The sequence below is a fragment of the Acinonyx jubatus genome, chromosome C1 (assembly GCF_027475565.1).
Source record: "Acinonyx jubatus isolate Ajub_Pintada_27869175 chromosome C1, VMU_Ajub_asm_v1.0, whole genome shotgun sequence".
Classification (NCBI taxonomy): Eukaryota; Metazoa; Chordata; class Mammalia; order Carnivora; family Felidae; genus Acinonyx; species Acinonyx jubatus.
Genome location: NC_069381.1, coordinates 177584608 through 178161323, shown reverse-complemented (window position 1 = coordinate 178161323; position 576716 = coordinate 177584608). Strand labels below are relative to the sequence as shown.

General features: G+C 34.6%; 1 long non-coding RNA gene and 3 pseudogenes across 3 annotated transcripts; 2 read left to right on the top strand and 2 right to left on the bottom strand.

Annotated features, from left to right (window-relative positions):
- The first annotated feature begins 137005 nt into the window (after window positions 1-137005).
- On the top strand, window positions 137006-439532 carry LOC128314094 (uncharacterized). 3 transcript variants are annotated; one of them, XR_008295498.1, is made up of 5 exons: window positions 137006-137148; window positions 146930-147021; window positions 292638-292744; window positions 298855-298961; window positions 439236-439532. It is a non-coding gene; the product is annotated as an uncharacterized LOC128314094 (long non-coding RNA). The 3 variants fall into 3 exon arrangements; XR_008295496.1 differs by lacking the exon at window positions 137006-137148 and adding an exon at window positions 138078-138501; XR_008295497.1 differs by lacking the exons at window positions 137006-137148; window positions 439236-439532 and adding exons at window positions 138078-138501; window positions 337200-338628 and having other exon boundaries at window positions 298852-298961.
- Window positions 220247-223274, top strand: LOC128314093 (3-ketoacyl-CoA thiolase, mitochondrial-like; annotated as a pseudogene).
- Window positions 355404-356388, bottom strand: LOC106979982 (glyceraldehyde-3-phosphate dehydrogenase-like; annotated as a pseudogene).
- Window positions 439533-495108: 55576 nt separating the features above from the next.
- LOC106979983 (peptidyl-prolyl cis-trans isomerase A-like) lies at window positions 495109-495814 on the bottom strand (annotated as a pseudogene).
- Window positions 495815-576716: the final 80902 nt, after the last annotated feature.

Here is a 576716-nt window from a genome sequence, read left to right as displayed (position 1 = left end):
ATATATATATAAATATATATAATATATTATATATAAATATATATATAATATATATATATTTGGTCTTGGGACACTATGGATTTTATACATGGATATTTTCAATCATTTCTCTCCCAAGAAGCAAAGAACAAGAATAATGAGACAGAAGTACTATATCCAACAAAATGGAAATGTATATACTGTTGATAAAAGAAACAAAACAAAACAGAAGACAAATAAGCAGCAAAATAACACAGCTGGCCTCCCTGAATTTAGTTTCAGGGACCTATTCAGAGAATATCATCATTCCCTTTTCGTTTATTTTGAATAATTATTTTGATATTCGGTACTTCTGGCTTACAGAGTATCCCTCAATGTTCACAAGGGCTCATTAGGTAGTTTTCAAATGAAATTTACATCAAAATTACCTAAGTAGCATTTTAGAATCCAGATACCAAAGCTAAATTTTCTTAATTGGAATTTCCAATTCATACACGTATGATAAATACAACAGAAAATTTTTTTGCCACAAGTCATGAAGGGGAATCACCATGCCAGATGTTGCATCCATTGGGATGCTTTAGCTATTAAATGTTTTCTGCCTGAAATTTCTTTGTGCTTTTAAGTATACTTAAGAAATCATTTTTAGACTCACTGACTTTCTTAATTTTCTTCCTAAAAATATATAAATTGATGTATAAAAGTAGATTTTATTTTATACCTTTCATTATAATACATTAGATCTATAGTAACTAATGTATGTGGGATAAAGAGTAGCCATTTATGTTAAGATTGAAATAAAATGCACACAATGTTAGCGTGTACAAGGTGTGGGTATGAGAGGCTAAGAGAAAAGTTACCAGGTGTACTCACAACTGCAAAGAAAAATCTTTCCCTTCCCCCGCCGTTCCCGAAACCAGCCAGGGCGCGCCCGGTGGTAGTCTGACATAAAGTCGGGAACCAATCAAGTTCTGCTGAATGGTTTGAAATAAAGGCGGGAACCAATCAAGTTCTGCTGAGCGTTCAAATTTAAATGTCAGCCTATAACAACTCTGTAACCTCAAAAAAAATCCCTAACTTGTTTGTGCCTGTCTATAAAAGAAGCTGTAAGATTCTTGCTCGGGGGCCGGGTTCGAACCTGCAATAAACGACCCTTGCCGCTTGGCTTTGGCTCTGGACTCTGGTGGTTTGTTTTCGGGGGGTCTCTCGAATCGGGACATATCAGGTAAAGAGAAATTTAGCTGAATTTAAAGTTGGTTGTGCACTGTTACCAGGTACTCAAGACAGTGCTAGCATTACAGATAAAAGCCTTATCCTATCTGAAAATATTTTAACATGTCTTTATTTTGTAATGTTTATTGATTGATTTTTTTTTTTTTTTTGAGAGAGATAGCATGCAAACAAGGGAGGGGAAAAGAGAGACAGAGACACAGAATCCGAAGCAGGCTCCAGGCTCTGAGCTGTCAGCACAGAGCCTGACACAGGGCTTGAATTTAGGAACCGTGAGATCATGTCCTGAGCTGAAGTCGGACACTTAAACCACTAAGCCACCCAGGTACTCCTAAAATGTCTTTAAAAATGGACAGTTACTTAGTATTTTAATACTCTGGTAGCCATTTTCTAATAGGGTATAATTTCTGGTAAACAAACCAAATTCAAAGGTATTTGGTTCAAATGATCAACATTCTATGTTAGAAAGTGGATGAGTTACTAGACCAGCTGTCCGGAGCATACAGACCCTGGACAACAGACAGGTACTTGTATAAATCAGAATGTTGTTGACTGCATAAAACTAAAGCCAATTAACTATGCCTTAAACATAAAGGATATGTACTATTTTACATGATTCATAAACTTAACAAAGTCATAAATGACAGTTTATTTCTTTCCATCTTTCTGTTCTGCCATTCTTAACCATGTTAGTTTTAGTTACTCAGGATCAAAAGATGCTTCGGTAACTCTGAAGATCCCACATTCTGACAGTAATTAGCAAAGACAGTTAAAGAGGAAGCTGCCCGAAAATCTTTTCTGTGTGTATCATTGGCCAGAACTATTCCATATGCCTGAACTTGATAAGAGTTATAAAACCAACTACCTTAGCTTAGACCATTCACATTTCATTCTCTGGGGATAATATTCATCCTTGAGGGAAATGTCTATTCAGAGGAGAGTGAACAAACCGAGCTTTTGTTAGCATAGATGAGGAGTGAGATGACTATTGAATAGGTGACAATGGATTATCTGATATCAATTAGCATAGCTAAGAACAAGACATTTGAACAAGATTTTGTATTCAGGAAACTTGTAACTAGACAGCATTCAAAGACTGGGGGATAACAAATGAGCTGACACTGATAGTTTTGATTAAGGTTCAAATATCATGGGAATTTTATATACAGTTCAGCTAAAAGGCGAGTTTTTCTTTTAGCAAAAGCAGCACAGAATTTGTAGGCCAGTCTTGTCATGCACTCTAGGTCGGTAGTTCTCTCTTGTCCAGTAAGAGAGCAGACACAGGATTGAAATGTGAGAGAGGCTAATGTCCTGGAGGAGACAAGAGCCCTGAGTAAGGGTCCTTCCTCCGTTTTTATTAGGATCAGAAGGCTTACAAGCATAATGGACCTGCGCAAAGAGACAATGAAATCGTGAACATTAACTCATGGGCGTGAGGGAAAGGGGGTTTTGAAGATATGAGGTGTTAAGGATTTGGGTCAATAAAAAACAGAGTCCTGGTGCCAGGTAGCTGGTTGTTTACAGCAGACATGAGGCCCCACCTCTGTTTACCTAAACTTGCCTAGGGGATAAGAAAGACAGAGCAAGCTACCTCTGGGTCAACAAGGCACCTTTCTTTTGCTAATTAGCTCCACTCTGGGCAAATTTGCCCTGCTGTGGTCTCAAGTCCTGTTTTCCTGTCTTTGTCCTTCCTTCCAGGGAAAGCAGCTTTCTGCTATTGTCCTAAATTTGGGGGTGCTTCCTCCCTGAACACCTAATTTTGTTTACCTAATCTTGGATGCATTCATCCTGTGGCCTTCTTTTTCTTTATGACTCGTTAAGCCATCTGTGGAAACTCAGAGAATTCCTAAACCTATTCCCCACAAGTCTCAGAAATTGCATGTGAGGAGATGGGACTAAATGACTTGTTCTGGTCCTGCTTAAATTCCTCATTAGAGTTTATTGCAGTATTGCACACACTATGGATGATCAATAAATTTTCTGGACTAATTGGGTTGTACCTATATTGGTTCTTATAACACTGAGTAAGAGCATATATTGGTTCCTATAAGAGCAAGTTAGAATTTCATTATAAGTATCACAAGTAAAAGCATTATATTGCTTTCTTGTACTAAAGTGAAAAAAATGGATTTCGTTATTTATTGTGTCCCGGTGACATTACATTTAATTATTAACAACTCAGCCTTGTATTTTGGGAAACAATAATATAACCAAGAAATATCCTTGTAAAGGAGGAAGTCAGGGAACTCAACAGGGGTTGGGGACATGACTTGAAGATCTCAGTTTATGGTATTAAAAACATTGCCTTTGGAAGAATTTTCCTTCATAATATTAAACTTCAACATTTATGTACTGTATTAATTGCATATAAAAATTGCAAAATAATCGATAGGAAGCAAGTTCAGTAAGATTGCTTAGAGTATACAAAGGCACTCAATAATTTTCACACGCAAAAAAAACCACACAAGAGTGTGGATTTAAAGTCTAATAGGCTCAGGTTTATTTAATAAAATGTTAATATTTCTCCTCATACCGAAAAGGTATGTTGAGAAGGAAGCTGTGATCCTTTTACAATGGATGTAGAGATTATAGGAAGGCACAAGGGGATAAGAAAGGTGAGCCAGTTTAAATGACCTTTATTTAAGCTCCATTGAAATAAATGAATAAGAGGATTTATCTAGCAGACTATAAAATAGATTTGGGGAAAAAAATCCAAATACCAAATGAATACACTTTCATCAAAGGAAGCTTAGAAATGTGTAATTATATAGAAAAGTATTTACTCTGGATTTTTAAGTTAAAAAAACTGTATTCATTGAAAATGTTATGCTTGATTCTATTATGCATAAATTAAAATATTAATAAATTACATTTTGTTTAAGGTATTGTTACATATTTTAGAAAATACCCATACTCAAATATGTTTACATGTTTACATTCCAGAGAAAATTTCTTAAAAAATTAAATGTTTAGATTAACTGTCAGAAAATTCACCACTAAGTTATTCTACGTGATCTCTGATATATCAAAATAGATGATTCAGTCTAAATGTTCAGATGTAGTAACACTAGCAAGAGAACAATCATTTTTCTTCTTTTGTTAGCATTTATGACACAGGTCAGAACATCCCTCATTGAATAATTTATAGTATACTAGTGAATAATCTGAGTTTTCTTTTCCAAATAATGTTTTTTAATGACCATTTGATGAACAGAGTCTCCTTTTAGAAAAAAATTGGGGCAGAAATTAAGAAAGTGCTCTGAGAGTAATTGGGGATAGTGTGTTTAAATATATAGAAGACCTCAAAATCAGTATTTGTTTCTAAAAAAATACTTCTCTTTTAGATTGTGAACTCCTCAAGTAAAAGATGCTATTGCTATTTATGTATATATTTTAATATTTATTTAATATGTTTTACTCCATATGGTGATTAATATAAAATTGACAATAGTTCCTAAATGATTTGCACTCTTATTCCTTTTGTAAACATTATGGCTTATATTTTCACTTAAATTCCTTCTCTTACACATTTACTGAAGGTATCTTATAAAATATCTTATATTTTTGAGATAATATGATATGTGGGATTAACTTATTATACCATATTATTAGCTGTAGTTGAATCTGTAGACTCTGCTGTTTACTTTGATAGCCACTAGCCACATGCGGCTTTTTCTATTTTTAATAAAATTAGTTAAAATTAAATAAAATAAAAAATTCAGTTTAGCTGTACTAGCCACATATCAAGTATTCAATAGCCACATGTAGTTAGTGGCTACCACAGCAATGATAGAACAATTCTGTCATTGCAGAAATTTCAGCTCAAGAGCACTGCAATAGTTTATGCTGTGTATTGGGAACATGTGGGCCAATAGCAAATTTGTTGTTTTTGCTTTACAGATAATATATGATAATATCTCTACAAGTTGACTACTGATAATTTTAGGTACTCTATGTAGAGCTTTATGGGTCTCAGCCATATCTAGTAAAAATCCCAATAGATCATGATGCCCAACCATGTTTGTGATAATTGATATATCAGAACTTTGATACTAGGGAAAGTAGTGTGCTAAGTAGAGGGGAGAATGCAAGTCATTGGAAAATTATTGTTCTCATTGTTAAAATAAAAACGTAATCATACCCTTTAAAAATTAATACGTCCAGGCCATGTGTTAGAAGCAGATCTCTAGTCTGGTCCAACATAGTAAGTGCTGAATACTATATTGGGGAAGAGTCAAGAATAGGGAGAATATGTCTTTTTTTTTTTTTTCTCTTTGAAGTTCTGGAACAATTTTATTTTTATTGATTTATTTTTATATAAATTATTTTCACGTTAGCTAACATACAGCATATACAGTGTGCTCTTGGCTTCGGGAGTAGATTCCCATGATTCATCACTTACATAAAACACTGAGTGCTCATCCCAACAAGTGCCCTCCTCAAAGCCCATCATCCATATTCCCTGCCCCTCCCCACTCAGTCTTTCCAGTCTCAGATTGTTCTCTGTATATAGAGTCTCTTATGCATCCCTCTCTGTAACTTATTTTTCTTTCCCTTCCCCCATGGTCTTCTGTTAAGTTTCTCAACTTCCACATGTGAGTGAAAACATATATCTGTCTTTCCTTTGACTGACTTATTTCACTTAGCATAATACCCTCTAATTCCATCCACATTGTTGCAAATGGCAAGATTTCATTTTTTTCATTGCCGGAGAGTATTCCATTGTATATATTTACCACATCTTTGGGGTGCATGGGTGGCTCAGTTAGTTAGGCATCCAACTTGAGCCCAGATCAGATCTCATGGCTTGTGAGTTCTAGCCCCACGTTGGGCTCTGTGCTGACAGTGCAGAGGCTGGAGCCTGCCTCAGATGTCTCCCTCTCTCTCTTTCCCTTCCCAACTCACACTCGGTCTCTCTCTCTCTCTTTCTAAAATAAAAACATTAAAAAAATTCTAAATATACCACATGTTCTTTATCCATTCATCAGTTGATGGACATTTGGGCTCTTTCCATAATTTGGCTATTGTTGATAGCACTGCTATAAACATTGGGATGCATATGCCCCTATGAATCAGCATCTTTATATCTATTGGATAAATTCCTAATAATGCTATTTCTGGGTCATAGGGTAGTTCTATTTTTAATTTTTTGAGGAACCTCCACACTGTTTTCCAGAGTGGCTGCACCAGTTTGCGTTCCCACCAACAATGCAAGAGGGTTTCCCTTTCTCCACATCCCCGCCAACATCTGTTGTTTCCTCAGTTGTTAATTTTAGCCACTCTGACCGTGTGAGGTGGTATATGAATGTAGCTTTGATTTGTATTTCCCTGATGATGAGTGATGTTGAGCATATTTCCATGTGTCTGTTTGCCGTCTGGATGTCTTCTTTGGCAAAATGTCTCTTCATGTCTTCTGCCCATTTCTTCACTGGATTATTTGGTTTTTGGGTGTTGAGTTTAGTAAGTTCTTTATAGATTGTGGATACTAACCCAATATGCCATTTACAAATATTTTCTCCAATTTCTTTGGTTGCCTTTTAGTTTTGTTGATTGTTTCCTTTGCTGTGAAGAAGGGTTTGACCTTGATGAGGTCCCAATAGTTCATTTTGCTTTTATTTCCTTTGCCTTCAGAGACATGTCAAGGAAGAAGTTGCTGTGGCCGAGATCAAAGGTCTGTTGCCTGTTTTCTCTTCTAACATTTTGATGGTTTCCATCTCACTTTTAGGTCTTTCATCCATTTTGAATTTATTTTTATGTATGGTGTAAGAGAGTGGTCCACTATCATTCTTCTGCATGTTGCTGTCCAGTTCTCCCAGCACCATTTGCTAAAGAGACTGTCTTTTTTCCATTGGATACTCTTTCCTGCTTTGTCGAAGATTAGTTGGCCATATATTTGTGGGTCCAATTCTGGGTTCTCTGTTCTATTCCATTGGTCTTTTGTCTGTTCTTGTGCCAGTACCATACTGTCTTGATGATTACAGCTTTGTAGTACAGGCTCAAGTCCGGGATTGTGATGCCTCCAGCTTTGGTTTTCTTTTTCAACATTACTTTGGCTATTCAGAGTCTATTGTGGTTCCATACACATTTTAGGATTGTGTGTTCTAGGTCTGAAAAGAATTCTGGTGCTATTTTGATTGGGATTGCATTGAATGTGTAGATTGCTTTTCACATTCATTTCACAAAATGGTTCACATTTTAGGTTGGGTTTGGAAGTATGAGTAAGTGTTCAGCGGAAAGAATGGGGATAGATATTTTAAGCAGTATATAGCATGAGAAAAGTCACAGAATTGCAAATGCTTATGCATTTGTAAAACAGAAAGTTAATCTGAGTGAAACAAGTAGGGGGGAGGGAGAGGTAGGGGAGACAGAATGAAGGGAGAAAAGACTGGAGAAACCAGTTTCCTTTAAATTTTGTCATCATAGGTTTGTTTCATAGTGTCTACATACCCTTAGTTGAATAAATGAAATTGACTTTCCAGACAGACAGAACTGAGGACTTGACCCAGGCTTGTTAAGTGTAGCTGCACCAATGGGACAACACACTGTGAGACAGCTTGAATCTGTCAGATTGCTTCACACCTGTTTAAACTACATTTGTCATGGAATGATGATCATTATGAATAAAACTCTCTTCATTTTCAAGACAGCCCAGAATTATGATCAAATAGTATTGTGTTTTTGGCAGAATATTCCACTAGAAGAATATATAAGGGTTCCTTACTAGGTATATATTTTAAGTGGATGATTAATCTTTCCATAATGTTTTTTATCATTGTTGCTAAATGTGAACTCTGTATGGTTTTATATATTTTGGGGGAATTCTCAGTGATGTTATCACTGGGAGAAGTAGACATGTTGAAGAAACTGTCCATTATTTCATGACATGTGAAATGGGGTGAAAAACATAAGTAAAACCTGGATCACATTTCCAGTTACTTCTAGAAAAAACACTAAGATTATACTCCTGTGAAAAATAGATGTTTGCAAATATCTTGTTTTTCTATGAATAGTAACTGCAATTTGCTGGAAAGATCTCATGAACTAAATAGAAAATAGATTAGTTCACTGTCAAGGAATTTAACTAAAATGACAGATAAATATCTGGGAAAAATGTGAATTTGATTCAAAAAGAATGAATTAAGACCTACAAAAGAATCCTACAAAGAATAGCTTCTAAAATAACAACAGTGTAAAGTAAATGCAAAGAAAGAGAGTTGGGTAGAACAGGTTTAGGGATTTAAGTGAGTTATTTCCAAAAAGAATACTCTGCAAGCAAGAAGAGTGGGGAAAAATATTCAGAAATAGGCATTCATGAAAATAACACTGGGTTATCTCATATATTTCACATTTCTAAAGAAAAGAATCTTAAAAATAACAATGAATCCTGCCAAGTAAGAATATAGCCAGGTATGTTGACATATAGCTCACACAAATACAATAAATCTGGGAATATTTCTAAGTTTATTTCCTTCACTGAAGAGTTCTCAAGGAGGAATCATCTGATTAGAAACTGCATACATTTTAAATTGTCTAGATTTATTTTAGACTATTTTCTTTCTTTAGTAGTTATTACTGTGCTATTAGAAATCTAGAGAGTTATTCTTTGTCAGGGATATAAAACAATTTTTTTCACTTTTGATTTTGGAATTCTGTTTAGCTTAACATATATTTAATGAATGGCAACAAAGTTGATTTATGGTAGAAGAAAAATTCACAGATGTTCAGTCCACTCCGTTAGTAAAAATAGGGGAGTGTTTCCCAAGAAGACACAGAAAGGGTGATTCACAACTTGAATTTTTGTTTAATAGATAATAAATGATTAGCATGACTATCAATAATCCATAACACTTTATCAAGCATATATAAGTACTTAGCATTGTTCAGTCATGAGAAATATGGGTGAAGTTACTATGAGCTTATTATAATTGATTTAAAAAGACCAAGTCTAGCATGTTATTGCAGGCAAATCTCATATTGTGCTCCATAGAATACTATGCCGTTGGAGTTCAAGAGAGTCTCTTGGAAAAAATAAAACTTAATTTGCGCTTTAAAGATGGTTTGGGAACACCTGGGTGACTCAGCCAGTTAAGCATCTGACTTTGGGTCAGGTCATGCTCTTGCTGTTCATAGGTTCGAGCTCTTCATCAGGCTCTGTGCTGACAGCTTAGAGCCTGGAGCCTACTTTGGATTCTGTGTCTTCCTCTTTCTTTGCCCCTCCCCTGCTTGCACTCATTCACTCTCTCTCAAAAATAAATAAACATTAAAACAAAAAAAAAAAAGATGGTTTGGATTACACAAAGGGTAAAAAGAGGGAATTTGTAGAAAGGACCTTAACCTAAAGCAAGGTACAAGATATATTCATGTATCAATAAGGGAAAACAGAAACAAAACACTTGGTTAAAAAGGAGGGTTTGCTAAGAAGCAGGAGAGCAGAGGGAGATATGTATTTATATTTAACAAATTTTTACAAAAGAGGTGTAATTCTCACATTTGTAGAAAAGAGATGGAGTTGCCAAATTTTAAATAAATTTGAATATCAAGCTATTAGGTTTGATTTTAGAAAGGCATAAGATAGGGGCACCTTGTGGATCTATCGGTTAAGCATCTTTTGGCTCAGGTCATGATCTCACAGTTCATGAGTTGGGCTCTGTGCTGACAGAGCAGAGCCTGCTTGGGATTCTCTTTCTCCCTCTCTCTCCGTTTCTTCCCCACTTGGTCTCTCTCTCTCTCTCTCTTTCTTTCTCTCTCTCAAAATAAATAAATAAATTTAAAATTTTAAATTAAATTAAATTAAAATTAAAAAAATAATAAGGCCTAACATAGAGACGATGAAATTTTGTCATATTGTGGTTTTCTTCCATTCATGATGTGACATGATTAACTGACCAATCTTAAAGCATTTGCCTGAGCAGAGGCAGATGAACTGTCCAGTTGAAGACTTTTTCTTTTAAATTCAGATGAATGATGATTAGGAGCTGGATTAAGAGTAAGAAGAGTAATATGAGAAATATAAAAGAAGAAAAATAGGGCATATATGAAAATTCTCAGTAGTAAGATGACTGAACTTGTTCATTCTTGGGCCTGGGTATGATATGGGAGCTATAAACTAATGTGATTTTGGACACAGATACCTGCGGATTTCAGAGTAGTAGTTTTCTCTTAATTCTCACTTGACACCGTGACTTAGTTAAATAAGAATATAGTAGAGAGAGTCTATTTGAAGGATAAATTTTGAGACTTTATTTAAAAATTTTTAGTGTACCAATACATCTTTGCAAATCAATAAATACTAAAGTATGTAATGAAACTCCCACCCAAAGCAACTTTGTCCTTTGGAGAGGTAACAGATAATCATAGTCAGTGGGCATCCTTATATAACTATGGACATTTTTACATATACCTTTTTATCTGTATTTGGTTTTGAAAGGAAATATGTATACATATTTTCCATAAAATATTATTCATATATTTCTGAACTTTGTTTCTTTCATTTCACATACCTTTGAGATCTTTCTATGACAGCATATGTAGATATGCTTTATAATTTTAAAAACTTCATTGTCATCTGTGGTAGACTAAATTATTGATCTCAATTTTTAACTCTCCTCTAATAGTATTTTACATCCACATCCTTGCTCTGGCCTCATGGTGGATGAAATGCACTCTCCAGTCTCTTGACTGTGGGCTTGACCCTTCAACTTGCTTTGGCCAATGGCATGGTAGTGCATAGGATAAAAGCAGAGTCTTGCAAAGAATTTTTGTGGTAGTGCTTACTCCAATATGTTATTACCATTTTGACAATAAGAGAAAACCTCAGGGAGCCACTGCTTCTTCTGCCTGATCCCAATGTGACACATGTGAAGTAGACCCACAGTTGAAGTGTATCCGCTTATCAACACCAAATCTCCTAATACAGGCAAACTCAGTTCTGTTAGGGTGAAATAAATGCTTGTTTTTGCATTTCACATAGAACTTTGTGTTTACTCTAATGTAGTAACAAATAATATATATTCCTTAATATATGGTAGTATATTTATTTTATCATTCTATTGTTAGGCATATATGTTGTCTACCATTAATCATAAACCATAATGCAAGTAACACATATATAGTTGTACATGTGTGGACTTGTATTTATTTGTTAAGGATTTTTATTTTCAATTAGTAGAACTTCCTGTGGCTCCCATAAGTAGAAAGGAATTTGTGAGAAGTTTACTGAAGGCCAATACCATACTCACTTGGCGATTACAACTTAAATACAAGTAATAGAGGTTAAAGTCTGGAATTGTGATGCCTCCAGCTTTGGTTTACTTTTTCAACATTACTTTGGCTACTTGGGGTCTTTTGTGGTTCCATACAAGTTTTAATTTTTTTTTTTCAACGTTTATTTATTTTTGCGACAGAGAGAGACAGAGCATGAATGGGGGAGGGGCAGAGAGAGAGGGAGACACAGAATCGGAAACAGGCTCCAGGCTCTGAGGCATCAGCCCAGAGCCTGATGCGGGGTTCGAACTCCTGGACTGCGAGATCGTGACCTGGCTGAAGTCGGACGCTTAACCGACTGCGCCACCCAGGCGCCCCTCATACAAGTTTTAGAATTACTTGTTCTAGCTCTTTGAAGAATGCTCGCACTATTTTGATTGGGATTGCATTGAATGTGTAGATTGCTTTGGACAGTACTGACATTTTAACAATATTTGTTCTTCCAATCCATGAACATAGAATGTTTTTCCATTTCTTTGTGTCTTTCAATTTGTTTCATAAGATTTCTGTAGTTTTCAGCGTACAAAGCTATAATCATCAAGACAGTATGTTACTACAAAAACAGACACATAGACAAATGGAATAGAATAGAGAACCCAGAAATGGACCCACAAATATGTGGCCAACTAATCTTCGACAAAGCAGGAAAGAGTATCCAATGGGAAAAAAGACATTCTCTTTAGCAAATGGTGCTGGGAAAACTGGACAGCAACATGCAGAAGAATGGAACTGGACCACTTTCTTACACCATACACAAAAATAAATTCAAAATGGATGAAAGACCTAAATGTGAGATGGAAACCATCAAAATGCTAGAAGAGAAAACAGGCAACAACCTCTTTGACCTGAGCCACAGGTCAAAACTACATCAAAACTACAATGAGATACCACTTTACACCGGTCACAACTGAGGAAACAACAGATGTTGGCAGGGATGTGGAGAAAGGGAAACCCCTCTTGTACTGTTGGTGGGAATGCAAACTTGTGCAGCCTCTCTGGAAAACAGTGTGGAGGTTCCTCAAAAAATTACAAATAGAACTACCCCACGACCCAGGAATAGCATTACTAGGAATTTACCCGAAGGATACAGGTGTGCTGATTCATAGGGGCACTTGTACCCCAATATTTATAGCAGTGCTTTCAACAATAGCCAAGTTATGGTAAGAGCCCAAATGTCCATCAAGTGATGAACGGGTTGAGAAGATGTGAGATATATATATATATATATATATATATATATATATGAAGGAATTATACTATATATGTATAATTAATCTGATTATATATAATGGAATACTGTGCATCAGTGAAAAAGAATGAAATCTTGCCATTTGCAACAATGTGGATTGAACTGGAAGGTATTATGCTAGACAAACTAAGTCAGAGAAAGACAGTTATCACATGATATCACTTATAGGTGGAATTTGAGAAGCTTAACATATTTTCATAGGGGAAGGGAAGGAAAAATAAGATAAAAACAGAGAGGGAGAGCAAACTGAAGGTTGATGGGGGTGGGCATAATGGGTGACAGGCATTAAGGAGGACATTTGTTGGTATGAGCACTGGGTGTTATATGTAAGTGATGAATCACTGGATTCTACCCCTAAAGGCAAGACTACACTGTATGTTAACTGAGAATAAAAAAAAAAAAAAAAAGTGTGGTGAAGGCTCATGAAGTCAATCAGCTGCTTGGAGGGAAAGCATCAATTAACGCAGTTCCAGAACAAGAACTAGAACAAAAAATATATTGGAAAGAAAACTTTGGCAAGACCAATAAATCTCTAACACCCCTCCGTTTTTCCCTGTGTTAAAGATTCATTTCCTGTAGGGAACATCTGATTGACTTATCTTGGATAGAGACTGTCTCAAAGTGGAAGAAATCACAATGTAGTCAGGGGAATTGGAAAATGGTCAGCCATTTCTTTCTTTTTTACCTTCTACCCTCCAAACAAAACAAAACAAAACAAAACAAACAAACAAAAAACCCAACAACAACAAAGGATCATTGTAGTCGCTTTGTTCTATGTCTACACTGGTAAAATGAAACTGTGTTTCCAGAACCCCTTTCCTTGTGCAAGACTTGTAAAAATGAAGCAAGGATCCATGTATCAGATGCCTAGTATCTTTTTTAAGTTATTGCTTATCTGTTAGCATACCTAATGTATTTGAGAAAGAGTCTAGACCAACCAGCTACCACCAGATCTACTAATTCAACCTCTGCAAACCTGGGCTAAGTGTGCTTCAGCTCTGTGGCAAAGGATGCCAGCTTCTTTTTCAGGTTAATCATGGCATGGCATGGTGGTAAAGGAGAGACACAGATACTAGTTTTTCACCCTATGTTTCAGCTGATTTCAGCTGTCCTCATAGAAGGTCCCAGTTTATGTAAGGTTTAGTAAGTTTCAGTTGACATATATAGGGTCTTTGCTCTTCTGGCAATCATCTCTTCTGATTGTTGGTCAGATTGATCTGTACTGACATCAGGATTAATACTAGACTCAGAGCCAATAGCCCCACAAACTCGTCTATCAGTTCCCACAATTACATAAAATCTGATTCCTACAATAATTGTTTCATTCTTTGTCATTTATAGCAGTTATACTTCTCTGATTGAATCCCTGCTGGTACACCAAAAACTGCAATAAAATTCTTGAGAGCATTTATTAAAATGGAATTGATAAGTGAAAAGTTTAGTTTTATTTTTTACAGATACAGCCAAAATATCTTCCCAAAATGCTGTAACCAAATACAAAATAAAAACCTTTATTAGTAGAGTTTTGGGGAAAAAATGGCAGAATTTCATTCACTACCACTATTATGCACTGATATGGATAAGTAATTCTTGCTGGTTAGTTAGTTTTCTAGAGTTCCCTGATTCCTATCAGTATAAGTTTTTAACTTTTTCTGCATTGAGGAATAAGGAATTTAAAAAATAAGATGATATTTTATTGTCTTCAATTAGAGTTTATTATTGCTTTTAAAAGAAAATTTCTTTAAAAAAGATTTTCCCTATTACAAAGGTATAAAATATTCCCAGCAGCCTGAATAATATTTTGACATGTAATTTAGGTCATTTATTTCTTTGCTGATGACTTTCTGATCATGCTTAAAATATCAACAAACTCTTTATCATGCCATAGAGAGGTCTGCATTGTATCAACCCTACTTATTCATCTTATTCCAGGCCTTCCTCAGTTGTACACTGACTTTCTCTTGGTCTTTTAGCATTCTAAGTTATTTTCTTACTCATTTTTATTGGTGTAAAATGATCCAGAGTATTTGTCTTTATATCTTAATTGTTATTGTACCTAAAATGTGTCCAATTTAAAAAATTCCTGAGATTTTCTTGTAATTTCTCTTGCTAAGTCTACTGTTGGCATTATTTGATCCCTGTTCAGGGACATTTGGTTTCTACTTGATAGGTTTAGATATGAAAATAAGGATAGGAATAATGGTTTCTGTTATAACTGCTGCCATCATTGTTCAGCTCACCCACTGTTGAACATTCTGGTTTTATAAGCCAGAAAATATCCTCATTGGCTGTCAATATATTTTGCCCCTGGGAAACAACCATACATGAGCTATTGCCATTCATGTTACCTTAAAAAAAAACAGTTAAAAAAGAGAATTGAATCTCCAATTATTTTAACTACTATTGGCCCTCATGTCTTTCAAGTGGTAGACCCGTTCATGCCAGAGCTTTTCTTTTGTCTTATACCTGATCACAGAGCACCCTGATGGGACTGTTAAGATAAGAGGTAAGGATGAGTGCAAGGAGTGCATTATGGAAATTGTTCCAAAAACCTGATGAGGATGTACTGAGGTGAGTCAAGCAAGGGAGGGAAAGTCAACAAAGTTGCCATTCGTGATCAGAATGTGCAATTGAGGTTAATCTTTATGGAAGAGCTCTAAAAATCTGTTTGTAGAACATATTTCAAATTTGTCCCACCAATGAGCAAGGAAGCTGGGGTATTAATCCATTAACTCCTGTGTCCTCATTTTTTGAGAGTGATTCCTGAGAATGTGGACTCACCAACTATTCTGGCCTGTTATAAGCCCCACTTGAAGTGGCTTCTAGGGCCACAGAAGCACAAGTACTTAGGAACCTATGGGTTTAGGTAGGAATGGTCTCTCAAGCAGCAGGTGCCATCTGAGATAAAATATGGAGATAGAGTCATCATCATAAAATATAATCATGATGCAAAGTAGTAACATTCAGAACTTTAATTCATTTTTGTTTAGTGTCTTAGATCATGTGATTAAAACTTGGGGCTTTTACTAGTCAATTCACTTTTAGGTTTTGTATTGTATTTTACATGTGAATATTAGAGAACATTGCCATATATGACTAAAATAGCTAGTATTTTTCTACCAACCTAACAGTTTTATTTAAAATATGTATCTATATGTACATATATATGTGTATTTACATATATATATATATATATATATATATATATATATATATATATGAGAGAGAGAGGGCACAGATGGGGCAGAGGGAGAGAGAGAGAATCTTAAGCAGGTTCCACGTCCAGTGCAGAGCGCAACGTGGGGCTTGATCTCACAACCACGAGATCATGACCTGGGCAGAAATCAAGAGTCAATCCCTGAACTGACTGAGCTACCCAGGTGCTCTAAAATATATTTTATGGGTTGTAAGATTTTAGTGAATATTTCAAATACAACCTTAATCAAAGGTAGAACATAAACATAGGTAACAAAGAACATATAAAAGTTACAAACACTTATAGTTTTGTTTTTATTCAAATAAATTAAGTTAGAATCATTGATTTACTTGGATGTTTCCTATGTATTTATAACAGCCATATAATTCTGAATCCCATGGTCTCATATTTGAAGGAGTTTGCTATTGCTAGTTTTCAAATTTGAAATAAATTGTTTAGATGAATATACTGAAATAACTTAGTTCATTCCAAAATTGCTTTTTTTCCATTATTTTTTCATATAGTTTGCTTAAACTTTAATTTTTGCTGAATATTTTGTTTCGTTTTGCAGCAGCACAGAAATTATCACAAAATGCCATGAAGTTTCTAGTAAAGCTAGAGAGAATTGTTTGCCTTATTTGTTATTAAGCATTAAAATTGATGTAAACTGAAGATAGAAAAGAAATGCATTATGCAAAAAGATTATTTGATCAGGGAATTTGAATGTAATAAAAAGGAAAAACATCTTATTTTATGTATTGATAACAAGTGGAAAAAAGTTTAAATATATGTATTTTTCAAAATGAATTCTATTGCTTAGATAACAAATCATTCCAAGAGCATGTGATAGTATTGGAATTATTTGAATAACTAAAATTGATGTTCTCATAGATTGAGAAATATGATAACATGACTGGTCACAAGAAGTAAAATATGTGCATTGTTTCAACTTTAGAAAATGAATACTATATTAAGATAATGATTTTGTATTGTCTAACAAATTGATGGATCTTGCTCATAAACTTGTGGTTGGTACATTATTGTGCATGTGGCTTATTTGAAGCATGGAATTAAATTATATACACATTTCTCTAATTGTGTTTCAAAATGAAGGTCCACCGGGTAAACGAATATAAAATTCATCACCTACAATAGATTGTAAATTGCTATTAAAGAGTAGGAAAGTTACTGTTTAAAAATCTGATCCTAAATTCACTTCAGACATCTAGAGCCAGGTATTTTCTGAACATTTCCTCTCCCTTATACTCCCTTTGCATTTTTATCTGTATATGAATTTTATTTGTAATTATATAAATAATGGTAATATTCATTTGCCCAAAAGGAAGAGGCTCTTCAAAGAGTTCCTGTGCAATGACGTCTTGAATGTGTCCATACTACCTCTCATTTCCCAATTCTCATCCATCTATCTTTCTGAGGTGGAAATCTTCCTATATCTAGCAGATTGGTGGGACTTGCAGAGTTTGAGTCAGTTTATGGTCTACAGAGTTCTGAATAGAGGGTGCTGGCCTGCAACATTTTCTTCTTTGGTCTAGAGAAGTGCCTACCTAGGGACCAGCAGAAGGGAGCTTTGGGTCCAGGCTAAAAATGTTGGATTCTCCAGAAAGCTTGACTGAGGAAATTCATGGACTCTGAGAGTACAGGTTTTAGCTGGTTTGAGATTGCTGCTGTCACCAGGCTTCTCATCACATAACACCCTTAGGTTTGCTCTACTGGTCCTGTGTCTTATATATAAATAGAACCATGGCTGCAAAATGGAAAAGAGTAAGTTACCAAAAAGTTGTGGATATCCAGAATCACAGTGTGAGATACTTAATGGATCCTCTCCCTAGCAAAACAACTTATTTAAATAGTGAAAATTATTTTTGAAAAATTCAAAGTATATTTTAAAAATTAAAAATTAAAAAAATGAATTTAAATTCAAAACTTTTAAGACTGTCTCAAGGGCGCATAGTAAATGGAGAAATATTTATTCAAGAAAATCGACTAACTTTTCATTAAGAACAGTTGGCATCTGTGGCATTTGAACCATAATTCTCCCCTTCCTCCCCTCTCTACCCCAGCTAAGTGTGATGACACCTTTACTCTGGGTGCATGTGGTCAAGAAAACAAGACTTCCTCTTCCCCCAGGTTTCAGGCTATTGCTATGATTTTACCCCAAGAGAGGTAGGCCACTGACATTACTCATACCAACTCATTCTGTGTTGTGGTAACTTTATTCTAGACAGGCATGGATGTGAGGAAAAGGACTGGAGCATCCAGCCCCATTCACAGAATGTCTTGTCTAGCCAGGTGCAGCTATTTAAAAATATCTGGTCCCAATTGCTCCCATCCCAGGTTGTTTGTAGATCACAGATTTTATGTCAGGAGGGCCAAATTGAGAACAGTGTTATCATTCCCACCCCTCAAACTGTTGATAGAGAAATGGTGTTACACAAGAAGAAGTGGCTGCTGTTCCCGCCCTCAGCTTCAGTGCAGTGGCTCAGAGTCTCGGACTAGAGAAAGAAGCAGAATATAAAGACAGATAAGTCCATAGCTTGTCCAAAATGGGGGCTGGATTTATTTGGGACAGAACATGCAGAAACTTATTCTTAAACGTTACATTGAAAACAAGAAACAACTGACTGTTGAATAATGAAGAAGGATTGGTAGCTCGATATTATTAGCAACAAGAATAATGGTAGATCAGAGAGAACTTTAACAGAGAGAATCAGGAAAGGAGACAGATAAGAAGAATGCCCCTCCATTTAGAGGAAAGTTTGGAGACTGGCAACACGCTGCATTTGCGAAACGGGTTCAACTCTAATTGAATCAGACTATGGAGCCACTGATAACTCCAGGGCATTGTCAAACACTATAGAGAGACGATATACCTATTAGTAGAAGCTATTGTTTGGGTTCCATAAGATGGAAGACCAGCCAGAAGCTTAGCAGGAAAATCAAAGAAAGCTAGTCAGAAAGAATCTGGCAAATTATAGCCATTCTGGTTGGTCAACAAGTATGTTCACACACCCAAGGTGGTGCTGTCTGAGGAACAACATTGGAGGCTGTGGGAGAAATAGAGTTCATTAAACCAATCTAGTGAGGTCACTACTTAGCAATAAGCTCTAGAGTGGAGGAGTTTGTATCCAGAGATGCTCTAAATATCCAGAGATTATCTAAAGTACCTGAATTCAAGGAATAAAAGTGTAAGACATAAAGAAACATGGAATTTTCCATGAGGAAGCTCAGACACTAGGCTGACAAGTAAAGGACTTTAAACCAATTAACTAAGTGCCTACCATGGTGCCAAAACTGTTTTTGAAGGTTGCTCATTCAGAAGAAGAGCGTTACAATCCCAACACTCTAAAAGTTGAGAAAAGAATGAACTTCTAGCCGAGTTCTATAAGTTGGCCCTGCTAATGTCATAAAATTACAGAAAAATACATAAAACAGTGGGATACAGTCAGAGTCAAATCCCAAACAGACATCTATGAGTGTAACAGGCTGAAAATCTGTAGCAGCAGATGTGTTTGTATATTTGTCCTGTATTTTATTTCACCACATATGGTTCCATATTACCACTGAACATGATTATAGTATTTGTACTCATGTTGTTAGAGTTACGGCAGCAATGCCATTTATAAACATTTTTCCACCCAGGTATTCCAATTATATTTAGCTTTATATATTTTTATGACTTTAATTCTGTCATCAAGTTAGGTCACTGAAAGCAGGGGAAGATTTCCGTTTTATGTCTTTTGATAGATTCAGCATCAAAGAGTTTATTAAGTCATGTATCTCTATATGCTGTCAGTTTTGTTGAAAGATTTTTAGAATAGTCAAAACTTTACCTACATACATACAGTTGGCCACATACCATAAGAATCCTAATATCTACAGGCCCCAATTTCACATTCTTTTCTCCCCCCCTTGCCCTTGGCCTTCATCTCTACTTTTCAGAGAACAATTAGCTTTGAAAACAGAAGAATCCAGAATCAGAGATGCCTGATGGCTCAGCCAGTTGTGTTCAGTTCTTAATTTCAGCTCAGATCATGATCTCACAGTTTGTGGGATTGAGCCCCATGTGGGGCTCTACACTGACAGTGTGGAACCTGCTGGGGATTCCCACTCTGCCCCTCCCTAGGACCCTTCTTGCATGCACAACTGCTCTCCCTCTCAAAATAAATAAATAACCTTAAAACAAAAGAGGGGCACCTGGGTGGCTCAGTCAGTTGAGCGTACGACTTCGGCTCATGTCATGATCTTACGGTTTGTGGGTTGGAGCCCCACATTGGGCTCTGTGCTGACAGCTCAGAGCCTGGATCCTGCTTAAGATTCTGTGTCTCCCTCTCTCACTGGCTCTCCCCTGCTCATACCCTGTCTCCCTGTCTCTCAAAAAATAAATAAATGTTAAATTTTTTTTTAAACAAACAGATTGTGGGGATCATAGTCCCCTCTTTTTGTTAAAAAAAAAGAGAAATATCCAGCATCAACAATCAATAGAATTGATTCTTGTCTGCTTGTACAGACAGGTAGTAAGAGATTGAAAAAATGGTATAATTTATTTTTATCCCTGTAAGATGATAATGATAGTACCCAAGAAGGCGCTGTGTTCTGGAACTGTTCAATCTTAGTGGATAGATTTTAGTTGGAAAACTTCTTTAGAGAGGCCATTTGTTTCAATCATATCCCCTTGGCCTGTTGTAACTTGAAATAAGCCCTGCATCCTCTTGAAATGAATGAGAACTTTTGAAGAGTTCAACCTTGGACATGAACTCTCTGTAAGCCTACTGTTCTATAATAAATTAACAGGTTGGTTTATAATGGGGACAGATCAAAACACTATTTCTTGATTCTGGCTGCATCCTCTTAGCTAAGTAAAGTAACCAAAAACTTTGCAGTCTATGCTTTATGTGGCTTGTATTAGCCATCATAATGAAATCATTTCATCTTATTAAAGACAGGAGATTGACTCTTGCACATGATATTCTATAATAAGCAGTGTGGATTGATGAGATCTCGGTAAATAGCTCATACCTTTATTCTTCAGACTGTTTCCTCTCTTACCCTGCCTTATTATCTTAGTGTCTGCAAAGCACATTCCAAGAAAATCCACTTGAAAACAAATTCCTACAAATTTCTTTAGAGACTTATTTTAAACTTTAACTGCCAATAAAATAGCTATAATTAGAACTTTCAGGGATTTTAGGTATTATTCTGATTCAAACACTATTTCATAGATGAGGAAGCAATTATTACAACATTTTATAAAATATTTGCGGTGGCTTAAGATTTTAGACTAATATATGAGATCTATATCTTTTACTGTAACTTTTTTAAGTGCTCCACAGAGGTCATATTTGACTCAGATTCCCTGAAAGAGATATGGTTTTTCTATGTGAATATTATGTATGTATTATGAGCCAGTTATAATATGAAGTTCATCAGAATTAATAATGGAAGATAATTGACTATGATCCCCACAATCTGTTTGTTTAAATGTTTCTATCAAATGTGTATATTTAGTATTGTTGTCCTATATTCTTAGAATTGAACACACTGCATTATGTTGAACAATTAATTATTATATGAAAGCATGTCATCTTATACCATTGTATGTTGATAAGGGCCCAAAACAAGAGGACATAAGGCATGTACAAAATTTTGTACTATTAAATATGTAAGGTAGAAACTTATACATAGGAATAAACACAAAATAATGATCATGGGCTATTCCAACACAATTGTTTTAGATGTTAAAGTAGAATAAATAAATAAAGAATATAAATGCTTGGTCATAGAGTTGTAAAGTTTGAATAGATATAGTTAACTTCACATACTTAGTATAACAACGTGCAATTTATGTATAAAACAGATTATTGATTTGACTAAAAACATTTAAAAATATCTTAAAAGTAAACAAATGCAATACAATCTTGAATTTTGTATAATTCTTAAACTTTAATTTTTTTTTTAACATTTATTCATTCTTTGAGAGACAGAGTGCTAGTGGGCGAGGGGCAGAGAGAGAGGGAGACACAGAATCTGAAGCAGGCCCCAGGCTCTAAACTGATAACACAAGAGCCCGACGCGGGCTTAAACTCACAAACTGTGAGATCATGACCTGAGCCGTAGTCCAACACTTAACTGACTGAGCTACCCAGGCGCCCCTAATTCTCAAACTTTAAAACCAGTATTTGTAATATACAGATATGTATGCCTAAACAATGTATTTTTAACTTTTTAAATGTTTGTGAACTTTATAAAAGTGGTATCTAATTATACATATTTTCTTAGGACTTCTGTTATTTCATTCATAATTATGTTTCTCAAAATCCAAATGAGAAATGTTAAAATGTTAAATGTCTTAAATTTTATAAACACAGAAATAAATATTAGGAAACATACAGAAAACGTATATAACAAATAGGTAAACAACTTAATAAATTCAAAAGTTATTTCTTTTTTTTTTATTTAATGTTTATTTATTTTGGAGACAGAGAGAGACAGAGCATGAACGGGGGAGGGTCGGGGTGGGGGGGGACACAGAATCTGAAGCAGGCTCCAGTCTCTGAGCTGTCAGCACAGAGCCCGACGCGGGGCTCGAACTCACGGACTGTGAGATCGTGACCTGAGCCGAAGTCAGACGCTTAACCGACTGAGCCACCCAGGTGCCCCTCAAAAGTTATTTCTTAGAAAATCTAATAAAATAGACAAAATTCTTTAAAATATATGATGAAGAAGGGGCCAATGTGAGAAAGACAAAAAGAGTGAGAAAAGCAGAGAAATAAGACAAAATATCAATGACCATTAATATAGAGAATTTTGTTAATCCTACGGAAATATTGTGTATAACTCCTACCCTAGTTATAACTAATGCATCAAATACCATATGAATGGAAGGCAGCATAGTGGCCACCCTCCCCTTACTCTTTACCAAAAAATGCTCTTTCAACACTTCGCAATTAAGGAAAATTCTTATAGATAATCTTCATTAAAGTTAGTAAAATCTCTTTCAATTCTTAAAGTTCAAAGAATAAATGTTCAATTTTATCCATTGCTTTTATGCACTGTTGATATCATTGATTTTTGTCTTCGATCTGTTAAGATGATGAATTATACTTACTGATTTTCGGATATTAAAGTCAACCTTGCATTCTTGGAATAAACTCCATGTACTTAAGGGGTATTAGTTTTCTATATACAGCAGAATTTGATTTCCTAAACTTGTTTGGACTCTGCAACTATACTTCTGAGTGAGATTGTCCAATAACTATTATTTCCCTTCCTGACCTGAAGATGTTAGAATTATGATGGTTTTATTCTGTAAGCTGAGGTGGACTCCTTTTTATATCACCTGGAATAGTTTGTAAGCTTGGAAGTCCGTTTCTTTCATTTTGGTTACAACTCACTTAAAATCATCTGAACTTGTATTTCTTTTGGGAGAGATTTTAAATTACCCTTTCAGTATATTTTAGAATTATTCAGGTATTACATTTCTTCTGGAATAAATTCTTTATGTTCTATTTTTCTGTGAATTTTACCATTTCTCCAAGTTTTAAAATTGGTCACATAATGTTACTCATAATAAAATTTTATCTTAGCACCAGTGGCATCTATAGCCAAGTGTTTTTTTTACCTTACTAACCAGTTGCCATTTTGCTTTTTATGTCATTGGATTTTCTTTTCTTTTTTTTTTTTTTTTAAATTTTGTTTTTCAACGTTTATTTATTTTTGGGACAGAGAGAGACAGAGCATGAACGGGGGAGGGGCAGAGAGAGAGGGAGACACAGAATCGGAAACAGGCTCCAGGCTCTGAGCCATCAGCCCAGAGCCTGACGCGGGGCTCAAACTCACGGACCGCGAGATCGTGACCTGAGCTGAAGTCGGACGCTTAACCGACTGCGCCACCCAGGCGCCCCTGTCATTGGATTTTCTAAAATTTTATCATTTTATTGATCATTTTTAGTGAACTTACTTTTCACTTTGTTGATCATCCCCGTAGTATTTTTTTTCCTTTGAGTAATTTCTTCTATCTTTGTTATTCAATATTTTTGGTTTTATTTTGCTGTTTATTTTTTATAGTCAAGATAGATGTTTATTAGGTTTAAATATTTCTTCCCTTTGAATATAAGCCATTAAAAAGGACATAAATTGCTCCATTTAAGTACTGTTCATCTGTACCATCAAAGTTTTTCATATGTATTATTGTTTATTGGTAACTACTAAATATTTGCTAATTTGGGGGCACCTGGGTGACTCAGTTGGTGAAGCATCCCACTTAGATTCAGGTCATGATCTTGCAGTTTGACTGTGATCCCTGCATCAGGCTCTGAGCTGTCAGCTTGCTTCCGATTCTGTGTCTCCCTCTCTCTCCACCCCTCTGCTGTTTGTGTTCCGTCTCTGTCTCTCAAAAATAAATAAACGTTAAAAAATATATTTGCTAATTTTCATTATAATATATACCTTCTCCCTTAATTTATTTGGAATTAAGGAACTTAATAATTGTATGGAGCTTTCCTACTTTTATTTTTAATGTTTATTTATTTTTGAGAGACAGAGAAAGAGGCAGAGAGAGAGGGAGACACAGAATCCAAAGCAGGCTCCAGGCTCTGAGCTGTCAGCACAGAGCCAGTCTCGGGGTTCAAACCCACGAACCGAACCCTGAGATGACCTGAGCTGAAGTCAGACGCTTAACTGACTGAGCCACCCAAGTGCCTCCCTGCTTCTTTTTTATTACTTATTCCAAATAATACTATTGTGCTAAAGGAATATAATCTGTATGATAATACTTTTTTTTGAAATTTGTTATGCCTTATTTTGTGGTGCAGTATGATTATTTTTCACAAATATTCTATTTTTTAATTAATGCATATTCTGAAGTTATCATGTTCAGCATTTTACATGTGTTCATCATTCTGTATTTTATATATATGCCCATTAGAAGCAGTCAGTTAATTGTATTTTGCAAATCTCCCAGATTATTTTGCCTTCTTGACAATAAGTAACACAAAGTCTTTGGATGGATATTCTTGTCTGATACTGACCTACTACTCTTTGGATGTCATTTAGAATACCTGGAACAAGGTTTGAGTGGCAGACCATTCAACCAAGATGTCCATAAACATCGTTTCTCTCAATCAAGGTTTTAAGAATCATTAAATGATAATTAGTCTGCTACTATTCTTCCCAAGAGAAATATACCAAAAAATGACAGAAAATTATGTATTCAACTTTAAGTAGGAAGAGATAAATACAAAAGGATCTGGATTAGAAATCAGTAGATATAAGAATTTGGGACTTGATTATTACATTACAACAATTGTTAATAAATGTTTGTAACAGTAAGTTATTAACACAATAGTGCTATATAATGAACCATCTCTAAATTCAGTGTCATTATTTATTCCCACCTCATTAAACTGTGGATCAGCTGGGGTTGGTAAATACAGGTTGTGTCTAGCCAGGTTTGATTCTAAGCTTCAGGTTATTCCAGATCCACTCCGTGTGACTCATCTTCTCTGACCCAATGTACTAGCTGTGACAGAATTGTAGGACGGTTCAGCAGAAACTTACAATGTGTCAAAGCATAGGCTTGAAATGAGCACATCTGCCCACATCTCATTGGCTAAAGTGACATGGTCAAGTCCAATAACACCAAGGACAGAAAGCATATTCCTCCTGTAGTTGGAGGAATCATATAATGATGTAGCATAGGGCTTGGAGACAGGAAAGGGTAAAGAATTGGGAACAGTAATTTGTCATAATATTCTTTGTATCACCAGACTTTGACACCCATTAAAACTTAAATCTTGGTTTTGTTTGAGAAGGAAAAGGCGTTTGGTGTAGTGCTATAAATGCTGTAAATGTAGCTTCCAATAGTTATGAACTAAGTAGTGTTTATCTGTCTAGAAAACAGGATAAGACAATCTGACAGCTTTCAAATGTCAAAAGCACTTTTAGTCTATGTTTGTAAATGACAGAAATAGTAAAATTTCAAAAGTTAATTTCACATTTAAAATCATTTTTAAAAAACATATAATTAGTCAATTTTACCCCAATGTAAACTTTTTAGAGTTTTATTGGAAAATGAGGTTTTGCTTAAAATTAAATGAATTATTTTAAATATAAAAGTATATAATAAAAGTCTCTGATTAGAAATTATCTTTTTAAGACAAGCAACTTCATGCCCATATGGAGCGTACCCTGGGGATAAAAGGGGGACATACACAATAAACGGGTAAACAAATACATAACAAGATAAATTTAGGCTAGTGACAAGTGTGAGCACAGTATGTGGTAGGAAACAACAGTGTGGGCTTCATTAAACACGGTGGTTGGGGGAGACTTCTCTGAGGAGGTGATGTCAGACTGGGACCTGACTGGCACAAAGGGGCCAATCATATAACACTCTGAAGGAACAGTGTTCTAGGCACAGGGAACAGCAAGTGCAAAGGCCCTAAGGCTGGAATGCACTTGGAGAGAATGAGGCACTGAAAGAAGGCCAGGAAAAAAAATGAAATTATCTTTTTAAAATTCTTGGAGAGTAAATAGCTCTTTAAAATGTACTGATAATTGGCGATGATGTTTGCTGTGTGCAAGGTTGTGGTGAACAGAAGCACACGATTAGAGAAAATTTATTGTAGAACAGTGTGACATCACTGGGATAAATTGTGAATGACAACAAATTCAGTATATTTCTTAAATAAGGAATTAAATCTAAAGTGCATGCACTTAAGGCTATCTCTGATGTCAAAGGTATACATAGGGAGGGATCAGAAACAATCCAGTTGTTGTGACTAAGCTTCATGATGCTTACACGTTGTGGCAATATTTAATGTCATTCCAAGTTCTCTTTCTGCACTCTTTTTATGTATATCTTGCAACTGACTCCTTTCTCTTGCATGTAATTTTCTTCTTACAGAAACACATTTTTTCGTAGTTCTTTGATTTGGGCTCTATTTGCTACCTTTTCTATTTGTCTGGTGATGTTACTATTGTGCCCCTCTTCTTAGAAAGAGCTTAGGTGGTCATTAAAATTATAGGCTGTCATGTATTTATTTCCCCTTAGCACTTAAAGATACTATTCTATTGCTTCTGGCCTATTGTTGCTCATTATAAGATATTTATATTTATCAATAATTGTTTTTGTGTAGTGTGTATTTTATATGATTGCTATTTTAAAAAAAGGTTTATTGAGACATAATTTATATACAGTAGAATTAATTATGTTTTAGAGTTCAGATTGACAAGTTTTGATGAACATATATGGCTATGTGAATGTTGCCACAATCAAAATAGAGAATATACCTGTTAAACCTAAAAGTTTCTTTGTGCCTATTGTGGTCATTTCTCTTCCTCCATTCTATTTTCCTACCCCCAGCATTATTTGATTTTTATTCTCTAGTTTGCATTTTCCAGTGTGTCATATAAATGGAATCATTAGTGTATAGCTTTTTTGTGCAGCTTCTTTCATTTAGCACAAAGCATTTGAAATCCATTCATGCCTTTGCAAGTATTAACAGTTCATTTATTTTTCCTTATGAGTAGTATTCCATTGTATGGATAAACCACTGTATGTTTATCCATCCTCTGGATGATGGACATTTGAATTGTTTACGTCACTGGCAAATATGAATACACCAACTATAAACATTCAGATCAAAGCCTTTGTGTAGGTGTATATTTTTATGTTTCCTGGGTAGATACCAGAAAGTGGGATTTCTGACTTGTATAAGTAAATGTTTAACTAGATAAAATACTTCCCAATATTTTTCAAGTGGCTTTATAATTTTTCATTACCACCAGAAGTATCGAAGAGCTCCATTTGCTTTTAATCCTCTCTAGTGCTTTGTAGAGTCAGGGATTGTGTGTGTGTGTGTGTGTGTGTGTGTGTGTGTGCGTGCGTGTTGCCATTTAATAAGTAAGAAGTGCCAAGCTATTGTGGTTTAACTTTGCATTTCCCTGAAATTTAATGATTCTGAACATCTTTTTATGGGTTTATTTGCCAACATATAGTTTCTGTGATAACGTGTCCATTCAGATCTTTTGCCCATTACTTAACTGGATTGTTTATCTTTTATTGTTAAGTTGTAAAAGTGCTTTATATATTTTTAATGCAATTTATTTATCATGTAAGTGTTATGCAAATATTTCATCCAAGTCTATGATTTGTCTTTTCATTTTCTTAGTAGTATCTTTAGAAGAATAGATTTTAGTTTTAATGAAGTTCAATTTATCAATTTTTTTTTTATTTTGTGGTTTGGTCTTTTTGTATCCTTTCTAGGAAGTGTTTGTCTACTTACAGGTCACAAAATGTTCTGCTATAATTTCCTCTAGTAGCTTGATAGTTGTAGCTTATAAATTTAGCTTTTTTGTTTCAAGTTCATTTCTGTTTATGATGTTAAAGGATAACGGGATTTTGTTTGGTATTTTGTTTGTTTGTTTTTAATGAATGCCCAAGTGTTCAAGCACTAGCACTATTTGGACTCTCTTCTTCATTGAATTCCTTTGACATCTTTATAAAAAATAAATTTGTGAGATATATGTGTGTGTGTATATATATATATTATGTGTATATATATATGCATATATGTCTATTTCTAGATTCCCTAGTCCATTGACTTTTATCTCTATTTTTATTTTAATTGCAAACTGTATTGAGTGTTGTGATTTTACAGTAAGACTTGTAATCAGATTGTGTACACTCTAACTTTGTTTTGCTTTCTCAGAATTAATAGCTTATTTTAGAAACTTGTAGAAGAATTAAATCTGAATTCTGAACACAAGCTCCCTAAATCCCTGATTTATGTGTACCTGTTTTCTCTGGGCTTCAAATTTGAGATTCTATTATAAAGAATGTATGTGGTGAGAGTGACAGATATACAGAGGAGACTTTCTCTTATATCTCCATTCTCTCCTCCATTGAATGAAGAGTACCTGAGGCCAAATTTGATGAAATAGCTGAGCATCAACACAAGCTCATCAAAACCTTCTTTTGAAGAAATTTTATAGAATAAATGTGTAGAATCTTAGAATTCAAAGCCGCCTGATCTCATCCACTTCCATTTTTACTCAATGCAAATATCCTTTCTTTAACATTTTGATAGATGTTTTCAAGCCTTTACCTAAAGCATTTAATGTTTTGTAACACAGCTTCTTCCACTTATATTGTTCAATTCTAATTTTTGAAAAGACCCACCTAATTTTAGCTAGAATCTGCCTTCTTGAAATTACCAACTGCTTGTCCTGCGGCACCGCATTGATCAACAAGTCTGATAAACTGTTTCTACACTACACCTCTTCAAATATTTTTAAATGGCTGTCAAATCCCCACTAAGCTTCTTTTCAACCTCTCTCAACTTTCTTGAATTTCATTGTTTGCCAGTGTTTCCTATTCCTTCTCACTCTTCTGATGTTCTTCCGTTTGCCCGAATGAAATGTTTAGAAGTGAACCACATACTCCAGCTGGAGTCAGATCAATGCAAAGTACTTCTAGGACTCTGGCAAAAATCTCACTTCTTCATTGTAATTGGGTAGATGTCTCAGCAAATAAGATTAATGAAATAAAAGCACCCTTAATAGAAAGCTTTTCCCAAAGCAACTCTGCAACTTGCCTGTGTTGTTATCCTGGGCTCTTTGCAGCATTTTGAAACATTTGGATTTGACCATAGTTTATTAAACGTTTATTTTCCTGATTCTTTGGGACAATCCAACTTAAATTCTACCTCCTTCAGAAAGGAATGTCTGACTCCATTCTCTTATTCAAAATTCAGCAAAATTTTACAATTGTATTTATTTCTCTATTCCAAGACTATTTGCAAATCACCTCTATTTTTTTTAATTATCCCTAAATACAGAGTATTAGTACACTTTATTTCCTTCCTACTTATTCATTTATTTGTTTATGTATTCATACTTTATTTATAAGATCATTCATCCTTATAATCTTTGATGCCTGATATAGTTTAGGCACAATATTAGACACTAAAACAGTGAAGTCAGAATGGCAGAAAGGAAAGTCAAAGGTTCATCAAACCTTGTTCTAATGGAGGACAGTTCCAAGGCATATCACAGAGTGGAAATTTGCATTGTAACATTATTATGTCCCTCTGTTACAGATTTCTGCATAATGTTCTGGCCACAGATGATTCTGGAAATAAGATATACTATATATGAACACATATATTTAACTTAATTTAATATATACACTTCAGTATTTTATTTCTGCATTAATCATATCTACCAACTTAAATTTTTCTAGTGTTTATTAGATTTCGAACTGACATCTAACATATCTAACACAACAATCAGTGGTTATATTCTTGAGCCATGCCTAGAACTTCTTGAATTGGACTTAAAATGTTCCAAGAATACAAATCCTCAGGATGGGGACAGAATACGCCAAGGGGTGTGGGGACTGAGAAGACAGGTAACTTTTGCTGTCCTTCACACGTGGCACGGTGGAGAGGGGAAGGCTCCCAGGATATTGCAGAAGGTCAGCAGTTTGTGATGGACAGCTATATGAAGGTCCTGAGAAGGTGGACCTGAAGAGGCAAGTTCAGAGCATCTCACTTGAGCCCTCTAGGTAAGTCCAAGTTGTGAGAGTTAAAGCTGCCTCAGACCTTAGTACGGACCTTACAAGCAAGGATCATTCACCTCTCCTTGATGCTTGTAAAACCCTGAAATGTATATATACTTATGTGGAGAAGGAATAAAAGAGATATCCTAGTCTTCACTGGAAGTAAAAGAACTGATACATTTTAAATTTTAATCTAAGTGAGTCACTTAGATTTGGGTTAAATTTAACCCTCTGGCAAATTTGGGGTTGGTGTGGAGAAATAAATGTATCCAGTTATAGGAAAATGAAGTCACAGTTGTGAAAACCTGAGTTAATAGCCCCTGAAATTTGTCACAGCTAATAATAAGGTAGTTCTTAAAAGAATTATAGCATGAACATATTGTCCTTGGCAAGCAGCTCAATCCCCTGTACTATTTTGTTTCATTTAAATAGAAAGTCACTTTATGTTCTTAGAAAAACCCTCAGAAAAGTTTCAAATAAAGAGCTCTTCACAAGCAAATATACTCATTCTTTACTAAACCCACACAGTCATAAGCAGACACTGAGAAGTTCATTTTAAAATATTCTGAACTGCTTAAAATGCAATTCTTTATTTCTTCTTATTGACATTTCAAATTGTTAAGCTTAGACTTCTCCAAAGTTAAAGTAATCAACTGCTTGTTTCTTCTGTTTATAACTATGTACACACTTGCACCAACTAATAACCTTTGTGTTGGAATGAAAGATTAAACATTCATTTAATTTAGCTTAGGTTCCGTTTGTTTTCAATTAAGAAGAGAAAATCCTTTCAAGTACAATAGGTTATTTATATTTGTTTTGCTTCATTTATAAAACCAAATAAGGCTTTTGTGTTTATAGTCATTAATGTTGTTGAAAAGAAATTGTATTAAATGAATGGGTTGCAGAGAAAATGAAAATAATTTAAGAGGTAAAAAAATTAAATTAATCTAGATGATATATTTGTCCTCCAATTGTAATCTAAAGTTGGTAGGAGTGAGAGCAAGAGCTTAGAAAAACTATAATTAATTAATTTTTTTCATTTAATTCCTATATTAGGCATATATCTTGGTTAAATTCTATGTCAACCTCCAAAGCATGCATATATATATATATATATATATATATATATATATATATATATATATACACACACACATTAATACCTGTAGATCTAGAAAGACTTTATTTTCCTGCCAGATATTATTTCCAAAGTATGCATATAAAAATTATAGTGCCTTAAACATCAGTGTGATAGGCAGAATAATTCATATCCCTGCCCAAGGTATCAATATCCAAATCCCTAGAGCTGGAAACTGAATGTTACTTCACATGACAAAAGAGATTTTGCAGATGTGATAAAGGTTAAGGACCTTGAGAGGGAAAGATTATTCTGGATTTTCTGAGTGGGCCTACTAATCACAAGAGTCATTTAAAACAGAGAACTTTCCCTGGAAGTAGTCAGAAGAGATGTGACCACAGGAAGAAAAGTCAGAACGAATTGACTTTGCTGGCCTAGATATGGAGTAAGGGTGTGAGGGGCCAGGAAATGCAGGCAGCCTCTAGAAACTAAAAAAGGCAGGGGCGCCTGGGTGGTGCAGTCGGTTAAGCGTCCGACTTCAGCCAGGTCACGATCTTGCGGTCCGTGAGTTCGAGCCCCGCGTCAGGCTCTGGGCTGATGGCTCGGAGCCTGGAGCCTGTTTCCGATTCTGTGTCTCCCTCTCTCTCTGCCCCTCCCCCGTTCATGCTCTGTCTCTCTCTGTCCCACAAATAAATAAAAAAAAACGTTGAAAAAAAAATTAAAAAAAAAAAAAAGAAACTAAAAAAGGCAAGGAAATGGATTCTCCCCTAGAGCTTACCGATACTCAGTTTTAGTCCAGTGAGCCCTTTGTCAGACTTCCAACCTTTAGAACTAGAACAATAAATGTGTGTGCTTGTGAATCACTAAATTGTGGCTTCAATTCACTAAATTGTGGTCATTTATTACAAAAGCAAAAAGAAAACTAATACAATGTACCATTTTTCAGGCAGAAATTCTCACTTTTAAAATTGGGACAGATTTTTATTTTTATTTTGTATTCTTTTTTAAATGTTTATTTATTTTGAGAGAGAGAGAGAGAGAGAGAGCGCAAACACATAGCAAGAGCACAAGTAGGGGGAGGGGCAGAGAAAGAGGAGAGGGAGAATCTCAAGCAGGCTCCCCACTGTCAGCACAGAGCCCTACACCGGGCTCCATTTCATGAACTGTGTGATCATGACCTGAGCCAAAATCAAGAGTTGGACTCTTAACCGACTGAGCCACCCAGGTGCCCTGGGATAGATGTTTAGAAGATGTTTTCATTCTTTCGCAATATTTTGATGAAAATTTTAAAGTGAGAGGAGTAAATGTTGTAAGAAGCTATACTTCTTTTATTTATTTATTTTTTTTACAAACCAATACATTTTTCTACTGTGTTTCTGAAAATCAAGCGTTTATATATTCAACATAAATAGTCATTAGCATTGGTAATTAAAATCTCTTAAATTCTACTATGTTTAGCATATCACATACACTATTAAACTTCTCTGTAAGGAGATTTTTTATAGACAGTCTTAACCCTAGTACCCCAGTACCCCCTTGGATATTGATCAACTCATTTAGATGGAAAATTTCTCAGGAGATTAAGAAATGTATATTATAATTGTGGTATCATAACTTCCACTCAAACTATGCCAATATCAGGCTCCGTATATTTCTGATTTTGTCTCTATTACAGACAATTCTGGCAAAACAGTTGGTGACATTCTTTTTCTTTTGTTTAGAGAAACTTTGATAGCATGGAAAAATACCACTTTTGCCTCAGCTCTGCTTTCTCTACATTTTGAGTTTGAGGTTGTGAATAAAATCATATTCCTGAATAAACTTCACAGACAATAAGTTATTTTCTGCAACATTTCATAAACTTTACTCAAATCATAGTTGGAAAAGTGAAATCAATGAGTGAACACTGTCAAAGCAGGAATGAATGAAAATTATAATTGGATCTATTTTTTTAATCAATAACTTATATTCAAGTGGATAAAATCTTATACATGGTCCAAAGGTGACTGCCATTGACTTTATTAATGTGAAAGAGGCATATAAAAAGTACACTATTTGCAAAAATACCAATTATTTAAAAGATCATTAAGGACAGTTTTTTATAGCACTGAGGCACCAACATTTTTGCAACCTAATTTTCATGCTAGGGAGGCAAGTCGTTTAAGTCATTTTCACATAGTGTGTAAACTATGATGATTTATGATTTAAATTCAACATAATGAAATAAATTGAAATTTAAAGAAAATATGGAAAATATATTCCCATGAATGTTTACCTATATTCACTTATAGATAATATAGGTACGTAGGTATATAATTTATAATTACAAAGAACTATAATTTGTATATGTGCTGCCTTTGTTAAGTTACTAGTATCATCTACCTTTTATAATTTGTTTTCTATTTTTATATAATGAATAATTTTATTACATGATCTTTAATTAATACTAAGATATCTATGCTAAGCTCATTAAACACCTCCCACATTTTTTCATGGCCCATTGATAATTTTAATAAGAGAGTGTGATAAATATTTGTAAACTATTTGAAAACTATAAAATAATTTTCCAAGTAAGATTTTTTTCTTTAAACCAGAATTTCCCCCCTTTTTACTTTAGATATCTGTGCATTTTTACCCATGACATATATAATTATTAAAGAGAATATGTGTCATCTTTTTTTTTTATTTTTTTTTCCAACGTTTATTTATTTTTGGGACAGAGAGAGACAGAGCATGAACGGGGAGGAGCAGAGAGAGAGGGAGACACAGAATCGGAAACAGGCTCCAGGCTCTGAGCCATCAGCCCAGAGCCTGACGCGGGGCTCGAACTCACGGACTGCGAGATCATGACCTGGCTGAAGTCGGACGCTTAACCGACTGCGCCACCCAGGCGCCCCGAGAATATGTGTCATCTTAAGTAAAAGTCAACCTGCCCAGTGATGAGACACATCTAGATCACATGACCTGTCAATTCCAGTTTGTTCTGCCCCTCCATCTTCCCTATTATTATTGATTCCCTACCATAACAATTACCTAGATCATGAAGTCAGTCAGTCTATATGATTATGTATTCTACCTCAATTACTCCTACATCCTTAGAGAACATAAGAAGACTTATTTCTGGGAAAAATTTCCTTCCTATGTGATTTTATTAGAAATGTTCCCTTGGCTAAAACTTTGTAAGTCGTTGACCCTAGTTCAGTGCTTTCCAGAGGGAAGTGTGGGCACCCCAGGAGGCACTCATAATGTGGAACCAAAATGCTAGATTTTGCTTATATTATTTCATTTGTTTTCAATCTCAATTTCTGTGCATGTATTCCTGATATAAACACATGTATTTATAAGTAAAATAAGAGAGCATATGCTTAAAAGTTTTGGCCGATAGGATTATGGGGTCAATAAATTTGAAGAATATTGCCCTGACTGGCTATAATGAGGAGAAAGTCTGACTCTATTAATTCATTTCTGACATTGTGTTCTCAGAAGCTGAACACAATTTCTGCTCTCCTTACTTAAATTTACCTTATACCTACAGCTGCTCTAAACATCATTCCAAATACCTAGTTCTACCCTGGTTCTTTAATTTGGAGATTCCTTAGATCTAGGGCTGGCAGATTTGTTTTTAGTAAAAAGAGCCAGGTAGTGAGTATTTTACCAGTCATATGTTCACTGTCACAACTACTCCACATTGTAAACTCTGGTGATGTTTTAGCATGAAACAGCCATAGAAGATATGCAAACAAATGGCATGGCATGATCCATTTACTGTCAGATCAGGTTTGGCCAATAGGCCATAGTTTTCTGACTAGCATCTATACTTCTGATCAAAAGTTGTTCTAAGAATGCTCACCTTTTCTCTGATGTTATTGCTAGATTTTTCCCCCCAGCTATTTCCTGTGTGTTAATAGTTTGGTCCATTCTGCTGTCCTAAAACATGTACATTTATTATGCTCTAAATTGTCTTTAAAAAATGAAAAATGCAAAAGTTTTATCCTGTTGGGATGGAAACACTGTATCTGGGTAAAGATGATGATTACCAAGGAAAGGTAAAAATTTTATACCTTATTGTCTCCTATATACCCAGAAGAGGTTGCAAACTTTAACAATGACTAGGTGTCTAAAGGGAGTGGGGTGCAGCTTGTTTTGGAGATTGTCACATTGGAGAAATAATTGCCTACACTTCAATCATTCCATAGTTCACTTCTCTACTTAAAACCTTCCCTGTACCTAGTATCCCCAAAACTTATTAATCTCTTCCTGTGAGGGTGTCAAAACCACATCTATTAATTGTCTCAATATAGAGTGAAACTTTCTAAGCATCACTGAGTCCTTAGAGGCCATACCTGAAAAGATAATAGCCAATGATTTCTGTTTCATCAATATTTTATTGACACAAGACTTTTCCTTAGGAAGAGTGTATTTAATCGACCAAATTTAATTCTGACATTGTCCAAATTTTCAACCGTGAAGAGCTAATGAGGAAGATGAATAGTTATATTTTTAAATAAAGAATTTTTGTCTAAGAAGAAATATAAAGTTGATACTGAAATTTATATATACATTTCTATATGCAGCTCTGTTTTGCAGTATAAGCAAGTCTCTAATGGATAAAAAATAATTTTCACCTTAAAAATAGCACTTGAGGGGCACCTACATGGCTCAGTTAAGAGACCAACTCTTGATCTTGGCTCAGGTCATGATCTCGCAGTTTGTGAGTTCAAGCCCCACATCGGGCTCTATGCTGACATCGCAGAGCCTGCTTGGGATTCCCTATTTCTCTCTCTCTCTCTGCCCCTCCGTCTCTTTCTGTCCCCACACACGCTCGCTCTCTCTCTCTCTCTCTCTCTCTCTCACACAATGAATAAACATTTTAAAAAACAGCACATAAGGAATAAAAACATATTTCTTGAATTAAAATAATATTCAAAGAGCACAGGGTATGGAGAATTGTCTTCCAAATTTTTCTGTATATATACATATCTATCTATATATAGATATAGATATAGATTTAATGGCATTACTGTAAAACGACTTCTTTTAAGATACTTTTCTAAAGTGATAGAGAGAGAGAGAAAGGAAAAAGATAAATCTGATCAAGTTGCTTTTGAACATTTTGATACAATAGTTAAATAATGTCCATATTAACATATTTTATTTTTTTTAAATTTTTTTAACGTTTATTTATTTTTGAGACAGAGAGAGACAGAGCATGAACAGGGGAGGCACAGAGAGAGAGGGAGACACAGAATCTGAAACAGGCTTCAGGCTCTGACCAGTCAGCACAGAGCCGGACGCGGGGCTCGAACTCACAGACCATGAGATCATGACCTGAGCCGAAGTCGGACGCTTAACCAACCAAGCCACCCAGGCGCTCCAACATATTTTAAATAAGTAATTGCTTATTTTCTGCTAGCAGTTTTGTTCTTTTTTTTTTTTCTTAAAAAAATTCAAAGTTCAAGTTACTTTTAGGCTGTAAGAACAAGACATGGCTCAAACAATTTAATAAAAGCAAAACAACCAAAAACAAAATAAGCAAAAAGACTTGGGACTGAGTCAAGTGTCTTAAAGAGAAAAACAAAAACAAAAACAAAACTCTGCAGTTTGTAGTAAAAAAATACTAAGTTCCAGAAAACAGGGTATAAACCTCTCCTCGGGTAAAAGACAATATAAAATTTCATTTATTTTTCCCTGAAAACCTTTATTCCAATATTTGGATTAAAAAATACATTGTAAACTGTCAAAAAATGATTTAAAAACACATTATAGGGGCGCCTGGGTGGCGCAGTCGGTTACGCGTCCGACTTCAGCCAGGTCACGATCTCGCGGTCCGTGAGTTCGAGCCCCGCGTCGGGCTCTGGGCTGATGGCTCGGAGCCTGGAGCCTGTTTCCGATTCTGTGTCTCCCTCTCTCTCTGCCCCTCCCCCGTTCATGCTCTGTCTCTCTCTGTCCCAAAATAAATAAAAAACGTTGAAAAAAATTTTTTTAAAACCACATTATAAAAAACATATGATGCTGCAGGACAAGCAGTCAGAGCACCAGAAGAATGTGGCCTTCAGTGAAAGTAGTGTTTAAATTCCATGAATAGGCTAATTCATCGTTTTACTTAAACGTATTTTACAGATGAGCGTCTTGTGATTTGAGGTGTTAGGGACTTTCTCAGGCCTTCACAATTATCAAATACTGCCACCACTTTTTGTATTAGGTCTATTTAATCGCAGAACTTACACAACCACAGTGTTGTCAAGTCTTTTCTGATGTGATTCAGTAGTCTGGTATGAAGCTGTGTCTGCATAGGACTGCAGCAGCAGGCGTGGGGAAGAGGAAATGCATAGATGCAAGGGGAATGAGAATGGACTAATCAACATCCATTATTAATGAGAGTAGGGGGAGCGTTGGATGGTGTGTCCGTGAATATTACCAAATGTTATAAATTAGATACATGGAAGAAAAGTAGTGACTGATGACAGAAATAACAAAGTCTAGAAGAGAATTTATGTGGATATAATTATGAGTTTGTTTTCATTTACGTTGAGTTCAGAATGACAATGGATCTCCAGGTCATAACAGATGGCCGTTCAATTGAAAATGCAGTCCAGCAGATTTGTGAGTTTTGTCTATTAAGTGAAGCTATCATATTTAATAAGCTCTGTGATAAGGAGTACAATAATAAGCTGTATTCTTAACGCTACTGGAGGATACCTACAGTTCAAGACAAGGGAAGCAGAGCTTAATAAAATTTAACTTCCAGTCATCTGATTCTTTCTTCTTCTTCTTCTTCTTCTTTTTTTCCTTCCCTACCTTCTAATATAGCTAATTTTTCTTTTTGGCTGGCATTTTGTCCTCTTTACCTCTCATGAAACTCTTTTGAACTGAAAACTTTCGTCAAAGCATATGACTCCATCTCTGACTGCAACCTGAATGTACTTATGTAAATTATTGTCTATCTTAGCCCCATGTCAGTGGATAACTGCCAGTTCCATCCTTTGCATTATAAAGAACTGCCATACATCTGACGCCCCTCCACTAAAAGCAGCTCTTAATTTTTCTCTTCTCATCTTTGATTTCTTTGTGAGTTCAGCTTTTTTTCTAATGTAGATTTGGTGCACATTTCATCATACAGTATTCAATTTTAATACATTCATTTAATGTGAAAAGGTTACTATTTTATATTCAGTCATCTATGAAATGTAATTATTCTGGCTATGTACCCCTCCAACAGCAAAATTGCAAGTTAGTATGATAAACTGTGGTATGATCTTGGAACAGAGAGAAGATAAAATCAAGTGAAATATATTTGCATAAAGAAATCTCAAGGATAACTTTTGTTGTCTCAGACAAAGCATACAACCTTGGTCATCTGTATTGATTTTCTCCTTTAACTGATTTATCCAGGCATCTGTAGTTTGAAATAGTGTCTGATGAAATAGTGTCCATCCTGCAAATAATTATTTTCTGGTAAAAAAAAAATGATGAACTGTCTTTCTCCATGGTATAAACGTGGGGAATCTGAAAATGCAATACACTGCAACTATGTGAAATGGATTAGAGGAATATCTATGAAATGCTGTCTTTTGAAACACTTTTCTGAAATGATGTTATGGATATAAATATATATATGCATATACATCCACACACTATCGTATGATGCTGACCTACAGTTATGGTGTCCAGACATGAATTTTCTGTGGCTATACTCACTGCTGGAAGTACTATAGAGAAAACTATAATATTTCATTTATTTACTTTTCCTGAGAATCGATTGCCAGATTTTGCTTTCAATTCTGCCCCCATCCCGGCAAGGATTCCCGAGGGAAGCTCTTCTAGAGACTGCCCCTGAACATGATTTGGTCAACTTTTGATCACATTTGTGTCTAAGACAAAAAGGAAATCTTAGATTAAATTTAATGTCAAAATACATACTAAAATACTAAGTCTTGAAACAGGTTCTTAGAGAGGAGAAAGAGAAAAAAGTATATGTATCAACTATCTCGTTACCCTTCCATATAACTCATTGTTCAGTGTTTACGTACTGGATGCTAACTCTCATATACTTTCAGTGTGTATCCTGGGGAAACTAAATCCTATTTGGCAGCAGCAGAAATCTCCATGACATAAGTCACAGAGCACAGGGCAGAGGGCAAGAATGTAAAAGCCAGCAGCACCCTGCCTACCTATGGCTCACAGTTGTATAACCTTCTCAGTCTAGCAGAGTGCATGCATGTGGGCATCAAGCATATCACATGGCATGTCATACTTCGTAAGTGACAGGGAAGCATTCAGTTAACAAGTGGGTGGTATAAAGTGTGAGGTCAGGCACTATTGAGTTATTCCATGACCATGGGTACAGATGTCATACTGGATACTGCTGGACAAGCAGCACAACAGCAATGTGGCCTTTCATAAAAATGATGTTGAAGCTCAAACTTTCTTCAGAGAAATAGAAATATTATCTCTGTGGCCTACAGGAATGTGGTTGATAGCAGAGTATATAAGTAGCAAAAATTAGAACCCATGGCTAAGTGCATCTAAGAAAGTACATGAGCTGGGTTCACTCTGGCAACATGAAGGATGAGTGGGAAGGGTGTTGCAAGAGACTTGTGTGAAAGATGAAGAGCCAAACTCTAGAAAATGACTTAACACAAATAGATGAGGGTGGTTTTAAGAAACATTTTTTTTTAGGTAGACTCCACTTAACTAATGTGGAGAGATGAGTCAAAAGAGAGAGTCAGATGAGCTATAATTCCTTTGCTTGAATGACTGCATGGGATGAATTAGATTAAGGGGGAAGAAGGGTATGAAATACCTGGTTTTAAACATAATGCATTTGAAATTTGGGAGGAATAAGTTTAGGAATTCTCTGAGCTTGCATCAATGGGTTAACAAGGTTTAGGACTAAAACATCTGAGTTTAGGTAAACAGGGAGAAAGCACCCCTAGCATAGTACAAAAGCATAAAGCTGCTTTCACAGGAAGGTCCTGAATAGGTAAACAGGGCTATAGACCACTTTAGCAGAGTGAAATTGCCAGGAGGGGAACTAATTAGCAAAAGAAAGGTGCCTTGTGGACCTGGAGGTAGCTCACTCTGTCTTAGCCCTTAGGCAAGCTAAGATAAGCAGACACAGCACCTGGTTCCTGCTGTAAACAGCAATCTGCTGGCCCCTGGATTTTGTTTTGTGTTGACCCAAACCCCTAACACTGCATATCTTTGAAACCCATATCTTTGAAATCTTTACACTTATGAGTAAGTGTTCACAATTTCATTGTCTCTTTCTGCACATCCATCACGTTTGTAAGCCTTCTGATCCTAATAAATACAAAGCAAGGACCCTTACTCTGGGCTTTTGTCTCCTCCTGGGCATTAGCCTTTCTTGCATTTAATTCTGTGTCCACTCTCTTGCTGGACAAAAGAGAACTCGAGACTCAAAGTCTGCGGCAGAGATTTACATGGTGTTTATAGTGGAAGAAGGAGGACAAAGATGGAGTTGTATTTTGAAATGAAAATAAAGGAAGAAAGATTTTAGATTTGGTTATATATATGTTTTAAAGACATTGACATACAATATAATCTAAATGCTGTTAGGAAGTTAAAAAATGATCCCTGAGGAAAGAGGTGGTTAATGCATGGCTCTGGGCTCCCTTTTGAGGCAGCAAGTTTGGGTCTGAAAGTCAAAGTCAGCCTTTGTCATGTACATATCGTTTTCTTAATTTTTTTAAGCTTCAAGGGAAAGCCATATTTAAGTTAGAGCAAGAAGGTGAGCATATGTTCTGGGAAGAGACTGAAGATATGGATGATTTTACTGATGACTAACAGTAAACACCCTTTAGAAGCCAATAAGGGTGTGAATTAAGATCACAAAAGATCATGGGTATGAGCCATTTTAGATTTTAAGAGATGGCCTGGAAAATCTGAGTTTCCTATGGATATAAAAATATGACCTACACTGCATGTTAACGAATTGGAATTTAATAAAACCTTATATATATGTATATATATATATGTATATATTATATACATATATAATATACATATTATATATACATGTAATGTATATATATTATGTATATAACCTATCATAAAAAATATAAACATCATGAGTTTAACTTTGATAGTCTGAGGCTATGGTTTTAGTGAGGTTGTACATATACTGATGATAGAGGACTGATGAGCTTATAACCCTAAGAACTCCAAAATCTGTGGCCCCCTCTTCTTCTGTCTCTTGGATTCAAAACTCAGAATTTGTATCCACTGTGCAATATTTCTATTATATATTTTCCTATTTGTGACACTCATCTTTTAGGGATCCAGGGTAAGTTGCCTTTTGTTCTCTCTCATGAACTTTTAAGCTGAATCTACCTATGGGAGGTGTAGGCGTTAGATAGTATAATCATAACTGTAATTTGATTTATTAACATCTTGGCAAGCTCATGGTAAATACTTAGGTAGGAATTTTTTTTGTTGTTTTTTTGTTTGTTTGTTTGTTTACTAAACTGTGTGACTTGGGCCCACCTGAATGTCTTGGCCAACCAGCATCAGGAAAAGGAAGAGCACATCTTCTGTGGATTCTAATCTGAAGGAGTGTAACCCCACCCAACACTAATCATGGATTACTGGAAGGCTGCCATTCTGAACAGTAAAGAGCTGGAGAGGAATATACACTGACAATCTGAATTGTCAGCAGGAATGTTCTCTACCAAGGAAGAAGCAGAAATGCTTAAAGAATGGGATGGCAGTTCCAACAGCCCTACATCATTCATTTTCATGGTTCTAGCTTGATATACTAACATCATCAAATCCAAATATCCAATCTGGCATTTCTCTTGACACAGAGATCATTATATGCAGCCATCTACAAGGATATTCTGATGTAGAGGTACAAAGGGGCTCTCAGATTTAATAATGTAATAAACCATCTTTCTACCAAAACTGTGATTCCTCCTATCATACCCATTTTATTAAATGAAAACACTAATCTCCTACTTTCTCAAGCCCACAGACCTTCTGCCTACCCCCAACTCCCCACATAAGCTCTGTCACAACCCCTCTAGGCTCTGCTTCATGAGCATGTTGTGATATTTTGCACCATTCTCCAATTCTACTGCCACTATCAATCCCATTCTTCAGTCCTTCAATAGAATCCTAACTGGTATCTCTTTTATTTTTATTTTATTAAGTGCTTAAATTTCCTTTTCTTCCCTTTCCTTTCTTTTCCTGTCCTCCACCTAGCTGTTAAATCAAATTTCCTAAAATACCAACCTGGCTTAACATTTCTGTTTTTCAGTGTCTTCAGTGACCTCTCATTGTTTTCCTAATAAATTACAAAAGTGTCATCATTGCACACATACCTCTTCATTGTTCAACTTGCTTATGTTTCCAACTTCATGAATTATTTATTCAATCAACACATATTTACTGGGCACCTATCATGTGCCAGAGACTATTTCAGACCCTTATATATATCAGGGAATAAATCACACAAAAGACCCCTGATACTGTGTAATTCTGTAGGTTCCAGATAGGTACCAATTCTATGTGCTAACTTAACACCACTTCTTCTATTACTTGGTTGGTTGTTTTTTGTTTTATTTAATTTTATTATTTTATTATGCATGTTGTATTTATTTAATAATTTGCTATCCTTAAAAAAAGTAAAACCTGAAGTAATTGACTCAATTGTTCTTTTTTATTTTTATTTTTTCTTGTAGCTCTGCTACCTACAATTGTATTTGACACAGAATAATTCTTAAATGCAGTGGAATGAAAATTTATCTGCTTTTATCATTTGTTTCTTTTAATAACTAGTCATGTGACTGCAGTTATGCCCTTTTACCCCTCTAAGCCATATCTTATTAAAAATGATAGTGTAATTTGGACCAGAAACTATTCTTATATTTGTAAAAGTCTAGGATGATGTTCCATAGAGATAAAACATAATTTAGCTACTAGACAACTGTTTCCAACCTTGTCTTTGATACATCTACTGTATAAAAATAATGATAAAATATATGACTTGAGATAATAGTCCCCTCTTTGTGTTCAATAAGATAGTTTTAAAAATCAGGAAAGATACTACATAGTTAATTACAAATTTCAAACTGGAAAATATCTTTATTCACTTTTAAAATGTGTCATTAGCTTTTCCAATTCTTTAGCCTTATTCCCATCTTTACTTTTATTGTTAGGAAATAGAATTTACTGGACAAGGGAAGTTACATCAAGGTTGGTGTCCCAAGTTAGAAATTTGCTACTGAGGTGAGAGTCCATGTTATAGACCTCCCTATCTTCTTTCTCTAGAAATACATAATTAATGATTTCATTAATGTGATAAAAATACCTAGCCTCATAAAAATGAATTTCATAAGATTAAAACCCTTACATCCCTTCCTAAACTTGCAATAATATATTAAATCACACTTCTTATCAGTATTATGAATTAAATACAAAAGTAGAGCAACCATTTTCTGAAACTGTCACAGATAATTTTGAACTCTGCAGCAATGGTTTTATTGCCAATATATTCATTAAAGCTTTTATGAAAAGGGATAGTCCTTCTTTGGAAGCATCCTCCTTAGCCTCAAAATGTACTATAAAATTTCGGTGTGCCTTTCTATTTCTTTACAATTAAATTGGTAATGTAAAATGCAACTTAAGGCATGAATGAAAATAGGGCAAAATTATAGTCATAATTGGTCATATTCGCCTCACTTTAGCACTACCCTATATATTCATACTTGCTTTTGAAAAATGAGTGGCTTTAAAACGTCTCTTGAACAATTAGGCCATTGAGTTAATATTTAATATTTTATAAGGGCAAGAATATAGTCATTATCTCTTTTTCTTGAGTTTATCCTTCCCCTATATTTCATTGGGAGATCAGAAAACAAGCTTTCAAATCCCCTAATAATTTTGACATGATGTGCCAAAGCCCCATATTCAAGTTTATTTCTCACTAACCAAAAATATAGTTAAATGTGTTCTAAGTCTTCCTTTTAAATTAAAACCATGTATTTCATTTTCAGTCACCTACCTATTTTTAAATTAAATTCATTGTATATTTTGTAGGGCAAAATTAAATTAATAGTATTTGTGATAAAGCACCTGAAACATGCTAGACTACTTTTTTTTAATCATTTCTTTCAAATTCTGCTTGAAAAACATGTGATTGATACTAAGGGATTAATAATAGGTACTATTTCAAATTATATTATAATGGGTAATAGATGAGAATCAAGAGATAAACCTGCTAACAATAGTTTTTAACTGTGGTAAAAATTACTCTGTCCTAACTACCCCATGTCAGTCAATATGATTAACAAAATAAACTGGCCAACACTAAATCCTATAGTCAGTGACATGCATAATATGTATATATTCCCAAAACTAGTATAAATTCTCCCAAGTGTACTAAAAAAAAAAAAAGGCATTTTTACTGAATATGTTTTTGCAGTACAGAAGTGTGAATTTCTGATTGTCAATTTTGCTAGCCTTTATAAAGTAATTGTGAAACTTACAAAACAATGATCATGGTTTACCATTTTTATCTGTTGCATTCCATCTGTGATTTTGGCAGGAAGTTCTTGGTTTTTGCCTTTCTAATCTTGATTGTTAAGTTTCTCAAGTTACATGTGCAATTCCACATCTATCCAATAATTTTTTTCTTAAGTTGTCTAGAATCAGTTTTGTTTACCTGTAAACAAAGATCTGTAACTTAACACAGCTATAGTCTATTTTTTTCCTTCCCTTTCCTTCCCTTCCCTTCCCTTCCCTTCCCTTCCCTTCCCTTCCCTTCCCTTCCCTTCCCTTCCCTTCCTTCCCCTTCCCTTCCCTTCCCTTCCCTTCCCTTCCCTTCCCTTCCCTTCCTTCCTTCCCTTCCTTTCCCTTCCTTTCCCTTCCCTTCCCTTCCTTCCCCTTCCCTTCCCTTCCTCTCTCTCTCTCTTTATCAGATATATTTTTACGTATTCTAATTAAGATGATACACATGGACACAACTCTAAAGCCCACACGGCAAGCACACAAATCTTATTTCATACAAAAGCCACAAGAAACACTCTATTTCATGTGAATCAGAGGTATAAGAGATTCTGAGAGGCTTCTATTTATGGTATCCCATGATTGTCTGTTGGCTTCTAACTCACCAAATATACTCTGCTTTGTGATGCTTGAGTTGGGACCCTAGAAAGCACATTTATTCTCCGGTAGCTGTTTCCCTGTCAGTCTCTGCCAACGGGGCCTTAGGGAGACTACTGGACTGAAGGAAGAAGGGGCTCGCTCCTTCCCATGTTTCCTGTGGTCTGCTATGCTCCTTCTGCTCCAGCCCTGAGCTCCTTCAGCCCAGCAAGAGCAGTTTCTTCCTGGAGTGACAGTTGAATTCAGTTTCAGTTTTTCTGTCACTTGCAGACCAGCCTGTCTGCAAACCCCTCTCTATCCCAGGGTGCCAAAACCAGTGGCCACCACTCCTCCTCCCTACCCAGAAAGTGCTCTGGGTTCCAGCTCCATGATGCCCCAGCTCTGAGATCCAAGATACATCAGTAACAGCCAAGCGAACACTCTCCCCAAAGGCTAAGGTTTCAGGCCCAAAGAGTCTCCCTAACATGTTTCCATATTTTAATGATTCCCTCCTCCTGTATTTATTCCTCTAGTTCTAAGTATAATAGCTGCTTTCTCCTACTGTTACCTCTCTGATATTTTAGTGTCCTCTCATTGACTTTCCAATTATTTTGTTAACAAACTTACATGTAGTTAACAATTATTTAAAATTTGCTCTGTTCAAGAGGAGCGTTCTATGTCTCCTGATTGGACCTTGAATGATACTAAAATTAAGGAGTTCCAGAGGAGTTCAAAGAAATAGACTCTCAAATATGGGGTTTTATTAATAATTTTGCCATCTCCTTGAGCTTGAATGTAGTGCTGGTCCTTTTCAACAATGGAAGATGGAATGCTAGTAATCCATTTTAATTGTTGGCATTGTAATTAATCATATTATCACCTGTAGTTGATTCTGAAAAAAATGTCTACTGAAGTAAGTGTCTTGGCAGCCAAGTTGTTGCTACAGTGGACCATTTGGACAGTAATTACAGTTACAAATACTGTTGTGCGGAATGAGTTCTTCTGAGTGCAGTGTAGTGCTTAAAGGGAGAAGGCGACAGGCTCGTGTCTTTAAATTCTCATCCCTGTGATAGTAAAATAATAAGAAAATGTCTAAGGCAGCCATTAAAAATTGTTTATTTCTTATAGCTGCAAGGTCAATAGTGCTGAAAATCAAACACGGGATTAAACTGTGTAGGTTACATAATTAGAATATAAGTTTTCATAGCATCACCACGTCTCTCTTGTAAGAAGGTTAACGTGGTGATAGGAAGTAGTGGAAGCCTGAAATAAGGCTCAGGGATATCTGGTTGGATTCAGACACAGCTAACAATCATGTAATCTGACTGTTTGTCATCCAATTTCTGAGGAGACTAGCCTTTCTGTGCTTGATTCTATGTACTAGACCTTTTATTTACATGAGGCCAGTAACGAGGGTGTGAGTTTCCTGTGCTCCGGGGGGATAAATACAGAATCTGACCAGGAGGAAATCACTTATTCATCAAAAGAATTACACAATTTTTGTAAATTATATCAACAAAAATCAGGAAAACATGCATGAGGATAGATTGTATGGGTATTAAGCCAAAGAGGATGGAATTTAACAAAGGCTCTGCCTAAATTTATTGATATAGGTATATTTATCAGAGATTCTAGATTTGGTGTGTTAACTTGTAAAACTGGAAGGACTCCTTACTTTATTTAGTTGGTTGACTCAAATTTACAATCAACCCTGGAGTAAGCTAATGAGGTTGAGGTGCATGAACTTCCCTGGCGTAATGTAGCAAAAAGAATCAAGTCCTCTGGATATAGGGATTTTGGAATAAGTTTGTTACATGTAACCTGCATACCCACCTCACCTCCCACATATGCCTAGAGGTCCTACAGCCCATTCTCTTCAATAAAACATTGAGAAATACATTAGTGACAGTCTCTTTGAAGAGTTCTGTATGGCTTTCCCATGTAGGTCTGTTGTAATGAGGGAGTTGCCATTGAGATAGGCTCCCTGACTGATGAGATCCCAGAAGAGCCGACCACAAGCAGAACTTAAATACTGTTTCTGTCAGATTTCACTGACAAGAAGAAACCATCCTAGTAATTTGAAAGGTAAATATAACAGAAAAAGCTATTAACTAGTAAAAAGGGATTAACTACTGAGGGGTGAAAAGAATGCCAAGGAACACAGAAATGGCAGATATAGGGAGCAGGCTAAGCTGGCAAGCAGGGTGGCTGCACTTTTGGGGTGATACTGAGGCACGCTGGAAAGCTGCTGGCAGTGGTGTCACTGAAACTGGCTGGCAAGCTGCCCTCTGGGGTACCTGTTGGGCTTCCTAGGAAGTCATTCATTCTGGCACTTAGGAGGACATCCCCTGGGAAACTGTTCGTGTGGGTCAAGACATAATGCTGGCCCAGCTAGATAATGGCATAGTGCCTCTAGTGGTCCTTTTAAATGCTTATGGAGAAAAATACAGTAGCTAGACCAAATCGTTCAATAACAGGGACTGTGTTGATTTGGTCCAGTAAATATACTACATATAGGAAAACAGCTGCACTTGGATTCACCATCTGACTATGTTTGTAGTTGTCCCTGGTTAGTTATCTAAGATCCATGGCCAGACTGGTAAGGTCAATGGGGATGTGACATTAGTCTCTTGGTAGGCAGGTAAACTGTGGGTGCTTCCATTAAGCCTTTGCCATGTGGGTTGGGGAGCCAGTGTGAGTGATACTCCATTGTGTTAAGTAAGGTCTTAAGTCTTAAGGCGTAGAGATTTTTTTTTTATTCTGTTACATGGAGCAATCAATAATTCTGTTATGTGGAGCAAGGTTCCCATCTTTTAAATTCCTAGGCTCACCATGATTAAGTAGCCATCATCAAATATCCTTGTAGGCCAGGCATTCCCATCATCGCTACACATCTGCTACCTTTTTGGATAATGCTCTCATATTGCCTTTGGCAGTAATGTATTGCAGCTTTGTTATTCTAGGATTGCACCATCCTCACTGATATCAGTGAACCCACTTCGGTGAAAACATCCCTCACAGTCACATCTGGCCTATTGACGAGAGAAACCTATAGACCATTTCAAGGATGCAGGAATCCCCTCAATAACGTATTTCTCAACACCTTAATGAAGGTGGTGTTTTGGATCTTCTAGGAGAATGTAGTTTAGAAATAGATGTGTAGGTTACATGTGATAAGTGCATCACAACAGTCCCAATCTTGAAACATTTGGATTCCTTCCTCCATATCATGCTGGGAAACTTGTGACATATTGACTCATTAAACACTGGTTTCCACTGAGTTCAAGTTTCAGTCTTCAAACCAAGTGAAGTGTTAAAAGCAATTGCAAATGGGGCGCCTGGGTGGCTCAGTTGGTTAAGCATCCAACTTCGGCTCAGGTCATGATCTTGTGGTCCGTGAGTTTGAGCCCCACGTCGGGCTCTGTGCTGACAGCTCAGAGTCCAGACCCTGTTTCAGATTCTGTGTCTCCCTCTCTCTCTGACCCTCCCCCATTCATGCTCTGTCTCTCTCTGTCCCAAAAATAAATAAACGTTGAAAAAAAAATATTAAAAAAAATAGATTGATTAATTGTGATGCTATTGCATGCCATGAATTATTACCATCCTATTTCCCACTTACTGAGAACTCAATATTCCATGTAAGACTAATGACAAAAGTGGCCAATCTCAAAATTTCATCTTTGTACACATATTTCCTTGGACCATTCCTGATATCAGTTCTGCATTAGTCAAGGTCTAGTCAGTAAACAAAAATTACGCAATAATTTGAATAGGGGGAACTGGTAATCCCTAGTAGGGGTTAACCACTAGGGGATAAAAGGACTTCTGGGAACGCAGAAAGAGCAGATATAGAGATCAGCCATTACCTCAGAGGCTGAAGTAGAATAGCAAAGGAAGAAACAAATTTGCAAGAGAGCCCCTCTGTGGTTGAAATTCAGACCTCATTGAAGGAAGTATGGCTGTGGGCCACTGGACCATGGAGGAATTTACTGAGATCATGTAGGTTGAGGCTGGCAAAGAGGATATTGCCTGCTGGCATGGGGAAAGAACTTACTAAGAAACTGGCCAGGGGAACTTTGCTTGAGACTTTGTTGAGAAGCTTTCACACAGGTTCTGCCAAAACTCACAGAAAATTATCCCATTACCATGCCTGTAAAACTCATTGGAAAGGCATCAAGGATACCAGCAGAATGCACTGAGGAACCACTTTCAAGGTCACTACAGACACTTTCTGGGAACTTACAGGATGTTGCAAGTTCCGCTGGATGCCATGTGTCACAGGAACAAGCAGGAGGAGCTCACTGGAACTAGGAAGAGAAGGATCTTCATCCTGCAGTGTCCCTATTGCGCCCACTACTAATTAAGCTTATGAGCTTAACATTTTGCCAACTGACAAAGTGTTTACAGGATCCAGCTCCAGTTTAGCAAATCAGAGCAAATATGGATGCAAGAATTATTTGACAGGAAATAAACTAATTACTGTCGATTCATTAAATAAAGAACCTCAAATAACTGAGGTCCTGGCTGAACCAAAGAAAACATGGAATGGGCAATGGAAGAGTAAGTTAGAAATAGCAAATATGACTTCACAACCAGCTACCAAATTGAAGACTACTATAACTGTATATATTGTTGTTGTTGTTGCTTGTTTTTGGCTTGGTGCCTGTGTGTTTGTGTAAGTATGTATGCATGTATGTATATATGTATATTTATGCACATTAGTTTTTCTTTTTCCACTTTCCTCTTAAAATATTTTCGTAAAGGTTAACACTACATTTTAATCTTAAAGTGTCAGGAGATACTGTGGCTGACACTCTGAAAACATCCTTTACACCCAAAATGATTAATAATCTATCCTTCTACAGAGGTTGATTCAGGGAGATACTTAGAAGGGAATTTTATTGTTCGATGAAGAAAATAACTCTGTTTGGAATCTTCTGGAAAAAAGTGTCTTTCCTCATAATCAAGCTACAAGAAGAGATGGTAGTTGTTTAAAATATGAAAACTGGAATTGCCAGTTATATAATTGCTGATTGCTACCAGTCTGAGAAAGAAGTCAACACCTAAGACAGAACAACAAAGAGACACAACCATGAAAAAGTGGGCAATGTGGAATCCATCTAAGTAATTATCTCACCCGACCTGTATCCCAAGAGAGCAACCCATGCAATTAGATGCTGCTGACTACACGGAATTTAGCGATGCCTCGTGCCTTTAACTCTTCTTGGCGTTCTGAAGTATGAGGGAGAGGGAATCCCCTTAGTGAGTATTTCCTTCCATGAGGAATATTGTGCACAACATGGTTGTCCACCTACAATTCCCTTCCTCATCTGTACTTTGTCTTAGTGACTTTTTAAAGCATGCCAAAGCTTTAAAGTTATAGGAATAATCCAATATTAGAACCAGAGAGTATGATTTAGAGGTATTTTACTCTGAATAGACCCAGAATGAAATAGCCAATACTGGCCACAAGCTGTAGCAAAGGAAGTCACTGCTTGTGCTGTTTTTTATTAATTTTTACTTATTTATTATTTTTTTAATTGTGTGCTTATTTATTTCGAGAGAGAGAGAGAAAGAGAGAGGGGGAAAGAATCCCAACCAGGCCTTGTGCTGTCAGCACGGAGCCTCACGTGGGGCTTGATCTCACCAACTGTGAGATCATGACTTGAGCAGAAGTCAAGAGTTGGTCACTTAACCAGTTGAGCCACCCAGGTGCCCCTGTGCTGCTTTTAAAGTAGTATTCATTATTGACTTTATTTTTTGAATTCCATTTCTTTCTTGAATGACTTAAAGTTGATTTTGGTATCCATAAAGACAGCATCACATAATGGTGCAGATGACAGACTGTGGATCCAGAATGCCCAAATTTGAGGCAAAAAATTTATTTTTTGAGGAACCTCCACACTGTTTTCCAGAGAGGCTGCACCAGTTTACATTCCCACCAACAGTGCAAGAGGGTTCCTGTTTCTCCACATCGTTGCCAGCATCTATGGTCTCCTGAGTTGTTCATTTTAGCCACTCTAACTGGTGTGAGGTGATATCTGAGTGTGGTTTTGATTTGTATTTCCCTGATGAGGAGTGACGTTGAGCATCTTTTCACATGCCTGTTGGCCATCTGCATGTCTTCTTTAAAGAAGTGTCTATTCATGTCTTCTGCCCATTTCTTCACTGGATTATTTATTTTTTCAGGTGTGGAGTTTGGTGAGTTCTTTACAGATTTTGGATACTAGCCCTTTATCTGATATGCCATTTGCAAATATCTTTTCCCATTCCATCGGTTGCCTTTTAGTTTTGTTGATTGTTCCCTTTGCAGTGCAGAAGGTTTTTATCTTGATGAGGTCCCAATAGTTCATTGTTGCTTTTAATTCCCTTGCCTTTGGAGATGTATCAAGTAAGAAATTGCTGCGGCTGAGGTCAGAGAGGTCTTTTCCTGCTTTCTCCTCTAGGGTTTTGATGGTTTTCTCACATTTAGGTCCTTCATCCATTTTGAGTTTATTTTTGTGAATGGTATAAGAAAGTGGTCTAGTTTCATTCTTCTGCATGTTGCTGTCCAGTTCTCCCAGCACCATTTGTTAAAGAGACTGTCTTTTTCCGTTGGATATTCTTTCCTGCTTTGTCAAAGATTAGTTGGCCATACATTTGTGGGTCCAGTTCTGGAGTCTCTATTCTATTCCATTGGTCTATGTGTCTGTTTTTGTGCCAATACCATGCTGTCTTGATGATGACAGCTTTGTAGTAGAGGCTAAAGTCTGGGATCGTGATGCCTCCCGCTTTGGTTTTCGTCTTCAATATTACTTGGCTATTCAGGGTCTTTTGTGGTTCCATATAAATTTTAGGATTGCTTTTTCTAGCTTCGAGAAGAATGCTGGTGCTATTTTTGATTGGGATTGCATTGAATGTGTAGCCTGCTTTGGGTGGTATTGACATCTTAACAATATTTATTCTTCCAATCTATGAGCATGGAATGTTTTTCCATTTCTTTGTATCTTCTTCAATTTCCTTCATAAGCTTTCTATAGTTTTCAGCATACAGATCTTTTCCATCTTTGGTTAGATTTATTCCTAGGTATTTTATGCTTCTTGGTACAATTGCGAATGGGGTAAGTTTCTTTATTTGTCTTTCTGTTGCTTCATTATTAGTGTATAAGAATGCAACTGATTTCTGTACATTAGTTTTGTATCCTGTGACTTTGCTGAATTCATGTATTAGTTCTAGCAGACTTTCAGTGGAGTCTGTTAGGTTTTCCATGTATAATATCATGTCATCAGGAAAAAGTGAAAGCTTGACTTCATCTTTGCCAATTTTGATGCCTTTGATTTCCTTTTGTTGTCTGATTGCTGATGCTAGAACTTTAAGTACTGATTTTTTAATGGAATTACCTTAATTCAGATTCAGTCCAGTCATGAAAAAAAATGTGGAGTCAAAAGTGTGGTTCAGGGGAGGAACCTTTATTTGTTTGTTTTTCATACAATGTTGCAGAAACCATTGTTGTGATATCCACTGTGCCTTCTGGGCTAGAGTCATGTCTTTCTTCACAGTTCTATTCTCTCCTTTTGAATATGAGCAGGTCTGCCAAACTCAGTAAAGCCCAATGTTTGGGAAAATATTTCCGCAGTTGTTTACCAATTGTTCTTTTTATTCCTCCTCTGTTGCCTTGCATTTTTCCTGACTGGTTACTGCCAAACAGCATATTTACAATGATTCTGATTCAGTTTATCTCCTGATCTTCAGTATGAGGAAGGGCTCAGATTGTGGTCCTCTCATTTACTGATATATCTTTAACAATAAGGAAATTCTAATTTTCCCTATTTTGGAGATATTTGTGTACTGTGGATCAATAACATAGGTTTAAATCTACATATGTGTGTGTACATATATATATGTATGTATGTAGCTAGCTATCCGCCCTCTCTAGAATCAGTCCATATATCACTCTATATAGTGACCAAAATCTTCCATTTGTAGTTTTAATTGTGACAGTCTCTTATTCTTCTGTTCCTTCTTTCCTCTCCCTCCATTTTTCCTCTTGGGGAATGTCATCAAAAAGATGTGACTGCCGGTTGACCTGTGAACTGGACTGGGCTCTCAGAGGCTCCTCACCTCCTCTCCCATCCTCAGAATGTGGATTCCACTTGGCTTCTTCCTCACAGAGATTGCTCCAAGGACACAGCCTTGAGATAATGATGTGGTATTGAGAATGCCTATGATATGTATATGACTGAATTCAGTTAAGACTTTTGTACAAACTTTTCAGATTGGTGGACAGATGTCAGGATGTATTTGCCTTGATGCCACCCAAGGCAAGCCTCATATGTAAGTTCCCTTATTTATTCATATTTATTTATTTTTGAGAGAGAGAAAGACAGAGCATGAGTGGGGGAGGAGCAGAGAGAGAGGGAGACAAAGAATCCGAAGCAGGCTCCAGGCTGCGAGCTGTCTGCAGAGAGCCCGATGCAGGGCTCAAACTGATGAACTCTGAGATCATGACCTGTGCCGAAGTCAGTCCCTCAACTGACTGAGCCACTCAGGCACCCCGTGTAAATTCCCTTATTTATTAAACTGCCACCTGCCAACCGGGAGTGACCTGCCTCTTTCTTTAGTCTTTCTCAACCCTCTGTGTTTGGGGCCCAGTTTCAGGTTACAATGGGGAAGCCCTGAGAACGTTATGAACCAGTACCTCCTTCCCTTCCTCTCTCTATTTCTGTCTGCTGCTCTTTTTCTTTCTTTCTTCTTGCTACAGTGGGAGAATGTCATGAGTTGAATTGTGTCCATCCCCGCAAAGAGCGTATATGTTGAAGCACCTCGGAATGTTACCTTGTTTGGAAATATGGTTGTTACAGATGTAGTTAAGATGAGGTCATAGATGGGGTGTGTTGGGATGGGGTCCTTGATATAATATGACTCTATTCTAAAAAGAATGCCATATGCAGATAGAGATGCAGGGAGCAGGCCATGTGGAGGCAGTGAATTGAAGTGATGTTTCCTAATCCAAGAAATGCCGAAGACTGCTGGTAAACCACCGGAAGCAAGGAAGGATTCCCCTATAGATTTCAGAGGAGGCCTGGTCCTGCTGCTCCTTGGTGTCAGACTTGTAGCCTCCAGAACTGGGAGACAAATTTCTGTTGTGTTAGACACCTGCTTTGTGGAACTTTGTTATGGTAGCCGTGGGCAACTAATATAGAGGGAGAGTAAAAATGTGTTCTCTGTCACCTCTACTGGCTCCCAGGTTCTTAAAACTTAAAAATTTATAGTGTGTTTTTTTATGATAGTATCAATATTTTTACTCACTTTGCAATATTATCTCTATTAGAAATGTGCCTACTTAAATAGGAGATAGTTATAAAACAACTTTGAAAGCATGCATCTTTTTAACTAGCATCATTTATAGTAACAAATATTTTTACTCAGAAGTTTTCTGTCATGCCTTCAAATTCACAAAAGGAATATGAAGAATTAACAAGGTAGAGTTTTAGCCTAATACCCTGAAATTCGTGAAGCTGCGCACAGGCCAATCAGATTTTTGCAAAACTGTTGGTAACTGCCAAGATTTTCCACCTTTACGGAAGTTGAGGGAGAGACATAATTAGCACTTCATGCTTTAAGAACCAAGCTGGGTCCTCTGTTGACATTGTGCCAGGAAATTGATAAACACAGCAACTTTAGAAATTAATTTTTATAAAAACCTGAGTGTGTGTATACATTTTGAGCAGGCAGCCTGGTGTTAGCGTTAATCTATCAGGACAGCTGTGCAACGTCGTTTCAATTCGACTCCAAACCCTGACTTTAGCACTTATTTTTTGAAGTTGTTTCAAAAAGATTTTCAAATTAAACAGATGTGATGTGAAATCAACTTATTTTAACAATTCCAACTTCTTAGCATATGAGCATCACACCTACTGAAATCTAAATCTCAGCTACCTCTTACCAGTTTATAGCCCTGAAGTGTAAGAATTTAGCATTATTCATCATTACGTACATATTCATAATTCCTCACAGGTCAATTTTCTTTTTTGGTTGTGTTATATATTATTTATACATATATAAAATACATATTTGTATATATTTATGACACTACTGCCATACAGTATAACAATATAATATAATATATAATATAATATATAGTATAATAAATATAATATTATATATATTTTATATCATATATATATTAAATCTGCTCCTTTTGTTTTTCTGCTTGAAAATGATGCTCAAAAAGCAATGCCAACTAGAAGCAAAAAAAAATGTCTTGAGTGGTGCTGGGTCTTTTACTTAAAACTTAAAGTATTTATGAAGGTTCCAAGGGTCCAGTGACTTTGACTAAAATGTTCCTTCTCTTGTTATTTTTTTCCCAGTGTTGATGGAGATGTGTCACATTACAAACCCATAATTGATCTGTGGACCCATTTAAAAATCTTAAAAATCTTGGACCACTCTTTAGAGTGCCTCTAACTGAAGACCCTTTCTTATGATAGGTTAACCAAATCTAGATTTACTGACTCTGAAAATGGACAATTCATTTTCAGTTTGATATTTGCCAAACTGCTCCTTTTAAGACCCATTGTATTTCATCTGGTGCACAAATGCTGTTTTTTTTCTTGAACTGATCCGGTTTTTTTTGTTGTTTTTTTTTGGTTTATAATCCACATTATATAAAAATAACTGGTTTAATTATTTATTACTTTATTTCATTTCTATTAATATTATATGTCAAGTAAGTTCTTTTTTTCATATTTTCACATCAATAAGGAAAATTTACTGACCCTCTGCTATAGGATGAATTCTGCTATGTTTTTTCCCTCCTTTGATCCACTACTGAAGAGAACTTTGAATTTTTAATTATTTTCCTTCAAATCCCTGTTATCAGCTGTATTAAATTTAAATTAATTATTAAAATATTTCTATTTTGCCATCATTTATATTTTGTATTGCATTATTTTTTTTAATTTTCCCAAGACAGACAAACACGGGTCTACATATGATGTCCTCCATTTGGATAATACTTGGTAATCCTCCCTCCCCCATACAGCTGCCACATTCTGAGATAGGGTACGCTGCTATTCTCCAACTAGGCAATGAAACATATGATCATGTACAACTCAAATTTCCCAAAGTTCACAATTGCTGTAGTGCACTATTGCCATAAGCTGTAACCCTCAAAAGGACATTATCTCCCAGGACCAATCTGGCAGTATGAGTTTAGAACATAGTACAAGGATTAGTTTCAGTTAGAAATCTGAGACCGATTGCTACAACATACAAGGACTTCAGATTCTGACTTCTTACTCAGTAAGAGCCCTTAGAACTTGAGTGAAATACTTCAGATTCTTTAAAGGCTTCCAAACCTTCAGAACTGACTTGCTTTCTTTGAAAGGAAATGTATTTCATTTAGGGTTTATATGCTTTATCATTCATGTTTTTGACCAGTTATTTATTTCTCAGATCCTTTTAAATATTTTTCTTTCAATATCTCACTTTATCACACTGTATAAGTTTCTTGAGTAGCCAGATTCACTCCCATGTTTAGATTGGGTCTTCCTGAGGACTGTGAAGGAGAATCTGTTCCACATCTTTTTCCTAATTTCTGACAGCCTCAGGCATTTGTAGGCTTGTGGATGGCATTCTCCCTGTGCCTTTACATTGTCTTCTTTCTGTCCCCATCCATCTCTCTGTCCAAACTTCCCCCTTTTATAAGGACACCAGTCAAATTAGATTAGGGCCCATTCTAATGACCTCACTGTAATTTGATTAAAGATGCTGTTTCCAAATAAAGTCACATCATGACTCACTCGGAGTTAGGACTTAAACATATATTTGTGGGTAGTGGAACACAGTTTAGCTCATAGCAACTTGTCTCTTCAGATTTGGGACTGGTAGTTAGCTTCATGATCTAAAGTCCAAGAATAGTTATTGATTTTCACTTTTTCCAACTTTCTCTCGTAAGAATGGGAATGATGACTTGTAAGTTATCAAGGTTTTTCCATGTTGCAGCACCCCATAGCTTTTTAGCATTTATATTCTGACAATATCCAAGTTCATTTTAGATAGTACCCCTGATTTCTGAATTATCTAACTGCTTATTTTGGTCATTGAAACCTTACTTACAGATTTCTAAAAGAATTAACATATTCCACATATATCTTATCATTTTCCCTCAACTCACACTCATTTATTTTCCTTAATTTTCCAGAAAGAAAGAAAGAAGGAAAGAAAGAAAGAAAGAAAGAAAGAAAGAAAGAAAGAAAGAAAGGAAGGAAGGGAGGAGGAGGGAGGGAGGAAGGGAGGGAGGAGAAAGAAAGAAGGAAAGAAAGAAAGAAAGAAAGAAAGAAGAAAGAAAAAGGAAGGAGGGAAGGAGTGAAGGAGAGAAAGAAGAAAGATTCAACTATTAAGCTAGATTTCAAGACAGAAACCTATAAAGCACTTTTATACATCTTTCTTCTCTTATCCTTAAGGTAAATTAGGTGCAGGTACAGAGATGAATAAAGCAAAGGAAATAGTATAGAATAATACAATGGAAAAGTATTTTGGAAATAATGGACATTTAACTATTTTTTATTCTTACCATGCTCACAAAGGATTCAAGTGAAATAATGCCAGTTAACCATGTTGGGACCAAGTTACAGTGATCTAGTACTGGGGTCAACAAACGATGACCCTAGGGTAAATCTTGCTCACTGCTTATTTTTGTAAATAAAACTGTATTTTAACATAGCCACCCTCATACTTTTATTGTCATATTGTCTATAACTGATTTCATGTTACAACAGCAAGTTGAGCAGTTGTGACATTAGGCTCTATGGCTTTTGATACCTACAATGTTTACTCCCTGTCGCTTACAAAAACACTTTGCCAACTCTTAGTCTAACTATATCATATTAAATTGTTAGAATTTTTTTGTTAGTTTTATTTCCTTCTTTTAACCTAGTAAGGAATATCATTATTTTAAAAGGTAGGCAGGGGAGGATTTGCACGATCATATTAGGGTTTTGACAAAAATTGTGACGATAAGAAAAACTGAAGCAGTGGAGAGAGATGTGAAAAGAAAACAATGAGGAAAGTAATGCAAACACCCAGTGGGTTAATGAAGTGGGTGGGCTGTAATTCAGAGGTCAGAGAGTAATAGAGGTGTTTTGTTTGTTTGTTTTTGTTTTTTACTAAAGGAAAGAATTTTAGCAACTTATACATATTTTTAAATAATAAAACATATAATACTCTTTAATATTTAAAATTATATGTAGACAATTTATTCTTGCAGAATACTTTGCTTGATTTTTTTTTCCAGACTCTCAAATGTGTAGCCTGATTGTGGTTGTAACTGACAAATGGGTGTAGTTCTAACACACATATAGGTTGATATTTTCCTTTACACTAATGAGTAAGAAGAAAGTGAGGTGTTGATGCATGTCAGAACTTTTCTTGTTTGTTAATGACATAAGCCACTTCTTGGCTGGCCCTACTAATAATTCTTGAAACACAGAAGGATATTTCCTCAATTCTTTGTATGATTCATAATATAACAATTATAGACATGACACACTTTTAAGTTTAACCTGAAATATTAACATTTCTCCATCATATCTCTAAGTCTAGACAATCAATAAAATAATAAATCAAGCCAATTTACAGTCTGTTGATCTCCATGAAAAAATAGTCCATCATGGCTGATTTTCAGCTACCAACATGATGCCAATGAATACAGGTTGGAAGAGATATGCCATAGCATACCATTGTAATGTATTTCCACCATCAAGATATAAAATATAAAATAACATCAAGACCATAGAAAATAGAAAATGTAATAAAATAATTAGGACATGATAATTTTATTACTTTTGCTTTTAGTATAATTTAATTTTAAATTTATATAATTAAATTTTTAACAATGGCTGTGTTTAAAAACTGTCCCTCAAAATGCCTGAAAAATTTGAAATCCACTCCTGTAAGGCAGAGCAAGGGGTCTTAGGCACTACACTGGAAAAACCTGGATATAGTGTTGAAGACCTGGATATTTGTGCTAAATTCTTATTTCATGTAGCAGAATTTTTTAAATGCTTCAAGTTGTTGCTAAGAATTCAGAGTCCTAAGTTGGGCCTAATTTACATAGATCTGAACCAGTTGGCAAGTCATTTAATCTCCTGCATCTTTCTTCATGAAAATAATTCGCTGGGTTCAATGATTGTTCTTGTCTTTATCTCCTTTTCTTTTTCTGGTTGCCGCCTTTCATTTAGCTTGCTCTACATAAATATAAGTAGATATAAAATAATGCATTTTGAAGGAATTTGATTTGGTTAATATGTTTCTTTAAATTTTTTAAAAGTTTTAGTTTTTGAGAGACAGAGAGAGACAGACCATGAGCAGGGGAGGGGCAGAGAGAGGGGGAGACACAGAATCTGAAGCAGGCTCCAGGCTCTGAGCTGTCAGCACAGAGCCCGACGAGGGGCTCAAACCCATGAAAGTGAGATCATGACCTGAGCTGAAGTTGGACGCTCAACAGACTCAGCCACCCAGGCGCCCCAGATTTGGTTAATATGTTACTGGATGAATGTTTTTGGATGAAAATATATATCCCATTTAACACAATCCTGGTTATGGATTTAAAGTTAGTTCTGCTAATGTTTCATATTAGTGATTTAAAAGACAATAAATCCACATTTCATTTCTTTCTTAACCCAGTAGGATATGGGTATATATGATCTCTGAATTGGCTCAAATCTTAGCCTTTTCTTTTGTTCAATAAAATTTGTGGGGCAAGCCATCCTTTATCCTTCCTTATTGGATAAAATCAAGGAAGTGTAGAATTCACAACTCGCTGAACTAAAACAGTAAAATGAATATCCCCCAAGTGATTGTTTTTGCAGCAAAAATGAACACCAGACTTGAGAGAAGAAAGACAAAATATAAAATATTCAAAATGTCTTTTCATTTGTATTTTGTGTGCATAAGAAATGATCTACTCTTGTATTTGAAGTTAGGAGAAAAGTTTTTTGAGATTTCTATTATCTCCCTCCCTTCCCAAAGGAGTACATTAATATTAATGTATGGTTCATTAGTATTTTTATGTCATGAATTCTGGCGCTTCTCATGCTACTTGACAACATTAGAAAAAAATCACTACTGTATTTTTTGTTGTTGTTTAGATAATTACTTTGTAAGACATAAAAAGTTAATTTATTTCAGCTGCAGACAGTAACAGATGTAATGAATATATGACAACTTTCTCTACAATACTGAGTTGTTGTTTTTTTATGCTTTGAGGAATTGTAAAATTTTCTGGTTGAATCTGTCTAACTCCACAAATTAATGTGATGATTTAAGTGAATTTGGCATAGCACTTATTATATAAAGCAGGAATGGAAATGGAAGCTGTCTTGAAACTAAATTTTAATGATACTTAAATTATCATTTGTTTATTGGCTCATTTTGTTTCTTTTCCTTTTTGTTATCTGGTTTTTGCTTGATTTTCTTGCTTCTACAGAGATGCTGAATACACAAATTATTATACGAGAAACTATTCTTAGTATGCCCTTCTCTTTAGACAAAAATTTAGCAATTTAAAAGGAGGAAAAAATTTTCTTTTGACCCTTGAATTCTATTTAAGGATAATTTTCTAATATGATGGTATGAAATTTGCTTAGGGAATGAGAGAAATTTTATTTAAAAAATATCAAAGGTATATATTTAGAAGGGGGTTCCTTTAAAAATGTTGTTGATTATGATTAGTCTCATAAGATATATATTTCTGTAAAATGTTATCACCTGTGTTTAAAAATATTTTTTAAAACGAGTAATATATTTAGTTCTTTAGTCAATGATATGTTAAAAATATAATTATGACATCAATTATAAATTTCAAATCAATTATAAACAATAAATTTTAACAACCACAGACTATGGTCTCAGGTAATAAAATAAAATTTATAACTAAACTCCAGATACATATTTTATTATAGATAAATTTTACATGATGGCAGAGACTATATAAAATATAAAGATAATATATTAAGGTAAGGGTCTTAATACAATATATTTTATATTAAGGTAATATATTAAGGTATTAAAATATACCTTATATTTTAAGGTAAAATATATTAAGGTAAAAGTCTGTGAAGAAATTGGAATGAAAATACAGTTTCAAGAACAACCAAGGCGGGGCACCTGGGTGGCTCTGTCCGTTGAGCATCCAACTTTGGCTCAGATCATGGCTCGCAGTCTGTGAGTTTGAGTCCTACGTTGGGCTCCATGCTGACAGCTCGGAGCCTGAAGCCTGCTTCAGAATCTGTGTCTCCCTCTCTTTCTGCCCCTCCACCTCTCGGGCTCTGTCTCTCTCTGTCTCAACAATAAGTAAACATTAAAAATATTTTTTTTTAAAGGACAACAAAGGCAAGAGTAAAATTTCTGTAAGTTCAAGATTTTTCTCATGAAATTTAAAAATGAGTAATAGGGGCGCCTGGGTGGTGCAGTCGGTTAAGCGTCCGACTTCAGCCAGGTCACGATCTCGCGGTCCGTGAGTTCGAGCCCCGCGTCAGGCTCTGGGCTGATGGCTCGGAGCCTGGAGCCTGTTTCCGATTCTGTGTCTCCCTCTCTCTCTGCCCCTCCCCCGTTCATGCTCTGTCTCTCTCTGTCCCAAAAATAAAAATAAACGTTGAAAAAAAAATTTAAAAATGAGTAATAGTGGGGGGTCTGAATGGCTCAGTCAGTTAAGTATCAGACGCTTGATTTTGGCTCAGGGCATGATCTTGCAGTTCATGGGCTCAAGCCCTGCATAGGGCTCCAAGCTGACAGTGCAGAGCCTGCTTGGAATTCTTTCTCTTCCTCTCTCTGCCCTTCCCCTGCTCATGTTCTCTCTCTCTCTCAAAATAAATAAATGAATAATTTAAAAAATGAGTAATGATACTATTATTGTTAATTATTAGAATAAAATGATGACATAACAGTTTTTAACTGATCTGTGACATACATTATATTAGTTTTAAATTTACAGTGTATTGATGCAATGTATGTATATATTGTGAAATGATCACCACAATAAGTCTAATTAACATATTACCACACATAGTTTACAAATCATTTTTTCTTGGTGTGAACTTTAAAATCTACTCTCTTTGCATCTTACAAATAAAGTTACATTAACTATAGTCATCATACTATATATTTATTTATATCACTGGAAGTTTTACTTTTTGACTATCTTTGCCCATTTCACTCGCCCTCCAACACCCCTGCCTCTGGAGACCACTATTCTGTTATGAGTTCTGTTTTGTTTTGTTTTTAGATTCTACATATAAGAGGGATTTTGCAATATTTTCCTTTCTCTGTCTGACTTATTTCAGTTAGAATAATGTCTTTCAGGTCCAAAAATGGCAGAATTTCCTTCCTTTTTTATGGTTACAAGAAATCTTCTGCCAAACTGATTCAAGTTGTTGGCAGAATTCAGTTCCTTGAGGTTGTATGATTTAAGTCACCACTCTCTTGTTGACTGGGCATGGCTCCCTGATGATAGAGTTTTCCACAGTTCCTTACTACATGGCTTCTTATGTTCTCACATCACACTTACTTCAAAGTCAACAGGAGGGGCGCCTGGGTGGCTCAGTCAGTTAAGCATCCCACTTGGGCTCAGGTCATGATCTCACACTCCGTGAGTTTGTGCCCCGTGTTGGGCTCTGTGCTGACAAGTCAGAACATGGAGCCTCTTCAGATTCTGTGTCTCCATCTCTCTCTGCTCCTTACCCACTTGTGCTCTGTCTCTGTCTCTCAAAAATAAACATTTAAAAAAAAAGCCAACAGGAGAATCTCTCTCTTCAGGAAGAGCCCACCACTTCTTTTAAGAACTTTCACCAGATTAAGACAGGTCCACACAGAGTAATCTTGATTTTGTCAACACAAAAATCAACTCATTTGGGATATTAATTACGCCTTCAGAATTCCCTCACCTTTGTCCTAGATGTTAACCCAATTGCAGGAGAGACTGTCCACCATATTCATACACCTACAGTCAAGGAGAGGGATTCTACAGAGAGTGGACACCAGATGCAGAATCTTGGAGACCATCTTAGAATTCTGTCTCTGTAGGTACATTTAAAAACAATTATAATTGTAGTTCTTCCATAGAAGTCATATCACAAGACAGTATTTTAAGTGATAAAACTCCTACTGAAAGCTTAACAATCAATGTAACTCAATGGAAAGACAAGTAAATTGAGAATGAAGAAACAGACTGTATTCTAATCCAATTCTTCTATTATAAATGTACTACCTTCAACAAATTTCCTATTTTTCTTACTTCTTAGTTCTTTATTTATATATTACCCACTTCTGAAAAGTATTTTAGGTGGTGTGCATACAGTAAATACAGCAAAGCAATATATGAAGAAGAAAAAAAGCAATCAAACATAGAAAACACATTTGATGATACTCGTACCAGAAAATATAAACTATGCAGTGACTTCTTATTCACCCTAAACGGATGTGAGGAGAAATCTGGAATGATAAGGGTGGATAAGAGTTTTAGCACTGCAGGACTGAATTTTTGAATAGGCGGCCAGCAATACCAAATACAAGTCTGAAAAAAAAACCAGGTTAATTCAGTTTGGTTATGTCCTAGGTTAGAAGCGAGAAAGTCTGCAACATTTTGTGGAAACTATTGATACTGAGTCAGGCAATGGAAACTAATGTTGCAAATGGTCTATATGGTCTTGAACAGAACATCATCTTATCAAGTTGTAACACGAAGATCAAGTTCTATTCCTACAGATAGATGTAGGTGGCTAGTATAGGCAAAAGTAAGAATTTCTGTCTCAAAGGTTATAAAAAAGTCTAATCATAGAGTGAAGTGATTTATGAGATGGAGAATTACTAGGAAGATGGCAAAGGGAGGAGAAGCTTGATGAGCACAATGTATCTTAGAATAATTTAAGGCATGCCTGATTCTGGGCTTAGAGCCTCAAGGCCAATAAAAAAAAATAGTTAATGGATACTTTGGGTGCATAAAGACATTGCTTTGGGTCTTTTGCAGACTACTGCACATATTACAAAAAGGAATTGTTAGATGCAATAAAGCATCTGATAGCTTCAATATTACAAGTGGTTCAATGTCCATGGACATAGTACTCATCAGAGAAACCCTGGGGGGAGATGAATGCCAAACTAAATTGTAATTTTGCTCAAAGGGATTCAGAATGGAATTATTTGACAATCACTTGATAAGAGTATCTTGAGACCCTCAGAATCATGTTGTTGGGCAATGACTGTGTGTATGTCAAGGCTGATTTCTACTACCATGGTAGAAAATCAAATACTATAAAATAGGAATTATTAAGGAAATTATTGATGTGTCTATGGGCTACTTAGAATTGGGAAAACTCAGGTTACATTAAAATATCTTCTGAAATTTCATTGATAGCTTTGCTCATTTTATCTTTCTATCCATCTATCATCTATCTATCATTTATCTGTATATTTTCAGCTGCAAATAACAATTCCCAAGGAAAAGAGGCTTCAAGAAATGAGTTTACTTGTCCAATTTGGTAGTTTGGAGATTAGCATTTTCTGACATGCAAAACTAGTTTGGTGGTTCTTTATCAATAATGTTGTTATAGACCAGATGATTATATCCCACCAAAATTATATGTTGAAACCTTTTTCCCAATGTGATGATATTTGGAGGTGGGGCCTTTGGGAGGTGATAAAAGATTAGTGCTCTTATTAAAGGGACCCCAGAGGCTCCTTAACCCTTTCTGCTACATGAGGACAATAAGAAGATAGTCATCTATGAACCAGGAAGCAGACTCTCACCAGACACCAAAATTTGCCAGTGCCTTGATCTTTCAATTCCCAGCCTCCAGAACTGTGAGAAATTTTCTGTTGTTTCTAAGTCACTCAGTCTATGGTATTTTTGTTATAGCAGCCCAAATAGACAGATGTAGTTCATATCTTATGGATTTTCTTGCCTATCTCATTATGTTTACAAGATGCTCCAAAGAGTGTTCACATCTTGTATCCAAATGTACAAAATGGCATGGATTCAAGAAAAGGAATCTTGAAAAGTTGTCTCTCATCAAGGAGTGAAAAAAATCTTTCACCAGAACCACATCCCTTTTCAGCACACTGTCCTGAAGTCTATCAACTAGACAGCCATATGTTGGGGACCAGGTCCACATTTTCTGGAATAAAGTAATCTCAGCTCAATACTTGAAGAACATCAATGTGTTGAAACAAAAGGTGGAGAAGTAATAGAGTTAAAGTAGTCATATTGTCTGCCACATAAAAATATGTGTCTGCCTCACAAAACATTTGAAGAAAATTAAAAAAAAATCAGTCTATAAAAATAGTAAATAGTTTGTCAGGGGTGCCTGGGTGGGGCAGTCCATTAAGTCTGACTTTGGCTCAGGTCATAATCTCGTGGTATGTGAGTTCAAGCCCTGCATCAGGCTCTGTGCTGACAACTCAGAGCCTGGAGCCTGCTTCAGATTCTGTGTCTCCCTCTCTCTCTGGCCCTCCCTCCCTCCCTCTCTCTTTCTCTCAAAAATAAATAAACATTAAATTAAAAAAAAGTTTGTCAGTTTGTATTTCATGAGGTTCTGGTAATTAGCGTACTGTTTGCTATGTCAGACATACCCAAATTTGTTTCTTTTTCATTGAAACAAGACCAACTTCTTCTCACCCACCAAACCACCCCCCCCCCCCCCAGTCAGAAGAATGATTACTGTTCCTTGGAAATATCTTTAACTTCAAAGATGTATCTACTTCCAGATGCTAGAAAATGGGCAATCATTTCCTGGGATCCAATGATTGTTCTGGGCAAATTCCTAGAGACTCTCTTCCAGAGTCTGTTCACTGGCTGAGAGTTTGTGTGACACCATTTCTAACGCATCAGGGCCATCGCAGTATGAATTTTATAGCATGCCCTGTGGGGAGCTGACTATCCACCCAGAGATTTTTCCACTTCATTAGTGACTCCCTCAAACATTAGCCTCCAGAGAGAGTTCATTTGATTCTGGGGAATTCAGCTGTAATTTCTACAGATCCCAAAAGCTGGCATTTGTCTTTGAGTCTCACGCAGTCATCTAAGATGTGGACCTGGCCAGAGAGTTCCTCAGCTGACTTTCCCAACCACACCTCATAATTCTCTGAAATATATTCCACTATTGGGATCATCAGTTCTCTGATGTAATCCAAAAGAGATATAATCTGTCCCATCTGGCTCATACTCCCCTTGCCCCTTTACTTAATCCTTAGAGTTTCAGAACAGTGCTTCTCTATGGAGTTCTACTGAGATGCCCAATTGCATGAGGAGCTGGTGTTGGCATGGTCACTCCTCCCTCTGCTCCTGTCCTGGCTTTGTTGTCCCAAAGGAACAAAGAGAGCTGCTGTCACTCATGCATCTAATATATGGTCTTACTTGTTGAAGGGCCTCATGCAGCTCACAAATCTGGTATTTCCTAGTGTCCTCTGAGACCATTCTTAGTATGAAGTCATTAGAGACTATTTTTTCTTTCTGTTACATATTGCAAAAACAAAGCATTCTCATGCAACCAGTAAATTTTGGGAGTGTTCCTGCTCCACAAAGTGTTGCAGTTTACTTTGGAAACACATCCTTTTTTTCAGGACAGTGATGACTTTGCAGTTGCTGTTGTTTCATGTCATAGCTTTGATATTGCATGGTCATCTTGCCATTGTTTCTTGACTGCTGCCAAGGTTTTTCTGAGAACCAGGTACTTATACCTGACTGGCTTATACTTATTTCATTCATGCTGGTAGCAAAATTATACATACAGTTTCTTAAAACATCTCTAGGTTGTTGTTGTTGTTTTTTCTTTGAGCTTTTCATCCTGGGGAGGCCCCAGGACAACCTCGATTTCAGATATCTTCTGTGATACAGTTCTGTTTTTGAATCACTGCGTCAGAGTCAAAGCAAACAATGAAAAGGCCTTTAGCAGGGCGCCCTGCACCAGGCTCCCCCTCCATCCACTTTTCCTCTATAGTTACCCTATTAAGATGAGAGTTGGGGATATTTCCATGGGAACACATGGACTCTGAACTTCTTTAGTACTATTGAAACCTATGTAGTTGAATCCTTTGCAGATGATTCAGATCTTTCATCCTTTTCTGCTGGGTCTTGTTCAATAATTTTACTGATATGGAAGATTTTTTCCCTCTTAGCTACGATAGGATACAAAAGCTGTCAGGTTGTGCCGTGCCTATTCGAGTGATGTTAAGTTATCAGACACAGGCCCCAAAGATAAGGTGCTTTTTGATCATTGATGATTTTAATATAGAGCCCTAGGGAATTTCATATAACTTTCTCTCTTCTCTGAGCCATAGATTAGCCCAAACTCAAATACTTTCTCTCTCAAACGTTAGCGCAGTATGTTCTGAAAACACCCACAGCTTTTTGTATGTGTGACTATGTGACTTCGGTTATGATCTTTAGAACTGACTTCATCACCTATCATTATATTAGTTAGTTTTACAATTTTTAAATAAACTTACTTGAGACAATTTTAGATTTCTAAAACACTTAGAAAGATAGTACAAAAAGTTCCTGTATACCCTTCACTGCCTTCCCCTCATGTTAACATCTTTTATAGCCATGGTATATTTGTCAAAATTAAGAAATTAAAGCTCATATGATACTACTAGCTAAACTATGGACTCTATTCTGATTTCCCCACTTTTTCTACTCATGTCCTTCTTCTGTTCCAGGGTCCATTCCAAGCTACTACATTGTATGCAGTCATGTCTCCTTAGTCTTCCTCTAATCTCTGACAGCTCCTCAGCCTTTCCTTGTTTTTGAAGACCTTCCAGCTTTGACAAGTACCTTAAATTTGAGTTTGTCTGATGTTTTATCATGATTAGCCTGGGGCTATGAGTTTTTGTAAAGAATACCACGAAGATGGACTGCCCTTTCTCATTGTGTCATATCACGGGGGATGATATCAACATGATCTATCACTGATGGTATTAACTTTAATAATTTGGCTAAGTTGTTCTCTGCCACTCTCTTAACTGTAAAGTTACACGCTTCTGTGTATTCCATACAGTTTTTTGGAAGTGAGTCATTCAGTCCACCCCATACTCAAGGGAGGAGGATTAAGCTCCATTTTCTGAAAGAGAGGTTATCTTTCTCTTCTTTTCCCCCCCCTTTTCTTTTCTGATCTATCTTTCTATCTATCCATCCATCTATTATATCTCTATCATTTGTCATCTAGAATTATTTTTCCCTGTCTATATCCTACCATCAGAGACCTTAATACTAGTATGAAAATGTGGTATTACCATCTTTCCTATTTCTTTGGTTCGTATTATAAAGATTGGCACAAACTGTCAGTATTCATCTATATCACACAGCACAGTTCAGGTACTAATTTGATGGTTGGAATGAGGATACATTCCTGGTGATTTCCCAGTTGTGATCAGCACCCTGGTCTTTCAACAGTCTTTGGTGGGATTTCAAAAGGGTCAGTGCTGCTCCATTAGGCTTTATCAGCTTGGCCATAAAGATGGTGCTCCTAATTATCCTGGTCTTGGTACCCCTCAGTGATGCTGAAACTCAAACACCATAAAGAGTACACTCCAGGTAACTGAAAGCTCGTGGCTTACCTGACATGTTGCCCCAGTTGAGTCTATAGTCAGCTGGTTGCTACACTACTCTGAAGTATTGCTGCAACTGTTAGAGTTTTATTGTCTTACTTTCAGAATCCATTGAATGCTAATATATCAACTTGGAACCACCTATCTCATATCCAAGTCTGTAGACCACTATGATGTACTACCAACTCACCAATAGTCTGGTGACTTCCTCTGGATGAATTCCGGCTTCTTGGATTTTCATCATGATTTGGGAAAGTTTCACCTCCCCTTTGCAATTTTTGATAAGAAAAATCCAAACCAAAAAAGGCTATCTTCTAATATTTTAGAGACTTTTCATTTCCTTTTCTTTTCATTTTTATATTAATTAATTGATATAATTTAGAGTATCTAAAACCAATTAAATCTTGGCTCATCTTACTTTCCTGTGATTGGGCATTGAAAAAAAAAGGATAACAGTCAAGGAAGGGAGGCCAGCGATCTTGTATTTTCAGTATTTTCTTTTACATCTGATAGCCAAAACTTCAATTTTACATTTATAAATTATTCGTCTCACTTTCTGTGAACATTTTTGGTCATATATCTTTTCTATTCTTTTTTTTTCTATTACTTATTGGTAAGACTATATAATTTAATTATTGTATAAAATGTATGTTTTACAATATCTTCTCCTTGCTTATGCTTTTATTTTTAATTTTTTATTTACTTACTAATTACTTATTTAGAATTTTATGTGGACAGAAATCCTTTTATGTAATTGATACTTTTTGTACTTTTCTTTATATGTTTTTATTTAAGAATATTTCCTTTGCAAAAATGGCCTGTAACATTTGTACTGCAACGCCTGGCTTCCTTTACCACTGAAGCTACACAAAGTAAAATGGCAAATCACATTTGAAATGAATATAACAGGTAAATACTTTTTATCCAGAATATGTACAGTATACTAATCAATCAGTTAAAAAAAAAAGACAACTAGAGATATGGGTAAAAAACCTAAAACATGATTTCGTAACAAAAGAAATTGAAATGGCTAATAAAGATGAAAATGTGCTCAGTCTCATAAGTGCTAATCAGGTAAATGCTAATTAAAACTACAAGGAGATACCAAGAAACACAGTCAGGTTTGGAGAAATTATAAAATCTGAGCAAGTTTTGGGAGAATGTGGAACAATGTGTAATTGGAACAAGTACATTGGGAAAAGTTTGGACAGTATCTAACAGAGCGAAAGATAAAGATAAACTATAACTCCACAATCCCACGCTTAGGCACACATTCCACAAGAATGGAAGTTTATGAGTATCCATAAACATGCGCAGGGTTTATGAAAGCATTGTTTGTGACACATCAAAGCTGGAAAAAACCCAAATGTCCATAGAATATATCAACAAATCATGATACTGATATTTTGAAAAACTATAGAATAATGAAATAAAAGAATTGCATAAACAAACAAAACCTGGAAGAATCTTTTTTTTTTAATTTTTTAATGTTTATTTATTCTTTAAAGAGAGGGAGAGACAGACAGGGCATGAACAGGGGAGGGGAAGAGTGAGAGAGAGACACAGAATCCGAAGCAGGCTCCAGGCTCTGAGCTGTCAGCACAGAGTCGGACAAGGGGCTTGAACTCAAAAACCTCAAGATCATGACCTGAGCTGAAGTTGGACCCTTAACCAACTGAGCCACCAAGGCACCCCAGAAACCTGGAAGAATCTTAAAGACATACTGTTAAGAAAAATACACAATGAATGTATGCAGCTTGATTACATTTAAACAAAATCCAAACTTTGTATAGATACTAATATACAATAGAAAAAAAATACTCAGTGGATAAATGTTACAATGTTAGATTAGTGACTATTGCTCAGAAAATAAAGAAGGTTATGATCAAGAAGAGTCATGCGAAGCCTTCTGGAATATTGTTTTTAACTTATTTGAAAATCACAGGGGAATCCAACTCGTAATTATTTTTATATTATGCAATGTTCTGTTATATTTCACAATAAAAATTCTTTTAGAGGGACGCCTGTGTGGCTCAGTCAGTTAAGCATCCGACTTCCACTCGGATCATGATCTCACAGCTCGTGGGTTCAAGCCCATCAGGCTCTGTGCTGACAACTTGGAGCCTGGAGCCTTCTTTGAATTCTTTACCTCCCTCTTTCTCTGCCGCTCCCCCACTTGCACTCTGTCTCCCTCACTAAAAATAAATAAAAACATAAAAAAATAAAATAAAAATGCTTTTAGAAAGCATTGTATAAAATACTGTGGTTAGATGCAATCCCATTATCTAAATAATATAAATACGAATATACCTATATTATTTGACATTTCTACATTATGTTATTATAGATTATTTTCATATATTTGTTTGTCTTTATTTTGGGAAATATGTAGGTATATATATTCAAGTTTTAGTCCCATGTATGTTAAACATTTAAAGTATGGATTCAAAAGGAAAGGTATGAAATAGTTTGTAATTCTTAATAATGTTAAGTTATTGAGTGTAAAGTATGTTTTTTTCTTATTGTGTTCTGCTGACATGGAGTTTTTAGAATGTGTAAAATTCTAGGAAAAAAGGCATATTTTTAAGTGCCAAATGTGGTGTTTTTAAATCATTTATCACTAAAATTCACTGAATATATATGGCCCTATTAAAATATTCTTAAATAAACTATATGGCCCCAGTTTGTTGACAAAATGGAATATTTCCAATTCTTTAGGAGCATTCCTAAATTTTGCACAAGTTTTAGTTATAATTTACATTTCTGTGAGCTTACATTTTGTCAACTACTGGGATTCAGATATATCTTAGGATGTCTAAGAGAGTGGTTGGGTATCTAACCAAGACTCTGTTAGGACACCAAACGGAGTAGCATATTGAGAAAGAATGCAATCTGATGTTAATGTACAGTGAGTACTATGAGAGAAGCATCATAAATTAATGACCAAGAGTGCAGGTTCTAATTTAAAAACAAGTTTACCGAGAAAACCAAGAGTACACTTTACACACTGTATGTTAGCCAATTTAACAATAAATTATATTTAAAAAAACAAGTTTAAACTTGTCTCCTCTATTTCTGTTTTGCATGACTTAGAGTATGTTATTTACTACTTGGGGGCCATATTTTCCTCATATACAACATGACACATTATTAGTGTAGAATACAATTATTTTTAGTATTATTTAAGACAATGTATTACAAGGATTAGCTAAATGTCAGGTGTATCACAACCTCTCAGTAAGTTATAGCTATATTTATAATGTTTAATTTAAGGTCTATTCTTACAATGATTTCTCAGTGTTCAGAGAATATACTGAAAAGAATATAGTGTGACTGTGGCTCATTGACCACAGTGCCTCATCCACATTTAGGTTCAAGCGTCCAAGGTGGGAGGCAGAGCTCAATGGGTAGCATGTAGGTTTTTAGTTATCAGAAGCTTTGAAGAGATGCTGAAGGACAGTATAAATGAGAGAAATTGAATGTTGGGGATTACTTGGTATTTGCCAGATTTTTGTGAAAAAATGATACATGAAAATGTTAGAAGTAATTGGGAACAACATTAAGGGGAACTAGAACTATAGAGTTGTTGCAACATGCACTACTGTGAAACATGCACTACATACACATATAGCACATAGCACGAAATCCTGAAGATGATATATTTGAAACTAAAGATGATTTTTTTTCAACGTTTATTTATTTTTGGGACAGAGAGAGACAGAGCATGAACGGGGGAGGGGCAGAGAGAGAAGGAGACACAGAATCGGAAACAGGCTCCAGGCTCCGAGCCATTAGCCCAGAGCCTGACGCGGGGCTCGAACCCACAGACGGCGAGATCGTGACCTGGCTGAAGTCGGACGCTTAACCGACTGCGCCACCCAGGCGCCCCTAAAGATGATTTTTAAAAAGAAACTAAAGATGACAGAATATCTAAAATCCAAACTCAGTTTCCAGAACTAAAACAATATTTAGGTTTTGTTTGTTTTTTTTTCATTATAAAGATGAGGGTACTCTGTGAGAAAAATGACCTATATATTGGATGGCAAAATCTAAGATAAGTTTGTAAAATTGAAAATTTTGTGCTATTGAATATCTTATGACCAGTATAATTCTAGACTGGCACAGAGCTCTATATGCTCTCCAAAATTACTGATCAATTCCAATATTATAAAGGTGTGATAGTATGAGAAGATGGGTTCTTTAGGACTTAGAGAAGGCAAAACAAATGTCTTAAAAGAGTCACTAATCATGTTAGGGTTAAAATATGGAATTCCTGGTTAATAACATCAGTGCTTTAAAATATGGTATAGCAATAAAGATAGGCCAGATTAGGCTGAAAATAACAAATGACTTCAAAATGTGATTTATTTCCAAAACAAAACCTCTCACTTATTCTCTATGAATAGCTACAGCTCTAATTCCTATTGGTTTTCTCTGAGATCTTAGTTGAGAAGCAACCTGTAGGTATATCCATACACACGATGACATATACATATATACTAAAATATATGTTTATGAAATATGTTTACATTAAAATAAATAAATCACTCCTTTCTGTAGGTTAAATCTAATTTTTGTTAGACTTTTTCTTTTCTTTATGTTTAAAGAAATATAGCAGAGAGCTCAGCACACCAAAGTGACTAGATATTAGTCAAATGACTAGTATGCTGTTATTCTACTCTTTAATCAAAGCATCACTGTATTACATGAAGATATTAATATATTGGTTTCAGCCCTCAGTTGCATACTTTAATCCTCTTCCTATATTTGTGGTAATTGGATGCTTAATCCATTTACTCCAATTTGGTCATCTGCTTCAAAAGAAGAAAGCATTATACACCCTTTTTTTTTTTTTTTTGGTAACCAATCTTAAGGTAGATGTGATGGCAAATAATGATAACCAATCCTTACTCTGCAACCTTATTTTAGGCAGTTTTTTAGTACAAGAATTGAATAGAAAGCCAGACAGCTACTGAAGCAGAAATTTTTCACAGGAATTTTTTATACATTTTGTGCTCCATTTATGGGAATAATTGTAAACAATATATTTTTACAAAAGAGGCACAAAATTTGTCAATGGCTTACTTGATAACCATAGCAAATAGGCATGATTTCTTTCTATCTCTGTTTTTTTTTCTCAAGAAAAAAAGAAAAAGAATTTTTAAGTGTATGGTCAGTTTTAAAGGAATTTCATAATGCTGAAGCAGAATTTGAACAAAAGCCTCTGGCAATGATGATTTAAGCACTTTATTTTCCACTTGCTTACATGGAATTAGGCATTAATGCCTTTAATTGTTCATTTATTTCTGCAATATTATAAAATCTATGATGTGAGGGCCTTTAGGCTCTTCACTGTTTCATGGAAACAGAATTACTTTAGAATGTGAAAAAGATTTAATGTCTACCAAAAAGCATCATAAGACCACATTTTGAACAGAGATTCAAAGCTTTAAGTGGTTGGAATAAGACTTTCCCCACCCTTTGGCTGCAGAAAACTTTTTACTGGTGAATTCTAATTTCCCATCCTAACTTCCATATTCCAAAACTTCCTTGCCATGGTTTCAAACTCTCAAAACACAAAATTAGAAACATTTTGCATAGCGACGTAAAAGAAGCAAAATTCAAACTTGGTGGTGGTACATGAATTAACTTGATACCATTGTACAAAAATAAAACTAAAAACTCTGGTAGTTATGCAGTGCTGTATTTCAGAAAACCCATCTGCTACCAAATTCTCTTGTAGCAAACAACAGTGGAAACTTGCCAACTGATGAGTCATACTGTAAAATGGGAAAATCACTGCAAGTCCTTTTGGAATATTTTATAGCAAATGTAAAGTTAATAAATGCTTATAGCTGTGCATATAATATACTCTCAATATTTCTGAAAATGTTAATAGTTTTACTATAAATGTAAGATTCACTTTACTAAAACACATTTCTTCTTGAAACCAGTGATTTCTAAAATTTGTAAGTAATAAAACAAACTTTAGCTTATAAGCCATTATTGAAAAAAAGAAGTATCGGAAAATAATAGGTTATTAAAATATTAGATAATGATTTAGTAATTTTTCTACCTGTCAATCCCACCCCAGTACTACAGAATAAAATAGCCTGAACAATGAATATATATATATACACACACACACACACACATACACATTTTGTGTAAGAGAGGGTGTAAGTGGCGAGGGGCAGAGAGAGAGAGAGAGAGAGAATCCTAGGAGGGGCAAAGAGAGACAGAGAGAGAGAGAGAGAGAGAGAGAGAGAGAGACTCATCCGAAGCAGGGCATGTACTCACCCAAAGTGGGGCTCATACTCCTCTGATACAGGACTTGAACCCATGAACCGTGAGATCAGGACTTGAGCCAAAGTCAGTTGCTTAACAACTGAGCTACCGGGTGCCCTGAAGGTATATTTTTAAGGTCTACACTGATTTGTGTGTGCAAAAGTAAGGGGATATGTTCTCTTCTTTCAACATCATTCTCTATTCTTCACTAACACCCATTGTAACTGCGGTAACAAGTTACCACAGACTGAGTGGCTTAAACAACAGAAGTTTATTTCTCACAGTTCTGGAAGCTGGAAGCGCAGATCACAGCAGATGTGGCTTGTCTCCTTCCAGAAGAGGGCAACCAGAGGGTCTCTTTCTCACTGTGCCCTCACGTTGCTTTTTCTCTGTGCACAGGTGGAGAGAGAGAGAGAAGTATCTGCTGTTTCTTCCCCTTCTTCAATCCTCTCAGATTAGGACTCTGCCTTTATGACCTCATTTAACCTTAATTACCTCCTTAAAGGCCCTATCTCTAAATACAGTTACAATGGGTGTTAGAACTTCAACATATGAATGGGGCGGGGTGGGGGGGCACAATTTAGTCTATAATACATACTATTCAATAGGAAAAGTACTTTAGAAAAACAAACTTTAGTGTTGATGATCCATAAAGTTTTCCAATCCACAGTATTCAACCAACATGACAAATGAGAGTTTTGTTACCAAATCAATTTTCAAATTTGTAATAACATCAGTCCCATTTAAGATCAAGAGTTTCTACATAGTTTTTTATTTATTTGCTAAACCAACCAATTAATCAAAAGTAAAATGAAACAAAATTAGCCTCTCTCTTAAATATTACTTAATTTTTCAGTATGACTTGGTTTTTATCACTAAAACAAATAAAAATAATTATAATCTGATCATGCTTTTATTCAAACATCATTGCTACCTTTTATTACTTGACTTAGATAAGGACTGTATTTAAAGATGTTAGAATGCCCCAGGTATAAACATAAATAATTAAAATGGGGAAAAAAGATATAGATGTGAGCAATCAATTTATTTTTCTTAGACCAAAAATTAAGCATAGAGAAGTGAAAGAGAACAGAATTTGAATTTAGAATAATTGAATCTAAACATATCATGAACTTGGGAAAATGTTCACAAAATAAAATGAGGAGACATTAAAATAATTTTATCCTGGGGTACCTAGATGGCTCAGTCAGTTAAGCATCTGACTCTTAATTTTGGCTCAGGTCATGATCTCACAGTTCTTGAGAATCAGCCCCGCATCAGACTCCGTGCTGACAATGTGGAGCCTGCTTAGGATTCTCTTTCTGCCCTTCCCTCTCTCTTACTCTCAAAATAAATAATAATAATAATAATATTCTGAATGTGTAGTTTTGAAGTATAAATAACAGAGCACATAAAATTATATATATATATATATATATATAATGGAAATATTACTCAGCCATAAAAAAGAATGAAATCTTGCCATTTGCCACAATATGAATAGAGCTAGAGACTATAATGCTAAGCAAACTAAGTGATTCAGTGAAAGGCAAATACCATATGATCTCATTCATATGTGGAATTAAAAAAAATAAAACACATAAGCAAAGGAAAAATAGAGAAAAACCAAGAAACAGACTTTTAACTAAAGTGAACAAGGTGATGGTTATAAGAGAGGAGGTGGGTGGGGAGATGGGTGAAATAGAAAAAGGAAATTAAAGAGTACACTTATCCTGATGAAAAAACAATAATAAAAATGTTTTTAAATTATAAATAATTCAAAATTTAACATAATTTTATTTTATTGTGTTAGCTTTAAAAGGGTAAAAATAATGAGATTATTAGGAATTTATATAAGGCCAAAAGTTACTGCAGTCTAGATTGGAGACTACAATTAGGAAGAAAACAAGCCTAAATATTTATGCATTTAATAATAGGGATTCAAAATATTTCAGTGAAAGCTGACATAATTTAAAGACATATCAACAAATTTATGATTCTATATGGAGTTTTTAATTAATTTTTTTCAGGAATTGATGAAACAAATCCAATGTTAGTAAATATACAGAATATTTCAGAATACAGACTGATAAACTGTTCTCATTTCCATATGAAAAAACTATGTCTGGCTCCTAAAAGTCACATTCTTATAAAGTATATATAGAATAATTACTGAAATAAAACATATCTTGGGCTGTAAAGGAAATAACAACAAATTTCAAAGAACACATTCATACAAACATTTTTTTCTGACCACAGTGGAACCTAGGTAGATAGGAATTTATGAAAGATAAGAAAATCCCCAAAGATCTGAAAATTGAGCACTAGCTTTCTAAATAACAAATTTTCCATAAATAATTTTATAGCATAAACAGGAAGTATTTGAACTGTATACAAATGAAAATGTGACATATCAACATTTCTGCAATGCAGAAATGATTAAATAGAATTTTAGCACTGAATGCATATATTAAGGAAAAGAGGAGCTATTACCCATTGTATAAGCCTTGACCTCAAGAATCTACATAAGGAACACTGTACTACACTCAGAGAAAATAAAGAAAGAAATATAAGAGCAGATCGATAAATGTTAAAAAGACAAAGAAAATTGACAAAACCATGTTACTTCTTTGAAAAGATTAATAAGATTGATAATCTTTTTTAGCAAGACTAATCTAATCTAACCTAATCACTAAAAAATGTGAGAGATTGGGAGACAACAAATTACCAATAATGCTAGAAATTAAAAGGAGAACCATCAATATAGATACTATGGATATTAAAAAAAAACACGATTGTCAACACATAGCACTGATAAACTTCAAAACTGAGACTAAGTTACTTAACAATCAATTGGGCAAAACATATCAAAGAGTGAATAAAAAGTTTCAGTAGCTCTATAGCTATTAACTAAACTTAATCAGTGACTGAAAACTTACCTGAAGGGAAAATTTCCAACCCAGTTACCTTTCCAAGAAAATTCCTTCAAATATGTTAACATCAAGCTTACACAAAAATTTGAAATAATACAAAAAGAAAGAACGTTTTAAATTAGGCCACAATCCCAGCATAATCTTGGTAACACAATCTAATATTATAAAAAGTAAACTTAAAGGACTTTCTATCATTATTGTAGATGACAAACCTCTAAATAAAATATTAGCAAATCAGTGATGTAAAAAAGATTATTAATAATGATCAAATGATTTTTATTCCAATTATCAAGTTCATTTAATACTCAAACTTTAATATTAGTTAATATCACATCAGAATAAAGCACATACCTCTTCACTTTATATTATAAAAAGATTGATAAAATTGAGACCTATGTATGATCTTTTAAAAATCATGCCAAATTTAGAAGTATGTTATATTCTTTCTTATTCCAATCATGGGTATTTACAAAAGAAAACTTACAGCAAATGATATTTAATAGTGAAATATTTAATGCTCCCTTCTGAGACCTAAAATGATACTATAATAATTGTCCACTTATATACAATATTGTATCAGGGGCCCTATCTGGTATCTAAGATCTTTCACTCAAAGAAAGAAAAAAAAATAAAGCTATAATAATTGAAAAGAAAAAAAAAGTCATGTTTCTAAGATATATTTACAAGTAGAAAATTAATTGATAAACTATAGATATAATAACAGTAAATTTAGCAAGATCACAGATATTGTTTATAAATAATAAATATAAATAAAATACAGCATTTCAGAAATAACAATATCATTTTTTAGGAATCCAGAAAATTCCTTTTGTGAAAAATTACAAGGTGATTCTAAAATTTTATCAAAACTCTAAGACCTAAAATACCCACGATTACCTTAAAGAAAAACAAAGTTGAAAATCTGCAGAATAAGAACTCTGATTTTTCATAAAGTTACACTATTAAGACAGTATGGTAATGACAAAGAAATTTACAAGGATAGAAAATGTATCAATAGAAAAGAGTCCCTGTCAACTCACACACATGTGGTCATTGGCTCAAGGTAAGGGCACCAATGTAATCTAGCGGCAAAAGGATGACCATTTGAAAAATGATGCCATGTCAATTTATATATCCACATGGAAATCCCTACCTAACACCATACACCAAAATTAACTACAGATGCATCATAGACATGTACATAAACGGTAAAACAATGAATCTCCTGGAAGAAAACATGAGGCCATATTCATGACTATGAGGTAGAAAAACATCTTTAAAATAACAATGAAGAATTAATCATAAAAAGCAAAATTTACAAATGGAACTTATTAAAATGAATAATTTCTGCTCATCAGAACACATCAATAAGAGTAAAAGGTAAATTTCAGTCACCAATTCACACAAAAAACTTCTAAAAATCAATAGTGTACCAAAATTTGAAGTGAGACTTCATGAAGGAAAAGATCCAAATATCCCTAGACACATACTCATGTGCTCAGTAATCTTAAACAGGAAAATGCAAATTAAATCCACAATAAATGCATCTAACACTTACTGGAATGGCTAAAGTGATTTTTTTTAAAAGAACCTTCTAATGCCAAATGTAGAGAAGGATGTATAACCACTGAAACTCTCATGCATTGCCACTAGGTGTAAACAGTGGCATAAATACTGTTCAAACCTGTTTTGTGATATCCTCTGAAGTTGAATATAAGCATCTCCTGTGATGCAGTAATTTCATTCTGAGCTATATGCCTAAGGTAGAGAGTGCATATGTAATTTTAAGATATGTACAGAATTTCTTTATGATTTTTTAAAACTTTAATTTTTTTATTGGGGAATAATTGACATAAAGTAGGTTCACATATACAATATAATGATGTGATACTTGTATATATAGCAACGTGATCGCCTCAAATCTAAACATCTGTCATCATATATAGTTACGGACTTTTTTCTCATGATGAGAACTTTTATAATAGCAACTTTAAAATATGCAATACAGTATTATTAACTATAGTCACCATGCTGTACATTATATCCTTATGACTTATAAATCCTATAACTGAAAAGTTTCTACTTTTTGACTTCCTTCGTCTGTTTTGTCCACCCCTACCCACTGCCTGCCTCTGGCAAACACCAATCTATTCTCTGTATCTATGAGCTGGAATCTTTTTCACATAGTCTGGGCATTTTTCAAAGGGCTTCTTCTACTTAGGGCCCCGGGGCAGGTGAATCCAAGAACACAGCGTTTCAAGCCGTGCCTCAGTTTGCCACAACTCACGTGAGTTGCAGGTGTGAGCCACTCGTCTTCAATTTTCAGGGCTTGTCTCTCAGGTACCAGTCTTGAAAGTTGGAGGAGCTGATGTAGGGTGGACTCTGCTCCTCTGGAGAAAAGTTCCCAGTTTGTGAATCCCCTTCCCTTTGTGAGTCACAGCGCTGGGGGTGGGAGGTGGGTGGGGTTTATGCTCAGCTGTGTCTCAGCCTTTCCTACCCACTTCCCTGTGGTTTCCCTCTTATTTGCTTGATGTGCTGATCCAGGGTTTACGTTGTTTTCAGAGGAAATCGTTACGTATATAGCTGTAGATTCAGTGTGTCTGTGAGAGGTGGCGGACTAGGATCATCCTACACTGCCAACTAAAACCAGCACCTGTACAGATTTGTTGAGTGTTGTTTGTTTTCCTCTAAGAGACAAATATTGGAAATAACCCAAGTGTTCATTTACACGTAAATGAATAAATACTTTGAGGTATGTCATGTAATCATATACAACAATGAAAATGAGTGAACTATTGCTGCATGCAACAATATGGGTATAATCTCAAAACTTTATATTGAGCATAAGAAGCCAGAAACCAAAAGAGTGCATACTGTATGATTCTGTTTCTATAAATTTAGAATATATGTACATAAAAGGCAGTAGGCATTAGAATAGGGGTCACAGAATAGTTGTTTACGGTAAGGTACTAAGGGAGTTTATTGGCTTCCAGAATAGTTCTTTATCTTGATGTCTGTATTGGTTACCTTACTGTATACATATTTAGTATTTCAACAAGCTGTACATTTAATAGTGCACTTTGTATGTTAGACTTCAACAAAATGAAAAATAAAGCAATATTTTTCTATACATTACCAGTGAACAATAAGAATTTAAAATATCAACAAATATTATCTAGAAATATCAAAATTACAAATACCTAGAAATATATCTAATGAAAGAATGTATAAGACATCTGCATAGAAAACCATAATTGCAATATTGTAAAAACATAAGTAGAACTCAATAAAAGGATATGTTATGGCCTTGGGTTGGAAGCATTAATGTCTTGGAGTTGTAAATTATCCTCAAATTAATCTAGAAATAGATTCAATACAATTGCAATTCCAATCCTGGCAGGGGTTTGCTGTGTGTGTGTGTGTGTAGATGCATGTATGTGTGTCAGTGCCTGACAATTCACTAGCTGATTCCAAAAAATAGAAACAGAAATTTAAAGGGCCAAAAATAGACAAGACAATCCTGAAGATGAAGTCAGAATAGGATACTGTTATCAAACCCCAAGATCAAGTGAAGTTTAATATATGTCTTTATTTCTTGCTCCATAATACACAAGAAATCCTGGGGTCTGTGGTGCTTTCCAGCTTGGGGATCTCTCATTCCTTGGAGCGCCAGAATCTGCTGGTACCTTTGCCTCGGCTGAGAGATGGGGAAAGATGGAGACAGAATCAACATGTAATTTTTTTTAATGATCCAGGCTTTGGATTTCAACTTACCCTATATTGGTCAGAAGTAGGTCTCGGGGCCTCATCTAGTTGTAAATGAGACTGGAAAAGTTATTTTAGTTCAACCCTTGAATAGAAGGAGAACACAAACACTAGAAATCGCCAGTCTTCGATTTCATAGCAATTGATGCCTTCACAATGATAATTGTTCTTTTCTTTCCCTAGGAGAAATACTTCATCAATTAAATCTTACATCTCTTCAGGTTTTATATCACCTTCACAATTTCCTAAAAACTTCAAAAGCTTGATACTTCAAAATGGAATAGACTTGGCTTGCTGATTTATCAGTTATTATGTAAAATTTCTAAGAAAGTTGCTATTGCTTGAACACTATGAAATTCAATTTCAGCGTAAGCTCTTTTTTTTTGGTCTACTGTTCAGAGGATCAAAAGAAAGAAATAAGAAATTTGACAAAGTACTAATAATACAAACTTTGTGGAAAATGAAGCAGAAGTCCCAAGAAGAGAAATGTTAATGCGAGTGAGCCAAGATTTATTCCAAGTCCTTCAGCAATTAAAATATTTTACATATGAAAGCCTTTGGAATATTTGCTATCTTTATTGTAAGCTTCAAATGCATCAGCTTTCATTTTCTTAACTGTAAAGAGGAAACAAACAAATGGAACTAGCTCCACTGTTTTTCATACAGATGTGTCAAGTTGCTTAGACTCCCTGTTCTATTTTCCCAAACCAGATGCTTAGGGATATGCAATGATTGGGTGATTTCTTTTTTATCAAGATGTTGTTTCACAGGCAGTCTGTTTCTTTATGGACCATGGTATAAAGTGATGGAGAGCCATGTGGTAATACACAAAAAATATCGCCAAAGAAAAAAATTATAATAAAATAAGGAGATACTTCTCTTAGGTTGTACATTTTCAGTACTTAAACTGACACATACACAAACATATTACTTAAAAAGAGAGAGAGACAGAGACAGACAAAAGAAATATTTTTCAAACCAGAACTGAGTTGATGTAGACAAATATTAATTTCATTTTGATATTAATTTATTCGACCCTGTGAGTTATGGTGTTTTCTTTTGTGTGATTACACAACATACTATTTGTGTTTAATTTAATTTCAGGGAAAAATTAAAAAAAAAAAAAACGGATTCAGAGGAGATTTACCTTCCAACAACCCAATGAGAAAAACATATATTTAAAGGAACATAGTTTAAAAATACAGGCCTCAGAATTATGATAGAAATTACCAAATCCTATAAAGCCTAAAAGACCTCAAACATTTTCTGTTGTTGTAGCTGTACTTATTTTCCATGCTCATTAAATTGCATGATATTCTTATTCACACTCAGTGCTTTTTACATTTTTCTCAATTAGGCAACGATATAATGTTTGTGTGGTATATGTCAGGAAATAGAGATGTGTTTGGGCATACTCCAGCTGACTGCCAGGGAGTTTCTGCTACTACTTTGCACATGTATCTCAACCACAGCTCAGTAGTATTTTCTTGTATAGATTTGATAGTGTACTATTTTATAAGAAAAAGTATTCAACAAATTGACTTTTAGTCCAACAAATGTTAATTTTCTCTTTATATGACTACATTGAGAAAAGCTATGTTAACGTTTGCCACAAATCTATTATCTAATTGTGATCGGGAAGCCTGGGTGGCTGAGTGGGTTGAGCCCTGACTTCAGCTCAGGTCATGGACTTGCGGTCTGTGGGTTCAAGCCCCATGTCAGGCTCTGTGCTGACAGCTCAGAGTCTGGAGGCTGCTATAAATCTTGTGTCTCCCTCTCTTTCTGCCTCTCTCTCTCTCTCTCTCAAAAATAAAATAAACAAAAAAAAATTAATTGTGATCATTTCCCAGTAATCATCATTTAATATGTTGATGAAAATGACTGAATTCTTAAATTAATTGAAATATTCTAGGATTTATAATTCACAATTTTCAATTCCTAGTGATTTTTTTTAACTATGAAGTGGTTATAGAATTTGGGAACAAACTATCTAACTATCCATTAATGGGGAATAGAATTAAGTAAAACATAATGCATTCATAATTTTTTTTACAAGACAGAGGTTTTAGAAAGTCAATTAGACATATAAATTGATCCACAATATATTGAGGCTTGAAAAGAGAGAAGATACTGATTTTTTGATATTCCTAGTACTTTTTTCTACCCCATTTTTCTGAAACATGAGATTGTTTTCTTCTGACTCCAAGCAACTCAAAGGAGAATCTTTTGGTTCTGCAGGGGGTGGCCAGGCATAGTTCCTTGACATCCAACAACAGTTTTGGACATTCAATAAAGGCTGGGTTAATTAGGGTGTTTTAGTACTAATAAAAATATATACAGATTTGAGGGAATAGTGTCTTTTTTTTCACTATAGGACAAGTGTGGTGGATGTGAGTCATTATAGTCCATAAGACAAGGAGACATTGAGGTGGAGTAGAGAGCTTAATTCTCAAGGTCACCATGATTGTTTGTGTCTTGGGTATCACAGAAGTGAAAAAGCATGTAATGCTGCAGAAAAGTAATTGCTTGGTGGTGGGGGGTGGGTCCCAAACATATGTGGAAAAGAATAGGGCTCTTTGTGATCAATTGAGGAAAGTTTCATGTAAGATCCAGAACTTAAGATAGATTTAAGCTATGAACAAAAGAAAAATCCAAAGCATTAAACACAATTTACTATAATTAGTGTTGACTCACTAAGAAGAGTTTGGGGAATAAGAAATAATATTTTGAAATATGAAAAGAAATGAATTGCAAGAAATTAAATTGCTTATAATTACAATGGAATCTTGTTTGCTTTAGGTATTATCACTAAATGCCAAATACTTGCATATCCATTTGAATAGGTTTTCAGATTAAAGACCATTATTACGAGAAAACTTGATTTTCCTTTTTGGAGTTTGTCTGCATTTTGTTGCTGCCGTAGTTGATTAGAAATTGTTTTATTAAGGAATTTTTCAGACATAGGCAAAAGTAAACAAAATAGTACAATGAACCTTGTATCTATCAACTAACTTCAATGATTATGACCAAGTTTGTTTTGTGTTTAATTCTGCCAACTCGCTCTTCTCAATTGCATTATTTTGAAGCAAATCTCAGAATATCCTGTAATTTATCTCTAACTTGTTCAGTATTTCCGTTTACTGAAATGCCTATGAGCAATAACATGTCAGTACCAATAAGGAAGTCTAGCACCCATATATTGATTTCTAAATACAATTTTCCATTTAAACACAAGGCGATCTAAAACACCTTGGGGGAAGTAATTGATTCTGGGGAAGGGGCACAGCTTAAAAATTTAGTTTCCATATAGTAACTGCTATAACAAAGCAAAAACAAAATGATAAGGGAGAGACCAACCAAAAAAGCCAAAGATGATCTCCACCAGCCAAATTTATGATATTAAATGATAGCAACAGCTTCTACATGATGAAATAAAGAATCCATAAAGCCTCATTGATAATATTGATAATCCATGTATACTTGTAAACTAAAAGCTCTTTCTTGAAATGGAATACCTGATCATTAATATAAAAGAATTATAAGAATAGAAAATCACCACTTTCCTGTCATCCTTGTAATAATTAATTCAGGTAAAAATAATCAATGGATGCCAAAACTAGTAAGGAACAGGATATTTACATGCATTTAAAATGTCTATTTCACATCTAGAGTTATATTAATAAAATTGAGAACATCAGTAGCAAAGACAGAGTATTAAAATAATTTGAAAGAAAGAGAGAGGGATATAATCTGCAAAGAGGTACAAAATTCAAATGATGCTGGGGTTGAAAGAAAAGGGGTGGCAATATTTTCAAAGCTCTCTTAGGGAGCAGTACATTTACCAGTATCAGTTTTAATAACATCCATGGAAATTCTAAAAGTAAGATGTCTTCATACCATGTGATTTTGGTGACATTACTAGGTAGTGATTAAGAGTTTGGCCTCCAGAGAGTTGGAATGGGTTGAAATCCTGTCTCAATTGCTGACTGAGCTTATCCTTAGTGGTTAGCAACAACTTTGCCTCAATTTTCTCATCTACAAAACTGGGTAAATAATTGTAATCACTTCTTATGTCTCTTGTGTGTACTTAAAGAGTTCATAAACATGAAGTGAATAAAATAGCTGCTGTGGATAATAGTCACTGCTTGTAGTAAAAGTGCAGTGTATTTTAGTATACAAAGTCCTATAGATAGATCTGTCCTACACAGTAGAATATTTATTTTTCATCTGAAACTTTGAAAAAAATAGTTTTTTTCAGAAGTTAAATATTATTTAAAATGTTCCTGTTTCAAAAAGTATATTATGTACTCATCTTGGACTATTAAAACCATTCAGTGGGAAAAGAGTAGTAGAGTATTTAATTAAATAGTGGTACAATCAAATGACAACATTTTGAAGCCATCAAAATGGTAACATGGTGATTTATGATGTTTTTTAAAAAGGAAAAGTATACATATGGAATTCTTGGAAATATGGTATATGTTAAAAGCTTAGAATAAATTATTTTTGGTTCTTGTTTGTGGTGATATTATTTTTTTCTTGCATCATGCAGATTCAAATTTCTTATAATTTTATACACACCCAAAAACATATACATATACATTTATGAATTCTAAGAACTGTATCTCTCCTGCCTGTGAGTATTTAATGGAAATAATATATAGGCTCATCTGTGAGCCACTGTCAAGCACATGCTATTTCAGCATTTACAAATTTCTGCATTTTTAAAAATGCACCATGTATTTTTAAAAAGTCAAATGATAATGTATTTGAATAATTATATCTTTATATGCAATGAAGGTATTAAAGTCATCTTAATTCTGTGAATTAAACTAAGTTGAGAACAAGTCATAGTTATAAATAAATGGTTGATTTATTACTTATATGCTGTCTCCGTATTTCTGTTGAACATTAGTATTAGAACTCAAAGTGAAACTTTAATTTTGTTTCTATACTAAATGAGAGCCATATATTTCCATGATATGTTCCAGGTAGACCAAATAATTTTGATTAATCATTAACCCACATCCCCTGAAACAAACTTGTATTTTAAGTTGATATGTTGCCCAAATGAATAGGATTATTTGTCAAATATAATAGACAGCCAATCTCTATAAAGGTGAACTCCTAGAAGATGAATCAGTTTTCTAAATGAGTGATTCACTCAGATTCAAACTTATCTTTCTTTAAAATAAATCCATTTCCATTATATAGTTCACTTTTCTCAGCACCTTTTAGGGCATACAGGAATTAATGGTGGTGGTGACATTCTGTTATTGTGATTAATATAAGTGATTTATATATTTTTTACTCTAAAAGCGGCATAGCTTTGTTCAAATTTGCAGTAAAAAAATTATCCATTAGAAGAATTATAGTGAAATAAAAAAATAAAAATCTCAGAAGAGACATATGTTTCCCTGAGACTCACAAATAGTCTTTATGTCATTATCCATTTATTAAATTGGCCTATAAGTACATTCTCAAAGTTCAGATGAATGATCTGCTTGCAGCATTAATCCCCCCCTGAATATGTTTAGATCAAAGCTTTATGACCTCTATTTATTATGGCAGACAATGCTACCAGAAAATATCCACTTTTAAAATCTTATTACTGTCAAATTCTTTATCTAGACCAGTGACTTGACATTCTTGCATGAGTGAGCATTAAAGCTTTTGCCTTTTTAACCTCATGATCCTAGAGCATAAATCATTTATAACAGATTCAATTCTCTGTGTCTTTCAGTGTTATTAGAGTCTTATCTTTCATACTGGTCTATGTTTTGAATTTAATATAATCCAAGAACTTTCTTTTTTTTTCCTTCCTTCCTTCCTTCCTTCCTTCCTTCCTTCCTTCCTTCTCTCTTTCCCTCTCTCTTTCTCCCTCTATATGTATGTGTACAAGTGTAAGAACATATATGTGTGTGTATATATGTATAAAATATTTAAACATGTATCATACATGTTGCAAGGTAAAAAATACAGGTATAACCATTTATAACTATATATTAAACAGAGAAGAGGATATTAACCTTTGTGATGACATAAGTCATGTGCAATATTTTTAATTCTTTGTTGTATATTTGAATTTCAGACATTTTCACAAGAAACTATACGCTGAGTTAGTGCTCATGTTTCTTTTATGTCGTAGCATTTGTGTTATCATGGGAAAATGACTGAAAGTCTTTATTTTGCTTTGGTGCCATAAAAAAATCCCTGCATTTAAGGAAATAGATACCCCTATACTTGAGAAAATAGAAAGCCTTACACGAAAGGAAATATAAAAACAGGGATGAGCCATAGCATTTTTTTAAAATTAAGCGGCTAATTCTCAATTTGGCCTTCATGTGAAAAATAGGTTTTGCCAGAGTCAATGACTAGATTTGGATGACCTAAATATAATCACTAGAAAGTATATATATTGAGAGACTCTATATTTTATTTCTTTCTTTAATATAAAAATACTCTGGAATGTGTTATGCTAAGTGAATAAAGAAGGAAATATAATTGTGCCTAACAAACACTATCATTTATTATATCACATATTAATATACTTCACATTTTATATTTTAAGTTATATACTGCTTTATTATAGCCTAGTAAAAATGAACTTATTCCCTGATACTTGACTAATATGTGATTCACATTATTGAAAATAGTAACTCTCTCAATTGTACAAATAAGTCCATTTTTTTCCTTCTCAAATTTTTCCCCATGCAGTCTATTGGTAGACAGAGATGTGTTGTTTCTCTCTCTCACATTTCCATCTCATCCATTCATATCATGTTGTTTCTTGTCTAGAGATGCATTTTTACAGTGTTTCTCCAGCAGACAGGCTCAACAGCTGCACATGCATTTCACAAACAGGAGAGTTTTAGATAATGATTTTTCATGAAGTTATTATAGGATATATATGCCCCAGTTTTATTTTAGGGTGGGGCTAGGGATATAGAAAAGAATGGTATGGTGACTGAAATGCTTTTCTTTCAAACATTTCTCAAAGGATCTGTGGAAAATCCTTCTTTTCTCATAATCAGGTGTGAATGAAACTCTTCAAAGAAATGTAATGTTTCGTATAATCAATCTCTTGATATTTTGTGCTGTATGAGAAGCACTACATATTTCATCAGTATTGTGGATATTTGATATCATAACCAATTTTGAAAAACATGACTTGAAGAAGCAAATAACCTCTAAGGGCTTGTCTCAAATTATTTTGATGTTCATATAAGATAAGTAGCACTCAATACTGTCCTACAACAGCAATTGCAATCTGTTTAGGTTTTATTCACAAGACTCTTTCACTTTGTATTAATGAATTAAAAATCAGTCTTTCTGGGCCAAATATTTACATCAAAGTTTGTCCTAATATTCTTATGCCTACAGGATGGATACATTTGTTTGTTTCATTAAAGTCAGCATACTGCCATTAATTTATTTATTACCCAGTACTTAGTGAAAATTTACCTCTGAGTAAGACATCATTGAGGCATTTTGACAAGTAACAAGATGACTACATCACTGTCAGGGCATTCTTGACATGTGGGCTATAGAACTATCTGTAACAAAAAGAGTTCAATACGAGTGCCAATACGAGTGCCAATAAGAGTGCCAATACGAGACTGGCACTGCTGACCTAACACTGAAGAGGTCACGAAGGGTACTTCATTATTTTTTATATTCCCATAGCATTGGGTATTAATTTCCTTCTGTGATTTTTTTGTGTGTATTTCTAATATTTCTAGTGTATATGCACTCTCTCTCTCTCTCTCTCTCTCTCCCTTTCTTATACACACTCACACACACACACACACACGCCTTGCAAGAAGACTGTCATATTTGTAAATCTTTTCTCAAATGTCAGATCTCGATTTTGTTGTTTTTATTTCATTTTTAACTCTCTTTTTAAAATATTTATTTATTTTGAGAGAGCAAGCACAAATGGGCGAGGGGTAGAGAAAGAGGGAGATAGAATCCCAAGCAGGCTCCATGTTCAGCCCAGAGCCCCATGAGGGGATTAATCTCACAAACAGTGAGATTACCTGTGTCAAAACCAAAAGTCAAACACCTGATTGACTGAGCCACCCAGACACCCCTATTTTGTTTTGTATTCAATTTTTTTCACCTAGCTTTTGTTGCAGGAGATGAGTTTATTTTTTTATAGCTTCTGTTGTTGAAAGTCTAATTTTTTATATTATTTCTAATTTTGAACATTCTTCACAATATTTTGGTAAATGATTTCAAAACTATATGTTTGTGTCTTTTTCCTAGCTTATTTCTCTTAAAATTTTCTTGCTGGTTGTTAAATTTATCCTATTCTCTAATGTTACTATATTTCAATGACTGAAATGAGATAATTTCCTTGTTCTGTTATTCCCTCAGCTACCTTGTCATGTTTCATTCTTCTGGGAATGAAAACTTGTGAGATTTTTTTTAAGCGTGCACTTTCTTAGTTTAAAAAGAGCCCTCTTGCAGCTTATTGCACGTGCATTCTCTCTCTCTCTGTCTCTTTCTCACACACAACACATGTGCAATTATACTAAGCTTATTTGTCTCTCATGTTTGTTTTTCATTGCAAATAAATCTTGGAGATTTTTCCACATCAGCATTTATTCATATGGCTCTATTTTTTAAAGCAATGTTGTTTTTCATTGTAAGCAGTGCTACAACAAATTCTCTTTCTTCCACCCATTATTTTGGCATTTTTGTTACTATTGAAAACAAAGAAATAAACAACATTGTGTATATGTTTATGAATACAAATGGAACTATTTACGTTAAGTAAATTACTAGCAATGAAATTGCCAAATTATCCTATAAAACGTTTCATCAGGTTCTCCAGCATTATGGGGATGCCTGTCTCCAAATTCTCATAAGCACTGAGCATTATCAAGCTTTTAAATTTGCAGCTATATGGTCAGTAAAAAATAGAACTTCATCGTTTGGATTTTGAAATTTGTTAATTAAAAGTAGAGTTGAGTATTTAAATATTTTAAGGCTTTCTACTATTTTTTTCTGCAAATTACTTACATATAAAATTTATCTCTTAAAGTGATTTGTTTTCCAGAAAAGGTACAAAGAAAAAAAATACATACTTGATGTCTGTGCCTAATTATTTCTCTGTTATCCTTTTTTTGAAACATAGTTGGTATTGAAAGAAATCACTATATTACTTCTCCATGGCCATTTTATTTACCATGTTTTTAGATTGGCCGTATGATTTAGCTTTAGAGTTTCAAAACCACAGAGACATTGGTAACTATTTAACTGAAAAATAGGAAGTCAGAAGGAGCAATAATTTGAAATTGCATATCATCACGAAGATATGATTTTGCTGTATTTTACAAATATTCATCACAAACCCATTTGTTTTAATGGCAATATAATTTCAGTAAGCAACTTCCATGCCTTAAGAATTAAAAAAAAATATTTATCACCTTTTTCCCTCAGCTTTTTGAGAAACAAATTTTTCCCTCAGCTTTTTGAGAAACAAGTTTTTCTGTGACATGCCATGTCATACCTGTCACATGTGTACCATACGTGCCCTGGATGTACATATTACATTATGCCATGGCATATCATAGACAAAGTGGTTTACCAAAAAGCTGTTATACACATGCTAGTCAGCAGAAATTTTTCCATTAAAAATATTCATTTGGAAAATAGAAGATTTGACATTTTTCAAACAGTCACATTTACATATCTGTCCTTAGGTCGGGACTGTGTTTCCTGATCACTTGAAAAACATTTACGGTGATTTCTTCATCACACAAAAGCTTATAAGTCTATGAATATAGAACAGAAATGCTGCCTAAATAATTTCATTTTCCTTCCTTCATTCTCTACTTACAGTAAATTGATGGACTTGTGGAATGCTTTGAGAATGCATGAACAAGTAGAAATCATCCATAATGGATATTTCTCACAAGAAAGGATGAAAGGGTATCACTCTATCAGTGAACAAACATAGAGTAGCTCAGCATAGGATGTGAACTCTAGAGATACCTTTTGTTAAGCTGTGGGGAAAGCCAAACTCTTTTGGAAGTCAATCCATAGATGAAAATCGAACCAAAACTTTCCAGTTTTTATAGACCACAGATCAAAATTAATGATGTTTTTATAAATTAATTTGTTTACATGTGAAATTAAAACTTTACAACATAATTTATAATATTATCCATTACCTATAATGTATACCAATGCAAGCGTGGAGCTTTTCTTCACCAATAACATAAATTAATAATGATTTTATGTGGCCACATTGTTAAATTATGAATATACTAGTCAGTTGTTTTTTGGTTCTTAGGTTTTATTTTATTCTTTATATTTTGTTGACTGAGGTTTTTTTTTTTATACCTATATGCATCATTACTGTTATAAAACCCTAGCATTTTAAAGACATATTAAACTCAAGTTATAAATATTTGTTTTACTTGGAGGTTGTCATTTTCTCCTATTAAATATATATTTAATTCATCTCAAGAAAAAGAATATAAGATAGAAAACTTTAAGAGTATCAGCCAAGGATATCTCTTTAATCACTAGAATCTAGTCAATTACACATTTGGTGACTACCTACAAAAAAGTCAGACACTGTACTATGCATTGAAACGCAAATTGAGAAAAGCATGGTGCTTTACCCTTAAGAACTTCTGAGGTTTGAAGTGCTAAGCACATACATTTTGACTATAATCCAATAGCTATAAAAACTGTCCTGTGAAACCAAAGAAGATTGTGTTTAACATTGCTTTACACAAAGTTGACGATGATTTCCAGGAGGAGGTAATGCTTGATTTAGTGTGTGGACAAAAATTTTGCAGGCAAATAGAGAGCTAAGACATGGGCTGGCAAATCCACTGATTTCATGGCACTGCTGTCCTCTCACTTTCCTCTGGTAGATACTTCCTCACCCTTTGCATCAGTCCAGGACTACAGGCACATATTTTCATTAGAGCACAGCTTGCACACAAATATATGCTGAGTTGTTTGTCCTGGACTAAATAATCACACAGCAACATGAAAGTTAACGTGGGGTTCAGAATTCTTCAATTGATTCTCTAAGTCTGGAGGAAAGGTAACCGTGACATGTGATTATAAAGCATGCCTCCTGTTACTTTGCAGCCTACTTGAAAAGTAGAAGTCATGATGTCATGATCTAAGAAGTCATTATTTAGAGGTGTGGTATAAGGGAGAGAAAGAACAAATGTGCATTTTATAACCATAATTTTGGCAGCAATGTGGATATTGAATTGGAGTGGGAAAAATCAGAAGAACAAAGTTAAAAGTTATCAGGGAATAATCTGGTTGCAAGGTGATGCAAACTAAACTGTTGGTGGTTTTGGATAGGCATTTCATACAGTTTGAAAGATTTCTTGTTGATTGGCATATAGTTTGCTAGGTCTGGTGAAGTAACACACTGGAATTCTATCGGAAGAAGATAGGATTTGAATTCTGATTTTGACACCCTCTAATATTAACTGCACAATATTCATAATGCCTTCAAAACTCAATTTCTTCCTTCCTAAAAATGAAATAATATTTTTATTTTAGAGATTTATTCTAAGAATTTAATAAATAAAATAATAAGTGTCTTGCATGGAGCAGGTATTCAATATAAGTGTTCGAACAATAAATGAGCAAAAGAGAGGGAAAGAGGCAACTATAGCTTTGAGGTTAGAGACAATTAGAGCTTTATTTCTGACTGTTTGTTATTTGCCCATTTATTGGCTCTCCATTGATGGCTTATTACACATCTCCTCCCATAGACTGTATAAACATGTCTAGAACAGCCATTTGGTAAGTTCCAGAAATGCTAATAATCTATACTTCATCTACTCACTTTTCTGTGCTTCATACTGAAGATGCTTTTTCTTTGGGAAATGTCTTCATTTTTGGCTCACATTTTCTTAGATCAAAAACTCTTTGGAGCCAACTGTTTAGATTTTGTACGTGTGTCTCCTTTGATTTTGCTTATTCTTCTGATAGACTTGGCAGCTGGAACTTATCCTTAAGATTTGGGTAGGAAGTTCTCTATTTTGAAGTACCATTTGGTAAATTGATCTTTTCTTCACATATGACCAAAGCAGTTGAGTTGGAGATTAAGGGGTAGCCATTTCTGAACTGTTCCCTTGTACAGCTGGATTGAGCTGGATTAGGTTTTAAGCCTTTCATCCACTTCTCCCATTAAATTCTATCAAAAGAAGCTATTAGTGAGGGACTAGAATTTACAATAGTATTACTTTATTAGCTTTGATATACAATCAAGGGCATGGCGTAGAAAAGAGAGAGGATAAGTCAGTACTGGGGCAATGAGGAGAGAAAGAACAGGATATCCAGACATTTACTTTTACTATTAAGGATAGTCTTTGAAAACAGAAGTATTGTATTATATAGTAACTACTTTCCAAGTGTAATTATTATTTCTGATAAAGGAAATTTCTCATAAAAAAGCAAAGAGACATTTTTGGATCATGACAAACAGGCTTAAAATGAATGATAACATATTATGTTGTCATACACAAACACACTATAGTATGCATATTTACAGAGGAGTTTTGAGTAAGCATGATGGTTATACATGTTTGCTTTCCCTTCCCTGTGTCACGTCTGGTTGCTGTTTTATCCAAGGCATATCCCTCACTTTCAGTTGTTTAGGAGATATGCTTCAAATGTTTATCTTGACTTCTTTCAAATAATGTTTATTCTAGGTCAAATTTCTTTTAATTTCGAGTTAAGATCCTCAGCATCTAAATTTAATGGAAAGTTCCCTCAAACCTACCAATGCTTCTCATTTATTCACTATAAAAAATGATGTAATACTTAATGTATCCAATCATGTAGTTTTGTTCCTTTATAAATCAAACATGCAAACACAATGAATAAATAAGCAGTCAGTTGGTAGATTCATGGCAATGAAAGGGGTGTAGAACATTTGTTCAGCGTGACAGGTACAAACATTTCTCTATGGATGATTTATATAAATGTCCAAGGTGGATTCATTTTACTGAGAGAAAAAAAATTGCAGAAACCATAAAGTGCAAGGGAAAGTGTGTGTTATTGGAAGGTCTGATATTATATATAAGTTATAATATGAATATTTCAGAGTGACTTTGATAGTCCTACAACTGTAGTTTCTCAAAAAAAGAACCTAGAATAGTTTCTGTGATTATTTAAATACAAGTCCAAACCAAGGTTGCAATACATTATTTTTATAGTTTTCTGGTACTAGAGAGTTTAAGTAGAAATATTTCTAAGCCCATCAAATTTCTAAAACCACAATATAAAGCTTACAAAGATCTCTGATATGGGAGGAATACATATGCAATCCAGTATCCTTGATCAAATTTAGGGAAGAAGAAAATTATACTTCCAATTCAAAGACCCCTGAGAGGAAGTATCTCAATTTCTTCAATAAAAGTGCTGAAAGCACCGAAGACAAAAATATCTTCTATCAAATGTGTTACTGCTATAATTTGTATTGTCAATAGAATGTTTGGTTTCTGTAAACCTAGGAATAAAAAGATTCCTGTTTCACATAAAAACAAAGAAAAGTGTGCTTTTGTGCATATTAACTTGGGTTCTCTGCAAAGTACAGCCTGAGACAAAAATTTAGAAATATTATAGCAGGATACAGAATTGAGGGGGAGGAGAGTGAAATAAGAAAGGAGAGAAGGATAATACAAAGAAGTTGTATTCAGTTGGTCACACTGAGGACAGCTGGTGCTGATTTCTTTTAGGTCATTATAAGGAATCTTACAGTAAGTCTTAGAATTTTATGCCTTGGACAGTGATAGATGGAGGTTTTTATCTAGGGTTTCAATCCCTCAAAAGTCAACTGTTACTCTAGAGACCTAAAATCTCCCAACACCGCTGGATTTGTTCATACCCCTTCTCTTTTAGGGTAATATAGGTTTGTCTGTGGCTCTAGGGGTTTGGAGTAGTGGGAATTAAGTATGATGTTTTCTTCACAAGTCCTTCCCTCATTTTTCTTGGTCTTCCTCCTCTGGTGATGAGATAGGGGGAAAGCATAAGAAAAAAGTCATGTCTACTCATTCAATTGAGTAAGATTGTAATCCCCTCTTTGGTTGACCCATGTCTTAGAGCTAGATGTGAAAGAAAATGGCTCATTCCTATATAAATCCCTGGAAATTGATTTTATCTTGTGTTACCTGGCAATCCCTTTCATCTGACTCATGGCTCTCAGCCTGTACACAACAGGTTTTGTACAACCCACACATCCATACTAACATTGTTTGGACAAGATGGAAGTCCCTAGTCTCATGTACTTTCTTCAGTCAGTTCTTGAACTTTAAGACCCATCATTCTTATCACTGTCAGGCCTTTAGTAGTGCTGGGGTCAAAGCACCTGAGTGATACAGTTGGTTAAGCCTCCAACTCTTAATTTTGGCTCACGCCATGATCTCTCAAGGTTGGTCATGGGATTGAGCCTGATGCCTGATGTGGCTCTCTGCCGAGTGTGGAGTCTGCATAGGATTCTCTCTCTCCCTCTGACCTTCCCTGTTCATATTCTCTCTCTCTCTCAAAAAAAAAAAAAGAATAAAGAATGTATGTTTAAAAAAAAGAAGAGGAAGGGCTGGAGTCAGTGTAGCATTTTTGCCCTTTCTGTATGTGGAAGTTCTCAATCACGTCTTGCCAAGATTTAAAGAATTAGTGAAATGGATGATGTGTTAGGCTATTCAGATCACCTTCAAGAATTAAGAGCTTATTTCTGCAACTGCTGGGGTTGTTGCTGGAAAGTGTTCAGCCTTCTTAGAAATTTTCTGGTTAAATGCTCTGCCCAAAGTTATGCCTCTTCCAGGTGCCCCTACATTCAGTAACTTCACATTGTGCAGGTATAAAGGTGTGGCCCTTCAACTTATGTTAGGTCTACTCTGAAGAGAACTTCCAACTCTAGAGCTTTCTGTAGGATCAGTTGGGTCCTTCATTGTAACCAACTTGTACCACAACTCAACTTCTTTCCCTACCCATTCTTAATTCCTTGCCCTTATTTCCATACATGTTGGTTTCAGTAGTGCTTCCTAATAAACATCTTTTTTATTCTGTAAGACTTGACCTTACAAATGGCAAAAACTCCTCCACTCTTGAGGGTAGGGGATATCCTCTTTCCAGAACATCGGACTACCCTAAAGAGAAAACCTTCCCTTTGGCCTGGTGGTAGAGTCGGGCTAATGAATTTAGTGCCAGTTTTGTAGGTCTTAAAAGGTCTCTTGGAGTGGAGATTCTTTGTCATTTGTTGTGTCTCTCTGAGCATAGAATTGGGGGGCAATTTGTTTCTTTTGTCCTCAAGAAAAGCTGCTGTGTTAGTCCCAATTACTAGAATAGGAAAACTCTCAACATCTGTTTACCTTTGATTTTTTTCTCTTCTTCATTGTGAGGGCACCAGCTCTTCAATGCAAGTTGATCTGTTTTTCTTTTTTGGGACAGTAAAAAGGAATATTTACTTTCATTACAATTGTGACACTACAATAGCCAATTAAAAGAAGCATGAGTTATCTAATGCATGATTTATACAATGTTCAACACATGTGAACATTTAAATTGTTTATGTATTTAATAGTAATCACTAGCAACACAATCAAATATGTCTTAACGTTTACTAAGCTTAAAAACTAAATCAATTTCTCATATGTTTCTTCAATAAGCCCATAAAAATACACTATTTCTTATGTGATCTTTCAGATTTTCATTATAACATGTTACTACTCCTTTGCTTGTACATTTAATATTACAGTGCTTTGTCTTCATTTACCCTTCAGTTACTGAGGTGAAAATTCTGACCCAGAGCATACTAATTACTTGGCTTATTAGCTTCACATTATATCAGTAATGGGGTGATAGCCAGCATAATTACTATGACTTGAAAAATTATGCTTTGCTTTAATATCATGAACTCTGAGATGTTCTCTATTTTTTACAAGTATTCTAAGGTTGTTAAACAGAATTTTTATATGTTTAACTTTTAAGAAAAAGATTTTGGAATATTTTCCTCTGAAATCCCCTTTTAATATTAGAGTAAACTCTATGTAGAATAATGAAAGTAATTCAACTAGAATTTCAATAACATCTTTTATCTTTTAAACTCTATGCTTGTTTTGTGTGGATTTTCTCACTTAATAGATGTTTGTATTAAGTTGAGTGATTTCTTAGGTTGTTTATATAGCCAATTTATTTTAGAAAATAATTCCCAATTCTTGGCATGTTAAATGGCATATGTAATGCAATATGAAAGTGATCAATTTGGAACATGCAACAATCAATTTCTAGCACTGATCCATCATATAGCTGGTTTATGTCCATCAATAAACCACATGTACCCTTCCTAAAGCTGCATGCTAACTTATTTGAAGGGCACGAAACACAGGGAAGAAGTAACCATTCTTATTTTGTTACAAACACATGTTTTAGAGATGATGGAATGACAAACAGGCAGAAATTCATGGAAAACAAGTAACTACCTATACTGTGTAAGATTCTTACAAAGTTTTTTTTAGCTTTTTAAAGAAAACATTGAGAAAAAGCCAGGGATTTTATTTTTCTCATTAGGCGCTATGCCTGAATCTTACTAGGAATAGTTATAATTTTGTTCATTAGAACAAGGTTTCATGTATTCTTACAATGACTCATGTAAGCCACTCATGCATCCATTTACTTTATTCTGTGTAATATAATTAATATATTGGGTAACAATAAATCTGATAGCTGCAACTGAATTGATCAAATAAAGAGCAAAAGAGAGGGGTGAATTTTAGTTTGGTAAAAGAAACAAATATTCATATATTAAAATAAATAAAATTGCCAAAATCAATCACAAATTGATTACATGAATACATATCACATGTCCATTTTATGCAAGGCATTTTTTAGGTGTTGGAGAGATAGCAAAAAAAAAAAAAGCAAAATAAAATCCTGTCAATATGGAGATTCCATTAAAATTTCAGAGTAGGAAAACCATGTAAAATAAATATATATTGTCAAAGATGTACATAGAAATCTGGGAAGAGGAAAGGGCTACTCAAAAGCGGAGTTGCTGTTTTAAAACAGGATCACTTATGGGAAGCCTGGGTGGCACAGTCAGTTAAGCGTCCAACTTCGGCTCAGGTCATGATCTCATGGTCTGTGCGTTCGAGCCCCACGTCGGGCTCAGTGCTGACAGCTCAGAGCCTGGAGCCTGTTTCAGATTCTGTGTCTCCCTGTCTCTCTGACCCTCCTCCCGTTCATGCTCTGTCTCTCTCTGTCCTCAAAATAAAACAAAAACGTTAAAATAAATAAATAAATAAATAAATAAATAAATAAATAAAATAAAATAGGATCACTTAGGCAGGACTTCCTCAAAGGCAATAACTGCTTAACAAACCACTTCAAAATTTACTGGTTTAAAACAGCAATTATTATGGCTCATGAGAGTTTGGGCCTGCCAGTTAATTGTGTAGATCTGAACCACAGTCAGTTGTTCTTGGCTAGACTCATACATGCCTCTATACTAACATGGTGGGTTGCCTCCCTCACATACCTGGATAGTTTCAGGTTATTCACTGGGTCAACAAAAATGCCTGGACCACATATATATCATCTCAAAGGCTAACTCAAAATTGTTCACTTGGAAGCTTGAAAGAGGTTCAAAAATATGAGCAAATGCTTGTGAGCTCTTGTGAAGTGCAGGTTTGAAAGTGTCACAGAGTTGTTACCACAGCATTCTGTTAGTCAAAGCAAGTCACAAGGCCAGCTCAGATTTAATAGATGGGGAAATAGATTCCCCCACTCAATGGAGGGCCTGCCAAAAACTATTGTTCAGTGGCATGGATAGAGTCAGGGAAGAACTCATGGCCATTTTCTTTCAATCTGCCACTAGGAGATTAAAGCAATTTCTGGAAGGATTAAGAAGATAGCAAGATCTTAGGTTTCTGGCTAACAAACAAAAAAATGTAAAATTAATTGGTCACTACTTTCTGAGGAGAATTTAATATATTCCTCAAATCAAAACTGGAAAAAATATGTCTTAGGCAACATATTTAAAAATTTCAAAGTGAATTGGAAGAGAAGACATAAGCATTTTTCTGTACTCATGTATTCATTTAAAATTATTCAGTGTATCTCTACTATAGATCAAGAATTCTGCCATGCAACAGGGAGTGTTCTCATATGGCAGAGAATTTTATTTACCTAATCCTCACTCTTGGTCAGGACTTACTCTCTTCATCTGATGGTCCATGTGCATCACCAATGCCTCCTTTTCAGAAGCTTGTAAGATTTTAATATAGAGAAAGAGACAAAAAAAAAAAACCAATAAAAATATGCTAAATGTCATACTAGGAGAAATATAATACACAAAGGAACAGGAGACTAATCTAGTGAGGAGAGTCAAGAAAAATATCCAGAAGAAAGTATTGAGCTGGGTCCTGAGGATAAATAAAGTTGGCCAGGCAGAGATATGGGAATAGAAACTTGCTGTGCCCTAGGAACTAAAAATAACCTAATAGGACAGAAGTCTTGAAGAGAGGAACAATGCGGCAGAAATGTTAGCAGTCTCACACTTGTGTGTTTGTCTTTAAATGAATGGTGTCCATTTAAAGGCCATTGGTGATTTTAGCCTTAAGCTTTAGTAAATACGACCATTATGAAATTTTTTCTTTGGCGTGTCATATGCCTTATGTTAGCTTTAACAATCACTGGCTGTTAGCAAATTGGCAAATAAAGGCTTGGGGGAATAGGCAAATGGCTGCCATGGAAACCTTGGTGAACATAGTCATGGGAGCCTCACTGTGTGGGCTACACCAGAAGACCTTAAGCCATGTGCTTTTTCCTGAAATTTCAGATGAGAGAAAAACAGAGCGGGGGGGGGGGGGGGATACCTCAGAGAGACTTTTAGACCCAGTGAAACTGCAATATGAAATGGAAGACGTTTTAAAAAGAATATTCCCTATTTCCACTGGGATGTTCAGCCAGCCCTGCAAGGCACATCTTTAAAAGTCAAAAACACCTGAGATCCACATGAACTATGGAAGACTAAGACTATTCTGGAATTAAAATGTTACTTCAACATGTAACTAGTTGTGCTAGATTAGCAGTAAAATTCTATTTCTGTTAATGTTTTAAACTTTCTTTGGGTCAATTAGGGCAACTTTAACCATATGGTAAGAAGTTGGCTTAGGATTTGTTAATTTTAGAAGTCATGATCATTATTAGTTTTTATGTCAGAGCTGCATGGACAGAAGGGTGGTTAATTTTTAAAAAGAAATGAAAGCCTATATTCTTTTTTAAAAGTGTATTGCGTTCATTTTTATGAACTTTGTTAGTGAAACAAAGCAATTAAATTCCTAAATTACTACTGCAAATCCAGAAGCAGAGAAAGACATTACATAGTCCTGTGCCTTAAATATTCTGTCTCTGGGTATTACATTTATTCAGAAAATTAAAGAGGAACTAAATCTTCTTAGGGGAAGAATGCTTCAGTGTTAAATATCAGAAGTAATCATTAGCTAGACAAAGTGAGAATTTTCCTTCTCAGAGAGGTTTAGATCTTAAAAGACAAAATAAAGAGCTAAAAGGAGAAAATGAGATCTCGAGGGCATGGTGGATGAGTACTAAAAGCAAATGGATATTCACCCAGAGCTATGTTCTTTTTTTTTAATGTTTATTTATTTTTGAGACAGAGAGAAACAGAGCATGAGCAGGGAAGGGGCAGAGAGAGAGGGAGACACAGAATGTGAAGCAGGCTCCAGGCTCTGAGCTGTCAGCACACAGCCTGACGCGGGGCTCGAACTCACGAACTGTGAGATCATGACCTGAGCCGAAGTCAGACAATTAACCGACTGAGTCACCCAGACGCCCCCAGAGCTATGTTCTTAAAGGTGGACGGTTGGACTGTTGCTAGATCAGAATTAGTGTCTGGGCCTGACACATAAAATGAAACAAAACTCAGAAGGCAGAATGCAGTGACTATGCTGGAGGGAACGAAGATGAGCATTGTGTTAAAGTTGGGCGGAATTCTTTCTCAAAGAACAATTAGGTAACAATCTCTAATTAGGTCAGTAGAACTCAGTGGGTAATAATTGTGTGGTCTTCCAAGAGTAGGCACCAGTTTTAGCCAAAGAGGATGTTTTTGAATGAGAAGGGCAGAGTTTACACATTGATTCCAAAATTTGGGGGGACTTTACTGTTTTAGTCCCAGGTCTAAATGCTTTATTTTAATTCATTTCATACACACAACAACCTATGAGATGACTGCTACTATCATGCTCCTTTAGTGAGAAATTTAGTAAGTTTCCCAAGTTCCCATTGCTTATAAAATGTCAGACCTGAAAGTTAAATTATGCCAGTTAGGCACTAGAGCATATCCTCCTACTTCACATTCTAGAGAAACACTCTAAGCAGAAGTCTGCAGAACACTAATGTTTAAGGGATTGGAAATGGAAAGGACATGTGGTGACTTTTGATATATGTTGAAGACATCACACTAAAATCAATTCATGCAAATGCAAAAGGCAAGTATTATGTGCTCAAAATACATAGTCTTCCGATAATGGAATTTAACAAGGATTTTGTGATTTAATTCTTAGGTTTAAGTAAAGTATTGAATAAATATCATATTTCTTATGTTAACTTCTCTTCATTTTTCTCTATGCCAAGGGTTTCCTGAGATAAAGCAGTAAGATTGCCTTGTGTAACAAGAATCAGCACGAGACTAAGACTGCTCTTTGAGGTAGTTCTGGGTGTTTTAGAAACTGAATAAAAAGGTGGTTACTTGGAATTTTATTATAAAAATGAAGTCTCGTGTCCCACATTCTTATTGAGAGGAGCATCTCATCTCTACATGTGGGTAGGATGCCAGGATTTTTTTCAGGAAAGGACTACATCTGCAAAACTACCAAGATTAAAATGAGTCCCAACATTTCACCATATAGAGCTTATTTTAGCCTAATATTTATAAAGGTGTTATAGCAATTAAATCTACCATGGTTTGTCCATTTCTAAGCAACATTTTTTTTTGCCTATATGTGCTATATAAACTTACACTGCATTTGTTTTAGAAGTGGCCTGAAATCTAATGCCAAATAAACATCCTTCCCCCGCCCCCCATAATATGTATTCTAACCTATCATGCCTGTCAAAGTAGTTGGCAGGTGCTATATAAATATTCAGATACATAGAATCTATGAATATTTATGTGCTAAAGTTGCATTTATTTTTACATACCTTATAAATAAATAGGCAAAGGCCTGCAAAAGAGAACAATTTAGTCATGTCAGGTGGTCTATAAATAAATGCATCTATGTGTGTGATATGTATTCCAAATTAATTTAAAGGAGAATACTGAACATTTTTATGATAAAAAATTACATAATTAACTTTTTATTTTAAATTTGAGTCTAAACAGTTAACTTTGTTACCTGAACAGAAATGGCTATTTTAAAATTTATCTCCATGATCTTGATCTCCAAGATCTTGATTATTGCTTACATCTGTAAAAATAATTAGAAAAACTAAGTGTTTTGTTTTTATGTCTTTTATGCATAAAATTTAACAGTATTTAGGCAGATAACCAAATAAATGGAGGTTAGAGGGGAAGGAATTCTGTGAGAATAATACTCATGTGCAAAGAAATGTGAATCATCATTCCCAAACTCTATTCCTACATAAATTGACAAAATGATCATTATCAGCTCATTTGGGTAGAAGATGATGATGATGCCAGTTCACTAATGGGATCTCTGTGTGGGACAATGAACATTGTTTAAAAGCTAACATACTTTTTTTTTAAATTCAAGTTTGTTAACATACAGTGTAGTCTTGCTTCAGGGGTAGAGCCCAGTGATTCATGTCTTGCATAATAACACCCAGTGCTCATCCCAACAAGTGCCCTCCTTGATGCCCATCACCCATGTAACCCATTCCTCCACCCACACCCTCTCCAGCAGCTCTCAGTTTGTTCTCTGTATTTAAGAGTCTTTTATGGTTTGCCTCCCTCTCAGTTTTTATCTTAATTTTCCTTCCCTTCCCTTATGTTCATCTGTTGCATTTGTCAAATTCCACATCTGATGAAATCATATGATGTTTGTCTTTCCCTGGCTGACTTATTTTGCTTAGCATAATACCCTGTAGATCCATTGATGTTGTTGCAAATGGCAAGATTTCATTCTTTTTCATTGCTGAGTAGTGTGTGTGTATATATATATATATATATATATATATATACACACAGACTATATCACATCTTTTTTATCCATTCAATCGATGGACATTTGGGTTCTCCTCACACCTGTCAGGATGGCTAAAATTAACAACTCAGGAAACAATAGATATTGACAAAGATGCAGAGAAAGGAGAACACTTTTGCACTGTTGGTGGGAATGCAAACTGGTGCAGCCACTCTGGAAAACAGTATGGAGGTTCCTCAAAAAGTTAAAAATAGAACTACCCTACAACCCAGCAATTGCACTAACATACTATTTTTAAATTTTTTTTTTAATGTGTATTACTTTGAGAGAGAGAGAGAGAGAGAGAGACAGAGTGTGAGTGGGGGAGGGGCAGAAAGAGAGGGAGATGCAGAACTCCAAGCAGACTCCAGGCTCTGCGTTGTGAGCACAGAGCCGGGTGTAGGGCCTGAACTCACAAACAGTGAGATGATGACCTGAGCCAAAGTCAGACACTTAACCAACTGAGCCACCCAGGCACCCCACACTAACATACTTTTTAATAAGAAAATTTAACTTCATTGTTGCCAGGGTCTAGGCACTTGTTTTATTACGGTATTTAAGGACTTTGGATTTCTATTTTAAAAGAAGACAACAATCAATCTGATTTCAGTAAACCGGGAGCTTTTATTTTCCTTATGAGATCAAAGTATCAAAAGGGAAACCAGGAAAATGCCTCCTCAATTCTGACTCAGAGGTGCCTATTTCCAATGAAGACTCATGTAGGCCATAAGAAATTCCTCTAAACTTTCTTCTACACTATATAATTCAGTTTTTATCTGCTTCCAGTTTCATCTGAGTTCAAACTACCCACATATACTGTGGATGGGGCTTATGAGGAGTGAATAAGGAATGCCAAAACAAATACTGACAAATCTCAACATTAAAATATACCTCATTCTTGGGGGCACCTGGGTGGCTCAGTTGGTTAAGCGTGCGACTTCGGCTCAGGTCATGATCTCACGGTCTGTGAGTTCGAGCCCCACGTCAGGCTCTGTGCCAACAGCTCAGAGCATGGAGCCTGCTTTGGATTCTGTGTCTCCCTCTCTCTCTGACCCTCCCCTGTTCATGCTCAGTCTCTCTCTGTCTCAAAAATAAATAAACATTTAAAAAATTTAAAAATATACATCATTCTTCCAAGAAGTTCCTTCCTGCAACTTCCTTGATATCCTCTGTATTTTATAGCAGCTAATTTACAAACTCTACCAGATTTTATTGGCTATCCCAGCAAATGTTTCTTCCCTATGTGATAAGCATTAATGTATTTTCAAGTTATACACAAAATAATATAGGTGTTATTTGATTTTTATATGGCAAAGTAGTTGTAGTCATGAACACTTATTAGAAAATGATATTCAGGCAGGAACCTCAGGCAGGAAATTCCAATTCCTGATGTTTTAAGAAAACAGCTCCTAATTTTGGTGAAAATCGCAGTAACACTGGAGACCTTGAACACAATTTTCCTCACCTATAAGCCAACTAAATTAGATGTAACTTGGGGGAATTTCAACTTTTATTTTCCTAGGAAAATGATCTACAAACTTCAATAGATTTGCAAAGTGCATGTTGACCACAAAAAATTAAGAAACGCTACCTAAGATGTTCACAACTACATGAACAAATTTGGAAAATTAATCTAAAGCCTATTGGTATAATGTTTATACTCAAGGTAAAGTATTTTTACTGTCTAGCTTGCCACACATGGTTTAGAATTTGATCAACAGGAAATTATTTCAGATAATCAAGGAGATAAACTTTTTGCCACAACCAGTAGAATGCCTGCTCGAAACATTTTAACTTGATGAGTACACAACGATTCATGACAGAAAGTAAGAAAGCTATATTTATGGTTATCATTGCTTAACTTTTACTGTAGGAAATCATTTTATAGAAGGTGATGAGGTGTCCTGGTTAAGAATTTGATGTATTGTATTGCCTAGATAGTGCCAACACTGCTTGCAAAGGAAACTACAATTCCAAGTATGAAATCACTAACTTAAATTGAACTTTCTGAAGAGTCAGTCTGTTCATTGGAAACTGTTTATTTCCCATGACTTAAATGGTGTTCTTATGGACAATCAACCACAGAATGTGAATAGTTTTCCTGAAATGTTTGAGAGGGTCACAGAAACTGTGGAAGAGATAAATGCATTAACTTGAGAAAATGCTTCACCTAGTCCTTGAGAAATCTGCAACTTTTGAAAGTACACACGTCACTTTAGAGCTTAGAGTTACAGAAGCTTTTGTATGGCAGCTCCTAACAGACCAGTTTATTGCAAGTAGTATTTACTTTCATTTTTAGCAATAGGAAAGTCGGGACAAGCTTTTAAGGATGCTTGAGTTGTAAAACCATGTCCTTTCCAGTCTGGCTCATAAGGTCAAATCAAAGTTAGTGTTTACTCTTTGCTTGAAATGTTATATATTTATAAATATAAAATTGCTTAAAATGCCTCTTATGTATTAATTATGGATTATGCTCCAAAATGTATTTTGAATTTTGAAAAGTGTTTTATTCAAACATGGAAACTTTTGAATTCATCAAGGTGATCTGCATCAACTGTAGATTAGTATGGTAATCTTTTAACTGTATTCTTAGGATTCTTATAACATATGCTAAAATGTCTTATGCAGAAGTAATGTTCCCATATAAACAAAGTTTTGAGATAAACCAGGGTAAACAAAATTAAATGGATTTTTCAAAGCCTTTAAAATTATTTTATATATTAGGTATAGCATATGCAATACATGTTATATATTATGTTTTGTGCTGTACACATGCATGTATGATGATATATAGTGTTTTATATATATATATATATATATATATATATATATATTCAAGCAAGAACTTCTAACAATGTAAAAACAATTTCCAATTTCTATTTAAAGAGAAGAGTCCCTAATTTTGATGAAAACCATGCTAACACTTGAAGTCTTGAAGACAATTTTCAGGACCTATGACCCTCCTAAATTAAGTGTTTTTTTGTTTTGCAGGATTTCAATATTTATTTTTCCTGGAAAATAATCCAGAAACTTCAACTTTCTAATTAAGGCACTTCTTTCACAGAGCACTTATTGCTAGCATTTATTAGGACCAGGTACCCTTCAGACTTTACTTGGGAACCCTCACTTGCACACACAAAGGTATTTTTCACAATTTTGTTGTTGTTGTGAGATGCAGGAAGTGATCACTTAGAAGCATGAAAATGGACATCAAATAATTGCTGTAACACAGTATCTCCTCATAATCTATCTGCTGAGATGTAGAATAATAAAATAATTAGGAAGGCTAATAAGACTTGATTTAAGGGAAGCTCAGCTAAAAAGGAATTTCAAAATTACAATTATTTCATGAGACAATTAATACAAGTGAAAATCATTAATCAAATGAGTAGGTGAGGAGGAATATCTTTTGGTAACACAGCAATATTATTACTGTGATCAGTAAGCAAAAGTTATCTGAGTGGTCAATTGGACCTAGTAGAGAATTAAGGAAACATGTCTAGGGAAAAAAATGATGAGAAACGAAGTGTGGTGTGTATAAATGTGTCTTTTTATTATCATTTTAAGAAATAGTGTGATAGCTTGTATTTAAATATATGATGGCAATCTCTTTGTGACCCAGTCATTATTTTTGATCAAAATCTAATTATCATTGAGTTTTTACTGTTTTAAGTATTCAACAATAAATATGGTAGACATAAAGATGTATACATCATTAGCCTAAGTAGATTTTAAATAGATAACTCCCTGTCTCCAACATATTAATACACGATAGCATTTCTCTCCTTCACAAATGGAAAAGAGATATATAAGATTAATGATAGGTAAATAATTATATACATGCTACTTTGTTAGGAGTCTTCATTGTATTCTGGAAATTAAACATTACTTACTAATTGTATCAAAATAACTTCTTTTAAACAGTTTAACACTTAGAAAGTAATTCTGAGAATTCCTTGCTAATCTTAACTCCACAAAGACCATGTACTAAGCTACCATTCAGGTTTTTTTTGATAGGTTGGATGGCCACTTCAGATTTAGGATATAATTCAGATTGAGCACAACAGCCAACAATAATAAAAGTCATTGAAATTTTAATGTTGACTTGAGAATTTGAGGTGGTAGCTTATCTCTGTACATCCAGGATCCTTGAACCAAATCCAGGCAATGAAAGTACATCAGAATGTTCTTAGGGAACATAAAAGCACCAATTCAAAGGGAATAAGATTGATAAAGATGACTTATGACTCAAGTTAATGGAAAAAAGCAGACTTGTTTTTTAAATGTAGTGAAATCCATTCCTGAAGTCATACTGTTTGCTGTAAAAATAAATAAAACCACTTTAAGTGTCAAATCTATGTTGTTAGGTTTCCATGAGTCTTAAATTTGATAAAAAGTTTCCTAGCAAAAGCAATATAGATTGTAATGCAGCAAGCACTTCCAATACCCAAATTTACATTTGATAAGGTACCATAGATGCACTTTGATCTTTTAAAAAATTTTATTTTATTTTAATTCCAGTGTAGTTAACATGTAGTGTTGTATTAGTTTCAGGTGTGTAATATAGTGATTTGACAATTCTTTCATTACTCAGTGCCCATCATGGTAAGTGTACTCTTAATCCACTCACTTTGATCCTTTCTAAATTAAAAAAAATTTCAATGTTCATCTATTTTTGAGATAGAGAGAGACAGAGCATGAGACGGGGAGGGGCACAGAGAGAGGGAGACCCAGAATGTGAAGCAGGCTCCAGGCTCTGAGCTGTCAGCACAGAGCCTGATGCAGGGCTTGAATTCACAAACCTTGAGATCATGAACTAGCCAAAGTCAGATGCTTAACTGACTGAGCCACCCAAGTGTCCCACTTGGATACTTTTTTAAATTTCAGTTGTAATGATAATATATTGAATATTAAAATGTTTGTTAAAAGTTTAAAAGTTCATATATATAAATACTTAGAAATTACTGAAAACTAAATTACTTTTTTATAATTTATGAAAGGTATGGTATAAATAAAATTATTTAATAAATATATTGTTTAAACTCTACTACTTTTTGGTTTCTCAAAATCCAAGTGGTACATTTCTCATGCCTGATGAGCTTTTTGTTTGTTTTTTGAATAAGAAAATGCATCCCTAGAATAACTTTGATTATTATAACAGACTGGACTTAAAGTAAATGCCCAGTTACAAAAGATAAATATTTTATATTGAAATTGCATTTGTAACTTTATGTATACCATAGGCAAATTATAGGGAAACCATAAGTTTCAGTCAATGAAGAAGCTGAAAATAAGAGAAGTTGGGTTGCCCTTTGTGTTAACTCATAAAACAATTTGCAATGAAATCATTCAAATTCTTCTTGAAAGAGAAAGAGTAACTGAAGTGGAAGAAAAGTCTATGTTGACATATACCAATAATGTGTTGATCACAAATGTGCATGTGTAAGCAATAAACAATGGGAAAAAAATTCTTAGAGGACATTTTGACAGTGCTTCTTTGAGTTGGATATAAGTTAAAAGAAACTTATGGGCTCCTGGGTGGCTCAATTGGTTGAGTGTCTGATTTTAGCTGAGGTCATGATTTCAGGCTTTGTGAGTTCTAGCCCCACATTGGGCTCACTGCTCTCAGAACCGAGCCCACTTCAGATCCTCTGTCTGTCCTCCTCTCTCGCTGCACCTCCCCAGCTTGCTCTCTCTCTCTCTTTCTAAAATAAATAAACATTTTTTTTTAAAGAAACAAAGTCAGGGCGCCTGGGTGGCTCAGTCGGTTGAGTGTCCGACTTTGGCTTAGGTCATGATCTCACAGTTGGTGAGTTCGAGCCTGGAGCCTGCTTCAGATTCTGTGTCTCCCTCTCTCTCTGCCCACCCTCCCCCCCCACACTCATGTTCTGTCTCTGTCTCTCTCTCTCTCAAAAATGAATAAACATTTTTAAAAATTTTTAAAAGGAAACAAAACAAAGTCGTTTAAAGAGTATTGAGGAAATGATTTTAAGGGACTTAGAGGTAAGCACAAACTCTTACTTTGTTTCTGTTTGTAGAATGACTTTATTCTTGCTGCTAACACAACCTCTTTATCCTTTTTGCTAACATTGACATGACAGTTTTCTTATTATTTCAATTTCACCATTCCAAAGTAATGGCATTATTTCTATTCTCATTCAAAATCCTGAAGGAGAAAACTGATTAACTCATCATTTTGAACCAGGATACACGCTGTGGTTAGAGATGGCTGGTCAGCCTGGAGATCAGTTGTTTGGGATCCAGTGTTCACTTTTGGTCCAAAATAGGTGAGGCAAGTGGCAGATGTAGAGACGTAACCTCTTGGCAACAAGAGATGTGGTCAGGACAGATATCCCTAAGACTTTTGAGGGCATCGTAGACAAAGATCAACCTTTCCAATTTAGTTTCTGTTCGAGCCCTGTCCAGGCAGAGTGTATTTTATCAAGATCATGTCTGTTTGATCTGAAAGGCAAGAATAATCTATGTATATTGGAAATCTGACTCAATCTCCCATAATTTCATGCCATAAAGCCTGTGAATCTTAAAGCTGATTCTTTTCATTCATACTTTATGCTTTCCCTGCAAACATCTAATTATAATGTGTGTTCCAATGTAGTTTATGTGCTGGGAAAAATATGTGTATTGGAAAGAGAATATGTTGGTCTGATTTACTGGGTATATGTGTCAATTTACAAATTAATAAATAGACAAACTTTGTATAAAAGTGTTTCTTATAATGTTTGTTGTTTTCAATCTATGTGACCAGTACCTTGTCAACTCATAAATCCAAGTCTCTGAGCCTGCAAAACTGATTTCTAGATACTGCAATGAGATAAATTCACAAAGATAAATGTCAATTGGAGAGACCTCTGGACAGCCAGTTCACAAGCTGACCTTCCCTAGCTGAGTGACTTTTTTTATATGTCTATAAATCACTCTTTCCCTAATTTGTTTTTATCAATGTGATTATACAAGATATACATATACTCCCCTATGCACACAAAAACTCGTATATATATATATATATATATATATTCACACACAAATATATCTGTATATCTATATATCTATATCTATATCTATCTACATAGTAAAGCATTCACCTTAAAGATTTGTTCTTTATTACATAAATTAAATTTCGGGAACATATTTATTTGGTGATTTTATAAAATTTGATTATTTAATGGCAATAAAAGAATGAATTCATTCTTCTTTCTAGATTATTTATTACCACTTGTTATGAAAAGCACAATGAAACTTACTTGAGTCTCTTACTTTATGATGTTTTGGTATCACTAAGATGACCTTTCTTCTGAATATTGCACTAATTATTTCAGACAATGTAATATTTAATATAATATTGTTGGTAACTTTCTGACCTAAAACTGGTGTATTTCTTCTTATGTGCAATGCTATTAAAATATAAGGTATTGGTTATTAGGGTTCTGTTGATGCTATATATAATGCTTAGTTTGTACTATCACTAATGGTTTAAATCATGTGAAATTGTCAATATTCAAACTTTTTGACCTACCAAATGCCAATTTCATATGCTTCAATGTAATCATTCCCAAATACATTATATTTAGAAGGATGACATTGTTGGATACTCCCACTGGATTTCATTGTGCTTCTTTATCCGTAAATGTGTAATTAATTATTTATCCCTCAGCAGCTTCTTTGAGGACTTTTTCCATCCATATAACACTGCAGTTAAGAACATTGAATCTAGATTAAAACTGGTGTCAGATCCTGGCTCCAAAACGTAGTATCTGTGTGACATGGAATAAGTTCTCCACACCTCAGTTTCCTTGTCACAAAATCAGAAGAGTAACAATATGAACCTCATAGGCTAACTATGAGGGTCGAATGAGGTAATTCTTGTAATTATTTAATATTGTATTAAGTGATATTATGACTTAATCAATGTTAACTTTTTATATTTATCTCTTTTTTGGTGGTGAGAACATTTAAGTTCTACTCTCAGCAAATTTCAGTTATACAGCACAGTATTATTAACTCTAGTCATTATGTGATATATCCAATCTTTGGACCTTATTCATCTTGTAGCTGAAATTTTGTACCATTGTACCAAAAAAAGTGTTCCAGGGATGTCATAAATAAAGATCAAGAGTAAGTTTGCCTAGAGAGTGTTCATACTGTGATGAATTTTTGGTTTTTACTGTAACCTAGAATAGGTATAGATTTGTGATCAAGAACAATACTGGCAAGGAATTGAAGATCAAGCTCAACAGCTAGCCCAGCTGAGCCTTCAGTTGGCTGAAATCACAGCCAGCATCTCATTGCCTAACTGACCTAAGCAGGAAGTACCCAGCTGAGCTGAGTCAATCCACAGTGTCATGAGAGGTAATAAGTTGTTGCTGTAAGGCCGTAAGTTTAGGGTTATTTTTTATGAAACAATAAGATAACTTGAGCACCAACCAGTCATTTGTTTGTTTGTTTGCAGCAGAAAATAAGCACAAATCAATAATCATAACTATTAATAACAGTAGCAGTAATAAGGCCATTTATTTTTATGTTGCTAAATGTTTTGTCAGCAAATTTTATTGAAATAAGGTCATCCAATTTTTCAGGAACAAAGCTTTTGCTAAAATTTCACTTTAGCAGATAATCACGAGTTTAACTTTGTCAAGAGGTTCTGTTTCAGTTTCCTATACATTTGTATTCATTTATGGAACAGATTAAGAAAATCTCATTTGGGGGTTTCCTACCTCATTTGTTGTTTCTCACATGTTGCTACAACCTGGGTAGTTACTGGACATGGAAACATGTAAATGGATTTCTGCTCTAGACTGTCAGCATCTTTGATGATCAATAGTCTGACCCATACCATGTCTACAACAGGTTCAACCAGTGTACCTACCAGGGTCAGCGTTTCCTTAGGGCGTCCTGATGGTACAGCCCAGGGATCTCCCCAGTGAAGTGATATTTTAATTTCTATCAAAAATAAATATCAGGGGAGAATAACAACCAGAAATAGGAAGAAATTTATTTTTATTAAGTGTAGCTTTAAGAATGTGAAAAGTATAATTGGAGTCCATGGACTGTCTGGAGGAATTTTTTAATAAAAATGGACTTTCTTTTAAACTGAGAAATTTTTTAAAATGTTTTTAAAGGTAATAATGACCCACTTTGTAGAGTTCTATTTCTCATTTTTCTCTGCCTTTCTCTGTCTGTGTATACACCAACACACACACACACACACACACACACACACAATCGCATACCATTTGCCTTATTTGACATACATATTTTTTTAAAAAATGATAAAAGAGAAAACTTCTTAAAACAATTAGACTGATTGCAATAGAGAATGTTTTTTTCTATTTTTAACTATATGCAGGCTTATATTTGTTCACAGCAACTGATAATTATTTTGTGATGTTTTTGAAACCTAACAGTGGAATTTGACACAGATTAGTTTACAAGAAAATAAAAAAGAATAAAAGAAATCTTCTGATGTTTCAAGTTACACATGTACCATACCTGAATGATCTTTGGATATATTTATTTCTTCCATGCAGTTTTGGGAATGAATTTTATTTCAAATGTTTCCATTTCTTTTTCTTAGCTAATAATCCATATTTTATGTTGGATTATTATGGAATGTTAGCGAGTCTTGACATTTAATTATGAAAATTAAATAACATGCCTGGTTTTACATATATTCTAACTTTTTCCTTTTTTGCATTACCTATTAGATATTTATGACAAAATTATTTTCTACAATGCACTTTAATTTTCTCTTGCTAGAATGTGGATGAGAAAATCAATTTCTCATAGAATACTGATGCTTTCATATTCATGCCTTACTTTCCTCCTTCTAACATCAAGAAAGGCTTAGGAGAACTCATTACAATGGGAAGAATGAATAGAAGAGTGAAAAACAAAAATTTAGAATTCCTCGGGTTAAATATTTCATTTTATTTTTTCCTTGTACTATCTTTTTAGGATGCTGGACTGAACTAGACACCTCCCACTATTCACATCTTATCTGTGTGTGAAATGAATATGTATAGAGACAGAAATGTAATAATATGTTTAAATAACATATATGAAAAGAAAAAAAAAACATTTTTTAGACCAACAAACTACATTTCCTTAGAACTTCTCCTTCTGCTCAAGAATAGATTCTTATTGCCTGTAGAAAATATATTGGCCAAGTCAAGAATTATTTTGGTTTGGGTATTACAAATTTGGTCTCTGTCCAGTTCAAACCTTATTCTTTGAATCCTCTCCTCTACCCTTTCACTAAACACAGTGACAGATGTTGACTTTGTTGTGCGGTATGATCATGTATCTACTTTGCCTCTGTGCATGAATGAGATATGGAGACAGGACCTCTTTCCCAATTCCTTAACTCTAGCAAATATTCTACTCTGTTTATGCCGTTGGGTGGCTACTTGAGCCCATTGCCAGCCTTCCTTAGGACTTGCCTGGATAAACTAAGGCCCCTGATTGGGCAAGCTTAGTCTCTTCACTTTGTGCTATGCCACTACTCAAGACTGTCTTTCTTAACCCCTGGAGCACCAAGTACTTCTGTGGATATTGCAGGTAGCAGATGTCTGCTGAGAATCAAAACTGGTCTGTTTGGAAGCTCTCCCCTAACTTCTTGGCAGCCTTTCATACCAATTACCTAGGGAGAAGACCGGGCAAGTGTGTCATTTTTATTTTTTCATGAACATTTCTTCACATCTACTTTCTTCATTCCTCTGGTCTATTTTAGTATTTAATCTCTCAATATGAAGTTAGGAGATAGAGAGAAAGATGATATATAACTACCTGTGGCTTGCACATATCTTCAAATACTTCTTTTGCTGTGTTGCTAGACCTCTAGTGAATCTTGCAATTTATTGTCTCAAGTGTTTAGCCTCTTTGGTTTCTATGTGCAGTGTGTGTATGGGTAAGGCAGGAGAGGTGGGGCTCCAGGGAACTTTGAAGCAAAATCTTTGTTCTTTTCATTCTCTATCTCAAGTTACTACTGCAAGTAAACATTTTGTATCGTACCTCTTTACAAAAAATATTCTACTGTGGTAATAAATATGCTGTAGTGACTCACCTGAAATCAAAACATGTCACAGATATTTCAATTCTAGACCACCTATAATTACTAGAGCAAGGTGAACTGTATTCAGTATTCTTTTAGATGACTATTTATTGTACCACTCCAAAAAATGTGGTTTCCATAGCAACCTTGTCTGCAGATAGTTTCAGAATAGCTTTTTTACAGCTTCCGAATCATGAATATATTTTATCCACTTGGAAAAAAAAAGGAGCAGAACAGGCATTACGATTAATTTATATTCAATATCGGAAAGAACTGTTTCTCCCCAAGATGCCTTTCACATACACAAAATACAATAATGGTCTCAATTTACAGAAAGTAGGGCGGGGATTCTTCCCACTTCTCCCAAAAGATGGTAGCTGCTCTCTGATGAGGAATTAGAATTTGTCTATTCCTTAAAAAGCACAGTGTATCTGATTGAAGTCTATGTCGAAAAAGATTGTGGTGCCTCAAGTAAGTATTCCCAGAATATACTTGCATATAAGTGGGTGTGTCTGAGAGACTAACACCGTACTTATTTTCCTGTTGTTTAATGAGCATTGATTAAGCATCTTCTAGGAACAGTTATTGTGTGGGTCCTGGCAGTAAAAGATTAAAATGACTACTACCCTCTAATAACAAAAGAAAAATATAAGAGTGGAGTAGACAGTTTATAAAAAGGTAAAATAACAAAAGTGCTGACAAGACAGGATCATGATGGGAACAGAGAGGAGAAACATCACCTGATCTGAGTGTATAGGGAAGGCTTCTTGCGGGGGACAATACCATAGCTGAATAATTAATGGTAAGTAACACTATTTCATGAATTAGAGGATACAGGAGGTTCCAAGTTGAGGGAAAAATATGAGACAGTATCTGATACATGGGAAAACTAAGTGCAGAACGGTGTGCTATTACTATAATGAGCTGTCAACAAATTACCAGATGGGTCAGAAGTAATGTTTTGAAACAGTAAACACATAAATATTAATGCATAATACTTGAACATATGTATAAATACCTTTATAGTGTCGTTGTTTTCATGTGTGTATGTGTGATTTTGCTATTGTTGCAGGTAACACAGCTTTGGTGTCGTACTTTAAGGAAATGCTGAAGGAAATTCTTTTGGACTGGACTGAACCCTTTTTATAAGGTTTCTTTTATCTTGGTACAAAAATATTGATTGGTAACAGTTGAATTTTTTAGATACAATGTCATAAGAAACTAGAAACACTACTCTAATATCCAAGGCATCCGTAGACTTCCAAGGTGAACTCCTGGTGTCCCTTCCCTGCTATGTGTGCCAGACTGTTCCAGAGAGGGAGGTTATGGATTGTTTCTTTCAGTTTGAAGCCTCACCTGACTCTAAGAAATAACAAGAGGCAGCAATAAAAAGTTGCTTTGATATTTATGCTGAAAATTATGTATATGTGTGTTCCTTGACATTATATTAACAGAGGGCTAAAATAAAAAGTAGAGAATACATACACACATGCATGTATGCATACATACATACACACATACGAACTTGCCAAATAGCCATAACCAGGGCTGTGACTGAGGAACAAGTGCCCATCATCACTTAGTCACTGCTCAGGTCCGTTAGAATTAAGCGTGAAATTTTCCACCAGGGCACAATCTGTGATGACTCAAGTCTCCACTGATTATCTCCAGTTGAACTATAGTGTAAAACTTTTACTTAATGAATATTTATTTGGCTTTTACTGAATGGATTTGGGAATATCCCTTGCCACTTTTAAGTTTCACTGTCTTCCTTTGTGAATGTAGAAATTGAAATAGATGATTCATAAATTACAGAGAGGAAAATGGAAGTTCTAAAGTTCTTATAAATCTCAGTAATTCAGATATTTTCCCAGTGCATTCCATTTCTTGAGGCCCTTCTCGTTGTGTGCCCTAATTCATTTTTTTTTCCTGGAAAAACATCCTGGCCTTTCAGTTACCTCCTTGACAACTATGTTTCTTGCCGCTTGATTTAAGACATCAAGACCCATCAGTGGTTTCTCTTTTCCTTTGCCTTCTTAATTAGTTCATTGAATCTTTCAAACATCTCCTTACAGCTCAGAAATTTCTGTTTCTCTGATTTAACCTTGCTTTGCCAATTACATGCTATAGTCTTTATTAGAATGTCAGTCTTTGGGTACCACAAGAAGTCGAGTAACGCCCATTACTAGAAACGACAAATGTTTTCACTAAATTTCACTCACAGTAACTACCTTTGAAACACTTTATTAGTGAGGAAACAGAATAGTGAACAAACAGAAGAAAAATTCTTTAGATCAGTAACTTAAAATTATCCCTTTGGAAAGTGTGTCAAATAATGTCTCTGACTATTCTGAAAACCAGGAGTTTACACAGGCATAATACATGTCAATGAATGTGTAGGATATTTTGCATGTCATATGTAAATAATCCTCAAAATATTGCTGGTGATAGTAAGTGGAATAGAAGTTTTTCGTTTTCTTTTGTTATTTTTAAAATTAATGTGGACACTGCAGTTCAGAGAGATTAAATAACTTGTCCTATCTTATGTATCCAATCCATGACCAAGCAAAGATTCAAATAAAGATAATGTAGACTCCAAAGCTTAAACTCCTACTTCTTGCTATTTTTTACAGCTGCATGATCACAGGGGAGAAATTTTGCTCCAAAATTGTTGGTGGGTTTCTCTTTCTCCTTATGAGATTTTACTTTAATGAATGCCCATATTTTTACTACAAGAACGCAGACAAACAGCATTTTTCATGGAAGATTCATGCCTTAGGCTCTGAAATGATCTGAGGCCACATTATTCTCCTTCAGGGTTTGGTTCAAGAGCCATTCCCACGATGACACACTTTGATGTACATTAAATTTATTCTGTTTTTAATGCTGTTTTTTGATTTCTTTTAACATTGCCACCAGTTCTATTTTAATTAATTGTGTTTGGAAGTATTCTCAGGGACTCTCTAAGAAAGTGTGCTTCCTCAGAAGTAAGTCACATTATTTTCTAGGTCATCTATTACATGAAATCAGAAGATATGTGTTCTAATCCCTGGATTGTCATTAATTAGCTGTGTGATCCCAACCTTGAAAAAAAAAGTCACTTAACCTCTGTAAAACTTTCTGGCTTCCTTTGTATTATAATGACTGGACTTGGGGAACCTGGGTAGCTCAGTCAGTTAAGCATCCAATTTCAGCTCAGGTCATGATCTCACAGTTTGTGAGTTTGAACCCCACGTTGGGCTCTGTGCTGACAGCTTGGAGCCTGGAGCCTGCTTCGGATTCTGGGTCTCCCTCTCTCTCTGCCCCTCCCCTGCTCACACTGTCTCTCTCTCTCTCCCTCGCTCTCTCTCAAAAATAAATAAACAAAAAAAAATTTAAAAAAAGAACCTAAGTCCGTTTCCAGCGCTAGTATTATATATTTCTATGTTTTCCTACACTCAGCCTCCTCTACGTGGTGTCACAAATCTTGATCTAAGCCACTATCCAGTATTCTGAGAATTTCCCCCTAGAGAGCTCAATCTTCTTAACTCTACAGGAGACAATCTTGGCATGCTTTCATAACCACCAAGCCAACTCTCTTCTCTCAAAATTCTTCCAGTTTGAAAAGATGGAACACTGCCAGCTATATTTATACCGACTCATCCTAACTCAGCAGAGTGGATTGCGTCACAGTGGTCAAAGAACTACGATTGGATGAATTCGATTTTCGTGATGAAAAGGATTTGGGGTTGGGATTCTGAGAAAAACAGTGTAAATATTTTCGATGTTCAGGATAGCATCACTCCTTTCATTTACTCTTGAAGACAAGTCACACTGTCTTCTTTCAGTTTTTTAAACATATTGTGCACTTGCAAATACTTTTGCCACTAAGGCATTTCCTTCGACTATATACAAGCCTTTCTCCTTTTTCAGAGAGGCATTCCTTCACCATCTTATTTAAACTATCACTCCTCACTCCCTAAAATCCCATCCTGTTTCTATATGTTATTTTTCTTCATAGAACTAATAAGCATATTCTTATAGTGTATGTCTTCCTTCTTTATAATTTAAGCTTCATTAAAACGGATAGTGGCATCTCTTGTGGTTTGCCTGCATCTAGCCTTCATCTTAGTAAATAATAACTCTATTAAAACCTCCTCAATGCCTGTTCTACCAGGATCCTGACTGACGTGTCTGGCATTTCAAGTCCTTCTAGCATAGATGCCTTTGAGGACTTTTCATCAACTAGTAAAGAAAATGATGAGAATTGCTTAAACACTGAATCCAGGATTTCTGGCAAGTGCATCTATATGGAAAAGAAGCGACACTGATTAAAGTCTACATTCTTATCTTCTAGATTAACCTTCTTCAGAATCTACTGCCACACATATTCCTCAGCTTTTTTTTTCCTTCCCCTCCCCCATGGGTTTCTGTCAAGTTTCTCAGGATCCACATAAGAGTGAAACCATATGGTATCTGTCTTTCTCTGTATGGCTTATTTCACTTAGCATCACACTCTCCAGTTCCATCCACGTTGCTACAAAAGGCCATATTTCATTCTTTCTCATTGCCACGTAGTATTCCATTGTGTATATAAACCACAATTTCTTTATCCATTCATCAGTTGATGGACATTTAGGCTCTTTCCATCATTTGGCTATTGTTGAGAGTGCTGCTATAAACATTGGGGTACAAGTGCCCCTATGCATCAGTACTCCTGTATCCCTTGGGTAAATTCCTAGCAGTGCTATTGCTGGGTCATAGGGTAGGTCTATTTTTAATTTTCTGAGGAACCTCCACACTGCTTTCCAGAGCGGCTGCACCAATTTGCATTGCCACCAACAGTGCAAGAGGGTTCCTGTTTCTCCACATCCTCTCCAGCATCTATAGTCTCCTGATTTGTTCATTTTGGCCACTCTGACTGGCGTGAGGTGATATCTGAGTGTGGTTTTGATTTGTATTTCCCTGATAAGGAGCGACGTTGAACATCTTTTCATGTGCCTGTTGGCCATCCGGATGTCTTCTTTAGAGAAGTGTCTATTCATGTTTTCTGCCCATTTCTTCACTGGGTTATTTGTTTTTCGGGTGTGGAGTTTGGTGAGCTCTTTATAGATTTTGGATACTAGCATGTTCCTCAGCTTTTTGCTGATGTAACTAATGACTTCAGGTGATTTTTTAGTATGTAACCCTTTGGCCTGAAATTTGAATGCATCATCTTGTCTCTGAAACTGCTCACCTCACAACTGTGGTTCCCCACAAAATGCGAAAGGGTTTGAATCTGCAAGCAAAACGAGGTGGTGAGAAAAAATACCCATCTACCAGCTAGAGAAATGCACAGATTTATTAAATTTGACACCCTATACAGCAACTGAACCATTAATCGTTAGACTGTCCACACTGCTAGGTAATAGAAGATACATCTTTTCCTTTCTTCACACTCTGGAAGACAGTACCCAAAGCAGGAGGTCAGAAGAATTGTGCTTTAAACGTCTCATAAACTAGGGGTGTTGTAACCAGTCTAATACACATTCAGTACTTAACTTATTTCCCAATCTCTCTCTCTATCTCTATCTTTCTCCAAATTAGAGAAATAGGGCTAAGTGAGCCAAGATTAAAAAGTCATAAATCTAGCAACTTAGCCTGTATCTATTGACAGGAAAAGGATGCTCAGAGCCTCAGTCTTCTATCATGTGGTTGGGAATAGGGGGATGGAGTTGGGGATGGGTAATTACTATCATTTTAATCCTTTTACATTTTTCTTTACATTCAGTACAACAGTGTCTTCTCTCATTCCCTTGCAGAGTTTTATAATTAAAGGTGCTTATTTTTTTTTTTTTTTTGGAATATCCTGTCAAAGTCAAATTACAAATGACATTCAAAAATTAAATATAAATCACCAAAATTACCTTACAAATTATTCTGCTACATATATTATTAATTTAGATGTTGACTATGTACTAAGATTGCCATCCTATCGAAATAACACCTCCATTTAGCATTTTCTCACTCAGCTGATAAAAACTAAACAACCTGGAAAACAATAGAAAAGCTGATATTGAATTTAACATTGTGGCAAATAGGCCCTTTTTCACCAGTAAAACACCTGTAAAATTCAGATTAAAACAAACAAAAATTTCTAAAAATGTGAATAATTCTCAAATATTTTAAAAGATTGTGGAATTAGCACAACAGAATTTGGGGATGGTGTCAGACACAGTGTAAGTCCCAATTTGGCCATTACTTGCCCTGTGACTCTGGACAAATCATTTAACTTCTTTAGTGCATAGTTTCATCAACTCTGAAATGTGGAAGATTGCCGGTAATATCTGTCTCATAAGATTGCTGTGAAGATTGAATGAGAATATGCACATCAAATACATATCACACTGCCTGAGCTGTATACGTCCAAGCACTAGTTATTTCTATTACTACTGTTTTTGTTGTTATTATTGTTTTGGTGATATGCAGGACATTGAAGATTTTTATATGATAGAATGAGCGAGTCATAGATTTTCTATGGAGATTTAGGAGAGGGTAGCTGGTGAGAGAAATGAAGACAATTATTTTATAGAAACATCCCCCCCAAAATGACTTTGAAAGATAATAAGAAGGACAATCACTGGCTGTTGTGGGTCTTGAAGGGTTTTTTTTATTTGTTTTCATTGTGTTTGTTTTTTGGTTTTTCATTTCTTCAAAGACAGGTGAGTTTAAATGAAGGAGAATTTAGAGAGGCTGTGCAAAATCAATAAATCAATGGAACGAACAACTTCCATGTGTATGTTGCAGAAGACAACATTATACAAGTTAAATGGTTATCCTTGAAAATGAGCAGAGATAGCTTCACTATTATAACAGGAAAGAGGAAAGGAAATATGGATGCCAATGAAGTAAGTTCGTAAGTTAAAAAAAAAAGTGCTTTCATCTTCTCTGTGAAGTAATAGTATGGTAGTAGTAGTCTGCATAGACTCTCAAAATAGTTATTATTGAGCCAAATGGAATACACATTTCTAAATTTTTTTTACCGTTTATTTATTTTTGAGACAGAGAGAGACAGAGCATGAATGGGGGAGGGGCAGAGAGAGAGGGAGACACAGAATTGGAAGCAGGCTCCAGGCTCTGAGCCATCAGGCCAGAGCCCGACGCGGGGCTCGAACTCATGGACTGCGAGATCATGACCTGAGCCAAAGTCGGCCGCTTAACCGACTGAGCCACCCAGGCGGCCCAGGAATACACATTTCCAATTAGCTGTAGAAATATGGGCAAAATGACTTTTAGGAGAAAGTGCTAATTCATACCTTTAAGTAGTATATCCGTGAGTTTAGCCATTCCTCTACCTCACAACCAGACAGCATTCAGTAACCAACGATTTAGTCAATAAGAATTATTTGTGCCAAGTAGCATTTTAGGAAGTGATGAAGGATATACATGCGTATTTTTTTTGCTCTTAAGGAGTGTAAAAATACAATAAAAAACAAAAGATAATAAGCAGGACATATAATAACTGATATCTATCATTTATTTACCATCTATCTCTCTATCTCTGTATCTACCTACCTAACTATATAAATATACTATGGATAAATATAGATAGAAGATGATTAGATGGATGATAGATAGTAGATAGATAAATAGACAGATGATAGAAGATAGACTAGTTATCTATATATAGATATCTATATTATATAAATCAAAGATGATGGCTAGATAGATAAAATATATATGTGTGTGTATATATATATGTATATACCTATATCTATATCTATATCCAGATTCTTGTGACCATAACAAAGAGAATAAAATGGTCTGGTATAAAATACATGATCTATTGGTTGAATAAGATAGTCGTGGAAAGTTTCTTTATTTTTTAAACTTTAAAATCAGTGGGAAGTAAGTGCTATGTACCCAACTGGCATGAATTTCCTCTTTAGATTCTTTACTGTTGGCCTGTGGTAGGAGACACATATATAGGTGGACTTCTTTTCCTGAATATAACTTGTCACTTATATAACTATATTTGGTTGACTTATCAAACTATTTTAAGATTAGATTAATAACATCATATTTATTTTTAGAAAAATAATTTGGAACCAGTGTAAAGAGAAATGATGGAGGACCAGAAAGAGAAAAAAGTAGAACATTTTAGGAAGACCTTATCGTTGAGAATAGAAACGATGAGGGGCAGAAATAAAATTTGGGAACTGGAAGAGAAGATGAGCTGGGAAACGATTTAGGAGATAGAAGTGGTTACCATTACTTCATTTAACTTCTTTGTACATACTGTCTATTAACAGTGTTCACAAGCAGTTGCCCAGGCTTTAACAGAGCATGGAGAGTGAAAGTTATCTCAGGGATATGCATGGTCACTAATACGCCAGTCTCAAGGGAGTCTACCTCATTGCCAGCACTAAATCTATTTCCTTTAAAAATCAAATTTCAGTTCTATTAAATGGGCCATGCACTGGTAGCTAGAGTTCAGGATTCTTGTTTTAATGAAGTATACCTCTATCTAAGAATTATGCAAAGTCTTAGAACTAACCTATGGATTTAAAACTTCCTGAAAGAGTTCCACTTAAAAAGTTTGTAGAGAGGGGATCCTGGGTGGCTCAGTCGGTTGAGCATGCAACTCTTGGTTTCAGCTCAGGTCACGAGTTCGAGCCCTGCATGGAACTCTGCACCGACAGTGCAGAGTCTGTTTGGGATTCTCTCTCTCCCACTCTCTCTCTGCCCCTCCCCTGATCATGCTTTCTCTCTCAAAGTAAATGAATAAACAAATAAAACGTTTGTAGAGAGTTCTGAAACTGTCCTTACACACTTATATTTGTGATTTGAGTTCTAAACCTCTAAATTACTAAAACCCAACTTTTCTAAAAATATTTTTTGGGTTTCATTTGAAGTTATAAATTTTACTTTGAGGTATATCTCTTGTATATTCTCATTAATTTCTATATTTATTCTGAATTAGTCTCCAAGGATAGATGTTCACTAATAATATTCTGTAAATATTTAACTAAATCAAAAGGTTAAAGTAATATAGTAGAGTCTGTAGAATTGGTGAATTCTAAATACTTAAGAAATTTCTTTCTTCTTTTGACTTTATCATATCTCAATAAAATTTTAAAGGAATTGCTATTCCAGCACTTATAAGTTTAAAATAAATCCCCCAAATTTAAACGTCTCTTATAAATTTTTTAAAATGTTTGTTTTTGAGAGAGAGAGACAGACAGACAGAGACAGAGTGCGAGTGAGGGAGGGACAGAGAGAGAGGAAGACACAGAATCCGAAGCAGGCTGCAGGCTCTGAACTGTCAGCACAGAGCCTGACACAGGGCTCAAATTCACAAGCTGTGAGATCATGACCTGAGGTGAAGTCAGACGCTTAACTGATTGAGCCACCAGGTGCCCTGAAAACATCCCTTCTAAATAGGATACAGATCAACTTCTCAATTAGCATATACTTAAAACATTTTTTTCTGATAATAAAATAATATACACTCATTATGTAGAATTTGAGAAATAGAAACATAGTTGAAGAAATAAAAACATGCATAATCTTACTTAAAACTTTCTGTTTTAAGTTATTTTCTTTTAAGCAGTGAAAGGTTTTCATAATATGACAGTGCAAGTTGCTGGGCAGATAGTTTTGTAGGTTAAGTATGGTTTAAGGAAGAACAAACAGAAGTCCAAAAACAATGGAGAAGATCCAAAGGCAGAGGTAGACCAGTGGTATGCGAATCTGACTCTTAAGTATTTAGGGAGACCTATTGGAGATGGGATTCCCACGAAAATGTCGAATGAAGTAAGAACTTCCAAGCAGGCTCAGATGTAGTTTATAACAGTCTTGGATTTTGGTTTTAATTGATACATTGACTTCTATTTAATCCACATGTGGGAAGTTAGTAAGGAATATTTAGCTTCCATATAAATATTATTTAATGCAGCTAAGAATAGAATAAACTGGGAAAAGAGAAGATGTCAAGACACTTTAGCACAAGTGGGTGCCTTCTGATAAAGGTAAATTTGATTCGTTCAAAAATCATGCAGAAATCTAAATGTTGATTTCTCCTAACCTCCTCAGTCCTCTGAAATTAAAGTAATGATAATGATAACAACAACAAAAATAATAATAATTGTGCTTATACCCTTCCTACTGTGAAAGCTCACTGTCTTCAGAGTTGCATCCTGGTATTGTAGGTACAGACAGAAATTACCATTTTACAATTTCTGAGAGTGAGTGACTTCAATTAAAATGCAGAACACTCCTCTCCTTCTTTTGGAACACTCCTTTATTAGAGATGACAGATATTTACTTCTTTTGTCAAAGAAATAGTCCAAGGTATATAGCTAGCAAGAAAGATGTCATCTTATCCTCTTGTACTTGTTCAAATCATGCTCAAATAGGAAAGGCAGAACTGGCCTTTCTCTACCTATTAGCTTTTTGTGTGTCTTAAATTTACTTTCTTTCTAAGTCAATTTGTATCTATTTGAGTGTGGCCTGCCTCATTTCTGTATGGTTCTGGTTCAAAGTTAATTTGTCTTCTTGAATAATTAAATTGCAATATATTTAATTATCAAAACATCTATATGTTAGAAGATGGCTATCATTAAAATTTCATAGTGAACATTAGAGACCACAATCTGTTTATTGATATACAGTGCTGATAAGTCTCTCTGAATATTCAACATCTTGGTAAGTAATTATAAGCTAACAAAAGTATATAGTACTTTTTTTAAGTTTACTTATTTATTTTGAGAGAGAGAAAGAGTGCGAGCATGAACTGGGATGGGGCAGAGAGAGAGAGAGGGAAAGAGAGAATCTCAAGCAGGCTCTATGCTGTCAGTGCAGAGTCTGATGAGAGGCTTGAACTCACAAACCATGAGATCATGACCTGAGCCGAAGTTGGATGCTTAACCAGCTGAGCCACCGAGGCACCCCAGTATTTAACATTAAATAAAAACCTTGAAATTATTAGAATGATTAGATAAAAGCGGTGTTAAATAATTTGCTTTAAATATAGAATGGAGGAATGAATATCCTTGCATTATAAACAAATTTTAACAGTGCAGTTTCTCTTGTATATCCCGTAAGTTGTTGAAGCATCATTAAGAAGAGCAAAACATCATAAGAGTCATTGTTAAAAGAGCTTCTTTGGTTCAATTTGCAAATGGCACAGGAAAATCCAGTGGCTTGAGTAAAAAATACTGGAAAAGGATTTTTCCCTTTGAAGATCTCTGAATGGATGGTTACTGTGATTCATCTTCTAAATAGTTCCACCTTTTCAAACAAAAACATGGGATTTGTGGCAAGTTGTGACAAATCAAAATAAAGTCCTGCTTGTAATGAAATTGGGTGACATTGAACTCTTGAGCCTCTGTTAGTTGCGTTTGCTAGAAAGAAGTGTAAGAGATAAATGATAAAGAAGGACCTAACAAGCAAAAGAAGATAATGCTTCCTGCTGCAATTCATCACCTACATTATCTATGGTTTTAGTAAGCATATTAAGTACCATTCCCACTAGTTTTGTTTCATGTGATTTGGAAATAGTTGTGATCTCCATCTCCAGCCCTCAGCGAGTATCCTGGCTAAATGAAAGGTGATTACAACTTTCAGGATTAGGTTTACATAGAAGGCTTGACAGAGATTTGAAAGTTAAAAAAAATTAGTTGCAGAAGAAATTAATTTTGTAGAAGCCACAGCACCAAAGTATCAGTGAGGTAAAGATATATTTTTTTAAATTTTTTCCTATAGAGTAATGTTATTCTTTTGTTTTATTTGCAACATCTTTGAAATCTACACTGTATTATGTTGTCTGAGTTATTTATAAGAGCTTCTCTAAAACCTCTAAATCCTCTCTCTCTCTCTCTCTGTCTCTAATTCATATATATGAACATATAAGAATGCATAGGAATATATATATGTATATGTATATATATTTATAGTATATATATTCATATATGTATATATATAAATGTATATATATACACACACACACAACAGGAATATGAAAACAAGAATATGAAATATGAAAAATGCATATTAAAAACTTACATTGAAAAGTTCCTGGAAATAATCAGGCTTGGGTGATAAGAATTACTATAGGGCTCTGGAATAGACATTCACAATTCACAATTCATAGTTCTTCATAGCAGTCTTCTGCACACTAAAAAGTTAGAGACAGGTACTATGAATTCTAGAAAAGATTCTTTTATACCTTACAACAAAGGAATATGTTAAAGTAGTGCCAAAAAGTGTATTCAGACTGAAGTTAAAATACCTGGAAGGGGGAGCCTGGGTGACTTTGTCGGTTGAGGGTCTGACTTTTGAATTCGGCTGTCGGTGAGCTCATGGTTCGTGGTTTCCACCCCGCATGCTTGGGATTCTCTCTCTCTCTCCATCTCTCTCTGCCCCTCCCATCCCCCTAAAAATAAATAAATAAACTTAAAAAAATACTTGGAAGGGAACACCTGATTAGATTGATGTAGATTGACTAATGGAGAGTATTATTCTGCAGTACAGAAGTACTTCAATTAATATGAGTATCTTTTTGTACTTCTGGAACCACAAATCCTGACAGCTCGTTCTTTGGAGTAATTAAATTAATATAAAAAAGTAAGTTAAAAAACGAGAAGATTTTCAATACTAAAGATGCAACTAAAAAAATCTAATTTAATGGACAGAAATTAAGAAAACGTGAAAAGGGCCACTGAGGAAAGCATCGACTTCAAATTATAGGCACGCATTTTTTTTAAGCTTAAAGTACTTGACTATAGAATTTCCTTGATGAACAGGCATTTGTACATTTCCCTCTTGCAGCTGAAATTTCCTTTATTATTATTTATTTGAAATCCAAAATTTTAAAATGTCTGCCAAATCAATAGCTTGTCTATTTTAACTTTTTTCTCAACCAAAAAGGAAAACAAAAAGGTATATCTGGGAAAGGATATGCTTTTTCTTGATTCCATATTTCTATGAAACAATAAGTGAAAGTGTATTTTTCGGCAAGATTTGTGTTATAAGAATGCTGTTTCATGGTTCATCACCAAAAGCTACGACCAGTAGCAAATGAAAGTCTTTGGAGAATGGTATATCAATTTTTCCTACTATTTCTTTTACCAAGTTTGGCATTTCTAACAGGTAAGAACCCTGTTTGCCAAAACTTCAGAAGCTGAAAAACAAATCATGATTCAAAACGAAGAACATATAGGGTGCCTAGATGACTCAGTCGGTTGGGCTTCAGACTCTTGGTTTCAGCGCAGGTCGTGATCTCACTGTTAGTGAGATGGAGTCCACATGGGACTCTGAGCTGACAGCGTGGAGCCTGCTTGGGATACTCTTTTTCCCTCTCTCTCTACCCCTCTTCCCCCCCACCCCAAAATAAATAAATAAACTTAAAAAAAAGAAAAACATATAAGATGACTTTAGTAATAATTGATTACCATGGAATTGAATTCAGAGAAATAGTACAGATGTTTTCAAGAGATTATGTAAGGTAACTATCTTTTAATAACTTCATAATGGATGCATTGTTAATTATAATCAAATTCTTCCAAACTTTATTAAACAAAGAATAAAATGGACTCATTGAGAGTAAACATACCATTTAGAGATCTTTTTGTACCTTGTTCCTTAAAGGAATATTCAAGATACTTAAAGCCTTACCTACTAACATTGAACAACTCATGCAATTCATCTCATGTTTATTTAAAAACATATATATAATCTAATGAAGATAGTAAACATGAGTTGGTGGTTTACTTTTGACTAATATTTATAGTAGTTAGTAATTTATTGTGAATTGATATGTAAATATACACACAAAGATGTTTACAAATCTGGGATTTTTTTCCCTAAAATGTTTTTAATGTTTATTTATTTTTAAGAGAGACAAACGGAGAGAGAGAGAGTTCAAGTGGGGTAGGAGGGCCAGAGAGAGAGGGAGCAGAGAATCAGAAGCAGTCTCCCCAGTGTCAGCCCAAAGCCCAACGTGGGGCTGAAACCCACAAACTGTGAGATCATGACCTGAGCCAAAGTCGGATTTTCAACCAACTGAGCCACCCTGGTGCCCCTGATTGGTTTTCTTTTAACATTTTCTTGCTTTTTAAAAATCATGCCTGGAGCAATGCAATGATATTTACCATTTTCCCCGAATTTTTGAGTAAAATTTTCAGCCAATCATTCTGAAGAGAAAAATGTTTTTTATAATTTTAAGCATTGCTGTCAATATTATCCTTATTCATATAAGTTGCAAATATGGAAACATGTACTTCCTCAGATATATATTTTTGAAGAGATGAGTTATGAATAGATGTAGCACTCACAAAGAATTATTACCTTGATAAGAAGCAGCAGGCTACATGGATGGAAGAATGAGTTGTCTGCACAGTACCCCATTAATTAGCACCCTCAAGGGACTGTCTGGCAGAGTTTCTCTCCATTCAACTGCCACGAAGCTTGTATGCATAGGCCCTGTGAGGACTCAGGCCTTTAACTCTCTGCTCTTTGCCTCCACTATCACTGGGAAGTAATAGTTGTGAACATTATTCAGGCATAATCTTAAGAACACTTCGCGGGGCCCTGGGTGGCTCAGTCAGTTAAGCGTCCCAACTCCTGATTTCGGCTCAAGTCATGATCTCATAGTTTGTGGAATTGAGCCCTGCATCGGGCTGGGCTCCACACTGAGCATGGAACCTGCTTGGGATTCTCTCTTTCCCTCTCCTTCTGCCCCTCCCCTGCTCATTCTCCCTCCCTCCCCCCCAAGTAAATAAATAACCTTAAAAAAATAATACTTAGGACAAAATCTAGGAGATGAAGCCCTAAGAAATTAGCACTGTAGCATTTGCTTCTAGAGATCTTTCATCTATGAGGGACCTTTTGCAGAACGTAGAAGAAACCAGACTCTGGCAGAAGGTAGGCCAAGGTAGGACAGACAAAGAACCGGTTGAAGGACAATAAAAATAAAAACATATGAAGAATATTGAAAAGTGTGAATTAGACCTAGAATAGGTGACAATTATGTGAAATATAATGGAAATTGCACATCAGAAATAAGAATGGGTGACAATTATTCATTTACATTGCATTATTCTGATGAACTCCTTTGCTTTTCAATTACTCTCAGGTAGGTATAGATTCATGGAAATACGTCTTTTTTTATCTCAACAAATTGAAAGATTGTTATTTTTTTACTTTTGAGAATAACAATTGCTAGCTCTTATTAACAGTTTTGATATGCTTCATATGTAATACAGCTCAAAAATTAATGTATGTGTTCATCACAACCATCCTGTGAAGTGGGTATCACTATTATTCATACCTTACAGATGAAAAAACTAAGATCTTGACAGGTTAACTAAGTTTGCCACGTATCCCACAACTTGTAAACATCCACACGAGAGTTTCCTGTGGTACTGTGGCTTGAGAGACAATGTTCTTAACACATATTTCATAATAACCCTCAAATAACAACCTGCATTTGAAGAAATGGTAATTAGTACACACCCATGATTTTCTTGTCACTATATCATTTTTTAAATAGTTAGCCAGTTTTTCACCGAGTTTAAACTTACCAACTCTCTCCCCAAATACATATTTTACATTTGTAAATATTACATGGCTAACCTAAGAGAAAGATATGTAATACTTTTTACTAAGAAGCATGTGTAAAGCCTAAAGATTAAACACTGTTAAATATTAACATGATATGAGTTGTGATAAATGGATTTTAAATGGGCATTTTCTTAGGAAAGTTCATCGTTAGCAATAGTTTTCATTGGCGGTAAACTAGATCCTCTTAACACATTTATAAAGAATTCCAAATTAAAAGTCATTCACATCAGCAAGTGCTGGATTTTCTTTCTTTCAATTTGTACCTTTTTACCCATTGTGACTAGATTCTAAAGAGGAAAGAAACAGTTGTTTTTTTTTTTTTTTTGGTAACTATTATCTGAAAAAAAATCATCATTATAATGAGATCTTTCAAAAATTACTCAGACTATGTGGTGTGTTTGTTTAAAATGTTTTTTTTTTTGATTTAAGGAGGGGAAAATTTGAGATAATACGATGTGATGTCATTCATAAAAATCCATCTTTTTCCTATGATGTAATTTTAAACTTACAGAAAATTTTCCAAGAGTAGTACAAGGGATCCCATATGCCCTTTACCCAGAGTCATGAATTGTTTACATTTTGTCTCATTTGCTTTAGTATTTTGTATACACACATAAACACTCACACATATGTATATATCATATATATGCATGTATATTGTATAGATGCATATATTACACATTTGTATAAAACATATACTTTATAAACTTTTTGGAGAGACATGAAAATATTTTATCCCTTTACTGTTAAAATATTTGGTCTATATTTCCTAAGTAAAATAACATTCTTTTGCCTAACTACAGTATAGTTATCAAAATCAGACAATTTAGTAATGATATAGCACTATTATCTAATCCAAAATCCGTATGTGAATTTCATCAAGTTTTTCAGCTCAATATACAAACCAGAATCACACCTTCATTGAGTTACTATAACTCTTTAGTCTTTTTGGTAAGAAACAATCTCTCAAACTTTCTTTGTATTTCTTAAGCATGGCTTTTTTAAAGAGAACAGGTCAGTTATTTTACAGAACAGTTTTGGGTTATTCTGCTGTTTCTTCACGATTAGAAGTAGGTCATGTATTTTTGGCAACAATGTCACTGAAGGGATAGTGTCCTCAGTGAATCTCCTCAGGACGGGTTTGATGTAGGTTTGTCTCGACAGTGATGTTAGATTGGATCATTCAGTTGGTCTAAGGATCCTCCAGATTTCACCCTTGTAAAGTTATTGTTTTCTTTTCCAATAGTAAATATTTTGTTGAGATGATTTGAGACTATTGCATGTATTCTGTTACTTATCAAACTTGTACTTACTAGGTTTAGCATCTATTTTTTTTTCTTGTTTTAGTCCATCAATCCTTCTATATTTATTAGGTGGAACTGTGTCCTAAGGAAGGACATTACTGTCTTCCCATTTATTTATATCAGTATTCAATACGGATCCTTGTTTTATTCAATGAGTTGTAATCAGATATTATAATTTATTTTAATGCTCATATTGCCCTAGATTTGACAAGCGCATGCACCTTTAATAGGTTTCAGTGTTCACTTCACATGATCTCATGATTCTTTAAGTATTTCCTAATTTCCTGGCACAACAAAATGCACCAGAGTCATCTTGTATTTTCTTGCGTCAACTCTCTGGTTACTCTTAGTTACGAATGGTTTTTGGAAAGCAAGGCCTTTGTGCTAGATGTGTTTAGGGCAACTGGTATTTCCTTGTTTCTAAGTATTATCCATGTTAAGAGAAGAAGTTAAATACAAAAGAGATGTATTTATATCATAAAGAGAAACAGAGTCAGTTCTCCTCATTTATAGCAGTTAAATTCTATAAAGTGGCCACACACACTGAATTAGTATTAAGTCATTGCTCCTGGGAAAAATATAAGGTTAGGTTCCTACAAGCCTCCGGTTATAACATTCTTGTCAACCAGTCAAATTTGGTTAATTTGGTTAATTAAAATAAATTTGTTTAATGTGTGCTTCTGCTTAATTTACTGTATATTTATTACAAATAATTAATACTATGTAGTATTTGTTTATCATAAAACACTACCAAGAAGGGTTTAACCTTTTCTCGTCCCTGGGAAACATGACCCTAACTTTCTTTGGCTTTTGCCCTCACAACAATGCTATTCAGTGGGCTATTGGTTGTCATCTCATGAATCCAAATCTAGCTGCTTTTCTATTTTTTTTTCCATAGCTTTATCACATGCTATGATACTACCTTAGCATTTTCTAGAGTGAACTCACATACAGATTGAAAAATTTCCTCCTCCTTTTTCTGAATGTATACTAGTGTGGATTTATTAACACTGAGCACACCACTGAAAGCACTCTAACCTGTGTCTGAGCAAAGCTTATCTAACACATGTCTTTTCTCAGTAAGGCACATAACAGCCTTGTTGTTCTCAGGCACACTAGACAGCACGTTAACATTACACATGGGGACCATTTTAAGTAGCAAAATCACCAAAAAGAGACAAAAACCCACAAATGTGAAAAAATGCGGCACTAAATACAGCATGAAAAGGACACATGTGTATAAAACAAGACGGCAGTGTCCTCTTGTTCAACGTCAGCCAGGAATGTAGGCCTCAGGCAACTCCAATTTTTTAATCAGTCTGTGCATGTCCTCAAATGACCATGAAAGCAGTGTGATCTTGATTTGGGGGTCGCAAATATATTTTAGCAAGTAATTGACGAGGATGGAACCAATAAATGATGAGAATCCGCCGTGCATTGTAAAATATAAAACATATGACATAAGCATATAAGAAATATAGAAGATGTATATACATAAATATTTAATGAATAGATTTATTCATTTAATTAATATATAAATCATTTTGAAAATATATGAGTATATAAAATAAAATAATACATATTTAATAAAAAATATATATATAATATTTGGTGGGCTGCATACAGCCACACACATATTTCTTTGTCAATTTCTCTTTCCTTCATTCTGAATTTCCACATATATATGGAATATATACATATGTATGTATGTATAAAATACACATTAAGCGGTTTTAATATTGTTAACATATAATACTGCACCAGGCAAACCTACTTATTAATATTAATATCCATCTACAATTCTTTATTATGTATATTTATAAAAATTGAAATGTATAAACTTGGACATTTAAGGTAAATATTCCAAATATGTGGAAAGGTAGATATTTGCTAATTCTTAAAGTTTGGGATAAGCACAATGCTTCCTATAATAAACTTCCCAATAGTCTTCTACATCTAAACACTTCTAAAATTTAAAAAATAAAAATAAAATTGGGGCACCTGGGTGGCTTAATTGGTTGAGTGTCTGTCTGACTCTTGATTTCGGCTCCAGTCATGATACCAGGGTTGTGGGATCAAGCCCTGCATTAGGCTCTGTACTGAGTGAGCATGGAGGCTGCTTAAGATTTTCTCTCTCCCTTGGTCTCTCCCCTGCTTGCACTCTCTCTCTCTCTAAAATGAAATGAAATGAAATGAAATGAAATGAAATAAGATAAATACAATAGCTAACTTTGAATGTAATTCTGAAAAAGACTTAAAGTCTTTTGAAATTAATGTTGAAATGATTAAGTAGGACGATTAAGCTAATGTCAGTGTTAATGCTCACAGATTTTAATAGTGCAAACATCACAAGGAGGAAAAGAAAAATCTTGAGACTAATGGTATCCTTATCTTTAAAAGCAAAATTTAGGTTTCTTTTTTCTTTTTTAAAGAACATTTATTTCCTTATGAAGTAAAATATAATATTTAGCCATTAAGGAAAATTTAGGGGATATGTTAAAAAAATAACCTTTTTCCAGTCTGAGATAATCATTGGTAACATGTAACCTTGTAGTGTACTGACAAAGAACATGAACTTTAAGCCTTAAATGGATTCATATTTTCTGCAAAACTACTATTTCTAGCAATATGATGCTAGGATTATTATTTAATCTCTATAAACCATAGTTTTATAACATTAAAAATTTCATTATCTCAATCTCATAGTTATCTAAATTAAAACAATAGTTTTTAATATACCATATAGTACATCCTACTCAGTATTACTGAAACAGCTTTATATATAAAATACTGATTTTACTGTGTGTGTGTGTGTATATGTGTATATATATATATATATACATATATGTATATGTATATATATAATATTACTATATTCTGCATTTTTTTCATTGTTACATGTTGAACGTTTCCCCTAGTCATGGGAAATATTTGAAACATGGTTTTTAATGGCTTCCTAACATTGTGGTATATTTATGTGTTATAATTTATTCAATTTGTCTTTAGTGGCATTTGTTTTTAAGTATTATAGTGATTCAGCATACCTCCCAGTACATTTATTTTCTCATCCCACAAATATCTAATGAGTGACCATACTAAGCGTAATGCTAAGTGTAAAATGTATGTGAAAAGGACAAAACTCCTGCCTCATGAGTCTTACAGTCTACCAGAGAAGATATACAGCAAACAGAGACAAACATGAAATTACAAAATGTGACATGCTACATGAAAATGAATGAGGCTGTAAGTAGTCTTTCTCTTTCTCTTTCCATCTTTTTCTGCATCTGTCCATTGATCTATGTGACAGGAGCTAAGAAAAGATATTCCAAAGATCCAAGCTCTGTGATACTGAATTGCCAACCATGTAGGAGACCAGGGAAAGAGCATTCCTGGCCAAGGAAACAGTATATGTGAACATCCCGTGTTAGGAAAGAGTTTGGTGCATTTTAGAAACCAAAGAGGGCCTCATATACATCTGAAGCATATTGAAAGGTTAAGATGCAGAGCTGACTAAGGGCGATATGGTTGTTAACAGACATGTTGAAAATGCACTGATCAGTTCCATTCATGTTGCTGCAAATGGCCAGAAGGTATTATGCCAAGTGAAATAAGTCAGTCAGAGATAGACAGATACCATATGTTTTCACTCGCAGGTGGATCTTGAGAAACTTAACACAAGACCATGGGGGAGGGGAAGGGAAAAAAAAGTTACAGAGGGGGAGGGAGGCAAACCATAAGAGACTCTTGGATACTGAGAACAAACTGAGGGTTGATGGGGGGTGGGGCAGAGGGGAAAGTGGGTGATGGACATTGAGGAAGGCACTTATTGGGATGAGCATTGGGTGTTGTATGGAAACCAATTTGTCAATAAATTATATTTAAAAAAAAAGAAAATGCACTGATCAAAATTTTGATCAAAGTTCAATTCGAGTCTTTCTCTCTCTTTTTCTTTTGACCTTACCCAGTTAGAGTAATCTCTGCCTTGCTGAAAACTCCAGTATCCATACTTGGTTAATTCTTAAGTGAGAGATGGTCCTATGATTTATGTCATAATCAACATGGCAGTTTAATAATGGGACAGGACACAAGATTTTTTTCAAAGCACCATATTTAGGTTAATGTTCTTGCTTCTCCCCGTTCAGGCTGCTTCTGACTGGAAGTCTGCAACTGCTGCAGGCTGCTTTCCAAGCGGAAAAAGGGGTGCGACTGGGTTATCCTGCTCTCCAAACTCAGTCGGCTGACGGGCACTGCCAGCCTTTATCAGAAAGGTTCTTGCCTGCAATTTTTGTCCTCTGTCCTGGGAATCCCTCAGGGTCCTCATGCTCTCGCTCCTCACCCTGCAGGCTTTCCTAATGGGTGTTCCTAATGGGTGTACCCCACTATGATCCTTTACCCCAGCTGGCCCACCTCTCTCTCTGGTAACACTCTCTGCCCCTTGACCTTATGATTCCTGAGACACACTGCAGCTGCTGCCCGGCTTTTCTGGATGCCAACAAAGTGTTCAGGCCTTTGCTTGCTTTTCTGGATTTCTCAAGCCAGATTCAGACCCAATGCCACAGACTGTCTAATCCAAGAAACACATTATGTTTTCCCCCAGGCTTTAGACAAAACATGAACAGAATTCTCTTCCTGCTGTATTTCAGTCAAGCGAACAACTTTGTCCCCTGCGTGAACCAAGTAAATTTGCTGGATGCCATCCATGATGCTCTTCTCCCCTTTATCCTTCATCATATATGTAAGTGCAGCCTCTCAGAAACATTCATTGACACCATTGATACCTAGTTCATGCCCACATTCTTCTCCCTCTGCCTGAAAACAAGAGCCTCCTAACTGTGCTGTTTCTGCAGTTTTGCTGTCATTTAATACAGTTCCTTCTATTTGCTACTGGGGTGATTTTCTTCGTTTAAAAAATTTAATGTTTATTTATTTTTGAGAGACAGAGACAGAGTACGAGCAGGGGAGGAGCAAAAGGAGAGAGGGAGACACAGAATCCAAAGTAGGCTCCAGGCTCTAGCTGCCAGCACAGAGCCCAATGGGGGTTTACCGACCATGAGATCATGACCTGAGCAGAAGTTGGATGCTGAGCTGACTGAGCCACCCAGGTGCCCCTGGAGTGATTTTTAAAAATTCAAATATATTATTTCATTCCTCTCTCTAAATTTTTTCATGCCTCTTCACTGTACACAGTATAATTATATATATATACCCTTGAACACATAGATTTCGACTTAATTCTCAAGTTCTCACTATCCAGCTCCCTCATAATACATACACCAACCCCTCCCCCACCCTTAGCTAATTTGTGTTCAATCATCTACATATAGCTGCCTGAGATCAATGACATATATTTATGGAATAAAACAAAGTTCAGAGTTAAACAAAGGTAAAATCAAATGTGCCACATGGTACAATAGAGAGTTTGAGTTGGGCAGGTCTGAATTTATATTGAAGGCTTGTCTTTTACTAGCTCTGTGTCTTTGGCCCTGATTATTCTCGTCTGCTAATTGGGTTAATGTTCTCACTACTGTTGTGAGAATACATTTATATAAAGTATTCAATAACTGTTATTTTTTCCTAAGTTAAAACAAAATAACAAAACAAACAAACAAACAAACAAAACAGGGAAAAGTTCCAGCCCACAGATATGGTGTGCGACTCCAGGGGTGTGAGCAAAGTGAAAGCCTGATGGAGGGTCAGGATAAGGATGGGCTTGGGACGCGCTGAGCCTCCAGAGCTCCAAGGTTGGTGGAGTCACGCCCTAGGCACCGCAGCCAGGACTACACTTCCCAGAAGCCCAATCTCGCGCGATCTTGGGCAGTTCTACGGGTGCTGGCGGGAGAGTCCCGGTTAGAGAAATACTTGGGCGTCCTGTTGCTGTCAGTCCCTCCTCCTCGACTTTCCAAGAGAAGGTTGGCTCACACCACCTATGACGCAAGCCTCAGTGCTCCTGAACTCTTCGACTTGTGTCTCCCTGAAAATCAGTTTGCATTGGAGCCCATCCTTCGAGGCTGGGCCAGGTGCAAGGCAGCGAGAGGGCTCTGGACCATGTGTGCACGGGAGGTACCGCTCACCAGCCTCCTGCTCTCTGGTAAGGCTAGAGATATTCCTTAAAACTTAGCCCCATGTTACCAACTAATAGGTTCTTTAAACATACGTCTTTAAAAGCGCTGTTCACATAAAAGCTGGATGTGTTTCTATGTACCAGCAATGAATAATCCAAAAAGGAAATTAAGGAAGCATTTTTACTTAATGATAATATCCAGAAGAATAAAATACCTAGGGATAAATCTGATCAGGTAGGTGAATGATTTGTATGCTGAAAACTGCCAAGCATTCCGAAGAAATTAAAGAAAACCCAAATAAGTGGAAAGACACTCATATTCATGCATTTGAAAGATTTAATATTAAAATACAGATGCCCCAAAGATTTAATATTAAAATACAGATCTCCCCAAAGAGATCTATGGATTCATCTCTGTCTAAACTCCAATGACATCTTTTGCAAAAACGGAAAAGTTTATACTTAAAATCAAATGGAATTGCAAGAGACTGTAAATATTCAAAACAATATTGAAAAATAGAACCGGGGTGCCTGGGTGGCTCAGTTGGTTAAGTGTCTGACTTCAGCTCAGGTTACAATCTCATGGTCCATGAGTTCAGGCCCTGCATGGGACTCTGTGCTGACAGCTCAGTGCCTGGAGCCTGCTTCAAATTCTGTGTCTTCCTCTCTCTCTGCCCCTCCCACACTCACACTATCTCTCTCTCAAAAATAAACATTAAAAAGTTTTTTTAAAAAAGAAAAGAAAAAATAAAACCAAGGTAGGACTCATACCAATTTTAAAACTTACTACAAAGCTATAGTAATTAAAACAGTATAGTACTGGCATAAAGAGAGACATAAAGACTGGTGTCCTTGAGTTGAGACTCCAGATATTAACCCAGTCTCACTCCATATACAAAAATTAACATGAAATAGACAAATGACTTAAATGTAAGAGCTAAAACCATAAAGCTGTTAGAAGAAAATATAGAGGCAACTATTCAGAACTTAAGACTGGAAATGGATTCTTAGTTTTGATACTAAAAGCATAAGCAACAGGAACAACAAAACTAGATAATTGGACTGCATTCAAATTAAAAACATTTGTATGTCAATGAACATTATGAAGAATGTGGAGAGACAACCTAGATAATTGCTGAAAATGTCTTCAAATCATATCTGACAACAATTTAATATCCAGAATACATAATAAACATTTATAACCCAATAAAAAAAGATAACACAATCAAAAATGAGGAAAAGTGTTAAATAGACATGTTCTCCAAAAATATAATATATACTTATATATCATATAAACAATGCATATGTACTGAAAATGGACAGTCAGAACATGAAAGATGTTCGACATCATTGGTCATTTAAAAATGCAAATCTAGGGGCACCTGGGTGGCTCAGTCAGTTAAGCACCCGCCTATTGATTTCAGCTCAGGTCATGATCTAATGGTTTGTGGGATCGAGCCTTTCATGGGCTCTGCACTGACAGCATGGAGACTGCTTGGGATTCTCTCTCTTTCTCTCTCTCTCTCTGCCCCTCCTCTGCTTGTGCATGCATGCTCTCTCCTTCTCTCAAAATAAATAAACATCAAAAAATGCAAAAAAACCATGATGAGATATCACTCCACACCCACTATCTTGGCTTTAATTTTAAACAATGGACGAAACATGGTGTGGATGTGAAGAACTTGGGACCCTTGTACATTGCTAGTAGGAATATAAAAGGTGTAGCCACTATAGAAGACATTTAATTTGGTGGTTCTTCAAAGAGTTAAACATGGAATTACCATATGACCCAATAATTCCACTCCTAGGTATATATCCAAGAGAAATGCAAACATATCGTTACACAAATATTTGTTGCAGCATTATTAATAATAATGAAAAATCAAAACAACCTGTATGTCCATCAATAAACAGATAAGGGAATTTTGGTATATATGTACAATGGACTATTATTTAGACATAAAAAGGAGCAAACTGTGAATATGTACTGCAGCTTGGATGAACCTTGAAAATATGCTAAGTGAGAGAAGCCAGACCGAAAAACTCACATATTGTATGATTTCTGATATGACATTTTTAGAATAGGCAAATTCATAGAAACAGAAAACAGATTATAGGTTATTGGGATGGGAGAAGGCAGGAATGAGAAGTGATCACTTAATGACACAAGATGTTTATATAGGGTAAAACTTAGAGCTACCTGCTGACATTGCGAAACGCTAAATTGTATACTGTAAAATAGCTAATTGCATGTTATGTGAATATATATATATATCTCCATGAAGATACTCTGTGTATATCTTTTCCTTGCACACACACACACACACACAGCCTCTTGAAACTCATTTTGCCTTTAATGCCTTAGCTTTGACATTGTCATCTCTTGCCTTCAATACAATAATCATTAATTATTCTTTATAAACCCAGTTTTGTGCTCCTGTAGTTTATTTTTTTAAATTTTTTAATGTTTATTTATTTTTTAGAGAAAGAGTGTGAGCAGAGGAGGGGCGCAGAGAGAGGGAAACACACAGTCTGAAACAAGACTTAGGCTCTGAGCTATCAGCACAGAACCCGACATGGGGCTTGAACTCATGAACTGTGAGATCACGACCTCTTTTGAAGTTGAACGCTTAACTGACTGAGCCACCCAGGTGCCCCTGTCCTCCTGTAGTTTATATTCTCCAACTTTGGGCAGAGTGACCCAGTGTCCATAGTGCTTTAAAATCTCCTATTTCATAGAGGATAGTTTAAACTTCTTAAAATAACCATTCCTTTCAAGATCAGAAATGTAGCCATATTCTAAGTCTTATTACCATTTCTCCTGTATAATTTATAGTTCTTCAGTATAAAATTATTGGTAGTTTCCAGAAGATATATTCTTTGATGCCTCTGACTTTGGTAACGATAATTCTTGAATTTCCTTTTCATCCTTTGTAAACATGGATCACCTCTACTTGCCTTCTAAGAATCAGCTTACTCCTCACTTCATTTCTCCCAAAAATGTTTAGATGCCCTACTTTTAATTTCTATAATTGCTATGTTTGGCTGTGTTGTTGCATTTTATACCTTCTGTTGAAATTACATTTTCAAATGTCTGTTTCCCCCCAGGCAATAAGATCCCAAGTTTTATGGTCTGTTTTAATCATTGCATGCATGTAACACTTAGACTTTCAAATTTATTTGTTGAGATATCCTGTCCACTAACCTGGAATTTCATTTATTTTCTTAGTTTTACATCTCGTATATTTCTCTATTGACTTTTTCATTTCAGAGTTTGCTTTTCTTTTGGCTAAACCTTCTTTTTAATCTCAACCAGGCATGAACATATTGTTTGTATACATATTATTTGAAGATGAGAAATTTTGCTGGGACTACATACTCATAATTACCCAGCATTACAAACCTACCTAATTCTTTACAAGAGTCAAGAGAACCTTCCTCTTTGATGAAGTACAAGGTTATGTCTCTTGATAGTATTGCCAGGATTTTGAAGGCAGACTTCTTGGCCCTTATTATGTTATTTCCTAAACCTTCTTAAAAATGAACAGAAACCTGGGAAACACAGGGGAGTCTCTGCTTGAGTCCCTCAAAGTTAGTCTTAGCCCTCAAATCCTGCATGCAATACCACTCTTGCATCAACTGCAGTGGCTCTCAGTTCTGAGAATGTATTAGATGCATGGTAAAAAGTTACAATAAAGTAATTGGTTTCTATTTTTTTTTTTACCAATTTTAAAAGCCAGCACGATTTCTAAGTTATGAAATACTCATACATACAAATGCATTCTGATGTGTGAACATCTTTCTGTAAAATAAACATTATCAGATAAAGCTGTCATGATGGGTGGTAATATACAAAATAAGAGAAAGTTATCTTTCGCCCAAGCAAAGAACCTTTATGACTTTTTGTAAGACCCTATAATCACTCAGGATGAATGAATAAGAATACTGGAATGTGCTCAAAAATGTCAACACTCTTAACACTTAATCTGTAAATTCTACAGAACTGCTAGTGCCTCAGATCTGACATTAAAAATAAATCAATTTATAAGCAGTTATAAAATCTTCTGCTTTTTACTCTGGTTATAATTATATATTTACCTGTTAAGATTGTCAGATTCCTTGAGGAACAATTCCAGTAGTATGGATTACAGACAGGGTGAAGGTGGTATTAGAGAATTAAAAAGACAAATTGAAGGTGTTTCCTAAGCCTTCAAATGTGTTTGACAAGAAATAATATATTAAGCTGAATAATTCTGAATTTGGAGCTGCCAGTTTGGATGACATGCCAGAATTCATTTTTCCCCCCTCATATTTCAAGGTTTTTCAAAATGTAATATATATTCAGACCCGGGTAACTATAAGATGTAAGTAAGCTAAAGCCAATTAAGGGTCAAGAAAAATACTAGAGTTTCAGCATTCATCTTTCAAAGACAAAATATTGTTCTTAGGAAACATTCTGGGGGGTTTGGAACTGTATATAGATATGGAATAAAGAGCTGACTGCAGCAGTACTGTGTCATAGGAAAGATTTGTTTTTATTTTTGTTTTGCTTGCCTTCTTTTGTACCATGCATTCTTGTGCTGTTTTTCCATTTGGCACTCTCTGTCTCTTCCACAGTATGTACCCAAAGCTGGTTCCTCTTTACAGAGGCAAAACTATCCTTAGAGAGGCATCAATAACAGAATAAGGATTCTAACATTTCTGCTTACAGACCATACTCTGTCTGATAATGTCCTTCTCTATTTCACAAGCTTACTTATTCAAAGTCAACATATTGGCCTTTCAAGGTGACACAGTATTAAATTGATTTATGAATGATCTTTGGTTACTTAGAAAGCCAGAAAAAATGTATATATTCTACCCTTACACTCAGAAACAGGTAATTAGCATGTTTACAGGAACTCTTGCTTTTTCCTAGTGGTGAAGTTGTGAGTAGGATACCTAAGCACAATCAGCAAGGTTTCTGAGTTTATCATTAGGTAGTCATTTCCACAAATTTGGCTTTATTAGTATAATTTAGGGTAATCTTGATCTTACACTATCATATAAAAATATAATGAGCAACCAGATTTTAATTTCAATATAATATTGAGGCATAAATAGCTGCCAACTTGACTATAGTGCAAATTTTGTTTGGTTAATGAGGTTTTTTGTTTTTCATAATGCATATTGAGGACGTAACACAAAACCAAAGAGTACCCATATTCCCTTCAGTAAGATTTAGCAACTGTTAATAATTAATTTTAGAACATTTGATCCATCTATGCTTTGGCTACGGTGTTTAAAATTGGTTAAAACTGTAAAACATATTGTATCAGATATAAATAACTCAGTTGGCATCTGTACAAAATAAGGTCATTTTCCTAACATAACCACTATGTCATCAGACCTAACCAAAGAAATAATTACCTAATTGTCTAAAATATGGCCCTTGTCACATTTATTTACCAAGTTCACCAAATATCTTTTATGCTGGTTACATTGGATCAGTGTTCGTCAAGAATTGTGCATTTCACTTGGTTTGTATGCCTTTTATCTCACTTCAGTTTAAAAGACAACACCCGTACAAATAAACACACATGGCCAAACACACATACACACACACACACACACACACACACACACACGCAGACACACACACTCATACAAACCCTTTATTTCCTCTATGGTACTTGTTAAAGAGCTCCTAGAATGCCCCACCTAATTTGAAAATTTTTACATGAATTTTTCATTGATTATTGGAATTACTGTAACTAAAATGTTAGATCTAAGAGACTGAATAGATTCAGATGTAATATTTCTTGGAAACATCCTTCAGAGCTGGTCCTATGAACTTCAGACTGGAAGATGTCAGGAGGTGTGTAACATCTGGTTGAGGGATAATACTAAGACTGATCACTGAAACAAGGTAATGAAAATTCACTCCCATCTGTTGTGAACAAGTAATCGATAGGGTGATACTTTGGCAAAACACAAATACGTGGAATCTCATCAATCTTTTAGCTACTAGCTCAGGACCAATGATGATGATTGTCTGAATTAATTATTTCTTTGGGAGTACAAAATGGTGATTTTCTAATTCTATCATCCTCTGTAAATTTAATTGTGATCCTTTTTCTGTTAAAAAGATACTTCTCTGGGGCACCTGGATGGCTCAGTTGATTAAGAGCTGACTCTTGATTTTAGCTCAGGTCATGATCTCATGGGTTTGTTATTTCTAGCCCTGCTTCGAGCTCTATGGGAACAGTGTAGAGGCTACTTAGTTTTGATTCTCTCTCCCTCTCTCTCGGCCCCTCACCTGCTCACGCATGCACAAGCCCTCCCTCTCTCTTTCTCTCTCTCTTTCTCTCTTTCTGTCCCTCTCTCAAAAATAAATAAACTTTTATGAAAGTGTGGGCAAATAATTAAAAAAAAATTCTCTGATTAAGTAGGACTGTACATTTTCTACTGTGAAATAGGGTTAATGCTCAATTCTTTCCTTTTAACTATAATTTTTGAAAGTAGGTAGTTCATGTTATAGTTACTAAAAATTGTGGCAAATAGGCTTTTTATGTGTTTACTATTTTGAATATTTTATGGAGTAATGGAATTTTACGTATGAAAAGTGTTTCTGTTCAATAACTGTCTTTCTTCTATGTGCTGTTCAACTTAACTCACTCTTTTCTGTGGATCCAGCTTTAATCTGGCTTCTCTGGTCTTTTCATACAATTCCCATTTATTTCTTTATTTTCTTGTACAACGGGATGGTTCAGAATCATATTATATAACTTCCCTCCGCCAGACCTAGAATCAGGTATTCCTCCAAGTAGGAGGATTTAAGATCAAATGATAATTATAGGCTTAAATCTGGAAAGTAAACATATACATTGCTACTAAAGCATTATGGCTTCTAGAGTCCCTTAAGAGACTGAAACAGAAAATGTATATAAATATAAATATATAAATTTACATTTTGATCTGACCCTGACATTTCATCTTCAAAATTACAACAATGTTTTTGCATAATTTTTATCCCCTTTCTTTCTTTCTTTCTTTCTTTCTTTCTTTCTTTCTTTTTTCTTTCTTTCCTTCTTAATGGTTATTTATTTATTTTGGTGGGGCAGGAGCAGAGACAGAAAGAGAGACTCTCAAGCAGGCTCCATACTGTTGGTTCAGAGCCCAGTGCAGGGCTGAAACTTAAGAACCATGAGGACATGACCTGAGCTGAAATCAGGAGTTGGACACTTAACCGACTGAGCCACCCAGGCACCCTTATCTTCTTTTTTATACTAAAACTACTGGTTCTCCACAATAATTTGCTTTTATTAAATATAAATTCCCAGACCTCTTTTCAGCAGTTTTACAAACAAAAGCTACTGATTCTTCAGAAGTCCACAGCAAATAATCTTCATAGAATTTATTGGCTCCAGTATGTTAGGTTTTTAATAACCGTTTTTAAAGCAAAATCTGTTCAGATTATTGAAAAAGCAATTTTTTATGTTATTTCCTTGTGAATCTTCTTTCTAAAACTGGACAAGGTGGTTTGCGTTAATTCCCTCATTATTACTTTCCTACTCAATTCGAGACATGAATCATTAGGAGAGAATATTTTCCTATGAACTGTAAACTCCCTAGAGTTCAGTCTTGGGTGAGGCTAGTAGTAAGTATCTCAGTGTGAATTATGATAGGAGAGGCAATTGGTAACCTTTGCTCCTTTTGAATGTCAGGCAGGCTTAAACTGAAAACCCCACTGGGTTTTTACTGACAGATCTTATCCCTTGTTTCTTCTCATCAACACCAATGAAAGCATGGAATAGAATTTTGAACAGATAAATGAACAGATGTACAAAGAAGTTGTGAAATCATAATTTTTTCCTCAGAGAACAAAAAAAGCTTAATCAGAAAATGAACTCTATCCATCTTTTTTTGAACTTTAGTATTAAGTAAGCTCTTCCTGTTTCCTTTGGTAAATTTCGTAAATTGCTTCAAGGTCTCATGTTGCTTCTCTATAAAATGGGCATGTTAATCATACGTAATTCATGTAAGTGCCATAAGGATTTAATAAGGTGATCTGAGCTAAATATTTGGCACCATGACTAGAACAGTCCTTGTGGCAAATACATGTGTGCTTAGTACATGTGCACTGAGAAGTTAGCAGGAAAGGAAGATGGTAGACAAAAGGTGTGGACAGTCTTTTCATTTAAAGGTGCTTAAAGATCGTAAGAGATTCAGCAATCAAGTGACAAATTACACAAACCAGGGGATTGGAAAGTGTGAGGGAAGTGTTCAATGGAGGACGGATTCAATGTGATTCCCACCCCTTCTATGCTAAAGTCCAGGTTAAAAATGAAAGCTGCAGAATATTTAGTGACATAGGGAAGTAGGAGGTACTTAACCTAACATATCAGTCTCTGAGCTAATCTTGCCTTTCATTGTGTCCTACTATTGTTAAGTTCATAATACAATTCTGTTCCAGTCTTAGCACACAGTAGAAGAAATTTGGCTTACCTCGATGAAAGAGAGCTATCAAATACACAGAGAAGACAGCCTGAGTGATCTTGTCCTAAGGTAAATATAAGCATCAACATAGGGATTACATTCATTGAAATCTAATTATTATATAGTTTTAATATCTTACTTAGATCTATATATTTTTTTCCTGCGTTACTTTAAGTGATGATAAGAAATCAGTTCTCATATACGAGGTAGTTTAGAAAAGAAACTAAAGTTCTGTTCTGGTGTCTCATGTTCACCAAAGTTTATAGTCTTCTACCTTTTGCTTACATTTTCATCAGAGAACAGTTTTGTTTCCTCATGGACATTTTGTGATCAAAGATCACTGATAAAAATTAAAAACAAATTACTATTTAAGTAATATCTAGCTGCTCTCTGTGTGTTCCATTGGAAAATACATGTTGTTGAATATAGATATTATAATGTATTTAAAAAGTTTTTTCTATAATTTATATTTTTTGCTCTTATGATCAAGAAGCCTTCTAATATCAAATCTCTAACATTCTTAAGCTATCAACAATGTGTTTTCAAATGAAGTGATTTAGCAGTGACTTTCCACATGGTTTGCATATGATTTTCTCTTTTAAAATTACTTAATTCATAGCCATTTGTTTAATTACACCATTTCTATCCATTTGGCTTCTACTATAAAATATGATTTTATTCATTTTCTATAAAGCTATATAAAGCTCTTTTAAAAAGATATAGTAACTACCATTATTGAAGATATTATACTTCAGATTGCTTTTATCATTCAACATTCTTTGAAAAATTAAAATTAGAATAATACCAACTGAATTATTTGTAAAGCTTGATTAAGGTTTTTTCTGTTTCTGCCAAATGGTAACTGTAGTAAATAATCTATCTGTATATACTTTACAGAGTTAAAAACAGATAAATTAAGCATTCAAAAAGTATTTGTATATTAAAGCATGATAATGTAAAATATTTTATTTTTTAAGTTTATTTATGTACTTATTTATTTTTAAAGTTTACTTATTTATTTTGAGAGAGACAGAGACAGCACAAGTAGGGGAGAGACCGCAAAAGAGAGAGAGAGACAGAATCCCAAGGAGGTTCTTTGCTGCCAGTGCAGAGCCCAACATGGGGCTCAGACTCACAAAACTGTGAGATTATGACCTGAGACAAAACCAAGAGGCAGATGCTTAACCAACTGAGCCCACCCAGGCACCCCTTTATTTCTTTAGATAAAACATGCGTGAGCGTGCACAATGAGAATGTGTGAGTGGGGGAGGGACAAAGAGAGGGAGAGAGAATCCCAAGTAGACTTCTTGCTATCAGTGCAGAGCCTGACTCTGGGCTGCATCCCAGCAACTGTGAGATCATGACCTGAGTGGAAATCGAGTTTGCTTCTTAATTGACTAAGCCACCCAGGCACATTTAAAATGCTTTAAATATTTCATAGCAATTATCTATACTTATGAATTCATAGAACTCAATATTTTAATAGGTTTTTAGTTTGGCAAGGTTAAATTTTTAGTGAACATAATTTTAGAAAAGAATATAGATTTTGAAAGAAAAAAAGGGGTGCCTAGGTGGCTTAGTCAGTTAAGCATCCGACTTTGGCTCAGGCCATGATCTCACTGTTCGTGGGTTTGAGCCCTGCATCAGGCTCTGTGCGGACAACTTGGAACCTGGAGCCTGCTTCAGAGTCTGTGTCTCCCCTTCTCCCACTCTCTCTCTCTCTCTCAAAAAATAAATAAACATTAAAAAATTAAAAAGAGATAAAAATAAATTATGATGGCTCATTTGAAACATCTTGTTTTTTGTTATTAATAAATTTTACAATTTTGAATTTTAGTTGGGAGTGTTTCATCCATTTACTTTTATATAATTAATGATATATTGGATTGAATTCTACTACCTTGATAATTATTTTTATTGTTACATCTGTTCCTGTAAATTTACTTACCCTTTTGTATCTTCTTTTGAAATAGTCTGTTATTTTTATTCTATTTTTTTCTTTATCAGCTTTTAATTTATATAGTATGTGTGGAATTTATACAGAGTGTGCTATTTTTATCATTCTGGAAATTTCACTGGTATTTGGAGTGGCCAGACCTTCACAATGAAATTTTGATACTCATTTGTTAACATATTTTTGAGTATGTAGGTAACTTACTTTTAAAGGGACATAATGGGGCACTATTAATCTATAGCAAGAGTGGCATCAGGTCAGTGATTACAAAGGTTGTGATTTGGGTGGCTAGTTTCAAAGACCCTTGAGAGTATACACAAGTAAAATGCCAAGTGCCCTTAAAAACACAACTGGTATAAAATCAGAAAACCTCTATGCCGAACTTGATAGAATTTCTTGTCTTCTAGAATTGCAGGGAAGATGTTTAAGAATCAAGATCAGAGTCTCAATGAGGAGCATCATACTAAAAAGTCTATATTTGTGCTTGATATACTAAATTAAGGGAAGATGTGTGAAAGGAGAGGAACCCTGAGACATAGAGATGTTTGGGCAAACAAAAACAAAGGTAGAAATGTGAACTTATAAATCCTCCTGAAGCTGTCTGACCAAATTCAGCTTCCCTTCCTAATGAAAGACTCAACCTTCCTCTGTGTAAAAGACTTTAATAACTATAATTTGACTTACACAGAGATGCCTTTATCAGGTCACCACTCCCCACACCCCACCTCCTATTCCTCTAGAGCCAATAGGAGAGATTGATCTCAAAACAGAAACCCTAGTATAATTCTGCACAGGGAGGAGTCAGCTGACACAGGAAAGAATGGCTAATTTGTATCAGCAAGAGTGGGAAGCATATAAGTATGTGGAAATGTTGTAGTCCAAAAGAGAATGAAATGTAAAGCTTGATTAGATTGAATTTATTAATGGATGTCCCACATCCAGAACTCTGGTTTCGATGTGTTGGTTTCATCATAATTGAGTTGTGTAATTAGTCAGTTGTGTTAGCTAATTGAGCCTTCTCTTAAAGTTACATACAGTCAACGAGGCTGCAAAACCTGGGTTTCTTTGAAATGTTCTTGAAGGAATCCAAGGTTAGGGTTGGGTGTTAAGACCGTTGGGTATTCACACCCTAGCCAACCCTGGCTAGGGTGTTAAGAATGCTGGAACTTATGTTTATGCACAATATAATCATATAATTCTCAACCCTATCCTTCACAAAGTTAATTAAAAATATGTTATGAAGGGAGAGCCTCAGAGCTTGCAAAACTCTTCAGTAGGCTGGAGATGTTCAAGGGCAAGATTGCAATAGAATTGTTTTTCCTATTGCAAGAGGAAAAAGGGAATTGCTATTTGTGGACCCCAAAGCAAAATGAAAATATTCAAAAGTAGGAAGAAGGACCTTTAGTAGTACTAAAATATAAAGCATTTTTTCTTTCACAGTCTCGGTCAACTTGTGATAGGTTTTTATTTGTTATTTAATATCTTCGTAGGTTTTAAAACTAAAATAAATTATTAGCAAATGGATTTTAATGTTCATTTTATATTGTGTAATGACAATTTTAAATGCAACTATAAAAATATTAAACTCATATTCAGAATCATAAAAAGTACACACTTTGTTTTTCATAGCTGTACCTGAGCATGTATTTTGGTCTGACCAGAAGAGTGGAAATGCTGCATAAAACTAATTTAATTGTTTTTCCTTTTACTTTTTGATATGTGCACATTCTGTCAACACTCTACTTTTGGCTTACCTAATGAGTAAGGAAAAACTGAAAGGCAAAGGACTTGTGGTTGCTTTTTTTTTTTTCACTCTGTCACCATTTCCAAAATAAATGTATAGTGAATGCATAGAAGTAACATGAGTGAGAAAAGATATGATAGGGTTCCTTGGTCTTTTAGTTTTGTATAACTCCATTGCCTTCTTTCTACATTTGAAGCAAGTTCTGTTTCAGTGCAGAGCATGGCAAGCTGTAGAGACAGCATGTTGTCCTTGGACTTGCTTTGCATCTCATTGGACTCCCTCACATAATGATCTAACAGAATTCTGTGCTTATGCGGTATTGAAAATACTATATGCAGACTAAGAGATAAGAAACAGTGGTGAAAATGCCTAGTACACATATCTCCTCTGCTCATATGTGTATTCAAATGTCCCAACAGATTTCTCATACAAAATACATGTTCAAAACTAAGATTATTGAGATGTCAAGATAGTAAAAAAGTGGAACATTAAATGTGACTCTCCTTCATCACTTTGTGATCCTCTGGAAGAATGAGGGTACATTATTGGCCAATGTAGTAAATCCCAATTGTTGCTACAGAATACCTACAAGGAGCCCCTCCCCCTAGCTTTATTGAGATGTAATTGACATTTAACATTGTGTTAGTTTAAAGTGGACAATGTGACAGTTTGGTATATTTGTATATTGCAAAATGATTGCCACAATATGGTTAGTTACCTCCATCGCCTCACATAATTATCTTTTGTGTGTGTGTGTGTGCGTGTGTGCGCGTGCGTGCGTGTGTGATAATGGCATATAAGATCTCCTTAGCAACTTTCAAGAACATGATACAGTATTGTTAATTATAATCACTATACTGTACAATAGATCCCCAGAACTTATTTTTCTTATAACCGAAGTTTGTACCCTTTCACCAGTATTTCTCCATTTCCTTCCACTCCCCAGCCCCTGGCAACCATCATTCTACTCTTTGTTTCTCTAAGTTTGTTTTCCTTAGATTCTATGTATAAGGGATATCAAGAATCCAGGGTAATTCACTAGGGACCCTCATAGTACTCTGCAGTCTTATGGCCCTGGTCAGTGAGAGATTGTAGGAAGAACACTTTGTACTGGTAAAAATATTACCTCTGGGTGCCAGCCATCAATTCTTCCTCTTGTCAGCTCAGTTACAGGAGTGGTAAATTTCCTTGCTCTTTTTGGCCCTTGGCCACACCTTGGAAAATAGTCCTTTCATTAAATTATCATCAGTTATTTTGAGTGTGACATGAACTTCATGCCAAAATCCCCACTAATTTTCGATATTATTTAATTTAAAGGTAAATACATGATGCAGAGCCATATAATAGGACTAATATTTTGCTTCTTTAGAGAGCAATAATATGAAACAAGTAGGTTAGATATAATAACCATTTAAAGCTATTTAGAATATATTTAAATTGTAAAACTTTTTTTTTAAAGAAAGTGATATTTCCAGCAGAATTCCATTGACAAAAATGTTATTTTGTGTCACATGCTAAAATTATGATTAAGGTTTTTCTCCTATATTTTATTCTTTCAAGCTATTTTATTTTACGTTTTTTTTCTTTAAGGCTATTTTAATAGGATTAAGAAACATGAAATAACTTCTATAATGTAGATAATATTTTAATGAATTGTATTCTGTTTCCTTTTTGTCAGAACACTTTCAGCATATTTCTTACTCTGAAGGAAATTATTAATAGCTCATTTTATTTCTCAGACTTCTTTCTTTCTGGCTTTAAATATAAAGAAAATGTCCATTTAAAAAGTAACAAGATGTTACCATACCAATTGTCCAGTGATTTTCAAAGCGTCTATTTTTAATTATTATTTAAAATTTGAATTATTATTTAAAATTTTAAGGAGCTGTCTGAGTGTAGAGATGGTTGACACCATGTTACTTGTTGCCTTGGAGAGATTGCCATAATAGCCAAGCTGTTACCTTTGTATTGATATACATTGAAAACTTCTCAGTAGGCAGTACTGAGATGATCACACATCCTATCTGCCTGTCACAGACACAGGTCACACATATGGACTCATTGTAATTAATAGCACCCTTTCAAAAGGATAAAGTTTAGATGATGAATTGTACGGTTGCTCAAGGCATTTCTATGTGCAGCAAGTTTTAGTTGCCGGTGTTTGTTCTTCATTATCCATATTAAAGGGTTTGCTTCTCATACTACCTGTTGATAAATGCTTCTTTAAAACCTATTTAACATTTAAAGAAAAATCAAATAATAGTTCTTTTAATTCCCAATGACTCACTGTCTCTCTCTGACTTTCAGGGGAATTAGTCCTTATAATTCCCTGCTCATGAATGCCTGAGGAATTAGTATGAAGTGTTAATTGGGTACAGATTAGTGGTAAACACACCCCGAAAGGTAATATGGAGGAGAAACAAAAGGTCATTATTTTTTAGCAGGTTTTAAAAGAACATGTTGTAAAAAGTAAAATTCATAGCCATGTGGTCTAGAGCAGTCTTGAACTGCAGTACTTTTATATAATAATTGTTAATAAAATAAATTCATGTATATGAATTTAATAGTGTAAATTATAATTTAAAGGAAAATTATACCTGCGAGATATAAAAAAATGACCAAGTAAAACAAAGCAAACAAACCAATACAAAATTTTACCCACATTTTCTTCCCACACATATTCTCAAGCATATTTTTAGCACAAATCCAAGTCTGAAATGTATGTTTACATTTAATTAATCTACGTTTCCTTCTGGGAAGATACATGTTTAAGTAATCTTCATACAAATATACATGTTATATCATTATATCCAACACACTGATTATATTTTTATAAATCATTATTCTCGTATCTTTAATTATATTCATAATTATTAACTAAGTACCTACTATATGACTGATTCTAATCTCTCAGAACATTGGGAAAATTAATAATTATTAATTTTATCAAATTAAAATTAAATACACACACATACACAGACCCCAGACTAATGATATATATAAACTCATTTGATTGAACATTTTGTAATTATAGGGTCAAAATATACACCCCAGTTGGTGACGAAATGAATAGTGCACCAATTTTCTCTTATGCAAGTGAAAGAAGTAAGAAAGAATAGTGAAAAACGTTGGCTTTCATCTGCTTAATTCTTTCCTACAACAGAGGGAAAACTTATTTTATCTTATGCAAAATTCATTCTTTATCAGCATCTGACTTTAATAATTTTTTATTACATCCTCTCGATGCCCCTGTTTTTAGGAACTAATTGAAAAGAGTATTGTTGGGGAAGAAAGGTTTTACTTTACCTTTTAAGGTCTCCTGGCTAGTCTAAGAATTAATTTTATATGAGACCAATTAACAGGAGAAAATAAAATTTAATTACATACATACAGGGAATCTACATAAACAGGAGAGATCGCCAAAACAGTTTGGCAAAATGGAGTTATATATGTCATTCTTGACTAATGAAAATGTGGTAGGGGTCTAAAGCCTCAAAGGGAAGGAAGGAAGATGTGCTTGGGTGGCTAGGTGGGTTAAATGTCTGACTTCGGCTCAGGTCATGATAAAACAGTTTGTGAGTCTGAGCCCTGCATTGGGCTCTGTGTTGACAGCTTGGAGCCTGGAGCCTGATTTGGATTCTGCGTCTCCCTCTCTCTCTGCACCCCACCCCTCAAAAATAAATAAATATTTTTTTTAAGGAAGGAAGGCAGTTCATAGGAAGAAAGAACTTAAACAGGCATTGTTAGGTTTCTCCCTTTCTGCCATACCTAGTTCACATTATCCAATAGTTATTTATGGTGATAGCTTCCTTCCTGGAAAAGGTCTTCTATCTAAATTATTTTAGGCAGTTAGGGGTGAAACCAAAAGAAAAATTCTGTTTCTTAAAAATAATCAGCCTAAAAAAATCCACAAGCCAATTAGACACCTTTTGGGATGGCGACATTTGCTCCCTTACAGGCCCACCTTTGAAACTTCTCCAAGAAATTTTATAGTCCAGATATTGAGTTGGTAGATTGTTTCATTTCATTGAACCACTCTCTTAGTCCTTAGAATAGGTGGGTTCCATTAAACACATTTTAGGAGGCAATGATGTAGGCTCCCAAATACAGGCCTATATTATGCTTGTAATCAAGCATTTAATAAGGCCTTTCTGTGGAAACAAAGAAAAAGCAATGGTTTATGATTGGAACAAATTATAAACCCTGTTTATGAGTTCTGAAGGCAGCCAGTTGATATTTTTAGATGTCTGGCTCGAATCATCCTCAGGTGGGGTGAAAACAGACAGGGAGTTACAATCTAATAGATATTCCTGGTTTGCAGTCTGAGTATCTCTGGTGATTTTTTGAGTGGCCACATAGTAACTGACTTGAAGATTATCCATACATGAGCTATTATGGTAATTTCTCTAAAGTTTATATCAAGTTGTTCATATTCAGTTTACAGGGCTTCAAGAAAAAGGGCAGTTTTAGTTCTGCTAAGGCTTCTGAGAACCCTGTAAACAAGGTACAAGGCTAATATTTCCAAGGGGCTTTAGTGACTCCATTAAGTCAACCTTAGATGATATCCTTACTATTTATAGTAGTTTTAATCACATGTAACAATTAGAATTCCTTTTTTTTCGTTTAAACAATTCCATACATCACCCAGTGCTCATCACAACAAGTGCAATCCTTAATTCCCATCATCTATTTGACCCATCCCCCCACCCACCTCCCCTGTGGTAATCATTAGTTTCTTCTCTATAATTAGATTCTGTTTCTTGGGTTCTCTCTCTCTCTTTTCCTTTGCTTGTTTTTTTTTTTTTCTTAAATTCCACATATGAGTGAAATCATACAGTAATTGCTTTTCACTGACTGATTTATTTTGCTTAGCATTATATTTTCTAGCTCCAGTCAGGTCATTGCAAATGACAGTATTTCATTCTTTTTCAAGGTTGAATAATATTCCATTGTGTGTGTGTGTCTATGTGTGTGTGTATATATATATACACATACGTATATACATATACATATATACACATACACATATGCACATGTACATATATACACATGCACATATACACATATGTGTACATATATACATATGCACATATGTGTGCATACACACATACACATACACATATGTGTGCATATATACATATGCACATACACACATGTGTGTATACATATACATATATATACACACACATACCACATCTTTATCCATTCATCTATCAGTGGACACTTGGGCTGCTTCTATATCTTGGTCCTTGAAAATAATGCTGCTATAAACATAGAGGTGCATGTATCCCTTTGAATTGGTGTTTTTGTATTCTTTGGGTAAATACCCAGTAGTGTAACTGCTGGACCATAGGGTAGTTTTCTATTTTTAACTTTTTAAAATATTTATTTTTTTTTAATCCAAGTTAGTTAACTTATAGTGTAATAATGATTTCAGGAGTAGAATTTAGTGATTCATCACTTACATGTAACACCCAGTGCTCATCCCAGCAAGTGTCCTTCTTAATGTCCATCACCCATTTAGCCCATCCCCCCACCCAACACCCCTCCAGCAACCCTCAGTTTGTTCTCTGTATTTAAGAGTCACTTATGGTGCCTCCCTCTCTGTTTTTATGTTATTTTTCCTTCACTTCCCCTATGTTCATCTGTTTTTCTTAAATTCCACATATGAGTGAAATCATATGATATTTATCTTTATCTGACTAATTTCACTTAGCATAATACACTCTAGTTTGAGGAACCTCTACTGTTTTCCACAGTGGCTGCACCAGTTTGCATTGTTGCCAACGGGTGCACGAGTGTGCCTTTTTCTCCACATCCTCCCCAACACCTGTTATTTCTTATGTTGTTGGTTTTAGCTATTCTGACAGATGTGAGGTGATATCTCATTATAGTTTTGATTTGCATTTTCCCTGATAATGAGTAATTTTGAGCATCTTTTCATGTTCCCTTTGGACATCTGTCTGTCTTCTCTGGGAGAATGCCTATTCATATCTTCTTCCCCCCTTTTTTTGCTCATTTTTAATTGGATTTTTTGTTTTTTGGGGCTGTTGAGTTTTATAAATTCTAACAATTAAAAGTCTTAGCTTTACAGACCTTAATTTGTAATGAAAACGAAGTTAGTAGTTTTGAACTGTTAAACCAACATTCTTTAGATTGGCAAATTTATGAATATCTTTTATAATTTCTTGAAACGTGCTTCTTCATAATACGGTCTTCTAATAAAAGACAGAACATGCAATATAGTAGTAAAAAATGTTTACTAACAGATAAATTTATTTTTAGTTTCCCTGTAATAAGGGTGCTTAAAAAGTAGAACCAATGTTAAGTAATTAATCTTTCATTTTTTTATTTTGAAATGATCTAAATATTCAGTAAATATCTAGTAGTTATGTTACTGGTAAGGCTTCTAGTCAGTAGAAGCTATTGGTAATTAAGTTTTGGAGGAGTCAAAATTTATATGCAGATTTTTGACTGTGCAAGGGGTCAGTACTCCTAACCCCCTCATTGTTCAAGGATCAGCCGTATTTGTTATGGTGATCTGTGATCAGTGATCTTTGATGTTACTATTGCATTTGTTCTGGTGCCCTGAGACACAATGATATTGGAATTGGGCCAATTAGTAACCTACAATGGCCTCTGAATATTCAAGTGAAATGAAGAGTGTCATGTCTTTCGCTTTAAAGCAAAAGCTAGAATGATTAAGCTTAGTGAGGAGGGCATGTCGAAAGCTGAGGTAAGCAGAAAGCTAGTGACCTTGTGGCCAACAGCCAAGTTGTGAAGGCACAGGAAAAGTTGTTGAAGGAAATTAAAAGTGCTACTCCAGTGAACACATGAATAAGAAAGTGAAACAGCCTTATTGGTGATCTGGAGAAAGTTTCAGTGGTCTGGATAGAAGATCAAACCAGCCACAACATTCCCTTAAGCCAAAAACCTAATCTGGAGCAAGGTCCTAACTTTCTTCAATTCTGTGAAGGCTGAGAGAGGTGAGGAAGTTGCAGAAGAAAAACTTGGAAGCTACCAGAGTTTAGTTCATGATGTTTTAGGACAGAAGCCATCTCCATAATATAAAAGTACAGGGTGAAGGAGCAAGCGCTGATGTGGAAGGAGTAGCAAATTATCCAGATCTAGCTAAGACAACTAACTAAGGTGGCTACGCTAAAAACAGATTATAATGTAGATGAAACAGCCTTCTATTTGAAGAAGGTGCCATCTAGGATTTTCATTGCTAGAGGGGAGAAATCAACACCTGGCTTCAAAACTGCAAAGGAGAGGCTGACTCTCTAGGGACTAATGCGGCTGCTGACGTTAAGTTGAAGCTAAAGCTCATTTACCATTCCGAAAATCTTAGAATCCTTAAGAATTATGTTAAATCTACTCTGCCTGTGTTCTGTACATGGAACAACAAAGCCTGGATGATAGCATATCTGTTTATAGCATGGTTTACTGTATCTTTTAAATCGACCGTTGAGACCTATTGCTCAGGAATAAAAAGAAAGCAAAAAAGATTTCTTGCAAAATATTACTACTCATTGACAATGCACTTGGTCACTCAAGTATAATGAGATTAATGTTGTTTTAATGCCTGCTAACATAATATCTATTCTGCAGCCCTGGATCAAGGAGCCATTTTTACTTTAAAGTCTTTTTATTTAAGAAATACATTTTGTAAGTCTGTAAGCTGTTATAGATAGTGATTCTTAGGTAACTCTGGGTAAAGCAATTTGAAAACCTTCTGAAAGGATTCACCATTTGAGATACCAGTAAGCACATTCATGATTCATGGGAGAATTCAAAATGTCAATATTCACAGACATTTGGAAGAAGTTGATTCCAACCCACATGGATGACCTTGAGGGATTCAAGATTTCACTGGAGGAAGTAACTGCAGATGGGATGGAAAGAGCAAGACAAAGAGAATTAGAAGTGGAGCCTGGGGGTGCCTGGTGGCTCAGTTGGTTAAGTGCCGACTCTTGATTTTGGCTTAGGTCATGATCTCATGGTTCATGAGTTTGTGCCCCATGTGGAGCTTCATGCTGACAGTGTGGAGTCTGCTTGGGATTCTCTCTCTCTCTCTCTCTCTCTCTTTCTCTCTCTCTTTCAAAATAAACAAAATACACTTAAAAAATAGTAGTGGCGCTTGAAGATGTGACAGAGTTGCTGCAATCTCATGATAAAACTTGAAGAGATGATGAGTTGCTTCTTATAGACAAATAAAGCACTTTCTTGAGATGGAACCTACATCCTGGTGAGGGGATTGTTGAAAAGAGGACAAAGGATTTAAAACATTGCATAAACTTAGTTGATAACACAACAGCAGGTTTTGAGAGGATTGACTCCAATTCTGAAAGGTCTACTGTGAGTAAAGTGCTATCAACCACCATTGCATGTTACAGAAAAATTGTTAATGCAAGCAAGAGTCAGTGTGGCAAACTTCATTGTTCTATTTTAAGAAATTGTCCAATCTTCAGCAACCACCACTCCAATCAGTCGTCAGCCTTCAACATCAAGGCAAAACACCTGCAACAAGATTATGACTTATTGAAAGCTCAGATGATAGTTAGCATTTCTAAGGGATAAAATATTTTCAATTAAGGTATGCACATTGTTTTTTAGATAGAATGCTGTTACACACTTAATAGACTACAGTCATGTATTCGAAAACCAAAAAAAAAAAAAAATTACTCGATTCATTTTATTGTAGTACTTACTTGATTGTGGTGTTCTGGAAGGAACCAAACCCACAATATCTCCAAGGTATGACTGTAGTCAGAGTCATAGAATCAAAGACTGGAGTGGTGGTCAGCAGGGGTTAGGAGGAGAAAGAAATGGGGAGCTACTAATCAGCAGGTTTAATGTTTAGTTAAGTGAGACAAATAGCTTCTAGAGATCTGCTAACAACATTGTATTGTAGTCAGCAGTACAATGTAGTATGTGTTGTATTCAATTATTATTTAAGATTTAGCACACACTCCCAAATTTAAAGTTATTATTCAGAAATTTAGTTTTTTAATATTAAAATTTAAATTATTAAAGCAAAAATACATTAAGCCTTTATGTTCAGCATACAGATTTTATTATTTTGTTTACACATTTTATATTAAGGATCACTTTGTTGTCTTTGAGGAATGCCTGACCCCATTTACAAATTTAATTAAACATCTTGAAATATTTTCACTGGATTTTAAATTTTAACATATTTGAGTCCCTTCATAAGTACTTCAGTTGTCTGACTTTAAATAGCCCTGAATGTTTAACAATTTAAGTATAAAAATATGAGGGAATTAAAATTCTCTTAAATGATCTGATACCATACAAATAACTTGATATTAAAAATAAAAATCACTAAATTGTGCTCTTTAAACTGAAGTTATAAGGCCATCACTCCAGTAGACAAAATTCACTGTAAACATATAAAGCCACTAATTGCTTCTTAAACAAAATATTAATATTATGCTATTAGTTTCTTTTTTGAAACTAGACTCTACACTGAATTCGAAATTTTCCTCTGTTGTAAATGTTTATCTCCCCAAAAAAGTTACTATCTTAATAACCTGAGATTACTGAAGACCAGGTGTTTTTGGCCTTGTGTGAAATCTGGATCTGCAGACATCAAGAGCAGTTTTTCTCACTTTTAGTCAATGAAACCATTTTACCTTCCCAAGTAATTATGGGACTCACTTTTTCAACATGCATGAAGTTAATATAGACCAAGGATGTTGACTAGAATACTTACCAGATTTGTGTACGTGATATAGGTGTTTCGAGTAAAATCCTATTTTAGAGTTTGTTGTCAATGATTTCATAGCACAGAGAAGAGACTCATGTAACCAAACTTCTAAAATTTGGAATATACACATTACCTGATTATTTTCTACTTATAAGATCTGCCAATCCTACCAAACTTGATCATTAAACTGGGTTTTGAAATTCTTTTGCTAAGATACATACACTTTTTTCCTTACATATTCAAAAGGTGTTTGATCTAGGCAGTGTCCTAATATATGTAAGGATTTTATGTCCAGTGATTAAGACTTTGAACTTTATATACTTTTGCAATCTTTCATGTTTTTTAGATATAATGACTCTTACAGATACTTAAAATGTAATGTGTTTGAATTTTGGCTTTTTACATGGATTTATCAAATAGCGGCCTGATTTATAATAGTAGTACTACTGTCACTTACAAGAGGCACGCATTTTAAAGATTATCAAAAAATTAAAGATTTCTGCTGAATCTCAGAATACTGTTTGATGTAAAAACATCCTTTTTTTTTTTTTTTTTTTTGGAGTTAAGGCTGTGCCTATCTCTAGGCGATATTTTCTATAGTTTACTTTGAGATCATGTGCATCCTCTTAAAAGTTTGTAAAGATAGCTTACATTTTAGGTTATTTGTATTGAATTGATTTGAGGCCATGTATGTGCTCTACAACTGAATGTTTGTACTATAATAATTCTCTCACTGCAAGAAATTTTGTAAACCTAAGTATAAAATATCTTGAGGTAAATCACTCAAACTTAGGAAGGGAGAGACAGTGGAGAAAAAGGGCAAGTTGAAGGAATAGGCAGTTTTAAATGACATCCTCTGTGTATCATGCACTCAACTAGATATTTGATAAATGTATCTTATTTAATTTTGGTAGCAGTGCTTTATGGAGGATATCATGATATGGATGAAACAGATGAAAAACTGAGTTAGATTTGTCTCCAAGCAAAAGTACTTCCCACTGGAGCCATGCTACTGCAGCATCATGTTAGAGATGATATATAATCTCAACTCTTTTTTTTTTTTTTTTTTTTCATAGAGGATTCGGCTCAGTCCTAGAGAGGTAAAATGTCTTGCACAATTTCCTTTTCGGTCAGGATCATACTCCAGTGTTCTAGAGTCATATAATACTTTCTGATTTCGATCACACTGACCCTTTCACCCCACTCAACAGAACTTTTTTTTCGTAGTACATTTTTAAAAATGTTCACATGGTAGTAGTTCCTGCCTTGATAAATAGTTCAACATGTATTGAAGCCTCTCCTCAAACAAGAAACTTCACTAAACAAGAGAGCTTGCTACTGAGCAATAGTAGCTTCCTTTACAATCTGCAATAAAAAAATCCTGAAGGTATCTTAATTTGGCGTAGAGATAAACATGCTGACTGGATCAAATATCAGCTGTCTTTAATGAACATCTCATGAAACTAAGGAGGAGTAAAAGATTTCATTAACACAGTCCTCTACACCAAAAACAAAAACAAAAACAAAAAAAGTCTGCAATGAGGATACTGAACGAAGGTTTAGCTTGGAAAATGTTCTTTTAGGTGTGATGTGCTGGCATTTACGTTGTTTTCACTAAAACATCTAGAACAGAAATGTTGTCACTTAAAATTTTTTTTTAAAGGCATCCGTGTTTTATGAAAGACTGCCCATTTAATTATATCCAAATATTGGAACTACCACTAAACAAAATTAAATGCTTTTAAAGTCAGTAATTTTAATAAAATGCATAGAATGATGAACAGTGGTTTAGTCTAGTTACTACGTCAGAATTCTAAGTCATTTGAATTTTTAATAGTACGTTTAATGGAATTGTGATTATTCACATAATATTCTTAGAAAACAGAAATGCAGGGGCACCTGGGTGGCTCAGTCGGTTGAGCTTCCAACTTCGGCTCAGGTCATGATCTCGCGGTCCGTGAGTTTGAGCCCCGTTTCGGGCTCTGGGCTGACAGCTCAGAGCTTGGAGCCTGTTTCAGAATCTGTGTCTCCCTCTCTTTCTGCCCCTCCCCCGTTCATGCTCTGTCTCTCTCTGCCTCAAAAATAAATAAATGTTAAAAAAAATTTAAAAAGAAACCAAAAAACAGAAATGCTATAGTTCCTGACACTCAGAGGGGAGGGAAAATTGTTATAATCTGGCTTTGGGTCAATATTTAGTTATTAGACATTATCCCCTAGAAACCCCCGAAATACTGCGGCATACTCTTTCATAGCATACTGGTAAACTCATAGCATCACACTCACGACATCCCCCAGAAAGTGTTTCCTTAGTCCTGTGAGACATTTATTTGTCTTTGTTTGTTTTGTTTTGACCTGGTAGTCTACAACTATAACATCCCAGATTGTTATTTTAGAATTTTTTTGAAGATAACTTGTCTTAAGCATTTTGTACGATTATGAAAAAAAGACAAAAAAAAACTACTGTAGTCTGTATATTCAAAAGCTCCCACTGATGATAATAAAATTACTCATGTACATTGAGGACAGTATGTGGGATTGAGTATCTAAATTCTTTATATCTCTTATAAAATTTTATTACTTACGAGTACTGGAAAGTTACCGGAAAATCATTCAGCATTGCTGAGCTGGCACTTCATTATCTTGAACTTAGTAATATTGTAAAAGAAGCATAAAATAGCAAGATGGGGAAAAAAAGAGGTTAAAAAAAGAGCAATAGTAAAAACTACAGTGGAGGGTATTAATCGTGTTGAATTGTGTGAGTTTCTGACAGATAATAAACCAAAGAAAGATGCGGTCTCTAAAATTGCATGTGTGTCATGAGCTGAACCCTCAGTCTAATGCAGGGTCATTGGATTTTACAATCTCATAAGCTACCGGGACTTTGCTTGGCACATCAAAACAATTGCTTAATGTATAATAAATTCTACAGCTAGCCATCTGCTTACCCCCTTGACCTTTCAAATTTTATAAAAACCCAAGCCCATAATTTCTCACTTCATGAACCACCAGATTTTTGGAATATGTTATATTCCAGGGTTACTTTATCTTTTTATGCAACCAAAGAGACTTAATATGTTGGATAATATTTGGCAGCAACATGCCTTTTCCATTGAAATGGTTATGAGAGCAATCACTAGAGTTAATAAGATTTCTACCCACTATGTAGTTGGATATGCTCATTTAAACAAATGTGCCCTAATTATGGGGATTTTTAAACTAAAGAGAAATGCAAATTACAGTAAATAACTCAAAAGTAGATAAGAAACCAGAAAAATAATTCCAAAATATTTCTCTTCATTGATAATATATAACTTTGTATTTGTGTGAATAGAATATCATTTTGCATTTGTGGTTTAGTCCATGAACAACTTGTTACTTAATCATGTGATGGGAGATTTCTTTTTGAAAAGGCATTATGATATGTTTTGCACTTTAGAAAAAAGTTTAAGAAAGAGCTCTAGTTATGAGATTATAAACACTTAGGGCCGGAAGACTAGAAATCTGAGACAAATACAGATCATGTAACTTGCTCAAGTTCCCCTAGCTAGTTAGTGGCAGAGCCTGAGATGATCCCAGAGTTTCTACTCCTTGTTCAAAACTCCTGCTGTGTCCTGAACATGACCTAGCTCTTAGAAGATGTTGAGAGAAGGCAGTAAAATGTCTAATTAACAGAAATCTAGGTGCTGAAGGGTCTTTATTTAACCTTTGGTGATTTCTACAACAGCCCACTTTCTTCAAGCCCCTTATGACTCTCATATATTTTGATAGAAGACTTGGGGACCCTGAAGCATCAAAAAATAGTAAGGCCTTTTTAGTGACACAACCCCTGCCCACCTTCTTTCTTTCTTCTTTCTTACCTTTCCTTCTTCACAAAGAGCCATGACATTTCTCCCCTCATCTTAAGCAATGAAGTTGTCACATTGTGGTCCCCTCAGAATTTAACTTTCTTAAAAGGTAAGTTTATAAGGAATTTCTTCTACTACACATATATTATTTGAGTTTGAGACTATGCCAGGGGGGTAGTTAAATGTGTGAGTAATCTAAAATCAGACAACTTGGGTTCACATCCTAGCTTTACCACGGGTGGCTAGCTGTGTGATAAAAAAAACACCTCTTTAGTAACTTGCCTTTGCCCTCTGTAAAATAATGATAATAATAGTTTATGACCTTGTATTATAAATCGTAAAACATATTTTCCGTTGCCTCAGCATCGCCACAGACTGTGAGCATCCCACCCAGGTGACTAGGTGCACCAGTGTGATAAGGCTGGCCCCTGTCACAAGTTCCCTTGCCCCCACCTGATGGTGATCTAATGAACCAATGAAAATCCCTCATGCCTTTTGGTTGTGTACTCCATCCATAGGTACCAAAGCCCACTCCCTTGGGGCTCCCCCTTTTGGCAGGTGGTGGCTCTGTCATTCTAGGATCTGTCAGTGTTATAACCCTTTGTGTTTATGCCACTTCTCCTGTGTCCCCTTTTGTAGCCACACCTGTTGGACCATTTCATGAAAGTAATGTTGAAAGAAACCAAATGTAGAGGCATCACAATTCCGGACTTCAAACTGTATTTCAAAGCTGTGATCATCAAGACAGTGTGGTACTGGCATAAAAACAGATACATAGGGGTGCCTGGGTGGCTCAGTTGGTTGAGCGTCCCAATTTCAGCTCAGGTCGTGATCTCACAGCTCGTGAGTTTGAGCCCTGTGTCAGGCTCTGTGTTGATGGCTCAGAACCTGGAGCCTGCTTCGGATTCTATGTCTCCCTCTCTCTCTGTCCCTCCTCAACTCACACTGTCTGTCTCTCAAAGTAAATAAACATTAAAGAAAATAAAATTAAAAAAAAAACAGATACCTACATCAAGGGAACAGAATAGGGAACCCAGAAATGAACCCACAAATGTATGGCCAACTAATCTTCAACAACGCAGGAAAGAGTATCCAGTGGAAAAAAGACAGTCTCTTCAGCAAACGGTGCTGGGAAAACTGGATAGCATCATGCAGAAGAATGAACCTGAACTTTCTTACACCAGACACAAAAATAAACTCAAAATGGATGAAAGACCTAAATATGACACAGGAAACCATCAAAATGCTAGAGGAGGAAACAGGCAGAAACCTCTTTGACCTTGGCTACAGCAACATCTTAGTAGATACATCTGTAGAGGCAAGAGAAACAAAAGCAAAAATGAACTATTTGTAGTAGATACATCTCCAGAGGCAAGAGAAACAAAAGCAAAAATGGACCTCATCAAGATAAAACGCTTCTGCACAGTGAAGGAAACAATCAATAAAACTAAAAAGCAACTAATGGAAAGGGAGAAGATATTTGCAAATGACATATCAGATAAAGGGTTAGTACCTAAATCTATAAAGAACGTATCCAACCCAACACACACAAAAAATCAAATAATCCAGTGAAGAAATGGACAGAAGACATTAACAGACACTTTTCCAAAAAAAGACCTCCAGATGGCTAACAGACCCCACATGAAAAGATGCTCAACATCACTCATCATCAGCGAAATACAAATCAAAATCACATTGAGATACCACCTCACACCTGTCAGTATGGCTATAATTAACATCTCAGGAAACAACAGATGTTGGAGAGGATGCAGGGAAAAGGGGACCCTATTGTACTGTTGGTGAGAATGGAAACTGGTGCAGCTGCTTGAAAACAGTATGGAGGTTCCTCAAAATATTAAAAATAGAACTACTCTAACAGTTGTACTTCCAGGTAGTTTTCCGAAGGATACAAAATGTTGATTCAAAGAGGCACATGCTCCTCAATGTTTATAGCAGTGCTCTCAACAATAGCCAAATTATGGAAAGAGCCCAAATGTCCATTGACTGATGAATAGATAAAGAAGATGTGGTATAAAAACACAACGGAAGGGGCGCCTGGGTAACTCAGTTGGTTAAGTGTCCGACTTCGGCTCAGGTCATGATCTCGCACTTTGTGAGTTCAGGCCCCGCATGGGGCTCTGTGCTGACAGCTTAGAGCCTGGAGCTGCTTCTGATTCTGTCCTTCCCTCTCTCTCTTTCCCTCCCCTGCTCACACTCTGTCTCTCTCTCTCTCACAAATAAACATTAAAAAAATAAAAATAAATACACAATGGAATATTACTCAGCGATCAAAAAGAATGATTCTTGCCATTTGTAACAGCGTGGATGGAACTAGAGTGTATTATGCTAAGCAAAAGAAGCCAGTCAGAGAAAGACAAATATCATATGATTTTACTCATATATGGAATTTAGGAAACAGAGGAACATAGGGAAAAGGAAGGAAAAATAACATAAAAACAGAGAGGGAGGCAAACTATAGGAGACTCTTAAATACAGAGAACAAACTGAGGGTTGCTGGAGGGGAGATGGGCTAAATGGGTGATGAGCATTAAGGAGGGTACTTGTTGGGGTGAGCATTGGATGTGTTATGTAAGTGATGAAACACTGTGTTCTACTCCTGAAACCAAGACCACACTGCATGTTAACTAACTTGAATTTACTGCATGTTAACTAACTTGAATTTAAATAAATAAATTAGGAAAAAGAAAAAAAGAAGGAAGAAAATAAAAGAATACAGAACAAACTTTATAGTGGCTTTATGAGGATTAACTCTCATTTATTCACACACACACACACACACACACACACATACAGTCTCAATCCTTTCAAATCCATCAAAATTGGGGCGCCTGGGTGGCTCAGTTGGTTCAGTGTCTGATTCTTGATTTTGGCTCAGGTCATGATCTCATGGTTTGTGAGACTGAGTCCTGCATTGGGCTCCATGCTGGGTGTGGAGCCTGCTTAAGATTCTCTCTCCCTCTCCCTCCATCCCTGCCCCACTCGTGCTCGCCCTCTGTCTCAAAACAAAACAAAACAAAAAACAAAACAAAACAAAAACCAAAAAAACAAAAAAAACCCCAATTTGATATTTTATTATTAAGCTAATTTTAATTATTTTTTATTAAGGAATATTTTCATGAAATTTGTCTTTATCCCATTACAGAACTGGTGAGTTTTCTCAACTCACAAAATGCTGGGTGGATGTAATAGATATCATCTGCTGAATTCCCACTCTATATTTTGCAAGCTAGTTTATGTAAATTATTTTACTTAAATTTCACAACTGTTAAAACATTATATTTATGGCATTTTTAAAGCACTGATGAATTGTCATTGATGAATTATATATAACAAGGGTTATACCAACTTATGTAACATCTGTTTATTATTAGATTCTGACATTGGAGATCAAATGTAGAGACTGGGTTGATAATTAAAGAGTATCTGTAAATTGGTCCATGCATGAAGAGATAAGCCATCAATTATTCACCCACTATTTTATGATCAATCTACATTCTGGGTTGAAGAGTCTCCACTGAGATTTGCCAAGCTAGGATCATTAGCTCATTTCCAAACTGAGAATTATAAGATGTAGCCTTCTTTCCTTCCTGTCTTCCTTACTTTTTCATCCTTTTCTTTGCTCTCTTCCTCTTTATTTTAATCAAAATTGCTTTGCACAAGAAAACCCTTGAACAAATTGTGGCAGATTGAGAAATAACATAGAATTCTTTCCACCTTCTCAAGTAATTCTGATTCTGTCAGTCATTATGTTTACTTCAAAAATGTAAAAGAAAATTCATTAAACACTTAGGAAGCATAAAAGTGAACAACCTGCAAGGAACTTCACATATTTAATCTATTATCATAAGATAGTTTCTCACAGAATTATAAGGTCTTGGACCAATTTGAATTGATGTGGTTATTTATCCTTTGAAGAAAATTCTCTTCTTTGCAAAGCTGTTTGTCAATTGTAGTTGGCTCTGGCCTCTCTAAAGTATAAAAAAAATTCCATAATTGCAAAGCACTCACAAAACTTTAGAATGATTTTTCACAGCAGAACGAGGTAACATTTAATTGAAGCATTGGAGCAAAACTGAGAAAATCATTCATATTTCAACAACTGAAGAAATAGATTAAATTAGTGCTTATTAGCATTTTCCAACTAACATTTGCTGCACACACACGCATGCACATACACAAAATAGATGCAGACATATAAACCTAGCACTGCCTTCCGTTTTTGTTAAAATTGTGATCTAAAGAAGAAGGAACTAGATATCTTTGGGCAATGTGCTTGGAGAAGTACTATACATACTGCTTTCATGTTTTAGTGCTTTTTTCATGTGATTAAAGACTTCCACTACTTCTACAATATACAAGGCTAAAAGAAGTGCAAAACCAATTATTCTTGACAGGATTTGCAGTGACCAAGAAATGCATCCACTGCATATTTGTCAGATACCAAGTTGGAACTCAGAGAATACACCATCTTTTGAGAAAAAGGAGCCCTGGGCTGTGGTACTCTATCCAGTTGTGTTCAGAGAAACTCAGAAACCATCACTGAAAATAGCCTTACTTCATCTTCATGTAAATGAGCATGTTCTACTTCTGATTACTTTAATATTCCACAATTACAGCGAAGCCATGGAGAGAAAGTACTGCAATGATCTCTAACCAGGCATAAAATAATTCATTTTCCAATCAAGCTCTACAAGGCAGGAAAGTAAAAGGAGGTAAACACACATTTTTCTATTGGTTTTTTTTTTTTTTTGTTGTTGTTGTTGATGTTGTTTGGTTGTCAGGTGAGTAATAAAATATAAGATAATCCATTTGCAAATAAATAACACACATTCATTCATAATCTCTCTTCAATGCAGTTATGAAGCCTAAACATCATTCTGAGGAAATATTTTCCTTTAATATGCCATCACACAAATAAGCATTACATGATGTCACCAGATTGCAAAACAATAAGATTTATAAATAATTCCTCTTTGTAAAATAAGCCTAAGTGATTGAATTCAGTACTACAATTTATTACAATATGGTACACTCAGCTTTTGCTTTGACATTTTATATCTATCAGGCTTTTAAAAAGGCTGTATATATTTTCTTTTCCTCCTAATACCAGAAGTATTTGAGGTAGTTGATGTCTGTTAGTTTCTTTCATTCATCTATTAATTCATTCAAATTTCCCTGTTAACTCTGTGCAAGGAAGAGCAAGAACGGTTTCAACCAACTTAAATGTAATTATGCATTGTTTTTGTCTTCTTATTGTTTTGAACAGCCTCGTGAAGATGTTCTTAATTCCATAATATGATAGTATAGGAGTTTCCTTCAGCTTTTTCAGCTTTAAAGTGTGAATGAGAGCATAATGAACAAAGAGAAGAAATGAAAATATTATATGTGGAACAATATGCTATCTTATTTAATATGTTATTATACATAAACGTGCCAGTGAACTCACTAATGAGAGTGTTGATTTCAATGTTTTTATTTCTTAAAAATTTTTATTCCAGTGTGAGTAACATACAGTGTTATATTAGTTTCATGTGTACAATATAGTGATTTAACAGTTCTATTACACAGTGCTTATCATGATAAGTGTACTCTTAATCCCCTTCACTTATCTCACCATTTCCCTATCCATCTCCCCTCTGGTAACTGTCAGTTCTCTATAGTTAATGGTTTGTGTTTTGGTTTGTCTCTTTTTTTCTTTGTTTTGTTAAATTCCATATATGAGTGAAATCATATGGTATTTATTTTTCTCTGACTGGCTTATTTCACTTAGCATTATACACTCTAGATCCATCCATATTGTTGCAAATGGCAAGATTTCATACTTTTTTATGGCTGAGTGATATTCTTTTGTGTCTATATATTGTGTGTGTATACACACACACACACACACACACACACACACACACACACAGTTTTTCTTTATCCATTCATCTATTTGTGGATGCTTGGGCTGCTTTCATAATTTGGCTATTGGAAATAATATTGCATAAACATAGGGGTGCATATATCTATTCAAATTACTGTTTTCACATTTGGAGTAAATACCCAGTAGTCGAATTACTGGATTATATGGTAATTATGTTTTTATTTTTATGAGGAACCTCCATAATGTTTTCCAGAATGGCTATACTAGTTTGTATTCCCACCAACAGTGCATGAGGGTTCCTTTTTCTCCACATCCTCACCCACACTTGTTGTTTCTTGTCTTTTTGATTTTAGCCACTCTTATAGGTGTGAGGTGGTATCTCATTGTGGTTATGATTTGCATTTCCCTGATGATGAATGATGTTGAGCCTCTTTTCATGTGTCCATTGGCCGTCTTTGTGTATTCTTCAGAGAAATGTCTATTCGTGTTTTTTGCCCATTTTTAATTGGATTATTTGGAGTTTTTTGGTGTTGAGTTTTATAAATTCTTTATATATTTTAGGTACTAACCCTCATCAGATATGTTATTTACAAATATCTTCACCCATTCAGAAAGTTGTCTTTTAGTTTTATTGATTGTTTCCTTTACTGTGCAAAAGCTTTTTATTTTGGTATAGTCCCAGTAGTTTATTTTTGCATTTGTTTCCCTTGCCTTAGGAGTCATCTCTAGAAAAATGTTGCTATAGCTGATGTCAGAGAAATTACTGCCTGTGCTCTCTTCTAGGATTTTTATGGTTTCAAATATCACATTTATGTTTTTAATCCATTTTGAATTTCCTTTTGTGTGTGTTGCAAGAACGTGGTCTAGTTTCATTTTTCTTTTGCATGTTGCTGTCCGGTTTTCCCAACACCATTTGTTGAAGAGACTGCCTTTTTCCCATTGTATATTTTTAACTGCTTTGTCAGAGATTAAATGACCATATAATTGTGAATTTATTTATGGATTTTCTATTCTGTTCCATTGATCTATGTGTGTATATTTTGTGCCAGTGTCATACTTTTTGATTACTCCATGTTTGTAATGTAACTTGAAGTCTAGAAACTGTGATGCCTCTAGCTTTGCTTTTCTTTTTCAAGATTACTTTGGCTATTTGGGATCTTTTGTGGTTCCAAATAAATTTTAGGATTGTGTGTTCTAGTTCTGTGAAAAATGCCGCTGGTATTTTGATAGGGATTGCATTAAGTGTAGATTTCTTTGGGTAGTATAGACATTTTAATAATATTTTTTCTTCCAGTCCATGAGCATGGAATGTCTTTCCATTTCTTTGTGTCATCTTCAATTCTTTTGTTAGTTTTCTTATAGTTTTCAGAGTACAGGTCTTTCACCTCTTTGGTTACATTTATTTCTGGGTTGTTTTTTTTTAATTTTTATTTTTGGTGCAATTGCAAATGGGATTGTTTTCCTAATTTCTCTTTCTGGTGCTTCATTATTGAAGCAACAGATTGGTGTACATTGATTTTGTGCCCTGTGACCTTACTGAATTTGTATATCTCTTCTAGCAGTGTTTTGGGGGAGTCTTTCAGGTTCTCTATACATAATGTCATCTAAAAATTGTGTAAGTTTTACTTCTTCCTTACTGATTTGGATGCATTTCATTTCTTTTTGTTGTCTGATTGCTTTGGCTAAGACTTCCCATAGTATGTTGAATAAAAGTGGTGAGAGTGAACATCTCTCTCTAAGGAAAGGAAATAACATGCTACTAGAGGGAAAGAGGGAAAGCTCTCAGTTTTTTCTATTAAGGCTGATGTTAGCTGTGGGTTTTTCATACATAGCCTTGATTATGTTGCAGTATATTCTCTCTAAGCCTACTTTGTTGAAAGTTTTTATTGTAAATGGATGTTGTGCTTTGTCAGATTTTTTTCTGCATCTATGGAAATGATCATATGGTTCTTACCCTTTCTCTTATTGATGTGATATACCACATTGATTGATTTCTGAATATGGAGCCACCCCTGAAACTCAGGAATAATTCCCACTTGATCATGGTGAATGATTTTTTAAATATATTGCTGGATTTGGTCTACTCTTGTTTTGTTGAGGATTTTTGCATCTATGTTAATCAGAGGCATTGCCCTGTAGTTCTTGTTGTTGTTGTTATTGTTGTTGTGTTTTTATCTGGTTTTGGTATCAGCTAGTTTTGGCCTCATAGAATGAATTTGGAAGTTTTCCTTCCTTTTTTATTTTTTGGAACACGTTAAGAAGAATAGGTATTAACTCTTTTTAAAAATGTTTGGTAGAATTCATGTGTGAAGCCATTTGGTCCTGGACTATTGTTTCTTTGGGATTTATTATTATTATTATTATTATTGATTCAATTTCCTTGCTCATTATTGGTCTATTCAAACTTTCTATTTCTTCCTGTTTCAGTTTTGATAGGTTATGTGTTTCTAGGAATTTATCTATTTCTTCTAGGTTGTCCAATTTGTTGGCATAGAGTTTTTCATAACATTCTCATAATTTTTTTGTATTTCCTTATTGTTGGTTGTTATATCTGCTTTCTCACTTGTGATTTTATTTGAGTCCTTTATCTTTTTTTCCTTGATAAGTCTGGCTAGTGGTTTATCAATTTTATTGATTTTTTCAAAGAATCAGCACCTGATTTTATTGATCTGTTCTATTGCATTTAGTTTCTGTATCCTTTATTTCTGTTTTAATCTTTATTATTTCCTTACTTCTGCTGGTTTGGGGTTTTGTTTATTGTTCTTTTTTTTAGCTCTTTTAGGTTTAAATTTAGGTTATTTGAGATTTTTCTAGCTTCTTTTTTCTAATGTTTATTTTTGAGAGTGAGAGAGATAAAGGGAAGGGCAGAGAGAGGGGTACAGGGGACTCAAAGCAGGCTCTGTGCTGACAGCAGGGAGCCCTATGTGGGGCTCAAATTCATGAGATCATGACCTGAGTTGAGTTGGATTCTCAACTGAATCACCCAGGCGCCCCAGAGATTTTTCTTGCTTCTTGATGTAGACCTGTGTGGCTTATAAACTTGCCTCTTAGAACCACTTTTGCTGCATCCCAGAGGTTTTGAACCTCTGTGTTTTCATTTTCAATTGTTTCCATGTACTTTTTAATTTCTTCTTTTATTTCTTAGTTGACCCATTTGTTGTTTAGTAGCATGTTATTTAATTTCCATGTATTTGTGGTCTTTGAAAATTTTTTCTTGTTGGTTGAGTTATGGTTTTATTGTGGTTGGAAAAGTTGAGTGGTATCACTTCAGTCCTTTTTAATTTGTTGAGACTTGTTTTTTGGCCTAATATGGATCTATTCTGGATAATGTTCTATGTGTACTGAAAAGAATATGTATTCTGTTGTTTCAGGTTGGAATGTTCTAAATACATCTGTTAGAGTAATCTGGCTCAATGCATCATTCAAAGCCACTGTTAACTTGTTGATTTTCTGTTTGGATATTCTATTCATTGATGTAAATGGGATGTTAAACTCCCCTACTATTTTTGTATTACTATGGATTACTTCCTTCATATTTGCTATTAACTGCTTTATGTATTTGGTTGCTCCCATATTGGTTGCATAAATATTTGCAATTATTATATCTTCTTGTTAGATATTCCCTTTATGATTATATAGTGTCCTTCTGTCCTTTTTCTCTTGGTACAGTCTTTGAATTAAAGTCTATTTTGTCCAATATAAGTAATGCTACCCTGGCTTTATTTTCATTTCCATTTGCATGATAAATGTTTTTCCATTTCTTCATTTTCAATCTTCATGTGTCTTTAGGTCTGAAATGAGCCTCTTGTAGGCAGCATATGGATGGGTCTTGCATTTTTATCCATTCTATGACCCTATGTCTTTTGATTGGAGTATTTAGCCCATTTACATTTAGAATTATTTTCAAAGGTATGTAGTTATTGTCATTTTGTTGCTCGTTGTATGGTTGTTTTGTAGTTCTCTGTAACTTTCTTCTCTTGCTCTCTTCTCTCACAATTAGTTGGCTTTCTTTAGTGATATATTTGGATTCCTTTCTCTTTGTTTTTGCAATATCTATTACTGGTTTTTGATATGTGGTTACCATTAGGTTTATATATAAGCACATAGCAGTCTACATTAAGTTGATGGTTGCTTAAGTTTGAAGTCATATTTTTATTGCCTCCCCCTCACATTTTAGATATATAGTGTCAAACTTTTCATCTTTTTATTTCATGAATCCTTTGGGGGGTTTTTATAGATATGCTTAATTTTACTGGTTTTGTGCTTCCTATTTTTCTTACTCCTACTTATGGTTCTTTCTTTCCACTCAAAGAAAAATCTCCTTTAACATTTCTTGTAGGGCTGATTTAGTGGCGATGAATTCTTTTAACTTTTGTTTATTTGGGAAACTCCTATCTTTCCATCTGTTTCCATTTGGGAACTCATTGTACCTATAGGATGAGTTGAGCTTAGGATCCTGCTATTCTGCCATCTTCCCCCAAAGTGTTAGAGTTTTCAATTTTAAGTGTTTATTTATTTTGAGACAGAGAGAGAGCATGCACAAGAGAGCACATGCATGGAAGTTAGGGACAGGCAGAGAGAGAGGTAGAGAGAGAATCCCAAGTAGACTCCGTGCTGTTAGTGCAGAGCCCGACATGGGGTTTGATCTCATGAACAGTGAGATCATGACCTGAGCTGAAATCGAGAGCCTGATGCTCAGCTGACTGAGCCCCCAGGCACCCTAAGAGTTTTCATTTTTAAACCAAGATACTAAACTGCCAAGAAATACTTTACACAAATTTACTATTACTATTTCAGGCATTGTTGTTTGTCTACCACTAACTGCCATAGTGTGGTGCTTCATGAGGATCTTTGAACATATTATTTTTCTAGATTAAAACAGTCTTTCTCCAGGGACACTTGGGTGGCTCAGTTGGTTGCATGTCCCACTTTAGGCCAGGTCATGATCTTGTGGTTTGTGGGTTTGAGCCCCATGTTGGGCTTTGTGCTCATAGCACAAAACCTGCTGTGCATTCTCTCTCTCCCTCTCTGTGCTCCTCCCCTTCTTGTGCTCTCTCTCTCTCTCTCAGAAATAAACATTAAAAAAAAGAAAAACAGTCTTTCTCCAGACCTTATGTCCTCACTTTTTTTTAAATGCTTATTTATTTTTGAGGGGTGGAGGAGGGGCAGAAAGAGGGAGACAGAGAATCCAAAACAGGCTCCCTACTGTCAGGGCAGAGCCCTACAGGGGGGTTGAATCCACAAACCTTGAGATCATGACCTGAGCCAAAATCAAGAGTCAGACCCTTGACTGAGCCACCCAGGCACCCCTCACTTCTTATTTCATTTAAGTCTGAGGAGATGCCCTCTCTTTCTGACCATTTTATCTGGAATAGTCTTTCTGCTCAACTTTCTTCTCATATATTATTATTTTTTATAATAATAATAATATATATTATTATTTTGATCTTTTCTCTATAGAATTTATCACTGAATTAAATTTTAATATGTGCTAGTTCTCTTGTTACTCTCAGTCTTTCACTAGAATGTAGTTTAAGCAAAAATAGAAATCGGTGTTTTTTTTCTGAATGCTCTTCAGTGCCTTGAATAAGATGGAACATATTGCGTTACATAATTTATATTAAATGCTTTGAGTAAACAAATAGAAAAAAATGCTTAGATTAAGTCACAATACCAAAAAATGTAGGGAGGAGATAATCATTTGGAAAAATATAAGAAGGAAAAGTTAAACATTAAGATTAAGGAAATAAAAGACTGTAGACAGTGGGATATCAGATGATATGCATAAATTATGAGTCTGTTCTTATGCCCTGCTCTTTCTGAGTCCATATGAGGACTTTTTTCTCCCCATATGAGATTTGAAGTTCCTTTTAGAGAGAAGTGGACTGGCTCAACTTTAGCACAGGTAATTATACCTGGATCAAACTACCGGGTCCAGCATGGCAGTCACACACCATAGACATCCGTAATTTGTTGCCATTCCCAGAAATGATAGAAAGCTGTGAGCTCAGCAGAAAACCAAAGAGGAGACTATCCCTTAATTATAATCATAAGAACTAAGTGGACCTTTACAATGCCTCTGTTTACAATAGTTCCTCTCATACTCTACTGATGAAATATTTCATTGTTCAGTTTGACATTAACAATTGACTATTAATATATCTTTATTCTAGAAGATTTGAAGACTAGTTATTTATTGCTGAGTCACAATTAATTCAGATTAATTAGGTCACATTTTCTTATTACACCAAAAATTTGAGGGAAGAGAATATTGGTGAAAGAGAGTGGAGTGTGTATTTTGCACATTTTGTTGATGATAAAGAAAAAGAGAAAAAGATCAGCTTTATATAATAGAGGGTAGTATAAGAATTCCAGCATCAAATAATGTATTTCATAAGACAAAAGAAATTTGTGAAAATTTTTGTTGGTTTTAAATGTATTCAGCTGCAATAGTACATACACTATTGACATCACTATTTGATGGTATTGGTTTTTCTATAGTGTCTACAGCATGGCCACATCAGGTATAACACACAGCAGAGGAAAACTACTTTGAATTTTGCCATAACTCAACTGATTTAGTTTTACTGTATGCCTCAACCTTTAGTTTTACTGTAGAGTCATATAAAACATAAAATGACTATGAATATGTTGATGATAATTCAAAAAAAATGGGACACAATGATATGGTGAAATGGATGATGGTGTGGGATAGAAATTGGGCAGCAATGGGCTTGAATTTGCTCTATGTGAGATTGGCCCTGGAAAACCCTAGACCCATAACCAGGTCTTACTTAATTCTCTGACTCTTGAAATACTTACGTGTAAAATGAGAATAATTTGTTCACAGTGATATTTGAAAAATTATATGAGATACTATGTTGAGAATACCACAAAATTTTTGTAAAATATTGTTTTAAATTAATTACAAACAAATTATAGCATTTAGTAACTGAATTTCCTGCAGCCACTGATGAGAATGTAGAAATTCCTTATGAACTGATATACTGTTTAATAAATATGTATATATATTTTAATGAATGCAAAATTAGTTTTAGAAAGATACATGAGAAAGTGATACTGCTGGTTGCTGCTGGGGAAAAGAATTCAGTGAATTTTCCAAAAGGGAGAAGAAAAATTTTGTATATCCTTGGGTGCTCTTTCGATTATGAACTATGGGACTGTATTTCCAATACAAAGATGAATAAATTACGTTGAAAGCTAAGTAAAGTGCCCCCTTCCCTATCCCTCCTAATTCTTTAAAGAGGTCATAGGTAAAGAAACTTTAAAACGAAAGTGAGGAAGTCTTAGCAGTTAAGATTTACTGCTTTTTAAAATATTTAAGTATTGAGTAAAGTTCATCAGCTTATTTTATTTTATGTTCATTTTATTTATTTTGAGAGAAAGAGCCCAAGTGGGGGAAGGGCAGAGAGAGAGAGAGAGAGAGAGAGAGAGAGAGAGAGAGAGAGAGAGAGAGAATCCCAAGCAGGCTCCACGCTGTCAGCAGAGTCCAACATGGGGACTCAAAATCATGAACCTGAGATCATGACCTAAGCCGAAATCAAGAGTTGGATGCTTAACCAACTGGACCACCTAGTTTAGACTAGACTAAAGTTTAGGCTTTAGTCTAAAATCTAAACTATTTTGGATTATAAAAGTATTTTTTCATCTCAACCATTTAGCCCCCTTTATTTTGGTTTGGGATTAAAATATTAAGATTGCTTATTACTAAAAACCATATGCAACTGAAAATTATTTTTCACTTTTAATATGTATTAGTCTACCTGAAGAAATTAAGAAAATACTAGAAAATTACTTTTATAATATACTAGAGTATATTATATATTATATATAATATAATATATAGTATATATAATATAATATATAATATACTCTAGTATATTATAAAAGTAATTTTTTTTTGTTTTTGTTTTTTATGTTTAATGAGTTGTATTTAACCTATTTTTATCTAATCTTAACACAAATACTTATTTAGCATTCAGTGTTTTTCTCAGAGTTTAGAAAATCAGAAAAAAACAATATTAAGCATGTTCTGGCGTATTCACCAGCAGCTGCATAGTGTTTCCTAACTTTAAGCATCTTATCTATATAGTAGTTACATTGCTTTTAAAGACAAAAGTACCATGTACACAGATTAGTCTTTATGTGTTGAATAATGTGTTCTGTTCTGAAAAATATCACTTCCTATGCTAAATATTTCAAAAAATAATTATTCAAAATGATGATTGAAGGAAAAATATTTTAGATTATTGTTACCTGAAGTTCAGTGATATTTTTGGTTTTAAAATAACATCATCCGATACCTGTAGTGCTACACATCCGATACCTTTAGCTTACACAAAAATTATCTGGTTTGACTTGAGTATTTTTATATGGAGTTTAGATCTTTAACAAAAACAATAGGGATTTATTTTCTTCCCATTGCTTAACATAGCATAGGATAAAAACAAAATCTGATGTGAACAAAAACATGTAATCCAGCAGGACATGAAGTTTAAAACAGATCTTTTATTTTTTTTTCTATTAAAAATCAAACCGGCTACAGAATTCATAATGCCCAAAGTATAGCTAGAAATGATATGCAGAGTTAAAAATTATATCTATGTTTTGCTGGCACTTATGTTCAAGTATAGTTGTCTTCTCATATTTTAAAACCAGCAAAATGTTGTTATGACAGATGGACAAAAGCAGTAAATGCCAACTTTCCGTGCAGCAGAATCATATACAAAAGGCTTGAGTGGAAGGCCAAGAGAACAAAAATGTTATTCTGCCATTAAAAATAAAACTTTAGCTAAGGTTTGTGGCATTAGGATCACCAGTTAATCACACCTTCAACATTATTGCAAGTATGGATAACAACAATGAAAAATTGTATTGATTTGATGAATCCAGGGACAGAATAAGATGCTTCAGAATGCAGAGAGTATTACAAAGAGAGACCAGAAACAAATTGAAAGGGATGCTGAGAGAGAAAAGCATTAGAAGTATTGTTAGAGATCCTGGCCTTTAAAGTCTTATTCAATCTTGAGATTCAAAGAGTCTTTATTACTTTTTTTTCCGCCTTCTGTGCGGTTTTATAGGCAATGAGTAGAGGAAAATGATATCTATGTAGAATCCCTAAAATTATTTGATATTCTGAGGGTGCAAATGGTGATTTTCATTTGTTTAGGTTTTTACTCAAAAGATAGACATCAGCTGATTTTTACAATTAAAATATAATTTTAGGGGGATTTTTGAAACGGGTAAATCAATGCATAAAAAAATACAAGTTGGGCCCGGGTGGCTCAGTCGGTTAAGCGTCCGACTCTTGATTTTGGTTTAGGTCATGATCTCACAGGTTAGTGAGATCAGGCTCTGCACCATAGTGACGAGCCTACTTGGGATTCTGTCTCTCCCTCACTCTCTGCCCCTCCCCTGCTTGCACATACACAGGCACACACACTCTTTCTCTCTCTCAAAATAAATAAACATTTTTTAAAAAGTTACACATTAAGTTGAATTAATGTCAGGTTGTAGCATTTTTGCCTAAATTGCAAATACTGATGTACAGTAAGTCATGTCTTTCAGCATCCCAGTGTATTAATTTTCTTTTTTAAAAATTTTTTAATGTTTATTTTTGAGAGAGACAGAGTGTGAGTGGAGGAGGGGCAGAGAGACAGGGAGACACAGAATCTCAAGCAGGCTCCAGGTTCTGAGCTGTCAGCACAGAGCCCAACACGGGGCTCAAACTCAGGAACCACCAAAGTCAGGTGTTCAACCGACTGAGCCACCCAGGTGCCCCAATTTCTATTTCTATGGCTTCAGTAACAAATTATTGCAAACAATGGTTTATAAGAACAGAAATTTATTGTCTTACAGTTCTGAAGGTTACAAGTTGCACACAGATCTCGTTGGGCTAAAATCAGAGTACTAACAGAGCTGCATTCCTTCCTGGGGCTCCTAGGGACCAAATCCCTTTCCTTTCTCTTTCCAGCTTCTAAAGATTGCCCAAGTCGGTTGGATCATGGCTCCTTTCTCTGTCTTCAAAGCCAGCAGTTTTGTTCTCTGTGATTGTTCTATAGTCACATCTCCCTCTGAGTCTCTTCTGCCTCCCTCTTACAGCTCTAAGTATCCAGTGATTATATGGGGCCTACTTAGGTAATCCAGGAAAATGTCTTTAATTTTAAGTCAGCTGATTAGCTACCTTAAATCTATCTTCAACCTTAATTTTTCTTTACCATGTAATTTAGCATGTTTACAAGTTCCATGAATTAGTATGTAAACATTTTTTGTAGAGGTGTGGGGCATTATTGATCCTAGCACACCGTGCCCTCTAGGCTCCAAAAATTCATATCCATCCCATGCAAAATGCATTCACCTCTTTCCCAGACCTGCAAAAAAGTCTCAGCCCATTTGAGCATCAACTCAAGGTCCAAAAATCTCATCCTAATCTCATCAGCTAAATGTCCCAAATTTCATCATCTAAGTCATCTAAATTATATCTGGAAAAGGCGTTGGGAGTAATTCATCCTGGATCAAACTTCTTTTCCATCTGTGGACCTGGGAAACAGGAAGACGGGCTGTTTCTGAAATACAATGGTAAGGAAGGAATAGGAGCAGTGGTAGATATTCCCATTCAAAATGGGAAAAAAATGGGAGGAACAAATGAATCACCAGCCCTAAGCTAAGAAAACTGGTTTCCTGAATTGGTGGTGCTGTTCTGCGCTCTGGGCTCATGGCTGCACTCTTTGAGTCATCCCGTTCTTTTTATGAAAGGTAGCACGCATTTGTAGCTGAGTAGCGTTATCAGACTTCCTTGCCTTTGGACTTTTGGGGGGGGGGTGGTAAAAAGTCTTTTTCATTTCACTCTCTGTCCTTTCAGGTCTAAAATAGCAGTATTTCTGCTAGTTCAAATTTCTCAGAAATTTCACGGGAGTCCAGTGTATGTCAGAGGAATTCACTCCGTTGGACAAGAGGTCTCTTCACAGTTTTTTCTTAAATAACCCTAGATCTGTTTTCATCTTCTACTGGGATGGCTGAGGGGGATTCATGCAGCACATACCTTGTTGCTTCAAGTACCCTTTTCTGTGATGAATACTCTGACCTTTTAATCTTTCTGAAATATTAGCAAAAAATTGTGAGGGGTTTGACTACAGACCAAAATTTTATGTGGGACCTTTTGGGTCCAACTACAGGCAATTACAAGGCTTTGCCTTGAAGGCCTCATGAGGATAAGCTGTCCTACCCACATCGGGCTTGGTGTACAGCCAGCTCATTGTAGTTTTCTGGAGAGAATTTTCACTCAAGGTCTCAGCAACCCCCTTCCTTCCCTAGGCCCACCATTGCCATATGTATAGTGGCATTCCTAACCCAGGTGCATCTATTCAGAGACCTCCTAATCAGAGAATTCAACTGAGACATTTTCCAGATACCTTTGCTAACGTTTCATTATTGGAAGTTTTTACTGAGGCACTTTTCTCAACTTCCACCCAGCACTATCCTGCTCCTAGACCTTCCCTGTCTCCGGGCATCTTAGCCCGTGGGTTCATAAATAGGCTGGAGCCTTTTGTTCACAGGTCTTTGCCAGTGTGTTAATTTCCTCTGTCTGTCCTGCATCCACTTAACTGTCTCCCATGGGGCTTTGCCCTGGAGAAAAATGGAACATTATGAGCCAGTGCCTCTTTTTGCATCCTGGTCTCACTGTAGCAGGAAGTAAATAAAGGTTCGTTTGTTACTTTCAATGTGGTTTATTCATGTTCTTCAATTCTTGATTCCTCAACAGGTTGTATCATCACACCTTCAGCATTTTCTCTACTGAGAGAGAATCTCTTAATGGTATCTTCCTTTGCTATCTAGGAAGGCTGAACATTTCCCAGATCATAAAATTCTGTTCCCTTTTGCGTTTACAGCTTTTACATTAATCCATCTCTTTTCTCTTTTATTCTACTTAAAGCAGTAAGAAGAGACCAGGCTATGTCTTTAACATTTTGCTTGAATTTTTTTTTCCAAGATAAACGTTTATTTTCTTCACTTACAAGTTCTGCTATTCATATGAGACATCACTCTGCTAAGCTTTCTGTCACTGGATAACAAGGATCCCCTCTCCTCAAATTTCCTATAACACTTCCCCATTTCCTTCCAAATTCTCCCAGCAGAGCTTTTAATGTTCATATTTCTAGTCTGTTCAGAACAGGTTAGGTATTCTCTAAAGGCAATATATGTTTTCTCTGCATGCTCCTCACTTTGTTTTCAGTCCTCCCTAGCAGAATTGTTAATATCCATACTACTACCAACAGTCTATTTAAGGCAATCTGCGGGTTTCCTATCAAGCTCCTTCAAGCTCTTTAAGCTTCTACTTACTGTCCAATTCCAGTCACTTCCGCATCTGTAGGTATTTATCACAGGAGCTCCCCACTCCTAGGTACTAAAATCTATAGCCGCTTTCTATAGCTTTGTAACAAATTTTAATAACTTAAGACACCACAAATTTATTATTTTATAGTTCTGTAGATCAGATGGCTGATGTAGTTCTCACTGGGCTGAATTCAAGGTGTCAGCAGACTACATTCCCTTTTGAAGGCTCTGGGGGCGGGGGAAATCCATTTCTTAGTGTTATCAGTTTCCACTTCCAGTGCCTTCGCTGGATCATAGCCACTTTCTCCATCCTCAAAGGTGGCAATGTTGCATTTCTCTGACCGTTGCATAATCACATCTCTCATTCTCTCCTGCCTCCTATATATACTTCTGAGCACTTTTGTAATTACACCGGGTCCACCTAATTAATCTAGGATAATCTCCTTATTTTAAGGAATACTGTTCAGCAACCTTAATTCCTTGTGCAACCTTAATTCCCCTTTGCTATATAACTTAACATATGCACAGTTTCCAGGAATTAGGACATGGACATCTATGGAAGACAATTCTGCCTACCAGCCTACTACATTAGAATTAAGAAAGGTATTATAAATGAATGTATATTGGCTATAAGGATTAACAAATCCACTCACTCATGTCATTTATGCACAATGCTATCATACATAAGAGGGTTTTATTTTTTTTATATTAAATAGAATTTATTGTCAGATTGGTTTCCATACAACACTCAATGCTTATCCCAACAGGTGCCCTCCTCAATGCCCATCACCCACTTTTCCTTTTCCCCCACCCCCATCAACCCTCAGTTTGTTCTCAGTATTTAAGAGTCTCTTATGGTTTGCCTCCCCATAAGAGGGTTTTCAAATGCCAACATACAGAGATTCCCATTCTGTAATTCTAGAGTAGGGTAAATAAATTGCTATATAAGGAAAATATTTCCATAGAGTATATGTGATCAGTCAAGTTTGCAATAAAAATTAGTAAGGTCTCAAACATTGTGAAGTATACAGTGATATATTCTCCTCCAGAACTTGGCACAGTTGCAAGAAAAAAAGTAATGCAAAAATAACCTGAGCATTAATTATGGCATCTAAGTTTCAGGTTAGTTTTTGCTATTATAAGTTATATAGGTCCTTGATTTTTCTAACATAAATTTTATTTTCTGGAATGTGGAGAATCTGAAAGTACAATGAGACAACAATGATGGAAGTATTGTTAATGTAAAGGTGTTAAATTTTTATTATTACATCTTTTATCTTAAAGTAAAAGATTTAAAATAAGTTTAATTTCCTGAAAATGCTTTCAAAAATGATTGCTTAAGAAATGTCCACAAGGATGCTGAGATGCTCTTCAATCTGATTCTTACAAACTAGCCACTGCTTCAGGTCCTTATTAAGTGTTTGGAGTTGGGAGTAAAGATCTTTAAACTATACTTTAAATATCCCCTATCTTCTCTTATATATTTTTGGCCACAAATGCATTTTCATCCAAAGGAGAGAAGAAGAAACCAAGATTAGCAATAAATTAAACTACAAAACTAGTACAGAAGTTTTTTATAACATTAACTTAATCAGATAATTATATTTTTAGATATTTACCAGGAGCTAAAGAGAAAATGATGTCACCAAATAAGGAAGAAGGCCAGCAAACTAGCTTTACCTACAGATTCTCTGATCAGTAGATCTTGAGTTTCACTTTGGGTGCAGGTGGCTTGCACTACATCCCTTCACCGATTTACATTTGAAATGATGCTTGTCCCAGAGGAAAGAAACGTCAAGAAGTATTAAGCCTTCAGATTCAATCTCAGTAGTTATTATAGTCAAATTTGGAGGGGATAGGATCCCTTTCAAAATCTTTACAGGGCCAAATATGTTATGGAACTTTAAATGCCGATGCTGTAATACAATTACTCTCCTTACTTTTGGATTTATATCATTCACAGACACTGTAGCATTTTTTTTAAAGTGGTATGAAGATCAATATTTTTGTTGTTATTCCTCTAATATCAGTGGAAAGAGATAGATGGGATCACACGCAGAGGAAATAAATGACTGTCAAGATCCCAGAGTAACACTGAAGTGAAAGAGCTCAGTCTGTGCAAAATCATATCTATTAAAGAACCTTTAGTCCTTGCCTTGGGAAAAAAAAAATTAATCACATAAGGAAATCTTATAACAGGACAGATGCAAAACCTTGGAAAGTTATGACATGAGTTCAGGAATTGTAGAAAAAGTCATTGGTTTCTTCCAAACTTCCTTTCAAGCATCACAGGACTAAAACATAATAAGAGAATGAACTTTGTTTGAACTCTGCAGACTAACATTTTTTACCATTGTTAATATGTTTCACTTACATTAACAGGACTCTATGAGTTCCCTCTTGTGGCTAATCTACAATATAAAAAAACAACAACATTTTCTTCATTTACCTATGATGGCACTGCATTAGGGAGATAACACACTCTAACTGCCAGCTGTGTGAGAGATTTGTGTTTCAAATTCTTTTCTGGAGTAGTTTCTTAAATCTGTTGATGATTAAAATACATATTTTATGCCCTGGTTATGGAAAGGAATATATTTTTCCCAATTATTTTTCCTAGTTATTTCCAAACATATCAGAAGAATTGTAAACTAAATTATGACTCAAATATTGTCCTAGGAAATAGTAGATGGTTTTCTGTGTGCATACAATATAGAAGCATATGAAGCACTTTTTTTTTTTTTTTTTTTTTTTTTTTTTTTTTTGGTCTCAGTAGAGAAATACAGTTAGAAGTCTTTCGTCTTCCAGGAATATTTTGGGAACTTAAGATAGCTGCCCTTTACCGCTTTTGAGTTGTGCTGCTGTGTGCCCTCATCCTATAGCCATTTCATTTCTCCCATTGTGCCGTGTGATATCCTGTTGGAAAATTAGTTATTTAGGTCATGCCTAGTTTATCTTCCTTAATAAATTATAATCATCTTGAAAACAAGAATCATATCTGAAATAATTCTACATATGTCTCAAACTCTTATTTCAGGCCCCTGATATATGGTCAGTAAATAATTTAATGAAGTTATGAATTCTCAGAATCATGAAATGTTGTTGAATCTATAATATATGGTTATTTAACTTACTATGAATAATGCAACAAAATACTGTTTCAGTGTAAAAGATTGTCCATATTTACAAAATAACTTGTAGAATATTTTGTTTACTTTTCATTTACATTTAGAGCTGATGATTTGCTATCATATGCATAGAAACTTCATGATAAATTAGTAATCTGTTAAATTATCTGCTCTAGATTAAATACAGGACTTTCTTACAATAAAACATTAGGGAAATAATCCTACTGTGGATCATGAACTCTGAGAATTGTACTCAGGGTGTTAGCAAAGGCTGTGTTGATTAGACATTAATATAACTTATTGAGTATAAATACACTAAATCATTTAATTAACAAATTAATTAACACAACAAAAAGGCTCATAGAATTTAGAGATTGAAGAGTAGTCCCAAGGGAGCCATTAAGGGTGGAGTTCTCATGTCTGACTGAATTTAGCAATGGTCTGGATAGGCCCAATGCTCAGAGATCCTACTGAAATGGTCTGGGGTAGGACCCCGATATCAGTAGTTTTTAAAAGCACCTGAGTGATTCTTCTGTGCACACATATCTAAAACTCTGGTGTACATTTCAACACGGTGCAGACGATGCAGGGACTTTTTGGTGTTGCAAAGGATTTAAAATTCACCCTCAAGCAGTGGAACATCAGTGTGAGGTTTTAGGCAGAGCATCCATATATTCTCATTTGGTTATTGTGTTCAGAGTGAAATAATTGGAAGAAAGAGCAGAAGTGGAAAACCAGTTAGCGAACTGGTTCAAAAGAGAGAGAGAGAGAAAAAAAAGGCCTACAGTAGTATGATAGCAGAGGACAAAAGAGAGGTGAAAGGTATTAACACAGCAGTTAAGGAACAGACCATAGTCACTCTTGCTCTGTCTGTACTACCACTGTGACCTCGAGTGGTTACTTTCCTCTGTAAGTCTCTGTTTCATGACTTACAAAATGGAAATAATAATGTTAAATTTAATGTGCAGCTATTAGGATTAAATTAGTTAACCTAGTAAGATGCTTTCAATATAGAGTGCTTATTATACATCAACTATATTACTTTATCTAAATGGATGGGCTTGAAAGATAATTTGGGTAACAGTGGATCATTGAAATAGCCATTCATCTATTGTAAGAATATTTTAAGTACAAAAAAATAATAGAAAGCTTTCTCTTCTCAATTTCTAACAGTGAGACCATTAGGGATCTTATTTTGCTGATCAATATTGATGATAAATGACTGAGAGAGGCAAAAGTCGGGGAAAGATACATAAAATAGCAATTCAAGAAAGAACCCTCATGTGACAACCATTAAGGATTTTGGAATTTAAGTCATGTAAAATTTCATTACGTTAAATATTTTTTTCTGACTTGGAATTTCTTTCACTTGACTTACATAAATTTACTAGTTTTAAAAGAGCACATAAAATAACAGTATAAGATTAAAGAGGTATTTTATTTCTAGGGAGTATGTTTGTGACCTGTTCTCAGAAGATATTTAAGAAATAATGATTCAGATTTCTTACCGAAATATGAAATTGGGTATGTATTCATAATGAAACAAATAATGTCAATAATTGTTCCAATAGGCTTCTGATAAAACAAAGTTATTATTTATTGTTGTATCTATTTAGAGTCCTCAAAATATGTCTGGGTAGTCGCTAACATTTCCATTATGTTAATAAAATCCAAGTTATTTGCAGTTTTAGTTATATCATCCCTTTGCTTGTATCACTATCATAGATATATATTCACACCTTTATTAATTTATCCAGTATACATACTGAGGACTTTCCGTATGTCAGGTACAATTATAAGCTCTAGGGAATACAACAGTGATAAAATCTTAAAATCAAAGGAAAAATCCCAAATCCACCTCTTTAACACTTACACTGTAGTAAAAAAAGAATGCTAACATACAACAATGAGAAGTCAAATACCCATTCTGTTAGATGGTGATGTGTAACAAAAGAAAACAAACCAGAAGGAGGAATTAGGAAATTGCCCAAGGTGAAGGAGGTACAATTTTTTATAGAATGGTCATGAGCAGCCTCACTGAGAAGGTCAGATTTGACCACAGAGTCTGACTTAATAGTGGTGAAAGTGGGATCTTTGTTGATAGCTCAGGTAGAGATCAGTCTCTGGGTATGGGTTTGAGAGAAAAAGATGATTTTTTTTTCCTTTTACGACAGCAACATGAAGAATGAATTTGTCAAATAAGTAAGAACCTGGAGACAGAAAAAGATGTGGGGAGAAAATTCAGGTGTCCTATTTTAAAAGTACAAAATTTGAGATATATTGATGGATATTTCAAGTAGAAAGTTGGAAATATTCTTGGGTTCAGAGGGAGATCAAATTTGAAAAAAAACTGAGAATTTTTATAATTTTATACATGTCTGAGAGACTATAAATATATATGTATATGTACATGTTTCGCACAGTTAAATTTAAACTTCAGATAAACAATTTTACTGTAGTTATGTTTCATGCAGTACTTACTATTGCATGAACTAGCTTTACTAAAACATTTTTGTTATTCTGAAATTCAAATTTAACTGGGCATTTAGTATTTTATATCCTGTATTTTTTTTTTTTTTTGACAGAGAGAGTAGACAGGGGAGGTCAGAGAGAGAGGGAGACAGAGGATCAGAAGCAGGCTCTGCACCAAAAATGGAGAGCCTGACACAGGCCTCGAACTCACAAACCAGGAAATCATGACCTGGACCAAAGTTGGACGTTTACCCGACTGAACCACCCAGGCACCCCTGTATCCTGTATTTTATGTTATGTGTAAAGCTGTAGGAAAGAAGAAGGGTTCAAGAAGGAGCCTGAGCATCCTAGTGGTTAGTTTGAGATGAAAAGGAGACACCAAAGGATGATGAGAGGGAGTGGCCAATCTGGTAAGAAGGAAATTACAGACAGATGAAGGGGCAGAAACTCTGGAGTGATATCCCTAAACAGGTGAGAGGAGGAAAAGACCTACTAAAAAATAGAGGGATTGGCTTTATCCCGAGGCATGGACAGCTTGTGCACAGAAACAAGTTCAAAGCAAAAGACAGGACGCAGATACAAGTAGTTAAGCTGTGTTGGTGCGGGAAGGAGGGAGGCCAGCTTGCGTAGGTTTTTTCTGATTAGTTCCATATTATCTATGAAATGTACACACAAGGTCATTATTAAAAGTGGGGGAAGATGTGTTGGAAATGTGAAGTGTTAGGAAAGCATAGCAACAAATACATGTCTGAATTCTTACTTTCAAAGCAAAATTATGTTAATTTAACTGCATTTTATATATACTTCATTTTTGCTATTTTTTTTGGTAAGCCAATGTTCTACATATTTAAGCACACTATATATCAAAAAAGCTTTTAATTGAGCAAGTAAAATAAGTTTTATTGGGACTTTCAAAAACTGAGAACAAACTGAGGGCATGGGCGGGAGGGGAGGGTGGGTGATGGGTATTGAGGAGGGCACCTGTTGGAATGAGCACTGGGTATTGTATGGAGACCAATTGGACAATAAATTTCGCATTAAAAATAAAAAAATAAATAAAAAATAAGTTTTATTTACTGAGATATATAATGTTAGTGTAATATTAAAAAAAACCCAGATATTTGGATCTTATTTATTTTTTTTTTACTTCATCTTTTCAGGAAAATCTAATTTGTGTTTTCTCTCCTGTGCTCTTAACTTCTATGTGTTGAGTAATATGTTTGTAAGCCAGAGATTTGAAAACAGCACTGATCTGGAACTAGGTGATGTCATCAACAAGGAAGCCATACATTATATTTTCCAAATCAGGAAAGTTTTGAAAGGAAAGGAGGTGCTAATTGTGCTGGGGCAGCACGTTTCAACTAGGACTGTTCTAGGCTCACCAGAATGGATATGGAGGAGCAGGCTTTAAAAGGTATGAGCATACAGATGATCTCTGTTACTCAGGTATGAATCCTGATAGAGAGGAGAAATATAATGTTTTGATGTGGTAAAACTTGTTAATTCTGCATTGTACCATGAAGAAGCATGTTTTCAAGGTTTTTATAAATTCTTATAATGGCACATAACGACAGTAAAAAACTTGGCCTCTTTTATGCAGTGACAAAAAAAGAGCCAATGCCATCTAAACCGACAAATTCTCTCCAGCCTCCAATAAAATAGATGTCCCAGCATAGCCTTCTCTTACAATGGCACAACCTAAAGTTTGGCAAAGTTGTGTTTGCAGAATTGTATTCTTTTCTGTTTTATGTCATCTCTATGTAAAAAATGATTCACTAAATGCTCAAAGTGGGATCACACTACTTCCTCTTTTCCTTTTATGTTTTTAAAGTTTATTTATTTATTTTAAGGGAAAGAGAGAGCATGAGCAGGGGAGGGGCAGAGAGAGAGAGAGAGAGAGAGAGGGAGAGAGAAGCAGGCTCTTTCTGCACTGTCAGCACAGACCCCATCACGAGGCTGGAATTCACTACTGGTGAGATCATGACCTGAGCCAAAAAAATCAAGAGTTGATGCTAAACCCACTGAGCCACCTAGGCACCCCTCTCCCTTTCTTTTAACTGAATACATTTGATGTGTAAGATTTGTAACTTGAAGGTTAAGGTATACAACATGTTACTTTGTTACATTTGTGTAATGTGATGTGATCACATAATTATAGTGTAGTATTATTGTCTATATCTTTATACTGTACATTATATCCCTATGGCTTATTTACTAGTCCTTGAAAGTTTTATCTTTAAACACTATCATTCTTATCCACCCACTCACTCCCCATCCTCTGGTAACCATCATTTTGATCTATTTTTTTTAATAGGTTTAACAGTATCTAGCTTTCACATAAGTGATAGAGTACAGTACTTGTCTTTTTCTGACTTATCTCACTTAGCATAATGTGCTGCATGTCCACCCATGCTGGTGCAAATGTGAGGATATCTTCCTTTCTCACGGCTGAATAATATTCCATTGTGTATAAGTATGTACAACATCTTTTTATCCACTCATTCATTGATAGATATTTGGGTTTTTTTCATCTTGGCTACAGTGAATAATACTGCAGTAAGCATGGGAGTGCCTATATCTTGTCGAAATCCTGTTTTTATTTACTTTGGGTACATACCCAGAGGTGGAATTGCTGAATCATAGAATCTATTTTTAATTTGTTGAGGAAACTCCATGTTGTTTTCCAGAGTGGTTGGACCAATTTACACTTCTACCAACAATATGTAAGGATTCCCTTTTCATCACATCCTCACTAGTACCTGTTATCTCTTGTTGATAGACATTCTAACAGCTGTGAGATAACACCTCATTGTGGTTTTTATTTGCATTTCCCTGATGATTAGTGATGTTGAGCATCTTCTCATGTCTGTTGACTCTTTTAATGTCCTCTTTGGAGAAATGTGTATGTTTTTTTTTCTGCCCATTTTAATTGGATTATTTAGTTTTTCTCTTGTACTTTTTTTTTTAACTTGACTGAGTTCTTTATATATTTTGGATATTAATCTCTTATCTGATAAATGGTTTACAAAAGTTTCTCTTGTTCTGTAGGTTGGCTTTTTATTTTGTTAATTTTTGTTGTATGCAGAAAGCTTTTGAGTTTGATGTGTTCTTATTTGTTGAATTTTATTTTTGTGTTGTGCTTTTGGCAGGACTAAACAATTATTGAGAGACAAATTTTGATGAGCTTCCTCCCTACATTTTTTTCAAGGAGTTTTATGGTATCAGGTCTTATGTTTAAGTCTTTGCTCTATTTCGAATAAATCTTTTATGACTATTGTGAGAGAAGTGTCCAATTCCATTGTTCTGCATGTATTTCTCCAGTTTTCCTAGTGCCATTTGTTGAGGAGACTATCCTTTCTCCACTGGGTATCCTTGCCTCCTTTGCTTAATAATAGTTGACTGTATATCTCAGGGTTTAATTGTGGACTTTTTATTCTATTTCACTGACCAATATGCCTGTTTTTGTGCCAGTACCATACTATTTTCATTATTATGGCTTTGTAGTATAGTTTGAAATCTGAAAGCATATGACACTTTTGGCTTTTTTTCTTCTTTCTTCTCTCTCTCTTTTTTTTTTTCTCCTCAGGATCACTTTGGCTATTCAGGCTCGTTTTTAGTTCCACACAACTTTTAGGATTGTTTCTTCTACTTTTGTGAAGAATGCCTTTGGTATTTTGATGGCGATTGCATTGAATCTGTAGATGGCTCTGGGTAGCATGGCCATTTTAACAATATAAATAATTTTGATCCATGAACAGGAATGTATTTCCATTTGTTTGTTTCTTCTTCAGTTTCTTGCATGGAAAATGTTATTATTTTTGATGCTAGTATACATGGATGTTTTTCTTTATTTCTTTATTGCTTTATATGCTTTGTCATTGGTGTAAAGGAATGCAACTGATTTCTGTATGTTGATTTTGTATTCTACCACTTTACTAAAATTGCTGATTATTAACAACAGTTTTTGACTGATTCTTTGGGATTTTCTTCGTATAGGATCATATCAGCAAATAACAACTATTTTACTTCTTCCTTTCTTATTTGGATGCACTTTATTTCTTTGTCTTGTGTAACTTCTCTAGCTAGGACTTCCAGAACTATATTAAATAGGAGTGATGGGAGTGGACATTTTTCCCTTGTTCCAGATCTTAGAGGAAATGCTTTCAATTGCTCTCTGTTGAGTGTAATGTTAGCTGTGGGTTTGTCGTATTTGGCCTATATTATTTTGAGGTATGTTCCTTCTTATTTTTTTTAAGTTTGTTTATTTGAGAGGGGTATGGGAGGGGCAGAGAGAGGGGAGATAGAGAATCCCAGACAGGCTCCATGCTATCAGCATAGAGCCTGATGTGGGGCCCAGTCTCACAGACTATGAGATCATGACTGAGACAAAATCAAGAGTTGGGCACTAAACTTCTGAGCCACCCAGGCACCCTGAGGTATGTTCTTTCTGTACCAGGTATGTTAAGGATTTTTATCTGGAGACACTGTTGTATTTTGTCAAATGCATTTTCTCTCTATTGAGATGATCATATGATTTTTATGTTTCATTTTATTGATATGATTTATTTTATTTATTGATTTGTGTGTGTCAACCCATCTTTGCATCCTAGGGATAAATCAAATTTGGTCATGGTGTATGATCTTCTTAATGTGTTCTTGAATTTGGTTTGCTAGTATATTTTTTAGAATTGTTTGCATGTATATTCTTCAGGGATAGTGGTGTATAGTTTTCTTTTCTTATGATATCATTATCTAATTTTGGTATCAAAGTAATGCTGACCTCATAGAATGAGTTTAGAATTGTTCTCTGCTTCCCTGTGTTTTGGAAATTCTGAGGAGGATTGAAGTTAATTCATCTTTAAATGTTTAGTAGAATTATCCAATGAAGCCATCTGGTCCTGGAGATTTTTGTGTTGGGAGCTTTTGATTACTGATTCAGTCTCTTGTTTGTGGTATTTTCAAATTTTGTTTCTTCCTGATTCATTGTTGGTAGGTTGTATGTTTCTAGAAATGTATCCACTTCTTCTAGGTTATATAATTTGTTGGCATATAACCATGATAGTTTCTTATGATTTTCTTTTTTTTTCTGCAGTGTCAGTTGAAGTGCCTCCTCTTTCCCTTATAATTTTATTTATTTGAGCCTACGCTCTTTTTTTTTTTTTGAGTCTAGTTAAGGGTTTGTCAATTTTGTTTATCTTTTTCAAGAACCAACTCTTTAGTTTCATCGATCCTTTCTTTTGTTTTCCTGGTCTCTATTTCACCCTGATATTTATTATTTACTTATGTTCACTTTGAGTTTAGTTTGTTCTTCTCTTTCTAGTTTCTTGAGGTATGAAGTCACATTGCTTATTTGAGATCTTGCTAATTTCTTAATATATGCCTTTATTGCTATCCTCTCTTCTCAGAACTGTTTTGCTGCATCCCACTGTATTTGATATATTACATTTTCATTTGTTTCAAGATAATTTTTATTTCTCTTTTGATTTGTTTTTTGACCCAGTGGTTATTTAAAAGTATGTTGTTTAGTTTCCACATATTTGTTGATCTTCTCACTTTTCTTTTATTGAGTTCTGGTTTCATACCATTATGGTCAGAGAAAGTAGTAGGTATGATTTCTATTCTTAAATTTGTTAAGATATGTTGCCTACCACATGATCTTACAGAATTTTCCATGTTTACTTGATAAGAATGTGTATTCTGTTGTTGGATGGAGTATTCTGTATATGTCTATTAAATCAATTTGTTCTAAAATTCTATTCAATACCAACCTTTCCTTGTTGATTTTCTACTTAGATGATCTGTTCATTTCTAGTAGTGGCATATTAAATTCTCCTACAGTTACTATATTTTTGTCTATCTCTCCCTTAAGATTTGTTATTAATTGCTTAATATATTTTGGTGCTTAAGTGTTGGGAGCATATATATTCACAATTGTTATATCTCATTGATGTGTTGACCCTTGTATTATTATATAACAACATTCTTTATCTCTTGTTATCCTTTTTGGCTTAAAGTCTGTTTTGTCAGATATAAGTGTGGCCATGTCTGCCTTATTTTTATTTCCATTTGGCTTGAATATCATCTTCCATCCATTCACTTTGAGCCTCTTAGTCCTTTTTCTGTTGATGGCAGTTTATCTTCATTTAACCATGAAAGTTCCATCTTTTTATCGTCCCCCTTTCATGCTTTTGATGTCACAAATTATCTTACTATGCTGTAATTTTGTTACCAGTTAGTAGCAATAGTTACTTTTATTTATTTATTTATTTTATTTTTAAAAAAATTAATGTTCATTTATTTCTAAGATAGAGACAGAGCATGAGTGGGGAAGGGGCAGAGAGAGAGGGAGACCCAGAATCCGAAGCAGGCTCCAGGCTCCTAGCTGTCAGCACAGAGCCCTATGCGGGGCTCAAACTTACAAACCATGAGATCATGACCTGAGCTGAAGTCGGTCATTCAACCGACTGAGCCACCCAGGCGCCCTGCAATAGTTATTTTTAATGCTCTTTTCCTTTAACCTTTACAGCTAAGAGTTTAATATTCTATTCCAAAAAAAAAAAAACACAGTTTTTTGTACTTTTGTCTTTTCATTTCAGCTTGAAGCACTCCTTTCAACATTTCTTATAAGGCAGATCTGGTGGTGTTGAACTCACTCAGCTTTTGTTTGTCTGGGAAAACCTTGATAACTTTGCCATATAGAGTATTCTTGGCTGGCAGTTTTTATCTTTCAGTATTTTCAATATATCATTCCACTCTCTGCTGGCCTATGGAGCTTCTGATGAGAAATCTGTTGATAGCCTAATTGGGATACCTTTGTAGGTTGCTGTCTTGTTCCCCTCCCCCAACTACCTTTCAAATTATTTCTTTAATATTGACTTTGGACAGATTTAATATATAATGTGTCTTGAGGAAGGTCTTTTTCTCACTGAGATAATAAGCGTTATCCTAGCTTCATGAAGTTATATATATAGTTACTTGCCCAGGTATGGGAAGTTCCCAGCTTTCATTTCTTTAAATTTGTTCTCTATTCCCTTCTCCCTCTCTTCTTCTGTGATACCTATTATTCTTATGTTGGCTTTTCTACTGGAGTCAAAAAGTTCTTATAGAGTTTCTTCACTTTAAAAAAAAATCTCAGTTCTGTCTTCATCCTCCTGAAATATTTCTCTATTTATATCTTTGAGTTTGACAATTCTCTCTTTTATATAATCTGCTCTATCCAATGCTTTCTGATCCATTTTTCATCGAATTTATTGAAATTTCTAGCTATAGAACTTCTGTTTTTTTTCTTTTTTTTTTCTTTTTTTTAGAATTTCAGTCTCTTTGGTAAAGTAGTCTTCTGTTTAATTTCATTCCTGAGATCATTGTATTGCCTTTCTGAATTTTCTTGTAACTTGTTGAACTTCTTAATAGCAACTTTAAATTCTTTATGAGACCACAATATTCCATGTTTTTGGGTTTGGTTGCTGGAAAATTACCATTTTATTTTTGTGACATCATATTACTGTGATTTTTTCATGATGTTTAATGAAAAGTCCCTCTGACACTGCATTTGAAGTAGGCTACACATTTTTTTTAGTTAGGCAAAGTTTTGTTTACTTTGATTCCACAGTTCAACAGGTTGGTAGTTAGGAACTTTCCTTTTGTTTTCCAGAAGGTGACACTGCAGCATAAGTTTTTAGTTTCTATTCTATAGCTCACTGGGTGCTAAGATTGGGAGCACATCTTTTTTATATATTATTCTTTTTAAAGCAAATGTTACTGGCAGAGTTGGGGGAGGGGAATGTGTAAGTAGCACTCGGACTTTGGTGTGCCCAAGCCTGGTAGGGGATCCTCAAATAGGGAGTAGCATGTTCTAGAAACCTGTGGCTGCTTCTCCTGCCTTTTATACCAGACAGGAGGACATACTTTCCATCAGCTCTCTTCATCTGCTTCCTGCCCCTTCTTTTCCCCTGTCACTGGAGTCTTTTCTCAGAGAGAGTAACTGGTCCCTCCAGCTGCAGTGTATGGATTGGGAGACCACCCCCCCACCCCCCACTGCCTTCACTTTCCACCTCCTCTGCCAGAAAAATCATGCTGGCTTGTCTGACCAGCTGTTGCCTTTTCTGCTATCACTGCCTCTACCATGGGTATTTGGCCACCATTTCCCTCACTCCGCCATCTTCTCAATGGTCCAGTCTGCCCACTTTCAGGTGCACAGATGGATGGATCTCTCCAGTATCTTGGTATGCTGTGCAAAAGCACATTTTCTTTCTGCACTTGTGGATGTCAAACTAGTTGTAAATCAAAGGGGAATTAAAAAAAGGAACAATTCATGCCACCATGATGTTGACATCCCTTATTCTCACCTTATTTTTTATTATAAATATGTATATTCTGATGTCTTGTCTCATTAGCCCCACTGTTGAGAGTGTTATATTAATTGCCCAGTGTAATTCTATCCTCTACTCTGCAAGGGACTTTTGGAAAAACGTATGATAAAAATTTATATCAATAAATAATTATGAGCATATTTTTTATGTTATGAGTGTATGCCCTACATTAATAATAGATCTATATCAATGTCAATGGCTAACAATAAAAGTAACTTATGTGATATGATTATCATCAATTATCATCCCATAACACAGAAAGACATTTTGACAAGTGTGCATAGAAGGTTAACTCCAGCCCTTTTACATGCTGCTATTATTGTATGCAGCATATCACTGAAAATTATCAGTGTCTCCATAGTTTGTGTGGTCACTGATGCTTAACTCCTTTTTCTCACCTCAGCCTCACATCTAGCCAGTTAACAGGATTGTATAATTGACCAACAAAGATATCAATCATCATCTAATGATCTTCTTCCCCTGGGTCATAACTCCCGATTATTGCCATCCAGTGAAATTTTTTCACTGGCTTCTATCTGCCTTACTTACAACTTATTTTAAGGGAAATCATTCTAGTTTCTGGCTTTGCTCATGTTGTAAACTTGTGTCCATAAGAGTTTACCTTATGATAGTTATGGTTAATCTACCCCATAACTACCCTTCAGATGGTTATAGTTTGTGTCTTAAGAAAGATCATTGATTTGAAAGCAATTAAGGTATAACTTGTGTTTTTGTTGTTGTTAAAAGTAAAGTTAGACTTATCAATCTCTTTTTCTCAGTTATCTGTTTATCTCTTGGTGTCTTAATCTCTTTCCCTCTTTCTCTGGAATCCAAACTGGGAAATACTTAGTAAATAGTTCAGTTAATCCTGGGAACTGAAGCTGAAAGATGCATAAATGGAAATAAGCTGTGAGATACACTAGAAGCCATAAATGGATCCTGATCAAAGCAATGACATAAAACCAGAAGCTATGTGCAAAAATAAATAATGGTATAGGAAAGATACAGGGTGTAAAAACAAACATCCAACAAATGAAAAGAGAAAAGAGGCTGATGAAAATGAGTATATTAGAGAAGGTCTGTATCCTCTTTCTACTGCGCTTTTTAGAATTGCCCATTTTTCCAGTCTCCATAAACCTTTTCTCCATTACTGTTCACGTTCATGGTTAGCCATGAAATTTTGTCCCTTTACTGCTGAATATTTATGTTTGAAGTTACAAAAATCACCCCCTTCCCTTGTTTGAGCCAGGCTAAGGGACTTTCTGTTCCTTACAAACAAAAATACCTAGCTATAACACTATAATCCATACTGCAGCCAGGGCCGCCATCTTTTAATAATTCCAGTCTTATCATACATGTTACCAGAATATGACTTACAAGCACTTTGTGATATGACATGCACTGTGTATCAAACCTCTTTTCTTAACATTGTTACTCTGTACTATAGTCACACTGTATTTCTTCATCCCCGGTTTTATCTGCTATATATTCATTCATTTGTCAATTATCAAATCATGTGATATAATCTCTGGAAAGTTCAATTCATGACAGAAAATGGGGTTATGTGCTTTTTTTAATGTATTCATGTATGTCTCTCTGCTTTCACCTTTAAAATGGATTGTAGTCTACTGTTTACTTGTGTGTGTGAGGATTTGCAGAATCTAGGAAGAGAATTCTAGGAAGACTGTTCCTCAGAGTGAGGCAAGAGTTGAGTCAGAACTGACATTAAACTATACTTCTTTGAGGTTATGTGGGAAGACAGGTCCTTGTCTCAGGATGAGGCTTTTGAAAGGAAAAGTGAATGAATGGGGCAGAATAAAAAAAAAAGAATTAAAAATAGCATGGCATTTAAGGGGTCTGTGTGGAAGTAAGTGGGAAAGGCTTTAGCAAATGTTAAACATTTAATTTATGTTGTATTAGTAATTGTGATTATTTAATCATGGCATAATTTTGTATTCTATGTACAACTTTTCTCAAATGGCTGCTAAGTTGTTAGAACATATAAATCCTAAGAAGTTGTTTGTGCTTAACTACCTAACAACACGGCTGCAGTATATTTCTTTTGTCTAAGAACACTGGAAAACACATCTTACATGGAGACAAATAAGAAAGGTTAAAAGCTTTTTTCAATTTGCTTATGAAGGCTCCAGGAATTTACTCTTATTCTATTTTCTTGTGCCTTGGCTTCCTCAGCTCTATTTCCTATTTCTACTTCACCTCATTTTATTTTATTTACAACTGTTTATTTCTTCTTTTGTTTGGCAAGACACAGGACATTTGACAAGCCAGAGGCTTTATCTTTTGAGAGATCTTTGCTGCTTTTCTAATGTGTTTTGTCATCAATTGTGTCCCAAAGTGGTCTCATTGAAACTCTGGATTATGTTGTAATAAAATGTACCAAAAAACTAAAACCTATTTGATGCAAATCTCTATTAAATTCAACATAAACAACCATGATTTGTACTCTAGTACTCTATGTTTAGCCACACTGGGTTTCATTTTGGATCTGTTGCTGTAAGATTATTATTGTTTTCCTCAAAAAAGGTTAAAAAAGAAAAAAAAAGAGTAGAAGGAAAAATGCACTAGTCTGGACTATTCGTGTAGAAAAGGCTTAAATTATTAACAAATTACAACTGATTTTCTGAACAGCACTTATTTGAAAAGCATGCATATTTTATTGGACTATTTTAATGAGTTCACTTAAGTACAATCTTACTCTTTGTTGCTCCATTTTATGATCTAGGTCACACCACACAGTATGGAACACACTTTCTGAATTAATGTACATTGCCAAGAAATTGAAGACAGCGTTTTATAGGAAGCAAGGCATATTATATCAGATGCTTTGCTTTAGAGTACATTGTCTTCTAATACTGTTACACTTACTTGGTATTCTGTGTCATAGACTCCCAATCTGTATATTTTATTGAGGGTAGTTCATGCTGTAATTGCCTAACTTTTCCGTAAACCATGATTTCACATGCAAAAATTAAATTTAATATAAATTTATTTACAATTATTAAGCCATAAATAACATTACTGCTTCTTCTTGGAAGCAGTCCTGAATTAAAAAGGTCTTTTAATGCATTTCTTCTCCATAACATGAATCTGTTTTAAAGCAATACACTGACAATGTTGCCATAATAATGAAACCATCTCCATTTGTGTTCAACTGATAGGACTCCTAAGAATATTTTTGGAATTACCAAAATGAGGACTAGTTCCTATTGCCTAAAATGCTAAATATTGATGACTCAATTCTGATCTACTGTTTTCATAAAAAAAAGGATGTAATTTCCTTGATGACAGTTTCTTTAAGTATATTAAAAATAAATGTTTTAAGTAGAAATATGTGAGCAATTTTTATCCATGCAATTTACAAAAAATAAATTTTGTTTAATGTTCTCCTTTTGGTTAAAGTTAGACTTTATACTTAATTCCATGTGTTACAAAATTTGAGTGTCTACCTTTTAAAAAGACAATCAACTGTAAAATGTGTTCTCATTAATTTTACTTTGAGAGATTCTAAAGCAGTTTACTACAGATTTTAATAATCACTTCCAAACCAATTGTGGTTTCTAAAATAGTATGACTAGCATATTTTGAAAATGTATTAGAGTGAGCATACCTTTGAAGTATTAGCCACTTGTCACCACCGTGCATTTAGAGAAAAACTCTCTGCCATATTGACGTGCAACATCATAGCTTGAGCACAGTAACAGGAGGCCCTGATGCAACCAGACATTATGTTGTACTTTCATTGCCTGTTCACTTATTCATATGCACAATTGACTTTTTTGCACTCTCTTCCTGTTTCTTCAAACTCCTGGTAAACCATCCTCAGTCTTCCCTGTTTCAAAGGATAACATGGCTTTCTACCTCATTGAAAAGAATGAAGCAATCATGAAAGCTAGATGTGTTATTTATTCAGTATCATACCGAACAGTAGTGGTTGAAGCAGGTATCATTGTCTTGTCCCTAAACTCAAAGCACAACAATGCAGTCCTTCACCATTAAGCATGTTATTAACTCTAGTATTTTCTTGCCACTTTGTGGTAAGATGCCCTTTACCACTTTGTGGTTTCCCACTATTCTCAGTATACTGACAGTTTTGATCACCAAAAGGTAGTAAATGTTTTCGTTATTTTTTAAAAGTTGGTTTATTTTTTGAGAGAGAGAGCATGCGTGCACATAGGGGAGGGACAGAGAGGAGGGGGGCAGAGGATCCAAAGCAGGCTTGATGCTGACAGAAGAGACCTTGATGTGGGTCTGAAACTCACAAACCTGGAAATCATGACCTGAGCTGAAGTCAGACAATGAACTGACTGAGCCACCCAGGCTCCCCAGGTGTTAAATGATTTAAAAGCTTTCAAATGCTTTCTCTACATGTACTCCCTTTTCATTGTCAGTAATAGTGAATTGTATTTGTTGATTTTAAATGCGAATCCAGCTTGAAATATTGGATAAATCCCTCTTGGTCATGATGTATCATATTATTTATATATTTTTGGAATTTATTTGCTAATATAATAAATATTATGTTGTCTGTATTTGTAAGGGACATTGGTCTAGTTCTTTTTTTGTGTTTGTGTGATGTCTTTACTACATTTTCTTAATGATTATACTAGCCTAATAATACCAGTTAGGCAAGGATCTCTCTCTATTCACTGAAATATTTTATGTAAACTGGGGTGGGAGGAGGCTATTTCTTCTTTCACTTTTGACAGAATTTAGCAGTTAAACCTTTTGAACCTGGGTTTTATTTTGGGAGTTTGACAACAAATTGAATTTCTTTATTAGTAAGTGCCATATTCATTTCATCTTGTGTCAGTTTTGATAAATTGCATTTTTAAATGAATTTGCCCATTTTATTGAAGTACTTGAATTGGTTGTTTTTGTGATTGTTTTTTAAATTTTCAAAGTTTTTGTTGCATTGCAATTAAAATATTGGTTGTATCGTTTCTACTCTGGAATTTATTGACATTTTCTCTATGTGCTAATACGTGATCAATTTCTATGAGTCCTATGTTTAATTGAGATTAAATTATATCCTCTAATATTGGGCGTTAAGTGCTGGTATATTTTATAAAATCTATGATCTTTTTATAATTTTGTTTAATTTCTGTTTATTCTTTGTTCTCTTGACTTTTGTTGGACTGATATTAGTATTGTTAAGTTCTTCTCATATATATGTGTGTGTGTGTATACATACATTAATATGTATGTGTATATATATATATGTGTGTGTGTGTATGTGTGTGTGTATGTGTGTGTGTGTGTATAGTATCAGAATTTTCTTATCTTTTATTTAGTCTTTGGGAGTCACTTTGCTTTAGCTATGCCTCTTGATTAGAGTATTGACATGGGTTTTACTTTGTGAGACGATTTATAGTTTTTTGTTTGTTTTATAAGTGTCAATTTACATTCTCCTTTATTGATATAACAGATATGCTTGGTTTTAATTCTATCATGATAGTTTTGTTACGATAATTTTTGCCTTCATGTTATATATACTTTGTTTCTCTATGTGGTTTGTTTTCTTTGTCCCAATGTTATTGCTCTTGTATTTATGAAGTGTATATTTTTATTCACTTGGCTATGTTTATACTAATAACATTATGTAGAGTTCTTATCCTTTTTCCCTGCTTAAACTTTTGACATTGGGATTTGTAGCTATAAAAATATCTCTGGACTCTGCTATGAACTGAAATATGTCCTCCCCAAATTCACACACTGAAACGTCAAACCCTAGTATGATGGTATTTGGAGGTGGGGCCTTTGGGAGATCCTGTCTTAGATGAGTTCATGAGGGTAGGTTCTTCATGATGGGATTTAATGCCCCTAGAAAAAGAGATACTACAGAACTCCCTTTACCATGTAAGGGCATAGCAAGAAGGTGACCATCTGCAGCCAGGAAGAGCCAGCCTCCAGAACTTTAAGAAAATACATTTCTGTTGCTTAAGCTCTCCAGTCTATGGCACTTTTGTTATGGCACCCCAAGCTAACAAAGAGATGCTCTTCTATACCTATGTAAAGATCCCTGAGCTTATTTGACTTTTCCTTCCTCTCTTCTTCCACATTTTTAATTGTATCAATTATACCTGGTCAATACGTGTGTTAGTGTTTATATTGGCTATAACCTTTGTTCCAAACATCTAGTCTTTGATATGTGACTATATTCAATGCACACATTTTGCTAAAATGTCTAGTATCATCTCTTGGTTTACTGAAGCTCATTTTCTAGAAGATTTCTCAGGAGTATTGTAAACACGGTTCTTCTTGTGTTCTTGCATGTTCTGTGGCTGGCTTCCTAAAGACTAGATCCTTGAAGGGAAATTTGGCTCTTTGTAAAATCATTGTGTTATTCTTCTATGTATTTGAATTCTTTATTGATTTGCATTGCCTATTTCTGTCAAGAATCAAGGAATCTGACACCAGATTTTGTTCCCCTTTGTTAGTAAGCATGGTCTTTTTGCTTGAAGTCTGTAAACCCTGTTTTGTTTATTGCCTAACAGTTTTGATGGGACTCATCTTGGAGTTTAAGTTTTTAGGTTAATGTTCACTGATAGATCTATAAGTTTTTTCAAGGTGCAGATTCAGGTATACTTTTATTTATTGTATGCTTTTTTGTAGATTATACAGTGCACACTATTCTTTTCCATTGTTTTGCTTTTCAGAGTCTAAATATATACATAAAAGTACGTTTGCATGTGGGGTGTGTGTGTGTAGATAGAGCATAGAAAGGACAAAAAATTAAGGGGAGTAAAACATTCTAAGAGAAAATGTTAGATAAAAAAAGATATTCAAAGTCAGTTTTACTGTATTTGAAAATTATTACATAGATTGTCTAACTCATATTTTTAGTTATGGAGTATTGCTCTTGCTTTGTGGTTTTCCCTCCCTCTTTTTTTTTTTGGCAGGAGTAGATTTTTATCAGCTTCTCTCCCCCCCCCCCCCCCCACACACACCAAGCAGGACTTCTCCAATTCCAATCCAACATCCTAAGGTTCATCTAGGCTTCTACCTTTCCGTATTTCTAACTTTTTTCCCAAATCATGGACAACCTGGTTCTCATTACTTAAAATATATTTACTAATTTGTTCAATGCTAGTGTTCGCATTAATCCATGCAGTAGCAATGGAGGCTCTCTGAGGCAAGTCTAGAGAAAGTTGGCTGGTATTTTTAGGAGACAGAGAAAAGCACACAAGGCAAGAGCATGATGAACATGTCAGAAATGGATAAAAGTTGATCTCAGAAAGTTACTCTAGGGCTTAGATTCAACTGTGAACTGTAAACTGGTGCAGAAATACGTTACGGGTGTCCACTGCGCATTCTTACCCAGGATTGGAGCAGTCATGAACAAAAGAACGAATAATTAGAATTTCATACTATATTTGTTTTCAAATATTATCTAGCTTGAATGTGATTCATTTCCTCTTAGGAAAATGGGGACCCAGAGTTTGTTTTGGCTCTGTTCCTAGTAGTCAGAATTTGTGCTCACTTGCCTCACATGCTTCTGTGGCAGTTTCCTGAGGTAATTTCCAGAGAACATAGTTTTTGTTTGTTTGTTTGCTTGTTTTAACTTGTTTGATTTTGTTTTTGAAGATACCCTAGACAGATAACTAAATGTGATTAAGAAAATATTAACCTTTTTTTCAGGTACACATTTCTGGAAATTATTTGACCTTTTTTTTTTAAATGTAAATCTCATCAAGATGGTTCAGATCAGTCCTATGGAGCACACTTAGGGAAACAGTTGGGCAAATTCTAAGCCAATAAGAAATTTCAGATTTAATGCAACTCTTTTTCAAGGAATAAGAAATATAAAAAGGCTTGTTGAAGAGAACAATACTATTAGCACCAGATTTGAGTAAGGAAATACCTTCTTAGGTGGGCTTAGCATAGATAGAATGTATTTCCCAAGAAAATTTGTCCCCTTTAATAAAGACACATAGACTCAGAATTTGGTGAAATTAATCTCTCAAATTCATTGCATTCAGTGAATCTGTATGATTAAATAAATGGAAAGGCAGACAACTAATATAAATATATAATAACTGAAATAATATTATTATAAGAGTGAGAATCTTCCTCTGTCTGTCTGAAATCTAAAAGCCAATGTTTAGAATGGTATTCATTTTCATAAACTTGGTGTAATGTTTCCAAAGATGGAATTTGTCAGGAATAGTGTAAGCTCTGACTCTCTCCACTGAATCAAAGTTACCAAAGAAACTGTATTAAATAGCTTGATTATAGAGGATAGGGATTTGAAACATATTTCTTGACTGCTTTTTCCCACCATAACCTTAAGGCCAAAATAAAAGGTAGCATTATGAAATTTTTAAGCCTTCCTTTGAAACAAGAGTCATAATTTTAAAAAGAATGTTAAATAGATTATTAAAAGAAGATGGAAATTCTGATTTAGTCAGTCTGCCATTTTGCCTGCTGCTCTGCCATTTCAGAGTCTTAATTTTGACTCTAAAATGCTTGGTAAGTTCTCACCTGCAGAATTATGTGTTAATACTGTGGATTTTCATACAGAAAGAGCATTCTTCAGAGTTGCCTTATCTTTAATGCAAATTTTAAATGACTTTCTGTGACTTGTTAATTTATCAAATGAATGGTAGTAAAATATTTGCTTATAAATTCTGACCTACATAGATTCAAATGAAGTATGGAAATAAATTAGATATTATTAATTATGTTTAAGTGTGTATTTAAAAGAAATTATAATTTAAATTATAAATTATATGTAGGTAGGGTTCAATTGGTTTCATCAAAAAGAATAGTCTTGTCTGTGTATCCAAAAGAGTAGCTTAGTAATTGTCCACATAGCTTGAAAATTTGTGAGGGACAGAAGCATGAAAAGAAAGAGATTGAGGGAGAGATTGAGAGGGAAGAAGGGAGATTGTTATGTTTGCGAAGGCACTGCACAGCACTGTGATGCTTCATGAGGAACACTGATGTAACTGACTGCTAGTCACCTACAATTGCATCACACATCTTGAATCATTTAAAAACTCCTGTTTAAAACATGCAGTGAAATTTCAAAACCTGATATAAACATTGGTAAAAATTATTGAAGTTTCATTACTTCCTGTTTGCGTTCAGTGAATCTGCATGATTAAATAAGTGGAAAGGTGAACGACTAATATAAATATATAATAACTGCAACAATATTATTATAAGAGTGAGAGCCTTCCTCTGTCTATAGAAAAATCCAACTTTAGTGTGTATGTGTGTGCGTGTGTGTGTGTGTTCAAACTTGTATGCATACAGATCTTGGGTATTGAAGGGAAAGAGACTGGGGCTTGCTCTCCCATTCTAAGTGAATGCCCTTGATAAATTCACCAGTTCTTAACACTACAATTCCCACATCTTACCTCAAAGTATTGCAGAACATCCTCTCAACAAATATATTTTTGTACAGGGACCAGCTCACAGTAACATGCAAAGTGGTTTGTATGCATCCTTTTTCACTGTTCAGTGACATCACATTGGCAGCTTGAAAGCAGCCTTAGGGGGAGTATTCACAGCACAAAAACCAAGACATCACATTTCCCCCTGCCCAGACAGTTTTCATAGCACACAACTGAATGGTTCATTGTATGTACGCAATGAATAGTAGTTCCGTAACTATTTTTAAACCATTTACATGGTAGCTATATCTAGACTCCTTTATAAATAATGAATCTACACAAACATCTAAGAGATTTTGCGGAAAAGTAACCCTAATTTAAGGATTGAAAGTTAGTAATATGTAGAAATAAAAATGACAGCAAATATTTTGAAATCCTGAATATTTAAATTAAATAATTGTCAGTGATTCTTTCAATAGAGACACATGTATATGAATTAGACATTTTTCTAGTATAAATTAGACATTCTTCCTAGAACTTTGAAATTAATATAGTTTATTATATAAGTGTCTCATTCTAAATGATTTACTTTAGTTATTTATGCTTTCTTTTGGAGTTCAGCTGTTCATGCTTTCATCCTTCTATGTATATTTTGTTAGTTGTATGCATATTCCTTTGGAGACTATGGTTTTATGCGATCCTCAAAATAAAAATTCTCTAAATTCTTAAAACACAAAATAAAGCATATTTTAATGTCACATTAAAGTGCTTTTTTCAAGGCAAAAACATAAGGTGAATCAATTTCTGTATTGCAATTGACAGGGCAATACTCTAGATTCCCATTAAGTCCAATCCTATAATGATGATAACATTTTTTTTTTTACCTTTGCTTTATACCGTGCTGTGAATTTCAATAGAAATTCTGGTTCCAAATGTGCTTAATGGATTTTTTTCCTGCAACATACACATTTAGTTGTGAGTGGGTAACTCTATGTACTAGCTTTGAAAGAAGGATAAAATATTGTAGATTATTATTATTATTTCAATGAATTGTGTGAATTGTACTTGGAGGTAGAATCAGAAGTGCAGTGAAAGTACACAAAGAAAAAATAAATCAAGTAAAATATATAGCGCTGTGCAAAGTAAGGTTCTTTCCTCATGAAAGGAAAGTACATACCCTTTCCTGGTGATTTTTCTCTGTTGTTAAAAAGAAAGTTGCTGATATCCATGTGTGCTTGCCATAAAATGCCTTTTTTTATACATTCTCTTTCCTTGGCCACTTTTGTTGTTTTTCCGTATTCTTCGTAATGTGAGAATCATTTGTTAGCTCTAAATGAAAAGTTTGCAATGGCAATGCTAATTTATTTGTCTAGATTTGTAAGACCTTGGATTTGCAATAAAACTGCTGTTGCTACAAAGAGTGGGTGCGATATAAAGTACACTTCCACCTAAAAAATAATTGTAAAGCGTTTTGGGGAGTGTTTTTATTATATTTTAATAATCACATTTGACCTTGGCCCCCTGATCAGAAAGTTTTAGAGTAGGCGAGTACCTCTATCTCAGTGAATACCACTGAAATAAATGTCAGTCTGGATTTAGTCTTTGAAGCCATCTCATTTGCTTTGAGTTTCTTAATCCAGTTAAGTTTGTTTTCTAGTTAAGAAGTCATTATATTCTTTAATGTTTGGTTTTGAAAAAGATTATATGAAAATTTGTGCTTTCAGCCCAATAGAGAAACATACACTGGATTAGCCCTTCCACCATAAATAGCTAAAAATTAAATAAAATATAAGAAAATTACTAGTTTTTTCATTGTCTTATAGAGAGCACCGGATTGTAAATTTAATGTATACTTTTAGAAAGCAGATCACTGTTTGCCAATAGCCAGAGGAGAGGAAGGGAATTGACCTCACAGGAATATAGGGAAATTTCGTAGAAAGATAAGCATGTTCTAATTAACTTTGTTGGCTGTTACACAATATGTACATTAGCCACAATTGATAAATTATACATGCAAAGTTGGATGATTTTATTGGATGTAAATTATATTTTGATGAAATAATATAAAATCACTTATAGGCAAAAATATAAAGAGTCAAACCTATGTTATATCTAGAAAAATGCAGTTGAATCAACCATCCTGGTTTTGCAATAACAGATTTTTCTTAGATATCAGAAACAGACACAAATGCACTATAGGTAAAAATAAAAAGTCACTTTTAAATTGAATTTTCTCAAAAATAAATTCCTGCTCTTTAAAACATTTAAGAAAATGAAAACACAATGTCTTCAGCTCAAAGAAAAGAAACACAAATGTGTGTATATACATCCATGTCCTTATCCATCTCTTTCTATGGGTAGGATAAAGCACTTTTATTTTTCAAAAAGATTTTAGACCCCAGTAATAAAACAAAGATCTCCTGTTTAAAATAGAGAAATAATGCAGCGGGCATTTCAAAAAAAAAAGATAATATAGTAAGAGCCAATAAACAAGATCAAAATTAAATTGTTCAATAATTTTTGTCATCAAGGAAATGCAAAGTAAACCATAATTAGATGTTATTATGAACCCACTAGGATGATTAAAATAGAAAAGACTGGTAATACCAAGTGTTGGGAGAAATCATACTCAAAAATGTATGCTAGGAGTTTAAAATGCTAGAACCACTTTGGAAAACCTTCGGCAGTTTATCCAAGAGAAATGAAAACCTATATCTACACAAAAAGACCCTTAGTGATATATTCAAATAAACTTATAATATCCCTCATTATTAAAAGAAAAAGTTCAATCAGTACAGCCAGAATAAATTGAACATTCCACAGAGGAAAACAAAGAGAACAATTAGAGCAGACTTCTCCTCAAAGAATGCAAGTGAAAAGACAGTGGAGCTACAATTTTAAACTACTTAAAGAAAAACAAACAGAGCCCTGTCAATATCGAATTCTATATATAGCAGAAGTATCGTTCCAACATGATGGTGAAATAAAGACTATTTTGAAACATGCATAAGGTGACACAATTAATCGCCAACAGACCTGAATTCCAAGAAATGTTAAAGAGAATCCTCTGCAGAAGAAAAAGCCCACTCAGATGGAAGTCTGAATCTACAGGAAGAAATAAAGCTCACTGAGAAAAAGTAATTATGTGGATAAATTTGTCATTTTTAAAATTCTCTTCAAAAGACCAGTAACTATTAAAACAAAAATATTAACAACATATTGTGAGATTTAGAACATTTGTGGAAGTAAAATATGTCACAATAACATAAAAACCAGTAGGGGGAAGCAAGTGTAATGTTAGAGCATAACATATGGTTCTTACATCATATGTGAGATGTTATATTATTAGTTGAAAATAGAATGTGGTATGTTAAAGTCATATAAATGTAAACTCTAAAGCAGTCATTATTACCTATAATGAAAAGTAACAAAGGAAGATGGCAGAAATATGTGGAAAAGAGAAAAATAACAAAGAATTAGTGTAAAACAAATAGTATACTGGTAAATTAAACTCAAATGTATCGATAGTTAGATTAAATGTAAATGTAAATAGTTATATTAAATGTAAACACCCCAATTAAATGGCAGAGGTTTTCAGGTTATATGGAAAAATCAAGACACTGCCTAAACAAAATTCAGTTTAAACATAAATATAGAAATAAATTATATACATAAGGATGAATATGTGATATAGCATCCTAATGCTAAACAAAGGAAAACTGGAATGGATATAGTAACAATACACAAAAAGCAAAAACATGTTAGCTGGTATAAAAAGGGAAATTTTATACTGCTAAAGGGTCAATTCTTTATGATGATATAAGAATCTTAAATATTTATACACCAAATTAAGGAGAATCACAATCCACAAAATGAAAACTGATACAACTGCAAGAAGAAACACAGTGGCCACAGTGTTGGCCAGAGGTTTCAACACTCCTCTCTGTGTCTGTTGCCAAGTACATTGTTTTTTAAAACTATTTCACAGGCAAAAAACGGACGAAAGAAAAGAGAAATTTTACTAGAGTGTATATATCTACACAATATCTATAACATTTGATGATTATATTATGTGAATCGTCTACATATGCTTTACTGTTGTTTTTCTCTGCCAAATTTAGAAGTATATTAAAATCTAGACATATATTTCTAGTTAATTTTTAACAAATTTCATCAGGTACATTCTAATGTTTGAAGGTACATAATGTTTGAAGTATTATGAAGTGACAAGCCACATGAGACTAACATAGCACACTTACTACTGGTGAAAGGCTAAGAGTAGGTTTTAGTGAGAAAGTCAAATGAGGGTGTTAACAGAGCTGCACAGAGCATCAGTGCCATGCTAGGGAGGATGTGCCTTGACCAAAGTATAAACCTGTTCCTTAGCGAAGAAAGCAGGATGCGTGTTTTCTGTGAATATGCAGAATCCAAGAGGCACAAGGCCAGAGCCAAGATGAGTATGCCTGTTCTTCTGTTGCCAGATTTACTGACCAGACAAGCCACCACACCTTTCCTAAAACAAAATTGAGAAAATGGACAGAAAGACAATGGAAGTGTTCCACTAATGAGCTTCATCAACATGAAGGAAAACATTAACAATAAATGAGAAATACTGTTTGAAAGGACTTTCCAAAATGTCTACCACTAAATGACACTCAAAAGTGGAATATTTTTCCATTATCAAAATATTTTGAAATATGATAATTAGTATTAGGATTTAGCTGCATAACCCAGATTAGAGTACCATACTTGACTTGTGTGTATGTAAGAAAATATTCTCAACATTTTTCTGAATATATGTAATTCAGATAAAGTGCTGGAAACACCATCTAAAAATAAAGACGTCAATCACAGATGTTTTATTTTTTCACAAAATATTCCATAGAAGGTACACAGATTGAGTCATTGAAATGTGTTTCACACAAATTTCTACTGGAAATTTTGGTAACAGTCTTTCTGGAATTAGAATACACTCTGAAAGGTAGTAATTTTAGTATATTAATCAGTAAAGTGTCTGTGGCATTTTGATGAAATTTAATCTGGAGTGTAATGTGAATAATATCAGATGGATTCTCCCAGACACACAGATAAAATATAACAAATCAAATTTCTCTTTTAACTGCAAGTGTTGGCAAATAGCGGGGCATCAACCGATTTTGAAACCTGAGGTGAATGTTGACAAAATGAAAGAGACACATGAGGAAAACCTTTTATAAGACCAAAGAATCTTAGCATGAACATACTTTGAAAAAATTGAACTAAAGACAAAACCTAGGTTTCAAAGATTAACATGGAACCCTCGAGGATTGCCTTTTGCAAACTATCAGTTATTTGCATGTGCCCTCTTCTTACTCTCTTGTGTGTCTTTCACAATGGAGCAATGGCTCTTCTTTGAAAAAACTCAACCTACAAAATGTCCAATTCTTTATGTTTTCCCTGTCTTATCATGACGTTTCAGAAATGGTATTTACCTATGTCAAAGGTCAAACTAAGCAGACAAAATATGCGTGTCTGTTTTGTTGAAAATAATTGGGATAGAAAAAGATACAGATGGAAATGCACCAAGTGTTCAAAACTGATAAGGCTAAATGGAAAACACAATAAAAATCATAGAGAACAAAGGAAGTAAATGAGCTCTTTTAATATGTGAGGAATAAAGGGACTGCTTGTGAATTAAAGGTTAAGTTGAGGAGGATAAAGCATGCTAAACCTGATATACAGAGAACTTAAATCAATCACTGACTTCATTATTCAATTGAGAAAAATAAGGGATCCTACAATTTTGATGCTTTTTGGCACACACACACACACACACATATATATGTGTGTGTGTGTGTGTGTGTGTGTGTATACACATATATATACACATATACACATATGTGTATATGTATATGCGTATTTATACTGTATGTACACACACATTCATCTTTTCAGTTAAAATTCCTTTCTATAGCATCATTGGCTAAATACAGTTTATTAACCATTGATATTACTTGGAAGAGCAGAAATTCTTAATAATTCCTGGCAGTTTAATAAAATATTGGATTTTAAATCTATAGCAATATCAAAATATTGTAATATAATTACTTTGAAAATGATCTTTCTATCAAAAATGATATAAATATGAAAAATCCTTTCTGTGAAAAATATTTCAGTGTGTTTAATTTATCTCCCTTAGGATATCAACTGCAAATAGATAATGTGGTGATACCCAGTATTCCCCTTGACTGCACAATGTAGAATGAGCAAAAAAGTATTCAGTCATTTCTTTTGCCTTCACAGGAAACTTTAAGCATAATGTCATATTTTGAAGCCAGACAAAAGTGCTTAAGGTAACATTTATTTGATTTTATTACTGACAGTTGAAACAATATGAGTTTTTGGAACCCAACATTAGATTGAATGACACTGTGGACCACCTGTCAAAGCTTTGAGTGTAGTTTGAAAAAGTCATGTTCATACTGAAGTTAGGTTCTAGGCAGAGGAACTATAAATTGCTTCACAATGTATTTATTCTCAGACCTTTAAACTGCATAATAAATACAACTTTTATTCATTTGAACACAAATTCAGTTTTTCCATTTGGGGCATTATGTTTTGCTAAATCATGGTCCAAATATCATTTGTGGATCTTTACTAATACTTAATACCTGTTGTGGACTGAACCATGTCCCTCTAAAATTTGTATGTTGAAGCCCTAACTGTCACTGTAAGTGTATTTGGAGATTGGGTCTTTAAAGAGGTAATTAAGGTGAAATGAAGTCATAAGAATGGGACCCTAAAGCAAAATGACTGGTGTCATTAAAAAAATGTTTATTAATTTTGAGAGAGGGAAGGGCCGAGAGAGAGGGTCAGAGAGAATCCAAAGCAGGCTCCCCGCTGTCAGTTCAGAGCCTGACATAGGGCTTGATCTCACCAAGAGTGAGATCATGACCTGAGCCAAAACCAAGAATCAGGTGCTTAACCGACTGAGCCACCCAGGTGCCCCTGTCTGGTGTCCTTATAAGAACAGACACCAGGGATGCATATACCTAGGGAAAGATGGTGAGAAGATGGCCCTCTTCAAGCTGAAGAGAGGCCTCAGCAGAAAGCAAATCTGCTGTCACCTTGATTTTGAACTTCCATCCTTGAGAACTGTGATAAAATAAATTTCTTTTGTTTAAGCCTCCTTGTCTGTGATATTTTGGCATGATATCCCTAGAATATTACCTATGAAGCAGGCTTAATTGATTTCATTTTCACTATGATCAATGCATGGACTAAAATCGAGCATCTCTTTTGTATAGATAAGGGGAACTAGATTGAAAAGTAAATCCCCTGAGTACATACAGCTAGTAAATGCACTTGAATTTAACGCAGATAGTTTGGATCCTGGAACCCTGGAGATTCTGCATCTGCTGCCGCTGTTCTGTTCTGTCCTGTCTAGTATTCCCATCTGTTCCATGTCCAGTATTCCCATCTGTTCCATGTCCAAGTGGTACTGATACTCTCCTGTATCCCCCCTGTTGTTTTTCAGTTACAAGTACCTCCTATTTCCTTCCCCTAATTCAAGAATAACACCTTCGTTTTCTTTTCACGTCCTGCTATCTACAATATACAAGGTAAAATTACTAACTTGTAACTTTTAATTTTAAAATCATTTCAGACATACAGAAAGTTGCAAGAATAGTACAAAAATTCTCATATATTCTTCACCCAGATTTCCCCCCCTTCCCCTTTCTCATGTTCAGGAATAAATTACTGATGTTATATCTCTTTTTCTCTAAGTACCTCATTGAGTATATAGCACACTTAACAACTTTAAGCAATTAACTGATTTTTATGTAATTTGAAGACATTATTCAGGTTTTGGCAACTGTCTGAATCATCCATTCAAATCAGAAGAAAATCCTGGATCATGTATTGCTTTCAGTTATCATATCCTGAGTCTCTTTTATTTTGGGACATTATTATTTTTTTAGAGGTTATGTCAGTAATTTTTCATAAAATGCATTTCTCTTTGGTTGTTTGATGTGTCCGGATTAGGTTATGGATATTTTGTCAGGAATACCACAGAAATGATGTTATGATGTCCTCAATACCTGTGCCAGTTAGCACACGGTATTGATGCGTTTCATTACTGGTTATGTTAACTTGATCACTTTATGATGTTGCTCCTGTCATGTTTGTTCATTATCTTGTGAAGAGTTATACTGAGATGATATAAATATTTTGTGACACTTCAGTATGTCACTTAATACTTCTCGTATCCATTTATGAGTTTTGCCTGCATGAATGTTGATAGTTGCCAAATGGTGACTTTTTGGATATTTTTATTCCTTCTATTTTATTACTTGACCCTCAGCTGTAAAAAGGGCTTTTCATATAAATATAGACCTATAAAATATTATTAAAATTATGTAATAGATTGATATACTTAAGAGGTTATAATATTTACCATCATTTAATTTGATGCTGAATTGAACCATATTTGGCCACTGGAGCTACTTCAAGTTGGTTTTTGTGTCCTTTTATGTGTCTTAGTTTGAGTACTTCCTTACATTCATTCACAAATAACAAGATTATCCAGGTTCATTTACTTTCCCTGCTCTAACGTGGAATCAGGCATTTCTGCAAAAAGTCCTAGTTTCTATTATTGAAGAGTTACTATTTAGAAAGCAAGGAAGGTCTGGCTGTGATATGGCTGTGATTGTTACTTGATTGTCATTGCTTCTAGTGTCCCTCAGAGGGCAGAAACAGGAACTGAGACTTCATTAATTCTTTTTATTTTTAAGTTTATTTATTTTTATTTTTATTTTGAGAGAGAGAGAGTACATGAGCAGGGGAAGGGCAGAGAGAGACAGAGAGAGGGGATCCCAAGTACCCAAGCAGGCTCCCCACTGCCAGCACAGAGCCCAACACTGGGCTTGAACCTATGAACCCACAGGATCATGACCTGAGCCGAAGCCAAGAGCCAGACATGCAACCGACTGAGTCACAGGCTCCCCATGAATTGTTTCTTTATCTTCAGCAAATCCAATCATAAGTTGGATTTCCCTTGCCACTATTCCATTTCAACCACTTTTGGAGGGGACGCCTTTTATTTCTTGATTTAATTTCATAATTTTATTTCATGTCATTTTTTTTTTTAGTTTATTTACTTTTTTTGAGAGAGATAGAGACAGCACGAGTGGGGGCGGGTAGAGAGAGAGGGAGAGAGAGAATCCTGAGTAGGCTCCACACTGCCAGCACAGAGCCCCACATGGGGTTTGGAATTGCAAAACTGTGAGATCATGACCTGAGCTGAAACCAAGAGTCAGACACTTAACCAACTGAGCCACCTAGGCACCCTTCATTTATTTTCTTAATACTTCTGCTTCTTAAGTCCCTTTTATAAGTTTTCATTCCAGTCTTTTCTTCCTTGACATTTGTCTTCAATGTGATACAGATAAGATAAAGCAGAGCCTGACTACCAAAGTATATTTGTGAAATCTTAGAATGTGAAGAAATCATTCCTTCATGAAGGAATGCTTTCATGAAGAAAGCATTCCTTCATGATCGAGAGGGACGGATTTAAACACAGATATTTTGACTCATAGTTAAGCATTTTCTCGGTATGCTTAAGGAAAAGCATTTCAAAACTCAGTCATTGTTATGGGTTGAATAGCAAAAAAGATGTTGGCATTCTAAACCACAGTGCCTATGTATTTGCCTTATTTAGAAATAGAGTCTTTGCAGATGATCAAGTTAAGATGAGTTCATTAAAGTGAGCTCTAACCCAATATGACCGTACCTTTCAAAAAGCAGGGTGGGATTTGAACATAGAGACAGACAGACAGACAGACACACACACACACATGCACACACACCCACACACACACAGAACCCCAGGGAAGATGAAGGCAGCAGTCAGGGAATGCATGTACAAGCTAAGGAACACTAGTGACTGTGTGTAGACCACCAGACCTAGGTGAGCGATATGGGCTGTGAGGCTCCCTTACAGCCCTTAGTAGGAGCCAGCCTTCCTAACGCGCTGATCTTGGAGTTCTAGCCTGCAGACCGTGAGACAAAAACTTTCTGTTGGTTAAGGCACACAGTTTTTCATACTTTGTTATGGCAGTGCAGCAAACTAACAGAACTAAAAAGTAGGGTGTTATCAAATTTCCACACTATGCTACATATCTGTATAGATCATAAATAGTGCTAAGTGTTTCCTTTCTATTTAACTCATTTGCAAGCGTAGGGGGGAAATGATGTAATTCATTATATACTTAATGGTGCAGACATTTAAAATATCAACCATTAATACCATGCATTAGAATAAAAACAAACTACACCATAAGCTAAATAAGTAATTAGAACAGTAGGTCATTATAAGAAAACAGAATATGTTGTGCTTGGGTAAAAATATCTATCTCTGGATTGAAAATTTTCTATTAAGTAAAAAAGAAGGATTTTAATGACATAATGTAAATGCTTGCCTAACTAAAGAGAAAAATTGGCAGGCAGAGGGTTTAGAGAGAAGTGCACACCTCGATTATTTTGAAGGTGTTTCTAAATTTATTTTAGAATTTCATTTGGTTTAATTAAATGAAAGGGCTCTCATGACTCTGGGCATACCAGTGGGGATCAGTGAAAGTTGTTCATCTTTTGGTTCTATGCATAAAATTTGCATGGTGAGGTTGCTTCTATATTTTAAAGATGAACACTAAAAGTGGAAACTGCTCTACTGCATAAAGAGGAATAAAATGTTCCTTAAGTCCTTAGAGAATTTATTTCCTATTGTTCTCCCCCCCTCCCCAGTTTTAATAAAATATACCCCCCTTGGCTCCCAGAATTTAAATCAGTTTTACATTGAAAATTTTTAAATCTTTTATTAAGTTCACCTATATAAACGAACCATTATAAGTTTATTGAGATCTTAGAAATCCTAACATACCAACAGATTTGCTGAAAAACTACCAAGGAATGGACTCAGAAAAGATGTGGCATATTTATTCACTAAAATTTCTCTCTGCATCATTCTTAGTAATTTTATCTTGGTGATAATAGAAAAATTATTAGAAGGATTTAATGTTTTAATGTTTTCATAAGAAAATTAACCTGAAGTTTCTAAGCCACTTTTTGACATCTTTACCAGAGTAGCAGGGTTATAAAGTGGTGCACGTGAAATTATTTGGTGAACTGTGAGGTGGTTTATAAATATTAGCTGTGTGATTATTTTACCTAAACTATATACCCGCAAGAAAACTCTCCACAATCTCACTTATGACAAGTGTGTTGGTACTTTCCGTTATACTAAATGATTTGCACAGTATTAAATACACGATGTCCTTTTAGACCTCATGCTTCCCTGTCTTCTATTCCCTTACTCGAGACTAGTCTTTTCTTTTTCTTAGTTGCCTGTTAAATAGCTGTTTTTCCATTGCTATGCAGCTCAAATTGTACTGTTTTTTTGAAGCTTTTTTGGTTACTTTCTTTCCCAACTCCCCAAAGAAAAGTAGTCAATATCCTGCCCGCTTATTATAACTTGGCCTGTACCTTATTTTGTAATGTTTGTGTTGTAGCCATCTGTGAACATGTCTTTCTCCATTAATGAATGTGTGTTATTTTAGGCTAAGAAATTTTATTCTGGTTATCTCTTTAATAATAAGATGTATCTTAGTGGTACATGATATTCCACAGAAGAACGTTTATTGACTAAAAAGTCATATTTTTTTACATACTAGCTGAAGGTCACAGGTAATTGTATGTACCTCACTCATCCTTCATTTTTATTATTCCTCATAGCTAGACCATTCCTCTCTTATGGATTTTCCAGGGCCGTCATAGTTTATGCTTATTAGCCTAGCATCTAATCTGGTTTAGGCTTTTCCCAGATTTATCATTTTTAAGGGCCATACTTTTGAGTAGTTACTTTAAAGTAAGTTATAACCTATACAACTAACCTATACAACCTCTAATTGGGTGGTTAAACCTCTAATTTGTGTTTTCAGTGTAAACCATGGTTTCATCCAGTTTAAGGCATCGTCTTATCTAGTAACGCTTGAGACATATTGCAGTGAATATCGTCCTCACTTTAAGTGGTGATATATCTGAAAGTTGAGCAGCAATAACTCATTTATCTGTTTCCACCTTCCAGACAGAACAAGCAACATTTCCCTTTCAAGACAGCATGCCCATAAAATGTCATGTGCTCTAACAGAAGCAAGTTAAGAGTGCTACATTTTCCATTCTGTGGGGAGTGGGAAGTTTTAGATGCTGTTGCTTCTGCTGGCCCCTTGGTTTACCATATGGTTCAGTAAACTGTGCTATGCCTTCCATGGCCAGTGCTTGATTAGATGAAAGTCTGTGAACATAGGGAACAACTTATGATCAGGCTTGATGCGGTGGCTTAAACAATATTCCAGATCTTGGTTTCTTTCTGACCTTATCTCAAGTTTGTTTCCAGTAAATTGGAGCAATTACCCTCAGACTCTCTTCCTGGTATCAAGATGGCTGCAGCTCCTAAATTCTTAGTTTAGGAGAAACAAAGGAAATATTTTGTATAAATCCTCCAAATTTCTGAGATTTATTCTGAATAGATAGATTTTGGATATTCACCATTCAATATGCTGTTTGGCTTAAGTCATGTATACCCCCTCTCCAGAACAATCCAGGGGCAAATTCCCATGGAGACTTCATAAACTGACCTTAAATAATCTCTAGAGGGAGAATGGATATAAGGCAGCAAATAAAAATAACTGTGACACTGAGACCCTGACACTGAGAAATGTACTAGATGTTCTATAACTATTCGTTTCCTTTTTTTTTTTTTTTTCTTCACGAGCGAGGCCAGTTGTATAGGTCTGCTCCCAAGAATGTGTTCCTCAAATCAGTTTTACTCTTTCTCACTGAACTAGTTAGGTCAAATTTTCAGAGCAGTTTAATTCAAGATCTAAAGCCAGGCTTGCCCTATTCATTAGATCTAACATCCAGCTGTCCGTAATGCCTTCTGGGGTTCCACAGGCATTATTTTTGGTTAAAAATAACAATGTACTACTGTGGACGTTTGAAAAAAGAATAGTGCATTTTTTATAGGATCTTTGAAAGTTTATTTAAAAAACTTTGGCATATTTCATCATTTAGTAAGTAAATACTGAGAATTTGTTAAAAGATTAGATAGGAATAATTGGTTGGAAAAGAGGGAAAATAAAAATACTAAATTATTAAATAGTATCTTATTTTACCTAAGAATTACAGATAAATGACTGGTAAAAAAATGGGAGAAGCTCATTACCTATAATGGTTTTGCTTTTCTCGAGAAAGAGTGGATTGAGAATGAGACCAAAGGTCTGCTGACCCCTTAGTCAGGGTCTGACTTCCAGTTAGAAAAAAAAAAAGAACAAAAAAACAGGAGAGTTCACTGGGAAACAATGGAAAAATACTGTCTTTCCATGGTTATCTTTCCAAGGTTTCTTTTTTTATATACCTTTTTTTTTTTTTAATCTTTGGAGAAACATTTGTAGTCCTGTTGCCTGTAAAAGTGATGTTCGAATGTATTCTGCAAAAGTTGCAAAGCTGGTAACTCATAAAATATTCCTGAGGTTGGCAAGTTTCACAAGATGAAAGGTTCACACATCTCTAACAAGTAACTAAAAAGGATACTGGTGTAGCGAGTACCAGCACAGCAGTTTGAAGCCCCACGGCAAGATACTAGTGGACAAGAGTCTGAATCCCTATCATGGACGCTGGAAGATAACATCCCCACCATGGTTATCTGTCCTTCATTGGTGTGCTTAAGCTTAATCTACCTTGCTACAAAATAATTGAAAATGTGAATAAGACAGCTCTGCTATTTCCTCCTTTAAAAAATAGGATTACAATTTTACTGTGAAGAGGATTTTCACATTTATATTTAGCTCATTTTGCTCTAGCTTGAAAAACAGGTCTCTTGTTTCTGCCAGCACTTGTAACCAGAGAATGATTACCACATGCAGGTGTCACTGATTCGTTGGAATTGAAAGCTGCACAGATTGGCTTGGAGGCCTGACCGATCACTTTATCCTCTAATCTTGGTTTACTTCTGCCAGATGCCATTAGAGAGCAGTCGTAGCTTTTTTGACTGACGGCATAGCTAATAAGTAGGATGAATGTCAATATATCATTGGTGTTTGTGGGGAAAACATACATATACATGTATATACATATGTATGTTATATGTTTAATGCATACATATAGATAGATTACCTATAGATTATATAGATATCGATAAATAGATTGATAACCTTATTGTCTATATTTTCTAAAAAAATAAGTTATAAATACATTTTGGCCAACTGTATGTTTAGCCAACTAAACAGCCAACTGCTGTTGAGAATTCTGTTTTCTATTCTTAATTTTCCAAACTACTTTGCAGTAGTGTCTTCAGGAAAGGAGATATAGGGGAAAAACAAGAATTACAACACCTCCTATCTAACGAATAGGCATTAACATGTAGGGCATAAAACTTTTACATACTTACAAATAATTATCACCCCTTTCAGATGATAAAGAAGATCCTTACTAATTATGAAGACTGTGTCTTCATTTTACAGAACACACAGAAGCTCTCAATGTATCTTCACATAAATAATCTTTGCAGTTGACTGGACGTTTCAATCCCCTTTTGAAAATGTACTGCCTAAACTACCATGCCTAGTAAGCACCTGTCTTCTGGACCTCTTACTTCTCCTCATGAAACCATTGCTAGATATTGCAGATGAGGTCTTAGGATGTCTTTTTCTGTAAAAAGATGAAACACAAATCAGCAAACTACAGAAAAGGGTTTCTCCACTCATCATCCAGTAGCTGCATATGTTTTTAATTTGAACTAAAGTTTTAAGGTGTGTGTACATTTTTTGTTTGTACTTCCTACTCTACATTACTTCTTCAATTAACTGGCCAAACAATTACCTCAATCAAGTAAGATAAGATGGTTCCTATTATGGAGGTTCCTGTTATGAATTTGGCATAAAATATAGATCTTGTTAAGTATAACATGGTGATGGCACTGAAAGATATACTTGATCTCAGTATTTTAAACACATGTCTTTATTCCTCTAAGTCAGAATTGTCCTTACTTAGAAACTAAATATATAGAAATTTCCAAGCGCAGGGCGCCTGGGTGGCTCAGTCAGTTAACCATCCAACGTTGGCTCAGGTCATGATTTTGCAGTTCATGAGTTTGAGACCTGCATGGGGCTCTTTGCTGTCAGTGAGGACCCCACTTTGGATCTTCTTTCTCCCTCTTTCTGCCCCTTCTCAGCGCATGTGCTCTTTCTCTCTCTCAAAAATAAATAAACATTAAAAAAGAGAGAAAATTCCAAGTGCAAATAATAATAGGGTAGGAGAGACTGAACTTCTATTTGCCAAGAGTTTAGAGACATGTTAAAATTACCTACAACTGTTGCTGCCTCAAATGACACTTGAGAATTAAAAAATTCTATTAAAGATTAATTTCATTGTTTTGCAAGTCGTTCTGATATGAATGAGAAATGAATGAATCAGAGATTCGAGGTTGGTTAACAAATAAAAGCTGCTAGATGGTGGTGTGCCCAGAAGAGCATAGAACCCCCACTCCCCACCTCTCAATACCTTGCTAAAAGTATGTCTTCCATTTGTCTGCATTTGAATTGCATGCTTTATAATAAATTGGCAAATAGTTCTTCAGACACTGCATACTTGGCAAGGCATGTTGGTTTGACTGTGGGAATCTCAAAGATACCTCAGCCCTCCCTGTTAATGGGCTTTGTAGCTCTGTTTTTCAGTCCATTGTGAATCAATGTCAGGAAATTTGTATTTAAGAAGCTAAAGTCGTATTGTATGGAGGATCCAAAAATATAAGCCAGGTTCCCTACTGTGTCAGAAATGCGCATTTTAGAACCAACTTTGGAAATGCTTTTAAGCTGGAAGTTTCATTGTGAGCAACATTAACAGAGCAACATGTCCGATTTCCCATGGGAATTACTGCCGAGAGTTTTGCTGCAAAACATAAAAGTGGCAAAGAAGAATGTAACAAATATGCCCTGTAATCACAGCAGAGGGGAAAAGCTGCTAATGATGCCGGTTACTTTAATAATGAGATGTTACCAACTGAGGTGAAGACAGAGAAGGGAATATAGGCAGTGCAAGTAGCTGAGCGTACTGGGCCCCAAACAAGCCTGAAACAGTTAAATAAACTTCCTGTAGTATTCAAGAAAGAAGGGACCCTCACTTCAAGGAATACATTGGGAATGTCTGGCACTTTCATAGCCAGTGAAGTTGCTGGTAAGGAAAAAAAACAAAACAACAACAACAACAAAAAAACATAGCTTCACATGACTGGCAAGAATTATGGGCTATTTTGTGTCTGGATGTGATTCCTCTATCATGGATATTGGCCTTCTCTCTACTATCAGTGCGGCAGTAAATAAAAAAATTAAAAAAAAGACTGAATCTTAAGGACATGGATTTGGTAGAGGTGAATGAAGCTTTTGTTCTCCAGTACGTGACAGTCAACAAGATCTAGACCCAAGTAAAACCAATAGAAGAGCCATTGCTTTGAGTCAGCCATTGCAAGGATCCAGATATAGATTATTGCATACCTGGTTCATGAATTAAGATGTGATAGTGGAAAACATGCTGCCAGATCAGCTTGCTTTGGAGGAGTGGCCAAGGTGCTCATCATTCAGAGGACAGCCTGAGGAGAATAAGGATACCGCCAAGGCCCTCTGGTACTTTACTTGGCTAGGCCACATAAAAACAGGTAAAGATGTACTCATCCTGGATAAGGGCTCAGGCCAGAAATGTTTTCTCTAATTTGTAACTGTCAAATATGCATTTCTGAACTAAAATATAATTGTAGAAGGCCCTAAAAGAAATCGTATCCTTGCCATAAAAAATACATGCTTTAGATGATATGATTGAAAGGAAATTGAATAAATTTTGCCTTAACTTCCAAAAGTAAGTAAAAACATAAATCAATCAATGAATAAATACCTCTATGGGGAATTCTCAATTTTTTTTTATTTTTTTACATTTTATACTTTACTATTTAACATTGTATTAACATTCTTTAATAGAAACAAGTAAGAAACAGTAAGCCCTAGACATATTGGACCTGGCCTGATACTTTCAGCCAGGCCTTGGTGGTGCTAGAAGCTAACCTGGAACTTATAGGTCTTTGAGTCTCTTGTTGAACATAAATTTTTTCATGGAATCTCAAAATTAGGTAAGACCATTCTGAAACCATAATGGATAAAGACAAAAATGAGACCACTTTATTACCATGTGTGAACATAGGTGAAGCATGGTCCAAGCCACAAGATACCAAGTATAACCCTTCCCTGGTTAATATGAGCAATTGCTGCTGCTTAAAATTAATTATATTATTAGCCTCTCTTTAGTCTATCCTTTCAATACATAAGATTCTTTGAGATACTCAATTATTGAATTGTCCCCACCTCTAGATAGTAGACAAGCCAGGACAAAGTCCTGCTTCCTTAAACTCTTCACCAAATAATCAAAACCTAAATTGTGTAATAGGCTCTTTTTTTAAACGAAATGTTTATTTGGGGGGGGGTGGTGAGAGAGTAAGCAGGGGAGGGGCAGAGAGAGGGAGGAGAGAGCACCCCAAGTAGGCTCTGTGTTGTCAAGGCAGAGCGCGATGAAGGACTCAGTCTCACCAATGGTGAGATCACAATCTGAGCCAAAATCAAGAGTTGGACACTTAACTGATGGAGCAACCCAGATGCCCCTGTAATAGGCTCTTTATCATACCTTCTATGATAGTTAATTTTATGTGTCAACCTGTTTGGGCTAACAGATATCCAGATAGCTGGTAAAATATTATTTCTGGGTGTGTCTCTTAGGGTGTTTCTGGAAGAGATTAGCATTTTAGTTTGTGAACTGAGTAAAGCAGAGAACTCTCCCTAGTGTGGGTTAGCATCCTCCAATCTTTTGAGGGCCTGAATATAACAAAAAGGCAGAGGAAGGATAAATGTCCCCCCCGCCCCGTGAGCTGGGACATCTTCTCCCTCATACAGTGGGCATTCCTGGTCCTCAGGCCTTTGGACTCTCACCAGGATTTACACCACCTGCCTTTTCTGGTTCTTAGGCCTTCTGATTTGCACTGAATTACACCACTGGCTTTCTGGTTCTCTAGCTTGCAGATGTGCAGATGGCTGATTGTGGGACTTCTTGGCCTCATTATTGCCTGAGCCAGTTCTATAATCCACTTTTATGTCTGTCTCCATGTCCTCTTTGTCCTTTTGGTTCTGCTTCTCTTGAGAACTCTAATACACCTTCTTACCAAGACATTGCGCATTTCTCCCTGCCTTTCTTGCTGCAAACAAGAATAAACCCAGGTGTGTTCCTAACTGTCTTTGGCTGATGAGCATTAACACAAGAAAGGAAATAGATTGCAAGTATTTAAAGACTTGATTAGAATGGAGAAATATATTATCTAAATCCTAGAGGAGTGTAGTGCAGGAAGATGGAAATAATAGGCAGCAAAGATCAAATTTCTCTGCTCCTAGAATATTACTTAGTACCACATTAGAGTGTATTGTGACTTATTGATTAAATTATCTGATTCAATAAAAGTATGGTGAAGAGATTCAGGAAAGCTGTTTCTGTATGCTCTGTTTAAATTACAATTAAGTTTCCAGCTGGAGATCTCCAAAACATAGTAGAACCCTCGCAGGGATGGTATTTGCCTGTTCTATTTTGGGATTTTTTAGCAGCATCACCTTATAGCAACAGCTGTTCAGAGTGCTGGGATTGGTATGAATTTTTCTTCTACTGCTGGCAAGTTGAAAAGCTGTAAAATATTTTCAGTTCATTTCAGGTTCAGGTATCGCTAGGAGCAATTGTCTTCATGAGATTGGAAGGGAAGGTACTAAGATTGTAAAACAGAGATTCAGAAACTAAATGCAAACCGCTGTTGGTTAGAAACTCCAACTGGGACTTTATTGCCAAACACTAGACATCACAAGTTCAGTGGCTAAATTAGCCAGAGTAAACATCCCGAGGTGCAAAGCTAGTGCCAGCTCACTGAGCTAACAATAAGACACATGAGTCGCTAAGGCTGAGGAAAGACCTAAATAAATGTGGACATCAGTATCTGTTTCTATATTGAAGGGCATGGTGTGAATAAAAATATATTAGAAAAATACGTTTAGCTACAAAAATGTAGAATGGAATTTTTGAAATGTTTATGCTCATGATTAGACATATATGTAACTTGAGTGCTAATATAACAACCTCGTGAAAATTATTGTTCAGATAATTAATCTTAATAATCATACAAAGAAAGTTTAGATCTTCCATGGTGTTATTTGTTAAAATGAGCATGCATTAGTACATATTTCCTCTTTTCTTCTTTCCTTTCTCTTTATTATACTTTATATATCTTCTTCCTAAATCCTCAATAAAAAAACTTTTACTGTTATAGTGTACAAACCAAAAATTGCAAAACACACAATTTTATACTTGTAGTACCGATCATCTCTGTTCAGTGATCATGTATGACTATAAGGCTTATAAGATAACTGAAATTTCAAGCATCTGAATTTTCATATATATGAACTTTGAATTTTGTTTTTCAAAACTGTAGGCCATGGTAGTGAATTTGAACCTTATCACACAAACCGTGGAAAGCCACTGAAGAGATTTCTACAATAGGAAGGCATCAGTTTACTTTTATATAATAGAAAAAAAATTAAGGTATGTAGATGATGCATTAATAAGAATGAAGTAGAGTTAGAGTCCAGAAAAACAATTTAGAAAGTAAGTAATTAATTCACTAGATAAATTACAATTTTTTTTAATGTTTATTTATTTTTGAGAGTGAGACAGAGTGTGAGCAGGGGAGGAGCAGAGAGAGAGGGAGGCAGAGAATCTGAAGCAGGCTCCAGGCTCTGAGGTGTCAGCACAGAGCCCGACGTGGGGCTTGAACTCATGAACCGTGACATCATGACCCAAGCCAAAGTTGGACGCTCAACAGACTGAGCCATCCAGGCACCCTGATAAATTACAAATTTTTGAACTAAGGATGTCTCAGTTAGTTGAAGGTAGTGGAAAGTATGTAGCAGTGAATGAAAAGACTAATCATGTCTAAGTGACTGATTTAATGAGGAGATTCTGGGGACAAAGTCAATCTCAAATTTTGGCTTGGTGGATGGTCATACCATTATAGCAAAAAATATAGAGGAAGAAGTAACATCTAAAGACTCATTTTTTTCCCATTTCTTTGCAGAATGAAAATCTCCTGACTCTCCCCCCCCCTTTTTTTTAACAAAGCTAACATAACAATTTGTAAAATCATTCACAACAGAAATATCTTATCAGAAAAATATATTTGAGACCCAGTGTTGGCTCTTTAAATCATCAAGGGTCTGTTTCTCATAAAATATGCATTTTTTTTACTTAAAATTACTTTACTTTTTAATGCTTTCAAACATTTTGATACCTAATGAGTCATTTAAATATTCTTAAATATAAGTGTTTCAAACTTTTTTTTTCCTATTGACTAAAACCTATGTTTTATACAATAATACAATAAGTTGTTTCCTGGATATCTAGGACTGATTATTTCTAGAAGACTTTTATTTCCCTCACCATACTGCCTGTATTTCCTCTTCTTTTACTGTTTCTCACTTTCCTCCATTATATTCATATATTTGCTTCTTTTCCTTCCACTATTCCCAGCTGCTAATGGCCAAAGAAAAGGCACTTTTTAACTTCCCTCATTAAATAATTCCCTTTGTTGCATTTACTTAGAGAGAACTGAGTTTCTTTTTATTTGCACTAAAAATTAGCGCTATTTTCACACACTTGATAATTTTCAAGATTATTTATTTTGACTGGAGTAAATTTCATGAGAGGTCATCCTTATCAAAATTCTATGATCTGGAATGACATTCGCCTGTCATGTTTCTTCTATAATCTGGCAAGTTTGTTTCTCAGCTTTTCTTTGTCTTTCTTGTTTGAAAGGAAAAAGATTTTGGTTTATCTTGGTATTGGTGATGCTAAATTTGGTCATTAAGGTGGTATCTAATAGGTTTCTCTGCTCTAAAATTACTGTATTTTGTTATGTAATCTATTAAAAATAGTACAAAGATATTTTGAAATTATGTCAATATCTTACTGCTCATCAAATGTTTACCCACAAGTGTTACCAACCATTGATTTTATAATTTTATATATACATATGTATGTATGTAAAAATATGTGCTTTGCTGTATATTTATATTATCTAAAATTATATATTAATATATTGATATTATAATTATATATTATATTATTTTCATAGAGTATAATATATTGTATATAAATCTGTATATATATGTACACCTATATATGTTATTTTTCTATTGTAAGGAGAGCTTTCTCTTCGTTTATTGATTTATTTATATTAGTATGGATTCATAATTCATTATTTTGTGTAGGAAGTTAAAATAATTACTCCACTTACTTTATATTCAAATTATCCATTTGATGCTCTTATCTGTCCAGGGTGATTTATCTATCCAGGCCCACTATCCCACGGGAACAAAAGTCAGAATTTTTTGTATTTCAGAAAGGTCATAAATTGCATATGTAATATATACATTGAGAAACCTGGGTGAATACGTATTTGCATGTGAATTTTATTAGTATCCAACTAAATGTGATTAATAGAGACTACATATATAGTATCATAGTTAATTAAGGTCAAATTTTGCCCTAAATTAAATTAGAGAACGTTTTGTTTTTCAAAGACTTTGGGATTTCAGAATCTGAAATCCAGGCTAGTTATAAAATCTAGAATTTGAATGTGATTCTGAGATTTTCTTAGGAGTTACACAAATTAGATTAATCTAAATGTATGTAGAGTTAGAAAGCATTCAGGAAAATCTGCTAAGAAAGCATAAAGATTATTTAAGATAATATCTATGGAAACCCAATAAGATTTATATTAATGGCTTTTATACATGAAATATAAAAGGTTTATTTAGATTTACATGTTGTCAAGTCAGTTGTGGTATGATACAGTACTAATAGCATTCTGGGGAATTTGTTATGTGTATAAGAACATATAAACTTGTAAAACTTTACATATTAATCTACTGAGAGTTATTGGAAAAGTAATTCCGATGTTAGCAATAAAATGCAAATCTGAGAATTTTAAATAAACAACTTACTGTAAGGAATTCTCTCTCCAAAGATTTTGTAACAAGAAAACATAGTAATAATAAAGGAAAGATATACAGGGACATACATTAGGTTAACTAAAACTAATTGCTGGGCCCTTATTTAAAATACATTACTCCCTAGTTCAAGGATAACCCCTGATAATTTTCCTCCTCTTCATCACCCTGCTATTCAGTGAGGTGATAGGATGTTGAATGAAACCCCTGAAACTGCAAGATGAATGGGAAATTTTTGTTGCCAGGGAAACCTCTACTAGGTGTTATATGATCTTCATGTTCTCCTTTTTTTTTTTTTTTTTTTTTTGTCAAAGCAGCAATCCCCTTGATACTGGAAAAAGATTGTGACTGAATTGTGTTCATATAAGGAGAATATATTTCATGCAAAATATCAGTACCCTAAATAAATCTATTGCTAATTTATAGTCTCTGGCAATATGTAGAATAACTGTTATTAAAAGAAAAATTAAAATCTTTACCTTTGAGTATATTATTTAATTTTATTGTTGCCCTCAAGGCTTCCGTTAAATGTGTCACATTTTAAATGTACAAAGTCTAAATTCGTAGAGAACTATGATGGTTTCCACCTGCTCTGTTTTTAGTGCCCTACTGTGCCAATGCATTATCTATAATAGTTCCTCCACATTACTTTTAATTTATTCTTGGAAAAAAAAGAATACCTACATAGTTTGTCTAAAAGTATTTTTCTCTGGGATTGAAAGGATTGCCATTTTTACATGCTGACCTGAACTGAAAAGGAATAAAAATGAGTGCTATTTTCATTTTCCAAACATTGCCTTTGAAATCTTCAAAGTGAACCTTGATAGAGAATATGGACAGATAAAAATGCTACTACTGCTCTGGCCTTAGGAAGGAAAAAATCAAACCAGAAATTTCCCACGGTGATTCCCTTTTTGGAGAAAGGATCATTAAACCATCATGCTGTTTCACATAGTTTATAGAAGTATGGCATTATTTCTATTGAAGCTTAATTGGGGGAATTACCTTTTAAAAAAAAAATTTAATCCTATAATTTTAGAAAGAGTGAAGACATTCTTCCCATCATGATGAATGTACTCTGTACACCTAAAAAGGTTATATTTTCTCTTAGATCTCAAGGGACTAAATCTGGGTTTGAGACCACCAGGGATCTATATACTTGGATGTCAATGCTTGGCCCCTGATAAAATTGCTTTTACTGAAATTGCACTAGGGCATTTTATCACTAACTTATGTTATGGACATTAAAAGAAACAATCATAAGGAACTTGTTAGCTTTTCTTTTGTGTCAGTGTTATAGCTTTTCTATTGTGTCAGTGTTACATCAGTCAATGTATGGAACAGCTTCCTCTTTACAGTATCCCAAAGGAGACATTTTTCTCAGGCCTCGCTATCAGTAGAAGGTATATCTCTTTGGAACACAGCCCCCACTCCTTTCTCACTTCCCTAATCTTATAAATACTGTGTCTCTAAATTTTAACCCAACTTCTTCTGCCATCAGGAAGTTTAGAGTCGGCATTTTGGTACGTCTCTGTGCCTGCTCAAGACTTCAGTGTAGGCCTTTCTGTCTGTTAATGTTGATCCTGACTTTATTATTTCCTTTCTCATGATTTTCTAAACTTTTTATATTTTTACATCGCAGGCCTTTAAAATATAAAACATATAAAGCAATTATTGAATGAGATAGGGTGTTCAAAAAGATGTTTTGGCTTTTTGTATACAACTGAAACTCAAATGCTTCTCTACAATTAATAACTGAAATATTAGTGGGTTAAACACTTTTCTCTATTACAGACAGGGTGAAGTGGGGACATAGTAGTGATAGTGAACTACTTTTTTTTCCCTTTGTGTAATATTTTTAATTGATATTTAGTTGACAGCTAGCATTATATTGGCTTCAGGTATACAACATAATGATTCAACATATGTATGGAAGCCTTGACTATGATCTCCTCTTTAGCTTTATGCCTTTTTTATCTCCTACCTCCTAAAGAGGTATCTATACCTTGCTGGTTTCATATTCTTCTCAAGCTAAGCTTTTCAGTGTTCCTACAAGTATCTCTAAATTTCTTGTTGTACAGTTTAAGCTTGAGGTTTCAAATAGCAAACTGGCAAACAATTAATTATGGTAAATAAACTAATTGGATATGGTAATAAATGAGTCCCTGAGAGGTGTTGCATGTCTGTGCCTAGGGGCATAAGCAGTACACTATTGATGTTAACATAGAACATTTCTATCAAATGTTATTTCAACACATTTTTTAATGCACAAGGGAAAACCTCATAGGAATCTCCAAAGAGTAGTGTGATTAGTTGTATATATAAAACGAAAATGAGTGAAGAAAATTAAGGCATGGAGAAAGGTGCTAACATTTATTGAATATTTACTATATGCCAGACACAGTTATCATATTTGCATTTTTTACAATATATAGATCTTTAAAAATACTTTTCTTAGCCTTTGAAAAGCAATAAACTATTGTCAGACCTCTGTAGTGTTCCCTGTTTTAATAGACATATAAATTATCATGGGTGAATAGTAAGATAGACATATATAAAATAGTACTTTTAGAAAGGAACTGAAGCTCAGAGCAGAAAATGCTCTTATTTATTTTTATTATTATATTGTGAGAATGATGGAACCTTAAACTTTCTGTTTACAGTTTTCTCGAAAGCTCAAAGCTTTGCTTTATGTCCACTTCAGTTATTTTACCTTGCGTACCTAGGTTTGCTGTTAGTATTTACAACCCTCAACCTTATGCAGCAGTCCCCTCTTATCCATGGGAAATGCATTCCAAGACTCCTCAGGGGATCCTTGAAACTGCAGATAGTACCAAACCCTATATATACTATGTTGTTTTTCCATAAATACATACCTATGACAAAGTTTTATTTATCAATTAGGTACAGCAGATTAACAACAATAACTAATAATAAAATAAAGCAATTAAAACAATACATTCTAATAAAAGTTGTGTTCATGTCATCTCCCTTTCTCTGAAAATACCTTATTGTGCTATTCTTACCCTTCTTGGGATAATGTGAGATGATAAAATGCCTACTTGATGAGATGAAGTGAGGTGAGTAATGTAGGTGGTAGGTTACTCTTGACTTTCTGATGATAATGTCAGTAGGAAGATCATCTGCTTCTCACCACAGTTGACCATGAGTAAATGAAACTGCAGAAAGTAAAAACATGGATAAGGAGGGACTACTGTATTATTGTTTCTCGTCTTTTCATACTTTTTAAAATAGACATGCAGTAATCTTTAAGCCTAGGAGGAAGGCAGAATAACTATAAAATTGACATTTTGTTTGCTTTCTTTAAAAGGATATACCTGAAAAAGGCTGGTAGGTGGGGATATCAGTGGTTCTGTGTAAGGGATATCATGACTATTAACAAATTGAAATAGGACACTTTGTTTTCCAGTTCTGTTCGTGTATTGTTTCAAAATTCAGGATATGCCGTGATCACCCTATCATTTTTCTTTGTTGTCTTCCATCTTCAAAAAAGGCTCATGATACTTGTGAAGAAATAGCTTTTTTATGGATGGAAATTGTGGATTCCTTTTCAGGGTGGAAGAGGGTTAATAGTATTCATTGAACAAAGACATGAACATGTATGTTTTGACTTGAGACCTAAAGCTCTGAACTAATAAAATAAATTTAATTTAGAACCTCTGTAGCCATAGTTTGCATGGGTCCTGACATAGAGGTTTCATTTCTTTTTTGTCTGTTTTAATATTGATTGATTGATTGATTGATTGATTTTGAGAGAGAGAAAGAGAGAGAAAGTGTAAGCAGGGGAGGGGCAGAGAAAGAGAGACAGAATCCCAAGCAGGCTCCATGCTGTCAGCACTGAACTCTATAAGGAGCTCCATTCCACAAACCATGAGATCATGACCTGAGCCAAAATCAAGAGTCGGGCACTTAAACAACTGAGCCACCCAGGTGCCCCTGAGATTTGATTTCTATTATTTGATATTAAAAATCACCCTTAACAATACATTTTATATGCTCTTACCTTGTGGTTCTGGCACCAGCTCTTTTCTGTGCTTCGATTGTTGTTTCCCTCACCTCTTCTACATTTTTCCTCATGTGTGACTATTCTGTGGAGGCCTATCATGATAATTCTACTTAGCACTGTACTTTCCCACAGTCTTCATCTCCTTTACTCTTTCCATCAAACTTACTGCTGTCTAAGGTTATATGGGTTTTTTGTATGTTTATTTATTACATGTCTCTCTCCTGTAATAGGTAAGCTCTGTGGGTTCTTTGTTCATTAACTTATCACAAAGGCCTAGACTGGCAAAAAGTAGGTGCTCAAAAATACTTGTTCATTGAGTTACCACATTTCTTTGCAAATGGTAGGATTAAAAAATAATGCAGATAGTAAAGCCTATGGTAAGAAGACATTTTTGCATGAGAGTGAAAATTAATCAGTTTGATAAGAGGTGAACAATATAATAAACAGCTTTATATAGATTAAATTTTTATTATCAGAACACAAATAAAAATGATTTGGTGTTGAAGTTGTGAAATATTAAGTAAAAAAAAGCTGAAAATAACTAAAGATACTTTTTATTAATTGGTTGCTTAACTTCCTTTTGGAGAGAGTTTAATTTTACTATTGGGTAGGTACATCAGGAAATTATATAAATATTAATCAAAGACTGTGAAATACTCTTGGCATTGTTAGCTTTCATTTGGCTATGAATTGACTACTCCATTAAATAAGTTGTGAAGTGTTACAGTCCCCAGCTGGTCATCCCATGTGTATATAATCTAGCCCTCCTCTGAATTCACATAGGTAGTTACATATTTCTTCATCTGTGAACCCTTTTGTAAAAATGTATATGCATAACTTGTAGAACTAAAGAAGCTATGACTTCTTTGGTGTCGAAATAATCTTTATATTACCCCAATTGTTCTGTATATGTGTCATCAAGAAATATTGGTTAAGTAAACAGATATATTATTACAGGTGAGGGATAAAGGCTATACTTTTGGGGAATAAGATCACATTTTTTTAAGGAGTAAACTTCTGTCCATTATGGCTTCTTATTAAAAATGTTTAGGAATTTAGCATATCAGTTATAATCTTATCAGAGTCCAGAAGATAATCATAAAACATAACTCAGTGATAAGCATTTTATTACGATTATTATCTGTTTGGTCTGACTCTAAAATATGGTAGTAGGATCCAAAATATGTTCTTGTGCCCCATGAAAATAATGAGAAGTTGTTTCTAAAGGTTTGGATATTTGAGACTGTGTATGATAACTCTTGAATGATGAACAATTTTCATCTTTAATATTACTTGACATATTCTGAATTTTTTATACTAGTAGAATTTTATCATAAGATATTTCATATAATGGATGAAAATCCCTACTTTATGCTAAAATTCTCTTGACTTGAGAGTGGAGAAACCAGCTATTAGATTCTAAAGCTATGACGGAAGAAGGCCACTGTCTATGCAGATACATTCATTTGATATTGTCAGACACGATGTCCAGGCACACGATAGAAGGCTGTCTTTTTTAATTTACTCTCTCCTCTTTATAGTAAGACTAATTATCTGACATCTACCCTATGAGGTGCTTTAAGTTGTGAAGCAGATGCTGTTCTCATAGCTTCCTTACTGTTAGTAAGGCTGTGTAGATGTATTAAAGGAAAGAACCTTAGAGGTGAGAACAAAGTAGGGAACTGATACACAATTTTTATACACCTGTAATATGTACCCAATGAAGTGATATATTTCCATATTTTACAAAAAAAGAATCTTTGCGACTCAGAAGAAATGACTTTCAATAGGGTACACAACTATTAAATGGCAGATTTGGGATTCAGTGAACAAGGTTAAGGTCCAAACTCAATTTCTTTCTACTGCACCAGACTAGTCTGTTGATAAGAATGATTTGGAGCTCTCACTATCCCAGGCCCCCCTCTTCTAGAATATATTCTGGTTGCCTAGGGTACTTTGCAGTAATAGGAATTTTAACAAGAGTCTCATGTAGTTTTGGGAAATTCTGCTCTACAACTTACTACTTTATCTGCTGAAAAAAATGCCTTCCTTGTATCCAAAGAACAGACCATTCTAAGTGGTTCTGTGGATGCAGTCTTGTTATACTGTTTCTGTAGTGCATATAAAGATGCAAGTCTATATAAACTTTTGAAAATTCCAAGAAATTACCAGTATATGGTAGCCAATAGAAGGTCAATGTTGTGATGAGCGTACATAACAAAACATTTAGGCAGCTTTAATTTTTTTTTTTTAAGGCATTACTTACTAGATCACAAGCCACTTTGTGCGGATGGGCCCATTTTCTTACACCTGGAATGATCCCAAAAGCATTATCCATGGGAAGATGTTATTGTTTTAATTGTGCACTTATATTAGGCTGTGTGGAATCTGGGCAGCAGTGTTAAATTACATTTCTCGGCAGCTTCAAGGCTCTGTATCTGTAATTAGTGGCTTCTGTTCTTCATTACACTGATCAGAAATGCAGCTCTATTCATCACCACAGTTCAGTTAATTATCCTTGCTAATGATTTTCATGGTGTAAAGAATCTACAGGACCCATTTGTAAAGATATTTTACATTGAGATTATTGGACAGTATGACACCTAGTGAGCCGATAAGCTGTTGGAAGAATGTTGCCATGGGGAATATTTATAACTCTCTTTTCTATTGTGTTTGTTTTGATTGAGAAGAAGTTACAGAGGAGGGAATGTAATGTAATGTTGCGTTTACAAGATTATAATACTCCAGGTGTGCAAGGAGGTGGGGAAGGAGTCACGCAGAACACAAAAGAGAAAATTAAACTTCCTCTGCATGCCTGAGCCAGTGGCAATACTAAGTGGCTGGTCCATTTCTAATGAAATTGAATATACTTCTTACTTGATGAAATGAGATTGTTACTTCATTATGTGTTTAAATTTTAAAATATCTGATGTAGATAAATAAGTCCATTATGGTTTTTCTATTCCTTTTGGATTATTAGCTAGAGTTTCAGAATAAATTACAGGTCTCTGTTAGATATGATATGTTAACATTTGAAAACTTTTATTTTGAAGACTGGCATAATTATGAACCTTGCCTAGAGATGCTTAATTTTAGAAAGAGATCAAAAGTTTTAAAGCTTTATTATAGAAAGCAAAATTAGGGTTGATTAGAAAAAAAGTCCACAAGGTAGTATTTAAAGAGGAAATATGTCTTCAAACTTTTTCAATGTTCACTTTTGTTAAAATAATATCAAATATATACACAGGATCTTCTGCATCCTTTTAGAAGTTCTTTTAAGATGAGAAATGGCTGTTTGAAAAATCAAATAACAAATGGCAAAATAAATGATTAAATAAGGAATGTCACTGAAAGAATTACATCTTCTCATCCATCAAAGTCAAATACATTTTTTATTGTTTATTTTGGTTAATCAAGGTAATTATTATTGTTAAAAATCAAAACATGTTTCCATTTGTCTTCAAGTATCTAGTCTTATTTTTTTCTCACATAAATTGTTTTATTTTCATATAATCCTAATGAATTTTATGTATGCATTCAGAATTTGGGTGGTGGACATTGAAACCACCCTTTCTAATTTCAAGAAAACTGAAATTAGATGCTAGAACTGATATTTGTTACCATTTCTCAGCTAAAGTAGATTTTACAAGTTTGCTTTTTGTGTTCATACGAAAAGAAATGGAATTGCATAGTAAATGAGGTCAAATCCAATTAAGCATTTTGGGACAATGAATTTCAAAAATTGGCATCCTTAAAAAAAAAAAATATATATATATATATTATAAACATCTCTACAATATCTCAGGCTCTCTGACCACTTAAAACCTAAAGGTATCTCAGACCCCTGGTCTGGCCTGAATAATCATATGGTCTCAGACCCATGAACTCACTGGAACATACTTTGAAAAATCACTTTCTGAGACTCATTGTCCTCAAACACAAACTCGAATAACAGCACATACATTATAGGGTTTTATAAAGATTAACTGAACCCAACCAGATATGATTACATGGTGAGAAAGGAATAGAGGGATTGTCATTCACGTCGCCATTGCTTTAAAATCTAGTTGACAAATCTTTCTCATATTTCTCTATCACCTCTTCTTTCTTTATTTCATTGGATTCTTTGGAAATTAAGGATATCAGCCATATGCTGCATGTACTGCATATAGTTTTTCCGTTATATCATTCATCTTTTGCTCTTGTTATGCTGGAGGTTTAGAGAATTTAAAAATATGTACTTAGACATATCACCTTTCATACATTGTTTCTGGTTTTGGTCTTACTAAATGTCTCATCTAAGATTATAATTTGAAGAATGAGAAGGAGGAAAAGGGATTATATACCAATATATTTAATAGCTATAAAATAGCACAAATGGAGGTGGGAAGACCTCTTGAGATTAAGTTGATTAAGGTTTTATAGGAGAAGATTATGGTCTGATATGTGGCAGTAATATTGATGATGAAGGGGAGAGCAGTTTGAAAAACATATTTAAGTATAACTAGAAGGACTGTGTGCTTATCACGTAAGTTAGAAAACAGAGACTAGTTCAAACTGAGTCACTAATTACTTCGTGATTTGTGGCCATTCACTTACCTCTCTAGATCTTAGTTTTCTTAACTATAAATATAACAAAGCCATTCCATGTCTGAAATACCATACTTACAAAAAAAAAAGTCTCTGGAGACTCAAAGTGATAAATCTATTCTTGTCTATTAAAAGGGGAGAAAATTAGCAAATAAGCAGACACACACAAAAAAAAACGCACATAAAGAAATAATAGGACATCGCTTAATTGAAAGCTGAGCCCTCTGGAATGCAGATAAAATTATAATTGAAAGAAAAATAAATCTGAGCAGCCAAAATATATATATTCTGATGTATGCTGCATAATTCACAGTGGGTAGTAAATTATTATTTGGGTAAGATGAAGCATTTCTTGTGCATCAACAGCTTTTAGTCTCCTCTGTACCTGTGAACTACTTGAAATGAGAAATCCAGGGTTTGGGTTTCTGAGGGGTGAGATTACTTCATCATTATGGCGCTCAGGAGTTAGTTTCTCCAGGAACATACAGACTTTGTGAAAAATTTTAAATCAGAGCTTCCCAGTAAATGAGAAAGCTATATCCCATTCAGTAAGGAATAGCAGACAGTATGTCAAGGAAAATGATTCAAATTTATTCTCCTCATCAAACAGTAGATTTATTCATCTATCCATAACCCTCTATTTTATAGTCTGAAGATTGTTTCTTTTCAATAGATATATTGGAATGAGATGCTAAATTAACCCAGCTCTTTCATATGCTTTACCCTAACGTTCAAATCATGAATGTATAAATGATTTTAAAATGGTTTCTCCATAGATATTCCAGATTCCAGTGAAACCAAACATGCATAAAAGTAGATATGAGATGTTTTCTAAAAATAAAAACAAATCCTCAAAAATGACAGATACTCCCTTGTATTTTGTGAATAGGTTACACACTGGATATCTGAAAACTAACATTTATTATGTGCTTTTTATGTTCTGGAGATTATGCTAAATACTTTACACGAATTATCTCATTTAACTTGCACAGCAATTCAGTAAAACACTAGGTAAGGTTTTTATTTTTAATTAATATATTTATTTTGAGAGAGAGGGAGAGAGCGAGCAGAGGAGGGGCAGACAGAGAGGGAGAGAGAGGATCCCAACCAGGCTCCAAACTGTTGCTGTGAGATCATGACCTGAGCTAAATCAAGAGTCGGATGCCTAATTGACTGAGCCACCCAGGTGCCCCTAGGTAACCTTACCTAGGTAAGGTTATAAGTACCGATTTAGAGATGGCAGAATCATTCATATAATGGAGAATAGCATTAAACTCCAGAGTAACTACTTTTATAGGTTCAAAGATAGAAAATAGCTGTCAAGAATTTGATTAATTATAAAGCAAAATGAAGGAAGTTTCTACAGTGGCAATGCTTCCATTCTAATTATCTTCCAACAATTGCCTTCTATTAGTACAGCTGTGCAAACTATGTCAGCCTTGAAGTAAACCTGACCAAGCATCATGCCTGTCAAATAGAAAAGCATCTATGTTAATATCTGATACCTAGACTGCTCCACTTTTAAACTATGTATTTGATTGTGATCAAATATCTATTTTCTGAAGAGAAAAATTTTAAGTAGCTACTCATTGTTGGCAAAAACCATTTGTATTGTCATATCTCCTCAGAAATATTTTGTGAATGTTATTATTTAACTTTTGATATTTGGAGATTTATTTTTGAAACATCTAATTAGGTTTAATGAAGAAATAAAATGGATATATATGTTTGCGTATATTATGTTACACATACATATATACAACTGTATAATGAAGGCTCTTTTCATAAAATAATGAAATGCAAAACATATCTAGTAAAAATCCACACGTTATGAAAACTTTAAACTACTAAAGGTTATCTGCTAAGCCCAAGAGTAATGGAAAGTACTAAGTGGAATTACAAAATTAAACATAAATTCATCCTTAATACTCATAATTTGGAGTAATTTATATAAAAATAAGACATACATATTTTTTAAAGATTACCTTCTTTTATTGTTTTATATTATTTCATGTGGGTATTTAACTTTCCCTAAATTATTACAATATGCTATTTTAGAGCATCATGACATTAAAATTCTAATTGACCGAAACTTATATGGAAGGATACAAGTATTCTCTGAAAATTAAAAAAAATTAAAAATCAATATATAGCAACATTTTAAAGGAAATCATTCTTAGTTGTGTTAATCCATTCTATATTGTGAAAATAATGGGCTTGGGGCACAGGTATGTCAAGACACATATAACAGTATATTCTTTTAAAACTTTATGTATAATCGATGCATTAAGTGCCATGAGATATTATTAATAAATACTTTAGTTAGAAACACAACTCACTAAGTGTGTTTATGACCTTTAATACTATCTCTAACTATTGAAATGACTGTAATAGAAACATACTATTTACCATTCTACATCAGTGTTTTCCATTAGAAATATAATCAGAATCACATATTTATTTTTATTATTTTTATTTTATTTTAATTTGAGTATAGTTGAAACTCCATGTTTCCTTAGTTTTTTGTGTACAACTTAGTGATTTGACAAGTTTATACATTATGCTGTGTTCACCGCAAGTATAGCTACCATCTGTCCCATTATATCACTATTATAATATCTTTGGCTGTATTCCTTACGTTCTGCGTTTTATTACCATGACTTACCATTTCAATAAATGGGGGCCTGTATCTCCCTCTTCCCTTTACCCATTTTGCCCAATAACTCACAACCCTCCCTTGTGGCAACTATCAGTTTGTTCTTTGTATTTATAGTTCTGATTCTGCTTTTGTTTGTTTATTCATTTTTTAAGATTCCATTTATGAGTGGAATCATATAGTATTTGCCTTAAGCTTACATATTTCATTTAGCATAATGCCCTGTAGGTCCATCCATGTTGTCTCAACTGGCACGATCTCATCCTTTTTTATGGCTATGTAATATTCCATTGTGTATTTGTTTGTTAACACTTAAGTTGCTTCTATGTTTTAGCTAGTGTAAATAATGCTGTAATTAACATAGGGGGTACATATATCTTTCTTGAATTAGTGTTTCATTTTCCCTGTGTAAATAGCCAATAGTGAAATTATTGGATCCTATGGTATTTCTATTTTTAATTTTTTAGGAACCTCCAAACTATTTTCCACAGTGGCTATATCAATTTACATTCCCACCAACAGTGCAAAAGAGTTCCTTTTTCTCTGTATCCTTTTCAACATTTGTTGTTCCTTTTCTTCGTGATCTTAGCATTCTAAAATGCTAAATGGTTTTGATTTTCATTTCCCTGATGATTAGTGATGCTGAGCATCTTTTTGTGTGCCTCTGGGCTATCTGTATGTCTTCTTTGGAAAAATGTCTATTCAGGTCCTCTGTCCATTTTTTAATTGGATTGTTTCTTTTTTTTGATATTGAGTTGTATAAGTTCTTTATATATTTCTACTAACTTTATTAGAAAAGTAAGTGAAAATAATGTTTTATTTTTACCCATTATTCAAAAATTTTATCATTTCAAGATTTATTCAATATAAAATGATAGTGAGATACTTTTATTTGGAGGATTACCATGTCTTGAAATTCAACGTACATTTTAAACTCATAACACATATCATTTCAAGCGAGCCACATTTCAAGAGCTCAACAGTCGCATGTGGCTAATGGCTACCATAAAAGACAGTAGAGTTCCAGAAGACAGTCTGCAGAACCAAAAAACGTTATTTACTTGTCTTTAGAGTAATAATATTATGGACACTAGTATTTTTTTTTCTTTCTTAAAATTCTACTTTCCTATTTATTTTCCTTTATCATTAAAATTCACTTTAATAGCTTGATATAAAAGTATATCTTCAGAGTGATATTAAAAGTGCAAAAAAACAGGGTGTTTAGTCTGTTGGGGAGGTGAGATGATGGGAGAAAGTAGGAGATTTTGAAAGACAAAGAGTTGATGCTGGAACTGGAGGACAATACAGAAAAATAATTCTCAATTTATATTTTCAAGATTATTCAAAATTAATACAAGGGAATATTATAGGAATATAGTCTATACATTTTTCATTCAAGGCCAGTTCATCCCAGAAGATGATTTCTTAACCATTTCATAAAGAAATCATTTAGTAAGTATCAAGTCATATTTACTATTTCTTTTTATTATTATTAATATTATTAGTTATCCCTGAATCATATAATTTAAAATTTGACTGATGCTTTTATAACTTAATAAGTTTTTAGTCCATATGGCTATTCAATTTGTTCAGACTTTCAGCTTGACTAAGGTCTAAAGTTAACCAATTTGATAAATTCATATTTCTCTTTTTAATAGACAATGATAGCATTTATCACTTTGAATCCCCAGAGACTCTTTTTTTTTTCCAAATCCTTAGAGTATCTCAGACATGGAATGAATTTTAGAGATAATTGAATCCAACACTTTCATATTATAGATAAGAAAATGGAGATCCAGAGAGGTTAGGTGACTTGCCACAGGTCACAAAACTAATTAGTGACTCAGTTTGAGCTAGTCACTATTTTCTGACTTAAAGCCTAATGTACTACTTTGCCTCTTACATTTTCTGCAAAGTACTCAATGAACCATGATGAATTGTGTCATCTTTCAAACACTCTCCTAATGTATAGAGAGGAAATTTTCTAATATGCAGGTTAATTTTTTCTGGATTACTATATTTTAGTCGATTACTCTCTGTAGCATCTTCTTGATTAAAATATGGCCTATTCATCTAACTAGTGTAATTCATATTTAAATAAGAATAGAAGTGATCTGTAAGAGAAATAATCTTTAATTAGAAATTTGAGACTAAGATATCTAAAAATGAAAGGTTCTTATTCAAATAGTGGAAAGCATATTTACATTTCTTTCTCTGTCTTCCTCCCATTGCCAGTCTTCTGGCACGGCTTCTGGAAGTCATGAGGTCATATATACATGTAGGGACACAGAAGCACATACCATTGTGAAGCAATGCATATCACATTGAAAGTAGATGTGTTGTTTTCTGGGAGATACATGATATTTTGAAAGGGATTTAACCATTTGTTCCTTGTTTTTGCCTAAGGTTGTATCCCATGAGTCATTCATCCTTTCATCCCTTTCCTCATTTAAACAAATATTTATTGAGGGCTCACTATGTGCTACACAAACTTATGTGGTCCTGGCCCTGGTATTCTAGTTCCAGAAATGGAAAAGAAATTACTAAATATATAATTATCTGCACAGCAAGAGTAAGGGCAGAGAGGAAAAGAAACACCTATTAAATACTGGCATAATTGTAGACTTCTGTAAAAGATGAGCAGATACATAAAGGAAGTGAGGGACTGTGCCACTTGAAGTCTAGGAAATGATCAGTCAGTGAAGAATGGGTGAGCAGGAAGAGCAAAACTTGTATGTTGGTTAGAAAACATACTTTCCACTCAAGAAAGAATTAGAAGCCAGTGGGGCAAAAATAGGTTGAGTATGTAGGAAACCGATTGCACGTTAGGTCAGAATCATGGAAATGTTTGAAAGCTTGAAGGTCACATGATCTTATTTCTGTTTTAAGGGAATTCTCTGGCCCTATGTGGAGATTTAGCTAGGATAGGGCAAGAGAAGAAACAGAAACTCAAGGTAGTGTGTTAATGACTTACGCTGGTTAGAGATGATGATGTCTTGGCTAGTATTGGAGGTGAGACATGGTTAGGCTGGGGATAAATTTAAGATGTTAAAGATAATTCTAAAGTTAAAGAATAGCTAGGAGGACAATGATACTTTGTATGGAGATGGGATTACTTGTGGTATATCATGTTGAGGAAAAAAAGAAGTTAAGAACTAAACTTTAAATGTGATAACCTTTTAATCTTTGGGCATACAAATGGAGATAAGGTGTAGACAGGTATACAAGTCTGGAGTTCAAAAGAAAAATTAAGGATTAAAATTTAGAGTCTTAGTAAAATGATTTCTAAAGACATTCGATAAGGTGATATTACTAAAGAATGTGTGTGTGTGTGTGTGTGTGTGTGTGTGTGTGTGTGTGCTGAGAGAGAAGGAGAGAGATAATAATGAAGCACTAGTTTTCCTTCCATACTTACACATTAGAAAGACAAGAAACAACTAATAAAAGAGATTGAGAATTGGTCAGTGTGGTAGGCAACAAATTAAGAAATAGCTCTGCCCTAGAGACAAAGTAAGAAAGAACTTATAATTAGCATTATCAAACAGCGCTTAACATTTCAGTATGATGAAATCTTATTGTTAAGTATTTTATTTGGTCATGTGAGGATCCACGTTCAAAAGCTGGGTTGAGAAGAGTATGGGATATGAGAAAATAGAGACAGTAAATATAACTAATATTTTAGAAATTTTATTTCCAACTGAAGAAAATGAATGAGGCATTAATTAGAAGACCTATCAGATGGTTGAAGTTTTTTTTTTTTAAGTTGGGAAATACGTAGCATATTTTTATGCTGAGAAAAAAAGATACATTTTTAGGCAAACATTTATTGACCACATAGTATGTGGTGTCTCTTACTTTTTAATGCACTTAGAATAATATATTTAAAAAAAAGTCTCTCCTCTCTGGGACCTTATGTTCTAGTGGGAAGAGGCATACAATAACAGATATATAGTTTATCAGATGATGGTGGGTGCTATATGGTAAAATAAAGGAAGGTTGGAAATCTAGGGAATGATCAGAGGTATGCAGAAGTATTGTATATATGATAGCCAATGAAGGTGAAGTACTTACTTTTCAAAGAGAACAACATCTACAATTACCTAAAGATGGCAGAAAGACAATTGGTGTTTTCAAGGAATGGCAATGAGATAGATGAATGACTCAAGTTGAGAGGAAAGGGGTAGAATGCTTGGAACTGAGGTCATGGAAGTTACATGGTATAGATCACAGAAGTCCTGCAGCACCTGGTTAGCAGTTTGAAGTTAAATCCAGTGAAATGACAACCCTCTTGGGGTATTGAGTAGAGGGGCAACATGATCCAATTAGTCTATGTTTAAAGGGATCATTCTGGCTGCTGTGGTGAGAAGAAACTAGGAAGCTTGAGGATCAGTTAGAATGGAAAAATCCAGGTAAAATAGGTTTGTATATCAGGATAGTAGCAGTAAAGATGTTGACAAATCATATATTACATTATAGTATTTTAGAGGAAGAGCCTGAATGACTTGCTAAGATATTGTGTGTGGGTTTTGGAATTTAATGAAATATGGATGACTGTGGGGGGAGTATGTTTTATAGGTGACATAGAATTTGATTTCGGACACGTTACATGGTATTTTTATTAAAATGCAGCTAGCTCTATTGAGTAAGCAATTAGATATGAAAAGGAATAAAGTGCCAGAATTACAAATTTGGGTGTAATTGATTTATACATAGTACTAAAATGCTCTAATGCCCCAGACTTACTGTCCATGAGGTTTAAATTACACAAGGTAGATTTTGAATAGGAAAGCAGTTTGAGCAGCATAAAATATCAGTTCATTTACAGATTGTCATTTTTGAATTTTGTGGTAGAAATACTTAAAGCAAAAGACACATTATATTTCAGTGTAATATTGAAATATTATGACACAATGTGGTTTTACTATTTATTTTCTTATCTTCATTACACAACAGATAAAAAATACAGAATACACTAAAGTGATCTCAAATGTAAACATTTCAGCTGTAGTTGGGTTGTGTTAAAAAATATTCCTTTTATTTTATTATCAGTGTTCAAGATTTGTCAAATAAATATTATTGCAGTGCCATAAAATTTACCAATGTAATTTTACTCGTATGTAGCTGTGTACAACTTGATATTTTCAGCCATCCTGAAAGTCCTAAGTTAAAAAAAAACATACATACATACATACATACATACATACTGCTTAAGAGTTAGAAAAGCTATTACAGGGCAATTTTCTTACCAAGGTTTTCATCTCCATTCACAGACCTGGTCTGGTTCCTCTATTAATATTGTCTTTTATTCTAAATAGATCATCATAAAAATAACAACTAATTATCTGAATATTTGGTGCAATAACTGAATCACTAGAAGTAAAAGTTGAGCAGTATTGGATAATTCCTTGTTTTACTTTTACCTTCACTGAGAAGTCAGCATTCGAACTCTTGCAGGAGCTCAGGGCCATGAAACTTTGTATTTAAAGGTATGGTTAGGGGCGTCTGAGTGGCTCAGTCAGTTAATTGTCTGACTCTTGATTTCAGGTCAGGTCATGATCTCATGGTGGTGGAATTGAGCTCCATGTTGCGCTCTGCCCTGGGCATGGAACCTGCTTGGGATTCTCTCTCCCTCTCCCTCTCTGCCTCGCTGCCCCCATCTCTCTCTCAAAATAAATAAATAAGCTTGTAAAAAAGAAGGGATGGTTAAAAACTGAAAAACCTAATTTAACACAGAAGTTGGTTAGAGGTTCATAGTTCGTAGAAGGGTGAGAACCACTCCTGACTCTCCCTTGCATGTGAGATACATCTTCTTTTGCTCACTGTCTCGTTCTGGTTCTCAGTCTTGCTCTGACAAAGACACAAGTATACACAAACACAGTGGGGCAGACACAACCATTAGAAAACTCCACAGCTAATTGCATAAAGACATTAAGCAATTGCAACATGGCTTTTTATTTCATACTTAAATCAAGGAGCACTTTCCAAAGTCTTCTTAATACAAAGCAAATAAAAACTTTCTTTAGTTACTACCCACTATAAGAAGGAAAATATTTATGTTGTTTAAACTCATATCAGTGAGTTTATGGAAGGATCTTTCTGGAAAACAGAATGTAAAAGTTAAGCCTATTCTCTGAAAACACTTGTATTTTAAATGTGATACTTAAAGTTAGCAATCCTATCTATTAGAATTTAATTTATTTTACAATTTTTATCATCTAAACATGAAAGGGGTCTTGCTCTAGGTGTTAGATTGATATATATATATAAATGGCAGGCAAATTTAGGTTTTGGCAGATGCTAGTGTAATTCCATTAAATGTGTTTACATCTAAGTTGTGCTTTGCACTGATATTTTCTCTGGAATCGGTGTGATCAGAAGCCTTGCTCCCAGCCTTTGATGGACTGGTGACAGAGCAGTACATGTATCTTGGCTTTCTGGCTAGTAACCCGCATCACTGAACCAGAAGTGCCCTGAACACAAATGATGAGACAGGAAAGACAGCCATAAGATAAACTGCAACTTACTGCCTAGGACTAAGGTCCAAGTACTCATCTATTCTAACAGGCCATATAGATTTTGGATAGAATAGATTTTTCTGATAAGGAGTATTAAATTGTTTTTTTTTTTTTTTCATTTTTTGCTTTCTGAGTTGTCAGCATTTATATGAATAATTCTAATTCGTTATGTATTCTGTATAGCTTAGTGTTTTTACATAATGGTTTATTAAAAATTACTCTGAAACATTTTACATATAATCTTGATAGAGCCATTTGGAAATAGCACACACATGATGAGTCATATGTCATATGGGCAACTATAATATTTATGCCTTTATTCAACCAAATCATTTTTCTTACTTGTTTTATTTAGAGTTGGATACCTCAGATTTTTTAATGATGTAACATTTTGTATCTATATCTCTATATATTATATACACATATTTATAATATGTAACACACACATGTATGCATCTTAATGATATAATATCTTATTTTTCCCTTCAACTCTCTTATTATCCTCCATTTTTTCTTTTTCTCTCTCTCCTCGAATCCTTCCAACATATATATAGTCACAAGACAAACTTCCTGAATATCAATCAGAGGAGTCCAAAGGTTTTAATATTTACTTTCTATTCTACTATAGAAGCGTGAATAAACATCTCACCAAATATTTGTTTTTATTTTTCTATTTATGTAGGGTTCACAATAGCCACACTTTGGTCTTAATCAAACCAAACCTCCCAGAGAAAATGACTTCAAAATCTGAATGGTAGGGGACTACTTGAAGGTATTGTAGAGTGAAGAAAGTAAGAAACTGGGCAGGAAATGGCATTTAGACGTGCACGTTCTGGAGGATTTTTCCATTTTCATGGTGTCCAGCCTCACAAGCCCCAGTCTGTCCAAGATGGGCAGTTAAATCTCTGATAGAAAACCTATAGTCTTGAAGTTTTGAAGATCTGTAGGACATGGTTCAGGTCAATCACACATGAGAGAAAATAAGGGGCAATATCTATGGAAGGAGAGATCCAGAGAAAGGTAGCCCCTGTACCAAACGTGTGGGGCATACTGACCCCTGAATCATGCTTTTGGGGCATGTTTGGGATAAATTCCAGGTGGCTAAGAGAAAAAGAAATCACTTGATATTTGAAGTGTTTCTTTAGCAAACACCAAGCAGGATTAATACAAAGACAATGATACCTAAACGCATTTGGCCGAAATAAAAATATAAGTACAAACTTTTAAAGCAGTCAAGAAAGATAAAAGGCATATCTCATACAAAACAATGATTAGAATGACTGCTGCATTCTCATCAGAAACAATGGATGACAGAAAACAATGAAAAACCTATTGAAAACATTGAAAGAAAATAAAAACTGTCACACCAGTATCTATATTCAGGAAAAAATATCCCTCAAGAATACAATCAAAGAGAGATATTTTGTGACAATAAAAACTAAGAGAATTTGTCTCCAGTAGATCTGCACTACCAGAAATGTTAAAGGAAGTTCTTCCAGCCTGAAAGAAAATAAAACCAATGGAATTCAGGTCAGAAAGAAACGAAGTGCATCAGAAATTGAAAATATTTGGCTAAATATAATTTTTAAATCCTCTTATTCTTTTCTAAAATAGAGGTAATTATTCACAGCAAAAATTAAAATGTATTATGGAATATAACCAAAAAACGTAAAATTTTATACTGGAATATAATCAAAATTATAACTTTGTATTGCAGAATTACAATATTGTATTATTGTATTTGACACCTCAAACAAAAAAGGAAAATGATGGTGAGAATACTATGTTATCTTAACTCTTAAGTAGACTGTGAGCCGTTAAGGACACTTTGTAGTTACCTGAATAGTGGTCTCAATCATAGGGGATATTTGGCAAATGCCTGGAGACGTTGTTATTATCACAGCTGAAGGTGGAGATGTTACTAATGTTGAATGGATAGAAGCTAGGGATGTTTTTTAATTTCCTACAGCACTCAAGACAACCCCACGGCGGCCCAAATGTCAGTAGTGCCAAGGTTGAGAAACCTTTCTCTAGAGTACCAAAAAATTAAAATAAAATAAAGCAAAAGACAAAAATGAATTAAAACTATAGCATATAAAAAAGTTCAGTTACTTCAAAAAAAGGCAAGAAAGGAGGAACTGAGGAACACAATTAAAAATGAGGAAACACAGAAGATAAATGGTAAAATGATGGTCTTCAACCAGATGAATATAAATATTAGTAATTAACCCTCTAATTAAAGAGAAGTTATGTGGCTTATCGCCATCCCACTCCTATTTTTTGATGTTTATTTTGAGAGAGAGAGTGGGGGAGGAGCAGAGAGAGAGGAGGAGAGAGGATCCGAAGCCGGCTTCATGCTGACAGCGGAAAGCCTGATGTGGGGCTCAAATTCACAAACATTAGATCGTGACCTGAGCCGAAGTCAAATGCTTAACCTACTGAGCCACCCAGGTGCCCCATCCCACTCCTATTTTACTGAACTGGATAGGCTTTGTGTCTCTTGATGGGAAGTGAGTGCACATTTATCATCTGTACTTGTGATATTTGAAGTAAGTTATGTGAACAAATTTTTAGAAATGTATCTGAGGAGGGAAAAATATGTATGCTGTGAAGTTAAAATGCCTACCTTTGCTCAAAATCTGTGTTGTTCTTAGAGAAATTGCGTTAGCCATGTTATCTTGCCTCATAGGTCATAACCAACTGGACCAAGTACATGCTTGATCCTAGATGAACCATTCTGTATTTTGGGTTGAACAGATCAGATAGTTTCACATGAAAATTTGAGCTAAATTCTAGAAACTATGTGGGATTAGGATTTGCTAGTATTTCGTTAGAGAACGAAAAGACCCATGAACTTTTTTGCTGCGGTGTCAGAACCTTTCCTCCTTTCCAGGGGTCTACTTACTCATCTTTGTTAAGTAACAAATATCTTTGTTAAGTAGATTCTACCAAGGCACTCCTTTATTTGGCTTATGTTATAATCAGTACACTTCAGATTCTTGTACAAAATATTAGAATGAGTTTCAGGGTTGTTAAAAATACGGTGCAAACTTCAAAGTATTTTCTCTTTTGACACATAATTATATACACGACTATTCGGGTAGAGGTGGAATTAAAAACAACTTGTGACTTGATTTCCTTTTTCTTAAAAATAAATGTTTATTCACTTTTGAGAGAGAGAGAGAGAGAGAGCGCACACACACTCTGGGGAGGAGCAAAGAGAAAGGGAGACAGAGAATCCCAAGTAGGCTCCCTTCTGTTAGCTCAGAGCCCTACCCAGGACTTGAACTCAGAAACCGTGAGATCATGACATGAGCTGGAATTAAGAGTCAGACACTCAACTGACTGACACACCCAGGCACCCTGCGACTTGATTTCGGAGAAACTAAATATTTACACTTTGTATTTGAAAGTAGAAACTAATGCCAATATTAAATGGATTAATTTCCCAACCTTTATTAGGTAGTTCAGCCAGCTGATTTCTACAAAAATGTGATGCTATTTTAGGTATTATTTTTAAAACTAGTGTGTATAAAGCAGATCTGGAACTCAAGGGCTCTTGGCAATGATTTACTTTTCAAATAATCTTTTGCTGACTTCGGCTTGTAAGCAGAAATGGCAGCTTTCACCGAGGAATTCCATTTATTTATGTAATTGATATACTTTTTCTTAGTATACCTACTTTCATGGAGACACTCTCAAGTGGCTTTGGTTTTACACAGTGGCCATGAGATAAAACTCTAAGTTATTTTAATTTGGGGACAGGATTTCTCATGAGCTAAATATTCTAGGCCAGGTGTTGCAAACTAATCTTGCTTATACTGTCTCAACATGTTAGGACTAAAAGAAGCCAAGTTTATAAATAGAAAATCGGGAACAGTTGAGACAGGTTAGTAACATCAGTGCTAAAAAGAAAAAAAAATCACACAATTTTTTGTAGCCTGGTGCTATCTGCAGAATAAAACAAAAGATTTCTGTACTGTTTGATTCTTCAATATTCTAGGATAAATATAGTGTTTGAAAGTAAAGAAAAATACGTGTAAACATGCCTTTATTAGACAGTGATTCTTAAGATATATAGTTTAAATTATGAAATTTACTTATTTGAAAATAACAGGACTGAAGGTAGTCAAGTATTTGAATGTTATAGAAAAATTGTAGAACGATTATAGTTACTTTTGTACCCCCCATATCATATTGATTTAATCCTTCTGTGAAAATTCTCCCTTTTTTGAAACAGTCTTAAATTAGTGTTGGGATATTATGTCCTGGAATAAAACCACAGTTCCTATTTAGAATTTATTTTGTTAGCCTGTAATTTTAAAAAGTACTTAGTACCAGTAAATTATAAGTGAATTCTTAAATCTGCCTTTGGTATTTTCCTCGGCTCAGATTCATGAAGCTGCCTTAGGAAAATCAATCTAATAAAATGTAACTCTTTAGGGTACATTTATAAAAGAAAATATGTTAGAGTATCATCATGAATGAAAATCAACAAGTTAGTCCATCAACTGAAACTAAACAAAGAAAAAACAGTCTTTATACTAGAAATTAAATATGAAACCTCTCAATTACCCTTAATGAAAAACAGGACAGATAAAAAAGAAGGGAGGGAGGGAGGGAGGGAGGGAGGGAGGGAGGGACGGAGGGAAAGAAGGAAGGAAGGAAGGAAGGAATGAACGAATGAACGAAGGGAAGAGGGAGGGAGAGAGGGAAAGAAAGGAAGGAAGGAAGGAAGGAAGGAAGGAAGGAAGGAAGGAAGGAAGGAAGGAAGAAAGGAAGGAAGGAAGGAGAAAGAAAGAAAGAAAGAAAGAAAGAAAGAAAGAAAGAAAGAAAGAAAGAAAGAAAACTACATTTTATGAAGGTTATAAAGAAAATTATTTCCATACACAGAAGTGATTTCAAAAATAATTAGGAAATTTTACAGCATCAGTACCAACCATTCCATTAAGTTGCTGGCCATAGACAAATGGTAAGAGTATGCTTGTAGTACCAGATAAATTTCAGCTGAAACTCCATGGAAAGTAGAGCAACCAAATGTATCAATTTATATTTTAGTCCAAGATTTGAACATAACTCACTGCTAATTTGAACAGAGACTAACACTCATATTAATGGTGTGTGGCTTGCAATAGACTACTTTATAAGGTGAAAATATGAACAATTTATAAAGGCATCTTCAATCTGATTCTCAGTTTTCATTTAAAGTATAAGTTATTAGAAAAATCTTTCTCATAAGTTTCTTCATCTACTTTCTGGAGGTCATTGCTTTGATTTATTTTTTATTTTATATTGGTGTACTTCCTTTAGGTTTATTCTCATAAATTATACATATTTTCTGAGCTTTTGCATGAAAAATAACAACAATAACAACAACTTTTATTTGCCTTCATCTGAAATACCATCTTGAAAGAATAGAATTCCTGGCTTTCAGCCTCTTATTTCAGAGCTCTTCAAGATCTTTTCACTGCTTTGTGGCATTCCATTTTACATTCAGTAAGAAATATGATTTAACAAACAAGAAATATGAGGTCATTCTGGTTCTTACTCCTTTTGAAGCAACTGTTTTACCAGTTGGAATGCAAGGAACATTTTTCCTTTGTCCCCAGTCTTAGCAGTTTTCTTATAATGTATTCATATTCTTGTCTTCTTTTTTTTCCTCTTTCTTCCTCTCTCTCTCTCTGTCTCTCTCTCTCTAGTTCTAGCTCTAGCTCTTTCTACCTTTCTAGTTAATTAAACCTGCCAAGAGCTTAAGATCGGTGTTGGGGTAATATCTTGCCTGAAAAACTTCAGTTCAAATTGGGATGTTATTTAGCTGGCCTGACATTCAAAAAAATTAGCATTTTTTTAGATAAGGATATTACTTCTATTTTTATATGATTATAATTTTTACAATCTGTGCCATTCTTTTCTTGGCGTCTCCTATTATTTTTGTATGATGCCCTTTGCTTTTGTCTCCAGACATTCTTTTCATATTTATAAGTAATCTTTATGTTTTCTTCTTTATTGTCATATTTTCTCCATTAAATGTTCCAAATAATGAATGTAGTTTTAATACTAACGAGTGCCCACTATTCAGTTTTCCTGTTGAATTTTAAATTATAGAAATTTTAATTTACATTTCTAACTTTAATCTTTAATCAGTAATTGTAATAAATCTTCACCTAAAATTTTTCCTTCTATTTCATTTATTTTCTCTCCAATTTGTTCTGTATCTGCTAAGCTACTGAATGATCTTGCCCTGTCCACATACTTCAGTCATTATGGATTCCCCAGCTGTCATAGAGCTCGGTCCATGAAGGCAGTTGGCAATCATGGAGTGGCAAAGAGTGAGAGGTCATTAAAGGCCGAGCCAAAGAAAACAGACTGGTGAGCTGCAGCTCTGAGTCTAGTATTTTGCGAGAAAGACCTCAAATTTCTCAAGAGGTGAATGGTGAGCAGTAAAGAATGATGGGGCACATTAGTCCACAGAGCTGAAACTGATGAGTCATCTCTGCTGCAGAGAAGCGCTGTCTCTCCAGGTTTCAGAGTTCCTGCAATCTCTTTACTTTCCATCCTCCTTCCTAAATTGTAATGCCCAGTGCTCTGTGGCCACTCCCCACCAGGTGTGCCATGGTTATATGTTATTTTCTGAAGTTCTGAAAAAATATTGTCTTACTCTCTTTTTTTTTTTTTAGGAAAAGTAAATAAACCATTCTTACTGAAAAAATGCAGGCAATAGCTAAAGCTCAAAGGATGAAATGTTTAAAAAATCCCTCTATTATTCAGAAATACCCATTAGCATATGATTATCATTATTTTGTTCAGGCCTTGTGGGTTTAGGTATGTGTGTATGTACATGTGAATGCATATGTATATGTATATACACCTGTGTATGTACACATTCTATCTATGTATGCAGATATGTGTATGTATACACACACACACACACACACACACCATACATGACCGATTTCTAGATACTAACTTCAGGATTACTTAAGATAAATTAGGTTATGGTATTCTAACCAACAACTCAAGAACCTTAGATTTAGTTCTTCCAGGCTTTACCTCTCGATCTTTACTGTAGAAACCAGTCTACTTGATCAGACTGTATCTTAAATTCTTTCATTTGCTGGGAAAGAGAGTATGAAAAGCATACCATACACTTTCAAAATTTTTTAATATATATATATATATATATATATATATACACATATATATATTTGCTGTTGATGCAAAGGAAATTTTTTTCATCAGAGAAAGTATCTATTTTGTCTTAGGATCTCTCTTTCTCTTTCTCTCTCTCTTTCTTTCTCTCTCTCAAGTTATATAAGTGTATTAAAGAAAATGTTAAGCTCCTGGCATTTTTTTTCTCTTTTAAAGAGGCTCTTTGGTTCTTATTGTTGTTGTTATTAATTGAAGTCTAGGTTAGATGTTAAATTCAACAGTTAAATGATAAGAGATGTTAATATGTGATGGGTAATATTATTTACATACACAGTTATCTTAAAGAGATATGTTTTCATACATGTAAGAGGAAAAATGGATTTTATCATGGCTTTTTATTTTAAATATAAAAATGGAACTCACATTGCAAGTTAGTGCTTTACCCCATGGCTGAACTTGCCAGACCAGAGGAAGGTATATTCTTATTATGAAAAGAGCTGTAATAGGCTTAAGTGTTTGATGCCAAACTGTATTTGAATGATACAACCACTCCCCTTATTCTGATTTTATAAACATCAAACAGCCTTCATATTATAACAGATTATTTTTCTGGCAGTGTGTGTGTGTGTGTGTGTGTGTGTGTGTGTGTGTGTGTGTGTTTGAGTGTTTACAGTTACAGTTTATTTGTATTACCAGATATTTCAATTTAATTTAGAGTTACATTTGACATTGTGACATAACACTCTAGCATCTTATTTCATATAATGATCTCTTTTGAATTGTATGGTTTGAGATCATTTCATAGGAACCTTTATTTGGTTAACAAAAACAGATAATTAACACTGCAGAGCCAAAAACTGGCTTTAAATTATGAGTCAAATAAGATGTTGTCCAAATGGACTTTCCCATTTGTCTTCCTTGCTACAATTCTCTTAAATTCTTGCTAATGAGAGGTAGGTACTTTAAAATAATGATTGATGTGTATCAGTGAGATTAATTAATACGATAATAACATTCCAATTAAAGAAACACAGATTGGGAATTTTGTCATATTATGCTTTATTCTTCACCATCATTATATATGTGTGTGTCACAATTTATAAGTGATATATAACATAATATTAGTTTCAGGTGTACAACATAATGATTTGATATTCATCATTATTCTTGAATGTGGAAGAAAAACTAAAGTTTTGTTTGTAAAAATGTCATAAACTCAAATGTGTTGTCATCAATAAGATGGCAACTGAATTGTAATGCTGTATTCTTAATTTTCAAATACAAAACAATTGATACAAAATGAAGACCGTCCACCTTTTATTTCATAATTCTTTAGATAAAGATCGAGATCATACTGTGCATATTTTCAGACCACAATGTTATGAAACTGAAATCAACCATAAGAAAAAATTTGGAAAGATAACAAATACTTGGAGACTAAAGAACATCCTTCTATATAATGAATGGGCCAACCAAGACGTTAAAGAGGAAATTGAAAAGTATATGGAAGCCAAAGAAAATGATAAAACCACAACCAAAAACCTCTGGGACGCAGCAAAGGCGGTCATAAGAGGAAAGTATATTGCAATCCAGGCCTTCCTAAAGAAGGAAGAAAGATCTCAGATACACAACCTAACCTTACGCCTTAAAGAGCTGGAAAAGAACAGCAAATAAAACCCAAAAACAGCAGAAGACAGGAAATAATAAAGATTAGAGCAGAAATTAATGCTATCAAAACCAAAAAAAAAAAAACAGTAGAACAGATCAATGAAATCAGAAGCTGATTCTTTGAAAAAATTAACAAAATTGATAAACCACTAGCCAGTTTGATCACAAAGAAAAAGGAAAGGACCCAAGTAAATAAAATCAAGAATGAAAGAGGAGAGATCACAACCAACACAGCAGAAATAAACAAACAACAATAAGAGAATATTATGAGCAATTATATGCCAATAAAATGAGCAATCTGGAAGAAATGGGCAAATTCCTAGAAACATATACACTACCAAAACTGAAACAGGAAGAAATAGAAAATTTGAACAGACCTGTAGCCAGTTAATAAATTGAATTAGTAATCAAAAATCTCCCAAAAAACAAGAGTCCAGGGCCAGATAGCTTTCCAGGGGGATTCTACCAAACATTTAAGGAAGAGTTAACAACTATTGTCTTGAAGCTGTTGCAGAAAATAGAAATGGAAGGAAAACTTCCAAACTCTTTCTTTGAAGCCAGCATTACCTTGATTCCAAAACCAGACAGAGAGCCCACTAAAAAGGAGAACTACAGACCAATTTCCCTGATGAACATGGATGCAAAAATCCTCAACAAGATATTAGCCAACTGGCCCCAACAATACATTAAAAAAATTATTCACCACGACCAAGTGGGATTTATACCTGGGATGCAGGGCTGGTTGAATATCTCAAAATAATTAACGTGATCATCACATGAATAAAAGAAAGGACAAGAACCATATGATCCTCTCAATAGATGCAGAGAAAGCTTTTGGCAAAATACAGCATCCTTTCTTGATAAAAACCCTCAAGAAAGTAGGGATAGAAGGATCATACCTCGAGATCATAAAAGCCATATATGAATGACCCGATGCTATATCATCCTCAATGGGGAAAAACTGAGAGGTTTCCCCCTAAGGTCATGAACAGAACAGGGATGTCCACTCTCGCCACTGTTATTCAACATAGTATTGGAAGTCTTAGTCTCTGCAATCAGATAATGTCAGTATTTTTTAATGATACCTTACTAAACTTCTAAAAGGTTTTATTTAATAAACAATACAGGTTGTTAATGGCTTCACCAGTGTCCTATAAAATATTCTCAAGAAACTATAAACCTTAGTGTCTTTTTCAAAAAGGAATATTGTTCAAGAGGTATATATGTCATGTTGCTTTAATCAGAACTTATGCCGTTTGGCATATTACTATATATTCTGTAATCTCCAGCATTCTTTGCTTTATTTTGGTGGTACAATTTTGCTGTAACTCCCAACCTCTTCTCATAAAGATTCTCAAGTGTTTGTACCTCTCTCTTTGTTTAAGTTACTTCATCAAATACTTGTAGTTCTGATTATTTTTTAGCTTGTCTCAATTAACAGACTGTCTGATAACCAAGTGCCTTATTATAGGAAATTTGTATATACTTCCTTACCTACTTCCCACTGCTTATTTTTTTCTTAGTCTTTTGTGAGAAAATATTTTAATTGTGGAAATTCTCTTGAAAAAGAAGACATTTTTACTGGATTTAATAGTTATGACATTGTCTACATAACTTTGTCAATTGTGTTAAATATGAAGACAGAGTTTAACATAAGGGTTTTCTTCTTTATAGAATTTAAACACATCCTTTTTATTATGTGAAAATAATTTTATAAACAATTTTCCATCTGCCGATAATTTTAGAGGAAGCAAGGCTCACTGAACCTGCAATTAGCCAATTACACAATTATATTGCTTGCAATTATCAACAGCAAAAATAAATTCAGGGAGATTCCCCAGTGCTAAAAGAGTGATATGTCAAGAGCTTGTTTTAAGTCTGAGATATAGCACACCATGGTGTTTTCTTTGTTTCTGTTTTTTTTTTTTACAGTAATGACTTTATAAAATGATTTTCAGTTTGTCACCATGGCTTTCCCTCTAATTTCATATATAATGAGCTTTAGTGCTGTGCTTTTCTCTTTTGTTGTCTGTCAAACTGGAAGTTTATCTTTAAACTCTAAATTTGTGGAATAAGGATGCTATTTGTAAAACTACTATATTTGTTCAGTTGATTAATATGAATATAACAACAGTTCCTTGATTTAATGGATCTTAATAGGGATATCTATATTTCAAATAAATATTATATTATTATTTATTTCTTATTAAGTACATTAGATGTGAAATTAAAGTTATCTTCAAACTTGTTTGTGTCAGAGAGCCAATTTATTGAAAACTTAAAACATTAACCATTCTTTTAAAATTTTTTAAATGTTTATTTTTTGACAAAGAGAGAGAAGGAACACAAGCAGGGGAGAGGCAGAGAGAGAGGGAGACACTGAATGCAAGCAGGCTCCAGGCTCTGAGCTGTCAGCACAGAGACCGACATGGGGTTTAAATTCACGAACCCTGAGATCATGACCTGAGCCAATGTCGGATGCTTAACTGACTGAACAACACAGGCACCCCCATTCTTTCAGACATACACCCAAAAGTGAGACTGCTGGATCAGATGGTAATTATATATATATATGTGTATATATATATATATATATATATATATATATGTATGTGTATATATATATATATATATATAAAATCTTATATATGTATTTTAATGTTTATTTATTTCATGAGTGGGGGCAGGGCAGAGAGATGGAGAGAGAATCTCAAGCAGGCTCTGTGCTGTCAGAGCAGAGGCCAACAAGGGGCTCACCCCAAGAAGCATGGGATCATGATCTGGGCCAAAATCAAAAGTTTATTGCTCAACCAACTGAGCCACCCAGACTCAGTAATTATATTTTTTAACTTTTTGAAGAACTTCCATATTATTTTCATTTTACATTCCCCACAGTGCACAAGAATTTCAGTTTCTCCACATCCTGTCCAACATATTGTCATTTGTTTTTGTTTGTTTGTTTTTGTAATTATTTTTGAAAAAAAAAAAAAAGAGAGGGACAGAGCAAGCAGCAGAGGGACAGAGAGAGAGAGAGGGAGACAGAGAATACACCAGCACCAGCATAGAGCACATTGCAGGTCTCCAACTCAAGAACTGTGAGATCATGACCTGAGCCAAAACCAAGAGTTGGATACTTAACCAGTTGAGCCACCCAGGAGCTCCTGTTTGTTTTTTTTAAAATAATAGTCATGGTAATAGGTGTTAGGTGATATATGAATGTGGTTTTTATTTGCATTTCCCTGCTAATTAGTGATATTGAGCACCTTTTGATATACCTGTTAGCCATTTTTATGTCTTCTTTGAAGAAATGTTTATTCAAGTCCTTTGTCTATTCCTTATCTGGTTATTTATTTTGTTTGTTCTGTTTTGTTTTTGTTTTGGGGGGGTTGTTTGTTTTTTTAAAATTTTTTTAACATTCATTTATTTTTGAGAGACAGAGAGAGACAGCACATGAGCAAGGGAGAGGAAAAGAGAAGGAAACACAGAATCTGAAGCAGACTACAAGCTCTGAGCTGTCAACACAGAGCCCAATGCGGGGCTTGACCCCACGAACTGTGAGATCATGACCTGAGCTGAAGTCAGACACTTAACCATTTATAAGCGCCCCTGTTTTTGTTTTTGCTATTGAGTTAAAAGACTTGAAATATTTTGGGTATTAGCCCCCTTGTCAGATATATATATGATCAATATAACTTCTGGGTATATATCCAAAATAATTGAAATGAGGATCTCAAAAAAATATCTTGACTTCCATGTTTGTTGCAACATTTTTCATAATAACCAGGATATGGAAGCAACGTAAATGGCCATCAACAGATAAGTAGAAACATAAAATGTGGTATGTACATGTGATGGAATACTATTCTGCCTTAAATATAAGGGAATCCTGTCATCTCTAACAGGATCTGAATTTGGAGGACATTATGCTAAGTGAAATAATCCAATAACACAAGGAGAAATACTGCATGATACCATTTATATGAGGCATCTAAAACAACAGACTCACAGAAGCAGAGAACTTTATGTGCACTTAGACATTTGGTAGGAGGGCAGATCTCATATTAAGTGTTCTTACCTCAGAAGACACACACAAACATAAAAACCAAAAAGGCACAAAGAAGCTTTTGGAGGTGATGGATATCACTGACTCCTTGATTGTAGTGATGGTTTCATGGGTGTGTGCGTATGTCCAAATATATAAAATATTACACATTAAATACATGCAGTTTTTGTATATCAATTATATATCAATAAAGCTATTTAAGAAAACATTATCCAACTGACCTGTTCCTCCACCCCAATTCTTCCCCATCCCCTTCCAATCCACAGGCACAACGTTTATGTGCAGTTTTAGCATGATCATAAATTCCCATAGATAGTATGTTAAGATTCTTTGTGTACTCAAGACTTAAAGAAAAATGGGCTGGAAAGTATAATTTTACCTTTATCAAAACATTTCTCATCTTCTTAATTCACAATATACTTTTTCAACATTTTAAATTTTAAGTCACTCTATTTTTAATTCCTCAGCTCTACCGTGCTATGCATAATTAGAAGCCTCAGATGCTTTCTGCCTTCAGTGTTTTGCTATCTTTCACAAGTATTAAAACCATTTTAATAAAAGAACAGCTGGCATTATATAAATCCATTGATATGAGAATAATATGAACAGTAAGTTACACATTTATAGGACTCAACACATTTTATTTTTCTGGGGAAAACATCAAACTTGTATTAAACCTATTAAAAATAAAAGCAAATGGCGATTAAGAAAATAGACTATTGATTTTAATATACTTCTCCCCTGATGCTAACCTCCAATATCAGGAATAATAACTTTAAATATTTTTCCAAATTTCCCACAGAAATTATTAACATAAAATTAAAATATAGATAAGATGTATTATTCAAAGCACCATCTATTGGACAATATTTGAGACCATTTCAAATTGTGCTAACACAAGTTAATTTTACTCTTGGGTCTTTCATCAAGGGTTTAAAATATATTGAGGGCCAGAAAGTCTTTTACCTCTATGCTTTGTAATTGTTTTTACCTGTAAACTCTAATAAATGTTTGCTCTGCTTTGCAAACATTTTATTTATTTTATTTTATTTTATTTTATTTTATTTTATTTTATTTTGCTTTGTTTACTCTACTCTACTCTACTCTTCTCTACTTTACTTTTTTAAAGTTTGCTTGGGGAGAGAGAGAGAGACCAGGGGAGGGGCAGAGAGAGAGGGAGAGAGAATCCCAAGAAGGCTCCGCATTAGCACAGAGCCCCATGCAAGGCTTGTTCTCACAAACTGTGAGATCATGACTTGAGCCAAAATCAAGAGTCAGACATTTGACCCACTGAGCCACCCAGGTGCCCTGGGAACTTTTTAAAGTAACTATAAAAAAATACTTTAGGGGCTCCTGGGTGCCTCTTTCGATTAAGTTTCCAACTTTGGCCCAGGTCACGATCTCATGGTTTGTGAGCTGGAGCCCCGCATCTGCCCTGACTCTGACAAATCAGAGCCTGGAGACTGCTTAGGACTCTGTGTCTCCCTCTGTCTCTGCCCCACCCCCACTCACGCTCTGTCTCTCAAAAATAAAGAAAAGTTTTTTTAAAAAAAGAAAAAAATATATATATACTTTAAATTTTGTAAAAAAATGTAATATTTAAATCAAATAACCAGAATGCATTCCTTTCCAATAAGACTCTCGCAAAAAGAGCTTTAGACATGTAAATTTCATAGACATTAATTAATTATTAATCAATGAAATGCACTTATTGGTAATTGATAATATGTCTGTTATTCTTAATATTAAGTTTATTTTTGTTCTCACAGGAATAATTTTAATTATTTTAATTAATTTTAATTTTTTATTTAATTTTTTAATTGTCATTACTTATTTTAATTATATTAGTTGTAAACTTTTGGAAAGGTAAGGTTAGATGAATGAATCAACTTTCTATAGAGATACTAATTTATCCTGAGAGAACATTTTAGCAACAACATAAAAGATTAGTTGTTTAAATTATACATTAGGAATAGACAATACTGTTAAAATTATATTTGTCTTCACTGGCTCTATTTCACAGTATACAAAAGCAACTTGAGTGTCATTTGGTGGAATGTAAGTAGAAGAAGGAACTGGAGAGGAACAGAGAAAACCAGGGTAAATGAATACAAAATCATGCATTAAATTGGGTCAATTCACAAGCAATTAAAACTTCAAAGGAAAATAACATGCAGTAAATGGAAACTGTGGCCCAGAAATCAAAGCAAATGGTCCAAACCATTTTTTCCCCTAATTTTATTAAATTGATACTGATAATCTCTGATCCATGTTTACGCTATTAAGTCTCAAAGAAGAACCCTTGGTAAAGAAAAATCACATATTTTAATGAAATAATTTGTTTTAGCAAAGCAGTAAACTTATCAGTTAAAAGTACATGTTTATCTTTTAATTCCATTTTACAGTTTATTTATTCACTGGGTGCTGACTTTATTTTTAACATTTGTTTGATTCATGTGAATAAACTTTTTATTCCTGTGCTTTGTTTTGGTATAATCCCAGTAATCTTGATAATATTTCCAATATGTAATGTATTTTAGCTTTGAAATCTTCCTTTTAAAGAAAATATACTAAGGAATACATATACTATGTATATGCATACTAAGAAATGTGTATACTCAACATATATCCAGCTATAAAAGGAACTACTACTAATGAAACTAGGTTAGACTTCAGAGTTCTGCCCCTAAGCCACCCTCACCCATTGATGGCCCCTGAGGCACATCTACATAAATTAAAGAATTTAAAAATTGTGATGTATTCCAAACACATTCATTCCCAATGTGGTTACTGTTAACAAGTTGGTGAGGTTCCTCATCAGGGTCTGCAGTACCTAACAGTTAGAGGAACTCTTCATCTTGGTATGATAAGAATGTCAGGAGAAATTCCTGGTTAAAAAAAAAAAAATCTTGGGATGCCTGGGTGGCTCCACCAGTTAAGTGCTGGACTCTTAGTTTTGGCTCAGGTCATGATCTCACAGTTTGTGAGAATGATCCCCACATTGGGCTCTGTGCTGACAACTCAGAGCCTGCTTGGAATTCTCTCTCTCCCTCTCTCTGCCCCTCCTCTGTTTGTGTGTGCAAGCACTCTCTCTCCCTCTCAAAATAAGTAAATATTTTTTTTAAAAAAATCTAGATTTTAATCTTAAAAGTAGAATATTCCTTGGGTAATATCATTGCTACTATTTATTTTACAAAATGTGAATCCCTGAAAGAGTAGGCACTTTCAGCCTATGTAGAAATAGGAACACAGGAAAATTTCTATTTTTGTTTTCGATTTTGATTTTTTTTCACTGCTTTTTTTGTCTATTTTTTAAGTTTATTTCTTTATTTTGAGAGAGAGAGAGAGCAGGAGCAGGGGAGGGGCAGAGAGAAAGGGAGAGAGAGAGAATTGCAAGCAGGCTCTGCACTGTTAGTGCCTGATGAGGGGCTCGAATTCATAAACCATGAGATCAAGACCTGAGCTGAAACCAAGAGTGGGAAGATTAATGAATGATTCACCCAGGCACCCCTTTTCTCACTGCTATTGATGAGGTTTTGGGGTGATGGGGAGTTTGTGGGGTCCTGAACTGATGGCCAAGAAAGAATTCTTTAAGACATCTTTGGTGCAAAAAGGTGATTTTTATTAAAGCACAAGGATAGGACCCATAGGCAGAAAGAAGTGCACTGGGGTTGCAAAGAGTGGCTTCTATATACTATGAAGTTGGGGGAGTAAAGTCCAATGGGAGGCCTCCAGAGGACTTTGATATGCTAAAGAGGACTCCTAAGATACTTGAGGGCTTGCTATTGTCAAGCTAAGGTTGTTTTCCCTCTAGTAAGGCATTAACATTAGGATGGCAGAGGGTTATACTCTATATTTGCCTCAAGTATTTGTCAATGGGCTGAGGTTATAACAAAATTTAATTTTACCTGCCATTTCCTTCTTGCCTTTTTTCCCCATATCACTATGGAGGGGTCATGTTGGGGCTCCAGAAAACTGGGTCTATAGGTTTCTAGAGATTGGGCCGTTGATAAGATTGCCTTTTTCTTAGAATTACTAAGATATTTGTAAACTGATGGAGACCCATGTCCTGTATGACTGTGATCTCTGTGATCGCTGTCAGTTAAACACTTTTTTCTTTCCTTTCATTTTTTTGGGGGCAGCCAGGAGTGCCTGAGGAATATAATACATACCCCACCCTGAGGGAGGTGGTCGGCTAGCTTGTACTTCGTCCTCAGCCTGCCCCATGCTCCCTCATCACTATCTTTAAATTCAGTTTTGGATCTAGTTCCTTGTGTCCTGGTGACATCTCAATTTAAACTGATCTCCCCACTGGGAATCCGAGCATTAACTTATTTTTTTTTCTAATCTATATTATAAAATTTCAAATACAATTTTAAGTTATTTAAAGTGTACAAATGATGATTTGCTATACATTTACATTGTGAAAGGATTCCTTCTCCTTACTTCACATGTTTAGCTTTTTTTTTTTTTTTTTGGCCAGAACGTTAAAAAAATTGTTTTTAAGTTTATTTATTTTGAGAGAGGCAGGGGAGGGACATAGAGAGAGGAAGAGAGAGAATCTCAAGCAGGTTCCATGCTGCCAGTTGCAGAGCTGGATGTGGAGCTCGAACCCACGAACTGTGTGATCATGACCTAAGCTGAAACCAAGAGTCAGATGCTCAACTGACTGAGCCACCCAGGGCCCCCTGGCCAGAATGTTTACATTCTTCTCTTTCAGGAAATTTCAATTATAAAATACAATGTTATCAGCAATAGTCATCAGCATGTTATACATTAAATCCTCCGACCTTATTTTTCCTACAATTGAAAATTTCTATCTTTTACCCATTCTCTCCCTATTTCCCCTCATTTTTCTACTGTTTCTGAGTGGCACTTTTTAAAATTGTTTTTTATATTCCACTTATAAGTAATACCATGCAATATTTGTCTTTCTCTGTCTTGCTTATTTCACTTAGCAAAATTCTTTTCAGTTTCATCCATGTTGTCCCAAATGACAGGATTTTCTTCTCTTTTAAGGCTGAATTATACTCTATTATATATATCACATATATTATATACAATATATATTATACATTATACTGTATGTATTATGTTATATAAATTATATTGATAAAGATTATATTCATATATAATTATATTGTTTTATATGTATAGATATATGTAAAAGTATATACATAATGATGTATAATGGTATATATCTATATAATGATATATCATATTTTCTTTATCCATTCATCCTAGGTTGTCTCCATACCTTGGCTTTTGTGAATAATACAACAATGAACATGGTAGTACAAGTATCTCTTCAATATCTTCTTTTTGTATCCTTTGGATATATACCTAGCAGCAGGATTGCTAGATCAAATGGCAGTTCTTTCTTGAGGAGCCTCCACATTGTTTTCCATAGTGGCTTTACCAGTTTACATTCCCACTGCTAATGTGCAGGGGTTCCCTCTCCTCCACATGCTGGCCGGCCTTTGTTATGTCTTCTTTCTGATAATAGCCATTCTAACAGATGTGAGATATCTTATTTTGATTTTGATTTGCATTTCCTTGATGGTTAGTGATGTTGATCACCTTTTCACACACCTGTTGGCCATTTGTATGTCTTTGGGAAAATGTCTATTCAGATCCTTTGCCCATTTTTAATTGGGCCGTTTGTTTGTTTCTGTTTGTTTGTTTGCTTGTTTTTTACCACTGAGTCTTCTTTGTGTATTTTGGTTATTGAGACATTATTGGTTATGTGGTTTGCAAATATTTTCTCTTATGCCACAAGTTGCCTTTTCATTTTGTTGATGGTGTCCTATCCTGTGACATTAATTCTTGTAGTTGAAAGCATCTCCTCTCACCACATCTCAGGCTGACTTACAAAGATGGTGGCAGCCGTGAACTGTTGTTCATTCTTTTTCTGCCTCTGCATCTCCTGTAAACCCTCTGATGTTGGATGGGTGGGAGGAAGGAAGAGAAGAGGGAAGAGTAACAGGATGAAATGATTTGTCCTTACCTGGTACTGTGTAAAATTCTCTTTTAATTATTAAATATCCCCTTGTATAACAGGTACCCAAACACTGACTGTCCTCTTAGGGCAAATCTGTGACCCCTTGTCCCTGATACCAAAATCTCTTTACCATTTATGTCCCAGATAATACATCTTCAACTGTTTTCTCCCAAGGCTGCCCTTGTGTCTGCAGGCAGCCTTCTTTGCTGCAGAGTTTCAAAAACAACTTAAGTTTGATTTCCTTCTGCAGTACCCATTTGACCCTGGGGAAAATTCATGAGTTCTTTCTCCACCAAATGGCAAATTTGCTTAACAAACTGCCACCAGAATTTCTTTAAAAAATAATTGGTAATTTACATACTTCCCTTTCACCCATTCTGTTGAAATACAACCAACAGTGATTGGAAGGTGATAATTTAAAATGCACATGTTCAATAAGGGGGAAAAAAGAAGGAGGCAAACCAGGAAACAGGCTCTTAACTATACAGAAAGAACTGAAGGTTGCTGGAGGAGAGGTGAGCTTGGGGATGGGTTAAGTGTGTGATGGGTATTAAGGAGGTCACTTGTGGCAAGCACCAGGTATTGTATGTAAATGAGTCATTAAATTCTACACTTGAAACTAACAATACACTGTATGCTAACTGAATTTAAATAAACACTTGTAAAAAATAAAAATTAAAAGAAAATAATTAAAAAGTGTACATATTCAATCATACTTTTTAACATTTCCTCAACATTGCTTATTACCAGTAATTTGCCTTCTGCTTTTACACTTTGATCCTCATATATCCAACTTCCTTTGAGAAAAAAATTATATGGGAAAGATCTTTTTGTTAACATTACAAAAGTTCTCTGATAAGCCACTCGATAAGCCACATGTTTTTCCATTCCAAGTTTTATTTATTTATTTATTTATTTATTTATTTATTTATTTATTATAGCCTTACAATATGCTGTTGGTTTCATGTGTACATGATAGTGATTTGCTATTTTTATACACTATGGAATGATTCCCACATTGTCTAATTACCATCTATCACCATGCAAAGTTATTACAGTATTATTGACTATATCCCCTATGCTGTGCATTACATTCCCATGACTTATTTATAACTATAAGTTGGTACCACTTAATCCCCTGAACCTATTTTGCCTCCCTCCAACCCATTCTCCCTCTGGTAAACATCAGTTTGTTTCCTATATCTATCAGTCTCTTTTGTTTCATATGTTTGTTTTTTAGGTTCCACATATAGGTGAAATCATGCAGTATTTGTCTTCCTCTGACTAATTTCACATGGCATAATACCCTGTAAGTCCATCCATGTTGTTGCAAATGGTTAAATACCCTTCTTTTTTATGGCTGAGTAATATTCCATTATGTATATAATAGTTCCATTATTATATATAATTATTCTTTCTGTATATATATCTCATATACATATCTCACATATTCTTTATATATCCATCTACCACTTAACATGCTTGTGTTTTTTCCATCTTGGCTAATGTAATATCTCTTTGAATTGATGTTTTTGCTTTCTTTGGATAAATATTCAGTAGTGGAATCCTGGATCATATGGTAGTTTCATTTTTAGTTTTTGAAGAACTTTCATAAAGTTTTCCATAGTGGCCCTACCAGTTTACATTTCCACCAAAGTGTACAAGGGTTTCCTTTCCTCCACATTCTCACCAACACTTATTATATTTTGTCTTTTTATGTTACCCCCAAATCCATGCAAATAGTACAGAAGCAATAACACATAGCATCTAAAGCCTAGGCTTTCTAAGCTAGAGACTAGATTTCAGAAGTCAATTTTTTTTAAATGTTTATTTATTTTACTTATTTATTTTTTTTGAGAGAGACAGAGAGACAGAGTGTGAGCGGGGAAGAAGCAGAGAGAGAGGGAGACACAGAATCTAAAGCAGGGTCCAGGCTCTGAGCTGTCAGCACAGAGCCCGGTGTGGGGCTCGAATCCACGAACCTGAGATCATGACCTGAGCCGAAATCGGAGGCTTAACCGACTGAGCCACCCAGGAGCCCCTCATAAGTCAGACTTTTGGGATCTTCATAGATGTATCAATATTCAGCTGGCAATCATTAACATAGAAGTATGTTTTTTAGTTTGACTCTTGAATGTGTTAGCCAGTTTTAATATTCTTCTTAATCATTTCAATTTATATCATTAATATTGTGGGAAGTTTGGAGAAGAAGGCCAATAAAAAAAATCAAGTATAAAGTCATACATTATAAATTAAAATGTGAGGTTTCCCAACTTAGATAATCAGTTTAGTCAAAATGCACTTTCTTGAACACAAACATATCTACAATATTAGGCTTTATACAGTTTTACAACATATATATTTGGAAATTTTTGTTTCCTAAGTTTGGCATTCTTATATTAGATCGCAGTCATGCAATGAAGTATTTTCTTCTTTGTGAAATCACACTTTTGTGGACACAAATAATAAACACTCTACCTATAAATATCCATTTTAGTTATAATAATATATTTGTTTTATAAGCTTCTAATAAAGAGAGAAAATGTCACTGTTATTTTTGTTTGTTTATTTATTTTGAGAGAGGCAGAGAACAAGAACAGGGGAGGGGCAGAGAGAAAGGAGACAGAGAATCCCAAGCAGGCTCCACACTGCCAGCCCAGGGCCCGATGTGGGGCTCAAACTCATGAATGGTGAGATCATGACTTGAGCTGAAACCAGGGGTTAGACACTTAACTGACTTAGTCACCCAGGCTGCCACTCACTGTTGATTTTAAAGTCATGTGGAAGAAATTTTCAAGATCAAAGTTCTTATTGTTTTCTTAATTAAGTATAATTTTCTTTTAAATATTTCAACTTTATATTGTGTATAAACTTGGCATTATATTGATAATTATTATTTACAAGTAATAATCTATCTATACCATAAGCATAGAAACTAGGGATAACATATGAGTTATTTTGTAAGTAAAAATAATTGATGTTTTTAAGAGACAATATAATATATTAAAACAAAAAAATCACAATTTTGTATCAATTATTTGGCCACAAATATAGTTGTCAGTCTATCTCAGGGAAGAGTATTAACTTCACATTGAGGGAGAGATTACTGACTGAAGTCTATTAAATTGTAGATGTTTTTTTAGATATATGCCCATTTGAAGGTGCCACCATATTTCCAAAATAATTGGGTTAACAGGTTTTAGTATGCTTGTTTTTTAACCAAACATTGTGATCTTCAAATGATTATGAATCTGCTTAAAAAATTAAGAAGTTAATTCATTAGGCTAGATAGAAGAAAGAGAAAAAACTTATAAATCAGTTTGGATAGAGAGATAAAATATGTTTTCTGAGAAATTTAGTTAGACTTAAAGCAAAATGTCGGTATTTCCCACAATTGAATTATAGCAAATGAATCAAATAAAAGGGGATCATCTCTAATCAAAATTTCAATATAGTTACTAGTAGTTCGGTGCCTGGGTGGCTCAGTTGGTTAAGCATCCAACTTTGGCTCAGGTCATCATCTCACGGTTTGTGAGTTGGAGCCCTGCGTTGGTCTTTGTGCTGACAGCTCAGAGCCTGGAGCCTGCTTTGGATTCTGTCCCTTTCTCTCTAACCCTGCCCCGCTCACACTGTCTCTGTCTCTCTCAAAAATAAATAAAACATTAAAAAAAATGTTTAACAATATAGCTACTAGTACTTTACTTAGTAACTTTAATTCACACTTTCCACTTGATTCTTCTTAATGCTACTTATATCATTTACTAGAGATTATGTATTAGGGTAAAATTTCTTTCAAGGATAAAATATACGAAGTAGATTTTATAGTTGCATATCAGGAAAAAATTCATATTTTTTCACACTCTTCCATATTATGACATAGATTCAGGCAGGATTATATATAAATATAAGATGTACATAAATCAGCAAGACAAGCATTTTTCTTACCTGTTTTTTTGTCAGCAACTACCATTTTATTATTCAAGTGTGGATCACTGCAGATGAAACACAACATCAATGACAAGACTTTAAAGCTTCAACATCACACCAGGGAAGAAAAAATAGTATTTCAATCTTGGAAAAGAAATAATTCAATGTTTTATGTGGTACTAAAAATTTCTGTTATCAGACATTATATCATCAAAATCAGCAAGTGGAGTTATAAGTATAGTCCTTATACTTTACTTAATATAGTCATGAATATGACTTGCAGCCCATCTTTTAAATCTTTTTTTTCTTAATATGGTATAACATTCAAAAATAAGTCAACCGAATAAGAAATCACAAAAAGGATTATTCAATTTTTCTGAATATTGTTTTTTTTTATATTTTATCTAAAAATTTTACAGCCTTAATGAATCTACCTTTAACTTTCCATTCTCTGAAAAACTAGTGTGTTTTATCTTTAAACTTCCTTTTACTGTATATATGTTGTCCAGCTAGTTTACTTTCTTTTATGGTCATGTTCTTGGTTTGTACTCCTTTCATATAATTGTGCCAACAACATATAATATGATTAAAATTAAAAGTATATTGATAATAAATAGACTTACTGATAATTTTCTATGTGTAGATAAGATCTTAAGATTTCTTAACACTTAATTAGTTTTAATAACATTAAAAGTCTTAACATTGATTTTACTAAATGTAAATTAATAAAACAGGTTACCAAGTTTAGACTTACTTTTATTTGGATAATAGGAAGTATATACGACTATTAATTGCTGGATCAATTTCTCCAAAATTAAGTATATATAAAGACAAAAAAATTGAAGACTCACAACATTGGCATTTAGAATTTTCATTATCAGAATTAGGACAAAATATTTACTAAACACAAGCCATTTGAGAAATCAGGTCCAAATACTCAATAAATCCAAGATCACTGATGTAAGAAGTATTCCCACAGGAAAAAAAAAAAAGATATAAATACCTGAAAAAGTCAGGTGATTTAATATTCAGACACTCTTTGCTCTGGGGTTTAGCAATGCAAAGCCTGCTCCAAACACAAAAATAGACAGGTGAATTTCCTCCTGTTGGCTATTTGTGAGAAAGATAGGGATGATTTAAGCTGCTAAGATGGCCCCTAATGATCCTTTTGACTAGTATTCACATCCATGTACAATTCTTTCCTAGCTGCATTTACAGCTCACCTATGTAACCAATGAAGTATTGTAGAAATTACAGTGTTTTTTCTGAGTTCACATCATAAAAGACTGCTACCTTCATCTTGTTCTCTCATGAGTCAATCACTGTTGGGAACGCCAAAGCCATGATTTGTGCACTTCTGCAGTTCTGTGGGGGGATCAAGGTGTCAAGGGACTGAGACCTCCTGCCAGCAGATAACATGAAGTCACATGAATGACTTGGCATTTATGTGAGTGAGCCATCCTGGAAGTGGATTCTCTAGACCCATTAAGTCTTGAGACAACAGCATCCCTAGCTTAACACCCTCACTACCAACTCATGAGAGAACCTGAGTCAGAATCATCCAACTAAGCCTCTATAAAATTCCTGACCCAGAAATTGTGAGATAATAAACATTTGTTAGTGTTTCAGCCTCATGTTTGGTGGTAAGTTTTATAGAGTAGTAGATAACTAATGTACTGAGGTTATATCTAATCTCACTCTCCCATGCACATAACGTTGTTGTTGTTGTTGTTTCCATTCTCCATTACAAAGCCAATGAGATACAAATTAGGAGAATGCTATGGGTGAGTGAAGATGAGGAAGTGATTTATTGACTTCGTTAGTATAATAGTCCAGCCGACGTACATGGACATTAAGATCTGTGATAGTGAAGAATGTGAAATGTACTGTATTTTATAAGTTAAAATAGTGTGTGTGTGTGTGTGTGTGTGTGTGTGTGTGTGTGTTGGGGGGTGGGGAGATTCTACTTCAGTTGAGGAGGAAGCACATGAGATGAGTGTCTATTAGACACAATAAGTTGGGTTACTATGATATTATCTGCTATAGTTTTAAGAAATGGCTAAATGGGCAGAGGCAAAAACCACCCTGTAACCTGTCCATGGTGAAAACATGAATGGGAATAGATTCCTCCACATCACTGAAGAAAGAAAACAGGTCAATAACAGTGATGTGAATAACACTGTGAGCTTTCCCAGAAAATAGAAATATGCAGGCTCAAAATATTTGCCAGCTACAGAACAAAAATTAGATTTCTTATACACTTTCTCAATAATACTAAATGCCAAAAGACAATTGAATACTATTTAAATATTTTTGAAAAGACTATAGAGGTGTAAGAATATATAATCAGTCCTATTATCATTTGTTTTGGAAAGTCAGAGAAATTTATGTATGTCTTTAGGGACTGAGAAACCATTCAAATCACCTTCTGGAAATCAATACGTAATGAAATACATTTGTAAAATGAGGGTGAAAACATTTAAGAAGTGAGAAGCTATGACAAAAAGGTCAGGAAATAAGCATTATAATAACAGAAATGAAAGTTAGTTTAAATTACTTTTTACAGGGTTGCCTAGGTGGCTCAGTCAGTTAAGCGTCCGACTCTTGGTTTCTGCTCAGGTCATGATCTCACAGTTTTGTGAGTTCCACACTTGCATTGGGCTTTACACTGAGGGTGTGGAGCCTGCTTGGGATTCTCTCTCTCTCTCCCTCTCTTTCTGCCCCTTCCCCACTTGTGCTATCTCCATCTCTCTCAAAATAAATAAATAAACTTAGGGGCGCCTGGGTGGCTCAGTCGGTTGAGTGTCCGACTTCGGCTCAGGTCATGATCTCACAGCTGGTGAGTTTGAGACCTGCATCGGGCTCTGTGCTGACAGCTCAGAGCCTGGAGCCTGCTTCGGATTCTGGGTCTCCCTCTCTCTCTACCCCTCCTCTGCTCATGCTCTGTCTCTCTCTGTCTCAAACGTAAATAAACATTAAAAAAATTTTAAATAAACTTAATTTTTTGATCATTGTTTTACAAATGCAACATAAATGATAGCACATGTTAAGTTAAAGAATTATTCTTTAAATAGATAAATATGGTGAAAAAATAGTCATAAAATCTGTCTTTAAGTCATTAATTGCATTATTGAGTAATTGGATCTACATAGAAATTGAGTGGTACAAAGAAAAGAGTAAAATTTCTTGAAGTCCGTATGAACATCTACTCTGTAATAATAAAAACGTAATAAAAACAACAAATATGAACATTGAGGAAAGAAGAAAACAGTTGAATTGGTTAATGAAATATTTGTCCTATCTTGTCTTTATGGGAAGTTGCTTTCTTATATGTAGACATATGATATATGCTTTGAAAGTCAATTTCAGAGAAGAAATTCACTAGCACCAGTTGTTTGACACATTCAGTGCCAATTTGCTTTTATGTATTTGTACATTGGACAATACATAATTGTTTTTTATTAATCCTTGCTGCTATTGAAGCCTTCTGTTTGCGAGATTGTGACAAAGGATATTTATAATCCCAGTTGTCTCTAATCACCAGGGCTACACATATGTATGAATATAAGTCCCAATTTTCAAACAGCCAAATTAGCTTCGATCCTCACTTAAAGATTGAATTTGAGGGACACCTGTGTGGCTCAGCTAGTTGAGCATCTGATTTCAGCTTATGATCCTGTGGTTCTTGGGTTCAAGCCCCACATTGGGCTCGCTGCTGTGCACAGAGCATGCTGTGGATCCTCTGTCCCCCTCTTTCCCTCTGCCACTCCTCCTCTTGTGCTCTGTTTCTCACAAATGAATAAAACACCAAAGAATTGACCTTGGAGTCATTGTTAAATGTGGTAGTTATCAAATTAGACAATTATCTCTTTTAGGGATAAATTGATGTATCACCTGTTTCAAACATTTCTCTTCGGTTAAGTGTCAGACTCTTGATCTTGGTCAGGTCATGATCTGATGGTTCCTGGGTTTGAGTATCCCATCGGGCTGTGCACTGGCAGCACAGCATGAAGCCTGCTTGGGATCCACTCTCTCCCCCTGTCTCTGCCCCGCCACTACTCTCTCTCTCTCTCTCTCTCTCTCTCTCTCTCTCAAAGCAAATAAATAAACTTAAAAAAATTTTTTTCTCATCCTGTTTGAAATCATCTGCATGTAATAATGCCTGTCCACAGTTCTGCCGTTCACTTTGCATTTCAAATGCTATTATTTTCCTAGTGGTTCATTCTTTTGTGTTAAAAAAAAGAAATTTAAATATTCTTTAAACTATTAATACTTTAAATCCAGTGCATGTATCTTCTATTCCTTTATGTTATGTTACTGACTAAAACCAGTGGTCTCCCAATTGCTAGCTAGGGAGGATGAACATTTTAATTAAGTGGGAGTAGGGAAAAGTACTATGAGCTCATGGAATGAGCACGAAAGAGTAGTCACTATTAGTACCACTAGACAGCCAGATAACAATAAGAACACATGGCAACTACATTCTTTACATGACTGGCAACCTTATTAGCGTTGCTTATTGGTGTGCTTTTAGCAGAGAACAGTAACACAACACTGGAGGGGGTCCATACATGAACTTGTTTAGATAGCTGAGGCTTATTGGAAAAGGATTATTTGAAGAGTGAGACACAGAAAATGACATATGAGAAAGTCAAACAAATTCCTTTTACACCTCTTTAGTTTGCCATTTTTGCATGTTGGGATATATTGAAATTAAGCCTTGCAAAATTATTATTTATAGGACTATGAGCAGACTTTTTACCTCCACTTAGAACTTTGCTTTGGCACTCACCATTAAAAGTCACTCATGTTAAAGTGTATTCAGAAAAACCTTTTAATATAGTTATATATATCAGTCCCAATATTAAATAACATTGGTCTGAGGTGAACCTTTATGACAGATTTATAAATAGTGTGAATATAAGCAAGTGCAATTTCAGCCATAGAGATAGTCACTCTGTAAGAGAAGTTAGTTTTAAAAAAAGAACCTGGGGGCACCTGGGTGGCGCAGTCGGTTAAGCGTCCGACTTCAGCCAGGTCACGATCTCGCGGTCCATGAGTTCGAGCCCCGCGTCAGGCTCTGGGCTGATGGCTCAGAGCCTGGAGCCTGTTTCTGATTCTGTGTCTCCCTCTCTCTCTGCCCCTCCCCCGTTCATGCTCTGTCTCTCTCTGTCCCAAAAATAAATAAACGTTGAAAAAAAAAAATTAAAAAAAGAACCTGTACACTATTTTCTTCTGTTTTCTATTTTTGAATTTCTCTTCTCAATAATTTTAGTTTATACTTCACTGCTTTAATGTTTCTCATGAGAGAAGCCATGAAATTTCTAGTTCAAATGAGTTTATGCGATACAACTTGTTGAAAGTAAACCTGAAGACTTGTACTGAAGCTTTATTTTTGCACCACGAAAATAACTTTACCTGAATTGTTTGTTTGTATAGAAAGTCTGAGGCCCAGCTGTTTCAGGTCAGGAAAAGGAAGCTGATATAACCACCACACTTGTAAATTGATTATAGATAATTATATATGTTATATATAATTTATTACATATGTCATATTGTAATATTATATTTATTTATTATATAATTTATTACATATGACATATTGTAATATTATATAAATATATAAACATATAAATATATAAATATAAATATTATATAAATGATATATAAATATTATATAAATATACAAATATATATATTTACACACAAGAATATGAATTCTAAATTCTTTGAAGGTTATTTAGTAGAGATTTCTGAAACTGGAAAATAGAGGAGCCTTAAAAGATAAATGTGGTTATGGCACACGTTTCAATGTTTATTTCTAGTTAAAAAAACACAAAATTATAGAAGTATGAATTATTAATAAGAGTATATTGGTGGTTATTGGTTTATTTATACAGTTGGTATATTAAATTAAACTCACTAACAGCTTTGGTGGTTTTGATCATAATAGAGTTTTTACAAAAGCATTTTTATTTATAGCCATATGTTGTTTATTAGTGACATTGTTAAAGTCAGGAAACTTAAACGATACTAAACTGAGGAAAAAGGCAGTTTGAACTTCCTTCCATTAGTATGTAATAAGTTATTATTGCAGCAACACTATCACTAAAACAACTTTTAAAAAAACAAGTAAGACCTCTGGCAAGAAAGGAGGTAGGGGTACAGAACTTGGCAGCCCAACATAAACATCTAGGACCCTGGACTATACATATAAAACTGCTTTCAGACATTGGAACAGTAAGCAGTGCAGGCTTGTGGTCGTGTGGAAGGAAAACAAATCAGGAGACCCTAGTAATCATTCTGGGTTTGGGCCTATGGAAGAATTCTGGACCATGGAAAAGGGATGGGAACTCAAGCAGAGAATGGAGGTTTCTTTGTGTTAAGAAGACAGAGGGCAAGGTGGCTGAAGTTTGTTAGGTGCAGTGCTGCAGAGAAAAGAGTTATCCAGGAACAAACAAATTAATAACAACAACAAAAAAGAAAATTTTGGAAATCTGCAGACATGTTTCCTTAAGTCTTTCCTGAATATTGATAATATCATGTGTTACATGAAATTATATGAGTGGGTAAAGACAAGTTGCCAGGGAGGTATAAATTAAGCAATTCTTGAAATATACACAGGGCTTGGAGATGTTCAAATTCCATCCAGCCTGAGAGACCTTGATGAACCATTAAGCAATCCTAAGAGACCTAAAATGGCATGCCTTAGTGTTAAGTATAGATTAGAACTGATGTATCCTGGACCTACTGTAATAAAGCATAAAAGAAACCTCAAATGATCCAATTGATCTGAAAGTAACTTAAATCTGTGCCAGAAACTTCTGTTAAATTCCTTAAAGGTAGAAAATAATATATACACACTCCATAACGTAGTACATAGTAATATCCAGCATTTAATAAGAAAAACACCCGACATGTGAAAAAGGGCAGCATAAGAAAGTTGAACCTTTTAAAAGTGTATACAGAAAAAAAAATACAGGATTCTATATTCATCATAAATATCTTTCGAAAGTTAAAGAATAATAGAAAATATTTAAGAAGAATAAAAGATGAGAAAGTTATTGCCAAAAGACATTTTCACTATGAAGTGATAATAGATGTTTTCCCAATCAAAGATAAATGATATCAGAATGAAAATTCTTCACATTTCCAAAAGAATGAAATTCCTAAAATTTCAGTAAGTAGCGGAGAGTGCCTGAATTGGTATATATGTTGGGATATATACTTTTTTTATTTTTTATTTTTAGTTAGTTGACTGTTTAAAATAAAGCAATAACAATACATTTGAGGTTTAAGGAAAGTAAAAATATATGACAAAGATATCAAAAAAGCATGAGAGAAAATGGAAATTTATTTTAATAAGTTTCTTACACATAAAGTGGCTTAATATTTTAAGTGTAGCAAGTTAAAGGTGTATATTATAAAATTTAGAACAATAGTACACACATATGCATGTGCACAAATCAGAGTTTTACCTAATCATTTAATAACAGAGATCAAATTGAATTTCTAAAAATAGCTATTTTTTATGAGGATAGGGAAAAAATAAAGGCTGGTAAGTTGAATAGAAAACAAATGTCATAATGGTAGAATTACTTCAACTAAATAGTATTAAATGAAAATCAAAAAATACTGAAAGGCAGATATTGTCAAATAGAATAAAAAATAGAAAACAATATCCAACCAAATGTCTAGGGGAAATATATATTCATCAAAAGCACAGCTAATAAAAACAAAACAAACAAATGAGATATCAAACCAAGAAATTTCTCCACAGCAAAGGAAACAATAAAATGAAGACAATCTGTACTGTGAAAGAAGATATTTGCAAGCCATATACCTGATTACAGATTAATGTCTTAAATATATAAGGAACTCATTTAACTCAGTAGAAAAAATTTTCAATTAAAAAGTGGGCAAAAGATATGAATAAACATTTTTCCAAAGAAGATATATAGATGGTCAATAGGTCATGAAAAGGTGCTTATTATTAATCATCAGGGAACTACAAATCAAAATCAAAATGAGATATCACCTCACACCTGTTAGTGACTATTATCAGGGATGCCTGGCTGGCTCAGTTGGCAGAGTATGTGACTCTTGATATTGGAGTTATAAATTTGAACCCTACATTAAGTATAGAGATTACTTAAAAACAAAATCTTATAAAAAATAGCATGATATTATCAGAAAGACTAAAAATAACAGATGTTGGCAAGGATATGGAGAAAAGGGAACTCTTTTACATTGTGGGAATGTAAATTAGTGAAGCCATTGTGGAGAATAGTAGAGAGGGGTCTCAAAAAATTAAAAATACAACTACCACGTGATCCAGCAATACCACTTCTGGATATAATAAATTCCAAAATAAATTGAAACAGGATACGGAAAAGGTAACTGCATGTACAGTAGCCAAAATATGGAAACAACTTAAGTGTCCAACATCAGATGAATGGATAAAGAAGATACACACACACACACACACACACACACACACACACACACAATGGAATAGTATTTAACCATGAAAAAGGCCACTTTTGCCAAAATGATTGAACCCAGAGGACATTAGGCTAAATGAAATAAGCTAGACAAAGATGATCTCTGTATGATCTCTCTCATGTGAGTAATCTATAAACGTGAATTCTTAAAAACAGTAGATTGGTAGTTGACAGAGGCTAGGAGTGGGGAAAATGGTGAGGAGATACTGGTCAAAGGGTAAAAGCCTTCAATTATGAGATGAAGTTTTGGAGATCTAATGTGCAGCATGGTGACTAAAGTTAGTAACACTGTTCTGTACACTTAAGTTTGGTAAGAGAGTAAATCTTAACCATATTTACCACACGCAACAATGATAAGTGTGTGAGCTAATGGGTGTGTTAATTGACATAATTGTGATAATTATTTCACAATGTATATATACATCAAATCATCACATTGTATGATTTAAATACATGTAATTTTATCTTGTTAGTTATAAAGCTAGGCAAAAATAAAGAGGTTAAAGAAATATGGGAGTCAAATGCATTATGCGACCATGATTGGATCCTTGTCCAAACAGACAATAAACAAACTAAGATATGCAATACATATTTGGCAAGCAATTGGGGAAATATAATATGGGCATATTAGTTCATATGATTAATTAATTTCCTCAAAAGTGATAATGACCTTATGGTTATATAAGACACTCATCTTTTAAATAGGAAATGCACCGTGAGAAATTTAACAATGAGATGTCACAATTTATATGAAGCACAAAGGGCAAAACTTTAACATTTTTTTGGAGTGCCTGGGTGGCTCAGTTGGTTGAGCGTCTGACTTCGGCTCAGGTCATGATCTTGAGTCCCGTCAGTTCCAACCCCACATCAGGCTCTGTACTGACAGCTCAGAGCCTAGAGCCTGCTTCGATTTCTGTGTCTCCCTCTCTCTCTCTGCCCCTCCCCAGCTTGCATTCTGTCTCTCTCTGCCCCTCCCCAGCTTGCACTCTGTCTCTCTCTGAAAAATAGACATTAAAAAATTTTTTTAAAAAACTTTAACATTTTTTGAATCTAGACAGTGGGATACTGATACTCATAGTATTATATGGTACAGTATATACTGATATTCAATGTACTTCTCATCTTTTGTTAAAATTGTTTTATTTTTGTCATTAAAAAGGATGGACTAATGAAATCAGAAATAAAATGAATAAGAATGAATAAGAAATAAAATTAAAGTATGTGCTTTTATAATCTGCTCTTCTTTGAGAATGCAGAGAAAGCTTTCACCCAGAGGTCCCTGCGGGCTGAGCCTACCCAGGGAAAATGCCCTTCAAGAGTAAAACTTGGCAACATTAGACCTTCAGTGTCTGCACTCTTAATCCCCTCCCCTCAACCAGTTTCTGAAACTTGACAGGCTCTTTCCCATCTCAGGAATGTTGAACTTTGTGATCCATTTGCTGGGACATCTTCTTTCCCAAATTCCACTCCCAAATCCACCCTCTGACCTAAGTCATATGCTCGCATGCTCATTAGTTTCTTTGCATCTTTTAAGACAGCTCAAATGACTCTTCCTCAAACAAGTTTGGGGAACAAGTTTTCGTAGTCATTTCAACAAACAAGTTTTCTCATATTCATCTAGACTACGTCAGGGCCTCTTATCATATGGTTTTACCACATGCCTCTCCTTTGAGGTTATTATCATAATTTTGATTACATATTTTAATACTCTCTTCAGTGTTCAAACTTGATCTCTGCATTAGGATGTCAGCTCTAGAGGGGAAGATAAGTATGTTTTATTCATCATCATGTTCTCAGAGAACAGAACAGATATACAAAGTACTTTTAATAGATGAATAAAGGGGAAAAAACCTTATGATTATAAAATGTAATTTTGAAAAAATGATAGTTTTGCCTTCCTCATGTTTCAGTTGATATAACTGGTAAATATGCAGATGGCCTTCAACTTTAGACTCCAAAACATTTGCTAACAATTAACGAGCAGCTCTCCTTCCCTTTTGTGGAGTCATTGAGAATTATAACACTGTGGAGTTTGGGACAGAGCTACGATCGATTGTAAATCCCCAAATGAGGCAAGCCTCCAATACAGGATTGTTCCAACTGGTAAAATTCTGATGTGTTTGTTTATCTTCTTAATACCTTTAAACATACAGTGTGAAGGTCTGTTGATTGTATTGATCATAGAGCATCCTGTGGAGTTTTGTGTTACTTCCTACCAAATAATAGGCTCACCTTGAAAATGTAAAGGTCAAGACATGGTAAAGGTCATAACTGCTTGATTGACAAGCATTTATTTCATTCATGAGATTAAGGTTCCACTGGTTTTTGTCACTGATTTTCTTCTGCCCAAAGCTATAAAACCTTGTCCAAAAACCATAGCAACTGAATAAAAATAAGGAATAGAAATAACTAAACCAAACCATAAGAGAATTACCAAGATAATCAGACTTCTTTTGATGGAAGATCGCATCTTATATTTCTTTTAAGGAAGTTACTACCAGACATTCATATTTCAAACATCTGAAATGCAATTAATAAACTATTTTTTGCACAATGATATATGATTATATGGAAGAAGGTCTTTTGAACATAGATCATTTCAGTTTCTTTCTCAAAGAAGTTTTGAAATGTGATTGTGGAGTAACTTTAAAAATCAGGTGGAGAAGGGGCACCTGGGTGGCTCAGTCGGTTGGGCGTCCAGCTTCAGCTCAGGTCATGATCTCACGGCTCATGAGTTCAAGCCCCATGTAGGGCTCTGTGCTGACAGCTCAGAGCCTAGAGCCTGCTTTGGATTCTGTGTCTCCTTTTCTCTTTGCCTCTCTCTCTCTCTCTCTCTCTCTCTCTCTCTCTCTCTGTCAAAAATAAGATAAACATTAACATTTTTTTTTAATCAGGTGGAAAATTAAAAAGGGTTTGCATCAGTCTTACTTTAAGAAGTCTAACTGAATATGTCTTTTTTTTATGTCCTAAAGCTGAAATTAAAAATAGGTAAATAAATAAAGCATAAATAAAATGCAATAACAGTAAACAACGGAACCTAATTTCAGTTGGAGATCCATGAAATCTCCATGCAACACTGTTGTTTGCTCATTCTGGTCTTTGTTTAGGCTTTGGTTTTTGTTTTTCCAGATTTAGAAAGAAATGGATATTCATTCTGATCGTCACTTCACATAGAATAATGCATTCATATGGCTGGGTTTCTGTGCTCAGAGCGGCAGGACTATGGCTAACTTCCAAAATGAATTATATATCTATATTAACTTGATGTTCGTCATTATGGTGAACATATGCTTATATGATTACAGAAGTAGGGAATGTGATTTAGAAGTATCTATAATCATGTGTACCTTCATATTATAATCTGAAGGGGCTGATTAAAGTGTTTACCTTAAAGATGCATAAACAGTTTAATAACAAATATTTAAAAAGTCACAATTTCAGAAACTGTGTACCTATCAAAATGGAATTAAAGTAAACTAATTTCAACATTAGCCAAAGTAATTGACCTTTAGACAAAGGCAGCTGAATGTGTAAAAGAAAAATAGAAAATCAAGAAAATAATAATCTATACCCTTATGTATATAATTTAGCAGAATAGTCATTTTTATTTTCTCCAAATTTGAAAATTTCCAGTTTGCCTTCAAAGATTTATCTCAAGTTAAAATATTTGCTGACTAAATTATACAAGAATAGTCTGTCTTACTTTAATTCAGGAACAACTTCAACATAATTTTTTTTACTGTAAATTTAAGACTATGCTATATGGATATATATTAAAATTAACACAAGTGACTGTATGTGAGTCATTCCCATTTCTGCATAACTGCACAATCACAAATTTGACCCTGTTTGTATTCATTCATTCATTCATTCATTCATACTTGTATGGCCAGTCTCCTCAAAGCAGACAGTATGTCTAATCTAAATTTGAAGTTTGGATTTAATCAACTCTGTATGAGGATTTACATTTCAGAAATAGGGGCAAGTAGTACGCTGATCTTCATTTACAAGTTCCACACTAATTAATGGATAAGCCACTTCCCCAAAGGCTCAAGAGAGGAAAATATCAGATTCCCAGATGATGAGTTGGGCCCTTGAAACTCTATTCTTAGCCAAAAGGCCATGAGAAAATTTAAAAACATTAAATAAGAACAGTGTAAATATACTACATATTGTGTTGTCCTGCCATAAGCAGTATGGTGGCGAATAGCTGGAACTTTATCACCAGGCAGACCCAAGATTGAATACTGACTCTACCACTTACAGCCATGTCATCTTGGACAGCATCCTTCTCTAGCTCATATTCCCCAAACTATATATGAAATTTTAAGTAGTTTTCTCACTGGGTGGTCCAAAGGCTTTAAATTGGTTTGGTTACGGAGGCAAAACATAAAATAGAGCATAGTGCCTGATACAAAGTAATTACCGTCTTTGTAGTAAATGATGAGAAGAATAATTAACTGATCAGAAATTATAAGGTAATCTGAAACAATATAAACAGAGAGGAAGAGACATGATTCAAAAGAGATACAAGACGGGAATTCTAGATTATGAATAGGATCGTTTTTCAGCTAGACCCAGGATGATTCCTAATCTTACAGCAGCAGAAACTGGGAAAAGGAGGTGAGAAAATAGTCTATTTTGCACAGAATGTTTACATAGATAAATGGAGAAATTTCTTTGTGTAGTTCTGAATATGTTAAAAGTGCAGGTATATAAAGAATTAGAAAGAAGGGTTTCAAGCTAGGATATTAAAGCAAATGCCCTTTTTAAAATAGTTAATTCAAGCATACAACTACAAATATCTTAAAAGTTCTCATGATGAGTTAAGAAGAAACTAAATTGGAGAAACTGGAACAAGCTAGAAAAAGTGTATAGTAAGAGGTAAAAATAAAATCTAAAAAAAAATACGCATATAAGAAAAGACCCAATCCCACTTCAACCCACAAAGTCACATACAGTACCACACTTAAAGGCACTATATTTCAGATAAAGCATTGCCTAAAATGAAATTAGTAAATCATAATGTCTAACATTATTACCCTTATATTGTCACACTATTATCAGATAGTAAGGACTAATAATAGTAACATTTCCTTTTTATTTAGTCATATATTCATTTAACAGCTTTATGAAGATAGACTTCCCATACATGGTTTATGTGAATATAATATTCTAGTTCTCTTTTCTGTACTTTCTGATAATCTAGACAAAAGTTGGTAGATAAATCTAACAGCTAATATTATGCAAAACTTACCTAAATAAATAGTGTAAACAATGTATTTCAAAACTAGGATAAATATTCCTGTATCAACAGATTGACTCAAGCATGTTTTAAAAGTTCGTAGTAATATTACAAAATTTAAACTAACAAAATAAGTAAAGATGGGCAATGCATCTATACAATACATCAATGTATTGATTTTTTTGTTGGGTCTAGAAGATAGTATCATTCAGAATTACAAATTACAAAAATTGAAACTCTCTGAAAGATCAGAGGAGATTTAGAATAGAATATCAAAACACCACATAAAATAAGCATTTGAAAGAAAGTGACCATCTGCATATGCTATAAAACTCTATCTACATTAGGAAATTTAATGAGGATTTAATCTTTGCTGATATTTGGAAATGGAATGGTGACCATAGTGATAGCTACGATTCATTGTTCACAATTACTAGGAAATTAATTAAGTATGTTGACTCATAATCTCATTTAATTTTCATATACATCCTTGCATCAGTGACTTTCACTAACCTTGTTTTACAGGTGAAGATACTGAGTCATATAGAGTTCAAGCAAGTTACCCAAAACCAGTAAGCATTAAGTGATGGAGCTAGCATGACATTCAAGAAATACACATACACTGCATCTTCGTAAGTTACAGACATTATGTCAGATGACTCAAGTTCCTTTCTCACCCTGTTTGAAACTATTAAAAAGAGTTCCTTACAGTATCAAGAACAATGTCTTCTTATTTCAAGGCAATTTTTAGATTTAAGATTTGCTTTATTGCAGTGTTTCAAACACAGAAAGAGAAACGATGAGAGAAAAAATGGTACTTCAATATGGTCAATCAATTTTTACTAAAACTGTCAAAATAAGATCCGTAAATGTGACTTTTTTATGTGGGGTTGCTGTGAATTTGACACTTTAATGTAAAATTATTTTTGCTGACATTTCCCAGAGACTAGAGAAACTGAATGGTCATAATTTTGAATCACTTATTATATGGTATATATTTTGCTGCATGATTGATTCTCATAGTTGTTATTTGCTACTAAGTTAAAAATGAAAGAATATAGAGGGATTTTTAAATATTGTTTTTAATTTCCCCCCAAATTTGTTGTTTCTTGCCAAAAAGTTTACCTAAAACATTTCTGCTCAGAGGAAACATATGGTGAAATATACTATTATATTTACTTTTTTGTTTCTCTTCCGCTTATTGGTGCTGCAGAAGGGTAATTAATTATGTATTTTCTTGTAGAGCCCTCAGGATAGAAATTGGTCAGTGAAATGTGGATTTAGAAACAATGGATAATATAATGAAAATATGCATTTTTGGAAAACAGACTAAGGATTATGCTTTAGTGCTTTAACTTAGTAAACTATGTTCACCTGTGTGTTGGGATTATGTAAGATAGGTTATATGAAAATAAACTCAAGAGCATTTAACAGATTTAATAAAATTCATTTTAATATCGTGGAATTAAAAAATATTTAAAGGAAAACATAGGGAGATTTGAAAAGGGACCCATAAATCCTGAAAATATGTCATAAATGATGTACAGCATTTGCAAAGTTATTTACAGTATTTTCATTATTTATTGCAATGGTGAGCAATGTTATATGCTAAAGGGGAAAAATTAATAATGTATGGGCTTCATTCTCAAGAATACATAATGTGATTTTACGTCTCCTGAATTTGTAGTTGCTATCTGGGCAGTATTCCCCTCCTCTCATTTGAGTGAACACTGACCACAAATTGGAGACTAAGTTAGGACCAACAGCAAGACAAACAGTTTGAATGCCAGGCAGTCTCTTGGCTTGCTGGGTTTCTTCTCACAGCTGGAAGTTTATTGGAGAGTTCCACTAAGTTAGTGACAACTCACATTTTTTCCAACAATATGCTGGCTGAAAATAAATAGCAAACCTGAAAGTACTCAAATTTATGTTTTAAAAAAAGTCCTAAGTTAATGGAAAAGAACACTTCTTATGGTTGAGAAGGGATGAGAATTTTTATGTATTATTATTTTACACTAATTTCACCAAATGTGTAATAAGCCTAATCATTTTATCATACATATGGGACTGCTAACCTAATTAATAATTAATAATAATAATAATAAAAAATTTACATGTTTTGAGTGCCCAATATCTTACTGGCACTTTGCAAGTTACATTACATTAACTATGTTTAATTGTTTACAGTAAACTCAGGGTCAAGTATTTTTGTCCAACTTTTTCAATGGAACACAGTATACAGTAAGGTTATAATCCGAATCCTGTGCTTTCTCCAAAGCGCCCCACTCCTCTTAATCTAGGTCAAGATCTTGTCAATGACACACACTTGATTCTCTATCTCCATGGTTATTGCAAGGAATTTGCTTTGTAGGGAGAGGTAAGTCAGCAAATACTGGGACATTTTAGTCCTGCCATACCCGTATAGCCTGCTAAGTATTTCTAGGTTGTCAATAATACTCACACTGCCTAGTGATCTTAATTCTTTAGAAAGATGGAAAGGAAAAAAAAACTACTCTGTGTTGGATAGGATTATGCTAAAGTTTTAGTGGTTTACCAGACAAAAGATAATTGTTTCCTTACTCAATATGTCCTATGTGTCTACATGATGGTATTTGTGGCTGGGTGGGATAAGGTGTCTCACCTTCACACATGCTGATGGAAGTATCAAACATATAAGTCATCATCTGTATGTCTGGTCTCCTTAGTTGCCATGGCAGGAGGAGATGAAACATGGGGAATTATCCATGATATTTTCACAATCTAGAAGTGATAGATGCATATTTTCCCATATTTGGTACGGGCAGTTTCCTGAATCATCCACATATGCATGGCCTGAAAAGTATAGTCTTCCTTGTGACAGAAAGAGAAAGAACTGGATTCTGGTGAACACTAGAAACGTCTATCAGATCATCCTCTCAAAAAAGGTAGTCGTTCCTGACAGGGGGATTCACAAGAAACCACCTCAGCAAGGTCAACAAGGGAAAACTTCAGTACTAGGTACAAGGTGCAAAAGTATTTCCTCTCCCAAGGCAGAAAACAATCTCTCATCCCAATGCTGCCAATTGAATAGAAAATAGTGATACATACAATTTACCACTTCTAAAGATAAACAAAGAGACCTAGAAGATTGACGGGCTCTTAAAAATAACCATTTTGTGGTATAATATTTTATAATGGCTCATGGCTTTTATAATTGTTTCTCACCGTGCCTGAGAAAATCAGAGGAGTGGAAGGAAAGAAAACAAAGGCAGCAGCTGGAGTCAGCAGTGACAGGCGTCCCACCGAGTGCCATGAGCGCCATTATCTTCTGTCACAGCAACTCCTCAATCAAAGGGAAATAGTGCTCAGGAAACAGGAGATGGAGGAAAAATAAAACATACGCAGATTGCCCAAATTATAGCACAAACTATTACTGGGGATACAGTTAAAGAATAATAGAAAAGAGCAGTCATTTCCCTCCAATTTATTTCTTAAATCCCAGCAAATATTATATCCATTTACTCTGTTACATGAGATAGAATGGGCTCTCCGAATAATCAGAGATGACTTTTTCATTTATAACAGACCTTTCAAGGTGCTTTCGCCCTTATTATAAGCAGAATTTTATAATAACAATCTGTTCTCTGTGCAGAACATGAAGAGTCACAGTTTTTTCATAAACATTAATATGAAGTTTGCTGATGGACATTTTAACTTTCAAGTGGATATTTATCAGTGATAGGACTAATATGTTTCAACGGGAAAAAGCCTAAGGACAAATGCTTTGCCATTCCGTGTATAAATGCTTTTTATCTTCAAATGAACATTTTTGATCTGCTGGGTATATGCCTAGTAGGCCTTGACCAAGATGGCAGAGAAAACACTAGTTTGTGTTTACCAAACATGTCAATGAACAATGAGGCAAAAATAAAAGAAAAATCCTTAAAGTGATAATGCAGCACAGAAACATTTCTTAATTTTATGTAATTTATTAATAAGCCCTCTCTGCTCTTTGAATCTTGAGGAGAATTGAAAATTTAGATTTTTTTTATTGGATTTCTCAATTACGCTAATATTCTTTAAGAGTTGTGTAATCTATACACTAAACCTGGCTGCTCTGTATTAATGACTGCACTCTGATTGAATGATTCACTTTCCTACAATGAATACTATAAATATATGTATATATGTATTTAAATACTTTTTTATCATTTTATTTCCCCTTTTACTGTCCATAATTGATGCAAGTACTACTAACAATTGCTCACTCATTATTTTTTCCCCTATTGCATCGTTGCCTTTTTTTTAAATTTGTTTTTTACATTTATTTATTTTTGAGAAACAGAGTGAGGTAAAGTGTGAGCGGGGGAGGGGCAGAGAGAGAAGGAGACACAGAATCCGAAGTAGGTTCCAGGCTCTGAGCTGTCAGCACAGAGCCTGATGCGGGGCTCGAACCCACAAACTGTGAGATCATGACCTGAGCCGGAGTCAGACGCTCAACCAAACTGAGCCACCCAGGCGCCCCTGCATCATTGACTTTAAATTGTGTAAATATAAGAAGGAAAAATCTTTTGTACTAAAAATCCAAATGGAAATCTCAAGTAATAAATCTAACCTAAGGTAAGCAGAGTGAACATGAAAAATTATCATCATTTTGAGCTGATTCCAACAGCATTTCACTTTTCATTCATGTTCTATCAATTTAATATTGATAGATATTAACCAGATTTTAAGTTCTATTTAGATTTTATATTGCAGACCTCAGTGTTAGGTTCAGGTATGAATTACACTGCCAATTAGCCCCTGAAAATCACCCTAAACATGAAACTGATGCAGTGGCAAAGTCATAAGAGTAGTCTGTCAATTTGAAAAGTCTTCCCAATATTTTTAGAAAATATCATAGAGAAGCCTTTTTGAACTATTTGATTTTTTGAAGAATAACTTTGAGTTGTGGGAACAACTGTTACTGTATTCAAGGCTTAACCATCATTGGGGATATTTCCATGTCTCTATTTTATTTTATTTATTTTATTTTTTTTAACGTTTATTTATTTTTGAGACAGAGAGAGACAGAGCATGAACAGGGGAGGAGCAGAGAGAGAGGGAGACACAGAATCTGAAACAGGCTCCAGGCTCTGATCTGTCAGCACAGAGCCCGACGCGGGGCTCGAACTCACGGACCGTGAGATCATGACCTGAGCCGAAGTCGGACGCCTAACCGACCAAGCCACCCAGGCGCCCCTCCATGTCTCTATTTTAAAAACGAGCATGCTTTGTAATTAGACCCAATAACTGATATGAATCTGATTTTATGAGATTATTAAGCATTATGCAGAGTTTAAGCAATTGAATAGATCTGAAAATATCCCTTTATTCAAGGTTCAAGTAGCTTTCAAGTAGTGTCAATAACGTCATAAAGACAATGTTATCAATAACTCATTCACCCCTCACCATCTCCTGCCCGTGGAGGGTGTAGCTGCTCTCCTTGTTTTCCAGATGAGGAAATGGAGGAACAGAAAAGTTAAATAAGTTACATAAGGTTGTTCAACACAGTAGTTCAGAGCTGTGATTTAATCTCAGGTAATCTGACTCCAGAGTCTGTGCTTCTAATCACTATTACAGTGTGACAGTTTTTATTCACAGCCTCTTAATTTTACTCATTTATTCATTTCATTTTCTTTCATCTGTGGGAATTTTGGGTTAAAATAACATATTCTAATATTTGTGGTCTTATAAAAAATAAACAACAACAACAAAAAACATTCCAGAGTGTTGATTTCAGTTTTGAGTGGGATATGCAAAATGGCACGAAGCAAAATATTAATCTGCTTGCCTGCCTTTAGAGGCAAAACTCTCTGTCTCTAGAATTTTCATGTTGCAGCCGAGACTATTTTTCTCTTGATAACACTAAGATGTGAAAGAGGGAAATAGACTTTGGCCAGGAGATGCTACTCCTGTCCTTAGTTACAGAATATAAGTATTTTCAAACTTGCCTGTTCTATCAGTTTGTTACTATGTAACTCAATCTCTTGAATTTTCATCCTGGCCCTTCCTAATCTTCGCAGAGTTCATTTATTTGCCCATCTCATTAGCTAATTGCTACAAGTCTGTGTCACAAACTGAAAAGCTAAGGAATATTTCTTAAGAAAACTAAAACCTCTCTCTCCTCTGAATTTATTAGAAAACAATGTGACCGGGGGAAAGAAAGGAGTTATACGCAGTGCTCATAACTGTGTCAATGTTTCCATCCAGATATGTTGATAGAGGCTTCTTCAAATTAAAAAAAAAGTATTATTCTACTAATGAAGAATAACTTCTACCCATTACTGTGCATACAAACACATGTAATTTATATACATTGCTGGAAAATTTTGAGCTAAATGTAATAAAAACCAGTAGTATTGCTTAGAAAATATCTGACATACAGTAAGCTATAGCTAAATGTCATTATAGTTATTAATGATATTATTATTATTATTATTATCTTTATTATTATCTCAGTTATCCTGTTAGCATGGCAAAGCCCATCTGGTTTATTTAAGCAACCATTACAGAAAGTAACACCACAGGGAAACAACCTGGTTTGGGGAAATCATCTCTTCATTACTAATTTTATAAACCTTGTTTCATAAAATGATGACAACTATAAACCTATGTAAATTAGTACAGTATTCTTCTCATTTGACATGAAAAGCTCCATACCTTATTGGAAATTGCATCTCTAGACCCCCAAGTGAAAAGTGATTGACCCACTGAAACACATTTCAAGTGAAAAGGATCACGAGGTCACATTTTCATCCAGGATTATTTTCCAAAACAAAATGAGGAAGAGAGAGACTTTGGTTTCATTTGATTTCAGATGCTGCATTTTTCCCTTTCTCTCTCTGTCTAGGAGTTCTAGTGATCTCAGGCGGAATTGCAATCACCTAATTAGCAGGCTCGTTGGAATCTTTCAAGTATAACAGTGTGTGTAAGGACTGTAAATTTTCTTCTATGGAGGAATTCATTCAGTTTTGATTAGAACCACGATTAAGAAGTAGGAAGGGGAAAAATGCAAATGTGATTAAAATGTTTTGAAAACATTTCATTTAGGTGGACAGGTATTTTTTTTTTTTTATTGCATGGTTGAAAATAGTAGATCCCAACCAAGAGCATATTTTCTTAAAAGTGAAGACATATATATGAAAAGAAAAAAAATTAAACTCTGAGATATGGAAATTCCATTCTCTTATGAACTGGTAGTCTTCAAGCGAAGAGAGCCACCTCTTTGATTTTTCTAAGGTTTGACATATTCTTTCATACATTAGAATTTCTTTTTCTGCTTCTTTTTTCCCAAATATACTTTTTCATTCTTATTCTTAAAGCCACCACTGTGTCCAATTTTATGTTTCACTAAACTAGAAATACTTCCATAATTAGCTGGTTAGCTGGGTTTTTACCCTTCACTCGCTTGCTTTGCTCATTTTACCAATTTATGAAACTATTCTTCCCAACACCCTGGATATAATGTCTATTAACCAGTTCAATAAAGAGCATTCTTCCTTTCTCAAATTCTCAACTACTTTGAAAATAAGACAAAAGCATAAAACAAATAGAGCAAAATATCCATAAACCAATGAAGACAATGTTGGACAATCTAATTAATAGTAGACTCAAATGTGCCTGATATCTGAACCCAGGAATATGACAGATTTACCAACCTAGACAGAGATAACACTTGCCTGGCACAGACCCCCCATGTGGCAGCTTCATCCAGGAGGAGAGAGGAGAATAAAGTTAAGCCTACTGCCAAGAAAGAAAAGAGGAGAGGTGAACTCATGTGAAGTGTTTTCTTTTAATTTCTCAATCAGATAAACTTTAGTGCTCCTGGAGCAAAGGATTAGAGGGACAGAGAGTGGCTGCCTTCACATAGAATATCAAGAGTGACGAAGAAATGTTCACTGACAACATTTTATCATGGCGTTACTGCCACTTAAGAACTTATAATATGCCATTTTTTACATCAATTCCTAAAGTCTCTGCATTTGAAGATACTTCATGAACGTTTCCCTCCTTCTTTTGATATCCATATTCCCCAATTTCTCTGGATTCTTCCATTATGTTTGACCATTAAAAGTCCTCATTGTCTCTCATATATACCTAATAATTTATGTAGCCTCTTTCTCATTCTGCTCTTAGGAATAATCATTCATGATCTGTCTCCAGCCCTGTGATTTCAAATGGATATTTGAATCAATTAAACTTCTCACTGAGGCTTTTGTTTTTCTTTCACCAAACTTCTTTTTACTACTTAAACTTTGGGTAGTTAAATTTTGACTTTTTACTAAACTGTTAGGACCTTGAGGCCACTGATCATACAGTATAACACCTAAGTCCTAGTTGACTTAGAGTACTCATTAAATACCACTAAATTATTAAACGAATTAAAAGATTTAAATAGTAAGTAATTTTCACATCTTCAAAGTGTTGAACATTTTGGTGATTTAATTCCTGGATTTTATGGTAATTTAAGACATCACACTTATTTAGGATAGACTGAGAAATGTATTAAATTATGTGTAGTGAACTTCATCCTGTATTACTGTGGCATTTCTCATTGTCAGGTTAAACATAAATTCTGTGTAAGGCAGAAACCGGAGACACAGAATACTTCTCACATAAGTGTACAATTAGGCATGGGAAGTGGGTGGAACCACCAGATTCTAAGTGGTTGAGTCAAACAGAGTTTGGCAGATTCAGAACTGGTGCTCTAGCTCCTGCCATGAAACTTCCATGAGGGAAGTTCTGTGACTCTATCTAGAACATTGAAGAAAAGTGTGTCTTTTATCCCAGACATGATTTCCAGATGAAAGACTGGGGATAGGTATATAAGAGAACACCCCAAGAATATGTAGGAATTGTTTATGAACTGAAAAACAGTAACACCCGCCTATCATGGGGACTTCTCTGAGTGACAGACCCCACAAACATGCTTGTTGCTGTTGATTTCCGGAGGAGAAGAATCGGAAAAAAATAGCTAAGTAGGGGAGCTAGGAGAGGCTGAGAAATGTTTAACAAACTGCTTTGGGGATGAGACAAGAGTACCCTTGTACATAGGATTTGCTAAGATTTCCTCAGCATAAATATCGTCACCATGGCCCATCTCAAGCTACCAATATGAGGTCACTGAGCAGGAAGTTGAGAAGATTGTACACAATTGACCGTTAAAGCTGGTGTGAGAAGCTTTGGCGCCCACTGGTGGGATGAGTGGAGGGAGTGTTCTCTCCACGTTTCTCTTAGAGATGATTTTCATGTGGACCCAATTTCTGAGCTTCCCATATGCCAAATAAAAGTGCCATGTGTTTAAACCTCCCTAAAATCTATGTGCCTATATGCCGATTCATTCTTCCTGTATTTCTTGATATCATGGGAATATCAACACATATAAACTCTGTTAAAAATAGAAATGGAGCTAACATACAGGGGAGACACAAATGTTTGAATAAAGAAGATTGGAGGTGCTCTGACATTTCCTGAGATAATTATACATAAATTTAATTGGATATTGCCTTAAATGGCATATTGTTTCAGACAGAATAAACTATTATATCTGAAAGCTTTTCTCTACTCTAGAATGAAAATGGGACACATCAAAATAGGTCTATTGTGGAAATCGTGGCATGGCACATTATCTAATCTGTGACTCTTTGAATTCTGCATATTATACAAGATATGTAGAACGAAACTTTCCATCCCAAATCATTTCAATCTGCCGTAGTTTTCATTCCCCTTACGTTTACGTCTCTCTTTTTTTCTGTCTACTGCAAGGTCCAGTCAGGCTCCACATCTAGTAAAATCTTCCCTTGTTTCTCTCTCATTAATCCCCTATTTTCCTCATCAGCTTTTATCACTAGCATATCCATGTGTAATTTTTGAACTGTTTCCTATCTGGTCTCCATATTTCCATTGTCACCTCATGCTATCTGTGCTACGGTCTGCTCCCTATTTATTCACATAAAATACTTTTTACAGATGCTGTCCTTTCCTTATAGAATTCACACTTAATATTGACTCGTGCTTCAGTTTTATTTCCTTCTGCAGGATGCTCAACACTGATCCAAACGGAAGCACTCACCGTTCTTGCAGTCACAGCACAGTCTTTTACATCTTCTTACCGCTACTGGGCTGTTTGTGCCCTCAGCCTCAAATACTCTCCCTTCAGCGGTTCTCTTCTGAGCACATGTCCAATGCGATCTCATTATAAAGTGACCTTAATCAGCTGGATTTAATTATGTTCTATATTCTGAGCCCTTCTTTTGTGATACTAATCAGGACTTCCCCCTTTTTTTTTATTGCAGATCATCTTTCAAGGGTGTCTACCTGATGGATGTTGGGTCCTTACAGCAGGGAGAAGATGCACTCATCTTTGTATTTCTAGCACCTATCACAGGACTGGAAAAGCTGGCCATCAGATAAATGTAAGTGAAGGTGGTGCAAAAGGACTTTATAGGTGCTGAAGGCATGTCATTGCTGACCAGGATGTTTTCTACAGTAATTCCAAGCTAGAATGGGGCTGCCTTTTTTAAGAGTTCTCAGGAATTATCCTGGGAAATTCTAGACAAGGCAAATGAAGTGGAGTGAAACTTAAAATGTACAATAGTCATTTTTCCATAAATGGTCGCTGTGTGTATAAAAGACAATGTCTTATATGTTATGCTACCAATGCATATTGCAATAATACAGGTGACGTTTTAAGAATGCATTACGTGGTTACTTGTTAAATATCTATTGTCTTTAGAGGTATGTCCGGGAATTTTAAAAGGTGCATTTCTAAAAAAATAAATTTAATTGATGTAGCACATTTGAGAACTATTCATAGCAGCAAAACTTTAGAATTAGTGTACACAATATTCTTTTATATATCAATTAATGTGCAGTTAATATCAATCAAACAATATAACTGCATATGTATTATGTGCAAGATACGGCTTCAAGTGTTTTACATGGATTGTATTATTTTACAAAATGTTATCCCTGACTTGTAAATGTAAAACTGAAGGAACAGAGACTACAGGAAACTTGATGGTGCATATTTCACTGTGAAAGTTGTTTCAAAATCCATGCACTTTTTACTTGAAAGAACATGGAGTCCAATGGATTAAAGGACTAGTGATGAATAATTTTTGCTTTTGAATTCAGAAAGTAGAAATCTTGGTGTCATAAATATGCTAAGATATGAATTTACCAGCCATTTCCAAAAAGGTTTTCATAGTTACTTGTACAGCCTGAAAGAAATATACATTGCACATTAGACATATATGCAATGGGTTCCATATATGGATTTCCAGTCAGAATGCACCAACTCATAGGAAGAATGGAAGGAAGGGTAGTATGTGAATTGCTCTAGTCAGCCAACACACCGGAATCTATACTCAATCCATTTTCACTTCACAGAGGATTAGCATTTTGAAATATTTGGCTAGATTTTTTTTCTTTTTTGTGTTGACAGCACTAAAGTTTGAGCTTTAAGAAACAGGGGAGAAAAGACGTTACGTTTCAGATGAATCTCAACAATGTCACTAGGACTTTTGTCTTCTCTGTCTCCCATCCAATTCCAGGAAGATTATTCAGAACTTTCCAAGTGTTGCAAAGTTTTTCTGAATGAAGAGAATATGAACAATCCCTAAACAAACAAGTGCCCCTGTCAATTGTGCCTTCATTTGAATACTGTTTCTGTCCTTTGGACTAAGCTTCCTTAGGGCAGGTTCACCATTAATGTGCTGTTCCCTGCACAGTGCCTGGAACAGAGTAGGCACATGGTAAATCCTCACAGAAACAAAGAATTCATTACTCATACTGGTGAGAGAAGTAGACGCAGCCTGGAAAGTTCAGATAGGAAGTATGTGTGTTTGTTTATAGGAGGTTCAAAGGAGTTCACCCTAAAGATATAAGGCCCATAATCTCAAACTCGGGAAGTGGGAGCTCAGGGGTTTTTACTTTCCTAGGAAAGATCTAACCCTACCAAGTGAGTTATTTATGGAGAGTAGCTTGTGCTAGGATTTCTTAGAATGCACACTGAGAATGCTCCCTCCTAAAAGATGTGTAAAGCATTCTGAAAAAACACCTTTCCTGAAGGGAAATACACATTAGGCATGTTGACAACAGCCATGGCAGTTATATCGGTAAATAGGGGCAACATTGCACATTTTGAAATATTTGAACAATATTCAGCAACATTTTCAGTCTCTTATCCTTAACACTGATTGTAGGAGAAGAATGTCTTAGGAATGAGAAAAGAATGAACTGAAGTTCAAATAATCTAACTGGTTGGCGCATGTTATAATTTTTTTTTCTCTTTTCTCTACAAGTATAGTGTTCTAGGAAACTTGTTATCATGTTATTCTGTGGAACAAGTCCATATCCGGCATTTCATATTTATTAGATATTTATGAGACTTTTTTCAACTGTGCGTTTGAGAAGAAAAAAAATGTTTTTTAAAAAAACTGATTTTATTCATCTAAAAACTATGATTAAAATTTACATATTGTTTTCATTAGTTTGAAGATATCTCTTATTCACTGCTGTTTATGGAGTTTGAGGAATGCATTATGAGTTAAACCCAGAAATATACCAGAGTTTTTATATTCAGCTTTCATTTCAAGACTTAAATCTACACTTTAAATGAACATTATGCATACTATTAGCACTTAGTTTTAAATTTTAGGGAGCTGATAATGATTTTTCTAATCAGCAGACATTGAAAAACACATTGCATTTAAGTTTCTTGATTAAATACATTATTCAGGTAGCTAAGTCTTCGAAATATGTCATATGCATACTAAATATTAGGTAGTAGGCTTTCAGTTTGGAGTCCAGAATTCCCTTTTAAGTCACAGAATTTTAGCAAAGCTGATGTCTTGCAAAATTAGAGATTTATAATTAGTTGCCTTTGAAAATATTTTTCAAAGTTTCACTTATTATTTGTTTATTATTATGAAAGATAAAATATTTCACTTGTCTGTGATCTGCCTCTTTCCTCACTGCTTGCCAAATTTTAAACAAAATTATATACAAAGCGATTGCTTTATATAACCACACCAAGTAATTCCTGGGGCTCAAATATTCAAGTATTTAAAACATTTTATTAAAGCATTAAATTTTAGAATTTATATTTATGTTACCCTCATAAATTAAAATGAGTGACATAAAGCTTCAATTTTGTTTCAAAAGTGTATGTGTATGTATGTGTGTTTTTTGTCTTCTGTTATATTTCCAGGGTAAAAAAAAAATAAAATGGTGGTAGACGCACACACATACACACACAAGATACAAAAAGGGGGCTAAAAAAACCTTTGTTGAATAAATAGATGAGGCATCGGTCTTATCATGGAAGTTTGAAGTAGAGCCCTTTGAGATAATCTGCCCCATTTCAGAATTTTGATGCACTACTTTCTAGAAGTGTGATCTTAAGCAAGTTAACTAAATGCTCAGAGTCTTGATTTCTGCATCAGAAAATAGGTAATAAATATAGGGTTCTAATGAGCTCTAAATGAGATAATCTACATAGTAAGTATGCAGTAAATATAAACTATAATTGTTAGTTTTTAAAATACAATTACTAGAATTAATTAGAATGTGACAGTGATTTGTGATGTTAATGAAGGTTATAGATCATAATAATTTAGTAATTTATCCAATTAGTTAAGTCTTTTAAGTGGCCCAGTCCTATGGTATTTGAAATATCAAAAAGGAGCCAGTTTTACAAACATCGTATAAACATGCAAATGCTGCTCAGTCATTTCATTTTTAAACTATGGGAAAATCTTCAGGTATTTCTAAGTCATAAACACATTTTAAAAACTTTGAACTAATGAAGAAATTTGTGTTCATCAGAGTCTCCTTGTTTTTTACTTATCTTTGAGTTTTTCCATAACTCGTTCAATTTTGAACAAGGCATCACTTTCCTTTTAAGCCTGTACTTCTCTGTGAAGTGCGGTTACCAAATGTATGAGAAGACCTGAAAATTAGGGAAGATTTTATTTAACTGAATACATTGAGTTTGTGTTTTTCCTACTAGAATGAAATTAGAAAAGTTACCCTATACAGGTCTTTTTAAGAAAAAAAAATAACTTGTTTCAAATGCAGTAGTTCAATGTGCTTCCGGGAATTTTGTGGAATCTAAAAGTCTTTACAGTGTTGCCCAAGGCTCTGCGATATTGTAGCCATGAGTCACTTGAGGCTGTTGAGCACTTGAAATGTTGGTAGAGTGATGAAGAAACGGAATTTTTAATTTTAGTTCATCTTAATGAATTTAATTTAAATTTAAATTGCCACATATGGTTGGTGGCATTTGTAAGAAAACTTACAAACGGTAAATTCCACATGACATACTGGAAATGCAGTTTCAAATGAAAAGAAATATAGCAATCTACCTTTTTATTCTTTATAGTATTTTTGGTTTTTTCAAGTATTAGAACATGTAGTCTCCCCAGCAGATAACTCACTTTCTCATGTCTGTCTGTGTATCTATCATTCTGTCTATATACTGGACAACATATCTATATGCATGTACATACACACACTCTATACTATGTATTGTGGCATTTTTATACTATATATATGTATAGTATATGGATATATATAGTCACACATCAAAGAGGGAAGGAAATCAGGAAGATCGGCTAAAAATATGTTACAGAGATTTAGTAAAATTTAATGCACATCCAAATTTTGTGCATTCCTGCTTATCCTACTATCAGAGATAAGTAACCATTTATTTTCTCATTGAATAATAAATAAAAGCTGTATGGATTTAATTTCAGTTCGAAACCTCCATTTCACAATATGTGGAATTTTGACAAAAGTATTCTTTTGATTGTCTATCTCAAAATTCATTGCAACATAATCTAACAATTCAAACTTTCTGATCTATTGAAGTTTAATCTATGCTTCTCCAAGTACATAACAATGAATGTCTCTATAAGATTTCTTAGTTTTATTTATCTATTTATTCATTTGTTCATTTATTTCAGCCACTGGAAGAGAGACAATACAAGTAGAATTTAGTGAAATGATTTCTTTTTTTGTCCTGTGGCCTGTTGATATGAATTTCTCCCAAGGAATTAGATCCTGAAAACTGCCCCTATATTTAGAGTTTCAAGATGTTTGGCTTATGTAAGTCATATGAGCCAACAGAAAAGAATGTCTTGATTAATATTTCCCTAAATATGATACAATATTTGAGACAATAATCATTTGACATGAACTCTTCTGAAAGGGATTTTGGGAAGTACTAACTTTACGTGTAGACTTGTGCTGATAAAGAGAAATTAGAAAAGGAAGGAAACTCCAAGAAAGTTTTGAGTTTTGGTCTCATCATGGCCCCTGAACTTTTCATAGCATGCATTTTTTTATGATGTTTTATAGAGCTCCCTTTTCTTTACCTGCCTATCCCTAAAATCTCACCCCCAACAGCAATCTTTGAGGCAGCTGTAGAACTTGGTCATATTCCAGAAGGAACAAGAGCACTGCATCTTTGGTTAGGTTGGGCCCCTGCCATTCCTGCAGCCCAGATGCCCAACTATGAAGTACATCAGTGACCAGAGAGACTGGAGAAAAAGGACACTAATCCAGAGGCTCAAAGTTTTTTTTTTCACTTTTTTTTCTTTGTGACACCTATATTATTAGGCTGTGTTTTTCCTCCTTAACTAGCTTGTATAAAAAGTGTTTAGTTATTTTATAATATGCAGATGGATGTGATAGTCTATAATTTAGATTCATATAGAAACCATTCCACAAGAGCATTTTTTATTTTTATTTTTATTAATTTCATTTTAATTTGAGTATGTTGATGCACAATGCTTCATTAGTTTCAGGTGTACAACATAGTAATTCAACAAGATTGTACATTATGCTATGCACACCACAATATAGCTACCGTCTGTTACCATACGATGCTATTATTACAGTATCATTGACTATATTCCTTTGCTGTGCCTTTTATTCCATGACTTATTCATTCTATAATGCAAGCCTGTATCCCCACACCCCTTCACCCATTTTACCCATCTCCCCACACCCCTGCCCTCTGGCAACCATCAGTTTATTCTTTATTTACAGGTCTGATTCTGCTCTTTATTTCTTTGATTATTCATTTGTTTGCTTTTTTAAGATTCCACATATAAATGAAATCCTATGGTATTTATCTTTCTCAGTCTGACTCAGCACACTACCCTTCACTTAGCACACTACTCTTCATTTCACTTAGCACAATATCCTCTGCGTCCATCAATGTTGTTGCAAATGGCATGATCTCATACTTTTTTATGACTGTGTAATATTATTCTGGTGTGCATGTGGTGTGCATATTATCCTGGTGCGGTGTGCACACCCACACACAGGCACACATATTCATATATCCATGGACTCTTAGGTTACTTCCACATCTTGGCTATTGTAAATAATTCTGCAATAAACATAGGGATGCATATATCTTTTCAAGTTAGTGTTTTCATTTTTGGGGGGTAAATGTCCAGTAGTGGAATTATTGGATCATATGGTATTTTTTATTATTCTTATTTTTAAGTAGGCTTTCTGCCCAGTGTGGAGCTCAACCTGGGGCTTGAGCTCACGACCCTGAGATCAAGACCTGAGCTGAGATCAAGAGTCAGATGCTTAACCGACTGAGCCACCCAGGTACCCCCATTATTATTTTCAAAAGAACAATCGTGTGTATGTTTGTGTGTGTACATGTGCACATATTCACGTGTGTCTAATTCAAGGTGATGAAACCACTAAGTGATATGGTCTCTGGCAGTGTTTTGAGGCAAGGAAATAGTAGGGTAGATGAGGATCACAAATAAGTGTATGAAGCTTAGAAATTAAAATATTGAGAGAAGTATTCTAGGAGTTTGGATGTTTCAGTGTACAAATAAAAGATATGGATCAATGAACGCTTTCAATCTTGTAAAAAATTGAATATATTCTAATGGCAAGGGAAGCATTCATTGTCTTCCTTATTTTAGAGTGGTATGATGGGATCTAGCTATGTCTGGGAAACAACCATGATAACAATGTGTGAGATACATATAGAAAAAAGAGGCAAACATAGATGAAAAATTAGAAAATGTTTGTACTTTTCTGGGTTAGAGGAAATTAGGTCTTGAGTTAGAGCAAATATAGAGAAAAAATTTAGTCTGTGGAAACATAGAGAAAAATCTGAAAAGTACATTGACAGTTAAAGGTACTTTAAAAAGTTTTTGCTCCTGTGACTGAAAGTATAATAGGAAACTTAACCAATACAGGAAACAGAGAAGGATTTTTTTTGAAGGTATTTTGATAAGGTAAACAATTGTGATTTATCTTATCAGTGTTATCTCTGATAAATGCAGAAAATAGATGTCTTGATTGAGGAGACAGGATAAGAACCAATATGTGGGTTTAGCATTACTCCTTTTTTTTTTTTTTAATATTTAAAATCTGTTTGAAGAAATTTGTTTTAATGTTTATTTACTTCTTTGAGAGACCCTCAGGGGAGGGTCAGAGAGAGAGGAAGAGAGAGAGAATCCAAAACAGGCTCTGTGCTGTTAGTGCAGAGCCAGACATGGGGCTCGAACTCACGAACCATGAGACCATGTTCTGAGCCAAAATCAAGAGTCAGATGATTAACTGAGCCTCCCATGCATGCCTGTTTTAGCATTATTCATATAGAGATTATAATTAAAGATTTTATGGTGGATGTAGTTCCCTTGAAAGAAAGCTTAACATGCAAGAGTGAATTTATAATTTTGGAGGTTGGAGTAGTTCAGAATGATGATCAGATTCAATTCATGAAGGCTGTTGAGATTGAGGAATAGGCTACAAAACTACTCTTTTCAGTGATTGTAAGGGCCATGAACGTAGGCGTTGAAGTTTCAACTAGAGAATAAGAATGAGGGGGGAAATTGTGAACTATGTACAAAATCTTGTTGAGAGAGAACAGTTGATGGCTGTGTGAAAAGTTCTAGCTGAAATTGGCAGTGGGGAAAATGGAGAAAAATTTCTCTTTGTGATTCTCAGATATAAAATGAGCCGGTAACAGTCATCATTTGAGAAAGAATTTTTTTTCAAGTTTTGCCCTTAGATAACAAAAACAGATATTATAAGTTTATCCCCAAATTATGGACAGGTGGATGGGAAAAAAGACTATTGTGTGAGACTATTTTTCCCCTTATACTATATTAGGAAATTAGACACAATAGCATAATTCCATGGTGTCAATATAAATGGAATCATGATTAAAGAAAAGAGTGAGAGTCATACATTTATCAGAATTATTGAGACAATAGGCAAACTTATATGTGTTGCTTGAAGATTTCATTTTGTGTATACCAGAGCTTTCTGAATAAGCCAGGGCAGCTGAAATATAGGCCTTCTCAATGCCCACATACATGGACAGATGGTTGATGAGCCAAAAGTCGTTGGTAGGATATCAGTGTCCTGGTAGTTGAAAAACGTACACGGAGAGATGTAAGGATTTCTCATTGACTGAAATTAAGTCTCTGAGTCTTATGACTTAATGGCAGCCTCCAGATAGAAATAACAAAGATATGTTGAAAATGGAAGAATGTTCTATTTCTTTTATTCCTATCTTTGTGGATTGAGATTTATCCTTTCTATATTAAACATAAATGTTTTCAAGAGACTTTTTATGAAACAGAATCCTGAGTATCTCTCTCAGTAATTATACAAAATGGTGAATATAACTACTGACAACATGGTTCTGGTTTCCATTACTTTCTTCCATTTGATTAATATCCACTTGCTCTTCTCCTCTATTTATGGTTTCAAGCTCAAAGATGAATTCATTATGTGGAAATAAATTACTATACAGGTCAGATTCCTTGTTTCAGTCTTAATTAAAATTTTGTTGACTCCAGGGACAATAAGTTTCAACTCATAGTAAATGAGAAAATCTCGAAAAAGAAGTTAAATGAAGCTGTTTAGAAAGACTTTTGCACTGCACAAATATGGCATCCCTTTGCCTTTGTTTGGAGAAAAATAAGAATTAAGATTGGTGAATATTTAGATAACTGTTTTCAGAAAATTCAAGGTAGAGCTTCAGAGTTGTTCTGAATCTTATTATAATGTTGAATTTTGTTCTAAGTCTGTTTAATAAAAAAGACTGAATCCTGCTTTTGGTAATATTCAATTTTTTTGTAAATCTGATGCTTGAAATGTTATATGAAAGTAAGTTCATAAAACATGTTTGTGGCAAAGTGTAGTACTTGTTCACTTAAAATTGAGACTGTGTTTGTCAAAGGAAATTATATTTGAAAATACCCATCAGCTGTAGGATGTTTGATTCATTAAATTTGATGACTAATCTTATTATAAATAAAACAACTAGGCAAAATTCCTGTCCACATATTCGTGAAATTTAGAGGAAATTTTTTTTCTGCCTACATAAGTTGTACAGATAAAATTAGATACTAGTTATATTAGAAATATTATCAAATCAAATTATAATGTAAAAAGTCCATTTTTTTAAAAAAGTTTCTTTTTTAATTTTTGAAAATGAAATATCCAAGTTATGTTTAAAGATACATTAAGGCAGCAGGTGTATATAACTTCTGTCAAATTCCACATTTTTAATTATTCACACTATATGCTTATGCAACAGAAAGCATTTAATTGTTCTTTTTTGGTAAGGATATATGAAAAACTACTGATGATTTTAAAAATAATTTTTTTTAAGTTTATTTAGTGAGAGAGAGTAGGAACAGGGGACGGGCAGACAGAGAGAAAGAGAGAATCTCAAGCAGGTTTCATGCTGTCCACGCAGAGCTCCACGCGGGGCTTGAACTCACAAAACCGTGAAATCATGACCTGAGCCGAGATCCAGAACCTGACACTTAACCGACTGAGCCATCCAGGTGCCCAGAAAAAACTACTGATGATTAGTCCTCTCTCACAGTCAAAATCAAGTCGGTCATTTTTTTTTCAAACTATCTTAATCCTGAATATTTCTCAACAAACCTCTCACACTGCCACCTCTTACACAGTACTACCATCTCTCCCCAAGAATTATTATTTTTGATACAGGCCTTCCAACTTGTTTCCTTACTTTTCTTATTTTTCTCCTTCATTTTATGTTCTACAGTTCTCATGACCTGAAGGCCTATGTAACCCACTCCCCTCTACCCCATGCACACCCCCAACACATGCACGATGCACACACACACACACACACACACACACACACTCACTCACTCGCTTTTCTTTTCTGGTTTCAAGTCTTTGTGGGATATTTCTGATCCAGCATCTCCGTCTCGTAGAATGACCTTTCCTGTACACTTACATATCTCTCTCCCTGTCTTCATTTTTTTGTCTACCCAATAATCACCAGTTCAAAACGATATCAACTCTTACATTTTTCTAATTACTTCCACTGGTTTTACTTCCAAAACATATCGCACTATATAAAATGAAAGAAAATATTACTTAGTTTGGTTTATGGTTGACTTCACCCAGTAGAGTATAAGGTCCATAACAGCAGAGATTTGGTTGCTTTATTTGCCTGTGAATTGCCACTGCTTAAAACAGTGCCTAACACAAAACTTAACTGAAGCTTATCCTTGTTTTTGTTTATATTTATTAGTTCTTAGTGCCAAAATTTAAGAAGTGCAATTATAGACATGTGTCCATCAGAAAAAACAACAGGATTGATGGGGGAATGAGATTGTTTGAGGAGACCATGTTTAGAAAACAGAGTTAAGATCATTTGAACCAGTATTATTAGTTTTTTAAGGTATTATATGGTTCCTAAGTAGAGATAGAAGTTTCTCAAAGGCAGAGAGAAACTCTTGGTTTTTCTTGTAAATAAGCCATTGTTATTTAGGGTTTAGTGTTACAGATTGAATTAATCTTAAGTGATGCAAAATGTCTGAGACTCCCTAATGCTTTTCCAATAAATTCCACTATAGCAACAATAGAAAACACAAGTGCCTGGGCACCTGGGTGGCTCTGTCGGTTGGGCATCTGACTTCAGCTCAGGTCATGATCTCACTGTTTGTGAGTTCAAGCTCTGCATCGGGCTCTGTGCTGATAGCTCAGATCCTGGAGCCTGCTTCAGATTGTGTGGGTCCCTCTCGCTCTGCTCCTCCCCCATTCACAATCTGTCTCTGTCTTTCTCTCAACAAAAAAATAAACATTAAAAAAATATTTTAAAAGAAAGAAAAAACACAAGTGCCTTATTTTTTTTTATTTTTTTAACATTTATTTATTTTTGAGACAGAAAGAGACACAGCATGAACAGGGAAGGAGCAGAGAGAGAGGGAGACACAGAATCCAAAACAGGCTCCAGGCTCTGAGCTGTCAGCACAGAGCCCGACGCAGGGCTCGAACTCACGGACCGAGAGATCATGATCCGAGCCAAAGTGGGACACTTAACCGACCAAGCCACCCAGGCGCCCCATAAGTGCCTTATGATAGAAAAAAACAAAAGCTTAATTCAATTTCCTTTTTTTAAAAATTTTTTTTTTAACGTTTATTTATTTTTGAGACAGAGAGAGACAGAGCATGAACAGGGGAGGGGCAGAGAGAGAAGGAGACACAGAATCTGAAACAGGCTCCAGGCTCTGAGCCATCAGCACAGAGCCCGACGCGGGGCTCGAACTCACGGACTGCGAGATCATGACCTGATCTGAAGTCGGACGCTTAACCGACTGAGCCACCCAGGCGCCCCTCAATTTTTTAACAAAAGATTCAAAATCTTTTTTAACAAAAGATTCAATGAAATGTTATTTCATTCTTTTTAAAAATATAACTGTTAATATTCTAGTTTAGTACCTTGTCTGCAAAGTAGTTTTATCTTTGGCTTCTTATTTTGAAGCGTAATTTCATTTCTTTGGAGTTTCTTTTTCTTTCTTTTAAAACTTTTATTTTTATGTGTATTTATTTACTTTTTTTGAGTGAGGGAGACAGCACAAGCCGGGGAGGGGCAGAGAGAGGAGAGAGAGAATCCCAAGCAGGCTCTGCACCAGCAGTCTAGAGCCCTGCAGCAGGGCTTGATCTCATGAATCATGAGATCACAACCTGAGCTGAGATCAAGAGTCTTAACTGAGATCAAGACACTTAACCGACTGAGCCACCCAGCTGTCCCAGTATTTTTTTTTCTTTCTAAACACATTCATTCTTACAAGTTTTGCCATAACATGGATTACCCATTGTTTTAAGAGGTTTGTACACCAGTCAATTGAGTCATGCCAAACAGAAACACAATTATTGGTTAAAATGAAATCATTGCATTGCAGGGTTTAAAAAAATCATAATAGATATGAAATTTACTTTGATGAGTAGCATATTTATTCTTCTTTTGGAACATAATTGAATGTAAAAATGAAACCTTCTTCTGATTCCATTTGTAATGAAACTACATTAAAAATACAAGCACGTATATTCAAGTTGATTTTACAATACTGGAAATAGTATATGTACAGTTAATACTTATTTTTCCCATAAACTTTTACAATCTTTCATAACAAAAATTTGAGTTGTAACTAAAATGAGGCAATTACTAATAATTCATAGAAATAAATCATCATATTAAAATCTAAATAGTATCGGGACTATTTTTTTTCATTTATTTGGCAGGGTTTCCTTGCTAAATAAAGAGTAATAGCAAAACAAATGTTTTGATTTTTTTCTTTAGCTTTTATAATGCAATAACTTATTGCATTGGGTGTTTTTTTCCTGACTCCTAAAAAATCTTAAATATAAAATTAATTTTCCAAAGTAGACTGATCAAAATAGTTCTCTACCAATCTTATAATTTTATCTACATTTTCTTCTGATTTTAATCTATTACCTTTTTCAAAAAAAAAGAAAAAAAAAGCTTACCTTTTTTTTTTTCTCCTGTAGGCATTAGAATCCTGGGATCCTTTATTCAATTTTGGGAATGTTAGAAAGCAACAAACAGTAAAGGTGGATAGCTCACTTGTTAAGCTGTCAGTCAAAACCTTTGTTACTCAACTGTAGTGTCAGATTTATGTGTAACAAACTTTCCTGTCAGTCAAATACTTTTTTGAAAAGCTTTATATATTTCATCACATTCAGTAGTAAGGAGTCTATCTGATTGACAATTGAGGCACATAGAGTTTGGGGGGAAATATGTTGCAATTAGGTGTACTTCCCTTTAAAAAAACAAAATTCAGGTGTGGCGGTGATTTCAGTGATTATTCATGGATTCTTCAGAGAGAGCAGTAGTGTGTATGACTTTTGAAATCTCCTTAGAGTTTAACAGCAAATACTGTACTCAAAGTTGTAAGGAGGTAGATAATAAGGAGCCCAAACAGGTTGCTTTGTGATGAATCCAATTACCAAAAAATGTTGATGTAACATTAGCTGGTAGTCTTTGCTGATGTCAGTGCTAGTGTTATATAATCACATAGAAAGCAAACATACTGATGCTGCAATGAGCACAGGAGTGTACATATCTTCTCAAATTAGTGTTTTCATTTTCATCCAGAAGTGGACTTGTTGGATCATATTGTTTTTTATTTTTAATTTTTTGAGGAACCTCCATGCTGTTTTCCATAGTGCATCATCAATTTACACTCCTATGGTATCCAAGGCTTCCCTTTTCTCCACATTCTTGCCAGTATTTGTTATTTCTTGTCTTTCTGGTATTAGCCATTCTGACGGTGTGAGGCGATCTCTCATTGTGGTTTTTGGTTTGGATTTCCTTCATAAATAACTGATATTGAGCATCTTTTCATGTGTCTGTTGGCCATCTGTGTATGTTTTTTTGGAAAAAGGTCTATTCAGGTCCTCTGCCCATTTTTTAATTGGATTGTTTAGAGTTTTTGGTGTTGAGGTATCTGACTTCATTATATATTTTGGATATTAAACCCTTATTGGATATATCATTTGAAAATATCTTCCCCCATTCAGTAAGTTGTCCCTTTGGTTTCTTGATTGTTTTCTTTGCTGTGAAAAAACTTTTGGGGCACCTGGGTGACTCAGTCGGTTAAGCATTTGACTTCGGCTCAGGTCAAGATCTCACAGTTCGTGAGTTCGAGCCCAGCATGGGGCTCTGTGCTGACAGCTCAGAACCTGAGTCTGCTTCAGATTCTGTGTCTCCCTCTCTCTCCCTCTCTCACAAAATGAATAAACATTAAATTTTTTTTAAAAGTTTTTTAGTTTGATGTAACTCTGAGTATATGTCTTTGCTTTTGTTGTCTTTGCCTGAGGAGACAGATTTAAAACAATACTGTTAAGACCAATGTCCAAGATTACTGCCTGTTTCTTTAATTTTGTGTTTCGCATTGCCTCCACCTATTATGAGCTCCTTGATATCAGAAATCATGTAATATTCATCTATATAATCTCAAATAAAACAATTAATAAATATCATTAAATGCCAAAACATATATTCTCACAGAATAAATCCCATTTTATTGAATAGTTTGCTAGATATAGTGAGCGATGCTATACTTCATGAAACATATTTATAAAGATAAACTACTGGAGAAATAAAATTAATATATGGGGGTCATAAATACATCAAAAACAATTTAAAACACACTAAAATTATGTAATCCTAGTTATAAATCCTATAGGGAATCATAGAGGTGAATCAATGAAGGATGAGTCATTAAGAGTAATAGCAATGTAAATATATTTAGAACTTATTATATAACTGACAATACACCAACTACTTTAAGTGCATTGTTTTGGTTAAACTTTGCAATGACATTAAATAGCAGGTACTATTATTACTGCACATTACAGATGCAGGAAAATGAGCGTTGACAGTTTTATGAAAGATAACATAGCTAGTTGAGGAGAGAGGCAGATCTTGAGCCAAGAATGCCTGACTTTTCAAGACCCTATTTTTAACCATTGTTCACTAGTTTCGAAGAAGGTTTTGAAATAATACGTGAGCTGAACCTCAAAATTATAAAGGATGGTAGGCAAGAAGGAGAGATTTCTTTAAAAAAACATTTTGAATAACAAGAAATGGTGTTACGAAAGATCAGAGAAGTCAGGTTTGACTACAACAGAAAGCACAATTAGTAGATCAGAAATAAATGAGTCTGCTTAGTTAGAAACTAGCCATATTTAAACCAGATAATACTGAATATCAAAAGATTAAGTTCCTCTGTGTCTCCGATTTAGTCTTGACATATGTGGAAGTAATAACATCATGCAGTGAAATATTTGGGACACTTAAGAAAATCTATAGTCAATATTATCATGTTGTCATGACACTCTAGACATTGATTCTGGATCTGACACCACCAAGTCAGGACACAAATATTCCAGCTCCAGAATTTTTGCCCAGAATTTTATATATATAGTCTGTAGCTGAAACTATTAGCTGCAGTCCCCATGTTCATTTTCCTCTTTATCTTTAATATCAGAGCTCCAATTTTTATTCTTGTATGTTCCCCAATGTTTGCAGCTTAGTGTGATGATGAGATTACATTCTGACCTACAAAATGTAAGGGGCGCCTGGGTGGCTCAGTTGGTTGAGCCTCCCACTGTGGCCTTGAGGTTTGTAAGTTCCAACTCCTCATGGGCCTTGCTGCTGTCAGCATGGAGCCTGCTTGGGATCCTCTGTCCCCCTCTCTCTGCCCCTCCCCAGCTCATGCTGTCTGTTTTTCTCAAAAATAAATAAACATTAAAAAATAAAACACATGGGAAATGCAATGTTGGACTTTGAGGAAATCTTGTAAAGAGAAGGCATGTACTCTTCTCTTTCTTTCTTTCTTTCTTTCTGAAAATCTGGTATTGTTGCTGCTCACCAGCTTGTTATGAGGTGACCTTAAGAAACAATGGAAAAAATATACAGAGGATAGAGCAGATAGATATGAGCTTGGATCCTTCACATCATTGAACAGTAGTCATACTAGCCCTGGATTGCCTACTTCTGGACTTTTTTTATATGAAGGGTAATTCACATTTAAGTTGCTTAAGTTAGTTTTTATTTTGCTTGAAGCTAATCAAATACATATATAGTACTGAAGGAGAAGGTTCATGCAATTGAAACTTTGTTTATACAGGAAATGCTGCATAATGCAAGCTGCTGCTTGGATAATTTTAGCATTGCTGTTATGTGCATGGTTAATGGTTAAGATATTTTCATGATTATGTGGAAAATAGGAAAATGAAAAATGTAGTTGCACTCAGAACAGTTCAAAGGCATTTGAAAATTACCCTTATTTTGAAGATAATAGATAATGAAACTATGCACTGAGAGCTCTGGTTCCACTTTATGGTATTTTATTAAAAAAAATACATCTGTTAATTGTTTATTACCTTTGGTTTTCACTCTTTAATTTCCACATCAATTCTGCTGATTATTTCTGTCCTGAAATATTTTACATTTGAAATTGTTTCCTTTAGAGTCTTCTTTTATTGGCACCTGCAGCATTTATATTTTTTCCAAACATCAGACTCTAAATTAAGGCTAATTCACTTCATTATTTGCAAACAAAGCATCAGTTCTCTATGAATCCAGAATTAAAATGCTCTGGCTATTCTGAAACTATAGCATGAGTCCACCAGAATGCTTTTATTAGAACAGATGCCAGAATTCAAGTATATTCATATGTTGCCACATAAGTTTGATTTGTTACCTTCCATTTAAGTTTCAGATTGTGTATACATAAAGCAGAATCTTTAAGTACATACAAAATCTTAGTTGAATATTTTAGAAGACACTGCAAACTCATCAAAGATGATTGAGCTGGAGAAAACTGCCTAGATGTTGGTTTTCCACAGATGTACTAAGAATCATTAGTACTAGCTTATGATGAGCTCAAAAACATTTCAACTTCTCAAAATATAAACATCACTGGTAATGACATGCAAATTACAGTAATGGTGGTAAAAAGTTTTAGCACCATCATAATATTCCATTTTAAAGTGAAAACATCTGTGAAATGCAGTAATTCATTTTCATCGCCTGATTTTGCAGAGATTATTTCTTTTTCCATAGGAACATCTATTTTCTAATGAGCAACAGCTAAAAAGCAAATAAAATTAATGATATCACTTTTTATGTTCTTTGTTTCAGAGTTGTAACCCTTTCATTTTTTTTTTTCAATTTCTTCTTTATGAGCAAGGGGGGAAAAATCATAACAAAATTACATATTGGTTTTCAGTTTGGGATGGGACATAGAGGATCAGGACCAGAGGCATCTTAGCTTGCTTTTATCCTAGGCAATTTAGGATTCCCTTGCTCATGCAAAAATGACATTTGGGACCCCCAAGATTCAGCTTAGCTCAGTAGGGTCATGGGTTTGACTTCTGAGTTTGGATATAGAACCATATTATAAGACAAAGAGCGATCCTATCCCCCAGGATATCCTCTCCCATATTTGCCCTTCCAAATTTGTATCTATAGGAGAAATCATGGGTAGTCTGAATCCTAAACTTTTGAATTGTGATAACATTGATCAAAATTATTAAATAAAGGATAAAATTACCTTCCATTATTACTCTGCATAATTCTAAGTAGATTTTGATCCATGGATATTTCCCTTTTTCTAACTGTAACTGTCTTTTCAAAAGTATTTTACTTTATTTTATTCATCATAGTAAGTGTATTCTTTCATCCCATCCCATATTCCCCCCATTTCCCCCACCCACCTCCCCTCTGGTAACCATCAGTTTGTTCACTATAGTTAAGAGTCTGTTTCTTGGTTTGTCTCTGGGTATTTCTATCAGTGTATTCCAAAAGTCAGCATTTTATCTACCTCTGACAATAAATGAAGAAACCTATTTTGAGCATTTTATTTATACTCTACTGGAACACCTAAAGAAAACCACTATGAGGTATATTTACTTACAGTGCAGAGACCACACAAAATTAATCCAGAAAAAGAGAAAAGATTGTGCTTTATTTCTTTTTTCTTCACAAGCTGTGCTTTTACTTCATAGGTCTCCTTCCTAAAACTTTGGGACCCACCTTTGAAATAATAAGGAATTCTATCAGCACTCATTGTGGCATTGTAAATATATTTCTTTAGCCTACCATGAACGAGAAGATAATGAGAGACAGTTCAGTTTTTCCTAAATATTAACAAAGAAAGTTATCCAGAAACTACAACTGTCATGTATTTTCATTACAAGAGAAACTAGAGTTGAGTAAGTGAGAACACTAGTCATAGAAATGACATTTTGGAAGCACAGTGGTAGAAACAGTCATCCCTGCTTAAGCAGCAGAGAGAGCATTTCTTCCTGGAGCACACTGTCCTGGCAGAGGTAATAAATTTCACCTTTGCATGTGTTGTCTGGGCAGGCTGCCACAAAGACATTTCCATTAAGTTCTGAGAAGGAAGAAGATCCTCTTGCCCTTTTTTTTGGGGGGGGGTGTTGCAAATATAACAATAGTAGAAATAAGTTTTAAGGAAATCCTTAAAACTTATACAAACTAGTTACCCAGAAAATTTTAAACATTATGTTGAACTTTGAAATGCACAGTAACTAACAATATAGTATACCAGAAGTTCTTTCTTATAGATGAGGAGATAGAAGCTTTTTGTGTCTGCAGGGATATAATAGATTACATTCAATCAGGCAACAGGTCTGTAACTTTGGATATTTTTTAAAAGAATTAATAAGTCATTACTTAAAAAAAAGGTGGGACTCAGCCATAAAAAGAAATGAAATCTTGCAATTTCCAATCACATGGATGGAGCTAGAGAGTATTATGCTACATGAAATAAGTCAATCAAAGGAAGACAAATACCACATGATTTCACTCATATGTAGATTTTAAGAATCAAAACCAATGAACAAAAGGGAAAAAAAGGAGAAAGAGAGGCAAACCAAGAAATAGACTCTTAACCATAGAGAACAAACTGATGGTTACCAAAGAAAGGGGAGGTGGGTGTGGGGAGGATGGGTTAAATAGGTGATGGGGAGTAAGGAGCGAATTTGTGATGAGCACCGGGTTTTGTATGAAAGTGTTAAATCACTATATTGCACTCCTGATACTAATATTACATTGTATGTTAACTAACTAGAATGTAAGTAAAAACTTAAAAACTAAAACTGGGAAATTTCTGCAGTGATTATTATTTTTAGTTAAAAAAAGAACTATCATAGAAACAGATTACTAGGGGTTGTTGGGGGTGGAATGATGTTAGTCAAAGAGTACAAACTTCCAGTTATGAGATTAATAAGTTCTTGTGATCTAATGTGCAGCATGATGATGATAGCTAATAATGTTGCCTCATATATTTAAAGGTGCTTAAAGGGTAAATATTAAATGTTTTCACTACAAAAAGGAAATGTAATTATGTGACCAGATGGAAGTGCTAGCTAATGCTACGGTAGCAATCATTTTGCAATATATGTTTATCAAACCAACAGGTTGTACACGTCAAGTTTACAACAACAATATTAAAAGGAGCTAGTTTCAAGGTATATTCCTAGAGGATGCTCAGGTCGAATATTTGTGTCCACCCCAAAATCTACATGTTGAAATCCTAACCCCCAAGATGGTAGTTGTAGGAGGTAGAGCATTTGGGAGCTGATCAGCTCACAAGGGCAGAGCCCTCATGAATGAGATTAACGTTCTTAGAAAAGAGAACAGAGGGAGTTCTTTTGCTGTGAGGTTACATAGAAGTAAAGACAGCCTTCCAGGCAGAGAGCCCTCAGGGGACATCAAATCTGCCAACTCTGCAGGTGCCGTGGTTTTCACTTCTAACCTCCAGAACTGGTGAGAAATAAGTATTTGTTGTTTTTAAACCACCTACTTTGCAGTATTTTTGTTATAACAAAAATGTTTGTGATAACAACCCAGATGTACTAAGACAAGGACAAATTTCATTTAGAAAGAAAACAGATGTTTTTAAATATGTACAGAGCAAGTGGAACAGTACATTTTATCAAAAAATTAGACATGTTAAACTCCACACACATACACAAACCACAACTAAAAATTTCGATATTAGTGGATGTTACCAACTTTTAAAAATCTTTTACTTCTAAATTGTTTTGTGGTGTATATCCAGAAATAAAGGTAGATATTATAAGACTGGGGTAATTTCTAGAAATACATACATTTGCAATTTCCCTTATGCTCCTGAATGCAAAAATAATTTTTAGAGAATATATGCAGGCTAACTAAAGTAGTAAGAAAACTGTCTACATGGGTGCTGTGATTCATTTATTATAGTTAGTTTGCTATAAGCAAATTACAGTGAGAAGGTGTTAATTAAAATATTTACTTAATATAAATAAAAGTGATGAAACACTCTTTGGTATAATATGACACAATATTTAATTTTATCCAAATATTTTTATAAAGTTTCGTTTTCTCTTGTCTTGCCTCTTTGGCTGGTTAGATGAGTTTTTAATTAAAAAATATTTTTATTTCTAAATTACTTGTTAGAAACTGATGAACTGGATATAACTTCTGCTTGCACTCATGAGTGATTAACCACTTTAGGAATTAGTGTCCCCCTCCATAAACAAATAGCAAACTAGATAAAATATATGAAGCAATAATTTGGTAATTTTAGACAAAGACACTATAAGAGTATCATACCTGAGAAAGAGAAACAGATTGGACGCTACACTTCCCTAACTTATTGCCTGGAGGTAGTTTCCAGACCCCAGTGCAATTAGAGAGAAGAAAACACAGTCCTGGGGTTTCACCTGGGTTGAGGAGAAAGAGATCAGAATTCAGAGATGCTGAGAATTTGCGTGACAAAGTAAAAAGAAGACAATGCCACACAGTGAAAGAGCTCTAGAAATCTTCCAGAGGGGTTGCTGAAGATGTTGGCTGAGCACTGATGTAAACAGTTGAGAGAGGAAACCCTCAAGATGGACAAAGAACCACCAGAAAGCAGTAGGATGAGCAAATCTCAGAGATCCAACAAGGCTGACGATCATCTGTGTTCGTAGAGTATAAGGATCTTTAAATATGGGGCGTGGAGTAGAGCCTCAGGAATATGCCTTCAGAAAGGGGTTAAAATGACCCAGAATAAAAGCTGCCTTGGAACCACTATTAAAATAAAAACAAAAACTTTAAAACGAAGCCTCACAAAGACCAAACACATCTGCAAGTAATTGAACCATGTACTAGAATATAACTTAATGCTCATCAAAGGAATATAGCAGATCCCTTTCAGTCAAAAATGTTAACTTTCAGTCAATATCTGGAATCCAGTAAAACACTGTCAACATCAAAAAAGCAGAAAGATATGACTCAGGTCCAGAAATAAAAGTAATAGCAATCAGTGGAAATAAGCCAAAAATTGTAAGGAAGATGAGATGAGTAGACATAATAAATCTTGTAAATAGATTCAAAGATGTAAAGGAAAATATATACATAATTGAGAAGAAATGGAAGGCATTAAAAAGACCAAATATAATTTTTAGAGATGAAAATGAGAATATCTGAAATGAGAGAGACTTTATATGATATCAAAAAGAAGATTAGATGCTTGCAGAAGAAGAAACCAGTGAACCTGGAGGAATAGCAATAGAATTTATATACAAATGGAGCATGACAAGAAAAAGACTAAACATAAATGGATATAGATTCTGTGGCCAGTAGAATACCAAGAGAAAGATATACATGTAACTGGACTATTAGAAGGAGAAAGGGGAGAGGGAAAAGGTAGTAAGTTTCTTAAAAAAATAGTGCCCAGAAGTTTTCCAAATATGTTGGAATCTGTATCCTACAGACCTAAAAAAGTCAACTAAATCCAAGCAGAGGAAAAATAAAGAAAACCACATAAATATACATCATAATAAAATTACTAAAAAAAATAGAGACAAAAAATACATACTGGAATATATCCAGGGTAGAATACACAAAAAGCTTCAAAAATGGAAAATATGTGGGAAAATGTAATAGACATATTTTATGTTAAATCTACTTTAAAGATAATTGAGAAAATAGTATAATATGACATTTATAACATGTATAGAATGAAAATGCATGAAAACTATAAAAGAATATTTGGAGTGGAAACCTAATTATATGCTGTATTTCTAAAACTATACATGAAGTTGTGGGTAGATGGAAAAATTACAGATGTGTATTATAAACTCAGAGCAAACACTGAAAAAATATCTAAAAAACTAAGAGTAATGATGAAATTGATCGTTAAAAAATATAATTCAAAATAAGTCAAGGAAAGAGGAAAGAAGAAACAAAAAAATGCAAATAGAAAACAAGTAGCAAGATTGCAGATTTAAACCCAGCCATACAATAATTACTAAATCGGATTATATAAACATGGAAATACAAAGTTAAAGATTGTCTACTAGGTTAAAATTCAATACCGACTGTATCTTCTATGCAAGATTTGCAATTTTATAAAATGACAAAGATGAATTAAAAGTTGAAGCATGGAAAAGTATTAAATTCATTCCTAATCCAAAGAAAGTTGGTGTTGTTATGTTAGTATTAGAGAAGTTAACTTATCAAACATGTAATACTCATGGGGATGAAAAAGGACATCTCACAATAAAAAAAGGGACTAATTTAACAAGAAGACAAACCTAAATCTGTATGAACATAGCAGAATTAAGATAAATGAAGGAACACCTGAAATAACTGAAAGGAAAAATAGATAAATCCAAAGTATAGTTATAGTTATAAACATTTCTTTCTTAGTAATTGGAAGGGCAAATAGACATATATAAATAAGAGTGTGAAAGACCTGAAGAACAATAAAATCCAGCTTGTTCTAATTGACATTTAGGACACTTGTAGTATATCCAGCTAACATTCTTTTCAAACATATATGGAACTAGAACCATATTCTGGGCCATAATAGAAACCTCAGCTTCAAAGGATTGAAATCATAGCATTCATTCTGATTACAATGGAATTAAACTAAAAATCTGTAATGAATACTTATCTGGAAAATCCCCTAAATGTGAAAATTAAAAGATGTAGTTTTAAATGAAAAAGAAATCACAAGAGATATTAGAGGTATAATTAGATAACTTTGTATGTAAAAAAAAATCATTTCAGAATTTGTAAAACAAATAAAACACTGCTTTGAAAGATATAAAGATAACTATAACATGAACTGCTTATATTAGGAAAGAAGAAAGGGTTGGGATCTACCTATTTTCTTATGAACATAGGAAAAGATAAACAACTTGAGCAATGAAACCAATAACATATTATTGATTGTAACATAGAGTGTGAAATAAATGTATGAGTCTATCCTGATATTAATAAACAATAGACTCAATGACTAATGAGAGAGAGAAAGAAAAATCTTCCTTAGAAAAGATTTCCAAATAATATATCTGGATAGTCTTTCCAGGAGATTAAACTTAATCATGTTCCCTACTCCCCATGCCACCTGAGTGGGGCTTGACTTGGTGATTCACTTTGAAAGAATGGAGTATGGAAACAGAAAGACAGTAACTTTGAAGTGAATAGACTTGGCAGATATATATTAACACTCCTTAATCACATGATAAAGGTTAACATCACTGGTGGTGTCATTCATGTTGACATTTTTGTATCTCTCTGATATTATGTGATGAGAAGAGCAACTTAACCTCTGTGATCTTCTTCCCTCAAACGTGTAAACTCTGTCTAAACATAAAAAGATCATCAGAGAAACACAAATAAAGATATTTTACAAAATAACTGACTAAAGTGGCTTCAAAACAGTCAAGATCATGAGAAATATGGAAAGACAAAGAAATCATTTCAGACCTGAGGAGACTAAGGAAACATGAATAAATGCAATGTGGCATCCTGACTCTGATCCTGTAAGAAAAATGGCATTACATTTGAAACTGGTAAAATCCAAAAATGTTTGGAGTTTAGTTAATAGTAATGACCCAGTGTGATCTCTTAGTTTTAACAAAGATACCGCAGTAATGAAAGATCTTAATATTAGGGGCTGCTGAATAAAGACATGGGGGCAGGGGGACAGTCTTTACAGTCTTTTCTAAATCTAAAATATTCCAAATAAAACATTTATTTTTAAAAAGAAAACCATTAGGTTATATTATCATAAGACACAGGTTATTAGGCCAAAGAATATTACCAAAGATAATAAGCTCATTTCTTATTTATAAAGGAGACATTTAATTGAGAGAACATAATCCTAAGTGTTCTTGCACTTTAAATAATAGAGTTCAAAATACGTGGAGCAAAACCTGTTAGAACTAAAAGGAGAAATAGACAAATTCACAATTCTATTCAAAGATTTAATAATTCTAGCTTACTAATTGATAGAAAAAGTAGGAAATCAATAAAGATGCAGAATACTTGAATAACTGTCAAAAATTTTACCAATGAATAAATCACTTTTGAGACTCTTACAGCAACACCTTGCACCTTGATGGGAAAACAGAAAAGGCTGAAGATGCTTTTTAGAGAAAGGTTGTTCGAGTTCTGTGGTATTTAGCTGTATAAGAACCCCAGAAAGAATTTGATATAGTTTGCATGAAATTTAGGTTGCAAACTATAATTTGGAATATGGGAAACTAATATCCAATTTATGTCTAAAAAGAATTCAGGAACGAGCATGGCCAAAGTGGCCTCTGAAGTGGGGTGAAGTGTTGGAATAACAGTCTGTGGCTTCATTCCTGAAGACCAGAAATAGGTTCTACAGATAAGAACTAGTCTGGGTTGTTTTAAAAGGATCTCATCCAAGACTGACAGGTGACATCAGCAGAAAGAAACTAGAATTTACTGTTGTGCATAGAATCTGAGATGGAAATGGTATGATTAGGCAACAAGATGAAAAGCAGAGTCCAAGCTACATGTTACTTGGGAACCTTTCCAGTGGGGAAATGTTTGAGGAAATGACAAGAACACTTCTGTTGGTTTGCAATCTCAGAAGTTCCTCAGGTGAAATCTGAAACTGACCCCCATATACTGAGAACAAGGAAAGACTGGAGAAGAGAGCAAACCACTCCAGACTGGTAGGCAGCAGGTTTAAGACACCAAGGGGACTTATGAGGTATGTCTTGGATGGCTACAAGGTGAGTAGATCTCCATACCCACCCACCATAATCTCGAGTTTATAGAGAGACCTTACCTAGGTTTAGTCAAATATACTGGCCAGATAGTATAAACAGCATATTGTTCTCTCAAGAGTGCATCCTCAAACAGCTCTGGCTATGGGAATGTTGGATGGAAAGTATATTCCAAAGACTAGGAGTAGAGAAGAACATACAATTGCCTGGGTCGAGCTCACAGGTCAATTGGCACATACATCATCTGGATGAACTGCCCCAACAACCCCACACGAGAAAGCATTAGTTTTGTATACCATCCCATCACACGGAGTCAGCAACACACCATAGTAATATCAGTCAAGGAAAGTTTTCTTGCCTCTTAGTTCTTCATTGACCCACCCATCTTTGACCACAAAACTATTCCTTTTGTCATTCATTTTAACATTCCTGATAATCAGAAATCAAGATGAATTATTCAAAATTTTAACAAGACTCAGATGCCACCACTGTTCACAATATAAGCATCTACTTCATGCTTCTTATGCCTACCAGAATAAAACAGCTTTGATGAACTTTGAAAATATTATCTTCAATCTCCTAAGAAATAAAAACATGCTGAAAAAATGATAAAACTGCAAAATCAAGAAGTACCCAAATCGTCTTTTAAGACAAGAGGGAACAGACTATGATGATTAGAAAAAGTAAACCATGAAGCTGGTGAAGCTTTAGATATGGGAGCTTCACTTGACTTCACTTGAGCTTCACTTGAGAGGTTACTCCCAAGTCTAGTTCTATTCTCTTCCATAGATAACAGGACAGAGTGGAATCTCCACGTAAGTGTCAGAGGTTTGTGGCTGTCTTGGACAAAGAAAGTCCCTGGTAAACTATATGAATTGCTTTCATATCTGCCTGGTTTTCAACCGCCACCTCCCTGCTTCCTATTAGCACCCATTTCCACTGACATCCATATCTATGGGAAAGGAGTTGAGGACCTAGCCCCATTGGCCCAATTTCTTCAAAAACAGATGTATGGGCTAGGCCAAAAGAAGCACATTCAGAATAAAAGCTGGAAGTGTAGGTTAGGAATGTAGCATTGTGAAAAACAAATTCTGATGCTATTGTTTTTCCTAAACTGACTTTAATGTAAAAACAAAAAACAAAAATAAAAACAAAATAAAGCTAGAAGAAAACGTGGTACTTATTTTCTCTTCTCTCAATAGAATATATTATAAAATAGTTGACATGAGAAGAGATAATCAAATTATAAAAAATCAACAATTTTAGGATAAAGGTACTCTGGTACTCTAAGTTTATGTCAGGTATAATAAATTATAAGAATATTAATATATTTGTGTTTTGTTGGTATTTCTTTTTCCAGTTTTTTTATAAAGCTTTTTTTAAGTTTATTTCTTTATTTTGAGAGAGAGAGAGAGAGAGAGAGAGAGAGAGAGAGAGACAGAGCACACAAGCAGAGTAGGGGAAGAGAGAGGGAATGAGAGAGAATCCCAAACAGGCTCCACACTAACAGCATAAAGTCCAAAGTGGGACTTGATTTCATGAATTCATGAGATCATGACCTGAGCCAAAATCAAGAGTTGGACACTTGATAATGAGAAACTAAGCTACCCAAGCACTCCTACTTTTTCCAGTTTTTTTTAAATTTGTAATTTGGTTTTAACTTATTTTTATTTTAAATATTCACTCATGCAGTTAATTTTGCTCATTTTTTTTATTATTCATCTTAAAAAGAGTTTTCAAAATGATATAATTTTATGGTCCCATATAGCTAGGTCCTAAGGGAAAGGAAGATGAAAAATATAGAGTTGCACTACACTTAGAAAAAAATGAGTCAATCATCACTGGAATTATACAAATTAGTGACTGATAAAAATAACACCCACATTGGGGTGCTTGGGTGGCTCAGTCAGGTAAGCATCCTACTCTTGATCTCAGCTCAGGTCTTGATCTCAGGGTCATGAGTTCAAGCCTATGTTGGTCTCCATGCTGGGGGTAAAGCCTACTTAAAAATGCAATATTTGGGGCACCTGGGTGGTTCAGTCGGTTAAACATTTCACTCTTGGTTTCAGCCCAGGTCATGATCTCATGGTTCATGGGTTTGGCTCCTGGTGTCAGAGCAGAATCTGCTTGGGATTCTCTCTCCCTCTCTCTCTCTGCCCCTTCTCTGCTCTTGCTCTCTCTCACTCTCTCCCTCTCTCAAAATAAATAAATAAAATTTTAAAAAATGAGTATATTTCTAAAAAACAATAACACCTACATTTCCATATTATCCTTGTGTAAGATCATCTGAATGAGCAGGCGAAATTCATCCCAGTTGTATCATTAAGTTGCAAACTTGTTCAAGAGAAGGCTCCATAGTTGCGTGGTAGAGAGTATTTATAATAAGCATACCCATGGAGATGATTATAATGTAAGTTAGATGTTAGGCTAGTTTTCCCACATTCGTGCACTGGAAATTTTGAAAGAAGCTTGATATATAATTGTGTGTGTGTGTGTGTGTGTGTGTGTGTGTGTGTGTATAGTGTGTGTGTACTCCAGCCATACTGTCCTTTTAGTTTCTGAATCCCACTAAGTTTGCATCTACCTCAGGACCTTTGCTTTTGCTCTGCTTGAAAATTTTTACAGCAAATCTTTGCATAAGTGGCTCCCTCATGTTGTTCAAGTGTCATTGCACTTCTTACCTTTCAGAGAGGCTTTTCTTATAATACAAACCAAAAGTGGTGTTTTCTACCACCAATAATTGTCTATTCTCTTTCATTGTGTTATTTTGCCCTTAGAACTCCTTATCTGAAAATGTCTTTCTTTTTTATTATTTATATCTCATCTTCTATACCTCAATGGTCCTGTACAGAGACACTAACTACTTGTGACTTTAAATTTTATAAATTAAATAAAATTTAAAATATAATTCTTTGATCGGTCACATTACCCACATTAAATCGAAATTTAAGATTCTTCTGCTTTAATATCTAAATGTGGGTAGTGGATACCATATCAAACAGACTGTTTCTGTTACTGCAGAAATTTTAAGTGGGGAATGATGCTGTATCATGAAAGCATCAAGAAATAAGTCTTTGCCAATTATTTCACAGTCATATGTGTAGAGTCTGAACAAGTTCTAGGCACACAGAAAGTATTCCATTAGTTTTTGTTGAATAGATTGTTAAGTAAAATCCATCACACTTTAGCTTCCTCCAAGAACAAGAAACTGAACTATTTTGCAAATTAGCAAATATCAGAAAAACACAAAAACTATTACAAATGTGAAAGATATTTCAGGTCCTAGGTAAACATTTAAATTTCAAAAAATCAATCCATTATTCTCTTGTTCTTTCTTTCTTTCTTTCTCAAAGTGACATTTGTAAGGAAACGGGGCAATTATAGAAATTTTCTATTTTCTATTCCCTAAAAGATATAAGAAAATGCTGCATCCATAAAAAGAGAGAAAGCAGTTATGGAGAAAAATCAACTTAAGATAAAAAGTAATTACATGTAAATGGAAAACTTGATTGGTAAATGCAAGTCCTTGATTGAAGCAGTAAATAGTAGACTGATTGGTACAGAAAACTGAAAAACAAAAGTAGAACACATTCGCCTATGGCTAAAAAAAAAGCACTGGAAGTTAAACTTGTATAAATTTATATGAAGAACGTATCTAGGAGATCCTATCTATATGTAATAAGAAATAGATGATAGAATAGAATGGAGGTGATAATTTAAAATGTCAATTAACAATAGAAGGAACTCTTGATTTGAAGGAAAATCTGTCTTCAGATAGAGTTCCAGATAGAAATTAACAGAGATAAACAAGTTGTTAAAAAAATGAATTTCAAAGAAAGTTGTAAAAAGTTCAAAAGCTTACACTCCTATACTCTAGTCCAACATGCTCCCCAAATACTTTTTATGCACACTCACAAAAAATAAGACTCTTCTGTCACAATAAATAAATGAGCAAATAGAGAAACATCTCTAGAGATTTCTTTTGGTGGGAAGGATACCAAGGAGTTGAATGGTGAGAATTATGCAAAGCAATGCTATATCCATTCAATTACAGTCCTTTACAATAACAATTTTAAAGCGAGCTTTGGCTACCACCCTGTTTGAGACTTACAGACAAAGTGAGTTGCTAATTCTGTTAAGGACCCAAGAAGGATCAACAATGGCAATAGCACAGATTCCACTCTACTGGAGTGTTTGGGTATAGGTGGATATGTATGGGACTGTGTTTCTGATTTCTGTCAGACTGCTCATTGTTCAAAAAGGGTGAGGAAATTAAGGGTTTTGATTATTTTATCAAAGGGCAGTCACCCGAAGTATTTTCAGAATGGCTTTTAATGTTTCATAATGCTCTACTTTTATATAAGAAGATTGGGCATGTGTAACAAGCCTGATAGCTGCCATAATCAATGGTTTGTAGTATTAGACCCTACGGTTGAAGTTTCAAATATTTAATTTAAGAATTTAGGGGCGCCTGGGTGGCGCAGTCGGTTAAGCGTCCGACTTCAGCCAGGTCACGATCTCGCGGTCCGTGAGTTCTAGCCCTGCGTCAGGCTCTGGGCTGATGGCTCAGAGCCTGGAGCCTGTTTCCGATTCTGTGTCTCCCTCTCTCTCTGCCCCTCCCCCGTTCATGCTCTGTCTCTCTCTGTCCCAAAAATAAATAAACGTTGAAAAAAAATTAAAAAAAAAATTTATACTACATTATAACCTTCACGAAAGAAGACTTTCATAGACCAGGGCATCTGTGTAGCCAGGCCAATTGTTTCTTCTCCCAATTAGACAATAGGCAAGAAAGAGGAAGATGAACCAAAAAACAACAAACAGATACAATGACAGAAACTTCCGGGGCACCTGGGTGTCTTGGTCGGTTAAGCGGCTGATGTTGGCTCGGGTCATGATCTCATGGTTCGTGAGTTCGAGCCCCACGTCGGGCTCTGTGCTGACAGCTCAGAGCCTGGAGCCTGCTTCGGATTCTGTGTCTCCCTCTCTCTGTCTCCCTCTCTCTATGCCCTTCCCCCACTGGCACTCTGTGTCTCTCGAAAATAAATAAATGTTAAAAAAAAACCAAAAAACGACAGAAGCTTCCTACTGCCTCTTTTATCATTTAAGGAAAATGTATTATTATCTCCTTTAAGGAGAAATCCAGAGGCAGAGTGACTCATTTGATGACTAAACTCTTTTATCATGGATCCAGGATTTTTCTGTCCTGCCATTGTCAGATTTGACCCCAGGTCAGCTCCTTTTATAGTACTAAAATTCCTGACGCTTCAGGCATCATTTACTGACACAAAAGCACTCATTGAAGGAAAAGGGGCTATATATTCCTGTATGTGTTCCTTTTTATGAGTCTGGAAACCTTTTCCAGAAGCACCCAGTAAGTGTCCTCTTTTATCTAATTCACTGGAATTGTATCACATTCTAATTTCTAAAGCAATCATTGGCAAGGGAAATGAGATCCCAGGATAGTCTTCACCTCTCCACTGGAAATAGTTACTCAAACCTGTTTACCTGTAAAAGTCTGTGATTTAATTAAAGAGAAAGAAGAAGGAGGTTGGTGTTGAGTAGGCAACTAACAGTGCTGCTGTACTACCCAAACCCTGAAACTAGTTTCAATCATTAATGGTGCTTGTAACAAAAAAGCTGCATAGCCAAATGAAGTGTTCTGAAAAGTTATTGTGTTTTTGCACAGTAGCTGCTAGTGTGGTCTCATCTCTGCCAGTTGAGTATTGATAAACAGTAGCTAGGCTATAGTTGTTTTGGCCTTCTGTGAGCGTAATGGCATATGGCAGCTCTACAGGGCATAGAGGACAGGAAATTGCTATTTATAGCCTCAAGTAGAGAGACAGGTTGTAATGCCAAGAATTTGTAGGTCTCTGGAGTTGAGATAGCCTCCACTTTTCTGACAGATAACACCATGTGGGGCAGAACCAATCTATTGGTCCCATGAGGCTGATCAAGTTAGTCTCACTATAGATTCAATAGTGAATTTCGAAACTAAAATGGATTTGGGTTCGAGAGCAGAATTTACATTTCAGAGAGAATCATTCTTCCAGCAAAATGATGGTTGAACTGTATAGGTGAGAAGTTGGAGTGAAGATTTTTCTTGTTATAAGAGCAAGTCAATAAAATTATTGACTAAAATAATATGTATGTATATACATGTTTATGTATGTATATGTGTTCACACAAGCATATTTATATATGTATGTGTATACATCTTTTGTATGGGTCAAAGAGTACTTCGAGGTCATAGTCTTTCAGTTTGCTATCTATAAATACAGTGCAAGTTCTGTAGACTCAAGCCTATTTAATAATGTACTCCAGGGTATAGAAAGTCAGCCTGTGACTCCCTTCATGAGTATTGGCCTGAACTCATCTCATGCATTATTTGATACATATAGTACAAAGGAAAAATACACTATTTATTTGAAAACATTACCTAAATACTTTTTAGAGGAAAAAAATTGTTGAATTTAGCAGTATAACCTAAAGTAATAAGTAAAATCAGTTTACATAACAAAAGACTAAATTGTTGGAAAGTTCTGCTCTGCTCTTCTCCAAAAACAACTTAAGTAATGTTAGACCTATTTTCCATTATAAAGATGAAATGGAAGCTTAATTTTCAAAATTTGATTGTATTTTGTTCCCTAGCATTTAACAATAATAAAAGAGTCACTATGAGTGTCAGATTTATGCTTTTGATTTCTATTGCTCTTTTTTTGTTTCTATTTCTTATGCAAAAGAGTAAGCTAATTAGATGCTATCTTTGACCCTTTACCCTTAAATCCTTTATGCACTTTACAGAGGTATTGTGAATGTAAGAAATCATTTGGGTATGACTTGGGCCTTTAACTGTTGTCATGAGAACAAAATATCAAATGATTATTCTGAGTCATTTATTTATGTTCCACTAATAGACACTGAAAAGAATAGAAACAATTGCAATCTACAGAAAAATGGTATACTATTCAGCATATACACACTAAATACATAGAAGTCATTTGGAGAAAGTTATCATTTAATTAACTGAGGCTTTATCACTATTTTTTTTTTGTAAATGGAAAATATTAAAAATGCATCAAACAGATAATTCAAGAACAATGAAAAAAAGAAATTTATCTGAAATGACACAAATAGTCTGAATATAATACATAGTTAAATATTATACATATTGTATATTTATAATAATTTTAGGTGTCTTGTGTAGCAAAGACAATTTGAATTGCTATCTGTAAGGATAAAAACAACTAAGAACATTTTGAAAAATAAATTGAATGTTACAGATTGATTATCCCACTTATCATGTCAGTCTATATCAACAATTACATTAAATTTTATAAGAACTAATAAATACTGAAATCAGTATTCTCTGTTGAAATAGCCCTATGCTTTATATTTTTTATAGTGCTCCATAGATGTAAAAAAATCACCTACTGGGGCACCTGGGTGGCTCAGTCGGTTAAGCGGCCGACTTCGGCTCAGGTCATGATCTCACGGTCCGTGAGTTCAAGCCCCGCGTCGGGCTCTGTGCTGACAGCTTGGAGCCTGGAGCCTGTTTCAGATTCTGTGTCTCCCCCTCTCTGACCCTCCCCCGTTCATGCTCTGTCTCTCTCTGTCTCAAAAATAAACGTTAAAAAAAATTAAAAAAAAATCACCTACTGGCAATTTTGAACTCTTGCACTGAAGAGGGGTTGTATACATGCAATGAGATTGAGTTATGATATATAAGCCAGAATAATGGAGGAAAAAAAACTTGTTATTAATGTAGGTTCTTTTTAATTTTTTTTTTAGCATTTATTTATTTTTGAGAGACAGAGGCAGAGCATGAGCATGGGAGGGGGTGAGAGAGAGATACAGAATCTGAAGCAGGCTCCAGGCTCTGAGCTGTCAGCACAGAGCCAGACGCGGGGCTCGAACTCACAAACGTGAGATCATGACCTGAGCCGAAATCGGACACTTAACCGACTGAGCCACCCAGGTGCCCCTTAATGTAGGTTTCTGAAACATGCTTAATGTAACAATTTGTAAATACGACTTTGAAAATTAGCTAAATAATATTTGACTCATTTTTAGGCCATCTCAAAATTTCTTAACTTTAATAAGTAAACACCTATTTATTAAATAGTGCATATTCAAAACTAACATTTGAATGCATAAGCAATATAATTCATAGGACATAAATGGTTAAAACTGTAGCTATACAATTCATTCGCTGCTTTTATCTGAAGGAGTGGGACTCCTGGTGTTGTCTTCTTATAAACATACTAATGGCAGATCATCTGGAAAAAAATACCTCTAGCAGAAAAATGCTAATCTAGACTGCTTATAGCAGATAGGATTACTCATGGTGAATAGTTGGAATCTATTGTTTATGGTGGATAACTCACTAAAAAAAGTGTTGCACAATTTATGTAAATGTTTAAGATGGAGAAGTTTTATAACCTAAGTGGCTCCTTCATGTAAATGCGGTGACTCCACATCTCTCTTAAAAATCACAGGGTAAAAATCTTATACTGTGCCTAATGCATCTAATATGAAAGAAAATAATCTGGGGTGCCAACCTGAACATCCTGAACATCTCTCTGCCTCTTGATTTAATTATCAGTAAATTGATAAGAGCTCTGGTTCTTGACAGGTTTCATTATTGTTTGTATTATCCTACTTTGCTCTCAGGCACTTACTGTGTAACTTGGGTTGAAAAGGACAACATACATGTGCAACATTAATATACCACTGTCTGAATATAGTTGGTCTGCTCAAAATTTCATTTGTTTAAATTCCAAATAGTTGTTTTAAATTTTTGTTTTAACTTAATATCTTATGTAAAGTAGCCAACATAGCATTATGGGTAAATTGAAGATTCTGGTATCAGACAGGATGTGTTCAAATCAGCGTTTGTCACTTAAAGGAAATGCATCTACTCTCACTTTACTTTTCATTTTGGTGAAATGGATATATTATCAGGACTTCATATATATCTTCTATTATTTTTATAGCATATCACAGATAAAGCTTATAAAATAATGTTATAAATGGAAGGTATTATTCCATGTAAATTTCATTGTTATCTAAGAATTTTATTTCTCCAGAATACCCTGAAATTATTGCTTTTAGACATATATTAAATATTTCATGAACACTGGACAAGAAATTTTACTGAACAAAACATATTTGCGTATATATTTATGTGTATTATTCAAATTTTTATGAAATTAATTTCTCATCAATTTTCATGTGACGAATTCAAATATATCTGAGCTTGTTTTTTTTCTTTATATCTGCATTTTTATTTGTATGTCCTACTGTACTCAGATCATATTATGCAAGGAGTCATGTTTTCCTTCTACAGTATAGATTTGTTTCTGGGAAGCTGATGCCCATCCAAGAAATACATTTTCCAGAAATTTTCACATTTAAGAGGAGCTCTGTAACTAATTATTACTAATGGAAAGGAGGCAAAATAACACATGTCCCTTTAGACCATAGTGGTAAAGATGTAGTTTTTTCTATTGTCTTTGGCTATGAGCTGACCAGAAGCAGAGCTCTCCAGGGCTCTCTCATATCAGAAATACAAAATGGGAGAAACCTGGTACCCTGAATCACAGCATTAAATAACACCAAACCCTTGCAGTGAAACATTGCACATGGTGATAATTAATTTCAACTGTGTTACTCTGTGATGTTATGTCTATTTTTATTCTGATAATCAGCCTCTGAGATTTGCCGGGTTACCTTTTATAGTGTTAGCATGATGGCAGTGGTTCATATTGAAACTATGTGAGAGTGAAACAGTACTCTTTGTCTCTTCTAGTTAGATTTGTATTTGTTGTGATAGCCATGAATATGCATCTTATAATTGGGATTGGATATTGAGAATACTTGATAAAGGTATTCTAAATGTAAGGCCAGGTAAATCAAAGGCATACAGGGAATAACTTGGACCATTGGAGTGACTTATCTTTGCTTTATTTACCAAGAATGTCAAGCCAACAGAGACCTTTCCCACAGATCCAGCCTTACCACTAATATACCAAGTTTTATATATTCTTCTATTTTTTCCCAGGAACATCTAATCTCAATAAGTTTTATGTCTAATCATATTCAAGGTTTAGCCCTCTCAAATCATAAATGGTATGAAGACCAATGAGTCATCATAACAATATCTCTTTTGTTCACATCTAGCATTTTGCTAGAGACATTTAGCGATAAAGAGATCAGATTCTTTGTGTTAATCCCAGATCTGCAATTAACTAGTATATCCACAGTATGAAAAGTGTCAGCCATAGATAAAGACTGACTGAAAGAGAAGCTACAAACATCATTTGGATAATCAATGTTTACTTACCTAAAAGATACAAAAGAAAGTGAATGCATTCACCATTTGGAGCATGAAGTTGAGTAATATTCTGTAAGAGAGGTAAAACCAGGGGTAAACCAACAATCATAGATGATAGCTTCCTCATTAATGAAGGTCATATTTAAACATTTGCAGTAATAACTGTCTACTTCCGTGTCAGGACTGTTGGAACAGTACAGCATGAAACTCTTGTAGGGATACCTACAGAAGTCCACTAAAGAACCCATGAGAATGTCTCATGGCATGAAAGCAGGCATTCAGAAGCTAAGAGGAATCAAAAATTACCCTAGCGTGGTAGAAAACCTTAGGTCCTTTCCTTCCATCGCTCTCCCCTAACTATTTCTGTAAATGAAGAAATTTTAGTGAGGGAAGAAGACAGGAAGGATGGAGTGAAGGATTAATGGAGCATGTGGCGAGTAAGAGAGGAGGTCCTGTAAGAAGAATGACAGAACAGACCTCAACTCAACCCACCCTGCTGGTCTTCAGAATTCTCCAGAAGGGCTGAAACTGCTAATGGTGGTGGTGGGGGATGGGGGTCATTGAAATGGACTGCAGATTAATATTCTGATTTTTAGTTTTAATATTCAGTTTTAGAAATTAAAATGAGACTGTTCATACCTGAAAGTGTTTAAAATCTTTACATGTTCTGTTCCAAATGTCTACCGTGTTCATAATAGGAGGATGTGTCAATAAAGGGAAAGGCTATAATATGAATGCACATTAGAATCATTTCCTATTTGAAAAGAAAATTATGTTCTATTTTTGATCTATCAAGAATATCCCATTAAGCCAGTAAAAATATATTTTTCTTTATGTACATTATCTGATACTGTCATTTGTCCATATATATACTGGAGTTCTTCATGAATGAAATACAAAACAATCCATTAATTCTTTATTAGTAATTAAAATAGTTTAGACAGTGTAGAAATATAGAAATATGTATGATATCTGTTATATTTTTAAAAGCTCACTATTTTAAGGAAATGCGACAAAATAAAATTGTTCATCTATATGTATGGTAACATGTAAAAGCTAAAATACCAATTTTACTCGGTTTGTGTAAGAATGTGGAGACTCTTCATTATTTTAAAAGATTTACAGTTTTCTATTCTATTTTTAATAAAATTGCTTGAATTAGCTAAAAATTAAAGGTGCTTGACTTTTAAAAGAGAAGAATTATATAGTACTATAAAATATCTAACTGAATCTAAAATTGCTTCACTTCACATTTCTTGAAGGAGAATTTAAGTATTAAAAGTCACATTGCTAAAACTTGAATTTGATACTTTTATATACTTGAAATTTTGCGATTCCTCATAGAATATATATTTGACAGATTTTCTACAAGAAAAAGAAAAAAATAACAGATTTAAGGTACTACTTGGACAGAACTGTCCATATGATCCCAACATGTTTTGACATCCCTTAGTTTAGCTCAGTGTTTCTGAATGACATTAGGTACTTAGAAATCAGTACAAATGGGGTGAAAAATCATTACTCTCTAAGAGTGCCTTGTCCATACAAACTAAAAGCATCTATTATAAGGAAATATTTGACTTGTGCAGATAAAACCAGTGAAATATAGTTCATTGATACATGGAAGATGTTTTCAGAAGTCCATGATCATAACCATTTTGTGCATTCATACATATTTTTATATTTATATTGCATATATTATACATATTTATATTATCTTATAAAATATCCTAATGCTGGCCAAAGCATTTTGTTACAAGTTTCCATATTATATTTAATGGTACGTTCTTATTCTTAAAAATTGATTCATTTAAATATTGCCATCTAAATAGTGCCTGAGGGCATTGAGAAAGAAATGAATTACATAGGTCCATTTTGTTCCTGGAAGTGGACCAGAAACTTCTGAATAAAATTAATAGGCTACAAAGTCTTATGGACTGCTAAGTTTTTTTCTTAAATGCTGAAACTCTCTATCTGGTTTCACACATTTTTTATATTAGAATTATTCTTTAGGCCTACAAAAAATACTGGTGTTTCACTGGCCAGCTCAATTCAGTGTGATTACCATTTCTATATATTTTAAAATATTGATATATATTGCCTTTCTTTCAAAAAGTCAGTAGAATTATGTTTTTTATCATGCTCTCATCATAAAATTAGCTTGATTATCTATGAATTTAACCAAAATAACTTAACTCAGATATTTACCATTTCTCCAAACTGATGTATAATTATTATCCTCTGTCATGTTTTTTAAAAATGTATTTCAGTCACATAAATTTAAACATTATTTAATTTCACTTTTACCAGGAAATCTTGCAAAGATAGACTTGTTATGATATGCAGATTCTGACGTCGTGATTCTTCACCAAATTCATGTATCCTATTTGTTATTATTTTAAATGCTGAACCAAATTATTTAATTATTACAGCATACAGGATATCTGTGTGTCATGAAGCATTCCTCTGGGTGACATTATCAAATGGGAATTCTTCACCATGGTTTATTTGTAAGTACCAGGAAACCAAAAAGAAAATTAAAAGGCCTACTTTTCAACGAGTACAGAGCAAGTTCGAAGATGATAATCGCGTGCCAAATGATGCCTAAAATATTATTTTCTTGCAGAATATACTTTGAATATTCCAAGGAAAATGATAACATACAATAATGTTCGTGGTCTGTGCCTTAGAAAAGCCATCACGGAGAAAGTAGCATTCATGAAGAATGGAAGTCGGGGAGAGAACAGAATTTCACTTAAAAAAAAATACATTCCCTGTGGAAATGAGAGATTGTTTGAAAGAGCAGCACTCGGGGCGCCTGGGTGGCGCAGTCGGTTAAGCGTCCGACTTCAGCCAGGTCACCATCTAGTGGTCCGTGAGTTCGAGCCCCGCGTCAGGCTCTGGGCTGATGGCTCGGAGCCTGGAGCCCGTTTCCGATTCTGTGTCTCCCTCTCTCTCTGCCCCTCCCCTGTTCATGCTCTGTCTCTCTCTGTCCCAAAATAAATAAACGTTGAAAAAAAAAAATGAAAGAGCAGCACTCATTACAGGAACTGCAGTTAGTTTCATGTTATTAGAGTTTAGTATGACAATAGAGGGGTGAGTATGGCAGACAGAGATGAAGCATGCATTTTGAGGGTTATGGAGTAAATCTTCATTTTTTAAAACCGTTAGCAAATAGACTGAACCTTAGTTTGAGGTGCAAACTGTGGTGTACCTAATTTACGATTTTTAAAAGTTTTCCTTTGTCTCATACTGATCCCTTGGGGAGGGTTCCTGACCAAATGGTCAAACTAAAATTCTCAACCCCAGTTGGAGAGGTCATCTGTCAGGAATAGTCTAAAACTGAAAGCTGACATAAAGCAGAAGCTATTTCTGTTGAAACTTGTTTTGTAGTGTCCTTATGTAGCACTAAATAAAATCGGCACTAAATGTTCCAACTGCCTTTCCTAATGTGATCACTTATGTTAGAATCTTCTCTCTGATTATTGCCCATTTTAGCTTATTAAATGTACATTCAAACAGTGTACTTCCTTTTGAGGATAGACGTTTCTGTATCAGTCCTGTGTCCTGCTTTTACACTTTATTTTCCATATTTTAAGTTTCTGATCTGATTTTATAAGGAAGTAGGCACATCAGAGGGCTTTTATATTTCAGTGCAAACATTTGTTACATCTGAAAGTTCTTCACTATTTCATTATTATTAAATCTCTATATTGATATACACATATTGTTATTTTCGAAACATTGTACGGTCTGTTTCATGAAATGAGCTACAACTGGAGCCGGATAAATTGATTTAATTCCTCTATATCGACCCAGGAATCTGTAATTGTATCAAGCCCTTCAACTGATTCTGTTTCATGAGCTCTTTCGCTGACCACACTTTAAGAAATCTGTGAATCATAGGTAATGATGTCTTAGAAGGTAAAAAGATGTAGGTTCTTTGTTGTTGTTGTTTTGTTGTTTTTTAGAAATCGTCATATATAAGACTAGCTAATCATTAAACACTACAAGTAAAGAAAATAATTCTCTATAAGACAATAGATTTTACATTTGGTAATTTATAAGGTACAAATTAATGTATTTTTTAAGTGATAAATAGGTCTTCTGCACTGCTCTGGGTGACAATACATATTAATGAATGAATAATGGTTGTATAAATGTGTTTGTGCTGAGGGAAAAATTGAAAATAATTAGCTTTAATTAGAAGCTGATTTAGGTAGGAGAATGCCAGTTTAGGCTATGAATGGTTCTATGGTTGTTGCTGTCCTTGGTATTTTTGAACTTCTGAAACTCTCAGATGGGGCTCTAATAAGTATGTATTGACATGCTTATTATCAGCATTGCTATTTTAGATGACATGATAGCTATGATAAGATGAACTGTAATCCCAGAAACATGGATTAACTCTATGTGTTCTGTCTTCAAAAGTTAACTGTATTCATTATATTAAAATGCCACACAAATGGAGATTTATCATGTAATTGCAGGGAAACTGTAAGATACAAATCACTATTTTAAACCAAGAATTGACTTGTTTTACGGTTTAAGACATTTCTGACTGTCTCCTCCTGCTTGCTCACATCATTAACTTCATTTTTCCTCCAGGGAGTTTTGTCTCCATCAGGGTTTAGCCAGAAAAATGGACACAGCTTTATATTTTTATAGGAGAGAAAATGTACTGCAGGGACGTGGTGACACGGGTCGTGGAAAAGCGGAGACCACATTAAGAGTAGCAAAAGCTATCCCAGGGTGTTGAACAAAGTATAGATGGCACTCCTGGAGGCCAGGCTGTGGGGGTGAAGGAACCATGGGGCATTCTTCTTCAGGGCTAGACCCTGGAGAGATGCTGCCTGAGGCAGAGAGGAGCAGTGAGAAAAACCCTGACTTGGCCTAGTTTCCTCCCTCTAGTGTTGCTCAAATGCCTTTGTTGAAAGTAACCAGACAATATCTGAACCAGGAAAGCAGCTACACTGAGTTACAGAGCAGAACAAGGAGCACAAGGCTTGGACCTGAGGACAAAGACCCAGGATGTGCACAGTGTTTCATTGCACAGACTTTCCTTCTGCATAGGCACCTCATTCTGCTCAGACTTCTTTGTGAAAAAAATAAAAATAAAAAAGCACCAGGTTTGGAGTGACATAAAAGTACAGTTTGATCAGCTTGCAGAGAGTATTTTTCTAAGAATTTAAAAATGAATAACATATGAGCTGAATAATCAGTGCTATTTTCCCTTAGTGAAATGATGGTGAGAAGTGTCATTAGATTACTTAAATACAGAAGCTCAGGTGATGTAATTATACTTACAAGATATTTTTGTTCTATTGTCCAAAGGTAATAAGTACAAGGGCATGATAGGTCTTTTTAAAGCCATTCAAAGAAGTTAAGAAATAGATCTAAAGTTTTCTTCAGTTCTCTTTGGTATTCCCGTGTAAAAGTTGAAGCTGGGCACTAAAGTGGTAAGACTATATTTTATTCAATAACTTCAATAAAGAAGAAGGTCCAGCGTGATAGAAACGAATTTTGCCCAAACAAAAATTGAGAGACTTGAAAGGCTGAGGTGTACTAAGGGGAAGGCACTGATGGCTGTTAAAGGGTTGACTAGACCTTCTAGGTTTGTTAGTTGGCGCTTTACTTGAAGGGGAAACAGACTCCTCCTGTCCTTATGACAGGAGGCAGTGTGGTAAGTTAGAGCAAGGCACCCATCAATGTAGGTCCTTATCCTCCACAGGGGCTGGCAGGGAGAGGGAGAGTCATCTCCCTGAACGTTTACGTTTCAAAGAGACAGCTCTCAAGTACTTGCAGAAACAGTGTTCAGTGGTAGATCTACTTCTCTAAGGCCACAGACAGGATTTAACATTACAGCCTTTTCAGCTAAGTGCCCTACAAAGAGGTTCAGGAGCCTATCTGTCTATCATCAGGTTTCGGCTGGAGCAAACAATCAGTTCTGGCATTTTAAGGGGAGCTGAGGGCATTCTAGGGAAATGGCTTTCCGCTGCTAGAAGCCATGATGGTTTGGCCAGGTCTCTTGAGGCAGTGGTCTGGAAGATGCTGCTACGTGCTGAGTATTCTGCAGTTCTCCTAGTTTGAAAATCGTACCTCTGTGATTTAAAAGTGGTCTAAAATTATTCCATAAATCGTCTGCCTCTACACCTCCAGCCAGAATTTTTGGCTAATCTCTATTATGGCATTTACTAGATTGCTTTGTAATCTGTATTTGAAATATCAGAATCTCCAACTGCAGAGTAAGCACCAAGCGGGCCGAATCTACATTATGTTCACTTTTTTAATCTTTGTGTTTAGCAAGGAAGCAAGTATAAATAATAAAATTTAAACTGTATTAAACTTTATTGCATGCATTAAGCACTCTGGTAAGTGTTGAAGGTGCCTTATTTTATTTAATCTTGGCAGTGTCCTTATTCGAGAAGGGCCTGCAGGTCCTTATTAGTCAAGGACATTTGGCATTGGAAAATAGAAAATCAAAGTGAATCCACTTAAAATTGAAAGCAACATTTCATATTTAATGTTAAAATTGCATTGGGTATTTAGCTTGAAAAAAGAAATGAGTGCAATGAAAATATGTTTATTTACCTTTCATTTAATGAAATATAGGTTGTAACTGCCACTGTAGGCTAATTCCTAAACAGAATATTGTTTGGCACAATTTTTGTGAGAAAGACATGACAGTAAAAAAAAATGGCATTCATTCCTTCTCGCTTCACTTTAATAGCATAATTATGAGAAACAGTATTCTTGTAAACAAATATTTGAGGGCTTTATCAAGTATGACAAAGGCCATTTTTGAAGCATACATACTTGTATATTTTATAACCTTCTCTGGTAGACTTTCTCTTCTTTATTGTTAGTTGTCTAACTGTCAGCCCTTCGTTTTCACTGTATTGTTACTATTTTTCTAAGCATAATCTCATCAGAACTAATACATCATAAATTCCTACGTCTTTGACTATTTTTCTTAATAACCCTTTAGTATTGATTAATGTTATATTTATATTTTTAAAAGATATTTTTGAATCTTGTAATCAAGTTAAGAGTCTATTAGCTAAGTTAATCATATATTCCAGTTTGACTGGGAGTTTCTTGGTTTGTGTTTGGGAATACTTATTAATGAAATACCTTTTATGTCAAAAGTATTGTGATTTGGATCATCAGTTATATACTTAACTTAATAATAGGTAAGTATTTCATAGGTGTCCTCCCCTCAGAGGACACTTATGAAACCCGATCATGGTTCTAAGTGGTCACATAAGTAGACTTCTCCTAACACAACAACACTGCAAGGTAAGTGCTGTTGGCATTTCCATTCTACAACTAAGGATACCGAGGCACAGTTGACTTGGATTTCTTGCCCGATAACAGAGTTAATAGGTATTTTGGCTATTATCTAAACCCAGGTGGTACAGCACCGGGGCTTATGCTCTTAACCAAATTCACAATATACCGTTCCCTTTGCCCAAGAAGATATTTTATTGGGGTGCCTGGTTGGTTCAGTCTGTTAAGTGTCTAACTTTTGATTTCAGCTTAGATTATGATCTTGCGGTGCAAAGCCTGTTTGGGATTTTCTCTCTGACCCTGCCCCACTGTCTCACGCATGCATGCATGCACGCTCTCTCTCTCTCTCTCAAAATAAATAAGTAAGTAAGTAAGTAAATAAATACATAAATACATAAATAAAATATTTTTAAAAAGACACTTTTTTGAATTCATTGTTTTTCTATAAAATTATAATCTATAGAGAAAACTATATCATTATTATTATTAATTTTAAAACAGAGTGTAAGAGAAGCTAAATCTCTTGCCCACATTTAGCGGGTGAACAGAATAGAAAATCCAGAAATAAATTTACAGTTATATGGTCAATTAATCTTGGACAAAGCAGGAAAGAATATCCAATGGGAAAAAGTCTGTTCAACAAATGGTGTTGGGAAAATTGACAGCACTATACAGAAGAATGAAATTGGACCACTTTCTGACACCATACACAAAAATAAATTAAAAATGAATTAAAAATTTAAATGTGAGTCAGGAAACCATCAAAGTCCTAAACGAGAATATAGGCAATTACTTCTTTGACATTAGCCATAGCAATTTCTTTCTACATATGTCTCCTGAGGCAAGGGAAACAAAACAAAAAATAAACTATTGGAAGTATCTCAAAATAAAAAAAACTTCTGCCTAGCAAAGGAAACAATAGAAAATACTAAAAGTCAACCTACGGAATGGGAGAAGATATTTTCAAATGATATATCCAATAAAGGGTAAGTATCCAAAACATATAAAGAATTTATACAACTCAAGACCAAAAAACCCAAATAATCCAATGAAAAATAGGAAGAAGACATGAACAGACATTTATCCAAAGAAGACATCCTGATTGCCAATAGATACATGAAAAGATGCTCATCATCACTCAGCATCAGGGAAACACAAATCAAAACCACAATGAGATATCACCTTACACCTGTCAGAATGACTAAAATTAACAACACAAGAACAACAGGTGTTGGCGATGATGTGGAGAAAAGGAACCCTCCTGCACTATTGGTGGTAATACAAACTGGTACAGCCATGGTGGAAAACAGTATGGAAGGTCCTCCAAAATAAAAACTGAAACTACCTTATAATCCACCAATCACACTACTGGATATTTACCCAAAGAATACAAGGACACTAATTCAAAGGGATACATGCACTCTTATGTTTATAGCAGCATTATTTACAATAGTTAATATATGGAAGCAGCCCAAGTGTCCACTGATTGATGAATGAATAAAGAAGATGTGATATACATACACAATGGAATATTATTCAGCCATAAAATGAAATCCTGCCATTTGCAACAACATGATTGGAGCTAGAGTATAATGCTAAGTGAAATAAGTCAGTCAGAGAGACAGAGAGAATCCCAAGCAGGTACCACGCTGTCAGCACAGAGCCTGGTGGGGGCTTGAACTAACAAACCATGAGATCATGACCTGAGCTGAAGTCAAGAGTTGGACGCCTAACCGATGGAGCCACCCAGGCGCCCCAGTAAAGAGTCTTTACGGAGAAAACTTACAAACCACAGATAAGCAAGAGAGGGCACAGGTCCTGCAATCCTGCCATCAGCCTGCAAGGTGTGTACTGTGCCGGGTACGATCAAACATTCAGTGGGTTTGTGCTCTACAGGAGAGACTGCCTGCTGTTTCTTACATTTTATATTGAAGTGTGAGAACCATCCTGTTTGGTTTATACATGATGCTATTTGAATGACCTGGCATTTGTAGCACCTGGAGAGATTGGGATCTTTGGTAAATTGCAGGGGATCTTTGGTAAATTGCACCCCTTATAGGGGTGAGGAAGCCACCCTATGGGAAGCTGATTTCAGTTGCAACCCCTCCCACTGGGAGAAAAAGGCAGCTCTGTTCCCATCTAGCATGTGGTCCAGGAAATCCAAACTGCACAACTGGGTCCACTTTTGGGTGAATCTGTTCACCAGACAACAGAAACACTGATGAGCCTAATAAACGGAAGCTCTGGAAATATTACCTAAACACCCATCAGTGCTTTCATTTAATCAGACTTTCACACTCTTTCAACTTATGTTAATGTGTATGTCTTTTTTTTTTTTTACTCAGGGTCACCATGAATGATATGAAGGTGGATCAAAAACATTTGAGAAAATCTTACAATTCCACGTATAAAATGGAACCACTTAAAAGAGGCACATTTTATTGATTATTTTCCTAGTGATGTAACAATGATACAGGTTTCCTTTGGCAAAAATAAATAAAGAAACAAACAATCGGCACATTGAATGAAGCGCAAATTAATTCTGTGCTGACAAATTCGTCATTCTAGTTCCTAGTTTCAAAATTGCTTTATGAAATATGTGAGGAATAAATGTTGCTGTAAGAAGTCAATGTTTCTCTGTGTTTATTGTCCTAGAGAAATTTAGGTAGGCATTTTATAATTATTTTAATAAAAATCCAGGGATATTTTTAAAAATTATAGTGATACGATAATTTATAGGTGTATTTAAAAACAAGTGCATATGCTCAAACTTCTCATAAAGATCAAAATAAGATTCAGAGAATGTATATGAGAATTGTCTCTGGCTAAGGAATCTGATTATTTTACTTGAGCTGTGATACTTCTGGCCTAAAATATGTTTTAAGACAATGTACAAAATATATTAGGAAGAAGGAAAACTTTAAAAATATATAGATTTATATATGTCTGCTTTACAAACAAAAATGAAGACATTGCTAATATTTTAGCCTGTGTAAAATAAGTTGTAATGTAACTTTTCTACTGAACACACAAAATTTGTTTCTCACTTCAACACATTTAATCTATATATAAATTGAAGTAACTTTCTGTCTCTATAAACAAAACCTAACTAATGAACTAAATAAATAAGTAAAATAATGGGTACTTAATAATTTGGCACTTTTATTTACTTATTGTTGCTGGAAAGTCTATTGTTGTTATTGCAATCATACATACATATCTCAGCAATCTGGATAATAATTACCTAGGCTATCATCAAATTATTTTGGGAAATACTTGTAATGTTCTCAGAAAAAGTAGTATGTCAATTTACAGTATCAATAAAGAGGCAGGCCTTTTATTTATTTTTTTCTTGTCTTTTTTTTTTAATTTAAATCGAAGTTAGTTAACATACAGTGTAGTAATGGTTTTAGGAGTAGAATTTGTGATTCATCATTTACATATAACACCTAGTGTTCATCTCAAGAAGTGCCCTCCTTAATGTCCATCATACATTTAGCCCATTAGCCCACACATCTCCCCTCCAGCAACCCTCAGTTTGTTCTCTGTATTTAAAGGTCTTTTATGGTTTGCCTCCCTCTTTGTTTGAATCCTATTTGTGCTTCCCATCCCCTATGTTAATTTGTTGTGTTTCTTAAATTCCACATGTGAGTGAAATCATATAATATTTGTCTTTTTCTGACTGACTTATTTCACTTAGCATAATACACGGTAGTTCAACTGACACTGTCGCAAATGGCAAGATTTCATTCTTTTTGATTGCCGAGTAATATTCCAGCGTGCGCGCGTGTACCACATCTTCTTTATCCATTCATCAGTCGAAGGGCATTTGGGCTCTTTCCATAATTTGGCTATTGTCGATAGTGCTACTATAAATATTGGGGTGCACGTTCCCCTTCGAATCAGCATTTTTGTATCTTTTGGATAAATACCTAGTAGTGCAATTGCTGGGTCATAGGGTAGTTCTATTTTCAATTTTTTGAAGAACCTCCATACTGTTTTCCAGAGTGGCTTCACCAGTTTGCATTCCCACCAACAGTGCAAAAGTGTCCCCCTTTCGTGGCATACTCGCTAACATCTGTTGTTTCCTGATTTGCACAGCTCACAAAGTAAGCAAGTGTCTTTTAGCAGTAAAATGCAATTAAGACAAAATATTTGTGATTATATCAGAACATTGTAAAATTTAATGAGTGAGAATTGTCACAGCACTCTTTGAGACACCTCTGCAGAATTGATGCCATAATGATCAATTTAATAGTATAATTACTAACGGGAAATCGGAACAGTAAAAGGCATGTGATTTTTGACATTGAGATGATGTTTTGCTCCTTCAAACTGCTACCATGTAAACCAGTTGAATAGTAATGGTATTGTAACTGATTTATCATAAAATTTGTGTCCTATTTAAATTTTGATTTGGTTTTAAGATGTGTGAAAATTGCTATGAGTACAGAAATCTATAGAACTATAAGATGATAAGCATTAGAAGTTTCAGTATTTTATAAAATAGTAAGGTGAAAAATGATCTATATCAGTAGGCAAATACCTTCACTTTGCAAGTTGTACATGGAAAGCCAACCAGTGCTTACCCATGGTACTTTAAGGAATTATCAAGCCTTCTCTTAATCTTTTTTGGTTTGGTGTTTTAACTCCTGATTATTTGATATGAGTAATTTGTCTTGACTCCTTTTTGTTTTTAAATTGAAACCTGCCCATAGTTCTCAAAATAAATGCTGTTTAGTTCATAGAAAATATTAAATTTAACAAGATAAAAAAAGACAAAGAAAGTGATAGGGTCACATCCTGTAATGTTTTATGGATTTTCTATATAAATAGTTTTTTAAATTTGGTTTATTAGACAATTAATATCTTAACATCTCTACTGATCACATTCTAGTAAAAACCCTTCTCCAGGTTGCCCCATTGTACAGCAGGAGTTACAGCAACAACTCAAGTGTGCAAGGAAAACAAGATTTCTTTCGACAGATTTCTAGGCTGTTGCTCACTACTTCTTTATCTCCATTCCCTTGTTTGTCTTCTTGTGGCCACTTGTCTACTCCTAAATTTGGTTGTGTTGTTTTATTCTTCAGTTTTAGTGGTATGTTCAGATGGTGTATCTCTTTCCTCAGTGCCCCTGACTCAGCTGCCCACTGAATTTTTACTTTCACATTTACTTCTCCCTGATATTGATGGCAGCCACAGCTGCAGGTGAGAAGGCCACTGACAGAGCAAAGACTCACTTTTTTTTTTAAAGTTTATTTATTTATTTTGAGTGAGAGAGAGAGATAGACAGGGAGAGAGAGAGTGAAGGAGGGGCAGAGACAGAGGGGGAGAGAGAGAGAGAATCCCAAAACAGGGTCTGCACTGTCAGCACAGAGACCTCCACAGGGCTTGAACTCATGAACTGTGAGATCATGACCTGAGCCGAATCCAAGAGTCCACTGCTTAATTGACTGAGCCATCCAGGCACCCCAAGACTCATTTTAAAAAAATTAATTGATTGATTTTGAGGGGGGTGCCAGAGAAGGGGTGAGACAGGATCCCAAGCAGGCTCCGCGCTGTCAGTGCAGAGCCCGATATGGGGCTCAAACTCACAAACTGAATCACTGAATGGCGAGATCATGACTTGAGTGGAGATCAATAGTCCGATGCTTAACCGACTCAGCCACCCAGACGCCCCAGCAAAGACTCACTTTTTAATGCTATCCTCTCTATCCAAAATGAAATGAGAATTTCTTCATGTAGTTAGAAATCATTTATTGTGCGTTCACATCAACTAAATATGTAGTTCTATTCTTGTCACTGGAAACTTAGTATAAGAAAATTCTGAATGAACTTTCTAAAGTTAAATCTAAAGTTCTCAATGAAATTAACTTCTATCAGACCCCTCATATAATAAGTACATAATAAATAACTATATAACCTAAGCCATGTGTGTAACATGCTGTGAAGAAATGTCAAGTGGGCACAGATAAGCAGTGGCCTAATGGACAGTATTTTTTAAATAGCTCTATTGAGGTATAATTGAAAAACAAAACTTGCATCTATTTAAGGTGTGTAAATTTGATGTTTTAAAATATGTGTAAATTGTGGAATGAGCACCAGAATCTAGCTAATGAATATATCTGTTACCTCATACAGTTATTTTCTTCTTCTTCTTCTTTTTAATCTTTTTGGTGAGAACACTTAAGATCTATTCTTTTAGCAAATTTCAAGTATACAATATAGTATTGTTAGCTGTTGTCACCATTATGCACATTAGAGCCTCCAGAACTTACTCATCTTGCAAAACTGAAACTTTGTACCTTTTGACCCGCATCATCCCATTTCCCCCTTCCTCAGACCCTAGCAACTACCATTCTACTCTGTTTCTAGGAGTTTGATTATTTTAGATTCCACTTACAAGTGAGATCATGCAGTATTTGTCTTTCTATGGCTGGCTTATTTGATTTAGTGTAAAGTCCTCCAGGTTCATCCGTATTGCCACAGATGGCAGATTTCTTTTTTTTTTTTTTTTTTCTTTTTAAGAAGCTGAATATCATTAGAGGCGCCTTTGTTTCACACAGCTGAGGACAACTTCCGGCCAGAGCCAGGACCTGATACAGGTGGATGGAGTGTGGGGATTCCCAGGAAGGCAAGCAGGGCACCCTTGGGAGTCTGTGGGGTGTGCTGTGTGGCTTCTCCAAATGGCGTTGGGTGTGTTCGGGAGAAAGCATGGGTCCTAACGAAGGAGCAAGTCGAGAAAGTGCTGACACATGCTGAGTGTCTGGGCAGCTCAGAGAATGGCCAAATCAGGAGACTGCAGCTGCAACCACTTTTCCCAGAGGGATCCCGTTCTCCCGGGATCTCGCAGGATCTCAGGAGGTCAAGGGGGGTTGGCAGGGGAGTCCCACGCGGCGAAAACTCCCCCGAGGAAGCCCGAAGACGCTCATCCAGGAGGAGTCTGTCTGACATCACCCACCACGCAAACGCCCATCCTTTTTGGCTCTTCGCCAGGGTACAGGTACTATTTAGACCACATTTTCTCTGTCCGTTCATTCGTTAACTGACTTTTCCGTTGTCTCCTTATCTTGGTTATTATGAATAATGCTGCATGGACTCTGAGAGTACAGATATTTCTCTTCAAGATCGTGATTTCGATTTCTTTGGATATATGCCCAGAAGTAAGATTGCTGCATATATAGTAGCTCTGTTTTTGATTTTTTTTTTTTTTTGAAGAACCATCATACTGTTTCCTATAATTATTATACAAATGGTTATCTTTTGTTCTTTCGGTAATAACCATTGTCACAAATGTAAAGAGATATATTATTGTAGTTTTGATTTGCATTTTCCTGATGATTAGCGATGCTGAGCACCGTTTCATATACCTCTTGGCCATTTGTATGTCTTTTTCTGAGAAAAGCCCTTTCACATCCCTTGCCTGTTTTTTTATTCATTTAATTTGATTTTTTTTTTTTTTTTTGCTATTGAGTTATATATTTTGGAGATTAACCCCTTATCAGATACATGGTTTGTAAATATTTTTCCCATTTCACAAATTACCTTTTCACTTTGTTGATTGTTCCTTTGCTGTACAGAAGCTTTTTAGTTAGATGTACTTCTACTTCTCTATTTTTACTTTTGTTGCCATGCTTTTGGTATTACATACAAAAAATTATTATAGCTGAGGCCCATGGGTGGCTCAGTCGGGTCAAGTGTCCTACTTGATTTGAGCTCAGGTCATGAACTCATAGTCATGAGATCAAGCCCTGTATCAACTCTGGGCTGGGCATAAAGATTCTCTCTCTTCCTTTCCATCTGCCCCTCTCCCTGCCCCTAAAACAAACAAAGAAACAAACAAACAAAAAACCACCACCACAACAAAAATCACTTCCAAGAGGAATGTCACAAAGCTTTTCTCCTGTTGGTTTTCTGTTTTTTCCTAGCCATCTTATGGTTTCAAGTCTTATGTTGAAGTCTTTAATGCATTTTGAGTTTATTTTGGTATAAAGTGTAAGATTCAGGTCTAATTCCGTTGTTTCTGTGTACATCTAACATCATTTATCTTCTAACATCATTTATTGAAGAGAATATCCTTTCCCTATTGTGTGTTCTTGGCACCCTTGTAGATCGGTTAACCATAAATGTGTGGATTTCTGGTCTTTGTATTCTGTTCCATTGATCTATATGCCAATTCATTTCTATACACTAACTGAATTATCTGAAAAGGAAATTAAAACAACCTCATTTACAATATTTACAAAAATAATAAAATACTTAGAAAAAACTCATTAGGTAATATACTTGTACACTGAAAATTAAAAAAAATTGATAAAGGGAGTTAAATAAGACACATAAATGGAATGACATTCTGTTTATGGATTAAAATAATATCATTTAAAAGTCTATACTACCAAAGTGATCTACAGATTCAATGCAATCCCTATTACAATCCTAATGGCATTATTGGCAGAAATAGACACAGTAATCCTAAAATTCATTTGGAGCTACAAAAGACCTCGAATAGCCTAAGCAGTCTTTTGCAAGAGGAACAAAGCTAGAGGCATTATACCTTCTGATTTCAAAATACGTTATGAAACTACAGTAATCAAACAGTATGGTACTGGCAAAAATAGTATTTTAAAAAGTGTTATAAAAACATGGATGGTATTTTAAAAAGCATTTTCAAGACTGATGCTTCCTTTTTTATTTTTGCCCTACCTCTCACCTCCCCCTCTTAGTGATGGTTGTAACCATTTGTGTATTTCTGAAAACAAGACCATAATAAATCTTAAAACAGAAGAGCAGAATTTTTGTCTAAATAGTAACAATAGTAATAATAGATTAGTTGCTTAGAATTAGGGAACATATGTCCCCCAACCCAATTTCCCATCCTTGTCCACCAACCCCCCAGTCTCCACTCACAGTCTTCTCCTTAATAGTGTTGAACAAAAGCTTAATCTAGTTCTAAAATGCAAATGATTTATTTCAGTGGTCAAGGAGGACTTCCCCCAACAGGGGATATTTAAACAAAACCTGAAAATGTGACAGAGCAAACAATGGAATATCTGGAGAAGAAATGTATTTGTCGGGAGGTACTAGGCTAGAAGAGGCTGTAGTAACTAAAAAAACGCAGAAAACAAGACAACAAAAAAACCACCCCACAACAACAACAAAAATGAAACAACAATGACAGCGGAAAATACAAACCCTGAACACCTCCAGCTCTTAGGGTTTGGCACAAGAAATGGTTTTTAGTAAATTGCTGTGCCAGTTTGATGATGGTACAAGTTAGTTTCTGCCCTGTAATGAGACCCTTTGGAACTCAGTTTTTTTGTTTGTTTGTTTGTTTGTTTGTTTTATCTTATGGCCTCAAAAAGTAATTAAAGGCAGGGAAAGAGAGGAGAGGGGGAGGCACACTGCCTCTTTAGTGCCCTAGGCCAGAAATAATACACATACTCGCCATTCTTTGAACAGAATTGTCACATGATCCCAACCTAATTTTAAGGAAGACTAGGAAATATTGGTGGCTGGTGGAGAGCATGAATGTTTTTCAGGTATTTTAGTCATATGGAGTCACAAGTATAGTATCTTCTTATCTTTCCCACTCATTAGCTTTAAAAACCTCTATTTTGTGTTAAAGAACAAAGTGAAAACACAAGCCTTATGACCATTTATTTGTATTTGCTTGTTCATGCCCCGTGTCCCAGTGTTCAATCTAATTCATTACTCTAGTAGCTGAACATGCAGTGAATCAGGTATTAATTTAAGACATGGATAAATCTAAAAAAATCCACTTATAGCACTTCTATCATTATCTCTTTACAGAAGTATGTATGAGGCTGGCTAATAAAATTAGATGTGTTCAGATAGTAATAATTATGAGGAGATAACTCCTTTTGGAGTTTGGGCAGTGTTGAGAAAAGTATTTGATGCCCCTGACAGGCTACTTGCCATATCAGCCAGTTTTATAGAAGATCACAAGCCCAGACAATTGATAAAGTCAGTAGGAAATATCAGGAGTTGGTTGTATATGGAATATGTGAAAAAAAATGGAGGTTGAGGATCTCTGCTGTGTGCATATAGGAAGTCGTCTAAAATGTCACAGTAGTTTTGCAATCACTTTATGTTATAAGTCTTCAACTTACTATTCATGTTATTGTTACATAAGGTTTTTTTTTCTGCAATAAAACCTAAAAGGAATGAGCTAAAAAAAAAAAACCATCACGTTTACTGATTTTCTACTTGTAAGACAGTTGATAATTGACACGTAAGTTAGACAAAATCTTTGTAGTTATTTAACATCCATCATGAGGACTGTGGTATTATCACTGCCATAAGATTGAGCAGACATGTATTTTACCATATTTGGAAAAAAAAGGAGAAATCAGAAAGCACAAGTCTGCTGAATAAACCAGCATTTTCTATCATTATTTGAAGAAAACTATCTTAGGGACTCCTGTGCGGCTCAGTTGGTTGGGCATCTGCCTCTTGGTTTTGGTGCGTCATGATCTCACAGTTCAGTTCCTGGGGTTGATCCCTGCAGAGCTAGGCATGGAGCTTGGGATTCTCTCTCACCATTCTCTCTCTTTCTGCCTCTCCCCCACTCATGTGCCCTCTCTTCCTCTCTCTTTGAAATTAAATAAATAAACCTAAAAAAAAATAAATAAGACTATACAGTCCTTTAAAATGACTAATATGTGCAGTGGCAGAGATGCTGCTACGTATCAGTGAACGAAGCGTAGCTTTTCCTTTAGATCATATAACTTCTAAATTAGCTCATTTTTTTTAACCCAAGTTTTGTTTTGCATGTGAACTGTTTGCCACAGGATATGAACTTACTGATATTCTGGCTACACTAGCAAAGAGTGATAATTTTAGAAGAGCCAATTTTATTTTATTTTTTAGGTTTACTTATTTATTTACTTTGAGAGAGAGAGAGAGAGAGAGAGAACACGCATGCACACACACAGACAATTTCGGGAAGGGCAGAGAGCAAGAGGGAAAGAGAATCCCAAGCAGGTTCTGCACTGCCAGGGCAGAGCCCAATGGGAGGCTTGAACTCACAAACCACAAGATCATGACCTGACCAAAGTCAGACTTTTAACCCACTCAGCCACCCAGATGCCCCTAAAGGTGGAAATTTTATTTTTAAAAAAAACTCTTTTAATGTTTATTTATTTTTGAGACAGAGAGAGACAGAGCATGAATGGGGGAGGGGCAGAGAGAGAGGGAGACACAGAATCGGAAGCAGGCTCCAGGCTCTGAGCCATCAGCCCAGAGCCTGACGCGGGGCTCGAACTCACGAACCGTGAGATCGTGACCTGAGCTGAAGTCGGACGCTCAACCGACTGAGCCACCCAGGCACCCCATAAAGGTGGCAGTTTTAAAGCAGTGCTGTCAGATGCTTCAGAGAGAGAACCAGAGAATTCTATTAATCTTTCACTTTTTCATACAAGTCATGCAATGAAAGTGAAGCATGTAGAAATTCTAATTGGAACATCTGGCATTAATAAGAATGTTATTATACACCTAAAAAAGTTCAAGATTGAAGATAAAGTTCTATTTTTTAATCTAGTATCACTACAAATTTTGGTGGAGTAGATCATCATTTTAACTCTTCTTCCTAAGTTAACAAACCACTGGATCCTGAGTATATTAGAAATTATTTGTGGTCCGTGTGCCATATAGTATTATATTTAAAAAGGAACAAATATCCACCAATCTAACTTGAAGCTAAAATTGCCAAAATTCACACATATTTTTACATACACACAGGAATTAGATATTTAGAATGTTTGTATTAAAACGTTGGTGTTGAATATACATAAATGTTCTTCAGCACAGATGTAGCTGATTTCTCTTTGATAAGAAAGCTATCATCAATATTTAAAAAATATTTAATACTTCGAGGAACTATTTTATAAATTACTTTGTAAATAATACTAAACAAATACTGCATTTCCTAAATGACATTTCCAAATTTTCTTTCATTGTATTCAGTATCAGTTGGAAAATTTTCATGAAAATATCCAAGAATGATAGGTCCCAAAACACCTGTTTTTGGTATTTTTCATGAAATTTCAATAGTTTTTAAGTCAGGGTGTCAAGTCAAAGTGATGATTCAGAACTTTTACCAGATCAAGGTTTACTAAATATTTTTATGGGTATAAAGATCAAAGTCTCAGAAAAAGCAGAGAGAGTTCTAGAGCATCATCAGTGACTCTGATTTAAACATTTAAAGAATTATGCTGGATACCAAGTTGAGAATAGATTATCACACAAGGATTGAAGCAGAGAATCTTAACAGGCTCTGGCTGTAAGCCAGAAATGTAGGTGGCTCAGAGCAGAAAGGAAGAGATACAGTATTTCCTGATGACTTGAATGTGAATCCTGTGTCCCTTCATGGCGAGCTTTACATCTTAAGAACAAGAGACATGTTCCTTTTTAACGATGTTTGTAATAGTTATAGTATCTATTATTGCTTGAGTTACCAAAACAAAAAGTAATAATCTTAAAAAACTTGAAAAATAGGGGTGCCTGGGTAGCTCAGATAGTAGAGCGTCTGACTTCAGCTCCGGTCATGATCCCCCAGCTTGTGAGTTGGAGCCCTGGCATCGGGCTCTGTGCTGACAGCTTGGAGCCTAGAGCCTGCTTTAGATTCTGTGTCTCCCTCTCTCTCTCTGCCCCTTCTCTGCTTGCTCGCTCGCTCTCTCCCTCTCTCTCTCTCAAAAATAAATATTAAAAAAATTGAAAAATATGCTATACACATGTTTTCACACGAAGAGGAAATGTACTGTTTCTTTGTATTGCAAGGAATATATGTGTGTCATATGTATATGCATAATATATCATGTAATACATACTTACAATGAAAGAATTTCCTTAAAATTTTGTCAAGAGGAAATGGGAAAAAATCGCTCAGCTATGTTACTGGACATAGAACTGGTTCTGAACTCAGGGTTAGTTACTCACCGCTTGAAAATCAATATTTGAGAGACAAGTGATGGTAGGAAAGGAAAGGTTGTTTTATTCAGGAAGCTGGCAACCTGGGAAGATGGTGGGCTAACATCCTAAAGACAATCTTCCTGGGACAGGTGAAGCTGGGAGGGTTTTAAGGGAGAGGTGTGGGAAATGGTAAGAGCTACATGCAAGAGAAGTGGGTGCCCAAGCGGTTACTCCCATGTCCACATGACCCTGAACAGACTAGCTGCCATCAGTGGCAGCTGTTTTTGAATGTGGTCGGGCCTCATCTTCTGGGAGAGTCTGGCCCTTCACTCCTCAAGACCCGTGGTCTGCAAATCTCAAGGAAGGTAGGTTTGTTCTACTATACACCAAGGGGCCTTCGGTCTGGAAGCAAGGAGTGCATAAACTTGAATCAAGTTAACCCTCAAGACGGGTTGCAATGCTGTTACAGCTGTAAACATGAAATGCTTTTGGTAAAGGAAAACATTAAAGTTTTTGTTAGTTTTTAGAAAGTATTGCTTTAGAGATATATCATTATATCAAAACACATTTTTAAAGACAGATAGAAAAGCTTGTGTAAATTTTTACTGAGGGAACTCAAGATATTTCTAATAGTCTACAAGTTTACTTTAAGAGGTAGTTCCGTTTTTAACCACAGTGACTTACAACAATTTATAATTCAAATGAAGAATTTCTAATCACCAAAATAGGCTTACTGTATTTGGGCTCTTGTATAGTTTTAACTTTTGCATATTTTCTCAAATAACTTCATGAATTTAATTGTATTAATAGAAGAGTTAATCTAACATAATTAAGCAGACCTAAGAACTTTTATTAGATAGTGACATTTTTGCTTTTAACAGAAATTCATCTGTGACTAGTTGAGACCACTGGATCAAAATGACCTTAACATTGGCCCTTTATTTAATCTGATAAATAAAACAAGGTGAAATTTGAATTGGGCATGTGATGATAATGCATTTCACCCTGTTACTAATATTTAGTGTAAACACTGTCAATGTAATGACTTGATCTTTTAGAGAAAGTCCTATCCCACAGGTCCTGATTAATGATGGGCCCAAAATATATTACTTCTAAGTGAGATGGGCCTAAAGTATATTGAAATAGAGATCTAAGTTAATTATAATTTCAGTCGTCTTATGAAACTGCACTGCACTGTTGAATACGAAATAAAACCATTTTGGGGACTTAAAAACATGGATTTTTTGTTTGGTTGTTTTGTGATGGACTAAACATAATTTAAAAAAACAAAACTTGGGAAATTGACTGAAATTCAGTTGATTTGTACCCAAGATATAAAAGATCAATTCCCATATCAGGTTTCAATGGTCAGTGGGGAAGCCCCCACAAAAAATGAAGTTATCTATTTTTGCCCACATTAATAGAATTGGTTTAATAACAAGGATCTGTGTCTCATCTCATTGTTAAGGGTATAAGATGCAATGCTATTTTTTAGATTCATCTTTATCTTCAAAAGTAGTTATGCACTTCATTTAATGAATCAAATGCACAGTAAATATTCATTAAAATTTATAAATACATGTTTGAAAATAAACACTCCTGTAGGATAATATATTTCAATTAAATGTCAAGGGTATAAAAGTGTGATGTGTTAGCTTTCAAAACTATTACGCTTTTGGAAAAAAAATGTGTTTCCTTTTTTGTTTATCCTTAAAAATGCAATTTTCAGAAACATAAGCTATCTATGACTACACAATTCTTGATATAATTTCAGAAAAACTTAAAGTGTTCTTTAGTTTTCTGTTTATAAGCCCTCATAGATGCATACAGCAAAGAGGAAAGTCAAAGGATTATTGAAATGATTGATTTAGGATTGTTTTATTTGGTCTTGAAGAATCTCAAGAAGCAATACTACAAGTTTTTTTCCTCTTTTGGAACATTTTTATTCCTTCAAAGATTTGGGATGTGATGTTATTTTAACCAATGTTAATAAAATATATTTGGCTTCAGCATAGGGAAGGAAGAAAGATAAAAAAAAAAAACTCTGTGTGTGTGTGTGTGTGTGTGTGTGTGTGTGTGTGTGTGTAACATCTGTCTGTTTAAAAGTAAGATAAGCTACCCTGGATGCATAGCTTATTTTGCTACTATTGTCATACACATATTTTGTTATTTCCGCTTGTAAGGGATACTGTCCTAGAATAGTATATGTTTAGTGACATAAGAATAAATACATGTGTTCTGTTTTATCATATCAAATAAGATTTTCATGTTACAGTTTTTCCCTCCTACTCATAATGAATTATTCATTGAGCTAGGCCTGTTTTCCTTGAAAAGTTAATAATATAACTAAAGAAAAAACCAGAAGACTGCCTATTTTTGTGTTAAAATCTTAAATTCCGCTTAAAAGTTTTATACATAAGAAGGACACATCAAACATACAGTTTAGTTACTGTGGTATAAAGAGAAGTCTAAATACTTTTATCTTCTCTGTTCAAAATTGAAATATCTAAAACCACAACACCTACATTTTTATTATGTTATCTGCTTATTAGCTAAGATGCGTCCAAGTAAATTAACTTAAGAGATCATATAATTATTGAATACAAATGAAGGCTTTCATTAATATGTGGAGTTTGCAAAATATTCTAGAAATACTTTTTATATTACAGTATGGTTTTGCTGTTAAAATAAGCATTCTGCTTTTATAATAATGAAGTCTCATTCACAAGAGCTTCATTTTACCTAAAATTTCTTCCCTTTATTCTGCCTGTAATGCTAAAAAATGTGTTATTTGTTTCTGTGAAAATTGATGTTTAAAATATTGGTAACTTTCACTAGATGTTCAGCAACAAACACTCAGGACTAACCAATCAAGTATTTAAATTCGAATACTTAAAGCACCCAGGCTTATAAAAAGTACAAAGAGTATAAAGATTTTCAGTCTTTAATTTAAAATGACTTTCCCTGTGAAAATTTTCAGAGCCATCATACCTTAACATGTCAGATTTGCTCTACCAGTAACTTCCATTTACTTAGAGCAGCATAGATTTTTGGTAAATATATAATAACAGTGATTTTCACGGATCTGATTTTGTTTGCTTTAAAGCATTTATGGACAGTAATAAAAGGCCCACCAGAGTGCATTAGGGTTGTTTAATGTGTTTTGGAAAATGATATCTAAAGTACAGACCCCTATCGGCTTACTGCAAAGTGATAGGAACACCCCGATGATGCCCTGTGATTACCCACAAGTAGAACCCTGCAGAAAGTATAGAGCTTTCTTTCCACTCAGCCCAACTCTTATCACAAAATTGTACCAAGATTCTCCCTTCAAGGACTGATTTATGGTAAATTTTGTTCAGGCATAGCCTAGGTTGGTGTTTCTGAGTAAATAAATTAGTTTGTTGTTGTTGTTGTTGTTGTTGTGTTTGTTGTTGTTGTTGTTACTAAAGGAAACAGTGAGTCTGTTATTTAAAAAGTGGCATACTGCTGGTTTGCTGGTTTCATCCTCATTCTTCCTGGAGTTTGTGTTTGTAAGCCAACAACTATCTTTTATTTTTGTTGCCTGAGGAAATTTATACTACCTTTCTGTTCTTGTACATATTCATCCTAACATCACATTATGAAACAGTGGACATTTTTCAACTGATTATCTATTATGTCCCTAAAGCAACTTTAAAAGATAGTCGTTTTGTCTTGTCAGTAGGTCTCTGATCATTTCCCCACAAACACTGTTTAAAAGCACTCAAGGGATTTGATATATATTACATTTTTTAAAAAGTAAACCAGAGTATTAAAGAAAAAAGCCTGTATGTATTGCTTCCAAATAAAGGCCAGATTGGATGGAAGTAAAGAGTTCTGAACAGGAATCAAGGACTGACCTGGAAAACATTGTGATCTATCTCAGGCAGACTAATATATTCCCTGGATTAAGAGGAGCATCTGAAAGTTTAGACAGGTGTATGACCTTTAAGTTTCCTTTTAGTTCTAAGAGTCTGCAATATTCTGTATAAAACTTCAGCCGGAAGAGTGGTTGAGAATAAACTATGGCAGATGAGTCTGTCTTGGATTCTTCAAGGAATTGGAGCCATCCATTTGTGAAAGCAATGGGATATGCTAAGGAAATCTTAGGCCAGCTGACAACCAATGAATCATTCAAGGTCAGGTCACATTACCTTTATCTTCTAGTGGTCTCATGTGTGGGTTCTAGGAGAGCAAGCAGGGTGCGTGGTAAGTCCAGACCCAGAAGGAGGGCACTGCCACCTCTCCAGCATGCTGTTGGCTAAAGCAAATCATAAAGCTGGCCCAGCTCAGAGGTGGGGAAAGGCTTGCTGGATGAAGTTGCAAAGTCACACTGAAAAGGGCATTACTACAGGAAGGGGCAAAGAATAGAAAGGAATTTCTATTAATTCAACCAACATCCATGTAGAGAATATACTTTCTTTATTCACTTGACTTTCCATTTGATCAATTTCCATTGATTTACAAACATCCCACTGAAAATTTCATTGATTCCTTTTGGATTTCCCTCCTTAAAAAAATTCCTTGACAAGAGTTCAAGAAAGCAAATAGAATCTATTATAAATTTTAAAAGATTTCATAGTATAGATAATGTTTTACCTAAGTTTAAAGTATTTTTTAAAGTATCTGAGGTTTGTTCTTTGTGTTTGACCTGGTCTTTTGTTCTACATTTGACATTTTTGTTTCTACATTTTAAATTTCTAATATCATACCTAATTGTGAAGTTTTGTTTTTTTCTCATTTATCTCTTCTTGGCTCTCTGCAACTGATCAGTCTGATAATTTGTATCTTTCTTTAATTCTAAGTGACAGCCAGTCATTATTTCTTCAAGTGTTTCTCCTTCTTATTTAATTTTTTCCTGTCCACCTAGAACTCCCATAGATCTTACATTTTGCTTTATGCTTTCCATATCTTTATGAATTTTAGATGAGTTTTGAAATAGAGCATTTACCAATCTTTGAGTTGGCTAATATATACATAAATGTATATTATGTAAATATATAATATATATAAATCTATATAATATATAAATATATAATATATTATATAAATATAAATATATTATATATAAAATATTTGTTCTCTAATATAATATATATTTTAAATTACATATATAATATATGCTCTCTGTCTAATATATAATATACATATCATATATAGATTATATATATGCTCTCTCTATATGCTTATATATATATGTACACACACACACACATACATACACTCTAAGCTCTTTGTTATGCACACTTTGAGTTCTTGTTCTGGGTCATTTATTTCTTCTGTTTTCTCTGATTTACGTCTTTTAGGTTTGGTTTTGTTTTTATAACTCTTGAATTCCTCACAGATTTTATAGATTTTCCTGTTCATACCTGAAAAATTATTAGATGGTGTGCCTGGGATATGAGGGCTTTGACCCACCTGATGAATTAAGGAGGATGAAACCCTCCAGGTCAGGTAAACTTTCATGTTGCAATCTGGGTTCAAACCTTCTGACCTTAGGAAGCCTCCCATTACTTCCCCTAAGCATTGTTTTTTTTCCACAAATTATCTCCTCCTGTTGAGTTACTCTATACTTTGGGGGAAGAAAGGGAAATATCAGGGTCTGAGAAGATGAACTGCACTTGGTTACAATGCTTCTCAACCCAGCTTCATCCCAACTTCCCAGTGTTCGAATGCCTTCAGAGGCTGTGGCTGGAATTACTCTTACTTACTCCATTTGTAACTGGACCAGGTAATCATGCCCCGAGGGCAGGAGTGAGAGGGAGGAGCACAGCTGGAAAGCTGTCTTACCATTTCTATATTCATGATGCCTGGTCCTCTGCTTCCCTAGGTTGTAATTTACCTGCCCCACACCCCACATATACACAGAGATCTTGCAAGATTCTGTCTTCTAGAAGGTTTCCCAAGGTTGCAGTATTGTCGTTGGCTGTGTATATTTTATAGTTTGTTTTTTGGCTCTGAAGTCTGTTACCCTCCTCCTCCTTCCATGCTTTCTCCAAGGGTGAAGTTCGATAGGAGCCAGCAACTCTTTCTTTTATGACATTCTGCTTAGAGGCAACTTCTAAATAATTGTGATTGTCCCCATCATAAAATGAGGGGCAGTTTTTAATAACAATTTAAATTTCCTTCTCCAAGAATATATATATGTGTGTATATATATATATATATATATATAGACACACACACACACCACACACATATACACACACACATACACACATACATACTCGATATGTATATATATATTTGAGATATATATATGATATATATATATACATATATATATATATATATATGTATCTGTTGCTTATGATAAAAATAACATTTATTGGCTTTTCCAAAGCTTGCTTAAGGGCAGCCCCACAGCACAGTCCAATTTATCAAACTTTAATATTAAGAATATACATCCCCAGGTCTGGAGGAGGGCACAGAAGTGTGTAATTTAAAAATTATCCTGGATGATTCTCATTTACTTGGTCTACATCTCATACTGTCAAATAATTGCTAAGGGCAGTCTCAACTCAGTGAGTAAAGCACAGTAGAAGCCAATAGATGTGTTAGGAACCTCCTATCCCCCTTCAAGGAAATAACCTAACTTCTTAAAAATTGTATGCCCTTTAGGCAAGAATGAAGAACATTTTGTAGGAGACTACTTTACAAAGGAATTTCTTAGACATATTTATTCTAGTTATCTCTTGTATTACTGATTCTCTATGTTAAATATACTACCAAAAACATTCCAAAAACAGGTTTATCTGGTCCTGAAGGATTTTGTGCCATGCAGGTAGTGTGGATTCAGGCCATGAGTTTGTGTAAGGGTTGGTTGAGTCTCTCAGTGGAGACATTTTCCTCCTTTACTCAGAAACAAGGTGTGAGCAAATGCATTTCTTTATTGCCTACTTTTGTGGGGTTGACTTTTATAGATTGTTTGTTCACTGAGTGTGTTGTCATTTTGGGGACATGGGCTTATGCAGATATCTCTCATCTGACCATTTTCTCAGCACACGCCCAAGGCTTTGCATCAGTTATCCAAGATGACATTAATTGCAGCTTGAATTTACATAAATTTTCAGAACACTCAAGATAGTCTCTATATCACGATTTGTGTTTATGTTTCTTAACGTTTCTTTCTTTCTTTTTTTTTTCCTTTTGGCTTTTTTGAAGGGTTCCTTTACTTCTGAGGCACCTTTTGTTTTGGTTTCTTCTATTTCATTTTTTTTTTTTTTTAGTTTTAAGCTGTATATTTTGAGGTATAAATTTTCTTGTAATTATTTCACAAAATCAGTTTCTGCTTTCTAAATGTCCACTTGCAATCCCGTAGAACCTTATTCGTAACTTTATCTAATAAACTTTAGCACTTCATAGTTCAACCATTTGTTTTATTTTTGTATTTAAAATTCTTTTTGTCTGGATACATGACAAGGTAGTGCTCCCCAAGGCCCTCCCCTTCTTCAGGGTGTCTGGGATGAAAACTATGTTCATCCCAGAGGTTGAGAGACTCTCATTGTGTTGGGGATGAGGTGGGGCAAGGATTCCTCAGCAGCTGAGGGCCTCTCTCTTCCTATTGCTCTTGCTGGGGCTGGTGGTCCAGGGGGCTGTTACTCCTTGGAGGCCATATAAACCATAAGGTCCACACCCAGTTGCTGTAGACAAATTCATTGTCCTACCAGGAAGTCAGCTTGACCCAGTAGTCAATGAGAACAATGACAACCCTGGTATCAAAGGTAGAAGAGTGGGTGTCACTATTAAAGTCACAGGAGACATCCCAGTCCTTAGTGTAGCCAAGGTTGTCCTTGAGGGGCCCTCCGATGTCTGCTTCATCACCTTCTTAATGTCATCGTATTTAGTGGCTCTCTCCAGGTGGCTAGTCAGATCCATGGCTGACATAGTAGGAGTGGGAACATGGAAGGCCATGCCAGGGAGCTTCCCATTCAGCTCAGGGATGAACTTGCCTTGGTGACGCCGCTAGAAGCAGGGATGATGTTCTGGGAAGCCCCTTGACCATCATGCCACAGCTTCCAAAAAAGGCTGTCCACAGTCCTCTGGGTGACAATGATGGCATGGATTATGGTCATGATTCCCTCCATGATACCAAAGTTGTTACCGATGGTGTTGGCCACAGGGACCAAGCAGGTGGTGGTACAGGAGGCATTGCTGACAATCTTGAGGGAATTGTCATATTTCTCATGGTTCATACCATCACAAACATGGGGACATCAACAGAAGGGTCAGAGATAATGGCCCTCTTGGCTCCATCCTTCAAGTGAGTCCCAGCCTTCTTCATGGTGGTAAAGACCCCAGTGAACTCCACAACATACTCAGCACCAGGAGCACCCCATTTGATGCTAGTGGGATCTTGCTTATGGAAGATAGAGATGGGCTTTCCATTGATGACAAATTTCCCTTTCTCAGCCTTGACTGTGCTTTTGAATATGCCATGGATGGGATCCTACTGGAACATGTAGACCATGTATTTGAGGTCAACAAAGGGGTCATCGATGGCTGTAATATACACTTTTCCAGAGTTGAAAGCAGCCCTGATGACGAAATCTGGCCAAATCAGTTTACTCCAACCTTCACCATTGTATCTGGGGACGTGCTGGTACTGCACCAGAAGAGGCGACTGTCTGTTGCATGGGGAGGAGTTCAACCATTTGTTTTTAGATCCATATTGAACTGACTGACATTTTTTCTCATTTATTTATTTTAATATTTTAGCAAAGCACTTGGTATATATTCGGTTCACAGTTACAAGTATTACATAAGAATGAACTATCATTCCGATGAAACCAATAGAAATCTTTCCTTCATAGTACCATCCCATGGAATAGAATTAGGACCCGAAAATATCCGGACACATTTAGAATCTATATAACAAACCAAATAAAAAAGAAAAACATTTTTTATCTCATTGAAATCTTCTATCCGGTTTCATACATTTGATCATTTTTTAATTTAAATTTAGTATATACATATATACATGTATGTATATTTATTTTATGTATATGTGTATACATACTTATCTATAAATATATGCTTATATACATCCCTATGTATACACACACACACACATATATATTGATGGTAAGAACTAACTTTGTGTACAGAATGTACTATAGCACCGTGTGTAAGAGTGTTTCATTAACAAATAGAATATAATTCAATGCATTAAGAAACTTGCTTTTTCTCCCCTGTATCATATATGTTAGTTATACTACTTAGTCTTAGTCTTAGCATTTTTTCCAAACATCATCAGGCCTCTTTTTTTTTCTTTTTTTGATTGAATGCCATTTAATGTCTTCTCTCCCTCCTTGTAGAATATATGAGAGAAAAACAGTAACAAAACATGGAGCTTACATTCAAGTGGGAAAAAACACCAAATTTTGCTTCTATTTGTATTTGCCTTATGATCTAGGCATGCAGTGCCTCTAGATAGCAGTTCTCAGCAGTAGTAAATAGAACATTGGCTCCAAACAAATTATCAAGGAATAAAGAGCTGCTCTAAATACATTTCTCAGCTCTACATAGTAAAGTTATGATCAGTAAAATGATAGTTTGAATCCTAGAACTACAATCTGTCTGAGCATTCACCTCTTAAATTATTTTCTTCTTCCAATGCCCACTTAACAAAACTCAAACTTACGTGAGTATATTATCAAATACAAGTACACAATTCTTTTGGAACACTTTTGCTTATCTCCTTATTTTCCTCTATACTAGTAGATTTATTCTCACTACTTGTACGTACCTTTATATCCATGCTGCTAATACCCTATTTTTTTTTTATTTAACTCTTGGTGTCACTCAAGACTGTTCCCTTGACTTTCCTCTATATCTAAGAAGGAGATATTTCTTTGGGTTTACTAAGTTTAAGGACGTTTTATTTGCCATATTTAGTGGACAGAGCTTTTACATAGTGTGGATAAATGATGGTAGTCTTTGTTACTATTCTTTCTCTTTTTTTCCCCCATATTCCCTTACCCTCTCCCCACATACCCTATCACCACTTTTTGGTAAGTGGTGTTGCTTCAAGATAGAAGGGAAGGAAGTGTTGCTTGCTTTCTCGGAGTTGAGGGATGAGCCACTGACTGTTTTCCCCTGTTCTTATGTGTTAGGTCCTTTTTCTCCCAGAAGCCTAGATAGCCATAACTGAAAATTTCTCTTATGGGAGAGCTAAGGAATCCATCTTTTTAATTTCTTCTCTGTCTTTTTTTTACTGCATATTTAAGACTAGGCTTTGTTTTAGTCTTCCTGGCCAGGTAGCTCTACACAATCTAGAAAACATTATTTCTTGATTACAGGATGTCTCTCCCTTACTTCCTCTCTCTCTCTCTTTTTTTTTAAGTATAGACTGTTTCTCAAAGCAGATAAAATGATAAAAACCAAAACCTTGACTCTACCTTGGTAATACACGTATGTTTTTGACAGCTTTGATTCAAATTTAGAGCATTACCTACATAGGAAAAAAGGAAGTCCTTTGCTATAATTCTACACATAGACTAGAGTAAAACCTAATTTACTAATAAGATTTTTTTTCCTTTATTTTGCCAGCCATCATACTGAATATATACATTCTCTCAGAGACTCCTTAGGTTAAATTTTCTGTGTTAAAATTTGAGTACACCTAGTCAAAATATTAATATAATTTTAATTTTATTTTACTAGCATCTCTTATAGAATTTAAACATGTAGATAGAGATACCCCAGTGAACTTCCTAAATTAGACATGGAAGGAAGGGATGATAGAATGTGAAGATGGGGAACCTGAGCCTCCCATACAGTTTGTGACATGCAGAGATCCTGATCCTTCATCATGCCCTCGCAAAAGGCTGTGGATTCTTTAAGGAAGAGACTATATATTATTCCTTTTTCTTAATAACCTGGCATGGTAGCTACTGTCTAATATATGCCAAATAAATTAATGAACACATGCATTAGTATACATCTAATTTATTTCTGCCTAGATGCTTGGCTTACAAGACCAGATTTGAAGTGATCACTGATTACCTTTCTATCCTCAGTCCTCAGTCTCTGTTGTTCTTACCATTATTCATTGCATTTTAGCCACATTCACCTAGGGGTAAAAATGCTTCCTTCTACTATTTTGAACTTGAACTGCCTCCTCTGCTTGAAATACATTGTTGCCAAATCTTCACATGCTATTTACCTTCTCAACATTTAGGCCTCAGCTAAAGTACCACCAATTTAAAGAGGCCTTCTCATATAGGCCTGTCTAAGGTAGAACTCCTTCACTGAAACCTGGTTGTTCTAGTTCATCCATTACATAGTTTTGTTTTTTCATCTCATCTCACTTATTAACACCTATAACAATTTTAGTTAAAATATTTGTTTATGATTGCACTAGGACAGAAGCATTTTATTTTTTCTCAAACTTTATCCTTAAGATGCTGACACACAGAAGATACTGTAAACACTCCTTGAATATTTGAGTTAGTGAATAAGTGTGTGTGTGTGTGTGTGTGTGTGTGTGTGTGTGTGTACCATGGCATGCTGGGAAATGTTTAACAAATGTGTTTCTAATAAAGTTCTGCCTGATTTGTAGCATTTGCTGATTTCCACAGGATAGATAAACACTCCCACCATGGCCAATCTCAAGGTCCCAAAGTCATGTCACTGAATTTGGAATTGGAAAAATATGTACCCAGTTTCCCCTTTTAATCCTGTGCTAGCCAGCTAGAGCTGGCTCCAATACACCAGAATTATTTTGTTCTATTGCATAGATGCTCGTTAACAGATATTAGGGTGTGTAGCCTTTAAATGTTTCCAAACTCTGTAACCTAAATTCCCTGATCTATTTGCTGCCATGCTGCCAGTTCACTAGACCTGCTGATAACATGTGCTCATTTGGTTGTTAATTTCCCATCTGCATGTCCTTTCCTTCTCTCTGTGTCAAATGGCTACTGATACTCTAAGATGAAACTCAAAAGTAGCTTGTATTTCATAGTTTCCATCAAAAATAATCCTTTTATACTCAAATAACTGTTTTATTGACCTATCTGTTTCTATTCCTCATTTAGTTATGTGTTATAGTAAGGCATGTGGGTGTCCCTGGTGGGACTATAGCTGGTTGTGGACAGAGGACATATTACCCTCATCAGTACATCACTAGCATTTAGTAGAATGCCTAACATAAGGAAATCAATAAGTGTTTGTGTAATTTAATGGAGCTTTAATAGTTTAGTAGATTTCAAGTGAAGTGACAGTTCTCAAAAATGAAAATAATACTAGTTCACATCCCTTCTCAATAAGAAAGCATATTTTTTTTACCACCTTATGTTTTCTGCTTAATAGTAAATTAGGATGTACAGCTCCTCAACAAGTTGGAGAGGCATAAATTATTCTTAAGAGTAAGAGGCGGTTAATCAGAGGGGAGAGAGATTGGGAGATAGGTTAAATGATGGGGTTTAAGAAGTACACTTGTTATGATGAGCACAGGGTGATGTATGGAAGTGTTGACTATATTGTACACTTGAAACTAATATAACACTGCATGTTAACTATCTGGAATTTAAATCCAAACTTAAAAATAAGAGGATGGTATGTCATCAACAAAGCAGTAAAAAAAAAAAAAAAAAAAAAACCTAAGTGAAAGAGACATGCACACTCCTATCTTGCAAATCCCCCACTTAAACTACCCAACATGATTTTAAAATGTAGCCGTTGAAAAATGGTCCATTATAATCACAATATACATTTTTAAAGTAATATTACTTATGGAATATGATTCATAGTTTTACTTAAAAAAGAGCTTCCATCCTTAAAATATCCCAGCCCACTTAGGATTCTCTGTGTAGGGTTCTACAATCAGAGCCAGACAACAAGAAACTTTGTTTCCACTGAAACTTTGTAGATAGTGATAACATGTATTCTTTATCAGGATTACATTTTTCTTAGGTCAATTAGCCATGTATCATCATAGTACAATCCCAGCAAACCACATTATCAAGATTTTTATAAAGAAAAAAAGAATAATGATTTTTGAGAGAACTAAAAATCAATGCTGTGTAAAGGACATCATAGGAAACTCACTAATTAATGAGAACTATAGGAAATACATCAGATTTTATTAATCATTCTCGGTTTACAATAAAGTGAGTATATATAGCTTCTCAAGTGATAAAAGATTCACAAAAAACACTTCAGCATATAAACAGTATTTAGTGTATGATTATTTAAAAGAACATGTAGTTTACTAACGTCCTCTGAATTCATTTTTTCATTGCTATATAACAGATTTACCACACATTTAGCAGCCTAAAACAACACATTATCCTACATTTCCTGTGGTCAGAATTCCAATCAAGATTTAATTAAGTCTTGAGTTCTTGGTCTCACAAGGCTGAAATCATCGTATTGATCAGCTTGTGTTCGCATTTGGAGGCTGTACAGGGGAGAAATTCACTTGCAAGTTCATTCCATTGGCAGAACTCGTTTCCTTGTAGTTGTATGTCCAAAAGTCTGTCTTCTTACCATCTATTGGCTAGAGGCCACTCTGAGCCCCTAGATGCATTGTACGGTTATTCCCCTGCCACGCACACTGCTATCTCCTCCAGGCAGCATACAGTATGGCAGTTTGGTTTTTTCAAACAGAAAGCAGAAGAGTGTCTCCAGTGGACACACACACACACACACACACACACACACACACGACACATGTATATGAATCTCATACTATCATCTTCACCATATAATGTAACCTAATCAGAGCAGTGACATCTCTGCACTTTTGCCATGTTCTGTTTGGCTTGAGGCAAGTCATTAGAACCACCCACACTCAAAACGAGGGAATTCTACAAGGTTGTCAATCACTGGGAGTTAACTTGTGATGTTTGTGCCATTCTCACAGTACAACAATAGCCTGTTTCCCCCACATGGAGAGAAGTGAGTGCTGAATGTTGGTAGAATAAAAACATTTTCTGTAACAAATATATTTTCATGGTCGATAGTTTTACATTATAGTTTCAAACTGTCTCAATCTTCCCCATTGAACAAAAAGCCCAGAGTTCATTTTTGTCAAACTCTGAAGGGGCATATTTTATTTCATTCTATGAAGGAAAATAAAATGGAGACATTTTCTGACATTTTATTTACTGGAAAAATAAAAGTAAAATCTTACCAATTAAATTATTGAGAAAAATGGATGTCAATTTTTTCTGGACTTAAAAAGTACTTTCTTTTTTTGGTCCCCTAAATGAGGCCATTAGTATAATACAAAGGGCTATGTTTGGCAATAAAACATATGATGACCCAGTGGCTTATGTGAGATGTTTAATGGCATATTTTCTAAAGGATATGATATCCTACATTGATCAATTTCTCAGTGGCATCACTTTATTTAACCTTGCTAATTTCAGTGAGATCTATCAGGCACCATACCTATTGCTTTAACATTCTTCTTTTTTTTTTTCTTTTCTGTCTTTTTATTCCAGTGTTTTGTGTTCCTCTGCACTCTCACTATTTCTGTCCCAATGTATCAATGCCATGCATTAGCAATTTTCTTGAATAAGGCAGAGCACACTGTGAGTTTCAGCATTTATATTAACTGCTCTTTTTGGTTGGTGTTTATTTCAATCTCAATGCTCATGTGAGGTATAGAGGTGAGAAAAAAAACAACAAAAAATGATAGCACTTTCCTTCAACTAACAACATGCAGTAGAGATTCAAGATAATTGAAACAGATAGACACAATAAAGCAATTAAATTTTTACTTCTTTTTTAAATTTAGCTTCTGGCACTCAACTAATACAAATCCTACACAAGACAAGATAGAATAGGGCCTGGGATAAAGAAGATTGAGAAAACTTTGCAACAATAAAACTAAATCTAATTTTATTTTTATTTGACTTTCAACCAAGAGACCCAGTGTTGAAATCAAAACAAACCCTAAGGGTTGTACGTGCCAGTATCCAGTGTACTCAACAAACCAGCAACTTTCAGTATTATATTGAATAAACAACTTCGTGTCTGATGGAGAAAATAAAGCAAAAACTTGGAACAAATTCGGTTCAAATTTGGATTAAAAATGTTGATTGTATACAAGGGAAAACAGCAACAAAATAAAAACTAAAATTAAACTAGCAGACTGGGAGAGCAACTAAGCTACTTTTGGTTGTGAGGATAAATCATAAATATATTAAATTTATATATGGATTTTAATTTATTATATGATTTCATGAACTGGGAGAATTCCTATCCATATTAATTTGACAGGATAGAATTGCATGAACTTATTTTCGGATAGTATTTGTTGGTATAACTTACTATTGGTGTTGGTATAACTTACTTTTTTCATGATGTTAGCATATATACATTTTCCACAGTTTTTTTTTCATTAATGTTCTAATAATATCAGCCCAAATCCTGAAGTCCGTCATAGATTTGTATAAATCCAACATGGTTATCACTGGGAACATCATATAGAATTCCACTTGGGTTCAGAATACATATTCTTAGTTTTGAAGACTATATGTGTATACACATCATCGTATCTGTGAAATTAAAAGAAATTTTAATTTCAAAAAGCGTGAATTAAATTACTGGTATTTGAAGTTAATTTTCCAGAGTTTAGGATGTCAAATTAATGAAAAAAGTACAAAAAGAATTAAGTACAACAAATATAAGTGCAAAGCAATTTATTTAGGAAAAATAAAGAAGCAAAAAAAAATGACAAGGTCCAATTAACATCTCAAATTTAATGTATTCAAAAATGAACTTATGATCTTTTCCTCTAAATTTGATCTTCCTCTCCTCTAAATTTGATCCTCCCATAATTCTCCCAGTCACTGTAAATGACATTTCCACTTTTCACGTGTCTCAGACTAGAAATCTGGGCGTCATCATTTACATTTTCCTCACACATACTGCCTGCGCCCAACCTATCACCAAATTGTGCTATTTTGTTTTTATTCTGCTGGTATCTCACGTGGTCTTTTTCCCCATTGTCTCTGTTATTACATTATCCCTAACTGTCATCATTTCTTATCTCTATTAATTTACTAACCTGACAATATCTTTATCAACCTTTCCTCTTACATTCCTCAGATCTTCTTTATTATTGTAACCAGAGTCACTGGTGTTGTAATGGTGTTGTATGGAGACACGTGGTAGCTAGATTTGTGGGGAGCACAGCATAATACATAGAGTTGGCCAATCACTATGTTGTACACCTGAAAGTAATGTAAAATTGTGTGTCAACTTCAATACTTCAATAATAATAAAAAAATGTATTATTTTTGGTTTTAAAATCCTTCAGTTGGTTTTATAATAAACAAAGGGTGATATTATGAATCCTAAACATCACTGATACATTTCTGTAGGTCCTTGTCCTTGAGTATCCCCCCATTTTTTTCAGGCCACGTTAATTTTGTTCACTTTGTCTTGATCACACCGTCACTGCCACATATATCTAACTGCCTTCTCTGTTTCAGCCTCGTCACATGGTGTATTCTTAGCCATCTTCTGACCACGTCTGATCAAATGACACTTTATTCTTGATCCTATTGTAGACTATTTCCTGTTGTGACTTTGCATGTCACATCGCTCTGAGTAATTTTGGTTTATACCATTTTTACTCTAATGTTATGATTATTAACTCTTGCCATTATCTCCCTCCACATACCAAGGAGGAGAAACTCAGAAGATGTTTTTGTTCCTTTCTCCATTCCCAGTTACCTGGCACTGGGCTACTTTATAATAGGCAAAGAAAATTATTGTTGCCTAAAGATTTAGTATTCAAATAACGTTGCAATTCTCTAGTGTGGTGCATTTTGCTACACTAGAGGACTGGAGAGAGATAACAGAGGAGTCATGGAAATTTAAAGCTGGAATAAATCTTAAAGTCTCCTACAGCATTCTTTTGTTACGAGCCACGACTCAGAATAAAAGGCTGGTTTGATATCACGCCATTAGTTAATGTCAGAGCACGGACAAGGAGTGAGGTCTTCCCTCTTCTAGTCTAGTGTCTGTGCTATTGGTATTTTGGGTCTTGTTACCATGACTGTAAAAATGTCTTTCAATAACGGGGTATCACTTTTATGTCTACAGGTCACTTATTCAAGTAAGAAACCACTCTTTGATTTCCAAAATATCACTAAATGCACATTTTTCTACATTTCTGACTCTGTTATTTTCTACTTGTTCCTTAAATATAGCTGTTATTCACAGTTCTGTTTCTGTTCTCTTGCACTTTTCCTGTTTTGTAACAATTCAGGATAATTCCATATACTTCAAATATTTCAACTACTGTGTAGGATAGTTGAACCAACATTTAAATCCCAAGGTGATCGATTTTCGTTGTCTTCATAAACCAAATAACTATCTACTGGATATTTCTAGTAGTAAAAGTTGGAAATAGTAGTAGTTGGAGGTCTCATAAACAAAATAAGAATCATCATATACTCTCGAAACCTGTCTTCTCCAGTCTGAGACTTGATGTACAGTATTGTCATTCTTCTGCATGCCAAAGCTTTTAACAAGTGAGAAGTCACTCCTTGAGAAGAGAAGTCTCTGCTTCACCCCAGTCAACTTGTCACCAACTATTGTGGGCTATCTCACCTAAATATTTCCAGGTTCTGCCTCCTCCTCTTTATCCCTATTGGCCTGGCCATACTTCTGTTGTTCCACTTCTCTAGACTATTGCGTTAAATTTAACTGGTCAACTAGTTATGTCTTTTTAAAGTCATACTTAATGGCATGTCCAGGTTCTTCTTTAAGCTAAAAGTTTATTATGGTGTTTTTCTTAAATGTTTCAACAGCAAATATTTCACCTGTCTTTAGAATAAAATGCAAACATTTTAGAGTATTTCTTACGATTCTTGGTCACAAGAGACAAAACCCAACTCAAACTAATTTTAACAACAGCAAAAAGAAATTTATTGCTTCATGGAATCTAAGGAAGGAGTCAAAAAACTATCAGAAAGGCAAAGGTAAATCTGGACATAAGATATAACTAAACACAGGGACTCAACGCCATTGAGATAGTCTCTCCTTTTTTGTTTTCTAAATTTCCCTAAACATTAGCATAATTCTGCTGTACTTGTAATCAGTTCTTTGAAGTGCAAAAGAACATTAGTTCTAGACAGGACCTCAGATATACTTGAAATAACATCTTTTCTTACAATTGAGGTTCTAATGTCCAGTTTTCCAGAACATTTTTTGCTTAAATAATAATAACAAAAAGGAGGGTGGTTAGGGCCAAAGAAAGGGAATAATAAGAAAATAAATCCTTCAAATCACTGAAATTCAAATATAAATCCATAGTTCTTAAGTAAGGACTTATTAAATTTAGCCTGTGTATGTACCTATTATTGCCCTACTTCAATCATGTTACAAAGTTTGAACTTTATTTTCTCTTTAATAATATAAAGTGACTTGCAAGGAAAGCTGCAAACATCTTTCAGGGAAAGAAAATAAATTGTGGCTTCAGAAAATATTTACAGTACAATGTTGTTCCTGCAGTTTTGTTCAATGAAAAACCACTGTGGTGCTGTTGTTCAAAATGTGAAACCAGATTTTTTTCCTACTGTTGTTTTGTTAGCAGAGTCACGCAACTGACAGTGGCATCCAAAAGAAAGTAGTGTTTCTCAATACTCCTTAATTTCCATATGTAGCCACAGAACTTAGCACAGTATGCATCTGAATCTAATTTGCTTCCTTTCTTATTCGTACATAAAATATACAGTTTCTAAATTGGTTTAATGGAAGCAATTATCAGAACAATATTCACTAGAAGTTCTGTGTGTGAGAAAACCCCATAGAAATAGAAAATACATTTTCTAGATAGACTTGAGTAACCATCTTAGCTCAAGAAGTAAGCAGATCAGTACTATGTGACTGAACATCCTTGTTAATCTATCCTGAATTCGATATGTTTTATTAGAATCTAAACTCCTTGGGGATTTCTGGAACATAGTTTTAATACTACATTCTCATTGTCACAAGTAAGAAATTGCCTATCATTTCACATGGTTAGTACTTACTGTGTGAAAACTTTACAAAATAAACTGATAAGTATTTAAGTTATATCAAGGAGGGCTCTTCTTTTCCATAAATCAAATTTAAAACAAGTCAGTATTGATCTAGGAATTGAAGGGCGTGAAGGGTCAAGAGTCCACAGCAAGTGGGCCATGCATATTTGAATGGCATGTGCATCACACAGCCTCTGGGTCTAAAGGGTTTGCATTTCCCAGTAATGGCTGAATGTCTAAGATAGAATAGCTGATTTTTGAGTGTCAGTTTTATCTATTTCAGTAACATTGGTTCTTCCCAAATATATGGAACATCTTTCCTACTCTCTTTTCATGCCAAATTTATACCCATATTTGTTGTCCTTTTAACTTGAATCTTATAGTTCATGGCTTTCAGAGCAAAGCAGTCATGCTAAATTTTTATTCTAGAAGGATAAGGATAGAGATATGTACAGTGCTTATTGAAAGAAAGTATTAAATATAGATAGAACGTTGAGAATTAAAAGAGCCTCCTGAAGCTGTTATGTTGCTTGAAATATGAAAAAGAGGAATGGATAGTAAGAGGGTTGGTAAAGTAAAACATCAACAGAAAGTAGAAGGATTCATATATGCATTCCTATTTGTTGATTTCTCATTTGTGCAATATAGGGATGCTATTTCCAACCAATACTTCCTAAAATTATAGTCCTTACTACATTTTATATGAAGTCTCATAAAAACTCAAAATTCAAGTTACTTCTCCTAAGCTTAATTTGAACAAACTACAGAGGAAAACGGAGATATTTTTTCTAACATATCTTTCTAGGCAAAATGTGGAAAGCATCAGAAGTGCAAGAGAAATCACAAATATTTCAGGATAAAAGTTGATTAGAAATGCAAGAACCTAGAGGTAGTTTTCAAAACTATTGTTAAATTTGATAGTGCTTGTTAAAGAATTCAAGTATAAAGAGGTAGTGATAAAAATGTAATTCAGAGTTGCCCCTGGATGTCTCTGTTGACTGAAATAAGAAACTCTTATGTCAAAACTGCACGTTTTTAGTATGAAAATTCAAAAGCAGAAAGTGGAAACTTTCCTTTGCTCTTTGTAAACAGTTGAACAGTGTGTTTTAATATTCCTTGTAAGTGATCACGCCTGGAAACACTACCCGTTTGTTAGCCAAAGGCAGAATGTAAAAGTTGTTAGGCAGAAGTCAACCTGCGGATAAACACTAAATAATTAGTTTCTGTGTATAATTCACAGAGAGGCTGCTGATCTGATAATAAACAAAACTAATATTTTATTAGAATATTAAATATTAAAACATCATTTCTCATCTTCTTTATGTTTCCAGTGTTTAGAGTGGCTACACAAATATACAGTTACACAGTATTTCGAGATTATCTCAAAAGTCAGGATCTACCACAGTTAAGCAAATTTACCTTTATGCCATTTATCCTATTATTATACATCCATCTACATAGATATTTTCTAGAAAGTATGCAGTTCCTCCACTTTGTTTCCATTAGACTTTGCATTTCAATAATTTGTTCAAATCTTGCATTTTTAATGGTCACAAATATAAACTATCCTCAAATCTTCCCTGATTTCCTGAGCAGGAAGTGATTATCCTTTCATATCAAGCCCTTTAAAATGTTTATGGTTTGCACACTGCCTATTAGATTATATTTGTTAGTAATAATTTGGATAGTGTTGTCTAGTCACTACCACATTTTAATTTCCTTTAAGACAATCAATCATTTCCTTCTTCTCAATCACACTTAAAGATGCCTTGTACCTAGTAATCTTTTTAGTAAATGTTGCCTGAATAAACATTCTGACTATATAGAGAGACAGAATATCATATGCTTTTTAAATTCAATTCTAAAAATACCCACCAAAAATGTCAAGATGCCTTGATTAAGTCTCTAATTGATTAATTATCATTAGGAAAATTTGTAAGTAACCTTATTACATAATTGTCACCTTCAGTCTCTTTTCATTTATGCTTAGAACTCATGTCAAATGATGACATTCCAGAATTCAGGACCAGTCATTAGTAAAGTCATTACAAATAGGGTATTGCTCATAAAATACACTTGACTATTGGCAGCACTATGTATGTCATCAAAGCAAATTATGATACTTAACATTTAATCAAAATCACTTGTCAAGAACAAGTTATTTTGTACAATTTTCTTTGCTTTTCTTAGTTAATAAAATGGTTAGCATTGTGATAAAATTCCATGGTTATCACTTCAGTTATATACCAATCTTTTCTTTTGGATAATGTGATATTGACACAAATGTTATTTTTCTATTGATCACATTATTGTAGAAGTTTATGCAGTGACATATAAAATGTAATTCCATCTTCTGGAGAGTAACAACCATTTTAATAATCTTCCATAAAGGCAAAACTGCCTTTTCCCAATTATGGAATAGTTTCTACATATGTTTATTGTCAATATGAACAGAGAAAAAATCCTTGACCCGTATTTTGTCTTTTTACACATATATTGTATATTTGAAATTATTTTATAATGTGATTGATTTCATGAATGTAGCTTATCAAATTTTTTGAAATATATGTTAATTAATGATGACTTCTAAATGAATAAATTTTCCGTCAAGTTTCACTACTTAAAGGTTTTGTTAGGGTCATTCACTTTTTTTTTTTTAATGTTTATTTATTTTTGAGAGAGACAGAGACAGAATGCGAGTGGGTTAGGGGCAGAGAGAGAGGGAGACACAGAATCTGAAGCAGGCTCCAGGCTCTGAGCTGTCAGCACAGAGCCAGACGCGGGCTTGAACTCACAAGCCGTGAGATCATGACCTGAGCCAAAGTCGGACGCTCAACTGACTGAGCCACCCAGGCACCCCAGGGTCACTCACTTTTGAATGTTCCCTTTTTGATAGAACTTTCATACTGTTCTTACTTTCTGACTTTATACTGTAATACACTTTTGCTTACTGCTCAAAACAAACAAACAAAAAATAAACAAAACAACAACAAAACATGTTTTGTTAGTGAAACTTCATTTAAAATAACAGTAATTTACGGGGCGCCTGGGTGGCTCAGTTGGTTGAGTGTCCAACTTCAGCTCAGGTCATGATCTCTTGGTCTGTGAGCTCGAGCCCTGCATCGGGCTCTGTGCTGACATCTGGAAGCCTGGAGCTTGCTTCGGATCCTGTGTGTCTCTCTCTCTCTGCCCCTCCCCCGCTCATGCTCTGTCTCTCTCTATCAAAAATAAATAAACATTAAAAAAAATTTTAATGACAATAATTTAATTTACATTTTAACTTAATTTCTTAGCTCATATATGTGATGTCTCCTTGATGTGAGAAGATATTTACAAAATGAAAGACAAAATGCTAATTAAAATCATTTTAAATTAATAAACAAAATACAAAATAAATTAAAATGGAAAATTAAAAATTGATAAAATAATCTGTAAGCTTTTATACCAAAGCATAGTGGTTTACTCAAATATATATAGGTTTCTGTAATTCATATATTTTAATAATTGTATTAACAAACCAATTAATGTAAAAGAGTATAAAAGTACACAAAATAGAATCACAAAAAGAAAGGTAAGATGTTGAAATGATACCAAAATTCATTCCCAATGAAAATAATAATTGAGAACAGAATTTTTCCAACTTGCTTTAAAAATGGTAATATATTTGTCCAAAACCACTAAATCCACTATTCTTGTCTCTCTTACCTGGACATATATCTGGACAATATAGACAATTGTGCTTTTCTAATGTTGTATAGAAAGTTTTCATATTTTACTGTCAAATACAGTGCCTAAATATCAATTTCATAACAGTTTTATTTGTGTGTGTGTGTGTGTGTGTGTGTGTGTGTGTGTGTGTGTGTGTGTTTTGTACATGCCCTTTATCAGATTAAAGGGATGCACCCGTTGATTTCTAGTTTGGTAACCTTTGTTTTCACTCAGAAAAACTGCTGAATTTTCTGACATGCTTTCAATGTATATTTGAAAAGAATGATGTATTTTTTAAATGTTTATTTATTTTGAGAGAGATAGAGAGTGTGTGTGTGCATACAAGCAGGCGAGGAGCAGAGAGAGAGAGGGAGAGAGAGAGAGAGTCCCAAGCCAAATCCATGCTCAGTGTGGCCCGACACAAAGCTCGATCTCACAACTGTGAGATTATGACCTAAGCTGAAATCAGGAGTCTGACACTTAACTGACTGAGCCACCCAGGAGCTCTGAGAATGATGTAATTTTTAAAAATTCTCTTGATCTTGGAAGTTAATTAAATTGATTTATAGAAATGTTTTTTAAATTTGCATTCCTTTAGAACAATCAACTTATGCATCTAATATTTTGCTATTTTTCATTTTAATTTTTCCTAATACTTCATTTGAGTAAGCTAAGCTTTCATTTCTCTAAGTGTGCTGTAGTTCTACATTCCACAAATTTTGATACTTGTTTTTTCATCATTCAGTTTAAATTGTTTACTAATTTCCATTTATTTTTTCTTTAGTCCATCTGTTGTTTAAAAGCATATTTCAGAGCCACCTGGGTGGGCTCAGTTGATTAAGCATCTGACTCTTGATTTTGGCTCAGCTCAGGTCATGATCTTAATGGTTCGTGAGCTCGAGCCCCACATTGGGCTCTGCACTGAGGGCACAGAACCTGCTTGGGATTCTCTGTCTCTCTCTCTCTGCTTCTCCTCTGCTTGCTCGCTCTCTCTTTCTCTCTTTCTCAAAAATAAATAAAAAATAAACACTTAAAAACATATGTCAAAATTCCAAACATGTATGTGTTTTAATATTATCTGCTTTTAAACTGTTTTTTAAATTGTCAGTCTTTAAAATTTGTTGCGGCATGCTTGTAGTAGAAAATATGAAGATTTTATTTTTTGAAAATCATTAGATGTGCTTGAAAAGATTGAGTTTAGTATAGTTGGTGAGAATTCCCTATATTGATATTAACTAAAATTGTTTCTCTCATTTATAAACTCTTACCTGTCTTACATATCTTTTTTTTCCTATTTTCATTAACTTGCTGAGAAATATGTGGTAAAAGGTCCTAGCATAATTTTCTATTTATCATTTATTTTCTGGTAGACTATTTAATGTTTGCTTTTTATTTTTGAAAGCCATGTTAATAAAATAAGCATAAAAATTTAGAATTGTTTATTTTTTCTTGGTGAATTAAACTTTTTATCGTAATAAAATATGCTTCTTTATCTGTGAAGATGTTTTTTATGTTGATGTTGACTTTGATTTTAATATAAGTTTACCATGTTTCTTTTGTTAATATTTTCTGGTTATATCTTTATAAACTTTTTTTTTCATCCATTCGGTATTCTATTACTTTCAGTAGCCATCGTGTATGTAGAAGACAGTTGAATTATGTTTGTTTGTTTTTTAATTTATAATTCAGTATAGCTATATTGGTGTTTTAATTGGAATTTTTTTCCTGTTACTTTGGAATTTATATATAGTTTTATGATTTTTAAAATGTTATTCTCAATTAGATTATAACATGCATCATTGCCTGTGGATATCTAATATTAATGACACATTTACATCTCCCAAGATAATAAAAGGACATAGGTATACTTCAATTCCATTACTGAACCTTTTTGACATGTATGTCCTTTTATTTTGTGTTTAAATTTTTTTTGTATATTTCCAACTCCCCAGCACAATGTTTTTACTTTTATATGGTCAATATATTTTAAAGATTAATCCATAGACTTTACCTTTTCTATTGCTCTTCTAATTTTGAATCTTTCTTCATCACAAAATTATATTCAGGGCCAATATATCATAATAAGGGCTGATATACCTCCTGTCTAAAACAACTAAAAAAGTAGACAAAATGTTTGAGAACAGTATTCAGGGCTCAAACAGAGTCAGGAGTAGACCCTGTTCCCATTATTTGGGCTGGAAAACCTCATAATTTACATGACCCACTGGGCAGAGCACTCAGAAAGATTTTGTTCAATAGTTAAGACTAATAAACTCCAGACAAACTACTACTTCAGTTTCCATGTAATTGAGATGTATCCCAGATCAAAGCTCAAGAAAGTTAAGAGTGGTAAACAATAACCAGCACCCAACAAAATAAAATTCACCATGTCTGGCATGCAATCGAAGATTTCCCAGGATGCAAAACAAAAACAAAACAAAAACAAAAAAAACAAAAACAAAAACAAATCCCAGGAATCTACCAAAAAGAATGAGGAGAAAACTGAATTAACCAAATCAATAAACTAATAAACTTCGGAATAAACTATTCCGAAAGGAATATCAAACCAGTTAGTATACAGTGTTCTGTTAGTTCAAAAAGTTAGAAGAGGGGTGCCTGGGTGGCTCAGTCGGTTAAGTGTTTGACTTCAGCTCAGGTCATGATCTCAGGCTTCAAGAGTTCTATCCCCACAACGGGCTCTGTGCTAACAGCTCTGAGCCTGGAGCCTGCTTCAGATTCTGTCTGTCTCTCTCTCTGCCCCTCCTGCACTCACACTCTGTCTCTCTCTCTCTTCCTCAAAAATAAACACTTAAAAAAAGGTTAGAAGAAAGATTGAATATATTTTACAGATATGTAGAAGACACAAAAATACTCCAATCATTTTTAGAGGTAAAAACTACATTGATGAGATGAAAAGGTTACTGGAGGGAATTCATGACAGATTAGGCATTGCAGAGGAAAAGATTAGCAAATTTGAAAAAATAGAAATAGAAACTATGCAAAATGAAACGCAGAGTAAAATGACTCAAAAATAAACAAAATATACAGAGAATCAGTGAGTTTTAGAGCAACATCAGGAGCTCTAATACATGTGTAATTAGAGTCAATGAACAATATAGGAAGAGGACCAGAAAGATATTTGAAGAAATGGCCCAAGGCATTCAATGAAAAGCTATTGTAAAATATTTAAATAATTTTAAATTTGATATTTCAGGAGACATTAATGAAGTCAATGTGGGAAAGGTTAAACATACTTAAATAATCTTATAATGGTTAATATTTTTATTTTGAGTTATGTATAAGAGAACCATAATCATTTTAGCATTTTGTGTCTTCAAAAGGCTTCATAGGGCTCTGCTGTTGAATCCTCAGATCTTAACATACTTTCATCCAAAGTGGGCTGTTTCAGTCGTTTCAAACTCAAAATGTCATCTTTTCTCTCAGACCCACATACTCCTATCAAGAACCCCAAGGATGATTCACTTCTCCTAGAGTTGAGGAAGGGCATCAACAACAGGTTTCATTGGTCTTCTTTTTCTTTCTTTCTTTTTTCTAATATAGACACTTGACTATATATATATATATATATACACACACTCTATATACTGTATATATATATACTGTATAGTAACCCATGGGTTACTATATAGAGACTTTTAAGTCTTTGATTCCCAAATTTGGATTGCTGTTAACTTGAATTCTTATCTTCACTCTAGCCTTGTTAAATTAGTCACAAGTATGAGGCAGAGGCCAGAAATTATCAATTTAATAAGATTCCAGTTTAGCTCCTATGATCTCCCAGTTTGAATAGTAAGTCCTCAGATATCAAGGTATGATTCATTTTGAAAGAATCAACCCATCATATTTCAAAAGGGAGTGTGTTTGAATAAAATTTCTTGCGACTGCTCCTTGACCACTGAAAGAAGAAAGCAATTGATTGGACAATATTTCAGATGAAACATCTAGAAATAACATTTGAACACTGTGACATAACCATTAAAAACCCATAAGATTTATAAACTATTTTGGTATGTATCACATCAAATAAAAGGTATTATTTAAACTCGAAATGAAATAATGTTATCCTATAAATTATATGGATAGGTATTATTTTTAATACTGATGGAGAAAAAGGAACCATCAATAAAGCTTGATATTATAGGTTTTAGAGATTATCAATAATTTTTAATTACCTATAGCATTTTGTGCTATTCATTTGTCAAGTAAGAAAGTATACCAAATGCAGCATGTTGTGTTACTTGTCCGAAATTTCATACTACTTTTCTCGCTTGATCAACCATTTAAAGAAACTAGGGAGAAATATGCATGAATGTTTGTACCAAAACCATAAAAAATAGTTTCATAAAAGCAATTTAACATGTTTTGATTTGTTTGAAGGTACCATGTGAAATATTACTATAATCTCCTCAAGATTTTTTTCAACTCTGATACGATCAATTCTGGTATCCTTAAATCCCTTGTCTCAAAAATCCAGGATGCAGCATTCACCAATCTAGTCTAAAGAAAAAAAAAAGATGGATACTCACAAAAATTTAGCCAGAAGGATTTCACTGGGGCATTGTTGAGAGTAAATAATGAAGCATAACATATTGAATAATAGGAACTATTATTAGATTGCCATATCACTAATGACCTAGGAACATGGACCTTTTTGCTAACTGAATCCAACCATGTTTTTCTTCATGTACTCACATTGTGGCAGCATAGGTACCTTTCTTCTTCTAAAAAGAAGGACTGTAATTATCTCTCAGCTCACTTTGGCTCACTTTCAATGAGTATCTATTGGGTCTTTTGGGGTTTGCCTGTTCTCAGGTCTCCATTGGTCCTGTTAATTTCTACTTCTTCCTGTTTGGATACTGATACAAGGCTGGTCTTGTGGCTCTTAATGAGCTCTACTTTGTTCTTTGTGTTTCGAAGAGATACTTACAGTCAAGTTTGTTGTAAATATTGTCCACAGTGTGCTGTTTTTATGTGCAGATTCGGGAGGATTCAAAATTGGCTTCTGTCACTGCCACCATATTCCAAGTATTCCTATATTCATCATTTTAAACATGAGAAAATTTGATTTCTTCATATTCAAAATAAATGGAAAGACCAGGAAAAACATTTCCTAAAATAAATATATAACTAAAACAAATGGAGAATTAAAAAAGGCTTATCACATATGTCTGCAGTTTAGTAATACAGAAGGTAATTTTGTTAATTGGCTGGCACAATGAAGCTATTTACTGTAGATGTTCTTTCACATTTTTTCCCTGTTTGATCTGATTACTGTGGTATAGACTGTTTTCTTTTGACTTTACTCCCTGGAATGTGTGTACCTTACAATCAATAAAAATTGAATGGCCTTTGTGGGAAAGGATGCAAAATTATCCATAAAAGCTGAGCAAATGCTGAAAACAGACTTATAAAATACGTACCTATAATTAGTGTGTTAGTTTGAGTTAACAACACAAATTTGCATTTATGACATTGAGCCATCTACTTCCTCACAGGTTTTTTTTAAAAGACTATTAAATCAATAATTGTGATGCTAATAAATTGTAGGTTACTATTATGCTTTCTTTGTTTTACTCCTATCCTCAATCTCTCTGACTGATGATATGGCAGTTCCAACAAAAATATTGGCAATGATAAGACTGAATTAGTTTTTTAGTACACTAATATGTCAATTATTAGCTTCAGAAATCATGAGGAATAGTAGAATAACACATACATAATATTAAATTATTATTAAAATGAAGAAATTAGAGCTGCAAAACCAGTAATAATGGGATTAGGTAAAAAGCTATTATAGTCAAAATCCTGTAATTTTTAACAAAAGTTTTTGTTAATGCCAAGTAACAACCATGTGGTGCCTTTCCATTAGTTGGTTTTAATGATTAGGATTAATCTCTCTCCCCATGTAACAAAATTGAAAGCTTGGTAGTATTAAATTGTAAACTCCTTACTGTAGCATGGAACAAAGGACTACATTAGCTCTGCAGAACTTTCTATAGAGGGAGGACTTAATAAATGCTAACTGCTTATATTTATAACTTGAAGGAAGCTAATCCCAGCTTGCTGTATCCACAATTTTCACCCCTTGTACTCCGTGGGCACATAGAAAATATTGCTCACTTGAGATCACTAGCATGCTTCTTCACTTCTTTGAAGACAAGATAGAAAAGGAAAGGGGGAGCTTCAAAAAGCTGGGACCTAAAAGTCAAGCCTTTAAAAACTATAGCCATGGATTAATGTAGGCAAGAAGACTATGTCAGTTAATATTCTCCTTCAGAATAGCTCCCCAAGAGTTTTAGTTAGGCTTCACATATATTTCCTCATTAATAGAGCCTACCTTCTAGGGTGCTTATTCACCTCTTCTACTTTTTTGCTCCTTTCTCTGACCTCCTCTCTTATTATTTTGTTCTATTTGTTAAAATAGAAATAACAACAATTTCTCCCAGTGCATAGCTCACAGTTTTAAATGTATTACACAACGTAAAACAGCTTGGCCAACCTTATCACATTGTACAAATGAGAGCAATATAATGGCATTACTCCACTCCCATAAAATATTGAATTTATTCGTATATCAGTTTTTCTTAGATATTTAATCCTATGAATTATTTACTAGATTGAAAATATTAGTATAGTTAGAAAATTCAACACTTTCAGGGAAAAGTGTGGAACAAACCTCATACATAATTAATGGTGCATGCCATTGTGAACATAATCATGTTGAGATGGAGGTCACAATTAATGAATGGCTTAAATGACAGAACAAATAATGGATATTGGCTCTTCAGAATATAATGGTGATTTTGCATGGGTAATTTATTAGCGGCATTGTTTACAAAGATTATCATTCATATAAGAATACCTCTGGTTTTAGTAACTTGATTCTTCCATACAGAATCTTTAAGAAGTATCTCGGAATATATGTAGATACATAAAGATTGGGGTGTATTAGTTCATATCTTCAATGCATTATCTTGGATATTAAAATGAATACTCAACATGCAAAACCATTCCAGGAATAAATTGTTCCTACTATTTTTAGCTGTTAGGGAAGTTCATTTGAAAGTTAATGTTGGTGACTGTCATAGGTGAAGCGCTAATGAATTAGCCTCGGGAAGGGACATGACTTTCTTGGCTGTTTTACCTGAAGACTTTATAAATGTGTGTTATGTTCCTTATGCTTATGAATATCATTAGAAAGTTCCCACATTAGAATTTCTTGCCTACATCATTGGTAGCCATACACAAAACAGTACTTTTAAAATCCTTAAATTGGAATTGTTTTTCCTCTATATGTAATTGTATGATTGACTATTTTATTGGCTGTAAAACTCAGCAGATTAACCAATATTCACTTTCAGGTAGAGTAGTAATTTATATCAAATAATTTTTTTGTAGTTTTAAGCTTATGTGAGGACCAAACTCAAATATGTTGACATCTAGTGTAGCTTAATGTACATATCACTATGTACATTGAATTGCTTATGAGATGCTAGTTTCGAAATATACTATACCTCAAAATTCAGAAAAAATGATCATTCTAAATATAAATATTTATGTTTACTTCATTTATAAGGACAGTTTGAGAAGGAAGCATTTGAAAGCCTCACTACAGCCCTCTAATAAATTCTGGTGAAATACTGAACTTTTTTCCTTTTAATGTATTCATAAAAGTAATTGGCTCCTGAAGAAACCACTCAGATGTTTTCTGACCTGCTATAACTTTCAGGAATTAGAGTGACACAAGGAGAAAAGAAATTTCAACCATCATTAATCAATGAATTGCTTTCTTTAAAAAGTCAGAGTAAAACGCATGCGTTTAAGTTGAGCAATGCTGTTAGATACATAAAAGTCATAACGATCCACAGTTTTTTCCTTAATTACATTTTCTCATGTAAAAGTAAGTGAATAATCTGATTGTATAAGGTTTCTAAATTTTGTGAGCACTTAAAAATACTTACAAATAATAATTCAAAGTTGTCAAAAATGGTTTCATCACATTATAACATTGAATAAATCAGATAACCCAGTCTATAAACCTAAGCAAATGGCAAAAATTTCAGATCTATATAATATTGTGAGTACCAACTACTTGCTTTGTCTTTCACAGGAACATTTAAGACTAATAAATGTAGCAGTCCTATGATTTTTTTTCCATGAATGGTGATAATCCTATAAAACAAGGTAATTTTGACATACCTTACTCTTTAAGTTATAATGTCCTAGTGTTTTCATTTCCCTTATTACATAACCTCATAATCTGATTATTACTCGTTATGCCAAATGTTCATTGCAAACAAAAACTTCCTGAAATAAAGGATGTCTCTGTAAGCATAAGTTTATTAATTATAGTACACCAGTGAAAAGAGACCAGAATTTAGATTTCTAGATGATTTATTGTGGATCCTGGTGGAATACATACTGACCATATGATATTGAGCTTGTCATTGAAGCTTTATCTGAACTTGTTTCCTCATATGGAAATTTGGGAAAAAATATATCCAGTAAGTAAAAATGTATAAAAAATATATACAGTATTTAGCATATAATACGTTTTAAAATAACCTTCATATTTTAGAATAGTTGTAGAATCATAGTGCAGTAAGTTACCATACATTCACACCTAGTTTCTCTTACTCATTAGTAGGTACATTTTTTTTAAATTAATGACTTTGATTTTGCCTAACATCTCTCTTCTGTTCCAGGATCCTCTCCAGAATACCATATTACACTTTGTCATCACATTTCCTTAGGCTTCTCTCTGGATTATTTCCTAGATTCCCTAGCTTTTCATGACCTCACTTGTTGTGAGGACACTATTCAGATATTTTGTACACTTACCCTCACTGGGACATGATTTCATTACAATTAAACGGGGTTAAAGTTTTTTTTGGGAAAAGATTATAGAGGTAAACTGCCATTCTCATATCATCATATATCATATATCATGTATCATGTATCACTGATGAGACTGTGGTAGTGTTTGTCAATTTCTTTATCACAAAGTTGTTCTTTTATTATTTACTTTTATTTGAGTATAGGTGACACACAATGTTACATTACTTTCAGGTGTACAACTCAGTGATTTGACAAGTTGATACACTCTGCTGTGTTCACCACAAGTGTAGCTACCATCTGTCCTGTTACATTGATATTACAGTATCATTGACTGCATTCCTTATGCTCTGCTTTTTATTCCCATGACTTCCTCATTCCAAAGGCTGTATCTCTTCTGTTTCTCCCATTTTGTCTAGTCCCCACTCCTCCTTTCCTCTCATAGCCATTAATTTGTTTTCCATATTTATAGTTCTGATTTTGCTTTTTGTTGGTTTATTCATTTTTTAAATAATCAATTTATGAGTGGAATAATATGGTATTTGTCCTTCTAAGTCTGACTTATTTCACTTGCCATACCCTCTAGGTCCATCCATTTCGTCTCAAATGGCATGATCTCATCCTTTTTATGACTGTAATATTCTCTCTGCCTATCTATCTATCTATCTATCTATCTATCACATCTTTATCCATTCCTCTATTGATGGACACATTTAGATGGCTTCCATATCTAATAATGGTGCAGGAAACACAAAGGTGCATATATCTTTTCAAGATAGTGTTTTTGTTTTCCCTGGGTAAATACCCAATAGTTGCATAATGTGTTATTTCTAGTTTCAATATTTTGAGGAAATGCCGTACTGATTTTCATAGTGGCTCTACCAATTTATATTCTTACCAACAGTGCATGAGGATTCCTTTTCCTTCCTGTTCTCACAAACACTTGTTTCTTGCCTTCTTGATATTAACCAGTCTAACAGGTGTGAAGTGATATCTCATTGTAGTTTTGATTTGCATTTCCCTGATGATTATTGATGTTGAGCATTTTTTCATGTATCATTTGGCCATCTATCTGTATATCTTTTTTGGAAAAATATCTATGACCATTTTGAAATCAGATTACTTGTTTGTTTGTTTGGTATTGAGGTGTATAAATTCTTTATATGTGTTGCATATTAACCCATTATGGGGTATACCATTTGCAAAAATCTTCTATTTAGTAGATTTTCTTTTTGTTTTGTTGATGATTTCCTTTGATGTGAAAAAGATTTTTATTTTGCTATAGCCCTAATAGTTTATTTTTGCTTTTGTTTCCCTTGCCTTAGGAGATACATCTAGAAAAATGTTGCTGTGGCCAATGTTAGAGAAATTACTGGCTTGTGTTCTCTTCTAGGATTTTTATGGTTTCAAGTTTCATGGCTAGATAATCATTTTTGAGTTTATTTTTGTGTATGGCATCAAAAGTCCAGTTCCATTTTTTTACAGGTGACTTCCAATTTCCCAGCACCACTTACTGGAAAAAATTGTCTCTTCCTCATTGTATATTGCCTCCTTTGTCATAATTCAATTGACCACATAAATGTGGGTTTATTTCTACAGTCTCTATTCTGTTCCACGAATCTATGTGTCTGTTTTTTTCTGCCAGTACCATACTGTTTTGAGTATTACAGTTGTGTAGTATATCTTAAAATCCTGGATCATGATACCTTGACCTTTGTTCTTTCTCAGTATTGCTTGGACTCTTCAAAGCCTTCTGTGGTTCCATACAAATTTTCGTATTTTTTGTTCTACTTTGGGAAAAGGGTTGCTAGTATTTTGATAGGGATTGCATTGGCTCTGTAGATTGCTTTGGGTAATATTGGGATATTGGCAATATTAATTCTTCCAATCCATAAACATGGAATATCTTTCCATGTGTTTGTGTCATCTTCAATTTCTTTCATCACTGTTTCATAGTTTCAGATTACAGGTCTGTGGAGAATAAGTTTAGCAATTCCCTGAGTTTGCACAATAGGTTAACAAAGCATAAAGAATTAGAAACGCATAGGATGTACACACCCAAGTTTGGGTAAACATATTAGGTAAATAAGATTAGGTAAATGGGGCAAAGGCCCCAGTATAGGACAAAGGTATAGGAATAGGAAATCTCAAGATGAAAACATCCAAGATTAGATAAATAAAATTAGGTATTCAGAGTGGAAATGTCCCCCAACTTAGTAAAATAGCCAAAAGCTGCTTTTACAGGAAGGAAGGACCAAATAGGTGAACACATAAACAGGGCTATAGACCTTAGCAGGGTGAAGTTGCCCCAGAGCAGAGCTAATTAGCAAAAGAAAGGTGCTTTGTTGAGCCTAAGGTAGCATGCTCTTTCTTGTCCCCTAAACCAGTTCAGGTAAACAGAGGTGGGGCCTCATGTCTGCTGTAAACAACCATCCACCCAGCACCAGAATTTTGTTTTCTATTGACCCAAACCCCTAATGCCACATATATTCAAAATCCATTTTCCCTCACACCCATGAGTTAATGTTCAAGATTTCATTGTCTCTTTGTGCATGTCCATCACGCTTGTAAGCCTTCCAATCCTAATAAAAACAGAGCAAGGACTTTTACTCCGGCTCTTGTCTCCTCCCGGACATCAGCCTCTGTCTCATTTTAATTCTGCATCCCACTCTCTTGCTGGACAAGAGAGAACTCCAGACCCAGAGTCTATGACACAGGTCTTCACCTTCCTGGGTAAGTTTATTCCTAGGTATTTTATTCTTTTTGGTGCAATTGTAAAATGATATTTTTTTTTAATTTTTTTTTCTGCAACTTTGTTGTTAGTTTGTAGAAATGCTAATAGTTTCTGGGTATTTTGTATCTGCTACTTTGCTGAATTTATTACTTCTAGTAGGTTTTTTTGCTAGAGTCTTTATGATTTTGTGTGGGTATTATGATGTCGTATGCAAAGAGTGATGGTTTAATTTCTTCTTTACCAATATAGGTATCTCTCATTTCTTTTTCTTGTTTGATTACTGTGTTAAGATATCCAGTAGTATGTTGAATAAAAGTGGCAAGAGTGGACATCCTTGTCTTGTTCCTGACCTTAAAGGAAAACTCTCAATTTTTCCCGAGTATGATGTTGGCTGTGGGTTTTTCATACATGGTGTTTATTATGTTGAGGTGTGTTCCCTCCAACCCCAATTGTTGAGAGTTTTTATCATGAATGGATGTTGAATCTTGTCAGTTACTTTTCTGCATCTGTTAAGATGATCATATGATTTTTATCCTTTGTTTTGTTGATGTGGTGTATGATGTTGATTGATTGTGAATATTGAACTATCCTTGCATCCTGGAAATAAATCCCACCTGACCATGGTGAATGATCTTTTTAATATTTTTTTAATATATTTTTTTAATGTTTATTATTTTTGAGACAATGCTAGAGACAGAGTGCAAGCAGCGGATGGGCAGACAGAGGGAGACACAGAATCTGCAGTGGGCTCCAGGCTCTGAGCTATCAGCCCAAAGCCTGACATGGGGCTCGAACTCACGAACCGTGAGATCATGACCTGAGCCGAAGTAGGATGCTTAAACAACTGAGCCACTCAGGCGCCCCTTTTTAATATACTATTGTATGTGGTTTGCTAATATTTTGTTGACAATTTTTGCATGTAAGTTTATCAGTGATTTGACCTGTAGTTTGCTTTTTTTGTGGTGTCTTTATCTGGTTTTGGTATCAGGGAAACACTGGCATTGTAGAATATATTTGGAAGCTTTCCTTTATTATTTTTTTGGAATAGTTTGAGGAGAATAGGTATTAACTCTTCTTTAAATATCTGGTAGAATTCACTTGTGAACCTATCTGGTCATGGACAGAGAGCGGGAGACACAGAATCTGAAGCAGGCTTCAGGCTCTGAGCTGTCAGCACAGAGCCCAACAGCAGGGCTTGAACCCACAAACCATGAGATCATGACCTGAGCTGAAGTGGGACACTTAACTGACTAAACCACCCAGGCACCCCTTTGGTAGTTTTTTGATTATCAGTTCAGTTTTGTTACTTTTAATCCATCTTTTCAGATTTCCTATTTCTTCCTGTTTGGTTTTGGAAGATTGTATGTTTCTAAGAATTTATCCATTTCTTCTTAGGTTGTCCAGTATGCAGACATATAATTTTTCATAGTATTCTCTTATATTCCTTTGTATTTCTGTGGTGTGAGTTATTACTTCTCTTTCTTTTCTGATTTTATTTGGGCCCTTTATCTTTTTTCCTTTATGAGTCTGGCTACACGTTTGTCAGTTTTATTTATCTTTTCAAAGAATCAGTTCTCGGTTTCTTTTTTTTTTTTTTGTCTTTGTCATTTATTTATTCTCTAATATTCATTATTTCCTTTCTTCTACTCACCTTGGGCTTTGTTTTTCTTTTTCTGTTTCCTTTAGGCATAATATTAGATTGTTTGATTTTTTTCCTGGTCTTTGATATAGGCTCATATTGCCATATATTTCCCTCTCACTCTGTCCTAGAGATTTTAGACCATTGTGTTTTCATTTTCATTTGTCTCCATGTATCTTTTTTATTTCCTCTTTGTTTTTTTCATTGACCCATTGGTTCTTTAGTACCATGTTGTTTAGTTTTCACATGTTTGTGTTTTTCCAGATTTTTTTTATTGTGATTTATTTCTAATTTCATATCACTTGACTCAGAAAAGATGCATAGTATGATTTCAGCATTCTTCAATTGATTAAGGCTTGTTTTATACCCTAATATGTGATCTGGAGAATGTTCCAAGTACATTTGAGAAGAATGTGTATTCTTTTGGTTTTTTTTCTTTTACCCATTCTACCATTCATTGTCTTTTGATTTATGTAATTAGCTAATTCACATTTAAAGTAATTTTTAAATTTTTTTAAATGTTTATTTATTTTGAGAGAGAGAGAGAGACAGATAGCCAATAGGGAGGGGGCAGAGAAAGAGAGAGAGAGAGAGAGAGAGAGAATGAATCCTGGGCAGGCCCTGCGTTGCCAACACAGAGCTCAGTGCAGAGCTAGAACTCAAAAACGGCAAGATCATGACCTAAGCTGAAACTGAATCAGACGGTTAACCAACTGAGGCACCCAGGTGTCCCTAAAGTAATTATTAATAGGTTTGTACTTATTGCTATTTTTAAAATTTGGTTTTTGATTGTTTTCTTTGTTCCTTTCTTCTCTTGCTCTCTCTCTTTGTAATTGATGACTATCTGTAGTGTTTTATGTGGATTTCTTACTCTTTGATTTTTGTGTATCTATCATAGGTTTTGGGTTTGTGGTTTCCACAAGGTTCATGTGTAACATTCTAAGTAAATAGCAGTCCATATTAATTTGAAGGTCATATAATATCAAACACATTCTAAAGACGAAAAGAAAAAAAAAGAAAAAAGTATTTCTTTTTCCTCTTCCCTTCCCTTTTACTCATTTTCCCACATATTATATATATGTTGTCATATTTTACATATTTTCATTCATATACTTCACATGTCTAATTATGGCCATTTCTCTTCCATTGAAAGAAGTCCCTTTAACATTTCTTGTAAGGCTGGTTTAGTGTCAATAAACCCCTTTATCTTTTGTTTGTCCAGGAAAGTCTTTATCTCCCCTTCAAATCTGTATGATAATCTTGCTAGATACTCTTGGTTGTAGATTACCTTTCAGCACTCAAATATATCTGGGTTGTATAGTTTCTGCTGAAAAATCAGTTCATAGCCTCTCAGATTTTCCCTTGTAGCTAACTTTGTGTTTATCTCTTGCTTAAGATTCTCTTTATCTTTAAACTTTTACATTTTAATTATTAAATATCTGGTGTGGACCTCCTTGGGTTAATTTTGTTTGGAAATCTCTGTGGTTCATGGACTTGGGTATCTATTTTCTTCTCTCAGTTAGGAAAGTTTTCAGTTATTATTTCCTCTAATAAGTTTTCTGTACCTTTCTCTCTCCTTCTGGAACTCCTACAAAGGGAATGTTTGTTCACTTGATGTTGTCTATGAGATCTTTTAATCTATCCTCATTTTTAAAAAATTCTTTTCTCTTTTTGTTCTTCAGCTCATGTGCTTTCCATTACTCTGTATTCCAGATTTCTGAGAAATTCTTCTGCATCCTCTAATTTCCTATTGATTCCTTCTAGTGTGTTTTTTAATTTCAGTTACTGTATTCTTCAACTCTGATCAGTTGTTTTTAATATTTTCCATTTCTTTATTGAAGATCTCACTGTGTTATTCTCTTCTTTTCTCCATCCTGGTATCTTTATGATCTGTACTTTAAATTCTTTATCAGGAACATTGCTTATCCCTGTTTCACTTAGTTATTTTTAAACATCTGGAGCATATTTCTATGTTGCCCCATGTTGCTGGACTTTCTGTGTTTGTTATTATGGATTAAGCATAATGGTCACTACTTGTAAATTTGAAGGAATGGTCTTTTGTTTATTGTGTTCCTCATGCAGACTATATGCTTGATGACTTTTGTTGGTTTGTGGAGCTGTGACTGTACATGCTAGTTAATCTTTTATAATGTGGCTTTTTAGGGGTGCTTGGGTGGCTCAGTCAGTAAAGCATCCGACTTTAGCTTAGGTAATGATCTTATAGTCTGTGAGTTCGAGCCCCACGTCAGGCTCTATGCTGACAGCTCAGTGCCTGGGACCTACTTCAGATTCTGTGTCTTTGTCTCTTTCTGCCCCTCCCCTGCTCTCACTGTGTCTTTCTCAAAAATAAAATAAAAACAAAAAATAAAATAAAATTTGGCTTTTTACACAAAGAATAAAGAAAAAATATTAAACGAAAAATGTAAATGATAAAAGAAGAAAACATTTAATAAGAAAAAAAGGAAAAATGAGAACAAGAACAAAACCAAAAAGAAGATACTAAAAACAAAACAAGCCAAATTTTAAAAAGTAAAAGTGAATGAATGAATCAATGAATGAATAATAAAAAAACAAAAAAAAATAGAAAACACAAAACTGTGGCTTGTTTTTGTGCCACACTACCACAGGGTGGCTGGTATGGGCTTGTGGACCCTGGACTCACTGAGGTCACAAGCTTATTGTGAGCTGGATCCTGCTCTGGTCTGGGCTTTTAAGGTAGATGGGAAGAGAACGTTCTCACAGTTCGTCTGCCCTTTTAAATTGCAGTTTCTTTTCTGTGCCCCCACCTGACCAGGGCTGGTATGGGTTTGAAGGCCCTGAGCTTGCTGAGGTCACAAGACCCCTGTGAAGACAGGACCTATCAGTTATGGTGTCTGGATCTACCCATTATGGCATCAGAACTCTACCATTATGGGATCCTCCAGTTATGGTGTTCAAACCCACCTCTTAGTGTGTCCAGACTCTGCTCCAGTCTAGGCTTTTAAGGTGGAGGGGTGGAGCATTCCCAGTTTCTTGGCCATTTTAAATTTGGGCTATTTTTCTGTGTCCCAGTGTGAATAGGACTGGTGTGAACTTGTGGACCCTGGACTTGCTGAAAATGCAAGCTCGCTGAGACACAGGACTCGCCTGTGATGGTGTGTGGACCATGGGGTGGGAAGATGGGGTGGGAGGTAAACAATGTCATTCTCCAGTCCCACTAACCTGGAGAATTTTCCAGCAGCTCTCCACCACTTGGTGTGTGTTCTAGTGTTGTCTCTTTTATATGCGAGTTGCTCTTTTAAGCCACTGCTTTGTCTGTGCCCAGAGACCAAGGGATCTGCTCCGAGTCCCTCAGTACTATCCCTTTCCAGTGCCTTTGGCAGTGTTGGTAGTGGGCGTTCCCTATGTTACTGTGTCCTTGTCTGCCCTGCTGTTCTCTTGTCATTCTGTCTATCTTTGGTTGTTCAAGGGGCTGTTCATCAGCCCTCAGTTCTTCAGGAGGAATTGTTCTATTACTAGATGTAATTTGATGTATTCCATGGAGGAGATAAGTTCAGAGTCTTCCTAAGCCACTATCTTGAACCTGAACTCTCACAAAGTTGTTTTTTCTTCCCTAGTTGCATACTGTACCTATTGGAAGGAATCCATACCTAAGAGGTAGTTATATCCCATCTTTTTGAAAGTATGGTATCTGCCTTTTTATTTGGAATTCCACACTGATCCATGGGGGTACTTGATTATACTCAGAGACAGTGCGACTTCATGTATAGCACAAGTTTTGACTATTTCCTCAGTGTATTTATTTGTTTTGATTATTTATCAGCATGGGCCCATGGATTTTTTTAAATCATTTTGATTATAATCCAATACTACATTATTTATTTTGTTTCTTAAACTGTTATCTCTTGGTTCTTGAAAGTTTTTGAGTTGACACCTTGTTCCTTTGACATGCCCCATAATTTTATTTTCCTTTTATTTTGTTTTGTTATGTTTTAGCACTTTCTTGCTTTCTGGTACTACAAGATAATCTAGGCTTATTTTGTGTGTATTTCCTGAACCAGCCCCAGAATAAACCATTTCCACTTTCTCCAAAGACATCTGGTTCCTTTTACTGTAGATTTGTATTAGAACTCAAGATCTGGGTGATGGGTGTAAGTGTTGCTACTGTAGTGTTTTTGCTTGTAGGGTTTCTCAATGGATGGAGCAATTAGATATGTGTGTTCATACTACCAGGTACATATATGTACATCTATAAACATTTGCACAGGTATCCACCTGTATCTGTATTAAGCCACAAATGAGTTCATACTGGTGTCTCCTACTCTAATGTAGTACTACATGGATCATGCTACACCTCCCCCTTTTCTTCTCTGTAATCACCCCATCAACAATGAGAAACTTGTTTCCCAGGACTGTCATCTATTTACTTGTTAAATTCCAGTATATATGAATATCGGATTCCAGTTGTTCACCCATGATAAGAACTTTGCCAACTAGAGTACAGTGCTTATGTATAGTTCCTTTTGCCTTTAGTCTTACAGTCTCTACTATGTTCTAAATTAGGTCAGCAGGGCTTTTTTGTTTTTTGTTTTGTTTTGTTTTGTTTTTCTTTAACTCCATTCTGTCAGGTTAGGAGATTTGTAATGCTATTAGATTAGTTTGTCATAGTTTGCATTCCATTCTGGTATCTCTTGAAATCTTACGTGATTTTTCTTTTAATTGCATGCAGTAAGGTTATCTTTTACGTATGATTCTGTGGGTTTTGACAAATGCAGAATGTCATCTATCCACAATTATATTATTGTTCAGAATAGTTCACTGCTCTTAAAAATCCTTTGTAGGTCATCTGTTCAACCTTTCTTCACCTCTAACCCCTTTGCAACCAACTTCTGTCCTTCTAGTTTTGTCTTTTAAAGAATGCTATGTAAATAGAATCATATAATATGTAGCATTTTTAGACTAGTGTCTTTTACTTAGTTATATTGTGGCCTCTATTTATACTTTCATAGCTTTGCCCTGGGCTTAATTACTAAAAAACTCCTGTTTTGTTTTAGATTGCCTGGTTTGTTTTGTTTTGTTTTTGGTCCATGTATGTATTTTTTTGTTCTATAACTCACTCCCCTGGATCATTAGTTAAGCCCTTTTCTGTTTCCTATTGCATAGAAAAATATCTAACTCTGTATGATAGCTATAACAATTTTATTTGCTTTGAATTCAGAGTATATTCATTTTTCATGCTTATTTTACAACATTTCTTATTTCCACTTTTATTTTTCCTCTGACTTTATTCTGTTTCACTCTTGATTTTCTTTTAGAGTTAATATTTGTCTTTTCTTTTTCTTTTTTTAAAATTTTTTAACATTTATTTATTTTTGAGTGAGTGAGAGAGACAAAGTGCGAGCAGGGGAAGGGGCAGAGAGAGAGAGGGAGACACAGAATCCGAAGCAGGCTCCAGGCTCTGAACTGTCAGCACATAGCCCAGTGTGGGACTTGAACTCACAAACCTCGAGATCATGTCCTGAGCCGAAATCGGCACTTAACTGACTGAGCCATCCAGGCACGCCAATCTTTTCTTTTTCTTTTCTCCCTATTACATCCTTGGTTTTCTCATTCAGCTTTTAATTCTTCTAGTTGCTTTTCTCCATCATAAAGTATACTTCCCACTTTCCCTCCCCCCCAACAACTACTCTCATAATCCTTGAATCATTTGGTATCCTGATAACGATAATATACATATTATATATTATATATTATATATTATATATTATATATTATATATTATATATTATATATTATATATTATATATTATATATTATAATATATTATAATATATGTCATATATATTATATATGCATACATAATATATATTACATATATTATAGATAATAATTATAGATTATAGGTAATCTATTATAGATCGTAGATAATAATATATATATATATATATATATACATACTAGAGAGAGAGAGAGAGAGAGGAAGAGAGAGAGAGGTTCACAGGAGAATAATTTAATGAAAGGACTGTTTCTAAATGTGAGAAAGGGGCAAGAGAGGGAATGATTACCAAAACCCAAAGAGGATAACTGTATCAAAAAGGCTGCTTAATGGAAACCATGTCATTAGGTAGGTAGAATGGTCTAAGAATAGTTTGGAGGAAGTAGTAGAAATGTACAATATGACATCATTCTCTTACTACCTTTAGTGGTTGCCTGAGGATTTAGAATATGTACCTTTCATTAGACAGAGTCTATCTTCAACTAATGTTGTATAACTTTACATATAGTGCAAGCATCTAGTTTACATGTAGTGTAAACGTGTAGCCAGGGCACAAAGCATTCAAAAACTACAGATATTACTGTGATCATATCAGTTAGATTAGGATCTCACTTGGAAAAGTTCCCCTTGGTCAGAAATAGAAATGATGAACATCAGTAAAAATAATAACTGTGATGGATTAAAATATATCAAATATGTTTACATTTTTAAGTTTGAAACACAATTTAAAACAGGAAAAAAATCACTGGTCCATTTTGGAGGATGCTAGTAAACCTGTTTAATATTTTGAAAATCATTACATAAAGAGTAAAAGTCCAGAAATTCATGTGTATTTTTCTATACACACATACCATAAGGTGACCACATTGTTGATGAGAGAAATTTATTCTTATGGTATTATAAGTGTCAAGGTCATATATTTTTTAAATGAATGATAACATTAAAATACCTCAATTTGGCAACCTGGAGTAAAATGCTAGTTTGGGGCAATGATCCAATATCATAAATGTCGAAACAACCTGACATTATATGCCTCCTGATGGAAGTACACAATAACAACTCTGAAGTACTCTTGCTTAAAAATTGAACCAGAATCTTATCAAGCATCTCCAGGTCCCATTTGTAGGAAATAGAAGGAGCAAAGAAATATATTCAATTATACCACAAGGAGGCCATCTGCAAAAATTCAGACTGTGGAAAATGCTGTGAGATAAACCACTGATTTCTTTATCAGATAGATTGCAAGGGAAAAAAAAATGGGGTGGGTGAATAAGAACCTATATATTAAGTGAGGCATATTAACCTGTTGCAGTCTATTGGCTAGATCAGATCTTAATTCCAATTAGTAGTTCTTAACCAGGGATGGTTTTCCCCCCACAGGGGACATTTGAAAATATGTGGAGAAAGTTTTGATCGCCACAACTGAGGCACAGGGTGGGGGCGGTTAGGAATACAATGGACATCTACTAGGTACAAGCCAGGAATGTGGCTATTCGTTGTACAATGCACAGAACAACCTCCCCATAAAATAATAATTATAGGATCTAAAATGTCAGTAGTGCTAAGGTCAAAAAACTCAGATTCAAACACATAAGATCTGTAAAATCTTTATATACATTCTAATTCTGTGATAGAAAGGTATGGATATACTTGTACACAAGGCAGTTACACTGATGATTCAACATAATGAGGAGTAAATAGTTTTAATGAATGTATTGTTCATTTTACCAAATTGATACAGAATGTTAATATAAACTGGATATTTTTTTTAACTCAAGTGCTATGAGAGACAGATGATCTGGTGTGCTCATTGGAATTAATCTTTCTGTCTAAAGGGCATGTGATGGATGACTAGAACACATGGGTAAAAAGATGTAGAGAATATATTGGTGCATGTTAAAAGATCTCTACCAAGATTTTGCTAAATAATATGATAACATGTTTCCTGAAATTATTTATTTTATTACTAGGAGAATTAGATGATTTATATATTTTTCCTTACTGAAAATTTATTCTAGAACAAAGGAGACAATTTGAATTAGGTGACAGTTTTCTTATTTTTATAATATTTTTCTGGTTTGAAAACAAATATACACACCATGTTAATACACTCTAGATAAATGTTAATAATAATGATAATTACTCATTTAGCACTTACTTATTGTAGGCATTCTGGCTTGTACTTTGGACTCATTATTTCTCTAGCATGTATTTCTATAAACAAACACATGGAGGAAATGTTACCAACCACGTTTTACATGTGAAATGAAGGTATTTAATAAGGTGAAATAACATTTAATATTTTCCTGTGAAGAGGTTATAAAGCCAAATTCAAATCCAATTCTACCTGATTAAAAGCCATTTTATTAAACATTTGCTGTACTATTAGAGAAACAAATTAAATATTAATTTAAAAGAATCTGCCTATTTTATCCTAAATGAATTTTTATAACCATAGTATGAGATTGATGAAAATCACCCATATGTTATTGCTTTGACCATACAGAGTACACTGTATATATGGTTATGTTGGAAACATAAGTCCAGGAGGTACCCACTACTGTTATGATATTGATATAAAATTATATCTTTAAATTTACTAATTTGATCTGAACATATAAATGTGGTTTGTGAATGTGGCAAATTATACCTTTGTAAAATATTTCTTTGCTGCGTTAGTTCTTATGGCAAAGGAAGTTCTTGGGAAGTTGCATTAAAATATATCACTGATCTCAAAGAACTATTACGAATGAATCAGTTGCAAAAAACTACTAAGTGATAGTCTCATTTCCATAGAAATGGTCTCATTATGGCTAAATACTGAAAATGTATGAGGACAGTATTGTTTGGAGTTAAGTCTTGCAGCACTTCCTTTCCCACTAACTCATATAAATATCTTCTCTCATGTTTAAAATGAAAAGATTTGAATCCATCACACACACTAGGAGACATTCTCAGATTTTCACTCCGAACTCTGAGTTCTATTATTTGTGTAAGTTTATTTGGGACTAAAATAACAGTGAACAGAGTTGAATAATATACTTTTTGCATATTTTTAAATAAACTTTCTTTTTAAAGTGGTGTTCAATGTTTATGTTTTCTTCCTTCTTATGATGTAACAAGTAAATATGCAAGATGAGGTGTATGCAAATACTATTAAGAAACTAAAAATCTACCCTTTTTACTATCCTTTGAATAATCCATCAAGCCTAATAATTTTTGTCAACTTAGACACAATTACAGGAACACATACACATACTAGATAAGGGCATCTGCAAGTATATACTTATGTAATAATCACCAATAATATCTCTTGCTATCCCTTCTTCATTCTTCTGTAAAGAAAAAATGTTTTTGCAACTTTGATGGTATACACGAATCACCACTTTATGGTGCCTACATTTAAACAAAAAACCGAGTAATCAGTTTTTTTTTTTTCAAAATTTGCTTGTTACCACTAATGTCCTCAGTAGCAGATGTCAATATTTAGAAAGTTCTCATAATAAATAAAAAGGAAATACAGAACATCTGCACAAAGACTTTTTTCACTTTGAAAGTAAAAATCCAGAGTAAAAATAACTTCTGTTCACTTGAGACCTACTTTTTTCCACGTACTCTAGTATATACTTTATATATAATAAATCAGTTCTCACAGTAGCATCCTAAGAGAGTGGTCAATAAATTTGCCACATGAAAAGCAAATGGCATATTTGCTAGATAGATTTGAAATGATGAACTTGGTTGCAGTGAGTAGCTTCTAAGCTTCTTAATTGGAGGGTGGTCTACGGCAACTTCATTTTCTATAATTGACGTGACAAACTGAAACTAAAACAAAATATCTGTCCCAAGGTGGCAAATTACTGACCACGTGTGACTTGTTGATGCAAGTTGTTAGGTTGTTTTACAATGCCAAAAAAGGTTTTAAAAGGCAGTGTAATTAGGCATTGCTATTTGTTATAATTATAGCATAAATCTTTTTGTTTGGCTGAAGATTGCTTTATTCATTTATGTTAAATGCCTGCACCTGCAAGAAATTGAGTTTCTCCATATAAGGATATTAAGTAGACAAAAGCCTGTCTGATAAAAGCTTATAGAAAATAATCATGGAAGACATTCTCAGATTCCAATTCATGTCCTTGTTTACTCTTACTTTACAAACAATTCTAACAAATATGTTTATCAGATATTACAACATCAAATTAGAAGTAATAAGAGGGAGAAGATTCAAGGAACATTATGCCTACAATGATCATAATCTATAATTGTGACCAACAGCATATATGTATGTGATATATATATATATATGACATATATATATATATCATATATATATATCATATATATATATATATATGACATGCTTATATGTATTGTCTTTAACTTATAAAAATTTCAAGTGGGTTGTTATCCAGAAAGAGATGGCAATGGTCAAAGTACAAATATGACGGTGGAAATTTTAATGCCTAAAAGAGAAGGGTTTACTTATTTCTCAGGTTTAAAAAAAAATTCCTAATGTTTAAACTGTTTAGTCCATCTTATTCTAACACTATTTTTTTTCTTTTTTTTTAAGTAGCTCCACACCAAGCATAGATCCCAACTCAGGGCTTGAACTCCTGACCATGAGATTAAGACTTGAACTGAGATCAAGAGTTGGACACTTAACTGACTAACACACAGGCACCCCTTGTTGAGTTTTTTATGTAGAAACATTGGGCTACACTTACGTTCAAAGTGGAAACAAGGGGAATGCCTGCTTTCCATCACATCTATTCTAGCCCACTCTAAAACTATACAGGATCTATATTTTTAAATTGCTTAACATACTGCATGACACATATTAAAACCTCAACAGTTATGCATATATTGTTATTATTTTTTTATTGTTATTGTTAATATTATTAATGGTCGGCTGTGGAGCAGCTCCAAAAAAAGAGATATGGGTAAAGCATTCTTATCTAGAATGCTACCTTTCAAATAATAAATTTGGTTTATTAAAGAATTTATTGATACATCTACTATTTAAGCTAAACATCCTTTCAGTAAAAACATCAGGCAAGTCATCTTAGACCTATACCAATCCTTAAATTTATAACTTTACAAACACTTAGCTTTGCCACTGGCATATTGAAAAAAGAAGCAAAGATTATGTACATATACCTACCATGTAAAGCATGCCAAGAAAATGAATGTGTCAAGATAAATCACAGAAAACTTGCCAGAGACTCAATCAAAACACTCTGAAAAATATATTTCCTTCTTACGATACTAGCAGCTTGACAGAAGTCCCTCTGTGATTTCTGAAAACAAAATTGGTAACCATCTCTATTTCTTCCAAAATGATAGGACTGAGGCCCTGTTTATGAGTACATGCGGGTTCCTCACACCACAGACCTCTGCCAGCTTTGCTGTGTGGTCTTACAAGCTCTGCTAACATTGCCTATGCTTGTAAGACTTCCGAGTTCTAAGAGATAACAAAACGCTACTGTGTACTGAAGTCAAATAGTAATCTTAAGATAAAGTTTGCATTTAGTTCAACAAATATGTAAGGAAACAATCTATAAATTGTCAGCCTTTCAACTTGCAGTATGTTCAACAAGTATTAGTGTTAGAGGTTAGTGTGGTCTCTAAAAGGTTCACACATTTCCTATTTAAAAGTATTATTCCTTCATATTCTAGGTACAATTATAAACCTTGGAAGTTGGAATGAAAAAAAGAAAGATGTTAGTTTCCCGAATTTATAGTAAGGTTGTTAAATGTATAGGCTCAGGAGCAAAACATCTTCACTTCAAAATCCAAGATTTGCCACTTGTTCGATACCATTTACCTTGTCTGGGGGTGTTGCCACATCTATGTGTGTTGAGCATAGACCCTACCTCAAAGGATTGTTATGAGGGTTGAATAAACTCAATGCTATAAATCACTAAGAACAGTGTCTGGAACATAGTAAGCTGTAGAGAAGTATTCAGGTATTCGTTTATTTCTCAGCTAATAAAAACAGTTGCAAAGGTCATAATGGGACATAAAGCTAGCAAGTATATTTTGGCTTTGTGTGTGTGTGTGTGTGTGTGTGTGTGTGTGTGTGTGTGTCTGTATGTGTATATATACATATATATGTGTGTGTGTGTGTGTATGTATATATATATATATATACATATATATATGTATATTTCGTTAATGATAAATAAAAACCCAAATAATGTTTTCATTCATTAAATGCATTTCCTTAAGAAACAGAAATAACTGAGCAATTCATAATCAGGCTTTACTTTTTAAATGTTATTTTATGAGGACCTAGACCAATACAAGTCCTTATAGAGAATAACTGTACAACAAATCCATTTCCTGTTCTTCCTTGGCACACATCTATATGTCCCAGCTTGTCTAAAGTCATCTGGAGTCATATAATTGAGTTCTAGCCAATAAAATATGAATGGAAATAGAGTGTACCATTTCTAGCCTTGGTCTTAAGAACATTTCCCACTTAAAATCTTTCATTGTCTTCCTTCTTATATTTGCTTACTTTAGACAAAGCTGAGATTTTGACATTCAAAATGTTGAAGTTGATGAGGCTATGAGATGGCAGTAGCCTTAATCTCAGAATCACTACTTTTAAGAGAGTAGGAGAGCCACCCACCAGTAAGGAGCACTGAATAAACATTTTGGATAAGTGAGAATTCAACATCCATCCTTTGTCACTATTCTTTTGTTATTGTTATTGTTGTTACACCTAAGGAATTATTTTAATTAATATATCTCTGTCCTGGCTTCTCATATAGGTGAGAGAGGCCACTGGAAAATACAATTTTTCTTTGAATGGTGGCAGCTTTAAGTTTTACAATATTCATAGCCCCCAACCTCCCCAATCTCACACCATCACCACCAATAAACCTCAAACCTGCTGCATCTGAATCAGGTAAAGCCACAGTACCTAAATCTTCTCTTCTGATGAAAAGCGAATATGAGACCTATTTTTTAAGGGATCTAGTGTAATGGAAGGTATTAAGACTTAAGTTTTTCTAAAGTATCTTATCTTGCTCATTCTTTTATGCATCTCTTAGAAGGAAACAAAACACATACCAAGTCCTTAGGCTGAATTCAGTTTTTGTAGTTTAAAGATTCTTGCTCATTCACATTTAAATAAAACACTTGGTTCTCAATAATGAGTCAGTGAGTAACCAAATTTAATTAACTACTTGAGGGAAGTAATAAAGTTGTAATTTAGTCTACTCACTTTCATGGGGTAAATTGAATGAAAATCATTGAGTGATTTTCTCTCTTAGTCCAAAAAACAAAACAAAACAAAATAAAACAAAAAAACAACACAATATGAGAAGTGATGTGTTTTTTTTAATTTGAAATTATTACTTATGATATAAACTGTTTTTTAAGTTCCATATCTGTGTATTTGTATATAAGTATTTTTTAATAAAATGCTTCGATATTGCTTTGCAGATGAGTAGGGAGAATATTAAAATAAGCACAAGCTGAGGGTGATGAAATTGTAGTGGTAAGATAATAGCTTTCACTTTAGGAAATAGGAAAACGGACATGTGACGGGGCTGTTTTATCATGGACATAATAAAGGCACTGGCCTTGAAGATGTACCTAAAATATGATTAATTTTTCTAAATTATAGTTAGCCACTGTAGCAGACGAGAATGGGAAATAGGAGTGTTTTGTTTGTTTTCTTGTGTTCTCAGTCCCTTCATTTGATAAAACAGCAAAGATTAAAATAAGACAAAAGTTTGTGAAAGAGGACAGTGTCATTTTATGTAGTCATTCACGCTATCTTAAAATGTTTTAATTTTCTACTGATGTGAGGTGTATCATACCAAAATATATTTTTAAAAAGTCATCGAAATACAAATGGGTGTTGCTAATATGTAAGAAGCATATATACCCGTTCTCCTCAGCTCCAGATTCACTCTTTTAGACTGATCTGTGAAAGTTGACATAATTTTATTCCCTTATACTTGAATTCAAATATAGAAGCATAAAATATGTAAATAACTTGACTGCATGAAGAATTTTAAATCCACACTAAAGTCGTCTGGAGTTGGAAGCTATCTTTGTTTGAGAATACAATATAGCAGTAATGAAATGGTAGCAAAGATAAAAGTATAAATAGGGTACCTTTTATACATATTTTTAGAAACGGCAGTTATCATCTATCTACCTATTTAATTACCTGCCCGTCTATATCTACCTATTCTTCTATGCACATCTATTTTGTAGTGATACAGCAGAGTAAGTTAACTTGAGGTTCTCAGTCACTTGTTCCCTTTCTAATAATGATGCTAATTTAATCTTAGATTTTGTAATATCCAATCGTTTAAATACCCTTCACATTACACTAAATTGCTGTTTATTACCACAGATTAATTATTATCTAATGGCAAATCTGTTTATAAGTAAGCAGACTAGAAAGAATACACCTAAATAAAGCAAGTCAGTGCTACCACATATTAAAAAAAATAGAATATATTTTACAGTGTCAGATAAACAAAACTTTCTGCTACATGCCATAGCAATTGAGACTGCTGCTTTAGCTTTTAAAATGTCATAAAGGAGACTGTAAGGATGAATGAATAAATAAAATATCAAGTAGCGGTATTTTATATAAAGCTTTAATAGACAAAAAATATCCTGGCCATGGGGGAGTTAATTTTCAGTGTGTTAGTAGCATCTCAGTGCCTCTGAGAGGTAGCCAATATTCTTCTTATTGGTTATTTAATCAAAGATGTCTGGGGATATTCAAACTATTCTTCTTTAACAGGAATAGTATCAGTGGAGTTATCTGTGGAGAAATCTCATAGTGTTTTCACTTTCTGTTCCTCGGATTCAACATTTTGTTAAAAAATATGAACAGCTTTTGTATTATTTTCAAAACTGGCCAGCTCATCCTTTCTCATTCTAATAAGCAAGACTTTCTTTTCCCTTCTATTATCCTGTCACTGAAGGAAATTTTGAGGTTTTGTTTTTTTTTTTTAATTTTTTTTTCCCCACCCCGGCTTAACACCATTTCATCATAAAGAACACAGGATTTCTAAAGAAATATTCCTTTATCCAAATGTGTCATTCTGTTGGTGACTTTTTTTTTCTTTTAAGTAGGCTTCATGCACAGCATGGAGCCCAGTGTGGGGCTTGAACTCACGATTCTGAGATCAAGACCTGAGCTGAGATCAAGAGTTTGGTGCTTAACCAGCCGAGCCACCCAGGTGCCCCTGTTGGTGATTTTTAGGCCTGGAAATCTTTGGCTGTATATTCACACCCACAAACCCAATTTGTGACTTGTATCCCTGTTAAGAAAGAAAAATATTAATGATGAAAGACAGCAATTACTGACTTTGGAAAAGTTTATTCTTTGCTGAAGACTTTTCTGTATAGGTAGTTCTACAGAATTGCCACATGTCAGCATGCCATATTGACTCTTCATTAGAATATTTTCTAAAAGTTCATAGTTATTATTTGAAAAAAAAATCGTTACATACTTTATAATTTCTAGACCCACCCTTTTGGCTAGGCAAACAGCATTTGCTAATATATATATATATATATATATATATATATATATATATATGTATATATAAAACATAATTTTGTTCTATTAAACATCCTTTTAGTCTGGTATATGGAAAATATTATTTCTCCTTTTTACAAAATAGTAAAATATACTTATAGATTAAATAATATTAAACTAACATTATACACTTTTTTTCACATTTATTTCCTGAGTATCCACCGCTTCAGGGACAACAAGTTAGGCACGAAGTAGATAACCTGAGAATAAGATTTGGTTCTTTCCCTCAAGGAGTATAGACATTCAGAATTTGATAGGATAACACATGCTGTGTCAAGTGTTTTTATGAAGTAGTCTTTCGGGGAATACCAGATATCAGAGTCACTTAAAAGTAAAAGGCAGGGATATTCAGGGACATTAGAAAACATTTTTTCTTTTATTCTGTTTCTTGAATAATGATATGCTTTTGCTGATACTTAGTAGTGCCAATATCAAACATTTTTTATACCAATGTTTATTTGTTAGTATGTGTCTTTCTTGAATGGAAATATAAGTGTGATAGCTAAAAGCATCCCCATAACGTGGGAAAAATATTTTTATCAACTTTGCTAATACTGTATCTGCCTGTGGATAGAGTGTCTTCAGCATAGCGGTACATTCTGTAGGAAATTGAGAGGCATGGGAAAATGCTAATAAAGATATAGCAGCTCAGGACCTGCTATGTGAGGCTTCCTATGTGATCAAGGTTCATGTCTTTGTTAAATAAATTGGTGACTTATAATGGATGTGTGTGTGTTCTCTTTCTCCAAACCATACCCCAAAGGATTTAGGTTAAAAGCATACATTATTCGCTAATAGATGAAAACAGGTAAACAATACCGAATATACTAAATTTCATATCCACAAATAGATTGCTCTAAGACTTAAATGAAAAATGTCCATATGCAGTTTTATTAGCTAGCTTTTCCTTGGAAACAAATAATTCTAAAGTTTCAGTGGCTTACATCAACAGACATTTATTTCTTGACATGTATGTGAGTAGCTGTGCATCAGCTAATACAGCTTTGCTCCATGGAGTTTTCTTATTCCAAGATCCAGGATAAGGAGTTATCTCCTATTTAAGACATGATTTTCACTAAACAGAGGGAAAGAGAGGAGAATCTAAACCATGTAGTGCTCTTAAAGTATCTGATAGGACATTGCTTACATCAGGTCTGCTAATATTCCATTGTCCAAAACAAATAGCTAAGCGCAAGGAGAATGAGGTGTGGAAACATAGTCCCACACAATCATAACTCAAAATCACAGGGTCACAGGTGTGTATAGTGTTCCTGCAAAGAAAAGGAGAGCAAAAATTTGAAGGAAATAGTACAATGTAACACAGGTGGGGTTAAGTAAATTTAAATACAGAGAGTCATCTTTGAGCTCAGTTTTGATTTGACCAGGAAAACTGGATGGGTTGTAGGGCAGGAATGAAATGTCAGATATTTTGTTCTGGCAGGAGGAAATCAAGAAGTAAGTTAGAGGTGGAAAAATAGAGATTATATTATAAAAACAACCTGATAGGGCAAATATGAAACTGTCCAAGTTTACAATATAATAATGAATAATTATATTATAAATTCAATAAAGCTGACTTCAAAGTCCAATTTATTTTGAAGTCTGAGCTCTTCTAAAACTGTAATTCGATTAGAACTCTCATTCCTCTATCCACTTCCAAATGTACTTTTAATTTACTCAATTTAAAAAAATAATAATTTTAATACAGTATGAAATATACAGCTTTGCCAAAACCTGTATGTAGTGTATGGGGGCTGATGAGAGGTAGAGTGTCATGTCTTTGCTCTTAAGTTTCCATTTGGAGGCACTGAATTAGAAATATGTTCCTTATCTGTCTTCTCACCTCTGCACTGGAGGAAGACTAACATATCTGGTTTGTTGATCTAGTAGAAGGAAATAATCAGGGAAGGCAAAGGTCCTCCGGTCTCTTTTAGTTTTTAGTCCAGCCTGTAGATAAAGAGCATTCATTTTAAGACTCTTCTCTACTATGCAAGTTAAAAGCCTATATACCTGGGGGGAATTTTGTGCTTACCTAATTGCCCCTGAAACTTAGTGTATGAGTCTTCCTAAATCATGGAATATTAGCAAAACCCTTTGTCTGCAAATCTGTAGCCACATCCTTCAATCAGCTAATCTTGACTTGCTGATATTTTTATCTCGAGCTGTCTTCTATAGATAACCTATGACTAACAAAACTGCAACCTTCAGGGAAAGCAGATTTTCTGAATCTCAGAGGGGTATTTTGTTACTATTTTTAGTAAGTAATATATCCTAGTATGTTCTGGTCTCTTCCAGGTACTTGAGATGCAGCAGTGAAAAGACTAGAAAAATCACTGATCTTGTGAAATTATTTGTTATTGAAATAAGACCAGTATAAATGAATAAAAGATGATTTCAATGAACGAAACTTTTATTTAAAATAAAAAAAAAAAGCTAAATATAAGAGAAAGAGGGACTGAGGGAAGAGTTCTTCTTTAGGTGGGAAGGTCATGAAATGTGTCCCTGAATGATGGATATACGGTGTAGAAAGCAAGCAGATGGAGCCAGGCAGAAAATTAGGGGAAGGGATTTCAGTCACCGATTGGAAATGTCCTAAAGTCTGAGTCTTACATGGCATGTTCACTAAGAGGTACCTACAGGCCATCAGGCACATTTTTTATTGAGGGGATTTGTTACATAAGCACTGAGCTTTAATGACTTCTGACTTTGAATATCCAGTAGGATATCGTAAGTCTCATTGCACCAGCCAGGTTCAGGCTACCGGGCAACCTTAATAGATAAATGGACAGACAACTTAAAAAAATGCAAAGTTCGTTCGAGTTCGTTTTCATTCTGTACTGAGTATGAAGTCACCAGCACTCCAGGTGCCTGGTGATTTCCTAATGGTTTCCTAATCTGAAAACAGGAAGTTGTGCAGTAGGGCCCTGATGATACCTCCTAGGCTACAGCAGCTTTTTTTTTTCTCTCTAGGTGAAATCTTTCCTATTTTCTCTTTGTCCTGATAGCATCCATGTTAATTATTTTTTTTTGTTTTCTTTCTCATATATATGCTTATGAAAACAATGTAATCATATAATATCACTCTCTTCCTCATTTTTTTTCTGGAACAATAAAACCAAACAAAGTCATTGTAATCGCAGATTGGGGAAACCTCCTGAGTTTGCATGCTGCTTCTCTCTGTCACTGACTAACTTAACTTGGTCAAGTTTCAAAATCTCTGTATCACAATTGTCTTATTGATAAAATGGATATTACAATTTTTTCAAAGGATTGTAGGAAATATTAAATCAGAAGACCACAATCCACATCATATGGTAAGCACTCTGTAAATGATAACTATTATCTACTTCTGTGATTATCTGTAGACTTACAATGAAATTAAATATCCATCTATTGCAAAACCTCAGGCAACAAAGATAACTTTTGACTGGTTTCTACATTTATTTTTAATACCAATTTCTATTGCCTAAAGAAAAAAGTCTTAATTATGATTAATAAGTAAAAATGTGCTGGTATTTCACAATTGAATTATATTTTATCTCACTTTTGTTTACCTCTTGTTCTTTCTCTTGCCCTAGCTTGTCTGACCATGAGAGTATCCTGTAGTGCTTGTTAAACAAATAGATCACAAGACTTCAGAGTCAGAATATGCTGCAGAAAGTTCTTTAAATTTGTATTTTTAAACACATCCAAAGTGATTACTGTGAGTTAGCAAATTTGAGGTAGATTGGACTATGATATAAACATATTCAAGTTGTATGGATATAGTTATAATAATAAAATGGTGATAAATATGATAATACTGAAAGTATATCTCACACTGTTTTTTTCCACATGGATTAGATGGCTCTCAAATATCTGGTGCTCTTTTCTCTGAGAAGAACATAACATCTTCACTTGGAACAACTCATACGTAGCTTTGTCAATATGTGTTGAAGCAATACAGAAAGGTTTTGTAAAGTACATTTGTTTGAATCCAGATTCAATAAAGTTAATTCATGATACCCTATGCTCTCCTTTCCTGTATGAAAAGGCCAACATTGTTTCAGAAGGAAGCTGCTCATTGTGCCTAGATTTTGGAGTAAAGACGTAGTGGTGGAGAGTCTCCACAATATCTGCAATGGATCAATAGCATGCTTGAAATAAATACTTTTGTTCATGAAAGCCAATGTATATCAGTAAGTATTCAGTAACATAACATAAAATAGCCAATCCTAAGTAATATCACACATAAATTAGATAAAATATTATTAAATAATATTTTTCTAATTATTAAATATAATATTCATAACTTAAAATTCTCTGTGTATGCAGTATCTTCCTTAAAAGAATATTTTTGTACTGTTTTCCTCCAGTTTTCTTCTCCCATTCTATCTTGAATTTTCTCCAGTCTTTTATCAGCTCTATTCTTCTAGACTGTTCTTATACATAGTCTCAAAGACTTACATGGTGCTAAATCTAATGGCCAGTTCTTTGTTTTATCTGCTACTTTGAGTGCAGATAATAGTTGAGTATTTATTTCTTCTTGATCAGTATCTTCTACTTTGATTCTAGAACATCAAGCTCTTTTGATTTTTTTTCTTAGCTCTCTGACTTCTCCTACTCTGTCTTCTTCAGTAGATTCTTTTCATCTTCCTATAGTTTAACCATGATAATGCCCAGAGCTCACATAGAATTTCTATATCTATAGTTTCTTGGTGACCCCATTAGTCACATGGCTAAATAACTAGTGGATCATTTAAAATGAATGTGTTAGTTTGTGTAATTTCTTCATTTACATTACATCAACAGCTTTCCATATGTTTGAATGCATTCAGGCTGCTATACAGAATGTCATATACTTGTAGGCTTATAAGCAACAGGAATTTATTTCCCACAGTTCTGAAATCTGCGAAGTCTAAGATCAAAGTGGCAGCACTTTGCCAGACATCAGATATCTGATGACAGCTTGCTTTCCGGTTGATTTTTAACCATCTTTCTTGCTGTGTACTCTCATGTTGGAAGGGGCAAGGGAAATCTCTAGAATCTCATTTGTAAGGGCACTGATCTCATTTGTGAGGGTTATACCCTCATGAATTAATCACCTCCCAAAGCCCTCACCTTTATATACTATTATATTGGTTGTCAGCATTTAACATATGAATTTTGGGAAAACATAAATATTTAGTCTATATCACCATCTCATCCAGAATAAAGCCAATGTTCTTATGAAAGTTTTGAAAGCTCTATTTTATTTGACTCGCAGTGTCTGATATCTCCTTCAGCTTCACTTTGCCTGTAACCACATTGGCCCATTGTTATTCTTGTAAAACATTAGAACTACTCCTTCTACCTGCTTGGTCTCCTTGTGGCTCATTTCTACAAAATCTCCAATTTCTAAATCTTATGTTTCAGTGATGCTGACCATGCAATAAAGGTAATTGGCCAGACAGCATCTAAAATCAACATGCTAAAACAGTTTTCATTTGAGAAAACTCATGAATAAGATCTAATAGCAATAGTGTGGGTACTATGTTGATCATTCCTTCTGGGACAACAGTTTGAGATCAGGTACATCTAGACAACAGAGTCTTTGAGAGGTAATGATACTGGGAGTGTGTGGTCGCATGGAGCACTAGCCCTTCCTCCAATGGGATTCAGGAGCAGCAAGCCATGGTAATATGACAAGAAAGAACCTTCGACCATCCCTGTCTTGAAAGATCCCTGTATTTCTGTTTGGGAGCGTTACTTAACCAGGCTGCCGAGATCCAGCTCTTTTGTTTGTAGTTATACGATGCTACCAGCAAGATTTACAACACTAGTTTTTATGGTTGGGAAAACATGGGATCTTTCTTGAGATGATGGGCAGCTGAGATCTAAAGGCTTTAGGTAACCAGAATTTATTGTCATACACATAAGGCTATATTCTGTTTCCATGATTTTCACAGGAGCCTGATTTCTTTTCTGAGAGGCCAGCATGCAGGAAAGTCATGCTTAAAAATTAAATTAGACCTTAATTCCTACCAACTTACTTAATATTATAATAAAAATGTTTATTCTCCAGAACTCACTAAGCTTCTTCCTTGCTTCATTGTTCTAAAAGACTTACTTGCCCCCTGTAATAGGATATGTTTTAATTATTTTCTTAATGACAGTTTCCTCAGCTATAACATAAGCTCCAGTAGGTGAACAACTTGAGTCAGTTTTATTCACCACTATATGCCTGGCACTAGTAAACTTTCAACATGTTTTCGATATAAACAAACAACTGAAAATTTAAGTAAAAGAATTAAAAAAAAGGAATATTAAATGAATAGTCTCAGAAATCTACCTACAGCTGTGTTATCATTGTGATGTAAAGCATGCCACACTGGGTTGTTAGCAGTATGAAATATCTCACTGTTTGATCAGAGTAATGTAGAAAAGAAAGGGAAAGTAGTGATTATGAAGTTTATATAGCATTTATAAGTATGGAATCAGTAGTAATATAAGGATTTTGGAGTTTGTCTCTATGGGAGTGGAGAAATTAAGTACCTCTACAGAAGGAAATAACTTATTTAACCAAAGGGCTACAGTACCTGGCTAATATGTATAGTGAAAACAAGGAAAACATTAAGAGAGTTGGTCCTGAGACTAATATGCTGGGGAAGAACAGAATGTAGATTAGATACTATTGATATGACAAAAGCACTTTCTCCCATAATTTGGCAGATATGGTGCCTTAAAGATGGGACATGATGGTGGCTTAAAGGAAATAAGAATGTGTCAGAACTGCATCAGCAGACTTTTGATGGAGTCTGGTAACTGAGAGGTGGATATGCATGTATTCGATTAATTTTTGCTCTGACTGTTCTCCAGAAATGAACCAAGGATATGTCTTTAAGTAAAGCATTAAGGTATGTGCTACTGAGGGATTAATAGCATTATTAAGAATCTCACTGGTGGGCAGCTATCTTTTTTTTAAATTAGGGTTGAAGTTAGGTTTTATTGCTCTGAAACTGGGCTCTTTAAATTTAATAATGGCGATAGGAATCTGGAAGAGCAAAGCGAGTTGACATGATTTAAACTAGAGATGGAAAGTGATATAATTACCATAATACCCAGAAAGGCCAGAGTGGCAACCAGGGGAGTTGACCTGCAGAAATATGTAGACCATGATGCTAATAGACCTTGGTGTTCAAGAGACCAGATAAAGCAGCAAATAAGGTTATTTCTTGATTTATATCACTAGAATCTATCAAAATCTGGTGAACAGAGGCTGATGTCAGCTACCAAAATGGAAAATTTCTTACCCAGATTTTAGATATGAGTCATTTTTCAGATCTAGAGTCATCAAATGAAGAGAATGTCCTTTACCCTTGAAGAAGAACTCAAATATTGCTGCATTTCTAATTCCTCAAATGAACTCATGGCAGTTTGCTAGAGTAACTGTAGACAGCAGTGGGGAGAAGGATTCAGATATTTTCAGAGCTGTTGGATACAGAGTCTGAGACAATAAGATATCACAAATTTAGAATGGTCTTCATATATCTTTACTTGTGAAGTAGAGATAGACGAAGACCACTCTGAAGTGGTTTCTGATTTAACAGAAATTCACTGATGGTCCAGTGGATTGAAGGACCACCCTATGATCATTTTCTTGGTCCTGAGAGCATAATTGGGATGAATATGTAGAATACTCACGAGTTATCTGGTCCATAGAATAAGAAACAACTTGGTAGGAAGGTGAAATGCAAGCTTAGGAAAGTATTTCTATTTTCCCCTCCCCCATCAGCCAAGTTAAGTCATAAGTAATACTGCATCTTGATTGGAATTACAAGGGTAATTGACACCCTACCAGGTGCTGTGATTTTCATCGTAGTCTGTTCAGTTCATCAGAAAACTAGGTGGTTAATGGAGAATGACAGTTGGCTCCTGAAAATGTAATCAAGTGATGAGTCTAGTCATCATTGCTGTACTCATACAGTGCCTGCACTGGAACAAATTGTCACAGTCTTTGGAATGTGGCATGTGACTCTTGATCTAGTGAATACATTTTGTCAGTCCCCATGAGGCAAGATGATCAAAGTAGTTTGCATTCACATAGGAAAGGGAATAGTTCATGTTCTCTAGGTTATCCCAGAGCTATGTTAATTCTGCTATTACAATCTTGTCCAAAGGGGCCTGGATTTTCTTGACATTCTGCAAACATCTGTAAACATAACTATATTGGTGACTCTGTGCTTATGGGGCCTAATGTGCAGAAAAGGGCATGTACTTTGGCTATCTTTATAAGGGAAATGAATTAAAACGTTTATGTGATAAACCCAAGAAAGAGTCAGGGTCTGCAAATTAATACACTTTTTAAAGAAGTTAAATTATTTTGGTTATGTCAAAATGTCTTCTCTAAGGTAAAGGCAAACACTGTTTGGTAAACTTCTTTGCATTTCGGAAATATCATATACTACACTTCAAAATATAGCATATATCACTAAAAATGCATTTAACCATATATTTGATGGCTTAAAAGGCTTGCAATTTTGGGCACTATTGTAGGTTGGGATTCAACAAGCTGCTTTGCACTCAGGCCACGTTGATTGTTTGATTCAAGATATGGATGTCTGTGTTCTTGATGACAAGTTTCATGAGCCACAGGGAACCACTTAGAATTAGAAAAGTCTCCTATTAAGAGAGACTAGGTCCAAATAGAGTAGCTAATCATGGAATATCAGGTGACCACATAATAGGAACTAACTATCATGAGCTGGATTTTTAAAAATCAGCCAAGTATGGGGTGCCTGGGTGGCTCAGTCAGTTGAGCGTCCGACTTCAGCTCGGGTCATGATCTCACAGTTTGTGAGTTCAAGCCCCACATTGGGCTCTGTGCTGACAACTCAGAACGTGGAGCCTGCTTCAGATTCTGTGTCTCCTTCTCTCTCTGCCTCTCCCTCACTCACTCTCTCTCTCTCTCAAAAATAAACTAACATTAAAAAATAAAAATAAAATAAAAGCAGCCAAGTAAGAAGGTCATTATATGGTAGAAATGACTTTTTGGCTTGAGCATATTAAGAGGGCTTAAGTAAATTGTACAAACAGCTCATTCTGATACCATGTCATGTATTTCTATTGCACTAACACCTTTTACTTAACCTAAACCTATGATCTCATGGAGAATTTTCTTATGACTGGTAGAAGAAGAGGAAGAAAATAAATCAGACTCGGTTCCTAGATGATTCACCTTGATATGATGCTGTGAGTTGAAAATAGACTCTTGTCTCACTATAGTCCAGTTCAAGGGTGGACCAAAATTGCAGTGGTAAATGAGCAGATCTGTGAATAATACATGTAGTTATCTCCCTAGTATGGAGGGAATTTTGGTCTGCCTGGAAATTGGCCAATGGTTTGGATGTTTGTCAAAGGTTTGAAGAAAATAAGATTAGGATGACTGGAAAGTGGGAGATCTAGAGGAAGGGCATGTTGTATTAGTTTTCTGTCACTGCTCTATCAAATTACACACACAGTGAGTAAAAATGACTCACATTGTATTTTCTTACATTTTGGAGGTCAGATGTCTAAAATTGTTATCACTGATTTAAAATCAGTATATTAGCAGGGCTATGTTCCCTCTCAAGACTTAAGGAAAGAACTGTTTTCTTGCCTCTTCCAAGTTCAGAGACTGCCTGCATTTCTTGACTTGTTGTCCCCTTTATTTTTTAAGACCAGCAGTGGCCAGTTAAGTTTTTCTCATAGTTCATCATGCTGACACTCTCTCTTCTGCCTTCTTCTTTTACTCATATATGGACCCCATGATTACACTGGGCCCACCCAGATAACACAGGATAATCTTTATCTCAAGGTCAGCTGGTTAGCAACCTTAATTGCACCTTCAACCTTCATTTTCCTTTACTGTAAAACTTAATGTATTCACTGGGTCCTGAGTTAGGACTTGGACCTCTTTGTGGAGACTGTTAATCTGCCTCTTTCTCCTGTGAAACTGTGTATAAAGTGTTTAGATACTGGACACTTACATTAATGCCCAACAGAAAGCCTCCATTACAGAGAAGGTAGTTGCACATTATATGACTTAAACCTTGTAAGGTACTACCTTATATTGTGAGCCATTTATTGGTTACATAACGTGCCCAGGCAGCTCTCAGCAGGTTTAAACCCATTTGTCTAGAGTGATATTTTGTTGTCTTTTCTCTCTTCTCCTTCCAACTTTCCTCATCTATTTACAATAATTTTAAAAGTAATGTATATCATAATCATTCCATTATTTTTCTAAAATACAGTTATTAACACATTAGACTTGAGAATCAAAGAGATACTGGTTTGAATCTTGGCTACTACACTTAGTACTTCTGTGCCCTGTGATAATTTCCTCAGTATTTCTGATCACTAATTTATCTGTAAAATGATATAAACAATACCTAACTAAAGTATTATTTGGAAGTCTAAAGAAATATATGAAAATTTGAATAAACTACAAAACATAAACTTTTTCATGAAATGTTAGCTATTGTTATTAATAGAGCTAGTATTAGTTTTTTTTGTTTGTTTGATTTTTTGTTTGTTTTTTTAATAATAAAGGGCCCTTAAAGGACATAACCTAAAATAACCTGAGAGATCATACTTGCCTACTTTTTATACTTTTCTGTATTTAATATATTTAAAACATATATTACTATCATAATCAGAAAAGAAGTCATTAAAAACCAAACAATGGGGGCGCCTGGGTGGCTCAGTCGGTTAAGCGTCCGACTTCGGCTCAGGTCATGATCTCACGGTCCGTGAGTTCGAGCCCCGCGTCGGGCTCTGTGCTGACAGCTCAGAGCCTGGAGCCTGTTTCAGATTCTGTGTCTCCCTCTCTCTCTGACCCTCCCCGTTCATGCTCTGTCTCTCTCTGTCTCAAAAATAAATAAACATTAAAAAAAAAACAAACAATGAAATGTTTTTCTACCTTAGATTTGTTTAGTGATTCTCACAGTGTTTGTGATTATTGAGTTACAGGCTGCCATGAAAAAAATGTACTGACAATATATAATTGCTATATAAATAATTATGATGACCATGGGGATACTCACATAGAGTGCTAGGGTCAGGATTATAGATGATCTAGACCAACACTTAGGTCATTAGGACAATAATAAATAGATCTGGGTGAAACTAACACAAAAAGTTTGATGTAGTATATAAAATGTGACCATGGGGGAATGTCGGAAGTGTGTAGTTTTTAACAGTACAAATGGAATGTGATTGTAGAGACAATGGACTGCCCTCGTCATTATACATTATGACATTTAACCCAGGCATAAGACCTTTATTGTACTTAATGATGCAATTATTGGTATAATACTGAGTGCTTTGAATATCAAGCATGAAATGCTCTATAAATGACTTGAGAGAACATAATTGTGTGAATGGGTTTTGCTAATAAGCTTTTCTCCTCAACTCTGCCCTTGTAGGGCAAATCTGCCAAATCTGATGTGGCCAGTTCTAGAATGAAGGTTTGGAGTGGAGGCCAAATTTAAGAATTATCAGAGTTAAACAAGAAGAACCAAGGGAGAAAAACAGCTGAGTGACTTAAGCACTGAATCCCATCACACAACATGTTGCTGGTTTAAGACAGCTTTTCTAAAAAAAAAAAAAAAAAAAGTCCAGGAGGATGTCTTTTATTTTCCACTTCTCTTGCTCCTCCTTTTTCAAAAACTGCTTTCTTGAAGTTTTGTTTTGTTTTGTTTTGTATTGAACAGAATGTCTACAGTATGAACATTATCTTAGGTTGATTGAACCCTTTTTACTAAAAGTGAATCGCATGACAGTATATGTGTGTGTGTGTGTGTGTGTGTCTGTGTGTATCTTGAGTACTTTTAATTCATAATGGGAATATATTTATATTTAGTCTTCCAAGTTCTGCCCATAACCCTAATGATCCTTGTAAAGTCTAGACAAACTTCTGGACAAAATTTTAATCTGTTCCATATCTCTCATTCTTATGGAGAACTCTTTTTCTCTCATTCATTTCATTTTATTTTATTTTTTAATTTTTGTAATGTTTATTTTTGAGAGACAGACAGACAGAACATGAGCAGGGGAGGGGCAGAGAGAGAGACACACAGAATCTGAAGCAGGCTTCAGGCTCTGAGCTGTCAGCACAGAACCCGATGTGGGGCTCGAACTAATGAACCACGAGATCATGACCTGAGCTGAAGTTGGACACCTAACCCACTGAGCCACCCAAGTGCCCCTTTCTTATTCATTTTAAAGAAAAAATAAACTGACTTTATTGTCATTATCTTTTATATACCAAAATTAAAAACAGAATTAAACCAACATTTTTAATTTAAAATATTTCTGCTTTATTTAGATGACATTCTAAAATTTACTGATAACCAATTGCAAATATCAGTGTTATTTGAACAGAATCTTTTCTCTCCTCATAACTGAGCAATTTAGAAAGGTAAAATTTAAATGTCAAAAATCATTTGCTTTAAAATCACAATAATTTGCATGAGAGTTTTTAATAAGACATTTTGTTAAAACAAGAATTTTCTTTGCTGAAGGAAAAATGAACATTCCCCAAAAGATAATATGTCCTTTTCCAAAATCCGGTTTGCTTATGATGGAAATGAGGATTCTGAAGAATGTCCCTAATGAACTAAGAATAAGAAATACAGTCAGTACTGGGGCGCCTGGGTGGCTCAGTCAGTTAAGTGTCCGACTTCGGCTCAGGTCATGATCTCACGGTCTGTGGGTTCGAGCCCCGCATCGGGCTCTGTGCTGACAGCTCAGAGCCTGGAGCCTGTTGCAGATTCTGTGTCTCCCTCTCTCTCTGACCTTCCCCTGTTCATGCTCTGTCTCTCTCTGTCTCAAAAATAAATAAACGTTAAAAAAAATTCAAAAAAAAAAAAAAGAAATACAGTCAGTACTTAGGTTAAAAATGAGCACAAATACTTTCTAGATCTTCCCATCCAAAAGTGCAGTCCGTTTCCCTGCCCTACCGGATGTGTGTTGTTTACCTGATTGAATGTAGTTGTGTCCTTTCCCAGAAAGACCTCAGAGGCCCTCCAGGTTTCTTCTCCTGCCCTGTTAAAGCCCTGCCATTGCCACACAAAAATGTGAATGTTCTGACGAGAAGACACACGGAAGAGAGAAAGGATGCCATCTGGCTGGCTGGCTGTAAAGGCTGATTTCCTGCCACGTGAGGGCTATGAGAGGGTGAGAGCATGGTGAATTCTGCAGCTGCAGTGAACCACTGCCACACTGCAGCTGTGTGGGTGACCTCAGGGGACAGACAACCAGAGCTCAGCTCAGCTGCAACAGCAGAACATATTCAGAGTAACTCTTTTCAGTTTCTAAAAACTGGGAGTGAAAATTTCAAAATACTTTACCATACTTCAAAAATATGAATAATGTACACTTAGGTTTTTACATTGAAATATCTTTTAAAATCTCTCTTTCTCTATCTTTACCATCGTCTCTTCCTCCCTTCCTAGTTCTTACATAGGCTAAACCCTAGGTGCGGGTATTAATCAATTTCAGGAGCTATAACTATAAAGGTGAAATATCAGCATGTGTTCTTTTGCAAATTTTATTTTATCTTTTGTTTTCATCTTTTTATTTTATCTTTTTATTTTATTTATTTTTATTGCAGAGAAAGAGAGAATGTGAGCAGGGGTGGAGCAGAGAAAGAGGGAGGGAGGGAGGGAGGGGGGAAGAGAGAGAGAGAGAGAGAGAAGAGAGAATCTTAAGCAAGCTCCGTGTTCAATGCAGAGCCCAACATGGGGCTCAGTCCCACGACCCTGGGATCATGACCTGAACCAAAATCAAGAGCCACCAGGTGCCCCAGTATGTATTCTTATTCATATATTCTCAAGTTACAAATAAAAAGACATCCATAAAATGTCCATGAAAAATCAAAATTCTCTGGATTAGTCCTTTATCTTTTTTAATTTAAGAGTCCCTGAAAGGTACAAGCTTCCCAATTTACTTTTGGATAAAGCCTTTACTCACAGAAAGCCCCATGTAAAAGGCAAATGATATCTGAATGACTAATGCTTTAACTGATATCATCTACAAACGTTAATATAGTGGCAAAATACTCTTAGAGTCATTTGCACAAAGAAAAGTTATAAATTTTCAGTTAGGAAGGTCTTTATAAGAACAGACAGTTGGCAAGCTGACCAAAATGAACTATTGAGTCTGAAAATAAACTTCACTTTCATTTTCCCCGGTCGGGGGGATAACCTTGATGATAATGATTAATTTAGGCACCATTCATTTCTCCAGTCTAAAAGCAAAGTGCAACTTTTCCCCAAAGTGTGAAAAACTAAAAGATTGCAGAAATCTTAAATTGATTTAATTGAACTTTTATATTTTAAATATATGTAGTTAATTAAAATTTGTATTAGAAACCTGGAAGGTTAGAGTATTTTCAAATTTTCATTAGTTGATACATTTAGAGTTACAAAAATAAATTGTAAAATATTTGGAACTCTCTTAACTCTGCATTAGCCTATAACCTTAGGAAATAGGAACTTGAATTAGAAATAAAAACAAAAACATTCAGTATTTCTCTAAGTTATATGTTAGATTGAATAAATCTAAGTGAAACTTTTCATATATTTTTCATTTTTTACTGCTTTCCTCTGAAGTATAACTATAAAACAAAACAATAAAAAGCTAAATATCTATCTCTTGCATTATGTGCCAATTTATAGAACATAATTCTGGAGAACATTTTGAGTTCCATAATTCTTACTCAGTAAATATTTGCTGAGGTGGCTTAAAAAATTTCTCAAAACACTCATAATTTTTATCAGATCTGGTAAACTCAGTCAATGTTAGATTCATACAATGTTAAGCAAATCATTCATGACCCAACTGTTTTCTATGATTATATATGTAGATTTATAATTATTCACATTGGTATCAGTTTGTTATTTTATTCTAAACTTTTCCTAATTAATTTTGTGCATTTGTATTTGGAGAAAAAGATTTGAAATGACAGCCACATATTTGAGGAAACAGAGTATTACCGTTAATAAGAGACCTTAGGGTTTTAAAAATCTAAATCTGATTCCAAAATATTTTAAATATGTATTCTATGTGGATGCTCGTCTTTTGTACTTTCTGCATTAACCGTATTTCCCTACTGAGGGATCATTTTGTTTACATACCTTCATTAAATTTGAAATATGTTGTTACTAAAGAGAAATAATTTTAAAAAAATCTACATAGGATTGAACATTCTTTCACCTGAGGCTCTATAGGAATTTAATGACCTCTGAACCATCCAGGGTGGTTTAAATGCTTCATTTTCAGAAAACATGGTGAAATCAAAATGGCACATAAACAGGAAACAAGACATACCTCATATTTCCTCACATTTTTGGCAAATTCATTCACTGAACAAACATCTGCTATTGATGAGGCTCTGGAGTAAAGAAATCAGGGGTCCCTAGGTGGCTCAGTCGGTTAAGCATCTGACTTCAGCTCAGGTCATGATCTCGCGGTTTGTGCTTTCGAGCCCCTCATCCGGCTCTGTGCTGACAGTGTGGTCCTGGAGCCTACTTCTGATTCTATCTCCCTCTCTCTCTGCCCCTCCTCTGCTTGCTGTCTGTCTCTCTCTCTGTCTGTGTCTCTCGAAAATAAGCATTAATTTTTTTTTAAAAATAGACTAAAGAGATGAATATAATAAATACTGGGTGGTCAAAGGTGAATGAGATATTTTATGATTCTATAGTGCTCTCTTTTTGTTTTCTATCCAGATATAAGCTTCTGGAAAATAATTATGACAAAATGCACTTTGGACAATAGAATTATAGTCAATATGTTAAAAAGAAGGAGAGATTCAGCCTACTTTAGTGTTGAAGAATAACGACTCAGGAATGGAATGAAGAATATCCTTTTCAGGAAGAAAAGGCAGGATAGAGGCTTGAAATTAGCAGCATATTCAAGAAATGGCCATTCCTTGAAGGTGATAATAGTTTAGAATATGTGAGTCTACCTATGGAATAATTGGGAATGGGAAGATTGGGAGAAAATTAATGACATAGCAGATTGCTGCATCATGAAATAGGAAAGGTACAGAGAATGCAATAAGTGTTTCTGACTGCAACATGGGGACAAAAAAGAAGTCCATGAAGATCTGTCCCAAATACTGACTTTTTGTGGGATTCTTGGAAGAATAATAATTTTATGGATATAAGAAATATAGTTTTGGGGTGCCTGAGTGGCTCAGTTGGTTGAGCATCCAGCTCTTGATTTTGGCTCAGGTCACGATCCCAGGTTCGTGGGATCAAGCCCTGCATCAGGCTTTGTGCTGAACAGGGAGCCTGCTTAAGATTTTCTTTCTCTACCTCTGCCTCTGTCTCCCAATCAGCGTGCTCTCTCTCTCTTTAAAACTAAAAAATAAATAAATAAATAAAGTAAGAAAAAAGAAATGTATTAATTTGTGCATAAAAAATTGGAGTTACCCAGAGAATATTTGCATAAATTGAAGAAAATATAAATTCATTCTGTCAAAACAATAAATTTGTTCTGCTACATTTTTAAAAAAAGCCTTCTATAAGGTAGAGTCCCCACTCTACTAAATACTGACCTAGACTTCTGCAGAGATCACTCTTCATTGTGGTTCACATGGCAGACTCCTCTCAACCTTCATGCTTTGTTCTATTCTCACCTAGTTGGGCAGACTTTTCTGACCACCCTCTGTAAGCAGGGCCCACTGACTGTGCCCTGTCATTGTCCACTTATTCTTTATTACTGAGTATTTTTCCATCATAATATTAGACCATTCATAATTATTATTTTATCTTCAGTCATAATTGCCTCTTTATCCAAGATTTGTAGCTCCAGTGAGCTGGTCCTAAATGAATAAATAAAATAATTAATTTGTCTCCCCTCATTCAAACTCCATGGTATGTTCTAGATTGGGAATATCTCAGATTTAAAATTTCTTAACTTAGGGGCTCCTAGGTGTCTCAGTCGGTTAGGAGTCCAACTCTTGATATTGGCTGAGGTCATGATCACATGGTTCATGAGATAGAGCCCAAGTCAGGCTCTGAGCTGAGTCTGGATTCTGCTGGGGATTTACTCTGTCCTCTCTCTCTGACCCTGTTCCATTTGTGCATTTGTGTCTCTCTCAAAATAAATAATAAACATTAAAAAAAAAGAACTGTCTTAAACTAATTGTGTTTTCTGATTCCCTTCACCCAGCACCTGACACACAGGAGTTTTTCTTTTTTTTTTCCCTTTTCTTAAAATTTAAATTTTAGTTAACACACAGTGCAATACTGGCTTTAGGAGTAGAATTCAGTCATTCATCACTTCCATACAACACCCAGTGCTCACCACAAGTGCCCTCCTTAGTACCCATCACCCGTCTAGCCCATCTCCCACCCACCTCCCTCCATCAACCCACAATTTATTCTCTGTTGTTAATATATCTGTTCCATTTCTTAAATTCCACATGAGTGAAATCATATGGTATTTGTCTTTCTCTGACTGACTGACTTCGCTTAGCATAATACATTTAGGTCCATCCACATCATTGCAAATGGCAAGATTTCATTCTTTGTGATGGCTGAGTAATATTCCATTATATACACGTATATATACATATATATATACACATATATACATATACATATATGTATATACACATATATATACATATATGTGTATATATATGTATATATATATTTAATGCACATCTTTGTCCATTATACAGGAGCTTTTCAATAGTGTTAGTTGAATAAAATATTTCAAATTGTTCTAAGGAGCTCTCTACTGAATTGAACAGCAGACTCATGGTCTGGGTTTTCGATCATTCTGGATCATCTGTGGTCTAGTTCTTGTGAAGATTTGTTCTTTCCATAAGTTTAAGGTCAGTTACTTTTAGTGTTCTTTGATTTTAGTACTGCACATGAGGCAAGAGATTGCTTTGTGACACTAGTGTCGTGGGTTTTTGTTTGTTTTGCTTTTAATGAGGGACTCTTATTTCAGAAGTGTTGAAGAAAATGGCATATAACGAAAAGTTTTATTTAGTTTTAGTTTTATAATAAAATCTGGAATCAATAAGGAAGTTGAAGCTATATGCTTCATGGTTTTATAAATCTGTATATAGTAAGAATTTAGTGGGTAGCATGGGGATAAAGTGAAAGAATGATCAAGAAGTCGGCTATGTTTTAATATCATGAGGTTACTTTGAAACTAGAGCTATATAAAATGTGTATTTGGGTAGGTTCACTGAAAGTCGTTTGAGGGCACGTAAGGTCATGTGTAGCAAATAAGCCTGGAGAATGTTTAGTTTACATTGCAAGGGATCTCCATGATTATTTATTCTAAATCCATTGTTTTTCCATTAAGGACACTGAGGCTCAGAAATAAGCTATGTGCCCAAGTCAAAAATCTTTTTAAAAGCAATATCTATGACATGAATTCAGGCATCTAATTCCCAAGTTTGAGAAATAGTGTGATAGCCAATGCACAGGAAAAAATTACGAGGATTTTTCTGAAAAAAAATAGAGCTAATATTTTATGACATGCAACCCTGCCTCCCACACATATCCCCTTAACATTTTTAGATATTTACTTTCTTAGACATAAAAAAAGTTTTAAAAACTGTGGCAGGCTCTTTAACCTAATAATATATATAAACCTAATGTTCAGGTAACATATTAAGACCTGGGAGGACTGCTTTGAGGAAGAATAGAAAAGTAACCTTGAATCTCAGGAAAGAGGAAAAAAATTACTAAACATACCCAGTTACATGAACAGCTATTTTTCAAGGTGGATCAGCTCGATAAAAATTATGCCCTTTTTCTGTACCTTATTTTATTTTCTCGACCTAAAAATATTGCCAGTGCCTGAGGCGTAAGTCAGAGTGAACTTCCATTATCGCTCCAGAGGCTTGGCACTTTCCTCATTAGGCTCCAGAGTATCTGACTGAGTGACCTTGTTTGGTGAGAAGACACAGATGGAGTCTGTCAGTAAATCTTGTTAATGTAACAAGTATTCCTACTGTTAGATGAGTGTTGCACCTGATACTGGCATTTCTTCCCTTAGTAAACAACCCCTATTCCCTTTCCAACATGGGTCTCTTCCCTCACGCCATCAGGTTTTTCAGCTTTAGCTTGTTCTAAGGATTATCTAAAAGAATGTCTCTTGCTGTGAAGGGGAGATGCTCTCTCTTTCCTAGTAACAAACTGTGGCTGGCTTTTGAAGGATGTAAAGATGACATGAAATGTGGCAAACATAAACCTAAACCAAGTAGACAATCTTCATGCTAGAAAGCCTGCAGGTGAAAAGATTTATTATAAGGTAACCACTGCTCTAATTTGTCATTTCTCCCTGTTATCTTGTTTTGCAATGTAAATGATAGAACTGGAAGAAGTAGATATTCTTAATATTGGGGAAGAAAGATTGGAGTATGCATTGGTACGTAAGATTCTAAAGGAGTAATACAACGGCAGGTTGTATCACAAGCTCTGGAAAAAGCATTTCAATATCACCCTTTTTTTAAATAAAATTCATTGAAACTACCAAAAATGACAACAGACTTAGTCCATTTGGGCTACTATAACAAAGCACCACAAACTGGGTAGTTTACAAACAACAGAAATTTGTATATCGCAGTTCTGGAAGCTGGAAGTCCAAGATCAGTGTGCCAGCATGATCAGATGAGAGCTCTATTCCAGATCACAGACTTCTTGTTTCCTCATCAGGTGGAAGGGGCTAGGTATTTCTCTGGAGCCTGTTTTATAAGGCATTAATCCCTTTCAAGAGAGTTCTACTCTCTTGGTTTCACCAACCCCCAAAGGCCTTACCTACTAGCACTATCTCCTTTGAGGGTTAAGATCTAAACTTAGGAGGTTTGGGGGGACACAAATATCCAGAAAATAATCTTTCAGGTCTAGGGATAGGACCCGATGAGATGATTTGATATGAATTTATTTATAAAGTATAAAACTCTGTACTTATATATACTTTTATTTATACCTGTAAAATATGAAAAGAAAAATAGTCATAAATATAGTTAGGAGCATACTTTGAAACTGTGGATATGTAATAGAAATTATTTAATTAAAATGACAATTTTTGAAATGAAATTAGATTTTTGAAAAATATGTCAGACTATAATAATTTTGCAAATAATAGTAATAACTCTTACGAGAAAAGTCTAAACTTAGCTAAACTTTGATTTATGTTTTCATTTAAGATAACCAAAGAAAGTAATTATGCTTCCATAAATTTTCAGTAAGTGTCTAGTGTCCTATACTAAATGAAAAGTGCTGTACTAAAATATTTTTTAAGTTTATTTATTTAGAGAGAGAGAGAATGAGTGCTTGCATGAAGGAGGGGAAGAGAGAGAGAGGGAGACAGTGAATCCCAAGCAGAGAAACCGCTGCTGACAGTGCAGAGACCAACACAGGCCTTGATCTCATGAACTGAGAGATCATGACCTGAGCTGAAATCAAGAATCAGATTCTTAACTGACTGAGCCAGTCAGGTACCCCAGTACTGCACTAAAATAAACATGGAAGTCCAGTAGGAGCTCTGAGTATAGATGGGTTTAGTAGGAAGGAAGAATAAGCTTTTTCTTTTAATTTTTTTTTTTTAGCACCTAGAATGACCCAGACACTAGGTCAAAGGAAGAGATATAAAGTTGGAAATTTAAAATGTTCTTGGCCATATTCTAGTAATGAGACAGAAAGTAAATCAAAGGTTTTTTTTTAATTATTAAAATGAAGTTTTATTTGAGGTATTTTCTTTTTTTTAATTTAAAAAAATTATTTACTTATTTATTTATTATTTATTTATTTATTTATTTATATAATTTATTGTCAAATTGGTTTCCATATAACACCCAGTGCTTATCCCAACAGGTGCCCTCCTCAATGCCCATCACCAACTTTCCCCTCTCCCCCACCCCCCATCAACCCTCAGTTTGTTCTCAGTATTTAAGGGTCTCTTATGGTTTGCCTCCTTCCCTCTCTGTAACTTTTTTCCCCCTTCCTCTACCTCCTGGGGTATCTATAGTCTCCTGATTTGTTCATTTTAGCCACTCTCGTCTGAGGTGATATCTCAGTGTGGTTTTGATTTGTATTTCCCTGATGAGGAGTGACGTTGAGCATCTTTTCATGTGCCTGTTGGCCATCTGGATGTCTTCTTTAGAGAAGTGTCTATTCATGTTTTCTGCCCATTTCTTCACTGGATTATTTGCTTTTCGGGTGTGGAGTTTGGTGAGTTCTTTATAGAGTTTAGTTACCAACCCTTTATCTGTATGTCATTTGCAAATATCTTTCCCCATTCCATCAGTTGCCTTTTAGTTTTGTTGATTGTTTCCTTTGCTGTGCAGAAGCTTTTTATCTTGATGAGGTCCCAATATTTCATTTTTGCTTTTAATTCTCTTGCCTTTGGAGATGTGTTGAGTAAGAAATTGCTGCAGCTGAGGTCAGATAGGTTTTTTTCCTGCTTTCTCCTCTAGGTTTTGATGGTTTCCTGTCTCACATTCAGGTCCTTCATCCATTTTGAGTTCATTTTTGTGAATGGTGTAAGAAAGTGGTCTAGTTTCATTCTTCTGCATGTTGCTGTCCAGGTCTCCCAGCACCATTTGTTAAAGAGACTGTCTTTTTTCCATTGGATATTCTTTCCTGCTTTGTCAAAGATATTCTAGTAATGAGACAGAAAGTAAATTAAAGGTTTTGATAAATTGAAAAGCATAACATAATGAGTGAACTCTAAATGACTAAAATTTAAAAAAAATGACTAAATATGGGGCACCTGGGTGGCTCAGTTGGTTGTGTCTGAATCTTGATTTTGTCTCAGGTCATGATCCCAGGGTGATGGGATGGAACCCTGCATCAGGCTCCATGCTGAGCATGAAGTCTGCTTAAGATTCTTTCCCTCCCTCTGCCCTTCTCCTAGTCCTCTCTCTCTCTCTCTCTCTCTCTCTCTCTCTCTCTAAAATAATATAAAAAACCTAAAACTAAATCTTAAATAGGTCATTCCAGATATATAAGACTAAAGACTATTACATTTGTAAGTAACTAATAGTTTGACATAACAAGCTTTAATGAGGTCTTACAGATGTGCCTTAATATCTTCAAATTCATCAACATTTTAGGTTGTAAAAGAAAATAAATGCTGAGTATTAGGAATATCTAATTTAACATCCAAGAAAAGAAACAGGCTTGTAGCAAAATGCCAAAGATTGACCTTTCAGATTTATATAAAATTATGGTGAATATACAGAACATGTTGTTTGCTTGACTACATCCCGTGTATGTCACTCCTGTGGCTTTTCAGGATGTCCACATAAATATAGCGTGAAATAAATCCTCAGTGAAATACTGACAATTCAAGTGTGTCCTCAGTTATTCATTAACTTCAGTTGAATATAGTTTAAATATGGGGAAAAATTAAATGAAAAGGAAAACATTTTAAGAAAACATATTTCTATGTATAACACGCCCTGAAACCCTCTTGTCTCTCTCCTGTGCTCAGTCCTAGCCACCTTCCTGGTTTTAACTAAAATTTACATCCAGCATGTCTTTTTGCTCCAATTTTATTCATTTTTTAAATCTGTTTCCTAAAGCCATTGCTAAGGATGCCTTCTGCATTTTAAAAACATTTTGAGCTACAATTCACATACCATAAATTTCGCCCATCTAAACTGTACAATTCAGTGGTTTTTACCGAGTTCAGAACTGTGCAAGCATCAGCACCATCTAATTTTAGACCACTTTTGGTCATCCCCAAAGGAAACCTTGTACACATTAGCAATCACTCATCTTTTGTATAGGAATATCCATTTGTTCCAGGACTGTTTCTTGAAAAGATTATTCTTTTACCATTGAATTTTGTAGGTGCTCTTGCCAAAATTTTATTGAACATAAATAAATGGTTTATTTCTGTATTCTCAATTCTGTTCCATAGATCTGTACACCTATACTTATGCAAGTAGTACACTGTTTTGATTACTATAGTTTTCTAATATTAAAATTAGAAATTATGAGTTGTTCAATTTTGTTCTTGTTTTCAAGACTGTTTCGCTTATCTTGGTAGTTGACATCCCACATAATTTTTTTAAAGTTTTTGTTTAAATTCCAATTATTTAACATACAGTGTAACATTAGTTTCAGGTGTACAATATAGTGATTCAACACTTCCATACAACCCAGTGCTGATCACAGCAAGTGCCCTTCTTAATCCTCATCACCGATTTTGCCCATTCTTCTACCCATCTCCCCTCTGGTTACTATCAGTTTGTTCTCTATAGTTAAGATATAGTTAAGAGTCTGTTTCTTGGTTTGCCTCTCTCTCTCTCTCTCTTTCTTTCTCTCTTTCATCCCTTTCCTCATTTGTTTCTTAAATTCCATGTATGAGTGAAATCATTTGGTATTTATCTTTCTCTGACTTATTTCACTTAGTGTAATACTCTTTAGGTCCAACCATGTCATTGAGAATGGCAAGATTTCATTCATTTTTATGCCTGAGTAGTATTTCTTTCAGTAATGTCACGAACACACAGCATGTCTTCTTATCCATTCATCAGTTGACAGACACTTAGGCTGTTTCCATAATTTGGCTATTGTAGATAATGCTGTTATAAACATTGAAGGGCATGTATCACTTTGAATTAGTATTTTTGTATTCTTTGGGTAAATATTGCAATTGCTAGATCATGGGATAGTAATGCAATTGCTAGATCATAGGATAGTTCTATTTTTAACATTTTGAGGAATCTCTAAACTGTTTTCCACCATGGCTGCACCAGTTTGCAATCCGAGCAACAGTGCAAGAGGGGTCCTTTTTTCCCATATCCTCACCAACCCTTGTTGTGTCTTGTGTTTTTGTTTTTGTTTTTGTTTTATTTTAGGATCAGCATGGCACTGTCTTTGATAGAAATTGTGTTGAGTCTACAGATTGTTTGGGGAATTACCACTCTCTTGACATTAAGTATTCCTGTCTGTAGAAAAGGGATATTATTTGATATATTTAGGCATTTAACTTATCTCAACAATGTTTTATAGTTTTCAGAGAACAAAATTTCTACTTTTTGTTGTTAAATGTGTTTCCAATCATTATTATTATTATTTTGTTGGTAAGGATATGGAAAATACTGCTCTAAATTTAACCTCTTTATTTTACCATAATAATAGTTTACAAAGTGCTATTTGATGTAATACTGGTGCAATTAGTAAGATTAATTTAATTGATTGTAACAAATCTCATGATATTGCTATATTGATAATGAAGTACACTGAGAATTTATATCAAAACCACTATAAAGGTTTTTTTGAAGTAGTTAATTGTCCAGAAGAAGAATTAGACTTAATTAATAATTGACTAATTGTTGTACTAAGTCAAATTATTGACACTGATGTAAGGTTCAAATATGGTATTTGAGGAAGATAAAAAAGTAATTAGCTTTTTGCATGATGACAAATCTTGGTTTAATTATTTGGTAGATCAAAATAATTCTTTAAAACAATAACTAACCCTTATTGGCCCATGTAATTGAATGGAATATTGTACTTATCCTCCTCCTTTTTCTGTTTAATACATGATATTATAAGAAGAGAAATGATGAGTAACTATTTTTGAGTAAGATTTGGTCAGGTGTTAGAAAGGTAAGTAGAATGTATAAGTATAATGTCAATCTCACAATTCTGTTCGTAAAATTCATTAGGTCAGCACATGTAGCTCCAATTTTTTTTTTACTTTATATTACTCCATTGTATACATGTATGATAATTTACATTCACCCATTCTTATGTTGAAGTATGTGTAACTAGTGTCACATTTGTTTATTTGTTTGAGCTAGTTTAGCATAATGAATTCTGAATACAGAGTAGGGTTCTGGTATTTACTAGCTGAATGGTCTTTAGTAAATGAATTGATCTTCCTTAACCTAAAATGTCCTAGTTTGTTAAAAACATACAGAGTAGAGGAGGAGCCAAGATGGCGGAACAGCATGGAAGTTTTTGTGTGTCTCGTGTCTATGAAATACAGCCAGACCAACACTAATCCATCATGCACACCTAGAAAACTGATCTGACGATTAACACAACAATCTGGCCAACCTGAACCACAGAATTCAGCACATATGCAGCATGGAGAGCTGAACTTGGGGAGAGAGAAGCCACAGAGGGAAGGGAACCACTTTTGCATGTGGAGAGAGGATGGAGATGAGGCATGGGGGGGAGAATAGGGGGCAAGCACCTCTCCCCAAAAGCAGTTGGAGAGAAAGTGGAAAATAGGAAACAGCCACAGGGACTAAACTAAAAAGGGAGAAAGGAGAGGGTTTAAATTCCATTAAGACTGTAAACAGGGAGAGTGCAGAATCTGCAACTCTGCAGCTTGATACCTGGCAGTGCTCTGGTGGGAAGGGTGAATCCCTAGGAACAGAGTGGGGTCCAGGGGTTCTCAGGTCACACAGGGAGAAGTGGTCCCGCTGCTGGAAGGACATTTGGTAGAGGCTGTGAGGCCACCTGGGCCCAGCAGACCCCAGAAGGCAACCACATTCGCTGGTGTTGGGTCAAGGTCATGGGGGGGGTGAAGCCTAGTGCCAGATGTGTGTTGTGATTTTCCATTATCCCTGAGGCGCTGCTGCTACACTGTCTCGTGAACTTTTTCTGGGGCGGGCTGGCAGTCTCTGAGCATCAGCAGCAGCACAGTTCCGCAAGTGTTCCTGGGTGCAGCTGGCACCTGGCCATTTCTTGGTGAGACCCTTTGCAGAGGGACAGAACGGGTCAAAGCCACAGTCCCTAAGAAGTGGGGGGCCGGGGAAGACAGCCACATCTGAGATAAAACTCAGGAGGGAGGTACTGCCTCGAGCTTGGTCATGGACAGTGTGGAAGTGGGGAGTGGACGGAAGCCAAAGATGAAGGACGGGTACGTGATTGCTGCTGGGGAGAACAGAGTTCCGATACTCAAAACTGGGTAGCTGGGTTACACCATTTTCGCTGCTCCCGCGCATGCGCATATGCACCTGCAAGTGCCACAACAATCCACCCCAGTAGGCTAGCAGCACCATCTAATGGAGAATGGACCCGTTACACTAAGCCCCGCCCAAATTGGCCAACCTCCCTCTTCAAGACCACAAGTCTCACTGCCTGTTTAGTTTATGGACTATAAAGCTCTTCATAGTTTGACTTATAGGAGAAAACAAAGTAATTTCAGTTGTATTTCAGTCTGTTAGCCGGTCCATCTATTCAATTTTCTTTCTTTCTCTCTATCTTTTTCGTTTCTTCTCTTTTTCTTGAATACAGAAGGAAAAAAACATTTGTTTTAATTGTCAATTTTTATTTAAAATATTTTTCTTTATTTTTTCTATTATAGTTTTTATTTTTGTGTAAATTTGTTCAAATTCTATTTTACTTCTATCATTTCACTTTAGTCTACTTCAGTGTATTCATTTTTTCAAATTCTCAAAAGATTTATTTTTTTCCCCTTTTTTTTCTCTAATCTATCAAGCCCCTTTCAACACCCAGACCAAAACAAACCTAGGACCTAGTATCATTTATTCTATTTTTCTTTGAGTGTGTTTGTTTTTAATTTTTAATTTTAATACTTTTTAATTTTAATTTTTTTATTTTTAATTTTTTCTAACTCACTAATTCCTTTTCTCCCTTCAAAATGACAAATGAAGGAATTCACCCCAAAAGAAAGAGCAGGAAGAAATGACAGCCAGGGACTTAACCAACACAGATACAAGCAAGATGTCAGAACCAGAATTTAGAATCACGACAATATGAATACGACCTGGAGTCAAAAAAGGATTATAATCCCTTTCTGCGGAGATGAAAGAAGTAAAAGCTAGTCAGGATGAAACAAAAAATTCTATAACTGAGCTGCACTCTCGAATGGATGCCACGGCAGCAAGGATGGATGAGGCAGAACAGAGAATCAGCAATATGAGGACAAAATTATGGAGAATAAGGAAGCAGAAAAAGGGGGAAGTTAAGGCAAAAGAGCATGATTTAAGAATTAGAGAAATCAGTGACTCATTAAAAAGGAACAACATCAGAATCATAGGAGTCCCAAAAGAGGAAGAGAGAGAAATAGGGGTAGAAGGGTTATGTGAGGAAATCATAGTGGAAAACATCCTAACCTGGGCATAGACACAGACATCAAAATCCAGGAAGCACAGAGTACTCCCATTAGATTCAACAAAAACCAACCATCAACCAGGCATACAATAGTCAAATTCACAAAATACTCAGACCAGGAGAGAATCATGAAAGCACAAGGGAAAAAAAAGTCCTTAACCTGCAAGGGAAGACAGATCAGTTTGCAGCAGATCTATCCACAGAAACTTGCAGGCCAGAAAGGAGTGGCAGGATATGTTCAATGTGCTGAATCAGAAAAATATGAATCCAAGAATTCTTTATCCAGCAAGGCTGTCATTCAAAATAGAAGGAAAGATTGAAAGTTTCCCAGACAAACAAAAATTAAAGGAGTTTGTGACCATTAAACCAGCTCTGCAACAAATTTTAAGGGGGACTCTCTGAGGGAAGAAAACATGAAAAATAAATAAATACATGCATACCAAAAGCAGCAAAGATTACAAAGGACCAAAAAACACCACCAGAAACTCCCATCTCTACAAGCAACATAATGGCAATGAATTCATATCTTTTAGTACTCACTCTAAAGGTCAAATGGACTCAATGCTCCAATCAAAAGACATAGGGTAACATAATGGATAAGAAAACAAGATCCATCTATATGCTGTTTACAAGAGACCCACTTTAGACCTAAAGACACCTTCAGATTGAATGTAAGGGGATGGAGTACCATCTATCATGCTAATGGTCAACAAAAGAAAGCCAGAGTAGCCATACTTATATCAGACAATCTAGACTTTAAAATAAAGATTGTATCAAGAGATGCAGAAGGGCATTATATCATAATCAAGGGGGTCTATCCACCAAGAAGACCTAACAATTGTAAACATTTATGCACCAAATGTGAGAGCACCCAAATATATAAATCAATTATTCACAAACATAAAGAACAGCATAGATAGTAATACCATAATAGTAGATTTCAACACACTACTCACAGCAATGGACAGATCATCTAATCAAAAAATCAACACGAAAACAATAGCTTTGAATGACACACTGGACCAGATGGACTTAACAGATATATTCAGAGCATTTCATCCTAAAGCAGCAGAATATACATTCTTCTCCAGTGCACATACGTTCTCTGGTATAGACCACATGCTGGGACACAAATCAACCCTCAGCAAGTACCAAAAGATCAGGATCATACCATACATATTTTCAGACCACAACACTATGAAACTCAAAATCAACCACAAGAAAAAAATTGGAAAGGTAACAAATACTTGGAGACTAAAGAACATCCTTCTATATAATGAATGGGCCAACCAAGAAGTTAAAGAGGAAATTGAAAAGTATATCGAAGCCAAAGAAAATGATAACACCACAACCCAAAACCTCTGGGATGCAACAAAGGCGACCATAAGAGGAAAGTATATTGCAATCCAGGCCTTCCTAAAGAAGGAAGAAAGAGCTCAGGTACAAAACCTAACTTTATGCCTTAAAGAGCTGGAAAAAGAACAGCAAATAAAACCCAATACCAGCAGAAGACAGGAAATAATAAAGATTAGAGGAGAAATTAATGCTATCAAAACCAAAACAACAACAACAACAACAACAACAACAACAACAAACAGTAGCACAGATCAAAGAAACCAGAAGCTGGTTCTTTGAAAGAATTAACAAAATTGATAAACCACTAGCCAGTTTGATCAAAAAGAAAAAGGAAAGGACCCAAATGAATAAAATCAAGAATGAAAGAGGAGAGATCACAACCAACACAGCAGAAATAAAAAACAATAATAAGAGTATATTATGAACAATTATATGCCAATAAAATGGGCAATCTGGAAGACATGGACAAATTCCTAGAAACGTATACACTACCAAAACTGAAACATGAAGAAATAGAAAATTTGAACAGACCCATAACCAGTAAATAAATTGAATAAGTATTCAAAAATCTCCCAAAAAACAAGAGTCCAGGGCCAGATGGCTTTCCAGGGGGAATTCTACCAAACATTTAAGGAAGCGTTAATACCTATTCTCCTGAAGCCGCTCCAAAAAATAGATATGGAAGGAAAACTTCCAAACTCATTCTATGAGACCAGCATTACCTTGATTCCAAAACCAGATAGAGACCCCACTAAAAAAGGAGAACTATAGACCAATTTCCCTGATGAACATGGATGCAAAAACCTCAACAAGATTTTTAGCCAACCAGATCCAACAATACATGTAAAAAATTATTCACCACAACCAAGTGGGATTTATACCTGGAATGCAGGGCTGGTTCAATATCCGCAAAACAACGTGATTCTTCACATCAATAAAAGAAAGGACAAGAACCATGTGATCGTCTCAATAGACAGAGAGAAAACATTTTTACAAAATACAGCTTCCTTTCTTGATAAAAATCCTCAAGAAAGTAGGGATAGAAGGAGCATACCTCGAGATCATAAAAACCATATATGAATTACCCAATACTAATATCATCCTCAATGGGGAAAAACTGAGAGCTTTCCCTCTGAGGTCAGGAACAAGACAGGGATGTCCTCTCTCACCATTGTTATTCAACATAGTATTGGAAGTCTTAGCCTTTGCAACCAGACAACACAAAGACATAAAAGGCATCCCAATCGACCAGGAGGAGGTCAAACTTTCACTATTCATAGATGACATGATACTCTATATGGAAAACCCGAAACATTCCACCAAAAAACTGCTAGAACTGATTCATGAATTCAGCAAAGTTGCAGGATATAATATCAATGCACAGAAAATGGTTGCATTCCTATACACCAACAGTGAAGCAACAGAAAAAGAAATCAAGGAATCAATCCCATTTACCATTGCACCCAAATCCACAAAATACCTAGGAATAAATTTAACCAAAGAGGTGAAAAATCTATACACTGAAAACTATAGAAAGCTTATGAAAGAAATTGAAGAAGACATGAAAAAATGGAAAAAGATTCCATGCTCCTGGATAGGAAGAACAAATATTGTTAAAATGTCGATACTACCCAAAGCAATCTACATATTCAATGCAATCCCTATCAAAATAACACCAGAATTCTTCACAGAGCTAGAACAAATAATCCTAAATTTTGTATGGAACCAGTAAAGACCCCAAATAGCCAAAGCAATCTTGAAAAAGAAAACCAAAGCCGGAGGCATCAGAATCCCAGACTTCAAGCTATACTACAAAGCTGTAATCATCAAGGCAGTATGGTACTGGCACAAGAACAGACACTCAGATCAATGGAACAGAATAGAGAACCCAGAAATGGACCCACAAACGTATGGCCGACTAATCTTTGACAAAGCAGGAAAGAATATCCAGTGGAATAAAGACAGTCACTTCAGCAAGTGGTGCTGGGAAAACTGGACAGTGACATGCAAAAGAATAATCCTGGACCACTTTCTTACACCATACACAAAAATAAACTCAAAATGGATGAAAGACCTCAATGTAAGTCAGGAAGCCATCAAAATCCTCGAGGAGAAAGCAGGCAAAAACCTCTTTGATCTCGGCTGCAGCAAATTCTTACTCAACACGTCTCTGGAGGCAAGGGAAACAAAAGCAAAAATGAACTACTGAGACCTCATCAAAATAAATAGCTTCTGCACCGTGAAGGAAACAATCAGCAAAACTAAAAGGCAACCGACAGAATGGGAGAAGATATTTGCAAACGACATATCAGATAAAGGGTTAGTATCCAAAATCTATAAAGAACTTATCAAACTCAAGAACCAAAAAACAAATAATCCAATGAAGAAATGGGCAAAAGACATGGATAGACACTTCTCCAAAGAAGACATCCAGATGGCCAACCGACACATGAAAAAATGCTCAACATCACTCATCATCAGGGAAATACAAATCAGAACCACAATGAGATACTACCTCACACCTGTCAGAATGGCTAACATTAACAACTCAGGCAATAACACTTGCTGGCAAAGATGTAGAGAAAGAGGATCTCTTTTGCACTGCTGGTGGGAATGGAAACTGGTTCAGTCACTGTTGAAAACAGTATGGAGGTTTCTCAAAAAACTAAAAATAGAGCTACCCTATGACCCAGCAGTTGCACTACTAGGTATTATCCAAGGGATACAGGTGTGCTGTTTCGAAGGGACACATGCACCCCCATGTTTATAGCAGCACTATCAACAGTAGCCAAAGTATGGAAAGAGCCCAAATGTCCATTGTTGGATGAATAAAGAATATATATGTATGTATATATATATATATATATATTCTTATATATATGTAAGAGGAATATATAAATATATATATATAAAGAAGAATACATATATACACACACACACACACACACACACACACACACACACATATACATACAATGGAGTATTACTCGGCAATCAAAAAGAATTAAGTCTTGCCATTTGCAACTACGTGGATAGAACTGGAGGGTATTATGCTAAGCGAAAATAGTCAGAGAAAGACAAATATCATATCATTTCACTCATATGAGGATTTTAAGAGACAAAACAGATGAACATAAGGAAAGGGAAGCAAAATGATATAAAAACAGTGAGGGGAACAAAACATAAAAGACTAGTATATATAGAGAACAAACTGGAGGGTTGCTGGAGGGGTTGTGGGAGGGTGGATGGTCTAAATGGTTAAGGGGCATTAAGGAATCTACTCCTGAAATCATTATTGCACTATATGCTAACTAATATGGATGTAAATTAATTTAAAAAAATAAAATTAAAAAAACATACCATGTATATCACTCTTAAGAGTATGTTTAGGGTTAAATGAAGAGGAGCTCTTGCTGTTTTTAAGTGCTCAATAAATCATAGCTGATGTTATTGGCATTTTGTGATTAAGGGCAGTAATACTATGTACTATCTTGTGCATGTTTCCTATGGAAGAATCTTTCTAGGATATATACCTAAGAATGAAACTGCCAGATCATAGAATTTGTGTATTTATTATTCCCTCATAAGTTATTTTTTAAATGTCTGTTTCTATTTTTATTTTCAATAGCAACAATGTATAAGAAAGCTAATTCCTTCATTAAGAATTGGCATCATTATCTTTCACAGCAGTTGTTTTAGTTTTATCAATTTAATTGAGAAACTAACTGAATACTTACTTTACACTAAACACTAGGCAGTAGAGATGTAAGATCGAATAGGCAGGGCATCTGCTCTCAAGGTGCCCATTAAATGGGTTGAAAGCTCAGGTACATAGATATAAACTATGTATATACAGCAAAGTGCCACCATGTAATAATGGAGATTTGACAGTATTAGCCTTTTCCTCAGCACTCTTGTTATCCAGAATGTTCATATTTAGTGACTTCTAGTTCTGCATTCATAGGAATTATAATAATAAGCTATTTGTTTTATTACCTTTTAGGTTGTTAGTTTTTCACAATGGTAAATAATTTTGTGAACAATATTTGTACATAAAATTTGCATGGTTTTAGGATACATTTGCTCATTTATTCATTTAATTAAAATATATTTATTAAGCTCTTTGATATATATTAATACAAATATTTATTAAAATGCAACTTTTAGGCTATAATTTTGGCCCTGTGTTGGGAACACTGATTTCTGACAATAAAGAGTACAGAATGGAAAGAACAGAACATTTAGGAACCTTAAAATATTTTGAAAATTTTATTTATTTTACATATTTCACCTTCTAATGAAAACATATACTCACAATTAATCTGATGTTAGCTCCTTCGCTTTATAGATAAATTTATATTTAATAAAGTGTGTTGTCATTGCCATATGCCATCCTCTTGTGACCATGAGTGAACTCTAAATTTTCATCAAAGTGATCTTCTGGTTCCCATAGCAACTTGTCCCTCCTCTCTTCCTGTCATCCAAACTGTGATGACCTTGGACCTTCTTACACACATGTTTTGAAGCTGGAAACGAGTGAGATTTTGAGTTGAGCTTTGTGTGGTTCTTTCAACCAGAACACTAAGGTCTTCTGGGAGCTGGAAATTGAGAAGTTGATTTTAAGTAAGTGAAAATAAGCTTGACAGGAAAATAAAAAGACAAGTGGATTCATGTTTGAAATACATCAGACAAGGAAAAATTTCATTCAATTTTTTTTAAACGTGCTTCTCTGTATTTATTTTGAAATCACATTTAACATGTGTAGATATTCTGCTTTTTTATGATAAATGACAGGCAAGGGATGATGTATCGGTGCTCCTTCAATAAAAGAAAATCATGAATTCAGATTTCTATTCTTTTGCAGTTACTCTGGTAGAAGACAATCAGTTTTATAATATGGTATTTCGAATTAATTCCTAATTTTAGCATAATTGTATTGTTTAGCAGAATAGTATTTTGTTTTTCAGTTCATCTAATACTAGTAGTTATTATAAACATAACATTATAAAACAACTTCATTTAATATATAAGACTTCAGTTTACATTGAAATATAGAAGCTTAGTACCATATGTTATATTCGTTTAATAAGTTAATATGTCGGAATGGTCTGATGGTCATTTATAAGGCTTTTCATGCATCAGTGTATTGTAATGCCTGTCTAAAAAAATGGGAATTTCACTTTTTCAGATAGGCAAACATCCTCCTATTTATAAAGATAATATCCTTAAATGATATCACACCAAATCCTCTATCTATAGTGCTGGATAATTCTGATATCAAGAGCATTAACACCATAATGATTCGCATTTAATGTTTGAAGTGACTCGCTCTGTTTCTTTCCATAGCAAGTCCTGCTTTTCAGTCTGCCTGCCTTCATCCTTCTCTAATAAAAATGCAGCATCTTTGTGAAAGGGAATTTGTGATTTCTCTACCTACTTTTTTCTGTATGATTCTTTTGACAAAGACTCTGCTATGACTCTCGGGGCCTTACTGGATGTGTCTACCACTATCTCAGATTCAGTCAGAGTGCCCAGATAACAAAAAGTTGAAAATTTTGCAAAGATACCTCCTTTCCCTGAGTGACGTAGTCCTGAAAGTCATTTGGTGTCCTAAATTGACTGAGTAAACTGGAAAAGTAAAGTATTTATTTATTACTAGCAATCTGACCATGTGCTTAAGTTCATTCTTAGATTATTTTTCTATCCCCTGTTTAATGATGATGATAAGGGGAACTAATATTTATCGAATGCCTGCAATGCCCCAGTTAGTAATCAAAATATTTTATATGTAACAAAATTTTATTCCTATATTATCCCATTTCAAATGAGGAAATTAAAATATAGGTAAATTAAGAACCGTTTACAAGGTTACTGGTGAGTCAGAAGCAGGATGAAGTCGTTTCACAGTGCATATTTAGAACCATCTACTCCATTCCATAGGTCCTCAGTACTGAGAAATATATCTTGGTTGTTTTTTCTTCCCACAGAGTAGAGAATGGTGCATTCATTAAACTAAACAAATATGTATTAGTAATTAGTGTATACACATCCGTATGTTTATATTTGAGTGAATGTGAGCATCGTTATTAATGTCCAAGTTTTCACAAGGCAATCAAAGCCGGTATTTTGAAAGAGAAAAGTAGGTTTGTGGCAACTCTATTTTTATTTAAAGCATCTATTTATGTCCTGACAGAAGTGATAATGATTTCTAAATGAAGTAAATTGGTAGGTGTTTGCATATGCCAATGAAGACAAAAAATTATACAAAATTACCTATGGATGTTTAGAAGATGACAGGTTCATAAATTCAGATGTAAAGGTATGACCTCCTGAAATCTGACAAAAGATACTGGAAATAAAAGGGGAAAACTGCAAAATAAAATCCAGGGAAGTATTTTAAAAAGGCAAAGTTCATAGATGTGTATGGGTGTGTGTCTAGTTTTGAATGATTATATAGAAATTAGTGTCAGCCATTAGGTTTTACATTACTCATTTTGAGAGAGATTTATGAAAGAATTTCAGAGTAATAGTCCAGAAAAAATAATTATACATGAAACCTGTTGAATGTTTCAAACTGGTAATTAAAAAAAAATCAAATTATAGAGATAATATATGTAGAGGTTTTTTTTTAATACCAAAATTTATTTTGTGGGAGGATTAATTCTTTAAGTCAGATAATTAATTCTCAATAGAACTAGCTTAATCATCATTATGCTATATATTAGGGGGGTAAAGGACAAATTTTTGTAATATTTTTATGAAGAAAAAATGAGGTTTTCATCATTTGTAGAGAGTAAGAATGTCAATTTCTTAACAATTCCACAATATTTTTGCTCGCCTTCTTCTTCCCCTGAAAGTCTTTTTCTTTCTTTCTTATAAAGATTATATACTTCTTATAAAGTATATAATCTAAACCACTTGGCACTTACCACTGTTTCCCTGTATCTACTCTTTCCTTCACTCTTTATTTCTTCTCTACAAAACCATATGTGCCCAATAATTTTCTTTAAACCAGTTCCAAAAGTTTTTTAGAGCATTTTATAACAGGGGGAAATTGGTGTGCGGACCCCATGGGGTGTCAGCAGGGGCAGCTCAACTCTGAGTAAGTCACTATCTTAGTCTTTTTGAAAACAGTATTTCCTCTTGTTTTCTAAATCACTATATTCATAGTAGTTGAGCCCAGATCTCTGACACACTGAACCAAATGTTGCTCATAGCTTAATGGGACATTGTCTTTTTGTGAATTTGTAACTTTCATTTCTATATTTTTAACTTAATAAACTTTATTTCTTTACAGATGTTTTAGGTTCACAACAAAATTTGGTAGAAAGTGCAGAGAGTTCCCATATGTCCCTTGTCTTCGAACATGCACTACTCCCCTCATTTTCAGTATTCCTCACCAAAATTGCATGTCTGTTACAACCAATGAACCTAAATTGACACACTTTATCATACAAAGTTCAGTTTACATTGGAGTTCACTCTTGATGTTCATTCTATGGGTTTCACAAGTGTACAATGACATATTATCTACCATTATAGTATGATATAGAATAGTTTTAGTGCCCTAAAAATCCTCTGGTTCTGCCTATTTATCCCTTCCTTCTCTCTAACACCTGGCAAGCTCTCCCTGATCTTTTTACTGTCTCAATAGTTTTGCTTTTCCAAGAACATCAAATAGTTGGGATCATATATTATTTTTCAGATTGCCTTGTTTCACCTACTAATATACATTTAAAATTCTTCCATGTCTTTTTGTGGCTTGATAGCTCGTTTCTTTTTAGTGTCGAATAATATTCCATCGTCTAGATGTACCACAGCTTATTTATCCATTCACCTACTGAAGGACATCTTGGCTGTTTCCAAGTTTTGGCAATTATGAAAAAATAGGAGGTAACATAAATGTGTAGGTTTATTTGTAAACCTAAGGTTTCAGTTCATTTGAGTAGATACCATTGAGTGCAATCACTGAGTCATAGAGTAGGGGTATTTTTAATTTTTTTAGAAACTCGTTGTCTTCCAAAGTGACTGTACCATTTTGCATTGTTCCCAGCAATGAATGAAAGTTCCTCTTGCTCCACATTTGAAGCAGCATTTGGTGTCGTCAGTGTTTTGAACTTTGGCCCTGCTAATATGTGTATAGTAGTATCTTGCTGTTTTAACTTGCAATTCCTTAATGATATATGATGTTGAACATTTTTTCATGTTTGCTCTATTTGTTTATCTCCTTTGGTGAGATAGGTGACCATTTCAATCTTTTTTCATATTTTTTTAATTGGTGACTTATGAAGGAAAAGGACACAGTGAGGTGAGGCAGCTGCCCAAAGGGAGTTAGGGGAGTCAGCTGCTCATTTACCAACATGTCCATGTTGATTTTTGTTTCAGATAATTCATAATGATTCATATGTGATTCACAGGTTCTTAGTCCAAGAAACAGTATATGATAGATACGATGTGTATGTGTGTGTCTCAGAATGACAATTTCATTGGCATATCTATCATATGTGGAGTAGCCTTAACATTGTCTATGTAGAAAAAAATTTTTCAGAAATTAACCTATAACATTAAGTTACATTTTCTTGATTATCTATTTTTTAAGTTTTATTTATTTTTTAAGTAACCTTTAATAATAACCTCTACTCCCAACATGGGGCTCAAACTCACAACCCTGAGATGGAGAGTCACGTGAACTTTTGACCGAGCCAGCTAGATGCTCCTTGATTCATTGTTTTTAAAACAAATTCAAAAGAGATTTTACTTTTAAAGCTATCATTTAATATTCATGCATGGACTAAAATTTGCACATACCAAAAGCAAAAATTAAAACTCACAGTTCACATACTATTTCACTTTTTAAATTATTATAAACATAACTAAAATTTTCAAGTAGCCACAAACTATAATAGCATTTAAGTGAATCAAGTTCTTTTCTTCATATTTATATTCACTGTTCTGTCATTGTTTAATTGAAATTACTTTTTAAAATTCAGAATATGAAGAGCCTTAAGAGCCCAGAGACCCAAATTTCCCTAAAAGCAAGCTCAACAATTCTCAACCAATTTAAATTTAATCTCCAAACAAATGCACATAGCTGAGTCCATGTGTGTTGGGTTGTAGCTGTTATTGACAGTTATTAGAATTAAATTCCATGTAGAATACAAAATTTATGAAAGGAAAAGTAATAAAATATGCCTGTTTAATACTTGTATATGTGCTATTAAAAATTAACAGTAACCACAAAGATTATTTAGAAATCAGAACAAGAAATATTTTCTCAGATAAATATTTTATGACTGACATTATGTAGAATTGCTGGTCCATAATGATAATATAAAGCAGGCTACAATTTAGTTAGTCCATCATTATTTTAAAATTCTATACAGACTGTAGTACCCCATTTTTCTTGCTCTCAGGACAGACTAGTCTCAACCAGATCACTTTGATTGAAGATTTTTTTAGTGGTCCAAAATTATTATTTCATATATTAATCTCTTGGGTTAGTCCCACAGCTGCATGATTATACATGTGTGGGGCATGGATTTACCACTGATTCAGCAATATTGTTACCCTTATGTTCATGGAACACCATTGAAAATGCCATCATTTTATAACATAGTATGTTGAGTGGAAGCTTTAAAATAGTTTTTATTTGTTGTGCTTCTTTTTTTTTTTTTACTTTCTTTTAATGTTTATTTACTTTTTGAGAGACAGAGAAACAGCGTGAGCAGGGGAGGGGCAGAGAGAGAGAGGGAGACACAGAATCTGAAGCAGGCTCCAGGCTCTGCGCTATCAGAACAGAGCCCCACGCGGGGCTTGAACCCAAGAACTGTGAGATCATGACCTGAGCCAAAGTCTGATGCTTAACCGACTGAGCCAGCCAGGCACCCCTGTTGTGCTTCTTAATTGAGAGCATATTTTACATCGGCAATAATAATGGTGAAGAGGCCACAACAAGAATTTAATTTTTAATCTAGAATTTTAGATGTAAGAGAAATATAATTTTAAATCTAGAATTTATATATGAACCAGAAGAAATATAATTTTAAATCTAGAATTTTACACTTAGTTGTTTTTTTTTACAAAAGCAATGGTGAAATAAACACAAGGTCAATAGTCTATCAATATAGAAATTAAGTGAAATAAATGCAATAGAGTATTCATCATCAAGAAATCAGCCCAGAAGAAGTGGAATGTAAGAAGCAATGGTGTCAAAAAATATTAGACTAGTGTGCAAACTGAATTATCTATCGATAGTATAAAATGGTGGTAATAATAGCTACTTTTATTTAAACAGTGAATTAGAATTTTAGATAATAAAATATAAGGGAAGAAAATATTTTGGAAGATGGACATAATCGATAGGATAATATTTTATAGGAAATGTAAAACGCAGATATATAGATTTAACAATTAAAATTAAAACTAAAATACAATATAAACAAAAGCTGTTGATTCCAAACTAGTAGAGAAAAGATAAATGAGTTAACTTTATTATCACAGCAGAAGGTAAGAATGAAGTAGAAAAGAGATATAGGAGAAGAATGCTAAAAATAAAACACAAAATGAATTAGAAGGAATAATTTGAATAAGTGTGGAAGCATCAAACTGGCACACATGTAAGCCAGAAAACTACTCTGTGATAATCCATACTTCCCTCATTTGTCTTTCATAACTTCCTGTCTTACTGTCTTAAGAATTGCTCATAGCATCCCTAACTTGCTGCCCAGGACTGCTGCAAGACCTTGTATTTGTGTACCCAGTAAGACTGGCAGCCTCTTGCTCTATGAAAGCAGATTTTCACTGTAAACTTTAGGTTATTGAATCATTGCTTTGAGTCCCTGTAAATAACCTCATAAAGGAATGATTGCTTTGTTAAAGGACTCCATGTCAGTTTCTTTGCTTGTTTCACCTGACAGTATAATTTGATTTCTTATAGTAGGTTGGTTGAGTTGCCAAGCTCTATGTAGTGTGGTCCTAATTCCATAGTTGGCAGAGAATCCAACATACATTCAGTCTTGTTCCCTAAAATACCACTTACACTTCAATTTATTCTAATCAAAATGCATTTTCTTTTGTATCTGTCACGGTTTTATCTACTTCTAATCCTCAGTCACCTAAGATAATTCCTGCCTCTCATATGTTTCCTCACTATAATCTACTTTTCTCACTGACAAAACTCTACAAAGGATGACTTAGATTTGCAGTAGTCACTATAGAGATTATGTAGTGTTACCAAATTGGTGAATTTAAGTGAGTTGTGATGATTAACTTCATATCTAAAGTTGGCAAGCATATGGTGCCTATTTGTTTGGTCAAACACCAGCCTAGATATTGCTGTAAATTTATTTTTTAGATAAGATTAACATTTAAATCAGTAGGGGTGTGTGTGTGTGTGTGTGTGTGTGTGTGTGTGTGTGTGTGTGTTTCTATATAGTAATAGCAAACCATCTGAAAGAGAAATTAAGAAAGGAATCCTATACACAATAATATCAAAAATAATACCTTGGAATAAATTTAACCGAAGAGGTGAAAAACCTATACATTGAAAACTATTCGATACTGATAAAAGAAATTGAAGAAAGTACAAATAAATGGAAAGACATCTCATGTTCTTGGATTGGAAGAATTGGTATTTGAAAATGTCTATACTACTCAAAGAGACCTACAGATATAATTGAATACCTATCAAAATGCCAATCACTTTAGTAAAGCAGATTATCTATTCTCCATAACATAGGTGGGTCTCATCCAAACTGGTGAAGGCCTTAAGAAAGTGGAAGACAGGATTCCTGAAGAAGGAATTCCACTTCAGACTGCAACATGGAAATTCTGCTCTAGTTTCCAACTTTTGGAGTCAAGACTGCAACATCAACTCTTACATGAATCTCCAGCCAACTTGCTGTATGGATTTGGAGGTAGGCCGCATAATCCGCGAGCCAAATCTTTCTTAGTTTCTTTCTTTCTTTCTTTCTTTCTTTCTTTCTTTCTTTCTTTCTTTCTTTCTTCCTTCCTTCCTTCCTTCCTTCCTTCCTTCCTTCCTTCCTTCCTACTTCTGTAACCTCTATTTCTGTTTCTCTCCCATCGGTTTTGTTTCTCTAGCGAACCCTGACTAATACAAGATACTTACAAAATAAAGGAGGATATATTTCAAATTTGTCAAATATGATTCCTGTGATTGATACACTGAAACCCCCAAGAAAAACGCATATTCAAATTTGGCCTTCTTAAAAGATAATCTTGACTAAAACAATAAAAGGACTATTTCTCTTGATCTATTTGAGGCTTTGCCTCTCTATCCTTGTCTCCCTATACTCCCAATATATACCCAGCCACGGATATTGCTTGGAAGAACTGCCCCTCAATTCACCCTAAAAAAAGTGTTCAAATTTCCAGTGTCATGAATGGTCTCCGCAAACATTGGTGCAGTTAAGGACTTTCCAACACCTAAGAAAAACTAGCGGGAATTCACTGAATATTTAAAATTTTACTCGGTATCAATTAAACCTCTACCAATTCATTTATATGCTGGTCAGTCCATCAGAACATGACACATAGATAAAGCCTGCAAAAGTGGAATCAGCTCAGTGATTCTAGGGACTCTGTAATGCAAAATACAAAAAAAAAAAAGGGAGGGGGGTTTCGAATAGCCAAACATGTGGGTGAGAGTTATATTCCTTCTGAACCAGTTTAAGATCAATATCTGTGCTGAGAACTCTGGCAATTTTTGCTTCCTGCTTTTGCTGCTGTACTTCCTCAATTAGCTGCCCTAGAAAGAGTACACAAAGTTAAGTTTTTCCTTTTTTCAGAATTTGCATGTCTGAAAATATCTTTAGTAAACTCACATTCTCAACTGAAACTTTGCTTCAGTATTCTAGTTTTAGAATATTTTTCTATGTACAGTATTTTGAAATTTTCCCTGTTATATCTATTTTTAATATTGCTATTTAGAAATATGCAATTCTGTCTCTTGACTCTTTCCCTTTGACTGGATCTTTAGAGTAACTAGTATCATCTTTCTATGTTATGCAATTTCAAGATGAGTGTGTCTTTTGCTGTAGGCATTATTAATGGTACTTGGTGTGTTTATATCTGGAGCTTGTATGTCCTTGAGTATTGGAGAATATTCTTCAATGTCTTTTTCATAATTCCCTTTGCTATATCCTCTTCCTCCTTTCCTCCCTTCCTCCCTTTTCTCTATCTTTTGCTCTTGATCTCACTCTTGCTCTCTTTTTTTGGAACTCTTACATTTCACCTCCTGACTAAATATTTTGATGTTCCTCTTATTTCTTTCTGGGTTCTGTCTCTATTCTTTTTCCCTGCTCAGATTCATGGGGATATTCTTCACCTTATAATTTCAATACTTATATTGATATTTTTAAAAACATTTTTAAATGTTTATTATTTTTGAGAGAGAGACAGTGAGAGTAGGGGCAGAGCAGAGAGAGAGGGAGACACAGAGTCTGAAGCAGGCTCCAGGCTCTGAGCTGTGAGCACAAAGCCTGATGCGGGGCTCAAACTCAGGAACTGTGAGATCATGACCTGAGCCAAAGTTGACGCTCAACCAACCGAGCCACCCAGGTGCCCCCAAATTTTTATTCCCACTATCATTATTTCAACTTCCAAAGGATCTTTTTGTTTTGTTTTCTTAATATTGTTTTAATCATTTTTGTTTTGGAGAGGTGATATATGCTTTTATATCTTTCAGGAGAGCAATACAATATGTTTGCAAGCTTGTTCTTTCCTGTTTTGTCTGTTTCCTCTAAGTTTATTTTATCTGTTCCGTCTCTTTCTCTCTCCCTTCCTCTCTCCCTTTCCCGCTCCCTCTCCCCTTTCTTTCCTTCCTTCCTTCTTCCCTTCCTTTCTCCCTTTCTTCCTTTTTGATTCTTTTTAATTTCACTTTGAAGATTTCCTCAAATCTTTATTGAAAATCAGTATCTCTCTATTCATACATAAGAGTATAGCACTAAAACATCAATTAGAAGCGTTGTATATACATGTGATTGTTGTTGGCTACATTCAGCAAGCATTACATGACATTGTCATTTAATTGGAAAGACTTAAATTGTACTGTCCTCTTAGTCTCCTTTCTCTTAGGCAGATCAGATTCTTCAGAGAACTTTTACGATCTTGTATTTCCATAGTATGATGTAATTTATATATTTTTTCAAAAATAAACAATGTTATGATTATGGACATATATGTACATATCATATTTATAGCATATATGTCAAAATGTATATTCATAAATTTATTTGTCTATCAACAATACATAAGACACCTATATATGTCTCCAGAAATTACATGCATATGTGTATACAACTACAGATATGTATGTGTGTGGGAATATAGAAACTGAAATTGAGAAAGGAAACCAAAGAGACCTCATGTTTATCTGCAATTATGTTTTGCTTTTTAAAAATGTTCTTATGAAAAAATTAGTTAAGGTTAATATTGAGTAACTTCGAGTGGTAGCTGCACAGGGTTCTTTTTAATATTATTTGTTGTACTTTCTTTTTCAAAGTAATAATGATAAACTCTACAAGAATAGCTAGTGTATTGGAATGGATATGGTTTCTCAGGGCATAAAGGCATCTAGATAGGCAATCAGGGACTGATATCCAATCTACAGCACAGAATTGAATCAGCCCTGAAAAATTTACTCCTCTCCTCAAAAAAAATAAATAAATAAAATAAATAAAAAGTTACACTTTTTTCATTCAGAAGAGGCACACCTTTATGAATTTTATTTTATTTTTTTATAAATGTCTTACAGGTAGTAGCAGCCCTGCCAAACAACATAGGCAAGTTCACTTCTAAGGCCATAATCAACTATTCAATGTCAGATTTGGGGAAAATTACTTAGCATGTGTAAACTTACATTTCCCCTCCCCTTATCTAGACATAACATACGCTTCTTAGGTTGTTACAAGGATTATGTTATTGCCACATTCCCTTCATAACTTTGTAAATGATTTTCTTATTGCCAACTAATCACCGTTGAACACATACATCCTGTAAAATGGAATATGAAAAACTGTTTACTTGATTGATTTTTCATATTATAGTTCATTCATGGAATTTTCATGAGAAATACAGAATTGATTGAGTTAAAATTTTGAACCTAGTCAAAGGAAATTAAAACTTTTAATTTCATTGGTATCAAATTAAATATAACTCCCAATATTTTAAAATATATAGTAAGAAAAAAATACCACCAATGGGGTGCCTGGGTGACTCAGTTGGTCAAGCATCCAACTCTTGATTTTGGCTCAGGTCATTATCTTGCAGTTGTGAGCTTGAGCCCCATGTCAGGCTCTGCACTGACAGTGTGGAGCCTGCTTGGGATTATTTCTCTCTCTCTTGCACTGACTCTCCCCTGCTCATGTTCTCTCTCTCTCTCTCTTTCTCTCTCTCTCTCTCAAAATGAATACATGAATATATTTTTTTAAAAAGAAAAAATACCACTGAGAATTAATAACAATTTCATTATTTCATTATTTTTACTTACTTTTCATTCATATTTACCTTATTTTAAAACTGTACATTTTTATAAAACACACACACAAACCCAAATATATACATATATATATATACATATATATATACATATATATGTATATACATATATACATATATATATATATATATATATGTATATATATATATATATGGTTGTTGTCATTTGTCAAGAACAAACAAAAACATGTAGACTTAGAAGCAGTTAATAAAGAGACCTAAAAAGTGTACATGTTAGAAATGTATATAGATACATTTCCCCATATTATCAATGTTTTCTTTAACCCTAAATTCCTCCATTCCTATCAGTAATAACATTTCTAATAGTGAATTCTTGTTTGGATTAGAAATAGCCATTTAGTAGGACATTTATATTACATGTATGAAGAAATCCATTATTGCCTTAATGGCTAATCAAATGTTAGTTTCTCTATGGTAGTGTTTATCTGCATAAACTGGTTAGACTGAACAAGCCAGTAAAAATAAAATTCTTTTTAAAAACAACTTATTCAACATTTTGGTTAGAATATTTCTAAATGTTTTCAAATTATTTGTGTATTATTCAAATTATCTTGGAAATAGTTTTCTGTGGTTTGTACTCCTGTGGTTTATGTTCCCATGTTCAGACTACTCCTAATAGCCAATTATTTTTGCTAAGGTAGCTGGGATTGGGGAGGTTCCAAGCTTTAGCCACCTGCTGTATTGGTATTAGTCTCTTTACTGATAAAACCCTCAGCCATGACTTAACTCCCATTTCCCCTCATAGCAAGTTATGTTTTGTTGGCCTCCATATGCTTTCCTATCAGTGCTTCTTTATTCCATTATTGATCCATCAGTAAGTTTCTATGATATTGATTCTATCAAAAACAAGATTCAAAAACTAGCCCATTTTCCTAGTAAGAAACTCTTTACTTTTTATGCAGATTTACTTATCACTTCCAGAATTACAAACTCTCATCTTTAAAAATAAAGTGAATCATGACTCTTTATCAAGCTACTGGTCTAATGGCATTGGTCTCCTGGCTTATAAAAGAAAAGTCATTCAAGGGATTTTGTCCCACGATAGTAAAATTTGCTCCAAAGTGATTTGTGCCCTCTGTCCTTTATAAAGAAGTGGCTGAAAACTTTATTTTTTGTATGACTTCAAGGGCACTATTTTATACATGTTGTTTAAATACAATGTTATAATTTCCTAGAAAAAAACTGGAAGTGATGGGCCAATAATCATTTCCAACTTGCAGTCGTTATATCTGTGGAGTGAAGAAACAACTGGGTAAATGATTTGAACTTCTTGTGTTTTTTTTAACATTTCACATCTGAAAGCCATGACTTCAAATTATAGTCATAGACCTTGACTATGTGTTTATTTCAAGAGAAAATGTCCAGGGTATTCAAATTTATATTTAGTAAAAACAAATATTCCATACATTATTGATTATTAGACAAAGCAAATGTGCGTGTAACCTTTGCATAATCCCAGGAGACACCTTTAAAATATTTCATGCTATATTATTATTATATATTTTTTACTTAGCAATAAAATTAAGTAAATTCATCTCAAGTCTGTAGACATTACATGCTAACTTTTTAAAGTAAGTATCTTCAAAAATGAATTTAGAGGATGCCCATGACACAGTATGTTTCTGAAAATCGGATGAAAATATGTATTGCCTTTTATTTGTGGATGCAGTATTCAGCTATTTGTCCCAGTTTGAAGGTTTTGGGGGTGTTTTGCTTTGTTTTTTATTATGTCCTAACTATAGGAGTTTTAAGCACTACTGAGTTGAGTGTACAGGCATCATTTGGGGAATTTAAAAAAAAATTTTATTATGAGTGACAGTTTTATAATTGTAACAAACTAAATAGGTAGACATTGATGGGCCAGGGCATCAACCATGGACTAGAAGTTATTACTCTTCTCATGGTCATTGGCTGGTTTATAGTCAAAGGCTCTGGTATAATGGTGCAAAGATACCAGTTCCAAAAAGAGTAGAAGAGTTACTGGTCAAGTGCCTTTGGTATCTCCAAGCTTTCCAGAGCACAGATTCAACACATTCCCTGGGCACTTGGCTAGTGTTCTTTTTTGTTGTATTCTCTCTCTCTCTTGTCGTGGTTTTGTTTCAGAAACAGCAGGATACTCTCCAAGCTCAGATCTTTTGGTGTCTATAACCCTCCCCCCACCAACTACATTATTACATTTCTATATACATGTATATCTCTTTCATGATTACATGATCCCCAGTGATGTGACAAAGTTGATATTTTGTTTATTGTTGTGGTTGCTGGATTCAACACAGAGCATGAAAACTAAAATAGTGCAGAAAACCGTTGTTAATAAATGTTTAAATAGAAGTAGGATTTAAAGCCTCATGGTTTGAAAAGTGATTCAGGGGTTAAGAAGTGGACTCACAGAATATTCAATGATGATGATGATGATTATAATTATGATGCTGGTGGTAGTGATGATGTGAGATTGCATATGATTAGAATAGAAGGAATTGGGTTATTTTCTGGTAGACCTTTATGAACAACGGAATCTATTTGAGAATTATAAGATGCCAGTATTGTATTTGGAATTTATATGGCTTTTTTTTTTCATTGTATAAAAGATTAGAACTTGGCAATACAAGGGATCTGGAGATTGGTAAAGAAGTTATTATTACAACTGTGATAAAATGTAGTAAAGAATTCAAATGAAGCAAAAGAAGTAGGAACTTACTGGGGAAGGAGGGACAGATACTTCACTAGTTGAATCAAGGAACCTTGATGACTGATTGAATGTGATGAGGGAGTAATCAACTATGATTTGAGGTTTATGAAGAAAAATAAACACTGTATATAAAAGTCTGCTATGTTCCAAAAATATCCCCTGTGGAATGTGAAGGGAGATGTTAATTTTATCTCCTTTCTGCATTTTCAGTAGCAATTCAGGGACAAGGTAACCATGTACCAAACTTCTTTCCATTATGGATAATATTTTCATAAATATATTTATTTTTCTTGATTACGTTGGTTAGCCCCTTAGATACTTTAATTGCGAGAGTCACTTGTGTCAATTTATTAGTACTCATTCATTTAGGAGACTGTATTTTTTAAAGAGGTGATTATTGCTTGATGTGTTTTTTCTAATGCTTTGTAGAGAAGATTTTTGAATATAATCACCTACAAAGACCTGGCATAGAAATCAGTATTCTTCTCAATATGAAATTTCTGTATCTGTAGAAGTACATACATGAAGAAGAATAATTAAGAATAAAAAAGTAGGAAGTTAAAGCATTTAAAGGTAAAAAGATTTTAATTTCCATAAATATGCTACCATAGTTAAAATAAAGAAAAAATATACATCACATATAGATAGTATAAGATAAAAGTAACCCTAACTTCTCTCTCATTACAATTTTGCAAAGAAAAAAGTTGCAAGGAGAAATTGTATTACAATATATTTTGAGCCATCATGTTCACTTTATTATAAATTATAATTTATATTTTTGTTCACATGTGGGTTAGTAGGAACATCAGTTAAGGGTACCTGGGTGGCTCAGTCAGTTAAGCGTCTGACTTCGGCTCAAGTCATGGTCTTGCAGTTTGTGGGTTTGAGCCCTGCATCGTGTTCTGTGCTGACAAGCTCAGAGCCTGGAGCCTGCTTCTGATTCTGTGTCATCTCTCTCTCTGCTCCTTCCCTGCTCGCACTCTGTGTCTCTCTCTCTTTCAAAAATAAACATTACACATTTTTAAAAAATAAAAAAAAAACAGTTAAAACAGAAAACAAAAGTCAAGAGAGTAAACATGTAGAGGCGCCTTGGGGGCTTAGTTGGTTAAGCATCCTAGTCTTGGTTTCGAATCATGTCATGATATCACGGTTTGTGATTTCAAGCCCCACATTGGGCTCTGCATGGTACAGCCTGGAGCCTGCTTGGGATTCTCTTTCTCCCTCTCTCTACCCCTCCCTGACTCGTACTGTCTCCGTCTCTTAAAATAAATAAATATACTTTAAAATTTTTTTAATTAAAAAAAAGAGAGTAAACATGTAAAACACTGATGCTGAATATGTGAATATTTACTTTAGCTGGAAATGTTCTGTAGAACCTTTGAGGGTATAGTTTGCACCTTCAATCTGCATGAAACAGATCTACCACCTTTTGAATATTTTGTATTACCCAAAAAATATGCCTCATGTTATCATATTATCATTTTGTGAAATCTCACAAAATATTCATTCCGAATTCTAAGGAAGTTTTATACAATTAGTCAGAATTTCCCTTCTTATTTAAAGGTATTTCTGATCTCTTATCACGTGTCCTGCAGCCTGTTTCCTCACTGTCACTTATTTTCAGTTCCTGTGTCATTTTCTCTTTTTGGCCCACTTCACACTGTACCACCTCATTTCTTTTTATTAGCTTACAATAGAGAACCTCAAGAATTACTGTTCTTATTAGACATTTATTGATGTGGCATTAATAAAACTAATATACTACCAAAAAGGTTACATTTTAGTATTAGATAAAATTATGGTCCTTGAAAATTCCACTGACTCAGTCTTTCTGTAGTTTATTTTCTTCCTCTCTTTTCTCTTCCTCCCTCTCTCTCTCTCGCCTTTTTATTCTATACATATTATATATATTATTTATCATATAGTTTTCTCAAATCTATTTTCTTTTAATTTTTTTTGTTTTCTCAGAAACTCAACATTCATTTTATCTATTAAATAAAGTGATTCCACTCATTTTATGTTTCACATTTTCTTTCAAGAGTATTTTCTGAGGAACACAATAGCCTATTCACCTTTATCACTCAAGATCAATTGACTCCTTGTAAATTAATCATCTTCAGTACTAAGAGTTTATTGCTCTCTCATAACATGCAAAAGGGATGGCATCAAGTTATTCTTTAAATGGTGTTTTCCTTATTCCAATAAATATAATTTCATGAAGTGATTAAGATAAAACTAATCAAAACCTCTGGAGAAACCATTTTTCTATTGATGTGAACTATTGGCTGAGCTGTGTTGTCTGACTGCTTATGAGAAGGACTGAGAAAACCCCTGAACGGACAGCTTATCAAAGAAGATATAAAGGGGCACATAAACGTATAAAAATATGCTCAACATTATATACCAGTAGTGAATTGCAAGTTGAGATCAATTACCACTACACACCTATTAAAATGGTAACAACTCAAAACGTTGACAACCCCAGAGGCTGGTGAGGATATGGATTAACAGCAAGTCTCCTTCGTTGCTGGTAAGAATGCAAAATGATGCATCCACTTGGAAGATAGTTCAGCATTTTTTTTACAAAACTAAACATGATCTTACCGTATGATCCTGCAATCGTGCCCTTTGGTATCTACCAGAATCAGTAGAAAACGTATGTGCCCACCAAACTTGCACAAATAGCATGGAAGTTCCTCAAAATTTTAAAAATAGAATCATCATATCACCTGAAATCTTGCATCTCAGTATTTATCCAAGAGAAATAAAATCAGGGCCTCAAAGAAACGTGCATCCCTGTGTTCATTGCAGCATTATTCACAATAATCAAGATGTGGTTGGACATCTAAATGTCTGTCATTGGAGAAATGGATAAAGAAAATGTGATATGAATACAATGAAATATTATTCAGCCATAAAAAAGAAGGAAATCCTGCCATATGGGGCAACATGGGTGGACCCTGGGAATATTATGCTATGTGAAATAAGCCAATCACATAAGAACAAATACTGCATGATTCTATTTATACGAGGTATCTAAAATCATCAAAGTCAGAAATGGAAAGTAGATTGGTGGTTAACGGGGTGGTGGAAGGAGTATTAAGAGTCACTGTGCATCTGGCATAAAGTTCCAATTATGCAAAGTAAATAAGTTCTGCAGATCTGCTATACAATATTGTGCCTATTGTTCACTGTACTGTACTGTGTGTTTAAAAGGGTAGATCTCATGTTTTCTGTTCTTCCTGCAATAAAGCCAAAAAACAAAACAAAACAAAAGTGTTGCACAGGGATGTTTAAAGCAGCTTTGTTTATAATGTCTAAGACTTGGAAGCACCAAGAAGTTCTTTAGTTGGTGAGTGGATAAAAAAAAAAAAAAAAAAAAAAAAACCTGTGGTATATAAAGACAATGGAATATTATTCAGTGTTAAGAAGAAGTAAACTATCAAGCAAAAAGTACATGAAGAAAACTTAAAATGCATATTAATAAGTGAAAGAATTCAATGTGAAAAGGCTGCATACTGTATGAGGCAAACACTGTGACATCCCGGAAAAAAGCAAGACTGTGGAGACAGTGAAAAGATCAGTGCTTGCCAAAAGTTTGTGGTGAGGAAAGCATGCGTTGATGGAACACAGATAATATTTATGTCAGTGTAACTATTCTGTATCATCCTGTGATGTTGGGTTCATATCATTATATGTTTGCCAAACCATAGGATGTACACCAAGGGTGAACTCCAATGTAAGCAGTGGACTTTGGGTGATAAAGATGCATCAGTACAGTTTCATTGCTTTTAATAAATGTATTGATCTGGTGAGGGTTGTTCATAGTGGAGGAGACTGTGCATGAGATGGGAGAGCACAAGGCATATGAAAACTCTCTTTAACTTCCTTCTCAATTTTGTTGTAAACCTAAAACTGCTCTAAAGTCTATTTTTTTGTTAAGTTGAATGGCACAGTGATAAGATCATTAACATAAATTTCATCAAAACTAAAGAAGTCTTTAGGAATTCATACTTTGTGAAACATGAAAAAGGGTCATGGTTGCTTAGATTAGATATTAAAGGAAAGATAGATATTGTACAGCCATCATTTCAGTGCTATAATCTTGGGAGATGTACACTTATTCTAGAGATTGTTGTAGATGGAATGGACACACATTTCTTTATCGTTTGCTAAAATCTCGTCTTAAGGTCTTTGCCATTGTAGTAGAGAGGCCAGTGTAGAAAGGGAGAAAAATAGAAAAAAGAAAAACAAAAGCACCCAGCAATTTTCTACGTTAATAGTGCTTGAGCCTTTTTTATTTTTAATTTGAAGAAACCGGTGCCCTGAAAAACAACAGTTAACTCTTCTTAATATGCAAAAATAAAACAAGCAGAAATGGAAATGTTTCAGAATGATCCAGTGATTTAACTGTTGCTTTGGTAGTGAGGAAAACAAAATTAAAACTGGCACCATCACCACACAAAAACACGTACACACAGGAACAAACACGTGCTTGCACACTCACACACAATTTGAAGACATGGCAAGTCTGATCTCAACAAACTTGCTTATTCTCGAGATAAACAGAACAAAACCAAAAGACATGGGAGTCAGTATATTTGGACACTCTGGTATTAGTTCTCCAGTCCCTTACTTCTAAGAAATGAAAGTCTGGTAGCATTGTATTTTGTGATGCTGATATTAAGCAGAGCAACTTTGATGGCCGGTGACAAAGTGTGTCCATAGTTATGGAAGTTATGGAAGTTTGCCTGCCTCTTTATAGATCAGAGTTCTTTTATGGCAACCTGGTGGCTCTATGAACATCTGGATTGCAATTCTTGCATGTGCTTTGCATTTTTCATGATAGCCTTTGAAAGTTACAGTAACAATGTCATCAAGGAGATTAATCAACAGGAATTATTAGCATATGACAGCCATAGGAGGATAAAACACATTATGGACTATTACAAATGACAGACTATTTTCTGGGGATTATACACACACACACACACACACACACACACACACACACCACACAACCTGTAGAGCAATTGAGGGAAACGTGTTCCTGCTTGGTAATGGAGAGAGACAAAGTGCTAAAATTTATTGAAATTTGGACATTCTTGTCATAATAAGTTCATAGCAAAATATTTTACTTATTTTTAATTCAGATTGATAAAGTTTATCTGTGTAAGTTAAATTTACATTGACTTTGAAATAAAAACATGTCAGTACACATCTCTGATTTGATTTTGACATAACAAATGGTTTTCAGCCATTTAACCTCCTTATATTTTTATTTATTCATGTTTAATATGTAGATAATAATACTGACCCATTTCAGATACAAATTTAAGGAATAACTCATAAAATAGGGTACTAAGAGAATTTATTAGACTTTGTAATAGATATTTAGATAATTTTAACAAGCTCATTTAAGTCTTTCATTATGATGTTTTCTCATATTTTGAATGTTTGGATAAGACTGTATTAAAAACAGCAGTAAATGTGCAGTGAAACTATAACTATAAATTTCAAAACAAAACGCTATTACTTTTTATGTTTATCTAAGAGTATAATAAACTTATATTTTAACAATATTGTTCTAGGAAATTAGGAAATTTTAGGAATTTAGGAAATATAGTGCCAGTAACTTCATTTACAAGATTTGTCTCATTTGATCCATAGAGATCTGAAGTGGAATGGCAATATTTTTACCATTTGATAAATGAGAAAATTAGGGTTTCATAAAAACAGTACAACCTTAATGGTGGAAGGGTTATTAAACATTTTCTACTTCTACCCAATACACAAATCTCTATAGTTGGTTATCAAGGATGTTTGTGATATTTCACTGCCAGGAAACCCAGGTGGCTCAGTTGGTTGAGTGTCTGGCTTCCGATCAGGTCATGGTCTCACTTTGTGGGTTTGAGGCCCAGGTAGGGCTCTGTGCTGATAGCTCAGAGACTGGAGCCTGCTTGGATTCTGTGTCTTCCTCTCTCTCTCTCTCTCTCTCTCTCTCTGTCCCTCTGCCCCCACTTGTGCTCTCTCTCTCTCTCTCCAAAATAAACTTAAAAAAATATATTCACTATATCCCTGTGGGAGAATATGCATCCTCCCATTCCCAACCCTCCTTATCCCCCACATACACTGATCTCAGGGTCAGTCAGTGAATTGCTTTGCCTTGTAGTAGTGAGCTACACACAGAGAGTTGGGACACCAGGGCTTTTCTTTCCAGGAAGCAGTTTTATTCCTGCCAGCATGGGCTCATCGGGCTAAGACCCAAAGCCCTGAGTCCCGAGCTCAGTGGGGGGTTGCTTTTTGTACAATTTTTGCTCCTTTGTCTCCTATATATGGCAACATACAGTCTGAATGGGTAATCTATGTTACAGAGTTGTGAGGAATATCAGGCACTCCCACAAGCCAGGTTGCCTTCCCTTGTCTTGAGGTTTTCACCACATTTCTAAGGGAGGGGCTCTCCCACAGCCTAATGGATTTCCTGGCAGTACCATGAATCACTTCTGATCATACACTTGCAATAGTATTGAGTTGTTCTGCCATGTTCTTTTTTTCATTTGCCATGGGAAAAACAATGTCGCAAAAGGAGGCTGGTCCATTCGCCAGATCCAAGAACAAAGATAAAATGGAACAGAACTGTAGTTCACTCATGATTGACATGTTGCTTCAAGGGAATACTCAAGGGAATTGGGGGGTGGGGGTAGGGTTAGGAAAGGAACATGTTTTCTTTTTTTTTTATATAATTTTTTTTAATGTTTATTTTTGAGAGAGAGAGAGAGAGAGAGACGGAGTGCAAGTCGGGGAGGGGCAGAGAGAGAGGGAGGCACAGAATCCAAAGCAGGCTCCAGGCTCGAGCTGTCAGCACAGAGCCCAACACAGGGCTTGAACTCACCAGCTGTGAGATCATGACCTGAGCTGAAGTCAGAGGCTCAACCAAATGAGCCACCCAGGCACCCTCACATATTTTCTTTTGTAAACCTCAGGGATAGATAGTGATTGTTAATATAGAATGACACAGGCTAAGGTGATATATAATTGGGTTGAATGTTTTTAATACCATATTTTAGATAATTTGAAAGCATATCCTATTTTATCAACTGAAGTCCCCCACCTCTTATTTCCCTTCTTTTATCCAACATCCTTATTTGAGAGCTTTTGATAAGGTTTCAGGGGTAGATGGTGAGGTTTATGGGGTTTGATGGACAAGAAAATTATTCAAGACGTCTGTGTTGCAAAAAGGTGATTTTATTAAAGCACAGGGACAGGACATGTTTTCGGAAGAGCTGCCCCAGGACCCTGAGGACAGACTGGTTATACACTTAGGAGTTGGGGGAGGTAAACTCAAGGGGAAGTTTCCAATGGGAGTTTTATATGCTACAGAAGACTAACAGGACTCTGGAGGCCTAGCTATTGTCAACCTGAGCTTGTTTTTCCCTCTAGCAAAGCATTAACTTTAAGACAGTAGGGAGTTCCTGAAGGAAGTTTTATTCTGCCTGCCTCAAGTAGTTTTCACTGGGCTGCTGCAGGTTATAAGGGAATTTAATTTTATCTGCCATTTCCTTCAGCCTTTTTGTCCTACATCACTCTAAACAATATCTTCTATATGGCTACACTTTAAATATTTGATCATCATCATGTTTCATCTAAGGTTCGCCATTTATCACATAGTTTACAGATGTGTCCACAGACTTCTGCTAATCCTCATAGTGAAAGTTAATACCACCTACAGAGTTTATTATCTATATAAATATGCTAGTTCACTGACTACATCAAGATAACTTTAGTATTCTAGGAGGCTCTTGCCCAGGAAGATAAAAGTTGCAAATATAATTTTAATGGTGATTTTAGTAACTTCATGAGACCTATCTATTCTTCAATATAAACCTTTCAAATGATAGTTTATACAGGAGAATATTTATTTCCCTCACCTTAAAATTTGAACCTTTTTCTGCCTCTAACCATAAGTTATCCTAATGATTCTTATCTAAATCCAGATCAGTCTCTGTAGATTTACCACCTTAAGTCAGACTTAAAATCTCAATATATTTCTTAACATAACCCTTCTCTCTCTGAAAATGCTCCTAAGACTATTATATAAGAAAAACTTATTTATCAACAGATTGTTTGGGTGATGTTTTGGGAATCAAGCGTTTGGCAGTCAGATAGAAAAGTTACTGTCAATTATACCTCTGTCGCTGTCTGAGCCTCTATTTCTTGCCCATACTGCCGCTCAACTACCAAATGAAAAGGGCAAGAATTTAGATGACTTATTGCCTTAAAGTTATTCAAATTATAATTTACAAATTGTATAAGTAAGAGTAAATGAAATCATATTTAAATTATTCCTTTCAAGTTCTTTGTCCATTAAAAAAAAATACCTTAACCTCTCCTCTCTTAAGAAATATGTTGGGAGACTCTAGATGGGATAAATGATCAAAAGTCAGACTGTGAAGAATGGAAGAAAAATCAAAAGCAATGTAAACAAAAGGACAGAAACAAAGATGTTATATATCATAAATAATATGTAGAGGAATGTAAGTTTAAAAATGGGGGTAGAGTGAATGCAAACTATACCTCCATTGAAACTGAGATGTAAAAATGTTTGTTATTAAAAGTAAAAGTCTTCTATGATTTATATGACATTCTTCCTATACCCTCATTATGCATTGGTCTACAGGGAGAAAAATCATGTTGGATCACACAAGTTATAAAATATCTTTAATAATTAAATTAGTCCTTTTGCTAACAGTCTCTAATTAGAATAAACATTTTCAGTTATTTGGATAGTTTTTCTTTCTGCTGACTTGGTGTCACCTTGGTTCTGTTAAAGAACAAACATTCAACTAAGTAAATTTAAAGATCTAATTTGTTCCATTCAATGATTCATGAACCGGGCAGCATCCTATCTGACAAACTAAAGGGTGGTTTAAGGAGTTGCAGCAGATTGAAGGGCTTTATAGGTAGAAACAGAGTGAGGCAAGGAAGTTATTAGCAAAAGAAAAGAAAATTGTTTCAGGCAAGGTCACCTTTCCTTAGGGGATATAACAGGGGTTCTTACCAAACATATTACCTCACTGGTGCTGAACAGGAATTTCCAGACTGACTGGTGTAAAATTCCACTCCTAGGAGAGGTTAGGAATTAAGTCTTGGTGAGGCTTAATACAAGTGACTCCATGTTAGACCTGTTGTTTCCTTGTTGGAGTTCCTTGCTGGAGATACCCTCTAACTCTCAAAGAGATCTGCAGTCTCTCCGTACTACTGAAAAATCAGAGGCAGCTCAGACAGAACTGCCTCTTTAGAGCCTATCTCTGCCTGATCATACTGTGCTGCAAAATTGCTGTGGCTAGACCTTCGATCCCTGTTGGTTGTGAAAGGAGGGGTCTCTTCAGGTCCTAAATGGATAGCAGGGCCAATGAAATTGTCCTTTGCCCTCTTTTACTCATTGAAGGCATTGCTATTTTTTCAAAAAAAAAAAAATGTGAAATTAGGACCTAAGTTAGTCGCTTCTCTCTCTTCTTTCCCTCAAAACCCTCAAGCTGAGAAAGCAGCTGAATTAGCTTCTACTTCTCCATTCTTTTTGCTTAGTTCATACAGGTGAATCCTACATCCTCTCTTTGCTACAGGGAACTTCAGTTTTTGAGTTGTCTGGAGTACAGTTGTTGATATGGTAAAGAAGAATAATGGACTTTAGAAAATCCATTCTCGGGATAAAAGCCTGACTTGCAAAGCTATTGTCTTATGTATAATCCAATCTGAATGTTAAAAAAAAACAAAAAAACAAAAAACAAAAAACATATTGCTTGGGTCTTTCTCATTTCATTCCATATGTAACAATTTTTTTTTTTTTCCTAAGCAGATTGATGCCTAGGGTAGTCCAGGGCACAGGCCAGATACTTGAGATAGCAAGAGGATAGAAAAAATATAATTTTCAAGTCAATTATTCACATTAGAGTGGTTTGTTTAAAAGCTTACCACATCTGTCTACAAAATCCATTCTCAATTTACTTTGATACTATACTTTTACGTGTTGCCTTAATCTTCTTATATACTTAAAATATTAAATGATGAGAGTAATACAAGATTTGTAATAAAAAGGATCACTTCTCTAATTCCAAAAACACCTTCCCAATTAGTACTACTGAACCAAGAGGAGTCTCTAGGCAGGGTAGGCAGGGACTGGAGTTCCCTTGTTACCAACCCCACCCCCCCAACCCCCACCCCCGCCCTGGCCATCTTATGGTATAACTTTGTTTTCCCAACACTACTTTTTCTGTTTTGAAATAATTAATGTAAATATATGGATCTTCAGTTTATTTGAGTTTTGACAACTGCACACACCCATTAAACTCGCTCCTCAGACATGATATAGGACATCTCCTTCAAACTCCGAGAATCCTTTATGTATCTTCACAGCTGAAGGGGAGCAGAATTTGCCACCCCAAAATCGGCCTTTTTAGCACTAGGATTATTTTAGGCTGATTATTTGTAAGAAACCGCAGAGGAGCAAAGCTAGGAAAACTATGTAGAAATCACATTTTTGTAAGAGACTTCACATTTACAAAGGAAATTTCCATTTGTAAGGCTATCTTCCTTTCTTTACCAGAAAGAGAAAGATGATTAAATCTTCAGAAGCTCTTATGGAGAAGGCTAGGACCTAAAACTGCATAACAACCTACCATTGTTTACTGTGCTTTTCCCATCACTGGCTCCCCTGCCATTCAACATCTGCTTTGTCTTCAGCTGGAGATGGAATTTAAGGTGGTGGCTTAGGCCATTTGGGGAAGTTACTCAGTTTCCCTGTCTATCTCCCATGTATACAGAAGATATACATGTTATTAAACTTATATTTGTTTTTCTCCTGTTAATCTTTCATTATACAGGGGACTCAAACCAAAAAGGGTAAAAGGAAAATTAGTTTTTTTTTCTCCGGTACACAATCATGTACACTACAGAAGGGAACACCACTCATTTCTATCACAACATATTACTTCTGCCTGTGTTCTTAATCTTAGTACAATTATAAATCTTGTGCAATTTATGCCTGATTCCTTTCACTCAACATAATGCTTTTGAGATTAGTTCATGTTGCTATATGTGTTAGTATTTCATTACTTTTTAATGTTGTGTGATATTTTATCATAAGTGTATAATTTGTCTAGTTTCTAACATGAGACTGCTATGAACACTTTTTTAGTAGTTTTTGAGGACATATGTTTATGTTTCTCTGAGGAAAATACCTAGGTATGAAGTTGTTGGTTATTGAGTAGGTATCACATTATAGTTTAAAAGTTGTATTATTTTGTTCTTTAATAATAATGAAATCATCAGGTATATATTGACCATTTTACGTTTATAGTGTTCATTTTTTATTGTTTTGTTTGTGTCTTTATTATTGAATTGTAGGAGGTTTTTTTTATGTTCTGAATGTGAGTTTTTTATCTGAATAGATATATGTATGTATACACACACACAAACACACACACACACACACACATATATATATAAGGTATATAGTTTTTTATCTTATCCCTGTCTGTGGCTTACCTATTCATATTCCTATTGATATCTTTTGATTAGCAGAAGTAAATTTTTTTCTTTTTAATTTTTTTTTTTTTTAATTTTAGAAAAAGTTCCAGCAGGGGAGGGGGCAGAGGGAGAGAGAAACAGAGAATCTCCATGCTGAGCATGGAGCCCAGTGTAGGGCTCAATCCCATGACCCTGGAATCATGATGTGAGCCAAAATCAAGAGTCAGATGCTCAGCTGATGGAGCCACCTAGGTGCCCGAGAAATAAATTGTGTTTAATGTGAAATTTATCTATTTATTTTTTTATGGTTAGTATTTATACTAGTTTCCTATTGCTGCTATAATAAATTACCACAAACTTAGTGGCTTAAAGCATCACTAATTTATTATTTTATATGTTTGGAAGTCAGAAGAACTAAAAGTTATAGGCAGAATTGCTTTCCTTCTGGACATTCTAGAGGAGATACATTTCCTTGACTTCACCAGCTTCTCTAAAGGTTACGTGCCTTCTATGAGGCATGATTCCTTCCTTGGATCACTCCACACTCTTCTCTGTCACATCTACTCTGTCTCAGACCATCTTCCACCCCTCTTATTAGGATCCTTGTGGTTACCTTGGGTCCACTCAGATAATCCAGGATAATTTTCCCATTTTGAGATTCTTAATCACACCTGCAAAATCCCCTTTTCCATATAAGGTAATATACCCACAGATTCAAGAGATTAGAGCATGTGTATTTTAAGGGACCATTATTCTATCTACCAGAGCACTTATTTTGTCATAAGGAACAGTTTTCCCCAATATCACATGATTATGTTCTTAATTTTTATGCTATAAATTATAAGATTATAGCTGACCACTTGAGCCTGTTTACCACCTCACAATAAGATTTGTCTAAGGATTTAGAATTCATTTTTATTGGGGCACCTGTGTGGCTCAGTCGGTTAAGTGACTGACTCTCGATTTCAGCTCAGGTCATGATCTCATGGTTAGTGAATCCAAGCCTGGAGTCAGTCTCTGTGCCAATGGTGCAGAGCCTGCTTGAGATTCTCTCTCTCTCTCTCTCTCTCTCTCTCTCTCTCTCTCTCTCTCTCTCTCTCTCTCTCTCTCTCCCCCTTCCCTGCTTGTGCTGTCTGACAATAAATAAATAAACCTAAAGAAAAGAATTCATTTTTATTCACACTCAGTTTCTTCATCCTCCTTTGATGAAAAAAAGTTTCCTTATTTCCATTGAACTGCTTTGATACTTTTTTACAAAAATCTTTTACTGTGTGTAAAGGTACTTCTGGGCTCTTAGTTTGATTACAAATTGCTGGGTTTTTTTATTTTAAAAAAAAATTTTTTTTCAACGTTTATTTATTTTTGGGACAGAGAGAGACAGAGCATGAACGGGGGAAGGTCAGAGAGAGGGGGAGACACAGAATCGTAAACAGGCTCCAGGCTCTGAGCCATCAGCCCAGAGCCTGACGCGGGGCTGGAACTCACGGACCGCGAGATCGTGACCTGGCTGAAGTCAGACGCTTAACCGACTGCGCCACCCAGGCGCCGCTGAAACACTTAATGAGAGAGATTGCTTTTTCTTTGTTTTCTTGTGCTGTTTATCTGGTGTAGTATCAAAGATATGCTATATTAAAAAATGAATTGATAGAAATGTTTGCTAGAATTCACTGATGAAGCCATCTAAGACTAGCATTTCTTTGGGGGGAAATTTTGATTGCATAATTTATTTAATTCATAAGGGAGGCTTTGTTTGTTTGTTTTGTTTTTGTTTGAATCTTGTCTGTTCTAATTTGTTAAATTTATTGGACTGAAAGTTCTAAAAGCATTCTTCACTGAATGCGGCTTCCATAGTGTTTTGAAAACAAATCCTCTTCCTGGTGTTTTTCCTTTTGTGTAATCCCTTCCCTTTGATTGTGGGGTCAATTTGGTGATGCTCTTCTAATAGGTGAAGCATAGCTGTTTGTTCTTTATGTTTAATAAAAATTCCATGATACTCTAACTTCAAACTCTAAATTATACTACTGAATTTCGAAGCACTTTTTGAATAATCCTGCCTTCAACCAGAATATTACATTGCAAAAATTGAGAGTTTCAAAATTTTAGGATTGAAAATGAATTGGGAAAGAATATATATATATATATATATATATATATATATACACACACACACACATATATATGTATATGTGTGTGTGTGTATATATATATATATATATATATATGATTTCACTCGGTTTTATACCTCATATTTTTTAAAAACTTTCTATTTTTTTAAATCTTTTTCCTTCTTCTTAGTTTTTGGTAGCATATGTATTCTCAAGGAACAGATGTGTGACCTTCTGCAGCATTCTCAATTTAGCCTTAATGAAAAGCACTGTCAAATAACAAAACACTTTGATTATGTGATTAAATAAAAGCTCGGGTTTTTCTTGATGTTTTCATTTTAACACATTTACTTATCTTCATATTTCCAAAGTTATACTCTGCTTTCTATGATATGAGGGCAAGTAGCAACTTGTGTTGTTGTCACTACAGCTAGATGAGTATCATTAAGCAAAATTTCTTATATCAAATATTATGTATTTTAAAATAAAACTCCACAGTTATTTCAAGAAAAGTTTTATGTGAGATGTTTAATTCATTTAAAATTGTAAATTCCAGAAAGTTGTTAACAGTATCAGAAGTAAGTGTCTACAAAATAGCTTAATAGAATACCTACTAATATATTTGAACTCCACCATCAAATACTTAGGTTACCACTACTCTAGCCCCACCCCCCCCAAACTGCATGGTTTTACCACGTAAGAATTCCATCCTAAACATTTTAGTTTTGGTTTTGGAAACTTTTGAAATGCATATAAACTCTACCATACTATATGTATTTTTTTCTTTTTTTATTCTTTGCCATTTTGTTTTAGTTTAGTTTTGTTTTATTTGGCACAATATTTGTATTTTGAAGGAATTCACCCATGTTAACACATGTAGCTATCGCTTCTTAATTTTACTGCCAGAGTATTTCATTATGTGATTATAATATGAGATTTTAAAGCAATTGGAGATTTCTGGTTCCTGCTGTTCCAAACATTGCTGCTATGAACGTAGGTGAACTTGTCATGTATAAGAGCTTATACGTAAGAGGGTTTTGGGATCCATACTTAGGAATAAGATTGCTGGCTTGTTATACTACCTTATACTCCATCTAGACTTCTGTAAAATATCCTGTTGCTTTATATCTTCATCAAAATTTGACATTATGACTTTTAAAATTTTTGGACAATTGACTAAGATTAAATAACATTTTCTTATGTTTTTATTTTCTATCAGTAATTACTAATAAGGTTGATTACCTTTTGGGGGAGTTTTATTGCCCAGTTTTCCTTCTTTCCCAGAAATTCTTGGACATGCTTTTTACTTTATCCTCATGGATTTGTACATATTTTAATCATTTTTAGGAGTTTTTTAATAATTTCAGGATATTAACTATTAACCACCTTTAAGCATTCTGTTTTCCCAAGTTGTAGCTTGTCTGTGCAGGTTTTGTGTGTGTGTGTGTGTGTGTGTGTGTGTTTGATTAACTGACATCTCAATATTTAGTTTGGGTCAAAAATGGTTTATGGGTTTTGTATTGTGTTTAAGAAACCCTTCATCACTCTGAGATTTTGATATTAATATTCAACTCTTTATTTCACTAGAAAAGAGTTTGTATAGGGCATAAGATGACTAAATATTACTTTTGAATTATTGGAATAATCAGCATTTTTCTAAATTTTATTAAGTATTTCCACATTTACCTGGTGTTCTAACTCTGTTTTTCTCATATGTCACGTTTTCATACCTCTATATGTCTGCATTTTGTTCTCAGGGGTGGTAGAGTATGCAATTCCAAAATATGTCATTTTGACATAAGGGTTATTTTCAGCTAAACACACTTGAAAAACAGCAGTTGCACGAAGGGTGTTTCTTGTATCTCCTTTTCTCTTTGAAAACAGGATATTAAAAACTCCCATGTGAAAGATGCCCTCCTTCTATCAGGAGAAAAGAAATATTCTTCACAGGCAGTCAAAGTCAAGAGAATTATATGCAAATAGACTTTGTTAAAATAATTCTTATCTTCCCATGGCCTCTCCCTACTTTAATGACTTTTCCACTATTGCTTCTCTTTGTTCAATGTAATATAAAAAGCATATATGTTTTGCCATTTCTTTGGATCTTCTTTCTTTATGAAGGCTCTCATGTCACATAAAATTTATAATTCTGTATGCTATTCTACTGTTAATCTGTTTTACGTCCATTTAATTTTTAGGCCTAACAGAAAAATAAAATTAAAAAAAACATTAAGAGGGTAAAGGTAAAATGTTAATTCCCCTACAGTTCTCTGAATTCCATTCCATTGTTCTATTTTTCTATTCTTAATCAGTCTGGTTTTTTTATATAAAGTGCTGAGTGAAAGAACAGTTTCCACTTTCTTACAGTTTTTGAGAATATTGTTTAATTTTGCCACTTGGTCTTCCATATGCCATTCAGATTTGTTTTATTAGGTTCCATGAAAAACAATGTTGGAAGATTATTATAATTGCAATATATAAGTCAGCTTAGGGAAATTGTATTCTTTATTTTTGAATTTTCCATCTATTGGTATGATATGCTTCTTCATTTATTAGTTATTTCTTAGGTTTCTTTGTAATTTTCTCTGCATGGTTATAGTTTTTGAATACATACAATTCTTCGTGTTGCCTTTATTTGAATAAGCTTTATTTGAATAAGTTTGTGTTTTTTCAAGTATTTGTTCATATTACTGAAGTGCTGTCTAAAGTTTTTCATATTTCATCTCTTTTTTCAAAGCGTACATTACGCAAAGTATTATTCTCTCCTTTTATTATTTAATTAGGTTTTTTACAGATCCATCAAGTCATATAACCACCAACAAAATCAAAATGTTTAACAGTTCTATTGCCCTGGAATATTCCTCCATGATATTCTGTAGTCAACTGCTCCCCTCATTCCAGACCCTGGCCATCACTGATTTGTTGTCTGTCCCTACACTATTGACTATTTCAGAATCTCACATTGTATCTACACATTTGAGTTTGGTTACTGCCACTTAGCAATCGCATTGAGATTCATTGAAGTTGTGCGTATTCTGTTGCGTGCATCTGTAGTTTATTCATTTTTTAAAAATGTCTGTATGGTATATCATTGTATGGCTATACCACAATAGCTTTATCCATCCCTTAGATAAATAACATTGGGATTTTTTCTCCCCCAGACTGTGGAGATTAAAATAAAATCAGCATAAACTTTTAACCAAAGGATTTTTGTGTACATTAGTTTTTAATTTCTTTTAGTTAAACATGTAGGAGATACTTTGCTAAGTTATATTGTAAGTATATGTTTTATTTTTTAAGACATTGCCAAATGGCTTATTGTTTCCTGATTTGTTATTATACCTAGTAATTTCTTATCAAAAGGTTATATTGTAATTTTTATATTTTTGGGTGCTGGATTTTGTATTCTTCCTTTAAGGAATATTTTTTTCCTATCATGTAAATAAGCTATTTTATTTTTTTAAGATTATTTTTATTTATTTTGATAGAGATATAGAGAGCAAGTGGGGGAAGGGCAGAGAGAGAGGGAGACAGAATACCAAGCAGGCTCCATGCTGTCAGCACAGAGGCAGATGTGAAGCTCGAACTCACGAATTGTGAGATCATGACCTGAGCCCAAATCCAGAGTCAGATGCTTAGCCGACTGAGCCACCCAGGTTCTCTTGTACATAAATTACTTTAGATAACTTTCATTACAGTAATTTTCAACCCCCCACCCAGAGTTACGCTTTGAAAATGTAAGTCAGAACATATTGCTTCTTTGTTGAAAACCCTTGGTGGCCTCACACTTCTCTTAAAGTAAGAACTAATGCCCTTAAAATAGCCCCAAAGGGCAAATATGATGTAACTCTCAGATTAGTCCTGATGTATAAATGTAGTAGAGTATTTGTGATGCATTCCCTAATGGTGCTATCTCCAGTGATTCCCTTGAACTCATTTCATGCCTTTCTTTCCTTCTCACTTACCACACACATCTCTCAATTGTTCCTTGAACATATTAAATGGTTTCTACCTTACATATTTCATATATGCTCTTCCCTCTGTCTGGGAGACCTTTCCCAGTTATCCTCATCTGTCATTCCTTCCCTTGTTCCATGTCTCTTCACTTGCCATTTACCTAGTGAGTAATTAACTCATTGCTAAAATTGTATTAGATTTTTATGTTTATCATATTGATTACCTTGGAGAATATAGCATTAGTGCAATGAAAAGCATAGAAGTTATATTGTTTATCTCTTATTATGTAATTTTCTTTTCAAATTTAATTTGACTATTACATTTGATCATTTTATTTTTTTTTAATTTTTTTTAACGTTTATTTATTTTTGAGATAGAGAGAGACAGAGCATGAACGGGGGAAGGTCAGAGAGAGAGCGAGACACAAAATCTGAAACAGGCTCCGGGCTCTGAGCAGTCAGCACAGAGCCCGACACGGGGCTCGAACTCATGGACAGTGAGATCGTGACCTGAGCCGAAGTCAGATGCTTAACCAACTGAGCCACCCAGGCGCCCCTCCATTTGATCATTTTAAAGCAGAAGACTAGATGCCACCTAGAATTAGCTTTTGAATGTTTAATTTTATAATTCATTTTTCAGTTTTCTCAAATATTGGGTCTGAGATTACATAAATATAGATTTGGAGTACATCAAATTTTAATCAAATAAAATCAGGCTTGAGTGATGAAAAAAATTGGCAAGCATATACAGTAGCAATATTGACAGCAAAATTACATTGTATGTGGTACATTTAATTTGATTTATAATTTTTCATTTACATTCTATCCATGACTCCAATTGAAAGTAATTCAGAACTAAATTAGGAAATTAGTAACTTTAAATGTAGCTGAGATTCTGTGGTCTAATCATTACTACCACCCTCTTGTAAAGCCCCTCAGCTCCCTGACTCTGTCATTTTTGTCTTCCTTTCCCAAACTCCTCTGTGTGGCTTATCAAACCTGACATATTCTGACCCATGTCTGTCACACTGATCTTATCTTCTACTCTCTTCTCTCCTTCCTGGTCTCTCTAGACTTCTTGAGATTCTGAGGACAATCTGTGATGTTTGCATTACTGGTTCCATAAGAAATGAATGTTCTTCCATATGCATCAATCATTGATGCCACTGTTTAATCATCTAGAGAGCAGTTAAATTGTCTCCTCTTCTGAGAGGTCTGTTCTGATTACTAGTGAGTTCCTAACATTTGACAATGTTTTATTTCACTTCTTAGCACAAAATACTTTTTGGCAGCACTGTTTGTCTTGTCAATTTATATTGAAAATAATGACACTTAACTTTCATATACTCTCTTTTACTTATTTTTGTGTCTCACACCGGTCCTTCTAGTGACCTCAAAATGTGTCCACGTGTTCATATATATTTTTTAAATTTAAATTCCAGTTAGTTAACATTACAGTGTAATATTAGTTTCAGATGTACAAGATAGTGATTCAACATTTCATACAACACCTGGTACTCGTCACACAAATGCACTCCTTAATCCCTATCACCTGTTTCACCCATCTCCCACTCACCTCCCCTGTGAAACCATAAGTTCTGTACTGTTAAGAGTCTGTTTCTTGATTTGCCTCTCTCTCTCATGTCTCCCCTTTGCTCATTTATTTTGTGTCTTAAATTCCACATATACTACGATAGCCAAATTATGGAAACAGCCTGTGTCCATTGACTGATAAATGGATAAAGAAGGTGTCGTGTGTGTGTGTGTGTGTGTGTGTGTGTGTGTGTGTGTGTGTGATGGAATATTACTCAACTATCAAAAAAGAATGAAATCTGCCATTTAAAACAACATGGATGGAGCTAGAGAGTATAATGCTATGTGAAATAAGTCAGAGAAAGATGTATTCATGTATTTTTATAAAATTAATGAAATGTCTTAGACAGTTATCCCTTTACATTCTAATGTTTCAGTTACTTTTTGTATCAGGTATGGTTAAAGTTGCCACCTTCACTTGATATGTTCGAGAGGAATTGGGATTTTGCATATATTTAGTTTTATTTCATGGGATATATAGGTATTGTTTCCAATACTTTCCATGTGTATTTGGTTTACTTGTAAGCATTCTGATATAGGAATGACTTCTATAAATACTTTGCAAACAATACCACACTCATCCAGACTCCTGGTAAAAATATGCAGGGCCAGTTAGAGTGTTTTCTTAATATTACTTGTCTTATGGCACAAAGCATGGAAAATATGTGGGTAATGAAAAAGAAAAAAAAATCCTACTTTGTGGAAAATGCTTCTTGTCATCAGACATAAAATTTTGAGCAGAGGTCACAATGAATGTTTTTCTTCTAATAGGAATATACCTAATAATGTAATATATAGCATAATATAAAAATACCTTAAAATTTTTGTTGGACTCATTCAAGAGAAAACTTACCAATATTCTGGTGTTTATAATGAAAAATAAAAAGATGCAGCAGTATACAACTAGGCATTAAGTTTGTCAGTGAAAGCTCATGGTTTATGTATCCTAGCATACTAGATTGGTCTTTAGTATCTGATGAATTCTGTCTTAAAGTTATCTAGGGTTGTACATGGGGCAACCTACAAAATTATAAAATAAACGTAGTAAAAATCACTTGATGGAACAATTTGCACAGTTAAAAAAGTCCTACACATATTTATTAGTATGCTGATGTAGAAATATACATCGTGCCAACTTTTTAATTCATGTAAATTGCTTATGTGCATGACTGAATTTTAGTTTATTTTTTAATATGAAAGGAGAACTATATTAATAAAAGATATAAGAATGTAAGCTTCAAGAAAGAAGACTGATACTGATAGGCTCTGAAAATATCAGAAATTTTTATTTAACACAATGGATTATAAAGGCTAGATATATGAAGATAAGGAAAACACAAAGAAATACATGTATTGCATATGATAATTAAAATAAATTAAAAACAAAGTTTATTTGAGATAGAGAGTGCCCATGTGTGCCAGCAGGTGAAGGGCAGAGAGAATGGGAGAGAGAGGGAATCCCAAGTAGGCTCCTGCTGTTAGCATAGAGCCCAGTGAGGGGCTCCATCCCATGAATGGGGAGATCATGACCTGAGCCAAAGTCAAGCATCAGACAATCAAGCAACTGAGCCACCCAGGCGCCCCGAAATTTTTTTAACATTTTATATGAGGGTACACTTCAAGACTAAACAAAAAAGAAGGGAAAAAAAGTAAAAAGCACAATTTATAATTAATAGAGAATGTACAAGTGTTAGCAATAGCTTCATATTGAAAAATTTATTGACTTTGAAAAACAGCATATTTTTTTCATTATGGCCTGTTATGATGAATAATGAACGATATCTTGTTCCTTAAAATTAATGATCATAATTAGATCCTCAAACATATTTGCAGTGAATGAGAGATGTTTTCTCGAACACATTATAAAGTAATAATAAAATAAAATACACTTCCAAAACTGTCATGAGTTTGTAAACTGATTTTAACAAGACAGATAATATTTCAGGTGATTTTTCAGACCAAATGAATATAGTAGGAAACTTCAAAAGGTTTAATGACTCCTTACAGCACAGAAGGTTGTGCTTATTTGAATTATACATAAATTAAATATAATTCACTGCCCCAATATATTTTAAGAAGAAATAAAACAAAGTATTCAATATTATTTTGAAAGTCTAATAAATAGTTGTTGCAGTTATTATTTGTTCAACTTTGATAGTGAAAGAGATTTTTCCAAAAGTGATTGTTTTCAAAATAATAGAAATTTAATCTAAAAAAAGGCTGAATCTGATAAATTTTTGCATGAGCATTTGGAAAACTATTAAAATGGAAATAAGTGGCTTATTTGTCTCCAACCAGTGAAGAATTAATAAAAATAGTTCAAAATACAAAATGAATTGATATAGCATATAAAAATCAAGAATAAACTGAATTGGTTCACAAAATTCTGACCAGTTGGAGATTCTCATGCCCTATTATTTAACCGAAAACTCTGAGTGGTTGTTAAATTTTTCATTAAAGAAAAAACTATCTGTGACTTGATTCAACCAAGTTCTAGATGATTATAACCTGCTTTTTGTACAATATGCACTGCCAATCAAGTGACAGATAAACTGTTTTTGAAAGGTGGTGAAAAGGGCTGATACACTTTTTAAAACCTTAATAATCATGCATAATATTTGTTGTGCACAGCTCATTGCTTAAATCTTGTTGAAGAAAATGCACAGCTCCTGAAGTTGTTGACTACTTTGGTATTTTGAAATAATTATGTGTAATTTTCAATTCAGTGGTAGAAGGAGTATTTTAAACACACTTGAAGTTGAATTTTTAATGGATAAATGTAATGATATAGTTTGCATATTATAAAGTTCTCCAAATCTTACAATATGCATAAGGCAACATTTTAAAGTCTCAGACTTATATTTTTAAAGATTTGGAAGACAAAAAAATTCAAATGAGATGCAAAATGTTTATTCAAAATGTGGATTAAGCTAAAATATTTTTAAGATCAATTTGGCAAGAATTTGGAATATTTCATTAAAATAAGTGAGAAATTGAAGAATTATAATATATATATATACACACACACATATATATATATGTATATATGGCAACATCTTCATTCATTGTTACATTTATTTATCATAGAACAGAAAGGAAATTTCAAATAAAAATATAATGGAAAAATATGAAACAGAAGTGATAAAATCAACAAAACAGAAACAGGAATAATTTTGACTTTGAGAAGCAAATTGAAACAAACCATTTTTATATTTAAAAAAATAGCAGTAATTCACTGAAGACAAGCGATACATTTGAATAATGAATATTGGATCATATGTAAACATTAGAAAAATATTTAAGTTTGTTGCTAATTTGACATAAAACACTAGCATCAATGAACAGTCATAATAATCTACCCTATTATGAAACAGCAAAGACAAACTGGTTTAAGAGATTTGTCAGTTCCAAGAAGATTTAAGTTTTATGCACAAAAATTTTTGAAATAAAGTATAGTTCATATATGAAAAAGGATCTGGATATACAGACTGCTACAACAAAATACCACAGACCACATGGCTTATAAACCACCTAAATTTATTTCACACAGTTTTGGGCACTGGGAAATCCAAGAACAAGGTGCCAGTATAGTTAGATTCTGTTGAGAGCCCTCTTTTTGTTGCAAAGCCAGCACCTGCACTCTGTCCTCACATGCTGGGGGCGAGAGAGAGAACTCTGTCGGGCTTTTGTAAATGTACTATACTCATTCATGAGGTCTCTTTCCTCATGACCTAAACACCTTTTAAAGATTCCACCCCTTCATACCATCACATGGGGCCTTAGCATTTCAACATATAAATTTTGGGGGACACAAATATCGAGACTCTAGCACTTATAGAAGTTTTCTAAAGTTTTACCACAATCATAGACTGACAGTTACAACAATTAAGCTCTAAAGTTGAAAGAAACTTTTCTGAAGTCTGAATAATAATAATGATAAAAATAATTTTCAACAGACTATGCAAGGAGAGGCTAATTATTTTTTAGTCTCTAGTCTCTATTTCGAAAATAATATTGGAAAAGTCTTGGCATGTGTAGAGACAAAGAATATGTGACCCCACTTTCCACATCCTCACCAACATCTGTTGTTTCCTGTGTTGTTGATTTTAGCCATTCTGGTAAGTGTGAGGTGATATCTCATTGTAGTTTTGATTTGTATTTCCTTGATGATCAGTGATGGTGAGTATCTTTTAATGTGTCTGTTGGCCATCCATTTGTCTTCTTTTGAAAAGTGTCTATTCGTGTCTTCTCATTTTTAATTAGATTATTCATTTTTTGGTGTGGAGTTTTATAAGTTCTTTATTTATATATTTTGGATACTAACCTTTATCAGATATGTCATTTGCAAATATCTTCTCCCATTCCAAAGGTTGCCTTTAAGTTTTTTTGATTATTCCCTTTGCTGTGCAGAAGTTTTTATTTAGATGAAGGGGAACCCTCTTGCACTGTTGTTGGAAATGTAAACTGGTGTACCTGTTCTGGAAAACAGTATGGAAGTTCCTCAAAAAAGTTAAAATATGATTTACCAATTGCCCTACAAGGTGTTGACCCAAGAAGTACAAAAATACTAATTTAAAGGGATACATGCACCTTGATGTTTATAGTAGCATTATCTATAATAGCCTAATTATGGAAACACCCCAAGTGTCCACTGACTGATGAATGGATAAAGAACATGTATGTATGTATGTATATATATATATATATATATATATATATATATATATATATATATGATGGAATATTACTCAGCCATAAGAAAGAATGAAATCTTGCCGTTTGCAATGACATGGATGGATCTAAAGAGTATTATGCTAAGTGAAATAAGGCAGAGAAACACAAATACCCTTTCATTTCACTCATATGTGGAATTTAAGAAATAAAGGAGCAAAGGGAAAACACAGAGAGAGAGAGGCAAACCAAGTAACAGACTCTTAACTATAGAGAACAAACTGATGGCTGGCTACCAGAAGGGAGGTAGGTGGGAAGATGTGTGAAATAGGTGACAGGGATTAATGAATGCCAACTGTTGCGATGAGCACCTAGTGTTGTATGGATGTGTTGAATCACTATATTGTACACTTGAAACCAATATTACACTGTATGTCAACTAACTGGAATGTAAATATAAAAATTAAAAAAAAGTATAACTGTTAGGAATAAGAAATAAAGAAACATGGTTACTGTTAACGACAATGCTAATAATGCTGGTATTACTTTGCACTATGACCAAAACAGAAAGTTGACCAACTGATCTACTTCAATTTTGGAATCCAAAATTGTGGATCCTTTTAATAATATCAAATACTTTTTTAATGAAGTATTCTCTAACTAAAAAAATATGTTTCACTGATAAAATATCTGTATTCTTTGTCTTAGACCATGGATGTTTTAGAATAAGAAGCCCAGTGATAGAAAAGCTCAGAAAGATTGGTAGAGAAGTAAAGAGGTTTAATGAATAAAGAGCATTTTACTCTAGATATGTGAGAAATTATCTGGTGATTGAACATTTGAAACTAGATGAAAAATAAAATATCAACAGACAATAATATGAAATTGGAATCATTGTTTAATTCCTTGATGAAAACTAATATTATAAGCACAAGCCAGCTTTTAAGGTGATAAAACTTTTATTTCCCTTTTTGCTAAATGTTGCAGATTTAATTGTGTCCTCTCATAATGTCCTGAGCCCCCAAGGTGACTGTGTTTAGAGGCCAGCCATCTACAAGCTAAGGAGAGTGGTCTTAGGAAAAAATAAACTTGCTGACACCTTCATCTTGAATTTCTCCAGAATGGTCAGAAAATAAATTTCTGTGGTGTAAGCCACCCAGTTTGTGATATTTTGTTATGGCAGCCCTAGAAAACTAATACAGTGGCGATAGATTTTGTTAATTAAATTTTGTTCTGCTTTCTGTGATATCTTCTGTTGTAAATGAAATGTGCACACTGAAATGTGTTGTGTCTTGAAAACTAAAAATTGCTTCTCTTAGTCTCTATGAAGCTAGTTGAATAATTGCAGAATGCTAATAACTGTCTGAAAAGTGTCTTGATGCTCATAAAAATATATTTAGGTTATTGTGGTAATTTTTAGAAGAAATATATGTCTTACAGATTTTTTGTGTAAGTGAAACAAACAAACAAAACATCATGCTATACCTATACCTTTGATAAAAGCAGTTCATACCTTTGCATTATGTATGGAAGGACTTAGATTTATTTTTAGCCTTTAAAGTCACTTTTTTATTCTTTCAGCAAATCATATTTTAATTACAGATAGTGATTAATTTTAACAAAGTATTAAATAAAATTTTATTGTTAATTTCTTTTTAATTAACTTGGAGAAACAACTCTGAATGCTAAGCTTGCCGGAGACACTGATTAACGTTTTAGTCTAATAATGCTATAGGCTTGTGGGGAAAAGGTGATTAGATGTAGAATGTGAAATACATGCTGATTCTTTAAGAATTAACAATATTAATAGTAACCACCAACCAATAAGAAAAAATATACCTTGATAAATATTTCAGTATGTTAGGAAAAATAGCTTTATACTATTTAACCCATATATCATTTTAAATTCATATTGTATATTATATTGATTCATATTGATTCAATATGATTTAAAAGTAACCAGTATATCCCATGCTTTTTTTTATTATTAGAATTGTGAACTGTGCAGATAATTTCCATATATGCCTCTGCAATCAGTTTTCCCTATTTATTAACATCATGTATTTTAGCATGCTATACTTGCTACAATTAATGAAGCGATGTTGATATATCCTGAAGTTCATAATTTATTCATATTGCCTTAGTTTTCTTCTCTTTCTATTCCAAGGTCTCACTCAGGATGCCACATTGTATTTAAAGTCATGTCTTTTTAGGTTCCATATGGCTGCAACAGTTTCTTAGACTTATTTAATATGACTTTGAGACTTTTAAGGTGTACTGCTGGTCAGGTATATTGTAGGACTTCTTTGTATTGGAATTTATCTGATGTTTTTCTTTTTGATAGACTGGGGTATGGGTTTTAAGGAGGAAATCACATAGTTTAAAGTTCTGTTTTCATCACATTGTATCAAGGGTGCATGTTATCAAGATTATTTTTGTTTGTTAATATTGGTCTTGAATATCGGCTGAAATAGCATTTGTTAGATTTCTTTACTCTGAAGTTCCTCTTGATTTTTCCCTTTTTCATACTGTACTCTAGAAGGAAGTTACTATGTACATCCTACACTTAAAATATGGGGTTTTGTGCCCTCCCTCTATAGCACGGAGTGTCTATATAACTTATTTGGCATTTTTCTGCATGGAAGATTTGTCTCTTTTACCCCCATTTATTAATATCCAATCATTCAATTATATAAATATTCATAAATGAATATTCATTTTATAATTTGGATTACAATCAAATACTATTTCATTTATTTTGTTTGCTCAAATTGTTCCAAATTTGGCCCTTGGAATCTCTCCACTTTTGCCCCTAGGAAACATTTTCAGTTGGCTCCTTTGCCCCTTTGACATACCCAACAGTGTTTATTTGTTTTATTTTTATTACTTCCTTTCTTTTAAAAAAATGTTTATTTATTTTTGAGAGAGAGAGTGTGTGTGAGAGTGGGGGAGGGGGTAGAGAGAGAGGGAGACAGAGAATTCCAAGTAGGCTCCATGCTGTCAGCAGAGAGCCCAGGGTGGGTCTCAATCCCATGGAATATGGGATCATGACTTGAGCCAAAATTAAGAGTCAGACGCTTACCTGACTGAGCCACCCAGGTGCCCCAGTACTTCCTTTATTTCTGGGACTACAAGGTGTTCTAAGCTCTTATATATATTTCCTGCCACATACCTACAACCATCCATTTCTCCAAGGAGCTCCAGTTCCTTTTATTGGAGTTCGGTATTAGAAACAAAGATCTGAGTGCCAGATGTGGCTTCTGGAATCATTTTTTCGGCCTCTAGGCTGAAAGAGGGAAAGAATATATGTGCATACACTAATCTGTGTGTATTTTATACACACACACACCCATATACATACATCTGTAACTATTTGTATATGTAGCCATCATATAGGTATTAAGTTAAACATAAGTTCTTACTAATGTTTCCAGTTCAGGCCTAATACCATATAGATCATTCTAGCCTTCTGCTCATGCTGATCTGTAAATTTCCACTCCAACAGTGAGAAACAGTGAGAAATCTGATCCACTATCCATTTGATCAATTATTCCATTCCGGTATACATGTATAGCAGCATCAGAATTGGCACAAAACCCCATACACTATTTATACACAGTTCCTTTTAACTTCAGCTTTACAGACTCCAGACTCCACTCATTTCCAAAGTTATTTAGGTCAGCACATTTTCTCCCACCACCTTTAGTGAGATTATTTCATACATTTTTGATACAATTAGATTCTCTCGTTACATTCTTCATTCTTTCCTGGGATTCAGAGATATCTGAAATGCTTTTTTCTGAATTGCAAACTTTAAGGTACACTCCTCATGTTGTAATTTCAGCAGGTTTTGCAAATACATAATATCCAAAAGAGAAAGCCTCAGGTCCACCTGTTTTTAGTGGTGAATTCTACCAAACTTTTAAGGAAGAACAATATAAATTTTGTGCTATCTTTTCCAAGAAATAGAAAGACTTCCTAACTCATTTTATGGGGACAATGTTACCCTAATACTAAAATTGGATTAAGGTATTATAAGAAAAACAGCAAAGCAATATCTCTTATGAACATAGATGCAAATACCCTCAACACAATATTAATAAATTGAATCCAAGGATATATAAAAAATTATATATTAGACCAAGTAGGATTTATTTGAAAATCTTGTTTAACATTAACATTCAAAAACAAATCACTGTAATCTAACACCTGAACCAGCCAAAGAAGAAAACTAATATGATCATATCATATTTGATATCATAATATGATCATATCAAACTCATTTGACCAAGTCCAGTGCTGATTCATGATAAAAACTCGCACCCAACTAGGAATAGAAGATGCTTCCTGAACTAGATGAAGAACATATACAAAATCCCTATCACAAAGATCATAATTATGAAAGGTAGAATGCTTTTCTCCTAGGATTAGGAGCAAGGCAAGCAGTTTCTCTCTCATCACTTCTCTTCAACACTGTCCCGGAAATTTTAGCCAGCTTAGTAAGTGAAGAAAAGGAAATGGAACATACATTGGAATGTACAGTGGAACATACAGAATGCTTACACTGGACACCAAACATTAAAATAAAAAAAAATTTGAGTTTATGATATTAAAAATTAAGATCTATTAAAACTAGATAATTATGAATTTATAAAGAAATCTTATATCTTAATACTAACTGGTAAAGAATTCAAAAATTGCGCAAAATAATTAAAAAAAAATTCACAAAAAGAAATTTGAGTTTATGTTATTAAAAATTAAGATCTATTAAAATAGATAATTATGAATTTAAGAAGAAATCTTATATCTTAATATTAAATGATAAAGAATTCAATAAAATTGGGCAAAATAATTTAAAAAACAATTAACACAAATGATATATGAACTTACAGCAGTTAAAATAAGCTCAACATTATGAGTCATCAGTGAATGCAGATTAAAGCCACAGTAGGATACCATGACACATTCACTTGAAAGGCAAAATTAAAAAGACTGATAATATCAAATATGGGGTAAGATGTGAAACAGTTGGGATTCTCCCATATTGCTGATCAGTATGATAAATGGTAAAACCACTTTTGTTTATATAAAGTTAGACATATCTTTGAGTGGTGTTGATCTACCAGTTCCACTCCTAGGTATTGGCCCAAAAGAAATGAAAATATATCCATATCTACGTTAACACTTGGACAGAAATCTTCTTAACAGATTCACTGATAATTGACTGTTTTTCCATTTAGCAGGTGAATAGATAAACACATTACAGTGAATCCATACAATGCAGTACTACCCAATATTAAAAGGAAAGGACTGGTGATACATACATCAACATAGATGTATGATGAGCAAAAACATGATGAGCAAAAATAAATTAATAAAAGGTATTTTAATACCTCTCAGTACATATTGCATGATTCCATTTATTTGAAATTTTAAATAAGGGAAACTTAATATATGGTAACAAATAATTTCACTGTTTTTCTGGGGTAGAGGATTGGCAGTATGTGCACAAATGGCTTTGGCGTGATAAAAATATTGTAAATCTTATGTGCGGTGGTGGTCGCTCACTTGTATATATTTGTCAAAACTCATAGAACTCTAATTATTCAGCAATCAAAAGGAATGAAATCTTGCCATTTGCAATAACATGGATGGAACTAGAGGGTATTATGATAACTGAAATTAGTCAGAGAAAGACAAATATCATGACTTCACGCATTTGTGGAATTTAAGATACAAAACAGATGAACATAAGGGAAGGGAAGCAGAAATGAAAACAGGGAGTGGGGCAAAACATAAGAGATTCTTGAATATAGAGAACAAACTGAGGATTGCTGGAAGGGTTATGGGTGGGGGGATGGGCTAAATGAGCATGGGACACTAACCTGTTGGGATAAGCACTGGGTGATTTATGTAGGTGATGAATCACTAGATTCTACCCCTGAAATCATATCATTATTGCACTATATGCTAACTAACTAACTTGGGTGTAAGGTTTTAAAAATAAATTAAAAAAAACTTACAGAAATCTACACTTAAAATTGGTCTTTATTCAGTGAAAGTTATGACTCAATAGAGATAAGTTTAAAAAAAAAACTACATTATATGATTTAGATGTCACAGCTTCAAAAATAAGGGAGTTAAAAAGGTAAAATTTTAGCTCAATTCTGGATATTTTGGGGGTCTTTTATTGTCTGTGAATTTCTGATAGATGTGTCCTGCAGGGAACTAAGGCTTCTGTTCTATACCACATAGGAAATTATTAGGATAAAATATAGATTTGATAGACTTCAAAATGGTATGCTATTTGAGTCCACAGGTCTATGTAATATTGTCTATAGAGAATTATTTTAATGTGATGCTTGACCCTGCCACAATCCTCTGACAACAGTGCAGTTATGATTGTGCAGCCTGTTCCCAGAGACCCCACATACTCAGCAGAGTCACTGAATGCCATAATGTCAAAATAGTTAGCACATGTGCGCAGATGACCAACTCTAACCAGCACAGGGCCTATTTAACTGTCAAACTCAGGTTTCACCAGCTAATAAGGCATATTCAGGGAAGTTCCAGGTGTTTAGGCTTAAAAGGGCTATCCCATTTGTTCTTCCTTGATATTTATACCAGAGACCCTTCCTAGACTTTTTCACTCTGTATTCAGGCTCTGGCCTCTAGGAGTATGTTTGTATGTATATGTGTGTGTATATATATATGTGTATTTAGGCAATGAAACAGGGAGAGGACTCTGAAACACATTTCAGGCACAAAATTCAGAGTATAAATGAACAATTAAATCAGACATAGAGATAAGAAAATCATTTTCGGAGATGGAGTAGTGACATATTAAATATGAAAATCATGAAACTTTTTAAAAAGTGTGTTTATTTAATGTGGGGGGTGTGTGCAGAGAGAGGAAAAAGAGAATCCCAAGCAGGCTCCACGCTGTCAGTGCGGAGCCCAACATGGGATTGGAACTCACAGACCGTGAAATCATGACCTGATCTGAAGTCAAGAGTTGGCACTCAACCAACTGAGCCGCCCAGGTGCCCCCCAAATCGCAAAAATCTTTTAATATGTTTGGCACTTAGATGATAATTAGTGGAAATGATTTAACATTGTATTTGATTAAATAATGACCATGAAATAGCAAAATGATGACAATTGGTGCCAGTAATTATTTGAGAATGATAGGAAGAAAAAGTTGATAACTAGAAAAACTTGAGGAGATTGCTTTGAAAACAAGTGGAAAAATAGCCCAAGAAAGAGGTGAGGGCATGTATCAGAAACATGGTCATGAGGAAAATGGAGGTGAAATTCTAGCACGAAGTGCTGAGTGACTGACCACTGGTTGTGTGACCAACTTTTGACTATGACAGGTAACTTGGAAAATAACCTTGAAAAATAAGTATTTCTCACAGAATGTTCAGCTTTCAATTGAAAATACTGTTTTACATGAAGTACACAATTAAAGCGAAGATATTAGTTTAACATCAATTCTAATACCTAGGTTCTAAAAGTGAATTTACTCATCTTTATTTCTGATGTTTTTCTAAACGCAGACAGAAGCAAAAGCTAGCAAGCAAGGAAAGAGAAAAAGATGAACCTTATTTGTTTTCAGAAGGTATCCCCCCCAATTTTATTTTCAAAAAGAAAATAGTAATTTTTCTCTCTCAGTCTTAGCTCTGCATCTTTAGAAATCATTGTTTTTCCTAATTATTCAAAGTTTGCTAGTAATGTACTCCAAATATCTATAATGCCCATGACCTTCAAAAATAATTTTGCTTCTGACCAAGGTTGAAGTTTGGTAAATCTTAGTTCTAGAGATGAAACTTTTAAAGAACATATGAACAAATATTGAAAATAATAGAAATCATTTCTATTGTACAGAGTAAGGTTTTATCGGTATATAAAGTGATTTTGTCCTGAAGTCAATGGCATAAAACAAGAGAGAAACTTTTCAGGTAAATGTGTAAGGAAGACTCCCCTCCTCCCCCAAAATTCCAAGTAAGTCTGATCAGGTTCATCAAAGATGAGTTTCTTAGAAGCCACAAATCTTATCAGATGGAGCCTGTACTTTATAAAAATGAGGTCTGTTATTTTGCTTCTCTTTGCTGAACTGCAGGAAGCTGCATGTGTGTTGTTGAATGGACGGGGAAAGATTTATTGTTAAACACTTTGAGTGTTGTAAGATAAAGTGCTCTTTTAGACTACATGTACACCATCCTGCCACTTTGCCTTTTATGAAAGACCATTCTGACAGTCCACTCAGGGTTTTCTGAGGTTTGGAAAATTGAAAAATGCTCCTCACTTTGCCTTCACTTTCAGAGGGTGCAATCAGGCACCACATTTGTCCAGGTGTATCCTCAAGATTTCCAACTTTCTCAAGTAAAAACTGTTAAACTACTTTCTTAATATGCAGTTGAGATTTTTTAGAGAGTTAAAGTATACGGGCCTTTCTTGCATACATATATTAAAATTTATATCAATGTATGTTCAGAGAGATTCCTTAAATGATCTCTTTTAGTTATCATTTATGATCAAAACAAACATGCAATGAGCATTTACTGTATACCAGTCCTTGTGCTAAGCATTTAACATGCATTATCTCACCTAACACTTGCAGCAAGAAATTAACTCAAATTACAGATGAAATACGCCAAATTAAATAGCTTGTTGGAGTCATTACTTAGAAATCAGACCAATCATACTTCAAAACACCAAAGCTATACAAATTCCCTGCAAGTGTAATCATGAGAAGTTTAAAAAAAATAAATTTTTGTAATGTTTATTTATTTTTGAGAGAGAGAGGCAGAGCAAAAGCAGGGGAGGGGTAGAGAGAGGGAGACACAGAATCTGAAGTAGGCTCCAGGCTCTGAGCTGTCAAACCCACAAACCGTGAGATCATGACCTGAGCCGAAGTTGGATGCTTAACTGACTGATCCACACAGGCTCCCCTAAAAATATTTAATTTTGAATATGCTATTGAGTTAAGAAAGCAGATTCTAAAAATGTTCATTATAGATCTTCAGTCTTTGGTTTGTTGTTAGTAAAGTAATATAAAGTAGTACTGATCCAAAATACTCCCCTGCTTAAAATGAGTTAGGCTTATATATAAAAGTACTAATCAAAAGTGAATCTCTATTTCTGATGGAGAATCCTCTCTCTGCCATCAATGATAATCTGAAAGAAGGCCATTTCTGAGGGAAGGATGGGTAGAAAGGTTAGGTAGAAAAACATGGAGCCACAACAATATTCTTCTTATCTAAATGATGCTGTAAGAACTTATTCAACTTGCACTCCTCCTGAAATGAGTTATTGAAATTGAGTCCAGGAAGAGCCTGAGCTTGACCTGAGAACTGTCACTCACATCACAACTCCAGCCAGCCAACAGCACCATCAGAGAGGATCTCCAGATTGAAGGTGAGTACCATCTTGAGACCATCATAGTATTGGTTCCTAGGAGGCTGCAGGTGATTAGTGCCACTTCCTCCTATTTGATCTGTCACATTCCTACCAATAGGTTCCTGCTTTCAAACCTGAATGTTTGGCTGTTTAATTTGTGTTTTCCTGTTTGTTTTTGTTTTTGTTTTTGTTTTTTAATCTGTGTTTTCTGAGCTGCGTGGTTGAAGGTAGACATGGGAGTTGGGGAAGAACATGCTGCCAAAAATTGGTCATAACCCTTGTTACAATCTTATTGGGTCAAGCAAGTAAGGTGCGGGCCAGTGTCCTACCCAGTAGAAACCAAGCCCAGAATCTTGAAACCACTGAGGAACTCTTGAGATCCTTGGCTTCCCTTCAGGGCTTGAGGCTAAGACCAGAGTGGGCTATGTCTTGCAGAAGACAGTTCTAGTTGCCTAGGGTCCCATGTGACTTGTCTCCAAATTCAGGATGTGTCACAGGTCAAAAACATCCTTGGTTGGCCCTTTACCTCATGAGCCTATAGACATTCTTATTCTCCCAGTCACTTTCAAAGGACACAGAAAAATAAGAAGCACTTGCTAAATACTTCTGGGTAATTGCAGATTACTGAATGAATAAGTCAACAACTTTATTTTTATCATGTCTCTTCAGATTCAATTTTTAAATTATTCAAAATCCAAACTGATCTTTAACAGAAAATATGTTGTACCCATGAACCATCTAAAAGTATGCAGCATTTTACAAATTCTGCTTCATAAGTTTACTTCCCTTTTCATCTTACAATGGTATTTCTTCTCTTTCTTTTTTAAAATTTTTTTCTTATTTTTTTTAATGTGTATTTCTGAGACAGATAGAGACAGAGAATGAGTGGGGGAGGGCCAGAGAGAGAGGGAGACACAGAATCCGAAGCAGGCTCCAGGCTCTGAGCTGTCAGCACAGAGTCCAACGTGGGGCTCAAACTCACAAACTGTGAGATCATGACCTGCGCTGAAGTCGGTCGCTCAACTGACTTAGCCACCCAGGCATCCCATCTTCTCTTTCTAAATTATTTCATCGTGTCTGATAACATTTCAGAAAGAGAAAGAAACTATTTCTGTGTATCGTTACATTGCATATAAAAGGTCTATTTTAAAAAATGTTATCTACATTATCATTTGCTTTATTATGTCACTAATGAAATTCTCAATTTAAACCTCAGACTAGGTAGGAAAGAAAAGACTATTCTCAAGTTGAATACTTTATCAAAAACTATATACAGGACACACTCCCAAGAAGTAGGCCCAATACTAATAATTTTCAGATGTGCAGGTAATTTATACAGTGCTGAGGTCTGGGCAAAATTTGCTGAATAAGGGCCTTAACTCTGAATATATTGTCAGTCTGTGTAATATATAAGTTGCAGTAACAGCATATGATGGTTACTTCATGAGAGACACATATTTGAAAGCTTTTGCCAAAAGGAGAAATAATTTTGTTTTGTAGGAAGTGCATGACCCTGGTAGAAGTAACATGATTTTTAAGCCAGCAACATTGGTGCCTGAGAGCAATTAATAAATCCTCTCCAGCCTCATTCTTCTTCTAGAGTCCAGGTTCTACCTCTTGACCCTATATTCATCCTATTCCCTCATTACTACAACATGGAGAATATCGTCGGCATGCTAACATTATACAAGACTCCATCTATTAGAATTCTAATGTGTGCAAACCTTATAAACTACAAAGTCCTTATTGGATATTATGTTTCCCTATGGATATTTAAAACGTGTTAATTCTAATGATGTGCTCTGGGTTATTAGATAGGAAAAGAAAATCAATTGTGAAATAGTCTCCATGAAAAATGACTAAAGATTTGTAAATTTTGAGTTTTAGAAGAAAATATATACTTGTGGGAATTTTGTTTTCTTGTATAAAGCAAATTTTATATAAATAAAAGTTTTTTGTATAAAAACATTAACTTTCTGATAAAAAGATTGGAAAGATTCAACCTGTGAAATTCAGAAAAAAAATTAAAATTTCTCTCACAGATATATAGTTAGCTGTGTGAGAGGGGGCATTTAAAAATAGATGTTAGAATCAACCATTATTTCAGGATATGTTTTTGGATAAAACACAATCTTTCAAATGGGAGGAAGGATGTTTCATAAATAACATTTTTGCAATCGTACTCCCAAGAACTTCACATTCTTGTTCAATTGCAGATAACAGTGACTAAAACTAACCATAAAATTCTTTCTAAATCCAATGGTTATTTTTGTACAATCATAAGACTAAACAATATTTTTCTCTGTGTCTTCAGTCAGTATATTTTCATCATTTCAAAAGTAAGTCTTTTACTAATATTTAAATTTCTGTTTTAGGGTCCATTTCTTTGTTTTTCCTTTTTATAAAATGTGTGTGTTTCTGTTTTTAATATTAAAAAAACCAGAAATGTCAATGTCTCTGTCACTTAAGCTGAAAAACTATAAAAACTATCAAACTGCTTTTTTACATAATCAGTCAACAAACAACATTACACCCACTTATTTTTTCATGACTTTATGTACCATGTTGTCGAATTGCCTGACAGTAACAATAATAAAACAGCAAAGTGTAGATAAATACCAGAGTAGAAATTGAAACAGGAAACCCATATTTTCCTGGGACCCTCACAGACAGCTCACTAACAATAAGAATGATGAATATGATAACATGCATATCAGTGAATTTTCAACAACACTTTAGGTTTTGTTCACACTCATACTTATCCAGTTGATTAAGGCGATTTGCATAATTTAGAGGTAATTCCTTTCTGAAAGCTATGATAAAATGCTCTGATTGCAGTATGTCTAACTTTTCACATGTGCAATTTTTTCAAGGAAGCCTAGAAATGAGCAGGAAAAAAAGGTGAAAATATTTCTAGACCCTCAAAGCAGTTTTTTTTTCTTTAACAATTCCTGTTTGTTTTGCACCTCCTTAAGTCTTTAAAACATAAAAACCCATGTAGCAAAGGTATGATTTAAATATTAGCCCAGCAGTTCATTTTGTGCTACTGTGTGTGAGTATGGCAGACAGACTGTAAGTCCTCAGTATCTCCATTTCCTGGTATTTATGCCTTCGGTGTTATCCCTTTATTTTGAGTACAGTATAGATCTGAATTTATTAACTCATTTCTCATGAATAGAATATTGCAGATGTTATGGGATTCTCAGGTTAGGTTATGCAAAAGACTGTTGCTTCTGTCTTGAGAGACTTCTTTCTCAAACTGAGAAACTCCAACTGAGTTTTCTCAGTTTCTTGGGGACTTATACTGCCTTGTTATGTGCAGCCCTATGGAGAGACACATATGACAAAGAATTGATGTCTACAGCCAATAGCCAGAGAGGACCTAAGACCTGCCGGTTGCCTAATCTTAGTGAGTTTGTTGCTGTGTCCTAGGGAGACCTCAGGCCCTGAAGCCTCAAACTAGCCCATCGGTAAGGTGTCCCTGAAGGTTCTTGGTCTTATAATGAGAAGGAATTCAGAGACAGACACAACAGATGAGCAGTACAAGCAGGAAAGTTTATTAATGTGAAAGTACACTCTTGAGATGTGAGAGTTGGTAAACTCAAGACGGAGTTGCATGCCTTGGATTTGTGTTTCTATCTTTTATTGAGAGTTGTTAACTAGGGGGTCGAATATTCATTACATGAGACAGGGATTTCTAAGAGGCAGTGTTTCATGCTTTTTCTTTCTTATTTGGTCAGGAGTTTTGTGTCATGATACTTACCATCTTAGACCTGCCTGGTTTCATCTGGCTTCCTTTGTATTTTGTTTGTTTGTTTGTTTTGCTTTTTGGTTTTTTGTTTGTTTGTTTGTTTGTTTTTGGAGTACTACCAGGACAGGCCTCTGACTTTTCCAATAGCTGGCCATGATTTCCCCTTTGGTGACCTCTAGGAATCCTGTTAGAAACTAACTAATGGCCTCTAACAAATTTAGAAGTGAGTTCTCCCCAATTGAGCCTTCAGATAAGACTATGGCTCCAGCTGACAGCTTGGCTGCAGTTTTATGAGTTCTTAAACTAGAAGCACTCTGTTAATTTGTGCCATGTCAGAAATCTTGACTGTGATATAATAAATGTTTATTTTTTTCAAATGCTAAGTTTGGGAGTAATTTGTTGCTCAGCAATAGATAGTTGGATATCTACTAATTATACAGATACTGATAAGTGGATGATAGATAGATACAGAGTGATTTTATTATTCTGAAAAAAATTCCTTCTTTTATTTTTTTAAAATTTGTATTGCAATTTACAAGACTATAAAGTGATAAAGCCAATAGATTACCTCAAAATCTTTTATGGGTAACTTTGGAGAAGGCTCTTCAAATGATTGTGCCTACAAGCTACACAAAATGGCCTTGAACTTCCACTCTAGGCTACATAAATTTCTCGTCTTAGGAATTCCCAGGAATGATTATTCCAGAGCAGGTTTTGTTTAGACAGAATATATTCAGAGACCTGGAATGCAACAATACTCCTAGAATTCTCCATTTTCAGAATCTATCAAATCACTTTTTCTACTATGAATTTTCCTGACATATAGTGCTGAGCTGAAATTTTGGGGATTATTTTTTGTAGAATGTGGTCTTGAAACACTTGTGATGGTAAATATTAGCTTAAGTTAAAATTTTAAAGTACCTAAATTTATCTTCGTACTAATCTATTGCTTTTTAAACCCCTTTCTTTACTTTTGGGAATGTCAACTCTTTCACTGATGCTTCAGGCTTGCGGACTTTCTGTTCCCTTTATTATTCCAGTGTTTTAGTCTCTTTAATTCTAATTGCCTCCTCCCAGAAAATCATGATAATCTGATATATAATTTCTTCCCCTAGATATCTGATAAAGTCTCTTAAATTGAGTTAATAATAGTCAATAGTATAGTAACATGTTATCTCAATATTTGCCTAATTCATTCTCTTAAGAATTGATGGCAAGCCACTAGACATCTGTGCTAGTTATGAATCTAAGCAAATCTTTATGAATTTCAGGGATAAAAAAATACTTTCAGAAAAAATAATTTTGGGGACATGGAAATATTTCCTAAAATTACTCCAATCACATCAGTCATGGCCACACTAACTACCAGGACTAAGAGGAAAAACATCATAGGTGTAGAAAGCTGCAGTCGACAGACTCAACTGATATACTTTCACATATTGAATTCTCCTGTCTTTCCCAAAATACCTGCTCTAAAAAAGTTACATTTCTATAATTCTTGTTGCTATAAAGAATAAAATAGCATAGGGAAAGTTATCTAAATTGAGAGAAAAGATTAGTCTAATTCAGTTTTTTAGAGTATTCTAAGACAAAATTATAACTCAGTTTTACGGATGAACTTCCTTAAGATTCTGGTTTTTATAGAGGTTTTTGTTCATATATTTGTTATTTAGTTGCTATTACCCAAGAGAATCTTGTTTCAAGAAAAAATTGATAAATGGCAATGGGGGAGCAGCCCATAAATCTGAATAAATGTTGTTCCAGGGTCTTTAACTGCATTGCCTAGTATCTCAGGTCTAGGTTATAGGGGATTAAGGCAAACTTGGACTTCTTGGAGTTTAACTAGTACTCACGATTAAGCCATTTGTGTCTACAGACATCATTGTAGCTGTAAATACCAAAAGGGCACAGGAAAATTAAAGAAAATAACCCAGTCTGAAGGACACTAGTTTTGTCTGAGTTCTCTCGATATTGTTGCTTATTTTTTATAAGACCTCATACTTCCTTTAGAAGACTCAGTAGTCTTATATCACACCCTTTTCTATCACACAGCTTCACCCTGGTGTCTGAACTTGATCAGCTCTGTTAACAAGTGAGACTGAACTTGAAATTCTTTTTTATGTCTTTTTTATTCCTGGTACAAAATTTGGAGTTTAAACTTAACAAAGGAAAAAAAAAAACCTCAGGTGCTTTATATGTTTAAAAGCTATATAAGAAATTAAGTTTTAGTAGAGAATTTTGATAAAAAGGACAAATGATATTAAAACTGGTATTAATAATAGGATACTGTGCTTTATCCTAACAATAGGATAAAGTAACTGATGACTTTTTTATCTGAACTATATTTTGGATCATTTTGAAGAGTGATATAATAGTCAAACAGATATTACACTAGACACTCATAACAATAGACAGAATACATATAACCTCTGACCTAACTAGAGGCAGTACGCATTGTGATTAAGAATTAAAACATACACCAAATTCACTGGGCCATTGTAAATTAAAAGTATAAAAGTAATAAGTCTTCTTGTAGACCTTACAGTCTGGTAGCAATTAAATCAATAATTAAGAAGGTAGTGTGTCACCAAATAAGATATTTAAGTCACTGCGGAAGCATAAAACAATGACACCTAATTAAATCTACTTTAAAATTTTTCAAGAACAGCAAAAATTTATTCTTGCCCTTAAATATTAATTTTTTCCACTCATAATGTAGTTATACACTTCTTAAAGACAGTGTAAAATCTCACCTGATGATGTTATATATTTTATATTAACTCTAGTATATACCATATATTAGTTCTCTAATGTTTCCATAGTTAGGCAAAAAGGGGAAATGCTTCATAACAAAAAGAACACTTGTTGCTAAGTAAATCAAAATTGAATTTTTTTAGATGCTGTTCTTTAAAAAAAAAGTTCAAATTTTACTTTGTGTCTTAATAGTTTTTCATCACTGCAGCACTTCAACTTCAAATTAGCAATGATATTGTCTTAATATGCAGAAAAAGTTTATTTTGAGTTTCACTTTTTTTTTGTAACTAAAGGTTAATTGGAAATTGCTTGGAACTCTACTCCTTAAGAAATCTCTCCCATAAAGAAGGGTGGTGTGTGCATACAAATTGTTGTGGTTTTTTTGCATACAAATGAGTACTTGAGACTGCATTATTTCATTTATAGTGTCTATATTAATACAAATAGAAACAGAACACTGACTGATCCTAATTATATCAAAAGACCTGCTTTTATTTCCTTTTAAAATTTATATTTTGAGTACTAACAAGAAATTGTGGTGTTTGAGATAATTTTTAATTTGAATTTGCTATTTAGAAATAGAAATAACTTAAGTGTGCTCATAATTCAGTTCCATTATCAAGAAATATCAACTCTATCTGTGACATCTGACTGAAAAAGATTCAATAATAGGTTTTACTCAGAATGGATAGATATGATTAACTTTTCTATATATACACACATTAAAACAGAATTGCGGGGCATGTTTTCCTACTTGAAAATATTTTTTTTATGTTTATTTATTTGAGAGAGACAGCCCGAATAGGGTAGGAGCAGAGAGAGAGGGAAAGAGAGAGAATACCAAGCAGGCTCTGTGTCATCAGCACAGAGCCCTGTATGAGGTTTGAACCCACAGACCCCGAGATCATGACCTGAGCCAAAATCAAGACTTGATACTTAACTGACTGAGCCACCCAGGTGCCCCCAACATTGAAATATTAATAAGACTTATATGGAAAAATGACTTCATTGGAATAGAATCACTGGAGAAATATGAGGGAAAAAAAGGACCAATTCAGGAAAGAAAAGAATAATCAGGTACAGAAAAAATGGAGATATTTATGAGCTCCAATTTAAAATTTTTATTTTTTAATTTTTAAGTTTACTTATTTTTGAAGGACAAGGATAGACAGAGCATGAGAGAGAAACACACAGAATCTGAAGCAGGCTCCAGGCTCTGAGCTGTCAGCACAGAGCCTGAAGCAGGGCTCAAACTCATGAATGATGAGATCATGACCTGAGCTGAAGCCGAAGTCGAACACTTAACCAACGAGCCACCCTGGCACCCCAAAACGTAGAATTTCTTAAGAAAAAGACATCTACCTATGCTGCTGGACCTACAACTGGTAGAATAAAAAGTTTCTAAGAATACCAAAAATAGTCCATGGAACATAGAAAAATATGTACATTTGGCTATTTTGAAATCCAAAGGGCATTGAACACATAGAATATAAAAAGTAAGATTATTTTTACCTCTAGAGATAAAGCAAGAAAATGCAGTTGCTGCCGTTAATGTTTTTCCTTGATCAGTGATAATATGTTATGTTATGATGGTATTGAACTTACATAAATCTCAGGCATATGTACTGTTTCTGTTTTATTTAGATATATTGGTACATTTTGATGTAAAGATTTGATATATTTCATGTACAGAAGAGATAATTGCTAGCTCCATATGTTTCTCTGGAGAGAAAGTAGGGGTAATATTATCAAACCATTTTTTAACTCTTATAGTATTTTCTATTTTTAATACAGTAGTTTTTTTTCCTGAAAAAAAGAAAAAAATATTACTAATTTGGCTTTACAAAAAGGCTACCTCACCAAAGTGAAATTTATTGATAAGTTGTCAAATAGGATTTGATGTGAGAAGGGGGGGGGGGTCCAGTAGTGATGTTGGATAATCTATAAACATTTGTTTGCAATTTACCCATTTTCTTTGCTATATTTAATTTATATGCCAAGGAGGTTGAGTGGGAAAATGCTCGCTTGTGAACGGGTGTACTATTCTTCAGATCATGCCTCTCATTCTAGCCCTTGAACAATCTACTCTGATTCTTCTTTGTCAGGAATTTAATAATATTCAGGCAGAGCTATTTTGGTGTGTGTGTGTGTGTGTGTGTGTGTGTGTGTGTGTCCTTTCATTATTTTTTTTTCTTCTCAGGAATGGTTTTCTCAGTCGTTTATAAAATACTTCTCTATTAATACAAAGAAATTTGGCAATTAATTACAGTTTATTCTGTGATGTTGTCTGTGCAGAATGTCACAACCACTACCAAAGATGGGTTTGCTTATCCCGACTAAACTAGTGATCTCCAAACATTTGTTCACATACAAGTAAAATAAAATATTAGCAAGCACTCACAGTATACATCCATTTATTCATTAATTACATGTGATTACTAAATTAAAGGCATTATAAGACCTTAAAATGCATACAGTATACATTCAAAAATACAAAATTTAATAGGATACAAACATATATACATCAAGAAAAGTTTTATTTTCTTACCCTACCATTTACAGCATGGCATTAAATGTATGTACTTCATTGCTCACTGTTAGATTGATTTTTATACTTACTTCTGAGGTTGCTTTTGTGTATTGCACATAGCTATTCATAGACATGAGCAGATAATATACAGATGTGAACAACAGGTGATTTGAAAATGTAGGGCAAGAGAGAAACTCACCTTGAGTGAAGACCTGCTATGTGTCAGTCATATAATTACGTGCTCACATAATTTAATCCTTACACATTTCTATCAAGATATTGTATTTATTCATTTTTACATCTTAAAAAAAAGTAATTTGGAATTTTCTCCAAGCACATAGAAGATTTATGTTGGAGAACAGTATTAAGGCTAGATTCGTATTGATGATAAAGCCTACTTGTTAACATTCACTGTTTGGACCTTCAAGTGAATGAAGCCTTAGTCCCAGTTGTATGGAGAAAAATATTCATACATGAACTGCTGAGAATATTTTCCAAATGACCCTCTATGTGTATGCCTCCTCTTAAAGTTCCTCCGCAGGTCTACTTTTGGATACTTTGTTCTTTGAATAAGATTAGGGGACACACAATTAACTCAGGTTAAGCTGTTAAGCCATCTCTATGTTCATTTATGTGTACTTGGATGACTTTAGCTGTCATCTCTCTCTGGGTGATGAAATGCTGGTCCCTTCATAGTGTTTTCCAATCTCCTCTAGGCAAAAGATAGCTGTCTCAGAAAGAGGTGAATTAAAATTGATGATTTCAATGTTGGTATTTGTCAGCCTTTCCTTTCATGGGCGCAAATTGAGTGATTTACCAGGATTAGATCATAGTTGTCTAATAGAAGTAATAATCACTAGGTGGGAATTAACAAATGCTCAAACTGTACAAATATTTAAATGAGTGCTATTATTCATTTTTCTTCAAAGTAATTCTCCAGGAAAAAATACTGCAAAAATTCAATTGATTTTTTTTAATTATAATAAAAATGGATTATGTATATTTTACTATGGAAGGACTTGGAAAGTTTTGAGATAAGAAAGGTAAAGATTAATCTGGGATACCCGTCTTAAACAACTTCTCATCATTAATATGGCTATTTTTCTCCATATTTAATTTTTTCTCAAAAATAATATGTAGTAAAATTACATTATAATATAAAAAAATGCTAAAGTTTCTAGAATCATTCCTTATGCCTCACTGGATTTTCTTTTCAGAAAAGGCAAGGATCTATGACAATGGGAGGAAGAATTATCCAGAAACCCAATAGATACTATTTTGGGTACAAACCTTTTTCTTCCCTCCCTTTATTCTAGTTGTCTGTAGTACTCCTACCAGTGTATACGTTATCCTATCCTTTTCTATATTATCTGGCAGCAGATAATAATTTTATTACCACTTCATTTACAATCACTTCCTTTTCCTATATTTATGAACCTGATTTTCAACTTCAATTTGCTATGACAGTTTCTTACATGCTTATTGAAAAGTATTCCTTCTGTCAGTTGACTCACTTACATGCAAGAAATCAAGGGGAAACTGCTTTCCATAGCTACTTCGGACCACTTTTATGTATCATGACATACCAACAACTTGGTGTTTGAAAGTAAAACTTTAAACTTAAGTCTATTGAATTCATATACATTTTCCTTCCTTTTAAATTACTTTTGGGCTTGGATCACAGTTTTTATGTGCAATGAAGACTAATTATAAAAATTACAAGGGGTAGTAGATGAAGTAATGGACATATCAAATGATATAGAAGATAAGAACAAAAAAGCCAATATATATATATTTTTTAATTTTAGAAATAAAATAATTATATACAACCAGGCAAAAATTTCCAACATAAGGACAGCATAATTGGAATATCCAAAGGAAAAAATAACCTGAAAAATGCAACAAACTTATCCTTCTAATATTTTTAAAAATAACTCAAATTGAATAATGTCTACATGACATGAAAGAAGATATATACTGATAAAAAAAGATGCATTATATAAGTGGGGAAGTCAACCCAGAACAGAACAGACATCTCTGAAACATAACAGAGAAAACTACCAAATTAAAAAACAAAAACAAAGAAACAAAAAACACTGACAACAAAACAAAACAATATAAAAAACACTTCAGGCCTTCAGGTAAACAATGAAGTCATGAGAGAGGAAATATATTCAGTTCATCATATGACTTTTTGAAGGCACTGCTCAAAATTGAACAACAAGGAAAAAGACATTTTTAGGAAGCCTAAAAGTATAAATGAAATATTTTATTTTCAGCCAATCTGACTTTCAAGGATCAGGCTTCTGGAAAAACTGTTTTAAACATGTAAGATCTATAGAAATAATTTCCTTATCAGCCTTGTCTTAGAACATATTAGGGGACAAACTTTATCCAGTAAAACTTGATTAGTAAAATATGACAAATGGTTATAATTATTAGATGACAGTTGTGATTATAAGAGTCTATAGGAGTGAAACGTAGTAGATTCTATATGTATTGGCAAAGTATAATAATGTCATTTAAAATGTGAGGAGGATCAGGAGAAATTAGTTTTTCATATTAATAAATGGAGGTCAGAGTAAAGTAAACAGTAATAAAAATAATATTTTTTTTGAGAGACAGATTGCGATAGAGCATGAGCATGCGAGGGGCGGAGGGAGAGGGAAAGAGTCTAAAGCAGGTTCCATGCCCAGCATGGAGCCCGATGCAGGGCTCCCTCTCATGGCCCTGGGATCATGACCTGAGCTGGAATCAACAATTGGAGGCTTAATCGACTGACCCACCCAGGTGCCCCCAAAATAAATTGAAAAAAAGAAAAAGGAAAGAAAAAGCAAGGCAACCAACCCTAAATTCAAACTAAGATAAAAATTTGAACCCTAAATTCAAAAAAGATAAAGTGAGACAACTATAATAGTTATTCTATTTAATAGTTATGGCACACATTTGTAATAATGATGTAATAATTATGAATATCTGTTCACCCCCTAATACCCAAGAGCCTTGATAAAATATAAACAACATGATATGGAACATAAACAAAAAGAAATTAATATTAGTAGATTTTAGTACTTCATTCTCATTCTGAAGAAGATCAATGAGTAACCATCAAAGAGATGTAAAGATGGTCTAGGGAACATAAAAATTATGACAACGCTTTAGAAATATAGGCTTGGATGTCAATAATCCACTCTTGACAATTTTACTGCTCTTTGAAATCCTAATTCCCACTGTTATTCATAGGTAAAATTAAAATTTAATTGACATCAATACAAATCTTCCAACTAATTCCCTAAAATATAACTAAAACAAACTATACACATATACATATAGATAGATAGAGGATAGACAAATATATAGGTAATAGATAGATACATGATAGATGATAGATGATATAACAAACAATCATGTTAGGAAATACAAGACAATACATGTCTTTCTTCCAGCAAACAATCACATTAGAAAGTATAAGACAGTACATGTTTTTCTTCCATTATACAATTGATATGTTTTTTAAAAGACAGTAGTGTGTTGTAATGTTGTGATGCCTCCTTTAACAACATGCAAAATATCCATTCCCTTGGTGGACAGTATTTGCAATTTTTAAAATATTAACATATGATTCTAATTTTTCCAACAACTTTAATTAAAAAGCTTAACAATGCTCACTTATAAATATTGACAGAAAATAGTCTATAAAGCTTAAATATTAAAAAACCATCTGTACGTATGATAAGTATGTTAATTCAGAGAAAAACATTTAATTTGGTCCTTGTCTTAGTCAGTCTAGGCTGCTATAACAAAGGACCATAGACTAGGTAGCTTATAAACAAAAGAGATTTATTTCTTATACTTCAGGATACTGAAAGTCCAAGATCATGGTTGGGTTCTCTGAGAGCCCTCTTGCAGGTTGCAGAATGCAGACTTCTCATTGTATCCTTTTATTGTGGAAAGAGAGCTACCTGTCTGATTTATTTTCATAGAGATAATAATCCATTCATGAGGGTGCCACCGTCATGACTTAATTATCTTCCAAAGGCCCCACCTCAAAAATCATCACATTGGGATTAGGGTTTCAACATATAAATTTTGGGGGGACACAGACTTTTAAGCCATTGCAAATTTTCTTAGTTTTTATACTTTGTTATTCATGTAGGTAAAGAACTACATGACTAATTTCCTTTTTCCAGCCAGTCAAATCTTTAAATCCATACAGTTTAAATTTATTTGCAAAAAGCATTCTTGAAGACTACGCATAAACTACTAAAACTCTTCTAGTAAATACTCCCTTCATTATTTCCTGGCTAGTAAATCCCATACAATTGTTCAAAAGAAGATCTAATTGAATTCAACACTGCCTGTGGCTTTCCTGAAGTGGGAGGGGAAAAGTCATAGAACCTTTGATAACATTGTTCATCTCACCTCAAAAATAACAAGAATAAAGTAAACTTTCTAATGGTGACTTAAAACAATCAACTCTATTAAGCAACCTTGTGTCAAAGGGAGAATTTAAATACAATTGTGGCATTTGTTAAAACTACTATAATGAAAATGCACAATCTTAGGATAAATAGGATGATTACATCCCAAATCTAAGGGAACATGTAGCTTTAAATAATTAAAAATGAAAATAAAAGTGCAAAGAGAAGTACTTACAGGAAATACGCAATACAAAAGCTTAGAAAAAGAATCAGAAGATCGTTTTGAGGAACTTCTAAGACAGGAAACAATACAGGTTAAAACAGAGCTTAGTAAATTAAAAAGCAAAATAGATGTAGATCTAATGAATATGCAACATAGAAAAACCATTAGCTTTCCTAAGTTGGGGAAAAAGGAAAACAGAAATTTACAAAATAAACAATGAAAGGAGGAAAAAACTATCAAAACAGAAGGTATTTTGAATAAAATAGAGATTCTTCACACAACCTTAGAAAAATAAGACTTAGAACATAGGTTAACTGGAAATTGTCTAGAAAAATGCAATTTATCCAAACTGACCCCCGTAGAAACAGACAGTTAAAACCTACCAGTTACATAGAAGGTGTAAAAAAATTTAAGAAAGTGTGCTTCAAAAATTACCACAACAAAAACATTTTATAGGAGTCATCTATCAAACCTTCAAATACCATATAATTTCATTGCTACTTAATACCAAGTTATAAGAAAAAAAATGTCTAACCCCTTTTATGTAGAGAATATACCACTGATACCAAGATTTAAGATTATTTAAACTGGGTGGGGGGAGGCAAAGAATAAGAAGAAATAAAATTACAGTTAAATCACTCTTTAAGTAAAAAAAAAATCACAATTATATTTATAGATGATAAAAAGGCTGTCAAGTCAATTTAAAACACATTTTTGATAAAAATGCATAATGGCTTTTGTAACTTGATAAACCATGTAAACCTCAAATCAATACCTAGCACTGTAAAACAGAACAGAACCTTAAAGAATTCTTGTTAATGTCAAGAGCAAGGTAAGAATGTCCATTCTCACCACAAATACCAGTATTGAGAAAAAAAAAATCCCTATCATCTCTACCACTCAACACGACTTGTTTTCTGGGCTTTCTATTCTGTTCTCTTGATCTGTGTGTCTATTTTGGACCAGTACCGTACTGTTTTGATTACTAAGCTTTGTAGTAGTAGATCTTGAAATCTGGAATTGTGATTCTCTACCTTTGTTCTTCAAGATTGCCCTAGCTGTTCAGGAATTTGTGTTTCCATACATGGCATTAAATCTGTAGATTACCTTTGGTACCACGGACATTTTAATGATATTGGTTCTCCCAATCCATGAACATGGAATGTCTTTCCATCTATTTGTGTCTATATTCAATTTCTTTCATCAGTGTTTTATAGTTTTCAGAGTATAAGTCTTCACTTCTTTGGGTAAGTTTATTCCTATGTATTTTATTCATTCATTCATTCATTCATTCATTTATTTATTTAGTGCAATTGTAAATGAGATTTTTAAAAAAAATTTATTTCTGCTACTTCCTTATTGCTGTACAGAAATGCAATAGATTTCTGTTTATTGGTTTTTTATCCTGCAGCCTTCCTGAATTCATTTATCAGTTCTTGTAGTGTTTTGGTGGAGTCTTGAGTGTTTTCTGTACATAGTATCATGTCGCCTGCAAATAGTGAAAATTTTATTTCACCTTACCAATTTGGGTGCCTTGTATTCCTTTTTCTTATCTGATTACTGTGTCCAGGACTTCCAGTACTATGTTGAGTAAAAGTGGTGAAAGTGGACATCCTTGTCTTATTCCTGATCCTAGGGGAAAAAAAAAAAAAACTCTAGGTTTTTCACCATTAATATAATTTTAGCTGTGAGTTTTTATATATGGCCTTTATTATGTTGAGATATATTCCCTCTATATCTACTTTGTTGAGAGTTTTTATCATAAATGGATGTTGTGCTTTGTTAAATGCCTTTTCTGCTTCAATTGAAATGATCACATGGTTTTTACCCTTTCGCTTGATGTGATGTATCACCTTGATTGACTTACGAATATTGAGCCAAGCTTGCATCGCAGGAATAAATTCCACTTAATCATGGTGAATGAGTTTTATAACCAATTGTTAGATTTCATTTGCTAATACTTTGTTGAGGATTTTGAATCTATGTTCTTCAGAGATATTTGCCTGTAGTTCTCTCTCTCCTCTCTCTCTTTTTTGTAGTGTCTTTTTCTGGTATTAGAGTAATGCTGGCCTCATAGAATGATTGTGGAAGATTTCCTTCTTCTATTTTTTTAAATAGTTTGAGATTAATAGGTATTTATTCTTGTTTAAATATTTGGTAGACTTCACAAGTGAAGCCATCAGGCCCTGGACTTTTATTTGTTGGGAGTTTTTTGATTACTGATTTAATCTCATTGCTGGTAATTGGTCTGTTCAAATTTTCTATTTCTTCTGGATTCAGTTTTGGGAGTTTATATGTTTCTAGGAATTTATCCACTTATTCTATGTTGTCCAGTTTGTTGGCACATAATTTTGCATAATATTCTCTTATTATCTTTTGTATTTCTGAGGTATCAGTTCTTATTTCTCTTTTCTTTTTTAAAGATCTTATTTATTATTATTATTTATTATTATTTTGTTGTTATTGTTTCACTTGTATTTCGTAATTATAAGCTTCACTCTGCAATCCAGCTAAACTTGGAGGAGAGTAAGGAAATCATGGGACCATGGAACTGCAGCAGGAGCACAAAGAGTATAGGAAATTTTGAGCATATGGGGGTGGTGGGGTGTTCTCCCAAGCTACAGAAGGAGTGGTCCAGTGGTTAAGATAAGACACAGGTCAAAATTTTAGACTTGTCCATAGTCAGCAATGGTGATCTTCCCGCTGGTCTTGCCATTCCTGGACGCAAAGCACTCCCTGGCTTCCACGATGTTCATGCCCTCCTTCACCTTGCAAAACACAACGTGCTTACCATCCAACCACTTGGTCTTGGAGGTGCAGATGAAAACTGGGAGCCATTCGTGTTGGGTCCAGTGTTCACCATGACAGGATGCCAGGATCTGTGTGCTTCAGGATGAAATTGTCATCATCAAATTTCTCTCCATTGATGGGCTTGCTGCCAATGTTATGATGGCATGTGAAGTCACCACCCTGGCACATAAATCCTGGGATAATCCTGTGAAAGCAGGAACCTTTGTAACCAAATCCTTTCTCCCCAGTGCTCAGAGCACAAAAGTTCTCTGCTGTTGTTGGAACTTTGTGTGCAACAGCTTGAAGGAGACATGACTCGCGGGCTTGCCACCCATGGTGATGTCGTAGAACACAGTTGGGTTGACCATGGCTGGACAGTGTGGGTGGTTTCTGGGCAGCAGCATCTGCAAGGCCTGAAGATTTTATTATTAAGTAATCTCTACACCCAAGGTGGGGCTTGGATTTACAACCCCAAGGTCAAGAGTCACATGCTCTACTTACTGAGCCAGCCAGAGACCCCTGGTTTTATTGATCTGTTCTGTTGTGGTTTTTGTTGGTGTTGTTATTTGTTTGTTTAGTTTTGCTCTAATATTTATTATTTCCTTCCTTTTATTGGTTTTGGTTTTTGTTTGTGCTTCATTTTCTAGCTCCTTTAGGTGTATGATTCTGGATATATGTCAATTTAGGTTGTCAAAGAATATAATATTTGTTAAGGTAAAATTCTTCAGGGCACCTGGGTGGCTCAGTCAGCTGGATGCCTGACTTCAGCTCAGGTCATGATCTTACCATCCCATGAGTTTGAGCCCCGCATCAGGCTCTCTGCTGACAGTTCATAGCCTGGAGCCTGCTTCAGATTCTGTGTCTCCTTCTCTCTCTGCCCCTCCCCCTACACACACTTTGTCTCTCTCTCTCTCTCAAAAAGAAAATAAAAACATAAAAAATTTTAAGTAAAATTCTTCATCTGCTTAATACAGCTATTTCTGGACTCCAACATCATAGCTTGTATAAAATTTATTGCTGAATTTTAACCTAAATACTTAAAAGAGCACACTAAATACTAAACACTAGAAATATTAGAAAAGCAGGTAAACTACTACTTCTGGAAGATATGGTATATTAGATAGCTTGAGCTGCTATAACAAAATAGCATAGACGGGGTGACTGAAACAACAGATACTTATTTCTCACAGTATTGGAAGCTGAGAAGTTCAAGATCAAGGTACCAGCAAGGTACCTAGTTTCTTAGGCATCTTCTTGGGTCTTGTAGGTGACTGCCAACTTGCTTTATTTTCCCATGATCTCTTCTTTGTGCACATGCAGGGAGAAAGAGCTTTCTGGTGTGTTTTCTTATAAGGACACTAATCCTATGGGATCAGGGACCCACCTCTAAAGCTCATTTTGTCTTAATTACTTCTTTAGTCCAAACACAACCACCCTGGAGGTTAGGACTTCCACATATGAATTTGGTGGGAGGGGACACAAAATTTCAATTCATAGCATACAGCGGTACTTTATACTATCATTTCACAAGAAAATACGTTTATCTTATTATGACATTTGACTCTGATAAAGGATTTTAGTCTGGTGAGAGACTTACAGAGTTTTATAATGAATGTCAACAGCAGGATTATATTATAATCATGGGAATTTGATTTGCAGCCAAATATAATTGGCTAATGAAACTAGTAAGCTCAATTTTTATCCCAGTATTTTAACATTTATTATTTTTCCAAGTACTGAATTTAGCCACAATTCATTTTTAAAAACTCTATTCTTTTTTTCTCTTTTCTGAAATTCTACTTTTTTCATCGATCCCACAACTATAACCACTCATCTGAGTGTACAACAGCAGATAAGCCAAAGCCAAACAGTTAAAATGACAAAAGGACATATGAAATTGTGACAGCTCAATGTATTATCATAATGCAGACTGAAGCTCCATAAATTTATGGGATATCCCAGGATTGGCTTTGGGATGCTGAATCAGAGATAAATGTGTCTTTATAGCTTTTACTAAGTTACTGGACAGTGCTTCATCTGCTGCAAAGCTGAATTTTGTGAGAGTTTGTTAAATAAAACCTGAAGTCTTTTAGGCAAGAGCTTTAAGGATTGTTATAGTTCCTATTCTTTACTTGTGTCAAAAACATAATAACGACAGACCTCCACAGTATGGTAGACACACGCTGGGCAGAGGATTGTTATTGGGAATCTTTATTTTTACAATGAATATATGAAAGATTTGCACTTCAGCTGTGTATCATTCATAGCGTGTTTTAATATGTCTATATCTTTATATCATCTATATCTATATAGATATATAAACTGGCTACAGCTGTGACACTTGACATTGAAAATATTTACTTACCAGCCAGTTATTTATTGGATATGTTTAAATACTTCTTCCCAGAAGATAAAAGAGAATGGTCGTAGAATCATTTGTAGTATAATTAAATAATCTTGGATATGATTATTGTAGAACTTAATATCTCATAAACATGTAAATATACTACAGATATAAATATATAAACATTGATATAGTAGTCTGAGATATAAATGTAGGCATAGATACATCTTAAATATAGACATACTCGACATACTCGTATTATATGATTACATATTTTATAAATGCATTCCTATTATATTTTCTAAATGTATATTATAATAGTGTAACATATGTATACATGTCAGAAAGAGAGGAGGAGGAGAGCTTGCACAATTTTTTTTTTATTTTTTTTAACGTTTATTTATTTTTGAGACAGAGAGAGACAGAGCATGAATGGGGGAGGGTCAGAGAGAGAGGGAGACACAGAATCTGAAACAGGCTCCAGGCTCTGAGCAGTCAGCACAGAGCCCGAGGCAGGGCTTGAACTCAAGCACCGTGAGATCGTGACCTGAGCCGAAGTCGGACGCTTAACCAACTGAGCCACCCAGGCGCCCCTTGCACAGTTTTTATAAGCATAATAGGAAGATTAAAAGAGATAATGCAAGTACAGTTCTTATACCTGAATTTTCTTTTCATTTCATTTCATTTCATTTCATTTCATTTCATTTCATTTCATTTCATTTCATTTCATTTCATTTCATTTTTGAGAGAGAGAGCGTGTGTGAGTAGGGGAGAGGGGTAGAGGGAGACAGAGAGACAATCTCAGGCAGGTCCCAAGCTCAGTGCAGAGCCCAGTGAGGGGCCCCATCCCACCACCCTGCAATTGTGACCTGAGCCAAAATCAACTTGGATGCTCAATTGACCCAGCCACCCATGCGCCCCTTATCCCTGAATTTGTAGGTATTATTGATCAACATATGACAACTAGTCTTAGAAATTTTTTTCACAGATGCCTTATTTTATATAAAAAGGTATGTATTTAATAAATTTTAATCTAAACAAAAATAATTGCTTAGTTTCTTGCAGATTTAGAGAAAAGGAGTAAATGATAGTTATAAAATAATTGGGCTTGTTACGCACTGAGGATCAGCATGCAGGACTAGGAGCTCTGCTCTCCCTTAAGGCTACTGGTGCCATCCTGCGTCTGCAGTTCCAAATGCTCCTCTGTAGGGGTGCCTGGGTGGTGCAGTCCCTTACACCTCTGCCTCTTGGACTCACTTGGCTCAGGTCATGCATTGGGCTTCTGTGCCTATGGTGCAGGGCCTGCTTGGGATTCTGTCTCTCTTCTCTGCCTTTCCCCTGCTGTGAGTGTACTTTCTCTCTTTTTCCCTTTCTCTCTCTCTAAAAAAAAATAAAAATAAAAAATAAAACAACAACAACAACAACAACAACAACAAACAAATGCTCCTCTGTAGAGACAGCAATAGTCAGAATTACTGTTTGGACAAACTCCATTTTGACCCTCCAGTCACCTATATTCAAAATGGAAGGTGAATTAAACATAACCTCATTCCTAAGCAGTCCACACATCTGGTCTTATTTTATTCAGATAGCCGTGCTACTTTTGTAGCTATGTCATACCTGGAGGTGTATGCCCATACCATTCATTGCCCTCTGTTCTTTACAATAGAAAAAAATCATCTTAAAGGCTTATACTATTCATATCCTCAAGTTTAGGAAATCACCCTTTGGTCTAAAATGTCTAGGGTAAATTTGTGAAACGCTATGGACAGCCACACAAAACCTTGCATCTGTGTTACAGGGAAGCAAATATGCCAACAACTTAGTATTAAAGTCTCCATGTCTCTCACACCCCAATGTGCAGCTTCAAAGAAATAGTTCTATGTTTCAGAAGAAAATTAAATAATATATTGACTGTTATTAGTATATACTTAATAAAGCTCTAAAATTATTGCTAATATTCCATATACCCAATTTTAAAAATAGCATTAATCAATCATTATTTTGCAAAAATTAAGTCATGAGATTGTAATAGAAGATTAATATAATTCATGGTATTTTAGTATAAATTTGTCAAAAAATTTTTGTTATAGGAATATTTGTTTCATATTTCAAATCCATTGTGATCCGATACTTTTGTAAAATTTAATAAAATTAAGTAAAATGAAGTAAAAAAATAAAATTCACTTTTAATTATTAGACATAACAAACATTAAAGTATATACATATAAGAGTTATACATGATAGAAATATCATTAGAGGAACAATATAGGAAAAACAAAATAAGTACAAAACTCTATATCTTGTTCATAGTATGCACATGAGCACTTAAGAAAAAGTACTGTCTTCATGTTCATAAATGTTGTCCTTTTGCAATTATACCTAAATAAAATGTTATGAGAGAAGTAGCAATGCTCCACTTAAGTACCTACATGCATACTTTATACAAGTATTGAGGATATCTGAATGTAAAGTATTAATTGTGACAAATGAGCTTGTTGCTTCCTTGTTAGTTAGCCAACTTACACTGGATTGATAACAGTGATTATAAAGAATAATGTGCATCTAGGGGCACCTGGGTGGCTTAGTTGGTTGAGTGTCCAACTTCAGTTCAGGACAGGATCTCGCAGTTTGTGAGTTCGAGCTCCGGGTCGGGCTCTGTGCTGACAGCTCAGAGCCTGGAGCCCATTTTAGATTCTGTGTCTCCCTCTCTTTACCCCTTCCCTGCTCATGCTCTGTCTCTCAAAAATGAATAAACGTTAAAAAAAGAATAATGTGTATCTACATTCTTTGTATATATTGTTCTAATAATAATGCTCAGAGTAGAGATTTATAAGCAATTTCAGCATTCTCTGGTTTATTATCTTTTTTTTTTCCGAAATAAAACAAGAAGCTCTGATTTTTGTAATGCATCTTTAATCATTTACTGGTAGCACAATACAGAAAATTCTCCTATAAAGTTACAGTTAAATGACTTTAAATGAGAGAAATAAATAAATATTGGAACCATAAACTTCTGTATATTGATCTTCTATTCAATAAAATTAAAATTCGATGTTTCAAGGAGTTTAGCAATAATGTTTTACAGGTGTGGAAGATGAAGAAAACCTTTACTTCACTGATAAACTTCAATTATGGAACATGACAATGTTCTGCAGAAACTGTTCTTCCTTACGTAGAAGTTTCCCAACAAGTAAAATTATCAATGATCACACTGGTCACACCCATTCAAAGAGGAGGCATGTGACTTTTCAATGGCAGATAAAAGTTAGAACATTAGCAGAACAGAGTTTCTACAGGCTAAAATAATGAGTTGGTTGTGTTCCAAGACTTTAAAGGTGAAAATTGGATTGCAAGACCACATTGGCAACATCCGCAAGCTACAATGAGGCATACTTTATTAGCTATATTTCTTCCATGGATTGGACTCTCATATTGTTAGTTCTTGTATATTTTGAGCATTGGTGTCCTTGGAAAGGTAGTTGAGTTTCATATTTTGTCACAGTATTACCAAATATTTTAAGCAAACACCTTCAGTACAGCCTTCCAATAATATTTTCACGAGCCAGTAAAGTACTTTGCATGTATGCCACGGTAGCATTTAAATTCAAAACTACTTCACGTATTTTTTATTGCTTTGTTTTGAACTTAATTCTTTATGATCTGTCTCTAAATGCTGCTAAAGTTTGATGGTTTTGTTACTTTATTAGCTAGCCTGCAAGAAAATATATAGTATTCTTTTAGCACTTCACTTATGGTTACAAAACCAACCATTTTTAGCCATTCTGACAGGTGTGAGGTGGTATCTCTTTGTGGTTTTAATTTGTATTTCCCTTAGGATGAGGGATGCTGAGCATTTCTCATATGTCTGTTGGCCATTTGTATGTCTTCTTTGGAGAAATGTCTGTTCATGTCTTATGCCCATTTTTAACTGCATTATTATATTTTTTTGGTGTTGAGTTTTATAAGTTCCTTATATATTTTGGATACTAACTTCTTATCAGATATGTCATTTGCGAATGTCTTCTCCCATTCAGTAGGTTGCTCTTTGATTTTGTTGATTGTTTCCTTTGCTGTGAAGATGCTTTTTATTTTGATGTAGTCCCAATAGATAATTTTTGCTTTTATTTCCCTTGCCTCAGGAGACATATCTACAAAAATGTTATGGCTAATGTCAGAGAAGTTACTGTCTGTGCTCTCTTCTGGGATTATTATGCATTCAGGTCTCACATTTAGATCTTTAATCAATTTTGAACTGGTTTTTATGTATGGTAAAAGAAGGTGGTCTAGTTTCATTCTTTTTGTGTGTAGCTGTCTGGTTTTCCCAACACCATTTGTTGAAGAGACTTTTTCCCATTGCATATTCTTGCCTCCCTTGTCAAAAATTAATTGGCGATATAATCATAGATTCATTTCTGGACTCTCTATTCTGTTTTGTTGATCTGTATGTCTATTTTGTGCGAGTACCATACTGTTTTGATTACTGCAGTTTTGTAGTATACCTTGAAATCTGGAATTGTGATACCTCCAGCTCTGATTTTCATTTTCAAGATTGCTTTGGCTCTTCAGGCTCTTTTGTTGCACACAAATTTTAGAATTGTGTATTCTAGTTCTGAGAAAAATTCTGTTGGTAATTTAATAGGGATTGCATTAAGTCTGTGGATTGCTTTGGGTAGTATGGACATTTTAACAATATTTGTTCTTTTACATATGAAAAACTCACAGCTAACATCATACTCAGTGGTGAAAAACAAAGCTTTCCCCCTAAAATCAGGAACAAGACAACGGTGTTTACTCTCATCACTTTAATTCAACATAGTACTAGAAATCCTAGCCACAGAAGTCAGAGTAGAAAAAAGAAATAAAAGGTATCCAAATTGCTAAGAAAGTTTCACTATTTGCAGATGACATGATACTATATATAGAAAACCCTATAGAGTCTACCAAAAAACTACTAGAACTGATGAGTGAATTCAGGAAGGTTACCGGATACAAAATCAATCTACAGAAATCTGTTGCATTTCTGTATGCTAATAATGAAGTGTCAGAAAGAGAAATTAAGAAAACAATTCCATTTACAATTGCACCAAAAAACCCACAAAAATTTGCTAGGAATAAACTTAACCAAGGAGGTGAAAGACTTGTACTCTGAAAATTATGAAACATTGATGAAAGACATTGAAGAGAATATAAACAGATGGAAAGATATTCCAGGGTCATGGATTCTAAGAACAAATATCTCTTAATTTTTAACCACAAATAAAGCTTCTAATTTTATAATGATTCTTAAATGACCAATTACATTAAATATAATTTTTTCCACTTTTCACATGCTTTTGGGATAAAAGTAACAGACTACCCTAAAAATAATGAATGTTGTAATGTAAAATTACTGCTTCTAATTAGTGTGCTGGTTGCTCCACATTTCATTTACCATGCAAATTCCACACCTGACCTGGTCTATACACCAGTACATATCCTGGCAATGCCAAATTGCTGGCAAAATTTTGTAAAATTTAATCTCAATAAATTTATTGAGGATTATATTGTCATGGAGAAGTTAAAAAAATATATATAAGGTTCATGGATCTGCACCGATCCACAGACCATATTTTTTTTCAATGATTTTTCATTTTGGAGAGGGAGGGAGAGACAGAGAGACAGAGAGACAGAGAGAGAGAGAGAGAGAGAGAGAGAGAGAATAGAAGAGAGTCTGTGCACGAGGGAGAGGCAGAGAGAGGGGACAGAGGATCCAAGGCAGGGGCCAAGGATCCAAGCACAGAGACTGATGCAGGACTCAAACTCCCAAATGGTGAGATCATGACCTGAGCCAAAGTATGATGCTTAATAGACTGAGACGCCCAGGTGCCGCAGACCACATTTTTTTAGTATGATTTTAGGAGATCCTGGGATAATTTCCTGCAACATCCAGGAAAGACTTCTAGGAGAATCTTGGATAAAATCCTCACAATGTCATATTGTTATAAAAATGTCAATACACTTATTCCTGCTTTTTGTACTTATTTTGTCACTGATATTAAATAAAAACCATTTATAAATCAGCACCAAGTGTCACCTGGGTGGCTTTAGTCAGTTAAGTGTCTGACTCTTGATTTTGGCTCAGGTCATGATCTCATGCTTCATGAGATCGAACCTGGTGTTGGGCTCTGGGTTGACAGTGTGGAACCTGCTTGGGATTCTCCCTCTGCCCCTCCTTTGCTATCTCTCTCAAAATAAATAAATGTTTAAAAATAAATAAAAAATAAATCAGTACCAAAACACAGTTCATATTTTAGTAGTTCTAGAAAATCTTTGAGTAATTTTAACTTTATAAACCTTAGTTCCTTAATACTATATGTCTAATGCAATATTGTATACCCTTTTTCTTGAATTTTTTTTATGACTGTATCTTGTGAGTTTAGGTTTATGATCCACCTCAAGTTAATTTTTTGAGTACAGTATGAGATAAAGTCAAAGTTATTTTTTCTAATGGTTATTTAGTTATTCCAGAAAACTTTTGGAAATACTTTCCTTTCTGTATTAGATGGTATTTACATCATATCCAAAGACCAATAGCCTTATTAATGTGGGTTTGTTTCTTTCTTTATACTGTCCATTGGTATTTGTCAATCCTATGTCACTGTCATACCATCTTGGTTACTGTAGCTTTATTGTAATCCTTAAAATAAGATAATGTAAACTCCACAATATTTTTCTTCTTTTTCAAGATTATTCTAGATATTAAAATATTTTCAACTTCATATGATAATAATTTTAGGAATACATTGAGCTATAAGTCATTTGGTGAAGAGTTGACATCTCAACAATATTGAATATTTCAGTCCACAAACATGGGGTGTCTCTCTGTTAACATTGGTATTTTTATGTTTTCATAGAAATATACTGCATGTGTTTTGTATTGAGCTTTTGTGAGCATATTTCTATTTATGTTTGTGAGCATAGCTTTCATGGATGCTTTAAAAATGTTTTTAATTCAAGCATGTGTCATCTTTAGACTCATTGTATTTCTTTGAGAATTGGCATATTAAAAATAATTTGTATGAGTACTTCTGGATTTTGTTTGGGGTATCTTGAGAGTTTTACTGGGGAGACTCCATTTGTTATGCAGTATTATTTTTGTAGCGTTGATTAATTTTTTTAAATAGACAATTACCTTAGTTTGGCTCACAGACTGCAAATTCTATGCCCCCTTATTTGATAGCTAATATCTCAGTCAAGTTTTTTGTATCTTTCACTGGGTTGTCCCATGTATGCATGAGTTGATGGTAGTCAAAGTTTTGGGCAGAATTTACACTCAAAATATGAGCCTTCTCTTCTTAGTATCCACCTCCCTATCCATGAGAAATGGTAACCCAACTCTGTGCAGTACTTCTTCAGAGTGGGGAGTTTAGGTTTTGTCTTGGAATTTTAATTTAGTTATGCTTTACTAACATGGCCTTCCTTTAGTCAAAAAGGAATATGAAGAAGTAAGTCATCCTGTGCTGATTAATTATTCTCCCCCCCCCCAAAAAAAAACCCTCCAGAATCTTTCTTTGTCTTTTTGGTTCATTCTCCCATGACTTTAAAGTGTTTTTGTTTATTTGTTTTTCCCTTAAAAAAATAACTCCAGAATTTGGAGTCATTACCTGTGTAAGGGTAGCATCAATTAAGAACTTACTTAGCCATGCTGGAAATTAACTATTAGATTAAAATTTAACCTAAAATTCAATGTGGCAAAACAATTTCTCATACACTTAATTTTTATGGTGATATATGGAAGGTCTTGAAGACTTGCAAATACTTTCTTTTTTTTAACGTTTATTTATTTTTGAGACAGAGAGAGACAGAGCATGAACGGGGGGAGGGTCAGAGAGAGGGAGACACAGAATCTGAAACAGGCGTCAGGCTCTGAGCTGTCAGCACAGAACCCGACGCGGGGCTCGAACTCATGGACCGCGAGATCATGACCTGAGCCAAAGTCGGCCGCTTAACCGACTGAGCCACCCAGGCGCCCCTAGCAAATACTTTCTAATATTATTTTTACCTCTATTAAAGTAATAGAACATATACTGAGAAAAAAAGTCAGTGGTAGAAAGAACAAATGCAATTAAAACAAATAAAATTTAAATACTCTCGTAGCTTTTATCTTGTGAGACACTTGAAATATTACATGGACAATAGATTTAAATTAAGAATAGTGACATATCAGAATTATTGAATGAATAAATGAATTGTTCGCATTTGATTTTATCCATCTGTGTATATTAGAGCAGAATATCTTTAATGAGGCCTTTATATCAATACTACAAATAGCACTTCTTTTATGGGACTCTAATCAACTCCGTGATTGCCAAGGTGTTTTAGATATTAGATGAATTAGGTATTAATTCTCTCATTATATGAAGGACTAACTTTGGAACAAAGTTTAAAAATTAAGAAATAAACTTTGTATCAAATAGACGGTATCTCAAGTCGCAGCTTTGTCATTTACAGTGTGTAAGAACTTTGGCTACTGCCTTAACCACTTTAATCTTCATTTTAAAATTTGTTCACAGAAGCACGTAATACATAGTTTTTACTATAAATGAGATAGAATTTAGTCAACTGTCATATTGACCTTACATATTCATGTTACGAGCTGGTCTCATTCATCGAAACACATAAAACCATTAAGAATGAAATTTAAACTCTATTTCCCTGAAATTATTGAGTCATTTACTTTTAAATATTAAAATTATTCTAGTATAATATAAACACTTTTAAATATACTTTGATTTGCAGTGTTCTAATTACATTTGTCCCTTTCTGTTATTTCTCTCAATCTTATCTTTAGTCACATAAATTTCTCTCACCTAATATGCATATAAAATATACACATATTCTCAGTTTATAATCATTTCGGAGAGTATAAATTATTATTGTCCCATAATCTATAGTGCTGTGAATTGCCACACAATTTAATGTCTTAATGACAATTTGTTTTCAAAGTATGTGTACCCAATTTTTAGCTCCAGGTTTTTTTTTGTTTTTGTTTTTTTTTGTAAATTCTATAAAGACAGTCGGGAAATTTAGTTCATTTATTTTCATTGGAAATAGTGTGACTCAGAACTCCATTGGCAAAGAGGAAAAATATGGAGTACAAATGTTGGTAATCATCTCTAATATTTTTTTCAAAATATCTCCTATTAGGGTAGAATATATTAGCAATTTGGAAGTAATTAAATTGCTTACAAAGATGTTAATATCAAAATGCATAAATATATACAAAGTGTAAGCAGAAGTATGTGTTTGTCTGCTATAAAAGTAAAGCAAACTATTCCTCTCTCCTTTCCTAAAACAGAAAATATTGAGGGTTTTAGAAGAAAAACTTACTGAATTATTTACATTTTTAGAAATGTCTAAGCTATCTTTTTTTTTAAAGTGCTTTGTGTTTTATGGAAGTTGGGATGAGGGAGAATGATCTCAGTAATTGTAAATATGTAAGGATTCTGTCCATATATACTACTGATAAACATTTATGTCCAGAGTTTATCTAAAAAGGAGACATTTATCCCTCTTGAACTTACATTTTAGTTGTCTCTAAATAACAATTTATCTTGAATAGTGTATCAGACTCTTAAATACAGTACAGTGTGTTAATAGATATTGTGGGTAAAAAGAACAAATTAATGCAAGTAGTTAGTTTTATTAAATTGTCATGTATTTGTTTTCTTTAAATATTTATACTTGAGAGAAACTTGTCTATTTAGTCACTTGAGCTAATAATGCCAAATATAATTAAAGCTATTCCCTAAGAAGTGTACTGATGCCTACTCTTTTCAGTTTAATTTCACCAATTATGCCTTTGGTTAAGCAGCCTACTAGTCATTTAGCTAAAAGACACATTATGCTGTAATACTTGTAATGTGGGTCAAGTGCCAAAATGAATGGCTGTTTTCGTTGGATTAGCAAATTTGAAAACTTTGAACTTCTAAATGGTTAAGAAAATATAAAAAGTAGTTAATGAAACTTGATCCAGAGGTCTTCAACAAAATGGAAAGGCACTTAAATTTGCAGAATTTTTCTTTTTCTTTCACACAATTCAATATTGTTATTTCTGTTTAAAATTATCTTCAAAGAACATCAAATAATTAAATGTAAGGAAAACACTAAGAAATAAGGAAGAAGTTGGTGCTTTGATTAGCATTTATAAATACTAACGTAAGTCCAGCAACAATAAGCCAGGACATTAGAAAATTACATCTTGAGTTAATTAACACATAGCTTTGTCTAATGTTTTGAGCTACTGAATAAAGGTAGATGCTTTTTTAATTTTTTTTTAACGTTTATTCATTATTGAGACAGAGAGAGACAGAGCATGAATGGGGGAGGGTCAGAGAGAGAGGGAGACACAGAATCCGAAACAGGCTCCAGGCTCTGAGCTGCCAGCACAGAGCCGACGTGGGGCTCGAACTCACGGACTGCGAGATCATGACCTGAGCCGAAGTCAGATGCCCAACAGACTGAGCCACCCAGGCGCCCCAGGTAGATGCTTTTTAAATAAATAGAAAGTTGTTATAAATGATTTCTCAACAATAAATACTATAAAATATAACTTACTAATTTACATTTGTGTAAATTAGTGAGCTAATTTCTGAGCTGCATTTGTGTAGCTCAAACGTTAGGTGACACTGTGAGTTACTGTGTTTCTGGATCTCTATCCAATATTCCTTCCTCCATATTGCTTTGCAAACTAAGTTAAAGCACACTTCCCATTAGATATATTATGCATCTGGGTAGAAGCTACACTAAAGATCAAGCCATGAAGATTGGGAATTTGAGAATTAATTAGATTTGACTTTGTGGCAATGCTGCACCTAAAGAGAATTTGATGACTTTTCTACTTCTCCCATAAATCCCATGGTCAAATGGTCAAAAATCACATAAAATAAAGCATTGTTTCATAAGAATATAATAAATTAATTAATATATATCAGGTTCCACATCCTGGGCTAAGCACTCAAGATATAAATCTGAATAAATCATTGTTCTTATCTAAATATCTCTATAGTAAAATGACAGAGACAGACCTGTAATCAGACCTTGTAATTAAGTATAAACTACAAGAGTGGTTTCAAAAAGGAAACATGGATACTTCTCAAGGAATCAGGTCCTTGATCAAGACCTGGTAATTACATGATTAATTTTATAAAAAAAATTATTAAAGTGTTTTCCGCCAACAACGTATGAGTGATCTGGTTGTCTACATCATTTTATATAACTATTTCTTGTTTTAAATTTTAGATCTCCTGATAGGTTTGTAGTGATATCTTATGATGGTTTTAATTTGCATTTCCCTAATGACTAGCAATCTTGAACATTTATTCATGTGTTTATTGTCATTTTACAACCTCTTCAGTAGAGTGGTTATTCATATTCTTTGCCCTTTTTTAATTAGATATTTTTTGTTGTCTTGTGGTTATATTTTGAGAGTTCTTTGTATATTATATATACTAGTCCTTTGTCATATGTATGGTTTGTAAACAGTTTGCTCCGAAGCTGAATCTTGTGTTCATCCTCTTCTCATGGGATCCTTACAGAGCAAATATTTTCAATTTTCATGAGGTCCAGATTATCAGCGTTTCTTTTATTGATTATGGTTTTGGTGTTAAATTTAATAATCCTCGTATAGCTGCCTGTCTTAAAGAATTTTTTTCAAAAGTTTTGTTTTGTTTTACTAAGTTTTATATTTTTACATTTCACATTTATTTAACTCCATAACTGATTTTGAATCAATTTTATATAAGATATATTAGGTTTGTGTGGTTATGTTTCTGTTTGTTGTGTTTTTTTTGCCTATGAATGTCCATTTGTTCCAGTGCCATTTATTGAAACAAACCAAAACAAAACACCTGTTCTATTTCCATTGAATCCTTTGTGTATCTTTGCCAAAAATCAATTGAGCATAACAATAAGTGTCTATTTCTGTGTCCTCCATGCAGTTCTGTTTTTCTGTGTTTCTATCCCTCTACCAATAGTACCCTATTACGTGATTGTAGCGATATAGGAAGACTTAATATTGTGTACAGTGGTATTTTTCACTTTTTTGTTGTTGCTAAAATTGTTTTAGCTATTCTAGGGCCCATTTTTTCCCCATATAATACATTTTAGAGCAAACTTGTCTAAGTGTACAGTAACATAAAACTGTGAGGGATTTTGATAGTCGGAGCGTTAAGTTTATAGATCAATTTGTGATAATTGACACCTTCCTTATATGGAGTTTTCCAACACATAAATATGGCACATATTTGTATTTATTTAGATATTATTTCATCGGCATTTTATAATTTCCAACATACAGACTCTGTACATGTTTTCTTAAATGTATAACTAAGTATTTTGTAATCATAAGAGTCCTTATAAGAGGAAGACACCATGTTTCCTCCTCTTCTATCTCCTGGAATAGATGGTGTAAAATTGGTGTTAACTCTTCTTTAAACATTTGGTGAATTATCTAGAAACTATCTGGAACTGAGATTTCTTTTTTGAGAGATTTTGAAATTTTATTTTATTATTTTATTTAAAAATTTTTAATGTTTATTTATTTTTGAGAGAGAGAGAGAGAGAGAGAGAGAGAGAATGGGAGTGGGAGAGGGGCAAAATGAGAGGGAGACACAGAATCTGAAAGCAGTTTCCAGGCTCTGAGCTGTCATCACATTGCCCGACGTGGGTTTGAACCCACAAGCTGCAACATCATGACTTGAGCTGAAGTCAGACACTAACCAACTGGGCCACCCATGTTCCCCAAGAGCTTTTGAAATTTTAAAATAAATTATTTTAAAAATTATAGGTTTTTCAATGATATCTTTCAAATTGGTGTTTTTTTTAAGAAAACATTTAGAAATGTATTATTCTAATCCTCTAATCCCTTACTTGTTTTTTAAAATTTATTTATTGTTTAATTTAGATCCAAGTTAGTTAGTATATAGTACAACAATGATTTCAGGAGTATATTCCTTGATGCCTCTTACCCATTTAGCCCATATCCACTCCCACAACCCCTGGGCAACCCTCTTTTCATTCTCTATATTTAAGAGTCTCTTATGTTTTCTCCCCCTCCACGTTTTAAATTATTTTTGCTTCTCTTCCCTTATGTTCATCTGTTTAGTATCTTAAAGTCCTCATATGAGTGAAGTCATATGGTATTTGTCTCTCTCTAATTTCGCTTAGCATAATACCCTTTAGTTCCATCCACATAGTTGCAAATGGCAAGATTTCATTATTTTTGATTGCCAAGTAATGCTCCATTGTATATATGTACCACACCTTCTTTATCCATTCATCTGTCGATGGACATTTGGGCTCTTTTCATACTTTGGCTATTGTCGATAGCACTACTATAAATATTGGGGTGCATGTGCTCCTTCAAAACAGCACACCTTTATCCCATCGGTAAATACCTAGTAGTTCAAGTGTTGTGTCATAGGGTAGTTCTATTTTTAGTTATTTGAGGAACCTCCATACTGTTTTCCAGAGTGGCTGCACCAGCTTGCATTCCCCCTAGAAGTGCAAAAGAGATCCTCTTTCTCCACATCCTTGCCAGCAACTGTTATTGCCTGAGTTGTTAATGTTAGCCATTCTGAGGGGTGTGAGGTGGTATCTCATTGTGGTTTTGATTTGTATTTCCCTGATGATGAGTGATGTTGAGCATTTTTTCATGTGTCGATTGGCCATCTGGATGTCTTCTTTGGAGAAGTGTCTGTTCATGTCTTTGCCCATTTCTTCACTGGATTATTTGTTTATTGGGTGCTGAGTTTGATAATTTTTTTTTATAGATTTTGGATACTAACCCTTTATCTGATATGTCATTTGCAAATATCTTCTCCCATTCCATCAGTTACCTTTTAGTTTTGCTGATTTGATTCCTTTGCTATGCAGAAGGTTTTTATTTTGATGAGGTCCCAATAGTTCATGTTTGCTTTTGTTTCCCTTGCCTCTGGAGACGTGTTGAGTAAGAAGTTGCTGCGGCCGAGATCAAAGAGGTTCTTGCCTGCCTTCTCCTCGAGGATTTTGATGGCTGCTTGTCTTACATTTAGGTCTTTCATCCATTTCGAGTTTATTTTTGTGTATGGTGTAATAAAGTGGTCCAGGTTCATTGTTCTGCATGTCGTTGTCCAGTTCTCCCAGCATGACTTGCTGAAGAGGCTGTCTTTATTCCATTGGGTATTCTTTCCTGCTTTGTCAAAGATTAGTTGGCCGTATGTTTGTGGGTCCATTTATGGGTTCTCTATTCTGTTCCATTGATCTGAGTGTCTGTTTTTCTGCCAGTACCATCTGTCTTGATGATTACAGCTTTTTAATACATCTTGAAGTCTGTGAGAGTGATGCGTCCTGCTTTGGTTTTCTTTGTCAAGATTGCTTTGGCTGTTCGGCATCTTTTCTGGTTCCATACAAATTTTAGGATTATTTGTTCTAGCTCTGTGAAGAATGCTGATGTTATTTTGATAGGGATTGCATTGAATATATAGATTGCTTTGGGTAGTATTGACATTTTAACAATGTTTGTTCTTCCAATCAAAGAATGTTTTCCATTTTTTGGTGACTTCTTCAATTTCTTTCATAAGCTTTCTATAGTTTTCAGTGTATAGATTTTTTACCTCTTTGTTTATGTTTATTCCTAGGTATTTTATGGTTTGTGGTACAATTGTAAATGGGATCAATTCCTTGATTTCTCTTTCTGTTGCTTTATTATTGGTGTATAGGAACTCAATTTCCATGCATTGATTTTATATCCTGTGACTTTGCTGAATTCATGGATCAGTTTTAGCAGTTTTTTGCTGGAATCTTTTGGGTTTTCCATATAGAGTATCATGTCATCTGAGAAGACTGAAAGTTTGACTTCTTCCTGGCCGATTTGGATGCCTTTTATTTCTTTGTGTTGTCTTATTGCAGAGGCTAAGACTACCAATACTATGTTGAATAATAGTGGCAAGAGTGGACATCCCTATAGTGTTCCTAAATTTGTCAATTTTATCTGTTGTTTAACTTATGAGTGTAAGAATGCTTTTATATTCCTTTACTTAGACTGTGATATTCATTGAATTCAGTTAAGAAATAACAAGTTAGGAGTGCCTGGATGGCTCAATCAATTGAGCATCTGACTCTTCATTTTGGCATAGGTCATGGTCCCAGGGACATGGGATCGGCCCAGCGTTGGGCTTTGTGCTGAGTGTGGAGCCTCCTTAAGATTCTCTCTCTCCGTCTTTCTGTGTCTGTCGGTCTCTCTCCCTCTGCCTCTCTTCCCTCCATATATATATTATATATAATATTATATATATATATATAACCTGTAATATATCTATATCTATATATTATATATATAATCTATAATATATATAGATATATACTATAATATATAATAATATTATATATATAATCTATATAGATAGATAGATATATAATTATATATAATCTATAATATAGATAGATAATTTATCAGGTAGATTGGTACAATTTGGAGTGGGGGAATTGACAGCATCAAAAAAATGTCAGAATCACATTATTTACCAAGACATAGTATTGTGTTTAAATGCCATGAACCTGCTTGTAACATTTGAATGTACATATTCAGAATAGACATAGGCCATAGAATCCAGATTTATTTATTTTATATCACCAACCTATCCTTTTTTTAACTTCTTTTTTGTTTGTACGGAGGGCAGAAGACAGACAGTAAATAATCCTTATTTTTATTTTACCATTTTTTAAAGACCCTTGTCCTATACCAGTATTAATAATTAGACCTACAGAAACAAGACTAACTCTGCAAAGCCAGAAAGACAATCAAGATGAATATTTCTCTTGTTGTCAGTTACAAAAATCCAAGAAAACATTAATTTCTAAACTTGAACCTTCTCATTTTCTGGTGATATATGAACAGATTATCAGTTCAATCAGTATGACAGCTGCCTTCTTAATTGGAAGAAATGCTGTGGAAACGTCAGGCTGAATTTGCTGCCTTAGCAATAACGCAAAAATTTTTCTCTGTTGTGTACCTCCTTAATCATGAATTACCCCACGATAAGATTCTAACAAGCATACTTGTTGATTTTGGTAAACCAACATGCACCATTTTATGTGGAGACAAAAAAAAAGCCTTTTAATTTTTTATTAGAAGGAAATATGTAGTAAATAAAACAGAAATTACTATTGCCTGTATTTACAATGTCTCTCAAATCCCATTAGTGTCATCACGTATTTGCTGTTAGAAAGATTATCTAAATCTCATGTAAACATACAAGGCAGACTCCTTCATCACCCCCCCTTTTTTTTTCTTTATTAGGTAACATGCCAGCTCATGGAATAATGACTTAAAAAGTAATTAAAAAAAAAACAGAATTCTCTGATTTTTCAAAAATGCTAATCATGATTTAAGCAAATGATTTTATGCAAACTGACTCATTTTTATCACTTGGAAGTAGACATACTGGATGATAATGAAAATTTTATTTTTGATATTATTACTGTGGACCTAGGTGGATCAGTTTATTGATCTCAGAAATATTGTCTGGCATATTGTGAAGGAATAAACTAAAGTAGAAATGATCTCATCATGATGCTCCCAAGTCATCAGGTTCTAATATTCTTTTATTTTTTATTTATTTAAAAAAATTAATGTTTATTTATATTTGAGAGAGAGAGAGCACTAGCAGGGGAGGGGCAGAGAGAGAGGAATGAAGCAGGCTCCAGGCTCTGAGCTGTCAGCACAGAGCCTGATGCAGGGCTCGAACCCACCAACCATGAGATCATGACCTGAGCTGAAGTTGGATGCTCAACTGACTGAGCCACCCAGGTGCCCTTAAATATATATTTCTCTAGATTCTGCAAGTTTTACCCTTAGTTAAAAAGATGAAAAACAATTCATATGCAAAGCTAATAATTCTAACAACTAAATCCCATTTTAAAGTATATTTTAAGAAATTACACAATCAGATTTCATTAGGGGTGAAATATGACATAGCCATAAATAGAGGTTGTGTTTCCTATTGAGAATATTATTCATCGTGGTTTTCGGTGAGTCTTCTGCAGTCTTCAAGGCAATTAAGTCAGGGAAATCTTAATTTATTATTTAAAATATATCCATAAGTCCATGAGAGTCATGTAGTTGTGTCTGTTCCTTATTTTGCCTTACTTTAAATCTCAGATATGTAGTTTGTTCTCATTCACTGCTACATTGCTATATATTGTATCAATGCATTATTCATTGTGTCTTCTGTAGTCCTCAGAGAAAAATAATTTAAATCAGGAAAACAAAACAAAACAAAACAAAATACAATTTCCTGTTGATTTAAAAGATCACCAGAGTAGATATATGTTGTTACACATTTGTCAAACCCATAGAATATACAACACCTGGAGTGAACTCTAGTATAAACTATGGCCTTTAGGCTATCATGATGTGTCAGTGTAGGTTCATCAGTTATTAACAAATATATTACTCTGATAAGGGATGTGGGTAATAAAGAGATCCTGCATGTGTGGGGATAGGGAGTAGAGGGGCTATCTTTATACCTTCCCCTCAATTTTGCGGCTAAAACTACTCTTAAAAAGTAAAAAATAAATAAGTAAATAAAAAACAAAGATACAAAAACACAACCTGAGTCATTTAATTCTATTTCCAATTTAAATCTCACATATAAATTTTGTCCTCATTTGAGATTTGCTCAACCAGTATTTTAAAATATTTTATTGCAAAATTTCAAATGTATAGAAATCTTTATAAGCATATCATGAATATCCACATACCAATGACCAAGTTTTAAAAATTAATATTTGGCTTTGGAACTCAACTCTTATTCATTTTAGAAAAAAAAATCACATTTAGTTCATCCCCTACATATGCCTCTGTAAGGACATCTTTCTCACACCGAAGTGACTATCTGAACTGTATATATGTACATACATAAATCACATTGTTACACTCTTATCTTTTTGTTTTTTGCTATATTGTATATTGACATATCCATTAAAACTGTAGGATTTTTTAAATTTCTAGATTAATTTCTAGGTAAATTTATTTATAGATTTTAGATTTGGAAAAACTCATAAAGTATGAATATTAGTATTCATGCGTTTCCATTCACGTATGTCTCATTTTTATTCTTCAGAGTGGCTTATAATTTTCTCCAAAGAGATTTTGCATATATCTTTTTTTTGTAGATTTATTCCTAGATAACTTAGAAAATTGCTGTTGTCATGGTATGTATATACTTTTCTGCTACTGTATTTTGTGAAGCATGTGATTCTGTGTCATACATAGGATCACTGACACACACTAACTCTACATAGTTTAAATGTAAAAATAATCTTTACTAGGTAAATTTTCAGGCAGAGAAAGCAGCAAAGCACTCACCATTCCACAAATTCTCATTACCCCAAAAGAGTTGTACTTAGGGCATCATACCGGGATGCACCATAGAGAAAACTCCAGGAAAGGGACCCACCTTTACAGTACTACAAAAGGGGGCAAATAGAAACTTCCTCATCAAGAAGTTGAAATTCTTAGGAAGAAAGACCTACAAAATTTAGGTACTGGTAACAGCCTCTATGCGATTGAGACAACTGGAAACTGACCGAGTAGTTTAAATGGGAGAGGAAAGATGCTTCCTTTTCCATCTGGAGTTATCTTCCCTCCCTTATGAGGAATAAAATTGAGATCAGTTATTGGTATTATGTTTATATTATATCCAGGAACCTTACTACATTCATAGTAAATTATTTTGTCTCTCTATTTTTTTGGTGTTCTACATAAACAACTATAAAATCTGCAAATATGTATTCCTTTTACTATAGCTGCCTCACTTATTGTTCTTATCTCCAGAATCTTATTGTTCTTGTCTCCATAAGCATGAGTCTTGACTTAATGTGTAAGTGTGCTGTTTGCTGTAGCATTTTGCTGAAGATATTTTTCATTTTAATGAGGTTTCCTTTCATTTTTAGATTGCTAAATGTTGTTTCATTTTAAATACGTGGACTAAGATACAATTTTATCATTATCAATGATAATTTTGATTATCAATTGATATTTATCAATGATAAATTTGTTTAAAAGAACCTGTTCTATTTGAATAGCTAATGTGTTATTTAAAATGTTTATATCTATGTTTACATGTGAGATGAGTTTGAAATTTAAGTCTTTTGTACTTCCTCTCCACATTGAGTTTTCATATCAAAATATATTCATTCCCAAAAGAAATAAGAATATAGCTCTCTAGGTATGAGATTTTATTTCATATTTAATGCTCATCGATATATCTTTCTCTTCCAGTCTTTTTAATTTATATTTTCTAAAATATGTCATATTTAAAATCGAATTGGCATAAGTTTGTTCAGTGTAAAACTTGCCTGTTTTAGGATTGTTTAACTGATCATTCTCTAAACATATTTTTATAGGATCTATTAAGGATTTGAAAGGAAACACAAGAATGATGGTGAATGATGAAAGAAAGACTGAAAGTTACCTTATTGTAGGTAAAGTGTGCATCACTTAACGTTTTGGAGGAGGACACTCAAGACTTAGCACCAATTTCTGCTTCAGAGAAACAAACACATCTTGTAAAATCCCCATGAAGACTCCCAGTAGCTTGATCCTGGTGAGGATCTCACTGGGCTTTTTATTCATTTCCTTGAGGTTTCTCTTATCCTTGTGATCCATCCAATTACTTCTGAAGTTTTTGACTTTATCTCTATTGCCTAGTGCAGACAAGAAAGCCAGCACATTCCTGAGTGCTTAAGAAGAGATCCCAGGACAAGGGTAGGGAGAGGGAAGGCAATCAGATTCCCATGATTACACCCTTACATCAGGCTAAAGTTCACAACTGCTTAGGATGTATTTTAGAGTTTGTTACTCTTAATAATCTTCTTAAGAATAGCTTATGTGTTATCAATCTCTTCTGTTGTTTTCCTATTTATTAGCTTCTACTTTTTATTTCAGTATTTCTTTCACTTTAAACTCGTTAATCTATGACTTCATGTCTAACTTCTTAGGTTTAACTATAAGCAAAATTATGTTCAGTATTTTTTTTCAAAACATATAATCTGCAAACAGAGGTTGTTTAAATTCTCCTTTTTAGTTCCTATGCCCATAATTACTTTCTCTTGTTAACTGAATTGGTTAATAATGTCCATACAGTGCTAACTAGTCATGGAGATAGCAGTCTAACCTTTCTTCTAATCCTTCTCAATATGTCAAAAGAAAACAGAATCTGAATTCAAGAGGATCCATTGGCCAATATGCCATAATTTGAACATCAACATTTTAATGATGGTAACAAATTATATTGAATAGTAAAAAAAGAATTTGGGGTATATATATTGAGTTGAAAAAATAGAAAGTAGGGAAAACTTCTTTACAGCAGAAGGTCACATAATAAACGCAGGAATAATGAAAAATAGAAAAACATCATTTTTTAACTCCTAAGAGAATCATTGATTCAAAAAATATCACCAATGGGTGTCCAGCAATTGGATGAAGGCCATTAGTGTACAGGATATCATATTCTCAAATTATCAGCCTTCAGTTTGGCTTATTTTGTGAGTTATTTTTAAAAATATTTCCTCAAGAAATTCTAATGTCCTTCTGGACCTGAGAAACACTTATGAGGCTTTTGAGTTAATGTGCATATTGTAAAAATAAGAGAAGAGTATGAGGGCAAGGAATCTTATGGTAGATAGCTCTGTTGCTGTTGAGTTAAGAAGAATTGTTCCTTCTGGAACTTTCCTTCAGTGCACCTTTGAGTTCAGGTTTTTTGGCACTCTTTATGAGGAAAACAGTAATAATTAGTTAACAAACGCTCTTAGAGACCTGGGAGGAAAGGATAATTTGCTTGCAGTTGAAGTGTAGTTAGTCTTAGATACCTGTTTTAGTTATGTTTTAGTTTTCAAATCCAGCCTAGATCACCAGCAGCCAAAAATGAGGACACAAACAACATCACGGTAGTACTTTTTTGGTTTTGTTCTCTAATGGCCTTCTCTAGAACTTGTTGACTTATGCTTTCAGTGAATGACTATATATATATTCAATACAACTAATGTTAAACATAGATATCTATGTGGTATTTGCTGTTATAGTTGTTATTGTTATTATTATTGTTATTGTTATTGTGATAGCTTTCCCTTCAAATTGCAGCTCACTCATTCCTTAGTCAATCTCCATGTTGCCTTCTTTAGAAATAGAGAAACAAAGAGGATCCTGACCTCTTTGTAGACTCAATAAAGGAAATCAATATAAAACTCTTTACACTGTTTGGTAAAAAGCAATTATGCTTTTAAATTTCGCCTATTTTGTAGTTGATAAATTATATATTAGGAGTGTTAAAATTACTGATGTATGTAATGATTTATACTAGGAAAATCATTTTCATAGGGCTGACAAAGAATCTTATTTTCAGATGGTGTCAGGAGTTACCCAATGGAAAATACTATACACTTTTTACTGTATTTTTTTTCTGACTAATACATCATGTGCTCATAGAATGACAGATCAGCACACTTCTTTACCTGGTCTACAGATGTTATAACGACACAATGATCTTTACATCTGCTTTGATACATGGAGAACCTGCACTAAAGAATCTAAGCAAATACTACAAAATCACAAATTAAAGAAAAAACAAATATATGTAATCAGGTTAATTCTGTGGCAAGTCTCAAAGGCAATAGAAAGGAGATGCACCATTTAGATTTCTTTCAAGAGAAACTTCTGCAGGAGATCTAGATATCTGACAGCCTCCAGCTGCTACTTCTAGGAATACTGAAGCCATTCTTTCCCCGGGCAATTGACTCCTAGGCAATGACTGAGCCAGATGAGGGTGCGACTGTGAAACATTTCTTAAGGGGGAGAGTTTGGCTTGGGGTATCTCTGTTGGCCTGGCCAAGGTGTTCATATAAGTGAAAAGTGGTCTGAAGTTCTTCCTACTCAAGCTTCCTTTCCTTGCTCCTTTCAGAGGTGCCAGACCTGCCGTACAGCCTGGAGGCTCTCTGTGCCTGCTGTTTCTCCCTCCCTTTTTATCTTTTACCACTAGAAATTTCTCATGTATCTACACCTGTCTGGGTGTCTGATTTTTGGAGGATCCTAACTGACCTATGGGTAATTATTAATTATATAGGTAATTATTAGAGAAAACGGGGCGTGTTATGAAATTTGGGGACTTGCTTATTTATTGCTTAGCTGGAAATGAACATCCCATTCTGAAAGAATATGCATCAGAAAAAGTCCCTGGAAAAAATGATAATGGAAGTTTTACATCTGGATACCCCAGTAAATCTCTTGGTGGAAGGGAATATCCTTGTCAGAATAATGATACATATAGGCAAGAAGTATGGAGACTTTTGTATCATATATTGGTACCCACCAGAAAACATGCACAATGATGGAGACATTGAAAAACCAATTTGACAAACTGCTCAGCCATTGATGTTAATCAGTCTTCATCATTGGCTGCCAAGGAGCTGTCATTGTAAGGCACATGAACACAGTGGTCATGTGACAGAGACTGTGAAAACACATAGGCACAGTATCATGGACTCTTACTTACCAAGGCTAACCTAGCTATTACTGCCTCTCAATGTCTATCATACTAAACATGAAGACCCGAAACTGAAAGTGGTCCTTATGAAGATCACTGTCTCCTTGCTAACAAATAGATTATGTTGAGCCTCTTACATCCTGGATTGTCCAGCTATTTATCTTCACAGAAAGAGATACCTACTCCCTGTGTGGGTTTTATTTTTTCCTGATACTCAGTCTTCAGCCATTATCATTATTCTGGGGATTTCAGAATGCCTGATCTTCAGGTATGGTGACTCAAGTAGCATATCATCCGTCATGGGACTTATTATAGGGTGAAGGTGGGGTAGGAGTTGGCCAATGATCTGGATGCCTAACCTACTGCTGCATCTAGAGGCAGTTGGTCTCATAAAGGTTAGGATGAACTACTGAAAGCACACCAGAAGCACTGGATCAGAGGCAATACTCTACAAGGATAGCATGTAAATCTTCAGGCACGATGTAGGCACTGAAATCTGACATGTCTTTGTGTCCTTTGTCTCTAGTAGGAAGAATGCATGAATCTGGGAACCAAGGATAGAAGTAGCAATGAACCCATTTACCTTATTTTCCAATGACCCAGTAGAGACCTTTGTGCTCCTTATCCCTGCAAAGTTGGACTCTGCATGGCTGGAGGTCATGATCCACAAAGGTGGTGTCCTCTTGCCAGGAAATACAGTGACTGTCTTATGGAACTACAGGTTACATCTGTCACCAGGGCATGTTGAGTTTTCCAGAGAAAATTGGCTATTAGGACCTGCCAAGTTAATAGCTAAGGGTGGGGAGAGTTTCAAATAGATTATGCAGGAGGGAGAGAATAAGTGGTACTAGTTGAAACCCTGAGGCTAATTTCATCCACAAGAGTTATGGTTTATCTTAATAACCTCCTTTATATTAAATCTAGAACCAGCCACTTGAGAATTTTTCAGAACTGAAGTATGGTCTGAGTCTCTTTCTATCTACTCCTTCACTCCTTCTCTCCTTTTACAGGTGCCAAGCCTCTATTATGGTACTGAAGCTCTCCTTGTTCACACCTGTTTGCTCCCACTGTATCCTTTACATTCATTACTTCCAGTCTCTTGCAGATTTCATCCTATCTTGGCATCTGCTTCTCATAGGACTAAAACTTATACATATGCGCTTTCAGAGAATTTGACTCTTTCTTCTCTACTAAGTGCCCTTTATTATGTTTTTCATGTTCACACTAATAGTGATTTAGCATGGTACCTGGGTGGATCAGTCAGTTGAGCATCCAACTCTTGATTTCACCTTAGGTCATGATTTCATGGTTTGTGGAATTGAGTCCACATTGGACTCCACGACGAAGGTACAGAGCCTGCTTGGGATTCTCTCTCTCCCTCTCTCTGACCTTCCCCCACTCACATGCACATGGTCTCTTTCTCACAAATAAAAATAAACATTGAAAAAATAATGTTGACTTAGTAATGTATTGCATTAATCTAGAGTTCCAGTTATTATAGAGTACTGTCTCAGTTCCATTTCCTGAGACACAAGGTCACTTGATTTTGAGGTTTATTTTTCATTCTAACTAGCCTGACCTTTAACACCATTCAGAAAATTCTGTCTTTTCAAAATACACTAAGGACTTTTATGCTTTCATGACTTTGTTCATTTTGTTTTATCCACCTAGATTTCAACAAAATGGAGGGTAATATCCTCTCTGTCAGAGTTTTGGCAAATGCTGTTCGTTTTAATGGCCACTGCCACTGAGGGATTACCCTGGTGGTGAGTTTTGAGACAATGAGGAAAACAAGAGGAGAAATTGAAAAGAGTAGATTTCTACACTTTCTCTCTGAACTGTAGGAGTTCCCTTTTCTGCTCCTCAATCTGGAACTAAAAATCCTGTCTGAGAGCCCTTCCTGTCAGATCCACAGTGCATACTTCAGTTTCCCCCAAATAATGTTCTTGCTAGATCTTCTGTCTTTTTATAGTGTGTGTGTGTGTGTGTGTGTGTGTGTGTGTGTGTGTGTGTGTAGTGTGTGTGTGTGTTCTTGTTTTCTTTCCTTTCCTTTTTTTTTCCCCTCAATGGGGAAAAGTATGTGAAATATGTTTATTGCCTCTCACCAGGAATTGGAATGTTATCCTGTACATTGTGAGTAGTTGTTTTGAGATTCTGGGTCCTGTTCAAGTCATCTGGGAAATGTTCCTAGTGTCCTTTTAGCAGGCAGTCAACCTGGTTAGGTTCTGAATACAAGTTCCATCATTCTGTGGTGGTGACTCCAATAACAATTGAGTTTTGAAAGTGTTTGCAGATGCTAATTGGACCTGCCCCTTTATGACCCAATCAGGAGCTGATTGAGGACTCATCAGTGTTCCTGTTGCAGTTCTCAAAGCCTTTGCTGTGTCTATTCACAGACAGACTTAGGGACCTCCTTTTGCAGCTTTCTTCTCTCAAGGATTTCCTCCACACTTTCCTCATGTGATGAGTATCTTTCACCAGTTACTATGACCAGAGAGAAAGCTATCTCTTAGAGTTTTAAGATGTAGCATTCAGCACTATTACACAGTCCTTTATGACCAGGGCTATCTTCAGGGCAAAATTCAGAGAAAAGAGAGAAATTCAATCAATCATAATACCAGTTAATCAATAACAAGAATCCTCTCTCGTATTCTTTGCACAGCCAAGCCCATATTCCTGATTTTTCTATCCAGAGGTACAGATTTTCTTTAGGGTGCTTGCACCTTCAAGATGGCAGTGTCAGTGTAGACCTGGGACTGGAGCTGACTTCAGGGTGGCACAGGACTGAAAAAAAGAGGAAAATAATAGCAATAATGTGAATTCTTTCTTCACTGTCCAGCTCAGTGGCACCTTTTTCTTGGGTCTATCCAGAAAGACTGGCCCCTCCTGGAGTTTTTCCTGACTTCTCTTGCTATCCAGTTAGTTGTGAATTTGGTCCATTTTTGGCCACAGTTGGGAAATAAGAGAGCAACAGAGAAATAAAAGAAAACGTCGCTCTTCCACTATATTGACTTTTCTTCAAATGTTGAGTTTTCTTCCCAATTCCCCTACTATTATTTATCTTTCAGTCTTTAGGCTGTGTGTGTGTGTGTGTTGTGTGTGTGTATGTAATTTGCCCAGAAGTTTTAGTTGTAATCACTGGAAGAGAAAGATTTTAAAGAGATAAATCTGTCTTCCTCAGAACTGTAATCTGTACCTTAGGGTTTTTATTAGACCTCATACCAACTTTTTATGTTAATTTCACAACGAAAAAAAGAATATTATTATGTTAGGTTTTGATCTAGTTATTTTATGGATTATTTCCCTCACAAGTGATGGGTTAATTTTTCCTCTTTATGAATTTTCTAAAAATAAACGAATAAAAGAAATACACTATATGTCATTTATAAAGTATGTTTAACAAGGCAGGTTCAATGTACACCTAAAAGGAGACATGGAAATCCACTTATATAGTTGACAATTTTATCAACTGTCAACTGTCAAGAGAGAACTAAGGGTTCTCTCTTAGTAATAGTTCCAACAAACAGTCCGTAGTAAATAATTGTCTTTTCAAATGTATATAATACATTTACCATAATACATGCACTGAGCCAACAAATATCTAAAGAATAAAATAACAGAAAATACATTTTATGATCACTGTGGAGATTAGGTACAAATCAGTGGCTAAGATAATTGAAAAATGACCAAATGTTTGATATTCCTAAACAATTACAACAGAAATTATAGAATATTTTGAATTGAATGTTAATAAAGGAATGTCTTAGAAAACCTTCTCTGATTCCTTAAAGATATCCTTAAAAGGAAATGCATAATTTTAAGCATATATAATAAAAAGAAGAAATGCTGAAACCTCTTTTTTCTTTTGATGTTTGTATCTATTCCAAGAATTAGAAAATGGAGCAAAGTAAGGGTACCTGGGTGACTCAGTCAGTTAAGCATCTGATTCTTGATTTTGACTCAGTCATGATCTCATGGTTTGTGAGATCAAGCCCCATGTTGGGCTCTGCACTGACAGCGTGGAGACTGCTTGGGATTCTCTCTCCTTCTCTCTCTCTGTGCATCTCCCCCACTTGCCTGCACTCATGCACGCTCTCTCTCTCCCTCTATCTCAAAACAAATAAACTTTAAAAAATGGAGAAATTAAAATTATAGAAAATGAAGGAATAAGACGAGCAAGAATTAATGATGTCAAAAACTAACATATAACAGAAATTGAATGAGGAATTCTTTCTTAAAAAGATGGACCCAATTGATGATTTTAAAAAGGGTAGGAGAGAAGGTACAAATCACAATATGAGGAATGACAAAGAGAGAGTACTACCACTTATAGACATTAAACAGTAGTATATATGAAGAACATTATGCCAAAAAATTTTTAAAAACTACATAACATTAAAAAAATTCCTTGAAAAAAACATAATAGGGACATAAGGAGAAAAAAGCAAACAACTATTTATCTATTGAAGAAATACAATCAGCAGTTTAAAATCTTGGAACAAAGACATCACCAGACATTAAGAAGGAAATAATAGGAAACTTACACAAACATTGCAGAAAGTAGAAAAAGATGGAAGATGGGGCAACTTGCGTTATGGGGCGAGGGTGACCTTGAAAGCAACCAGGACATTATAACAAAATAAAACTTTTATCCAATTACTCTCAAACATAGAAATGAATATCTTACATGAAATATTAACCAGGCAAATCCACTGATATGTAAAGTATATTGTATCACATGACCAAGTTGCCATGAAATACAAGGTTGTTTAATTGTACATCTGCATACTTAATATTTATTTTAAATTTCTATATCACACTTATTTTTAAAGTATATATTTAATACAATGATGAAAACTAATAGACTATATCTGTTTGATAGAGAAGGTTAGTATTTCCTAGGTAATTCACCTAAAGAATTAATTTTCCCCTCATAAATGTGAAGCACTGAGTATTAGCAATTGTTTACCTCAGTATACTCTTATTTTCATGGACTCACAAAGGGACAAAGCATCCAATAGCTCATTAGAATTATATATATATATATATGTGTGTGTATATATATATATATATATATACATATACATATACATATATATATGTAGTTGTTAAGAGTTACAGGACATTATTTGCATTCTAATATTTTTGCTTTTTAATAAGTTTTAATATTCTATAAAAAACATATACAGTTATATTCATTGTGAAAAGGAATATAGATGTATACATTGTATAATGTCAAATTCCTCTGGAACTCTTTTTATTCCAAATATACACAATTGTATGTGTTTAATCATCAAAAGGAATGAGATTTATTTCCTGTACTTTGTTTCTAAATGAAGTTCTGCATTTTTTAAACCCAAATGGAGTTCTAAATTTAATTTGCTTTTAGCACATTATCATTTTCTTGGAAATTTTCCATGTCAATTCATATAGATATGTCCCATTATTATGAATCACTGCATGCTTAGTTTTCCAAAGTATACTTATAACTGTCCATCTATTAATGGCTATGTAGGATTTGTAAGTTTATTTTATCAATATTATACAATGATTCAATAGTCACATATATATACACGCATCTATACACACATATACTTATGCCTAGTTTAGGTTCTAGTTTTGGATTTGTCTATTTAAATTGGATATTTGCTGCCAAATTCTTCAAAAAAGTGTTTTAATATTTTGCATCCTCACAAATTAGTGTGCCCATTTCACCATATGCTTGACATAATTGTTAGCAAACTTTTGGGCAAAAATTATAATGTATTTTGCATTTGCACATCCCTTATTACTTCTGAGATTGAATATATTTCTATATATGTACTAGCTGTTTATAATTGTTTTGTGATCTTTCTGTACCATAATTTTCTAAACTTCAAAGAAGAATTATGTCTGTAACCTCCACCTCCTTCATCCTTTACAAGGAAGAAGAAAAGCTGATTTTCTTACTTAACTGTAAATATTTTTGAACGTGTTTTAATTGGTTATTGATGTCTAATGTTAAAGTCAGAGTAGAATCTGATATTTGTGTGGACAGATAGAAAAGAGAAATTACAGACAAGTTACTATTTTCTAGATAATTCACCTAGAGGATTTATTTCCCCTCATAAATGCAAACCACTGACTATTAACAATTGCTTACCTCAGTATTCTGTTATTTTCATACTCGCAAAGGGACATAGCATCCAATACCTTATTATAATTCTTATATTACCTTAATATATTATAGTTGTTAAGCCTGTACATGTCATTACTTTTCATATTTTTTTGCTTTTTAACCCATTTTATTTTTTTTGTTTTTTTTAATATATGAAATTGTCAAATTTGTTTCCATACAACACCCAGTGCTCATCCCAAAAGGTGCCCTCCTCAATACCCATCACCCACCCTCCCCTCCCTCCCACCCCCCATCAACCCTCAGTTTGTTCTCAGTTTTTAAGAGTCTCTTATGCTTTGGCTCTCTCCCACTCTAACCTCTGTTTTTTTTTTTTTTTCCTTCCCTCCCCCATGGGTTTCTGTTAAGTTTCTCAGGATCCACATAAGAGTGAAAACATATGGTATCTGTCTTTCTCTGCATGGCTTATTTCACTTAGCATCACACTCTCCAGTTCCATCCGTGTTGCTACAAAGGGCCATATTTCATTCTTTCTCATTGCCATGTAGTACTCCATTGTGTATATAAACCACAATTTCTTTATCCATTCATCAGTTGGTGGACATTTAGGCTCTTTCCATCATTTGGCTATTGTTGAGAGTGCTGCTATAAACCTTGGGGTACAAGTGCCCCTATGCATCCGTACTCCTTTATCCCTTGGGTAAATTCCTAGCAGTGCTATTGCTGGGTCATAGGGTAGGTCTATTTTTAATTTTCTGAGGAACCTCCACACTGTTTTCCAGAGTGGCTGCACCAATTTGCATTCCCACCAACAGTGCAAGAGGGTTCCCATTTCTCCACATCCTCTCCAGCATCTATAGTCTCCTGATTTGTTCATTTTGGCCACTCTGACTGGCGTGAGGTGATATCTGAGTGTGGTTTTGACTTGTATTCCCCTGATGAGGAGCGACGTTGAGCATCTTTTCATGTGCCTGTTGGCCATCCGGATGTCTTCTTTAGAGAAGTGTCTATTCATGTTTTCTGCCCATTTCTTCACTGGGTTATTTGTTTTTCGGGTGTGGAGTTTGGTGAGCTCTTTATAGATTTTGGATACTAGCCCTTTGTCCGATATGTCATTTGCAAATACCTTTTCCCATTCCGTTGGTTGCCTTTTAGTTGTGTTGGTTGTTTCCTTTGCTGTGCAGAAGCTTTTTATCTTCCTAAGGTCCCAGTAGTTCATTTTTGCTTTTAATTCCCTTGCCTTTGGGGATGTGTCAAATAAGATTGCTACGGCTGAGGTCAGAGAGGTCTTTTCCTGCTTTCTCCTCTAGGGTTTTGATGGTTTCTTGTCTCACATTCAGGTCCTTTATCCATTTTGAGTTTATTTTTGTGAATGGTGTGAGAAAGTGGTCTAGTTTCATCCTTGTGCATGTTGCTGTCCAGTTCTCCCAGCACCATTTGTTAAAGAGACTGTCTTTTTTCCATTGGATATTCTTTCCTGCTTTGTCAAAGATGAGTTGGCCATACGTTTGTGGGTCTAGTTCTGGGGTTTCTATTCTATTCCATTGGTCTATGTGTCTGTTTTTGTGTCAATACCATGCTGTCTTGATGATGACAGCTTTGTAGTAGAGGCTAAAGTCTGGGATTGTGATGCCTCCTGCTTTGGTCTTCTTCTTCAAAATTACTTTGGCTATTCGGGGCCTTTTGTGGTTCCATAGGAATTTTAGGATTGCTTGTTCTAGTTTCGAGAAGAATGCTGGTGCAATTTTGATTGGGATTGCATTGAATGTGGAGATAGCTTTGGGTAGTATTGACATTTTGATAATATTTTTTCCTCCAATCCATGAGCAGGGAAAGTCTTTCCATTTCTTTGTATCTTCTTCAATTACCTTCATAAGCTTTCTACAGTTTTCAGCATACAGATCTTTTCCATCTTCGGTTAGATTTATTCCTAGGTATTTTATGCTTCTTGGTGCAATTGTGAATGGGATCAGTTTCTTTATTTGTCTTTCTGTTGCTTCATTGTTAGTGTATAGGAATGCGTCTGATTTCTGTACATTGATTTTGTATCCTGCAACTTTGCTGAATTCATGTATCAGTTCTAGCAGCTTTTGGTGGGGTCTATTGGATTTTCCATGTATAATATCATGTCATCTGCAAAAAGCGAAAGCTTGACTTCATCTTTGCCAATTTTGATGCCTTTGATTTCCTTTTGTTGTCTGATTGCTGATGCTAGCACTTCCAACACTGTTAAACAACAGCGGTGAGAGTAGGCATCCCTGTCGTGTTCCTGATCTCAGGGAAAAAGCTCTCAGAGTTTCCCCATTGAGGATGATGTTAGCTGTGGGCTTTTCATAAATGAATTTTATGATCTTTAAGTATGCTCCTTCTATCCCGACTTTCTCAAAGGTTTTTATTAAGAAATGTTGCTGAATTAGGTCAATGGCTTTTTCTGCATCGATTGACAGGTTCCTATGGTTCTTATCTTTTCTTTTATTAACGTGATGTATCACAATGATTGATTTGTGAATGTTGAACCAGCCCTGCATCCCAGGAATGAATCCCACTTGATCATGGTGAATAATTCTTTTTATATGCTGTTGAATTCGATTTGCTAGTATCTTATTGAGAATTTTTGCATCCATATTCATCAGGGATATTGGCCTGTAGTTCTCTTTTTTTTACTGGGTGTCTGTCTGGTTTAGGAATCAAAGTAATACTGGCTTCATAGAATGAGTCTGGAAGTTTTCCTTCCCTTTCTATTTCTTGGAATAGCTTGAGAAGGATAGGTATTATCTCTGCTTTAAACATCTGGTAGAACTCCCCTGGGAAGCCATCTGGTCCTGGACTCTTATTTGTTGGGAGATTTTTGATAACCGATTCAATTTCTTCGCTGGTTATGGGTCTGTTCAAGCTTTCCATTTCCTCCTGATTGAGTTTCGGAAGAGTATGGGTGTTTAGGAATTTGCCAATTTCTTCCAGGTTGTCCAATTTGTTGGCATATAATTTTTCATAGTATTCCCTGATAATTGTTTGTATCTCTGAGGGATTGGTTGTAATCATTCCATTTTCATTCATGATTTTATCTATTTGGGTCATCTCCCTTTTCTTTTTGAGAAGCCTGGCTAGAGGTTTGTCAATTTTTTTTATTTTTTCAAAAAACCAACTCTTGGTTTCGTTGATCTGCTCTACAGTTTTTTTAGATTCTATATTGTTTATTTCTGCTCTGATCTTTATTATTTCTCTTCTTCTGCTGGATTTAGGCTGCCTTTGGTGTTCTGCTTCTATTTCCTTTAGGTGTGCTGTTAGATTTTGTATTTGGGATTTTTCTTGTTTCTGGAGATAGGCCTGGATTGCAATGTATTTTCCTCTCAGGACTGCCTTCGCTATGTCCCAAAGCGTTTGGATTGTTGTATTTTCATTTTCGTTTGTTTCCATATATTTTTTAATTTCTTCTCTAATTGCCTGGTTGACCCACTCATTCTTCAGTAGGGTGTTCTTTAACCTCCATGCTTTTGGAGGTTTTGCAGACTTTTTCCTGTGGTTGATTTCAAGCTTCATAGCATTGTGGTCTGAAAGTATGCATGGTATGATTTCAATTCTTGTATACTTATGAAGGGATGTTTTGTGACCCAGTATGTGATCTGTCTTGGAGAATGTTCCATGTTCACTCGAGAAGAAAGTATATTCTGTTGCTTTGGGATGCAGAGTTCTAAATATATCTGTCAAGTCCATCTGATCCAATGTGTCATTCAGGGCCCTTGTTTCTTTATTGACCGTGTGTCTAGATGATCTATCCATTTCTGTAAGTGGAGTGTTAAAGTCCCCTGCAATTACCACATTCTTATCAATAAGGTTGCTTATGTTTGTGAGTAATTGTTTTATATATTTGGGGCCTCCTGTATTCGGCACATAGACATTTATAATTGTTAGCTCTTCCTGATGGATAGATTATTATATAATCTGTAATTATTATATAATTATTATATAATGCCCTTCTTCATCTCTTGTTACAGTCTTTAATTTAAAGTCTACTTTGTCTGATATAAGTATGGCTATTCCAGCTTTCTTTTGGCTTCCAGTAGCATGATAAATAGTTCTCCGTCCCCTCACTCTCAATCTAAAGGTGTCCTCAGATCTAAAATGAATCTCTTGTAGACAGCAAATAGATGGGTCTTGTTTTTTTATCCATTGTGATACCCTATGTCTTTTGGTTGGCGCATTTAATCCATTTACATTCAGTGTTATTATAGAAAGATACAGGTTTAGAGTTATTGTGACGTCTGTGTGTTTCATGCTTGTAGAGATGTCTCTGGTACTTTGTCTCACAGGATCCCCCTTAGGATCTCTTGTAGGGCTGGTGTAGTGGTGACAAATTCCTTCAGTTTTTGTTTGTTTGGGAAGACCTTTATCTCTCCTTCTACTCTGAATGACAGACTTGCTGGATAAAGGATTCTCAGCTGCATATTTTTCCTGCTCAACACATTGAAGATCTCGTACCATACCTTTCTGGCCTGCCAAGTTTCAGTAGAGAGATCAGTCGCGAGTCTTATAGGTCTCCCTTTATATGTTAGGGCACATTTATCCCTTGCTGCTCTCAGAATTTTCTCTTTATCCTTGTATTTTGCCAGTTTCACTATGATATGTCGTGCAGAAGATCGATTCAAGTTACGTCTGAAGGGAGTTCTCTGTGCCTCTTGGATTTCAATGCCTTTTTCCTTCCCCAGTTCAGGGAAGTTCTCAGCTATTATTTCTTCAAGTACCCCTTCAGCACCTTTCCCTCTCTCTTCCTCCTGTGGGATACCAATTATGCGTATATTATTTCTTTTTAGTGTATCACTTAGTTCTCTAATTTTCCCCTCATACTCCTGGATTTTTTTATCTCTCTTTTTCTCAGCTTCCTCTTTTTCCATAACTTTATCTTCTAGTTCACCTATTCTCTCCTCTGCCTCTTCAATGTGAGCCGTCGTCATTTTCATTTTATTTTGCATTTCTTTTAAAGCGTTTTTCAGCTCCTCTTGACTGTTCCTTAGTTTTTGATCGCTGTAGCAAGAGATTCTCTGCTGTCCTCTATACCGTTTTCAAGCCCAGTGATTAATTTTATGACTATTATTCTAAATTCACTTTCTGTTATATTATTTAAATCCTTTTTGATCAGTTCATTGGCTGTTGTTATTTCCTGGAGATTCTTTTGAGGGGAAATCTTCCGTTTGGTCATTTTGGATAGTCCCTGGAGTGGTGCGGACCTGCAGGGCACTTCCCCTGTGCTGTGTTGTATAACTGGAGTTGGTGGGTGGAGCCGCAGTCAGACCTGATGTCTGCCCCCAGCCCACCACTGGGGCCACAGTCAGACCGGTGTGTGCCTTCTCTTCCCCTCTCCTAGGGGCGGGATTCACTGTGGGGTGGCGTGGCCCGTCTGGGCTACTTGCACACTGCCAGACTTGTGATGCTGGGGATCTGGCGTATTAGCTGGGGTGGGTAGGCAAGGTGCACAGGGGCAGGAGGGGCAGGCTTAGCTCTCTTCTCCTTAGGTGATCCACTTCAGGAGGGGCCCTGTGGCAGTGGGAGGGAGTCAGACCCGCTGCAGGAGGGTTGGCTCCACAGAAGCACAGTGTTGGGTGTTTGTGCGAAGCAAGCAAGTTGTAAGTTCCCTGGCAGGAACTGGTTCCCTGTGGGATTTTGGCTGGGGGATGGGCGAGGGAGATGGCGCTGGCTAGCGCCTTTGTTCCCCAACAAAGTGAGCTCTGTCATCTGGGGGCTCAGCAACTCTCCCTCCCTTTGTCCTCCAGCCTTCCCGCTTTCTGAGCAGAGCTGTTAACTTATGACCTCCAAGATGCTAAGTCCCGCTTGCTGTCGGAACACACTCCCTCCGGCCCCTCCGCTTTTGCAAGCCAGACTCGGGGGCTCTGCTTGGACGGGGGGGCGCCCCTCCACCCCGGCTCCCTCCTGCCAGTACGTGCAGCGTGCACTGCCTAGCCCCCTTCCCACCCTCTTTTGTGGGCCTCTCGTCTGCGCTTGGCTCCGGAGAATCCGTTCTGCTAGTCTTCTGGTGGTTTTCTGGGTTAGTTAGGCAGGTATAGGTAGAATCTAAGTGATCAAGTGATCAGCAGAACGCACGGTGAGCCCAGCGTCCTCCTATGCTGACATCTTCCCTCTTAATCTAATCCATTTTAACATACTGTAAATAACACATACATTTGTATATGGAGGTAGTCAGTATTTAAGTGCATGAATTGAAAAGTGGATTAATACCAAATAATGGTGATTCTGCTAGAAGTTTTCTGGTGACAGCTAGTATGCCATCAGCATTAGGTGAGGGGACATCTTTCGCTTAAATCTAAGGCCTCTTGGTTCTACACTGCATTCAAGATGAAAATATATGTCTTTAGTTGACTGTTCTCCAGAAGGCCTCTAGAGGGATGAGCTGTATTCCTTTTACTATCCAGATATTTTTGAGGGTTGTATCCTACTGTTTGGTGTTCAGTCATCACTTCCACAGATGTGTGCATGTCACTTACTTTATGCCTTCAAGTGGCCCAAGAACAGCTTTTGTGTATTGTTCCCATTGCAGTGGAGCCAAGCGTGTGCTGCTACTCCTGCCCAAAGTCCACAGGCTTCCTTGGTGGCTACCCAGAGAGTCCACATGATGGAATCTAGAAGTTTGGGGAATGGATGCCCAGAGGACAGATTTGGACCCATAAGAGGCAGGGATAGGTAGGACCCTGGTGGATTTACTCCTTTCTTACATCCAGATGGACTTCACAGCAGTTCGTAAAGTATATCTTTATCCAGCCCCCCAAGACTGAGCAGTCATCTGTATGGACAGCAGGAGCAGTAATGTACTCTATCACATTTGCTCTCCTCTTTTCCCTGCCTCAGTGCCTGTTTCTTTAAGTTCTGCTTGCTCGAGATTGTACTACAGTAGGTGTGAAGTGTTTTTGTAATTTGCCTGTGCTCTGACACAAGCTGAAGCAGCATTTAAATATGGTCTCCATTATATCTATCTTTAGCCTGTGTATGTTAATATCCATTTCACTATTTCTTTTTAATTTCGATTTAAAATTGACTACTTCCATTAATCTTAGTATTAAAGACACATCCCAGGAGATAGTGAGACAATTTCCATTTGAGAAGGAGTGTAATTTCCTTTTACTATATATTATAAGCTGTCTTAGAATTCTAACAGAGAGATTAAAAGCCTCCCACTCCCACTGATACTTTGAAAATCTAACGAATGTAGTCACAGGAGAGATTAGACAAGCAAGTAGCAGATGACAGAAAAGGGGAACAATTAGAAAATCAGTAGGCAGTGGGGGATAGATCTCTTACACCAACTTTTGGACTGCTGAATTCTGTCATATATCCTTGAATCTAACTGTTCTGCACCCCAGTGCTGAGCTTGGTGACTCATGCATGCAAAAGTCAGTGTGCCAAACACCCATGGGCATTTCATTTGCAATTCAGAAACCACCTTTTAACTGTTCACATGTCTCATGGAAATTGATTTATTCTACAAAAACCACATCTTTATGAGAGTCAAGGCTATATTTAAATTATACTCTCCATCAACAAGCTTGAAGGTAGGGAGTGGGGGAGTGGGGAAGGGTGGTTGCTAAATGATTGCTTCTTCTACCAGACCATGCATTGGCATTTTAACACTATTTCTAAAAGGCTGCTGTCTCCAACCCTTAAATGTTGGGGAGACATTAGAGGGTGTATTTTGCACTGGGACTTTCTAAATTAGAATCTCACTTAGACATTGAGTACTTCTTTGCCTTAGGGTTGTTACTAACTTTCCTGTACCTCAGTTTCCTCATTTGTAAAGTGGGCACAACAGTTGTTAGGTGGCACTGAGGATGAGATGATAGACAAAACTTTAGAGCTCTGCCTGGTTAAAACCAAGGAATGTATGGTTTAACTATTACTAGTATTTGTTATAATTATTATGATAAGGCTGTATGACAGTAGGACTAATCATAGAGAGCTCTTTATGCCTATATAAAACTATCTAATACATCTCAACTTAAAATTACAGCAAAAAGATACTCAGTTTTCTTAAATTCTGACATTAATTTTAGTACATAATTAAATGTAAACACAGACCAAGAACGTTACTGTTTTCATTTTCATAGCCTTAATATTGAAAAATTATTTATATAATAGCTATTCAATGCAATTATTGGAACAGCTATAGAGACTTGAAGTGGTCTAAAAATAAAGTACAATGATTGTTAAGATAAATATATAATACAGATATTTATCCAGGACATACCATATATGGGTAGGTTGTTTTCTCCATCAAAGTTTTATTGATGCACCTTTAAAACTAGACAGAAGAAAGCAACTTACTAAAAAAATTCACAATCAGTTGTGTTTCAGTGACTTCATTTATAAACCACATCAAGACCGAAAAAATGCCAAGTGAAGTTCTTTATCATTTTCCATTTTTAAAATGGGGAAATGACTTTAAATTCTATAAGAATGTATAAAGTGTACTGTAAAATATGATATTAAGAGGTTTCAGCAGTCCCTCAAATTATTTTCAAATGGATTACATATGAAGTCAAATTCTATTAGTGAAAGGAAATATATATGTTAAAATTAAAAAAAATTGAATGCAAATAAGATTCTGTAAATTCAAAATCAAAGCAGATAATATGAATGAAAGAAAATATAATAAAGGAAATTATTCATCTTGCAATTTTTTGAAGCATAAAATATGTTAACTAAATTGTAAAATTTGAGAATAAACTACAGATTATTTCAAGGTACAGTCATCCCTTTTACTCCTCCTCCATTTCACCACAGAGGTACACATTATCTTGCATATTATTCATATGAATGGGATTACACATTTTTTTATTATTGTGTATTTTATTTTTATTTCTCAGTATCATTAATTGTGGCTTATTCCTGTATATTTTTGAATAGTATACTATTATATGAATATAAAATATGTGTATTCCATCTACTTTTGATAAATTTCTGAATTGTTTTCAGTGGGCTGCAAATAATGGTACTTGGATCATTAAAAAAATATGGGTATATAAAAATTTGACATATCAAAATAAAACATGATTTATGAAGTATTATACTTTACAGGTCAAGCTGTGCTTAGAGAGATCAATGCATTACTGTCTCTCTTTATTACCTTAGTGATTTTTGATGGCCGACGCATAGGTCCATTATTTTATTGATTGATTGATTGATTCATTCATTCATTCATTCAGTATATGAAGTTTATTGTCCAATTGGTTTCCATACAACACCCAGTGCTCATCCCAAAAGGTGCCCTCCTCAATACCCATCGCCCACCCTCCCCTCCCTCCCACCCCCCATCAACCCTCAGTTTGTTCTCAGTTTTTAAGAGTCTCTTATGCTTTGGCTCTCTCCCACTCTAACCTCTTTCTTTTTTCTTCCCCTCCCCCATGGGTTTCTGTTAAGTTTCTCAGGATCCACATAAGAGTGAAAACATATGGAATCTGTCTTTCTCTGTATGGCTTATTTCACTTAGCATCACACTCTCCAGTTCCATCCATGTTGCTACAAAGGGCCATATTTCATTCTTTCTCATTGCCACATAGTACTCCATTGTGTATATAAACCACAATTTCTTTATCCATTCATCAGTTGGTGGACATTTAGGCTCTTTCCATCATTTGGCTATTGTTGAGAGTGCTGCTATAAACCTTGGGGTACAAGTGCCCCTATGCATCCGTACTCCTGTATCCCTTGGGTAAATTCCTAGCAGTGCTATTGCTGGGTCATAGGGTAGGTCTATTTTTAATTTTCTGAGGAACCTCCACACTGTTTTCCAGAGTGGCTGCACCAATTTGCATTCCCACCAACAGTGCAAGAAGGTTCCCGTTTCTCCACATCCTCTCCAGCATCTATAGTCTCCTGATTTGTTCATCTTGGCCACTCTGACTGGCGTGAGGTGATATCTGAGTGTGGTTTTGACTTGTATTCCCCTGATGAGGAGCGACGTTGAGCATCTTTTCATGTGCCTGTTGGCCATCCGGATGTCTTCTTTAGAGAAGTGTCTATTCATGTTTTCTGCCCATTTCTTCACTGGGTTATTTATTTTTCGGGTGTGGAGTTTGGTGAGCTCTTTATAGATTTTGGATACTAGCCCTTTGTCCGATATGTCATTTGCAAATACCTTTTCCCATTCCGTTGGTTGCCTTTTAGTTGTGTTGGTTGTTTCCTTTGCTGTGCAGAAGCTTTTTATCTTCCTAAGGTCCCAGTAGTTCATTTTTGCTTTTAATTCCCTTGCCTTTGGGGATGTGTCAAGTAAGAGATTGCTACGGCTGAGGTTAGAGAGGTCTTTTCCTGCTTTCTCCTCTAGGGTTTTGATGGTTTCTTGTCTCACATTCAGGTCCTTTATCCATTTTGAGTTTATTTTTGTGAATGGTGTGAGAAAGTGGTCTAGTTTCATCCTTGTGCATGTTGCTGTCCAGTTCTCCCAGCACCATTTGTTAAAGAGACTGTCTTTTTTCCATTGGATATTCTTTCCTGCTTTGTCAAAGATGAGTTGGCCATACGTTTGTGGGTCTAGTTCTGGGGTTTCTATTCTATTCCATTGGTCTATGTGTCTGTTTTTGTGTCAATACCATGCTGTCTTGATGATGACAGCTTTGTAGTAGAGGCTAAAGTCTGGGATTGTGATGCCTCCTGCTTTGGTCTTCTTCTTCAAAATTACTTTGGCTATTCGGGGCCTTTTGTGGTTCCATAGGAATTTTAGGATTGCTTGTTCTAGTTTCGAGAAGAATGCTGGTGCAATTTTGATTGGGATTGCATTGAATGTGGAGATAGCTTTGGGTAGTATTGACATTTTGATAATATTTTTTCCTCCAATCCATGAGCAGGGAAAGTCTTTCCATTTCTTTGTATCTTCTTCAATTACCTTCATAAGCTTTCTACAGTTTTCAGCATACAGATCTTTTCCATCTTCGGTTAGATTTATTCCTAGGTATTTTATGCTTCTTGGTGCAATTGTGAATGGGATCAGTTTCTTTATTTGTCTTTCTGTTGCTTCATTGTTAGTGTATAGGAATGCGTCTGATTTCTGTACATTGATTTTGTATCCTGCAACTTTGCTGAATTCATGTATCAGTTCTAGCAGCTTTTGGTGGGGTCTATTGGATTTTCCATGTATAATATCATGTCATCTGCAAAAAGCGAAAGCTTGACTTCATCTTTGCCAATTTTGATGCCTTTGATTTCCTTTTGTTGTCTGATTGCTGATGCTAGCACTTCCAACACTGTTAAACAACAGCGGTGAGAGTAGGCATCCCTGTCGTGTTCCTGATCTCAGGGAAAAAGCTCTCAGTTTTTCCCCATTGAGGATGATGTTAGCTGTGGGCTTTTCATAAATGAATTTTATGATCTTTAAGTATGCTCCTTCTATCCCGACTTTCTCAAAGGTTTTTATTAAGAAATGTTGCTGAATTTTCTCAAAGGCCTTTTCTGCATCGATTGACAGGATCCTATGGTTCTTATCTTTCTTTTATTAACGTGATGTGTCTCATTGATTGATTTGCGAATGTTGAACCAGCCCTGCATCCCAGAAATGAATCCCACTTGATCATGGTGAATAATTCTTTTTATATGCTGTTGAATTTGATTTGCTAGTATCTTATTGAGAATTTTGCATCTCTATTCATCAGGGATATTGGCCTGTAGTTCTCTTTTTTTTTACTGGGTGTCTGTCTGGTTTAGGAATCAAAGTAATACTGGCTTCATAGAATGAGTCTGGAAGTTTTCCTTCCCTTTCCATTTTTTGGAATAGCTTGAGAAGGATGGGGATTATCTCTTCTTTAAACATCTGGTAGAACTCCCCTGGGAAGCCATCTGGTCCTGGACTCTTATTTGTTGGGAGATTTTTGATGACTAATTCAATTTCTTTGCTGTTTATGACTCTGTTCAAGCTTTCCATTTCCTCCTGATTGAGTTTTGGAAGAGTGTGGGTGTTTAGGAATTTGTCCATTTCTTCCAGGTTGTCCAATTTGTTGGCATATAATTTTTCATACTATTCCCTGATAATTGTTTGTATCTCTGAGGGATTGGTTGTAATCATTCCATTTTCATTCATGATTTTATCTATTTGGGTCATCTCCCTTTTCTTTTTGAGAAGCCTGGCTAGAGGTTTGTCAATTTTGTTTATTTTTTCAAAAAACCAACTCTTGGTTTCGTTGATCTGCCCTACAGTTTTTTTAGATTCTATAATGTTTATTTCTGCTCTGAACTTTATTATTTCTCTTCTTCTGCTGGATTTAGGATGCCTCTGCTGTTCTGCTTCTATTTCCTTTAGGTGTGCTGTTAGATTTTGTATTTGGGATTTTTTGTTTCTGGAGATAGGCCTGGATTGCAATGTATTTTCCTTTCAGGACTGCCTTCGCTGCATCCCAAACCGTTTGGATTGTTGTATTTTTAATTTCATTTGTTTCCATATATTTTTTAATTTCTTCTCCAATTTTCTGGTTGACCCATTCATTCTTTAGTCAGTGTTCTTTAGAGGTTTTGCAGACTTTTTCCTGTGGTTGATTTCAAGCTTCATAGCATTGTGGTCTGAAAGTATGCATGGTATGATTTCAATTCTTGTATACTTATGAAGGGATGTTTTGTGACCCAGTATGTGATCTGTCTTGGAGAATGTTCCATGTTCACTCGAGAAGAAAGTATATTCTGTTGCTTTGGGATGCAGAGTTCTAAATATATCTGTCAAGTCCATCTGATCCAATGTGTCATTCAGGGCCCTTGTTTCTTTATTGACCGTGTGTCTAGATGATCTATCCATTTCTGTAAGTGGAGTGTTAAAGTCCCCTGCAATTACCACATTCTTATCAATAAGGTTGCTTATGTTTGTGAGTAATTGTTTTATATATTTGGGGCCTCCTGTATTCGGCGCATAGACATTTATAATTGTTAGCTCTTCCTGATGGATAAACCCTGTGATTATTATGTAATCCCTTCTTCATCTCTTGTTATAGCCTTTAATTTAAAGTCTACTTTGTCTGATATAAGTATGGCTACTCCAGCTCTCTTTGACTTTCAGTGGCATGATAAATAGTTCTCCATCCCCTCATTCTCAATCTAAAGGTATCCTCAGGTCTAAAATGAGTCTCTTATAGACAGCAAATAGATGGGTCTTGTTTTTTTTTTTATCCATTCTGATACCCTATGTCTTTTGTTTGATGCATTTAGTCCATTTACGTTCAGTGTTATTATAGAAAGATAAGGGTTTAGAGTCATTGTGATGTCCGTAGGTTGCATGCTTGTAGCGATGTCTCTGGTACTTTGTCTCACAGGATCCCCCTTAGGATCTCTTGTAGGGCTGGTGTAGTGGTGACAAATTTCTTCATTTTTTGTTTATTTGGGAAGACCTTTATCTCTCCCTCTACTCTGAATGACAGACTTGCTGGATAAAGGTTCTCGGCTGCATATTTTTCCTGCTCAACACATTGAAGATCTCGTACCATTCCTTTCTGGCCTGCCAAGTTTCAGTAGAGAGATCAGTCACGAGTCTTATAGGTCTCCCTTTATATGTTAGGGCACGTTTATCCCTTGCTGCTTTCAGAATTTTCTTTATCCTTGTATTTTGCCAGTTTCACTATGATATGTCGTGCAGAAGATCGATTCAAGTTACGTCTGAAGGGAGTTCTGTGTGCTTCTTGGATTTCAGTGCCTTTTTCCTTACCCAATTCCGGGAAATTTTCAGCTATGATTTCTTTAAGTACACCTTCAGCACCTTTCCCTCTCTCTTCCTCCTCTGGAATACCAATGATGCGTAGATTATTTCTCTTTAGTGCATCACTTAGTTCTCTAATTTTCCCCTCATACTCCTGGATTTTTTTATCTCTCTTTTTCTCAGCTTCCTCTTTTTCCATAACTTTATCTTCTAGTTCACCTATTCTCTCCTCTGCCTCTTCAATGCGAGCCGTCGTCATTTTCATTTTATTTTGCATTTCTTTTAAAGCGTTTTTCAGCTCCTCCTGACTGTTCCTTAGTTCCTTGATCGCTGTAGCAAGAGATTCTCTGCTGTCCTCTATACTGTTTTCAAGCCCAGTGATTAATTTTATGGCTATTTTTCTAAATTCACTTTCTGTCATATCGTTTAAATCATTTTTGATCAGTTCGTTAGCTGTTGTTATTTCCTGGACGTTTTTCTGAGGGGAATTCTTCCGTTTCGTCATTTTGGATAGTCCCTGGAGTGATGCGGACCTGCAGGGCACTTCCCCTGTGCTGTCTTGAATAACTTGAGTTGGTGGGTGGGGCCGCAGTCAGACCTGATGTCTGCCCCCAGCCCACCTCTGGGGCCACAGTCAGACTGGTGTGTGCCTTCTCTTCCCCTCTCTTAGGGGTGGGATTCACTGTGGGGTGGCGTGGCTCGTCTGGGCTACTTGCACACTGCCAGGCTTGTGGTGCTGCGGATCTGGCGTATTAGCTGGGGTGGATCCACAAGGTGCACAGGGGCGGAAGGGGAATGGTCAGCTTGCTTCTCCTTCAGAGATCTGCTTCAGGAGGGGCCCTGCGGCACCAGGAGGGAGTCAGACCTGCTGGAGGGATGGATCCGCAGAAGGACACCATTGGGTATTTGCTCTGTGCAAGCAAGTTCCATGCAGGAACTGGTTCCCTTTGGGATTTTGGCGGGGGGATGGGTGAGGGAGATGGCGCTGGCCAGAGCTTTTGCCTTTGTTCCCTGCCAAGCTGCGTTCTGTGGTCCTGGGCTCAGCAACTCTCCCTCCCATTGTCCTCCAGCCCTACCATTCTCCAAGCAGAGCTGTTAGTTTATAACCTTCCAGATGTCAAGTCCCTCTTGCTGTTGGAACCCACTCCGTCAGGCCCCTCTGTTATGCCCAGAATTTGTGATCCCCAAAGGCCACCAGGGAGCCGAGTGCGATGCAAAAGCAAAAGAGCCTTTATTCGAGCTAGCTCGAGCTCAATCCCCTACCTGCACCGAAGCACCAGTGAGATACCCGGGAGAGAGGGCGAGTTTCAAAAGCACAAAGGTTTTATAGGGGTCTAGGGGCGGCCCATTGGCTGGGGAAGGGGCGTGGCCTCGGCCGATTGGCTGGGGAAGGGTCAGAGTCCTGTTACGCAGGTCGCTGGGCGTGTTTTGATCAGGAAGTTTGAATGGGTGAGAGGGAGGTTACTCAAGGGGAGGAGGCGTGGTCTAGGTGAAGGACACAGAACAAGATGGAGTCGGCCAGCGTAGGCCCACCCTTTCACCCTCCACTTTTGCAAGCCAGCCTCGGGGGCTCTGCTTGGCCGGCGGGCTGCGGCTCCCTCCCACCAGTCTGTGGAGTGCACACCGCCTCTCTGCCCTTCCTACCCTCTTCCGTGGGACTCTCGTCTGCACTTGGCTCTGGAGACTCCATTCTGCTAGTCTTCTGGTGATTTTCTGGGATATTTAGGCAGGTGTAGGTGGAATCTGATTGATCAGCAGGACCCACAGTGAGCCCAGCGTCCTCCTACGCCACCATCTTCCCAGGATCCAGGTCCATTATTTTATTAGGGACCACAAAATGGTGATTTTCTAATTTTCCCATAACTTCACTTATAAGCTGAAATTATTTTATAAAGAGAGACTTCGTATTATTTACTCTTTCATTACACAGTACTTTTTATATAGAGAAGGTAAAAAGAATATTTAACTCATCTACCTCTTCTCAAAATTTTGATCTAGTTCAATAATTCAGTAATATTCTCCAATGTCTAATAAGCATTTTTAATGTCAGAGATTTTTAAAACACATTTGAAGCGTTTTAATCCATTACACCTATGATCTTAATGATCATTGTTTCTTAATGGTTTATTTTTAAGAAGATAATTTCTTAAATGCTCTTTAAGTAAATCATTTTTGCCTTTTGTTCAGTACTTTTTGTTTCCTGTTTAAGAAATCTTTGCCTATGCAAAATTCTTGAAGTTATTTTCTTTTATTGCCTTCTAGAAGCACCAGGAGTTATTTTAAAACATACTTCTTATTTTCTGTATATTCAAGGGGTTTTAATTATTTTTTATGCTATTAATTTTTACTTAATTATGTGGTCAGCAAACAGATATTTTATGATTATAATCAGTTGAAATTGGTAAAACATGTTCTGTGTCCCAGCATATAGTCATTTTGTATGTTTTATGTGAATCAAAACAGAATGTACATTCTTCAATTTTTGAATGCATTGTTATAGTTATATATAACATTATATTATATGTGTTATATGTAACTTTATGTTATGCTATATGTAAATGTTTTCCTTTTTTAGGTATGTATGTGTTAAAAATCTTGCCTTATCATCTCTTTAACTCTTTAGTTCTGTCAATTTTTTCTTCATGTGAATTGGTCTATTTTATTATATGCACATATATTTAGAATTGGTGGATTGATTCCTTTATATTTATGAAATAATCCTTGTTTTGTTCCAAAGTTTATTTAAATCTTCCTATACTCATGCAACTTTCTCAATATGTTATATTTAACCTTTTTTTATAATATAACTTTATTTTTAAATCAATCTGAAAGTCTTCATCTTTTATCTGGAGGATCCAATCTATTTACGTAACATATATTTGAACTTAAGTGTTTCATATTAGTATATGCATATCCCTGCTACTTTGTTTTTCTTTAGCTCTACTTTCTCCTTCACTTGACTTAATTTTTCTTTTCTATTATTAAATATTCCTCCTTATTGTCTTTTATTTTTACTATTCTCATAGTTATACCTAGTTTTGCTCTTTTTAGAGGGTACTGAGTAATTTATGTAATGTACTCTTGCTAATATAAATTATTCTTTAACAAATTCCCATGAAGTGAAATACCTCAGAACACATAAATTCTATTTATACCACTCTGGATTATATCCAAGTTTTATACTCGTTTCAACTCTCCATGTTTTAGACATCAAAATCATCTTTATTTTTCATATCATTAATATACATTTAAATTTTTCACACATTTTGCCTTTCCATTACTATTATTTCCTTAATTATCTTGCTGTCTTCTGGTATCTTTTCTTCTGTCCAAGATCGCTTTTCAGGATTTTATAATATGGTTCCAATGGTAATAAATTAATTTAGTTTTGTTTGCTAGAAAAAGTCCTTATTTTTTCCTAGGCTGGCAATTACATTTTTGTTGAAGGAAATAGTCCTGTTTTTTTTTTTTTTTTTGGACTTGATTGTATCTATTGACAAGTTATCTAGCAGGGTTATTATTTTGAAGATTGTGTGTGTGTGTGTGTGTGTGTGTGTGTATAGGAGCTGCACATCAACTTTAGAATTTCTAGTGCTTTTAGGGGGTGCCTGGGTGGCTCAGTTGCTTAGGCGTCTGACTTCAGCCTAGGCCGTTACCAGTTGGAGCCCTGCATCAGACTCTGTGCTGACAGCTCAGAGCCTGGAGCCTGTTTCAGAGTCTGTGTCTCCCTCTCTCTGCCCCTTCCCCACTTGTGCTCTTTCTCTCAAAAATATATATTAAAAGAAAAGAAATTAAGAATTTCTAGTGCTTTTAAGTTTGTAGTTTAATGATTTGTTTAGTTTCTAAAATTTGTAGCTGTCATCTATATTTTTCATCCACTCCCTCCTGCTTTTTTTTTTTTTAATTTTCCTGGAAATTTAAATGAATGTATATTGAAATGTTTTATCTTATCACAAAAGATTTTTTTATGCTCTTTTCTGTACCATTTTTTTCTCTGTCCAGACATTTTCTTTTGATAATATCCAGATTACTAATTTCCTCGTAAGCTGTAACTAAAATACTGTTGGTCCTCCACTGAGTTTAACATGATTTCTAAAGTTTAATTGTTTTTATTTTATGGTGTGCTGATTTCATCCTAAAAAATGTTTGTCTTTTCGTGAAGTGAATATAAAGACTATAATTACTTATAAGTCCCTGTTTGATAACTACATTGTCTAGATGCCTTTCAATTGTTTATACTGTGTGTTCTTTTTTTTTTTTTTTTTTTTTTTGGTCAATACACTGTATATAAGAAATCACATACAGTTTAATGTTCTGAATGGTGAAATCTCGCTCCAGAGATTTAAATTCCCTATACAAGTCATATAGGCTAAAACCACAGCATTCCCAAATCCTTTTAATTTTATCAAGGATTAACATGATATGATCAAGAATTTTGGTCCCTTTGAGAGCTGGTCTGTTTTTAGTACAGCTTGACATCTATGGTATAGCCATGTGATCTCAACCCAAACTGAGGAATGTTTACTTTTTTTCCATTTGCTTTCCAGGCCATGACATGCATTTTTTTTTTAATTATGAGGTAGTTAAGCTCAGCTTCTTAGTGTCAAGTAAAGGACTCAGCTCTCTAGATTTTCTTCTTTCAGCTCTTACATCAGTTATTTTTCATTGATTCAGAGGAAACCAAGTTTTGGCAATATCTGAAACATAAATGATAGGTTATTTTTTTTAAACTTTCAGCCAAACTTTAACAAATATGCTTATAATTTCAGCCACGTTGAGATAGAACTCTGGTAACATAAAAGTTATCCCTTTTTAAAGCATACAGTTCAGTTTTAGTTGTTTTATGGAATTTTACAGCCATCGTCATCTAATTTTAGAATATATTCAACACATACTCCTCCAAAAAAAAAAAAAAAACAACAACAAATCTGGTATCTGTTAGCAATCATTCTTCCTTCTCAGCGACCATTTCATCTCTATGCAATCACTAATCTAATTTCCGTCTCTGTGGGTTTACCTATTCTAGAAATTACATAAAAATGGATTCATAGTAAGTATCACAATGTGACACTTTATGACTGGCTTCTTTCACTTAGTATAATATTTCCAAAGTTCCTCCATGTCATTGAATGTGTCAGTACTTCATTTATTTTATCCCTGAATAATATTCTACTCTAGGAATGTGCCATGTTTTGTTTTCTCACTCATCCACTGGTGAATACTTTGGTTGTTTGTATCATGAATAAAACTACCATGAACATTGGTATACATGTTTGTGTGTGGACATACGATTTTTGTTCTTTTTTGAGTATGTATCCAGGAGTAGAATTGGGGTCAGATGACAACACTATATTTAATGGTTTGAGGAGGCTCTAGAATGTTTTCCAAACTAGATTCTCCATTATACGTTCATTCCAGCGGTGTAACAGAGTTCTCTATATCCTTGCTAACTATAGTAGTTTGTCAAGGCTCTCAATAAAAAATGTACCATAGACCAGATGGCTTAAATAGCAGAAGTTTATTTTCTTTCAGTTCTTGACCCTGCCCAGATCAAGGTGCTGAGCCCAGTTGGTTGGTTTCCTCTAAGGCCTTTCTTCTTGGCTTGGTCCTGGCCACTTTCTTGCTGCCTCTTCACAGGTTGTTCCTTTCTATACACAGGCACCTCTTACTTCCCCCTGTGTTATCTGTAATCTAATCTCCTTTGTTTGTAAGAAAACCAGTCATATTAGTCATATCCGATTAGGACCACCCTAAAAGCCACTATTTAATTTAAATCTTTAAAGGCCCGATCTCATTTGAAATAAGTCACAGTTAGAGACACTGAATTAGGGCTCCAATATGTGATGTTGGTAATTTGGGGACATGTTCATCTCGCAACACCAACGTTTGTTATTGTCTTTTGCATTAGAGAAGTCTTCGTGGCTGTGACTTGTATCTCACTGTGGTTTTGATTTGAATTTCTTAATGACTAATGATACATGACTTTTCATTTACTTATTGGACATTTGTATATGTTCTTAGAGAAATGTTCACTTGCATATTTATTGCATACTCCTTTGCATATTTATTAGTTGGCTTATTTGTTCTTTTATTTTTGAATTGTAAGAATTTGTTTCGATAGCCTTTATACAAATGTCTCATATATAATTTGGAAAAGTTTCTCATTCTGTGTTTTGCACTTTTACTTTTTTTAAAAAAAAAATTTAATGTTTATTTGTTTTTGAGAGAGAGAAAGAGACAGAGTGCAAGCGGGGGAGGGGCAGAGAGAGAGGGAGACACAAATCTGAGACAAGCTCCAGGCTCTGAGCTGTCAGCACAGAGCCTGATGTGGGGTTCGAACCCAAGGGCTAGGAGATCATGACCTGAGCCGAAGTCAGACACTTAAACGACTGAGCCACCCAGGGGCCCTTTACTTTCTTGACTGTATTATTTTCAGCACATTTTAAAAATTTGGTGAAGTCTGATTTATGTATGTTTTGTTTTGTTTTGTTTGTCACTTGTGCTTTTGGTGTTATATCTCAGAAACCAATGCCTAATCCCAAGTTACAAAGATTCGCTTCTGTCTCTCCTTCTAAGGGTTTTATAGTTTTAGCTTTAATTTTAAATTTCAGTCTAGGATCCATTAGGAGTTGATTTTTGTGTGTGGTGTGAAGTAGGGTTCCAGTTTTATTTTGCATGTGGATATTCATCTGTCTCTGAATCATTTGTTAAGGATATTATTCTTTCCCCCTCAACTGGGGAAAACAGAATATGCCCTGTTCAATTACTGATGAATCCATTAGAATGGCTTTTCCATTTCCAGGAGCTGGGGAGGAAGGAATTTTCACTTGGCTTCTGAGCCCTCCAGAAGAGTCCTACAAGGCAGGAGTGTGATGGTGAGGAAGAGGGGATGTGTGCAGGCTCTGGTTTGAATGCTACAGTCTTCTGCTGTTCTTACCAAGTGTCAAGAGTTTTGTTAATAGATGTTTCTGAATTTGATGTAAGCCTTTTTACCAGTCACCAGAGACTTTTAATGATTGCCTTTGATGATTCTGACCAGTTGAAAATTTTTACAAAGTTCTATTTTTATATATTAATTATTTGCATCATTCTATCAACAAATAACTGAGTATTCAAACATTAAATGTATTGACATCCAAAAGCATCCCTAATTATTCATAATAACCAAGCAAGTCACATAACTCACTAACCTGACTAATTGAAAATGTTCCCTTTGGCAATGTATGTTGTTCCTCAAGCTACTATAAAAATAATAATTTGATTAGCCAGTGGCAATACCATGATTATAAATCAGTTATATGGTAATTTAAATAACTTAAAAAGTACATGTAGAAAAGTATACCTAATTTAAATTCTGAGGATTTTCTCTGACAGAGGCAGCTCTCATTAGAAATGGCAAAGGCAGTCGGTAGACAGTGCCAAAATGACACAGACCGTGCATTCAAATACAGACAGTATGTTTGTATTTAATAAGCACAGCAGGTGAACAATTGGATTTGAAAGGGAAATTAAATGGGCTGACCTAAGTGCTAAGACATTTATCGTGTAGCTCTGCACTTTCCATTCTATGATTACTGCAAAGCTCTTTTGTAAACCAATATGAAGGAACACCATTAGAGCAATTGTGCATCAATTAAGTATTGTAGTCACAGGAGGAAACAAAAATACATTTTTAAAGGAAGTCAAATTCAATCTGCTTTTATGTTCAGGCTGTTGTCCTCTCTAATTTTTTTTTTATTCTTTATGCTGTGAATGTCTATTGTGAACTGAATATTTTCTTGCACTCAGACCATTTCTTAATGGTTGATAATACTGTAGAGTGAAAAATTGCCAGGACTCGATATACTACTTTTCAACATAACAGACTACAGAAGACACATTGTGACCCTTTTGGTGTCATTTTCATTATTAAGTATTCATTTGTTTTACTCTTTCATATATTGTTAACATAGTTAAAACTTCCAAATAAAATCTTGTTTTCACTACTTTGAATAAGGCATTAATATTTTAAATCATTCTCTTTTTCAAATCTAGAAGTCATTATCTTAGTATAAACATGTGAAAAGATCAAATATTGTATTAAAGGAAAGACTGATATTTAGTGGGTGAAGAAAGAGCTGGGAATTTTGAGAAAAGATGGTAGGTTCATCTGGGGTATTTTATTATTAGGCATCAAACCCTTATACCCAGACATATTATGAATGCTAATGAAATACTCGAGGAGTTACCCTAAAACATTCTGGTCATAAACCCATGTTTTAAATGGAATGAAAGTAATTCACGTTTGAAGCAGGACAAACCAGTTGATCTAAGAGCATAGTAGAAGATATGAAAGCAGGACACAAGATGTCTCAAGTAATTATAGAGATGCATCTAGTCTCTAGTTACTTTTGACAAAGCTGTTCTTGTGATTTATGGCAGGTGCTTGTTTATAAACCCATTTTTGCACAGACACAGTGAAAGGCATTTATCATTCTGCTTGGCCTTCCTTATTAGATAAATGTCACATAAACATAACCTAAATCTGGAGTCTTGCTAGTCTGGCACATAAGCTGGTAGCATCTTTTTGACTACCTTCATTTTTCTGTTGACCTCCAGCAGCCAAGGAGTATTTGACAGTGAGTATCCTTAGTCCCTGTGCTTTATTTACCAAGCAGGAAAAAAATCATTCAGAGTAGGGGAGGTCAGCAAAGTATTATTTATCAACAACAGGCAACTCAATATTGATTTTGGTTTAAACATTCTACCCTGCAGCTCTTTTCAGTTAGTAATTCAAACTAACAAATATAAAAGCTTTTATAGCTTAAGGACATATGTATTTTGACAAAATGAAATTAATCAATAAAGATGTAAGCCAACTAGAATCCAGGTACCAAATAAACTGTCTACTCAAGAGAGTAGAAAGTTAATTAAAGTAATTTTTAAAGTCTTGACAAACATTTTTTTATATTCTCCATGAATTTCCCCACTCCCCTTAGATTACCTTACTTTTAACTTGTCATTCTGTTCTTTGAAATATTCTATTTGTAATTATTAATTGATATATGGAAATTTAGGGGTTCAACATGGTCTTTACTTAATGATTTATAATCTTCTATTAAATATGAGAAAGTATTATGAAATACTATAAATGGATAAGGACATAATGCAAAATTAGTAATAAGACAGCTATAAATCTATTTAATATAAGACAAATAATAAAGATGAGTTATACGTTAGAAACTTGAGATTGCATTAACTGTGCAAATGACCCTGATGTATTAGTATGTAGGTTACTTTATGTATGTTATTAGTTGTCTTATAAAAGAAAAGCATTTAAAATATGGAGGATAGAGGGTTGAGATAATTGTTAAATGCGTAACTCTCATTTTCACTTAAGTTTTGTGTCTACCTATATGATTTAATATATTTAACATGATGCATAAATATATTCTAATATCATTTTTAAATCTAAAATAAATGATGATTTTCCTTTTCTTAAATTATTTAAAAAATGAAGAATCTCCTACTTATATGCCCCATCATAACTCACTGGAATTATTTTAATCTTCTAGTCAGGAAATGTTTTCAGCTGTCTATATATATAGGGAAGTAAATATGAAAAGAAAAAAAAATCTTTGAAATGGGAGAACATATGAATTTTATATTTAAGGCACTATATAAAATTATTTATTGAATGAGAGATATAGTATATATCACATATATATAAAGTCTATATATTTTATAGAGTTTTGTCTTCATGCAATAGATCATCTATTGCACAAATATTATATATCATAATAGTATATATCATATGTAGTATTTTATAGATTTTATATAAATACGATATACACTATTTGTGTAATAGATAAACTATATGTATGAAGACAAAAATGCAACAAAATTTTTATATATATGTTTTTAATGCATTTGTTATATAACAGTTAATCTATTAATGTTTTCATTGCAATAGGAAATGTGTTACTTTTGCTTATTCTTTTCTTTCCTTTTTAAAAAAATTTTTTTAAATGTTTATTTATTTTTGAGGAGAGAGAGAAAGAGAGAGAGAGAGAGAGAGAGAGAGAGAGAGAGAGTGTGTGTGTGTGTGTGTGTGTGAGTGGGGGAGGGTCAGAGAGAGAGAGGAAGAGAGAGAATCCCAAGCAGGCTCCGAGCTGTTGGCATAGAGCCTGATGGGGGCCTGGATCCCACGAACCATGAGATCACTACCCGAGCCTAAATCAAGAGGCAGATGCTTAACTGGCTGAGCCACTCTGGCACCCCTTTTAGGATTTATACTATTAAAAATAATTTTGAGTACCCAAAACCCTATAAAGGTCACTAAACAAATAAGCAATTAAACAGGTATTACAATAATCAGGATATATCAATTTAGTTACTTTTCACTCTTCAGTGAAATACTCTTTAGTGTATTTTTATGTGGAGTAATATATTTATGGGCCCCCAAAAATCATTGAGATTCTGCCCAGTCAAGTATTTAGAAATAAGATCCTCACATCAGTAGTAGATTATAAATTTGCTGACAACATATGAGATCTTTGCTATGATCACTTTCATGTGTTTAGTGTCTCCTAGTCCATCAACATTTGACTGTAATCAGATGTAAGCTCTTAATGTTCCAAAGAATATTCAGTTCAGAGTGGGGTTGCTAAGTCATAGGTCTACAGAAAGAAAGAATCTTTGAGACAAATACTTTCAAACACAGACTGGCTTGAGGGGAAGAAAATGATTTGCATCAAGGAATCTCATCCTTTGGTCATTTTCCTATCAAAGTTCTACTATAATAATGAGTGTTATATTAACTTGATATAATTAGTAATTTGATTAACATCTCCTCACAGGCAAGGGGAATTTTTCACAGTTTTATGTCCATATTACCTAATACAAACTTGGCATGTTACAGTTACTTAATAAAATTTTTATTTGAGTTGTTATGTCAGGAAGTGATTACTAGATTGTAACTGCTGAAAACACAGATTTGAAGTTTACTGCCTTACAGCAGCAAGCACTTAGTTTTTGCTCACCTACCTTTAAATTAGGTTGGAGTCACTTAATCTAGTTGGGCATAGCTGGACTTGGCCCTACAGGGGAAATTTGGGTTTTCTCCCCGTGTCTCATTTTCCTTGGAACAAAAGCTCCTAAGTTATCTCCTTTGTAGCAAAACCCAAAAGTGTTAAGGGTGCATCACTGGAGTCAATAGATGTCCCGGAGCCACATACATACTTTTTTTAAGAGACAGTTCTTTATCTCTAGACTTAATTATAGGTGAAGTTTGTACACATCAGTTTCTGTGGCGTCATGCCTATAAGCTTTCTGATGGCCTTTTTCTAGAGCTGGGAAGATCCACAAGACACCTTCAGAGTTCTTAGAAAAAAGTTATAGCCATGCTCAATTTCATCGTCCTAGGAATTTCTTCCTTATGGTCATTATTTGGTTATGTTCCCACTTCTGAACATTTTAGGCTATTCATATTTCCTTTAAATTCTGCTTGTAAACTGGACATTCCTTTTGGTGCTCTTTATTTCCTGCTTTACTGTATACAAAAGCAGCTGCACTTTTATTTGGCCACAAAACTTAACCCAATGCTACAGATTCATTAAATACATGTTCCCTATTTCAAATAAAAAAGTATTAAGGCTATCTTTAGAGCATTTTTTAGAATCACGGCCAAAACAGGTGGACGTACAGAGATTTCCTGTATACCCCTTACCCCACATAAGCATAGCCTTCCCCATGATCAAATCCCCCACTGGAGTAAGACTTTTGTTACACAATTCATGAAACTACACTGACTGTGGTGAATATTTTATGGGTGCACACAAATGTATGATAACACGTATCCATCATTATGGTATCATACAGAGTATTTTCAGTGCCCTAAAATTCCTCTGTGTTCTGCTTATTTATCCTTCCTCACCTCCAACCTCTAGCAACCACTGACCTTTTTATTGTCTCTTTAGTTCTGACTTATCCATAATATCATACAACTGTAATTATAGCCTTTACTATATAGTATATAGCCTTTTCAAATTGATTTCTTTCACTTAGTAATATGCATTTAAGTTTCTTCCATATCTTTCCATGTCTTGATAGTTCATTTCTTCTTAATGCTGGATAATTTTCCATTGTTTTGATGTACTACAGCTTATTTATCCTTTCACCCGCTGAAGGACATCTTAGTGGCTTCCAAGTTTTGGCAATTATGAATAAAGCTGCTATAAACATTCATGGACAGGTTTTGGTGTGGACACAGTTTTGTAACACCTTTGGGTAAATACCAAAGACAGCAAATGCTGGATCATATGGTAAGAGTATGCTTAGCTTCGTAAGAAACTGCCGAACTGTAATCCAAAGTAGCTCTATCATTTTACAATTCTAGTAGTGAATGAGATTTCCTATTGCTCCACAACCTTGTCAGCATTTGATGTCATTGTTTTTGATTTTGGCCATTCTGGTAGATATATAGGAGCATCTCATAGTTGTTTTAATTTGCATTTCTTCGATGACTGGTAAAGTAGACCATCTTCTCATGTGCTCATTTCCCATATGTATAATTTCTTTGGTGAAATGTCTGTTAAGATATTTGACATTTTTAATTGACTTGTTTTCTTATTGTGAACTTTAAGAGTTCTTTGTATATTTTGGATAACAGTACTTTATCATATGTCTTTTTGCAAATATTTTCTCTCAGTCTGTGGTTTGTTTCCTTCTTCTCTTGAGATTGTCTTTAGCAGAGCAGAAGTTTTTAATTTGAATGAACTCTACCCTATCAGTTATTTCTTTCATGAATTTGTGCTTTTGGTGTGGTATGCAAATGGTAGCATACAAAGTCACCTAGGAATTCTTCAATGTTATCTTCTAGGAATTTTATAGTTTGCATTTTTACATTCTGATCTGTGATCCATTTTGAGAAGGTCTGTGTCTAGATTCTCTCTCTTTCTCCCCCTCTCTTTAATGTGGATATTTAGTTGTTCCAGCAACATTTGTAAAGATTCTTTGCTCCACTGCATTGGTTTTGCTCCTTTTCAAAAATCAGTTCCCTGTATTTATATGGATATATTTCTGGGCTCTTTATTTAGTTCCATTGATCTCTTTGTTTATACTTTCACTAATACCATATGGTCTTTATTACTCTACATTTATGGAGAATCTTATGAGGTCAGGTAGCATCAGTCCTCTATGTTGTTCTCCTTCAATAGTGTGTTGGCTATTCTGGATAGTTTGCCTTCATATACAGACCTTAAAATGAGTTTGTTGATATCTACAAAATAACTTGCTGGTATTTTTATTGGGACTGATTGAATCTATAGATCAAGTTGGAGAGAACAGACATCTTGTCAATATTGAGTGTTGCTTTCCATGAACATTGAACTTCTCTTCATTTGTTTAGTTCTCTGATTTCTTTCATCAGTTTTTTTACTTTTCCTCATGTAGATCTTACACATATGTCGTTAGATTTGTTCCTAAGTGTTTCATTTCGGAGGGTGTCAGTATAAAGGATGTTGTGTTTTTAACTTCAAATTCCATGTGTTCATAGCTACTATATAAGAAAATGATTGACTTTTGTATATTAACTTTGTATCCTGCAATTAATTTCCAAACCTGCATTTTTGAAGGCTGGAGCTTTGAGTTTCTCATGATTAAGTATAATGTTAGCTATAGTTGTTTGTAGCTTTTTTGTGTAGTTTTTTGTATTTTTTTGTAGTTCTTTATCAAGTTGAGAAAAATTTTCACTATATTCCTAGTTTAGAGTTCTTAGAATTAATGTTGGATTTGTCAAATGCTCTTCCTGCATCTATTGATATGGTCATATGATTTTTCTTTTTTAGCCTTTTGTGATGTGACAGATGACATTATTTGATTTTTTTTAAATCAATAAAATTACATTATTTGATTTTTTACTGTTTATTTATTTTTGAGAGAGACAGAGCTCGAGAGGGGAAGGGCAAGAAAGAGGGAGACACAGAATCTGAAGCAGGCTCCAGGCTCCGAGCTGTCAGCACAGAGCCTGATGTGGGGCTTGAACTCACAAACCGTGAGATCATGACCTGAGCCAAAGTTGGACACTTAACCGACTGAGCCACCCACGTGCCCTGCATTATTTAATTTTTAAATGTTGACATAGCTTTGCATATCAAGAATAAATCACACTTGACTGGGGCATATAATTCATTTTTATACATTGTTAGATTCAGTTGGCTAATATTTTATTGAAGAATTTTGCATATATGTTCATGGGAAATACTGGTCTGCAGTTTTATTTTCTTGTAATGTGTTTCTCTGGTCTTGGTATTAGGGTAAAACATGCCTCCTAGATTGAGTTAGAAAGTATTCCATCTTCTTCTATCTTCTGAAGGAGATTGTAGGGATTTAGTACAATATTTTCCACTGGTAGAATTCACCAGTGAATGCATCTGAGTCTGGTGCTTTCAGTTTTGGGGAGTTAATAGTACTCAATTTTTTAAAAAGATATAGAGCTAGTTAGATCATCTGTTTCTTCTTGTGTGAGGTTTGACAGATTGTACCTTTCAAAATTTTCTCTAATATCAGTTATCAAATTTATGGTCAGAGTAATTTCATAATATTCCTTTACAATCTTTTTAATATTCATAAAATCTGTAGGAATGTCCTCTCTTTGATTTCTGATATTCATAATTTGTGTCTGCTTTCTTTTTTTCTTAGCTATCCTGCCTAGAGACTTATTGACTTATCTTTTCAGAGAACCAGCTTTTGGTTTCTTGATTTTCTCTACTGATTTCTTGTTTTCAGTTTCATTGATTTTGACCCTAATTTTTATTAATTATTTTCTTCTGCTTACTTTGGATTTAACTTTCTCTTCTTTTTTTCTATTTTCCTAAGGTGGAAACTAAGATTACTGATTTGAGATCTGTGTTGTCTTCTTTTTTTTTTTTAATTTTTTAATGTTTATTCATTTTTGAAAGACAGAGAAAGAGAGAGCACAAGCAGGGGTGGGGCAGGGGGGGGGGGGCACAGAATCCGAAGCAGGCTGCAGGCTCTGAGCTGTCAGCACGGAGCCCAATGCGGGGCTCAAACTCACTAGCCGTGAAATCATGACCTGAGCTGAAGTCGGACACTTATCTGACTGAGCCTCCAGGCACCACTGTGTTGTCTTCTAATATATGTATTCAGTGTTATAAATTTCCCTCTAAGCATTGCTTTGGCTAGGATTTTCCTTTTAAAATTATATTTCTTAATATAAATTTGACAAATCTAAAATTGGAAATAATTGATACAGGTTTTTTTTTTTTAAGTGCACTGGGGTTCTAAATTTTCTGCTATTCCCAGAAGATCAGACAATGACTGATATATTTTGGGTTATATATTCCATATTTTGTGACCAAAGGATGTATATAATTTAACTTGCAGAAAGTAACATCAAAGGGGTTGCTGAGTGTTTTCATCAAATTTTAAAAATGTTCAACCATTATTTCCCCAAATATTCTCTTTTTCTCTCTTTCTTCTACTTGAAGGCAGCAATTTCACATATATTAGGCCTGTTGAAGTTGTCCCATAACTCTATTCTTTCATTTTGGTTTTTTTTTTGTTATCGTTTCAACCTATATTTCATTTTGGATAGCTTTTATTACATGTCTTCAAATTCGTTCATCTTTTCATCTGTAGCGTCAAATATACATTCAATTCCAAACTTAATTTTCTATCTCAGACATTGTACTTTTTCAGTGCTGGCAATCCCATTTTACTTTCTTAAATTTGTTGTGAGGATCACTGAGTGTTACATGTAAGTGATGAATCACTAAATTCTACTTCTGAAACTAATGTTACACTCTATGTTAACTAACTGATATTCTCACCCACAGCAGCATCAGTCCAGGTACCTTGAGTTTGGAATGACCTTTCTCAACATATTGTCCACATTTTCATGTTCCCCTGTGGAAGCATAAAATTTACTCCCCTAGTCAATGATTTCTTCATCCTAATGAAAGACACATCAAAATGGAAAAATTGTTAATGTTGATATGGATTTCCAAATAATGTAAGAAAACACATATGTAAAAGATAAGAAAAATAGGTACTTCTGAACCTGAAACAGAGGAGATTATAGGATTTTTGTTTACATGCAGTGGATGCAGCATTTATGATTCTACTACCCAGAAGCTGCAGGTGAAATGACCATCATTGGCAGCCAATGAAATGTGTTTGGTTCTAAATGTGCACGGCTGTCCTAGATGATTTCTTACATCCTATAGACACAATCTATTCACTAGTCTGATTTTTACTTTTTTATCCTGTTGACTTGATATTTATATGTACAATAAATTAAATAAAACTTTCCATAAAAATCAATAAATAAAAACTTGATTTTTTAATGTTTATTTAGTTTTTTAAAAGAGAGAGAGAGAGAGAAAGAGCACCAGTGAGGGAGGGGCAGAGAGACAGAGTGTCACAAACTGTGACATCATGACCTGAGCCAAAATCAAGAGTCAGGTGCCCAACCAAATGAGTCACCAGGCACCCCAATAAATAAAAAATTGAAATAAAATAATAATAATAAAAATAAATAAATACATAAATTTTATTTTTGTTGTTTTCCTTTTCCGTACCTTACATGTCCACTCTTCTACCTTGTTAATATAGAACATAATTATAACATCTGTTCTTGTGTACCAATTTTATTATGCTGCCATTTTCCTGGGACCATATAGTTCATGAAGTTTAGGGTCACATGAACTATTTCCAGCTCTGTGTAAGCTTTGAGATTAACCCTTTGGGACTCTGATGTCTTCAGTTGAATCTTGAATGTTTATTTCATATGCATACAATACTAATTATTCAACAGAAGATTCAAGGGGGATGTTGCCAATCCCAATTTCTGTACAGCTCTCTTCTTTCACGTAATTTCTTTGTAAACTCTAAGCTTCCTTGTCCTTGACCTTGAGCTACATTTTCACCTCCATCTTCTCAACTCAGGGTCACTGTTGGACTCCTACTGGGTTTCCAATTACTTCGCTATAAACTGGTTATTCTCTCCAACCAATAAACTGCCACAAATTTAGGACTTCTTTCATTTGCTTCCCCACCCCAATAATCACTATCCTATGCTGATATCTAATGTTCAAAAACATTTTTTTAAATATATTTTTTCTGATTTTTTTCTAGTTGTTTATAGTGGGTGGCTAACGTAAATTCATGCTGTTGTATAAAAAACAGAATTTCTGTTTTTTAAGGTTTGAATTTCTCTTTGATGTAATGCCTTTAACTCTTCAGAAGACTCTAATTCATTTTATTTTGTGATATAGGTGCTAAAAACTTTGTTTTTCGTATTTCTTAGTATCATCATTTATCTTTCAAAGTATCTCTTACTTTTTTCCCTCTTATTTCCTGATCACAAGCCTCTTCATAGATAATTTGTCTAATGAATTTATATAAATCTCATTCTATTTCTTAACTAGGTACTCTGTAATGTTAAATAGTATTAACGTTTATTTAATTGCTTTGAACCACTGAAGTATTTTCTATAGTTTTCATGCATCATGTATTTTCTAACTGGCTAGGCAGCCTCTAACTACTGTCTTCCTCAATGCTTTAGTGACTTTCTTAGTGCAGCTTTTCTTAGAGACCCAAGTGAAGGTTTTATAGGATCACAATTTTAGGTCAATGAGATATAGGGACTTAATTTCACAGAATACTACCAGATTACTCTTTAGAATGTATGCAGATTCTTACCCTTCCACCATTATCTCAAGAGAGCTCCGATTGCTTATCTACAGATGTATAATTTAGATTATCTATTTTCCTAAGTGTAACAATTTCATCAGTGTAAAATTGAATTCATTAAGTTAATTAAATATTGAATGAATTGTTAAGTATGTAATATATATATGTATATTTAAAATTACATATACTTTTATGATTATTCCTCAGAATAATACTTAAGAAATTAACTATTTGACCTTCTATTTCATATATAAAAAAACTAAATCTTAAAGAAGTCATAAAGCTAGTACATAAAAGATTTATTTATATATCAATTAATTCATAAATATTCCAGTATACAATAGCCAGTAAAATATATATACATGTGTGTGTGTGTATGTATATATATATATATATATATATATATATATATATATGCTACATTCCAACAAAATATGGTAACTTTCTATAATCAGAGAAAATGAATACTAAGAAACACACACACACACACACACACAACCAGAATTTTAAAATGTTCACACTTCCTGAGCAACATCATATTTATTTTCACATTAAAATATTTATTTCAATGCATTTGGTGTGTAGATTATATTGTCTTCATGTTCTTTGTTTAAGAAGAGGAAGAAAAGTGACCCAATTAAATTAAATGTTGTTGATTTGGAGTAATTTAAATTATGGATCCAAAAATGCAACTCAAAGTTAAATTAATCTCTGAAAACTAGGAAATTGCATTTAAAAGTTTTCCAGAAAAAATAAAATGTGACAGATCATATTTTTGAAAATCTACAAATTTCAAAGGAAATAGTCACATAGCATTGTGTCACAATGGCATTACATAAACAAAACAATATAAAAACACACTAGTAACAGCTTCAATTATTTAAAGACTTTTCAAGCAAGTCTTTAGCAATTTCAAGATCATTACCACAAAATTGTATTGAAAATTAAAAAAAAAAATCAGAACTCTTAGTACAGACCTCTGAGTTCTAAGATTTAAGGCTTTAAGACTTCACCTCATTTTAAATTAATCACATTCTGATTCTACATCAAAAAAAAAAATGTTACTTACCTCAACTCTGGTTTCAAATAACAGTAATTCAGCTTCTGTAACTTCTATGAGTATTATGCATTCCTTTATTATGCGGAAGAATTCATAGCATAGTTTTGCCCATCTTTTAGAAGCAATTTGAATTGAGAGTGAAAACTCATCACCTTTTGTTTCTAGACCTATCTAGAATTAGTATCATTCTTTAAAAGAACTGTTTCATGTTAAAAAAAACTTAATGTAAATTATGTAGATAATGCAAAATGAAGCGTTCCCATGTAACCATATAATATTAAGAAATATCGAGTTTATAATGTAGTATAAAATCTATGTTGTCCCACCACTGTTCCAGTTCTGTTTTGTTTTGTTTTGTTTTTTCAGAAGCATATTTGTCAAGTGCTTATTGAATCTGTTCATTAGAATTTAGAATATACTAAATTAGGAGCCACTCCCTATCATTATCCAAGGTAGGCAGTTCAATCTTTAAACAACTGTGAGTGTAATTAAAGAAATTTTAAGGAAAAAAATCAAATGTGACAGAAAAATTTTATTGGCGTGTATCTGTCATTATTTCATTATTGAGATAATAACTATGTTTAGATAATCAATTCTATGTCACCATTTTAACCCCTGATCCACACAGATCCTCTAAAAATGTACTACATAAGGACAGCTCTATATTTCTCAAAGCCCAGTTGGTGATACAACTATGCAGTTAATGATTTGTACTTATATGTTTTAGCCATCTTCTACACTAAACACTGTTATGTCTAGAAAGTGTGATTATCTGACGTTCAAACATATACTTAAATATGATCTGGTAGATACATTAGCCTACATTCTATGAATTGATAACTGAGGAAAATAATTTCATTCAGAAGTATAAATGACAAATGCTCTCAGTAGAATATTTGTGTTTTCTGAATTAGAAAATTAGGTTTTTTTTAAATTTTACTGTAAGTGGGAGAGCTTGGGTTGCTTTTTACTTATTATATATTTATTATTCCCAAATAATCTAGAAGGTATTAAAATTTAATTGGTTATCAATTTCTATTTTTTTAAGAATTGCAGTTATGATGTAGTTAGGAGAATTTAACATTCCAAAGTCAAAAATGTGACAGGTGACATGTGTAAAAATTTTACCAGAACCAAAAGTAATACAGTATCACTTTATCCTTACCCTTCCACCTTGATACATATTGTAAATAACCCTTAAAAGAAAAGGGGTGAGTCCTGGAAAAAGTGGCTGATTAGATCTAACTGCCTATTGCCCATATTACTTTTCTATGTCTTATACAAAATTTATCACCATATAGTGATATCCGGTTGTCCTCATGAATATTTGGAACACTATTTACATAGATTATTGTATTAGATTTCATAAATTTGGATGATTACAGATAATCAAGGAAGTTGCTTGTAAAAAAACAAGAATAGATAAATACAAAATATTTTAGCTTGTCCTCACCTATATTTGAATAGAGAGTTGTTAGGATAAGTGCCAATTCACTTGAAGCATGTTACTCAATCATTCTTAGCAGTTTCACTCTGGGAATTTATGACTCCACAGCTATAGTCTTTCCAAGTAACCTAAAATTGACAAGCAAAGTCACGATCATTTCTGGCATTTGCAACAGGGTAAAAAATAGTTCATTCAAGTTTTCATTGCTGTTTCTCTTGAAATTTCTTTTCAGAAATCACCATATAGCTTCATTTGCCTGTTACTATATTTCATAATTAGTAAATTTAGAAGATTAAAACTTTGGTGTTTTTTCAAGATAGTATAATCTCCATTCTTTCCTTTAAAATATTATTCTATCTAGTAAAGATATTTTTTCAAAATGTTTCTCTCTATAAAACTATTTTGATAAAATATATTTGTGTTAACACTGTAGAAGTTAGGTTTTAGTTTTTTGTTTGTTTATTTATTTTGAGAGAAAAAGAGAGAGTAAGAGCAAGGGAGGGGCAGAGAGAGAGGGAGAGAGAGAATTGCCTGGAGCCCAATATGCAGCTCATCTCACAATCCATGAGATCATGACCTGAGTCAAAATCAAGAGTCAGAAGCTTAACTGAACCACCCAGGCGCCCCTGATTTTAGTTTTAACTATAGTAATGATTAGTAATTATCACCCTCTATGTAATAAAAAACTTTTTAAGAATATATTTTCACTTTCCTAAGGAGGTTGATTACATTAATATATGTGTAGTTCTATAAGCATTATTAAAATATAATCTTTGATTCAGTTATTGAATTTATAATAGAGTTCTTAGAACCATAATTTTTTAACTTTAATAGTTTTCCAAGAAATAAATCCAAAAGGAGATATTTGATATGACACTAAAGATTTTAACACTAAAGAATGACAGAGATATTAATTTTCACACCTGCATCTTTGAGGGCAAAGATTATGATTCTTGTAGTGTTACGGATAAAATTAACACTGGATAATAATTGAAGAGATAGAGAATGTTAATTAGGTGCCTACTGTGTATCAGGAAATTTTCTAGGTAGTAGGTTTACATACATATAACAGCAAGGTAAATAAGGTCTCAGCATTCATGAATCTCACCCTCTACTGTAAAAAGTGCACACACACAATTAATAAATTAATAAGTATTTTTTTCTTAAATTCCACATAGGAGTGAAATCATATGGTATTTATCATTTCTCTGACTGACCTAGCATAATACTCTGTAGCTCCATGCACTTCATTGCAAATGGCAAGATTTCATTCTTTTTTATGGCTGAGAAATATTCTGGTGTGTGTGTGTGTGTGTTTGCAGGTGTATACACATATACACCACATTTTCATTATTCTTTCAACAGTTGATGGACATTTGTTTTCCATATAAGGCTATGGTTGATAATGCTACTATTAATACTGGGGTGCATGTATGCCTTCGGATCAGTATTTTTGTGTCCTTTGAGTAGATACCTAGTACTGCAATTGCTGGATCATAGATTAGTTCTATTTTTAACTTCTTGAGGAACTTCCATATTGTTTTCCAGAATGGCTGCTCCAATTTGCCTCCCCACCAATAGGAATGGGAGAAGATATTTGCAATTGACATATCTGATAAGGGGTTAGTATCCAAAATATATAAAGAACTTATAAAACTCAACACCCAAAAACAAACAATCCTGTTGAAAAATCGGCAGAAGACACGAATAGATATTTTTCCAAAGAAGACATACAGATGGCTAACAGACACATGGAAAGATGCTCAACATCCCTCATCATCAGGGGAATACAAAACAAAACTACAATGAGATATCACCTCACACCAGTACACTATTTTTAATTTGGGGAAATTCCCCTCCATTATTTATCCAAAATATTTCTTAAGAAAATTATTTACTCTCTGTTTTTATTTTTTCTCACTTCTTTAGACTCCTTTATATTTAAAAACATTTTTTAATGTTTACTTATTTTTGAGAGACAGAGAGAGACAGAGCACAAGAGGTATAGGGGCAGAGAGAGATGAAGACACAGAATCTGAAGAGGCTCCAGGCTCTGAGCTGTCAGCGCAGAGCCCGACATGGGCTTGAACTCAGGAGCCATGAGATCATGACCTGAACTGAAGTCAGACGCTTAACCGACTGAGGCATCCAGGTACCCCGATTTATTTTTATATTTTCTAATTAGTTCTATTTTGCTTCATTCTATTACATATTTATACATGTATACAAATACATCTGAAGTAAATCTTAAAATATATAAATAATTGCTAAGGGTATGAAAAGTGCAATTGTCAGAAAGCATGGGTGAAAGTGGTAAGGTAACTTTTTAATTTTTTTTCTTTTTGAGAGAAAGAGAGTACAAGTGAGTGAAGGGCAGAGAGAGAGAGGCAGAGGGAGAGAGAGTGTGCAGAGTGAGGAGCCCAGAGTGGGCCTCGAGCTCACCTGAAATGGGGCTTGAACTTACTAACCGTGAGATTATGACCTGAGCCAAAGTCGGATCCTTAACCAACTGAGCCACCCAGGCGGCCCTGGTAACTTTTGATAAAATGTCAGTAAATGCATTTCTGATGAGTATGAGGCATAAACTGAGAAATGAATGATGAACTAGGGCCAGCCAGGAGCAGATTCTAAGTTTAAAAATTTTCTTGAAGGTTGTAATTGACAAGACTGATTTTAGAAATTGTAGAGGACAGGGGGAAAAGATAAGGGCATGAAGCATATTGTTCGTGTTTTCAAGGAATGAAAAACTTAGTTTTTTTTCATTTTAGAATAAATTACTACATACCCTAAAGAAGAGCTTGTCATGAAATTTTAAGGATTTGGATTATGAATACCAAAAGAGATCACGATCATAAAGTTAAGCACAGATCCAATAACAGCATTTTCCTGATCTTTGGCATTTTGATAGGGTCATTAGACTCTTAATAGATTGTGTATGCACTGCATAATTTTTGTTGCATTCTATGATGATAAAAAGTCATACAAAGTTAGTGGATGGATACAAGAAAATTTATGTGGATTATTTGCAATACCAGAAAAGTGGGTAATGGATTATTAGCATTTAGAATGTCATTTGTAGTAGAATGCTTAAGACTTAATATACAGATTTATAGATAATACAGTATTGCCACGTATAGCTTAAGATGTAAGATTGATCACCCAAATTAGTGTAGACTATTAGGTGAAATTAATTTAAGATGTATAAATATCAAATACTGTACACATTTGTTCTCTTCAAAATAGATGTCCAAATACAAAATGCTAAGATTTCAAACATAAATTTGACAACAATCCACTTTTATTCAACTACATATACTTTATAAATATGCCAATTTGTAGAAATATGAATACTAATTACAAATTAGCAGATCTTTTGTATTTTTCTTTAAAAAATTTTTTTAACGTTTATTTATTATTGAGAGACAGTGAGAGACAGAGCATGAGTAGGGGAGGGGCAGAGAGAGGGGAGACACAGAATCTGGAGCAGGCTCCAGGTTCCAAGCTGTCAGCACAGAGCCCAACGTGGGGCTTGAACTCAGAGACTGTGAGATCATGACCCAAGCCAAAGTCAGATACTTAACTGACTGAGCCACCCAGGCGCCCCTCTTTTGTATTTTTCTATGAAATTTCTTTAGAACTCTCTATAAGGCAGTACTTAAGGAGCATACTTCCCAATACTACATTGTCTTAGATATTAAAATAGATTGACTTTAACGTATATCATATTTCCAGCTTTTTAGACAATCCAAATATGCATAATTACTGAAATATTGTACATGTAAATTTGTACAGTATTTAGAAGGACTCTATTTTAGAAAGTAAATTGTTTACTTAAACTATGTCCTAAAATAATTGCCTCAGCATTATTCTGAGTAAATATAATCCGTGTATACAGAATTGAATACCTGGATAAAGTACAGATTTATAATAGGAAGTACCCCATTGAGGAAGCAAAAAATAAAAGGTCTAAAAGTATTTGCTTCTCAAACAATATTGGTGTCCTCTGAGTATGAGACATAGAGATTGGTTGAAGGAGTCACATCTGTAAAAGGTAAAGGAGAGGGAGCAAGAGTAGTCAGTGAGAAGAAGTCCTTAGGATGATAATTAGTATCAAAAAAACATATGCATGTGTAAAACGTACTGGTAATTATAATGCATCAAAGTCAGCTTCTCTAGCATCCTTTTTCTTTGAGGTATAAAACTTCTATATGCAACTGTAGTACAGTTGTTAGCTTAAAATAGGATGTTATAAGTTATTTTATATAAGCCTCATGGTAATCACACACACACACACACACACACACACACACACACACACAACCTGTAGTAGATACACAAAGATTATGATAAAGGAGTCAAAGCACTTTGCTATAAAAAATCCTTCCAATCATAATAAGACAGATCATGAGAGGAAAGAAGGAACAAAGTACCATCAAAACAGTCAGAAAATGGTTAATGAAATGGCAATGGTGTTATCTCTCAATAATTACTTTAAATGTAAATGGATTAAGGAGTCCAATTAAAAGATAAAATAGATGAATAAATTAAAAAAAAACAGATCCAATGATATGCTGCTTACAAGTAATTCTCTTTACTTTTAAGGACACATATAGACTGAGAGTGAAGGGATAGAAAAAAGATATTTCAAGTAAATGGTAACAAAAAGGAAGAAGGGGTTGCTACACTTAAATGAAACAAAAGAAACTTTAAGTGATATACAGTAATGGGAGAAAGAAGATCATTAATAATAGAAGGGTCAGTTCATCCCTAACAGAACTAAAACAAGAAATAAACAATAGGGTAATACTTGGGGACTTTAATACCTCACTATCAACAATAGATACATCATTCTGGGAGAAAATCAATAAGGAAACAACAGATTTTAACACTATAGACCAAATGCTTCAAACATATATGTTGTTTATCCAACAGTATCAGAAATTCCATTCTACTCAAGTTCACACAAAATATTTTCTAGTAGAGATCATAAGTTAAACCACAAAAATAAGTGTCAACAAATTCAAGAAGATGAATATTGTACTGAGTATCTTTTCTGACCACAGTGGAATAAAACTAGAAATCAGTACCATAAAGAGAGCAAGAAAATTCAGAAAACATATGAAAATTAAACAGCACACATTAACAATCAGTGGATCAAAGAAGAAATCAAAAAGAAAATAAAAAAAAAATCTTGAGACAAACAAAAACAAAAAAAGCAACTTCCCAAAACTTATAAGATGAAGTAAAAACAATTCTATAAAAAAATTATAGCAGTCAATGCTTACACTAGCAAAAAGAGTGATGTCAAATAATGTAATTTTATACCTCAAAGAACCAGGAAAAGAAGAATAAACTAAACCCAAAGTTAGTAGAAGAATGGAAATAATAAAGATTGGAGCACAATTACACGGGATCAAGAACAGGAAATCAAAAGATAAAAGAAGCAAGAGTTGGTTCTTTGGAAAAAAAAAACAACTTTTAGCTACACCAATCAAGAAAAAAAAATAGAATGAAATAAATAAGTTATAAATGAAAGAGAAGACCTTACAACTGATACCACAGAAATATGAAGGATCATAAGACTACATGAATATCCGTACACTAACAAATTGGATAACCTACAAGAAATGGATGAATTCCTGGAAACGTACAACCTATCAAGATTGAATCATGAAGAAACAGTATTTTAAAAGGCCGATAATGTTAATGAGATTGGATCATTCACTAATCAAAACCATTGACACAAAGAAATGCCAGGGACCAGATTATTTCTTTGTGAATGCTTCTAAACATTTAAAAGAATTATCACTAATCTTTTTCAAACTCTTCCAAAAAATTGAACAGGAAGGGACACTCCTAGAATCATTTTATGAGGCTAACAATACCATGATACCAAAACTAGATAAGAACACTACAAGAAAACTGTAGACCAATGTTCCTATTGCATATAGATACAAAAATTATCAAGAAAAAAACTAGTAAACCAAGTTCAACGGGACATTAAAAATATTATACACCATGTGCTGCTAGTGACTATAGTTAACAATATTGTATCATGTAATTAAAAATTGCTAAAAGAGTTGACTGCAAAAATTTTTACCACACAAACACAAAATTGCAACTATGGGATATGAAGGGTGTGTTAACTAATCTTACTGTGGTAATCCTTTTGTAATACATACATATATCAAATCATTACATTGTACACCTTGAACACATGATACAACATATCAGTTATATTTCAATAAAACTGTAAAATAATAAACTATTCCTGAAGTATTTTATTGTAAAGGTTTAATATAAGATAAATTCATAAATATTTAATAGGAAAAATCAAAATAATAAAAAGATGCCAGTAGGGGAAATGCATAAGCAATTGAAAATTATGATTGCCTGTTCACACATTAATGCAACTTTTTGTTAGAAATCAATAAAATTCATAATAAAGCAGGTGGATATCTTTGACTTATTCAATCCACAAATATTAATCCATGCCAATACTGGAAGTTGGCTGTGGATTGGGAAACAGTCACTTTTGTGAACTGCTCCTAGAAATGTGCATCTGCTCAGACTTTCTGGAGGACAGTTTGGCAACACTAGAAGATCTCTTGTCTGACATGATCTGGATCAGTAATCAGTAGGTTAATTTGACACCCCTGCCTTCACAAATAATGTGTTTATTCACCAACTCCTAGATGTAAGACCAAGCCCTTTTCTTTGGATACAGATTCTTTGTATGTGAAACTCTAAAGTCTACCCTTGCTTTGTTTTCTCTTTTCCTTAGAAAAATGATTCTTATGTATATAGACTACAAAATCTCATGCCAAACATTTAAAAGTGTCCTAATTCTACTTTCACTGAAATCTTGGGACACTTTTCAAATTCTTTATCAATCTTCTATAGATTCTTGTTTACCAATAGTTAGATAAAAATTTTCTATTGATAATTTAATTTACTTAATTTCCAAATAGTCAACAATGTTTGCATAGATACATCTTTCACACTTATTTATCACTTTTGTTAATTTTAATTTTAATCTATATAATTTTATAGGTATAAAAACATATATAACTGGAATAATGGATTTAGACACAAATGTGATTAACTCAATTCCTAGAAATCTAAGGACACATACAGACTAGAGAGTGGCCAGTTAACCACATTCAGTTTAAGCATCAGTCTGTACTTACCTTCTGATAATTGAAAGCATTAAGCTGTCCAGTTAGGTGAAAGTCAATTAGAAGACTTTGTACTGTATGTGTTACAATACTTAAAATGTTTTATTTTAACTTAGAATTATATATTGGAAATAAATTTATAAGTTTACTTAGAAGTATAATAAATACAATAGAGAGGATTGTAAAATTAAGTTGTTTTATTTTCTTTCTCAGATATAATACTATCATGTTAATTGACATTATGTATATTACATAGAAATAGTTATAATATCACAGTAGTTATCTATAAAAATGGGATTATTGGTAATTGCTACTTCGTGTTTTCCTTATTTATCTCTGCTTTAAAAAACATCAATATGTATTACTGTGATTCTCTGGTAGTGAAAAAAGGAACTCACTTGTGGTTTCTATAAAATGATAAGTAAAAAGAAAAATAAGTTAGAAAATTGTATTTCATTGCCTTTCCTCTTTTGTTTAACTCTTTTTGTCTTTCTTTCTATGGAATTAATATAAATCAGAAGCTCCAAAAATTGGACTTGTCTTTTTTCCCCCCTTACTTGAAGAAAATTAATGAGAAAATAATGCCCCCCTTATTATTATTATTATTATTATTATTATTATTATTAATGCAAGAGCTGCTCAGAGAACCATCAGAGACATGGTTGACTTCCATGAATGTGCCAAGGAATTTAAAGAGTGGCATCACTGACACGTAATTACTAAAATGGTTTCTAAACTATCTCTGCTAAGTGAAACAAAAATGAGACCATTAATACACAGGAGGATTATTTTAAACAAGCTCAACGAGACTGGGATATACACCAGAATGCCAGCTTCTTATTTTTCGATAAAAATACTGCCAACAATTAACTGGAATAATAAAGTCAACTTGACTTATTCTCTAAGTGGACATTTCTGGGAGGTCAGATTATACCAGAAGATTCATTGTTAGTTACGAAACCAAACAAAAAATCAACCAGCAAACATAAAACTCTAGAATGTAGTACCTCTGTTTTTCTGTGATTGTAAATGGAATTATACTGATGTATAGTGATGTATCATCTCTCTCAAGCATATGCTTCACATATGAGATTGCAGTTCTCGAATATGGTTGTACTATATTTTATTCTTTCTGAAGAATTGTTTGGCTCTACCAACTCCTGTTTTGAAATCTTTACTATTCTATGATTATCCAAAAATTGTATTATCCAAAAACAATTCTAAATACTCTATTACTTCTCTTAATATATTATTGTCTTTAGTGGAATTCTATCTGAATTAAAAAAAATATTCAATGCAAGTTTGCACACATTGTTTTTTGTGTGTGTTTGTTTGTTTAATTGATTTATGTCCTATCTTGTACTGGAAAAAATTAAACAAAAATATTGACATAGACTTTGCATATTTATGTTGTGGTTTAATATTACAAGTTACTTCTTTTTTTCTATGGTTGCCAAGTTCCTAGAGAGGCCAGGGTACCATATATTTTTGTACTACCAAAAATGTAATGCCAACAAAGAAGTAAGGATTTAAAAAAATATATATCATGGGGCACCTGGGTGGTTCAGTCACTTAAGCGGCCGACTCTTGGTTTGGGCTCAGGTCATGATCTCACAGTTCATGAGTTTGAGCCCCACATTGGGCTCTGTGCTGACAGCACAGAGCCTGCTTTGGATCCTCTCTCTCCCTCACTCTGCCCTCCCCTGCTCTCTGTCTCTCTTTCAAAATAAATACTTAAAAATTTTTATAAAAAATATATCATAACCTTAGAAAATTGCACAAAATAATTATTTTATTGAAAAGCATGGTTCAAATTCTTCTGAAAAGTTACTCCTTTATAGTTTAATTGTTGTATTTGTCAGAAGAAAAGCTACAAAGCTTCTATCATTTGCCCACTTATCTGGGAATTTGTACACTTCAAGCTTCTTTCATATGCTTTTAATATATTATGTATTATTTAACACTGTCTCACATAATGATGTAAAAAATGATCTATCTTTAGCTCCCAGAATCAGAATTATCCTTCCTTATTTACCAAACTAAAATTTCTCCTGGAGTTGAAGGATATAGTACCTATTCACATGCTCTAACTAAAGATATTTGCCATCTGAGAGCCATGACCTTATTATATAATTATCATAGGAACAACATACATAGGACTTCCGTAAATTAGAATCAGTACAAAATAATTTAAAGCAAGTCACATACATGATAGGACATAGAAGAATATTCACTGTTATACAGGCTCCTGTCAATTGATCATCATATTATTTCCCTACTTAATTTAAGCTAACTGATATACTAGTCATTTGCTATCATATCTTGTTTTCTAGCTACTTTGGAGACACTCAGCTATCTGCAGAACCCACATGGGCTTCTACTCCATTTACATAATTTTTATAACACAGGACATGATCATTCTGAATTATGCCATGAAAGTACACTAATCAAAGCAAATAGCAACTAGAAGAACTTAGAAAGTTAGGTGTTCAAAATACATTAGGTAATATCTTTCCAATGACCCTAAAAGATCATGTTGAATAGTTCTGTATGGGTTATATAGACAGTTAGAAAAAATAATATAAAAATACCTTTGAATTTTCAATAAATTTTCCATCTGTGTATTTTTTCTAAAACAAATCTTTCACCTTAGATGAACACTTATGCTCTATTTCTTCTTCCATTTTAATAGAATCTTTGATAGTCTTCAAAACCAATGTGCTCTTATTTTCCTATTCCAGCTTATAATTTAATAGTTAAATTGCAGGCAAATATTTTCACCCTAATATGACAAAAAATATGTAAACACTGTTTCTGTGAATATTATTATTTAAATAAGCAATGAGAAGCATAACAAAGGTTTTGTTTAGCCATATCTTCTTCCACTTTCCCCAATATTCCCATATACTCCTTCCTAATCGGATTAAAGAATTTACCTTTGATATTTTGAAGCACTTATAAATCATTCAAATAACTTGATATTAAATTTTTCCTTAGAATATACACAACACAACTTAATTTATAAATACCCATGCAATAAATCAGTACGTCTTGTATTAGTCAGTCTGGGCTATCATAACAAAATGCCATAGACTGGATGGCTTAAACAAAACCCACTTATTTCTCATAGTTATGGAGGTTGGAAGTCCAAGATCAGGATGCCAGTCTTCTCTATGTGTTCATATGACCTTTCCTTGGTGCATGCCTTGGAGGGCAGAGAGAAGAGGAGAGGAGAGAAGAGGAGAGGAGGAGAGGAGAAGAGGAGGAGGAGGAGGAGGAGAGAGAGAGAGAGGGAGAAGTCTCAAGTCTCAAGTGTCTTTTTATAAAGAACTAATCCTACCATAAGGGGCTCACTTTCATAATCTCATCTAACCCTAATCACTTTCCAAAAGCCTTATATCCAAATTCCATTACATTGGGGTCAGGACTTCAACATATGAATTTTGGGGGTGACACAACATCTGCTTTATAATAGTACCTCTCAAACATATCTAGATAATTTTTTGTTTAGTCATTATATACTGTTATTGTGCTCTAGTCATTTTTAAAATGAATATGATAGAGACAGGAAGGAGACTAGTGAAATGTATTACATATATCATGTACTGGGAACAAATAGTGCCGGCATCTTATTTATCATTCCTATGGGTTAAACATTTAAAAAAGAAGGAAAAATATTTTAAAGAAGAAAATGCAAAAGATCAGCAGTTAATTTCATTGATAGTCCCTGGTTTGATATACATTTTTATCTTTTACACATTACTACGTGCTGTTATTAAATGATGTCCCTAGACCAACTCCTACAGACTTGAGTCTGTAGAGAACTCTAGCCAATCTCAAAACTGCATCTGTCAGAGAATCCAGAAAGCGGTTCTTAGGAATATGTCAAAGCCAAATGGAATCATTGTTGAGTCAGTGAGCATGGTTTGGGGACCAGGTAATGGGTGATTTATTACTGGAAACACACAGTAACAAAATCCTAAGGCAGTATGGCATGGACTCTGGGGTAGGATGATGGGAAGAAACTAGAAGGACCTTGAGGAAACTTAATAAAGGCAAGGAGAGCCTTGAGGAGACAAAGGAAAAAAATTGCTCTTGGAATCAGGAAAATATAGGAGACATTTGATATGTAGTGACAGACAGTTTGTTAACACTGTGACTTTCAGTAACATAAAGAATAGAAAAAGTACTTAAAGTATAATTCATGGATTGTTTGGGGAAATTCCCACACAGAATGTACAAAGTGCCAATGGGCTTCTTCTAACTTCCTATGATAAAATATGAGAAACAAGATATGTGCTGAGGAAGGAATATTCACTTTTTGAGAAACACTAGAGGAAACAAAGGATCCAGGGTTTGCTAGATTGTTTAAAATAAAACAATTTCTAAGTCCTAATCCCTGTAGATGTCAAATTACTTGCAAAGTAGGAAATAAACTCAAAATTCAGGACTCTTGCAATATAGAGAAGCATCAGGATAAATATCTGAAAGGTATGGGTCCAAGGTACTTTATTGGCACTTGAGAAAAAAATAAGGAAATTTCCATTAGGATTATGAAGATTCTTAGATCACTGTTCCACACTGTGTGACTCAGATCAAAGCAAAGCTGGGCCTGTATTGAAAATATTTGTGCATGTAGCTTTTCTCTCATGTAGCAACCCTCAATACCATCCATAGGGAACCCACAGGTTCTGAAGAGAATTTTCCTTGCAGAAGCATTATTAGTTTTGTTTGAAAGAGAGATCACTCAAACCAGCCCTAGAGTCCTCAAGCCCTCTTTAGGCAGGAAATAGGCTGAGAAAGTACTCAGACCATATGAACACAGAGACCATCGTTATGGGAAGGAAAAGGTGATTCAGGGATTGGAGCCATGATCCCAAAGTTGGAACTAAAAGCACTAACGAACCATTCCCAAAATAGAATGAAGCCTAATCAAAGAAGTAGCAACATGTGCTCTGCTGAATTTTAGAATTGATATAGACCAATGAATGTTACGTTTCTCCCATATTCCTCCTTTTTTAAGCAGGAGTACCTATATCTGTCCTTTGTGTGTTGGGTGTGACAGGAGAAAATACTCTCTTTAGATCAACAAATATTATGAAAGAGAGAAATTATAGTTGAGAAGCCTCTCCGAAGAAGATTCGTCTGCACCTGGCCCTGGTTTAGAAGATGAGACCTTGAAATTTGCATCAACCTCCTAATGTGATGAATCTTTGGAGTCTTTGGAGAGAGCGATTATATTTTGCATGTGGAAGAAATGAAAATATTTTTGGCTGGATATCAGACTGTAATATATTTAAAATGTCCCCAAATTCTTTGATATTCCTTCCATTGAAAATTAAGGTCTAACTTCCCTCCCTGTATACCTGGGCTTGTTCAGAGACTACTTTGCATAAATCTGTCCCAGATCCAGATCCCCCTTTAGAGGACTAGAAAGCTTTTCTTTTTTACTCTGTGGAACCCATGTAAGAAGTCAGACTATCCTGCTAGACAGACCATTTGGAAGGGCAATGATACTACAAGGATATGGAAAGGGGCCTACCTGAACACAGCCTTCCAGACTTCCCATGATGGCATCAGGCATGAGTGATGTTATATTAGACCTTTTACGCTAACCCACTGTTAACTGAAATCTACTGACTGATCCCTGTAGATACGACCTGCAGGAGAATAGACCTGGCGAGATCTGCCTGAATTAGTCAGCTACAGAAATATAGCTATGACAAAATTATTTTCAACTACATTTTGGGCTAGTTTGTTATAGAACAAAAGATAACCAAAGGAAACACCAGTCACCACGTTTCTTATATTACCCTTCTCTACAGTAAGCATATTTTCCTTGAAGATTGGGGTGGGTCTGAAACCCCAAAAATATGTATTGACTTAATTATCAAAATTAGTAAATGCACAGGTGAGGAGTCACATTTTTTTCCACAGTAGACAGGCAGATTTTAATTGCCCCCTTTATTGTAGTTTATTTTACTATTTTTCTTTACATGGTGTGCCTTGCATTAACCACATTTCTAAATTTACACATATAGTTCTCTTTAGGAATCTATCAGTTCCACTTATCTGGTAAGTTTAGTGTTGATTTTCATTTCTTCTGAAACTGGAAGTGTTGCTGATTTAACAACCTGCTCATGTAAAAGAGACCATTATTCAATATGATGGGACCTGCTGGGAACAATTTCTTAGATCACATCACAAATGTTGTCAATGGTAAAATGCGGAGACTGTGACAGATGGAACACACAATTCACTGAAAGACATTCTTGCTATTTAAAATTGTATGTGTGCATCCCAATCTTACTATTACATGGGAAAGTCAAGACTTTTGCCTCTGGTTCTTGAGAATAGCCTATCACATAACTCCATGCTATTGATGATTATGTTTAAAAATCTATGCCCATGCTAGAGCATTGTATTCAAATATTTTAAAGAATAGGTAGTATTACTTATGACTCCATCTGGTTTAATTTGAACTATAATGGCAATACCTGTAGAGAACATTCTAGGAAGTAAAAATATCAGCCTGCCTTCCAGCATTTCCCATGGATATGTCATGTAAAGCAGATGGCCTGAAGTCACTTGATATTATTTATTATCCTTATTAAAACTTGTATCAAATTTCACTAGGAATTGAATCTATTGTGCTAAAAATTTCTATAGGTGTGCATTTGTCTGATTATTAATTAATCAAATCATTCACTGCAGCATTTCCTAGTGCTTATCAATGTCAAAAGGGTCATTGAACTTAAGAAATTCTGATGAAAAAAAAGCTTAACTGAAAATTTAACTTTAGATTTTATCATAGCGTTTGTTATGCTAATAAGCATTGTGCATTTTCAGAAAAGGGCTATAAAATATAGCATATTCCAAGATTATTCCATCTTGGTAAAACTAATTCATGCAATATCCTTTGCAAATAGAAACTTGTTGATTTACTCATTTATAACTTTCTGGAATTATATGAGAGAACTTAGAATAATTGGAACTATAAAAATACAGGATTAATCAAAGTTAAGAGGGTACTAAATTCTAGAACCAAATTATAACCTATAGTGAATGAGAACAGTTTGGTCATTCTCCCCACCCCATGCCATTTATAAGAGAAATGCTTTCCATGGCATATGTTCCCCTTGAGAAAGGGAAAGACTAAAGCAGGGTGACTTTATTTGTGAGCTCCCTCACCTTGCTATCAGTTCGTGCTTGGCTTTTCCTTTCTACCTTTTCAGAACAATTTATACTCTGGACACAGCAAGATGCTGCACAGGGAAAATGTTAGACTCACCTAAAAATGAGCAGAGAATTGCCCTCAAGTGGAGAGTCCCAGCACTGGGACTGCCAGATGTCAGGCTTACTGCAGTTAAACTGTGGGAACTACTGTATTTCCACATTTGTAATTTGTGGTTCCAACACATGTGGAGTTCTTTTTCTGCATACTGAATGAGAAATCATTTGTAGAAAGCACAGAGTCATGAGTGTGGATGATTTTCCTACTCTATGGGAATTACTTTTATAATGACCTGATAATGGAATTTTCAATATGAAAAGGAATAACTTTTTTTAAAAAAATTGATAACAGAATTTTGTATTATATAAATAATTCCTTCTGTCCATGACTCCACAGTTGGATGCTATGTAATCTAAGAAATAGATGTTTTGTCTTTACCTTTACTTGTGACACGATTTAGTGCTATTTAAAAGAAACCTTACTTAAAGAACAATTGATTTATAATAAAATGAGAGGTATTTATAAATATCATTTGCTCAATCTCTTTTACTAAAAAGAATGTAAGAGGACAATCATCATTAATATAATTTCTGAAAATATCATAGAGACATTTGAAGATGGTAAAATTTGATGGGGTTGAGTGTGTTTTTGGATAAATAAATTCTAAAAGAAGGAAACAGTTTGATCCCTAAAGCTTTGGATTCATTAGTTACAAAGACAATAGATGATAACTAAATTCAAAAAGTAAAGTTTACTTGGAATATGCATTATCAATTACAATGTAAATGTAAATATTTTTGACTGGATAGCAGACTGTAGTGTGTTTAAAATGTCCCCAAATTCTTTGACAGTCCTTCAATTGAAAATTAAGGTCTAAATTCCCTCCCTTTGTACCTGGGTTTGTTCAGAGACTACTTTCCATAAAACTGAAAGAGTTTTAGACTCTAGAAACGTAATAAAAACTCTGTATTCTGAAAGTTAGCTAAGATTTTTATCACCTATTTTTCAAAAAGCTATGGTTTTCATAATTAAATGGAATAGCTTAGAGATGTAAAAATTGATTGATTAACTGATTATTTTGCTTTTGCTGTTATAGTATTTGCTTCTACGGCAATGAGAAAACCTTGCAAAATAAGCTAAATTTGGGTGTCTACAAGTAGCACAAAGTAGCTCCTTTCACTAAAATAATAAGTTGTGAATATATGTCTGAAGTTGGAATTTTACCGCAGTCTAACGTATCTGTTTGCACTATGAGACCACCTATTTTATAATGTAAAGCTCTTAATCCACAGATTAAGCCATTGTGGATATACTTATAGGAAAGTAGATCCTTTCTTTATTTTGGAAGATAAAAACATAAAACATCTCTAAATGTTCCGGACTATCAAGAATGATTTCTTCTCAAGTCTCAACTAGGTAAGGCATAACTAAGCCAGGAAGCATTAGAAGAAACATATGTAATTTTATTTTGCCTACATATTTTTGTGATATTAAAAGACACTGTGTCTTTTATTCCAGGGAAAAAGGAAGACAGTTAATAAGTGAGGCTCTACTAAGCTGAAGATTGGCAAGAGTGTGTGTCTCTCTGCCTTTGTCATTGCCTAGCCGCCAGTCTCAGCAGCGACCAAATCTCACAAAGGCCTGGCATTGCCATCTGCCGCCCTGATTCCTTCTAGGTTTTAAACTCAGATGAGGTAAGTAAAGAAGATTTTCCATTTTACCTCACATTACACTTTTGATTCTGGCGAAACGTGATTTCAAAATAATTAAATATTATACCTTAAAACAGAGTCCAGAGTCTTTAAGCGTTAATTTTATTAAAGGATGATATGAGCCTGCAAAATAATATTTAAAATCAATTTGTTTCGGTATAAATATATGACTCAAATCATTTCAGTTTTTTTTAAATAAATCATGTAATCCATTACTTACCATATACAATCTAATATAAATATTACATTGAT